At 42.8% G+C, this 562,327-nt stretch overlaps 9 protein-coding genes and 1 non-coding gene across 21 annotated transcripts; 7 read left to right on the forward strand and 3 right to left on the reverse strand.

Moving 5' to 3' along the window:
* Positions 1 to 5,983: 5,983 nt before the first annotated feature.
* TIAL1 (TIA1 cytotoxic granule associated RNA binding protein like 1) lies at positions 5,984 to 26,514 on the forward strand. 5 transcript variants are annotated; one of them, XM_071564409.1, is made up of 12 exons: positions 5,984 to 6,229; positions 12,937 to 13,033; positions 15,935 to 16,084; positions 16,381 to 16,435; positions 16,740 to 16,827; positions 18,701 to 18,776; positions 20,519 to 20,627; positions 20,731 to 20,826; positions 20,912 to 20,996; positions 21,288 to 21,411; positions 21,891 to 22,030; positions 22,893 to 26,514. In XM_071564409.1, the coding sequence occupies exons 1-12, from the start codon at positions 6,201 to 6,203 to the stop codon at positions 23,008 to 23,010; spliced, it is 1,167 nt and encodes a 388-aa protein (XP_071420510.1). In that variant the 5' UTR covers positions 5,984 to 6,200; the 3' UTR covers positions 23,011 to 26,514. The 5 variants fall into 5 exon arrangements, with proteins under 5 accessions (XP_071420510.1, XP_071420511.1, XP_071420512.1 ...); XM_071564410.1 differs by having other exon boundaries at positions 15,986 to 16,084; XM_071564411.1 differs by lacking the exon at positions 22,893 to 26,514 and adding an exon at positions 21,535 to 21,630 and having other exon boundaries at positions 21,891 to 21,968.
* A 7,813-nt stretch (positions 26,515 to 34,327) lies between these two features.
* On the forward strand, positions 34,328 to 54,791 carry RGS10 (regulator of G protein signaling 10). 3 transcript variants are annotated; one of them, XM_071564070.1, is made up of 6 exons: positions 34,350 to 34,433; positions 35,204 to 35,364; positions 40,127 to 40,245; positions 41,652 to 41,738; positions 47,910 to 48,053; positions 51,558 to 54,791. In XM_071564070.1, exons 2-6 carry the CDS (start codon positions 35,325 to 35,327, stop codon positions 51,702 to 51,704), a joined length of 537 nt encoding a protein of 178 aa, XP_071420171.1. In that variant the 5' UTR covers positions 34,350 to 34,433; positions 35,204 to 35,324; the 3' UTR covers positions 51,705 to 54,791. The 3 variants fall into 3 exon arrangements, with proteins under 3 accessions (XP_071420169.1, XP_071420171.1, XP_071420172.1); XM_071564068.1 differs by lacking the exon at positions 35,204 to 35,364 and having other exon boundaries at positions 34,328 to 34,433; XM_071564071.1 differs by lacking the exons at positions 34,350 to 34,433; positions 35,204 to 35,364 and adding an exon at positions 35,373 to 35,461.
* An 18,292-nt stretch (positions 54,792 to 73,083) lies between these two features.
* On the reverse strand, positions 73,084 to 235,511 carry GRK5 (G protein-coupled receptor kinase 5). 3 transcript variants are annotated; one of them, XM_071563031.1, is made up of 16 exons: positions 235,343 to 235,511; positions 167,247 to 167,342; positions 134,398 to 134,510; positions 125,986 to 126,063; positions 107,286 to 107,386; positions 104,329 to 104,421; positions 102,073 to 102,136; positions 101,407 to 101,547; positions 100,152 to 100,342; positions 95,742 to 95,779; positions 94,834 to 94,923; positions 93,354 to 93,562; positions 84,696 to 84,833; positions 82,395 to 82,532; positions 81,460 to 81,591; positions 73,084 to 80,691 (listed from the first exon to the last, which is right to left on the reverse strand). In XM_071563031.1, the coding sequence occupies exons 1-16, from the start codon at positions 235,392 to 235,394 to the stop codon at positions 80,593 to 80,595; spliced, it is 1,773 nt and encodes a 590-aa protein (XP_071419132.1). In that variant the 5' UTR covers positions 235,395 to 235,511; the 3' UTR covers positions 73,084 to 80,592. The 3 variants fall into 3 exon arrangements, with proteins under 3 accessions (XP_071419132.1, XP_071419134.1, XP_071419135.1); XM_071563033.1 differs by lacking the exon at positions 235,343 to 235,511 and adding an exon at positions 181,168 to 181,204; XM_071563034.1 differs by lacking the exons at positions 134,398 to 134,510; positions 167,247 to 167,342; positions 235,343 to 235,511 and having other exon boundaries at positions 104,329 to 104,425; positions 125,986 to 126,064.
* A 7,912-nt stretch (positions 235,512 to 243,423) lies between these two features.
* On the forward strand, positions 243,424 to 249,386 carry PRDX3 (peroxiredoxin 3). The gene is made up of 7 exons (XM_071564011.1): positions 243,424 to 243,684; positions 243,752 to 243,830; positions 243,910 to 244,051; positions 244,770 to 244,905; positions 246,968 to 247,071; positions 247,916 to 248,081; positions 248,576 to 249,386. Exons 1-7 carry the CDS (start codon positions 243,646 to 243,648, stop codon positions 248,627 to 248,629), a joined length of 720 nt encoding a protein of 239 aa, XP_071420112.1. The 5' UTR covers positions 243,424 to 243,645; the 3' UTR covers positions 248,630 to 249,386.
* Positions 249,387 to 250,847: 1,461 nt separating this feature from the next.
* SFXN4 (sideroflexin 4) lies at positions 250,848 to 263,853 on the forward strand. Its single transcript, XM_071564128.1, has 14 exons — positions 250,848 to 250,908; positions 251,351 to 251,416; positions 253,401 to 253,475; positions 253,788 to 253,814; positions 253,916 to 253,970; positions 255,354 to 255,379; positions 256,780 to 256,830; positions 256,916 to 256,981; positions 257,088 to 257,156; positions 258,376 to 258,466; positions 260,021 to 260,136; positions 261,097 to 261,182; positions 262,209 to 262,323; positions 263,463 to 263,853. The coding sequence occupies exons 1-14, from the start codon at positions 250,870 to 250,872 to the stop codon at positions 263,538 to 263,540; spliced, it is 960 nt and encodes a 319-aa protein (XP_071420229.1). The 5' UTR covers positions 250,848 to 250,869; the 3' UTR covers positions 263,541 to 263,853.
* A 3,810-nt stretch (positions 263,854 to 267,663) lies between these two features.
* DENND10 (DENN domain containing 10) lies at positions 267,664 to 278,032 on the reverse strand. Of its 3 annotated transcripts, none has more exons than XM_071564001.1 (9): positions 277,906 to 278,032; positions 276,478 to 276,674; positions 275,221 to 275,300; positions 273,433 to 273,581; positions 273,144 to 273,255; positions 272,659 to 272,759; positions 271,399 to 271,506; positions 271,022 to 271,116; positions 267,664 to 270,354 (listed from the first exon to the last, which is right to left on the reverse strand). In XM_071564001.1, the coding sequence occupies exons 1-9, from the start codon at positions 277,931 to 277,933 to the stop codon at positions 270,178 to 270,180; spliced, it is 1,047 nt and encodes a 348-aa protein (XP_071420102.1). In that variant the 5' UTR covers positions 277,934 to 278,032; the 3' UTR covers positions 267,664 to 270,177. The 3 variants fall into 3 exon arrangements, with proteins under 3 accessions (XP_071420102.1, XP_071420101.1, XP_071420103.1); XM_071564000.1 differs by lacking the exon at positions 277,906 to 278,032 and adding an exon at positions 277,660 to 277,728; XM_071564002.1 differs by lacking the exon at positions 277,906 to 278,032 and adding an exon at positions 277,274 to 277,285.
* Positions 278,033 to 282,387: 4,355 nt separating this feature from the next.
* Positions 282,388 to 316,684, forward strand: EIF3A (eukaryotic translation initiation factor 3 subunit A). The gene is made up of 22 exons (XM_071563338.1): positions 282,388 to 282,530; positions 286,592 to 286,782; positions 286,978 to 287,114; positions 289,515 to 289,678; positions 290,661 to 290,860; positions 292,394 to 292,602; positions 293,669 to 293,840; positions 294,804 to 294,908; positions 295,701 to 295,799; positions 296,483 to 296,599; positions 297,569 to 297,754; positions 300,409 to 300,756; positions 301,357 to 301,461; positions 303,205 to 303,318; positions 303,591 to 303,713; positions 304,729 to 304,882; positions 305,900 to 306,084; positions 307,356 to 307,447; positions 310,968 to 311,794; positions 313,044 to 313,218; positions 313,951 to 314,120; positions 315,435 to 316,684. Exons 1-22 carry the CDS (start codon positions 282,482 to 282,484, stop codon positions 315,674 to 315,676), a joined length of 4,164 nt encoding a protein of 1,387 aa, XP_071419439.1. The 5' UTR covers positions 282,388 to 282,481; the 3' UTR covers positions 315,677 to 316,684.
* LOC139676048 (small nucleolar RNA SNORA19) lies at positions 296,144 to 296,275 on the forward strand. The gene has a single exon (XR_011698579.1). It is a non-coding gene; the product is annotated as a small nucleolar RNA SNORA19 (small nucleolar RNA).
* Positions 316,685 to 320,035: 3,351 nt separating the features above from the next.
* On the reverse strand, positions 320,036 to 322,851 carry NANOS1 (nanos C2HC-type zinc finger 1). Its single transcript, XM_071563558.1, has one exon. The coding sequence runs from the start codon at positions 322,736 to 322,738 to the stop codon at positions 321,962 to 321,964; it is 777 nt and encodes a 258-aa protein (XP_071419659.1). The 5' UTR covers positions 322,739 to 322,851; the 3' UTR covers positions 320,036 to 321,961.
* A 140,972-nt stretch (positions 322,852 to 463,823) lies between these two features.
* On the forward strand, positions 463,824 to 518,447 carry CACUL1 (CDK2 associated cullin domain 1). 2 transcript variants are annotated; one of them, XM_071563335.1, is made up of 9 exons: positions 463,849 to 464,299; positions 470,879 to 471,005; positions 475,127 to 475,229; positions 486,277 to 486,372; positions 492,190 to 492,292; positions 511,420 to 511,509; positions 514,106 to 514,244; positions 517,081 to 517,121; positions 518,324 to 518,447. In XM_071563335.1, the coding sequence occupies exons 1-9, from the start codon at positions 464,017 to 464,019 to the stop codon at positions 518,362 to 518,364; spliced, it is 1,023 nt and encodes a 340-aa protein (XP_071419436.1). In that variant the 5' UTR covers positions 463,849 to 464,016; the 3' UTR covers positions 518,365 to 518,447. The 2 variants fall into 2 exon arrangements, with proteins under 2 accessions (XP_071419438.1, XP_071419436.1); XM_071563337.1 differs by lacking the exon at positions 486,277 to 486,372 and having other exon boundaries at positions 463,824 to 464,299.
* The last annotated feature ends 43,880 nt before the right edge of the window (positions 518,448 to 562,327 follow it).

Below are 562,327 nucleotides of genomic sequence, written 5' to 3' on the forward strand. Positions count from 1 at the left end.
GCTGCTCAGTGAAAATATTAGCAGGGCCTTAGGAGAGCAAAACAGACTAGAAACAACCAAATAACCTCCTTGTGATAAACACAATCACAGTCATATTTTTAATGTTAAAAGTTTGTCTCCTGTCAGGTCAGTGTGCTCCATGTTTATGTGTTTAATGGGTTTCATTTCAAGACAACAATAAGGCAAATATATGCAAAAACTGGCTCCTTAACTCTGTTTGCTGAAGTCCATCCTGCATTAGGCACAAATCTTTGCTTTGAGATTTATATATTCAGCCTTTACCCTCTCCTGCTTTAATCAACAGGAGCAGAACCAAGTTCTGAGACCAAAGTTCTCTGTGTTTCAGTGTGTTTTAGCTCCACATCTTCACTGGGAGCAATGCCAGGTCTGAACATCCAGGAAGAACTTGCAAGTGAGGGAGAGGAGCACAGGAAGTTTGCAGGGATATCAAGCAGGCAGCAGGACTCAGCAGTTTAAAAGGTAGATTCTTGCCTGTCTGAACCCTTGTTCTGAATCCAGTACAAGGATGCTGTGAGCCAGTAGTGTCTGGACAACTATATCCTACACAGTTTCCTTTCTTCCCTAACATGAATGCAGCTGGAAGATTTCCCAGAAGAAAATCCATGGAGAGAATTTCAGGTTTACACACAAATTAATCAAGGATTATCCAGGTGAATTTTGCACAGAATCCCTATCCTGGTTCAGTAGTGCACAGTCTTCTGTGCACATTGTTCTTTTTGTCTGTTCCAGAGTTAAAGCCTTTGAAACAAAATCTTCGTAAAAGTTTTTGGTGCAAAGTTATGCATTTGTAGCATGGTGTATTTATGTGACAGGAAATTAATTTAACTGTACAATCAGTGAGAATGTAAAGAAGACACAGGAACCCAGTATAGTATTCTTGTTCTTCATGACTTACCATAATTAAACAAAGATGTCGAGTGATTATGAAATGGGCAGAAATATATTCTTAAAACATCAGGTCTTATGTCAGTAGTTTGGAATAACATCTCTTTTGGTTCTGAACAGGCACATCTTATACAGTTCTTCGTGGTTTGGGTACAATAAACTCTTGAACTGCAAGAATCAAAGTTCGGGGTAATTGTGAAAGGCAGATTTTAGAAAACCATTGTGCAGTCCAAGTGGTGGGAGAATTTTCAACAGATTGAAGGTACAGCAGTTCTGTTTTGTAGTTTGGTTATGAAAAGCAGTTTTCAGCACACTGAGCAAGAGCTTATTGAAACTCAAGTCCTGCAGCTTCATATTCAGTGGAGTCCTCAGTAAAAAAGAATATCTGAATTGGCTTCTTGGGTTAAGATGACCAGAGCTGAAGAGGAATATGAGGGATGCTGGGACCTGGTCCATCCTCCAAATGTTGCTCATCAAGCAGATGTCTCCTGTTATGTCCAGGGAGTCATGTTATCTTGGATTGTTTTGGTTTGGTTTAACAGCAGAAATAAAGATACTGAGAAGTTTCCAGCTTTTGGAAGCAGCTCCAGTTAAGACAGAATTCAGTCTTCAGAGTTTCTTTTTGTTAACCTCAGGAAAGCAATACAGAATAAGCTCATTGTGTATTTAGCTCACTGCTTTTGCCAGACCTCCTTTGGCTCCTCTCAGCCCTGTGGGGTCACACCCAATGCACTCTCAGAGTTCAGACTGTGGTCAAATAGGAACAGCGTGACACAACAGAAAGTTTTCTTGTACTGAAGAATACATGTGTGTTTTCCTGCTGCAGACAAGAAAGTTGATAGATGACAAATTCTGGATGGCATTTGAAGGAAACTTTCATTAGACTGGCAGCATCTTCATGTTTATTTTGGGTGGAATGACCTTTTGATGTGTAAAGGCCCTGGATGCTCCCTGATTAAGTTATTCTTCCATGTGAGAAACACTTGCAGCTCAGAGGAATTATGTGGGAACAGTTGATGAAGGCATCTTCTGCCTTCCCTCAGCCCCCTGCTTGAATTTTAACATAAATAAGTGGAGGGTGTTTACCTGATACATAAAGCTGCAATGAAATCTGTTTTACTTGGTTTTCTTTGTTGCAATCTCTCATTACAACCAGATGTTTTAGAAGAGTTGATGGGGTTGATGAGCTACACACAAAGAGAACTGACTCTTCTGGGTTTGAACTTAGGCAGGATTTTTTTCTCTTACTAAAAGATAACTCTTGGTAAAATAAAAGAACATTTTGGTGCTGCTAAAATAGAAGAGCATTTTAATGCAGCAAACTGAGCTTTCATTTTTTTTATTTTAAAAAAATTTAATCATTTGACAATTCCTTTTCCATTTGCTTATTATTATTATTTACTTATGAATTATTTTTTAATGAGTTTACATTACTCAGGTCCCATCCTGACCTGGGTCTGGTTTCCTGCCTGTCTGCTGTGAGGGGAGAGCCTTGGGTGTGTCCATATGTGTGTGTTTAGCAGTTACAAAATCCAAATAACTCAGAGTATTATCCCTGTCTCTTTGTAAGATAAGTCAGGTAAAACATAAATACATTTTATTTAGATGAAGCAGTATGGTTTGGGGGGGGGGAGAAAACACATAAAATAAACAGCAAAAAACCAAGGTCAGGAGTGGAAAGCCTGTTCTCAGGACATGGTTTAAGTTCAGACTCCTCTCCTGGGTGTACCCCATAATTCTGTGCTACATCCCAGTTAGCTCACAGGGATCTGGCCAGTCTGACGAAGGGCTCAGTAGCACTCGTGAGGAAATCTCCAAATTTTGTAACAGCTATTTCTATTACACATCTGAAAATGTCCATAATTGAAGACTATTTTAAGTCTCACTGCACTTGCTGTTCTTTGGAAGGATAATTTCTTCTATAAAGAAAGACAAATCAAAGTAATTAGATTTAAAAGAGGCTGGATATCAAGCCAAGACCCCTTGCTGTTGATATGAGGATAACAAAGGACAAGAAAAGATTGTATTCAAGTCCAGTTTCCTTCCAGCAGGGCTCTGACCTCTCTGTCCTGCATCTTATGGCATCACTGCTGCTCTGTGTTGGGCAGGATGAGAACAGCTGCTCAGAAATGCTCTCCCAGATTTGTCCTCTCCTGCTCCATCCCTTCCACCTCACTCATGGCAAAGCAGCAGTGCCAGAGGCTGCCCTGGCTCCTGCCTCCTGGGCTGTCCTTATTCCTATTCCACATTCCCCTTCTAGGCTACCTTTGCTCCCTTCCACAGCAGTTTGAGGTGAATGACATTTAGTGCTCTTCTGCCTGGTGTTTGGAGGTAGCTGGTCATTTTGCATGTGGCAGGACAATAAAAATACTTCATTTACATCACCTTTACAAAACTGTGTGTCTCGGAAAGAGAAGATGACTGTTATACACTGATGCTATAACAAGTTTCTCCACTCAGAGAAGTATATTTATAGAATAGTAGGGTTAGGGTTGGAAGGGGAGCTTGAAGACCATCTAGTTCCAATTCCCAATACGGAATTAAATTATCTGTAGAGATGTGCCCTCTGGTTTCATAGAAATCATAGAAATCATAGAATCAGTTGGGTTGGAAGAGACCTCTGAGATCATCAAATCCAACCCTTGATCCAACCCCATTTTGCTTACCAGATCATGGCACTGAGTGCCATGTCCAGTCTCACTTTAAAAACTTCCAGGGTTGGAGAATCCACCTCCTCTCTGGACAGGCCATTCCAATGCCTGAGCACTCTCTCTGGAAAGCGCTTCTTCCTGATATCCAACCTAAACCTCCCCTGGCAGAGCTTAAGCCCATGCCCTCTTGTCCTACTGTTGGTTGTCTGAGAGAAGAGACCAATCCCCACCTGGCTACAACATCCTTTCAGGTAGTTCCAGACAGTGCTGAGGTCACCTCTGAGCCTCCTCTTCTCCAGGCTAAACACCCCCAGCTCCCTCAGCCTCTCCCCACAGCACTTGTGCTCCATTCCTTTCACCAGCCTCGTTGCTCTTCTCTGACCCCGCTCCAGCCCCTCAATATTTCAATCACCTTTTTAGCCCACACACTTCACCAGGAGTCATCTCTAAACCCCATTTCCTGTGCCAAGACCCCCGTGTGCCACGCATGGATTGCACAGATCCACGGGTTAATGTGGGACCTACAGAGCAGCACAAACTCCTGCAGGGCTGTGGGTTGGTTTGCAGCTCCCTGAATCCCTCCTGAATGCCACACTGGGGGTTTGCAGGCAGATCTTTGGCTGTTCAAAACCCACCAGCAGAGTATCCCAGCAATTCCACATATATTCAACTGTGGGTTTGATACATTTTAAAAAGTTACTTAAGCCACCTCTATCTGAATCCATGTGCTAGAACAACATCTTCCAGAAATATGTGCCTGGCAACAGTCCTGCCTGTTTAAATTAAAGAGAGGAAAACATTGCAGTGTGAGCAGCAGGCATGAAAATATCTAGTTTGATATGTATATAAGCAGTTTCCTCTATGATGTTACTATTTTGGAAGAGGGAGAGTATTTAAGAGTGCTTGAATATTCAATATGTATACAAACTGAATTTCTTCCAGAATAAGAGTGCTGTGATTAATCTGCACCAACTGCATGTGAGGATGCTCCTACTCTGTCTGTGCCGAGCTATTCTGATCCATTTCCTCATTGGCAATTCCTAACTTAGCTTCTCACTAGCTAAAGGGAAAAAAAGTTGCCATAAAAATTCTTCCATTCAGTTTGTTTTGTTTGGTTTTGGTTTTGTTTGTCTGTTTGGATGAATGAATGAATGAGAACAGTTTAATGATGTTAGCAAGGATTTTTCTATGCTCTTCCAGAGGAGTTTCCAGAAACCATTGCCTGGTGCTTTTGCTGAAACTGCTGATGGATGATGACACAAAGGCTTCTTCCATTGAATTGACTCTGAGGTATCACCATCACTCCCCTGCCATTTGCCCCAAATCTCTGACCCTGAGTCCTGCTTTGTGATGGCAAACTCTGGGTTTCCAGGTGGTAACTCCTGGTGCTTTCTCCCTGTCCTGATTCCTGATCTCTGCCTGCTGCAGGGATTGGTTTGTGTCTGTATCGCCTCATTACGGTGTGTATGGAAAGGAAAGAGGCAGATGCCTCTGCCAGCACCGTCTCTGCTCCCGGTGAGCCCCTGAAGGTTCCCACATCTCTCAATCTGTGCAGAGAGCGGCGCTGGCGCTGGGAATGCTGCGCTTCAATGTGCGGGGAGCGATGGAATCTCGGCCGGGGAGTCGGGAATCGGGGGGGCTGCGCTGGAAGGACCTCAGAGACCACCCGGGCCCAGCCCCTGCAGCGGGCAGGGACAGCTCCCACCGGCCCATCCCAGGGGCTGGGACGAGAGCTCGGATCGGGATTAGCGCTGAGATTGGGATTAGCGCTGGGTTTAGGACCAGGGCTGGGATCAGAGCTGGGATTGTGATCAGGGCTGGGGTTGGGATCAGGGCTGGGTTTGGGATCAGGGCTGGGTTTGGGATCAAGGCTGGGCTCGGGATCAGGGCTGGGATCAGGGCTGGTTTCGGCATCCTCGCCGGGACCAGCGCAGGAATGGGGATCAGGCCTGGAATTGGGACCAGGGCAGGAATGGGGATCAGGGCTGGTCTCGGGATCAGGGCTGGAATTGGGATCAGGGCTGGAATTGGGACCGGCGCAGGGATGGGGATCAGGGCTGGAATTGACATCAGCGCAGGGATGGAGATCAGGGCTGGAGTTGGGATCAGGGCTGGAACTGGGACCGGCGCAGGGATCGGGATCGCGGCCGGGGCCAAGCGAATCTTCCCGGGCTGCGAGCGGCCAATCGCGGCCGCCAGGGCGCGCCCCCGTGGCGCTGCTGCCGCGGGGCATGCCGGGAGTGGTAGTTCTCTCCCGCATCACCGCCGTTCCGTGCCGCGCCATTAGAACTACAACTCCCATCAACCCGCGGGGCCGCGCCGCGCCGCTCCCGGCCGTGCCTACGAGCCCCATCGCGCCCCGCGGCGCCGGGCCGGAGAAGCGGGTCCGGGAGCGCGCGCGGCGGCGCATGCGCGGAGCGCGGCTTCCTGAGCGTCTGGTGGCGGCCGCCATTTTGTGGTGCCGCTGCCCCCTCTCCCGCTCGGGATCCGCGGCCGCGGGGCCTGGCGCGGGGGCCACGCGGAGCGCGCCCAGCCCCGGGCCCCGCTCCCTCCTCGCCTTCCCTGCGCCTCCCCGCGCCGCCAGCCCCGCCCGCCGGCCCTGCCCCCCCGCGCGGGAGCGGAGCGCGGCCCTCGCCCACCATCATGGAAGACGACGGGCAGCCCCGCACGCTGTGAGTGGGGAGGCGGCGGCGGGCCCGGGGCGGGCGGGAGGCGCGGGGAGGCGCTCCCGGCGGGCCCCGGCGTGAGGCGCTCGGGGCGTGTGCGGCGGGCCCGGAGCGGGGCGGCCGCGGGGGATCCGCGCAGGGCTCGGGGCGCGCTGGGCCCGTCCCCGGCCCGGGGGCAGCCCCAGGGACATCCCCGGGGGCTGGGAATGCGGGCCGGGGTCCAGCCCGCCCCTGGGATCCCGGGATGCCCCGGCCTCGGCGCTGGGAAAGTTCTTTGTGCTGTGCGGGCGCGGGGCGGGATGGGGAATCCAGCAGGGAGGGTGGGCTGTGCCTGCAGAGAGTCGGGCCCTGGATGAGGGAGGGACTGAGTGTGCTGGCACCGTCTTCGGGGACTTCTACTCACCTGGGGGCTGCCTCTGCTTTCCGCTTAAAAATATAAATCTGAGCTTTTTTTTTTTTTTTTTTTTGAGGGGCTGGCTGTTGTTCGGGGTTTTTCCCCAACTCAGCAAGTGGGGTTTTGATGAATTTTCTTTGTCCTGTGGGCTGTAACGAGAGGGGTTTGTGTGTGTGGCCGGGCGCTTTGGAGCACGTAATTCCGTCGTGGATCCTTTTAACCAGTTCATGGATTTTCGGTCCCAGTTGCCAGAGGGTGTTCCGAGCTGTGTGAACAGTGCAGGGCTCTGCTGTCCCTGTAAGAAAGGCAGTCTCATAGAATCATAAACTCAGCTGGGTTGGAAAAGACCTCCGAGATCATCAAGTCCAACCCTTGGTCCAACTCAAGTCCCTTTACCAGATCATGGCACTCAGTGCCACGTCCAATCTCTGGGCAGCCCATTCCAATGCCTGAGCACTCTCTCTGCAAAGAATTTTTTTCTGCTCTCCAACTTCACTTTCCCCTGGCAGAGCTTGAGCCCGTGCCCCCTTGTCCTATTGCTGAGTGCCTGGGAGAAGAGACCAACCCCCAGCTGGCCAGAACTTCCCTTCATGCCCAGATGACAAACATAGCCCAGGACAGCGCTAATAAAATCTTTGTCTATTTAGTTTTTGTCACAGTAGCCTTCAGAAAAAGCTATCAAAGATAGTCTGGTTTGAAGGCCACTTGAAAGAAACTACTGAAACAGAGTAAAATGTCTCATCGTTTTCACCACCAAAATGATGACTTGGCAGTTAAAGCTTCTCCAGGCAATTTGTGGGGTTTTGTCTCCTTCTTTTAACTTGTTTATTTTGTGGTATAAGTACTCAGCGCTTGTTCCCGGGGCTGCTCAGTTTAAATAAGAATATCTTTTGTGTTGAATACCCAAATGGTGCGAATTTGCCTGGCCCTGATAGTGGGCACAGGTCTGAGTGTTGCTTTAGAATGGGAGGGGGGGAAAGGGCAAACTCACACCTTTTATTTTCAAAGTTCCTTTCTTCATAATTGGCTCTTTTTTTTTCTTTCAATAAAGTGCTCTATTTCTGCTGAGTTTTAAAATGTCCTTTTACTGCCGAGAAGTTTTGGTGCCACGTTGGGAGTGGGATCTTCTCAGTAACTCCCCGTCCATGGCCTGGCTTAGCCCACTTAGTCACTGACTGAGCAGAAAACACTTTTGCACCGAGATGTCTCAAACAGCATCTCTGCAGCTGCCCAAAGTGTTTATTGCATGTGACTTTAATTTGTCCAACTCATAAACAGCACATACATTAATTTCCTGGTGGTTCTGTAGGAACTGCAGCCACACGGGGTTACTTTCCTGCAATTATCTGAAGGTTTTTTCATGGAAGGCAAATATTTTGCTGTAGCATTTCTTACATCGCCCTCTTGTCCCACTCCTGTCTGAAATATCTTTCAATTTAGCATTTTAAAGATTATTATCCTGGGTAATGCTTTAAATGTAGAGCAGTTGTGATCTCATAAATAAAACTCACTATCCCAAGAACAGCTGAAAATATTGTAGGTTGAACTTTTAAGTTTTAAAATTTTAAGTTTTTTTTTTTTTAGGTTATTTTGTTTTATTTTGGGGGGAAGTGAAGAACAAATTGTTTCAGCAGCTGTTTGGCCACGTGCAAGTTGGTTGATAGTTTAGGCAAAACATTATGAATGTCTTTGATAGTTCATTTATTCTGTCAGGAGTGAGAAACTAAACTTGTAAGTTAGGGTGGAATTTTTTTTAACAATTGCAAGCAATTATTTTTTTAATTATAGAAAGACAAACCTCCCCAAGCACCTCACGTTTATGCCCATCTCCAGTGTCTCAGGAGTCAGGGTTGTTTCCATTTGCGGTGGTTACAGGGCTGGTACATTGTTTTCAAGCATGGTCAGTCAGTCATGAACCTCTAAGAATTCAGAGTATTTTCTGAGGCTTAGTATAGAAAATAGACAGCATTTGCCTTTTTATTTCTCACATTTCATAACTAGTAAAGAATAACAACTAGTGAAGAATAACCTTCCATGTTTTCTGCCAAAAAGCTTTCCAGAAAGGGAGGCCTTTTTGTGGGATGTCACATGTAATTTTTTAGCTGGTCCTAAAATGTCCTGTGGGCTTCTGATTTTTTTTTTAATACAACACTTTAAAGCTTTGTTTTCTGTGAGTGCTGTCGGATCTCTCAGGCTGTATCAAAGTCCTGCTCCTACTTTAAAGTGGAAACTAAACTATCCAAACCCTGATGTGTTGTTACTGTTTTCAGCTCTCACTGATAAGGAGAGGAAAAGTTCCAAATTTGTGCGTTCTTCTTGTTAATGGTTTTAGGAATGTTTTGTGTGGTTTGTAGGGATTTAGGTACTTCACAGGCAGTCACTGGATACCCCCAAGTTGTTATCTGTCTCATCAGCCGTGCCGTGGTGTATTCCAGGTGTCCTGGAATGTGGATAGGAAGGTGCAGAAGTGGGACTGCACCCGGGTTCCCTTCTCTCAGCTCAGCTCTCCTGTGGAGGAATGTTGGCTGCTGGTGGAGGCCACAGAGTGGCTTTTCCTTGGCATTATTTATTTCCAGTGGCTCACCAGCTCTAAGCAGAGATGCTGCTGGAATTTCTGTGGGCTCTTCATCACTTTCCTTATGGCTTATCAGCATTTCTTCTTGTAAATATGGAAACTGCCATTTCTTGCACGTTGTCTGTGTGAGAGTGAGATCATATTTACAATGTTTCTTCAAAAAAAGTTTATGGAGGAGTTTGTGGGCCTAAAAGTAGTGGCTGAAATGTCCCGTTCTCCACTCTCTGTCTGGGATACAGCATAAACCTGTTCACCTTCACACAGAGGGTTTTTCTACTCAAGCCAAAGTTTCTTTCTAAAACTCCTCACTTACTGATCCATGTTTCTTGTGTTGTTCAGACAGTTCTACAGATCCCTGAATTTCAAGTAGCTTGTTATTGTTTGTGTTGTCAGCAGCATTCAAAAGTGTAATATATGGAAATTTGTATCAGGATATCTATGGGTAGGGTTGGGGTTTTCTTGTGTGTCTGCTGATTAATTGGTATTTAAGTGCTTCAGGCTTGCAGAAGGGAGCAAACACTTTTCCTGTGTGCCAAGCCCACAACTTTTGCTGCCCTGTCACGTTACCTGCGACAACAGCCTGTAAAAGTATAGTAAGTGCTGCTTCTTTGTTGGGTTTTATAATTTTTTTTAAACTTTGCATAGTATATCCTCTAGACTGTGTCAATCCAAAAAGATTGAAATACCAAATACCATGCAGGAGCTTGTTAAGAGTCTGTTATTTTCTTCGTGTGTGGTTCTGATAATTCTGATTTTCGTGGAGTAGCAAATGTTCTGTTCTGTCCTGTATAAACTGAGCTGGAAAAGGGAAGGCTGGTGCACAGCAGGCTGGCCATGGGTGGGTGATACCATCAGCTGAGCCAGGTGTTGAGTTTCCAGAGGGGTTGAGTGTCTCTCTTACTGTGTTGAATATACATTTTTTCTTAAGTTCTGTAGTAATCAGACATTTACACTGAAGGTGTTTGCTTGAATGTGTTTTGTAAAGTCGTCTCTAACTGTACTGAGGAGGTGCCTACAAAAACATGAAAGTAACGGTCAAGTGTTACTTCTTAGTGTGTTTTTTCAAATTTGTAGAGGTTTGTGTTCCTGTATTTGACAGGCATTTTGAGGGATTTGTGTCTCTCTGGATGTTGTCCTTGTTACATGAACCTTTATTGCAGCATTCTCACTGGGTGTATTACTCAAGTTTTAGAGTGTCAGGAGCTTGTGGAAGGCAGGAGTGCCATGAGTGGTGATACTGAACACCACGGCAATATTTAGTGTTACATTTCACAGAATCATAGAATGGATTGGGTTGGAAAAGACCTCCGAGATCATCAAGTCCAACCCTTGGTCCAACTCCAGTCCCTTTACCAGATCATGGCACTCAGTGCCACGGCCAAGCTCAGTTTAAAAACCTCCAGGGATGGGGAATCCACCCCCTCTCTGGGCAGCCCATTCCAATCCCTGAGCACTCTCTCTGCAAAGAATTTTTTTCTGCTCTCCAACTTCAATTTCCCCTGGCAGAGCTTGAGCCCATCGTGCCCCCTTGTCCTATTGCTGAGTGCCTGGGAGAAGAGACCAACCCCCACCTGGCCAGAACTTCCCTTCAGTTATTCCCTTTAGAGAACTGGTGGGCCAGCAGGACTTCACATCCCCTCTGAAAGGAGCAGTCGGGTGGTCCAGAACTGCTGATTCCTGTGATGGGGCAGCTGTTCCGTGGCTGAGGTTTTTGATGCAACATTCTCCCTCACAACTCCCTTGCTGAAGACACGATGCTACTGGAAAATCAGTAAAAAAATTATCTTCCCTTAATTGAATAGATTTCTGAGGAATGGCTTTGCCTGGCTTTTGTTTGTTTGGATTTTTTTGTTTTGTTTTTGCCAGACCAAGAGGAATTCTTCAGTTTGCTTTTCAGACTTCTTATGTTTCCAAAGTACATGTTAATATTATGCAGAAGAGGATGATATTTGTTTTTTTTGTAGTGTTAGTTGTCCTTACTGTGAATTTGCAGTAGAAATAATGTTAACAGGACTTCCCTGCCTTGAATTCCGTGTCAGTGCCGGTGTCCAGGTGTTGGTATCTGTGCTGGGCAGGCACAGGGTTAGTGAACACTGTTCTGCAGTGTGCAAAGCAAACGAGTACCAGGAATAGGTTCACAGCACTGCTGACCCTTTATATGGGAATTCCTACTGGTAATTGTATTTTCCATCTGATCTTGGTGGTGTCTGCAAAGGTTAATATTTCCACTCAAAGTTATTAGTGATTGACAGTTTAATCTTGGTGAATGATTAACAAAAATTTAGTTAATATTTCAGAAAGAAGTAGGGATGAATGTTTAACTGCTAAGTTTTCAGAATAGAGAACCAAAAAGTCAGTCAGTGAGGACAGTTTGTGCTGCAAGGGGTCTTACAGAATCCTGCACTTTTTCGAATTCTTCATAACAACACAGGCTTCTATTAATGACTTCTTTTAATTAATATGTACTTAGTAAAAAAGCAGTGAATACATGGGAGATGTTAAGGGATGTTTCTGTGTTCAGGTGATGTATGTGAGAAACTCACTCTGGATTTGTGTAGTGTTGAAGTCCTGACTGAGAAAGTGCAGAACTGTTTCACAGTTGTTGGAAAAGGATGACAAACAAACATAAACAAACATTGTGTGGTGCTCAGATAAAAACAAACAGTGTCTGTTTCAATTCTGAAGGCAGATGAAAGTCCAGTTGTCACACAGGAATTGCTTTTCAGAGACGTTAAAGGGTGCCAGGTACAGCAGTTTCAGGGCACACCTCTGTACCTTCCTCAAGAGAAATTGTTCTGTGCACAGACCAAGAAATGCTGGTTCACATTTATGGTCACTGAAGGGTATTAACAGTTCAGACTGACTTTAGTTTGACAGGGTTATTTGTGAGGATGATGAATGTCCCTCTGCTGATGGTTTTTGACATCTCTTACTGTGGCAAGCCTTTCTTGTAACTGATTTTGGTTACAAATTAGTCACATTTTAAAAAAAGAATTTAATTTTGCATTCATGATTTTCTCAGCCATCTTTATAACCTGGTAAATCTGGGACTTTTATCTAAACTTTGATATTTCAAAACTTCAGATTATTTCTCAAGATTTACAAATAAAAGAAAATCAAGAAGTCTTGGTGGTTAAAATAACCCTGCCAGAATTTTGGAGAATTACAGAGGTGGGAGCTGTTGAGATAGATGCTGTGTGGAGCATTCCTGTGGCAAAATGCTGCATAAATTGCTGTGTGTGTTGGTGAGTGGGCTGGTTTTCCAAATGTTCAGAGAAACAGAAGAGTTGAGTTTGTCCAACAGCAGCTCCTGAGCTCATGGGAGTTGGATGTGGGTTTGGACCCAAATTCAGAACTACTCTTGATTAGATGTTCAGTGGGAAGTGAAACTTAAAATACCTTTTCTCAGTTGGTTGCTTGTTCTGCCCAACACTTCTGAGTGATGTTCTTCGTGCTTTGGGCATTTCTTTGCCAAGGAAATGATTGGCACTGGATATTGGTGTCCAGTATTCTGTCTGAATCAAGTGTCATATCCTCAGGTGTGTGGCCAACTTTGTGAGTTAGAAACCATATGAATGCTGTATTAAAACTATATACAGTCATTCTTTAAGATGCCTGGTATGTATAAAGGGAAGGATTTTTTCTTAGTAATTTAAGATTTTAAAATTGTATTTACATTTTAAATGGTTAAAATTTCTGGTTTAAAAATTTGACTTTGTTTTGTTTTTTTGTTTCCTTCTGTAGCTATGTAGGAAACCTCTCCAGAGATGTGACTGAGGTTCTCATACTTCAGTTATTCAGCCAGATTGGACCATGCAAAAGCTGTAAAATGATAACAGAGGTAAGGCCTTCCACATCTAGGGGGTAACAAATGTTATACAACTTGATCCTACATTGTCCAGAGTAACTGGAGTTGAGGCTTCTTTTGACCTTACTGATAATGGGTTTCTTTAGGGTGATGGTGTTTGGGGGTAACTCTTTGCAGAAGGGACTGTTGTGCTTTGCCTGTAGCCCTGACGTACCTTTGATCAGCTGGTGATGAGATTCCACTTATCCCAAAGATTGTTACCATCTCCTTTCAGAACCACATCGTTCTCATGATTAGAAACCTTATTGTATCAACTGTTATTCATGGTTATGTTGTACATTTTTCACTTTTTTAAACACGAGCCTCAGTAATTCTTTTCCTTTTTGAATAAATGCTACTTTGCTATGGATGAAAAGTAAAAAATCCTTCCAAATAAGTTTGGCTCTTTCTGAGCCATTGAAAATAACTCTTGTCTGTTCTTAAATTATTTTTTTCTTGAAACAAAGTGACAAAATTCCCATAGTATTCCAGATAAGTTCTTTTGCACAAAGTGCTGGTGAGTATTAAACACTTTCTTCCCTGCATTGCAAGTACTCTGGTATTTGCAATGGGCCATTTCTCAAAGTTTGTTGGCACATCCTAGAATTTTGCTGCCTGATATTTTCCCTTCCTTCTGCCTTTATGGAGCAGGCAGGGACTAATCAGAGCCTCTGCTACGTTTACTCTTTGGTTCTTCAGCTCTGGTTTCTGTGCACTCTTCCCACTTTTTACTACTTCTTACACTTCATACTAACTTGTAATTACAGATTTCCCAAGGACAGTCACATTAGTTTTTTGTCAAGACTGTTATGAAAGCATTAAAAGGCAAGTCTTGTGTGCAGACTTCTTTAGGAGTGCTACTGGAAACTCCTCTGGGGAGTTCTTTTCCTTTCAGAGTGACACACTGCTTTTTGTTTGTTTGTTTTTAGCTCCTTATTATCCACTTGCTGCTTCTTTATTCACTGGACTAATCATTTCCCACTTAGCTCTGCCCCATTTACCTTGGGTTTATTGGAGAAAGGTAACAGAAGGCTGACAGAGCAGAGTAGTTTTATTCTGAGGAAACAGTTTTGTCACCTGCTCTCCAGAAATCAGGTGCTGCTGCCCCGACCTTGGGCTGATTGAGAGTTGTGAGGTCAGTTCCGTTTCTTGAGAACCAGATGAGAAATTCTAACACTCACTTTACCCTGATTGAGGCTTTGTGGGTTTAAGATTTTACATAAGTGTGACATGTTTGTGAAGTGAGCAGATGAACAAAACTGCTGGCAGCTTCTTCAGTCAGGCAGAGTTGACTGCGCTGGGCTGAGCTGACTGAGCTCCTGTCACCAACCAGTGTTGGATCCAACCCTGGGACTGCCCTGTCAGAGCTCCTGTCCATGCTGTGCATCCTTCCAGCCTTTCCTAGGATCTGAGTCATGTCCAAGTGCTTCTTACCTGTCCATTGTTGTTACCACCATCAGCCAAGTTTATACCTGAATGTTCTAAAAACTTCTGTGATTTTCCCATTTTTAGCCAGTTGTATCAACTCGGTCTATTTCGTTTTCAAAATACATGACAGGAACATGTCAAGTGTTGAGATTTGCAGTGCTTATTTTTGGGATGTGTGATATTCAGGATGGCATTTGCAGGTAGTTTGAACACTAAAAGATCTGAGTGTCTGCAGAGAAGTTCTCAGTGCTAAAGAACTCCCTACAACGTAAAAGTAAAGTTGCACTTCAGGTGAAGAATAAACTGCACTAAATTTGCTAAGGAGGCCTTAGATGGGTTTCCCAAAGTGGTGTGGGAAGAAGGGTGAGTTCAGGCTTTCTGTTCTGGCCTATCTGAGGTGAGTGTGCTTGTACAGCACTTTGTGACTCAAACTTTAAGACTGTTCGAAGATGTACAATCCAACCTCAGGGGGAAAGATTAAATTTCTTCATCAATGTACGTGTATTAGAGGTGTCAGAAGTTAAACAGCAGTACTGGAGAAGGCCTGCTCCTGTCTCAGAGTGTATTCAGCCTGGCACTGGGGGAGGCTGATGTGCCAAAGCAGTTTCTCTAAGTGCTCAACCTTTCCCTGTCCATGTGAGAAATAATTTGTTTAGTTTAACATTAGTGTTTATCATCATTTGTCCATGTACATGCAGAGCAGTTAATGGAGATGTTGTGGCTTGAGTTTCTGTACTCATGAGGTCTCTGGGGTAGATAAATCCAGTGTCAACGTTGGCATTCTGGTCACCTTTTCCACTTGATCAGCTTTTCAGAAAACTCTTCTGTTCTTTGCACTTTATACTCTGGTACATTAATGACTTCAGTGATCTCGGTCAGTATTTTTAAAGGTGATTGGATAGGCCATCCTACAAAAACAGGTTGTGCCCAGAGTTTAACAGGTTTACAGTCAGTTGTTTAATATTTTTTTCCCTCAGACTATTTTGAGAGGTTTTTAAAGATTTTTTTCAGGTTGTTGGGTGTGGCTTTTTTCATTTGAGTCTGAGAATGTGCAGCTTCTGGGTTGCTGTCTGCTAGTGATTTTCAGTCAAATAAAAGGAAAGGCTTCTTAAGTAGGACAAGAGAAAATTGGTGAAAATATGTCTGGGGAACAAACCTTTCAAGTTTTCAGTATATACATGAGGCAGTTGACCATTTTTGTTCTTCTCTTCATTCTCCCTCTTTCTTTCCCCCTTCCATCCACTCTGCTGGTCACTTTTCCAGTAGTTGAATTATTTTTAGTTCAGTAAACTCCAGTCCTCATTCAAAGTAAACTCTCTTCAGAAATTGCTGGACCTTTAATAAAGAGTCCACTTTAATAATTCTTGCATTTAAGTGTAATGTCAAAGGCAGTTTCATAAATCTGATGCAAATCATTCTGGAAGTTTCTAGCTATAAGTAATATATTTTCCTGGATTTTCTTCTCAGCAACCCGATAGCAGAAGGGTCAACTCTTCTGTTGGATTTTCTGTTTTGCAGCATACAAGCAATGACCCTTATTGCTTTGTGGAATTTTATGAACACAGAGATGCAGCTGCTGCATTAGCTGCTATGAATGGGAGAAAAATTTTGGGAAAGGTAAGTTGCTTACATTGTAATCTTAGATTAAAAGAATGTAGATTTGTGTGAAAGTATTAATGAAACTGTTAGATGTTTACCAAGACTTAACACTGTTAGAATAATATTTTTTAAATACTGATTTTTTAAAAAGTAAGTCGTGTTTAGGAAACTTATTGTTTGTGATGTTCTAATTATGATGATGTTTTATATTGAATGATGATTTCTAATCATTGACCATTGTAATCCACCCTTGAATGAAATTATAAACTGTCAGAATGTTGTGAATTTATACTAAATCTTATACTTGTTTTCAGGAGGTCAAAGTAAACTGGGCAACAACACCAAGTAGCCAGAAAAAAGATACATCCAGTAAGTAATGTAATGCCACAGTATCACTTCTACACAAATACTTCTCAACGTGGTAATGATTTGTCATAAGTGCATTTAAACTTCTCTCCTTCCCGTCTTGTGTTTATAGAATTTTGCAAACTAATTCTTCTGTTTCTGCTTTGCAACTGGGGAAACAGGAGTGGAGAGATTAAATTGCTGCTGCTCATCCAGTGGAATCCGGAGCGTTCCTGGTTCCCAGTCCCGTGTGCAGGACGTCACCTTCTCAGGAGCTGCAATTGTAGATAGCAGTTAAATATTTGATTAGTAAATTGTTTATTTTCAGATCACTTCCACGTGTTCGTTGGGGATTTAAGTCCAGAAATAACAACAGAAGACATCAAGTCAGCATTTGCTCCTTTCGGTAAAATATCGTAAGTATCATCATAAACATTTCCAATATGACAGTGAGAATTTGTTTCTAAGATGAAATGTTATTTCTTATCTAATGAGCATTTTTCTGATGTTAGTTGTGTTGTGGTGGGTGGGTGTTAAAGTGGGGTTGTATTTCAGTATCTTTATGATTGTAAATGCAGTATTGTGATTGTGCTCTGGTTTGCTGAAAGCAATGTGCTTTTAACCTAATTTACATGCTGATGTCCTTCAACTTCTTATTAAAATGTAATTACTGTTGCTAAGTGTGACTCTTTGGTGTTGAGAATTTGGTGTACAGAGTAGTGACTTAAAAACTGTTATCTGTGTTATCCTGGGTGTGTTTCATGTGGGTTCTGACTGCATTTCATGGGCAGTGTGGAAAACTGGGCAATTGGAATATAATTCTGTGAAGCAGCCAGTTAATGAATGTTTTGAAAAAAGCTGATACTGATGAGAATGAAATCTACTTTTTTTGAATAATAATGGGGCGAATTAAGATTATATCTTAAAAGAAAGAATGGTGGCTTTACAATATGTGCACATTTCTGCCAGTTAAGAGAATGTTTCTTTAAACTTCTCATAGACAATTCTGGTGATGCAAAATCACCTGGTGTTCTAATTGAACATGTTTAACAAGAATCCTTTGAGTGCTAAAGTATATCTATGCTTAAGAGTACTGCAAAATAAAAAAGTTAATCTTCTATCAGTTTATCTTGATAAAAATCTTTAAAAAATTGCACATGAGCGTTTTTATACTACTTTACAGGAATATATTTCTAAGAAAAAAATTCTTATTTTTCTCTTGTTCTGTACTCATATTTTTATATGAATCATAAATCTTATTTCTTACCTCTGCTGTTTTGTTTACTTTGCTTTTTGTCTCTTAATGTGGTAAGTAGTACTGTTTTAAAAATCAATTTAAAGAGAATAATTCAGGTTTTCTGTTTCTCAATCTATATTTATACCTGAGACCTGCAGTTTTTCTAAAGTCCAAGTCACAATTAAAAGTAATAGCATTCTGGTTATTTTGCAGAATTGCTCATAAGAATGGACAGGATCTTGAAGGCTAACTGCAAGGAACTGTGCACACTGGAACTCAGTTGTAGATTTTTTCTCATTTCTATTTATTCTTATTATACATTATTTATATATACATATTTTAGTATTTACATTTTAACATTCTATATTCAGTGCAGTTCTATATTTCCAATCATTTTAACTTACTCACTAAAATTTCTGTGTAAATTTGTTGTTTTCGTACTGGTGTGCTTAGCATTGTTGTTAGTTTTATTCTCCTTTCTTAAATTTCTGAAAATGTCAATTTTTCAAAATTTACAGCTACCCAAACTCCAAAATGATGGTAGAGAATTGACCAAGAAAAATAAAGAAATCTGTTAACAGGCCATGTATGCCTTTTAATTCCTATTTTTTCCTCTTTTTCGATTTTTTTAATATTTCATATATTTTGTATCACTAGGCAGAAGACATTTAACTATTTAGAAAATGCATGGTAAACTAGATAGAATTGTTACAGTAATTTATAGAACAGTAAACCTTAGAGGACCCTAGACAATAGAATATTAGAAAAGGAAACTTTGTTTCTCTTATACTTCAAATCTGAACATTCTAGTTATAGCCAGTATAGGTTATGTGCATAGGTTGCATGTTTATTACATGTTATTTTTTTTGTCCTACTGCTTTTTTCTAACAGGTAAAGAAGCAATAGGGGAGAGTTCAGGAATGACTGTAGTTTTAGGGCTAACTGAATTTATAAGAAAAATTATGCTCACAATACAGTGTGTGTGGTTCCTTTTAGTTTTTATTTTGCAGGTTATTAATATTGCCCTCATATAGCTGTGCTTCTTTTCACAGGGATGCACGGGTAGTTAAAGATATGGCAACTGGAAAGTCAAAAGGATATGGTTTTGTATCTTTTTATAACAAACTGGTGAGTAATCACAACGTAGGTTTAAAATTGTTCCTATATCCCAATTTCAGTCTTGCTTGTCTATGCATTTCCCATTCATTGGACTTTACCAAAGGGCAGTCAATTTACATGAACAGGAGCTGTGTGTACATTTAGGACAACATGGGGAAACTGTAAATAATTTTCCTTAAATATTGTGGAAAAACACAGTTCAGGATTTTAGGCATGTGTGGTCCTAAGTCCTACATGTCAGGAGTCTCTTGATCTTCTGTAAGAGTTACCTGGAGCTGTTGTAATCAGAAGTTGGAATGTCTTCTTCAGATTTGCAGGAGCCTTAAGATCCTGCAGTTGGATGCCTTGATTTAGGGTAGTTTTCCAGTTACACTTTGTTTATTCTGTGTTGCAGATGCAATAGCTGAGGAGTAGCTGTTTTATTTCCTTGTACCCCTCTTGCCTGATCTTATGGTGGTGCTCAGTTTCTGAGACTAGAGGGGAAATGTTACAAAAGTCATGGAAAGATACTTTTCAGACTGAGACAACTCAAATTTAGAACCTGTCTTTATTCTATAGACTTTATGGATGAATTCTAAATGTAGTACTAAGAAGTACTTCTAAATTTTATGTCCCTCTTTCTGTTTTTTCACGCAGCTGTACCTGTAGGGTTATGGCACAAATGCCCTGAGCTGGTAGTTTAAGGCCTGTTTTTCAGAATTTGTTGTCATTCTGCCAGATCTGGGGAAGTGGGTTCTGTTCTCAGGCTCTGGGTACTCCAGCCTGAGGTCTTAAAATCAAACTCCTCCATTGAACTGGATCAGCTGTGGCTTGGGCTCTGTTCCATTTTTATCATAGCTATGATCCTCAAAACTAGCAGCAAGATTTGTTTCAGGTAGTTTCCTGTGCTGGTCAGTTTGTAACTTACTGTATTTTGGGAGTTGAGGCTGCTTGAATAAACTGGGGCTTTTTGTTGTCTGGTGGTTTGTTTTGGTCTTTTAGTTTTTTTCTTATTACTCTGAGGCAGGATGATGCTGGCAGCTCACTTTTAACTTGTCCATGTTTCCTTTGTCCTTTGTGCTTGGTGGTTTTTTTCTTTGACTTTGTGCCCTCAGAAGAGCATTTCAGACATGTATTGTTTGCTCTGCCTCTCTTCTTTCAAAGCAATTAGGCAAAAAATTGCTTCTTGAAGGTGTTAGCCAACCTATCCCTTGCTTACTAGATGTTTCTGCTTGCAGTGTGAACTTAGATTGTCTTCATCTAATTCATGTACAAGACAAGAGTTTAAGCCACGTGGGCCGTGGACTCCTGTGTGTGTTCACACAAGCACTTTAAGATTAGGGAACGTACAAAGCAGTCTGTGCAGACACCTATTGCAGGTCTCCAGAGAACAGGAGAGTGGCTGGGACAGGGATGTGTGTGCAAATAATAAATAAAAGCAAACTTGAATATGTTAATGTACATGCCTGTATAGTGTACATGTATATGGTGTAGATATGTGTGTATGTACATGGCATATATACAGGTGGTATGTGTGTGATTCCAGTTGGATTCCAACCTGTGTAGAAAATGGGTGGGATGAAGGTTGTACCAAATGACTTGTGAGGTTACGCTGTAGCCAATTGCCTTCACATTAGTTAATTTTTGTCTGCTTGCTACAATTATTCAGAATTTCATACACTTCTTAGTACTGTTACTGTTTTGTCCACAAAATTAACTGACAACCAAGTGTTTCTTGCTTGGAAGTGTAACCTTTATTTTTCTCTCTTCAGGATGCAGAAAACGCCATTGTACACATGGGAGGCCAGTGGTTGGGAGGCCGCCAGATCAGAACTAACTGGGCAACACGGAAACCACCAGCCCCCAAAAGTACACAAGAAAGTAAGACCTTCCTGTGGTGCTGTGTTGTGTTTGCTGCTCTGTCACACTGTTTGCTTGTGTGTGCATATCTGGGTTGCTGAAAACCAGCCTTCTCTCTTTATAGATAACACAAAACAGTTGAGATTTGAAGATGTAGTAAATCAGTCAAGTCCAAAAAATTGTACTGTCTACTGTGGAGGAATTGCCTCTGGCCTAACAGGTATGAATTGTTTTATTGCTTCTTTATTACTGAAGCTTTTTGGACACCAAGACAGATACTATTTCAAAAACATTTTATGTTGTAGATCAACTTATGAGACAGACTTTTTCACCATTTGGACAGATTATGGAAATAAGGGTGTTTCCAGAAAAAGGTTACTCATTTGTCAGGTATGGACAAAGAAAAGTCAGATCTGTGGGTCTGTGCATGTGGTAATGTTTCATCTTTCTGTGATTTTCCTTGCCTGACTTTCTCCTGATACATTAAAAGCTGTCACCATATGTTCATAGAATAATTGGGAACTGTTAAAAATGGTCACCAATCTTTTTACCTGAGAAGATGAATATTTGTGAAAGCAGATGTTTTCCCCTGGATTTCCTGTATGTATGGAGTCACTGTATTTTAACAATAAGGTGGAAGTGCTGTAAAGCATAACATTATTTTGTTTTTACATTCTTCAGATTTTCAACCCATGAAAGTGCAGCACATGCTATTGTTTCAGTTAATGGAACCACAATTGAAGGACATGTTGTTAAATGTTATTGGGGTAAAGAATCCCCAGATATGACTAAAAACTTCCAACAGGTAACTGCACTTCTCACCTTTTCTTTGTATTGCCAAAGTGATTGTGCATATCCTTGTAATGCTTTCCCAGTTATAATGGCTAAATTTTGTGGAGTTCTTATGAAATTCCATGTTCTGTCTCAGTTATGTTCCAGTTGTTCATCAAATTGGGCTAGTGATTTTGATGGAATATCTGTTACTGTCTTCTGGATATGATTCAAGATAGGGAGGAACTTTGAGGTAATTCTGATTCTTGCTGTTTCTCTTAACTGCAGTCTAGGGGACTGTCCAACCAGATAGTCTTTGGTATTTTGAGCACACCCAAGTACTTTTTTCAGTACAAGGATCTAATTAAGCCAGAGTGATGTCTTATTTTTCTGATCTCGTTATTGCCAGTTTTAGCCCTGTGAATGATAGAGCCAAAACTTTGCTTTCAGCAGCACAAATGCAACATAAACCATCTCTAGAACCTGAAATACCATGGGCTGTTCTCTCCCCAGGTGGATTACAGTCAGTGGGGGCAGTGGAGCCAAGTGTATGGAAATCCCCAGCAGTATGGGCAGTACATGGCTAACGGGTGGCAAGTACCATCGTACGGAATGTACGGCCAAGCGTGGAATCAACAGGGTTTTGGAGTAGAGTAAGTGATTCTTATTGAAATTTTGAGGATATCCCAAGCATGCAATATCTGAGTTTCAGGCTCACTTGGGTCAAGGATAGCACAAGGTTTCAAACCTTAGATGGTCTCGTGTGCTTAAAGTTTGTCTTTGGTGATTTCCATGGACAGACACCTGGGTGAGTCACTCTGACTTGTCCCTGATCACACATTCCATGTGTGTGGGTGAAGGCACAGAGACCACCTCCTATGGTAGAGTTTGGGATGGTCTTGTCTGATACCTAAACACGTTCTCGATTCGGACTTGAAGTGGTGAGTACTGGAGAGTCTTGGCCAGGGACGCCGAGTGTGTCTGAAGGGAGAGAAGAAACTGCTTACGGACACTGTAACTTCTGCAGTTTCAAAACGTGGGTGGGCTTTTCATGCTTGATCTCTTGAAGACTGAAGTCTTCCTAAGAACTTTTTGTTTTAACATAGTTTGAAAATAACTTGTTTACTCAGTTCTTCAATATCTTATGCTAATTAAACATCTTGAGTGCTGATAAACCCATCAGTGGTATTCATGCCAGTGAGGTGTTGCGTATTTTTTGCATTTCTGCATCACTGATGTTGACTTTCAGCCACCTTTGTGTGTACATGCCTTTGTTGGGGGGGTGCCTGTGCAGCCAGTGCCCAAGGTTTGTGGGTCTTTCCTTCCTTTGTTCTTAGAAAGTTCATAACATTTTCAAGAATCACATGGTGTAGTGGTTAACCTGAATTACTCACTAAAGAGAAGAAAAAACAGTTCTATTCCAGTACAAAAATCACATAGGAAAAGCTTTTTTTTTAGTATGTTGTCTTGTAAATATTTTTTCCTTGTTTTTTAACCATCTTGTTTCTTTTTAAGCCAATCTCCATCTGCTGCCTGGATGGGTGGATTTGGTGCTCAGCCTGCCCAGGGACAAGGTGCTCCTGTAATACCTAATCAAGCTGGATATGGTATGGCAAGTTACCAAACGCAGTGAGCTGGGACTCTGTTTAAAAGTGTGTATTTCATGATAGGCTGCAGTTTCCAGTGACATTCTGAAGACTGGAATGTAGACAATGAAAAAAAGAAAATATTTATTTTAAAAATGGAAATGTTTGGAACCTTTAGCACAGCTTTGCTTTGGTGAAGGACACAAATGTCTTCTAGTTCTGCCTTTTTAAGTTTTTGTTCATGATGGATATGAACATGTTTTTCTTTGTGTACAAAAATTAAAAATAAAGTCAATAAAGACAATTCTGACTACAAATTTTGATATAGTAGGACAAATGGCGAATTAATTTGATCCTTAGGTTACCATTCCATTTTTTTTGTTTTGTCTTCAGTGTTTTATATCATTGTGCTTTTAGGAGAAATGAGTTGGAAAACACCAAGTTGCTTTTAGCTGAACAAACATCCTGAAATAAACTGTGGACCAATCACTACAACCTGGGAGACAGTATTGAGTGTTCAGGGAACCTGTGGGCATAGCTCAAAGTATACGTAGGTCCTGGAATAATTTTTTTAAAGAATATTTCATTTTTCTACATGCCTTGAAGAAAACAGCCTGATACAACAAATAGTTCAGTCTGAAATGAACAACAGTACTGTCTGAGAAATTTCACATGACTTTTACTGTCCACATTCAGGCACGTGTTAAGACTTTTCAGAGCTGGATTGCTTGTTAAAACTGTAGTAATTTACTTTTAATTTTGAGAAGAAAAAATGTTTTTTACAAGTATGTTGTTTGTATTTAAATCAGACAGTCATACTTGGGCTTTTACATAAAGTTTGAAGGCTACATTGTAAATATTTCATAATTACAGTGTTTCAAAAGCATGCTCAAACCTAGAAGTAGCAATGTAATTATTCAAAGTAATACTTAATATACTCTACTGCTTTAAATGCAGTAGATTGACAAGAATGTGCAAGACTGACATTTCCAAAGTTGGCTATTATGTAAAGTTACATAAAGAACTATAACAAAGAGCCTTAATTTTAATTTCATAAATCTTAAATGCATCACCTTTTTGTCATTCAAAATACAAATTTTTTGCTTTACGTTATTTGGTATGTAAATACCTTGGTTAACAACCTTGTAAACCTCTTTCAAGGTTATTATAAGTTGTATAGTATCTTGAGTGTTTTGGAAAATCTTGATGTTTTTTAAGTCTAGAAATATTTTGCCCAAGAATTTTTTAACAAGATTGTTAAAAACATCTTATTTTAGAGATTATTCAATGTGCCATTTGGTAAATGGAGATGCAGTTGAAACAGTACACTGAGTTGTGACTTATTTTTAATTAAAGTTTTTGTCTGTGGGTGGTTTGCATGTGATGAACCTGTACAGAGGCTGGGTTGTTTGTGTACTGAGTGTGTAAATGGATAAATCATGAAGATGTTTAAATGGTTCACTTGGGTTATTTCTGAATTATTTTATGGATACATTGATATCAACTGCCTCAATAAATTTGAAGTTGAAATTGAATGTAAGTTAGATACAAGTACTGTGTCCTCCCCATGACAGCTAGAGGGTGCAAATGCCTCAGCTGTGCTCTGGAATGTGCTGAGCAGGCACCACTGGAACAGGAAGAGTAGGATTTGCAGTGATAGTTCAGACTTGCATTTTAAAAGAAACAGAAAGTTTGATTAATTTAGAGATGATAGCTCTAAGTGAGTGTTTAAGAAACTGTGTATTTTATCTTTTCTGTTTCTGACCATGCAGGTGTTGTGAGTTAGAGTAGTCTGGTTTGGAATGGAGACTTGCAGTGATGTTAAACCCAGCCAGACTGTGCAAGTAACTACACTTACTGCTGTAGCAAATCACACAAGGGGGTTCTCCTCCTCTTCTGTTGATGTGAGAAGTAGTTATTGACTTTTAGATCAGGTGGAAAGTGAGATGTGCTGGAGGAGCAGTTTAGTTGGTCGGTTCAGCTGTACCCAGAGGTCCTTGTGGCTCTGGGCATCCAATGCATGCAATAATGACTGAAGGTAGTGTGGAACCACAAGTGCTTGTGGTGACAGAATTGGCCCTTTATCTCTGTTTCTCCCTTATGGTGTGTGTCGTGTTTTTCCACTCAAGATAGGGAGCTTGTCTACGGGACTCTTGTTTTTCTATAAATTTTGTATATATGTGTATATCTACGCGAGGATCGGCCTATACATTGTAGTTTGGAAAAAACCTCACAAGTAAGTCTGTGTTTTTGTTACACTCGTCTGTTTGAAGAAAATCACGAGTCGGTAGAGATACGAAATGCAAGTTACTTTAGGATTTCTTAGACTTCACTTGAAATCTGGGGTTTCTACATAATTGTAGGTGTTTGACATAGACTGTGCTCTGGGTGCATGCTGGTGTACAAGCAGTGTGTTCTTACTGAGGATTTAGATGATGCAAGTACATTGCCACATAAATGCCCATATAACTGGGTGTGAGATTAAGGCAGTGATCTTTCAGGTCTCAATGTGTAGATCACTTTAAATCTGATTATTTTATATGCCTGCTGTAGAGCTGGGCCATACCTGACCTGTATTTCAGGATGAAAGATAGGATATACCTTCTGATTTCAGTCTTTTGTCGTTGATTTTTATACAGCTTTTCTGTAATGGTGATATTTCTTCGCAGACTGCTCAAGGGATGGGAGCCTCCAGAGTCCTTTAATGTTTCTGTAGCACTGCGAGGAAGAGTTGTAAATTAGATTGCTTTCTACTCAGTAGCATTCATAAATGCATCACTGACAATTTTTTGGCACCAAAGAGCCTCTTGCACCATACTGCTTTTGTGAGTGACACACTGTTGTAATTCCTCTGACTACAGAAACCAACCACTACCTAACCCTCACCACTAGGATTTGGATTTCAAGAAGTATTGATTTATTATGGCTTAACTTGATGCGTGCAACCTAAACCAGGGTTGTAATCTGCTTTTGCAGAAAATGTTCAATAAAAGTGAAACTTGATAAAGGGCTTATCCTGTATTGTCATCTGTCCCCTCTTGCTGTAAAACAGACAACAGGCAGACAAGGCTGAACTTGTAAACTATGCACTTGCAAACATGTAAAAGATGTTTTATTTAAAACTTTTCATACAAAATCATTTTGTATTTTGCAGAGTTGCAGTAGTAAGGCTGTAAATCTAAGGTTTACATGTAGCTTCTCGTCAGTCCTGCCTCCTTGTGTATATTTTTTTAACAGTGTCCAGACATACTTTTCCTGCAGAACCTTCTTCCTTACTAAGATAACTTCAGGAGAAGTTATTCACTGTACCTGACCCATTGCCTTCATTTCATTTAAAAAAGTATCACAGTGAATAAGGCTTAGTTTTGCAGAAAAATAGTGATTTGTTTTTCTTGTGTTTGTACACAAGGAAGCAGACTTAAACTGTATGGACATGATTAGTGTCTGATACTTCTTAATTATCTGACTGTTTTTGAACAAGGGCACAAGTGTTTGTTTTAATCGCGTGAAACTGTTTCCTGGTCAGCAATAAAAGATTTTGTTGCACTGTTCTTACATTGCAAGATACAGACAATCTTTTGTTCAGTATCCTTCCAAAAAAATGGATGGGGTTTGTGAGGAACTGCCTTTTTCCAGCTTGAATCTTCATATATAGATACAGTCTGGGATCTGGATTGCTGCTGTTACGGCGAAATGAAGTTGTTCTTTTGAAACTGAGAATTCCTTTGTTCTGATCATATGCCTGTCCAACACTGGTTTAAGGGTTTCACTATGTAATGAAGTTTCTGTTCATAAAAAGGCAACTGCAGTAGCTGCTGGGAAGGTCTTTTTGTGTTTCATTTCAGCCAACTTTTGTGAATTCAGTTGATTATTTAAAAAAAAAATTTAAAGTTGTGCTTTTCAGTATCACCTGGATAAATTCCCCTCTTTCCCCTTTACTGTTATTTCAAAGGAAATGTGGAAGTGTTTACTGAGTATTTTACTTGAAAAAGAAACAGGACTTGATGAGTGAACAGTTGATTGTGCCATCCTTGTGAGACCGTGTGCTGACCTAGGCTGTGGATGTGAATGGCATGCTCTGCTCACTGACATTCAAAGGGTAATGACTCAGAACTTTAATTTGACATCAGTAATGATTATTTGAATACAAGTTATTCTTGCTTAAGTACACAGCTCTTCATGCTTTGATTAAAGCTGCTCTAAATCTTACTGGTTATTGAAGTGTTCCTGATATGCTGTGGGAAGAAACAGCTTTGCCTTCTCTCTTAGAGCTGAAGCTGCCAATAAGGCATCAGAGTTGCACAGACAGGATTGTTTTGTTCAGAAGAAAACCACTTGAGTTGTGTCAGGGAATTCAATGTAAGCTAACTCTTCTGTACTGATGGGTGATAGCATTTGAATATTTCCCTTCTAAAACAAGGACTCAGACACCATTCCTTGTGTTGTGCTCTCCAGGTGTCTTTCCAAGCTGCTGGCAGGGAAGGGAGGAGCAGGAAAGGGAAGGAGAGCGAGACAAGGTGGTGCGTGTGCCAGCCCTGTGTGTTGGTGCAGCAGCACCAGTGCCAGGTCAGATTGCAAACACGTGACAGGCTTGCACAGGTACCACAGCAGTACCCAAAGGGTTGAATGGCCATTCAGACAAACTTCCTTTATCTGCTTGCTTAAAATAATGTGGCTTTAAAATTACAAAAGTAGAAATCACACAACCTCTACCCATTCTCTTTTTAGTTTGTGAGAAAATAGATGCATGTTATACAGCCAAGGTCAGAGACCAAGGGTGACTAAACAAAGAAAAAAAACTTTAGGGAGCACATTTTGTTAAACATCTGAATTTGTAGACCTTTGATTAATGCAGACCTCTTGACTTGGCTTTCTGTTGTGTGTGTATTGACCCTTTGCTTGTATAATTGAAGCAGTTTCAGGTATGCACAGCTGCCTGTTCAACACCTTCCCGTTATTTTACAACTTCTGGAACAGGGGTGGGTAGAAATTGGGTAAGAATTGTTGGTCTGCCACATGAAATTGGATAATGCTCACGTTTCCTGGATGGGAAGTGATTCACTGGAGCCAACTCTAGCAGTAAAAATATCACAGGGGATGATGAAAAGCTGCCATTCTCCATTTGAGTTGCAAGTTCTCTGACCTTAATAAATGAGGAATTATTACTGGGCTGCTGTTCCATGAAAAAATACTCTGTGTGTTTTCTGGTCTGTTCAATGAGGCAGATCTTTTTCACTCCATAAATGATTGTTTCCTTTAATGCCAGCTTGTCAACCATGATGGGAAAGACCAATTGATACAATTTATTGCTTGGTGCAAATCTTCCAACTCAGGTACTGACTGTGGGGAAAACCATCCTCCTAGTTATTAAAAGGACTAATTAATTTTGCAGTATATGTTTGTGGAACCATTTCTAATTGAGTTTTACTTGCACCTGAAAGCACAAGGAGTCTACACAAATACACCTTGGACTGAATTGCTTGGAGCTGCTATACCAGATCCCTGCTGTACAGTCAAATGCTGGAAACATTTATGCCTTGCTCCTCTTGTGTTCTGTAGAAAATAAATCTGTTCTGTATATTTGCAACTGCCCAGAGAAAGCTGAGGTGCAGTAATTTCTGAATTTTGCTGCCTTGCTGTGAATTGGGGCTTCTTTCATTTACAGGTACACGATGTGGTTTTGTAGGAGAAAATTCTGTTGTGCTTGTGACAGTGATCTAAAAACGTGGCTGTTTTCAGACTGAGAAAAACAGTGTGACTGTTTCTAGGATACTGTTCCGAGGTGAATTTTGCCTCCTCCTTGGGTTTATGTACCCTATGGAACAGGGATATAAAACACCTCTCAAATCACTTTTAATGGACATTTTCAGAAGGAAGAAAGTCACTATAAACTTGCAGTATGGATATAACAAGACCTTGTTCTAGAAGTGTAACAGCTGTTCATATGTATTGCTAATATATTTTGAAATGCTCCATACCTGAGGTCAGAGGACCAGCAGATATTCCTGAATCTATGTTGCCTTTTAAAGAGGAATTGAGGCCCGTGTCCAAGGTGGTGCTGTGTCCACACTGAATTCTGAAAGCGTTCCTCCCCTCATCCTTTTGTGGGCTTTTAAGAAACAGTACAGAACCTGTCCTGCAACATATATACATGGAAATTTAGCAAGGTGTGTGATAGTGTGCACTAATACTCATTTTACAAGGTCACAGTGTCTAGTGACAAGTGTCTGACAAGCTGCATGACTTACAGCATTGGCATTTCATTTAAATGCTTCTGCAGGAAAACCTTACTGAGAGGTATTTCTGGAGTCAAGATCTCTGTGTGACTCCTCAGTAAAAGGAAGGCAAGATGCTGTCTCATTAAAAGTATCCAAGTTTGTCCAAGTCATAGTTTACCAAGGCTGTAGAAACAGGCATTCCTTCATAATGATTTTCATAATGAAAAATGCCTGTGGGTACTTGAAGAGGGAGTTGTGACTCAGTTATTGGCTGGCTATCTCTCATTTGCCATACCCTGCCTATTTTACTGTTTCTCACTTGAGTTGTGTGTGTTTTTATGCACAAGGGGGTCAGCGTGTTGCACTTTAACCTGGTTCTGAGCAGAAACTCAGTGGCCTCACGTGTAACTTTTAATATTCCTCTGTATTGCAAAGGTCTTTGATTTCTGTTGTCTATACTTGCCTTAATATTTAAAGATGGGTGTTGAAAGCATGTGTTAAGTATCTGTTTCATTTTTTTGTAACTTCAGGTTCAATCAAACCAGACTGAACAGAATTCAAAAAAGGCTGAGTTTTCTTTATTTTACCCCCAGTCAGTCCTTCCTACGTGTAGTCCAGAGGGGCACAGTGTGCTTTTAAGGTTTTGATAACAATTTCATTACTTCATGTCTAGTTGAATTTTTTATTGCTGTAAAATTGGTTATTGAAAACTGTATTTCTTCATCTCAAGATATAATTTATGGTACTGCTTTATCTTCTGAAAGCTGGTTTTAAAAAAAATTACATTTGGCTTTTTTTATTTTCCTCCTCAATTTAAAGGCATGTGGTATAAAAGGAAAATAAAATGCCTTCAGCATAATTCTTTCTTCTTTATGGAATAAAGTTGAAGAACCTCAAGAAGAAAGACTGATTTAGCAGTGAGGGTTTTATCAACCTTAAATAGGCATTTCATACCAAACTAATGGAACATTTTTACTTCTTCGCTGTCAGATACAAAGAGCATAAAACTTTCTTATAACAAAAAACTCACACATTTAAATTGCAAGCTTTGAAACACTTGGTCTTGTATTTTCTGAGTGCAATTTCTGAAGAGATATTGAGGTAACTGATGCAAGGTTGGAGCACTACTGGAGTTATGCAGCCTGTAGTTCAGTTTCTCTGTTTGTCGCTGCCAGAGTCTTGCAGTCTGTATTTTGGCATTCGTAAAGCTGTGGAGTTGGAGGTACTGAGGAATGTTCCACAAGATTAGGGATAAAAGTTGACCCTGTGAACCTCCCTATACTACAAAGTATTACAAAGGAGTGAGTCAGAGCTTTCTGAGTTCAAAGTGAGGAGTGTTGGACAAATTCCCCTGATTTATTTAGGCAAGCCTGAAATAGAATGCAGTTTTCTACCAGAATTCTCTTCAAGGCTGTTTTATGCTGTGTACCTTACAGGAAGGTTATGTTTAGATTTGCTCTGTATGTATCTTATTACAAGATTAAAAACTTGGTTTATTATCTGCTCTTTGGTGTCTGTGAATCTTAAGGCAATAGCTGCATTTAGCTAAGACTTACAAAACTTGGTTTACAGCTAAAGGTGGCTTACTGGTTTAAGGTTAATAAAACTAAAAAGTGATTCTTGGCTTTGAACTGAAAAAGACCACTCCAGATCTTAACAACATCATCACATAAGTTTCTCCAACATGAGTAGGCTTAACCACACTAGTGTATTCTAGCAGCCTGCTGCTCATTTCTTTGTGGTTAAACTGTCAACTGTGCTAAAATATTAAGGTTTAAAAAAAAGATAAATCTGAGTCCCTAAATGTTCACGATACTCTGCATTTCAGCACCGGCTGATTTGGAAGGAAAAACTTTGAAGCCATGTTTGCCACCCTGTTATGAAAATCAAGGTGATAAGATGAATGTTGGTGAAGTTTGAAACCTGGTTTTGTTGAACCTAATGAGGCTATAAACAGTCTATGATTTTTGTGCACATATTATGGATTAAAATGTCTCAATTTCTGGCCAGAATGCAGTTTGCAGTGCAGCCTCTCGTCTTATTTTCTACTCTTTCTGTTAACACATGCAGTATAATAAAAAATTAAACTTAGCAAGTCTAAAATAAGATTTTAGAGGACTGCCCAGGGTTTTTTGTTTGGTTGGTTTTGTTGGGGGCTTTTTTTTTCCAGAGAAATGAGGGTTTCCTGCTTCGAAGGACTCTTGTTAACATTTCCAAATTTAACTTCTCATAATCATGTAAATAAATACCACCTCTACTGAAATCAGTTGCATTATGTTGGTGTAAATGAAACCAGAGCTTGAGTTGTGTTTCTCATGAGTCTGTTGATTAGTTTTGAGTCTTTCATTTGCAATTAGGCATTGAAATGAGCTGTACATTTTATGAATTTTCTGTGGTGTTATTCATAGTTCAGTATGTTCCAGAATAGATTTTTTTGCAGTGGTAACAGCTAAGTACAACTTCTATTTCTTTTCAAATCCAGCTATTTAAACTTAAGCTAAATTATTCTTCAGAATACAAGTCAAATTTTAAAATAGAATCTTTGTCTGAAATCACATTGTCAAAGAGTGTTTCTGCCTTTTTGGGTGTCTTGCACATTCTCGTTCCCCCACACACCTGTTCTTGCCAATGTCAGTGGGAAATTTGCTGAACTTTATCCCAGTTGTCAAACCTGCCCTCGTTTGGGGTAATGAACAGTCCAAGGCTTGCTGCCACAGTTTGCTAACAAGTCATGGATGGACAGAATGGATCATGAGATGGAAGGCTTGCAAAACTTTCATGTTCAGTTTTAAGGGAACCTGACTGTTGGAACATACACTTTGGTTTTAATGGTACACAATTCCTCAGGTGGAAGTGCAGTGACTTGGTGAGTGTTCAGAGCTCATCATGTGCTCTCTGTGGCCTGGCCTGGCTGCAGTTGAAGGTAATGAAACATCTGTGGGTTCATTCTGAAGGGAAGCTTTGCCCTGTGAAATTAAGAAAAAGATGGAAAAAATTCATGCCAGGTCTAAAATTCAGTGTAAAAATGTATGGATGTGGCATGTGGCCACTGGCACAGTATGAATTAAGTCGTAAGTTGCATGTGGTTGTATGTGGGTATTGCAGGTTATTTGTGGAAAAAGGCAAAAAAAAAGCCCCAGCAAATGAACCATATCTGAATATCCACCAAATTCACCTGGAAGGAAAATTCCCTCATGCCATTCTGCCTGATGAAGCACCGGGTCTGGAACTGAGAGCAGGACACACGGTGCAGCACCGGGACCACGGCCCTGACAGAGCAGGCACTGGTGCGCCCACCCTGCAGGCTGCCTGCAGGAGCCCAAATGTGGTTATTTTCAAGGAAAAGACCTGAAAATGAGAGCCTTGGAAACAACATTTTGTATCGAGGGAAGGGAAGGAACAGAAAATATATCTGCTTCTACAGGTTAATTTGTGGCAAACCTTCAGCTCAGGTTTCCCAGCATAGGAAGGGACAGAGCTGGGCTCAGTGGGGCTGCTTATAGACCCCAGCACAGGCACATGCACTGTGGGCACAAGCTCTGGCCTCCAAGCATTCACATTCCTTGAGTACTCCCACCTCCAAATCCATGACATCAAGTCTTAACACTGCTCAGGTAACCTGTTGTCAGTACACCAACATTTGTCCTGGAAGTGCTAGTTCTTACCACTTAAAATAGAAACTTTGGGCTTTGTGACCTGGTTCTTAAAGAAAAATAAAATCTGGTGATGTCTGTACTGCTTCAGTGTAAATGTACTGCCTGGAATACCTGGCACTGGTAGATAGGACTAAAAAAATCTTTGGGAGTGCATGTCCAAGCTGTCTTCTCCCAACACTGCCACCTGTCCGTTCCTTTCACGTGTTCCTGTCCATGTGCCCGAGTGATCCCAGTAGAGCCACCTGGGCACTGCTACTGCCGTGGTGTTACCCGATGCTCTTGTGGTGCTGCACGGAATTTCCAGCTGCATTCCAAGTGTTCCTGCCTCACACATCTGCTTGGAAATGCCATGTGCAGCTGTTGTGCTGTTCCCCCAGCAAAGCAGCAAACTTTTATTTTTATTTCTCCGCACCAAAAGCCAAGAAATCTTTACCAGCTAACGCAGCTTTTGGCCCTGGTGCTGCAGGCAGAAGGCCAGGGGTGCTCAGGCCAAACCCCTTCAGCTGGAAGGTATTGTGCTGCTGTTTCTTTTGGAAGCACAGATGCAACTGGATTCTTCTGTTGAGTCTTCTCGTGTCACCAATTCCCAGGAATGAGGTCTTGGCCCTGTGCATGTAAGTGGAAAATATCCATACATTTCAGTGGGATGGGGAGCCCATCCAAGTTCCCTCTGTAAATGGAGCTAGTTAGCAATGCATAACTCTGTGTTCAGAATGGATTTGGATTAGGTGGAAATAAAACAAGTGTTGACTTGTCTGCTAGCAGTGGTTTCTGTGACTTTTTGTGGATCACTGATACTCCCGCTGGGATTTAAACACTCCCATTTGCCTCCCACTACTGTTTTCTTGTGCTTCCTGAGATAACTGCTTGATGTCTTACAACTTTGTCAGAATTCAAACTTCTCACATGCTGGATTTTTTATCAAATATTTTGGTAAAAAAGCTTTCTGAAAGCGAAAATACCTTTGTTAAAACTGTAATTGTGCTTTTCTGTTTGGAAACAGTTGTTCTTCCAAGTCTTGGAAGAGCAAATGAGTCACCCCAGCACAAAAAGCTTGGCATGTCTGTTTTGGTAAGAAAACACACAATTTCGAGGAGGTGACCATGTGAGGGGAGGTTTTTGTTTCTCGCGCCTGCTGGTCAAAGACAGGAGGGTGGCTGGTGGCTGAATGCTGACTGGGGAGAGCTGTTCGAGGAGTACACGGAGAAGCGGGAGGCTTGAGCCAGGAAGAAGAAGAAGAAGGGAGGAAAGGGATGGATCTGGTTGAACAAAGTGTTGTTAGGAAGAGGGGTGAAAGTGGGGGTGGCTGGAACAGCGAAGGGCAAGGGGAAGGTGCCGCTCTGCCCTGGCGAGGAGGTGCAGCCCCGCCATTGCCCCGGAACACGTGGTGGTCTCCGTGCCCCGCTGGAGCGCGGGAGCGGCTGTTCCCGCGGGGCCGGGCAGGTGCGGGGCCGCCCCGCCTATGCGGGCGGGGAGCGGGGCGGGCCGGGGCGCGGAGAGGCGCGGCCGCCCCGGGGCTCGGGCAGCGCGGCCCGAGCGGGGCCGGGATGTTCAACCGGGCCGTGAGCAGGCTCAGCAGGAAGCGGCCGCCCTCAGGTAACGGGGCCGGGGGGCGCGGCGACCCCCGCGCTCGGGAAGGGCTGCGCGGCCCCGGCGGGAGCTGGTGCGGCTGCCGGGCGGTCCCTGGGCCGCGCCGCTGCCCCGCCGGCTCCGGGAGCTGGGGATGGAGCCGGGGATGGAGTGGAGCTGACCTGCGGCCCCGCGGCTCTCCTGCCGGCCCCGGGAGCCGGGGATGGAGCCGGAGCTGCCCTACCCGTGGGGGATGCGCGGTTGGACCGGCCGGGAGAGCGGCGGCACTTCCCGCTCCCGCGCGGAGGACGGAACTGGGCTCTGCTCCGGCTTCTGCCTCCCCAGCCACAGTTCCGTAGCCAACCCCTTCCCGCTGCTGTTACTGGGGACGAGGGAACTGCCCAGCACAGCAGAGCGCGGCTGTTGGAGCTCTGCATTGACTTTGAAGAGTTTGCCTTTGGTGGGAGCGTCTTAAACTGGAATGGGAGTTACCGCGGAGCGGTAATGTGGCACTTCACGGTTCCCTCTGCAGACGAGCGCTGGAACGTGTTTGTGTGCTGTGCACCCCGATGCTGGGAGTCTGTCCATTCCAAGGGGGTGATATCTGACATCTGTCAGTGCTGAAACAATCGGGGTAACACCTTCAGTCTCAGAATCCTAGAAAATAATGCTAGAGTTTACATGTGCATTCTTTCTAGGAAAAGCCAAATGTGGTGCTTGTCTAGACTGGATTTCAGTTGACGGGTTTGAGGTTTTTTTCGTTGTTTTGTTTTGTTTTTTTTCCTTTTTTTTCCAAGAATATATGTCTGGTCAACACTTCCAGAGATGCTACAAAAGCGGAACGTCCCTTTAGTTTCCTTCCTTATAGTTAAATGTGGAATTCAGTAGCCATCTGTTGTTGGAGACAGTCAAAAGAGGATGTTGAGGCTCATGCTCAGAACAGCCAACACATGCGAAGGTCAGATGTGCTGTAAGGAAAAGGTCTAAAATTCGGCTGCTGCTTGGAAAAAATTGTTGTGCGAGGATTCATCTGGTGATGCTTGGATGCATGGAAAGTAAGGGAATTTTCCCCTTTCAGCTGCTTACTTACGAAGTTTCCCACCTGGAATTTATTAATTCTGGACTGGTAGTTGTTGCTGGATAGGTATTCTGATGACCATAAGAAAAGACAATGTATTCAGAGTACTTTTAACGTAATAATAAAGGTTCATGGCCTGCAGCTTTATGATCCAGGTGAATAAGGGAAGGTGTGGTCAGAAGTTCTTCAAGAAGGAATCGAGGCAGCTTTTCTTGTTGCATATTAAGGCTTGAATACAGAATAAGGAATGTGCTGTTTACGTGGTGCTTTTGTCATTTTGTTTGCGTGACGGTTGTTTGTCAGGGATTTGCAAAAGGCGTGTGTGGGAAAGACACGGGCGGAATAGGGGTTTGGGAAGGGATGTGCTCAGGGGGATTCCGGGAAGGGTGTGAGCCTGTGCTGCTTGATACGGTGCCACAGGGCCCACGGTATCAACAGCTGGAGAGTGGCAGCAGCTTGGGAAGCCGTTGTAGTGCTTCTGGGATGCAGAGTGATCAGCATGTCTAACTCCATTAGCTGTGTCTGAATCACTCAGAGCTTGATGGTTTTCCACGTTTTGGGGATTTTTGTTATTATCAAAAACAAGAACTGTGAGTTTTGACCTGCAGGGTTGTATATATTGCTGATATGGGCACTTTCTGTGGTTTCAGTCCAAGTTCCTGATTGGAGAGTATACAAATATTTGGCATTTTTGATGGCACTCTTCAGCTGATAATTACAGCATTATTAGTGCTGCACTTACCGTTCTCATACAAAGAGCCTTTATCCGCAGTCTGGTGCTGCAGGGCTATTGTGTGATGGGAAGGCAGCTTCTGCAAGGTTCTCCTCTGAAATAATGCTCCAGCTAACATAACTGCCTATTTGGTGGCTTAGTATGGAGTCCTCTAAAGCATGGGGATGTTAAAATAAGCCCTTAATCATTTGCTGTGCTGGTGGAAGCAGCTGGCTGCTTTCTGCACATCATGAGAGCAGTTGTGTCTCTGAAGCAAATTTTCAACTCAGTGGAAAGTTTGTTTCAGCAGAAACTCTTACAGCTGTGCTCTGCTGTGTGTGCTTTGCTGCTTTTCTCTGCCTCTTGGTTTCTAACCCTTTAAAAGACAGCAAGATCTGCTATGAAGTGTAATCAGCATATTGTAGTGTAGGAAATGTAGTCAGTGGATTTATCATCTCTTGTACATCCTGTGTGTTACTTTTACAGAAATACTGGTGGAAGAACTGCCATTTTGTAATACCCTTTTTGAAGCACAAAATTATCTCCCAGTTTTCAGTATCAGCAAATGTCTACCTTCTTCATTTAAATGTTCATACATATGTATATATATTTTGATTTTGAAACAGTGGCATCAAACTCGTTATTTCCAAACATATATTGCCTTTGTCACTAGAGGATTTTAATAGGTTATCCTTATAAATATCAGACAGAGACAAATAGGTTTCAGGAGAATAATTTGGGTAACTACACCTATTGCTGTATTGCCTTTTCAATAAAATTGCTTTGGACTCATTAATTTGTACTTCAGTGGAAGTATAATTTTTAAGCTAATTTAGTAATATGGTATGGGAGGTGGATTCAGGGTTCAATTTCTGGAGTCATTTGTGGGGAAAACTCTTTTCTGTCTTTTAAACTCTTAAAAATATCTAGAAATCACACTTCAAATCTGCTAAATGAAACCAGCATGTGGAGTGGGATGTTATGATCCTAAATGGGTGTGGGGTCAGGTTACTTTTGTATTAGAATATATGTTGGTGCTGGTGCATTTAATGGGCTATAATAAAAACACCCAGCAATTTTAATATAAAATTTCAGGGTGTTTCTGACAGTCATGTATCGTGCAACACATTTGTGTCTGTACTGGAGGGGAATGTTAATGTTTTATGGTTGCAGAGGAACACTGAACATGGGGATGGATGGTACTCAGCCCAGAGGGACACCTTGACCACTGCCATGCTCAGGACACTGACCTGAGCCCTCTGGAGCTGTTGCCACTTTCCCTGTCATGGCTTTGGTCCCTGCCAGCTGTGCTGCTCCTGACAAAGCTGGCAGGGTGGTACCAGCTGGATGATACCCACAACAGGCTGTTTGGGTTCATTGCTGTGTTTTGGGGGATTGCTCAGGACAACAGCAGTGCTGATGGCAGGATCTAAACTTGTGTTTGTTATGTTCAAGGGATCCCGGGGTCTGGTGGGGTGTCCTGTCTCGGTATGGGCTGAGGCTTGAGCTGTAGCCGGAGCTGAGCTGGGATTGCAGCTGCTGGTGGCACCCCTGGCAGTTCAACAGTGCCTGAGACATCCCACAGCCTCTGCTTGGGGAGCTCCCAGCTTGAATAAGTGAGGCAGGGGGTGAATAGAAGGGTTGCAATGGCCAGACGAGCCTCACCTTTGTACCACATTACTTTTTGGGCTGTAGGGAGCTGGTTAAGAGAGGAAACAAGCTGAGAAACAGAGTCATGTACAAGGCTTGGCAGAGTGGACACCAGCAAGAAGTCCTGTAGGTCTTCCCTTCAAAATCATTTGTTTTTCAATTAATGCTGTAGGAGGAGAAGGCAGGGAGAAGGTGAGCAGGGTCCTAGGAGAGCAGGGAAAAGGAGCAGGATCATGAGAGAAGGGTTTGGAGGTTCACATGGAGGAGCGGAAGGGGAATGTAAATGGAGGAGATAGAGCTGGGCTGTGCTGGGTAGGCTGGAAGTGAAAATGATGATCAGGAGGATAGAAAATAGCCAGCAGTAACATGAGGGACCAGTGAAAGCAGCTGAGGGGAAGGAGATCAGTGTCTCCTGGGTGTATGGGAACACTTGTTCTGGCCTTTGCTCACCAGAAACAGTTTTAGATTCTCAAGGCCCTGGTGTGTTGGCTCATTGATATAACATGCTTTTCAAAGTCATCATTAATGTCCACTTAGGATTTGGCTGGAGCAGAATCACCAGAAGTAAAATCTCACTCCCCTATGCTCTGGGCTGAGTCATGTATTGACAAGGGCAAGGCTTGTTCTTCAGGCCATGAGCAGCTGCACACACGGAGCTGCCATCCCACTTGCAGGTGACCACCATCATAACAACAGATTCAAGCTCCTCAGAGGTTATTGTCTTCTGGTCCAATGTACTTGGCTATTCCCACTTAAATCTCACAGATCTGACTGAGATTAGAAGCCCAGATACTTTGAGTCAGGCTCCTAAAATAAATTTTGCAAGTGATAATCAAGAACCACATCCTTTAGCATGAAGGGAGGGTAATGTTAACTGGCTGTGCTTGTGTCATGTGTGAAGTCTGCAGGAGTGGTCTGGAGACAATCCTCTGGTTGTGACTCCTGACCTTTAGCTCAACAGACTGCACTTCTTGTGCAAAAACCCCACTCCTCTCAGGGGAAAAGGGATGTTCATTCATTTACAGCAGTGCTCCATCTCACTGCTCCTGAAACAGACTCCACAGGTCCCTACAACCAAAACTCAGGAGGCTTTGGTGTTGTGACAATATTTTGTAGGGCTTTAACCTTAGCATTTATTCCAGTTACCAGCTGAAAAGGGCATCTGATAGTATAGCTCTGCATAGATAGTTTTTTGAGATACTTGCTGAGGTTTAGTTTCACAGTGAAAGAAGGGGCTTTTCAACAGAGCTTAAGCAGAAGTTACTATGATCCATATTTCCCATAAGTTGAGAGGAATGAAGGAGTTATAAAAAGAAATAAATGTATATTGGTTGCAGTAAGAGTTTAGTGCATCTCTCCAGTGTGTAGTAACCTGAAATGGAGCTCTTACCCTGCCTTCCTATGGGCTGCCCTTCTGTCTTCCCAGGGCATCTTGTGTGTGAGAGGAGAGAAGACCAAGCACTTTATGCCTGTTTCAGAGTTTTTCAGATGAGCAAATTCCTGGAGTCCCTCCAAGTAATAGGTTTTCCAAAGGATAGCAGGCAGACAACTCTTTTGCCATCACCAGCCTTGAATGCAATGCACTTGTCGCTGGGACGGGCAAAATTAAGCCTGTGTTCCATCTCTCCAACCTGAGGAGGCTGGCTGGCAGATCAGATGTGGGCACAGTCCAGTACATCATATAAAAGGGGAATTTCAGTTGACTTGGAAACAACCAAACAGAGAAACCTTGACCCAAGCCAGGTTGCCTCAGCTGGAGGGAGGCTCTTCTGCCAGCTGTCTTTCCTCTGCTAGACTGGGTCAACATCTTCATCTGGTTCTCCTGCTAAACAAAGCATTCTCTTTTTTCTCCCCTTGCTTTTACCCAGCCTGCAGTCTCCAGTGATGATTCTTTTCTTAAAAATAAGTTTCACATGTGTGACTGACCAGGAATGGCTTCAGAGAAGCCAACATTGTAGACAGTGCCAGAACAACAGGCAAATGGTCCTTTTTTGATGCGGACTGAGGTCATTGTGTTCCACAGGCAAAAGGTGCTTGAACTGCTGTAAAGCAGTGACAGTGCCTCCTTACATGCTCATGAATTATATGACTGTAAGGAATTTTTGCCTCCTTACAGGCAAAAGTGGTGTGTGTGTGTGTGTTTATTTTCAATTTTATGGTGTTTCCTTTAAAGAAAGCAACTGCAATCCAAGGGTGCAGGGGGCAGTGTGGGAGACATCCATGTGACTGACATTTGTCATTACTAAAGAAGATGGTGTTTGTTTCAATTATTTTTTCCAGAGATAAATGACAGCGAGGGTCACCCAAGCAGCAGCCACCAAACCTTGAAAGGAACCTCGAAATGGGCCACATCACTGGAGAACCTCCTTGAAGACCCAGAAGGAGTGAAACGATTTAGGGTTGCTATATTAACTATGGGTCTTTCTATAAAACAAAATTAGGATTTAAAGCTGCATGAGTCTCAGCACAGAGGGTGCAGCTGTGCCAGGCTGTAAGCACAGAGACATGGCCCTTCTAGAAGCAGAGATTTGGAGCTGTGCCATGGCTGAGCTCCTGGGGCAGCAACTTTTGCCTCTGCCACTGCAGCTTCCTCCTGCAAGGCACGTCCAACGCTCCTGGCTGCATCTTTTTGATGGGATCTGTCCACTCTTGCAAGGATTAACAAGTTACTGTTGGATAAACTCAGTCCTTGAGCCACTGATCTCTCCTGCCAAGTGTTATTTGTCGCTGAGGACCATCCTGGGCTCTTTATTCTCATGCATTAAGCAATGAGTTATCTGTGACAGTCTCTGAGCCTGATGACTCTGTGGCTCTTACTCTCTGTTTAGCAGCTGTACCAAAAAGTATTTCCTTGCACTTACTACAAAGTGAGGGCTTGTGCAGCTCAAACTGGCTTGAGGGTTAATTGGGTGAGGGTGGTTTTTCAAGGTTTCTTGCCATATGAGATGTGAAAATAGGAACTCCCCATTTGAAAATGCTTTTGCCACACTCTACTGACAAAATGCACTGGGATAAAATGGTGTCCTGGCAGATTGGTGTAAAAAGTGATATAAACTGAAATTACAAAATACTGATTTCAAATTCTTGAAAAAACAAACAAACAAACAAATACTGGTGCTATTTAATTCTTGGCATTACTTGATCTTTATCTTCTAACCCTTGAAAGAGAAAACTGGTGATCTTGGAGCTCTAAATGTTTCAGCCATTATGTTTCACAAATAAATTCAATGTACATTTTCCCCCTTTTAAAGCAAGCCTCACTTTTGGAGGAATGTGCTGTGTTTAAACACTCTGGAGAACGAGATGCACTTTTTGCTTCAGTTTACCAAAGTGAAGTTATTGCCACTGATGATATTGTTTAGAAACACTTTTATTTGTAGAGATTTTACTCATTAGAAAAATCAGAAAGATACTAAATGAGAATCTCAAGTGACATGTGATTCTCATTAAAATAGTTCATTATACTCATGTGCTAATGAACTCATATATTTTTGGATTTCCCTTTGGCTGTAGAGTGTTAGAGTTGTTTAAGGGAGACTGAAGAAACTCTTCCTGTTAGTTAGTGATAATGCTCTGAGATTAAATCCTCCTGGAATGTGCTTTCAAAGGGCAGAATATGTGATGTTCCTGTGTGTGTGGTATGTGCAGATGCACTAAAGCAGAGGTTCTGTTACAATGGGTTATGTAAACTCATGGTGAAGTTCCTTGTAGGCAGCTTCTGGTTTGAATAGCTATAGTAGGGAGAGAGAAAAACAATTGAGAAACTGGATTCTAACATTTATCTGATTGTTTTTCTCCTTCCTAGGAATTTTTGAAGAAAGAATTTAGTGAAGAAAATGTTTTGTTCTGGCTAGCATGTGAAGAATTTAAGAAAACACAGGGCAAAAAACAGGTATGTTTCCTAAATAAATTTTACTTGCCAACGAGGTTTGCTCAGCAGAGCTGGAGCTAAACCATTTCTGTTGCATAACATGCTCTGTGTGCATGCAAATAAATATATTTGAAGGAAATGCACTAAAATCGTCATGTGGAATTGTTTGGAAACAAAGCTGGTTCTGTTTAAAATCAAAACTAAATGCTGAAATTGTCAGGTTTACCCTGTTTTGAAAACTCTGAACTTTTTGTAATTGCTTGAGAACAGCAAGAGGTCTATTAAATCAATGATTTTGCCTCATCTTGCTTGCAAACATAAAGACATTTCATTCAGAGCTTTTTTAAAGCACAGCAGCTATTACAGGGAAATAAACACCACTGTGGTATTTTAGTGAAACATAAAAGTAACAAACAGCACAAACAAAAATATTTCACAGTACCAAAAGGAAACATTTTGCCTTATCAAAGGACAAGATACAAAACAAATAAAATTGAGACTCTGCTTAAACTTTTTGAGATTTAAACAGTTTATCCAAATTGATATATACATGCAGAGCATTTCCATTTCCATGAAAGCTGCATCTTTCCAGTAGAAAATATTCCATTGGAAAATTTTCAACCAGCCATCTCCTGTAAGTTCTTTTCCATTGCTTGGATCTTGGTCTGCATTTAAATCCACCAGGAACTCAGGATCCACTTTCACAATTAGACTCTGAAGCCTATAAAATTAGGCCTAAAATAAGTACCATGTTTTGTTTGATTGTTCGTGAAAAAGCTTTTGTGACTGATTGGGTCCCAAAAGCTTTTGTTTGTTTGTTCGTTGGTTGGTTGGTTTTGGTTTGGGAGTTTTTTCCTTTTTTTTTTTTTTTTCTTGAGAAATTTAAGATGTTTTTGGTCTTTGAGAGGAGGATTCTGTGAAATGAAATGAAGCAGTTTCAGAACTCCAACAGCATCATGGTCCTTGAGAGTCAGACTCCCAGAGCCCTTTTTTTTGAATTTTCACCTTTACACTTTTCCCTGTGTCCAGCTCTTGTTGCAAAGGGGAACGTTTTAGAAAGCAACAGGTAAAAATGTACAGCCCCCTTTTGCAGTCTTCTGACCAAAGTCAGTAGAGCACCATGAGGAGATGAGACTTGGAAAATGCCACTTCAGCCTTCTCCAGATGGGTCTGGATGTGCTTTGAATAACATCAGAAATGTCAAGGAATCAGGTGGGAGAACTGGACTAGTAGGGTGTTATGAAAGGCAGAAGTAAGAGAGCTTTGTCCAGACTGCAGGATTCCTCTCTAAGGTGAGTCAGCTGAAACAGTTTCCCAGCACATTTTCAACAACAACAACAAAAATTCCTGGTTTTCCAGCCAGTGTATTTTTGAGAGGGGAGTCTACTTTCTGTAAATATTCCTTATTTTGTACTGAAAAAGCAATCCCCTCAAAACAGTTTGCTTCATTTAGTTGTGAATAATTTTTGGTGTTGATAAATCTGTAAAAAACTCCAAAATAGTAATTTTTGCAAGAAGGGGAAAATGTTAAGTTTGTCTGAACACTTTGCAACATTTAGTGCTGTTTCAGCTCTGTGTGCTCAGCTGCTTCTCTCCCTCATGAAAGGGCCACATTGCAGGTAATCTTCAGAAAAGAGCATCCAGTCAGTCTGCTTTTCTGTTGAGGTCTCATGCCTTGCAGTAGGATAATAATTGTATTTTCCCTTGCTAAATGATTTCTATCTTTTTAGCTATTTTAGGATTGTACATGCCAGTACAGGAAATGGTAAAGTGATGTAGAGAGATAAGAAATCAGTGAATCCTCGAATGAATTGCCAAATGAATGGACAGAGACTGAACTAGGTTCTGTTTGGATTAATTATTCAGTACCAATTATTTCACAGTACTGCCCAAACTATTGTCACTGTCTGGAATAAATGTGCTTCAGAATGACACAGGCTTACAGTAAGCTTTTATAGCTACTGCTTATGTATGTCTTTGTTTAGATAATTTACAAAGCTGGGAAAAGCACTAAAAATAGAAATCTTTCCAGTGTTTATGATAACATGAAGCGAGGATTTGTCTTCTGAAAGTAAGTCTTGTAGAAATCAGCTTGTATCTATCTATTGTGAGCGAAATATTCTAAAAACAAAGTTTTATCTGGTTATAACCCACTTCTCCTTAAAACTGGTTTACCACAGAAACTGACTCATAGACACTTAGACTTTTGGGCAGCTGAAGTTGTCATAATTTAACCCAGACTGGAGTGAGTCCAGGAGAGGCCACAAAGATGCTCAGGAGACAGGAGAACTTCTGCTGTGGAGACAGAGTGAGAGCTGGGGTTGTTCAGCCTGGAACAGGCTCTGGGGAGTCCTTAGAGTCCCTTCCAGTAACTAAAGGGGCTCCAAGAGAGCTGGAGAGGGACTTGGGACAAGGGCATGGAGTGATATGACAAGAAGGAATGCCCCCTGAAAGAGGGAACATTTAGATTAGATACCAGGAAGAAATTCTTTACTGTGAGTATGGTGAGACTCTGGAACCTGTTGCCCAGAGAGGTGGTTGGTGCCTTATCCTTGGAAAGATTCAAAGGCATTGCTGGATGGAATTCTGAGCAGACCCACCCAGTGAAAGATGTCCCCTGTCCCTGCAGGGAGTTGATTTTAGTGTCCTTTCAAACCTAAATCATTCCATTATTCTATTGGGATTTTACCCCTATTTTTAAAGTGTAAGATAAACTTTTCATTACTTGGCATGAGAGTGCTGCCTTGGGGTTTTTCTTGGTCAGTTTAAACTTGAACAGAGGTCACCACCTGGCCAGTGGGTTAAGTCTTCTCATGCCAGGGATGCTTGTTGTTATCCTTTCTGTGTCAGCCTGGACCAGTGTTTGGTTTTCTATGGGCTGGTATTCCAGCAGGATGGTGGGCTCAGTGCCCTCCTATCCTTCCTCATGTCCTTCCTTGCCCTGGCAGGGAGATGCAGGCTCACTCTGTTCTTGCTTTCCTTTGGTTACAAACTAACAGCATTAGTGCCATTGGAAGGAAATATCCTGGGCCTTTCCTCATGACTTAATAAGTTTGGTTCTGTCATAACTCTCACCACAGTCCCGTGGGCTCTGCCAGAAGCTGACTGATATCAGGCCAGCACAGGCAGATCTTGCAAGATGCTGTGCAGATACATCTTCTCTGTGCCCTTACTCTTGAAAAAGAGCCTCTGTGCAGCCAGGGGTGCTGGATCATGGGAGCAGAAGGAGCACTGGCAGGAATTAGGTCAAGTCCACTTGTAGCAGTGACTCTTCTGCCACCCATATGGTCCTCATCCTAGGACATGCATTTAATTACTAAAATGGGAGTGGTGGGGATAAGTAAATAAAATTTAACTTTAAATATTTTATTGGAGTTAGTCATATGTTGTTGCATTTGTGACTGCTAATGAAATAAACAACATGCCATTTGTGCTGCTTCCCAGGGTTCCAATGTTTCTTCTCTTGCAGCTGAGCTTTAAAAATAAATTACAGATAGTAATAAATGCTTCCAACAACAGGGAGTATTTTCAGCTATTGCTAAAACCCACCAAAACATGCATGTGGAATTTTTGTAGAGAATGATTTCAGGACAAAGTTACATATTCAGGAGTTCCTTCTGTCGCTTCCCTCATGGAATGTAGCAAGGGTTTAGCAGGACTGGGTAATGGTGCACAGCTGCTGCCTGCTGGGGCCTGTTCTGATGAGCATCTGGGGCTTCCACTCACCTCATTTGGGAGCCACACATGCTTGAGAGCTGAGCTTGACCTTAGGAAAGGAAGTGGGAACTAATATTGTATCCACTTGAAATAGTGAGGGGGATTGCTGTAGACAGAACTTTGTACTCCACATGGGTCTCTGGCACGGATGCTGGGGGGAGCACACAGATGGGACTGAGAGGAGCCAAAAATCCCTTAATAACCACCTGTGAACAAGATTCCAGTTGAATGTTGTTTCAGTTCCAGGGCAGAGTCCCCTGTGCTGGGGCAATAGTTCCAGGTTGATGCAGAACAAAGAGTGCCACTGACTGAGGGGGGACCATCCCTGTCTCCCCCACCTGAACCTGCCTCTCCCTGAATGACATTTGGGGGTGTACAAACACAATGGCAGCTTTAACTATACTTGCCCTTTGAAACAAATTATAAATGGTATTTACACTGATGCTCTACAACTGACATAGCATTACATTTCTATTTGCAGCACAACCCATAATGTTTAGCTGTGCATTTCCATATTTTCCCATTGCTACAGAGTCAGGTCCCCTGTGTCTCTGCAATGGCCTCCTCTCCCTACCACAGCTCTTTCACTTCCTTTCTTTGTTATTCTTCCTCACAAAATCCAGAGAGCCTCCCTGTTTCACCAGCCTCACACACAGTCCCTTTGTTCCCCTACGTGCTCTTTAAACTTCCTCACAGTTACTTCTAGTTTTGTGTTTCCTCTCGAGCCTTCCTCAGCTGTTTCTCTGGAGTACCCACCTTGCTCCTGTGTCCTTGGGCAAGGAGCACCTTGTGCTGTGGATGGTGTGGAGCTACATCTGCCTCAATTAGCCAGCAGCTAAGGACAGCCTGGGAGTTCAAGCAGAGCAGATAACTTTTGAGCATGTATTGCAGCTTTTTCTTCTTTGTATGTGCTGCTTTTCCTCTCCCTTTATTTTCTCTTTTTCATTGCTTAAGTAGAAGGGTAATTTTTTTTCTCAGTCCTTTCCTATTCTCTCAAGTATCACTGAAAGTAGACAGCAGGCTCAAAGTTATTTAGATAGTACTGACAGTAAAATCACTTATGTTTGCTCATGCAATAATAGCTAAGGCAGCTTTACTCTGTCTGCATTAGGGCATTAACTTTGCCAGTTCAAGCAGTCACACCTCTGACTGATTGCATTAATTGCTCATTTAGAATGGACATGGCTGACCCAGTCCTCCCTGATCTGTGACACTGCAAAGATTAGAAATTGTCAAAAAAAGTTCATTGCACCTGACTTGTAATGTTCTATCCATCAGAGGAATGATCTCTTTTAAAAGGGAATACTGGAAAAAGTGAGTCCCCTTCAGCAGTGAGAGAGTTAACTCTTTAGGCCTCCTGAATTCTCCAACACATGCAGCTTTTCTCCTAATTATCCCCAAATGCAAATGTTTCTCAGCTGTAAAACATGAAAGAAATTCTGTGGCTCCTTCATGGCCAAGGGTTTAAATGCTTCCTTCTTCAAGTCACTTCCCACTAAAGACACAGCTCTCTGGTTGGTGCTGGTGTGGAGCTGTGGTTGCTCTTCAGAGGTGCTGTGGGAGCACGGAGAAGCACCCATGGCTTGGGATTGCACAGCTCCTGTTTTCAGTGAGCAGACTTTGGGTTGCAGCAGGGAGGATGGGCTCTTGTCTGGCTTGGCTCTTTTCTGCCTTTCTGGTTTTCTCTTATCCAACCTTCTGAACAAGGGGGAGCTTGCATTCAGAGCATTGTGACCACTCACTGTTTTGAAGTTTAAAGGTGCTGGTTGGGTCAAGATGTTCTTGTTGTTACTGGTTTGTCAAGAGAAGAGTGCTGAAAACAGGGCAAACACCAACAAACAGCTTTATGCAAGTCACACCCACCTTTATCAGCCTTCAGAGGCTTCTGAGAGTCTAATCTTTACCTTTTAGCCAAGGTGTTGGTGTTTTCTTTAATCATGTAGTCAGTGTTGGAGGTGAGATCTCTGAGGTAAGAGTCAAGGCAAAGCCTGTAGCGTAACAAGGTTATTGAACAGTGACACAGGTTATACACTGCCTTTGTCTAGGTTTGCCTTGCAGTAAGTTTCCACAGTGTTTTTCCTCTGGGTTCCTTGCACATACTGGTGATCTGTCAGTAAAAACAGTCTGCCAAATAGTAAAGCAAAACCTGGTTGATGGTGCTGAGCAGTTTTACACTGGATACTCAGATTCAAACATCACAGCCTGCTGTAACCCAAGTGCTGACTGCTGGTAATTTCCACTAATGTCAGTGTGGACAGTGGCCTGCAGAGGAGCTTTCCCTCCAGTACAAATGAATGTACACAAGTAAGCTAATCTATGTCTATTTGTTACTTTTTTTTAAAATATCAGTTTATGTTTTGTTTTTAGGAGGTGAACCTCAAGAATTGACCCAGAACAGTGTCCAACAAAACATTAACCAATACAGAGATTATCTCCACAACAAATAACGCTTTAAGTAACTATGTCCTTTTGCAGATGCAAGATAAAGCTAAAGAGATTTACATGACTTTCCTGTCCAGCAAAGCTTCCTCCCAAGTCAATGTTGAGGGGCAGTCCCGTCTGAGTGAGACCATCTTGGAGACACCTCACCCTCTCATGTTCCAGAAGCTCCAGGACCAGGTAAAGTTATTTTCTTCAATAACAGGGTTTTGTTAGTTTTTGTCTGTTTTTAATGCACTCTGTATTCTAAGCCCAAGTTATTGTAGGAAAGCTGGGAATCTTCCTGCTGCTCCCTGTGACATGGATTGAGCAGGCAGGCACAGAGCTGGGTGTTTCCCTGTTGGGGATGTTAATGCAGTTGCTCTGAGGTACCACTGGGTTTTGGTCCCATCTAACAGGACCAGGTGATTAAGAGACTCCATGCACCATGCCAGTTCCAGTTCAGGACTCTCCTGGAAAACTGGGTGAGGTTTTCTCCTGGGTTGCTGTGTGGGTAGCTTGAGAATCCCCCAGCTGACTAAGTCAGTGCCTTCATTTTCCTGTGTATTCACTTGTGCTGAGTCATTGCTGATGTTTGTTTCCATAGTTGCCACTGGTTTCCTTGAGAGCTCGAGATTCTTCATTTTGCTTTGTTTTGGAATTTATATTGATATGGACATAACACAATTTTCTGAAAATCTTCCTTTTCTGTAACATTTAATACTTGGAGCTGATCTCTGCTTTGCCTTTTCCCAAGGAACTTGGGAGGCCTGGTAGAAATTGTGACATTTTGCAGGCATGTCTTTGGGTGGTAAATTTTCTTGAGATTTAGCTGATTTTAAAGCATAAGTTATGAAGTGAGTCATTCTTATCTGCAGCTTTCCAACACTTGCAGTACTATTTTTAATTTCTGTACCATCCTCAGGTCTACCTGCCTTTTCCATTTGTCTCTTCCCTTTTGTGTAGAAACAGCACACTGATTTAAGTAGTGTTCTCAACCCATTTCAGTCAGGTATTGAATGCCTTAGTTGGTACTGGCTGGGTCAGTTGGGGGAGGCTGAGGAGCAAAGGCTCTGCTGTCTTTCAAGCAGCTTCCAAGTCATTAGCAGTGGAAATGTCTGAAACTCAGTTTCCGTGTGAGAAAGCAGCATTTTTCATGGAAAAACTTCTGACTTGGGGGAAGGGAAAGAAATGTTCTGGTAAATCTAAGCACTGCAGTTCAGGGTGGGTGATTATGAGAGTGGAGCTGCAGAGACTACTGGAGTTAAAGTCTTTTACAGTTTTACAAATGATATGCACGGGGCAGCCAAGGATTAGTAATACCTGAACTGGTAACAAGCTAGAGCTGTGGTAGAGGAATCCCACTAGTGTGGGAAGAAAGTCTGTGAACTTTTGAAAACAAATGCAGAACATTCATGGGTCATTGCAGGATTCCACTACTTGAAGCTACTGTTTATTGCTTTAGATAATAGTTCAGAAGAGTTATGTCCTTCTCTGGTTTTCAATCCTTATAAAGTTATGAAAAGTGGTGTAATTTGTTCTCTAAAGAACATTGTTAACTACTGCTGGCACTGTGTGTCTGAAGGATAAGAAGGCAGAGCTTGAAAGCCACAGTCTGGTCTACAGCATTGCCGGTAACCAGCACTTCAGTTCTCCAGAGACCTACTGGTTTAACTGGGGCTGCTGGTGGGCTGTGGGTTTGTGCTTAAACAAACTGCCTGGGGGCAGCTGTTGGTGCTGACTGAAGTGGTGTTAGGGTGGTTCACAGAAATCTGTGTGTTTAAAAATACTTAAAGGTAAATGTTCCTGCTCCACCAAAGCAATGGGAGGAGGGGAGAGGAAAAGGGGGATTTGCTTTTACACATGATTATAAACTCTGTCTCTTCTGTACACTTGGCTGAGCAGACTGCAAAAGATTTTGATCTTACAGTGCTGTTTCTCTCTGGGAGATGCTTTAAGTGATACCAGGAACAGGAGGAGTTTAAGTTCTTAACTCTGACATGACATTTTAACAGGCAATATCTTCCTTACAATTTTTTCCCTTTAGCTGGTTGGACAAATTTAATTCTATTGTAGTTAGCCAATGCCAAGGGACATAATTTGACTTTGCTAACTGCATTGATTAAGGTCTACATACAGTGGGTGCTTTGGCATTTTTCATATTCCAATATGTGGCTTATAAAACAGTATCACCATTGTTCTAAACATGAACTTAAGTATTTAAATATGTCAACCAACAGTGGTTAGTAAAATCCATCATATAATTTGCTTGTAAAGGAGATATTTCAGCAAATACAGACATGAACAGTAAAGTTTTGTGTGTTTGCCTTTATCTGTCCAGGTTCCTTGAGGGTGTGAAATGAAAAAGCAGTTTGAGATTTTTTCTTTTTCCCTAGCAAACAGTTGTTACCTGGTCATACCATCCGTTAGATGGGAGGCCTGTAAAGGTAAAGCTGCAGTTATCCAGACATGGATTAGCCACATGTGCAGGTCAGAATCCAGAAATTTGTCTTGGAAATCGAGTTACCCTGAGTACCATAAAATGTAATCAGCCTTGAAACATGACTCAGAGAGGCTCCAGTGCAATAATAGGCTGAGGCTGATGTCAGCTTTGGTTTTGCCTTAATTATATTTTTGAGGTTTACTTTTTTCCCTTCTCCTCCATTCCAAGACCAAGCAAAATATAGTCCTGAGCTTGACACCTGAACAGTTTCCAGATTCCACTCCCAAGCCTTTCTGTTTTCAGAAAACTCCAAAGGAGTTGTAGCTTTTTTGTCTGCAGTGAGTGTAAGTAGAAGAACAGGAGTTACATTGAGGGATGATCCTGAACTCAAGCCCTGGGAGAGAAAAGCTCTACTTGGTGCTGACTTCGTGTTTCCATGCTGGTGTGTGCTGGTCATGAGAAGAAGGGCAGTTCTTGGCTTAATGAAAAGTGTAATGGCACAAATTTAACCCATCACCAATTTAAGAACACATTTGAACTGGTGAATTACAGCTGTACCAGGTCAGCTCTTTGTGACAAGTACCTGCAACATTTCTGATCTAGCCTGGGACCAGTCTTGTTGTAATAGTCTAAAAAGGATGGGAAGATTGGCATAGGTTAAAGCAAACTCAGTTAAACCAGTTGTTTCAGTCTAGATTCAGCTTGAAGTTTAAGTTTATTAATTATCCAGTGCTCTACAAGAGTTACTTTGTAACATTCAGTTGGAACTGCAGCCAGAAAGGTGCATGAGAGGTACCTCTCTCTCTTCAGCTCTGCTTTGTCCCTCTGAGTATCTTCCGGACACCCTGCCAGGAGTTCACCCTTGCTTGGTTTCACTCCTGGTAGCTCTGCAGGCTCAGAGCTGCCTTGGGAGGGGACCAGGCACTGTCCTGGCTTGTCACACCTGCACTCATCTGATCATCCTACTGAGTGACCATGGAATGGGACCTCCCACCTTCACTATTAGGTTTGCAAAGTTGGCTACTGTGAAAAATATAATCTGATTCTTAAACTAATATTGATGTTATTGCCAAGCAGTGACTGTGGAACCTACAGTGTGTTTGTTATGTGCCACCTCTCTGAGAGTTTGAAGTGTCTTACTTTGTGGTAATTCCTTAGTACTGACAGAACAGAAGTTCTCTAGAATTGTCACTGTCCTTCTCATTTAAAATCTCATTTTCCTTAGGTCACTGGTTTTGTGTTCTTTTTCCCTCTCTCACCAGATATTCAATCTCATGAAATATGACAGCTACAGCCGCTTCTTAAAGTCAGACATATTTCTAAACCACAAGAAGGGTGAGGAGCAAGAGGAGAATTCACCAGAGGCTCAGACTGCAGCTAAAAGAGCATCAAGAATTTACAACACATGATACAGTGGATCTCTTCAAGAGAGGCAATACAGTAATGAAATTACACTCAGGAACAGTCTAGGTTTATAGCAGTTGCATTTAAGGCTTGGAAAGCTCAAAACCTTTTTAGGAGATACTTACCCTCTTAATTGCTTGAATGACTAATTGTTTTTGCATGATAGCTATTAACCAAGCACCCATAGTCAGACTGTTTCCTTGATAACAGGCTGAGGTATTCCTCCATAGCATGAATTGCCTTTCATATTTCACAAGTTAAAATGCTTCCAGTTCTTGTTTTATCTTTTGTCACCATGATGATGAGAAATGGGATACAGGGTAGTTGTTGTTTTATTTTTGCCTTGTAATTTTTATTTGTGACTAGCTTTTATATCCTGAACTGCTGGGAGAAGCTATTGAGGAGTACATTTCACATCACTTTGTGGATGAGTCATTCATAGCAAATTTAATCATGAAGGGACTGCATCTTTCAGGTTTAAGCTCAGTAGAACCCATTCCCTTCCTATGTAACTTTGTTCTTTCATAATGATACCTGTTTTGCTCTAGTCATGATTTTGATTTCTGTGTTTTCTAAATTTCCTCCATCTTTTTTTGCAGTAGACAATCATTTTCTTCAAAAGGTGGAATAATCTTTATTCCCTTGGGAATAACAGCCCTAAACCAGACAGAATCTCTGAAGAACTTCTGACTGCCATTAGCAAATGTGACAATAAATACCCCACTCAGGGCACGCTGATTTTGGCACAGCTTGGGTGGGGCAGGTCCTGCATGTCAGTGTAACCTCTGTCAGATGCTGAGTTTGGGAAGCATCTGGTCTCTTCCAAGTCTCCTGGACAATCCTGCTCTTTGAAGCAAGAGCACTTTGGCAAAGGACCAACAAACCAAGTCTGGTTTTGTTTTACTAAGATCTTTCTACTGAAATCACCCTGCCTAATTTTGTTTGCACCAGAGAAGTATTTCAGGTTGTGCCCTTGGAGAGCTGCAGTGGAACAGGGGTTTGACGCTGCGGTTCAGCCACTCTCGCACCAAGCTTGAGAGGAAGGGGAATTTATCTCTGCCATGTGCCATCAAAGGCCAAATGTGAGGGAGGATAAAGGAAGACACTCCCAGTGAGCCTTCCATGTTGTCCCAGGAATGTGTCAGAGCTGCAAAGCACATTTTGGCATACAGTTTTTTCATGTGTTCTTCTTTTTTTTTAATTAATTCACTGCAGTGTCACGGAATTGCAGTTTAAGTTGGGAAAGTGTATTTACTACTCTTTCTATTTGCAAGCCCTGCAGTGGGTAGTTTTGCTGTTTCACATTCTCTCATTATTTACTCTTCCATTTTTTGCACTGCTTGTCTTGAACTTTTGTTATGTGCTGGCTAATCTTGATGCACAGTTGGCTTTTGAACATTTTATGCTTATTTTTTGTCTGAAAGGCCAGATATGTTTTACATATTACTGTCGCTGTCAGTGTTCTAAACTAAATGCAAACTCACTTGCTAGACTTGATTATTTCTTTTAGTTCTGAGCCACTCTTGCAGGTAATGTGTAAATAAAGTTGTTTCCATGGGCTTTTCCCTATTTAGATGCAAAAGTGGGAAGTTCTGATTCTTCCTCCAGAGCTACCTGCCCTGTTCACCTTTACAAAATGAAAGAAGAGTCAGTGCCTCCATATTCTTGTTGTAAGGTCTAATTGTTATGCACTGAATTAATTTTCTTTTTATGCTCTCAAAAGATTTGACAGTGAAGTCATATTACTTCAGGCACTTTCTGTGGTATTTGACCTCATGTTTAAGCTGTATTTCAATGTTTTCCTGAATAGGAATGAGCTAAACACATGCATGAATCTTTTCTGATGTGGCCCAGGAAATGGGACCATCCAGTTCTGGACTTGCCAAGTTTTTGTAATCTCAGGATTACCTCTTTTGAAAATTCACTGTAACAACGATCTCTTAGTGCCTGCACAGAGAGGATGGAGCTCCTGATGGCATTGAAGGCCTTGGGAGTGGGCAGCTCAACCAGCTTAGGAAATGGGATTTGTCTCTTCCCAGTAACTTGCTGCAGAAGGCTTAGTGATACTGAAAAATTCAGGATGGGGACCTTCATGGGAAAAATGCAGAGTGAGCATCCACATTCATCACATGGACTCATTTTTAATCATATTGATTTTAAAAATGCATGAGCAAGGGGGAAGAGTCTTTGACTATCATGTTTTAAAATAAATATAAAGAATAAAACCAGGAGCTGTATGAACAAAGGTAGGGCATTAAAGAGAGAGTATTCACTTGTAGCTGCTTATAAACAACATTTTCCTTGGCAATATGCTCCCCATCAGGTACTATCTTTGCTTGTTAAGAGCAAATGTCCCTTATGAGCAGGCTGGCTTTACACTACTGCCAGCCAAAAGTTACTCAAAGGGAAATATATTTTTAGCAGCATTTCAATGCCTATCACATTTATTTCAATACCTGTTATGATTCTAATCTAATATGCCAAAATCCACAAAATTCTTAATCTTTGAATTGCTCTTTTACCTCAGAGGTATAAAGTGGACTGCCCCATTGGCTGTCCTGCTTATGGTGTCTGGTTTTGTTTCATTTTTTTAGAACACCAGGAATTAGATTTGCAAGGTACAGAAATAAAAAATCTTTTCCTATTCATTAGAGTATCTGTGTTTTTTCAGTAAAAGTAATTAAATTAAAACTGTGCAAGCAGATATCTGTAATTGCAACATGTATCTAGGTGGAAAAACTGATTTTGCTTCTGTTAATAGTATGACTTGTCAGACTTTGGGATATAGATGACATTTGCTCTGTGTGGCATAGAACAAATCACACAGAGAAAAAGAACTGTTTCCCTACAAGTAAATCCTGCATTCCAGGAACAACTGTAAACATTGCATAGAACCTCAGGCTGTAAGTGGGTGCTCAGAGTTGCTTTATGTAGAGATTAAAGGTAGGATCTACTCCTCTTCATAGAATTTACACTGAAGATACGAGCACAAAAAACAAGCAAGAGAAGTTTTGTGCCTGATTGCATGCCTTAAACTTTACCTTATTTTGTGTTTCTCAGCTGAAAAATTAAAATACTCTACAAATACACCATTTCTGTGTGCTGACAGCTGGTTTATGTTTTGAACACAGTTTGGGCCAGATTGTCTCGTATCCCATAGTTATCCCATTTTCTGCTTTCAGTCCCTGTTAACACAGTTGCTTGCACTCTGTCCTGGTGTGGTTTTCCCCTGGAAGGTGGGATGACACACTGGGGCTCACTGATCTGAACAAATTGCAGAAAGACCCTTGAGCAGTGACAGATGCATCTTGTCCTTCCCCATCTGCCATTTCTTTGCTCCCATTTTGTTTCTTCCCAGCCCAATGATGTGGAGAAGGAGGGTTTGAAAAATCAGAGGGAGGGAAGGAAGGAAAAAGATTTGAATGTTCAGGTTTGGATAAGAGTTTGGAAGGTGCTTATACTTTGCTGAAAATTCAGGCTTATTTTAAATGGGTAGCATTTGCATCTGGGTTAAAAACTGGTTTGGGTCTACAATGCAGAGGTCATATTTCATTCTATGACTGGTTCAAGGCTGAAAAGCAATATATTCTTCCATTTCTAACTATCTGTTTATAACTATCTTCATCCCAAAACAGTGTGGCGAGTCTTACAAATTCACCCAGTTATGCCAAATGTCTGGCCCTGACAAAGCAAAAGGATTGTTTACATGACAGTGATAATTTCCCTGTCCCAGGGGCAGTTCCTCTTGTTTTCCATCCACCACAGCTCATGTCCGAGGCTTTCGGGAGCCCTTCTGGCAGAGCCACAGTCCAAAGGGAGCTCCGGGGCATCCTTTCCCCCAAGGATCTGTGTGACTTTGCCATACAAGTGCTCAGCAGCTGCAGCTTGGAATTCTGATCCCTCCACTTTAGGAAGGCTAATTAAAAGAAAGATGCTTTTCATCAGGGCTGTTGCATCTTGGCTGATCAAAGTGCAAATCCATTGCAGCCTGGAGTTAAATCCATTGCAGCCTGGAGGCTGGGGGTGATGGGGAAGCGCACGGCAGGGCAGCGCTGTGGCCGCTCTCCGAAGTAACGGAGCCATTGCCAAATTTAACAGCACCCTCTCCTGGCTCTTGGCGGAATAACGCGTAGGGATGTTGGAATCGGAAGAGGATCCCAAACGCGGGAAGGTCGCGGTTGCTTGTTGCTCATTGTGGAGGATTGGCGGCCTTGCTGTCAGCAATAAATGCAGCCAAGTTAACGCTCTCGCCAAAGTTCTATAGTGGCTTTGTCTGCCATTAAAGGCAGTCGGGGTTGCTCTGATCAAAACTTGAGGGGATCACTGTGTGTAAGAAAACTGACCAAAATCGCTTGGAAATCTGTTGCATTACAGAGCAGGTAATGCTCCCCAGCTCCTCACTCCATGCTCCAGAACTGCAGAAAAGGGGCAGCGGTTGTCCCTTCCCCCAGTGCTGTCCCTGCCCTCGGCTGTGCTCATTTGGATGTCCAAAGGGCTGTCCTCCAAGGCAGAAGTGACCAGAATGCTGAGTGCTGCAGCCCGAGCTCTGTCACAGCATCTTCCCACCACACTGACCTCTTGTTTCAGCTTTGCCAGAGCTAAAAGCCCAATCCAAGACCTGTCTGCACCCCCGTGATACTCTTGGGCTCTCTAAGCCTTGTTTCACTTTGCACAAAATAATGCAACCCAGCAAGCGATGCTGGCTGAGGGAAGCAGCGCCGCTGGGAAGGGGCGGTGTTACCCACTGCTCTTTGTTTTCTGTGCTGTCCAAGTTTCAAGCAGAACGCTGCAGTTTGGTTCCTTAGCAGAGCACGGCTGTTGCAGCCCCTCAGTGCGTGTTTTCCCAAGGGAATCCCTGGATTGTCTGTGAGCGGTTCTGCCTGCCCAGACCCCTCGGTCCGGGAGGGGCCGTGCAGGTCGGTGGCTCAACAAGGGGAGGACATGCCAGGCTGTGGCTCAGCTGGCAGGGGCTGTTAACAAATGTGGTTTTCATCAGGGTTATCTCAGCTGCCCCTGGGATATGGCTGCTTGTGAGCATTTGATTAGATAGAATTCAAGTGGTTTTCCATGTCATGAACAAGATGAGGTGGGGACTTGAAATATTTGAACAAGTTATGCTAAGAATGCCAGCACCAAATCTCTCACAGAATTACAAACTTGCTGACTTGGAGGTAAGTTAAAACCTTTCAGATTCTTTTTTTCAGGCTACAGCAGAGAAACAGCTGAAAATAAATTTTTCTCAGTTCCTGTTCTGTATTTACTGATCTCATATTTTTTTCCATGGTTTGAATAGTAGCTTTAGAGATTCTTCCACATCCACAGTACACACAACATAAACAAGCCCTTCTTGCATACCTGAAGTGCCACAGACATGGATCTGACAGCGAGGAGTGTAGAGGACAGGCTTGATGCCCCTTACTCTGCAAAAATATACCAAATGATATGAAACCCCAAAACCTGAAGGACAAAAGGCAACACTGCTACAGCTATCACTGAGACTGAGAACCTCAGTCCAGGGTGGCATCTCAGGGACAGAGTTTTGGTGCAAATCACTCCCTGTATGAGTGGGAAATCCATCTCTTGCTTTTCTGGCTGTTCAGTCAGACACTACTAAAAACTATAGTCTGAACATCCTGACCAGACTGCTTGAAAAAATCCTCAGGCCTAGAGAAGACCTCTTGGATTAAAATTACAAATTACCACATAATGAAGATAATTGGGCTCACAGAACATCTCCGACTGCTACTCACTCCACATCTTGGACACCATTTCTCGTTAAGGAAGTATGAAATTTCCAGGGTTCTTTTAGAGCAAAGCTTTTATCCTGAAGCCAGAAGAGTGCGAGCTGTGTGTTTCATCCTTTCATCCCTTTTCCCCACCCACTTCCTTTCCTACTGTAAAGAATAAGTAAACTCTTTGTGATCTCTGCTTTGGGAAGGTTTCATCGTCCAAGCTGCTCCATAGATTATCACTGGCATCCCAGCAGACAGATGACTGGAAGTAACAGCAGTGCTGTGAGGAATTAAGTAAATTATTTCCATTTCAGGATTGGTCTCATTTGCTGCATTATGCATCTTTTAAGCTTTTTCCATCTACTCTGATGAATGTTTGTGTATCATTTACAGAACATGAACAAAATCTCTCTGAACCAAAATTTCCAACCTCAAGGCGACTTGTTATTTTTGGAGTCATCATTAGGCCTTAGGCAAAGACTTAAGGGAAATCCTATCCTCTGTAGTTGGGCCAATAACACTGTAAACTTAAGGAAGGGCTGTCTTTTTCTGAGCTCAAGATTAGGCAATGACCCAGCCTCTCACTGAGCCAGCAGCAGCAGGCAGAAAAACTACTGAATCTGGCACTTTTTTAATAATTGTTTGTGTTTGTTATTTTGACTCTTTGCTCTGGTTTGCTAAAAATTCCCTTTCATCTGCAAGTGTGGAATGTTCTTCTGTGAGAGGAGAGCTGCCAAAGCCTGAATCAGTCTTTTTTTCTTCTTCTTTCATTTTTGCCCCCACTTCAGAAGTGAGGTTAGAAGCTAGAAAAACAGAACTGGGAAGTGCTGAGACTTCTCAGGGCTCAACACTTTCAAAGAGGGATGCCCAAAGATGAGACTGACCCCCAGCAGGGTGGGCTGGGCATGGTGGAAAGGGAAAGCTGCACAGCTGAGTGCTACCAAGAATAGTCTGTGCTCAAGGTTATGGTGCTAAGGGTCAGCTGTCCCTGTGTATATAACTGAAGTCCCAACAAACCTCTCAAACTGGATAGAGAGAGGGGGAAAATCAGTCTCTATACGAAAAGGTCTTCGTGGTGTGTTAATAAGATTGAGATGGCCAAAGAAGTGACCAAAGTGACACAGATGAAGAAAAGCATTATTCTGCATTCAGACTAGTTCCAGCTTTGGTCCTGTGTGAAATGACGGGTGGGATCAAGATTGGGAGGGCAGGGATGTTGTAGCTACACCATGAAAACCATTATTCACCTCACTGTTGTTGCTTAATGTGCCTGTAGGTGAGTTCCCCTTCAAGCAAAGGCCTCCAAAATCATGACGTGTGTATGTCCTGACAACTGTAATCTTACTGATGTGGCAGTAGTCTCATTTTAAGCAGCATTTTGCTTCAAGGCATATCTTGCTTCACCAGGTTGGGAGATTTATTAGCATCTGGACTAGAACAAAGTGAAGCACCTGCTTCCCAGAGGATGTGCTGACATCACACCCACCCTCTCTCAGTGATCTCCCCCCTGCTCCTTCAGCCTTCTGTTTTGTGCAGGTATAAGCCACACTAGAATTATTACTTCTTATTCCCCTTCATACTCTCCTTTCAAGTTTCTGCAGTGGGCAGGGATGGTTGTGCCTCTGGAGGGCTGATGGATCACAAGCCCTCCTAAACACCTTCTAAAATCACCAACTCTCAACACAGGAAAAAATCAGTGATGGGAAAGAGAGGTAATGATTACGGAGCTCAAAAAAAAAAAAATAAAAAAAAGGAAAACCACAGGTCCCAGAGTGGTGCATCACTGGTTTTCATTAAAAAGCATATTAACTTGTTACAACTTGTAATCATAACACATTCCATGATTTTTTTTTTCTAACTCTTAGATGTATTACACAGTTCTGATGCACCTCTCACTAGCCAACAGTGTGGATTTTGCTAGTTATCCTCAGGCTTGCAGAAAAGGCACATGGCAAAGTGGAGCACTAACAGGGACATGTAGGAGAAAGTTACAACAGCCTTTACTGGGCTATGGCTATTTTTTCCCTGTTTTGCAATATATCGAAGCCATAGAGAAAACTTATTTTTACAAAATGGTTCTTCAGAGATCCATGAGGATGTAGCAAAACAAGTGAGTCATGTCAATCCCTCAGATTAAAAGAATGTCCCCACATGCTGTAGTTGCTTGTCCAGCTCCCTCAGCTCATCCAACACATTTGATTCAAACTGGGAAGTGATGGACCTCAGTCATCCCAGTGAAAGTGGGAGGAGACTGATGGATCCACTGTCTGAGCCTGCTCTGCTCAAACAGGAGCACTGTTATAGGGACTCTGGTTAACCTCCAGCTTTCCACCATAACACAAGAGGAGCAATGTCTTACAGAGTGGAAGATACTGATCAGAGCTCCAGCAACATGGGAAGGCTTTGTGGCAAGCATGGGAATCACGGCTTGTGCTGGGAAGCTCCTCAAGAGCTGCAGTGGTGAGGACAGGTCAGACCACTGGGCTGGTAATGACACCATTGCCTTGAGAAGAGAACAGCTTTAAAAACAAAAATGTTCTGCTGGTGGGTATTATTTGGTTTTGGTTTATCCTGTTTCAGATTATCCTGTTGCAGCTGTACTGATACAGGTAGATCCATGGCAAAAGTACATCTGGTTTTGCCTTGCAGGGAACCATTTCTGGGAGCCTGGACGTACCACAGGTTGGCACTGCCAAGGCTCATTTGACTTGAGATGCTTTGCAAACATGTTCCACCAAGGCTGCAACCCCATTTATTTCTACAGATAACAGCACTAATTTAAAAGTGATTTAGTCAGGTGACAGCTTTTGCATCTGCTGCAGGTTCATTAAATTAACACCATTAATAGATTTGCTTTTTGGGCCCTGACTTAGATGCTTGTTTGAATTGACAGAAACCAGAGATACAACCTCTACAATTAAATTAATGCTGGGATTTTCAGAGGCTTAAACAACACCTAAAATTGCAGCTGGAGCCAGAGGTAACATTTTGCTGAATGGTCTCCTTGCTCTGCTGCAGGATGGAGCTCTGGTGTCCTCAGCACAGGATGGACATGGACCTGTTGGAGTGGGTCCAGAGAAGGCTGTGAAGATGCTCAGGGGGCTGAGGCACCTCTGCTGTGAGGGAAGGTTGAGAGATTTGAAGCTGTTTGTTGAGAAGTCTCCAGGGAGACCTTAGAGCCTCTTCCAGCACCTAAAGGGGCTGCAAGAGAGCTGGAGAGGGACTCTTGACTAGGTATGGAGTGACAGGATAAGGGTGAATGGCTTCAAACCAACAGAGGGCAGATTTAGATCAGATATTAGGCAGAAATTCTCCTCTTTAAGGTCATGAGGCCCTGGCACAGATTGCCCAGAGAAGCTGTGGTTGTCCTGTCCCTGGAAGTGCCCAAGGCCAGGCTGGATGGGGTTGGGAGCATGGGGGCAGGGTAGCAGGGGAAAGGCAAGGTAAGGGCTTGGCAGAAAAGATGGCTTTTCCTGGGTCCCTGTGTCAGTCCTGGGAGAGCTGTTGGCCCCATTGTCCAGGCGGGAAATCGTGGAATCATGGAATGATTTGGTTTGGAACATCTGGGAGCAGGTGAGGCATGAACTCATCAGTGTTTGGAGAGTTGCTGTGTACATCCCAAAATGAGGAGAAATTACCCCAGCAGAAGATGGAGAGATCCCAGGAGAGCGTGCGTACCTCCCTCCTCTTTTGGCTCTATATTGCTGATAACAGCTGGTGCAGCTGATAAACCTGTTGATTCTTCATTGCTCTCATGCTTTTGCAGCTCAGTTTCTCTCCAAGAAGAAACAGTTGATGAGGGCAGAGGGACAGAAATGTGGTGCTCTTGAGCCTGTTGAGGTACCTGAATGAGCGTGGGAAGGTCCCTTACTGCCACTGTGCTTCAGTGTGGTTCATCTGTGCACAACTTACAGCTCAGCACAGCTCAGGTACTGAACATGGACAGAAGGAATGTATCTGGTGGAGTAAACTTGACCAGATTGGTGTTTGTGACAAGCATTCACCTTATGCATGATGTTTGAGTTTTGCTCCAGTTTTCCCGTCCCCTGGACATTACTCAGCTGTGGGTTTGCTACCTGTGCTTTAGAAGCTGCTATGGGATAAAGGTGGGTAGAAGAGGCACCTGGGGCTTGTGGAATATGCACATTGGCTTAGTGTGTCTAAAACACCTGACGGTGTCAGCGCTGTCTTTGTGTCCCGCTTTAGTTTCCAGAATTAATCCCTTCCAGAGAGAGGAGGCTGCCTTTACACCTTATAGAGCATTTTATTCTTAGAGATGTGAAACACTGTAAATGTGCTACAAAACTGTCATGGGGGCAACAGGTCCAGGTGGATTCGTTCTTAACACAGACCAGCTGCAAGCAGAGACAAGGACATCCCATGCTGAATGCTGCTCTCCCAGAGGGAACAGCACGTTCCCTGTGCTCTCAGTCACTCAGCCAGGAAGCTCAGAAACCTGCATTCAAAAACAGGAAAAGAAACAAAGAAAGAAAAGCCCTGAGAGCCTTGTTCTGGGGAAGGTAGTGGCAAACCTTACAGCTTCACAGCTGCTTCATTCTGTGCCACAAAGGGTCACACCTGTCTGCTCTGCTCGGCATGCTCATGTGGGAAAGTTTGTGCAGAAGGGTAGCAGAGAATAAATCAGAGTATTCATCACAAACACCCATGGCTTCATATGCACTGAGACGTGTATCTTCTCTTGTAGCTCTGGTCTTAGATTGTCCTTCCCCTTCCAAGAGTGCAGGAGTTACACTTTTAATTCATTTCCTGTCTCTTATTTAACGTCTACTTCTAATAGTCTTCTTCCCAAACTCTGAACATTCCTAATCCCTTTCCTGTGCTCCAGTCTGTAATTGATTTAAAAAAGAATCATAAGCACTGAGTGATGTAAGTGTAATTGTGGCTCGACCTAGTCAGTGAATGTTTGCTTCAGGTTTAAAGCTGGTGATTATGACTAAAATCTCACTATCTGGGCCACAAGCCTCTGGTGAAAATCCAATAGTAAACGTGCCACGTGAGGCAAGCCTTTGTCATCTGCAAATGGGTGCCATCTGTTTCTTCTTTTAAGCGTATTAACCATCTAAGAAAGGAAAAGAGATACATGAAACTTGGTCTGAGGTCAGACTGAAAGAGTGTGAGTGAGATCAGGGTTTGATTGCAAAGTAAGATGGGGGATGGATTCACACACACTGCTCTTTGTTGAAGTGGAGGGGGGATAATTGCAACAGACCTCCAGATTTGGGGGAAGTCAGGATGCAGAGGCAGTGATAACAGCCCAGCCCCCTTTTTAGGGCCAGCCCAAGGCCTTTTTCTAAATGAGGAAGTGACTAACTTCAGAAGACAAAATTTTGACTCAGCTTTTTGCAATTCTACTTCTGCTCCCACCCCCAACCAGTCATGTCTGGGCCAGGAACAGCTCATCCCTTCTCTTTTCATGTCATGCTTTGCTCCTGTGGTCAGTAAGGAAGGAGCTGCTGCATTCACCTCTCATCTTTCCCACCTCCTGGCACTGCTTCAGACCCCTGGGTGGTCACAGGAGCTTCAGCGCTGCTTGGCTCTCACCTGGCTCTGACTTACCAGGGGTTTGGGACTGACTTCTCTGCCTGTGTTGTTCGATGTTATAAACCAGCAGTTTTCACAGTTTAACAAAAACTCCATATAATCTAAAAGCTCTACATCATGTAATACTGGGGTGCTCTTGGTCCAGGATTGGTGGCTGAAGGGAAGCACCTGTAGACACCCAACGTAGCAGCTCAGAGAGGTTTTGCTGAGCTCTGGGCTGTAGCAGCAGGACTGTTGCTGGTCCCCTGGAAGACTCTGGAATATCTGTTGTACAGGACAGTGCACTGTAGCAGTGACATCCCTTTAACAGCACGTAAGAAGAGTTTTGCTGTGCAACTAATTTTGCTCTTGTTGTGAATGTTTGCTTTTGTTTGCTTATCCTCCTAGTCTTACATAAAATCATCTTTCTGGATTTTGATGCAGACAGTGCACATCCTGAGTGCCTTATCTGACATGAGGAATGATGGTATAATGTGACTGTCCATTAAAAAGTTATTTTTAAAAGAATCTAAAGGTTGGTATATAAGGTGAGTAACTAGTGAAGCCCACACACTGCTGGAAGCCATGTGTCTTCACACTGGGGAAGGGAAGGGAATGGCCAAAGGGTAGAGAGCTTTGCTGAAGAGAGTTGCCTTGGCCCAGTGTATGCAGCAACAATACATTAGAGGAAGGAACAGCGGATTATAAAAAATAAACTCCATGAACTCCAGTTTCAGACTGTGGGAGTAGAATCAGGACCTCCCATTAAAACAGGAACATGGGAGTGTTTTTATGAAGCTCTGTGGAAGTCCCACATTATATGTAGCACTCACATATTCATTAAGCACAATGCGCAATTGCAGTTTAAAAGCTGCTGGTGTCTCACTTCAACCAGGCAAACGCTTTCAGGGGAGAAGAGGGAATGGTTTTTGATAATGAGAGGTTTTTTGGGCTGCAGGATTAGATGGAAAGAGGGAACTCTTTACCGCGTGGCCATTAGCAGTACACCTGCAGGTGCCCTGCAAAGCCTCTGCACTTACATAGCTCACAGCCCCCAAAGCAGTCGTGCCAATGGCAGAGGTTTCACACCGCTCCTGGTTCCCTGAATCAGACATAGCTGTGGGCAGCACCATGAATACCTTGATCTGTGAAACAATAAAGCTCTCTGTCGCCAGTGAAATCAATTTGACTCCTGCTGTCGCTGTGTTTTCTCTTCCCCCTTGGCAGGGTAAGGCTGTTCTGCCACCACTCAGATTGCACATTACCTGTCTCTGTGTGCCTGAAGCCATTTAGACCTGGAGGTTGTGGCTTGGCCTGAAGATGCACAGACAAGACCCAACTCCTGCTTCTCCACAGAGACTTACTGGTCCAGGGTTGCCTGGGGCATATCCTCAAAATAACTGTGGCTGAGAGAGTATCTGAAAGATTTTTGAGGAGGAGAAGTAAATTAATTTTTTTTTCCTGCCAAATGGGACCAGAAAAATCTTTTATGGGGAAAATTTGGTGCCAAGAAGCCTTTTTAATGTTCTCTAGATTTTTCTTAGGTACCCCTAGCAAGGCCACATTGTGTTTATGTAAGAAGGTACCATTATGTATACAATAGCAATGCAAATAATCAGGGCTGCATCAGGGATGACTCATAGTTCTATTATTTTGTAAGCATCGTGACATCTCTGCATGCAAATTGTTACCCTCAGCCTCATGTTTGAATTTGTGTGTGGCTCATACAGAGCTGTGGACACAGATCCTGATCAGTGAGACGCTGGTGGGATGGAGCTGAAATGGCCACTCTCAGCAGCACGAGTTTTGCTCTCTGTCTGAGAGTTGTTTTACCCTCAAATAAAAAAATGCCAGTGTTATGGGTTCACCTAGGTGGGCCTAGATTTGGGCCCTGAAGTGTGGACTAGGCCGAAGCTGTCAGCTGACTTGAGCTGGGCTGAGCTAACAGCTGACCTCTTCTAGCCAGTAATTTTGTATTCCATACCACATTATGACATCATCTCCAGGGCAGTAGGAACCAGTGTGGGAGTGGTTAAGTCAGTCGCTTCTCAGCCCTCCTCTTGGGAGGACACACGATGCTGTCCCAGGGGGGATGGAGAGGACCAGGCCCACCACTGGCTCACAGGGTACCTCAGGAAAGTAAAATGTGTTGTTCTGGGTCTCTCCTTTCTGCTTGAGTTTGTCTCCCTGGGGAATAAGCTTCTTCTTAAGTAATGTGTAGTTAGGACAGTAGAATTTGTGTGTTCGTTAAGAAGTTGAGGTGGGGAACTTGTTGTTGCAGATTTGTGTGAGTGTGTATTTGTACTCTCTTCTAATTGTCTCTTTCTTTCTGTGAAAAATATATGTAGATTTAGTATAAATGCAGTTTGAAGTGTTTTTTTTTCTTTCCCCTCTCTTTTCCTCCCTTTCCCTGGTGTTAGGAGGGAGGCTTTTCTCTCTGTGCTTGGGGGGGTTGGCAGTTGCTTATCTCAAACCAAGACAGCCAGAGCCAGAGCTGGTAAAAAAGGATGTTGCACCTTTGCATCTGGATAGTGAAGGACTGGGTGTGTTTACGTGGGCTCTTTGCTCGCTCCTGACCTGGGTGTAAGTGTTTACGTGGGCTCTTTGCTCACACCTGACCTGCTGTGGTCCAGCAGGTTCTGTTGCTGTTGAGGGTTCTGCCCTGAGCCTGCCAAGCTGCCATCTGCCAGAGAGTCTAAAGCACTAACCTGAATCCAGCTGATGGTCTCATGGATAAGATCCAAAGCTCTTTAGCTCACAGCCAGTGCTCTGAATACGTCCATGCAAATGTCTATGGATACCCTGGATTGATAAGGACCTCTAGCTCACCCAGGACATGCCCAGATATTTGCGTGAATATATTCAGAGTGGGCAAACATTTATGACTACATTGAATAAGCTAGAAATCCTGGAGGTTGAGTGCATTGCAAATCCTCTCTGTATCCTTTCCACAAGCACCAGTGAGCACAGTAATTACTTCACAGCATGTGATGGAGAAGAAGCAGTTCATCCTTCAGTGCCAAAGCTCTGAATGCAAACTGGCCACAGTGGGGCAGTGAATGGAGGTGCTGCCCTCCAAATGGCAGGAGATGTCCCCTGTCACTGGAGGCAATAAGGAGCTCTGTGCTGCCAAAGTTCATAAGTTCCAACTATTGCAACTACATACATTTATCTGTTTCTAGCCGATGATACCACTAATGTATGTCCAAATCAAAACTGTAGAGCTGCTTCCCTGACTGCCCTCCATCTGTGACATGAGATTGTAAGATTTTCAGGGCAGGTATTGCTTCTTGCTGTGAACATTTTCCCAGCTTTGGCTGAAAGGAGTCTTGCTGCCACCGTGGTCTTTTGCCAAATCTGCGTTGGTGCCAGGCTGTTTGAAGGCAGTGCATCCCTCTCCTGACACAGCTGCACAAACAGCAAGGCAGTTTGGATCTGTTCTGGTCTCCAGGGCTGCACCTCATCTCCAAACACTCTGAGGAAGACAAGTGGTACGGGGTTTCTTGGGAAGAATGTTTTATTGCAGCTTTCTACACCGCCAGGTCAGGAAAGTCCTGACCTGTAGTTTCACTGCATGAACTTAACTCCCCTTTTGCCTTTTGCTAAAGCCCATAATGCTCTGGTGTCAGGGATCCCCAGTCAGAAGGGCAGTGATCTGTCTGCCCCAAATAAGCCCTGACGACTCCTGCTTGTGGCTTGTTGATCTTCTCTAATTGCTGCCACGTCAGCAGCCACATCAGGCTGTCTGGGATGACGGTATGAGACTGTGTAATCCCTGCAAATTCCCTGCTCACCTGAACTCTCTGCGTTCGTGGTGCAGATTTACCAACCCTCTGTGAAGAGCTCTCAGAGGATAAAAGCAGCATTAATGTTTGGAGGGTTTCAGACCTCAGCGAAGGCATCACCTGCCTGTGATCTCAAGCACCGAGTTTAGCAAGAGCTGCCCTGCTCAGAGCTGTTTGACTGCCTGCTGTGTCTGCTGGCACTCAGAACTGCAGGTATCAAGGGACTCACTGATACAAGACGATGCATTAGAAGGAAACTGGGAGAGAAAATTATTCTGGAATACACATCGCTTCCAAACTCTTGCGAGTTGTACTGAAATGGAGGGACCTGCCTCAATGCTGTGCCTGAGAACTTGCTACATAAAACACTGCAAACCACTCTGTGTCACCGAAAATCCATCTGAACTGGCACAATCCCATCCCTCCAGGAGATGCAGCTGCTCTCACAGGATGATGAAACAAAGGCAGCCAAACAGAGTTAGCAGGTGTGCCTTGCCCATCATCCCAGAATACCCAGGCTTCCAGGATATTAAGGTTTGTATGCAGAAACTCCCTTTGCAATACATGATAACTGCTACCTATTCTTCTGCTAGAGGAATAATTCCCCTGTGTCCTGGAAAGCTGATATTTGATATGATAATAAGGTTTGGACTGTGGTTTGGTATAGAAAAACTCAACTTGAAAGAGTTTCATTCTGTTATATTTTAAAGCTGATTAGTATTTTGGGTTGGTTTTATTTTTTAAACCATTTTTCAAAGTTTTAGGTAGGAAAACTACTTTGTGTTCTCCAATTACCTAACTTATTCCAAAAGTACAACCACTCTAGGCAGGGACATAAGATTTGCTGGATCCCTTCCAGAATGAAGTGTGATGGAAGAATGAGAGATCAAAAACTTGATTGCTTTTCAGTTTACATGGCATGTCCAACCCACTATTTCTCATTTGAGCTGAATGTTTTTCATTCATTACTAGTAGGCAACATGTCAAAGGCTGATGATGGAGTGCCCTACTGAGACATTGCTGGGCTCTGAATCCAGATTTGTGGCTGGACCCTTAGTGAATATCTAGCCTTAATTAGAGATTGTCAAAAACTGCCTGAATGATGGCTTGTTTTATATACCAAAGGTATTGTCAGGCATAATAAATGATTGCAAAATGTTCCACTATCCCACTGTGGCTGTCATCCACATACAGTATAGTCTTTCTTTTTATTGATTAGAAACAGTAATATAATATAAACCAGTTCTTCTTTCAAGCCAGACTTCTAAGATTTTGAGAGAAAAAGCCATGGTCTGGTCTAACTTGCTGTACAGAAACCAGCTGTTGCTCCTGGTAGCTTGAGACAGGCCAGGGTGTCTTGGAATACCTGTGAGAAAGGTGGAAATGGCAAAAACCCAGGGGACATTAAACCATGGACATGGAAAGGCAACTTTTTACAGGGTGAGTTTTTAGCAGCCTATAAAAGGACTCACAGCATGGCTGTTCCCCTGGAATCAGCCTAAAGACATCCAGTGGGGGCTTGGTCAGGTCTTTCTTTACTCAAGTAACTCAAGTCTGAATTTGGCCTGCAATGGGAGAGAAAAATGTATGCACATCTGTGCTATGCTGTGGTGTAACAATAATAAACTTCATGGTTGTAAGATGTAGAAATATATTGCATGTGAAAATTGCAATTCTTGTAAAAAATACATTGCAACTCAGCACAGTTACCTGGGATTAAGGAAAGGAGGGAAAAATCTCTTAGAAGTGGGATCTGGTTTTGCCTTGGGAAACAGCACTTACAGGCTAATGGGATTTGAAAAGGATAAACCTAAAGTTCTGTTAATACAAAGAGGTGAGAGATTCTTCCACAAAGTTAGATTTTCACAGAGGCTGCACAAACCTGCAGCAGTACATCAGAGTTGGTGGGAGTAAAAATGCTCAGCATTAAAAAACTTCAGCCCAATGGTCTTCTGTTCCAGAGAGGGATTGGTACCAAACTGCTTGGCCTTCAGGGAATTTGGATTAAGAGCACCTAATGTTCTCTAACAGCTGTTTACTGTATGGAATCATATACCTTAGATCCTTCTTCTGCTTAAGCCAGCATATTTTAATTCAGATTTCCTTCTCTCTTCTGCCCCAATCCTGTTTTTCTTCTCCCCTGCTATTTGAAACAGCTATCAAGAAATTATTCGGGAATTCCAGCCTTCAACCAATATTTTCAGGATCTGGAAAGAGGAAAGAACTCCTCATTGCAACAGAACCATTTTCCAAGGAGATCTTCATTAGCACATTGCTTGGGGAGCTCCTCCAGCGGCTCCTTGGAAGACCACCCCACAGCCAGCAGCAGCTTCCATGACAAACCCTTGCAGGAGTATTTCAATGAGAGGCTCCTGGAGCTGGGGAGCTATGAAAGCAAGAGGTCCAACAGGAAAGCAAAGGCCTTTGCTGATCAGAACCAGAAGCCCACCCTGACCCGCAGAGGGTCCCGACGCAGGAGCAGCTGCAGCGCCGTGGGGGTGATGGGGCACGAGAAGGACAGGGAGGAGCCCTGTGTGCCAGCAGATCCACACAGCAAAAAAGGGATCAGCGATCAAGAGGTAACCCAGAATGTCCTAAAACTCTACAAGAGTGACTTCTTGGACATTTTGACAATGCACATCACTGCTCCCCTAGAAGCATTTGTACAAAAGAAATGATACTGGAGCTGGTTACAGCTTTTGGTGCAGGGCTAAAAGCCAGGAAAAATTGTTGCTGTTCAGCACCACTCTGACTTCAGTTCTTTTATGTCAGCCCACTCTGGCACAGATAGTGTTTGTTTGGGGGGGGAAATATCCTCTCATTTTGTGTTCTTGATTAACTTTGCATATATTTGTTTTCAATTATTTCTTGCAAAGAATCAGCATAGCTGACCCATAGGTGTGACTTATAGCAGTGTTTTAATATATGCATGTATTACTTGAATTCTTGTGTTGCCTTAATAACAGTGGTTAGTGTCAGAGGAGTAGCCTGTTTCCTATTGTGCAGCTTGTGTTAGTTAATCTGAAGAAAGACTGTTGGTTTGTCTCTAGTTACTTTGCTTCTTTTGAGCCTCTTGGTTTTATCATTGTGGCCCAACTAATTTATGGTCTTATTATGACTGATCTGTGACACAGATGCAAATAGTTGATGAGAAATTATTGATTTTCACTCATTGCCACATGTGATCTGCAGGCGGATCACTGTAAGAGCTTGATGCATGAAGAAGCAAACACAGACATAAGATTTATTTTTAAATATGATCAGTTATTATGGTTTCATTTGCAGACTCAAAACCACTCCAAGAGCAAAGAGAAAAAAAATGCTAGATTTAAGTTAGAATGTTAGAATTAAGCATGAAAGAAGGTTCCTTCCTTCTTTCCTACTGTAAATATGAGAGAAATATAGCAAATTCCTAATGTAATCCAAACTTCAAATTGTTTATTGTATTAGTATTTATCAGAGTTATGGAAGTATACAATGTCAGCTGCAGCTGAATCTTTTTATTATGGGAAATGTCAATGTTTAATTCCACAGTACACTCACTGAGTATCAGACCCAAAGTGGGACAATGATTTTAAGCTTCCAGAAAGATCCACTACTGCCTGTGGTATCATCAGCAATAAATTCATTAGAGTGTTGGTTTGAACTGCTGTTTTCTCTCTTTGCTTTCAGACTTGTTTAAATGTGGATTATCAAGTAAGCCATGCCCCTGGCTAGACCTCATCCCTTCTGACTTCTCTCCATCTGTTTTCCCTCCTTGTTCTCTCATTTCTTCAGCCCTTGTGAAACTTGGTGTGTCTTGTCCCTTCGGCAGGTCGTGTTTTCCTTCTTTCCAATACCTGTTTGCAGAAATATTTCTTCTGCACTGCCTCCTCAGCTCTTGGGCTTCATATTTCTGTATTTCAGATTGTGGGGATGAATGTTTACAGAGAGAAGAGGGCAGATTAAGGAACCTCTCACATCCCTCCTGCCAGATCCCTCGGGAAACAACCAAGTTTCCCCTCGAAAATGGAAGTGAGGCACATAAGACTCGTTCCACATCCGAAGTCCTGGGATCAAGATAATCCAAGGGAACCAAGATGGGATACGGAGAGTTCTCAGTCCTTTGTGTGTGGGACAAAGCACTACATACTTAACCCAAATGAATTTTTCAGAGTTCCCAATTGCCTTACTGCAGCAAATGGAGGGAGCAGCCAATTAGGTGAGATTTTCCCTGCAGGAAAATATTTTTTTAGATTTAAATGAAAGTCTGAAAGCCATAATGTGTTAGGAGATGCCATTGAGGGGATGCATCTGGTTTTCATTGTAAGTTTGCCAGAGGTTAGTTTCTCCTCTAGGAGTGAATGCATAGTAATAACATGGTATTATGTGAGGGCATAATAATAAAAGTGCATAAGGAGAAGGGAACAATATTAATGGAACACAGGCAACCTTAATTCTTTCATTTCTTAAACATGTGGCTTTGCACCCTTGAATGTGTGCTTTTGAAGTTTAGTTTTGCAAATAATTTCCAATCCACAAGCTTTCTGAAAAAGGGCAAACTGTCTGCCTTCCTGCTCCTGATATTTTAATGGTTATCACACTGCAATGACCCCAGATTAGCAGGTCTGGAGCATCCTGAGCCTCTGCAGACCTCTGCTATATGTACTTACAGAGGTATGTGGAGACTTGCACTCTTAGGGTGAGACTGACATTTGCTGGTAGCAAAGGAGAAAACTTATCTTGAATTAAGAAAAAAATTTGCAGTGATAGACTGTAATTTGAATAAAAACCAGGAAACCAGGTACTTCCTTCACTGTAAGAGTGGTCAGGCATTGGAATGGGTTGCCCAGGGAGGTGGTGGAGTCAACACCCCTGGATGTGGCACTCAGTGCTTTGGTTTCATTGATTTGATGGTGTTTGGTCAAAGGTTGGACTTGATTTTGGAAGTCTTTTCCCTTAATGATTCTATGATTCTGTGATTTACTCAAGCATCTGTAAATGGGCTATTTGAGCTGCTCAGCCTCCAGGCAGGGACTCTTCTACACTCAGGACAAGTCAGAGCCCCAGGTTTTAACAGGCCCTATTTTAATTTTATATTTTACTTTCACTGAATATCAAAAGTGAACAGAATTACAAACCCCCCAAAATTAGACTCTGACTTGGCAGAAACTTGTAGTGTTTCCTCCCACAGAAGAACCCCATAGACCTTAAATTTCACAGTCAGGCCCATTTATGGTATTTTTTATTTGTAAAGCACCCTACGGAATTAAAAAAAGTTGACATGCTTTTTAAATTGGATTTCCTTCAAAATCATGTCATGACTTTCCTTTGAGAAGTTGCACAACTCATGTCAGAGGTAGTGGAAAAGTCTAAGGAAGATTACATCTCCCCAGAGGGAACATATCTAGATGTTGCTGTGCAGAAAAGACACAAAGTTACAGAGAGGAAAAAAAAGACCAAACACCAAGAACTGTTAGGAGAAGGAATAAAATTTCATCTCACATCCTCTCAGATTGTTAAAATCTTGTGAAAAATGGCTTGGGTTTGTTTGGAAAGTGATAATATGCATGACCTGAATTTATGTAGTCTAATACCTTAGGTTTTACTGAGTTTGGCTGTTGGATGTAGCTGCTTTCATGCAGATAATCTGTTTCACAATGTTCTTTCATGAAACTTGATGCAGACACTGCTTGCCATTAACAGTTTCATAAAAATATTCTTCATGTCTCTTTGAAAAAGTTCTTCTTTCTCCTCTTAGAGAAAAGCAGTGCATCACTTTCCTCCTGGAGATTTTGCAGCCACTCTTTATCTCTGTTTTTAGATCTTTCTGTGTGGAATAGTGAACAGGACATTTGGTTGGGTGTTGGTTTTCTTCTGTGAACACACTATCTCTGCCTAACTGGAGCTCAGGCAAAGTCCTCTGTAGGGCCTCATAAATCAGTGCTCACCTTACTTAAAAAGATGGTTCATGTGTCCCTGCTGGTGAGTTTGTATCCTCTCCTCGAACTTACCTTTGAGGCTGTAAGGGCTGTGTTGGCTGACGGTGCAGAGGGAGACAGGGGAGGTGAGGAGGGAAGGCAGAGGAAGGAGATCTCAGGGGAAACACAACCTGCTTTCAGATGAGAATCTGAACTTTCACAAAGTGAGATACAACCTCGGTTTGGTTTTTGATTCCCTCAGACTCTGCGAAGATGTGATGGGGCAGAAAACATGAAATATATGAAGCCACAAAAGCAAGGTATGGGCTGCACCCCACACTCACTGGAATCATCTTCAGCATCCCAACGACTTCAGGAGTCTCCATGTGATTATGTGCCTCATTAAAGAAAAACATATAGTTTTCATGTATTTAAATTAAGGAATTTATTAAAAAAAACAAAAACCAACGAAAAAAGCCAAAAACCCCAATCAAAACAGTGGTTTGATCTAGATACAGCAGCACTGTGACATTACTAGGACATTATGTACGAAGAATCCAAGCAGCCATAGAACACAGAAGCCTTTATCTTCAGTAACAATCCCAAAATGAAACTAACTTCATCAAACAATGTTAAAGATCTCCCTGGAAAGAGAAACAAAACCAAACAGACCGTCCCCACCCCAACCCTTTGGATATTAGAATGATTTTTTTGTACAATACCAACAGCCACTAGCTCTTCTAATTGAGAACACTTGCTTTAATTTATTACAAAAATGATCTGTTGACTCAGTTATGAAAGACAACTTTTAACATTGCTTTAGAAGTGTCTGCTCCTCTTATAGACTACAGTATTAGAAGTGCTTAAAAACATTTAATCCTGGATATGCTCTTGAAATTCAATCAGAAGGATATTCTGTGTGTGTTTATATACCAAATATGATTGTTAATTTTTAAAGCAGGTGAAAAGACTAACCCTAATATGAGACTGCAATTTTACAGTTTAATTATTAGTCAGATATGGGCAACCACATGATAGTTCATGAAATCTTTAGGTCTATCTACATTGCTCAGAAACACAAAATAAAGTTTTTACAACTTTCACCTTCAAAAGGCTAAAATGTTCAGTCTTTTAGAAGAGTGTCCAGTGTTTAAAAGAAATGCAATGAAGGGAGCCCGCATTCAATACACACGAAACACCTTGTTTGAGCTTGCTAATAAACACCTCTACCAGCTGCGTGTGGGGTGATGAGAAAGGAGAACACACTTGTCATCCAGCCACTACCTGAGATGTTTCTTCTCTAGGAGTGAATCTTCTCTACAGATTCTCCAGAAGGTCTGGAGTTCCCCTTCGGAGCCTGCTGATCCCAGGCATGTTGCCTCTGTTTCCATAGCTGGGCAGTGAGGTGACCCCGTTTGCCACAGATGCCTCTTTGGGACTTCACACAGCATCTCACTCCACTGGTGATGTTGGGAATCCTCTGCAGGCTTGGCCAAAATAGTTGAACCAATGAATGTTATTTTGTTCCCTTCCTCATAACAATTTATCTCCTATCTAAAAAAAGAGGAAGTGTTTGTGGGAGCTCTTAAGTAAGAAATGAATACTTGAACACTTGCACTTCACCTCACTGTCTGCTGCAAATGTCTTACAGAAGTGCAGTGCACTCTGTTTCAGTATCTCTAAGGAACTAAGACAAACCAGTAACAAAAAGAGCCCTAATTTAGAAGAGTCATCTCCCTAGTCATGGAAATAAGAGCAGCTATATTTAGCCCATTTCACTTAAATAATAACACAAAGAGTTGATATTGATCTCGTTTATGCACAGACTCCAAAGTGCTTTCAACTGACAGACAGAGAGCATCCCTCTATGATTAAGAACAGGAAAATAAAATTGCACAGGGCAGTGAAGAAAAACATGGGCAGAATAGGAATACAAATCATCACTCCTGGCTCCAGTACATAAACCAAGGAGAATACATATGTGCCAGCAGTAATATTCATTATAGTGAATAGGCAGCAATCTGTTTAAAATAGTTTCTTTCACAAAGCCCATTTGTCAGTACACCAGCTTAGCTGATCCAACTGCAGCAGCTTGTATTTGTGTTATCACAGAGACATTTGGGGGAGGTGAGCATATAGTACTGTAGCATATTGTTGGCTTTCACCTTCTTTGATGAAATTTTTTATTTTCCATAGAGGAAATAACTTAAAAATTCTCTGAACCAATTTATTTCTTTCTGCTTTTTTTTTTTTTTTTTGTTAGGGGTAGACAATTATTATCAGCCAGCACTGCACTATTATTTAGAATAAAAGAGACTGTATCCTGCCCAGCACACAAAAGAGAACAATTTAAACTTATGCAGACTTTCTCTCAGTTTTAGCATGAGGGTGTTAGTCATTGTTCTTACTCTAAATAATTAGTAACATTTTAAATTGCAGGGCAACTTTGTGAAAGGTTTGAGACAGACAACTCTGGAATGCTGCTTTCCATAGAGCCACTGAACAGACCAATTCTCCCAAACTTCACTGCCAAATGTACCTCCCCACAGCCTGACCCAGACTGGGACCATCCTTGGGTAGGAGAGCCTATAAGTCTGGACTCCTAAAGCTCCTGCACACCACTTTTTGCTTCATGCTACACTCACAAAGGAAGACTGACTACATGCCAAGTGGCAGACTAAGTCAAGGATGTTCTTTCAAAGAAAAATCCAATCTTTCCAAAGATTGTAATGGAAATGCCTAGAAATATCTGATGATTGATCTCCTCTACACCCAGCAACTTAAGTGAGTATTACAAATGCAAGCTGAACAAAAGTAATGATCACAACTAATTGTGGAGAGAGGTTAAAACACCCATATTTTGCCCACAATGAAGCCAGTTCCTGCAGCTGCCTGGTCCATGGACACTGGGGACAAGAAGCAGCAGCTGTGCTGTGAGGATGTACATTTATTGCTCTTCCAGAAAAGCCTGTGCAGGAACTCCTGACTGAGGCTGGGCTATGTGGGAACAGAGACCTGTGTGATGGCTCTTCATGCAGCCTGAGGGGATTCTTACTTGCCTCATCAAACTGTTCCCTCTGAGCCTCCTCGAGACAACGTTGTCTTTGAGCCATGGGCGAGACTCTGTGTGTAATATGGCCTTGTGTGTGCAATTCCCAGGTGACTGGAGAAACTGTGACCAACATGTGAAGAACCAAGAATGTGCAGCAGGACGGGACAGCAGCTGCAACTGGACCCTTGCTGAAGATACACACACTGAAGTTCACACACTGCCCTCCAGAGCTCACAGCTTGTGTGTCTCCCTCATCCTGCCCATGGTTTTACAACTATTGCAGATTGGTTTCTTGGTTTTTTATGTATTGGGGATTTTTTGAGTTGAGGCATCTCTAGTGCAAAAGATCAACTAGATCTGAAATGTGAGGCTTTGACAGCTAAAGCAAAGAATTCAAGCTGGATCCTGAGGTCTGGGTGAATGACCTTAAGAATCAGTGTCTTCAAGTCAGATGCTTTACTGGGTCAGTTAAGCTTAATTCCCAGTGCTGATGGCACTCTTAGCCACAGTTTCTGGGGTGACTGCAAACTGAGATGGTATTAAACTGTTTTTACAGAGAGCTGTTATGTCTCTGGGCTGCCAGTTCCCAGGAGTTTCCAATCAGCAGGGGCAGATCAACGCTGTGAGATTGAATTCTGCAGTTTCCTAACGCTCAGCTGGATCTCCAGTACCTGTTTGGTTTGATTGTCTTCACACTTTTCTGAACTTCACAAGCAGGTTTTTGTTGAGAAACAACATCTGAGGCATGGCCATTCTTGTGAAAAATCTCTTTTTAGATAATCCAGGTCAAGAGTGCACGTGTAAGAGTTCGTTATTTTTTCTTTTATTATCCTTTTGTTTAAAAAAAAGCCTTCCATCCAACAGAGAGTGGGAAAAATCCTCTAAGACTCAACTGAACCTTGAGACACTGTAGAAAAGTAATAGCAAACACCTGACTCATAAAGGCCTGTAAACTAATTAATGCTCATCCAACTACTCAGTAAAGCTTTAGAAATAAAAACATGCTTGCACAATTCAGTATCAGATCACACAATTTCTGATTCTTAAGAAGAGCTAAGTTTGCTCATGTCTATTTTAAACAAGCAACCAGATCTGAACATATGGATTTTTTGGAAAGAATTTGTATTGTAATTGAAAAGAAGATAGAGAAAATCAATCAGTCTGGAAAGCTATTCAAGAACCCCTCCTTTCTGCTCCTTTATGTGCAAGCCCACCTCAAAAACTATTCACCTGGAATCTAAATACTAAAGATCTCACTGTAAATTCTCTTCAAGGTTGTATGATGAAACTGTAAGGTTTTTTTCTCAGTAGTTCCTGAATGCCCACAACTCCCAGTGCTTTTTAAAGTTAACTCAACAGAGCCAACAGCCAAATGCCTGTGGAAACCTGGCTTGCAGGGCATTGCCTTGGCAGGGCTTCAACCCTGAGTTCTGAGCCCAAATTGCACCAGGTCACACAGTGGAAGTAAGAGGATTGTGGCCCTACTCCAGTTTTGAATGCAAGGTGAGCTGAACAATTAAAAAAAAAAAGGTAATACAAAAGTAATCCTGCAGGTTTTGTTGTAGGAAAACCCTGACAGAAAGATCCCTAGGGCTGCTCATTAGCACTAGAAATGTACCATATTAAGACTTTCAGGGCTGGGCACTGAAAAAGTACAACAGGTTCTGCTTCCTCAACATCATAATACTGTTCATAGTCATTTAGGACAGACACACTTCAGGGATGCAGCATGAAATCTCCCTCAATTGGCCTTTTTTGGGTCTCTCCCCTTACTCATTCACTGCTCCCAAGAAGCTGGTATTCAGAGGGAGTCCATCCCAGGCTTGATGTCCTCAGGAGCACATAAGCATCCTTCTTCCATACCATTTTGAGGATTCAGGACATCTAACCCTACCACAGTGTCCTCCAAGTATCCAATGAATGCAGCTCCCATCCTTCCAGGACTTTGCACCATCCCTGTGTCTCCCCTGTAGAGTCCTAGAAGTGCTGAGTGGGGAACTGTCCCAGCTGAAAGGAGAGCAGAGCAAGGCACATGCTCTGTCATTCACTGTTGTCACCAAGCAGTCACTCCCACTTAGTTAAGGCTGGTGGCATCTAAGAGGTGTAAGGCCAGCTACAATCTATATTTGCAAGTTCTTCACCAGCTTTCAGTAAGGGGTTTGTTATTAGACTTTTATTTTCCAAGTGGGAGATGGTAAAGAAAGAAAATGATAGTCTTCATATGTCTAATTAGTAACATGTAGGAGATGAAGCCCTTGGGCCAACAGCTTCAGTTTTATCAGATTTAACCAATGAAATATTAATGGACTAAACCTTCCCACAACCACCTTTTTCCCTCCCCCGTGGTGGTAGGGAGATATTATCAGTCACATTTTTCTGATGGGGAAGATGCCTGTCTGCGCTGCCAAGTGACACAATAGCAGTTGTGGAACACAGGGCTCAGGTTTTCACTCTTTCCCACGCATCAGTGTGGAGGATGAAGCCAACAGAGGGTGCACAAACACATTGTACACCATTCTATTAGAAGGTGATGCCTCAGAATCAGATTGGAGATGCACAATATTTGCAGCTCTCTCAGAAGAGCTAAGATACCTTGTCTTCTCTCAGGCACACTGATACACATTCAGTGCCTGGTTAAGATCTGTTCATGCACTTCTCATCTGCACTTCTGGAAATCAGGTGAAATACTATGTGCCATTGAAGAAGGCCTGTAAAGACCTCCCAGAGGAAGTGTGTCTTCATCCAAAATGTTATCATGTGTCTGGTCAAATTCCAGGTAGCTTTAGGTCAGGCAATGAGAACAGCACTAGAGGTATCAGCCCAATCTGTGCATTGTGGCTTTCACCTCTAAAATGTTTAACTTCCAGGAAGCTGAAACCATTACAGATGTGATTTATAGCTGATTCAGAGAGACAAAATTGCTTATCATTCTCATCTATTACTACCTCTCTAAAATCTTGCATCTGCTACAAGACCTGTAATGTCATCACCTGACATGGGAGAGTGGCTCAAGCCTCATCTCCTTTTCTTGCCTTTTCTCTGGCAGTTGCTTTATGCAAATTCTGTTCCTGTTCTGTCTCCCTCCCTCATGACCTCAAGCTGCTTTGTTGTGTAATTCCTGTGTCTTTCTCACTCAGAGATTTGTCATTACTAACCTGCATCTTTTCCCCCCTCAGCATTGTCTACATAGAACATACACATGATAGTCTAATGAAATTTAACTATTGAGACTATTGTTTCCTTGTACCCTGGGACAGCTGCACTACAAGCTGGCAGGGTTTCAGACACACCTGGCTGGTCTTCAGATGTTTCTGATGACCCAAAATCATCAGTATACTGCAGACAACATTGTAAAGAGCATGGGGACCCAACATGCTTTAAAGAACACATTGGGCTATAGAGATCCTGCCTGCTGCTGGGAGGGACAAAGGTTTTCCAATTCCTGGTGAAGGGAAGTAACCAGACTTTTGCTCTGGTGTTCTTAACAATAATAGATAGTGGCACACTTGAGAAGAGCATGATTCTGATGCCTGAGGTACTGTTGCTGATCCTGACTGATCCTGTGTGTATCAGTGGGGACAATGCTTTTGTCAGTGGTTAAAGGATCCTGGACAAAGAATGATGGAACTGAAAGTGGGAGGTACTATTTCATAGCTGATACTTTATTCAACTGAGGATCTAATTGAGGGGAGGAGTTATGGGGTGTTTACATGACTCACGGAAGGACTCCAAGTGCAGACACAGCCTATAGGTTCTGCTATTCACTCCAAAACTCCACAGCTCAGCTCCAGAAAGCTGTCACAAATCCCTTGATCAGCACAAACCAGACTGCTGGACTTCTCTCTTCCTACCTGTTTGATATGAGTAACTGTGTAAAGGCTTTGGACTTTTAACTGCAGTATGGAGAGTACCTTGAGTTTTGCTCTCATTTCAGCAGGTGCAGCTTTGAGGTCCTTGAAGAATATATGGACTTTTGCTTTCCTGGTCACCTCTCACTCAGCTTTGTTCTATCTGTCATCAGAAGCAGCACAAAAACTAGTGAAAGAAAAGAGCTAAAAATAGGGCTCCTTTTGTAACTAAAAACTATTTGATGAAATAACAACAGAAGGAAGTGCAAATCTCAGCTGGGCTGGTCCCATGACATCACAAACCTTGAGCATGGCAAGTAGCATTCTTGAATGCATCAAAATCTTACCTTTTAGCATTTAATGGGAGACATTACAAACTAACGAAGAGGAGAAATGAATGTAGTGTTGCTGTAAACCAAATATACAGATGTAAAATAATTAAGAATAAACTGTTCCATAAAAATGCATGTCAATAAACCCCAGTCTGATAAAGTGATTGATGAAGAATTTTCTAGAATTGCTAAAAAGAATGATTTCTCATTTGAGGCTCTGGAAGTCTTGAGTCACATTTTGTTTCTTTTAAAAAAATGTCTTAAAACACATGGCTTTACAGCTGCTGCTTGGAAAATATACACCTCCAAAGTCTGACTTTCATTTAAATACAAATGTACAAAATGTAAACTGAGACAATAGAGAAATTTACAAAACTTTTCTTTAAAAATAATAAAGACAAAATTCAGTTCTAGTATGATGCTATTTAAATACGTGCAAGTAGTCATGTTCATTGAATTTCTATTGCAATGTTCTAAATAGACAAATTTGATTCACACAGTCTTGAGTGCCACCTCCAAAAACAGACCTGAGTGGAAAATTCTTCTTAAAATGTGAGGCTCCACTGGAAGGAATGGATAGAAAATCTCCATTTTGGGAGATCCTGGTTTTTTTCACTCAACGGTGGAGGCTCTCTCATCCACAGAAGCTCCAGAGATTTTAGTGGAAGGATGCAACATGGTGTTTCATGACACTGGGTTGGAACTAGCTGCTTCCAGTGGAGTTTGAACTTACGTGATTTGAATTTATGTGGTGATTTAAACTGGCCTTTGTATTTGGAGAACTCTTTGAATTGTTCTGATGCTGTAGAAAGAGGAAGACAACAATTAGATTTCCAAAATACGCCATGTTATTTTTTTAAGTCCAACATTGTTCATTTTATGGTGATAAGGTACTGACTGGACTGCAAGATTTTTTTTGTTTGAAGATCTTTGGATGTAAAATATTCTCCACTTTCTTACCTGTATTCCCTCTAGGTCAGCTGGACCATGGCAGTTCTTGAGGAATGTAGCAAAGAAGATTCACTCTAACTCCAGGAGTCAAATCAATTCACTGCAAAATGTCAGTATCTGCTAAATCTGACTAATACAGAGGATACTACAGAGGATACCTGCCAGTGCTCAGGCAGGGTTTTAACACTCCAGATCAGTCTAAGAAGGTTACTGAGATTTGCAAGTGGTGCCGTGGGGCTGCATGAAAGCTGCACATCATGTATTGTCTGGTCTGCTCTCTTTAGTGTCTTTGTTTCCTGCCATGACTACCTCCCTCAAAATTTGCATTCTCCTTTTTTTAAAACACATACCACTGAAAAATAGATTGGGTAAGAAGTTTTCAACTGCTGGAAACAAAATTCATGAACAACACTGAAACCTCTGGTACTAAAAAACAAAAAGTCACAAGAGGTAAATGAAAAACCTGGGATAGGCAGTATTAGCCAGGAAATTACCAGGTAACTGTGAAAGCCAGTCTCTAAGACACTCTGCCTTTCTCCTACCAAAAGTACTACCAGAACATGGCTGTGACACTGGCCATGTGTGGGAATTTCCTTGTCTTAGCCATAAAAGATCTCACCTGTCGCTTAAATATTCTGTGTAGCAATCCTTTCTTGGGTGGCTCTGGGGGGTAGCTTTTGTTTAGGTCTGGTGAAATAGTACCATTTGGTCCAAATACATTCAGCTCCTTGAAGCACTCAGTTTCTATCATCTAGTGGAACACAATGAGAAAGAAAAAAAGAAATGACACATCTGCATTAAACAAATTCCAGTAGTGTCAGGTTGTTCAAAGTCAACAATATGTGAGGAGAATGAACAGTTGGGCTCCTGCTGGTGCCTGTAGAAGGCAAATAGGATGTGTGAAAAAGAGAGGCTGAGTCTGTTTCCCATGTTTGCACATCAGTTATGCTAGAAACTACCTCACAAAACCTTCTGTTTCTTCCTTCAGTATTGTGGAAAATATACGGTAAAGACAGGCATGCTTACAAAATCTCAGTTACTAGCACCCCTCTGCCCAATGGATCTGCTGTCTGATCCAGAGCTGGATTATGAAATCCACTGTTGGCTGTGTTTTGATATCAAACAGAAACAAAGACCCAGATCTGGAAACCCCAGAGCAGTTCAAGGTTCAGCTACTACAGCTGGGACCCACTGCAGGTACAAGACAATGAGTGAGCTCAGGATCACCAGTGGAGGAGCACTCTTAGGACTTCCAACTATCCCAGAAAAGTTCCTGAGAGCTGTTGTTGAAACACCTCTGTAGAAATCCAGAAGAAGGAAGTACAGGAGGATCCTTGCCCATTTACACAAATACACAGAGCCAACAGATACAGTCACCTGAACCTGACATCTGTGGTACATTACAGATCTTGAAAGAGGCCATTTGTACCTCATGAAAGCATTAGAGTCTGGCAAGTTATCCAGTATCTATACATTACTGGAAACATACAGCTCCTCTTAAACCATCTGCGTTAGGGCTTTTATTGGAGTCATTTTACTATGATACATCCTTACCTCATTTTGCCATGGAATAGACACTGATCCTGTGGAAAACTTGGAATAGAAATCATCATCTGTTTGGTCCAGGTTAACTCCTTTCACTGTGGAGAATTGCTCAATGTCTAACACATCCTTGCAGTACACTGCTCTGGGCTGTCTCAGCAGGAAGAAAAAGAAAAACAACAAGAGAAAAAATATTCCTGAGTCGGACCATGTGCTTTCATTCACAGGTTCAGTCAAGTGAGAATGTCTAACAACAAGTGTCTGTCTGCATTCTCCTTCTCCAGGCTTGCTCTGCCTGCATGTTTATCATCAAAGGCTGTCCACACTTGAAGCACATTAAGCTTCCTATTTTGAAGTCCTTAAAGCATCAAAGTAGGTTTTAGTCACTCATGTACCATCTGGTTAAGAGGTGAGAGGAAAAGAACAGAGAAAGCAAGAAAACAAAAATCAAATCCTTCAGTAGTCCTTTCTTTGAGAGGGGAAACAAGAGAAAAACATTATGAGACAGCTCTGAAAAGAGGCCTCAGATAGAATGTCCTCCTGCTTAGATAGCTGTGGAGTTGGCAGCTTAAAAGTTAAAGGAATGTATACTAATTGCTAAAGAAAACAGAAGAGGTTTGGCATTTTTCCATTGTTTTTATTAATAGCTCTGCTGCTGGAAACTGTCCAGAAGCACCTCTATTAACTCTTTTAACTTGGCTGCATTTCTTCAAAGAAATAGTCAAATGGCTTTGCCTTTTTGAACTACTTAATTTTCTGGGATGACAGAGACAGAACTCTTTGCAGTGAGGTGGTTTTGAGCTCGTATTCCAGCAGTCAGCCACAGAGAGCAGGAACAGCCGCCACTGGCTACCTGTCACAGTCAGTGTGGTCATCTGTGTGCCCAAAGAGTTCCCATCAACAACAGTCACCCTTTGATGTGCAGGAATAATTGAAGGGTGGCTTGTGGGACCAGCCTGACCTGCTGAACTGCAGCACATGTTGAATCCTACTGTCTGTACATGGTGCCATGACTGCACAGCCCAGGGATCCAGACCTGCAGTACTTTACTAGAAGTGAACACTGTGACCCAGCTGAGCTGACTCCTGACAGAAGTCCTATGTGCTGAAGGCTGTATCCCTCTGCATTCCTGATGGCTGCAACCCACAACATTTTTGTGGAGACAGAGTAATCTAGAGGAGCATGGAGAGACATGGGTTGGATTACAACCTCTGCCATTGGCTGTGTAGCTTTGAGTGATTCCGCTGTCTTCAGTAAAGACTGGGAAATCTAAGGATGAAGTGCCAAAGAAATTAAATTAGGGGCAGCTCTTGAGTTCCCAATAAATAGCCATAAAAATTTATGTGCTTTTGCTTTAGCAAATATGTCTCTAAGAGGTGCCTTCTAGGCCTTTCGTGCCACAGCTAAGCTTTTAACACACTTTAGCAGACCCCAAATTTGAGCCCAGAGTTTTCTAATTTTCTACACCAGAAAGAAATTGTAGCTTGTCTCCTATTTCTTCCCACTAAAGCAGGTTGTAACACCATGGGCTAATTGGCAGGAATGACTAGGCCACATATTAAAATGTAAAGCAAAACCAGAGCAGCTAAAGTAAACGTTTGTAGCATTCAAACCACTTTGGTTTGGTTGTTTGCAGCAATGTGAATGAGAGCAGCCAATATGTTACTTTCCTTAATATGTTAAAATGGCAGTGTTTACTTGGAACCATGTGGGAACTTTAAAGATGGAAGGTCTAGCCAGAAAGAGAGCCCTGCAGGAGGAAAATAATCAGATAACTCTGTGCACTGGGGTAGAAACCGACACCACAAAAGGGTGGAAAAAGTTTTGTTGTTGCCAATGCAACAAAGACTTTCAGTATGTGTCAGTCTGTTGTGTTAAACCTGAGTAAGGACTCAGTCTTGGGTTCCTTGCCCCATGAACATTAAAAAGTTCAAAATGCTCTCTCAGGTCCAAGTCACCTTCTCTGCTTGAGGTGACATTTGGTAGTTGAATCTCTGTAATTACTGTTTTCATGATGATACAGAGGTTCCCAGTGATTCCAGTGTCACACAGGAAGGCTGTGGCAAAATGAGTGGGAAAGAATCAAGCCCCATCTTACCATTCTGCATGGAGGTTCACCCCCCCTTGCATACACACACTTACAGAGCTCTATCTCTTCTTCCTCCCAGCCTCCCCACTCCAGCCTTACCACTTATCACACCTTCCTAGGGTAGCTACCCATGCAGAGAGTGAGGACAGCTCTAAGAACAAGAAGTAATTAAAGAAATAAATCTCTAGAAAGAGCCCACTGGGTGTTCTTCCTATTGTACTCACATCAGGGACAAAGGGAGGATCCAACATTCCTGCTTCTAACCGCTTGAAATTCATGCTCTTGAAAAAGGGGTGCCTCTTCACTTCTGCTGCACCTTCCCCTTGGCATCCCAGCCGCTGCTTCACATCTTTGGTGAGGAGCTGAAACACGCCAAGAGGAACAGTGAGGATGTCAGAAAAGCAAGAGCTCCACAAAGGTATTTTTATCTCCAGTTGGTTTTGAATATGCCCAGAGGGAAGCACAGGGGGATGTGGAATTGCTGCTACTTAAAGGCTGAAGTTAAATGGATTAGGCCTGCACTGTTCTACATGCTGCTGAAACCCTTTGAAAATCACCTGCTGTAAAGTATTTACAGTCAAAATAGAGACTGTTGCTCCTGCTTACTTTCAGGGAACACTTTCAAGAAGAGGTTTGACATTCCCTAATAACTTGTACAGATGCACATACATAAGTCCCATGTGCTTTTTCTCAGTTTTATTTTTGTTTGGGTTTTTTTCCTTACTATTGTAAGAATAATTTTTCTGTGTTGCTTAGAGGAACAGGTGCTTAAGGAAAACCAAAGATAGCAAATTTCCTTGAATTTCACTATATTCCAATGCATCACATGAGACATTAAACCAACCCTTTGTACTCATGGGTTTATCTCTGCTGAACTCAAGGGGACTTCCATCCATGGACCTAGTTCCCAGTAATTATCCTCAGCTCAGCCCTGTTTGTTTTCAGAGAAGGGCAATGCACCACCTCTACCTTCTACAGCAAGTGCTGCCCATTTCCTGGGCACCCAGGATGGAGCAATGGACTTGAACTAAACTCAGCATCAGCAAATCCATGAATAGAAACACAGGGCTTGTAGGTCCTGGAAGACCTTTTATGTATGGACTAATCTGCAAACAAACAGCTCAATGGGAACAGAACAATGCTGGCATAGACTTGGTGGATGAGAAGAAAACATGTAGCCAAATCTTCACAAAAACACCTCTACTTTTAAGTCATATGCATAGAATCAAGTAGGTTAAATAAATGTCTTAAGAGATCAAAAGTAAACAGCTGAAGAGAGGTAGAGCTTATAATGAATGATTGGTTCCACAAGACCATCACCTGGGACAGGGACCTGCCTAAATGTACCACTAACTTGAGGCAATCTGCTGAAAAGTGAAGGTTCACGTCCATTCATCTTTGGGGAAGCCTGCACTGTGCTCAGATAAAGAAGGGGAAAATATGACTCCAGATTTACTATTCTCTGCCCAGATATTTTAACTGCCTACTCAGGGGATGTGCAGCTCCTGCCTTAGCACAGCAGCAAACTAAACATGCACTGCAAACAGACAAGGCTGGCTGTGCTAGAGGATTCACTCCAGTGGGAACTGCTGTACACCGACACTGCAACACTCCGAAGGCTCCGGGGAGACCCTGAAGTACCTAAAGGGGCTGCAAGAGAGCTGGAGAAATACTTTGCACAAAGGTATGTCACTACCTGGACAAAGGGTCATGGCTTTCAACTGAAGGACAGCAGGATTAAATTAGATGTTAGGAAGAAATTCTCCTTGTGAGAGTGGGGAGACCTCGGCATAGGTTGCCCAGAGAAGCTGTGGCTGCCCCATCCCTGGAAATGTCCAAGACCAGGCTGGACAGGGTTGGAGCAACCTGGGATAGTGGAAGGCGTCCCTTCCCATAGCAGGGGTTGGAACGGGATGGTCTTTAATATCCCTTCAACACAAACCTCTGTGACTCTGTCAGTGACCCGACACCGACATCAGGCTGCTGCCGGTCGTGCCGTTGCCGCCGGGAGGCAGCAGAGGAAAGGGCAGCGCGGCCGGGCCGGGTTCCGTGAGCGGGGCCGGAGCATCTCCGCAGGAAGGTCCCTCCACCCCCGGCCGTGCTGTCCCAGGGCCGAGCCGACAAGCAGCGCTCACCCCTCGCCCTTCCCCGGGTGGGCTGCGCTCAGTAATCGCACTGTGACCATCAGCAAACCCGAGCGCGCTGCCCGCTCACGGGGTGGCAGGGAGGTGGGTTGGGTTCTTTGAGCTTGGAAAGGCACCGACCCCTCCTGGTGAGTCCCTGGGACCGCCCCAGCTGCAGGTGACAGGATACAGAGAGCTTTAGGAGGCTGGAGAGGAGATCCCGTGCTCCACCGGGTGCAGTCCTGCAGGAGGAGGATCGGGAGCCAGGCATCTCTACCCATCGGGAGATGCTGCTTGTGGGGTCAGCTCAGGATTTGTGTGCCCCAGCACCTTCTGCCTGGGCTGCTGCCTCGGCTGCATCATCTCAGAGAGCAGGAACTTTGAAATAAATGTTGCTAATATCATGTTGTAATCTTCCCTCTGGTGCCTGGCTAGAGCTGGGGTTCCATGTCGTTATCACAAATTTACAGGGTCACAGCTCTTTAGGCTTCTCTGAATGCTCTGCCACACCTGGGCATTGTTGGTTTTCTTACCTGACTTCCAACACCTGTCTCAGCTCTGCATTTTTTTAATTTTTTTTTTTTTTTTTTTTTTTTTTTGCTTGGGGCCTCATTTCTAGCCTGAGATGGCAAATGGCTTTGGCAATCTGTGTGCGCCAGACAGGCAGGGACCACCCTCCAGACAGTCCTAAGAAGCTGCAGTGGCAGCAGCCAAGAAGCCAGAAGCGGTGGTGGATGCCCCAGAAGGGGCTTGAGGATGTTAGAATGTTCTGCTCAGGTCCTTCTGCCCCAGCAGTAGCAGCAGCCATAGCAGGAGGAGACTCTATAGACTGAGGAACAGGGGAAAGTTAAAGGTGCTGGCCACAACAGCAACTTTCAGCTCCCAGAGAGCAACACCCTTTTCTTCCTCACACTTCCCTCTGCCTCTGATGCTGCCTAGGTGGTGATATCTGGTCAGACTGGTCACCACAAGTGGCTGTTCCATAGATGAAAAAAAACTTGAGGAAACATCTCTATGCCTTGCCATCCTCTGAGCACACAGATTCACAAGATACCGTACCATGTCCATCCAGCTCACAGGAAAATATCTTTCTCTGAGCTCTTTTTTGGAGCTTGCTTTCCCCCAAGCAGAAAGAAAGAGGGATGTTTTCCTTTGAAATCGCTGCATGAGACTTTGAGCTCACCTGGTCCTGAGGCAAGGGTTTTTGTTGTGAGTATTTTGGGGGTTTTTTGCTTGTTTGTTTGTTTGACTGATAAATACTAAGAGTTACATGCTTTAGTCCATGTGAAGAAGATTGCTTTGGAATTCCCAGTCAGAATCTGCCTTGCTCTGTTGTGGTTGGACAGAGGAGATAAAAGTTACTTTGATGTTCTATTCTCATGTTGATAGGACTTTCCTGACAAGTGGAAAGAAGAATCTGAAGGCAGAAAGACCATTTTTACTACACTTGGCTCTGATACACTTCTGGAAATGATACCCTGAAGCTTTCAGGAACAGTGCAGCTGTGGAGTAGGGGAAGGGGTAGTAGTGGAAGGGATTAGATTTGGAGTTGCCTGCAGATGGTAAAGGAGATCTCTGCAGTTTCTGCTCTCAAGTCAGCTGTGAAGGGATGAAAGTGGGTTACATTCCGTATATGTAGTCTGGATTCTGGATTAAATGGGAAGACCAAACTAATCTGTGAATTTACCCTTGTCAGGCTGTACATTGGTTGGAGTGTGTGGTCAGAGGACAGGATAGGATAGCTGAGGAGGGAAAAAGGCTGCCTGGGGATTCCTGGCTCCTCTGTGATAAACAAAGGAGTATTCAATAACTTCAGATACAAGAGGGAAGTTTCTGGAGCATCAATGCAGTTGGTTGTGGGTGGCTGGACACAGCAGACTGAAAGACACAAAAGGGAACAGGCTACTGGGAATAGCTTGGGACTGAAAGGCCACAGAAAGAAGAGGATTCTCCTGCAAAACCCTACTGCAGGAGAGCAGCTGACTGCTTCTTGAGGAAAGTCCCAAGAGAGTCCCAATGGAGAAAAATGTAAGAAATTAGTGGAATTTGAGAAGTTGTAGATGCAGCCAGCTCTAGAGATGGCAACAGGTGAAACCAGATGATTTTTCTGTTTTCTCTTGTGGGTATCAAGAGAGAGCATGGAATGCAATATTTTCCAGAAGGGAAAGTCCTTCCTTTCTCCAAGGAGTAATGAGTCGCCTACTATTTCCTGCAGTCCCAGAAGGAACCATTGTCTGCAACAGTAAACCCATGCAAGAGCCTGAAATATCCACCCCATTTGGGAATCTGACCTGGAAAAGAAAATGTAGATAATGACTGTATGTTTTGAGTCATCTACATTTTTGTTTAATTCAGCTTCAAAGGGTTTATTTAATATGAACAGAGAGCAGAACAAAAGCAACTGTATCAGGCTGATGACAAGCCCTTCTGGGACAGCAGCGCAAGTGACCCCATCAAACATAATTTCAATGTAATTCTACAGCCAAAGCCTGCAGATAATTCACAGTTTCAAATCTGAAGATGTCTTAGGCCATGCAACCACGCATGAAGTTGATGCCAAGCAGCAGACTTTCATTTTCTGGTAACAAAGGCTCCAGATGACACTGGACATTCAAGGTTTAGTCTACAGAGTTATGGGCAAAGCATGACTAGAACAGGAGTTTCAAAGAGAGTCTTGAGCAGCAGCAGTGAAGTTACATCAAGATCTTGATATAAAGAGCTTTTTGATGCTTTCATGTCACTCATTTGATTACCACTGGGCTTTCAAACTCTGCAGTGTTTGAGACTTTTTCCATGACTTTATTTTGCTTCCTTTACAAAAAGAAACAACTGTTGTGAGGATTGCTAAAAAAAGCCAACAGCCCCCAAAGCGCTGCTTTATCTTCATGTGATCAGTCAGTTCATATCCAGATCATCCCATGTAATAAATAAGTCCTAAGATGTTTGTCCTAAAATTATAGGAGTAAGGGAAACAAAAAAGTGCTGCTCATGAAAGGAGACACAGGGAATAGTAAAACCATTTCCATTGACCCGGCTCATCAAATAATTGAAGGAATCACCTAAATTTCAACCCTGAGACAGAGGTAAGCATGTAATTTTCAGCAATTTTTAGAGACTAGAAAAGCAATACTATGGTCACCTCTCAGTTACTAAATGAGAGAATAGAATGGTGTGGGAACTGAAGATGCCAGAATGACACAAATGGCTACATATTGCCCTGCTTATGATTATGAAATCACAGCCCAATCTGGTCAAATGAAGAGTCAAAATATTCTCAGGCATGGGTGACAATTAAGCTTGTTGCAAAGGCTTACCAGAGAAGATGATGATGATGATGAAGATGATGATGATGATGATTATATTATTATTATTTTTTATTATTATTATTATCATCATCATAATCAATAGCAATTATAATAATTTGAAGAGCACCCTGATGGGTACGAGGCTCCTCTGAAGACAGATGAAGGAGCAGTTCCCGTTGGGCAGCACTGATGAACTTTGAGTGTCACAATTTGTGAACAAGTTGCTTTCCAAGGATGAAAACAGAGAGGAGGGATGAAAGCAGGAAGGAGTTAGCTGTATGATGATGACACCTCCTGGTGGTAAGTGAGGTGGAGAAAAAAACCTGCTTTTAAAGAGAAAAGAACCCATTATCTTATAGTTGGCTGGGGAGGCACCTTGGGAAGGGAATGGAGATCAGAATCATGGAACAGATGAAGCTGGAAGGTACGTCTGAAGATTTTCAAATCCAAACCCTCTGCTCTAAGCTGAGACACCTAGAGCAGGTTGTTCCAGGTCATGTCCAGTTGGGCTTTGCATAACTCCAAGTGTGGAGACTCTGGACAACCTGTTCCAGTGTTTGACTACCCTCACCATGGAAAAATGTTTCCCAATATTCAGAGGGACTCTCCTGTGTTTCACTTTTTGCCCATTTCCTTCTGTCCCATTACTGGGCACCAAACCAAGAGTTTGGCTCTGTCTTCTTTACACCCTCCAACCAGAGATCCCTTTTGTGGAGTGAAATGGGAGCAGCAGGAATAAAAGGCATCAGGGAAAATACTCTGTGGGAAATTTAGAGAAGCAGGATACAGTGTCAGAAGAACAGAGAAATATGGGTCCAACCAGTACTGTTGACTTGAATGCACTTCAAGTCATATCCTTGAATGCATGACTGCACTTGTCAGGGAAAACACAGATGTACATCAATGAAATACAAGTAACAACAACAACAAACAGGGAGCATTTCCTAGAAAGACTAGGTTTCTTTTCACAGAAAAAACACACCATGAAGCAGTTATGTTATATGGGAACTATGGGTTGGGGAGCTTCCCAGAAAGCCAGCTGCCCCTGTTCCTAATTATTTATTATTCATCTCTGTTTCAGTCCAAAATGAGGTCTGATTTATGGGAAATTACAAAATGAAACATGGAAATATGGGATGGATGATGATTAATGGGAGCTATGATATGTGTCTGCAAAAATGCAAAAGGGCACAAACATCCTGGAGGGGAAGGCTAACATGGGGTGACACTAGAGGGCTTTCATATGAGTACATGAATAAAGACAATATATTTCCTGATGGAGATGCTGTTAGCTCATGGAGTAAGCTTTGAAGAGAAGGTTTCGAGACATGGTGGAAAACATGTTGTTCCTCATCCCTGCCCTGAAGACTCAGCTATGGGAAAGCCTTTTGTGTCAGATCTTTGTGAAGGCTCAAGTTAGATTTATGAACTGCAACTTTGTGCTTAATTTTGCAGATATGATGGGGAATTATTACTTTTTTGTTTCCTTGTTAAGATGGTCATGCAAACCACCAAAGTTCTGGTTTTCAAAATAAAGAGCAAAAAGAATTTGAGAAAATACGTTTGAATAATGGATTTTTGAAAATATCGCTGGATAAAATAAATTACTTTTGGATGGAAAAGCCACAGATGCCATCACACTCAGCACCAAAACTAAAGCACTTCCTGCCCTGAGGCATTAGTGCTCAAAAAGGGAAGGGTTATCATTAATAGTTTGCAGAAACCACCTAAATAAACATGCCACGTGATTGGAAAGTGGAGCGGTAATGATCAAGCCTTCAGGGTGATTTATACATAGTTCATGCTTCCCCAAGGCGAGGGAATGAACTAGACGACCTCCTGAGGTTCTGACTCCCTGAAACCACAGTCTCTATGTCTTGAAGATGAAAATGACCACCACAAACTGTCTGCTTCCCTAGGAGTGGTAGGTCATCTACAGCACTGTCCCATCAATGCTACATTTAATTCTTCTCAACTTCAAGTTCTTGTGGGCGTGGTTATTTTCAAAGTATACTTTCATTTTGTCATGTAAGAGATGTAAAGAGTAACAAGAAGGGTTTCTACAGGTATGTCAGCCAGAAGAGAGAGTTTGGACTAGATGATCTTTAAAGGTCCCTTCCAACCCAAACTATTCTGATTCTATGACTCATGCCTGCAACTATGAAATAAGTGACAAGATACAATTTTTGCCTCACTTCATTTCCATTCTATACTAACAGGAGAATTTGCACAAACTCTCTGCCACTCTAGCAGATTCTGCTCCTCACCTGGTGGCAATTAAGATGTTACCTGAGAAGAGAAGGCTTTTTGAGCACTAGGTGATCTGTGAGAGTCTGTGGTTGTCCTAAATCTTCCCATGTCGACTTCACTGGGGGCTCTGAATCTCCAATTAAGGGCAGTGAATGGCCTAGAGTATCTATCAAGAGTGATGTCAGTTAATTACTACTCGGGGATTCAGCAATGAGTTGGTGCACTGTGAGTTAATAACTTCCAGGCATGATACTTGGAATGCTACCATTACTATTTTGCAAGAAGACTTCAGTGTCTCTTCATCAAGCCAGCCAACCAGAGTGTTGTCGATCTGCTGTTTGCTTGCCTGTTGCACAAGACATTGGTGAGACTCTCACTACCTGTTTGTTGACCTTTCCTTCCCTTCATTCTCCCTCTACCATTATACACAGATATGTCATTGCCTCCAAAGGAGACTTCACTTGTTAGCAAAAAACATCAAGAAAAAGGCCACATCCCTTTCCAAATTACAATTCAGCCTTCTAAAGATGGATGTCAACAAGACATGGATGAATTCAGACACAGCTTTGAGATTTCTCAGAGGGTTTGAGGATTTCCATTGTCAGACATGCCTATTGTGCTACAAAAATGACTCCCAGCTGAAAGAGTGAGAAAACATTTTGAAGAACAGCTCAACAGTATTAAGAAAAGCTGCATACCCTGGCACCCCCGGGAAAAAGCTGCTAACAAAGTTAGTGAGATGGGCTGGGACAACATTTAAGTGTCACAATAATGTCATTGCATAATCCTTGTCCTGCTTACCCCCAGTTCTCAACAAAGACAATGGAAGCGTGGGGTTTTCAGTTCCTTGCAGGAGACAACCAGAATCTTGCATCATCAAGTCCTTTTTATTTTTTCTATAAAGTTATAAAAGACAGAAGTGCATTCTTGACTGCAAACTAATGTTCAAAGTGTCATGAGAATAAATACTGCTCCCTTGGCCATAAAATTTGGAAAGGGTTCAAGATGACCGAGATGTATCTCATGGAGAAATAAGCCCAAATAAACACAATTAGAATGAATAGAAAATGCAGTCACCCCATCAACAGATGAGCTTGGTTAGTCCTCGTTCCTGCAGCCCCTCTACAGTACCGTGTTACTGCTCAGAACATGCCAGACTTAGCATGTTAACGAAGCTGCCACACTGCACCTTCCAGCCCCTTACCATTTTACAGATGGACTTGGCCTCCTCAGAAAACTTATGGGAGTACACCTCTTCTGTCTCCAGCACTCTTCTGTCCACTTCTTCCCTCTTCACCTTCTCTTTCCTTCCACGAAATGGTGATTGCCCAGCAATCATTTCATAAATGAGACAGCCTAGCCCCCAGTAGTCAGGGCTGAGAGTGTATCTCTGGTTGTTCAACACTTCTGGAGCTGTGGAGGAGAGAGACATGTCTTGTGGAGATGCTTGATATTTATGTAGTCGAACCGCTTAAATGACTAGAAGTTTCATTTTGGTGACTGAATACACATGCAGAGAGAACGGTGGGTAAATTACAAAAATACCTCCTGATTTCTGTTGATTACATTACAGAGAATGCAGCATGCTACATGCCACCCTGATTTCTCTACATGCCACATGCCTTGTGCATGCTGTCTTCTGACTTCTCTACCAACTCAGTCCACTTAAAAAAACCCCAAAACAAACCACAAAGAAGTTGAAGCTAAATATTAAGCAGAGACCTAGTCTTAAGAGCCCCTTCAGACTTCTCCATTTAGGGAAGAAATGAAATGCAAACACGCATCCTGTAAATCAAAAGCAAATTCTGCCTATTTGGTTAATTTATAACTTATTTTTTCTCCGCCTTTAAAAAGAACAATGCATTTATATTGTGTTGCAACCACACAATGCTTTGGGCATATAGTCACTGTCTTGCAGGCACCCTCACTTCCATGCATGGGTACAAACACACATACGCACGTGCTCACAAGCACAGAGCCTCAGTGTGCACGCAAACTTACACTGGGATAACAAAATTTAGACATGACAACTGATTTGCTTGCTTTCATTAAAGTCTCCATATGGTGTAACAGTGGCTCACATCAGCTAGTTTCTATTTAGTCAAATAAGCATAAGCAATTTTTACTCCAAGAAATATGCCCACCCAGAGAATGCATGAAAATAATTACATTGAATTTAGAAAACAGATCTCATTAATTCAGGGAGTGCGTTTTCTTTTTAGCAATGTACAAATCTCTACTCTTTTGTGCAGCCTCCCCTGCACATGGGGAAAGACTCAAGATGACTCTGGTCAAGATGACCATAGGTGTGGACTTACCCATTTCATCACAAACTATCATTTTAACATTAACTATTATATAAAGGAGCAACTAGAAAGAAACCTTTCTTTTAGCACATAACCCTCCAAAAATAAATCTAAGCTAAAATCACTAGAATCCCACTGGTTGTCTCCCCTTTTAATTTTTTTTTGTTGATTTAAGGTTATAGAGCAGCCTCACTGAGAGCCGCTGTGGTCCATCCTTCCAGTTTCCACTATCACGATTTCTGTGTGGGTTGCTGCAAGGAACTGGACCCAGATTAATGTGAATATTTTTTATTCTTTTTCTCAAGCTTATATGGCAGAAATAACTCTAAAACTCAAGTATCAGCAGATTATATAAAAGATGAGCTTCAGAAGACTTACCCATATACCCTACTGTCCCTACTCTTCCACGAATTGATTCACCCTCAGGGATTTTAACAGCTAGACCCAAATCAGATATTCTAATATGGCCTGGAAGGAAAAGAGAAAGAAAACAACAAAAAGCAGATATAATAACATGATCCAAATTAGTCCAAAATTCACGACTTGTGGTCATTGCTACAATACTCTTGCAATTTACTGCTCAGACATTTTAAGAAAAGAGTGTTCTGAATCACTGAATTGGAGCAGTTTCATTGATAAGGAAAAGTAGAATTATTAAGGGCACTACAGTGCAGTGAAATTAATGTTATCAGTGAGGCTACAGATGGGAGTGGATTGTGATAGATATTTTAAAACCAAAAAAAAAAAGGCAATGAGAAGCATGCTGTGGGGAAGTATCTCGAACTGATCATGGAGGATGGATGGGCTGACATAATTCTGTAACTCTCTGAGGGCTGAAGGAGCTACATCTGGTCTGTAAGTCAGCATGAGATTTGATTATCACTTCCTTCAGCAACAAACTGGTACCTGGGTTTGCACAAAACAAGACTCGGCCCAGCAAAGGATGAAATTACTTTCGAAACTGGAGTGGGAAGCACAGATTTAGAAATCAGAACTTCCTTTTATTGCATCAGCCTTGCAATAAGAAGGATGGAAAAACAATGAAAAGAGGCAGCCAGCCCCAGCAAAGCCCTGCTCTCGAGAACAGACCCTGCTGAGCGGCACGGCTGCTCCATTCCATCTGTGCCGTGAGCTCCAGCAGCTCACCCACCCTGAGACAGGAATATTAGTGTATGCTCAGCCTCTTAATCACTTCAGAGCATTATTTGTCTTTGTGCACTATATATTCTAAAACTAACTTAATCTACTTTACTATGAAAGCATCTCTGTAAAGCTTTGAGACTTACCATAATCATCTAGCAGGATATTTTCTGGCTTCAGATCTCTGAAAATGAAAGATAGCAGTTATTGGTATAAAGCTGGTTTTGATAACATAACCATACAACTGTGTGAGTGCATTTATTACCAGTAATAAACCAATTGAGTGTCAGCTCAGACAGCAAGGAACTCCTGAAACCAACACAGCATTTTACAACTCACTTCACAGATAGACTGAAACCATATGTCTTTTTCTAAACTGGAGTTACAATTTTTCACTAAGCCAAGCTTTTAGTTCCTAATCCACTCCATAATGGACTCATCCATCTAGTGCTGTAAACCCTGTAAACCAAACCCTATAGTCCTGTGTGTTGTTAAATCTCTGTAACATTGTCTGTTATAAAATCTTTTGTTAAAAAGAATAATACTTTAAATTTTAAAACACTTTATTTGCATATGAAAATGGAAATAGCAATCTGTTGGGCTCAAATTTTCCATGCCTGGCATCTGGCTCGGACCAAAGATGTGAATGTGTGCCCATGTACTTGCACATGTGTGTAATAATTTCATCACATTTGGAAAATGAAGGGCAGAGGGGGAAAGTTGTGCCCAGATTAGGATTCTTCTTACAAACATTTGTGAAACTCGAGTGTCTATGTGGTTTGGAGTAACGCCATGAAAATTGGCAAGGTGGTCACTCTGATGTCAAAGATGTGCTTTTTAACGCTCCCGTGAAAAAAATTAATCTCAAATCTGTCCAAGTTATAAACTTCTGAAATAAATAATACATTTAGCAGAGCCTTGTCTGCACAAAACCCACTCCACCAGCTGCTCCTTCTAGATGCTGCCCAGGTCAGCCATGCTCGAGTCCCCTCGCTGGACCACAGCTTTTTCCAAACCTGTGTGGCTGAGCCCAGCTCTGCAGCCATTGCTGCCACACTTTGGCTGCTGTTGAGGTGGGAGCCAAGAGGACTCCTCCTGTCCTGCTCCTGAAGGAATTCAGCCAGCCTGGGAGATGGGACCAGAGGTGTCAGAGGCAAGGGAGATGGGCAGAGAGTGTCCAAGATGGGCTGTGCCACAGGAATGGGCTATGCTGGCTCAGGAGCCCGAGTGAGGCACCACTGTGGCTGGGGTGAGGCAGGGAAAACCATATTGCTGCAATTCCCCACATCATGCCCTGGCTTTTATCTAAACACAGTGCTTAGACTGGTGCAGATCCAAGCAGTGCTTGGCCTCTTCTCTTTGTAAGGCCTCCTTGCATTTGTGAACCAGCTTGATCCTGTTAGCTTCCCAGCAAGAGGCATTTCTCTGCAAAGAGCCAAGAGAGGGGGTGCACAAGAGAAGCCCTTGCACCAGGGAAACAGGACATTGCACAGAGCCTGTGCCTCAAGCTCCAGTGCCATGAATTTCCCTGTGAATGGAGAGGGGTATTTTACAGTTTTGACAATGCCAAGGCTAAAATTTCACAACTTGTCTTGTTTTTATTTATTATTTTAAGCCAGAACAGAGCCCTGTGAATAATCTCCTTTTCTTGCTTGCTTCAAACACTCTTGACCTCTCAAGATAAAACTCACTGGGTGCCCAGTGGTACCAAGCCTACTTTTCAAATAAACAATACTGAAATATGTGAAGGGCAGCTGAATGCTGAGGAGAAGCTGCGATTTTGTTTAGCATACCACTGTGGGCTTTGCCTGCCTATCATCAGAACATTTCCAGTGCTGGAGCAACACAGTCAATGGCATCTCCTACTTATTTTTAAAAAATTTACTCCGAATCCCATAAGAACTATTTTGTTGAAGAACTCAGCCTTCTTCAGTTATTTAATCTTCTGCTCCAGCAGTTGCTAGTCCCACTTAAAGCTGTAACTGGGGCCCAATTACAAGAACCCTCTGTGCAAGGTGAGAAATACTGTCTTTGTATGAGAAAGTGAGAGACTCCATGAGGACTCCTGAGAACAGCAGTCTTGTCCCTACAGTCATCTGCAATTTAGAGCAATTAGAGCAAGCTTTCCTAACCTCCCCACACATCCATTGTTATTCCTGTTTTCAGATTTCTGGTTCCCTGGGATCGAGGTTCCTTTGCATTGCCAACACTCTCAAATGTTCCAAACAGAAATGTCTGGGAGAAATAAAAGTCCCTGGTGGACACAGTGACATGTAAGGCTAATTCCCAATGGTATAGCTCCCCATATGTAGAGTAGCCTTGCCCAAACACATGAAACATAAACTGCTGGCACTGTGCCTGTGCTCTAAGGGCAGTGGTACATTGTTTGGCTGTATGGGAAAGCCTAAAGAACTTAATTAATCACAGTGGACAAGGTTTTACCATAAATTTGTGCAATGCCTAGGACAATGTGATTTTGATGCTAATTGAAGCTTCCAGGCATGGTTATGGTATATAAAAATAATTTACACACATATACATATAAATATATATAAACCATAAAATTTATATATATACATAAATATAAATAATTCAAGGAGAACCACCAGCTTTTTCTGTTTGCTTTCCATGAACAATCAACCTGTTGACCTTTACTAACACGATGCAGTTGAGAAATGTAACACAAGTGCCATGTTTGACAAGGGAATTCTGAATGAGATAAATCTGCCTCTGAGCCTGGTTGTTCTCTCAGGTCACGTCTGCAGCGTGCGTCACCACAGCCCATGAGATGGGGATGCAGTTTCCAAAGCTGTGATTTACTCACAAGCATTTTGTTTATAGAAAATGAAATTAAGTCTGAGGAATACTCAGACAATGTTTTGTGATGAATTATTTGCCTCTAGAAAGCGGTAGCATTTAGCTGCTATATTTTATTGACCTATATAGCACTTCTCACGGGTCCCCAAAACACGCTGTGGTATTACAGATTAGGAGTCTCTGCAGATGCTCCTAAAATACTGCCTAGCAAATGTCACCTACAAGGGTATAATATCATTCATCACCAAAATGAATGTGCCATCTGAGGTGTAAACTAGCAGCTCTTTTAAGAGTAACATGAAAACAACTCCTTAAAGAAGTAGGACGCCATTTCTCTCAGAGCCATGTACAGTTTTAGATGGTCAGATCTGATTTGTTCTATTAGAAAATGGCACTAGTATGGCATTTTATCAGCCATGTTACAAATGTACCAGCCATTTTATTCAATAAAATATGCTTGTGATCTAGGACTTTTAAAAGAAACACTGTATTAACTTCTTTTTTTAAAAAAAATATGGTAGGATGTTTTTTTGAAGAGAAGTCAGACACTTCACTCAAGATTTGATTTTTCAATTGCTATTACACACTTAGTTCCATTTTGTTCCTTGGGAAAAAAAAAATCTCCTTCTTGGGCCAGCACCAGCTAAATCAGCATGTTATCTGTCTGCCCTCCATATGCCAGCTAGCAAGAGCTGAGGCACAGTGAAGCAACCAAGTGGCAGTTTGCTAGAGATCTCTCCAAGGAACAACAATATTGTAATTTCTATCCATACAAGCATATGCATAATGCATATTCCACATGGGCATATCAAGTGATTTAAAGTGTGGCTTTTTAAAAAAAAATAACATATTATTGTCTATTAATCATTGTCCTTGGAAGTTCTTTCATCAATTTACAGGCCCTCTTCTGCTGTGAATGCCAGCAATAATGATTTCACAAGCTGGGATGATGAAGACTAACATTAGCTGTTGTTTACAACTGCACTGCTTGTTGATTAAAAAAAAAAAAATCCTCACGGAGTCACAAGAACTCTGTCTGCAATCAGCCTGCTTATCCAGCAAGTAAGCCCTATGGTGCCCTGGAAAAGTGCTTGTCCAGAGCTGCAAGCCCAAGTGGAAGCTGAGAAGTTGAAATGTGTGCCGGCGCCGGGCAGAGCTCTGCCCGCTGGACGCACCCATGGCAGGCAGGATGCTGCCAGCAGGAACCTCCTTCCATTGCTGGCACGCCGTGGCCACCACCATCCAATCTAGCTAATCACACCAGTTTGTGTCCCAGAGCGTAAATCCATGCCCTGTGTCTCAGACACCCTCTTGGGAAAAATCCAGGAAGGAGGGTTTTTCCACATCTGATGTGCTCCAGCCATTCATGCAATATAATCTAAGTAATTAAAGTAGAGGCTTGGGTAGAATGATCTCCATTTCATGCCAACTAGGAAGTAGATTCCTTAATGAAATCCGTTTAAAGGAACTTCCATCATTTTCTTATGTCACCCAGTGCACACCGAGGTAGGGTTTGGGGAGCTTTTTGTTGGTTCTGTATAATTTAGACAGGATGCATTTAGTGAAGGAACTGCTTCCTTCCATGATTACTGAATCACACTGTATTTATGAAGGGCTCTGCAGAATTTCAACCAAAGCCCTCAGGCCCCAAAGCTGTACAGCCTCACAATGGGTAGGGAGGATGCAGGCAATACTCTCCTAGCCAGAAAAGGCATCCTAACACTCTAGAGAGTGCTTACCTGTACACAGTATTTTCTCTGTGTAGGTCTTCCAAGCCACAAAGAATCTCTGCTGCATAAAACAAAGCTCTTTCCTCCTCAAAGCCTGGGTTTCCCATGTTGTAGATATGAAACTTCAGGTCACCTCCGTTCATTATGGTCAGAACTAAACACAGTGCGTCCTTTGTTTCATAGGCATAGGCTAAATTGACCTAGAAAAACATTTGTAGCATAATTGTGACAGTTCAGTTAGCTGCTGAGAAGGAGGCACTAGCTTTTCATAAAGATTTTTTTCTAGAAAAGGAAAAAAATACATTGACTGAATTAAATATGGGCCTTATTACAATGGCAAACACACAATTTAGAAGTACAGAAAAATCAGATGTTAGGATTTTGCAGATTAATTTGTTGAATCCAGCCTATTTATCACCAGAAACCCTCAAGGCTCAGATAGCTTCACAGGCTGGACAACATACTAATTCCAGGCATATTTTTCAAGGGAAACTACACCTCCTGCTGCCCTGTTTTGCATCTCAGTAGGTTCCCTGGAAGGCCCAGATAAACCAGTCCTGGGGGATCAAATGGACCATCACTTAGATATGAAGGTCAGTGTTATTCCTGCGAGGTTCTAGTGGGCACCCCAGGAAAAATCAGACAAGCCAAAAGCTACCTATCACTTTTAAATTTATGTGCCATTGTCTTGGCTTCTGCCAAAGGTGAGTAAAAATCCTGCACCTGTTGCATACAGTGTTACCAGAAATAAGTACAAAAACCATGATAGATGCTGAGATGACACCTTTCTTTTGTTTGTTTATTTGTTCTTTTTAAACTAAGGCAAGTTTTAAAAGAGGCACAAGAGCTGGTGTGACTCAGGAAAGCCCTACATCAGACAGACCAGCTCCACTTCACTGCTTAGATGCTTCTAAAAGCCAATCTTTTCTGAGCTATTTGGGCTAAACTTCCTTTAGTCTCTTCCAAGCTCCTTTCTCCCAGACCCTGGGAATTCAGGTAATCACGCTGGATAAAAATAGCTCAGCCTGATGCAGCTCTGATGCAAGTCAAGGCTATAAAACGCATCATGTTCCCATGGTAGGCACAGGCTCCTTGGCTGGTGCATTTCTCACACACCACAGACTAAAATGAGACTCAGTAAAGGTGCAGGGAGCAGGACTAAGGTGCAAAGCAAAGGGCACCCTTCCAGTAGCAGGAGATGGAGGAGGCATCTCAACAAGAACAGTGCTCAGCAGGTGAGCAGCAAGCGGAGTTCGATACTCACTACAAACTGGCTATTGACTTTTTCTAAAATCTGCTTCTCATTTAGTGCCATGGATTCGCCTTTCCTCTTTTTTATTCTCTTCTTCTCTAATCTCTTGCAGGCGTACATCTTCCCCGTCGCTCGCACTTGGCACGCGCAGACCTGCGAATTAAGGAGAACAATTGCTGGGTAATTCGAAGCAAACGTTGTGTCTGGGTTGCACTTTACTCCTCACGATCTCATCTGATTTAGTCCTTTTAAGGCGAGAGACAGCGGCTTAGTGAATAAGGCTTAGGCGGGGGCAGCTGGGGAACCGACTACTGTTTCCAAACCTGCTGTGTAATATTGGTTTAATTATTTCACTTTCCTCTGCCTGCTTCCTATCCCACCCCCTTTTGTCTGTGCAGATTGTAATCTGCTCAGCCAAAGCCCGGCTGCACCTCCCCTGCCTCTCCAGTGACCTCCAGCCATGGGTAAAATACAAATAAGGGTGTGACCCTAATTCCACCGCGAACGCACCAACCGAACACAACTCTCGAAACTGTTCTTTTGAGATTACAGTGTCATGAGGGGTTAAGTACAACTGTCAGCAATTAATGAAAATCAGACTCTGTCCCATCAGGCTTCTGTACCTGCAGCGCCTAAAAAGTAAGAGAGACTCTCAACAGGAATTTCAGAATTACTCACCTCCCCAAAGCCGCCCTTCCCCAGTACCCTGTACTGCCGAAATGTGTTTTTCGTTACTGGTTGCCTGGAAGAGAAGGAGATAGATAGATTAGATAGATAGATAGATAGATAGATAGATAGATAGATAGATAGATAGATAGTAGATACATTACATTTCATGCACTCTCTGTGATTTATTTATTTCAGAGTATACTTTTGAAACACAATATAGATAAATATCATATAATCATATTATTTCAGGGTAATCGTATTATATAATATAATATATAATTATGTAATTACATTACTTCAATACTATGTATGGCTTGAACTTTTCAATTCCAACATATTAAGCTGTAATAAAATACAACACATTAGTGAGTCATCAGTATAATTTCGGCTACCATCTTAAGACCAAGGAGGGTTCTGAATCTCCATTATAGAGCTTTAGCTTTTGTTAAGCAAAGAGAAGGCCTGAGAGCTTCCAACAAGATATTAATTCCCATGATATGTAGGATGGCCTGACACATTGCTTTGTTTGGTGTGCAAGATGAGAAAAAGAGATCCAAAACTCAGTCCACCAGAAAATATTTCTGGTGTCTGAAACAGAACATGAAACTGATGTGAGTCAAGAAAAGAAATAAACCCGGAGCAGGAGAGGTGGATTTATGTGCCGTGCACAAGCTGGAAGAAGAGGAAGCCAAGTTCCAGGCCAGCCTGTCCCCCCTGGATACCTGCCTACTGGAAGAGTGTCAAGGGCAAGAAAGGAGCAAAAGCCAAATTAAAGGTTAAGTAAGTCTTTCTCTGAGGGCAGAGTGCTCCCAACAATCACTAGACACCACCCCTATGCAATCTGACAGGCTTCCCACAAAATCTGCTCTACCACAATGGCTCCACCTCCACATCTAGCTTTCACTTTGTTACTGTACAAATTTTACAGTATGACAGAAGAACCCTAGATTCGTAGAGATCCGATTTTTTATCCAGCACTCCATCTCCAAAGTTTTACAATGGTCTTAACAGTGGATATGGATATTCCTACTCTCCTTGTTCCCCTTTGGCAGGTGGCCAGCCAGCAGAGGGAGCACAGTAATGTGGCTGTTCCCACCACAGGGATGATGAGATTGATGACAATGAGGAATAAATGTTAAAGTGAATCGTTTCATTAATGCCCATTATTGTTTTCCAAAGTGGAAGAAGAAAAATACAGAGAAGGTCAAAACCAGAAGAGGAAAAGATGCTATTTTTAGGCTTCTTTGAGGCTGCTGCAAATGCTATTGGGGTTAAAAGCAACAATTAGCAGTGATAACAACATGTTCGGCAATGTCCCTGGAATAAATGGACTGTGTGACTGCTCCGTTGGAGCCAACAGGCTGTCAGAAGGAGCTGCTGATCACTCCATGCTGCTAACATCTCTTTGCTAATCCTAAAAACAGTTATCCCAGCTTCTTAAGTCAGGCATACCCAATAGCTTATCATATTTGTTGGGGGAAAGGAAAAAAAATCCTCAAAGCATTTCAGAAAATTCCTTATCCCCAGTGTGAAAATAGATGGGAAATAGCCTGGTTAGGGATGAATCATCTGATGGGTTTTTTAATTGAAATGGAAGAGTAAATGCTGGCCTCAGTGAAGGTGGCATGTGGAGCATGTCTTGGCACAAAATGGCTCTCCCCTCTGCCCATCCCTCTTGTGCAGCAGCTTTGTAGCTTTCCAGGGAGAGGGACTGGCACAGCTCCTTTGATCTCCGAGGCCTCATGCTGACAACACACCGCTCATGGATCTGGCCCTAACTCATCGGCCATAATTAATTCCATTTGTGGAAACTGGGTCTTCTCTCAACTCAAGGTCATTGTTACCCAGCAGTGAACGTCTGCTACAGCCCTCCCTGACAAGGAAAAGGCAGAAGCCCCTTTCCTTGCAAATTAATACCCACTAAGGCTGCCTGGTAATTAAATGTGCTCAGAAATGTCTAGTGATTAAGTGTGGTGCCAGGTCCTACATGTCTTTTTTCCTCTGTTTAGAGTGATTAATAACAGTGATAACTAGTCCAGAGAAAAAGTCACCATATTCAGAGTGTAGCTGAACAGAAAGACAACTGAAATTGCTGAATGCACATTAATCATACCTAACATGCCTAATGTACCTAATACCATTAAATGGCTTGAGCTTTAGAAGCAAACATATTAGATTTTGAGCATATTTTAGAGACTTTGCATGGAAAGTAAAAATAAGCCTTTTAATTTATTTTTTATTTAAAAGCAATCTTTTGCCACTTACCTTTCCAACCACTTCCACTGAAGAAACCTGTCAAAGTACATGCTGCTTAGGTATTCTTGGAATGGTTCCCCACTGAGGTGGTCAAGGACAGATCTATCTCAGATGAAAAGCATATATAAGCATTTTATAATCCTGAACTTGGAGCAAAAGAGTAACAAAACAAGAGGAGAAAATCCAGACTTCTTGTCTGGTAGGATTATTTCACTTTCACTTTATTTTTCACTTTATTTTACTCACAATTTCAATCTAGGAACAAAGTGACATGCTTGATGTATTTCATAACAGGAGGCCTTTTACAAGCTGAATAGTAATATACACTGGTTACGACTGCTGAAAATCAACAGGACAACTCCCACTGGCTTCAATGGACTTTTCCAGAGGTTGTTAGCCACTAGACAACAAATGTCTTTGCTTCTGTTAGTAAATTAACACAACACCCTCAGGAACTGAGCTCCTAAACCTTGGGGAATGTTTACATCTGGACAGAAAATTTCTGGCTGAAGCCCATTTCTGTCAAAGAGACACCATCAGAGGCATTTTGAGTAAAAATATCAATTTCTATTCCTTCCAGAAGAAATAGTACATGTGACTAAAGTCAAAGGGGTTTTCCTAACAGCTGTATGCTTTGTAGAGTAAAACAGAAGAAAGAAAAGTCTGAACAGGGATGTGGAGTTGTTTCTGGATCAAGAAGAGGATTCCGGGGCTCACACAGTGGATGCAAAATCTTTTATATAATGAAAGGAATAAAAAGGCCAGGATGCAAAATGTGAGAACAACGTCTGTTGCTTGGGACAAGCAGCCAGAGACCATCAGGCATCCCATAAGAAAGGCCAAGGGTTCATAACTAAGAAAAGAGGGGCTGAGCTGAGACACTTGCCTGAAATGAAAGTGGTCACATTGTTTGACAGGTGGTTGTTCACCTGCTGGTGTTGGTTCTTGCCTTGCCTACTGGAGCTCCTGCATCCACCTCTGCTGGTGGCATTGGCAGGACAAAAGTTGATTTGGGGTGAAAACCAGAAAAAAAAGAGTATTTCTGCCTTGTTTATCTGGCTTTTGTGTCCATGTCTAAGGGTATACAGGCACATTTCCAGATTTTGCTGGAAGGAGAAAATCCTTTCTGAAGGACTAGTCTAGTTTGGGAATGGATAGTCTATGTCTTACCATCCATGTCTTACAGTCTCAGGCAATTCTAGACCTGAGGAAAGAAGTCACCATGAATAATATGTCTCCTCAGTTTAGTTCCTCCCTCTTCCTGTGCTACCATTTTTGGAATTTCTCAGTTGTTAAAATTCTGTTTTGTAATTCCTGGACCATCCATTTGGAGCAGGCAGGTAATTGCACATATTCAGTATTCACAAGTCAAGTTGTTTTTGTCTTCATTAGCTTTGATTGGACACAGATCATACAGTTTCCCCTAATGGATTTGCATTTACAAAATAAAATAAAAAGTCTTAAACGGGCAGTCTTAAATGGAGGGAGGAGAAGACAAGTCAAAATATTAAAGGCAAAAGCAGAAGTTAGAGTTACACATACATTTTTCTTGCAGACCAACTTTTATCTATGAAGATGTGAATGAAACTCATCCCTGTCCATGCTCGTACAGGACAGCAGGATCGTATTTGTGTGTATGCCTCCCTTTTTTGGTCTGAGTGTGAGCTCTGTCAAAATTAACTTTACTCAGGACCGGTAAATACCAACAGCAAGTTTTAAAAACTTCCCTTTGACCTCATTTTCGTCCAGCATTTTTATTAACGAGGTCTCAAACCTGGCTCATTTATCTGTTTCAGTGAGAGGAGGGAACAGCAGTCGGTGAATACCGGCCTGCATTAAGTACTGTCCAATGCTTGCCCTCCCATTCAGTTAATTAAAAGCTGCACGTATTTTAAAAGAACAATAGCTGCCTTTCAGCAGTTGTTTGCTTTTTAGTTCCCCTCTTTGGTGACAACAAAGTGCTTTTTAGAGGGAACTGTCAGCTTTCAAACTGATTTGAGGACTGGAAACAGGCGTCAGGGGGTTTGTGTGGAGCACAGCTCTGCCTTTGTCACTAGGACTGGCACACACAACTGGGGCGAGCTGCAGAGCATCCCTACAAGACACCAGACTAATGCAAGGAAACCAGCTATGCTATAAGAGAAGGCCAGAAATAACCCACAACTCCTACCAATGCACAGAATAACTGAAACCAGAAAAGGTCAATAAAATGAGTCAAAACAATGAATGACAGTGGAGCGAATTTTACAAATCCCCATTACATCATCCAGGGAAAACAAACCTCGCTCAGCCAGAAACCACATGGGCCAGCGTGTGATGATCCCTCCTTTTCATATTTTTATTGGTTTATGATCTACTGGCGTGAGCGCACTCGGGCCAGTGTTTGCAAAGGCAGAGTGCATACCTGGAGCTTTAGCACATAATGGCCCAAATCGCCTCCCTGCTACACAAACTGATAACCCTTTTCCCAGACAAAGGATGAAATAATGCACGTTCGTTTGAACGACACAGACAGACAGAAAGCATTAAAAAAAGTCCCATTCTCCTGGTGAAGATTTTCTGGAAAAGCCACGTGAGCAAGTTTGCACATTCCTCTGTCTAAATGGACTGTATAGCCACTTAATTTTTATTCACTTTGAAACAGAGATATTTTTTTTGGATACATTATCATTGTAGCTCTTTTCACACAGCATGAAATCCATGGCTGGTTTGCTTGGCTAGAACACTGTCAAATACCTGAAACAGTAAGTGCCTGTGTGTAGTGCATATAATGGCACGGAAATATTTATTTTATTTTGTTCAGATGAAATAACTTTTACCTCTTGTCAGCTATGCCTCCAGGATTATGAGCAGAAGGCAGAGATACCTGTCTCAGGTTCAGATTGAAGTGTCTCTCTCTACCTGACACATTCCTTAGCAGCTGCTGCCTGCAGCCCTGTGATCTTTGGGGATCGAGTTATACTTACTTTGTACAGTGAGAGAACAGCTCTTTGCAGGGGCTGTTCTCAAGCTTCTCCTCTGTCTGTTGGACAAGATCTTGACTGACTTCGGGGACATAGGCTGGAGACTGGGGAGAGAAGAGAGGGGTGCATTAACTCTGTGATGAGGTGCAGCTTCTCCTCTCTTAACATGTAAAAGGCACATTCATTATTTATGCCCCGAGCTGCTTCCCTTCAATTCCAGTGGTTGTGTAAAGCAAAGGAGCTTTACGTCAAACAGCAGTAAAATAGGATACCGTGGCAACTCGCTCCACATTCCACTCTATCCTCACACTGCTTTTCTGCCTCCTCCTGTACCTTCACCTCCTTGCCCAGCCTCATGAATATGCAGGACACACTCCTTGCCAATTCTTTGAACTGCTCCCTTGCATCCCATGAAAAATGTGCTGGCCTGAACTGTGTACAGGCCATTCTATTAAACAAAAGAGAATTTGCCCAGTGTTTTCACTTCATGGGTGATTCATTGTGCTGTCTGAAAAATCCATCTTTTTCTTTTTCTTTTTTTCTTTTTTTTTTTTTTTTTTATACCCAGCAAAGCAAACAAGAGCAGAGGATTGGTATTTACTGATATAGATATATAGATACATATATGAGAAAAAAAAAGATTATCACAAATGTGTCTGGACACCTTAGTTCATCCTTAGAGGGAAAAAAAATAGTTCAGCAGCTTTAAAACTATGATTTCAGAAAGGAACTTTGCCAACCAAGCACATAAACTCTTTTCATCCTCTCCACCCTTTAGAGAGAATGTACATTCAGCCCCTTCAAAAAGCTCTTACCAAAGAGAGGTCTCTTGCAGTATGCCTTTATGGTTAACCAGTTTAAGACTTTGGGGACTAATTATGTAAAAAGACAGTTTTTATACAGTCCACACTGACTGTATACTGTAATTACATAAAGAAGTGTACATGTGTCTGTGTATATGCACCTATATATACACATTTCTCCCATTTACATGAAAGTCCCTCCATATAAACAATTGAATTTGGGTATTTTCAATAAATCCAACCACAGATGACAAAATCCTCTTTGCTTTAATACTCTGTAAGGTCCCCCATCCGTGGCCATGACCACCAGATGTGCTGAGTGGGTGGGTCACAGAGCACCATCACTCATTCCTGGCCAGATGTTCTCATTAACTCACCCTTAGTTGGAGATGTCTTGGCAAGCACTGAAATGCAGTGCAGGCAGAGTTCAAAAACACTGGGAATGAGGACAGAGGAAGGGGCAGAGGTGGAGCCAGAGAAAATCTCCAGCATGGTGAAAGCTGAATTAAGTCTTTTATCTTTTCCTTCCTGCTGCTGAAATGTGAATATGATCCTGGTTGTGACATGAAAAAGTAAGTTTGTTCCACTTGAATGTTTTTAAATAGGACTGTGGTTTACAGAACTGTCTGTGCATGCTGTGTAATGCAGTCTCACTGTTCAGCCTTGACAGGCAATCTGCAGAACATGCTGGGTATACCTTTGACCTCACTGAAATGTTTCCTCATTTCCTCAATATATTCCTCCATTTCCTCAGCAAAAGATATCAAGGGAATGCACACTTTTAATCACAGACAGAGTAGATTAGTAGTAATTGAGAAGTCTCACAGTTTCTTGAAAAGTAGGTAAGTTGAAGAGACTGAGGCAAAGCCAGATTTTCTCAGCTTGATTGACCATTGAGGTGGACAGGAACTAAAAACTATAGAACAGGTCTCAGTATATCAGAAAACTAACAGAAATCCTTAACTATAGATGTGTATGATGAAATCAAAGCCCCAGTTTTAGTTCAAGAGAACAAGTAGAGGCAAGAGAGAGCAGTGAAAGAACTAGGAAAAAACCCTCAAAAATCCTGTTTTCCATGACAATTGAATATATTTGGGGCAAAAAAGAACGAACGCTTATTTTTTAAAAAGACTTTTAAAGCAATATTCAAATATGAACAAAAGCCTAATGATTAGCAGTATTTCAGTTGATTTTGTCTAGAGATCAGGTGAATTAATACCTTTACTGTACAGTTTGTGTACTCAGTAGATGCACATTTGCATACACAAGCTCATGGGCAGCCCAAAGCTGGTACGTGGCTGTGAATCCACTGACACAAGACCTGGCTCAAGGTGAACATCTCTCTGATTTACAGGGACTGAAACACCACTGAACTCCACAGCCTTTGTACTGCTGTGGATCAGGAGTGTTTGATGTGAATGGAGCAGCACATCAAACTGATACTAGAACCTATAATGGAAGTTACTACTGCCTAAATCTAGAACTACATTTATAGGTCAAAACTAGAATCCAAAAGCTAAGTACTACCCTGCATAATTAGTCATTTAGACCAAGTGACCTGATTCTTACTCATGACAGGCAGCTTCGTTTCCCACCCGGAATCCATTTCCCTGGGGAAGGTAAGCTGCCTTGAGGTTAGTGTTGAAGATCATGCCCATGATGCATTACTAGAGTACTAATTCCACTCAACTTTGTCTGAGATCAAAGTATATTTAAAAAAAAATTATAAGCATCAGCTAACTCTTATTCACAAAGAAGAAATTATATTCTTACAGGAAAAGGAGGGAAGAATGAGCAAAAGAAATGGTAAAATGTGGGAAATGTTTAAAAGTGACACAAACTGTGATTCCTCTCTCCAAGTTTGTGGGAGACACAGTCACCACTTGGTTTTTCAAAACCACTCATTGCTGACCTTTGAGTCTCTACTTCTTCTGAACAAACAGGGAGCCAGTTAGCAATATCAAGGTAGGCAAAGACATAAACACACTGACATCCTGGGCTTGGACTAAAGTCTTACAGTGGAGTGCAAACATTTTATTAGACTGCTTCATTTTTGATAACAAAAGCCCCACTTTTTTTTTTTTTTCCAGAGGCTGATAACCTCCAAAGGTTCTGTAGGTCCAGCAAAACTTTCTATGTCATTATTCAGCCCTTCATAGTGATCAGGGCACCACGTGCATGAGAGAAGCTCACTCAGCTGTTTCTAACCCTGCATACAGTTCTAGGGAGCCTTTGTGTGATCCTGAGATTTTCCTTGAGGTTTCATAGTTCCCACCACTCCCATTAAATAGCCATGACTGCCATTTTCCCCGTGTGAGTACAGTGGATACCTACAGCCTTCAAATGTTCAAACAAAGACAAACAATTACAAGCCAAGGGCCAACCCACCAACCTACTCTGCTCCCCTAGAGAGCAATTAGGTAGCACAGGTTGTGAGTGCAAGGAAGCATTTGGATCCCAAGTGTGAAAGCTTCCTAAGGTAACACTTTGGCCATTTCCAGATGAAAAAGTTGCTTCTTCCCTGGAGAGATGCAGACGATTTCTGCAGCCCCAATGAAATGGTTATTAACACCTTCTCCTGCTGCATTATGGGCAATGACTGTAAAAGCAAATTTGGCTTTTACAGGAGAACAGAGACACCTTTTTCAACATATTAAATGTTCTGTGGTGGTTAGGAGAGCAATGCACTGTAATTAAGACCATTGCATCTGGGCTTGTGACAAAGAATATTTTGCTAACTCTTGAGAAACACCTGCAGAAACCAGTTACATTTTCTTGCATTCAATACAAAACACTGGGGAGTTTTAACAAGTACCGTCCCATATTTCCCTAAATGACTATTCTGTTTCCTTAAGGCAATGAAAGTGATCCTTGAACTCATTTACAGCAAAGTAAATCAGAAATTATGCCAGTCAAGTCAACAGAGTAGCACCAGGGCAAAGCTGATAGAACCCAAACCAGATGCACGGCCAGACTCTGGCAGCCCAAGAAGTGCTTAAATTGATCTTACAGCAAAAAATTTCTCTCATCACATTATCTTCTTTGACCAGACAGTTTAATAAGCATCCAGAAGTCCACTGTACTTCCATCAGGTTTTAAACAAAATCTCCTCCCTCCTGTATCTTCTCTTTTATGACCAGAAACTGAAAACCTTTGTATAAATATTTTGCTCGCAAAGCAACATCTCAGTCACACACTTGTTGAAGGCCAGCTGTGTTCATGTCCACAGAACCTTGGAGATCCTTGTTCCTTCCACACTGAGCCTCTGGGCCTGCAAGATACTTTACTTGAGATGTTGACTGTGGCTTCTCCCCCTCCCCTCTTCACTGGGGTGCAACCACTGATACCCAGCAGGGTGGGGGATGTGAAGCTGGATGCAGAAACACCCATAAATACCATGTCCTTGGTGGGAGCTGAGAGCATCACAGATCATGCAGCCTGGGTTTTCCCACACTACTGCAGCTGTTCCTGGCAGTCTGGGTGCCAGAAGACTCCCGTGTCTGGTGCTGCCCATGTCCTGGAATCCCACTGAAGTGCCGAACAGAAGAGAGGTCTGATTCAGAGCAGGTGAAATGTTCCAGGCTGTGTGACTCCCCATTATCCACTATTTTCAATGTCGTGTTGCATCGCTGTACTTTAAAACGTAACCTCTCCTTTTCTGACAGCTCTGTTAAGTTTTGCTACAGGACAGAGATCAAATAAGACTTCTCATAAAGTCATCTCTATGTGTTTGCCATGGTAGTCACAACTTTTCTCTGCCCATGTTTCCCCTGTGACTGTGTGGGAGCACCTGACCATCTGTTGATCTATCAGCAGATCAAAATCTTTATTAAACAAGCTGAAGTGCCAGCAGTACCAAGGGAGGCATTCAGAAGACCTTTTCTGACTATTTTGATCTTTCATGAAAACATGTTGTTTTTTTCTAATTTTTCTTATGACAGAACTTCCAAATGTTCACCTGGCTCAAGGTGTGATGCACTTCAGGTGTTGCATCCAAGCCTGTGGAGTGAGAGCAGGCAGCCAGCTGGCAGAGCTTTGCACCTGCAAGAAGCAGAAGCATCTTCCTGACAATCCAGCAGCTGGGGTTTGCCTTTCTGGAACTGGGGTGAGGTGAGAAGCAGGTGTCCCTGTGTTACCAACCCCAGTTACTCTCAAGAGCTGCAGGGAGCCCAGAGCAGAGGTACATACAACACAAACCCCATGAGTAGAGTTGGTTTATTGTGTGTAACAGTGCTGTTTCCATGGGAAAAATGCCAAATGACAAAGGGAACTGAGAGGGATGTGTGGAGACTCCAGCTAAGGACACTCATCCAGCTGGAGTCACCACCATTTGAAAAAGGTATGGGGAGCTGACAGGAGCACCAAGTGACTGGAGAGTTGAAAACCATATTCAGGGGAAAAAACCCCACAAAACAAAACAAAAGAAAGCACTGAGATCTGTTTAGCCTGGAAAAGCAAGGGTGAACCTGACAAAGACTTTTTAATATAAAAATGTTTTTAATAAAGAGGGCAGGGATCAATTATTCTGCATATTCTGTTCTGCACTAGGGGAATGATGTGAAGAAATCCACTTAATTGGATATGAAGGCTTTTTTAAAATTTTTTTTACACAGGGAAGCAGAAGAACAGGCATATGAATATTGTGGAATCTGTTCTCAGAGGTCTGAAAGACCTCCAAGGGCACTCAGACATCTGTTGATCATCTAAGTGTATTTGATCTCTGTTCAGTGCAAGAGGCTCTTGAGCCCTCTCCCAGTCCTTTGTGCAAAGGATTTTGCAAAACACTGGGCTACATAAAACACAGGCACATGGCATGGCCCTGAGAACAGATGAGGAAGGGAGTTTTTATGCTGAGTGCTCACTAAAGAAAACCTGGAGCTCTGAGTAAAGGACTATAAGTATCTTCTTTGCAAACAAACAGTCCTGCTTCAAGGACACTTGTCTCAATTACCATTGTCTCCTAAAAATAATAAATGAAATAGCTTGCAGAACCCTGAACTTCAGATCAGAAAAAGGGAGAGCTTTGAGTTCAGTCAGACTGGCTGAAAAAAACAGAGCAGGTGCACAGTCCAGGGGCAATTCTTTATCTTTACACAGTGCCTTTATCTAAGAACCTCCAAATATTAAAGCTTCTTTGCATGATTAAGTCTTCACGAGGTAGGTGGCAATCCCACAATATTTTACTGAACAGTGAACAGGAGGTTAAGAGATGTGTTTTGCAGAAGGGTTGATCATCATCTGTGACTGAAATCAAAGTCTCACTGAGATAAATGAAAGCTGGAGATGCTCAGACTCCTCAAATAAGTCTAATTGTAGCTTGCAATTAGTGAATAAGGAATAGAAACCTAGAAATACAGGCTTTCATTTTGTACCAACTCTTGCCAGTAGATGTGAGTCATCAGGGTACCTTAAAGCACAACTGTTCATCACTAGAAAAGCTATATGAACCAGAAAGATATCACACTCTTTAGATTGAATAGACCTCATGCAAACTTTTGTCATGAACACAATTGCTTTCCTGGTGAGTTTCAGGCACACAGCCACGATACTGAAACATGATGAGTTATTTTAAAAGTCACTTGCATAAAATAAATAACATGCAGCATATGTTAGGTTTCAGGTTATGAAAACATTCCACAACAAACTAGCTTGAAACAATTAAAAATGTTTCAGTCAATGGACAAAAGTTCAAGCTGTAACTTTCCTTGAGCTGTCTCTTGTTCCAAGCACTTGTCTTAATGACATGTGTATTTTCAGATGTTGACAGCAATGCTCCACATATAACCTATCTACAAACCTCCACACAGATTTGCTACTAGTAGAGACCTCAAAACTGTGACAGAAACGGGGTAAAATGAGCTTTGGTGTGAGATGGTGCATGACGGGATGAGAAGAGTTCACAATGGAAAAACCTGTAGTTCTGGCTTTATCCACCTGTTATTTTGCTGCATTTGATCCGCACTCACACACCTGTGACCCAAACCCAGCACTGGGGAGGAATGGTTGGTGTCTGACACATGCAATGCCATTCCTGCTGTTGCTTTTACAGAGTCACATCGTTCCCCAGGTGTTGGAGGAAGGCTCAGCTAGAGTGGGTAGCACTTTCCAGGACAAGCAGCAGTGGTGTGACTGCCAGGGGTGACTGTCCTCAGCCCTTTGAGGCAAACACTGATGGGGAGTCATAAGCAGGACTGTAAGCAGAGCAGTTACTAGAAAAAGGGAGTCTGGGTAAGTGTGTGCAAGTCATCCTGGTAGGCACAAAATCAGGGAGAGACAAGTTTGTGCACTCAGATAATGCACAATTTCAGAGAAGAAAGAATGGCAGGCAAAACAGAGGCAACAAAATTGTGCATCTTTGCACCTCCAAGGTTTATCTGCTCCTTGTGGCTGGAGATTCACCCCAAGAACGGGCCTGTGGTATCTCCACTGGGGTCTGCACTGCTGTCCTGAGAGCAGGAACACCCCAGCAAAGGGCACAGCCTGGGCTCTACTTTCCCCACTCCAGGGAGACTTCTGGAGCCACTTCAGGTGTCTGCTGTCACCTGCCCGCTTTGGGCAGGGCAGGCCAATGCCAGCTGAGATTCAGTCTAAATCACAGCCTGGGAAGTTCTGACCATACAGCCAGGGACTGACAGAGGAAAAGCATGAAAGGGCTGACAGTGAGAAGCCAAGAATCCTTTATGTTGGGAAAGTCCTTCTAAGGTCACTTGAGTCTGACCCAGAAATGCAGAGGAAAGCAGTGGAGAGGGAGACTGTGTGTCTCAGTTGTGCTTTGATTTTGGAAATCCCCAGGTCAGGCATTCCTGGTAAGGGAAAGGATCACAGCACTGTCACTGCACATGCAGTCCCCTGATGCTTTTTGGTGTTATGCACAAAAATGTCAGAACATTCTTTTGCCTTGCCCTGTGTCTGATCTTATCTGTTCAGTTTTAGCTCTGTATGTAGTAAACAGCCAATTCTACATCAAGAGCAGCTGTAACACTTTAAGTAATCAACTTCTGCATTTTCTTTTCACTTCCCCCCCAGTCATCTGGGTCTGTATGAGGCAAACCAGTAAAGCAAAAGGCTTCATAGTTCCAGGATATTTGCTTTGAGATGACAGATGTAGGAATTGGCAGTGAGGTGGACGGGGAGCATGGAAGGCAGCTGTGTTATTAGTAGCAATTTATCTATTACGACAGTGTGTAGACATGATGCCTAAGAATGGGGGCCCATAATGCCAGGCACTACATACACATGTCATGGGAGCTAAAGCTTCCAAAACAAACTAATCTCACCAGCCCTGGGAGTGGGAGCCAAAGACATGGAATACCTCATCTAGGATTACAGAGTGGGTCAATGGCAGAGAAAATATGTTCTATCAATCTGACCCTGTTCTCTGACCAAACAGTATTTCCATTACCTTGCTGGTGGCTAAGTGAAGCAAATCAGCAGTGCCTACCAACTGCAGGGTTTGTTTTGTAGCTGCAAGCTGATCTGGAGTCATGACAAATCTGTTTTCCCTCATATTCTACTAAACTATCAAAACACATGTTGACACACATTACAACACAATGCCTGGAGACAAAAGAGCCCTCAGCAAACAGCTGAACAAGTTCTGCTGCCTGGAGGGGTTGTACTAATCCAACAGAACTGATGTAGCACCAGGACCACTCACTTACCCTGGATTCCCCAGGGTGCCTCTTGTGCCTCATCAAACTCACTGGTGGAAAAAGGACAAGTTTCCTCTCTGGGTTTCCAGCATCGTTCCTCTTTGGTGCAGGGGCACAAATTGTAGTCCAGAACTATGCCCTTCCTTGGAGAAACTCTGCAGCCACTGAGGTTTCCTTTCTGACAAGTGCATAGGAAGTACATGAAGTATTTTTCATGGATCTCTGTTAGTCAGCAACAGGACCTGCTATCTGGCTATACCTTGTTTTTCCTCTTCTCAGGAGACATTTTCGTAGCTCTTCCTTTCTAGAAACCACATTTCTGTTCGTGATAGTGGCAAACAAGCAACGGCCATGCAAATAGTGTGAGTCAACGTGTTTCCTACATGAATGTCTTCAATCCAAACTGTGGTTTCCTTGGAATCTCGACTTATTTGATTCAGTGGAGGTATAACCACAACATGAGTTTTGGAGCAACAAAAGAAGAAAGTAGACTGTCTAGATTAAAAAGGAGAAAATTCTTCCTGGCTCTTATAGGTGACCAGACCTTAAATACTCAAAGGCCCATAGAAAATGATTTTGAAATAACAAGTTGTCCCATGAGACAAAATTTAGTTGCTTCATCATCTTCTTTTGCAAGTCCAGTGAATCAGCTGCAGACTTCGTACTCTTCAATTAAATAGAAACGCTCACCACAATCCCAACTAGCCATGGGGGTTTTGGTATAGCTTATTTTAAGAATCTAAACTGGTCAGCACAGAAGATATGATTTTGACTCCAATTAGTGAGAAATTGGGCCTCACAAGAAGCACTTGGCAGGATATTTTTCAGTATCTTTAAACCCTAGTCCTTCCCCACTCCTACTTTTTAAATAATTCTTTATAAACCTACTTATAGAGGTTGCTTTGCCAAGGAAACACATTTTTTTCTCCTTTCTGTAGACAATAGGTTTATTGGTGGAGGGGTCTTCATGAACTAGCCAGCTGAATTGGTTTTATATAAACTTGCTTTAAAGTGTGGGGAGAGCTTTTTTACTTATTGTTGCCTTTTTTCTGCCTTAAAAGCATTTTGCACACTGATTAAAGGATCAAAACAGATGAAATAACCTGCACTAGTAGCTGTCAGCAGGATGAGGAGGGTAGCTTAAGAAACAGAGTAGGAGAGAAGGCAAATACTAAATAGGATTTTTTATCTACACCACACTTAGGCTACTCACAATCCTTGGAAGTACCATGGGACCACTTTTTTACCAATCCTGTAGAGCCATGGCTATAGTGCATTACTACAAGAGCCAGATGTTTGATAAAACCTTTTGGGAAAACAACAGTATTCTCACTATGAGTAGCAACAAAGATAACAGGACAATTCCGAAATCTTCTGTTCCCAGAAAGTTTTTTCTCTCATCACGTGTGCTTAATAGGTTTGGAAAGCATCCAGTATCCAGCCTCTTATCAGAACCTTTTTACCTTTTAACATCCTGCTGCACTGATGGATAGCCTAAACATTAGCAAGAAACCTTATGTTGCAATAGACATAGTTTGGCTTCCTCTGGTAAACCAAATGTCATTTGTTCCATTAAAAAAAAAATCCCTAAATCTATAAACACTCGTTTACAACCTCAATGTTACTGAATGGCTTTCTTGCAGGAAAACAAACAGATCCCTGCTTGAATTCACTCCTCTGAGACACAAGCCTGTAAACATGAGTAACCCTTCCCTTGCAAGTGATCCTTGGACTGAAGCCCACGAGCTGTTTGCTCTGCATGAAAGCAGCTTGTGCACCAAGCCTGATCCAGCCTGTCCTGCCATCAGTTGGAGGGGGATTCTACAGAATTTGCCATCATCTTCTTCTATTAGCAGGTCAAAATCCTGAGGAAACACTTGAATGAAGAAATGACAATCCAAAAGTTATTCCAAGAGGGTCTTGAAAAGAATTAGGAAGTGAATTCAGCAAACATCAGGCAGGGACCAGTGGCCCACTCACAGAAAGGCTGGAAACACCCAGGAAAGCAAACAAAATCTCGGCTGTAAACAGGGCATTCCCTGATCTCCTGGGTCACACGATCCATTAACAATCATGTGGTTAGAGCTATCTGCAAAGGCCTGACAGGGAGGACATTTATTGTAGGGGATGACACGCTGTTTGCACTGGCATATTCCATTCTTCCTCGGTTTTGCTTGTTGGACAAACAGTATCTGTGTCAGGATGATAAACTTGCTATATGCTTGATTTTTGACTCAGGTCAGACTCTTGACTTGATTTAAAAATAATAAATTAACATACAAGCTGAGGTTTGACATGCAGGTTAAGTGAGTTTTGTAAGCATTGTGGCAGTACAGGGAAAAAATCTTAAACATTAATAGTTTGGAAGTGCCACATATCCACAACTGAAATATGCTGATTATTTCTAAATCAATTTCTAATCAAAAGACCTTTTCTAAAATCTTATTTTTTACACTTGTGATATTTTAATCAGTTGAAATATTTGTTCTCTGTGAAATTTAAAACACTCCTTATGGCACTCTGTGATTTCTGGTTCCAAGTTAAAATAGCATACTTTTAACATTATCAGCTTAGTGATTCTTCTAGTTGCCTCATGCCAGCCAAAGGTGTCAGCTTCAGGCATCTCATCTGAATTTCCCAGGCCCATTGTTGTGATGCTCCTCAGATGCTCTTCCAGAATCCCAATTTCCCATTACAAAGGAATCAAGTGAGAAATAAGGTGTGTTTTACTTCCATTCTCATCATGTGCCTCTTCATGTCTTCTTTTTTGGGATCAAGCACATGGTTGCCTCTTACTGCTTCCAGGTTTAGCACAATGAATCCTGAGCTCAGGGAGACATTTGTTGATCCATTATGCTTTTAGCTTCAGAAAACTGAGCCTGAACCAACAAGGAAAGTTGCTGCAAGTTGCAGAGGAGAATGGAAGGGCTGTGGAGGTCAGATCTTCAAAGGGGTCCTGTTCCAGTGAGAAATGGTGTGGATGTGCCCCACAATGTAATTTACTGTATTCTGCACAGAACCTAGCATGGAATTCACCTCATCACACTTTAATCATCTAAAAAATGAAACACTCAGAGTCTCCCTGGGCTCCCCACAGCCAGTGGGCAGAAAGAGTCATCTCATCCCTCCAATCCAGATGCCTCCAAGGCTGCAATAATGTGTGCTGGGCTGGACTCACCAGAGGTCTATTTTAATGTCATTCTGTGCAAACACAAAAAACCATCTCCTGCAGATTTCTGGATTTCTTGCAAGCCAATGTTCCAGACAGCTGGAAAAGGCTGATTCCTTCTTTTTCCCATGTGGGCAAAATTTTCAGGCAGAAGAGACTGTTTCTGGGGAAGCTGGATGGACCTTAAAGGCTGTTGGAATTAACCTCCCTGGCCACTGGATAATCCACACGAACTGAGTATAAGTCATGAGGGGTATGCAGAGGGGATAGGGAAAAGATGACCCTCAAACGGAGAGGAGGAAACTATAATGAGCATATTCATTAGCCAAGGGCAGACAAGTACATCCTTCCTGTTCCCAGATAATCCTGAGCAGACGCCTCTTTATTTGCAGGATCCTTTGGGATGCCCTGGCTGGAGCTGGAGCAGCCTGGGGGGCCTGTCCTCCTCAGCAAACAGATGTAAGCCAGGTTTACATGTGCGCTTGACATCAATTAACAGAAGCAAGTTTCCATTTTCTAAAGGGTCAAGACAGAGGAATTCCAGCAAACACAGGGAAGCCAGAAGGCTTCTGCCCAATGACCAAAGCATCCCAATGCTTTTCCTGACCACAAATGACAAACAGTTAAGGATGTGAACTGGAGTGCAACCTCTCCAAAACAACAAGAAAAAGCAGAGCTTCAACTAACAGCACTGATTAGCATAAACCCAGTGTAGTTCATGACTCCAGCCCAAATCTTCCACCAGTCCAAGAGAAAGCATTGCAAAAGCTGCCCTCTGTAAGAATAAAGGACAGGACACTGGACTCCCAAGGACCTATTCTGGGACAGCATCCTCGGGACAGGGCAGGCTCCATGTTGTTTCCAAAGGCTCTCATGCAGTTTGGCATCATTGCAAGAGACAGAAGCCCCCAGTAAGTGTTTAGTTAACTAACATTTGTATTATAAACAGTGGGTAAAGGATGAGGAAATAGGACTTGAGTAAACCGTGAGAAAATGCCTTTTTTGCCTGAGACCACAGCAAAGGGACTCCTAATCAAGGCAGCACTGTGACTTTTCAGATTCCTCTGCCACACTACATTACAGTCTAGCCCCAGTGACAGAAGAATGTTTATTAAAATAAATTCTGACTAGAAAGCATTAATTTGAGTAACAAGGTTGCTGTTCTGCTGCTCAGATACTTTCCCAGAATTGAACTTGGGAAAGATGAGCTTATTCAGAAAGCACACTGAGAAGGTACTTTCCTGGACTAAGACATAGTGATCAGTGGACATATTGATCGTGCTGTCTCTGCAACAACAACAAGAATTATGCATTGATTTCTCTGGAGACTGGATTATGTATTGATTATGCAAGCTGCAAAGCAGAGGCCTAAGTAAAGCTATCATCTCTGCCTAAAATGGTGCTCGTAGAGTACAGAAGTCAATAGAAAGGGGAGATGAGAAATCCATTGAGGTAAAGGGGGAAGTCCCAGGGTAATTAATTAAATGGCAAAATTCTCCTTGGCTCAAGCGATGCCAGGATTTCTACTTGAGTATTTAACATCCTGAAAGGTCTCCTAATAGGAACCCAAAGGACACAGTGAATAATAATACTTTGATCAAGTAAATAATTCTAGCCCATCCTGAGTCCATGTAACACAGTGTTCAGACAGGCACTTCATTCACTGCTTACTTCAACTGGGTCATTGATGAAATGCATAGGGTTTAGAAAAATTTGAAAACTAGCTATGGAGATAATTCTTGGACTAAGCCTTAAGGGACATCCACTGTAGCCAGTGAAAAGCAATACTGTGTTGGCCTTTTATCAGCAAGACAATAAGCTTACAGAGGGACAGAGATGACTTGCTGGATAGAAGAGATATAAGCTCAATTTGTAGGAGAAAGGTAACAATGTAGAAAACAGTCCCTGAAGGCTCACCTTTCAAAACACAAAGCCTCTGTCTTATATTAAACTGTGCAGATTGCTTTACAGAAGTTTAATGTTTCTGTCTTTCAGTGCTTCCCTCAGAGTGACATTGAGCTTTTGTTTTGGCCATTCCAAAAATGAATTATAGCATGTCCCGTAGAAGGCTTTCAGTAAAACTAAACAGTGAGGGGAAGAGGTCTCAGTACTTGAATCCAATTCTTCACACGGTATGACCTGCTCTTCCAGGTTTCAGCCAGAATCATTAACAAGTGATATATGAAACTTTCCTTCAGGGAGATGGAAGGATTTAGTGATCAGCAAAGATGACTCACCCAGAAGCACAAGTGCTGAAGTTTGCATTTATTTTGGTAGTGAAAATAGGAAGAGGGAAAGAAATCTCAAGGAGAAAGTAACAAAAGGCAAAGGTCCTTGTTGTCAAGATTAAAGCAATGGTATGCAAAAAGAAAACTACTCTGATGATGCACAGAGCTGAGAGAGGGAGTCTGTGAGCAGGAGCCTGACTCAGCTGCATGGCTTTTCCCAGCAGACGGGCTCATATGTCATTTTAATTTCATCTCATCCAAATTACACAGATGTTTTCTTCTCCATAAAGACCTGATTTGAGTGAAGAGCACACTTTAGCCAGTAGACAAGTGGAAAGCTGGGCACTGCTGATCAGCCAGTGTCGCTTTCAGAGGACCTTTCCCTCCCTTCCTTATCCTATAATTGTTCATAGAAACAAAGACATATTTTTGCTTATCAAAATACCCATTGCTAGCCTTAGACTGGAGTAAGGAGGTTATTGCTGTGTCCAGCTAAGCTCTCACAGCAAAGAAAGTGCAAACATGGCCTTTATTCTGTGCATTTCCTGGAAGAAAGGAGACCGGACAGACATCCAGATAAGAAAACTAATGTTGGTGCTGTTCTCCATATTCTGCGAAATACTTTAATGGGGATAACAATACACATTAGACATCCTGTTCAGTAACATTTTTAGTACCCAGCTGAGTCCAAATATAAACTGTAATGGCATATGGAGACTGTCTTAAGAGCCATTTCAAATCAATTTAGTTTTATATAGCGTCTCTCAAAGTCTCTCAAGGAGATTTACAGTGAGAAAGCAAATAGTGGGCTAGTGATTTAGTACAGTAAGGCATGGCAGCTGTCAGGCAGGAAGGCAGAAATGCTGCATGGAGATGCAAAGCTATAATTTAAAAGCAGTACAAAGCTAAATATATCTCTTTGCTCTTCCAGTACAAGAAGCAGCCAGGTAATGAAGCCAGGCTGGGTTCAGTTTAACTCAACTTTTCAATGGAGCACTGAGGTCTCTTCCATTTACAGACAGAACTGGAACCTAAAACTGAACCTTTTCCACTCAGATGATGGGATGAGGAAAAAACAGGGAAGAAATATTTGTGACAAATTCATTTTAGCAGTTTTACCATCATATTTCACAACCTCAGAAATTTTAGACTTCCTGTGGGTTGGACTTTTGCCTTATGGGCTTATTAAGTCAAGAAGGCAGCTTTAAGTGCCTTTTTCATGGCAATTGTTAAAGTATAAAGCAAATTGCTTAAAGAAGCAAGACTCTAGTCAAGAAACCTTGACCTTGTTGATGTGACAATCACTGAACTGCTCCTGTGTACGGAGAAGGAACAATTTCACAGAGAATATTTCAAGGGTGTCTTCAGCTACAGGACAACTCTTCTGTGGGTTTTCACTCTCCTTCTCACCACTCAAGTGAAGCTGCTAAGGAAGCCATGAAAATGCTTGTATTTTGGCATTCTCAGCATGAAGATTACATGTACTCCTCACATTTGCCTCCCATCAAACACTTCAGAATTGGGCTGGTGGATATGAGTGTTTCAGCAACCTCAGGCAAGAGAGAGGGAATACTAATATCTTCCTAGCTGAGGACCTCAGTACACAGAACTGTGGAACAGTTCAAGGTGGAACAGTTCAAGGTGGAAGGGACCTTTGAAGATTGTCTGATCCAACCTTTCATGGGAAAGGGATCTTAGATGAGATTATCTGGTGCCCTCTCCAATAGCACCTTGAAACCCTCCAGTGATGAGGACTCTACCACATCCCCAGGGAGGTTGCTCCCACGTTCTCCTTCTTTGAGAGGCCTAAACCACCCATGTTCCCTCCCAGGTAGCAGGACACATTCAGTATTTGCCATCACTGTTGCCTGTAGGTCAGGGACATGGTGGAAGCCTGACCTGCTCATGCCATCCCTGGTGTCAATGAGGACAAAAGGTTTCTGGCCTCTTGTGAACTCCCCAATGAGCACACAGGAGCAGGTGAGGATGTTAAAGCTGTGTAGAGCCTGAATTGTGAGTGCTTGAAAAAGCACCTCTCCACTCCACCTTCCTGGCAAGTGCTGGTTTTGTTTAGTGGCCTCGAGGCTGATGCTGAATATTCTTTCCAGAGGTATCCCCTGGTAATGGTGCAGCCTGGCACTGCATGAGCCACATGAGGCGGTAAGTATTGATGTCATGTCTGTTCACCTGGGAAAGTGCTTTCTTTTCCTTTCTGCTCTGCAAATAGTATATGTTTTATTAAATAAAGTGCATGCTCTCTATGCAAATGAATGCACTTTAGAATGATGATACACTGACACATTGTACGTTAAATATGTATGACATTTAAAAACCTTAGAAAGAACTAAAAATCATTTATAAATATTAAAGATCATGAAGTCTACCTTTTGTTTTCATTTTGCTTCTGATCCTGCACTGTGAAAAATATTCCTCACATTATAAGACTGAATTATCTGTCCAAGAACTAAACCTATAATTTTATTCTCTCAGTCAAGCTGTATGTCACACTATTTTTATATTAAGATAATCAGGTTCTTTGAAGCACAGACACACACCCACTTAAAAGAAGTGTTCAGCTGAAAGCAGAAGACTGTGGCATCAGTGGTAATTTGTATCTTTCAAGGCACTGATAACTACATGGAGAAATGCAGATCCTAATGAAAAGAAGGTTTCTTTGCTGGCCAGGATGGCATTCCATTAGGACATTTGGGTCCAGATTCACCCCTTTGAAGTGCAAGTATCCAACCTGGCTTCAAACCACTGACTTCTACTGGCTTGAAATATGTCCTTTGGAGATACTTCTCTTTCTTGACAGGAAAGGGCAGTAGGCCATCTGCACTCCTAACCTGAGTATTTTAGTCAGGTATTTAAACCAAAATAAGATTAATCCAGGTCTTGCTCTCATTTTTTAAGGATTTGTGGTGTGGGAAATCCAGTACTCGACCCGTTATTATGATACAGTCAACCTTGCCTCTAGGAAGTATTTTCTGCTGCACAGGGCTTACACATCCCTCTGGGAAGAAGCACAAGTTTCTCATTAAGTACAAAAAGTACAGCAAGACCAATGCAGACATTAAAGCACCACCACCAGGGAGGCAGTTTTAGATTACATGTGAAGGAGCATATCTCTGTGTCTCACAGTATCACAGAATGGTAAGGCTGGAAGGGAAGTCACTAGTTTCCTTCTGCCCAAAGTTGTTAAGATAATTTGCAAGTACCAGAAAAGTTCCAGAACAGACTGTAGATATACTGTGCCAATTTTACATACTGAGAAACCAGGTACAGGTCAAATGACAAGTACAGATCATGGCAGAGAATGGAAACTCCAGCTCTGGAGTCCCGGTATTTTTCCTTCCTGTAACACGACCATTTTTTCTTGATGAAGAAGCAACTGTTCTCCAATTGGTCTTCACTGCACATTCACTAAACTATTCCATGTGCTTCTGGCTGCACTACAGACAGCAGGAGTGCCAGGGAACAGCAGTGGAGGGCTTTGGCATCTGGAAACCCACACCAACACTGGCTGAAGAGAAGCAGTGCTATCATTCCCTTACTTTATACTAGCTCTGCTATCAGCAAAATGCCTTTCCCCACTTCCAGATGGGAACTGGAGCAGTAGGAAATATTTTGCCTCAGTATTTGTCCCTCGTTTCTCTGTTGATAGCAATTTTAAGACAAAAGGTCATTTTGGTGGATTTAAAAAGCAGTGGAACTTCATGCCCCTAATGAATGGGCAGCAGGAACTCCTACTGGCAGCGCTCAATGGCTGCACATGGAACTAGCCAGGCTCAGTAAATGAAACCAGATCCCCAAATGCAGTCTGAGATAACCCAAAGTATGCATCAGAATTTATTGTAGGAAAATGACTGACTGGAAAAAGAGTGGTCTGCTCTGCCCCTGCACCTCCAAAACATATTGTACCATTTAAACACTCTAGAAAGACACCTGCCAAAACTGTGATTAATTCTCCTGAAGGTCAAATGTATTTCTCTTGTAAAACAGTTGAAGCAGCAATTGCACGTCTTTGATTACTCTTACGAAAGCAACTCAGGGAAAGTCCCAGGATTGCTCTCGTGTTTGAAGTTGGATGTTTACTGCTTACTGGCAGTGACTTTTGTTGCAAAGGTGAAATGTGGTCAGGAAATGATCGTAACCCCCCACAAAAAGGGTTAGTCCCAGTGCAGCTTGTCCCAAATTCCAGCAGCAGATCTGTGTCTCTGTTTGGAGTGCCACCCTGTGGACACAGCTGCTCCCATGAGCTCCTGTGCTCCCCCCAGCCCAGAGATGCAACACTGAGAACCACTGTGGGGGACACAAGGGTGGGTGGCAGCATCTCTGAGCTCCAAACTGGGCTGCCTCCTGCCAGTCCTGTGTGTCCTTGGCTTCCCTGGGGAACACGGTGCTAAGGGAGGAGTGGGAATTTTTGTACCAAAATACAGTGTCTGTTATGACAGACCCTTTTCCTGGTGCTTTCTACACAACAGTATATGAAATGCCACCAGCCTTTCTGAGCTGGACAGGAAATATGTGGGATATCTCTTGGTAACACTGAGGTCTCCTGCATCACAGCCCTGATATAGAGCTCTGCACACCGAGAAACAAGAGAAGCCCCTGCTTGTCCACAGATGAATTAAGATCCTGGTAAGCTCAAGTTCATCCTTAGAAGTCAATTTCTGGATTGCATTATAATTTTTTTGTCTCTGACTGTTTGTATAAGACTTGCAGGTTTATTCACTGGAGATTGCCACCATAAATTTTAGGAGTCTGGCTTACAAAGCCTGTAGCAACCTTGTTTAGCAAAGGTGTGCCTTGCAGAATTCCTTCAGTAATGCCACTTTGGCTGCCCCTTACCTCTGGGGTGAGGTATTTCATCATGATTTCCTTTCCTTTCTCTCCCAGCTTTTCATCTGGAGCAATTTCATATTCTGCCTGGAACAGACATATAAAAAATGAAAGTCAATATTTGCACTCATATTTCACCATTATAACTTCATTTTGGATGTGGTCTTAACAGAACACTCTGTATGAAAAATCTGAAGGATAAATATCATTTTCTGGTAGAAGTAAAACTTGTACACACACTCTTAATAAAAATCTGTGACTATATTTTGACCAAACCCTAGCAGTGCATTTTCTGAGGCTATGTCTCTTAATTAACACCAATAGAATTTAATTCATTTATATTTTATAACCCTGCCAAGCCAGATTTCAGAAAGCATTCAGTGATGAGACATCAACTTCATTTGGTTTTGCTCAAAGGGAAGGTGAATACAGAAGGTAATTATTATTTCTCTGAGTAGCAGAGAAAGTGAATGTTTGTTACTCTTGCCACAGTGGTATTCCAAGTGCCTCAATATACTGTCTTTTTGGTTGAATGTGTCTTTCCTATGTATTTATGTCTTTCTTTTGGTCTGGTAATACTTGTGCAAAGCAGAGAGAGTTGTCCATCGCTATTACTGATCCTTGACTCAGTCCCTCCAGAAGGCAGATTTCTCAGGATCAAGAGTAAAAAAGGAAAGGACACCATAAATAAAATTCTCTTTGGTTTCCCTGGTGTGTTAAAAAAGGAAGAACCACACCCTCACACACAAAGTTTACCTACATTTTAAAATTCTGACAATTCTATGTATTGCAGCATTACCGACTTTTGGTGAGTTTCAGGATGAGGTTTACATAACAAACTAAAGAAGCATTAATTGTGCACCATGAAGACATGAATCCCTCCAATTAATTTTTTGGATCCAAGGCAGGCATTGGAAGGAAACACGTGCTGCATGGGACCCCAGTGGCTAAATGACAACAAGTTCTTAGTGACATTCCTGCTTGGCACTCTCCAGGATATGAAGCCTTCAGATCCAAATATTTTCCAGAAAAAAAAAAAAAAAAGGACAGCCTAACAGCTTTCATGACTGTATTAAAAAAGGATCCTAGAAAATACTGCCAAACCAATTAAATAACCTGGTCCAATACAAGCTGTCTGCGATGAAAAATGAAGAGGAAGTAAAAAAAAACCTGAAGGTAAATCAGACTGAACTGGCAAATACTTGGAAGAACAAATTTCAGAGGTATTGCCCACTGGAAGATGTATGTACTGCTCCGGGCTGGAGGCAATAAATCTGCAGGCAGGCTGTAATGGATACCCCAGCTAAGCAAACCTGGGAATGACATGGAAACCACAATGTACTAATAATGCTGTTCCCCATCTATCTGGCCAGTGCTCATTGAGCTATTGCAGCTCAAGTCTGAACCTGCATATCTACACACACTCATAACAGGTTGCTTGAACAATCTGGAATTATGATTTGATTTTGTCTGGGCAATGACAATGACCACAAATGAAAGAGAATCCTGTATTGCTGATGAAAAATACACCAAAAACTAAAATCCACAAGTATAGTGGCCATTTTGGGGATGAAACTCTGTTCTCATAAAACTTAATATAAGTGTTTAAAAAAAATCTTCCATCCTATTTCCTGTCCTTTTAGATGGTATCTGAGTATGGGTCATTTCAGCTCTTAAAGCACAGACACTCTCAAATGTTTACAGCATCTAAACAGCATTTTTCTCCATGATTCCTTGCTAGGGGATACAGGAAGGGTAAGTGTAAAAGAACAGATTTTTTTAAGGCTGAAAGTTGCCTCTTATTTGGACCTAACAATTTATTGTTAGGTCATAGACAAACTAGGTGTTTTCATATAAAAGAAAGCAGAAATAATGTATTCTAATAAAAGAATATAATTGTACTTAAATGTAACAATGCAGAAGACTGCAAAGAAAGGAGAACTCCTTGGCACTGCCTCAGCATGGAAGCATCTAGGAGATCTTCTGAGTCCTCCACTCTATACTATTTACAATTTATCCAATAATGACAATTTATCTCTCCTTCACTTGGTTTTAAACTTTGGATCCTGGTAACATATTGGATCCCTAACAAAAAAACCTGATTATAAATCATTATCCGCTATTTGAAGTGCACCAGGAAGATGTCAAAAAATTTTATATCCTTTTTGGCAAAGATAACATAGAACATTTACATCCCATCCTGATTGTACAACAGCAAACAAATCAGGACAGTCCAGAAGACTGAAATTCATCAGGGATTGGACCGGTGTTCTGATGGAATCCAACATATGCAGAGCTAAATGCACACACGTACATATACAAAGTATCTCATTCTGTCTCAAGATAGTTAGGAAGGAATAAAAGGAAAGTTTAATTATACTTGCATTTGACATTCCTGTAAAATGTGACACGGTGGTGGTGAAGGTGGGAAGTGACAGACAAGTGAGGATGTGAGAAGAAACCATGATTTCCAAGTGTGAACAGTGTTGATCTCACTGCAGTTCTGTGCTAGAAGCCCATTTCATTTTGTTTCTAAGTTCATTATTATTTCTCCATTCAGTGTCCCTTTCAAGTCATTCAGCAACAGATACTGGTATGTTTTCAGACATGAACTGTTATGGCAGGAGACAGACAGGGATGTCCCCATGCTCCCTCTGACACCTGCCTGGGAAGCCACCAAGGTCCTCAGCTCTGAATCCTGTTCTTAAATCACAAGATACATCCCTTTCTTCCAGGATACTCAAAAGCACAGCTACAGTTTGCAAATCCCTAATTGCTAGAAATAACATCGTTACTTAAAATCCATGTGGAACAAAATATTTTCCATTATTCCTCTGATGAATCCAGCCATGTGTTTCTGAAGTCTAATAGCTTCTCCATGCCCTAGTTAGGTCAGACAGGGCCCTATTCATAGCTCATAAATGAGGGAAGGATTTATGATCACCCTGACTCCATGGGACGAGCTGCAGGGAAGGTTCTTTCTGTGGGCAGGCACAGATCCTTCAGTCCAAAGGGTGAGAGGATGTGGGCTGTCTGCTCTTTGTTGCTAACTTTTCTTTTGGCTGTTATTTTGGAGGTGGTTCTTGCTTTGGTGGCTCCTTCTTCCCTAGAAGCAGCCCTGGCTCAATGCGGGTATCAGGGTGCAAAGCATCATTCTCTTTGGAGCAGCTGGTCTTGGGATGGGCTGAGTGAGATCAGATGGGAAAAGGCAGTTCAGCTGGGAAAGGGAGCAACACAGCTTGCGACTGGCTGTGGGATGGGGCCATGGGCTCAGAGGCAGCAGGGCAAGAGGTTTGGAGGCAGGAGGTTTCCTGTGGTGGATGGAGAGCTTTCAGGGCAATGTCACAGGGACCCCACAGGTGCTCACATCAGCAGCTTTAATTCTGACACATCAATTTATCCAGTATTTTACTTTCATCTTAATATTATTTGAGCTCCTGAAACTGTGTGGCTTAAAACTATATGAAAATTGACAAATGGAGCCAAAGAGATGTCTCTGCAGACCTGGGAGGACACTCCCACCACAGGTAAGTGATGGCCATCTGCAGCAGCATGGCACAGCCACAAGAGTTGTTCCTTGTCCCAGGTGAAGATGGGAACAGATACTCCCACCAGAGCAATTTTGGCTTCTTGGTATGTTAGGAGCAGTGGAGTTACCTTCTAAGCATCTACAGGAGGCTACTGGCATTTCAGTCCCAATTTTACACCTCCACTTTCTCAGGTCCCTTCTCTGCTATCCCCATAATCCCTCCCTGCTCGGCTCCTGCTCACTCCTTCCTCAGACTGCAGACTCTGCCCTGTTATTGCTCTGTCCTCAACGGCTGTCCTTGCACTTGCCTCCGCTGGAGATTTAAAATCTGTGACTAAAATTTGGAAGGCAAACCCCAGACAGCTGGGATTCATAATAACTCACATTTCCAAATGAAAAGTGAACTTGAAACCACATTTTTCATATTTAAAGCCAGGGCAAAAAGAGCCCTTTAGACTGTTTAAAAACACATTTTGAGTTAATGAGTTTGTTGATATCAACAAACTGGCATTTCTGATGGAAAAAGCCCTGAACAGCTTTAAGACACACATACACAGATGGCTTATACACCATGTAAGGGACTTAACCAAATGAAATCTCCCTAACAGCAAGACAGGGTTTTTACAAATGGCATTAAATGGATGCTCGTTCATCCTTTTACCCCAGATAAGTGCAATGTCTAATGAAGCATTCAGCTGAAAAGCCCACCTGAGGAGATGTGCCTCTCACCCGGCCCCTGAGCCCAGATATCAGGAGCAGAAACAACCTGGAGAGCCAATGGAACTATTTTCCTCCAGAGGATGTGTGGCTTTGGTGCAAAGAAATAACATTGGTCAGGTTAGAGAGAAAACAATGTCAGGTTATTTTCTCCTTGACCAAAATTGGCCACATTCTCCTCTAATCAATCAAAATCTGGTCCACATTAACATACTAAAAGCCCTCCCCGGGGGAAAAAAATAAATTATGCATGTGAGTAGATAAAGGAGGAAAAGAAGTCCAGAAGCTAAAGTCTTCATTATAATGGCACATAAAAATCACAGGAGAGGAGAAGGGAATGTCAGGGGCTGGCACCCTGGGAATGTGCTGTTGAGGAGGGGACAGGGGCAAGAGGTCCCTTCTGAACTGAACTGCCGCCTTCTTTCCTGGAGGCACTGGCTGCAGAGAAGGAGCACATTCCCTGCTCACTGGTCTGCCTTTCAGCACAGGAAACATATCCACTCACACTTTATTTTAATGGCTGTCTTTCAACAGCTCCAAAGTTGTACAATGTCGCTACAATATTTGTAAGCAGAGCAAAGTGTGCTTTAGGGCTGTGCGTGAATTCTTTGTTAAGGGCTTATGGAGGAGCTGATTTACTCATAAACCATCTCTGTTTAATGATAATAGTTTATGTTCACATAGTTCCTTCATCTGACTGGCTGCACGAGGGTTGGTGAGCTATCCACTGGAGAGCTTTGTGGTTACAGGCACGCAGACAAGCACACAATGCATTCAGAGGAACAAGCCGTGGCCATCAGTACTTCTACTTGGTATTTTAGCTCATCAATCAGGACCTCTGTCATCAGGTAGACGGCTGTCTGTCCTCACAGCCTTACTGTGCCAGCTAGAAGGGATTGAAGTTGCCCCACTTCCTGGAGAGACACACTGACGGCCACTAAGCGGTCCCACAGCAGCAGTGGGAACCAAACACCCACAGCTCCACCAGAGCTGTGCTGCAAAGCTCTGCATCTCTTAGTTTTTGTCTCCTTTATCATCCAGTGCTGAGGCCTATTGCTTACAATCACATATCATTGTAGTCTGTGTAAAAACTGATGTGACTAATTACTCAAACACTGCTTTCAGAAAGCATGTAGAAACTTTATGCATCTGAGCACTTTCATCTCAATTACTGGTTGAAACTGGACAAGGTATTCACAGGTTTCAGAGGGAACTGACAGCTGCACACCTACTTGCATGCAGAATGTAATGACACAAATCCTTTTTCTTCAGAAAGCAGCCTAATAACTGTTGTACTGCTCAGAAAAACACCCCACCAAACCCAGATGCTACCATAATTAGATTTGCAGGAGACTACATCAGACCAGGTTAGTTATTTCACACAACAGCTGACATCAATGTCCAGCCAAGAGGGATGTTTTTCTGTTTCTTTACATATTCTGGCCTGCAAGGTCTGGTTGATTTTACCAGCCTTTGGAAGCAAAGGTGTAAGGGAGCTTGCAAGCCTTAGTCTTGCATAAGGGTGTTGGTAAGTTGTTGAGTATCTGTCTCAGCCTTTGGTTTCCTCCCAGAAGCCTTCATCACTGCTTCCTTTGCAGGCAGTTGAGTGCATGGGGAAAAAATGTATTAAAAATTGGGAAGCATCAATTTCTGGCTTCTGCCAATGACTTACTGTGTGACCTGGAAAAGTCACTTAGATGGGCTCTGAAAAATAGAGGTGGTGCTACCTCTCAATGTGCAAAAAACTGTGAGTCTCTCATGAACAGCTAAATATTGTCCTCTATTATTTTTTCTTTTTATTTTATTTAGTTTTGCATCTCATGTTAGGAAAATAACTAAGACAAAAGAAAATTAAGGCTCGTGGCTTTTCCTGCTTGGGGCTTGTTACAGCAGGTGGTCTCCAAAATGTTTCACATTCCTGGTGGTCTCAGAATAGGGTTGTAAAGTCAGACTTCTGGTCTCATTACAGGACATTTTTGACTAACATAAGGGCTTGGCCTGAATCCCACTACTCACTCAACACAGTGTGACCCCGTTGGGCAAATTTCAGTAGCACTCATCCCATTTAATGGCTATGGGCTGTGCTGTTTGACCTTAATGTTGCCTAATGCAGGGATTTTCATGGGCTGGGAGAAAGCCTGTACAGAATCTGAAATCAATAAACAAAGGAGACTGCTGTTAATTAGTCTTAAAAAGAAGAGAGAAAGATAAATATTCAGAACTCCACACAGCCAGGCATTTTGTTCATCAAATCCTTAAAATCCTACTGCCAGTCTGAGCCTAACTGGGAACAGACCACCGACCCAGAGGGATAAGGGCAGCTTCAGGCTGCAAAAGCCACATGGAGGTGGGTGCAAAGCACACCCTTGCAAAAGCATTTGGGAATATCAGTCCAGGATTGCCTGCAGACAGACCTTTAAAACAAAGCCAGTCCCACCACAAGCTTTTGCAGGGCCAGTGCCGCCTGTGCTGCACAGATCAGGAGAGGCCACGGAGTTTCAGTGCTTGCCACTGCTCGGGAGAATGACATGACACAGTGCCCTCAATTCCCACAGCTGGAGCTGGCGGAGCAGCCGGCGCGACAGGAGAGGCTGCAGGAGGCTCCGGGCAGTGCCGCAGCCAAGGCTATCACGCGGTGCCCCAGTGGCACTGGGGCAGACAGAGATGTTTCCTCGTGCCCAGATGTTACTGCTGCTGTCAGGGGATGCCCTGAGTGTGTGTGAAGGGCTCACACAACAGGGGCTTGTTCTCTGCAGCCCAAGGCACTGCTGGAACCAAAATGTGGTGCCTGCTGCTGCACGGAGGCATGAGAAAAGAACAGAGCACGGCCAACCCTCTGCAAACTGAGGGTGATGCCATCACTTCTGTCTGAAATTAAAACCACTTGGTTGTCTCCCCAAGGATTTCTGCAGCTTCCTAGAGGGATGTCCACTGCCCATCTCTTTGGGGCTGTCACACCTTGTGTGGCATTTCTGTGGGGATGCTTTTCCTGAGGTGGGTGTGCAGTGTTTCATCAGGGGCAGAGACCTCACTAGATGATGCTGGTTTGGTGCAGGACAAACACACCCGGGGTACCTGAAGTGTCCTGCTGCCTGCTGGCCTTGAGCACAGCTGCACAGAGCATTTGTCAGATGTTTTGTGTACCTTGATGGCTATGCTTTTCACCGGAGAAAATCACAGCCAGTGCTAGGAATAACAGGTAGAAGTCATGACTGGCTAAAACTGACTCGAACAGGACTTTATCCAACACCTGCTCTGACGCTGTGGATTTGCTGTAGTCACTGCAGTACTAACATAAACCTTAAGAGTCCTCTTCCAGACTGTTACTTTTACAACTTCAGCGCAATCTTCACATCTCACTATACTTCAAAATAGCTTCGCCATGGTACAAACAAAACTGTTTTATTCCTGTTCTGCTTTTGACTGTCAGTGTTAGTCAGGGAGTGAAGCCCCATGGACAATCACACTCAGCAGTGACAAATTCATTTTCCTCTGCTACGATTTCACCTTTTGGCTGATCATCATCCTCCCCTTACAAAGGTTCCATCAAGAAGTCACTGAGAGACTTTTCCACTGTGAACAGCTGGCAGTACACATGGCCAAGGGCTGCCAGACTGGGAAAGAATGTCAGGTCTCCCCCGGGGCTGGGGAGTGTTGCTCACTGGGGTGGAAAATGGAGATTTGTTTCTTAGTGACCTCAATCAAATCACTTCTATACCTTATGCCTCTGCTTTACCATTTGAAAAAATCAGAGTAATTGTCAGAATATTCTTTGTAAATCACTCTGAAGTGTACAGATGAAAAGGCTTGATAAGAGATATTAGCATTATCACACTCCCCATCCTCTCTTGTCAGTCTGTTCATCACCTTCCCTTTCCTCCCAATGCGTCCCAGCACTGCAGGCTTTACCTACATCAGAAGACACTACTCACAGCAGCTCAGCTGCTCAGGTGTTGACATGAGGGGAGGCCACACTGGCACTTGGCGGGAGTGCCAGTCATTATCATGCTCTGGTGGCTCATGTCCCTCAAGGCTGGCACTGCCTCTCTGCTGCCAGGGATGCTGGGCTGCTGAGGGGGCCAGCCCTCACATCCCATGAAACAGTGATTTCTAGGGGTCTCCTCTGTCAGGACAGCATTGTGAAGAACCCCAAAACATCACAAGAATTGACTTACCACCGAGTCAAGGAACCTAATGCAGCACTCAAGCTCAGGTCGAGTTTCACAGAACTGCCGAAAGAGAAGCCTTCCGATCGGCTGCTTTTCACATATGCTGCAGTAATCTCTCTCTAGAGGCAATAAAGAGAAGAAGAGAAGCATGAAAATGAGAAGAGCTTTGCCTTCTGGGTTGTTCAGGAATTTAGAGCATTGCAAATGAGTGCAAAACTACGACCCCAAATCAGAACAACTGCCTTCTCCCTGTCACCATGTTTCAGGTGTCCAAATACAAGTATAATTAATAGCTTTAAGACTCAAATAAGAAAGGCTGAATTTTGTAGAACTTATTTGGTAAAAGGTAAAAGCCATTCAGCTATTATGAAAAAATAATTTCTTTTTTTTTTTTTGGTGCAATTGTATGTAAAGGTACTGGTGATGTTTGTGGGATGTGGGGAGCAAATTACAAGACCTTAAAATATCAGTCATGCATTAAAGGGCAGAAAAATCTGGAATTTGTGGAGACCTTCCTGGATGCTTTCTGGATATGCACTAAAGCATCCTTAATCTCTGGAAATGCTCAGCTCACTTTCTACTAAACAATTATAGTACAAACCATGCATTTTCAAAGGTTTCAAAATTTCTGCTATTTACTTCCTGAACATTAAGGAATGGATGGAGCATATGGCATCTAACTCATTTCAGTTTCACACAGCACTCCTTACAGAACTGTATGTCCCCTTAAACTCCATGGTTAAATGCCATTCCCATTTGCTGGTGCATCCAGAACCATCACTTGCAGTAAAGCAAATGGTCCTTTACCCATCACAAGGACTGTCTCCAGGAAAACACAGGCAGAGACCAGGCATCATTAGCTGGCATTGCACCAGTACAAATGCCAAGGGCTTTGGGTATTTCTCTGGTGAGAGCAGAAAATCCCCCAGCCTTCTTGGAACAGCAATACTTGCTCAAGACACATTATTCCTCTAGAAGTACACACATGTCAAACAACATACTGTGTTTCCTTAGGCGCTCTTCTCACCACCCTCCTCGCTGCCATATGGCACTTGCTGTTATTATGGAAACAACCAGCTTCTAAACACATAACACAGCACTGCAAACAGACATAGGAAACCCACACAAGTTGTCAGAGCCTTGGTTACTTTCCTCTCAGGCCTGGAGTGGCTCCTGCAATGTCTTGTATTTCCCCTTTGCTTTGCTCTTCCCTCCCCCTCTCCCTTCAGCTGTATCCACTCCAGGGATGCAGGCACACAGCTGTGATGGAGCTCACCTTGGCCATGGAGGCACCCAGCTGAAAGGCTCACCTATCACAGGCCATGCCCTGGGGACCATGTTCTGCAAACACAGAACATCATAGAATCATGGTATGGTCTGGGTTGGAAGGGATTCTAAAGATCACCTTGATTCATACCCTTGCCATGAACATGGACACCTTCCTCTAGACCAGGTTGCTCAGACATTTCCAAGGATGAGGCATTCACAGCTTCTTTGGGCAGCCTGCTCCAGGCCTCACCACCCTCTGAGTACAGCCATCCTTAACACAAAATGCTGAGTGAAATGCTGGACTTGCTCCTCTGTAGCTGTGACAGGCAGGCAGGAGCACCCAGGGCTGCCTCTTGCAAGAGGAAGGAGCGAGCCTGCCCAGTGCTGCACCTGTGTGCAGGTGTGGCTGTGCTTCAGGGACTGGCTGCTGAAGTACTTACAGGGTGGTCACTGTGTTGGGACTAGCTGGATTGTGTTTTTAATTCTGATCTGGTCTTCTGAAGCAATTTAGAGGAACATACCAGCACCATTTTTATGCTGTCATTGCCAGTCCATTTTGGATCAGGATATCACTTGGTCTATCCAGAAGAGTGGAATGCTTTGATACTCTCTCACAAATAAAACTGGATCAAAATCACTGTAAATCCTATCTTGACCTCCAGACTATCAGCAACAACCCCATGGCACTGGTTTGTTTGATGAGCTGGAGCCTTCAGCATGGAACACCATGACACAGATACACAGGGCAAGGAAGCCAGTGGGCTTGGAGCTGCCTTGGGGGTGTCCTTGGGAGCAGTACAAGTTTGTGCTGCTTGACTGAGTAGCATTTTTAGTGAGAAGGTAATTGCTGAAGGGATGTGCAGACACACACAGTGCTCAGGTGAATAAAGCAGTTAGGAAAGAGTCTGAGCAGACCAGAACAGCAACTCACAATGTCCCAGAGGCCAGCACAAAGCCAGAGGCTGAACGGCTCAAGTGAGCCCTCCTGGGAGGTCTGGAGGTTTAGCTACATCTTTCTGATGATGCTTTCTGCTACCCTGACCAATTCTTGTGAGGGTAAGAATAAAACATACACCCAGAATACTGGTAGAACACGGTCTGCTCATGGCAGGACTCAATCCTTCCAGAAGCCCAAACCCACAGCAAGCTTTCCTCATGCTAAACAAGCAGTGCAAAGACTGCCACTATTTGGATCTTTAACAGAGTAAAACAAAAAGGAACACTTTATTCAGCTGGTTTGCTCTATATTTTCTCTTGTACAGCACTATGTGATGCATAGTGACAACGCTTGTTGTACAAAATGCAGTTAGTTTATCAAAGTTGTTATGACATGGTGGCACTCATCATAGCAGAGGATGATCTCCCAACAAAAGGGGTAGTGATACCAGTTAAATTAGCGTGCAAATTGCACATCCATAACTGCACTTTATAGCACAGCAGGAAAAGAAAACAAGCAGCCAAACACTGTGACATATGTGGATAAATGCACCATAAAGAAGACATGAGCACAGACTTCCTCCTGTGCTTGGCCAACACGTGAGAAGGGTGACCCATTCGTAATGAGGAAAAAGGAAATACCAGAAATAATCTCTGAAAACACAACAGCCTGAGCAGTTCCCTGGAGCCATTACTCCTCTGTCATGTGCATGTAACTGCTGGCTATACCAATGCAGACAATAAATACATGATGAAAATGCTTTCATTCCTTGTAGGTGACACAAACTATTTTCTTAGGCCCCAATCTTGCCATTGGCCTCACTAACTCAGCTGAAGCAGTCTGTGCTCAACTAATTCATGGGATGCATGGGCCTGGGGTGGACTAAGAAAGAAAAACATCTTTCTCAGCTAAAGCTGAAAAACGAGTGGATAGTTTTACTATAGCAAGGAAAGCAGAAGTGTTTTAACAGTCTGCTGCACCCCAGAGAGCTGGCTGAAGCACCCCGAGCTGCGAGGATGGAGAGGCAGGAGGGAAGGATGGAGGGGCAGGAGGGGGAGGATGGAGAGGCAGGAGGGGGAGGATGGAGAGGCAGGAGGGGGAAGACAGAGAGGCAGGCAGGTACCACAGCCAGGGGCTTGCTAGGGCCGGGGCTGGTTGCTGTGTTGCTCTCGGTCCTCGTGCCAGTAAAAATATCCATCCAGTTTCAAAAGTTTAGAAAATAGAAGGAATGATTTCCTGAGGAAATGGAAATGTTAAACACTTGGAAGTGAAACCATATGCTTATGATGATGAAGTGTAACTAAAACAGCCCTGAGAGTGATATCTTTGGTAGTCAGACCCTGCTGCTTCAGTGCAATCCGGTTTAATACCTGCAAAGTCACACAAAACGGAGGTGAAAAGCTGGGTGGGTCAAAGCCCTGGGAAAGCAGACAGTTCTCACTGACACCAAAATCTTTATTTAGAAAATATCACTGGCAAACAAAGTGCACATGCAAGTGGATTCTTCATCTTTCTGACAGAGTAGCAACACAGATTAATATAGAAAAAGTATTACATAAAATACCATCATAAACATCCATAAGATAAAGATAAATACTGTTTATTCTAAGTTCTAATGATTCATTTGCCTCTTTACTTCATAGCTTATGTATTGAAATACTAATTTCTTAAAGCACCCAGCACTGAGAACATACTAGAATAGTTACACTTGCACAGGTAGCTCCACCACTATTTGAAGGCTATGGTCAAACTTGTTCACCAACAGATGCTTTGATAAGGTTCTGAAAATATCTGAGCTCAGGCCTAGGAGAAATAATCCTACTAGTAAAATATCATACTGATCAACACACCGATGAAGTGAAAAACACAACACAAGGTAATGAAAACTGCTGATGACAAAATCCCTGACTGTCAATTAAAAGGGGAGAAAATCTAATACTTGAATTAGATAAAATACCCCCTCTGCCTTGTGAAGATTTTTTAGCTGAATTTCCCATTTAAATACCTTGCATTTTTTGGCTGGCTCAAAGCATCAGCCATTTGGGAGATAAACAGTGCTCTGCAGAGAGACCAGGCCCCCCCTCCTCTGCCACATTTGCAATATACCTGTGGGTTTTGATAGGTTAGTGCTGAGCTACAAAAGTGGGTGATGACTCTTGGCTGAAAAACCAGCTTCTTCTGATATTCAGTGTAATCTAGGGGTGTCTAAGTCAGACTGCTATAAAAAGTTGCACTTCTGCAACTCACTCTGAAGGGCTCCTAATCCAACCCCTGCAGTCAGATGATGAGGCTTCCTCCTGTAGATGTCTGTGGGGAGGGATGAGCTCAGTTTAAATCTCACTTTTCTGGTCTACACTAGCCAGGAACATCTTTTTGGCTTTTTAGCCATTACTGGTGTGGCCAACAATTATAATTCCATACTATCTATTAAGTAGCATTTTATTTTCCATGTACTGGAATCCCAAGAGAAGATATTTCAAAGAAAATCATGGAGAATTGCCAAGGAGACACACACCATGCTGCTGCACGGGAACATTTGGTCTCTCTATCGTTCTCTGCTATCTTTGGCATTAAATCAGCCTGGAATAAAACTAAGATCCAAGTGCAATGTAATTCTGCTGTCTAAAAAAACTCCAGAAAACAACAATAAAACCCCACAAGCAAACCAAACAAATCCTCTTTAACATCTGGAAATCCCAAAGAGGATCTAGGAGGACTTAATGGTTCATTTCCTGCTCATGCTCAATGACCCAAGAAGAGAACTCATCTTTGCTCCCCCTAATTTTTTCTTTAAGGCAACTCAAAGGTCTTTTAGATGTTCCAAATCTAGTATTTGTCTGCTGCTCTCTTCCTCTCACCTGCTTTGATCTAGAACAACAAAAGCCACATTAAATAATTGGAAGAAATAATTTAAATACAAAGAGACTCTCATTCCCTACTCTCAGGCTGGACAGTAGGAGCAGCATCAGAGCTTGAGGGGTAGCAGTCAGTTCCTAAAACTGCTGGCACACCAAAAGTAAAACTATTTTCCCAAGGGGCTGAGGCATGTCAAAGTGATTCCCACCATCCCTGGGATGGATGGAAACTTCAGCTAGAGATGTCCCAAAATTGTATGTCTCCCTCCCCAATCAGCTCAGGGGGTATTGTGCTAAAAGAGATCCTAATGAGACCAGACCAAATATAAAACCACTTCTGGGGCCTTTAGCCCATCTCAGCTTTCTTCAAGTAAGCTCCCTGACAGGGGCATACAATGAAATGAAGGGCAAAGGCAAGAATTAAAAGCAAGATTAAAAAATATCCAGCACAATTAACTAAACAGAATCTCACAGCCCATCATACACTGTGCACTTGCAGCATTTTCCTTCTTTTTGTCAAAAAAAGAAGACCAAAGCCTTTAAAGTTTGCAGAATTGTTTTGTGTCCAGAGTACTAATGGAAAACAAATTGCATCCTTAAACACTGAATAACCCCATTTAGAGCTATATAAATATAAATGCATTTTTCATTTAAAACCAGCAAGTCTAACACTGGTGCTTATAAAGATGTCTTATAATTTACTGCTGTTCTTCTCCAGCCAAAAGTGGAATTACCACTGTCTACATATAAACTTAATAAACAGCACATACTAAACTGCCTAGTCTTTCAGGCTGATGAAAGTTGCTTCTTATCAAAGGATCCTTTGTGGATGCTTTAAAAGGATTTAAATTGCTTTGATTGCATTATTAACAGTGTCTGTGTTGCTCTTGTATTTCAGAATAATCTGGAAAGCTGGAACATCAGCTCTTGCATTCTACAAAAGACGGTTTTTCATCTCTAATAAATATGTTTCAATAAAAAAATATAATCCTTGTGTTCAAAAGCAAGACCCTGAGATGGGCCTTGTTAACACTTCTGTAGTCCCACTGATTGCATTCTTATTCTTATTCTTCTTATTTTTTGATGGTGTTCAGTCCTGGAGATGCCATGGCCAGTCAAGACTTCATGAACTTTGCTGGGAACACATGTACTTGCAGTGCAAAATATATCAGGTTTCTCTCTTTGAGAAACGGCCAATACATGACCATTTCTGATGAAGAAACATGGATATCGCTGTTTAAACTGTAGAACCTGACAAAGTACAGTAACATCGTGAGGGATCTCTTTTTCACGGTGCCTACTTGGGAATGTTGCAGGAATGCATGGAGCAACAGGAGGGAAGTTTTTTGTCATTCTCATCTGTTGCTTTCTGGGGTTTGGGGTTTGTTTGGTTTGGCGTTTTGTTTTGGGGAGATTTACTTTAAAATGGAAGCTTGCTGTTGAGATGCTGAGGACTCTCCACTTGCCCTACCTCCAGCAATGCATTTAACAAGTGAGGCAGCCCAGAGGGTTAGAGAACATAAGACAGGAATAAAAATGTCACATTTCAGTTCATTCAAAAATTCCTAAGAACTGTGGCAGTAAGTCATGTTGTAAAAGGCTAATATGAGCGTTGAGGCTCCCGTGGGAATTCAGTTACCAGTACAACTAATATTCTGTGCCCTGCAGCCCTCAGTAGGTCGCTGTATCCATAAAATGGGGCTAAAGGACTGCCCTCCCTCCAAGCAGCGTGGCCAGAATAAGTACACTGAAGTGTGTGAGCCCAGAGTGCTGCTGGATAGCCCTGTGGCTCCTCACTGTTTGCTTGCAATGCAAACTCCCGGAGCGGAAATTCAGTCCAAGAGAGCACAGCAGAGTCTTTTTATACATTAACCACTATACAGCTCCAGAATTCACCTGGCACTTCACAGAGATTAAAAATGACGGCGCAGCCTCTGTCTTGGAGAGTGTTTACCTTGGCAAGTCTGGAGCCGTGCAGGTGCCGGATGGAAGTATTGAAGCCAAAGGGCTGTGATGAAGTTCTCTTGCTGGTGGCAAAAGCACACTCTCTCTAACCATAAATATTTCATCTGCTTTCTTTATTTTTAATAAAATATCAAAATTGTTATGACTTATGACAAGATAATGGCTTGATAGATTCCTTATTCTAAACAGCAGCTCGTTCAGGTCTGTAGTTCATTCTCTTCATCACTGTAGAAAGCTCAAGACTTAACTTATGAGAACACATTTTTTGGCCTTGGTTGATTTTTCTACAAAAAATTGGGGGACCCTCATCTATGCTGTTACAGCAAGCATTGTTTTGGCACTGACTATCCAAGTTTAATTAATTAAAAATACAAATGCAATCAAGCTTACTTGAGACAATGGAACTACCCCAAACTGGTTTTAAGTCCTGCCAACTTAATTTTCTCTGCTTGTCAGCTGTCTTTTTCAAAACAAACAAAATTTAATCTCCTGATCATCGAACATTGACTGTAATTATTCAGATGCAGACACCGTTAGCTTTTTACAACTTTCCTTATTTCCATTCTTTTCATGGTATTAGGCTACAGGGATAAGTTCCACACATCACAGCAGCATTACACTGACCATGGAAATGGTCCAAACCTTAGAGTTGGGTCAATATGGAAAAAATGTTTGGAGAACATTGTAACAGATTCGCAGTTAAACACACTTTGGTGATATATAAGGATCTTCTGAGTTGTTTTTTGAAAGCAGCTGCATTGAAGCTTTGCTCATGGAATTCTATTTGAAAGTCAAATCCCACAAACAGTTGCATAAATATGTTTGCACTTGAACCAAAATGCGTTTGTGGCTTTGCTGATCTTGGACAAAGATTTTGGCAGGAGGGATAGCAACCCACCCACCCACCCTTTTTGTAGCAGCAGCAGGAGGATCAAACAAGATCCTGTGAGCTCAATATTGTCACCAAGCAGAAAAACATCGGTGGGGTCCAGAGCCTGGGGAGGGACCCTGAGCTCTCTCCGAGGAGACATTTGGTCACCCAGCCCTGTGCCAGGAGCACAGTCAGACAGCAAAAAGAAAATGCTCTGCCCTAAGATCAGGCTATTTGCCAGTGGAAGACAAATTCTCATCCTAACAAAATCTGAGTTACCCTGCTGAGTTATTCCAGCCCTCCCCCAACAGTTTTGGTATTTTCTAAAAGTTACTTGCTCAGGCAACAGCACCGAGTCCATGTGAGTCAGTGCTCCAGCCCAATTCAAAAGCAGCCTGCAGATACTGCAGGGGCAAGAGTAGCCTCAGCTGGAGAAGACAGAGCTTGTCATTAATCCTTGAGCCTCTTTAAATTACAGAAGCAAAAATTTGTTGTTTGAAGTAATAAAGTGTAGGGAAAGACAACAAATATTTGCTACAAATAATGAAGATGATCCTTAAGCCTGCTGAAATCACCGAATCACAATGTTCTGAGTTGGAAGTGACCCACAAGGATCAAGCAGTCCAGCTCTTCAAGTGTATGGCCCATACGGGGATTGAACCCTCGACCTTGGAGTTATTAGCACCACGCTCTAACCAACTGAAATGGGTGGAAAGAGTCCCATCAATTCCACTGGGTCTTTGATCAAGCCACATTTTCCCACCTCTGTCAAGCACAACTGACATGAATAAACCACTGAGTCTGTCTCTCAGTGCCACAGCCAACACCAGCATGAGAGTGGAAATGCAAGGACCAGGATTAATTGCCAGGGAATCTGGACGGTGAATGTGCAATGGGAATATTTTAAAACCTTTTTTTTTTAACTGAAATTGTTAGGTACCACGTTCTTGAAACACATCCTTTCTTTTCCATTTGGCTGCCAGTTAGAATAACAGTACATAGAAAAGGAACAAAAAGCAAACTAGAGCAGGGAGACAGACTGACTGGCTGACAGACAGACAGATGGGCAGGTGTGTTACACTTCTAGTCAAAAAATTCACATTACTAGTAGCAAGTTGGTTTCCATTCCCATAAATGACACTTGAAAAGCACATACCCCTGGATCAATGCCTTTGGTGAGGTTTCCTGAGCACAGAGTCTTTGTGGCCAGTCACAAAGGTATTCAGGGCATGGTGGGCTTCCAAACTGCTTCACACTGATCACAGAAGATGCACCACCACCAGAATCTCCCAGCACTTTAATGTGGTCCTTGTGCAGCCCCAGGGGAAGGGCTGCCCACACCACAACCCTGATCACCACCCCGGCCAGAAAGGAGTTTGTCTTTATCTTCTTAAATGACTTTCAACAATGTCTCTGTGGCAAGGCCAGAGGAATGGGAAAAAAAAACCCTCAAAGAAATATGAAAGCTCACCTCAGAAACGCCCTGAGAAATTGGTGGAACAAACACTTGGTTGTTCTCATTTTGTTCCGCTTTCGATGGGAATGACAGAACTGGATAATTTGTTCTCAAAGACGGTGGCTATTGACAGTTTTTTATTTGGGACTTTCATGCCCAATCTAAAAGATTTTAACTGAAGTCCCAAACTTATTTTCTGTCTAGTGCTGCTATTTAGACTCCTGCCTGGTGAAACTCCGGGTAACACTTGCTGAAAGAAAATTTCAGTAAAAGTTGCGATTTGAATGTTTAAGGTTATGAAATCTACAGAACTGTTGCTGTTGTACATAGCACAAAATAAACATCTCCATTCCAGGAAACTAACGGAGACATCTTGTGAATCACTTTCTTAAAGGCGAAAAGACTTCTGCAAAACTACTCTTTGGCTTCTAAACTAGTCCGGGCAGAAACCGAAGCAGCAAGACAAAACTTTTACCAGGTCAGTGCGATGGCAGAAAGCACAGAGCCACCAGCACAGTCCCTCTGTGTGCATTTAAGCAGCACCCACTACTCACAGGCACATAATAAAACTATTCACGGGCATTACTTACTCTGCATGCTGCTCAACAGTCACTGCAAGTCCTAAGCATCTCAGCCCTTTTATTAGTGATTCCTTTAACAAAATACTAGATACTATTAGTTGTTACTTTGCTACGTTCTCTTGGTTGTGTTTTATTTTCCTTTCAGTTTTTCTCCTGACGTTTTGAAACTCGAAACTTCAAGTACAACAAAACTCCACACTGGTCAAACTCTCCACTTATTTTACAAGTGTTTGTCACTCCCAACCTTTAAGAAAATTGCAAAATTAGCTCAACCACCAACCTAAATAATCAGAGAAAATAATGCACTCACTAATTTTAAGGGTATCACTGACCTGTGACAACACAGCCAAATTACCACTTAACAGGGTATTTTGCTCAACTACAAGTGGTTTATTTGTTCTAATACAGGCACTGACTTTGCCTTGGTTTATACTGACAGGCTGATTTCACTGCTTGCTGGGTGACAGCCCCCTCTGAGTGGGCGTGAAGGAGCTGAGCTGCTGAGTAAAATTGATACGAGAAGTGGAAAAGAGATTTTAAAATCACTTAGAGACCCCAAAGGCACCAAAAGGGGGGATTGACAATGGAAAGTGTTTTTTTCTCCTTCTTGACAGAAGTCTGCAGTACCAAGGATCAATTCATACCAAATTATTGCAATCAATGCAGAGGGTGTGGCAGCTGGTGCCCAGACACAGAAACCATGAACACTCGCACTTAGTCTACAAAAAAAAAAGCAATTTTAGAGAGAACTTTCATGATATTCTTACGAAAACTGGGTTGTCATAGGCAAATTATGTGAGAACTTTTGCAGTTTTAAAGGTTATTCTAATATTTGCATTTTTTTCAGTTTATCTCTTCTTTTTTTTTGCCTGTTTTTTCTCAGTTTAGTTTCACAGTGTCATATGAAAAACATCTTACCCTTGAAGTGTTTCCCTCCCCTCATCTCATAACATTTTCTTTCTAAATTTCAACATACAGCCACAAATATTCAGCAACACAAAATAGGGTGCTCAGAGCTGCAAAAGAAGGAGTCCAGACTATCACCTTCAAAGTTACTGAAAGAATTTCAGCAGACAGAAGACAAAATTGGCAGGAACTTCAACTAGGATTGCCTACTTTGTAAGTAGTGATATTTAGGTGCTGAGAACATATTTAGACATACTGCTTCTCACTTGGAGGAGGATACTTCAAAATCCCCTTGCACTACATGTTAGATTTGAAGAAATGCATTAATAAGTGAGATGTGATGCTTGCCTGAAGTGTTCTCCAGCACCTTCCAGCCAGGTGCTGACTCACTAAGGCACTGCTTTGCTCAAGGGTATCACCAGGAGGTCTGCACACACTGATTTGTAAAATAAGCAGAGCATTAAAAAACCTACTGAGATCTAATCTGGCTATTTTATAAATTTCTGTACCAGGGTACATGGTAAGGAGTAGCTCTGGTGTGCTTAAGAAGAGCATCACAACTAGATGCCATTAGTTTTTTGAGAAATCTCAAGTTATTCTGGTCAAGAAAATACTGGGAAGTGGGGTGGATGAGGCTAAAAATAAGAACTCTGCAGCAGCTCCCACTGCCTTCTCTCTGTGTGAAGTGTCAGCTCTGTGTCCATAAAAGTGAACAGACACTCAGAGATGGGGAAAAGGATCATCCATGGGGCAGCCACTTAGATTTGCCCTTTCAGTTCTACCAAGTAAAGTAGCCTCTTGTGCTTGTACCTTCTTGCCAACCTCCAGAATGGGTAGGGCAGATGTTGCATAAAGGTTTTTGGTTCTCAGATGTTTAGAGCAAGCTGTGGCTCCACCAGCAACATTCTGTGCACAGCTAGACTGCTCCAGCTGCTTCAGTCAGTGCAACAGCTGCTGGGAAGAGTTCAAAGAGTATGGAAGTCAAGATTGCCATGTACAATTATCCCCTTAGAGATGGGCAGGCTCTCCTATGAGAGTGAGATATGGGAGCACTAAATACAGTGAGCTTGACTGGAAGAGAACAATCAGCTAAGGGTTAACAGCTACATTCCCAGGACTGAGGTGCACTGTCTGCTGGGTCCTCAGCCCAGGAACTGCACAGAAGACAGGGATTTCCTCTTCAGCAGACACATAAAATGCACTTCTATGAAGGGAAAAGGGGAGAAGTGATAGAAAAGAAGAGCCACACGGCTGATCTGAAAGGAAAGCATGCTTGCAACGACACTGAAACATTAGAGACATTGTTTGAGTGCAGTTCATCCTTGCAAAAATATTATCCTCGTCTCGATGCCAAGGTCGGTGAAAGTATGGGCTACTTGCCATGGAAGTGCTGGGTATTTAGGCTAGACCTGTCAAGGGGCTTATTTACTCTCTGTGCCCAACGTTTCAGACACACTCAAGTGTAGTGTTCATGTCTTGGCAGGAACTTCTCATTCATGCATTTTCTCCTGGTCCCCTTTGAGGAATCTTCCTCCTCCGACATTGCAGTGGTTGAAATTTCATTGCTTGCTGAGAAAACCAACACTGATTAATTTCATCCTACTTGCATGGAAAAGGTAAAGTATGCAGGTCTCCAGCCAGGGACAAGGAAATCCCTGCTGCTTACATGCCACATGGAATAAGCAGCCCACGGTTGAGGCCATTGGACTTCAACAGTCTTCATTCCACCCGCAGGAAAGAAGCAATTATCCGTAGCAGCATGGAGAGCAAACAGGAAGTAATGCAACACATTCACTTTTGATTACAGAATATTTTTTTAATAAGACATAATATTCCACAAGGAAGAATTCAGCTGTAGTGTTGCATCGACGCTCCCCAAATTATTAAAGGAACGTGATTGAGGTTGCAAAGTTAAGCCTCAAAACCCAGGAAAAACCTAAAATAAAGCTGCTGGTGCAGCCTGAATGCCAGCCCTGACTGTGTCTGCGTCCTGGTACAGTCTTTAATTACATCAGTGCAAACTGCTTTTCCCACAGGACCCTCACCCCATTCAATGCACAGGACGGACAGTGCTTACTTAATGAGCAGCTATTCAGTATTTTGTTCTCTCCTCTGGTTCAATGTGTGGCCCAAGACTGTATTTACTGCACACCAGTCAGGCCTGCTCTGAAGACAGAGTGGTTCATTTCACCATGGGCCTTTCTGTGACATTCTCCACTGCAGCCTTTGAATACTTCACATGGAGCTCTTTGCATCCCACCCCTGGGAGACAGAGTCCAGTTTTACAGATGGGGAACTTAAACATACAAAAGTTAAGGTAAAAAGTATCCACTGATTGGGGTGACCTGATTTTCTGTGTATTTAACTTTATATGCCATTCTCCCTGTCCAACGCCAACCTTCCATTTGCTTTAGTTGGAGACGTTTGTAACCAAGACTCAAAAATCTCAAGGCAATTACTCAGAAAATAAAAAAAGAAAAATTAGAGGCCAACTGTGAAAAACTAATGTTGGGTGACTTGCCTTCATCACATAAGATCTATCCCTGTCCAGTTCTCTAGTGTGCTATTTAATTGCTTGGGCTATGAGATTATTTCCTTTGAGGCGGCAAATCCCAGTTTAAATTTGTCACACACCTTTTACCTCATGCAATAAATGAGTCGGTCATTCTATCCTCATTTATCAGACAACCCACTTTCATCCCCAAACTAACTCAGGCTTTTGAACTGAGTGCATTAGGGCTCCTGGGGAAGAAAATTAAGCATTTGATATTTACAGAAATATGAATTTAAGCTGCACAGGCAGCCTTAATTCAAAATTTACTTTAGATGTTCGTTGTTTTAGCACATATTTTTGCATGTTTAATTTCTTAAGCTTTTAGGGAAATGGAAAACTGAGGAGAAAAAATTGCTATGGACCAACAGAGAAGGTCTTCCTCTTTAGGATGAGCTTACACAAAGAGCTGGGAACTTTGAACTGGCAACTTGAAGAACGACCTTTTATCACAGCTTTTCCTGAGCTCTTTCCTAAGTTTTCTTTGAAACAGAAAGTCCATCATGATGACACTCACAGTGATACCTATACCAGCAGAGCTGAAACAGGTATGTCAGTGTATCTGCTTGTGCTGCTGCCAGCTGGGAAAGGAGCTGTAAACTGTGATAGCTGATCATCCCCAGTTCTACAATCTCTGTGGACAGTGATTCCCATGTTTTTTCTTTCACTTTCCCTCTCTAACTTTTTGCTATCTTTCCCAGCAGTACTGCTCCTCCATTGTAACATCCCTAGGATGAGCAAGTTCCCTCCACTTCTCCAGTAAATCTCAATCTTTCTGGGTAATGGGTCCCAGATCCCCCATACATCTGATCCCAGGACTTGTCCTACACTGGAAACATGATCTGCAGCAGTACAAGTGGGAAATGGATTTACTGCATACAGGCAACTCTGCAACAGCTCTCCAAGTCAACACCCTTTGGGAGATGTCTGCAAAGACTTTGTGTCTCAGTCTGAAGTGGCTCATTTCCTTCACTGGAGGGAAAAGCATTGAGAGATCCTCAAAATGGGCTCCTTTCCTGACATACACCCTGATGGCCTCTTTCATTTTTGACTGAGAGGATGTACAGGTAGATGAGTTGCAGCCAAATACTGTTAAGCTTTGTGAACTCCCTCAGCAACAACGTGCACTGTAACTGATCTCCTCTGGAAGTGGAATAAACTATTACACCCTTGGCCTGGGTAATTAAGGAATAGCTATAGTTATTTCAGCAGCGCTCATTCCCTCAGTGGAATGATGCTGCTTCTTTGCCTTTCTAATCAATCCTGGCTCCCACCGTCAGCCTGTTACTTTTAATTAGAAAAAGAAAAAAAAAAAGAATGCTAGGAAAAGAAAAATGCTAGCACAGAAAACATCCAGCATGGAAAATATCAGACTACATAACTCTGGCAAAATCTTAATCGTATAATGTGCAATATTAGGCAACTTTAATAATGGATGGTGCTGCCCAGTCCACCAGTAACAGCAACCCTTACTCAGAAGGTTTGGCTTTGGGAGAAACTCCATTATTATTTATTATGTGTTACAGGGCCGGTTCTGTCCTGCCTGCTGATGTCTGGGGCCTTTGACCTGTGAGTAGTCTCTCTGAATGCTGAAGACCTGACTGGAAAACTCAGAGGATGCTATCTTTGAGGGATATATGGGAATCAAAACACAAGAAGCTTCTTTTCCAGAGATTTTTTTTTTCCTAAATAAATAAACATAAAACAGCAGAAGAGGAGGAAAAACAAGAGAAGCTGCATAAGACTCATGCAGTGGTTTGTATAATTTTATGATTTTTAAAAATTAAGCACCTCTGTCCCCTTATCAGGGATTAATATTACCTTACTTTCCTTGAATTGCATTTAGTTTTTTACATTATACGTATTCCACATAGGCGCTCTCTTCTCTCAAACTTCTGGCACCAATATGAGCCTCTTTGGTAAGGACTCAGAAGGTTATGAATGTCTGGACAGCCTCAGTAATGAAAGGCCATTTGGGGCCGAACCATTGACCACAGCTTTAACTTGCCAGGAAGCATAAAACATAAAATGTAAATTAGGTACTAATAACCCATTTTTCTTCTAAATCCTTGGTACAGATATGCAGCATGAAGCACAGATTATGTTTTGAGAGAGATTTCAGAATAATTTGCAGTTAAAAATATTGTATGGGGCCTTGTGTTGTGGCCTCAGAAGAGACTGAATTGTGAGTTGTTGCTGCTGTCCTTGAACCCACTTCAGTCAATGGAAAGTTTCATTGGCACCTGGATTTGTTGCTCTGGGTAGCTGCCTAGCTACCAGCAAAACCCAGCACATAATACTGTCATCAGGGAAAGAGCAATGTGCAGTCCAGCAAGCAAGACATGCATGGAAAAGTACATTTCTCCCAGCATGTTTTGCAATCTCCATGCTATTCCCTTCCCATCTTCCTTTCCACTGATCTCATCTGTGGAGATGAAGTCAAGAAGAAAACTTAGGAAGCAGCAGTTGCATGGCAAGATCATTTTACTGCCTGTGCATGACCAGCATCATCCTTAGTACAGCTCTGACCCTCTGGATGGGGCCAACCCCATGTGAAAAAACAGACACACAGCTCCAGCACTTCTCAAGTCAAGGGATGCAAAGGCAACTTGGAGTTGGTTGAGCATGTTAGTTCACATGTGAATTTGATATTTAAAACTGTGGTCTTAAGACATGTTCTTCAGGTGTGAACCGCAGCCTCCAGCTGCATCATGGAAGAAGGCTGGAGCCATCAGTTCCCCCTGAGAAACCATTGTTCTTGTTCTTTTTGCTGCAACCCAACTATGAGGAAATTACCAGCTTTTCTTTATCGTTTGGGCCCAGAACTATCTAAAAATATAACGTGTGGAACAAGCTTCTTGAATGAATTATGCTTCAGGTAAAAATAAAATAAATGTACTTGGCCTTAATGAGATCTATAACTGCTCCTACACCCTGTGGCACACATCTTTTTTAGGCAAAACCTGGAGTCTTGCTACCTTTCAATAGGCCAGTATACACCTGACTTAGCTCTACAGCTCAGTAATTTCTACCATTCTTTGCACTTAGAAAATGAGGTATTTCAATCAATACTTTTAAAAATTAAGTAAAGACCTGGTTCTGGCCTGCAAAGAGGGGAAACCTGTGGCTACACCACTAATACAAGACTTAGAGAGAAGACAGGAGTAGATCTCTGCTCCACCCTTGCAGAATTGCCTTGCTGGAATAATTGCCTGAAAAATCTCCTAGAGAAGCAACACAGAGAAAGCAAAGTCACATCTCCTCATTCACTCTTCCTGTTACTAATTTGTAGCATTATTACTAATAAAGATTATTTTACTGTGCTAATGCCTAATCATGGCACAGGACCAAGCACATATGGAGAGGACCATGGTGCTAGGCACTGAATAAACACAGAAAAACAGGGCAGTCCTACCCGGGCAGTGGAAAGGTTTAGAGAATATGAATAAATATTCATTGCTTTTGGACGCCTGTCAGAGACACCTTCCAAGTCTTCTCAGGTTCAACCACTACTATTGATGTAGCAAAAGAGAATCATGACTTAAACGGGTAAAGGAGGAGACTTCTAAAAACACACGTTCTGGCAAAACAGAAACAGACTAAACAAGCCTCTTGAAGAAATATGCAATTGAGAAACTACCCTGATTAAAAGCTCTGGTTTTTCATCCTTCACCCGTTGTGTGGACTGGTGGTGCAGCAGCATGCTGGAGACATCATGGGATAATTCAGGGACACTAATGCTGTAGAAAAAGCAACAATACTGCAAGAGTAAGAAAATAAACTTTGAGATTACAAAGGAAAAAAAAAGAAAAAGAATACACAAGGTCTGGTCTAGTGCTTGGTATCATTATTAATGTGACTCATGACTTCATGGTCCTCAGAGCAGAGCCAACATGCCGCTCCACAACGCAGATCTTAAGGGTATAGTATATACATTACTAGCAAAGGACAAGCACCGCAGTTTCCTCTCATATAATTATCCAACAGTGCCATTTAATTGAGCAGAATATAAACATTCAGACTGGAATTTGGCCAGGACACTACATTTAACATCCTACTCTAAATAAAAAATGCCATACAAGCTGCAGTGTCCAAGCAGAGCAAACACAAGCTAAAGTAAAAGATTTCATCTGATAATCCCCCTCACAACAAACTACATAGACCAGAATTTACAGTTCTGGGCAACATCAAGTGTGTGGGTCAACCCTGGCTGCAGCTGCCAAATGAGGTAGAGCATTTGGAGAACACTTGTGGATGACAGCAAATGTCTTTTGCCTTGGAGTGTCCAAGGTAAGTGCCCCAGGAAAAAAACCCAAAACAAAACAACAAACCATCTGCAAAAGGTCTCTCTTCCACCCTGTCCCATTGGCCAGCTTCCCTTGCGTGTATCAACATGATCTCAGATGAACTCACTTATAATGTGCCAACAGCCTCCCCATTTTTTGGATGTCAGACTTAAAACGAAAGGAAATTTGGGTATTTGGAAGGTTGTCACCTTATTCTCTGCCAAAGACCAGGAGAATTTTCTTTCTTCATTTTTTAGGAGTGGCCAAACCACTTTTGAATCACACAGTCCACATGGTGAGTATGGCTGACTTGCCTTACTTTCCCCAGAATCAATCCACACTGTTCAGTGACAGCAGCTTGTGCAAATACTGGCAGAAAGTCAGCAAAGACACAACAGAAGGGATACATAAAATTTCCAGCACAATTAAGAAAACTGGTTTTGGTTACTCTCATCAATCAATACTGATTAGATCATCAAGAGTGGCCAGATCTGGCTCTAGTGTGCAATAATCTGCACCTCTCAGAGATATTTTCACTGAGCAGACCCAGAAGTTCCCTTTTCCTCAGTTCCTTGTGTTGACCACTAGGATTTCATCCATTCCCTCACCCTTGGCACAGCCTTACTTAAGGTATTGTAATGCATTATTCAGATAATTCCCCTCTTCATCCATCATTGTGAAAAGTTTTACAAATGTTGCAAGATACCACAGGAATTCATAAAAAGTCCATTGATTTCAATGGGAACTATTATACTGTGGAGTTCTCCAAATCAGATAATTTATCTAATTGAAATGGCTTGCTACTCTTTTTCACAATTCAGCATTCTTGTGAGACATTTTAACTTCTGATCTTCCTCAGTTTCTTATCAGATTTTCCTGTATTTTTTACTCCAACCTTGGCATCATTTTCTGGTTAAATAACTGAAAGCACCTGAAACAGATCATGTCTTTCAGGACATACTCAAAGGGGCCCAATGACTTTGAAAAGCTCAGTAAGCAAGGCCAGGGCTTTCAAATTTCCATGTGGGTATCCACGTTTCAGTTGGAACACATCTGGGTTCCTCAAAAAAAATAGTGGGGAGGGAAGGTAAAAAATCACTGATTAACAAACTCTGACTTTGTTACTGCCCACAGTTCAGACAGAGACCACCTTTTACTTCTTGTGTGTGGTATCACATAATATCTTACAGCTCTACAGCAGTCCAGCTCCACTGGTGGCATTGCCTTCATTTCTGGATCCCACAATATTCTGTGTCCATGAGTTGGCAGTTGAGTTCTGGGTAAGAGCAGTGGTTTCAAAGAGCTACGGTAGGTCATTAATAATAAGAAATCCATGAAACAATGCCTTAAAACAACCTTTCTCTAAAACTAATAGGGGCAAAAATTTCTCCTGCTGCAAACTAGAGACCAGGAGGTCCAAGTGAGATCTTTATCCTAAGCATTCTATTTTAAAGTAGCATAGATCAACACCAGGAAATGACAGTGCATGTACACTTTGAAATAACAAATGCCTGCAAGAATATCCCAGCTGCAATGAGCAACAGCATGAAACACCACAACATGTTCACCTACAGTTTGGGTGAAGCCCTTCAGAAACATTAGTGGCTCCTGCCACCTCCTAATAAGCCCATGCTGTCACTCTTTCCAGGTTGTTCCCATGTCCGCTGTATTAAACCACCTGCACACTCACCTGTAATTCATGGGCTGCTTGGCAAGGGCCCTGGGCAAACCAAGAGATCAGGAGAACTTCCACCAGGACAAAAACAGATGCCTGATGTGGTGCTGGTTTTGCTCTTCATTATTTGGTTTTGCCCTTTGATGACATGTGTAATGGGGGCATTAATGTTTTACTGCTCATCTCTGCCTCATGCTGCCTATTAGTTTTTGCATGCACTTTTCCTTGCCTTGAATTAGACCATGATCTTTTACCATGACCATAACTCTGTTGTTCTCAGATTCTTTAACCCTGATCTGTTTGATTCCAGGGCTGAATATGACCCAGAGTTCCCTGTGTTGACTGATAACCTCCTCCAGGCCACAGATAACTATTTGCCCACAGCAGTTCTCTCAGATAGTTCAGCTATATTTATTACAGCACATTGACCACATGGCCTTCCCCTTCTTCAGCAACAGAAGCTGCAAAGCAATGCCAAGCAACAACTCCCTGACCCGCAGAACTTCCAGGGGAGATCCACACCATTCCTAGCTCTATTTTCCATGCAGAGCTTTGCCAGGACATCACAACTGGACAGCTCTAGGACAGCTGAGAGACAGGCCAATCCAATAGTGTGCAAGGATATAACTGGAGCTTATAAGCCTGGGGTGAGGAGTAGAACTGATTTCCTTAAACACAATGAAAAAGTCAGCATTTGTGAGAGGCCAAATTGAAGGAGGCTGTTCTGTCACTTGGGTTCGGGGCTGGGTTGCATTTGCCAAGTGGTTTTCTCCGTATGGCTGATGGTAAAAGTGTGGGCTTGACATTTGAACACAGACCTCTGTGCAGTGATTCATGCCTCTGCCGGCTTCCCATCTCCCCCTTCAAACGACTGAGAGCAGCATGACGCTTTTCAATGGATTTTCCTTCCCGGGTGCCCTGCTCCAGGGTCCCCAGGACTGTCATTAGCCAGCAGCTGAGTTCCAGCTCGAGTGGAAAACACCGAGCCATAACAACCTAAATACCAGACATCTGCTGTCTCTGTGCTCCAGGCCATGTCACTTGCAATCACTTAAAGAGCTCAGTATCAGCTTGGTGTTGTGTGGACTGGAGGGCAGCCGGAGCTGCAAACACTCCTGGTGGAAGGGTTGTCTCCTCTGGAATGCACTTCCCCACTTCAGCTCTAACAGCCTGGATTTCATGACCCCCAGCTCATCCTGTAGGGTTCATCTGCTTTCCCAGGCTCTGAAGGAGGAGGAGAAATTTGGGAAATAATAAGGCCACTGTAGGAAAAGCTTAGTCGTAATCTGGCAGGAAGAGTTTGTGCCTTGAGACATAGACTCAGTGGGTAGAAATTGTAGTGATATTGAGTAAATCTGCCCAGAAAGCAGAATGAGGAGCTGTTACTGAGCTGAAGAAACTAATACTTATTGACTTTGTGCAACAGAAGATAGAGGATTTTTATAACTTGATAAGTTAAATTGTTCTGGTTTAGGTTTACAGTCTATGAATTAAAAAAGAGAACTAGCAGGAAACATAGAATTTACGGCCATAAAAGGAGCAGGGGTGTGGGGAATTCCATTATGGGATTTTCCAAGAGCCCACTTAAAATATTTAACAATATTTAACACTGATCCCTCCACCTTCTGTCTCCTTAAAAGAAATCACCTCTTACATCATGCCATTCAAAATGAATTATGCTTTCCATTTTCCTTGTTCCCTGCTATACTCATATTGAATGCAGGGAAGAATCCGGCAAAAGCAACTGTCTTGTTGTATGCTAGGAATGGTTTTCTTCAGATGGCTTTAATGCTGAAGGTCAGCAATTTACCCCAAACAAAGCCCTGGAATTTAATCTTTCCACTGTTTGTGAGCAGCTTGCTTCCAGTCTTTGCTGCATTCTTCAATTGCATTCCTACTGGAAAGCAGGGCTTTAAAAATCCCTCTATAAAGCTAGATTTTTGTCCCATGAGGGACTTGAAGCCGTGAATACTGTATTATGGAGCTGCCAAGTTATCTGCAGAGGACCTGTACCACTTTCCCTCTCTCAGAGATGCTTGTTTAATTAACGCATTCCACAAGCTGTAGGACTCCTCACAGCTGAGGACTTCTGCTTCACTGTATGACTGTGCTGGAGGATGAGGACATGGACAGTTCACACAGAATCTTACAGCCCCCTGACCAGCTTTGCCTTGCAGACAAACTGCACAGCCTGGAAATGCACCTCAGAGCAACAAATGAAACCAGCAAACTGTGCTCTGAAATTGGGAAGGAAGGGGAAGACAGCTGGAAATGTGCATTATTTAAAACGCTGTAGGATGAGAAACAGATGCTGGCATGGCACTTGTGGAGTTGAAAGTTACAGAGCTCAAGCTGCCAGTTGGCAGCCAAACTGGTATCAAACCCACAGCTATGCAAAACCCACCACCACCACAACTGGCATTCAGGCTGGCAGAGCCAGCCAAGAGCAAGCGATCATGGGCACTGAAATATTCTCTCTCTTGCCATTGTGCCTCCACCCTGGGAGGAACCAGAGCACAGAGAGGGAAGTCAGACTGCACCTGCCTGGGAGACATGCATTACATCTCCTTTTCAAGGGCTAACTGTGCATTAACTGTCAGCAGGACTTAAATTTGCATCAAGGAAGGGTAAGAAAGAGAGGAAGAAAAGCAAGGGAGTGTTTTAATTTCTCTCTAATTCAAGTCCTGATGACCCACATCTCACAGGCAGAGCCTCCAGCTGAACTCCCAGTGCTTTCTCTCTATGAGGCAGTTAAAGGAAAGGGTTTCTGATTCTTTCCCAATACATGCTGGCAGTGGGTGCATTGGCAGTGAGATGAGATTCCCTTTCTTGCTGCCTACGAAAAAGGGAAACCCTGGAAAACTGCCAAATCTAAGGACTTGTTAGGGAAATACTAGTTTGTTCATGGGAGGCAAAAAACAGACAAGGCAGAATTCCATATAATTCTGCCAGCTAGAGCATTGTTTGGATTTGCATCAGTAGAAGGAAGCTATCAGCTAATTTACACAAAGGATAAAGGCTTTTTGGGAGATGTGATTTAGCATCATCACCCTCCAGCAATGGGTGAGACAGAAGGCTAAAATCATAGAATTGTTTGGGTTGGAAGGGACCTTTAAAGGTCATCTATTCCAACCCCCTGCAATGAACAAGGAAAAAACACTGGGGCTTAGGAAAAAAACCCATAATCTCTCCTTGGGGATGGAGAAGGACAAGTTTTCAATTGGTCTCATATGATATGAACCAAGAGAAAATAAAGGAATATTCTACCTCCTGTGAGTTACAGTGAGCACTTATGGAGCTCTTTACAGATTTCAAGCAGTATGTAGGTGCTTTACTAGTAATTGGCAGTGGGTGAGGGTTACTTTCCATGTAGTTCAATGGTGCTATTGAGAATAAAACCCTATCCCTTTTTTGAACCAGGATGGCGGGTCTCCATCAGAGCTCCTTTAGGATTTGGAACAGAGGCCAGTGCCAGAAAACTTGTGAAAACCACATGGCTACAGGGTGGATCCACGTCTTCCCTGTCTCTGTGCTGGCCCTGCTGTAATCCCAGTCTGTACTAATGCGCAGAGCCCATTGCAGTGCACAGTGGGAGTAACCACAACCTTGTGTGACCTTTGCGTTGGCAGCTCCTCTGCCAAGTTTGAAACTCTGCATTGCCTCCTTCCACTCCTTAAGATCTTACCTAAACAAGTTGATTTTTAACTCATAAGAAAGGCTCTGGCCCCTGAGGAGACTTTGAAGTAGATTCTAAAAAGGACACTAGTCCCAGTCATAGGACTAGGGGTTGTCCATGGCAAAGAACAGGGAGCAAAGGCTGCAATTCTCCCTCACAGCTCTGACCACTGATTCATAGTCACACTGACACTGACAATACTGGCATAGACATTATTTTTAGAAGTTGGGTGGGTTTTTTTCCCATGGAAGATAATGAGGTTATGGCACCCCACAGACACCCACAGTCTCCTGGGCAGAGATGAAAGCAATCTCAGAAGGACTGAGTCTCTACCTTGGGGGAAGGAAGCCTCTGTGGAGCCAAGGACAGTCATGAGGCCCAATCCCACCACTAGGGCTGCTTAACAGCCATTCTTTTCATGCTAGGAATTCTCTCACAAGCAGAGCAAGCCTCAGGAATACTCCCACTGACTATGCAAAGGGGATGTATCTTTATTTACCCACAGTGTCCCCCCAGCTCACCCAGTCTCCTGTCTTCCAATCTCCATCCTCCTTGGGCACAGACCTGCCACACAGAGGCCTCCAGGAGCCAACAGTGCTGGCCTGCTCCCTCCCCAAAGACAGCTCTGGTCCCTCCCATGTGGACCTCAACCTGTCACCAGTACAGAGGTCCTTCCCAAAGATATCCCACCTCATTACTCATGCTCAGGCTTAGCAGGTGCAGCCAAAGAGATCTGAAAAAGATCTTGCTTGAAGTGGTATGGCTGCCAGTTGGCTTTGGCTGTCAGATTGGCATAAGATTGGCATAAACATGTCACACTTTGCCACATTAAATCAAATGCTTTATGCTATTCAGTAAAGTTCCCCACCACACATTTCTCCCTTCTGCATTTTAAGGTCAGTATTGTACCTCTGCAGGGTTTCCCTGCTTACTTCTGAGACCTCTCCTGAAGCTCAGGGTGCTGAAGTCACTGCTCACGGGACCAACTCCACCCACGCCACAAGGTCAGGTGTCATGGACATGACACTCAAGTGCTGAATATTGTTTGTTTGGACTGATCAGAATAACTCTGAAGTGACTTACACCAAATTCTTCCTGTGCTCAAAACCATGTTTTTCCATAAGCCGTGTTTACAAATGCCAAAAATATTTTGAAGCAGGAGTTAGGAAAGCCTGAAAGCACTTACTTATAGAGGGCTGTTTCAACATTGCAAATACTCGTATGTAGTTGAGCCAGGTCCTGTTGCTCATGAGAACAGCCTCCACCAATCTGTCAACACTGGCCTAACTTGCCCAAGAGAGAGCTCAGAAAGTCAATGTGACGTCAAGAGACCTTCAATGTGCCACTGTACAAATATAATGCTAGTGCAGGGCTGGAGGATGGTGAAATCTGGCAGGTACAAAGATTTTGTAGTTATCTGCTGAGATTATATTTTTGTGAGCCTTAGAGGCTTCCCATCTTTTGAAATTAATCAGTAATTCATCCAGAAAGGTAAAACTTTTCTTAATATGCTTCATTTAATGTTGACTTAAATGTTTTGGTCCATAACGCATTTTTTAAGGATTATACTTGTTGAATCATTTTTGCACTTTAGAAATTCCAGAACAACAGAGAATTCTTCAACAAAATCAAACATTAGTCTACCCTCCTACCCAAACTCGGTATATTTCTCATCGTTTACATTACACCATCCTGCTCTATGATTTTGTTTCCCTTTCCTACACTGGACTTTCACTCATCCTTTCCATTATTTCTGCTAAGAGATAGCAATTTAGAGTACAGAATATTTTATTTCACTTCTCTTAGAATTCCCTGTCATTAGTTTAGCATGGTAAAAATGTGATTAGTAAGTAAATAATAGTCCTGACATAACCAGGAGCTCTATTCAGAAGTGGCCTCGTAGCTCCTGCTTTGATCCTGCTGAGTGGGGGTTCTGTTTTAGTAGCAATATGTAACAGAATTCACAGCCATGCCTTGATTTCTGATCTACAGAACACAGAGAAATATTTCAAATTATCACCTCCAAAGTGTTTTCAAAGCTGCACATAGTGATGTCTTGAAAAATACATGCAATATCTCAAGGATTCAGCCAAACCACCAGAAAGTTCCATTCCCCAGGTGAGTTCCCTCCCACTTTGTCTTAAAACCTGATTAGGTGTGGGATTATCCTAAAAACACACAACCTCTTTTTTCCATGAAAGCCAGAAATCATGAGCATAAGGACAGCAATGGGCCATATTTCCACTAAGACACTTCATCTGGAGTCTCACCTCAGACATAGATTTACAAGGAGTAAGAATCCAAACCCTATTAGCCCATAAAATAATTTGCAGTGCCCTAAGTGATATTTAAAACTGAGATATTGAATCTGTATTGATTTTATTGGCCCTTTGCACTGTCAAGAAAAGATAATGAAGCTGGTTGAACTGAAGTGCATAGATCAAGGACCTCCACAACTAAGGAAGAACTGCACCTCATGCTGAAAAAGTACATAAGAGTTCTTCAGTAAAAGCAGTGCTACCAAGACAGATAGAAAGTTGAAAAAAGAAGTACAAGATTGCTTTTATGCTTTGCATATATTTCAAATAGAGATAGATAGATAGATAGATAGATAGATAGATAGATAGATAGATAGATAGAAAGAAATGTGAATTTTACTTCACTCCAAATATTTTATGGCCTTTGCGTGACTTTCATGTAAATTAAGATTACCACTTATTTTCTGGTTTTAAGCAGAGAACAGGATGTTTTCTTTTCTCCTGCCCCTCTTCCACCAAAAAAAAAGAAGGAGGAAATAAAAGAGACAAAAGTTAGGTTTCCAGTTTTAACCAGAATAGTAACTACTTTTTTACTACACGCATGTGACTCAAAAATCTGTGTTTTGGTACAAAATGTTTCCATCAAGGGCTCAGTCTCTTAAGTTCATCTACCCTGACCTGCAGCATTTTCAGCGTGCCATACTTGCAGCATGACTGTTCATAGCAAAGCCTAAAACAAAGCCAGCCACAATCCTAGACGGCTCTGTAATAACCAGGAGAAGCCAAGTTAAAATAATGCTTCCTTTACCAACTACTCCAAATGAGTTCTTTTCCTCAAGAAGCACTAACTGAAGTTAATCCCATCCCTCCCTAAAAGCCTGAGTGCATCCCCAAAGGTGAGGATTTCAGGCAGTTCACTTCACAGCATCCCTCTAGTGTGCGTCTGGTAGACCTTTTCTCTCCCTTTTCCCTTCCTGCAGTGTAAGAGTGCTCCTGTACAATTTAATTTAAAGGGAGACTTTCTCACTGACTCCAGCAGAGCTGAGCAGAGACAGCCAAGCCAGTGGCTTGCTCTGCCTTGCCATCACCTTCCCATCACTACTAGGAGCAAAGTTACATGCTAGACCAGCAGGAAGAAGAGACAGTTTTTACCATAAATGCAGCCCTACCTCTCAGTTCCCATATCCAGCAAATGCTAAATTGGTTTTAAAATAAATTTCCTTCCCAAACAAGTGCTACTATTTAACAGGACCCGCGAGCACTTCTATGGCATTTTACAATTTCAAATCACTGCATAAGTATTAATTAGACTTAATGACTCATGTTACCTAATAAGATAATGAAAAACCCTGCAGCTCACAATATCTACTTCTATTTTCAGCAAGAGATGAAATGGATCTTTTAAAAGGATGTATTCTCTTCTAATTTTTTTCCTGCATATCACTGTATGGAAAGTAATTCAAAGTGTGTTGTGGCATTTTTTTTCCTTCCCAGTTTGCAAAGGCTAATGCAGTCTTTGCCACAAAACACAAATACAGAGTTTTAGTGATAATATTGGTTCTTTAAGAGGCTTTCTATTGAACAGTGACTACTGTGGGCTCACTGATACAGGGATGTAGATTTTGCTGCCTAATCTTTATGGAGAATAGCAACATCTTTCTTGGTTTCTTGCTGGGTTGCCCCTGCCAAGGTAATACTTAATGGATTAAGTCTTGTGAAATACATTCTGTAAATAGAATGTGGACTGAGAACATTTCAACTCATTTCCCCTGTGTCCCCTTCCCGTCCTGGAAGCTGTCAGGCACAAGCAGGCTGCAAGAAGCCTGTTCTCCCAGTGTTAGTCTTGAGTCTCACTAGATGCATAAAACAGCTTGTTTTTCACATACTTTCTGTGATGGCATTAAAAAAAAAATTGAAAGAAAAAAACCCCATTCTCAATTCCACCCATTGCTCAAAATTGGATACAGCTAATCTTGCAAGGGCACCAAACATTGCTCTATTTGTCCACATTAGAGCACTAGAAACCCATGTTTATGATGGAATTATAGTTGAATCTGAAGGATTTTAAAGAAAGGAACTGAACCAACTGTGGGTTTGTAAACAAACAATATGGTTTTGACGTCAGCCATATCATTTCATGTGCTGGAACAGTTTCTATCACGTGGTCAGTTCCTGCCCCTGCAGAGTATCTAATTTAATTTAGATGTATTCATGATATGGGACAGGACGTCAAATCCAAGAAACTAGAGGGCAACTCTGAAGGCAAGGTCTATGCTGGAAAGATTACATAAACTGTGCTTTGAGGGAGCAACAGAGACCTCTTGGCTCAAGGAAGAGAGAGGAAAGTTCTGCCTACTGCAGAAGGAAAGAAAGTGAGGGGAAGGGAAGTGTATGGAATGGGCACTGTCAAGGGGAAGGACTTTCCTCTTTAGAAATGAAATGGTTTGAGACTTTTTTCTGCATTAACATTATCCAAAAAAATTTGCATAACTTTTTCCAGAGCAATAAATCTCATCCACAGCTTTCAGCAGTCCTTCCAACTTTGTTTGTAGTCCTTCTTGAGTTCCCCTCTCTCTGCTCTTTCTGTACTAGTCCTGCAGGCTCTTAGGCGATGCAGGAACACCAGCAAGGCATCCCTTTGTTATTGCTGACAGAGACTGAAATGTCTCTTATATTATGGTATCTAAGGGAAAACTACTTTTCACTCAGACCATGATTTTGGTTGCTGGAAAAAACCCACCTGATGTCAACTAAATTTAATGGGATGCCCTGTGTAGATAGGAAATTCATTGTGAGTCTATGTGTTTATCAGCTTGGGCCTCAAATTACATTAATTTCTTTACAAACATATTTTCAGTAACAGTATAACAACGATACAGCATGTTGTATTTTTTCCTTATTTTTTTTGACTAGACAGCATTTTCTGTTTCACTGACTCCAGTTCCCCAGGTGTGCAGAAAACCCAGTGCCTCCCAGAGGTGGTGTGGAGCTCTGTGCTGGGTGCTCAGCTCTGCCTGTATGCTCACACACATCACCAGCACCTTCCCAATACAGCTACCCTTATGCCTACACACTTGGAAAGAAAACAGGACACAATTTCCCTTGCTGTCATTTCAGGCCATGGAATTCTGACTTCTTGTTGAAAAACTATTTCCAATAAAAATGTAAGTTTTTTTCCAACAGAAGCTGATGCTTTCTACAAAACAAATATTTCTCAAAAACTTTAATTAAACTCCAGTTCTAGCCAAAAACATGAGACCAGCTTAAGTGCAGTGTTCAGACCAATACTACAAGACAATCACAGAAGTTACAACCAGCTGAGCTTGGTTATTTACAGTGGAAGGCACACTACAGTTCCTTCCTTTGATCTATTTGTTGGCTTCAGGATTATATTTACCAACTTTGCTTTTTAATCACTGCAAACATCAGAGGTGAAGAACTTGGTGGTGAGAAAATGGGCTACTGCTTTGTGTTTTTGAGCAGGCTGGTCTTTGATGCCTCTTTTGCAGTTTCAGTGCCTGAACTTTGTGACAGCACCACTCAGTCTCAGACCCTGGGATCTGCCTGTGGACTGTATTTTGTTGCTACATCCCCATTCCCTCTGTATCCACTTGGTCTGTCACCATTCCCAGATGGAGCTGGGCAGGGTCCTACACAGGCACGTTATCAATGAACATTGATAGGCTGCATTGTCACTTCATCTCTCAGGCACAGCTTCCCTTGTGAGCAAGCCTGGAAAATCATCCTTTGCTTTTCCAAGACTCTTCACCCATGTCTGCAGTGCAGGCAAACCTCTGAAGCCAAGGAACCCAAGAATCACTGGTGGGAATTCCTGAAAGATGTCCCAGCACTGTGGAGCAGAGCAGGAGGCCCCAGCTACCTTTAAATGAGATAACCTGGGGAAAGCAGCAGACTTTCTGCCACAGGATGGAGCTCAGAGCAGCTGCAAAGCATTTCTAGGAAGCTGGATAAATACTCAGGCATCTCTGTGTCACTGATGTCCACACTGCTGCTCCCTGAGTGCCACACCACCCATGCTGGCAGCTCAGAAAACCCACTGCAGAGCCTGCACCTTCCATGTGCCTCCAAAGCAACAGAAAAAAAGTCATGTAGGTGAAGGCCTTGATCAGGTCTGAAAAAGTACAATACCCAAAAAAAGTGAGGGCGGGAGAAAAAGAACCAGCTATTGTAAAAAGTGAGCTTGTGAACTCTGTGGCTTCAATTTTGTCCCAGTTACTCTGTTCACCATCTCTACAAAGTGTTTCTCACACAAGTGTATTTTTAACAATGCTGCAAAGAACCTGCCATCATTGGAAGCTCAAGCTACTTTTATCTTGGATATATAGAATGCAAACGTCATGTAAGAGGTTAAATGGCTTAGAAAGGATTTTTATTCTCTTTTTAAACCAAGAATGGAAAAATTAGTACTAATGTATTAATTAAAATTAGTATTAATCTTCCTGACTGTGAAATCTCACTAAATATAAATATTTAACAAGAGTGCTATCTTGAGCACAATACACAACCAGAAAGTGATTCACTGAAGGAGTTAAAAGTTTTCTGCAATAATGCAACAAATTACTCTATGCAACAAACACAGGCACACTCTGTGGCAGTTTCTCCACAAGCTTCAATCTATGGGGGAGAAAAAAACCCCTTGATTTATTATATAGCAGTTGGACAGTTGTGAAAGAAAATTTGCCAAAGACCAGAATAATCAACTCTTTGACCCAAGCAGGTTTTTTTTTTTTTTATGGAAGTAAAAAGCACAGAATGGGTCTGAGGAAAATAAATAAAAATTCCACACTTTTAACCAAGAGAACCTTTTGCGTCATTCAGAAATATTTACAGACATCCAGAATCTTTTATCATCCAAACAACACTCTAGCCATTAAAATTACAACTTTTTCTTATACTTTTGTTTACTGATGGCCTTAAAACTAACAGGTATCTCAAACTTGTGGCATCTCTTTGTGCAGAGTCAAATGCAGGAACTTTTAAAGCTGCTTCTGATTAATTTTCCTCTTCCCTTGAACCATCTCTCTTTAGCTAAGATACCATCCATGAGCTTTAAAGACAGCAGAACCCCATCTACCAGCAGCATCCATCACATGAGTCATGGTAAGTAGTGTCTCAAACATCAGTTTTCACAGCTTGAAAGGACTTCTAATGCCAATATGGAAATTTTCCAACCTCCAAAGGGCTGGCTGTTTTAATACAATTAAATAAGCCAGGAAGAGGCTGTAAATGGAAACATACATTAGGCATTCATAGTACACAAGTCCCTCTCAGCCCAGTAAAGGTATTAGTGTAGCATCCCTGCTCCACTTGCCTATTTAATTAGCACACAATGAGGGCCACTGAATTTCCCTGCAAAAGGTGTTGCGTACTTTGGACAAAAAAGAAAAGAGAAAAGAAGTTGCTTTTAAGTGCAATCCAAAAAAATAGCTCTTTGGCTAAATGACACTTTTAATAAAGATGTTTCCAGTGTTTGTTTATTTATCAAAAAGCACTGTTTCTCTCTGGTGTTTTGATTTTTATTTCTGTGCACAAGAAGGAGGGGAAAAAAGGGTTTTACTAAGCAAGTCTTTCAGTAAGACACCAGATGATGGATAGTCAAACACAGAGTCTCCTGTAAACACAGAGGTAACCAAAAGGTATGAACTGACTCATAATTGTGTCAACACAGGTCGCAGACCCTTGGTTTATTTCAGCCTTCCTGTTTTTCACAGATTTCTTTTCACACTACACTATTTTTTTAAGACACAGACTCTTTTCAGTACCCCTTAGCGGGGTGCAAAAGCACACACGTTTTTACACTGAAATGTGGGCATCTGCACACACATGGAGGCTGCACTGCCACAATTACAACAGCAGCATTTTCCACCCGTTGCTTAGGGCTGCATTAAACTATGCTCTGCAGTCTGTGCCCAGTCTAAATCAAAAAATCCATCCCATCCCTGCTTCCAGCCTTTCCCTGGAGGCTCTTGGGAAGCATCCAGAAAAGAGTAGTATGACGAAACCTCAATAGCCTAGTGCTCCAGTTCATGCAACACTCTTAAGACTCAGTGTGATTTTCTTTTTAACCAAAGTGGCAAGATTCTGTCTGACCAAAAGTGCTGGGAGGTGGACCTGTGGCAAAGAGGTCTGTGATGAGCAGAACCTGCCCATATTTGTCTTGATCTCTAAACAAACTGAATTAGGCTGTAGCCTTTCTCTTGTATAAAATTTAGAATCATACAATCATGGTTTGGGTTGGAAGGCTGGAAAGATCTCCTAGTTCAAATCCTCCTGCCTTGAGCATGGATCTTCCACTTAAAGTCCCATCCAACCTGGCCTTGGAGGAAAAAGCCTTTCTGGGCTCTCTGTTTTGTTATTAGCATTGACTAGTGGGTTAAGAAATTGTTAAACAAACAAACAAATAACCCCCCCAAAAAACCCCAAGCAAACAAACAAAAGGTCAGAAATAGCATTTCAGAAACCTAAATCATTGACATGCTTAAAACTACTCACTTTAGGATACTACACCTTTGTAAAGAGCAGCATGTTACTTGAGACAATTTTCCCTGTAAAAACCAAGGCTGATAGAACAACAGGAAGAATTCCCTTTGCAAACTACAACATATTAATTCAGATTTGCTTCCAGCAGGTTCTATACCTTCAGAAATTGGTCAGGGTTTGTGTGTTTGTCGAGTGGCCATAAACTGGGGAAAACCTACAATCTTTTCTCCTTCCACTCCTCTTTTCTTTACCTTCTTTTAGCTCTACAGCAGAAGATGAGGGAAGAGAATTTTACTGAAGTAGACCATGAAAAGGCTTTCAAAACATTCCACATATTTTCTCTGCATAAACATTCTGTGAATTTCTAAGGTAAATAGTGCCAGGGCACTGTCACTCAGACCCCAGGAGTTCACCCAAGTTAGACAAATTATGCTGCCTGTTATCTCAGTTGTTACAGATTCTTGCCTCTCATTCATTCCTTGCCAGTGGCTGCATTTTATGTGTAGGGGGGAAAAAGAGTCTCAAATTCTGAAGTTAACCTCTTGTGGAGAGACCAGTAATGCTGGGCTCTCCAGAGGAATAAGCAGAAGGAATGCCTTATTTGCCAAGGCAGCAGCCAAAAAAATGCTCAAATTTGGCAGGTATGAGCAGGAGAAATGCAGTGCTATGGAAATGGTCATTGCAAGCTCCCTTCCAAATCTGCAGTGTTTGGCCCACATCAATAAAACAAATTATGTTCAGAAAAGTTTAACATGTCCTATAAAAAACCTACATAAAGCAGTGTTGTGGTTGTGGTTTGAATAGAGGATGGTGCTGCTGAGCAAATCTGTCTGGCAGAGCTAGTGCCTGTTGCTTCAACCATCATAGCCAGACTATAATTAATACCAACCTTCAACTACAATCACCAAGTCTCACTTCCTCCCTGATAAAGAGCTCCTTATTAGAAGGGAATGCAGGATGTGAGGAGTGGATTCATTTCTGAATGCCTTTTTCCAGCCTCGTTGGTCCTGGTAAGTAGGTACTGACTTTTATTTATGCAACATTTCCAAGGAAGGGAAAAGCTCTTACCTATGGTTCTTCGGAGATCTTCACACTGGCTAATGTGAGGGAATTTCAAGATTTCCTTCCACTTTTTGCTTTTGCCTTTGCGTTTCCCTCCACCCCCTGCAGAGAAAGAAATATCAGGATTAGATTGCTTTAGGGGACACAGTCACATCCAGAGATCCCCAGTCCAGTCACAGTTCCTATGGATATCACTCAAAATTAAAGCTGAGACACCGTGGGATCGTGCACAGGTAGATGCCTGGATGTGTCCAAAGCCAGGCTGAATGGGCCCTGACCAACCTGGTCATTGGAAAATGTCCCTACCTATGGCAATGGGGTTGGATCATGATAAGCTTCAAGGTCCTTTCCAACCCAAATCATTCTATGATTCTATTATACAGATAAGTCTGAGCTTGTTTGGCCTTAAAACAGACCAAGGAGGTGGCATCTGGCAGAAGATCACATTGCTAGAAGTTGGCAGTTGAGGCTTGTGGCCCACCAAGTCCAGTTGAGGTGACAGTCCTCAACCAAGCATCTCCCATGTCACCTCTGCTCCAATCAACAGCCATTTCACACAAGTCAAATAATCCTGTAAAATTACAGCTCGCACCTTTTCAACATGGATACACCCCTTCTGAAATCAGGATAAGCCCTGATTGCATCCCAAAAGAAGTACTGGAAACTGAAGACTAAAATTCAATTCTCACCATCCCCTCCTACCTCTCACGTTACATGCACTGCCAAAACGGAATTACTGCTGGTGTTACACACTCTGCTGCTTCCACAGGAGAACAGGAGGAGAAAATTAATATAATAGTCTCATGAGGAAAACATCTCTTACTGGTTCTTTTCCCCTCTTCTCACTCCTCCTTGAGATTTCCTGAACTGCCCTCAAGGTGCATGACTCAGCTGGTTCCCTTCAGCTCTGCCTGAATGAGGTCTGAGACCCTCAGCCTTTCCATGACGATGAGTCTCTCTCATCCCTCCATGAATACTTTGCTGCATACAGCTCTGGCATCTCTAGGTGCCCACCTGAGCTTCCCAGGGGGATGCCTTCTGCACTGGACTTTCCATCAAACCCTGCTTTGCTCCTCTCTGGGATCACTGGGTAACACAGCCTGTGGGCTGGGCTCCCTCAGCCCGAGCCAACCTAATGCAGGCTGACACACTGGGTCTGCTCTTCCCCAGTGTCTGCCAGATCAGCACCCAGATTTGAAGCAGCTCAGCCTAGGAGGGTATTTTCAGATTTTTCTTGATTTTTTGCTTGTTTTACTGTCACTGGGCACTTCTTTAGTCTACCTTTCACCTGGGATCCTCTTTCATGCTCCCACAATTTTTATGTTGCCACAGCACATTACTGCAGAGGGCAGGAGGTCTGGTGGGGTGCTGGGAGTTTATTCCCACCTCATTTATGTGCCTGTTCTGCTTAGAGAGGCTGTGCAGCCAATGAAGAAAGAATATCCCTCTGGACATGATAACCCAGACACAGACTGGGATTCTCCAAGTCACTGGATTTACTGTAATTCAGTCCCTGCACACAAAATCTGATTCACTTGAGTCTATTTTACATGCACTGGCACATGGAATGACTAATTCAGAGCTGAGTTAGTTTTGCAGAGAGACTGGTAGAGTCACAAAGGCAGACTGAGGGTGTATTAGGTCCTACATGACAATGCAGGAGAAATGAGGAGAGCATTGGCTCAAAAGGTAGCAGACCACCACAGAGGAAACATGAGCCTCAGAAAAAATTGCCAAGTACTGCTCTCTGTGGGCTGTTTCTGATCACAAAGAACCTTTGGCAAAGAAGTACTTCTTTTGCATCTCACCTTTTATTCCTTTGCTTTCAGTGGCCAATGGTTCTCCCACCACAGTCTGCCTTGAATTATTTTAAACTTCTTATTGACAGGAACTGATTACATTTCTGCAGTAGAGCAGAGATATCTGCACTAGCCATAAAGGAACAAGCTTGTTTAGACTATTAGAAGTACAGCTCTTATACCCTTTCCACGAATTAGACTCCAGCAAAGCACAGGGAGCAGTGACTGCCTCCACACTATGCACTATTTTATGCGACACCGATGTACCCTTTGGGCCTGTAATGAGTTCTGCTCCCACCTCCCCTCTCCAGTGCATCCCAAACACTGCTGCTGAAGTCAGTTCCTTTCCCATCCCTCCAGCCACACCATCAGAGAGGATGTCTTGCTCTCTTGGTCTTGTATGCTGAAGGTCTTAGGTATGCTACCAGGTGCTGAGAAGCATTTTGTAGGCTGGGGTGAGCACTGTGATCATCCATCCCCCAGTTCCTGGGGCACATGGCTCTGCTCTGGCTGCCAGTGACCACAGAGATTGGATTCAACAACTTAAAGGGTCCTCATTGGGTTTCATCTCCCCAAAAGTTCACTCCTGCAATCCTGCTCAGCAGCTTCTTTATGCCAGGCCACCATCTCCAGTTGCCCCTATTCTCCTTCTCATCAGGGGCATCTTCCTTCGTGCTCCTGCCCTTATACCTCACCACACTGTACTTACACCTCTCTGCACCCTCCCTTCACACACTTCTCTGGGGAATGATCCTTCCACCAGGAATTCCCTCTTCCTTCTCTCTGCCAGTCATTCTCCTTGGCTGCATTTTCTCTCTAAATTATTGCTTCATGTTTTTCCTCACACCCATTTATCTTGGAATCATGGAATACACTGAGTTGGAAGGGAACTACAAGAATCCTTGAGTCCAACTCCTGGCCCTGTGCAGGACCATCCCCAAGGGTCACACCATGTGCCTGAGAGTATCATCTGCTCCTTGGGCTGTGTCAGGTTTGGTGGTGTGACCACTGCCCTGGGGAGCCTGTTCAACGCTCGACCACCCTCTGGGGGAGGAACCTTTTTCAGATATCCAACCTAAACTTCCCCTGACTCAGCTTCATGGTGTTTTCTCAAGTCCTGTTGAGAGTGAAGAGATCAGTACCTGCCTCTCTGCTGCCTCTCATAAGGATGTTGGAGATCCCAGTGAGGTCTCCCCTCAGTCTCCTCTTCTCCAGCTAAACAGACCAAGTGCCCACAGCTGCTCCTCACATGGCTTCCCCTCCAGGCCCTTCACCACCCTCGTGGTGCTCCTTTGGACACTCTCAAATAGCTTAATGCCTTTCTTCATAGTGTGGTACCCAAAACTGCCACAATATTCAAGGTGAGGCCACCCCAGTGAAGAGCAGAGCAGGACAATCACCTCCCTTGAGTGTCTGGCTGTGCCTGATGCACCCCAAGAGATGGTTGGCCCTTCTGGCTGCCCAGAACCTTTGTAAACTCAGTTCTGTGCACTGATATCAGACCTCCACGGGAACTAAATGAATTACATACATATTTCCTAGCACTAAGGGAGGGATGGGAAGGAAGGCAAAAGCAAGGAGGGAGGGAAACTGCTGGGCTGGTGTCAGAACAGAATGATCCCCCTTTGACAGTTACAGAGTTTGAATCTGGATTTCTGGATCCCTTCCTCAGGCTGTCAGCTTCTAGAATAGCTCATCCACCTCCACATACATGTGCCCCTCTTTTCTGGCTGCTGCCTCAGCCACTGCAGGGACCCACTCTGCCCTTATCAAGGATCAGACAGACAGGGGTGCTGCAGCAGGACAGGCAGGAGCTCTCTGCTCTAGGGATATGCAGCTGCTTGGGCAGCAGTGCCTGCTCAAACAGTATTTCCAAACATTTCTGGGCATAGGAGGAAGTGGGAGTAAGCCAGATGAAAGCATCCTTTAGGGTGGATCTGCTCAGCACTGGGACAACTTCAGCCACTGAAGGTCTACCCTCTAGGCCCAAGCACTGGAGATAGAAGAGCACACCTGTTTCTCCAGCCATCTTTACAGCAGTCCTCACAAAATGGTTGCACCTTTAGCAGCATCAAGCAGTGCAGACCATTGCAAAACAGCTCTAAATGACAGCTCTGAGGTTTGTGCAGGGCTGAAATGAATCTGCTAAGATGAACCAGAACATTTTTAAAATCCATTCGATGTAAAATATATATTGATATGTTTACATTGGATGATGTATTTCCGACATTAAATTTCCATCAGAACTGGAGAAGGGCTCTGTGGTCCCCTGCTACAGCCGTGATCGATGCAGCCAGCATGTTCTCCTCTCTTTCGTGGCTATCCTCCAAAAATAAGCAGCCTTGCCTGATGAATCATTTGCTCTTAGCTGAGCGTGAAGGAGCGTTACTGCTTTGCCTGTGACGTCTTTATGTTAAAGATTCTGATCAAGTGCTTTAATCGACCTGACCTTTCCGCTCTCAGCTTTTCTTGTGGAGCCAGCAGTGTTTGCTGGCTCCAAACCTTAATTCTGGGGGGTTTGAAGGACATAATGCAGTGAGACAGCTGAGACAGAGTAATTGTCTAACAGAGCTAAAAGCTAAAGGGGGAGGTTTTTCGGAATAGGTCAGTCATTGTGCAGGTTGCAGAGGGAAGCTTTTCACACATTGCCTTGATTGCTGCCTTCACACCACCTATTCTGTACAGGATTTGCAATCTTCAAGGCAGCTTCTCAGGGCAAGACTTGACAGGCATGCCATGTTTTAGGTGTGAGTTCCATCATGTGGGGTTGGAGGGTCTGACTGCTTTAAAATCTTGGTTTGCTGCTGCTGACAAAAGGTGAGCTGCCAGCAACAGCAGGAAATCTCCGCCCCGCTCCTTGCATGCACTTTACAACTCAGCATTTGCAAACTGAGGGTTGAAGCTAACTCTCTAACATGTCAACCAGTCCTACAGGAAACAAAAGCATTTGCTCTACATCTTACCTACTGAAAAATACATGGCTTTTTTCACATCATCTTGTGATGCCACATGGCAAATCTAGCTCTGATCTCTGCCTGCAAGGAGAGACATAACCAGAGGCACACATGTAAAACATTTGCAAGCAGGAGCTACCTTTAGCCTAAAGTGCCAACTTCTTTTCACTGCATTATTCAGAATATACTTACTCTTCTAACACTGACAGGAGACAGGAACATACCTGCCCACTATTAAGCCACTGAGATATTAAGTGGCTTGTTCAAAATTGCATGAGAAATCAGAGATATAGGAAGGAGCTGAAGAAACCAAGGCACTGGGCCTGTTAATCCTGTCAAAGACAGCATCAAGCCATGCTCCTGCTCTGCTGATTAAAGACATTTCACAACACAGAGTAAACCATGTTGTTGGGTGAATTCATTCCAGCATCATGGCTGTAGAATATTCCATTCATGCCTCATGCCACCCTGCAAAGTGGCTTTTCAGCGTGGCTAAGCTGGCCTCCTACTGTTCTGTTCTTCCTCAAATTGATAAGCCAGAATTACACCCCGTGCTTCCAGGCCTGGCTAACCCAAGACAGCCCAAAATTTCAATGCCTTCAACTGTATTAACTGCAATCTAGTTAATCCAGTTTAGGTGAACTATCCACAGATCACTGAAGGATGACTGCAGCTTGTGTCTTCCATTTGGCAACAGTAGCTGGGCTGTCATCCAAGGCCTTCCCACTGAGAGTACAGAGGTCTGTATGCTTGGAATGCCAGACCTGGATTACACAGCACGTGAAGCAGTGAAATGAACTCCAAAATGCATTAAAAGTCAAAAAATAATGGCTAGTGTCCTATTTCCACTCAACAGATATTTATGTTTCCTCTCCTTTTCCTCTTGCCAGCTTTTCTTTGCTCACTGTCTCCCATCAAGGCGTTTGCAGGTATATGGCATATATGGAGTTGCCAAATATACCATATATTTATTAGGATAAAATATTAAGATATACAAAGATTAAGGTCTGTCCAGTACAGGACAGACTGCAGGCAGCTTCAGAGTAAGATCTTGGAAAGATGCTACTAAAATATTTGAAAAGCAGGAATTTTCTTTCCTATTTTGTTAATTAATAAAGTAAATAACAAAATATGAAGGTGCTTCCAAACAATTTTGTCTTCTTTTAAAGAACCCATGCTACTGAAATTGAGGCTGTTCAAACGATCCTGGTGAATGCCCTGAACTGCTGGATGCCTGCATGCCTCATGTGGGCAGGACTCCCAAAGATTGAGTGTATTTGTGAAGGAAAAGGATACTAATTTTAATCTGCTTATTTTCCTAGAGGACATCTTCCTAATGAGACAGCATGAATAAAACTTATCAGCCCATTGTTTTCCCCTAGGAATTTTTCATGTCTAACACATCTAGCCTCCAAGGCAAAGAGATTCACCCTTATTAGATCTGCTTTACATGGAAGTTCTCCCAGTTCATTATTCTTCTTTCATATTAGTCCCACCTATGCTCAGCTGTACCAGCAAATAAAGGCAGTTTGTTTTCAACGAATGAAAGACACTGCTTGCTCTCTGCCCTTCATCCTGCCCTCCTCCTCTGAGAAAGCAGGAAAAAACCCCAGGAACCCTGTTTTATTCTTACAAGATCTCAGGTGATACTTCTGACTAACCTGTGCTTAAAACAAGCACTTACAAGACCATTAGGAACCTCTTTATGGATCCCCTTCTATTTCAGCTCAAGGAAAATGAGCAGAGTATGAGAGTTGGATTTTCAAAAGCAGACAGGTGTCCACCATCCACTGGGATCCACTGCCTCTGACAACCAGTCTCTGGAGGCTCTATTTTAAAAGGTACAATAAGAAGTCCACAACAAGCCTTCAGAAGAGAATCATGTTTCACAGCTCCTCTTAGGGATGCCAATCTGCCTTTATCTCCCACAGCCTCCTTTGATGAACGCGGCTCTGAACAGTCACAGCCCATGATAAGAGTTTTGTGCCCACCTTCCCCGCTGCCACAGCATGTTTGCTCATAAACCATCTGCATGTTCCTACAAATACCTAAGCCTGACAACCACTGTGCAAAACATCCCATTGCTTTTTGGAAATGAACAGCAGATGTATTTCATGTATAAGCCTTCAGAACCACAGAGATGGGAATTTCATAAGCAAAAACACAAGTTTCTCTCCAGCAGAGTCAGGATGGCTTTGCTATCTGGTTACCAGAGGAAAAATATTTTGTGTACAACTGGCATCTAAAGTCCTATTAACATTGGCTTGCAGAAGTCACTGTTCATAAACAAACACTTATTGCAGGAATATCTACCTGTGATTTAAATAAGAAGTCTAATAATGCTGTAAGTACGGATAAGTGGCTGAAACATAACTTAAACAACACATTTTATATGTTAATAACAACACATTTTATATGTTAATAATAATAATATGCTTTTAAGCCAAGGGATTAGTCTTTGAAGATTGATCCTCAAGGCTTAACTATCCTATGTCAGGCCATTTTGGTACTACTCTGGGAATATAAAGAAGTCTTTACATAAGCTACCTTTATGCCTGGTCAGAGCACATTGAAAGGATCCTCACTAAACTGAAAAAACAGGCCTTTAGTTTTTTCTGTTAGTCTTGGGTAGGCATCCCACTTTGTGGCATCCTCCATACAACTTTGCCTACGTCCTCCACTAAATACTTCTAATGAATATTTAAGATTATTTCACGAGTTTTCTTTGGGGTTTGTGGGTTGGTTCACATGTACTGGGCATATATTTAATTGCTGCACATGCTAACAGAGAGTTGTTGGTGATGCAATTTCCCTCAATGCAGCTTAATTTTCCCCTGCATAAGCACCTTATGTCTATCATGAGGTCTCTCTCTCTTTTACACTTTGTATTCAACTGTATTGTGTTTATCTGCTCTTGATGAATGAGTGGAAAGAGATTGTTGGCTTTTATGTCACAAACAAAAATAATCCAGAAGATACAAAGCACAATGGAAGTTTACAATCTATTAATAAACAAACAAACTGTAAATCTTGCAAAAATAAAACCAGCTGTTATCTAAAATAGTAAAGTTAAGCACAGTCCAAAATTTTACCTTCTTATTCTTGAACTCAAAGTAAACTGGGCTACTGGCACAAGTCCAGGCAGTTCTGCTGTGTTTAGAATGCACTACCATGTCTTGGGTAATTCAACAGGCTGTTCAGATGAACTGAGACTGCAAGTGGGAAGGTGCCTGGGTAGTATCTGATATTGTAGTTGGCAACAAGAGTAGAAGAGACAAGGCAACAAGTGAATCTGGAGCTACTGTACTTCTTTGGAAAGCTGGTTTTGGGTCTGTATGGTCTCTTGGAGGAACATGTAGAAGCTATGATGTCTGAATCTGGAAAGTATTTAGAGATTTGGTCCATCAGTGGTATAGCTGACAGAAAAAATTTGACTGCAACATTTCAGCATCAATGATTACCATGGGAGACCAACCTTTTGAACAGGGTTGTTGAGAATCAACATTATCACCCTGTTGAAAACACTGTATCTCTCAGTGGAACTTTAAACTGGAGTTGAGAGTCAGTATTTCAAAGTTCTACAAAATTCTGACTTGAAGAAATTAAACCATTTCTTTGTGACAACATTTGAGTCATCTCAGTTTTCTAACGTCAAAACATTACCACAAGAACATATCAAATAGAATATTAAGATATTATATCATTGGAACAAAATGAGTACAGTAAATTGACACTCTTTACTTTGTTAAAATGATGCTTCTATATTGTCAATAAGAAGTTAGAAAAATCAAATCTTTTTTTTTTCTTGTAGGTAGACACTTTCCTGCAAACCCTTTAATTTTTGACAAAACCTCATTCTCCAAAAGGAAGATTCTTTTGTCAGAAACGTTCTCAACTGTCACATGCTTTGAAGTACACAAGAATTAAAGAAAGAATGTGCTCTCCTCATATCTGAATGTTCTGGTGAATCTAAATTCCCACATTCCTTACCCGTTCCCTTGAATCAATTTGCACAGCTGTGAATTACATTGACTGCAGAAGACCTGCTTCCCATTCTTCCAAAGTAAGAATTCAATTCCCTGCTCTAGAAATCCTGCTTGACTCGGGCTTGATAACATCTTTCCAGGAAAGAACTTCTCTTTAATAAATGGCTTTTTAAACCTATGACCTGTTCTATATGTTCATTACCCTGTTTAGTGACAGGTATGCAAGCTGCCAAATGATGCTTCCAAACCCAAACCTGCAAACACACCTTGAGGTGGTCCTGTGCAGGGTCAGGAGTTGGAGTTGATGACCTTTGTGTGTCCCTTCCAACTGCAGATATTCTACAACTTTATGAACTCATCACCAACATACAGCCCATGTAGGCTGCTCAGGAGCATGTGCAGTGCCCCTGGATGCAGTGGTGTTCCTCAAACAACCCTAAAAGTTTTAGGGCTGGCCCCTAAACCTAAAGTACCTTGAAGAGACATGCAGGTCCCAGTTGGACACTGAGATAAATTACGAGAAGTCCAAAGCAGCTCTGCTGATCTACATTGTGCCAACACAGCAACACAATGGGCAGCACGAGACAGGCAGAAGGAACACACAGGGAAACCTGCCTGGTACAGGCAACTACATTGGGCTCAATTCTCCTGAAAACTAGAGCCAGTTCCAGGGGAAGCACATGCAAAAGCCCAGTCCTGAGCAGGGAATGATGTGGGTTCTGTCTGTCCCTGTCAAAGAGCTGTGTGGGCTTTTTCTCCCACAAATAGTTCTGCAGTCTCTAAAATAAGAACTTAGCCTCTGTTCCTGACATTTGAGTTTTATAAGTATTTCTGAACTGTGGGGAGGAGATCCAACTGGATGGGAGGTGAGAATTCAAGTGTTCCTATCAGCAGTCTGTAGCCAAGCTCTGAGAATTATGTTCTATTCTGCTTTTTTGCCCTCACCTAAATAAACTTACCAACAAGGCTAAAGAAAAGACCTTCAGTAAATGTCATAAAAAATTAATGATTTGAGACAGGCTGTTTTATGAGGCCTGACTGATTTATAGGTTCCACCAAATTGGTAGAATCAATAAAGCTTTGAGGTACTCTGATAAGAACCCAGAAATCCAGATGTGGTTTGCTTTTCAATACATAAATAACAGCACATTCTTTCAGTTTTGATGGCTTATGTTTGAGCTGGGAAAACAGCCACCAGGAAAGTAAAGAAAGAAACATGTAGAGTCTCTCTGAGGGAGGCAGAAGAGCAAATCCCTCAAGGACCTGACTACTCAGCCCTGTTCTCTGGCAGGCAGACTGGCAGACCCCAGATGTTTAGGGATGCAACACACAGGTCTCAGCTCTACTGAGCCTGATACAAAGTGACTCTCCAGTCCCTCTGTGCTGCCTACATGGGCAGTTATTCTACCAAATGCCTGCATTACCACAGTCTCTCCTCCCACATTTAATCTCAGCAGAGATACAAGCCCAGCAAAGGTGCTGATGTGGGCACTTGAGTAGAAGGGCACTGAGGAAATGTCATCAGGTCCCCAGTATGTTTTGATCTTGTGGCATTTTTGCAGTGGTCTGGAGGAGCATTCAATCAGCCTCACAGTGCAGGGAGATAACCCAACAGCCATAAAAGCTGTCCTTCAATGTGCCTGGCTGGATTCAACCTTCCTTCTCAACAAATCAGCATCAGATGTCAACATATCAGCTGAGACAGCTGGTATAAAAAAGCTAAAAATTGCAAATATTAATCTGGGAACCTCCTTAGTAGCTGTGTCTATACTCCCAGAATTGTTTTAGAGCAACTTCTCTTCTGTGAAACTTCAGCCCTTTTGCTTCCAGAGTCAGCCAGGAAGAAAAGTACAGTATTGTCAGATGTTTCAGAATGGATCACTTTCCCTTTGGGATCAGGATCAGACACATTTCTCTTTACCACAAAAGCAGATAATGCCCCAGCCCATCTTCCTGGCTCTCCTTGGTCAAACAACACATCAGACGCTCAGAAGTGTGCATAAAACACAAATTAAACCTGAGATATATGACAAGCCTTCAAATATGCCATAGAGGAAATAGGGAGAGGGATACGAAACCCCTCTGAAACACCTGGTTACAGCAAGTATTTGGCAGTTGTAGTGAGTAGCTGGCAAAGGGGAAAAGGTGCAGGGGCAGGCTTTGATTTGGAGGAAAAAGAATCTATATGTGTACCAGGGCAAAGGTGTAAGAGGGCACAGGACTGATGCAAAAGGACATGGCCAGCTTTAGGGGAGACTTCCCCCTTACCTAGCTATAAAACCTGGCTTTGGCCCCGTTGTCTTGCCCAGCAACAAGGTACCAACAGGTGTTTTTTGTGGATCTTGCTGGCACACTCTGCTAAAACATCCCCGAAATCATAGAAAACATCAGCTTCAAAAATCACTGACAGCCCAAGACATGATGGTAACAGTATGGTATGCGTCAGCATTTGGGATCATTATTGTAAAAGGTTACAGAAGGGATTCGGGTTAATGGAGGTAATCTGTGATTATCTGTTGCAACAGATTGCTCTGCCAGTGACTCATTCCTTCTGCCACAATATATTGTGGGTTGCAGCTGCAAATAGCAAGGAGGATGGAGCTGGCTCCCAAGCTAAGACTGTGTCTGTTGTTCAGAGAAAGCCCTGTAGGAGAGGGTGCCAAGCTCCTGCAGGTGTGTGACAGCCTGGCAGAGCCCCTCTGAGGGGAGGGGGCTGTAGTGGTGCACCACGGTCCCTCATTGACGGGTGTTACTATAGCTACCAGCTGAAGGACTCCACACAAAAAGCAGAAATTAAAAAAAATTAAAAAAGAAAATTAGGAGGTAGAAGACAAAAACCAAGGAAACTTGGTGTAAAGCGAAGGCAGAGGGTTCCTCTGATTTGCTAATGAAGTGCTTCAAAAGCAGCGGCTGAGGAATGAGGCTTGCAGGCTGCATGGCGTAAGCGTCAATGATGCAAGCAGCTGGCCCGCGCTGCCCGCCTCTCCCACCCACCCACCGCGACCCCGAGAGCTGGCACCGGCCTAATAAACACAAAACACAGCTCTGTGCCAGCCACGGATTAACTATTTCCTCGTCGCTCACAAAGTCCTGCACTTCCACGGGCTCTTACTGCAGCCCTGGGGCCAGAATTAAAGCAAGGTATTGATTTGGGCCATCAGCTCCACAGGGAGCAGTGTGGAAACTGCCATGAAGGACAATGATCCAACCACCAGGAACCCCAGGAGACAGCAAAAACCAGGGACTGTCATAGCCTGGAAGATGAAGGAAGAAGAAAACAGCACCAGGCAGCAATCCCACACCTCCCACTGGAAAGCTCTTGCCTCCAGTCTGGATGCCCAAGGTAGCCCAAAGCACCAAAAGCAGCTGCAGCCAGGGATGGGCACTTCTAATATGTACATAAATCTAAATAAGTGTACAATTCTTGCTCACATGCTTCCCTGACAGCCAGCTGTTCCTTTTGCTTGCTGTTATCGTCACTCAGAGATTAATGTCTGCTGCCTGGCACTGCTTATTAACAATTTTTATTAAGAAGCACACACATTTGGCTGGTGGTGGGCAAAAGCTAAGCCTTTAAGTAAATAAAATACTAGGACAGCTCGCAGGGAATGACAGAGAACAGATATCTGCAGGGTCTTTACCCTGGCTCTGAAAGCCAATAATGGCAGGAGGTCAGAGATCAGCGGCTTAATTGTCCAGCGAATTAATGGTGACGAACGTCTGTTTCCCCTCTTGTTAAAACTGACACCAGATATTTCAGAGAAAGCAGAAGGACACTTGGCTACAAAGGAATGTTTTGATGGCTGAAGCTGAGACTGTTACCAGTCCCAGCCCGCCAGAGCAGTGCAGGTCAAACGAAGTCACTGCAGGAAACTGCTGCTGACTCCAGCACAAACCAGAACGTTCTGGGCCCAGTCAAGCAGACACAGATTCTCCTGCTCCCTTTGGAAAGAGAGATTGCTTGCTTATATTAAATAAACAAAAAATATCAGATCCAGATCCTTGACTATACAAGCATAAAAAAAACTAATAAAATTGGGAGAGTGATAATTGCACCACAAAAATCAGCTTGCACTTGTTTCCTCCCATTCTGAAGAAAAATGAGTGCAACAAAAAAAAAAAAAAAAAAAAAAGAAAAAACCAACCAAACAAAAACCCAAAACAGAACATATTACAAAGGCAAAATTTTTCTTACATTTTCCCTCTCCAGAAAACATCCCTCTCTCATTGTCCTGAACAACCCTGGTCAGCAGTGCATCTTTGAGTGGAAAGCATCATCATGGGAAGAGTAACGAAACCAGGAAATACGAGGGAACCACTTTCATCCACTTAGTGCCATTTTGTGAAGCTGGCTAGTACTTTTCTATTGAAACAACTTTTTCCACAGTGAAGAATGAGGTTTACTTATTTTCTTCTTGTTGCTCAAACTCACTTCAATTCAGACTTTCAGGTGTAGCTGTAGGAGCAAGGATGAAAGCTTCCCTTTGTTTTAAGGTGGTTATGTTAGTTTTGAGCTGTTGTGAAAGAGACTGAAAGGCACAACTTTTCTGTTCATCCAAATGTACATAACCCCTCTGGTGTTTAATTTAAGCTTCACCAACAACGAACAAGTGCTTTCTGGGAACTAAAAGATACAGTATCAACCTACCAGTCAGTTTCAGAGAACCATAAAGTGACTTCTTACATCATTAATCATTCCATTCCTTATGGGACACCTTTAATTAACAGTGATAATATGTAACACTGTCAACAGGGACATGTAACATTGACTTAGGAGACTAAAGCCTGAGTATTCTTTCAGCATGTTTTCCACAGAGGTCATGATGACCAGGGAACAGACACACTGGTTTTCAAGTAAATCTATGTGCTCGGTCTCTGACTGAGCTAATTATAATGGTGCCTTTAGCATCACTGCTTTTAAGTGTCTGCCAGCATGTCCCTAACAAATCACCAGGTTCATGCTTTTCTAGCCCAGACAGAAAGGTCTGGTGATCAGGTCAGAATCAATTCCATCTCCCAGGCCAGTGCACTTCCACCCCACAACTCCAGGCTACTGAACTTCAATTAACAAGTGAGAAGGTAGTGACAAGCCATCACTGAACGATATATTTGTTTGCTTCTTGTTCCTGCTGCTCATCAATACCCTGGGGATGAAGGATGCTGGGTCTACAGGGCTAGAAAGACTTACCATGGTCCTCAAGGGCTAAGGGAGGCATCTGGCTCAGCAGTTCCAGCGTGAGGGTGGTCTGACCTGCACCTGGGCACATCCCCACCTGGAGTCCACCAGACAGATAGCCCCTGCAGACCTCAGGGCCCACGTCCTGCCAGATGAGCACAATTAATAGAGGGACTTTGGCAGCAAAAACCTGTAATCTGTTGCTTCAGAGAGGGCAGTGATCAGGGTGCAGCCTGTGCCACCTGTGACAGTGCTGGTGGTACAGGGCACAGCAGCACTGCAATGCCAGAGGCATGGCCAGGTATAAAGTGAGTGGCATGGAGTGTGGTTCTGATAAATGAGGTCTATATACTGCTTCAGAGTCACTCTAGAGCTGAACAAATCTACAAGGAAGACACCATCTCTGCTGCAAGAAACACTTTCTGTTCAGGTATTTTATGAAATCCATATTTTGGGTTGTTACTGTCATTCCTTTTTAGGTATCAGGGCACAAAAAAGGAAATTCAGCTATTGCTTTAGATGATATTCTGATTTTTAAACTCATGAGAGCAAAACCCCAACCAACCACCCAGAAAATCCAAGCCTCCTTATCTCATGCAACTCCCCCCATGACGCAGAAAACACTGATCTTTGTGTCTAAGCATCTAAGCCCAAGTGGCACATGTGCTGTGTTAGCATCTCTTGGGACCGCTCTGGGAGATAATGTAATTAATATTATCTTGGTGACGGCTATTTACCACATCCCAGTGGGAAACTCCAATCTGTGCTTATGGAACTTGAACCCAGTTATTACCCACTTCCTACCAGTTTCAGGTGTCTCCTAATTTAAGAGACAAAACAGGCCAGTAACTCTTCCCAGTGAGCCAGAGTGTCTTAATCACTCTTGTTTAATAGGAAACAAATGACTGAGCACTGATAAAGTTCACCATTATGCTTTTGAGGAAAAGTGACTGCAGAACAATCTGGTAACAGGAGGATTTGCTTCCTGTGTAACTCAATATTTATAAACCTTCTCAATAAGGGGGCAAAAGGGAAATAATTTCAGCTGGCTGAAGGTAACATTTCAAATGATGTTTTAAAATGACAAGACAGGACTCTAGCTGAACACAGTGCTTATGGGAAAGATATGGAGAAAGGAAGCCCAGAGCTCCGGCTGCCCTCCACTCCTCTGTGTGAGCTCTCCAGCTGCCTGGGGACAGGCATGGACTTTGCAGGGCACAAACCCATACTCAGCCTCTACAACAGCAACAGGGGACATGGGGTGCCAGCAGGTGGAAGTAGCATTGTCCTGGTTGTACTTTCCACCTTCAGTGGAATGACTGGATTTAACAATCTCTCTCCAACCCCAGCAAACATACAAGTGGCTCATGTGCATGAAGACATGGGATTTTTTAAAGCTAAATGCTAGACTATCACAGAATTACAGGATATGCCAAGTTGGCAGGGACTCACAAGAATCATTGAGTCAAACTCCTGCATAGGACCATCCCCAAAAGTCACACCCTGTGCCTGAGAGTGTTGTCCAAACACTCCTTGAGCTCTGTCAGGTTTGTTGCTGTGCCCACTGCCCTGGAGAGCCTGTTCAGTGCCCAACCACAGTCTGGGGAAGAACCTTTTTCTAACATGCAACCTAAACCTTCCCTGACACAACTTCAGGCCATTCCCTCAGGTACTGTCACTGGTCAGTCTTACCATACTGGCAGTTTCAGTTATTCTCCACGCTTTTCTATATTTAATCCTCTTGAAAATGCAGGTAATGATTGCCCTAGAGCCTGACCAGTGTCTCAAGAGCAGAAGTAGTTCTCAACCACAACAGCCTCAAGTGCAGCTATGTCAAGCACCTACAAGTTCAGCTGATTTCTTCAGGAACCACATGTACCAGCAAGTCCCCTCAGAGAAGGAGAGAGAAGGACCCTAATGCAGAAGTCCTCTCTGCACAAAATTGTAAGTGCAGAGTGTTTCTGGAGTAACTGCTGTTTTCCAAGGCTTCCTGGGAAGAAAGTCCTTCATGGGAGAATAACGTGGGAGATGTGGAAGAATGCTTACAGTGATAGCAAAAATAAATATAAATTATTTGTATTTTATGCCTAAAAAGGCAGTGTTCTCAATCATTAAAAAAAGAAATGTTTATCTCCCAGAAGCAGAGAAACAAAGACAGGAGAAAGAAAAACAGCAGAAGGTACATCTACTTTGTTTCACATTTTCCACGTTAGTAGATGACAAAGTGGTTTGCACTTTGCTGCCTTGACTTCAGACATCAAGTAAAATATTTCAGAGTTGCTTTCAAAGTATATTAATAAAAACAATAAACCCAACACATCCCTTGGCTTTTCAGCAGTGCCCTCTCCTTAAAGACCTAAAAGCATGTTGCAAACAAAAATAGCAAAAGCTTTTCCAGCTTAAAGATGAATTTTGCCCTTACATAAAATAGCATGACTTTTATAGTCCTGTTGAGACACTCCACATGTGCAACTGGGAAAAGAAGTTATCACAGGCAGTTTAAATGCGCAGCTTTAATTGGGGGAAAAAAAATAAAACCAGACCCATTTTTCTTGGAAATTTTTCCAGTTGATATTGTCAGAGGACCTAAGAAAACTAGGGCTGCTACATGCTGGAGGGAAAAGCATTCTTCAATCCCTATTTACTCTGTTTGTTTTAAGCAGCCCAGGTCTGGAGGGAGAAAGCACAGGGTGTTGCTGTGTGCACCATGCACATGCCAGTGTGGATTCACTCCACCAACTCCAGTGGCTGGTCCCATGTCCAGGGGGTTGCACATCCCCTTCCTATTGTTGAGAGAACAAGCAGCTGGAGAGAGCAGAAAAACCTGCTGAGAAAAGGCTGACACTCGCCCCTTGCCAGGGACCAGAGAATCCAATGGCACCAAGGTTTCCTTGCTTCCACTGCTCACAAGACAACTTTGCATTTGCTTTTCTGCAGTGCCTGGAGGCCAACAAATTCAGGATCTCTTTGTACATGAACAGAGATCCTGTCCCTGAAGAGTTCCCAGTTCACAGTACAGCAGCCAAAATCACTCCCCGTGACATCCTGAACTCGTTGTTGTCACTGGGGATGCTGCCTTTGCCTCCAGCAAGGGTTAGGATTTCATCCCCTGAGGCTTCAGAGGGTCACAGTTTTCCCACTCATCAACACAATTGCTTTCTGAGGAAGGCCCATATTTCAAAATGGGGTGGTATTACTGAAAAAACATGAAGAGTTGCCAGGAATAATCAAGGACTTAAATGCACTGTTGTCCAGAGCTGACTGTGCTTCAAACAGATTCAACAAAAACATGAAGATAGAAAGAACATTGAAGAACAAGGGCAAGTCAGACCAGGTGTTTTCCTTCACTTTCTCCCTGACATCTCTTGTCTTTCTGTCTTCCCCAGTTCTGCCCACGTTTATCATTTCGAGCATTAACTACTTATTTCTGTTCTCCCAGCCTGTCCTCTTTTCACCTCTTGTTGCCTATCAGCACTCACCAGCCTCTGATGTCACCTTCTGCCTCTGACTGTTACAAACTGAACTGCTACTGCCCCATATCCTTCTGATTCTTGAAAGCAATCCTAGGAATAGGGGCTTGGAGCCTCACATTCTTCTCTCACTTTAGGGCAATGCCTCTAGGAGTGACTGCAGTGTCCTATTCCCTTCCACTAGTTCTCTGTTTCTCAGGTCTATGAACTCTAAATTCTCTTCTGTGTACTCGCTCACTTTCACCAAGCTGGAAACCCTCATTATCAGCACCCCCAGACCAACCAGACTGCTGGTGTCTGGGACATGTAGGCATCCCATCAGGATAACGTGATCTCCCATGTTTGCTGCATGGGGGCCATCAATTAAGACGCATAAGGGGGTTTTGGAAACAGTTCCTGGTCTGCATTGAACAGTCCCTGCACTAAGTTGTGCCTAAGTCCTCTTTAGACCTGGTGTAGACCAAAACTAGGCCAAAAAATGTCTGAAGAACAAGCTGTGTGCTCAGTTATGCCAGCGCTTAACTCTCCTGCCGTGCTTCTCCTTAGCTCACTAAAACACACACTCTGTGAGATACAGAAGAAATTCTGTGTTGGTTGAGTTGATCATGGCCAAAGTTTCACCATAAACTGCCACCAGCCCTTGGCTTTGGCCATAACCTCCATCTTACACCGATGAACCCAGTCATATCTGGATGTCCTTCACGCAGCGCTGACACAGCCACACGTCTGTCTGAGGAATAAAACACAGGGAATGCACCCTGATGTTTGAAATTGCTGGCCACAGGCCTATTCATCCTCTTCAAAAGCTGATATATTAAGACAATTGAATAGAAGGAATTCATGGCAACTTGGTCTCACAAAAAACCCGCCAAGAATAGGACCTTGGTCTTGTACTGAAACCCAAGATACAACAGCAGATGTCTTTCATCTATATGACCTTTTCCACAAAGACAAAAGAGAGACAGGATATTAAATCACAGTTTAAGATTTTTATGACTCTTGGCAAGCATTTATTTATTATGGGTTTGTTTGGTTTGGGACCTTGTTTTTAGGCAAAGTGTTATTTTTTTGTACTTTTCACGGAACTTCAGCTGAAATACCATAAAAACGTCTGAGACAAATTTCTTTGGGGTGATTTAAACATTTTCAAAGTCACAAGATGACTCCCCTTCCAACTCACATTGCTAAACTAGTGTATTTAAACCAGCACAACCCTTCAGCATGAAGGCAGCGATTAATTCTTCAAAAAGCCATGGAAAACCTTGACGGCACATGCAGTTATTTGAGGGGCACAGAAAATCCTTTAACCAGCAGATCTAGATCAGGAAACATTCTTAAAGGCTCTACCATGTCCAATGCAAACCCCTGACTGACTACAGTGGAGAGCACGTGGTGACAGCAGGACACAACACAAGGAATGTGGGAGAAAGCACAGATTAATTGCATTTGTCTTCTTAATTTGCTTATACCCTTCGCTGGAGAAGAGCTCTCCACAGTATGCTCAGCTCACCTTACACATGACGAAGCAGATGGGAGGATAGGGATGCTACTAGTAAAGATGATCCAGAGGAAAGGACATTAACCTTGGACTCAGGGAGGATTAGTTTTAAGTCCTTCTTCCAGCACAGATTTCTCATGTTACTTTAGGCAAAGAGTTAGGCTGTGTAAATACCTTGTCAAATTAAGGTTCCTGATCACAGATGGACTTGGGTGAGATGGCTGAAGCAGATATGGGTTTGTTCACCCTGCCCCTCTGCCAGGGACTCTTGCCCTTGGAAAACATCAGATTTAATGGACTGTGCTCCTAATTCACAGCTGCTGAAACTCACATGTCACAACCATGCCTGCAGGTACGCATCCTAACTAAAGCTACACACGACCTCAAGTCAAACCTTTCATCTTGCCCTCAATCATTTCCCAGCACATAACATGAACTAAGAGTATTCCCTAAGCCTCCCTTTGATACCAATGGGTGTAAATACATTAAAGGCTGAGAAATCCTAAAGCCAGATAGAAATTTTCAGTGAAACATTTTTCCCTCAGAAAATACCAATCAGCCAAAAGTAAATGTTTCTCAGATGTGTCACTTCTGATATTTTATTTTTAAATGAAGGAAATTTAAAAGGTCTTCGATAAGGTAAAAATAGTATTTCAACTTTTGATTCCAAACTATTTTTAAAAATACTACATGATATCATAAGGAATAAAATTAAATTGTTATTACCATTTATTCCCAAAAGAAACATATAGGCTGAGTTCAAGCATTTTTTTTCCTCAGATTAATTTTTCACAGCATGTTAGAAATGTTTGTATTCCCTTTGTCTTAGAACAGAGATATGTTTTCTTGAAATTTAGGAAGAAAAACAAACAAACAAGCAAAACCCCGAAACAGGACAAGAGCAAAACCTTTGGCCCTCCAAGCCTCCCTAAGGCTCTCAGCTCTTGCAGTGCTGAGGGCAGGTGAGGACAGGCTGGAACTCGGCGTGTTCTTTCTGAGTGACTAAAACACGACATGGGCCAAATGCAACCACATGATACTTCCAAAACGAGAACACATATGGCTGAGCATTTCTGAAAAGTCAAAATCTGCTCGCGCTGAAATCAATGGGCGTTTTACTCTTGACTTCTTGGAAGCAGGGTTAAGTCAACACTGGATAAGACGGGAAAATCCCAATCAGAGATCAAGCACAGCATTCTCCCTAAAGATTATTCATGAAGTGTGTGCAGACGTCACGAGAAAACAGAAGGTGCTACAGAGCTGTTATTTTTAAGCTGAGAGTGAGAAAATAGGCAGTGAAGCGTAGAGCAGAACTTCGTGCGTTGCTTTGTCACCATTCTTGTGAAGGAGCTCCAGGAGAAAAAATTTGGCGTTATTTCTGTCTCTTCCACTCAGAATAGACTTAATTTAATATGAACTTTTACAGGCCTTTTAAATGCCTCTGAATTTTCTGAAATGATTTCTTTCAGAATGCTGTTTTCCCATGACCCACCCAATTTTCAGAACCACCAAAAATGTCAAGAATACTCCTTTAAACTATCTATCAGAAGTTATATTCTCCAGGACCCATCTTGTACAGAATTTAAATCAGGTCCTAGCTGCCTGCAATGCTTCTGCAGAATTGTTTCTTCCTTCTTTTGCAAAGAGCAATCAATGTGGAGAAGCCGAGGCAGACACTGAAGTGGATCACAGGGAGCATCTGTGCACAAAGACGGAGACCAGTTCCAATCATCAGCATTGCAGGAATGTAATCCTTGAACCCAGGCAAGAGCAATTATCAGTGTGAGAGCATAATTTATTCCTTGTAGTCAGACACAAGATGGATGTCCCATTGGGCACCAGTTAGATTGTTATACTCATTTCAGAAGGCTTAGCAACACCACTTACCATGTATGAAACAGTACTAATGGCAGGCAGCCTGAGCCATCAGATGAGCTTAATGAAGGGCTTCACTAAGTTAGCACTGTGCTCTCATGATGCAAGGGGTCAAAAATCCTGGCATGTAAATGAAGCTTTTCAATCTTCTGATACTAAAACCTTCATATGCTTCAAATCTCTCAGTTAACATATATACCTTTCTGCATGCAAACCTTTAGAGTATGTTACTTAATTCATCACAAAAAAAAAGAAAATATATGCAATGAAAGTGTAAGGTTTCAACACCAGGTCCTTAGATTCCTATATAATCTAACTGGCAGCACACAGAAGTAGTTCTGTCTTAATTAAATTATTCTTAATAATACTCATAACCCACCTGTCTGATAACTAACAGGGAAAAAAATAAAAACCTCTCTCTGTATCTCACATTCAGAATTACAGCTACCATTTCAATAAATGCACTAGCAGTTTACAGTTTGTAAGCCACAGAGCCTGACCCAACAGCCAGGACCTTTGCTTGCCATCAGCTCAGGGCAATGTTCTCCATCCCTTCCTTCCCTGTTGCTGCTTTTCCCATCCCAGTGCTGACCAGCCTCAGCCTCCTGGTTTATGAAGCTGGACAAAAGCAGGCACTCAGTGTGGCTTGGCTGAGGTGTAAAATATATGAGACAGGAATTTGGTTTTGCTCAGCCCAGCAGCCCCAAGCGCAACTGCGACACCCGCAATTAGGGCTTGCGGAGAACACACATCGTTACAGCTTCACCCTTGGGCATTCACCAAAGAGAGATTTGCTTTTCTAATTGGCTCAATATTTTGAGAAGGTAAATGGTGAATAATAACAGCCTCAGCAGCAACATGAGACAGGATGAAAGCAATACAAACTCTCCGTTTACACTCTCGGCTTCATGGCATGAGCCACATGTTGATTGAGTTCCAGCCCCAGGAGAAACTGTCCTGCAGGAGACATCCTCCCTCACAGCACCATGGGGAGCACCCAGGGACACCTCTCCTGGCTCTGGTCACCTCAGTTGGCTTTTGGCCTCAGCGAACTATGCTCCATTTCTGTGCAACTGCAAACCTCATTTGCAGAGCGATAAGTTTCCCGCAGAGTTAGAAACTCACTTCCCTTATTGCAGAGAAGAAATAAACAGTTCTTTGAGAGAAATGGCAGTATTGAATATATGATCTGGATGCTATTCCAAAGTTTAACCCAGGTAAAATGTTAATTTCTGCCAAGCACTTCCTTAACAAAAGCAGCTATATAAATGGAATTTGATAATAATAATAATAATAATAATAATAATAATAATAATAATAATAATAATAATAATAATAATAATAATTCTAATATTTTCTTCAGAGATTCTTAAACCCATATACTCAGTCCTCTCAAATACAGGAGAAAAAAAAATCAAAATAGCAACATCTGCCATTAGGTTAATTACAACTGGTCTCACTTAACCTCTGATAATTTAACCATGCAGAGTACCTTTCACTCATAAAAGCTGCAGTCAGTGCAATGCAATCTATAAATATCACTGAGGCCACTGTGGCCGAGCAGTGGAGCTTAACCTCTAGGCTGCTGGTTCAAATGCACTGGGTTATGAGCACAGCATGCTGCAGCCACCACTGCTGCTCAGGCTCAGTGCTGACAGATGCCCCTTCCCAGACCTGCAAAGGGGGATGAATGAATGAATGAAAAGCCTCCACGCCATTCATGGCTGCCAAACAGCACATTGTTAAGTGCAACCGAGAGTCGCATCCTTCTACAGCCTGCTGATACAGCCCCAAATATCTCTCCTGCATTCAGTCTACCTCTTTATTTTTCTAGGCATGCCATTGTTCTAACTCTTTCTGCTTTTGTGCAAAAGCAAAGAGCCTTCTCGCCTCAGTGCCAGGCACATAATTCCCCTGCTTGCAGGGCGGAGCATGACCTCAGTCTTCTGCTCTCCCCGAAAGAGCGAGCGTATCTTCCATTGACGTCAAGGGCTCTGCACACAGAGGGAGGGAGATAAGCATATTGGAGGCAGGATCTGCTTCGTGAATGAGAATTTTGCTGTAGGAATTTACAAGCCTCTCACAGTCTCCTCTCTTGATTAAAGCCGGTGGGATTATTTCACAAATTCAGCTGCTGAGACCTGGCTATTGGAAATCTGTCTCATGGAGGGCTCTCTGCTGTTAACCCATCCTGGCTCTTTGGGCAAGACAAAAACCACCACTATCTGAAAAAAGCAGGTCAGACGTAGCAAGGGTTGTGTCAGAAGGGACAGCTCTCTGTATGGCATCTCACACCTGTGAGCTCTGAGGAGCTCTTAGAAAAACTACATCCTGCTTGTGGTGCAGATTTTAAGCAATATGGACTGGCAGGTTAAACTAGGGGGGTTTACCCCAAGTCTGATGCATTCCTTTCCAGAGAGAAAAATGGGGGATTCCATGGGGCTCAGCACAGTGCCACAGATGAGCTCTCTGTTAGTCAGTAGCCAAAGCAGGGAGAGCAGCACAGGGCAGAGCAGGCTCTCTGGGAAGGCTCCCTGGGAGCAGGGTTAGCTGAGAGCCCCTGCTAGTTGGCCTGGGCACAATGCCACCCTGACGAGGCACTGCTGTTTACATGTCTGCAGCAAAACTGGGCTGTTCGGGATCATGCTCCACTCCATGTGCAGACATTCCCAGGGTCAGCAAAGGGCCAACAGCGTTGCCTGCTGCTGGGTCTGCCTCTGCAGTGGAGCTTCCCAGCCTCACTTCGCTCCTGGATCTCCTGGGACACAAGAACTGGGAAGCAACCTTGAGTTGCCTGGTTTGGACACACCCCAGCATCCCCAGAAATGCACCCAGAGGGTACAGCACTCTGCACAGACACCAGGCTTTTGAGAAAAGCTGCTTATTACAAATACCATTACAGCAACACAAACCAACAGGACGACCTGATTACACCACAGTGTACATTTAACCAGGATTATCTGCAGTTACATTTCTGTGGGAGCTTCCTCATACTCTCACACACAATGCTGCTAAACACTTATTTTTATGCTTTATTGCAGTGCATTGGTATGGTGTGCTTTACCTTCATTTATCACATGCCACCTTTGCCAGTGTTGTAGCTGCAAAGTAATAATGGCTGCACATCAACAGCAAGTTTTGGTCACAAGCAAGAGACAACATAGGTTTGAAATGCTGCATTTGTAACAGCTAAATGTCAAATCTGGAGGGAAAGGAATGCTGTCAGTATGTGAGCAATGCAGGCAGTGATTTTCATGACTGGACTGCTATACCTGGTGGAACATTGTACTTGCGGCTTCTGTACGCAAGATCTAAGTAGGACTCCTGAAGAAAGTAATGCCTGTCTGAGCAGATGGTGTATCACATTGCAGAATTTAAGAATTACTCTGACTGTACACTTTAAGCCTGAGTGAATCTTCAGCATGACCTCCACCTTTCTGCTGTTAGACACGAGCACAGCTCACCTCTCATGTGCTGTCAAAGGCTGGAAGGACCATGGAGAAAGGCTGGTTTATGGGCTCATGGGTGAATCATATTCCACAAAGCAAAAAAAAACCAAACCCTTGTTTAAACAAAAGCTAAACAACATGAATGAAACATGAATGGACAGAAACTTAGGAAGTTCCTTACCAGCACAGCCTACTCCAGGGTCAAAGCTCATTCACAAAAGTTTTGGTATTACAGAGGAAGCAACAAGATACTCATTTAGAGGCAAGAGCCTCCTCCTCTCCTGTTTTCCTCCAGCCTCAACAGACCAGGACAGGTATATTAGAACAATATAGGAAATTATCAGCTTTGATATACATAAGACAATGCGAATGTGGTTTGCAGATAACTCACATACACAGCTGCAAGTTACTGGTTAAGGTTTCTCAGTCTCAGTCACAACATTTGGTCATTGTTTCTGCTTGATACTTCACACAGCAACCTTTGAAAATGCCTACTGAAGTGTTTAATATGAAGCTGGGGAAGAGACAAAGGATAGATCATATCATGATGTGCAAGACTTCATTTTCATTTTCTTACTCTTCCTACACAAAACCAAAAACTTTATAGATTGTGATAGTACCAAGGTTTTTCAAATTCTCCCTACAAGAAATACAACTCCCTGTCAAAGAGTTACAGCAGTGAATTCCCCAGGTTGACTGCCCTCACATATTACTTTTTCAACCATTAGGTATTATTTTGTTCTTTTCAGTATATTGGAATATAATTAGAAGGCCCAAAACAACAAGGAAAAATATTATGCTAAAGCTTCAGTATGATTTTACACAGTATTTTTTCTATTCTCTAGTTACCTCTTTAAAAAAAAAATAGGCCACATGTGAATTTACAAAATATTCTGATCAATTAAATTAAGGCATTTCCTCCAGTTCTTCTACTTTTTTCCCTCCCCTTAGGATTTCAAATAAATTGCTGGTTGTCTAAATGCTAGGGGATATCAAGAATTAAAATACAGAGCCATTCAAAACATCCTCAAGACCGTAGTCTGACACTGTGGTTTCTGTCAGCAACCACACTTTCATCTTATTGGGATGCCCTTGAAAAAACTCCTGCTGTCAGAAGCAAAACCTGTGCCCAATTCATGGAATACATGAATGCAATATAAACCCTCTCAGGCCAAGAAATTCCACAGACACCGCATGGATTAGCTGTGATAACATCTTTTCCCATAATATTGAACAGCAACAGAAATAAAAGACGAATGTTTTTAACATCTAAAAATCCAGGGCCAGCCCAGTCCCTGAAGTAGGGCAGTGTGTGCACCACTACACTGGAAGAAGCTGCCCAAAAACTTGCTTGCCTCACAGTGGAAAGATCTGCCTCAGGTATGGAGATCTCAGGAAAACACAGAGCCTTCACAGCAGCACAGCATCATCACCCTCAGCACTTGCTTTTCTTGCACCTCAGCTGTCAGACCTGTGTTTCAGGCATACCTTGGTATAGCAGCCCTTTGGATGCTTCGCTCCTTAGGAAGGGATCCACACAGCACAGATCCAGACAGGGGAAGCTTTGAATACATGTTGTAACCATCTCCATGTTTTCTTTCTGCTTGAAAGACCCCTTAGTCATAGGTGAGATCCTGTTTCCTCAGAACATGACAGGTGCAGACAGTGACAGCTGGAGGAACAGGGTGTCAAAAGGGTTCCTTGTTGATTTAAAGAAATCCCATAATTAACTTGATTGGTTACACTCTTTGTATTCTAGCTCTTTTGTCCTTGCACAGCAAATCTTAGCAGTGCAGTAGGTTCCTCACAGGGGTCCCGCAACTTGTCTCCTGACATGTTGGCCAGTGCCATGAGCTTTGCCTGCTGTGGAGTGAAGGCCATGTTGGAACAGCCACTACACAGAAGATAAAGTTTTAAGAGGCAGAGCTGGCCCACCGACCCCCCTCAGGGATTAGCAGGTATTGATCATGGAAATCCTCTCTGTGAATCACATGAATTTTTCAGGCCTCCAAAAGCCAGATGTTGAAATTCACTCATTCTCTGCTGTTGCCATAAACCAAAGAGTGAAGTGTAGCACTGTGCAGCCAAGAAATAACTGCCTCAGGGAATAGGAGTTAACAGCACTTCAAGATGTGCCTGTGTACAGAATCAAATGCTTGTATTGGGTACTCCAAAGGATTCTCTTAACCCACATTTGCCAGGACACCCTGAGAAGTATGACCCTTCAAATGCTACCGAGAAGATGGGATACAGACACTGCAATGGCCTCTGAAGCAGCAGCATGTCTGGGAGCGTGGTGGTCAAGAAGGAAAAATGAGATATTTGGGATGGTAACTTCGTTGGCAAGCACAGCTCAAAGCAAAAGATGGTCTCTGTGACTTGCTCCCTGCCCAAGGGCTTGTGGTTGAGAAGGCAGTGCCCCTTCCACAGCCTTTGGGCTTTCTCCAGGGGGCAATGCCTGAAGGACCAGTGCACAGGTGTGTGTCTGAACACCCTCAGCTGCCATACTCTTCCCTGGTCACACCAGTGTGCTTCTCATAGCATGTTTCTATGAAACTCTGCAGGGTAACACAATTGCACTCCTGTTAATTTTCTGTTTGTTGTTTATTAGTTAGCATCTTGTGTCCTGTAGAGAGCTTTTCATATCCTGTAGGCAGGATGTTGGTCAGAGAAGTGAGGAAGCTTCCAGCCCACCATTACCTGTCCCTGGCTGTCGTTCTGCTGAATGCCCTGACACAAACCCAAGGAGGGCTATTTCAAGAGCTTTTGTGGTCCTACTTGTTACTGAACGTGGAGATGACATACTGGATCATATCCATCTCTGGAGCCACTCTCTCCCTGGCTGAGTGATGGTCAGAGTGGATTCATCCCCAGCCTGTCCTACCACATACAGACAAGAGAGAAGCTAAAAGTTCTCTGGGGCTTCAGCCACACATTGTGTTAAGCAGCAGTGTCCGATCCCCTTGCAGAAGCTCTCAATAGTTTTCCACACTCTGTTAATCTCCATGCCACACTCACTGCCACCAGATACAAGGGAAACTTCCCACAGCAAGCTCAAAGAGCTTGGTGAAGAGTTTATGATGGCTCCCCTCGGCAGCCCAGATCAACCAGGAGGGAGAAAGAAGCGACTGACACAGGCACTGCTGGACAGCAGCAAGTTCAGACAGATGTGATTAGCCACAGCTACAAAAAACTGGGAAGGAGAGCTGTTTCAAGCCCCAGGTGTGAGTTCTTTCCCCAGAAAACAGAATTCACACTCCTCAGTGCTTTTTGGCAGACTATGCTGTCAAGAACAGCAAGGTGCCTGGTCAGGAGCTGGCTCCAGGCCCTTCCTGGCCAGAAGTGCCAGGTTGTGACTGCTCATCTCAGACAGCTCCTCATCCATGGCACAGCACAGTGACAGCCCTTCCTCCACATGTGTGCAACAAACAGACATCATCCCACGGAAAGATGTGTCTTCAAAGCTCCCAGGCAATAGTTGGTTTTCAAAAACAGGACTCAAAAAAAGAAATGAAACCCCAGATCTGAAATGGCAGGTAGGGTGAATGCAGCTGGAGCTTCTCTGGAGAGGTTTCAGGCTGATTATGAAGAGGTGGAGCACACAAAGCAAAGAAGGACCTGCTCAACCTGCTAAAACTGCCCAGGAATTTGGCTCTTCAGGCAGGACAACGAGGAGATTGCCACCAACAGGCTACAGGAGTTGTTTTGAAGGGAAATGCTGGTGGCATACAAAAGCTCCAGGCATGAGATTGAAGAAAACAGGTTGTTATGCTGTTCCTAAACAGTCATCTTGGGCAAGGAACATCACCTCTGCCTGTCTGGTAAGCCTAAGGAACAAAGTGGTGCTCTCACATGGAACGTTCAGGTGTGACAAGATGCACCCAGAGTCCCAGCTCCCTCCAGGTCTGTTTCCATTCCTGGGCCTGAGGGGAAAATGTGTGTTGAACCAACTCAGCCTCTGCTGACAGATTTAGCACTACAAGGAGATTGTTTGGCTTCTCATTTGGCTGTACAGCAGCAGGAGCAGCACCCAGACAATCTTTTCCTACAGTGCTGCCTTCAACACCTGCCTAGATTCCAGCATCACACTCCCGAACAAAAGGCACACACTCTGGGAGAGCCCACGCACCACAACAAAAACACAGTGCCAGGGAGAGGGCACCAAGCACTCCAGACACTGTGACTGGGAGCACAGTCAGTCTGTGTGGTGACTCCAGCACTTTGAAGTTTAAATCTCGGTGACAAAGGAGGGGATTTGGGCTCTCTGTCTACAGAGGCACTTTGAAAATGCTGCCCAAAGCCTCAAAGTTTATTCTCAAAAGGACTGGATGAGTCAAGGCCACCCGTGCTGACATGCAACATCTTCACCAGTATAAAGTCAGTTCAGACTGGCAAACCATCATTTGAGGACTGGATGAGTCAGGGCCACCCGTGCTGACATTCAGTATGTTCACCAGTATAAAGCCAGTTCAGACTGGCAAACCACCATTTTATCACAGAGCCTCCTCTACTGCCTCAGTGCAATTTAGGAAACCCAGGTGCTAACTTCAGCTTCCATAGAAGTCTCATTCAATGACCAAAGATGTTATTTTGAAATAAACAGGAGACATTTTGAAGCTACTACATAAAAAACACCTAAAGAGGCTTAAAGAATAGGAGCACATATCAAAAGGTGCTGGATGGGGCTTGTGGTGCTTCTGGTCTGTCACTGTTGGTATTGCCATAGTCCCACCAGGACCACCACTACTCTTCAGGAGCCCACTCATGAACCAGGAAGGAAGGGAAGTCTCACCATTAAGCATCTAGTGAAGATTTTAAAAAAATGCCTGAAATAAAGAGAAAGATCACACTCAAGAACTGATAAATCACTAAAACACAATAAACTGTGATGTGGCAGTGGTAGGAATTAAGGGTGGCTGAAGAAAAAGGAAATATTTAAAAGGCAGGGAACAGTGCTAGGGGAAGGAGACAGATCCTCTACAAAGACAGTGGCAGGCAAATTAGAGAAGGAACACAGAGGCGGATGTTAGAAAAATACAATGTTCCTGTGGGTGTATCACTTATCAGCCATTCTTGCACATAAAACACATTTTTTCAACATTTAGAAAAGAAAAAGAATGACTGATCTGTAATTAACAGAAATAAAGGCCTGGCCCAGATCCTAGGCTAGAATAACATTCTTGCAAAAATGAATTTTGCTGAAATATTGGCATTAGAAAGGGCAGGACTGCTGCAGGAAGAGGGCAAATCCAGAATAATTGGAACAGTCTGCCCACTAAGAGCCACCCAGCTGGGGACCCCATTTAATAAGCTATTTAAATCCTGTTTAACAATCCATTTAACAACAATATGACCCTGCTGAAGGGAAATCCTGGGGGAACAATTTTGCATATTTGATATGGGCACCTTTTGCATATCTGGCTGCCAAAGTTTCCCTGTACTTCCTCCTTTCTGGGGCTCGCTAAGGGAAGAAATCCCATGGCATAACTGCAGATGCCATTTAGAGTTTAAATGGGAATTGCCTTGAAAATCTCTCTTGTCCTGCTCTCTCGCTGGCACAAATCCACACTCCACAGGTAGACAATATCTAACTTCATAGTTCTTCTGTCTCTCTCTGCAGCCTCAAAGGCCTGTTTGTTTCAATGGTCATCACCTTAGATCAAGCCATGGAAGTCTCTTTCCTGCCATCAATCCACTGACCACGAATGACAAACTGATCCTGAGCACTCACAGCTCTGGACAACACCATGGTTGGAGCAACACCCTGTCCACAGCACATCCTCAGTTACTGTGCCAACACCTCACCTCTACTACATAGTCTCCAACCTCCTCCTGCTGTCTCAGTCTCCTGTTTTCCTCCCCAACCTGTGCCAGCTGATGGAAAGCCAGGAATGCAGGCACAGCTACCACCCCCTTGAGTGGGTTGATTCTTCAAAGCAACTAGAACAACAAAGGGCAGCAATTTATCAGAAAAATATCAGCTGTCAAAAAAAGCAAATGCAAATCACTTCTCTGCTGACTGTTCTTTTCAGGACTGCCGTGCAATTGTCTTGTTGATTCCCACAGCTGGATGCTGTGGCTTTCTCCTTGGCATATGTAATTGAAAGTGGTGCTAGAGCAACTTGGGTAAATTGAAATTGATTTCATCAACTGTGTATGTTTGTGTCAATGACATGTCTTTTTTTCCCTCCCCTCCCATTGTCCACTAGCATGTTCTCCAGCCCAGCAGCTGTTGACATTTCAGTTGATGGCATATTTTCCCACTGGGAAATGATGCTTCCATTAAAACTCAAGTGTTCCATGAGAAGGTACACAATTTGTTAACATTTTCATGAAAAATGGTAGTTCAGACTTGACTGGTCTGGAATGCTGCAATTTGATAAGGTCAAAATGCATCATCTTAGCTTCATCATTTAGATTTCTACATTATTATAAAGTCATAGAACTTGACACCAGCTGATACAGGTGGAAAGTTAAATATCTCTGCCTCAGTAAGATATTTCACTGAAATAATAGCTAATATGTGAGAGAGGAAAAACGTTTCCTAAAAAGAAACTGCACATGGGAAATTTCACAGCTTTCTATACTTGTTCTAAATTGGAATGCCATTTGCTTCAATACTGTCCATGGAACAAGATTTCCATGTCCCAGCCAGATGACAGCAGCCTATAGTCCCAAGCATGGGATTAGTAGACAGGGACATTGGCAGAATGGGTTGATGAAGAAACTTCTCTCTTGTTGCCCTCACACACAGACACAAATCTTCATTGCTGCAAGGCTGGCTCTGGGCTTTGCTGCTGCCAACTTTGCCTCCTCACCCACCTCCTCCTCCATCCTTCCCTTTCTTGTCCTAGAAGCCAGTCTCTACTTGACTGTTTTGCTCTTTCCCAGGTCAGAAGCACGCTGGGGGACTTGTAATGGGGTTTGTGGCTGTGTTGTGCTTGTCTTAACCCACACAAGGAGCACAGTGGGCAGCACTGCACAGCCACACACTTGGCTGGCTGTGCCTCGGGCTCCAGAAGTGTCACACACTCAACTGTGCTCTTGTAGCAGCTTTCACTTCTAATTTCACATCTCTACATTCATCTTGCATGTTCTCTGCATCTTCAGAGGACAAGCCCTGATCCTAGAGAAATACTTAGAGTTACTCTAACAGCTTTGCAAAACTGGAAAGAATTTTCCTTTAAAATACAGTTATAGGCACCTCCCTCCTGCTCCACCAACCTTTAGTGCCTCCATTTTCTCCACCTAGTTTTGTGAGTGCACAGACTGCTCTGGGCTAAGCATCTCTGTAGCTGTGGGGTTCTCAAATGGCAGTGTCAAGGGGGTTCTTCCAGAAATTTGTCAGGTATGAAAACTTTTCTTACAACTGATGTTTTACATGTAATAGCTGTATTTAAAACAACAAGTAAACAAAACACCAATTGTTTTGGTGCACCTGAGCAAACAACTGAATTATAACCTAGATCAAAAAAATTTAATTACAGTATTAAAAAAAGGCATTATCACCTAAATACAGCAACTGGAGAAATTACTCATGAATATGCAAATTACCTGACAAAACCTTTCTGTAAATGCTTCAGTAATTTTCAGAGATAAACCTCGAACCAGCCACCTCTTTTATTTGTTGATAAATACCTAGTGAGTTCTACCTTATTTTTAGGGAATACTTTTAATGGAGTCATAATTTAAAAGCATTTCTTGTAGATGAAATGCATTAAATGTACCTCATGTTCTCCTCCTGCATTAAAGGGCATTTTAAAGCCTAAAGTACAAGAATTTTTATTTCCTTTTAACATTCAACATAGTAAGTGAAGACAAGTTACTGTGGGCCTCAATGTCTGGCAGTGCAGGATGTAGCAAAAGTGCTAAAACCAAACATCAAAATTTTATGGTCTTCTAGGACAGGAATTGAGCCAAGTAAAGACCTCAGGGAATTCTAAGCTGCACTGATGTTGCCCCACAGGCTATAGTGGGAGCTTCACTCTTCTGTTCAACTGGAAGAGTGGGAGAGGTGGAAGACAGGGAATATCCACTGTTACAGGTTCGCTCGAGCACTTTGCTAAGGCACTTCAGATTGTCCTGAAAGGAGCACCAGGCTGCCCTCAGCGAGGAGGACTGCTCTGAACATGTGAGACGACTGTGCATTGAAGCCAAAGGTAACCCTTCAATTGCTCTGGAAGGCAGAGCAGTTCTTACCTGATCTGCTTTCCCAGAGAATCCCTGCACTGTGGACAAGTACCACCCATCCTATTCTGCTGCCTAGGAGGATGCACATAATCTCCTCAATACCAAATATATGAGATGCCATATCCACCTCTCTCATCCACAACTGCAAACATCTCCACTACTGACATAACATTCATTAGAGAAGGAGTTAGAAAAATGTGACAAATTCATCCATGTTCCAAAGAGAGCTGGTTCCTCATGCCTTCCTTGGAGAAGGCACTGAGCACATCCTCACCTGCCTGCAGCATAGAAATCTGATGCTGCTGAAGGAGAACCACTTGTTGACTCTCAGCCTGAGTCACTTTCTGTTTAGCTGCAGGAGCCTTGGTGGGAAAGCGAGAACAGCCAGAACCTGATGCAGCCGCAGACAGCAAGCATGGACAGATCTCCATGTCCCAACACACGTGTTTTCCACTGCTGTGAATGCTGCCCTCTCCTCCAGTGCTGCCTGCCCTTGGGAAAACCAGCCCTTAGAGTTTAACCCATTTAGTATGAGAGCACAAGCAGATGCCTAGCTCACATCTACCAGCAGAATACACTGCTTTTCAGTCTGATCTCATTAGCAGAGAAACTTTAACATGTCAACTCTACCTCACCTGGGGAAAAGGCCCCTTAGAGGAGTTAGTCTGCCTTAGCACAAAGGCTTCCCTAGTGTGGTCCCAGGGCCTCCTTGGAAGCCACTCAAGGGCCTTTTGTTTCCATACTCCCCCTACTGCACCCGAACAGCCGTCACACACATATTCCCAGCCTGAGACCCAACACGTGCATCACATCCCAGGGTCTAAGGGCAGCAAGGCCAGGCTGAAGGGCGTGTGAATAACTTAGGTGGGATGTGTGTGACACCAAACTGTGGACCTTTATAGTCTCTAGGCTGTAATCCTACAGGCCAAGCTTTAATTTGAAAGGTGATGTCACACGATTAGTTATTTTTTTACATTCAAAATCTTATTTTATCAGTAAGGAGGAAGCACAACATATACATAAAAGTATGTGCAGATATTCATATATATACAAAAGGCCATGTATTTACTATTAGAATAACTGAAGTCTTAAGACTCTAATCAGTATTAGTCAAGATCTATTTTTTTATTTTACTTACAGAAAAATAATTAATATTAGCATGGTGAGAACTGTTATACATACACACTTAGTTTCTACCCTGTTTCCTGGTGCTATCCTCTCCCTTTCCCAGTCTCTTTGAGTTCCAAGGCCAGAGGTTTCATTCTGGCATTTGGGGATGTTTCAGTGAATCCCCATCACCCAGAGACCTCTCCCAACATAAATACAATGTTCATGTTGATGTTTTCTTATTTCTCATACTAGGATCCACTTGGGGCCATTTTTATATGTTTGCTGACATGCTTTTACACGTTCACTCTTTCCTCATTGGTCTGTAGCTCCACATTACATCTCCATTTACTATATATGATGGCTTCCATGTGAGTTAGATACCATTTCTTTGTTACCCACAAAACCAGTTTTGTCCATCTCCAGGTCTGCCTTTTTTGAACTGACCATAGGGCAGTTGTCCAGGGCTGTGGGGTCCCCAGTGTCAGCCCTGCTGGGTTAGGCCGTCATAGACCTGAGGTACATAGGAAATAATCCCAGATAAATTACCCAGATTTTCAGAAACCCAGGTTTTCCTCAGGTATATTTCTATAGGCAACTCCTGTGCACATCAGAAGCTTCAAAGATGTTTGTTCAAGCTGCTACTTTACAGCTTGACCACAGCCTTGCTCTTTACAAGAGGAAGCAAAGCTTCAGAAAGTGGCAATTAGCTCCATAGCCCCAAGACACAAATGGATTTGTTAATTCTGAGAAAGCTCTCCAGGATCTGGAAGTGCTTGTAGCCTATAATGGGAGGATGCAATTCCAGCCCCTATGTGAGATGTAGGGAGGGTGAGGAAGAACTCTGGTCTAAGGCAAGAATGGTAAGGAATGCTTTGAGATTTGAAGAGAGGACAATGTACACCTTGCTCTGCCTTGGTTTCAAGCCACTGGATTATGAGACTATTAAAAGATAAATAAAAAATAGTGAAAGAATTGTATTTACAATGCACCTGTTCCTCCTCTGTGCAAACAAAGCATGTCCATAAAGAACAGACATACAGATGCTTGAATAGATCCTACCCCTCTCCTCTACCTTTTATTTTATCATTGCCTCATAAACCGTTTGTACCTGGTTTTCCACAGCAACAGGATAGCAAGGCTCCAGTTTTGTTTAGGTCTTGGAGTGCCAGCTATGATGAACACACTACACAAAATAAAAACCTCTAAAATTTAGTGACATGGTACTTATATAAACACATGTGAGCTCCAGAGGAGACTCAGGCAGAGCCAGTGATACCCCTATCACCGGAAACCAAGAATATCCTGATTATGTGCCATTTCTCAAGAAAAGAACGTGTGTGTGATTGTCATACTGCCCAGCAGACTTATTTGTTCCTTTTCCATCTCTGCAGTAGGATGTGCATTTCCCACCTCACAGAGGTGGAAAAAAACCCCAGTGACTTTCTTTTCCTACTCTGACTGCCAGACGACTGTCAGATCAAGGGATTAAGATACATTTTCCTCAAAATCCAGCCAATCTCGTCTGGCTTCGCACACAGTTATTTGTAATTACTTTTCTTTTCCCTTAAAACTAACATAATTTTCCCCTAGAATTAATGTCAGTTATACTTTTTAATACAGAATGCAAACATAAAGTTCATTCTGCTCTGAAAAAATAATTAATTTTTAGCACTGAACAAATGACTTCATATCAGAGCAATGCCATAACAAATAGGACTACAGCACTGAGGCAAAGGTCCTGAGCAACAAATAGGTGCTGATTTTTTTACATTCAATTTTAATAAGTAGCATCTTAAGGCAGCACTTGTTATGCACCTTGAGAGGTATGCTAAACTGAACAGGACTTGTAGATCACTCTGTAGCACTGGCATGAAGCAGAATATCCTGAGCACTGCCTGTCTCCCAGGGAAAAGAAATTTCTTTTTAGCCATCTTTCCAGTAAAGCCATCCCAGCTTGGCCCACACACGTGACTTGCTATCAGTGCAGTGAGTGTGTGACAGCTGAAAAGCAGAGATATTGATGGGTAATTTCATGAGTGCTTCTGCCAACAGATGCTTCTGAGATGTGTTTGATGGAGGGAGAGCAGAGCAATGCTGACCGCCTGCGACACCCCATCCATTTAGTGGGATGGAAAAGCACTCAGGACCTCTCAGGATGTGTGCCCACTGACAAAGAGTGAAATGCCCTTTTCAGTTTGCTGGGAAGGAAAATAATATAAGGTAAAAGCAACAGGGTAAGGTTCAGAGAATGGCTGTAAGACTGTGCAGTTAAAAATCATCATTAGCAGACAAGTCCTTGGCATCCACAAGCTCTGACTCCCTCTGATTGGAGACAGTATTGTCACTTATTGGTGACTCATTTCCTAACAGGGAAAAACAAATAACACCGGAATCCCCAAATACCTATTTTCAGCCTTCTGATTAAACTGAGCATGTGGAAGAAGAAATATCTCCTCTCTTGAAACATAACAACAAAGGAATGAAATGCTCAAATATCTAATACAGATCAGTTCTTTAAAAAAATAAATAAAAAGGAAAGCTGAATATTAAACAGGTCCAGCTGGCCCTGTCCCAAGCAGTGGCGATCTGCTGTGCTCCAGAATAGCATGAGGATCTATTTTTGCAAAGAGATTATTCTTTTTACAGCCTTCCTGAAAAATCCTAAAATGTTTCTGGATGGAAAGGAGACTGTAAGTGCTACTGATGTTACTGGGCTTAAAGGGATGGAGGGGGAAAGTACTAGCAGGGAGTGAAATGTGGGGGGCCCACATTCACATGCAGAGCTGACACACCAGCTTACAGAAGGTGTGCCCACCCTGGTGACTGCACTGTGGCTCCTCCAGAGGAACACATGACACCTCACCAGCCAGCTAATGCTGATGTGGGAACTGGCAGGTCCTTCCCTACACACATACACACCAGTTTTGGGGGACACAAGGAAGAAAGATGTTGGGAAGAGGCAGGGTAAGTTTCCTTGGGAAGACAGACATGGCAAATGGAGATTATTCAAGCAAAATTTTCATTCCTGTTCTGAGCACTAGATCTCAACACTAACACCAATGAAAGGCATCCAAGCCTTTAAATTCACCAATTGCCGGATACGACATTGCCGTTGGGTCTTTTAAAAAGGCAATGCCACAAAGCAGGGAACTGGAAAACACTAAAAAAAAATAAAAAAAAAAATAATAAAAGGTCTGCAGATGTTCTAAATTACTCATTACCAACATCCATAACTCTCCCCACTCAATCTGTGGGCACCATAATCTCCATCCTACTTCCCCCCCTCGGGTTATATAAAGTTTCACGCATTTACTTTCGCTGGTAGCAATAGAATTAACTCTGGGCCAGACGACCTTTACGTAATGCAGGGCTGGTGGTGGCCAAGCCACACTTGCACCCAGTAGCTGAAGCACAGCAGAGCCACACTGTCCCTGTCCCTTGAGCCGCACACAGAGGCGGTGCCGCAAAACAATTCTTTGCTCTCCTCCACCCTCACATTTCCATTTGCCAGTGGTAACACTGAAGAAAGCACAAATAAGCATTTAAAACCGTCAGTGCAGCCTCACTGCAGATCTTGAATGTCTTACTCCCACTCCTTTTTTTTTTTTTTTACAGTTTTAAATAATAGTGAAGCATCCCCACCAGCCACAGCTGGAAGGGTGAGTTCATGAAGCACTACCAAGCTCTCATCCACTGCAGCAACAGGAATCAGGCAAGTAGCTCAAAAAAAAGGAGCTGGGAATTCTGTTTCAGTCTGGAGAAAGAATATGAGCCTTGATTGCCAGGCAGCGTGGTGTAAGGGAGCTCTGGCTACTGAGACCTGGGCAGAGAGCTAGGGACAAGGACCAACAGCCGTGTGCACTTGGTTCTTAAAATGTACAAACGCATAAAGCACTTCTGTAGGCTCAGCCTGGATCCCACTGGCAATGCTGGCCACAGAATAAACATGACAACTAGGACGTGACACTACACACAAGCAAATATTTCTAATGTCATAAAGCAGTGTTAGAGAGCAGCCATGCAGAGCTCAGTCAGCACATACCACAAAGTACACACACACACACTGTGCACTCACAGGGTACGGCACAGCCTGCACCTAAAATTTGGGTCAGTCAGCTGAGAGAAGGGTTTTGAGGGGCTGTGGATAATGAGAGAGGAGCTTCACGGGACAGATGCTAGTTTGGGTCCCTGAATAGCTGCATTGAAGATACTCCTTTGGATGCTAGCAGGGATCAGCTGGAGAACACAGGGATAGAAGCACAGCCTCATGTGAAGACTCAGGAAGGGTCCCTGGTAAAAAATCTCAGGACCATCGATGGAGACAGTGGAGCAGCAAAGGTGCTGATGATAGGGAAAGTGAGCTGGCAGGAAGGAGACTTCCATAAGCAAGGTGAGTCAACAGCTCAGGGCTTTGAAATGCCAAGCCCTCCATTACAGGAGTGGCAAGGAGGGACGATTTATTGCAGCTGGCATTTCTAGAGGAAAATAATTTACCTTAGCCTTTCAATGTTGATAAATGCATACAGATCTTGCTAGAAAAAACACCCCAAAATGATGTGAAATATCATGGTATTATCTTTAGGAGAAGATGAGCTGAGTGAGCCTTCGCTGTTTTGTTCAGACTGCAAGGTTTGGATGATGCATTAAGAAGCACACTTTTGCAATCATTTTCTCCTCAGGCATGACATATAAAGGTATGTCTATAATGTACATCTATGGATGTCTACCACCCTCATATTATCAACACAATGTACTAAACGTTGTTTTTTCCCTATTTTTCCTTTCTTTTTCAGTGATGATAATGTCAAGAAGCTGGAGCACTTGCATTCAGCATTACAAGAAGCACTAACCACACTCTCTTTGAGCTGATCTGGCTTTCTCCTGACAACCCTTAAAGTTATTACAAATACAAACCTCACAAACACCGAAATACAGAATATAGAGAGGATCTTAATCCCCAGATTGAGCTATGGAACCCCTCCAGGCTCAGGAATGTTTTGTGTATCTTCCAGTTACCCAGGCCAGGTCTTCAGCTGCTGCAAATAAGCACCAGTGGGGCTGCTGTGCCCAAGCTCCCGTTCCCCATCCTCGCCAAGGAAAAGGCACAGAGCCAGGCCCCGCCGCGGGTCAGGTCCAACCCACAAGCCTCCAGCTGCAGTTCCGTGGTCTCTTCTGACCACAGAGCATTCTCCAGACTCTCTGCTGAGCTCTGTGCCACCTCGAAGGTTTGGTGGAGAGGCAGCTGGGATGCCAGGGTGCCCACAGAGCAGAGCCCACCATGGGGCTGGGTGCTGTGCCAGCCCCGTCACCACCACGGTGCTGAGGGGAGGCAGCAAAAGGAGGACACCAAAACTTGAGGTACAAGGCAGCTGTGCACAGCTTTGGGGACAGGGAAAAGAAGAGCCAAGAGCAGTGCTGCAGACACGGGAGGAGAAAGGAAAATCAACTCCACATTTCTTTGCCAGTACCAGCCTCCCGCATCCCTGAGATGTGCAAGCACAGACCACCTCCTCCCCCTCAGGCAGGTTCAGTCGCTGAAGTCCTCAAAGGATTTAAACATCGACTTCCCAGGGAGGTCCCCTTAATCTTTGCTTATAAAAAGAGTAAACAGAAAGGTTAAGAGCAATGCCTGGGATCTGGCTTTTCGGGAAGGCAGAAATGAATTGCTGAGAGGAGCGCTGAAAATGCTCGTGCTCTTTTCAAAAATAAACAGTCAGGAAAATCAGGCTGCCATCTGTCAAGTAACAAACTAGTGTCAAAACAAAAAAGTTCAACCCAGGGTCCTCAAGTCATTCTCCAGTGATCTGCTAGCATTTAATGCTTTCCCTAAACATTGCACAGAAAGCAAGGATTTCTCTGTAGCATATAGAGACGGGCAGACAGTGGACCTCGTGTATCAAAGATTCAATGGCACACAAGTCTCCAAAAGGAAAGAATTAGATGGACAATTAAGATTTTTAGCTTCATATGTTAGACCAATTTAAAATTAAAACTGTATCACCAGTGTTTTTCCAAGACTGGCCTATAATATGTGTATCTATCTATACAGCTTAAGGGCTTGAAGCCTAGAAACATCAAGTCTGCAACTGCATTAATTCTTCCTCTTGCTACAGAGATGAAAACATAACCAAAAATCAAAGAGGAAAATATCAGCTTCCTCTATATTAGAATTCTCTCTACAAAAATAATCCACAAATATGAAAGAATCTGGGGGGGGAAATCTATAGAGAAATCTGACTTGCATTTCCAAAGTCCTAAGTAACACTTCAAACAACAGATTAAAAAAATTAAACTCTCAAAAGAAAGTAAAGCTTCTGACTCTAAAGGAGTTTTAATCCTCGGCATGTTTGGTTTCATTTCATTCAGAGCTTGTGCCAAGCCACAAAATTTGGGTCTGACCATTTCCCGAAGTTTAGAGCATTTTGAATCCAAAGATTTTGGTTTGGACCCAGCACTAATGCCGTTATTGTGTGGGTCAAATATCTTATTATAATGATAGTAAACAGCAAAGGAAAGCTCTGAGGCCAGCCAGGGCTCCCTCTGCCAGTTAATCACCGAAAATGTTCACAACACTGGAACGAGGATGATGCTGTGGATACCAGAACTGGCCACAAATACTGCAGCACTTACACAGCAGGTCAGAGAAGCCGTATCTACACCCTAAGTAAGCAAATACAAGGGCTGGAACAAAAATGCTTATTAACTACTGTTGTTGAGGTGACACAATGAACCTTCAAGCTTTTGCTGTATTGAAACCTGCTCCTGACCCTGTCACTTTTGGCTTTCAGAAGTCTCCATTCATATGTCTATGGAGATGAAGACATTTTCCATTCATCTTCCAGCACCTTGCCAGTACTGAGTGGAAGGCAGTGAAGATCACATACAATTGAATTGAATTGAACTGCGTATAAACAAACACCTGGGTGAAGGGAATGACTGTCAAGCATGGAATGGCCCTGTTTCCTGCAAGGACGTAAAATAGGAGGAACAGCTACGAGCAGGGATTGCTGTAAAAAGCATAGAAAAGGTAGACAAAGACAACGTATCACAGCAACAACCACATAGAGAAGTAAATACCTTTTATTCCTCTGTAGCATAAAGCTTGCCTATGAAGGTCTTAAAGCACTTCTAAAATGTCTGATGATGCATTTACCCATGTGACAATCCGTGTTCATTGTCATTTATCAACAGGAACAGCAGCCAAGGTGACAAGGTGCCTTGCTACAGGCTCAGCAGGACACTGATGGAGTTTGGTCATGAGACAGAATTGCGCCTGTCCCCAGCCCTTTCCCAGTGTGTCACCACCCTAGATGAGACCTCACTATAATACAGGTAAACCACAAAAATATCAGTTGCCTAAAAGCTTATCTCCTCAATAAGCACAACCATGACTTCTACAGCCTAGCCAACTGCCATTTAATTTCATTTTTATGCATTAGCAGGAGTGCAATTTTTTAACCTTGCTTTAACTTGCAAAGCAATAAGCTGGTTCAGTGGAGGGTCCCTGCCCTCATGCAAGCAAAGAGCTTGACCTGGCAAGTACAAATGAGTAACTAGGCTTTGTCCACAGGAACAACTTGTTATGGTTCATTTCAAAACCCTGAAGGAGGCAAAGGATGTCTAAGAAAAACATACTGTAGGGCTAAATGGATGGGGCATCAATTTCCTTGACAGAGATGTCCTGCCTGACTGCTTTGCTTCTCTTGTATTTTTGACACACAGATTGGTGCCTTCATTCTGTGATAGTGGGACCTCTGCCAGGTGTTGCTACAGACATTCATAGTGAATGGTTTCAAGTGTGAAATCAACCCAGTTTTCTCTCTTTACAGGGTAGGGAACTCTCTTTGTGATCCAAATAAACCTTGAAGAAGGCTTCAAGCCAACTCCGTCACTGTTTGTTCTTACGTAACTAGACTAGGAACACTCAGTACCCAGAGGTAACAACAATTCTCCAATATACCTAAAAAACTACATTTACTTTGAACTTATCAGCAGAAAAAGCCTGTCATCTTTGGACATCATCCACTAGAACTGCCCAAGACAACTTATCTACTATTTTTGGGTGCCAACAACAATGGACTTGATATTGTCTGCATTTATCAGAACGGATTTGTTACCCAAGATGCAGATAATAAAAAACAATTCCTTGCCTTGTGGGTCCAAATATTTTCCTGCTGAACTAAAGTGACTCTTTATATTACATCCACACAAGAAATTCATGGCTTTAGGAATTCAAAGCAATTCATTCTTCAGGCACAAGTGAGCACAGCTGAAACCTGTCCACAGGGATCAGCTTCCACCTTTGCTTATGGTTAGAGCAAACAATGCAGAAGCCACAGTCCCTCCTGTCTCCACACTGATGTTCTTTCAGAGGGCACCACAACCTAAATAGCTGTGTAGCCCTTGGCACCAGAATCACAACCAGTTTGCAGGAGGAGCACCTGAAGATTTCAAGCTCAAGCACTAAAGGACTGAGGTGCTTCAGGGGGAGATCTTGGCAGCATCAACCCCAGCCCAGATAGTGCTGCCACTGAGGGACTCCCAGAGCCAAATCCCCTCCCATGCCCACCAGAGTCATCCTGATCACTATAGCCTTAGCCTAAATCCTGACTGGCAACCATTGCTGAAAAATATTCGACAGAAAAATTTCCCATCCATGTTGTGGAGTTCTCACTAGAGAGTTCTCTTCCCAGGGAAGGAGGGGAGCAGAGGAGGCTCTGACATTAGAGATCCTCTGATCCCAGCCAAAGGGAGGTGGGCAGAAATGGGCTCAGACACCTCAGAGGAGGCTTCATACCACCTAATTGAAGCATCTGACCTAGGGGTCATTGGAAACTCATGGAGGAAACAAGCTGCATTTCCCATTGGGGAGTTCATGGTACAGGAGTCTCCAGCACAAGGGAGCTTCAAAGGACCTTGCTGGGCACCTGGCAGGGCCTATGGCAGCCTGAATGCCCTGCAGTGAAGTAACCCTGATTTCAGACAACAGAGAGCAGGTTTTTTGCCAGGTATTGCAATTGCTCTTAAATTCTGGCTTTGATTTTCCCTTAGTACCTTACAAAAATCCAATGAGCATCTGTGAGCAGCTGCCACCCTGAGCCAGCACCAGCACTACAGGGACCCTCAAGCCCAGGCTGCTTCTGGGGAAGCTGTGCAGCCAGGCTCTCCTCCTGAGGCTGTTAACAAATTTATAACTGCTCCAGACCAGGCACAGAGGGAGAACTGTAACACGTACTCACCGCCGAGTTACGCACATGCAGCCAAAACTGCTGGGTGACAGTCAAGCACAAGTCCCAGAATGTTTAACCTGCATAAAGGGCTTTAAGTTTAAAATGAAACGAAATAAAAACAGCATTTAACTGCACATACAGCTTGCTACCACCTCTGGTGGCCAAGCCAAAAGTATTAGGTAGAGTTAACTTTGGCTGACACCACAGCATTTACTGTTTAATTTCCTGATACTTAAAAAATAATTTTTCAAAAATATCTGTATCTTAAATATATCTGTGTTGCTGGGAACAGCTCCTTATTTCTTTAACAACAGCTGTGTTTTTGAATTCACATTTCACAGATTTTTCTCCTCTCTAAACTCAACTCCATACAGCAGCACCCACAGCATCTTGGCACAAACCTCCCTCCCTTGGACAAATATGCCACCAGACATTTCTGGCAGACTGTCACTGTCCTCTTACAGATAACCAGCATGCCAAGCTAGGAATAGGATTAGCTGCTACTCTAACTGCTTTGTCCAGGTGCCTGCAGAAAGTCACTTGGTGTGGCTGTTCAGCTTGTCAGATGGAGAACACAAGACTGGGCTGGATCTCCAGCAAATTATCAGGGAGAATGTGAAAGCATGTGTGGGTGTTTGGGTGAAATACATCAAAAATCAGTGCTAAGCATAAGACTTCAGCTCTCCAGTGATTCCTGGCTAGCCCAACTAAAAACCTTTCCCAAATATTTTATTATGGGATAGTCAAAGCATTATGCCTTCCTCAGTCATCTGGAACCATTGTCACCAAAAAATCCAGATTACAGAGACCAGTAGCGTGGTCCAAGATGTGACTGTTTTAGGCACAGTTGCCTGCAATTCTTATGTGTCTAATACAAAACAGCCTAAATTGTAAATGTAATTAAAAAATAAAATACTTTAGGCAAACAAGTTAAGCCTTCACTGGAAATCCAGATGTAGTGCAGGCATGCTCAAAAGACTGCCGGGCTGTATTTATCATAAAACAGTCACAAGAGGTCCTAAAGCTTGATGGTCTTTTGGAGCATTGTGCAAAACACTTTTTTTTATTGTGAATGTATCAAGTGGCAGAAGATATAATATACCCTGAAAAGACTTCTGTGGGGAAACAAAGAGAGAAGGATTTTGTATGGGAATCGAGTTTTTCAAATGTCACAGGGCAGAGAATATTATGTACATGACAGATCCTACCATGAGGCAAACAAGAGGTGACAGCACTGGCAGAAGAGCTTGTGGACCTTGAGATAGAGAAGCAAGAACCAGAGTTTACTGCAGTAAGGCCAGCTGAGAGCCCCAAGAAAGGCTGCAGCAAAGGGAGAGGAATCACAACTAGGAAGAAATTGTTGGCATCTCCCCCAGAAACTTTGAGTGGCTTCAGCCATTAGTGCAGGAGACCAGTTCTCTGAAACTGTTACACAGGTGACTGCATGTTTCTGAGTGTGTATGTGTGAAGTACGTGTCACCCATTCCATTCCACAGCATGGAAATATAGCTATTCAGTGCTTAGCCATTTTATTCTTTGCTGTAACATCACTTCCTCTGACTGCTTCTGAAGAGCTCTGCAGCCTCTCTGCCAACACTCAGTGGCAAAACTGGAGAAAATAACTACATGCAAAAATATCCACTTTGTCAAGTGGAGGCTTCCTCTCTCTGTGTGCGTGCGAGGACGTAGTTCCCCTCCCATTGTGTCCCGGGGACACCGATTGTCCCCCTGCACAGCCGACTGGCCGGTCCCTGATTAGGCTCAGCCGCCTTATCAGACTGCCAAACACGCACAACTCACATCTCATCACCAGCCTACGTCCTCCTCTTATCCCCGCTCCAGCATTTCCCTGAGGTTTTTTCTTACGTGACTGCCCGCTGCACTTTGAGCCCAGGGGTTCGGTGGGGACAGGAGCCCTGCGAGGAGAGAAAACAAAGCGAGGGCTCTGTGCAGCCTGGCCCGCATCCCGGGCAGATAAGGCTGCGGAGCTGTGGGTGCCCCTCGGGGCGCTGCCCCGTGCGCCGGGCATGAGGCTTCCCGAGCCTCCTCTGCGCTGCCCCGCGCCGCTGCTCGGACTGCACGATAAACATGTGGCAACAGCTGCTTCCACACACACAAAGGAACCAAGGGCTGCGATAAGAGGCTGGAATTCTCCGTGCCAAAAGGGAGACGTAGACAGAAAAGCTGGAGGTGGCACCACTTCAGATGGCCAAACACACAGAGCTAAATAACTCTTTTCAGCAGGTAGAAGGAAGGGATAGAAAAGTGACCTTTTCCATTAAGAATTACATATTTGTTTTGTTTCCCTACGAGCTAATTTTTCTGGCATCGTGACATATAAAACATTTTGAACTTTCTAAGGAAACTGTTATTAAAGCACTGAACATTACCGTGAGGGTGCGTTTGGAAAACAGAACAATTAGGCATTTCAAAGTTTATCTAACACTCACCGGCACCTTTCAGATTTGTCACCATGAAATGCAAACAGCCTAAGGGGGCAGTTTCATGATTCCTGTGTACAATACCCTTGCCTATAGGAAGCAGAAACCTCTTGAAAAATTAGCATGGTCTATAAGCTACCCTCCACCTCCCTGCTGCAGTCTTACTGATGCACATCCTGGGAGAGAAAGGCTTTCTGAGACAAGGGTGGGCTTTTTTAAGCCTCGAGAGCCCAAACATTTAGGGACTCGCTGAGAGCAGCTCTGCAGAACTGGGGGTTCTGCAGTGCCAGGTATGCACACAGAGCCACAAGGCTGGCAAAGTGAGAGCAGAAACCGAGTCTCCTGGGGAATTATGTGATCTTACATTCTTTGCTTTCATTATAATTCTCCATTTCAGCTCAACTTCTACTAAGTTCCCCAGAAAAATTTTGCAGAGCCACTGCCAATGTTTAAGGCTCTCCAAAAATTCAGCCAGACAGAAGAGGAAATTCCATGCAACGTGCAGAAAGCCTGAAGGTGGGGTTTCTGCTAGATAACAGGAAAGCTGGGGCTGAGCTTGGGCTAGCACTTTACTAATCACTTGAATGAACTTCTCAAAGGTGCTCAAAGACAAGGTTTTCTATTGATATCCAGGAACTGCCAGACTACAAAGTAATTGTTAAAAAAGTACAGAAGAACTAAAAAGGCAGTGTGTTTCACTAAACTAGAAAACTATCTTCTTAGTTGCTCTGAGAACAGCAATGGGCAATTCATTAGCTTGTTCCTGCTTAGGAAGGTTTTGAAGGGTAGGACCCTGCCCTGCTTCATGCAGTCTATGTAAGTTAATCCATCCTGTCTTATCTGAAGCTAAATTGCCTTCCCCCTTTTAGAATAAAATGCAGAAAGTCTATTTGAATTTTATTTAAAGTCTTTAAGAGCACAAGTACTCTTCACCATGGTGAAGATCCTACTATGCCTGGAACACAAGGCATGTCTGACCAGAAACGTTACAGAGGCACAAAGAAAAATGCCACAACTGCATTGCATTGCTGCTCACTTGCTCAAAACAATAAACTTGAGAGCAACTGTAGGTGAAGAAAGGGCAGAGGATGTGATGGCATTTTTCTCAGAATAGACATGCCTGCCAGTGGCCAAGACTTGGTGTGCAGCCAGACCTGCAAGTGGGTATCTATTTTAGCTGGGGAAAGAATGAGGTGCAGGTGCTGAGGAGGAGAGCAGGGGCGATAGGATGGTGTGAACAGCACTGGTCAGAGCCTGCCAAGCCTCTTGCACAATGCTGTTTTTAGGAACTGAGGCAAGACACTACAATGGGAGGCAGATAACAATAAAAGAAGCTGCAAGCTAGTTATCCTGGGGGTGAAAGTCATGATGGACACATGGAGGCTTCATGGCTGTTGGGAGGAAGAGGAGCTTTGATTCTGGAAAAAGGGGAGGTTGCTGGAAGCAGCAAATAACATGGCTATAGAAATCCAGAAACAGGATCCCATCTCCAAACAGGTTTAAGCAAACACATAAATAAAACAAAACAAAAAACCAACCAAACAAACAAAAAAAACCCACACAAGAAATACAGGAAAACATTGCCCCATGTATGGAACTGCAAGGGGCATTAGAGCCTAAAATCCAAACTGGGAACCCAAATAACTAGGATTTCCAAAGAATCTCATTGCTTTCATTCCCTTTCAATGCTATAAGTCTTTTCCATACAGGAAAAGGATCTATTTATGTTTCATTAGTGCCAGTTTTGTGTGTACCAATAGACTGTGTGTATATAGGAGAGAAGGGAGTATGCTTTGCAGCTGTGAGCTTTCTTGGCTAATTACTTGTTTTCTCTTTCTGAGCAAAATAAATACAACAACAAAATTCAACAGGGCATACCAGCACATCTATTAAGGCTGTACATTTTCCATCAGATTCCATTGGTACTTGTCTTAGCCATGCTTAGGCTGAGAAACCCAGTCTAGGTGTCATTCATAAACAGGAGGTGCAATGACCTGCACAAACACATATATTAAACCAGAAAAAATAATACCCTGACTTGATGTGGAGTGAGGTAACATAGCGATGCCAGAATGCCACTTAAACTGAAGTAAAAGTACTTAAGAAAGAGTTGCCTTTCCAGCATCAGCAGCACCAAAACATTTTGTCCTAAGCCTGGAAGCCTGTTACTTACACACACAGTCCATCCCTCAACTTGAAAGGTTTTATAGAACACCACAGACTGAGCTGGGTTACTCACTTTTTGAAAAAATATACAGTTTATTTCAGCATCAGTTTTTGTAATGAGAAATGTTCCATGCTCTGAGAATTCTTTAGGTGTTCAAAACTCCTAAAATGCATAAAAACTGTGATTTTAAAACAGAAACATTGCAGTGCTTAATACCTTCAGGTTTAACAACACTCTGGGCAGCAGCTGAATTACAAAGTTTTACAAGATGAAACAAAAGAAAGTTTTCATAAATGATTTGCAAACACCCACCTTCTAAATCACAGTATGTAGCATGGTGTTCCCGCACTAAGTAGTAACATATTTCAGGTCCCAGGCTGCCAACTGGCAAAACCTACTGGTGTTCATATACTTTGGAAACAGGTCCCAGATTAGACCTTAAAGCAGAACGACTCGAGCATGATTGCCTCATGGTACAATGATTTAAGATGGATTCTTGAAACTCTGACAGGTTTTGCTGTAAGTCACCTTCCAGAGGTAGACTCTGAAGTCACATGTGCTCTACTTTGAAGCAAGATGAAGCATCCATATGGATACATTTCCTCATGCATAAGGGTTTGGGGAATAAAGTCATATTCACAGGTGAAAATCAAGTATCTGTAATAAGCTGTCCATACCCCAGTCATTTTCCTGTGCAGGAAAGAACATTGTCCCAGAGTGCTTAAGGTAAGTTATAAATCAGAAAACAGAAATGGAAATATTTTCCATATGCTTAATTTTACGCTGTAATTATTTATTAACAAAGTCTATAGCTACATGTTGTTATGCTTATGGGAGTTCAAACACTACTCTTACTATTTAAAATATGTTCTCCAGGTTGACACTAACTGCAGACATTTATTAGTTCCACATTTCACCAGCACCAACTATTGCTGGGAGCCATTCCCTCACAATCCATACGGATCACAGGCAGGCACCTGTGTGGATGTAAAGCTCAGCCAGACCCAACATTGCTAAACTGCCTGAAAACCTTCACTTCATTTAAAAGAGCAGGTTGCAAATAAAACTTACTATCATCACTATTTTTTTCAATACATGTATTTGGTAGAGCCTCAGGGAAGCCAGACTGGCAGTGAGCTGGAACTGGGAACAAGCTGCAGCTGTATTTATCCAGAGGGAATCCCACTCACTGCTCTGAGCACTGGCACAATCCACCCGATACTGTGACACTATTAATCCTCCCAGACAGGGAATGAGTGGAGTCTTCAGTTTTATCTTTTGAGAACAAAGGTCCCAAGAGTTTCTTTTCCTTCTTCCCACCCCTTCCCCCTGACCTGGGCCATCTGACTTCACCACACAGCAGGAACCACAACACGCAATAAGACTAGGTCACCTTTCTCAAAGCCCAGGGGATGAGAGATCCTACCTAGAACCTTCACCTGTTCTACTCCCAGATGCTCCAAAGGCCATCACTGATCCCACTGCTGGCCAGGCTGTGCTCCAGCACTGTGCCAGGGAGAAGAAAGGAAGCCAAGGCTCTCTGTAGTAAATGCTGGCACTGTCCAGGCTCACAGACTGGGACATAACATGAGGAGAGAAACTCAGAGCAATGGCTTTGTGCCATACATCCCACTGCAAGAGAAGGCAAAAGCACAGCATCATGGATCAGGTGATATCCTGATCACATTTGTCATCACTGCCCATCATTAGGTTTTAAATGTCCTGTAAGTGCATGACCAGCACTATGGTCACTATTCTGTGGACCCTGGAAAGCACCATCATGTCTGAGGGAAGTGAAGGACTCATGATAATGGTTTGAGTCAGCTATGGCAGAGATGCTGTTTTATGTCCATAACCTTTCCCTCAGGATTCACAGAGCTCTGGCTTTTTCCAAAAACCCCTTATGAGAAATGAGGCTGTTAATGAAGCCAAACTTCTTCATTTCTTCCTGTGCCTGATGCAAGGGGTCATCCCTAAATTCAGTACAAGCACTTTGAGCCACCAGTCACTTGCTGTGAGAAGGAGAAACATCAAATCGAGTCAAAAAAAGGACCATGTCACAACTGTGATTCATTTCTGCATTATTAGTCTTCATTTGCCACCAAGTTTTTTTATTACAAGCTAGGAATGCATCAGAAACACCCAGTTACCTTCTAATAACGTTGAGATACTCTTTTTACAAGGTTGAGATAATGTTTACCTGAATGTTTCCTACAGAGTCAAAATATTTAATCTTAGTTTCATGGGAGGAAAGAGCTTTATTGTTTGGAGCACAGTATCACCCATTAATGGTATACTTGGATAAATTTTTAGGTATGGGTAAGTGGAAAAAACAAAACCAAACCAAAAAAAAGAGTCATGAGAAGCTGTGGGTTCCCACATACCAGTTATTTCTTCAATGCTTTTCAGAGAAGTTCTTTTGTTTTTAATGTAAACGACTTTGTTGATGAAAACCAAGATTTGAATCCCACAGCTTTCATATGGGGCAGTGAACATGTTCCATCTCCATCCAGTTGTGAGTTTAACAGGTAGCTACATTATAGCAGGAACTCTTGTTCACCCTATTTTATTGCACTTGTACTTTGAGAAACCTCAGATCTTAATCTGCTTGGGTAAATTGTTTGTAGGAAACAGCCCTACAACCAACACACTTTTTTTTCCCTACATCATCATCATCATCATCATCTCACAGTAACTATGGTAAAACACTTTCACAACTGCAGAAATATTTGCAAGGATTCAAGCAAGCAGAAGTTTGCTGCATGAGAGGACAATTTTCTCTACAGGTTATAGTCAAGAGGTGAGGTGAAATAAAAATAATGAACCTCGTGGGTTGCAAATTCCTACAGTGGTGAGCCAAGAATTGTGAGTGCAACACTTAACAGTCTCAAGGGACCTGCCTGCTGCTGCTTTCTCTTGCCCAGAACCTCCGTGGGACCACAGGCAAGGTGCTGCTCCTCACCCTGGTGCTCTGCCTGTCTGGGTTCAGGGATTAGTTAAGCCTTATGTTTCTCAGAGAAGAGGCTGCATCACCTTTCCCTGTGCTTGCCAGTACTGAGTAGCACTAAAGGATTCTGCATCTGCAGTGCTATTGTCATCAGAGGGAACAATTAACACTTTTAAAGTTCATAAGGAGAGCAGGAAACACTGATGGTTACTTCTGTGAAGTCACTGAGCTGTCAGCATAGCCACTTGCAGCTAACCTTGCAGGTTAAGTGCCTACATAAGACTTTAACATACCATATATGCTTTTAACTAGTGCTGAATGCAATATATATCACTCTGCTGTGAGGTTATGGACTTTGCAGGAGAAATGCTATCAGGTATGTACATATTTCCCTTTCACATGTCAGCAAAGAGCAGCCCAAAAGTGAGAAAGCAAACCAGGATTTTCAAAAACGTTCAGAAAACTTTCAAGAATTTAATTAATCCATTCCTACGAGGAAAAAGTAGAAATTTTGGTGGTCAAAAAAGGATACTTATGAAAACATGAGGCATGTTTAGTTTCAGTGTCTCAGAAAGAACATCATATACAGTCACATCCCAAAAAAATCATCAAAAAATGTCAGCAGAAAGATTTCACCTGATTTACCTAATTCTGAGAAGAAAGTTGAACATGGACATAGTCCAGAGTTTTTCAATCAGTCAAAGTCTACAGTGACATCAAAGGAAAAGTTCTCTGAATGTCAGCTATAGGAATGTTCCTTTATCTGCTTCGACATTAGTGTGGCATTAATCATGATTCTTCCATAAGATAATTAATGATGACATGCACTTTTCTTACTTGCTTACATGGCACAGCTAATTGAGGAACCAGGATGAAAAATTAATCATAACAATTAAATAAGGGATGATTCCTGAATAATTAGGGCAGGTTACTGGAGAATACACTGATCCAAGTATTATATTACAGATTACTACAAAACAAATAAAATATGCTGATTTATACACAGAAGATGAAAACCACATGCAACTTCTGTGGTTGTGCAAGATCATTGCATGTTCTGTTTTCCATGTAACATAGACACCTGCATTAATATCCCCTTTATTAGATCCTTAAGTTCAGCTGCTTTACAGAATCTCTTGCAAAAGAGATTTTGACCATGAGAGATTAAACAGTTGACTAAAATGCATAAAACCAACTGGTGGTAGAGACCATTCTCCTGTTCTACAGCCTCATGTATCCTGAATTACAAGATAAAAAGATAAAATTTTCTATGCCAGTGCTGGGATACACCACTTGGAATGGTACTTGGTGGCCTGCTGCACTTCAGTTTCAGTCTCCTGAGTCCTCTCCTCTTTCCAGGTTCAGGATTTACTCACAGTTAGAAAAATTGCTCACTTTCTACCTGATCCCAGCCCCCTCTTAAACAGCTGCAAGTCCCTGATTTGTCTCCCAGGCCTGGGAATTTCTTGTTCTCAGGGGCTGGACAAAGGGCCATACCCTGAGCCCTCTCCTCACCTTGCCCCTTCCCAGGCTGGCAGTGCCTTGGCTGCCAGGGCAGGGGCCAAGCCCTGTGGCACTGCACAACAGCTGGGATGAAGCAGAGGGAAAGCAATTCCCACTATTCACCCTGCCCAAAGCTCAGTTACAGCATCCTCCCAGGGGATTTTACTCAAAAACTGTAGCAGGCTGCAAACATTCAAACAACTCAAGGCAAAGCCAGGACAAAGAAACAGGAGTTAGATCCACCAAGGATTGGATTACAACTTTAATATTCAGCCAGAGGAAGGGCAGGGGCTGTAGAACTGCTGCAGATGACAAGCTCCAAATCCCAGCCTGATCTTTGCTAACTCCTGTGTCAGCCAGAGTGGCTCTTGTGAAACTCTATTTTCTCTGCCTTGTGGAGGCAAAGAGTACTCAGTTAACTGTATCTGACTTGCTTCTCTGCAAAGGACTGCAGAGCTGATGAGGCCACAGGACTTACAGCCCCTGCATGGCTGTGCAGCAATGCGATTACACCTCCAATTCCAATTAAATAGTTACTCAAGACCATTTCCAAACAATTTCTAAACAGATAACAGCCAGGCAAAGGAAAAGGGCTCTGCAATGTTAGAAGAGACATGGTATTATTATGTATTCATGAAAAACATGTCCAGTAAGACCACAGACAGATGTAGACAGCTACAGACAGGAACATTTATAAATGACAGCACATTCACCATCACAGGTCACATCCCATCACTTCTCACTGTATTATACTGGTTGCTATGTGGGTAACTGGCCAGAAAAGGAGCTGCTTGTCAAATAACATTCTTCCATCTTTAAAAAAGAGCTAGAGTCAGAGAACAAATTACCATTAGGCCTGTGCCAGTTGTTAGAGACTGGCATGGAAGTCAAGGAATTTGATTGTTTTAAATATCCAGACACCAGTCTGGTCAACCAGACATTGATTCTTCCCATAGGCAGGTTACTGTATGGAGATTAGTTACTGGATTCTTTTCTTTAGACTGAAAACAGAGAAACAGAGGTTCAGGACCCTGCAAGAATGGTAAAAACAGTAAATTGAAAAGGTGAGGAGAAAATTAAAGGAACCCTACAGATCTCACACAGTTCTATGGCTCAGGTTGTATTTACCCACTCCACAAAGGAATACAAAGAGATATATTTAGTGTTTCAAGGAACATCAGGTATACAAGGAAAATAAGTCAGTGCTTCACAGAGAGCCCAGAGGCTGAGATGGGCCAAGGCACAGGGCTGTCCCTGGGCACACCATCAGCTGCAGCCCAGGACCAAAAACTTGTGATGATCTTCCTGCTGTTCACAACTTCTGGCTTTGCATGAAATCCTTTCGGCTGAGCCTCCTTATCCACTCTGCCATCCCACCTGCTTGCTCCAGCTTGGAAAGGTCATGGATGCAGACAGACCACAGCAAACTGTGTTTGTGATCTCTGTGCTTACCCCATTGATACAAACTCATTACTAATATTCCTGCATAAGCAATAAGTTTGGCCTTGGCTTATTTGTTCAAAGTGAAAGGAGCTGGCACCTAAAATATGTTTTTACCTTAAAGAAAACACAGACACTCATGGACATTGGGTTCAACAGAAAATGATGGTGATTTTGCCATGTTTCATTAAATAAAACTTAATACTATTGACCTTGAATTGACTCTTTGGCTCCTGCCCAAATTTTGAGGCTTCCTTCTTTTGAAAGAAAACAAATATATGTTTTATGCAGAAGATCAAGGCAGTGGAATAAGACAGGAATTGTTGGGAAGATCATCTCTAAGTGCATCAAGCCAAAGAAAGCTTCTCACTGATACTGAAAAGAACAAATAAAGATTAGAAGACCTGAGGTTATGGAAAAGAAGAGGGAAGTCATTCCCCTCCCCTCAAATAAAAAGTGAAGTACAACAGCAAACCAAGAATTAAGCACAATCAAAACTGGGGGAGGGAATTAGTGCCTCACACCAAGGAGTACTTTCTAGACTGCAAAGCCCTGAAATAAGTAGGTAGAAAAGGAGGGACATGACAGTTGTGGCTCCTTCTGTATTGTTATTGCTGACTGCAGCAAGTGTATCAAGCAGGATTTGTGGTGTGGGTGATGGCTTAAAATAAAACAGATTAATATTTTATACACTAAAAGTATCATGAAGATATGCAAAAGTATGGACAAAACATGCAAACAAAAATGTTAACTGTGGCCACTTTTAAAGTCTATTTGAAAATCTGGTTAGGAGATGAATTTGTATCCACTGAACAGTGTCATGGAATGCAGTGGCATTATTCTCAGAGTAAGACAAAGAGTATAAGATCCTAGTCGTAAAATTAATAGCTGTGTTTACAAGGTCTTTAAGATGCTGCCTATTTTTACTCAGTGAATCATTGCCCTTCTTTACAAAGTATATTTCATTAATCTTAGCAATGCACTCAAATCTCAGTGGAGTTGCTCTGCTTACATACCAAATCTAACATTCTAAGTTTAAACTATTTGTCACAGTATTCAACTTTAATAAAAATTGTATCTATTGAAAGATACCATTTCCTCACATTCTCTTAAATCAAAACAACTGATTCCTGTCAAGCTCTCTCTCCCTCTTTGCCCTCCCTAGAGAAAACAGTTAAGATTTATGAAAAGCAAAATTCACTTCTGTGCAAAATTATGCAATCCTAAAAGTTAGCTTTATCCTCCAGCTGGACTTCATCTACTAAGATCAAATGAAACTTCCTTTGCAATAAGACATTAGAGGAGTTAATGCATCACTTGTTGTGTTTTTTAAAACACAGTCATTGTGATTTGCAATCAGTCCAGAGGAGAAGATAGTGGCAATAGTGAAGATCTGTGTTAGAGAAGCATCTGCAAATCTCATCACATTTTTAATGAAACAAGCCTCAAATGCTTCTCAAAAAACCCCAATCTTCCCACAATTATCTGCTGGAATTGGGCATCAGGTCCTCTAACTGCTTATATAAAATGTGCTTTTCTTTACACAAACAGACAAGAGCCTGGGAAGTGAAGCATTTACTTTCACTGATGAACAACTGCTCAAATTGCCTCTGCCAAAAAATTGTTCACCTTATGGGACTATTCATTTCTGAAATTTACTTTTTGCTTCAGTGTTTATAGGATGGCATCTTTAGCTGACACCTGCACTAGCAGATTCACAAAGGCAGCACTGCAACCTTCTACATTTCCTCTCCTAATATGTGATGCTGCATCCAACATCTGAGTGATAACGGTGAGCACAGAGAGGAACAAAGGGCAGAGATCAAAGCTTTGCTTCCTGCCCTCCTTGGGATCTGGCCCTAAAAAAATGCCAGACCTCTCACATTTGGCTCTTCCCTGCATAAAATATGCATGATAACAGAGGTTAGCATCCAGTATTTAATTCCCTGTTTTATTTCATTCTCAACTCATTGTATCTAAAAACTGAAATATATTAAAAAATTATATCACTAAGTATTTTTTAAAATTTAGGCCAGGGTACTCTGAACAAAAGCATGCTCTGTCCTCATCCTGTAAAATATTTCTGGGCTTTTACACAAGCTTAGTGCCTTCACACAGCTGGTAAATGTTTGCTTAAATATACATTCAAACAATCCCTTTGTAAAGGATTTTAACGTATAGACTTGAGCTTCATCTTGGAAGGGGCATTTACACAGCACATCCATAAGTTTTAAAAAGCTGCCCCCTACTTGTTTCAAACTTTGCAATTACCAGTTTGTTTACACCAACCAGCACACCGAGGTCTTAGAGAGGTCACTCAAGAAATAATATATTTCCCTATCTGCTTTCCAAAGTATGCGCATGGAGCCAGAGTTTACTTCCTTGACTCTGTGAATAATCCCATGTCATGGTATTATTCAACCTGTGAGCTGCTAATAAGCCAGGATAAATTATTAGCAACCTGAAATCATGGCAAGGTTAACCATTAACATGTTGTGCAGTCCTATTACAACGTTACTTTGAGGCAACCTGTGTGCAGTGGAGGCTGCGGGCACAGCAGAGCTCCACCTGTGCCACACACACTGCCAGTCGTGCACAGCCTCTGGAATTTATGGCACACAGAGAGACATGTTCCTCATGAGAGCTGGAGGCAAACAGCATCCCAAAAAAGGAAGGGAAAACAATATGCTGGATCCATCAAAGATTGTTACTTCATAGACTTTTCACAGCCAAATAAACATTTTGCAGCTGGAGGTCTGCATGAGCCAGAATAACAAATGTCCCGAGACCTGCTGGAGATTTCAGATTAGGCTGTCTGATGAAAGAGGTTCATCCTGTGCATGCATGCATGGACAGAGGACAATGTTTAGTGTTCGGGTCCTGAAGAATAATTACCCAAAAGTACCTTTTTTTTTGTCCCAGGTTTGGCAGGGTTTGGGAGCAGGATGGGAGATTTGGGTTGGGTTTATTTTTAAGTGTGCTGTGGCCAGTGGCCTACTGGCAGGTATCACACTCCTCTGGTCATTAGAAGTGATCACTGACCCTACAACAGCCTCAGATGGCCAGAGATTTGATGGATAAATTCAAACAGATCCCATTTTAACAGTGTTCACCTGGAACCTTGTTCTCCAATCGTTGGTGCAATCCTGATTTCTTTGTCAGACCTCAGTTGCCTGGGGAATGGCTCCTTCGAACACTGCCATCAGCTGGCAAACTCCTACATTTCTCATTCACAGGTTTTCTCTCCTCTCCAACTCTGGAAGAAGTTGGTTGTAGTCAAAGTCACCTGGGCAGGTGGACTTTGACACTTTTGAACAGTGTTCTTTCGGCAGCAACCTTCACCAACAAGTCTTAGAATCTAAACTGTTTCTGGAGAGGAGACTTTGTTGTGAGTCAGTAGCAGTTGACAGGATGGAAAATCAGGGGTAAGAATTTGACAGTGGAGCAAGGCTGCCTGCAGGGTGCCACAGAGATCTGCAATGGGACTCACACTATTCAGTGTATTTATAAGTGGTCTGGAAAAGAGATAAATAGCAAGATGGCATCTGCTGCTAAGATGAACTTCTCCAGGACAGCTGTAACACAAAAAGACTGGGAAGAGTTGCAGGAGTATGTCGCAGTATTGAATCACTTAAGAGTCAGGAGGAAAAAGAGGCTTTATTTTGTATCAGACAGCACAGTACTGCACATGAAGGAAAAAACTCTTGCTATGTTCACCAAACAATGGGCTCCAAATTAAACATTGCAGCTGAGGAGACAAAGTTCTGAGGTCACTATCAGTAGGCGTAGAAAGGAATACTTGTGGCAGCAGGGGGGGAAAAAGCAAATAAACATCAAGTAAATTTGGTGAACAGAGTAAAGGACAAAGTGGTCAGCATCACTGAGCCACTGCCCACCATGCCATGTAGCTTTGGTCACCCTTTTAAAAAAGGATATAGAATTAGAAGGGAGAGAGTTGATAGACTTGGACCTCTCTGCCTTGAGAAAGACTATTTAGGGGATGTGATAAAGGGTTATAAAATCATGGATGGTGTAATAGAAATTAGAGCAGAAGCAATGAAACCAACATGTTAAAAAAATAAAAACCAAACCAACACAAGAAAAAAAACAAGGAGTATTTGGTTGATTTGCAGATAATTCACTTTCTTTCCTCTCCAAGACACTTTCACATCTTACAATGACTGCTTTCTGAGGTTGCCAAAACATAAGTCATACACTGACCAAGAGTCCCTCATGAAGTACACATGTGGGGAAGTTTGCATGCCTTTGTTACACGATGGAACTCCTTGCCACAGGAAGCTGCTCAGGCCAAAATTAGAAATGAGGTCCAAAAAATGGATTAAATAAATTCATAAAGGATAGATCCCTCCATTGAGTACCAGGGGGGAAAGGGGAAAGCTTCCTTCTGCTCAGGAAGTCCCAGGAGTGGGGAGCTGAAAAGATCAGCTTGAGGAAGGATTGTTCTATCCATGCCTTTCCATAGGCACCTGCTGCTCTTCAGTGTCAATCAATGACATGTGGCAAGAAGGGTCTATTTATTTCAAATGTTTTTCTGTCCTAGTACCAGCTCTACAAACCAGAGAGCTCAACTTTTGGTTTTGGTTTTTTTAATTCCTGAACCATTCCTATGTCTCTCATTCAGCAGAGAGTGGAAGGAGATGCACACAAAATGACAAGGCTTCCTGGGCAGGTGTATGGTAACCTGGAGAGAGAATCCTACATCATGTGGAAGTCATCTGGGTGGTTCTTCCTAAAACTCTGCTGCTGGTGAAATAAACAAAGCACAAACTTTCCCAGATGTGTGCTTCATGAGGGATTCTCAGTCAACGTATGATTTATAATTTGGCATCCTCAGAAAACACAAAATCGTGATTCAAAGATGGAATGTAGATGTGGAATTTCTAAGGAGTGAGACAGAAAGGGTTTATTCATAGATCAGTCCAAGCTCCTGTATTTGTAAGCTTTTTCACTGCTTCCAAATGTTGCACTGGGCAACTATTCTTCCTCTTACAGTAAGAAGATTAAAGCTGAGTGTCCAGATTCCCTTAATTTTCCATAACTGTTAGCCAAGTAAAATTTCCTCTGCAAAACTGCAGGATGAGCAGTTGCATTTCTGCACCATGCAACAACAGAGGAGATGGAGGTTGTTCCATTGATTTCTGCTGGAGAAAGGTTTGCCACGCAAGCAATGAGATCTCCCCCACAGAAAAACAATCCTATTGATTGCCAGAGTGCTTATCACTAGAATCTCTCCTCCTTCACAGAGACCCAGAGCACTGGGAAAATAAATAAAGCCTATAACAACCAAAAGTAAAGAAGATGGAAGAAGGCACATTGGCTGAAAGAAATTACCAATATAATCTTCATCGCCAGGAAGAAACAAGATTTAACCTAAGAGGGAACAACAAGGAAAGCATTGGGAAGATGAAATCAGCAGAAACCTAAGACAAAATTGAATGGCAAGCATTAAACAGCATCAGTATGAATATATATGGATATATCTTCAACAGATATTTTGGCAACCTTGGCTAAATGATGATTTAGCCTGGCATCCATTCTTTCCAACTCATCTGCTTGTAAAAGGTGTCAGTTCCCTTGCACTGCCTACAGGAATATTTTGATGGAAATGTCACAGAGGACTCACTGGTGCTGCTTTCACTTGGCTTCATTGACATCTTCCCTTTGTTACTGAATTTCCTCTTCTTCCAGCTGCATTTCTCTCTTTTTTTCCCTTTTTATCCCCCAAGATGAGATTCTCCATCAGTGCCTTCTGCAAGTGCTGCCAAGTGAACACAACTGTAATGCCATGGAGTGTCTCTATTATCCTGGCAGGCAGTCCCTTTCCTGGGACACACTGGGTGGCTAAACAGAATTGAGGGAGGACTTTGAGGCAGGCAGAGCTTTCACTGCAAATAAAGACTTCTTATAGAGTCATGAAGGTTTTCCATAACACATGCACAGAGGGGAAAAAAAGAACAGATTCAGAAATTTTAGAGAGGAGCCTTTTCACAGACTAAACACTGACTAAAGAGCAACCAAGGATAACACAGAAGTGAAAATACATAAAGCCTTACATGTGGCCAGGAACCTGACACTTAATCCAAACTAATTAAGTATGTTTTAAACAGTACATCAAAGACTTCTCAAATTCAAAGGTGGTGTCAGAAACGGAGGACAAGGAAAATAAACTAGACAGATTAGAAAAGGGGAAGAATGAAATATGGGAATTTTGGTCTAGAAAGGTTTAAACTACTGAAACAAGGAGAGAAAAGAAAATCATCCAAATTTATTCACCGGGAGAATGATGCTAGGAAAAAGGGATTGGTCCAGGAGCACTGGAGCTAGTAAACAGCATCCAAGAAGTCATTGTTCCACACACCCACACAAGGTAAAGATTGGCTCTTTGAGCAGGGAAGCAAAAGAGGTATTGTACCAAAAATACGGTAACTTCCAGAACTTGTAGCATAACCTCAGCCTACTGGGAAAAGCCAGGCTCATAGTGAAATCATGCATTCAATGGGACCCAAGAGAATACTCAACCAAGGCAGAAAATAGCTGCTACAGCTTATTAACCACCTCTTTGGCATCCTGGGGACAATGGGAAGCTCCACAAACAACCTCACTGCTGGAAACCACTCTGAAATACCCTGATGAAATCCCCTCTGTGGTACTGCCTCTTCCCCAGAGCCCCTCCCCACCTGAGCAGCTATTGCAGTTGATTTTCAGGTGGGGCAGGTGAGGAGCAGGTTCTGCCTTCAGAGCCAAGTCCATCCTGAGGAGCCCACCAGGGGGAAGGAACAGGTCCTGAGGACTGACTTGCACAAAAACCTGAGCTGTGCCATCCAATCTGACAGGCTGGAAGAAGGAATAAACAAAACCTGCTAAGCTTGAGAAGATTGTAACTGATGAGGAACAGAAAGTACCTGAGAAAAAATGAAAACTGTACAGAAGGGATTACATGAGTAAAGAAGATTTGAGTAATTTAAGAAGAAAAATCAAGATTTCTTGGGCTCATAAAAAATTTTCAAGAGAGATAGACCCACAAATGGAGTCATTTTTATACCAAAACTGTTTCATACCTTTAAAAGTACATGGCAGACAAGGGACAAAATGACATAGTAGGCCTTTCCCAATGGCTTCCAGTAGTTTCACTTCAGCTGTGTCTGTGTGGTTTTAGTGTCTGGAACGGCAGTGCTGCAGTGAGAACTGGCTGATTCCTGAGCACAAACAAGCTGCATTTCCAACCAACAAGCAGTCCCCCTGTGAAGTCCACGGGACTACTCATGCATAGTAAATGCATCCCTAGGTGCTGGAAATGATGGATACAGAAATTTTTCAGCCTTGGCTGTACCATGGAGAAGTTAGCTGGGAAGAACTATTTTCATCCCAGAGCACAGACAACTGCCCTTCCTTCACTATTTGCATTATTTGCTCACAGGTCTGAATTGAGTCTTGAGTACCTGTGTGTATTTCTGCTTTTAGTCTGCCCTTCTGCCCTGAATAAATACTTCTGACAGTTTCTTGACCACATCTGAAAAGACACTATGTGAGCCACAAGCAGCTGAGCCAGTTGTACAGACTTCACAGCCTCATCCATCTTCCCCCTCACCTGTGTTTTGTTCCATCCTTTCACTTTTAACAGGGAACTTAAAGCATTTTTTAATTAAGTCAAATACCCATCATCTTTGCAATATTTTCTTTAGAATGTTTACTTTAATTTTGATTTCCCTGCTTAATCTTTCTCACAAAGCTGTATGCATTTTTAAATCTTCCAAGGAAAATAATTACAAAGATAATCCAGCTGAGTGTAATCAAACTGCAGGGTTCTTTATTTTCCTGGCCTTTTAATTTAATTTCACATCCTGTGGTCTTAAAGAAATATTAGAATTATATCATCTTGTTATTGTTTAGATTACATGCCAGTAAAAATAAAGAACAACTGATTCTCTTACCCACTGCCACATAGAAAATTCATAAAACACAGGGTATTTTCAAAATAGAGATGCAGGGGAAGATGTCATAGATGACCATGAGTTAGAACCTTAGCTCCCATTTTTCTACCCAGAACCCTCATTTATTTGGTAGGATTTCACTAAGAATTTATAAAGATAGTAACTGCTTTCAGAAAACAATTTGCTTTAAAGCTTTTTCAATGCACCAATATGGATCCTGAGGTGATTTTGTGGATATTTTAGCCACAGAAATAATTCCAGTGACTTTAGCACCACTGCTTGTGCTGAAATAAGAGCTTCAGTAGCTTTCTTTGGATCAATACAAACCAGAAGTCATACACAGAGTAACACTGGCATAAAAACAGTGGAGAGACCAATCAGTCACATGGCTTAGCACATAAGGTCAGCCAAGCAACAAAAATACAACCTCAACACATGCAGGAGGACCCTGCCCACATCCTGCAGTCAGCTTTGAGGTTTATGGGGAGCAGAGCACATCTGTACCAGCAAGTCTGAATTCACAACTGGAGCTTCAACCCCTTCACTGCAAATATGAAAGTCCTCAGCACACAGGTCTTCATCTTTTGAGTTGGGGAAGTCAGATTTCAGCTAGAAAAGCAGGACTTGGAAAGGGAGCTCACCCTCCAAGAAGTGAGACTGAAAGAATGCAGGTGTGGGCTTTTTGTTGGATGTTTTCTTCAGTTGTAACTCACTTTACTGTCCACAGGTACAGAGGAAAAAGGAAACAATTCCAGCCACCAAACAGGTATAACACTCCCCTGGGGCCTAAAAACAACAAAGTCAGAGCTGCTGAATTCCTCTTCAGCTATTTTTTCTTCATTTTCTTCCAAATGAGGCAGCACAGCCCCCTCCAGCAGCTCTCTGGGGACAGAGGCAAGAACACTTGGGTAGGGCCCATCTCAGGGGGAGACTCTGGTTGAAGCTTTTGTTCTGGAGCTGTTTATCACAAAGACACATGAGCTAGTTCTGCTCAAGTGCTGCATCCCTAAAACTACCTCTCTGAGATGTTTTTTAATGTTATCTCAGAATACTCTTAATTAATACACAAAGGCTAGGTAGAATCACAAAGTTATACCCACGCCTTGTATAAATACAGGAAATTCTTTTCTGAGTGGGCAATTTCAGCAACACTAAGTTAAAACATTCTCAGGGAAAGAACATACTGATAATGAAGTCAGGCAGTCTCTTCTTAGATTTATTACGTTGCACTTGAGGAAAGCAATCCCATGAGATTAATGGAGCAGATGTAAGTAGCTCTACTCAAACCTCCATAGTTAAATTTGTACTAAAAGTTTTACTACCCAACAGCTTCAGTGTGTTAATAACCTGAGAGATCATCATGGCTCACTACTAAATGTTTTTTTTTTAAATGCCTACAAACCCAATAAGGTAGATAGAAATTAGGCCATAACAGTTCCACAGCAACAAAACACATGGAAGGGCATAATCCTGTCTCCAGTAATAAAGTTCAGGTGGAAGAGCTCTTGGTTTCTCCAGCATTGTCTCCATGACTGCAGACTGGTGTGTCTGGCTACAGGGAGAATCCCAGAACAGCAAGGGCACAGTTACAGCACCTCTAACTTGCTCTGCATCAGCCCTGCTGTACAAAAAACCAACCACAAGAAAAGAGATTTGAATCCAGTTCTACGCACACACATTTGCCCTAAGCCAGGTATGGCAACAGAACTAATTCCCTTCTGTAAAATAGATTTTGAAGTATTCAAACTTACACATTCTTTCCACAAAGGCCTGAAAAAATCTGTTTTCTGAATTTCTGAATACAATGAAATATTCTTGACTCTTTTGGATACTTTTTTTCCCCCAGGAAGAAATGGCTACAGGCTTGAAAATTAAACTATTTTTTTAAAACTACTGCTTAATAGCACCATGTTGCATCTGAAGCAATGGCTGATTCCATTCTTGAAATACCTTTTAAAAAGCTGTTACAATGGTGAGCTTCTCTTGAGCTCTAAAGAGAAAACTAAGCTGAGACACCACATGAAGCTTTGTCTGGTTACAGAGACAACGATTTCCATACAAAGCATTTTGGTTTTATGTCAAGAGATGGAGGAGAGGACCTTAAATTCTGAATTCAAGGCACTGGTTAATGAAGTTGCAATAATCATATTCCCCACAGGGTTTTGGCTGTCATTACAGCCACCTTCTTTCCTTCAAAATATGCTTTTCATTGTTCTACTGCCCTTTTTCCAATTGCTCTGTAGCCAAGTTCTTGGAAAGCAATCACGCTTCTTCTTTAGGATTTATTGCTAGTCTTTTGCCAATAAGGACACACACAAATCTCTCCTCTGATCATCCTGGAAAAGCCAGCTAAAAATACAGCACTTTATGAACAGTCACATTTTGTATGTTATATGCCATCAGTGTGTACTCATCAAAAAATTCTGAAAGTATAAAATAAGGTCTCCCCGTTTGGCCAGGCCTATCAAAGGCTCTGCTCGGGTGCCACAAATAAGCTTATTTTAGAATTCCAGTCTACCTAAAAAGGGAAAAAAGCATTTGCATTGTGTTTTACTGGATGGAGGTTTCTTTTTCCTTTTACCAAGTTCACATGGTAAACTTGGCACTTTACAAACCCCAAGTCTGAGAAAAACAATAGTGTATCTTCAAAAGTGGCTGCTTTAAAACTAGTAACTAAATTAGACACCATAATTCTCATTAAAACTTTAAAGTGGTGAGAATTGTCTGTCTGTTTGTACAAATTTGTAAAGGATTTTGTGATTTCAGTCAAGCTGTATTTGTGTTTTGAAGTGCATTTTGGGTTGCCTGAGGAAGGTCACACCCACAGAAGCAGCAGGTAACATGAGGAAAGGATGATCTTATGGACAGGAAGGAATGTCTCCTGAGGAAGAGCATCCAGGTAATCACCATGCCTTGGTCATGGTTTTCTGATCAGATTGTTTATTTTACATAGAAACATAGTTTAATCATCAGCCTCTTTGAAAAACTTGTCTTTTTATTGTTTTTGACAGGCAAGAGGAGATTCACCCCTCTGTGGATATAATTTAAACCTTCTCCGGGTTAGGGCTGTTAAAGTTCCTCTGAAATGTTGGGAGACTCAGTTCATAAGTCTCTTCTGGTTCCTTGTTTCTGATGATGCCCTCTTGTCAAACAACCATAAATTGGGAAAACAAACTGGGGCTCATTCCCCAGCCTGGATTCCCTGCTGGCATTGTGGTGTATCTCCATGGCTCGTGGTTGGATGACTCTGTGGCTCAGACACTGGTGCTGAGACTCAGGAACAAGAAGGCTAATGAAAAGAAAGGCCAATGAAACGGCTTTAAATGAAAAAGGAGGTCAGGTTAAGATTGGGTATTAGGAAGAAAATCTTGAGTGTGAGGGTGGTGAGGCCCTGGCACAGGTTTCCCATAGAAGCTGTGGCTGTTCCATCCCTGGAAGTGTCCAAGGACAGGCTGGACGGGTCTTGAAGCAACCTGGTCTAGTGGAAGGAGTCCCTTTCTTTGGCAGGGGCTTGAAACTGAACGGTCTTTAATGTTCCTTCAACCCAAACCATCCTCTGCTTCTATGAAGATCCAGATAAATGTTTCACCAACACATAATTTGGGATGCTTACTCAACCCAAAGTGACTGCAATTGTTATTATTTTGATATTCATTTTATGACTCTCATCTTTCTTGTGTTCCCTTCTCTGCTTATTCTTTTCCCCAGGCAACACTAGATAGTTCCCAAATACCTATTTGGTTCCTATAATTAAACCAGATGTATTTTCTAGTCAGTCCAAAAAGAGAATAGCGATTTGTGAAATGGGATTTTGCATTCAAGAAATGAGAAATTATAATTGAGGAAACAGCATAAATCTACTCCTAATAAATAATGAATGAACTTTCAAATGCAATAAAACGCCATTTTTTACAAGTTCAGACTGGCAAACTTTTGAATAACTTATCTGTAGTTTCTTGTCAAAGACTTCATATTCCACAAAAATATTCAAATTTCTGAAATTTATTCCCTGCTTAAAATTACTCACTGAAATACATTTTTGTATGTGAACTGCATTTATGCTTTTTGTTGCTCTAATAAGATTACTCATGTATCACATGGAATCAGTTAATTCTGGGTGTGCTTCTCATTGTGATCATCAGGATTCAACTGCAAGTGTTTGTATAACAGTTATAAAACTTGTCTCCTGGTATTTCAGCTAAAAATCTCACCTTACATCAGGAGTGAAGGAACTTACAAAAGGGACCACAGGAAAAAAACCAAATCTCTACTAAGGCCAAAGCAAAGGAATTGCAAAATGTAAACCAATATTTGCTATAGAAGGTTTCTGGTGGTCATTCAGCCCTACTTCAGATCCCCTCATAAATGTCCACTGCTAGAGTTTACATTGCAGGTCAACCTAAATCTCCTTTTGAAACCAAACTGAAATTTCCTTTTTGTTACTAATAGTGGGTTCATGTTCCCCTTGCAATTGTGATGAAACTTTTGCTTTTATCAACATTTGAAGAGTAGATCCCATTACTTTCCTTCTTCTGACATTAAGAACTCCATTGCAAGCACCAACCACCAAGTACTCGAGCTAATACAGCTTTTACTTTTGAGTTAACAACTGGAAACACACATGCACAAACTTGGCTTTGGCTACATGTTCACCCAGTTTAATCTGTTGATGGAGTCTGCAGGACCTGGAACAAACTTATTTTTAGATATCATAATCCTCAATATATTAACTTGCTTTTATTCTTGGTCTTCCTTGCTCTCTGTCTTCTTCATCTGCAGTGACAACCACCTAATTATTCCCTGCAAAATTTTAAAACCACTTTACTGGCAGCAACAGCTTGCAACAGTAGCTTAAAGTGTGGCAACATATGCAATACAGGTATAATACTTGTGGCTCTGATATCAGGTACAGCACTTGCCCTTTGTTCTTCATTTAAAAAAGAAATCACCTCCATTCTAAAAAAGCTTTAAAAATAAATTAGCACCAGGCCTCCAAAAAAGGTTGTTGGTCCTTCATACATGGTTTAAAGAACAGTTGGAACATGGTTTGGAGTAAATCTTGATAAATTTCTGCCATTTGGATTATAGCTAATGGCTTCTTTAATATGACTTTAACATAATATAACAACATTACTGAAACCATCTTCCTGAGGACGGTAGGAAAAGACTGTAAAACAGAGTGCCACATTTAAAATTACTTGCAAAATATCGGCTCTCTGTAAACAACACACAATAACTGTAATTAATACCAGTCCTTTAAAGTGTTCCTAAAGTCTACTGAAATCTAAACCAGAATTGTATGGCTTGTAGCAACAACTGCACCCTAAACAACATTAAAAATGACAATAGAAAATGAAATTTCTCCATCAGAAGTCAAAAAGTTATAATTCACCAATCTGCTGCATGGGATAGCAGCACCTTTGCCCTTATTATTTGTAGAGCTTTTTTGGGAGGATCTCAGGACTTTACTCTTTAGCTAAGCTTTGCAAGTTCAACAGCCCAGGAGTTATATAAACATTATCTTACAATTTGAACTATTTTCCCAGCAAAAGGAGCACTCCAGGGGAGGACTATTTGAATGATCTCTTTTACAAAATGAGTGCTGCTTTACTCGTACTTCCACAGCTCCAGAGCGACCGAAGGTGAAGCCCACCCAAGCCGTGCCCAGCTTCGCTCGCAGGCAGCTCCAGCACTTTGGAGAACAGCGGAAAAGAGGCTGCAGGTTGTACCGCACCTAAAAGCGCCCAGTCTAGTAAGTGTTTTCAGCGAAGACAGTCTGAGCAAGGGCTTGGAAAAATGCCTTATTTTACGCAGTAAGCAAGTAAATAAATACAAACATAAAATATGAGTTGGAACAGACAGAAAGCGACCGCTTCTTGGCAGCGATGCCGCATCCCTAAGACGTGTTGCTTATGCGTGGCGCTCCCCCTCCAGCTGGAGGGATGCTCCGGGCGGACGGGGGTTCCGCGGGGAGCTGAGGCGAGCCCCGAGCCCCCGGCCCCGCCGTGCCGGTGCGGGGGGATATCCGTCTGTGCGGGGAGAGGAAACCGCGTCCGCTCCCGAATTGGGGGCCAAAGAGCCCGGTGTGCGCGATTCGCCGGTTACCGGGGAGCGGCTTTGCGGTGCTCGGGGGCAGGACGGGGGTGCTCACGGAGCCCGCAGCCGGCAGCCGAGCGTGTTTTCAGGGCGCCCCGAGCCGAGCGGCGGCGGTCCTGCGCCGGCGGCCCCGGCATCGCCCGGAGCATCCCATCCCATCCTATCCCATCCCATCCCATCCCGCTGTCCGAGCGCGGTGGCGGCCGCGGGGGACAACCCCCGCCCGGCCACCCCCGGCTCTCCGGGGCACCCGCTGAGACCCCAGCCCCTCTGCCCGGCTCCGGCTGGGGACAAACACGCTCTCAACAATGGGCATGTTTGCAGCAACATGATCTCACCTAATAACGCCGAATAAGGCAATGACTGTACGGGGAAGCGATACGATCCTGCCGGTCTCACCACACGGCGCGGAAAGCTATTTGCAGATTTGCTAAGCCCTTTTGAATGAATGCATCTGCAGCTGACCTTTAACAATAGACGCTGAAATAGCACAATCTGTGGGACCAGATTTGAGTGGGGGGGGACGGGAAGGGGGAAGGAAGAGATGGGTGAATATTGTAATCTTTGCAATCTCATTCACTTCCTTTCCCAAACCCTCGCGCACAGGGAAAAAGCGGTATTTTCCTTTTCACTGTGACTCTGTCTCAAACAAGCCGTTTCTAACATCGGCACAGCCACATGGCACCCCGAAAGTCGCCACCGGCGGGACCGACACGCATCCCCGCTGGTGCCCACCCGCTTCCCGTGGGCATCGCTCCGCGGAGAGGCGACTGCGACAAGGATGCTCAAGCCCCCTCTCCCCTCCCGCCGCTCTCTCACCTTCCCTGGCTTTCAGCAAAACGGTGTTGGCAACGATGTTTTCCAGCTCCATTGACGAGCTCGGGCAGCGCAGGCAGCGGCACTGCAGCAGGACGTCACTCCGAGGTGCGGAGTCTCCGGGCGCCCACCCGCCTCCTGCCCCTAGCGCGTTATCCCCCCGCGCATCATCCCCGCCTGCCTCCCCGCTCCCCCGGGCGGAGGCGGCGCTCCCCGCACCGCCCGCTCCGCCGCGCCCCGCTACTCCATCCTCCGCCCCGCCGGCTCCCCCGGTGGTTTGAGGGCTCGGGCGCTCCTGCCTCCCTCCCCCGGGGGTGTGGCAGCGCGGAGCGGCCCCGCAGCCCCGCGCAGGCGCCAGCCCCGCCGCCGGCTCCGTGGGGCCGGGCACGCCGGGACCTGTAGTCCTGGGGCGGTCCCGCCGCACCTGGCACCGGCTCCGCACCCGCGCAGCGTCCCCGGGGATGAGGAGGGGGAGAGCAGTTGCAGGGGCTCGGACAGGGGCCGGTCAGTGCGGCCTGGGCCGGCGGGAGTGGGTGTTCGGCTCTGGAGAAGAGCGGAGCGATGCGGGGAGCGATGCGAGGAGCGATGCGCGGGGCGATGCGGGGAGCGATGCGCGGGGCTCCCCGCGGCCCCGGTCCCGCCGCAGCCCTGGAGCCAGACGCCCCCCGGCGGTGGCGGTCTCGGGGCTCCCCTGCCCTGCTCTGCCCTGCCCGAGGGCTCTGGGGCTCCCCAGCCCCCGGGTCTTCGTTCTCGTCACCGCCCCGCAGGTGCTTGTTCCCATGGGAAGGGGTCTCCCACACCGCACACTTCTTCCTCCCCTCGCCTTTCTCCTTGGGCCGGGGCACAGGCTTCTCGGCTTTCTCAAATGCATCTCAAATGCTCCCCACGGAAGTACCCCAGGGAATCCCATCTCTTCTGCCCACCATTGTTTTCAACCTCGCAAACAGCTGCGTGAGACATCAGCCACTTGTGGAAAGTTTGTGAATTTTAACGCTGGATTACGACATAAATTCTCTTCTGTCTCTATAGGACAGATGCTCGTGTCAGCACGATTCTGGTTTTCCTAGCAACAGGGTAGATCGATTGAGCAGGTCAAGGAAAGAAAGAGGATTAAAACGACCCATTACTCCCACTGACATGCTTCCCCCATCTGTATTTGCATTGATTAAACCCACATGAAGCAAATCAAATTAACATGCACCTTCTTGCAAGTGGAGCATAGACACTACTTTTTTCTTCTTTTATTTTTTTTATTGTACCAATATATTTCCATGGCCAGGCAGAAAGGACTTGCAATAACATAACTTGCCGATTGCCTAGAACACACTTCCTGAACAGAGGAAATACATGAGAAATGCATTTCCTGAATAAAACCTTGAGCATTAGGGTAAAAGAGCTACAATAAATGCCTTTTGTACCCAATTAAGTCTCAAAGGTTTGAACTTTGAAAGTTATTGTGCATAGCATGTGGCACTGCTATGCACAGTCTTCCACATCTCTCTCCTATTGCTTCCGAAAGTGTTCAGCCTCCGGAGAGGTGCCATGTTATGGTTACTTTGTAATGCCAAGTTCTATACAGCAGCAGTTGTGTCTGTAAGTACCGGAAGATTTTTCTCTGATTAAATAATTCTTGAGGGGAGAAATTGCTTCCTGGAAACCAGAGCCTTAGCACAGAGATGAGGCTCCTAAGGAGCATCTGCCCTGCTCGTGTCTGAACAATTCTGAGCAAGCACTGGTACTAGCTTTTAAGTAGAGAAAATTATGCTCAGGTTGTAAGTGCATTCAGCATCCCTGCCCAGCCTCCCACTAATGGTCATCACAAGGACAACACCAGCAACAACACATGGCTGGTGTTGGAAGACACAGTTATAACTTTTATTATATAGAATGTTTTTAATGCTACAAGCAACTATTTTTCCAAAGGAATAATGAAGGCATGTGTCTAACTGCCCATTTTGTGAGCACCACTCACTGCAGCAGCAAGCTCAACTTCTGCTGACAGCAATGGGATATCACTGTGTCTGCCACATCTCACAATGAGCCTGCTTAGTAGGGAGGAATTTATCTTCCTGGGAGACTCCACAGGAAACACTGACTGTGTTTTAGTGAGTAACTTTTACAGAGGTGCCCAAATGAAGAAGGCAGATCTAGAAGGTCTCAGGTTTGAGTTGCACTTGGAATTCAGCATGTGCACCCAACAGCTCTGCTGCTCCTCTCTTATCTAATATCTCTAGGTAGCTCTGGACACATGGAGTCATCCAGAGTGTTGCTCCATGGGACAAAAGTATGACTCCAGCATGCTCATATTGTCCTGTATACTTTCAAATATTTACCTCTGAAAGAGTAAATACATTTATCAAAAGAGTTACGACAGATCTATATGGAGTTCAAAAATCCCATGGAGCTACCTAGAGTTCATGAACAGCACAGCTCCAAAGCTCTCCATCATCCTGGCAACCAAAGGCACAGTTACACAGTCCCAGCAGAAACAGGGGCAGCAACTGAGCTGTGTGTGTGCTGCTGCCAGAGGGGTTATTTCAGCTGAGCTGAGTGACTGTGCATTGAAATGGACTAGCAGTAGTCACATAACTTATCTGTGGCTGGTGCAGGGAGGGGAAAGCTGAGCTCTGCTACTGGACTGCTGAGGTTCTGCAATAATATGTTACACTAAGAGCACTGATTCTGACTCTGTGTTTACTGGTAAGAATAATGGGGAGGGTTTTCTTCATTGTTTTCATGTTACTTAACAAAATAAAACTTGTTTCTAATAAATCTGAGTCAATGTGGTACATTAGAAAATGGAGGGAGGTGTGTTTGCTGGCACTCACTAGCATTGCTTTGAAAAACAAAATAAAGACGATCACTCCTTACTGCATCTCTTTTCTACTGCAGTTTTTTCTAAACCTGACTATACCACTGATCACGGTCTGCTTCCAGCACAGCCCTGAAATGGATGGCTCCTTTCATGAATGTGGCTCTCTGTATGTTGCCAGAGCAAGTGCCACTGCACAGACTCACCTAAAAGTCCATCAGTTTGTCTTTGCCAAACCCACTGCAGCTTTTGGAGTCTTTCCTCATGACTTTTTCATAGGTGTTAGTATCTTTATTTTTGTGTCACCTGGAACATCTGGTTCACAAAACTGACAAAAGAAAATAGGAAGAGGTAGATTTATTTATATCCATTTTCACTTGTGACAACACAGTCCTTTAATTTCAAGGTGTGTTCACACCTGATTTAATGGAACTGTCAGGTTCTCTGTGAGTGAGGAAGAAGGAAACAGGAGACCTGTAAATCTGTTTCACTGCTTATCTTATTCTATTCACTGTTGTAAACTGGTGCTGAAATGCATGGACTCAAAGACAGGGTGGCAGGGAAGGAACACAGGTCCCTTTTGCTGGCCTAAAGATCCCAATTCAGTGCTCGCTGGGAGAAAAGGGAAAATTTAGTCTGAATCATATGCAGAAGCAGCCAATTTTAGAAGAGGAAAAAAAGACAGACTAGCAAAAAATCCCAGTTAAATTCTGAAAAATGAGCTTTCTAAGGTTCTTAATGTGTCTGGTTGTTCTGGTTTTAAATCTCCATCTGAAGTCATTCAGGAAAGGCTCAGAAAAACACCTAAAAGTGCTGAACATCAGGATAATGCAGGGCTGGCAGCCATCTTTCCTTTATGGGAAAAGAGAGGTTTGTAAATGAAACGCCAACACTGTGCGAGACCCAAATGCATCAGTGTAATAGGGAGAGGGAAGCAGCAAGGCAGTGTGATATTCTGAGCCACTCTAAGGATGAGTCATCAGCAGGGTGGGCTCGCTCAGCTCCAGACAGAAACACAGCGGCAACACACCCAGTTTTATCCTGCCTCCAGAGAAAACCCCCTTGGCCTCAGCACAGCCTGCTTGAAATGCCAGGATAAGACCCCTGGTGAACCTGATGTCAGAAAGGCTTTTGTCATACTTATCAATTGGAAACATACCCCAACAGCAGCTATCTCCTAAGTTCATGTTGGAACACTCAGTTAATGCAGTAAAGCCCGTTCATGTTTAGCTCTAAGATGGATTGTGTTTGGAATCGCTTCTGAAACTTATTGTACAAACAGGCAAATTCTTTCTTCTGCTGAGCTTCGGCATCAGCAGGTGGGAGCACACAGGCCTGTGAGAGCATCTGCAGGCAGCTGGAATATTTTCCAGTGCCTCTGTGTGCAAGGACAGAGGCTGCCATCTACCAACAACCACGGGGTGATGCATCATGTTGTCTAAGCCAAACTTTTTGCTTTGGTTTAGATAAAAATGTTTATGCCTCTGTTGTTTCTTTCCATTTCCAAACTTCTTTTTCATTTATCTGTTCCCTCAAGGTAGAGGACAAATGATTGTTACAGCATTTGAACACATGGAATAAAATAACCTTCTAGAAGATAAGCCAAATTTATTTTTTAAACAAGCAGACATATGCATCCCATATTCTGCACAGACTCTGACATTCGGTGACCCACGGCAGCAGATCTCATTTAGGATTTGCTTATCCCTTTCATCAAGTTTAGAGAGAAGCAGCTACTTTCCTCTTAATATTTTGTTGTGTTAATGATGGTCTTTCAAAGAGCTCTTTAAAATCTGCCTCTCACAAAACAATAATGGTAACAATAAGAGAGCATTATCTAGTACTTTGTACCAACAGATCTTGAAGTTTTTCATGAGAAAGATATAGTTAATTACTCTCAGAGAGGAAAAGAGGCACAAAATGGGAGCAAGCAGATAAGTATCCTAACAAAAAATAACATTTACATCTGCAATTATCTGCTCAAGTGCCTTATCAACTGCTCTGCGCCTTGTATGTCAACTTCTCCCTAAAGCCTGCTGAATTCCCCAGAGAGTCTTTCCCCCATTTAAGATTGTCTTCATTTGAATCAGGCTTAAAGACAGCAAAGGAGACAATCAACAAGATTTGGAAAAAGATGTGCATATGGTATCACTTGGTAGATTTATTTTGAAATTTGGATGTCAAGAAAAACCACATATAGCAGTTGCTGTAGCCCGTGCCAGAGCCAGACCTAAAGAAAGAATATCAACTTTTACCAGGTGTGCTTTGAGAGTGACAAGGTCCATCTTCAGATTGTAGAGATGCTCAGCAAAAAGCAAAACGGAAAATCCCCCCTGTTAAATGGCAGTAGTTCAAACTTTTGCACAGAGGCCTGAGAGGCTGAATAAGTTGCCTTCATAACAAAGCATGAGCAATATTTCCCCACTTGCAAGCCAAGTGTTTAAACAAAGAGTTTTAAACAAATATAACTTTCCGGGGAGGGGGGAAGGACATCGGTTTAGAATACATTAACTTAGAGGTTGTGAATAGTCATCTGTGGATGAGACAGCCATCCTCAGGAAATCCGAGCAATAACCCTTTTCTTGCTGCCACAATGCAGCTCCCACAGCTGAGAGAAAGCAACCACTGTGGCCTGGCCATGCCTGGGCACACAATTTGCTGCCCAACCCCAGAGGACTTATCTGTGTGAGCACATCTCTCCATGTGAGGGATGTGCCAGTTTGCAGATGTGAACACAGACAGACCACCCTGCACTGCTGTTTAAGGAAACAGCCCAGGTAATGGCTGATGGTTCTGCTGCTCTCCACCTACAGCCACTGCTCCACAGGTGTCCCAGCTCAGCTTTGCTGCTCACTACTCCACTTGCAGCCCTCAGCAGTGGCACAAAGACCTCCCACACCTCTACCGTGGTCATGACTCTCCACAATTGCTCCTTCCTTCTCCAAATCCCAGGCTGCAGACTGTGGCACAGCTCACCCACAGTCTGACATACTTTCTAACATACAAATAGCTTACTTGCTTCTACTTCTAGGTTTCAAGGTGTTTTTAAGCAAGAGTGCCTTTAAATTTTAGGTAACATACATGCAATTAAACTAAGAAGCTCAGCCAGCCAACACTCCTGGTTCAGACAGTGACTTTCCCAGCAGAGTCCCAATCCACCTGGCACTTTCCAGCAGCCCTGGTTCATTAGCAAGAGTCAAAACTGAACTTTCCTCTCACAGACCTTCAGGTGTCCCTTAATGAAGCACTAATGAGAGGCAAGGGTACATAAGCTTTCTTAACTCAGAACCTGGTAGTTCACTGACCCCATGCTGTGCTTGTGCAATGGTCAAATACACAACTCAGAGCTCCTCGGCAGGTGTTGAGCCTGAAGGGAACAGCCTCTAAATCAAAAGCAACAGTGATGTCTGTTTGAATTCAAGGAAATCAGTGGATGCAGGAAGCACTTATACTATTATGCAGGTGGAGTCCATACTGGGGTATCCATATCCTGTAGTGTCCACTTTTTTTTCCCTCTCATCTCACTCTGGCTATAAGTAGGGAAATTGGGTTCAACTCAATTTGACTATTTAGAGGAAGGCACAAACAGAAAGAAGCTAAGAAAAGGAAAATGGACTTTTAGAAAGTGATTTTCAGTATTCTGGGCTGTGCACATTGCTTGTGCTGCTCCAAAGCACATGGCCTGGAACAGGGAAGGCAGTTGGCACTTCTTCATGCAGGTGATCTTTGTTGCTGCTCCCATCAGGTATTCAACAAAAACTGCCTAAGAAAACCTTGGTACTGCTCAGCTGACTCTGTTCAAGGACCTCCTTTAGTTTGAGTTGTGGGGGCCTGGGTTTCAACAGCAGAGTCTCCAAAAACCCCAGCTGCAAGGAAATGAAGTCTTACATATATCAGATGTGGTCCCTTTCACAAGCCATACACCTTCCCTCCACTGCTGTCTCTGGCAGGAGATGGGAGGCCTGCAGTGGGGATTTGTGACTCTCTTACCACTTATAGTGGTAACATGAACTGCTCTTCCTAGGGATGGACTGATGTGGTTCCTCAGGGATGGTCCATGTAGCCAACAGAACTGAGACAATCCTCCAGTTAAACACAGGGCTGCTGATCAGCAGCAGAAAGTGCCTGTGAGGGAAATGAGACAGTGACTTGGGTTTGCATGAGCTCATAGCCAAGAGAAGATGAGCAGGCACACAATTGACATGCTGTAATTGTTTAATTATGATTAAACAATTAGGGGCTATGAAGATGGTGAAGGGTCTTGAGGAGTGGCTGAGGTCACTTGGTCTGTTCATCCTGGATAAGAGGAGATTGAGGGGAGACCTCATCACAGTCTACAACTTCCTCATGAGGGGAAGAAGAGAGGCAGACACTGCTTTCTTCTCTCTGGTCACCAGAGGCAGGATCTGAGGGAATGGCATGAGGCTGTGTCAGGGGAGGTTTAGGTTGGGTATCAGGAAAAGGCTTTTCACCCAGAGGGTTGTTGAGCACTGGAACAGACTCCCCAGGGAAGTGGTCACAGCACCAAGTCTGTCTGAGTAAAAAGACCATTTGGACAATGCTCTCTGGCACGTCGTGGGATCATTGGAGGGTCCTGTACAGAGCCAGGAGTTGGACTTTGATGAGCCTAGTGGGTCCTTTCCAACTCAGAATATTCTGTGATTCTGTATAACTCGAGTGAGTTCAATAAAGTCTGAGCCAACCATACTTGCAAGGTCTGTGTCTGGAAGGCTCCTGAGCACAAGCTGCCTGTACCAGCGTCACAGCAAACACCCCCTGAGCAGAACGAGGGCTCAGCCCAGGCACAGCCCAGGGATGCTCTGCACGGGTGAGGCACAGCCCAAGTCCTGTGCCCAGCTCTGGGCCCCCAGTTCAGGAGGGACATCGAGGGGCTGGAGCGAGTCCAGAGAAGGGCAGTGAGGCTGGAGAAGGGTCTGGAGCACCAGTGCTGTGGGGAGCGGCTGCGGGAGCTGGGGGTGCTCAGCCTGGACAGGAGGAGGCGCAGGGGGACCCGGCCACTCCCAACAACAGAACAGGAGTGTCAGGACAGGAGGGTGTACCAGGGGCGGAGATCAGGCTTTGCTCCCAGGCAAACCAGCCGTAAGCTGTGCCAGGGGAGGTTTAGGTTGGACATCAGGAAGAATTTCTTCACATAAAGCGTGATTAGACATTGGAATGGGCTGCCCAGGGCGGCGTTGGAAGCTGCACTTAGACTTGACTGCCTCGGGGCCCTTTCTTGTCTGATCGCTACTGCCGATCTGGGCTCTCCCCGCACCGGGGCGTGTCCCTCTCTGTGTGCCGGTGCCGCCCCTCACTGTGTGCCTTGTCCTTCGCTGTGTGCCTTGTCCTTCGCTGTGTGGCCTCCCCCTTCCTTCGCTCCGTGCCCGCCCCTTGCTGCCTGCCCGCCCCTCGACCCTCGCTGCCCGCCCCTCGCTGCCCGCCCCTCGCTGCCCGCCCCTCGCTGCCCGCCCCTCGCTGCCCGCCCCTCGCTGCCATGGCCGCCGCTGTGCTGGGAAGGTTCCTTCGGGCCGCGGTGAGTGACGGCCCTGCGGCGGGCGCTGCTCGGCCCGGCTCGGCTCTGACCGCCCTGTCCCCCGCAGGTTCCCGTGGCCGCCGCCGCCGGGAGGAGGAGGGTGCCGGCGCTACCCCTGCCCTGCGCCCGCCGCCCGCTCAGCGCCGGTAAGTGCGGGCCGGGCCCCCTCCCCGCGCCCCGCGGCCCCGGCCCGGCCCGGTCCCAGCGCTCTCTACTTCCCCGCAGGCCCCGCGCGGTTCGCACCGGCCGTGACACAGCACGCCCCGGCCTTCAAGGGCACAGCCGTCGTCAACGGGGAGTTCAAGGAGCTGAGCCTGGATGACTTCAAGGGGAAATACCTCGTTCTCTTCTTCTATCCCCTGGACTTGTGAGTGCGGGTTCCTCCCCTGCCCGATGGGCCTCCTGCCCTGCTGAAGGTCAGCACAGGCGCTGCAGGCCCTTGGTGGTTTTGCCCGATCTGGGCCAGCCTTGCACGGCAGATGTGGCTGTTTCTGCAGCGTGGGGGACAAGGCTGGGGGCAAATGGCCATTGTGTGTTGAAGCAGCGGTGGGTGTGGTGGCTGGAGAGCATCCTCTGCCTGCAGGGAGGTGGATGTGGTTCCCCTTACGGTCGTATCCAGGGATGAGGGCATTGCTTTGCAGTTTGGGGCTGACTTGGATTCTCCTTCAATTAACAGCAGGGCCTCAGAACTGCAGCCACATGGCTACAGGGCAAAACGTGACCGGATGGCGTTGAGTCTGTCAGAAGGCTTGAATCGCCAGGAGCATCCTGGTGTGTGTAGGCACATGGAGCAGGGTTTAACCTGCAGCCCTTTCTGCTGTAGTTTCCAAAATCTCTCAGTGTGGAGAGTGCCTAGGGAGACAGTTTCTCCATCTTTGCAAAGGATCTGTGTAGAACTGAGCGTTGCCAACTGGCATGCCAGCCGCGTGGCTCTGAGTCTTACTTTGAAACTGAAACTAATCTTGAACAGGAAACATGATTAAAATTATCAGGCTAAAGAAAACACTGCTGCATTAGTGCCTTCTCTAAAAAATTCTCTGAAAAGATTGCAAAATCATTACAGCCTGGTCCCTCTTCCCACCCAGCACGTTTGTCTGCCCCACGGAAATCGTGGCTTTCAGCAACAAAGCAAATGAATTTCGTGATGTGAACTGTGAAGTGGTGGCAGTTTCGGTGGATTCCCATTTTTGTCATCTGGCCTGGATAAATACACCACGAAAGGTATGAATCAAGCATCTGTTGGTTTGGTTTCTTTTTATAAGAGCTCCAGAGAAGAAGAGGTGAATTAATAATTTTGCCAACACTGATTTTTAATAGACTGCCTAAAGTGGTATGTGATTAACTTCTACATTTAATGACATAATTCTGACATGAATCTTTGTTGTTTTTTTTCTTAATTACATGTTTTGCTCTGTTGATGGTCTTGTCAATTATATTGTATTCTTGTACTTTATCTCAAAAGACAAATGCTCAGTGTACATGTCTCAACCCTATGATGTCTGTTACAGCTGATAGTGCACAGAAACTTATCACAGAAAATGCACAGCAGCTGACTAGTTGTTATTGTTATCTGTACCTAACAGTGGTGGCTTCAGAATGGGAACAGAAGAACCACCAGTTTATTGGAATACTTGTATTATTAACCCTCACTTGCTGAAAGGGTTGCCCTCGTGCAGTGGAAATGGAGGGGTTTGGCGTTTTACTGGAGAGAAGCCTCTTTCAGATGTATATAAAATACATCCTCCTGATCACATAAAGGACCTCTCTAGTTTAGTGAGTTGTAGAGAATCACAAGTGTCACAGGAAGGTGCCAATGTGCCATCAGCCACAACCCATGTGGGCAGCAGTGCTCACAGACTGGGTGCCTTCAGGCACCACTGCAACATGCAGGGGAGTGAGGAGAGTTTGCTGGATTTAATACAACTTGGCTGAGCCTGTCAGGAGTGTTTATTTTCTGCATGCTTTGTTCAAAGCTCTAAAACGTGGTTGTGGACTGACTTCACAGCTTTATTGGAAAGCTGCTCAGTGTGTGCTGGTTGTGCTGCTCGGTGCGTGTGTAGCAAAACACCCTGCACAGGGTGGAAAGAATTCCATGGTGGTGCTGACAGGAAGCTGACACCTGGAGAAACTATGGCCTTGATTTCTCTGACATCTGTGCTCAAAGCTCTGCCTGTGAGAGCTCTGTTGCAGACAAATGTTTGCAGGATCAGGGTCTGAGTGACTGAGATTACACAGTGATTCACTGGTGGTGCCAGGAATAGCAAAGCTAACAAACTCCAGCCTTGTTTCAAGGTTAGAGAGCTTATGTCTCTTGCAGTGCCAGTACGTAGCAAAACTGAAATCTTGTTTGACTCTCCAAATAGTATTTAAATTGATTTGTGTGAGGCAAAGAAAAAAATCCTTGCACTGAATAGAGCAGCAGAACTCTGACATGCCAAGTATGTGTGTTTAGAATCATAAAATTGTTAAGGTTGGAGCAGATCTCTAGGATCATAAAGTCCAGCCATCAACCTCACACCACCACCATGTTCACCACTAACCATATCCTCAAGTGCCACATCCCCATGGTTTTTGAACACTTACAGAGATGGTAACTCCACCACTGCCCTGGGCAGTCTGTTCCAATGCTAGGGAACCCTATCTGTGAAGAAATTTTTCCTAATATCCAATCTGAATCTCCCCTAGTGCAGCTTGAGGCCATTTCCTCCTGTCCTGTCACTTGTTAGCTGGGAGAAGAAACCCCCCCCTCACTACAATCTCCTTTCAGGTAGTTGTAGAGAGTGGTAAGTTCCCTCCTGAACCTCCTTTTGTCCAGGCTGAACAACCCCAGCTCACTCAGCCACTCCTCATAAGACCTGTGCCCCAAAGATTTGAGTTTCCAAGTGTGTTTGTTTTACACTATGCAGGTTTGTTTACCCTTCCCTCCCCACCTTGTTCATCTTAGTTAATTCTGAACACTTAAATATGCCATTGAAATCTTTGTATTCAAAAGCTCATGAATAGGGTACAATGGAAATGTTTCTGAAAATTTATGACTGTTGCCACTGGTTGCCTTTTACCACCAAAACACACAATTCTAAAATGCTCAGTTCAAAAGAAGTTTTCATGTTGCAAAGGAACCAAATGTTGCTGACTACTTGAAAACAAACAAAACAAACCCAAACAACAAAACAAGAGCCTGGTTCCTTTCATGGAGCAAATGGCATGATTGTGTTTTGACTGAGTACACCCTAAAGAGTATCCCATGAGTTCTGTAACCAAATGGAATCTTACTCTCCTCCAGAGCGGCGGTTTGGGCAAAATGAATATTCCAGTTCTGTCAGACCTCACCAAACAAATCTCCCGTGATTATGGAGTGCTGTTAGAAGGACCTGGCATAGCACTAAGGTAAGGCAATGATTCCCAGTAACTCTCTTATGGCACAGACCAACCTAAACATTCCCATCCTGTGGGGGAAACAGCACAAGGATCAGATGAAGATTGTGAGATGTCACTTCCGCTGGAGAGCTGCTGGATCCCACCCTGGGAAAAGGGCACATGGCCATTATGGCCATGAAGCTGAGCATGGTACCAGCCTCCCTGACAAGGCATGCAGGGGAAAAACACTTCTGCTCTGAGAGAAGGAGAGAACTCCATGTCTCTTAGGAAAAGTAGCACAGAAGAGCAGTTTCTTAAATTCTTTTCAGTAGTAGTCCCTGAGAAACAATGGATTGGGTAGGAGTCTTCTGGAGACTTTCAGTTCCTGATTCCATCTTCGGATCAGGAACCTCTGACATTTGTTTGCTGACAGATTTAGTTAATTAGTGTGGTAAGATTGGGACTTTGGTTTTCTCAAATGTTTATGCAAAGGGATTTAATTTAGCAGCTTAATGCATAAGCAGCTCTTCATTCAATACCTTCAGATTTGATAAAAAAGGCATGGGAAGGATGCCAACTTTCAATTTTGAAGCACAGGTGAAGTTACAAGTTCTGCCTTTTGCTGTGCATCTGTCTGGACTGATCAGTCTTCACGCATATGTTGTAATTTCACAGCACCATAGCAGTTAACTGGTTCCTGGCTTTTGATCCCTTCAGTAACAAACAAGATACCAAATGTTGTATTGCTGCTCCTAACTGATACCTAGGAATAAATGTATCTAGGAATAGCTACCTTGCTGAAATAGTCCATCCAGTTTCTTGTATTTGGGCCTGGAATGTGATTGACATTCCCTGAATTCCTGCTCAATTACAGAGGTCTCTTCATCATTGATCCAAACGGGATCATCAAGCACCTGAGTGTCAACGACCTGCCCGTGGGTCGCAGCGTGGAGGAGACGCTGCGGCTGGTGAAAGCATTCCAGTTCGTGGAGACACACGGAGAGGTTTGCCCGGCAAACTGGACTCCAGACTCCCCAACAGTAAGTGCCTGCCAAATACCACTGCTCTAAATATAGACCCTGACCTATTTCTGTGTGTCTGAAAGGCTGGGAACCACTTGAGGTGCTTCAATGACTCTGTGTGTGTTCCCTGAACACGAGGCTTTTGTCGCTTGGACCAATTCAGTCCATTTGTAGGATACTAAATGTGGGATTTCCATGAGGAAAGTCACTGGTTTCCTTTCAGAAGACAAAAATTGTATTTAAAACCCTAAATTTGACTTGCACTCTCGACTAACTGACATCAGATATTTTACTTATTTAATGCCTTGTAATTCAACAGGAAAAATGTTTCATATACTTAAAATTTTCAAGCAGGAGCTTGTACATCATTTAGGCTTTCATCTTTCAACCAAATGCAGAAACAGCCTATTGTATTTATAAATATGCATGGATTTTCTTGGATAAAATATCAAATCTGTAATTTTTTTCTCTCATCTCTAGCAAATAATAACTACATTTTCTTTTCTTGACAGATCAAACCAAGCCCAGAAGGTTCTAAAGAGTATTTTGAGAAAGTGCATTCATAAGCACTCAAATACGTGGACAAAACTCTTAGTTACCATAAACTGAAGACATTAGGAAAGCAGCTGTGATTGTAAAAATTAAAAATAAAAGTTCTTATTTTCTCATGTTTATGAAGAAATTAAATGCTGAAATATCTACTGACTCGCTTGTCTTGCTTTAAAAAGAAGGATAAAAACCAAGGCTCCCCCTGTCTCTGCCTTTTGCAACTTCAGTCTCATGAATTTCTGTGACCACTAATCATCTTCCTGAATGTGGTGAGTGCACAAAATACAACTGCCTTCCACTGGCTTTCTTCTTTTCTTAGCTAGTTTTGGACCATAAAGTGTCCTGCATTTGCTTTTCTCACACAACATTAAATTCTGTAATGAGTTTGAAACAAGGCAGACAAGACAGAAGATAAAATTTTGCTACACAGTTTGCTCTTAATGAATTTTACAGTGAAAGAGATGAATGTAACAAGTAAAAATAATAAATTGTCATTTTTGTGTGTAAGCACATTAAAACATGAATGTAAATATGTGCTATTTTAATCCTGCATATAGTAAAAAAGATGCAGTGCAGCTACACAGGAGCATTAGCAAGCATGAAGAACTTTAATTTTCTTTGGGAGATGGGTAAGAATTTGAACCTCCCACGGTGTACTTATTGGAGCTTAATGACAAGTCTTCTGTCATTTCAATTTCCTTGACTCTTGTACTGCTTGGAACTGATGTAGCCCATCTCAGAGCTATAATAAAATAATCATAACACTGCCTAGCAGCGGGTGTGTTGCTTTGCTTTTCTTTCCCTTTTTCCCCAGTGTCCTGTTTCTCTGTTTTGAAGAAGCTGAATGTGTTGCATTGCCTCAGAAACTTCTGTCCCTGTGCTCACAGCCAGCAGCTCAGGCTGCAGACAGTGAGCAGGTGCTGCTGAAGGGCTGGACAAATCAGTGATACTCAACGGGTTCCCTGTTTTCATCTTCTACCCTTTGAAGCAAAGCGCAAGGGAACCCTTGGCCAAGTGGCTGTTGTGTCCTGACTCAGCTTTAAAATGGGTATCAACACTGTGATGTGACAAAATTATATCAGAAAATATCAGACAAAATATCAGAAAAAAATTCTTTAATCAGGCATTGGAATGGCCTGCCCAGAGAGGTGGTGGATTCTCCCACCCTGGAGGTTTTTAAACTGAGATTGGCCGTGGCACTGAGTGCCATGATCTGGTAAAGAGACTGGAGTTGGCCCAAGGGTTGGACTTGATGATCTTGGAGGTCTTTTCCAACCCAATCAATTCTGTGATTCTAGGAAAGGATGAAAAAATGAGACTGACGTGGTGCTCGGTGATGCTCCGGGTTCCAGTACTTGCAAATCTCTTTTCAGTGCCTGTGTTTGGTTGCTCTGTGAGGTGTAACCATGCAATTGCTCCAATAAACCTGGTACCTCCTGCACCCTGAGTGCTGTGCCCAGCTCTGGGCCCCCAGTTCAGGAGGGACATCGAGGGGCTGGAACGAGTGCAGAGCAGGGCAGTGAGGCTGGAGAAGGGTCTGGAGCACCAATGCTGTGGGGAGCGGCTGCGGGAGCTGCGGGTGCTCAGCCTGAACAGGAGGAGGCTCAGGGGGGACCCTGTCACTCCCCACAGCCCATGGCAGGAGGTGTACCCGGGGCGGGTCGGGCTCTGCCCCCGGGCAACCAGCGACAGGATGAGCTGACACAGCCTCAAGCTGTGCCAGGGGAGGTTTAGGTTGGACATCAAGAAAAATTTCTTCACAAAAAGTGTCATTAGACATTGGAATGGGCTGCCCAGGGCGGCGGAGGCGTCACCGTCCCTGAGGTGTGTAAGGGAAGGCTGGACCTGGCACTCGGTGCCGATGCTGTTCGGTCACAGGTCGAGCTCGGTGACCTCAGAGGTGTTTTCCAGCCTTTTCCAATCAGTTGATGCTGTGACTGTGGCTGTAAAAACCATTAGTGAGCCCCCAGGCCCTCATCAGCCCGAGGTGCCCGCGGGGCCTCGCCCGGCCGTGCCCTCCTCCTCCCGGGGGCACCTCGGGCCGCCGCGGGGGACGCAGCGGGTGGTTCCCTGCAGCCCCGTTCCTGGCTGTGCCTTCCCGCGGGATGGACAGCAGCGATCCATCCTTTCCCAGCCTTTCCCGTCCTTTCCCAGCCTTTCCCGGCCCGGCGGGGATCGCGGCGCGGCGGTTCCAGGCGCGGGCGGAGCGTGCGGCGGACGGACCTGCCCCCCCAGCCCCTTCCGGTGCCGCCGCCACATGGACCCCAACCTGCGGTTCTGGAGGGCGGAGGGGCAGGTGGGGACGGGGGGACAGGAGGGGATGGGGGGGTAAGGGGACAGATGGGGATGGGGGGTACAGGAGGGGATGGGGGGGACAAGTCAGGGATAGGGGAGACAAGTCAGGGATGGGGGGACAGGTGGGGATGTGGGGACAGTGGGGATGGGGGGACAGTGGGGATGGGGGGACGGAGGGGCGGGTGGGGACGGGGGGAACAAGGTGACAGGTGGGGATGGGGGGGACAGGTGGGGATGTGGGGCAGGTCCGGGATGGGGGGGACAAGGGGATAGGTGGGGATGGGAGGACAAGGGACAGGTGGAGATGGGGGGGACAATGGGACCGGTGGGGTTGGGGGGGACAATGGGACCGGTGGGGTTGGGGGCACAGCCCTGGGCTGGGGACAGAGCCCCCGGGCTGTGTGTACATCCCACCCTGTGTGTCCCGGCCGTGTCTCCCTCAGTCCTTCTCCCGGAGGTTGCTGCTCTGGGCGGACGCCCTGGATCCCCTGCTGCTCCTCAAGTCCAGCGTGAGTGCCTTTGCCGGGCGGTCACACGGGGTCACTGCTGAGGGAAAAGGAAATAAATACATGAGGAATGTGCCGGGAATTGTGACGTTCCAGTGCCAGGAGGGCTCCAGGATTGCTGGGGAGGGAGCTTTGTACAAGGACACAGAGGGGTAGGACAAGGGGGAATGGCTCTAAGCGGAGAGAGGGCAGGGTTAGGTTGGATATTAGGAAGGAATTCCTGGCTGGGAGGGTGGGCAGGCCCTGGCACAGGTGCCCAGAGAAGCTGTGGCTGCCCCATCCCTGGGAGTGTCCAAGGCCAGGTTGGATGGGGCTTGGAGCAACCTGGGATAGTGGAAGGTGTCCCTGCCCATGGCTGGGGTGGAAGTGGATGGTCCTTAAGGTCCTTTCCAACCCAAACCATTCCATGATAAATTGAAACATACATGTTTGCATTTCTGTATCTAATTCCATAAGCCAAGGGGCATTTCCAGTCACAGCCATTCCAGCAGCCCTGCCCAGCCCGTGGCTGCTGTGCCAGCAGTGGGATTATCCCAGCTAAGCACAGGAGAGCCCCAGGGACAGGAGGGGCGGAGGAAGCACCAGGGCACACTGTGGGGGACTCGTGGGCAGCTGTGGCAGGTGGGAGAGGACAGGGGTGCTGTCCTGCACCCCAAGCCTCTGCAGGCTGATCCTCATACCCACCCCTGTCCTGCAGCTCATGCTGATGCTCAGGAGGGTCTTTGGTTCTCCTCCAGGTGACAAAACTGAAATGAATCCTCTCCTGAGAGGAGCATGGCAGATTTATAGGCCATTTCTATACCAGAGAGTCATTATTATAATTTTAACATTAATTATTAGAAGTATAGCACTAAACCCATTGTCAGCCATAAGGTGGAGCTTCTAAATTACAGAAACCATCGTGACAAAATTCTGGGAAAGGTGTTTTCCTGTCAATCCACTTCAGTGTAGTTTTGTCAGGAGTAACAGGAAAAGCACAGCACATTGTAGGGGTGTCTGCTGGTTGGTCTGAATGTTCAAGAAACTTGTGTTGATTGATTATTTTATTTCTAAGTGAAAGCTTCATTAAGGCAAAAGAGAGCTGTCAAAACATGTGTACATGAGGTATTTTCTTGTCACTTGCAGAGTTAGGATGTTGTGTCTATCCATCTATCTATATATTTATATATGAAATTAATACATATCTCTGTCTATTCACATGTAAAAATAATACAATTTAGTAAATTTACATAATATATCTGTAAATACCAACAAAAAAGATTATATTACATTCAGGAATTTGGAGATCTGGGATTAGTTCACACCTCCTTGAATTAAAATGCACTGTTGCAAGTAGAGATGTTTCTATTGAAGAAAAATCAAATTATCTCATAAATTCTCCTCAGAGGATCAGATTTTTATGTAGACTGTGGATAATGAGGAGGTTACAGTTTTATTCTCTTTGTTTAAGTGTACATAATTAAAGTCTTCAGCAAAATTCAGAGGAAGAGTGTGTGCAATTCCAATCTTGATCACACATTTGTGAACATGCAGAAACATCTACTGATGCAATGACTTGTTTCTGGTAATTTTAAAAGTCTGGTTTGGAATTTAGCTTTCAAATAGTCCTGCAGGTGCCTGTGGGGGTATCAGGTGCTTTGGCAGCAAATCTTTGAGTTTATCAGCACTCATGGATAATTTTAAGTACAAGTTTAACACTCTTGATTTCTGTGAGGTTTTCATATGCTTAAAGTTCCAGTGCATTTGTGTGATGGATTGAGGGATTGATAGAGGGCCCAAGGGAGCCTGAATAATCTAAAACCTTCTATGACTGAGAATTGACTGTGTTTCTAGATGGGTTCTTGCTTTCACTGCTTAGGTGAGGAACAGGTGCTTTATCAGCTTCTAGGTTTGTGTTTAGAGTGTTTTGTTACTGATATATTGCCCTTCAGAATATTGAAATCTGAGTTATTTTTTTTGTTTGGTTTGGTTTTTTTCTCAAATACAGAATGAAATAAAAAAAGCCAGGTGGTTAATACAAAACCATGAGAAGACCTCAAGTGAGCCCACACAGAATAATCAGGTATTTTGGAGTGCAGCTGAAGTCTTAACACAAGTGCTTAGGTTTTTAGGCATAATTAAATGTGTTTTTGTTTTAATAAATATTCTGTTCTACCATAGTGTTGCTTTGGTGCTGTTACACAGCACTCCTTATATCCACCAAGGAGTACAGGGAGAGAAATTTTATGTGAGAAATAATTAAAGGGATGTATAAATCTGTAGCACTTCATATAAAAGCAAATTATTAGAAAAAGAAATGTAGTAAATTTACAAAGAAGATTTTATGCAGTCTCTTCTGAAATTTGATTACTAACCTAATTTTCAAATTGTTTAGACAAGACAAGCCTTCTTGCTAAGCCTGGTAAGTTTACAAAATATTTAGAAACTCTTTTTCCCTTATTCAGGTATGGCAAAGTTGTTCTAATTTGCTTTTTCATTTTTTTGCCTCTTTTTTTTTTGAAGTCCAGTGTACATCCTGATACAGAGAAGATAATTCCTGTTTTGTTTAGACCTCCAGGTAAGTTCCCTTAAATGAAGTTTTGTGAGTGACTGAAGCATCAAGGGGGAATAGCTCATAGCAAACAGCTGCTGTGATACTACAGAGATGCTCTTTTCCATATAGAAAAGCAAGTAGACTTTTATTTCTGTTAGTTCCATTGCCACATCTGCTGAAGATTTATTTATTCTTATGTTCATCTTGAGGAATTTTTCTCCCAGTTTATCTGCTCATCTAGATGGAAACAGTGTGACCAGTCTCTGTTTCATGTCAGGAAGGAGTTCCCAAATCCCTCCACATATAACAGTCTACTGTAACTGAGTTTTCACTTGAGGGCTGTGGCTACTGGATGACTTTGCTGTGGGGGCAGATAAACTGTGCTTGGGGTTTTTAGGGAGCCAAGGCAGCACAGGTTGTTAATCAGATACAGCCATTCTTAGGCTATTTACTCATTATCTCCCCTATTTACTCATTATCTCGTATAACCACTCACAGCTGTGGCAGCCTTTGTGGCCACCTCTCTTTGAGCAGGGAGTGCAATTTCTGTTCAGTTATTTAGTTCCCAAGTAGCCATGAAATGGAGCTCATGGGGGCTCCTTTTGGCTATAAGATGTGAGCAGGTATTGTGGCTTCCTGAATGAGACAGAAAGACCAGTGGGATCCTGTCCTGTATCAAAAATAGCATGGCCAGCAGGCCCAGGGCAGTGACCCTTCCCCTGTACTCTGCGTTGGTGAGGCCACACCTTGAGTGTTGTGTTCAGTTCTGGGCCCCTCAGTTCAGGAAAGAGATTGAGGGGCTGGAGCGGGGCCAGAGAAGAGCAATGAGGCTGGAGAAGGGACTGGAGCACAAGTGCTGTGGGGAGAGGCTGAGGGAGCTGGGGGTGTTTAGCCTGGAGCAGAGGAGGCTCAGAGGTGACCTCAGCACTGTCTAGAACTACCTGAAGGGAAGTTCTAGCCAGATGGGGGTTGGTCTCTTCTCCCAGGCACTCAGCAATAGGACAAGGGGGCACAGGCTCAAGCTCTGCCAGGGAAAATTTAAGTTAGAGATCAGAAAAAATTCTTTCCAGAGAGAGTAATCAGGCATTGGAATGGGCTGCCCAGAGAGGGGGTGGATTCCCCATCCCTGGAGGTTTTTAAACTGAGATTGGACATGGCACTGAGTGCCATGATCTGGTAAAGGGACTGGAGTTGGACCAAGGGTTGGACTTGATGATCTCAGAGGGCTTTTCCACCAATCGATTCTATGAAGTTAGGACTCAAGTTCATGGTGATAGTGAGGTTTGTGGACAGTGTTTTACTTAGAGTTGAAACTAGAGGAGGAAGTTTGGGAATTTTCTGCTCAGAATCACCCATCTAGGCTCACAGCAGTTATTTTTACTGAAATAAAGTTTTCTTTCTTTTCAGCTTTCATGCCCTTAACTCTTCCATGGGTGAGTAATTGGGGCAGATGTCAGTGTGCATCCAATCCAGCAAGGCTTGTGTTTTTCTATAGCCAGGAGTTGGAGGGAGGGAGTAGAGGGTTTTGGGCTGCTTCATTGTGCTTTCAGCACAAACTGTTTAAAAGACATCTGTTTTATGGGAAGTGCTGTGTAACCTGGAAATCAAGCCTTTAAAGACTCCTCCTTGGAAGTCCAAACCTGTGAGCTCCCTTCCTTCAGCAATAGTCCCAGAGATTGTTAATAGTGAAGGTCAACTTCTTGATGAAAGGTGAAACCACCCAGCATTGAGAGCAAGTCCTGGTTTTGGTCTGTTTAACCTCAAAAATCCAGAGCCTTGTGTTCTGTGTTTCAGGCCCAGACTATGAGTTTTTTCTTATGTAGATTGTGCATTTTTAAGTAGGAAATGGTGTTGTCTGTAAATTACCAAAGATGTAAAAATAAACTCTTGTTACCTTGCTCAAAAATTGCACCATTTTGTTTTATAAAATGTGTAGCTGTAATTATATGTATGTTTATTCATTTAGATGCCTTTGGGTTTGGACTATGACATACATCCTGAGATATGTCATTCCATACAGAGATTACAGCATGAACTTACATGGTGCTGCTAGGAAGTATAATGAAAGTCTTGATGGCTGTTAAATTCATTAAGAGCAATATTAAAATTAACAGAAATTCTTCATTTTGATATTTACAGCTTAATGCTTCTTCATAGATGTGGTTGGATTCAGTGCTGGCACTAATAATAAAGATAGTTCATACGCTAATATTTAATGAATTACTGATGCTCCCCTGAGGCTCTGGAGAGTCTCTGCGTTCCTCTTATTCAGTATTTGATTTATCTTGAGCGACTCTGTTCTTTGTGAGCTCTCCACACCTTGGGCTTGGTAGGTCAGAACTCAAGAAAGGCTGTAGTTTATTAAAACTGAGGTTCTTATTCACTGTCTGAATTTGAGGAGGAGTTGCAAAGTAACTGCTAAAATCTTTGATCTTAGATCAGTTAGATCTAGTATTTATAGTCCCACCAGAGTCAATCTGACCCTTTCTCATTCATTTAACTATGCTTTTATTACCTGAGTTATTTTATTTGCCTCTGTTTAAGCATCACAGGTATAAATGCATTTTTTATTTTGGGCAAGAAAGCATCTTGCTCAAATAATCTTGCACATAGCATTTAACACCTGTGTCTCTGTGTTTTATGTTGGATAGCAGAAGTGAGCACATCACTTCTGTAGCAAGAAAACAGCCTAAAATCAAAGCAAATGGCTTTGGGCACTATCTGGAACCTTTGACTCTGCTGCCTGTAGAACCACAACAGTTACCATGGTGCTTCTGCACCAAAACCTTCTACACTCATCAAACCTAATTTTCTTGTGGGGTTTTCCTCTTAGGTCATTGTTTCATCTCTTCAGCACCAGGCAAAGTCAACCTTTTTTTTTCAGGTAATTGCCTCTTTCTTTCTACTTTTACAGGTCTTCTAGTCTCAGTCCTGAATTCATTTTTGCTTATAACCTCTTGTTTCTGCAGTTTGTGTTTCACACATACACCACAGCATTCACCCTGGTCAATGGAAATGGAACCCCAAAGGCTGAGGTATGTATTGATTTTTGTTTTTGAAATTGCACAAGACCATTTTGTACTTGATTTACAAGTGTCTTGCAAATGTACTAATGCAGTGTGTTTCTTCTGCCCTCCTTAGGAGTACTCGGTTAAAGAAAAGCAGATCTTCTATGGCTTGGGAGCCATCTCCTATGCAGCCTGTGTTGGGGTATGTATTTGCTCAATGATTGCTTTCCTAATAAGCTCTTCTGAGAAGGCGGCACTGAGATAATCACACTGCCAGATACCCTTCAGGATTGTGCTCTGATGCTCTACTCTGACGTCTTGCCACAGAACTGTTCAGAATAAGAATTTTTTCTGACCATCTGTCAGCCAAGATCTTGACTGGCTTTCTCTGATGCTTCCTTGTATGTCACTTCCTTTATTATTCTGCAAGCTTAGCAAACAGGCAGTGAGAGGAACTGGCCAGGGTTTACAAACACAATGTAAGCCACTGGGTGGTTGTAGTTGATTTTTGATGTGGTGGAAGTGATCTGTCATCCCAGGAACAGCATAGCCATGAAAATCCTGCACTGGCTGCAGGTAAATTAGCCTTTCAGGATAGGTATGTAGCAGTGGGCTACCTAAATAACACTGTGCTCTCTGCCAGAATAGAAATCTGTAGTTTCTGGAGTTTGCTACATCACAGTGAACTCTGGTATCCTCATGACACACATAACAGGTGTAGATGCCCCTATACTGCCTCTCCTCACTCTCCACACAAAGCAGTGATTTTCATAAGCTTTCTGGCAGCAAAACGCAACTATTTGTGCTTCTGGTAGAGGAACTTTCACCTCTGCCCAATGGGCAAAACTGTTGGGCCAGCAGTGCTGAGGGTCACAGAGGTCTGGGAAGGCAACTTTGCCCTGGGTGACGGTGGGAGTTCTTCCCTTCGTCCTCTGAGGGTCAGCTGGTGTCCTGGCCATTCATTCATAAATGAAACTTCCTGCAAGTGTATTATAGGAGTATAGAATTGGGCTGAAAATGCAAAGAATCGGGAAAAATGCAAAAGTAAACCCGATTTCCTGTTTGGAGGAGAGAGCAGTATGTGACACAAAGCAGTTGGACAAATGTCCAAAGAGTATTAGGCAGAGGTAATTGTTTTCTTTTTTCTGTCTGGGTATTCACATTGCTGCTGTCCTCTACATGACAATGTTTAAGGCTTTTTTCATCATAATATTTTGTATTCTGGTTTAAAAGAGTGATCACAAGCAGCTGTAGTAACTAGAGAACATATGTGTTTTTTCAGAATGATAAATGAAGGCATTTGTTTATTTTCATAGATGGTAACTATGAACTAAGTAGCAGATTTATTTTCCTAACCTGTTGCACATACTGAAGTGCTGCACTTTTTTAGTAAAGGTGCCTGTTTCCTCCCAACGCCTTAGGCTCTCCCTCTTATCTTCATGAATCGTTACACGTTGAAGGGTCCATTAACACAGCTAATCGTCAGAAAACTTCTGCCTGCTCCTCTGCTTGGTGAGTAGAAAGAAACTGCATTGTGCAGCTGCTCTGAGGGCCATTTGCCATCTAACTGTAGAGTTTTCTTGCCTTTGAACAGGTATGGTCTTGCTGTTTCTTCCCTGGCTGCCTTTGCTGGGCCCCCTCCTTTGAACAGTGTAGCTGCCCTCATTTGATTCCTGCTGGTTTCAGTTTCAGAGCTGCAAAGCACTCTCATGACCTTCGTACATGGGACATGCTACTATTTCTCCAGAGATATCCAGGGATGCAGTTGGCATTTTTCTTTGGCTTGCACATAGCCCTGGAACCATCAGGAGGGTGGTAGCTGTGGCACTGACGTGGCCTGGTGTGGCACATCCCTGGCACCAGAGTGCGACATAGCCCTGGGCGTGCACGGGGAGAGTTCCTGACTCGGGCTGGGGCTGCAAAACTGCTGGGAATGAAGAAAGTGAGAGTTGTTTCAGCAGAATATTCTTAACTGTGCAAAGAAGTGGCTCTCAGTTCATTACTGGAACAACTCTACTGCTGTGGTGAAGTTGCACCAGGACAAGCTTAACTATTTAATGTCATTACCTGTATTTCTGTTGACATTAAAGAAATTTTGGCCATTCTTAGGGGGAAATTGGTGAAATTAAAACACATCATCTCCTCTGTTCTAAGTTATGCTCAATGTCTACCCAGATTTTTCCAAGGATCTTCATTAGAGGTTTCTGACTTGTTTCCCTTGGAGTAGATGTTAAATGTGCCTCCATTTTCTTAAATGTAGAGAGAGGCCTGAGGGTAATTGATTAAAGTTAGTCCAACATTTAAAAAAGTGTCCTCTCTTACACTGAAGTCCTTATTGAACAGCTCTGTCAAAAACTAATAAAAAGAGAAATCTATTACTTCAGGCATGGTCAGTTTGCCAGTCTATGCCCTGTTGTGCCTGGACCTTGATCTAGGAAAGAGGAAGAAGCAAACCAGTTAGATGAGTGACTCCCATTTGATGGGGCCTTTATAAGTGCTGGTGGTTTAGTCTTGTGTTTTTGCTGGATGGATGTTTTCAGTACTTTGTAGTGCTGGGTCTGGAGGAGACTGAAACATTCTCATCTAGGAGCTGGCTGAAGCACTGGCACCAGGGACAGAGACCCAGCTGGGCAGACAAGAGCCACAGTGGCACATATTAGAGCCAGTGTTCCCCAGGCACCCTCCCTTCCAGTTCAGGGATGCAGCCTGTACTGAAAGCCTGTCTTTTCCTCTGTCCTGGATCCTGTGCTGACCAAGACAAAATCTACCCACAATAGAAATCCCTCTGCATGGAGTACTTGTGGTTTGAGCTGGATGGCAGTGGTTTGAACTCTGAATCCAGAATGACAAAGCACCTTTTAGGATTGGGGCCTTACAATCTCGCTCAAGCTTCTGAAAAAAGATTAAGATCCCAAGTAGATTTTTACTGGGCAGTCCCTTCTTAAGCTGCCAGGTTATTCAGTTGTGAACAGTTAAACTAGACATGTAAAATGCACATAATTATGAGTGTTACTGTCAAGAAAGTCCTTCTGGATCTTTTAAAGCAAAATCCTTTTTAACCTGCAGGTGTGACAAGTGCATTTACTGCAGTGATGGTGAGAAGCCCAGAATTTGAGAATGGAATACAAGTGATGGACAGGAATGGCAATGTTGTAGGAGTGTCACGGAATGCTGGTGAGAAGGTAGGCAAGGGGGCAGAAGGCTCCCTTGGCTTGGCTTTTATTGCCTGCTGAGAATGGAATGTGATGCTGAGAGTTCATAGAGTTGGATATATTGAAATGAGGAATCTAACATCAGGTGCTGAATCTTTGGACAGGCATGGATGTCTGGAACCAGGTTCCACAACCTTTGTGTTTTCAAGGGTTAGCAGCCTCCCCAATATACTGAGTGCCAGAGTTGAGCCACATTGATGCTGGTACAGGCATTTTTGCTTTCCCTGGACACCTCAGGAGACAAGACTCTTGGATCTTCTTTTAATGGGACATGTCAGAGAAAAGCCCTGTATTGTGCATATCATGTGCACCTATAGTGGGAATAAAGGCTGTGTCTCCCATAGGGCTGTGCCTTGATCTGCACTGTGGTACTGCATTTGATCCTTGGGCTGCAGTTGCTGACTCTGTATTTGCTCCTTGCTTTGCCCATCAACATCCAGTGCAGAGTCTGGCAGAGAAACCAAAGCAAGGAAACATGTTTTATATGCTATCAGTGACCCTCCTTTTCTTTATGCTGCTTTCCAGAGGGGAGGAAATAACTGGATGAGCATAAAGATTTGTGGACAGCTGGAGAGAGAACTTCAGATTTGACACAGGCTAGTTTAGGATGCCCAGAAGGTATAACCAACTCTATAAAGTTCAGCACAACTTAAAAAAAGCAAGTCTCAGAAAAATTATCATGGCAAGAAAACTCATTATGGCATGAATAGTTTCACCTCCCTTTTAAGGTATTTTTTTAGTCATAAGTGGAGTATTTGCCACTTAGCTTCCATTTAAGGAAGAATTCCTCTAATAAATATTTTTATCCCTCATTTACCTATTGCTTGAGACTCTAAGGTATTAGGTACAAGAGTGCTCACAGAAGCAGGCAGTGTTTGAAGCTGCACAGAGCACTGCTTTAACAATGTTTGTTTTTCTCTCTCCCTGAAGGCTGTTAGGGAAACAGCATTGTCCAGAGCAGTCTTGTTTGGGACTACATTCTTTGTGCCAGAACTGCTTATGCACTTTGTGCAAAGGTAAGAGTCAGCTGCAGAAGGGCTGGGGGTGCCTGCTCAGTTTTCTCTTGGGTTTGCGGTATTACTGTATGCCCTGGTAGAAGTGATTATTTGGGAAGTTGCTGTTCAGCTACTGGGATTCTTTTAGATCAGTAAGGGAATCTGGTTATGTTTGCATCTGTGCTTTGAGGGTTTGCAGGAGGTGGTGTCAGACTGTCAGGTTTCCCTCTCTGCTCCCATGCAGGAAACATGTTTGTGCTCTCCTGACAGGCTGTTTCCCAGCACATACATACCCTCACTTGGTCTGAGTCCCAGTGTCTGTGTCAAGGTTGTTCCCGGCACTCAGATTTCTATTTTTGAAGAGGTCACGTGGCACTTGAATTGGCAACTAAAGCTGGACCCCAACTTCCAAATTGTTTGCAGTAGGTTGTAAAACATTCTTGGTTTGCAACATTTTAAACCCCTGTATCATAAGAAGAATACATTGTATGCTTTATGAGAACATTCCTACCCTGCCATGAGATTTTGGTAGTAGTAAATAGTCCAGGTAGGGATCATCTCTGTCATGTAATTTGGTATTGCCTAAATTGATCCCCTCTCCCCTTTTTAACCTTAAGGGACCCCTGTTACCAGAAGACAAATTTTTTAAATATATATCAAGTAATAAATTTTTACACAAAGCAAAGTGGGATTATCCACACGAACTAAATGTGAAAGGAAAGAGGGTAATGCAAAAAAATTCTTAAAGGACTGAGATGCCTCAAAGCACTAATGCACCTTCTCTCCTTTTTTCACCTAGCTATTGTTTATTTTCTTAACCTTGACAATCTGGATTTTGAAAATGCTGCAGCCAAATATAAAACAAAGGAAAAGCACAGAAATTAGGAGTAAGAACATAGGAAATGAAGTAAGGAAATATCCCTAAGCATAGGTTATTACTACTTTCAGTGCAATTTCAACCAGTGAAATAGTGGCTAATGCTCTTTGTCTCACTGTCAGATTATTTTTCAAATCTAAACTGACATCATTTTTCTATGTCTTGGACAGAGCAAAACTGGTAAAAAGTCCTCGTGCTTTGTCTTCAGTGAGGCTATTTCTGATTACATCAGTCCTAACAGGGATGGTACCAGTCTCACTTAGTATGTTCCCACAGTGTGGGCAGGTAAGTCTTTGGTTCAGGATTGTTGTGATACTAAATAGTCTTTCCAGAACTGTGGCCAACCTGAAGGCCACATATGAAAAAAATCGACAGGATTAATAGGGTAAATGGGGCAGCAAAGAGGCTGCTTGTGAAGGCCCATGAACTAGGCAGAGGCTCACAGAATTGTCTAGGTCTGTGTTGCATTGTGTAATTTATATTTACTTTTCAGTGTAGATTTATCAGACTTTCAAAGCAGTCTGAAGCAAGCAAGGTCAGGAGAACTGTCATGAAGATTTAAGCCAAGGCTCTTCCAGCACTGTGTTCAGTTCTGCAGGAGAAAGGAAGGATTAGATGAGAATTTTTTCTTTCATGCAAAGTCAGTATGAACTCTTTGGAGAGGTAAATTCACTCACATGTGACATCTCTTTACTCTGCCTTGCTCAAATGGGAAGTGTAATCTGTTCCTTGGGAAAGAACACTTTCCTGCAGGTTTTAAGTGGAGGATGTAGTCCTTGGACTTTGGAGAACAAATGAGAGAGAAGCCTGGGGTTCCTTTCTGTATTTATTTCCTTCCTCTTATCAACACTGTGTGAATATTCTCAGAAAATCAGACTGAGCTCTTGCAGTTTTCAATGGTTTCTTTTATTTGCCTGAACTTTCTGGCATTTTAATTTCTTTTTTTTAGATGTCTTGGTTTCTTATGACAACAAGGGTAAACTGAACATAAGTGAGGGGACTTGTGAGAAATTATGTACTGACAGTATGGCTGGTTGGTTCCCTTTGGGCTTCCCATTTTCTCAGCCCATGGCAGGAGTTCTGGATGTCACCTAAATATATTTACAGTTGGACTTGATGATCTTAAAGGTCTTTTCCAACCTAAGTAACTCCCTGTTTCTATACTGCATGGAGATAAAATGTTACTGTTCCTAAATACAAAGTATTTCTTCCCTTGTGTACACATGTAGGACATGTTGAAATAAAAAAAAAAGCCCCAAAAGAACAACAACAAAAATCCCTCAACCCCCCAAATAAACAGAGCCCCAAATCCCAAATACTGAATGCAGTATTTGAATTTGTGCAAAGTGCAAAGCAGTAACAAGGACTTAACATGAACTTATCAGGCTATGGTGGTGTTGATTCCCTTTTTCTGTATGTTGCAGATAAAGCGAGAGGACCTTGAGCCGGAGATTCTGTCATCTACAGAAGAAACAGAGTTCTTCTACAACAGGGGGATTTAGAGATTGCCTTTGATTTATAAACATGTCTCTGATTGCAGTGAATTCTGAATGCACCAACAGATTCCACTGGCATTTGAGACTGAATGGTGAATCTGTGGTGCTGTACATACCAGACGTGGTGTGGCCTGTGAACAGGCAGGACTTGGCAGCAGGACTTTGCAAGCCCCAGCCTGGGGGGGAAAACACACACATGCCAAAAATGGCATTTGTACCAGAAAGCACTGTAACAGTGTTTGTGACACCCGAGGAAGCACAGAACGCAGGCTGAGTGGTTCCTTAATTAAAAGACTATTGAGTACACAAGGTTGGTCTGTTGCTGCTGCAGGTTTTGACATTCTGCTTTCCAGGAACACAGCTGGTGAAGACTTTAATATCAGTGGGCATTTGGGTAGAGTCAAGCTGGTTCTTCTCAGAACACTCTGTGTGTTCCAGTGTATTTAACAACACTCTTTACAAGGATGAGACATGAGTGAGGCAGCCCTTAAAGTGATAGGCAAAGCAGCTCTGATGGCAATATAATATTGGCTAAATTTAGTTGTTTAAGAAATGTTTAGGACACGAATGTCAAACTTGACTACCGATAGATTCCTGGCTTTCTTGACATCCTTGAAGAAGTTGTGAGGCCTGATGACCCTTGAGCTTTAACAACCTGTTTTTTTCACACTGAAGCTGTTGGGAAATCCTGTGTCTTTCTGACCTTGTGGACAATGAGGAATTCCCACTTTTGCAGGTTGACAGTGTTTATTCTAACAAAAGAAAGCTCTTTTTCGTATGTGGCATAAGGCTTACCCTGTTGGTCAGTGAAGTGGTGTGTTTTGCTGATCCTACAAAATCATTCAGGGGCCCACAGCTGTCTGGAAATAGCTGCAGAAAGAGCTTTCAATTACCAGATGTAAAAACATGGTAAATACCACATGGAGAAGTGGTTTGCTGATGTGCCACAAAATCTGTCATACCTTCTCCCGAAGGAACAAGGTGGAAAGAAGCTCCATAAGTGTGGCAGGAGACCCTGCAGTGATCTTTGAGCCATTTCTTCTCTGACCCCTGCCTCTCCTTAGGTGAGGTGCTGCTACAGCTCTGCATGACAAGTATGGAGATGCACTAAATAATGTAAAATTTTTTTCTGTGAAAGTGATTATCACAAGTGAAGCCTCCAAACCCTGCCATAATTTAATGTCCTTACAGTGCAATACACGGGTCACTGCTCTCCTGTTGCTGGAGGATGAGAATCCTTTCCACAGTATGAGGGAAGCAATGGTTTCCCAATCCAATCTATCCTACAGGAAGACAGCAGCAGAGAATAAAGTAAGGAAAAATAGCAGGGCTGGTCTGTTGCAGGAAAAGGATTCCTGCTGTGCTTTTGGCACTGAACAAAAGCAGGAAGTTGGGGGTTGAGTTTAGTTTCTTGTGTGAGTTCTGCCTTTTTTGAGCCTTTCTCTAAAAACTTGCTGCAGGGAAAGAGCACAGGGGAGCAACAGCACATCCCAAGGACCTGGAACTTGAGGGGAGCAGCATGGTGTAAGGCTATTCTAGGAAGACCATATGGATACTGCCTGTAAGTTGCCAAACCTAAGAGGGTCAAAGAGTTTGTGCTACTCCAATGGAGGACTGTAGTACATTTTTAAGGGTAAAGGATCATTTCCACCCATTGAAGTCCACAGGGCTCACTTAGCCTTTCCTCTGTGGGTTGTGTTCTTCAGTAAATCCCATCAGGGTCACTGTGTCAGACCATAGGGTCTGCTGAGCCAAATGTCACCTGCCTGTGGCAGGGGGTTGGAACTAGATATCTTTAAGGTCCCTCCCAACCCAAACCATACCGTGTTTCTATCTGTGACAGCAGCCAAAAGGAGGCACAAGATGGCCAGATCACATCAGCCTCAGCTCTCCTGAGCTGGGGGGGACACTGAGGAGGAGGCTTGCCTTGCTCTTTTTAGGTACCACAGGCTCAGGTGGAACAGGCTTAATTCTCAGCCTGACTCTCCCAGTGCAGTGTTTTGTCTCCTTCCAAGACTAATAACAGTGGAGGCACAGCTAAAATCCTACAGTTAAATTCTCTAAGCCCCTGTTTCTCTACTAATCCTATTTCAGTCACATACCAAAGGCAAATGCAGATGGGGTCTAATTCCACTCTCAGTAAACATTAATTAGCACTAGCACCTCTCTCCACATCTTTCCTAAACATAATCTAAGATTGGCTAAAGTAAATGCTAGTTACATGAACCATGGTGGGAACAAGAAAAAAAAACAAAATGTAACACTAGAGCAAAGCCAACAAATGGAAGGTAATATATTGGTGAACTTTGAATTGTCATGGTAACTAGACAAGCTATAAATCCACTGGCACCACACTTGGATGTTTTAAGCAAATTGATGTCATTACAACTCCATGAGTAAGGCTTCTGGAATAGGTCTGGTAACAGTGTCTGTTATTACAGCTGCCCATTCTCAAACTCTACCAGCTTCTTACTGAATACTTGAATTGGAATTTGCCATATTAAACACAGCTCCCTCAGGAATATTAAATATCTCTTTCCTCCATTCTCATAAATGTTTCTGTTGCCCTAACCAGAATTTTCCAGAAGAGGAGGGCAAGCGCCTGCCATTTAAATTGTCAGCCTGGGTGATTCAGCTGCTTCCCAAATCAGGCCAGGGAAAACACATTGCTAAAAAGGCCCTGGCATCCTCAGTCTTGAACTGAAGTCACTGAGACTGGAAATCCCTGGTAGTCCAGAGGTACAAGTGAGGGGAATAAGAGTGGGACAAGCAGCAAAGCATCATGTTTGAGGGATCTGGGAGGAGATTCAGCAACTACAGGAAACCTTTCCCTTTGTAACCTGGAACAGATTAACAACATACCAGCCCAGGGCAGGTCTGTCTCCTGCCTTAGTGCTGACCCTTATGTTAAGTGACTGCATGAGTGGTGGAACCAGTTTAAGGTGTGGTGAATGACAACAGATGGAAGCTTTTGGCTTCAAGGAAAACTCTTTAAGTCTCAATATGCACAATGTGCTATCTGTGCCCCACCCACTCAGCTTGTCTTCTTGAAATTTAGGAGTATACAATGAGGCTTCCAGGTCCCTTTAATGTAGCTTAAAAAAATAAATCAACAATAAATCAACCACTCCCATATTAAGAAATACTGAGATCAGAGCCTTTCCCAGCTGGAGCCGTGTCCCTGTTTTACCCCCAGGCCTGTAACACAGCCATGCTACTTTTCCACACAGGCCCTGGGTGGAGGAAGGAAGGATGCAGGCACGGAGAGAGCCTTGCTCTGCATCTCCTTCCACATCAAGACAGCAAGCACCATGCCACGTGCTGCAGTGTCACTGGGAAGGAGCTGTTGCCCAGTCTTTGGTGTCTCCTCCTGAGTCTCACATCAAAGAATGACCTCACCTCACCAAAGATCCCTCTGACTCAGACTCCAGCCAGACAGCTGCCTAGGGAAGGGTGAACTGCTTCCTTACACCCTATGGAAGGGAGTATGGCAGTGTGAGGCAGCTGTGACATTCCTACACTGAGTTTTACGGCTTGATTTTATCTAGAAATGTCACTGCTTCAATTGACAACTCACAACATGCTATGAACAAATCCTCAGTAGCCATTTCAGTGGCAGTCAGAGGTTAAAAGCAGAAGCAGACAGAACTTTTAAGATGGATGCTGCCAGATGTCCTGTGTCAAGTTTTTCCAGGTTACAAAGCACTGTATTACTCTCAATCCGAACATTCTCCCCCACACTTGCCTGTAGGGGAACGGCAGGGCAGCTCATACCAAGGACTTAAACCCCAGGGATGAAAGCATTAAAGCAAGTAACCCAATTTACTCAGCCAAGTCTCACTGAAGGGACTGAGTGTTGATCCTGCTCCCCTTTACAAGCCTCTGTTCACTACCTACCTTCGAATTTCTGCAAACATAGTGGAGATGTTATACCACAGGAGCCATTCACCATTTTATATTTATCCAAGAACAGAAAGGCATGAATAAAAATATCATTTTACAGGGTCTTTGCTTCTAGGAGGAAGAAATGATGTCATCTGACTGCAGACCCAGCAACTGCATGCACAGTCTGCTTATACTCAGCCGAGAGAAAGGGAAGTGAGAAATAAGCTGAAACTCATCCCTGTCCTGACCTTGCAGATTTTTCTATTTTATTTTAAACCATTTTGAGAATAAACAGTGCCAAAAGTCATTAGGTAAATGCAAGAACATTAGGACAATCCTTTGAAAGCACTGAAGATGAGAGAGAGAAATACATCTTGTGCAGTGCTGACAATAAAATCAGCAGATGACAAAAGTGTTTGAACATGTAGCAGTACATTTCCAACCTAAACACAAAGCTGCAGCTCAATCCCAGTATTGCAAAACTGAGAGCTAAGGCCCGTGACGCCATGGTCACAACTATTCAAGAATAATTCTACATAAATTAAAGGGTAGACTGTTCAGGAGTTTTTAATAGCCATAAGCATGCGATCAATCCGGCTCCTTGAGTGCAAAATTGTGTTTCACCTGTGTCACACAAACGTCAGAAGAGAAGATCTAATACAACACCAAGATTTTCAACTTAAGTGTTTCCAAAACAGAAAGCAAAACAGGCATTCAATGTTTAGTTTGCAACTGAGCTTCTCTGCTTTCTTGTGGTTGTCTCTAGATACACCTTAAGGCTTTTTGTTAATAAGAAACTATGAGAATTTCTTCTCACTTACCCTGTGGCTTTAAGACAGGTGGCTGAAGCAGATCCATTTTTTTCTTGGTAAAAGACTTCAGTTTTAATGGACTTTAAGGTAGGTCCTGAATGGAATTTTCAGCATAGTTTTGCAGTTCTGCTATTCTGACTGTTTTAAATGTCCCAAAACAGAAGCAGCAATATTAGAGAATCATTAACAAAAAACATTAAGGGGCAAATGGGTGGAAAAAAGCTGTAGAGCACTTACAGGTAAACAAAGGCAGTTGAAATATTTTTCTCAGAAGTTAAAAAAAAAAGTACATGCTACTGTGTTCAGAATTTAAACTTCAGACTAAGTGTTTAAAGTAGAATTTTACACCCCTGAAAATAGGGGGTTGTTCTGAAGCACTTTCATTTCCTAACTGTAATAACTATCCATTTTATACACAGATGCCACATTCCTCAATCACATTCTAAAATAATTTCCTTAACATATGATACATACCAAAAGGACAACCTTTTTTTCCAACCAATATTGCTTGTAAATAGTTATTGATGAACTTTATCAGTTTCAGAATAGCAAACATCCAAATACTTAACAATATAAATATTTGTTACTAAAGATTTAATCATAAGTATAAAATCTCTATGTAAAACCACAAGCTACAGCCTATTTGTACAAAGGCCAGGAAAAAGGTTATTTTTTTCTTATAACAAAGTGCTACTGCAGAACTGGCTGATTTGTTGTGGACATTTCTGAACAAATACAGATTGTTTGGCTCAGAGCATTTCCCTACAAAGACTCTAAATTCTTCTCAGAAGATTACAAAGCAATTAGTTTCAGGCTGCTCAGTGAAAAAGAAAAAAAGAAATCTCTTTGAGTTATGGCTGTGCAACCAAACAAGTAGGCAAATTTTAATTTTCTCTAAACTCTTTCCCAGTTTTTACTACTACTTCAAAAGTTTCCATCTCTATTTAGTTTACACAAAGCACCACCAGATAGTACCTGTGTTACAGGTCCAGTAGTTTAAGAAGCTGTTTCTCTGCCTGTGGTACTTGGCTGTTTGAACATTCCTGGTCCATAAGGCTTTAACTCATCTGATTTTCTGTCATGTGGATCAGGAATGAATGACAAGGTCTCTTCTCAGCTGAGAACCCCAACAACTTCTTAAATGACTCCAGCTGTAAAGCAGAACTTGTCCCTGACCCCCCAGGGAAGCCCCACTTTAAACAAGTAATCCTGTACTCGTATCCCTGTGTGAGAAAGAATGAAAGGGGGGAAAACCTCTAAGGCAAGAGCTGAAAACTGGTGCTCAATTTGCACTGGGGCTTCAAAATACCCCTTTCTTTATGTACTAAGGCTACTACATCAGATTTTCCCAGACATCCTTTCTTCACACCTAGACACTTTCAAGTAGAAAGAAGAGAACTTGTCCATTTATTTGGAATTTCCAGGTACCAGGCAGTCCAGAGCAAGAGCAGCATCTGACAGGCTGGCACACCTGGAAGCCCAGAAGGAGCACTCAGACCAGCTGCATGTTTAGTATATCCCTGTGCAGAGATTAACACATCCAAGCTGTGCTGGTTTTACAGCACATGTGCTGCAGTGTGTTCCAGACCCCAGGAAGACAAGTCAAAGCTGTCCAACATCTGGAACATGCAGGACAAACAGCCACTGTTGCAATGTTTGGCCTAGCCTGACCATATAGACCCATGCTACTTGTATATACACTCATGTTGTGGTATGAAATACAGGAGACATATATACAGAGTTGGGGAAGGGTAACAACACTAGGAATGTTCCCAAAAATGTCTCCATACCTTCCCAGTCAAGCTCCAATATTCTGCATTGCATCATGGTAACTATGACATTCACTGTTATACCTTTAATTTTTCCATATAAAATACCAGGTATATCTATCTGTATGGCAGAGACACTATTTCTGAATTGGTCCATAACACTGCAGTGCATCACAATCAGATTTTGAGCATTTGTTCAGCAGCTGCTAAATGAAAAAGAAAGTTTTCTGTGGCTGGTGGAAACCGCTTTTGTTTCAGGGCCTCAGAGTTAAGCGTTGGTTTTTCATTGCCATCGGACACTTCAGTCAGCGAGGCTAAAATAGCCAAGATTTCTTTTGTCTTCAGAGAAATGTCCTTGAGGAACAGAAAAACAAGCAATGATGAATATAGTACTAGGTATTATAATGTTTTCATGCATATTTATTAAAAAATAACTAATACAGAAAAAAAGCATAATGATAAATAGCTCATTTAAACTAAAAATCTCATTTATTCTCAGGCAAACTTGCTCCAGTTCAGCTTGCTCTGGTGTGATGTTGGATAAAGGGAGCACAGCCACTCCACAGGCTCCTCTCCTGGCCTTACTGAGCTCTGTGACTCAGTCACTCAGTTGTGAAATGTCTAATAATGTATTAGATAGGGGAGGAAGTGAGAAAAGCCATCCTGATAGAAATCAGGCTTTATAGCTGAGAAGCCATAACTCAGCAGGACTTTTTGAAGGTATTGACAATACTATTGACAAAGCATTGAGAAAATCCATGCCTTGTGGAATAAAACTGGGAAACCAGTCTTAAAATCGATAGAATTTGTGAAGTTTCTTCAGCAATGTAGGTATCCAAGAGATAATACAAATCAAGTTATCCTTTTAAATCTGTATGATGAAAAAAATTCTCATTTGTAAAAAAGGCAGAGGGTAGAAGAGCCTGACTGATTCCCAGGGACAATCTTTCTTCTGCTCCCTCCTTCTGCCAAGATTTTGCAATAGAAGTAAGTTAGCTAGATTGAAAAATAAAATAGTAACCTTAATGACTTGGCTGTCTGATTTATCTGGATCTTCTGCAGACTGAACAATTAGCTGTCCAATTTCTTTGTGAAGTTTTCCCATTGTCATTGCCTCTGTGTAAGAAAGAAAAACACATTTGCATAAAATCACCTTTTCTGTGATACCTAGAAAAGTGTATGAATAACCAGCCAAATTGAGGAGTCTTTTCATGACTGCCATTTAAGATCTACTGGTAAAGGCAGGGTTGCAACCAAACTAAAAGACAGACACTCACATATTCAACTTTTCAGAACCTGAATGGAGAAGGATCAAGATGGCTTGACCTACAGTGAAGTTCAGCTATTACTATAAACTCATAAAAGGCTTTTAAATCCAAAATATAAACAGCAACCAACCTTTTACTACAGGGGAAACAGTAATCTCACTGTCTGCCAAATTCACATACACATCATAGAGGTCTGGTCTACTGTTCACTTCGGAATCTGTAAATCCAGCAATGTAACCTGGAGAGCAGAATTTAGCAAGATTAGGATCTTCATAAAAACAAAAATCAAATCAAAACCAAGATATTGTGGAAAACCAGTCCTAAACTCTGTTGTGTCTGTATTTGACAATACTCATTGGATCCAGGAGGTTGCACTCTTGATAGTATCAGTCATTCAACAAGCACGTTAAGCAGATGCCTCATTTCCAAGGAGCTTAAAAATCCACTTCTAAAATTGCCTTGAACATGAATGAACCACTGATACTACATGCAGCATTGTAAGGTTATCAATTTGGAATTTTAAACTGTCTTCCTAATTTTGCTACTAAAATTACTCTTTTGCAAATGAATAGGCCACTGAACTTTCTCATTGAAAAAAAAATCTCTGCTCTGGAGCCCTTTGTCACAAAGTCAGGATTAAATTGGAACAGAGGAATAAACCCAGCAGATTTATAGCACACCAGGTGAGCAAACTTAGAGCATTTTTTCTCCATGGAAGATGTTTAGTGAGCTGAAAAAAGCACACAGTAGAAATGTTGAGGATGAGTAGTCTTCTTGCTCACTATTCTGCCTAGAGGAGCCTCAATGGCCACATGATGTGTCATGCTCAACTTTGCATAAACCAAGGGCCTCTTCCTGGATTACACATTAAACTCTACACACACAGAGCAGTGTGTCACAGACCAAACTCCTGAATACCCAGTAAAGTCTACCTGTGCTCAGGAGCCAGACACCTCACTGGCATCAAAGTAAAAACCTGGGACTTAAGACTCAGGAACTCAAAAAAACCCCAAAATTCATTTACTAGTGATGTGTAGGAGTCAGAAAAAAATGTAGTTTATCTAAAGTGAGCTGCTCCTGTGCAACAGGACGACTCAGTCCCTCAGATCACAACACCAAAAAAGTCTCAAGGCTGCTTTGCATCAGTGAGTAGGGATAGACTGATGTGGACCCACCGAAACCCACCAGATTAACTAGTTATCTTCCCACATCCTTGTTTAGTTGATTTGTCTTTCCTAAAGAAAATGATGCTGTTTTTTTTACTTTGAACAATAGCATTAATAGCAAAATAACAATTTTTTCCCTCCAAAGTGCACTGCTGCAAGACCTTGCAGCAAGAGAAAGTGGAATTAAATTTTCTTTATATTTTTGATTAATAAATTATCAGTACCTGTGCAGGCTTTTAAGGCTTCCACTTCCTCCTCATTTAGATGCACATATGAATGAAGAATTGACCAGTCTTGTCGATGCCACACTAAAGCAGGCAACGTCCTAGGGAGATCAGAGTGGAACTTGAGACACGGCAGACTCACTTACGCTAACTGAAGTTTCACAGGGTGAAATGCACACCATGAGAAGGAATGATTATGACCAGGTCTCACTTGGGGGGCATATGTATGAATTATAGAGATTTCTGCTGTCAGTACAAGCAGAATTTACTGATCATTCCACCATTAGATTTCTCTGAGTTGAGGAACATACAGCAAAAGCTTTAAGAGAGACTTAGCAGAATTTCAATGAATAGATTAAAAAAGATTTTGTTCCTTAAAATATTCTCTCATTCTTAGTGTAATTATCTCTCCCTTAATATATTCTGTCAGTGAAAGTTCAAAATTGGTTGGACTTCTGGGGATGGGTGGGAAGGAAGGAACTGACCTGGTGAACTCCTGGATAGCTTCTATTCTAGGATGGTACACTACAATTCTCTTCTTTAACATCAGTGCTGTATACAAGATAACTGTTTCCATTCCAAACTGAGACACTATATCTAGAAAAGAGAGGGAAACAACTTTACAGAAGATATACATGCTGGCATAATACTTTTTGAGGAAGATAAATAACAACAGCACAGGATAGAACTGTTACTTGAAGCACACGTGAAAATTAGATTGCACTTCATATTGTAGGAAAGAAACCAGAACAGAGACTGCTGGCAGTAATTAACCTTTGATGGAACCAGCAAGGTAAGCCTTCCGAGCATCGAAATCCTTGCTGAGGAAAGATCCATTTTCTTCACTTTGGCAGATTCCTTTTGTAAGGACTGCAATGTAACTCTCCATCATTTTAACTGGACTTCCGTGCTTCAAGTAGATTCTGTGTGAAAAGAAGAGAGTCTGGTATTTTAACTGCAAACAGTACCAGTAGACATATGAAAGATAAAGACCTAAAAATCAGCATCACAAATGACAATATTATTGGCAAGAATTCTTAATTTGGACACCAAGTTGAGGCTTTAAATACTAAACTAGAAGCCTTCCAACATGCACACAAACGACAATATTATTGGCAAGAATTCTTAATTTGGACACCAAGTTGAGGCTTTAAATACTAAACTAGAAGCCTTCCAACATGCACACAAACACGTCTGTCTTTTAAGATACAAAACTATCTTGTATCCTTGTTTCAGTTTCCTATTTTATGAAAGAACCAACATTGGTTAAGATAGAAAAACACCCCAAAGTTGTAGGCATGTTCCAGACTAAGGATTCTTTGCAGAATTGAAAGGTACTTGCCCTATGAAACAGCAACTACCACAGTACTTCCTGTTATATGCAGACCATTTGACTAGTTAGTTTTCCATTTTTTATCTTGAGTATCTTCTGACACTCTTTGTTAAATGATGAAAGAAAAATACAAATATGTCCTTGATATTCATTAAGAACCCAAAACAATACGAAAAAACCACACATCAACAGAACTCATCCACTTTTAACTGTCTCCCAGGCAGCAGTGAGACACTGTAACCTATTTTACAGGTTAAGGGACTTCAGGAATAGCACTGAAACTGTCAGCTACCCATTTTCCATGTTAGCTACAGCACAAAGCTCCATCACATCTGACACTCACTTATTATCAGGTGTAGAATAACCCAGTCTGGATTTGAAAGGAAATGTTAGCTGATAAATCAGCATTAAAGCAATCCACAGCAGATCTCAATATTTCATGTATTGCCAAAAAAGAACCATCTCAGTTTTTCAGTATCCTGCAGAACTGATAATGCCTGCAGGCATTCCCAAGTCTACACTCTATATGGTAAGTCCCAAGTATACAATAACCTCACAATTGCATACAATTAGCTGCAAAATCTCAGGGAATACTCTTGGTATCAAGAACTGAGACTGGACCAATATGGAAAATGAAGCAAAAGCAAAGAAAGAAGCAGAGAGAGATGGTAAGAATGGAAAAGCAGAGGAAAGTGAGTAAACAGGACAAGTGAAGGAGAAGGTGGCACTCTGGGTGGAAGAGGGGCAAGACAAAGGGCTCCCATGTCCCTAGAGGAAAAGCAAAAACATCCCCAGGGGTTGTGCTTAGCTCAGAGGAGCTGCAGGAAGCATCTACAGCAGAGATATTGTGGAGAGATGCAAGTTGTTCACCATACACACAGTGACCTTTGAGTCCAGCATTGACCTCTTCCCAAATATTTACACTTCTAAAAAATATGCTCTCAGAGAAAATGAATGTGCAGGTGGCAGTGTGTGTCTGGAGAAGACACATATTAAAACCCAACAGACATCTGACATTCATCCAACACCTATTACAGGAATACAAGACAAGCTCAAATTAAGGGTTTATATGATCTGATTCCATTTGTAGGACTGAGTTTCCAACAGATCATTGGAACAAATGCAAATTAATTTGACACAGTGAATTTAACACAGTGAAATTTAACCTTCTGCTTTGGCAAGGTCTAAGCCTGCACACAGCAGCCCCTCAAACCAGCTTCTACACAGACCTGCAGAGTATCCTCGTGAAGGCAGCGTATTTCTCTGGATTGAAGTCTTTGGCCATCAGGACAATGGAGAAGTGGGTCACCTGCGTGTGACAGGCACAGAAACACACAGAGCTTAGTTCATGGCCCACCATGAACAGTCTTTGTCACATTATTGAACTCACTGCAGTACTGACAAGGCAGGTCAATAAAAAGTGAGCAGCAGCTGCAAGTTCCTGAGTGCAGGGATGGCTGGATAATGGATTTCTGATGTGACTCAGCTCTAATGCAGACTACCTTTAGCTTAACCTACACTACAAGAGATGCTTTCCTCCAATTTTATGAGATTATTCCAAAAAAGAGAAAGGCATTTTTTGTTTTCCATAGCAGGTAGGGACATTCCATTATTTGTTGCTGTGGAGGCAGACAGCATCAACATATTTAGAAAGAGACGGGAAAAAATACACAGATAGCAGAGCTAAAAACAGAACTACTCTTTAACTTCCTTAATCCAATGATTGTGAGCTGGGACAGTATGAGACAAAGTCTTCAGACAATGACCAGGCTCACGTGTCCTCCTCAAATAGCATCTCCCACTGCCACTGTTGGAGACAGCATTAGGACACTGTTTTGTTTTATTTTACTTCTTGTATACCTTTATGGTTCATAGGAGAGGTAAGCTTGGAGCGAGGAAAAGCAAAAAATATTCTGCTGTGAGCACATAAAAACACCACATTATCTTTCTATTTAACAACATAACATGAAAATCGAACAACTCAATAAACTTAACAGTTCAATGATTTTCATAACAGGGAAAAGATAGAAAATACCATTATATTTGCTGTCTTCTTGTAATCAATGCAGTGGGAAAAAAAGTACCCATGTAACTCTTGGGGGAAAAGAAAGCACCAACTTCTATAGGAGCAAGACTTTGGACACTATGAAACAAACTTTGCAGAGAGAAACAAATTGCTGAACATGAAATACAAATTAACTAGAAATAATGGCATGTGGTAGCATTTCCACATTAACAGGAAGAATCTGAACTGGCTAATGAGTATCTCACTCGCTCTGCAGTTCCATCCAATACATGCCTTAGGAAAAAATGAAATGTGTGGGCTGGTTGGACACCTGTATAAGAGCAGCATCTGTGAGCACACAACACCTTGAACCCCTTCTCTTTCTTGTATTTCCCTCGATGGGAAAACACTGTTTAACCGGCAGAGGAGGCTCTGCAGAAACCTCCCCCGAGTTCTACTGAAAGACCCCACCAAGTCCTACCTTTTTCAGGGCTGGAGAATCTTGAACTTCCACAGTTGTGATGTAGAACCAAGACCTTTTATACTGGCCAAATACAAACGTATGAAGCACTTTGTTTTCATCCGTAAGGCAGCACTTTCGCATCAACACAGTCCTCAGTTCAGCTGTTACAGATGGATAACACCAAACCCACAAAGCATCTCCGTTGGTGTCTTTTTCTATGGTGGAAAGATGTTCACTGTGAGAATGCCAAACAGCAGCAAGGAAGTAAATCGATGGGTTAATCAGGTTTGTTTCCTAGAACCAGATTAAAATTCCACCTTACTCTGACCCTAGACATCCAGCTCTGCCACTACGTTTTACGCCCTAGGGCAGCACTTCTGTTACGGGATTTATTAATTAAATGTTAATAAATATCCACTCTTAACCTGCCTTGGGAGGTCAGACAAGCACCGCGAGTTTGAACACACATTCAGTGAGCGCAAGATTTTGAAGGACAAGCATATATATGTTTTTTTCCCCTATTTCTGATTCCGTAGCGCGAACATGAGACACCCGAGCCGAGCTCAGGCTGCAACAGGCGGGGCCGGCACCGCCCGCCCGGGGCGCTCGGCGGGACCCGGGGCCGCCCCGGCCCGGCCCTGATCGGCCCCACGGCCCTCACTGATCATCCCCCACGGCCCTGATCAGCCCCATGGCCCTCACGGCTCAGCCCGAAGGGTCCTCACGGACCATCCCCACAGCCCTGACCGACCAGTCCCCCGGCCCTCACTGATCATCCCCACGGCCCTCACCAACCAGCCCGAAGGGCCCTCACCGATCAGCCCCACGGCCCTCACCGACCAGCCCCATGGCCCTGATCGGCCCGAAGGGCCCTCACTGAGCAGCCCCCCAGCCCTCACCGATCATGTCCCCGGCTCTGAGCAGTCCCACGGCCCTCACTGACCAGTCCCACGGCCCTCTGTGATCATCCCCACCACGACCCTGACTGATCAGCCCCGTGGCCCTCACCGCTCAGCCCCACAGCCCTGATTATCCCCACGGCCCTCCCCAACCAGCCCGAAGAGCCCTCACTGACCAGCCCCACGGCCCTCACCGCTCAGCCCCACAGCCCTGATTATCCCCACGGCCCTCACCAACCAGCCCGAAGAGCGCTCACTGACCAGCCCCACGGCCCTGACCGATCAGCCCCACAGCCCTCACCGATCAGCCCCACGGCCCGCAGCAGCTGCGCCTCCGGCTCTGCCATCTTCGCCCCGCCGCCTTCCGCCCTCCCGGCCCGGCCCGGCCCGGCCCGGCCCCGCCCCGCCCCGCCCCGCCCGCGGCCTCCCGTGCGGCCCCGCCCGCGCTCCGGCAGCAGGGACGGAGCTTGGGAAAACACAGCCTGTTTCGGTGTCTGCGTCACACGATCCCGCACGGCTGGGGTTGGCAGCGAGCACCGGGGCTCACCTGGGCCGACCTCCCCGCTTAAGCACATCCTCGGAGCGTATCACTCGAGAGTGGGTTCAGGCGGCTTTTGGGTGTCTCCAGCGAGGAGGACTCCACACTCTGTCTGGGCAGCCTGTCCCAGGCTCGGTCACTGCATAGGAAAGAAGTTCTGCCTTGTATTCTGGTGGACGTTTGTGTTCGTTTCGGCCCGTTGCCTCTTGTCCTGTTGCTTGGCACCACCGAGCACAGCCTGGTCCATCCTCTGACACCCTCCCTGCAGATACTGACATTGATGAATTCCTGCTCAGTCTTCTTCAGGGTGAACAGCTACCTCGGCCTTTCTTCGAAAGTGAGATGCTCCAGTGCCCTCATCATCTCCATTACCCTTTGCCTGCTACCTCACTCTAAGTCCATGTGAAGTGTTACCCAAAAGGACGTGGTCCTGCTGGCAGCTACCTCCTGAAGTCATGGCCAGGAGGAACAACACCCTTGGAAGCAGCACAGCCATTGCTGAGTAACTTCATGCATCAGAACAGAAAGATCTCATTTCCAAGTTTGGGCGAACAGTGGTACCCGAATGTTCATGATATGATTTTAAGGGTCTTTTTAACCTAAATGCTTCTAGAAATACCATGGCACAGCACAGCCATTGATTAGGAGTAGGAACTTCTGAAATACCTGGGATAACCAGAGGATAATCAGAAGCTGCTGAAGAAAACCTGCAGTTCTGGGAGAGAGGCCAAGCCTGTCCCTACCTGGCTAAAGAATACACTATAGGATTTTCATAAAGTCATAAAGTTAAAGCACAGACATTTAATATACTATGCTACCATGTAGGAAGAGACATGAAGAGTCAGACCATAACAGCTGCTCCTGACACAAAATCACCTTGAGCCCAGCTTGGAAGGTTTTCAGGAACTTCAGAGACACAAAAAAGTGGAGTGGGCTCCCCAACAGCCAATGCTGCTCTAACCCAGTGATAAATACCAGGCAGCACAACTGCAGTCCCCCATCAGGACACAGGTCCTGCTGCAAGGACTTAGGACAGGCACTGGCTCCAGTGACACTGGCACAGGCAGCCTGCAGATATGGGAAGGTACCACCCAAACCTGGGGGGGGTGTCTCTGGTAGTCACCTGACAGACTTTTACATCAATTTTATGAAGACAAGAAAAGCATTGTTCATTTAATTAATTTTATGAAGATAGTTCAGCACTATAAATAGCTTAGTGATGACTCTAATGCAGACTGTACTAAAATACTGTCATGTAAACCAATAGTGTGACCTGACAGAGAACACTGTGCACAACAAGCACTGGATCTCACTGAGGTGCCAAGGACACCAGGACATGGAGAAAATCCCAAGTGAAGAGAGTCTGTAAAAGCAAAGCTGGGGGGTTTTCTTCCTCCTTTTTAAAAGCTAGAACGCAGGCTTATGCAGTAGAATGGAAATGTGTCAATGTTACATGGACACACTGAGGGTGCTAAAGCTTCCATACAGTGACTGTCTTTCTTATTCTTCTTTTTGACTATTATTCTGTCTAGCAGTAAACTGTTATTACAAGCCAATATTAAAAGTAATTTTTTAAATGTGTTGTATTATGAAGAATTTTGGTGGCTGTGCAAGATGGTTAATGTGAACAGCATGAGAAAAGAAACCCAGCAATACCTATATAGAACAAAACTTACTAAAACAGAAATTGAAAAGCCAAGGACAGGCTGCATTTAGTCATGATAAACAGGCTGCTTCTCCACCTACCTACATATTTTTAAAAAAGTCATACTGAGGTATATTAAGAAACCACTGCAAGACAGTTGGGTCTGCAGAGGGCCACAGAGACGGTCAGGATGCCACTGGTGATTTGGCTGCAGAGGTGAGCACTCCTGCTGAAAAGCACACCCTTTCTGATTGCTGCTATTCTACTGCTTTTGTTGCTGCTGCTATAGGAGTTTGTGTATAACTCACAACCTTTACACACAGTTTAGGAATGGAATTCCCCGATTTAATGTTCCCACTGAAACATTCCAGACCACCTGCCACTCACTCACTTCCTCCCCTTGGAGGAAGACTCGAGTCTTATGAAACCAATTCAGTTGATTGAGACCTCACTTTTCTTCACGAGCTCTTCTAAAACACCAATTTCCTCCAAGCTTTGGCTTTTTAACTCTTCTAATTGTTTCCTGCAGGAAGGTCATGTGAGTCTTCAGATAAGACAGCATGGATGCAGCAGATGGGGCAGACACTGGAATGCTGCTTGAACATTCCACGTTCTGATGCATTCTCTGCAAAACTGATGCCCACATTCTAGTTGAGTCTTTGCTTAGCTCATCATAGCACATTGTGCAGGGATCAAGACACAGGCCCATATGGGGGAAGAGAGACTTTCTTCATATTGCCAGAGTTGGGCAACCAAATCATTCACTGTTGGTTCTTCTTTTTTCCATGACACCACAGCAAGGAGCAGCATCCTACAATGGCATGCTCTGCAGAAACTTCCACCACATGCTCTCTGTACACTGGACTTCATCTGGAAAGGACTGCTTCTTACTTAAATACTTGTGGAGTATCTCCAGCACAGCTAATTCTCTCAGGTACTGAATTCCTGTCTCTATGGTGATCCACTTGCCTGAGTTCAATTCTAGATCCTGCCTGAAAGGATCCCTTTTTCACACACTTGACAGGAGTTGCCTCCAGAGGCTGAGGATTCCTCTCATTTTCCCAGTCTCCTTGTCAATGATCACATCCTGGGACAGGGATCCCAGCTGCTTGGCTATACTACTGTCTAGCATCCAATTGTGGGCTGAGCTATCCCAGCACTGGAGCAGCCAGGACACAATGAGCTCATCAGACTGGCACCTGAAAACTTTCTGTGTATCTCAGAGCTCACAGGGGGACAGGGATCAGGTGATTATCTCCGGTCCTGCCTACAATCCTCATCCCTCTCAGTGCTCTAAAAACAACACCAAGAGGAACACATAGTCCATATGCTGAGGGATATAAAGGTTGGGTACCACAACCACATGAACAGACCAAGCAACAATGTGACCAGTGGCTCTGGACAGCAAATGTTTAGATCAAGCCTGTTTCCAACCTGATCTGGTCAGATCTGTTGTTGCCTCAAGCCTTCGTGCTCCTTGTTGGGTGCCAATCAGGCTGTTGTGGTTTAGGAATGTTATTCCCCAATTTAATGTTCCCACTGAAACACTCCAAAGCGTGTGCCACTCACTCCACTGTGCCCAGCCCCTTCCCTGTGGTGGGAGAGAGAACTGGAGGCCCAAAAAGGGAAAGGTCACAGGTTGAGAAAAGAACAATTTACTGGAAACAGCAATGAAATAAGAATCGAACAGTAACAAGATAGGTGAGCCATTCACACAGGATTGCTCTCCACGTGTGGCAAAACCCGCAGTCCACACCCTGGTACTGCTTAAGTCTCAGTTAGAACAGGCTTTGTGGAGGTCGCTTCGTGATCCTCATCCCAATCCCTCCCGATCCCCTTCCGGTTCCAACCCCACCACAATCCCATCTTACGATCCCAACCCCAGCCTCCAGGTCCTGATCCCCACACGATCCCAATCTCCTCTCATCCCAATCCACTCCCAGCCCCGATCCCACCATGACCATGATTCCCGCCCCCCCCGCCCCGATCCCCTTCCATCCCAGTCCTGATCCCTCCATGGCCCTGATCCCATCCCGGTCCCGATCGCCTCCCCTCCCAGTCCCGGTCCTCTGCTGGTCTCGGTCCCAATCCTGATCCCCTCTCATCCCGATCCCGATCCCAACCCGGTTGCGAACCCATCCCGATCCAGATTCCATCCCAGTCCCGATCAGGGCCCTCCCCTCTCAGTCCTGGCCCTGTTCCCATCTCGGTTCTGATCCCATCTCGATCCCAATTCCCTCCCCTTCCAGTCCCGATCCCATCCCGGTCCCGATCAAGGCCCTTCTCTCACAGTCCTGCTCCCATTCCAGTCCTGATCCCCTCCTCTCCCAGTCCCGGTCCCGATCCCCTCCCTTCCCAGTTCCGATCCCGATTCCATCCCGTTCCCGATCCCATCCCAGTCCCAGTCTCAGTCTCCGTCCCAATCCCCTCCCCTCCCAGTCCCGGTCCCGATCCCATCCTAGACCCGATCCCATCCCGGTCCCGGTCCCGATCCCCTCCTCCCCCAGTCCCGGTCCCGATCCCCTCCTCCCCCAGTCCCGGTCCCGATCCCCTCCTCCCCCAGTCCCGGTCCCGATCCTATCCCAGTCCCGATCCCGATCCCGATTCCCTCCTTTCCCATCCCCGGTCCCGATCCTCTTCCCTCCCAGGCCCGGTCCCGATTCCCTGCTCTCCCAGTCCCGGTCCCGGTCCCGGTCCAGCTCCCATCCCACTCCCACTCCCATCCCACTCCCGCTTCCCGCGCTCCCCGCGCGGGGTTTCCGCTTCCGTCCCGGCCACGAGGGCGCGCGCGTGGGGGCCCTTCCTTTCTCTCCCTTCCTTCTCCTCTCCCTCCCCTTCCCTTCCCGCTCCCGCCCTTTCCGGCCGCGCGCGCCGCCCGCCTGGATCTCGGAGCCGCCGCCGCCGCCCGTGTGAGGATCCGCCGCCGGAGCCGCCGCCATCATGCCGGTGTACTTCCAGCGGCCCGAGAACGCCCTGAAGCGGGCGAATGGTCAGTGCGAGCCGCGACACACACACACACACCCAGAGAACACACACACAGCGCCGCGGCCGCGCCCGGAGAGCTCCGGGCGGGCTCTGCCGGCCAGGCCCGGCCTGCAGAGCCCGCTCGGAGCTCCCCGGGCGCGGCGCGGGAGCGGCTGGCGCGGGAGCGGGAGGGCAGGCCCAGGGCAGGGCCCGGCGCGGCCGCACCGCGTGGCGGCGGCGGGGAAGGCCCAGCGAGCGCGGGGAGAGGGCCCGGCCCCGGCCCCGGCTCCGCCTCCCGAAGCGCCCCGGGCCGAGAGGCTGCCCCTTCTCGCAGGGCCTCGGAGCACAACCGCCCCCGCTGCCCTCCCAGCCTTCTGCCAATGTGGGCTCCGTCCTTGACGTGACTGTGGTGGGGAGGATGGCAGTGGGCAGCGCCCTCGCTGCTGGTGGTGCTGGAGATTCTCAATCCAGCGCCGGGCCTGCGCTTGCTGACGGTCACATAAAAGCTGGGCTGGTTATATTTGCCAGCTGGCTCATTTCGGGCCAAGTATATGGCTTGACGCTTCTGTTTTTTTATAGTATCGTATTTTTTATAGTATCCTATTTTAAGCCCTTAGCGAGACCATTTACACGCTCATCACTGTATGTAACTACCTGGAGGGAAGTTATAGCCAGGTGGGCGTTGGTCTCTTATAGAATCATAGAATCGATTGGGTTGGAAAAGACCTCCGAGATCATCAAGTCCATCCCTTGGTCCAACTCCAGTCCCTTTACCAGATCATGGCACTCAGTGCTACGGCCAATCTCAGTTTAAAAACCTCCAGGGATGGGGAATCCACCCCCTCTTCGGGCAGCCCATTCCAATGCCTGATTACTCTCTCCGCAAAGTTTCTGCTCTCCAACTTAAATTTCCCCTGTCAGAGCTTGAGCCCGTGCCCCCTTGTCCTATTGCTGAGTGCCTGGGAGAAGAAGGGAAGTTCTAGCCAGGTGGGAGTTGGTCTCTTTTCCCAGGTACTCATCAATAGGACAAGGGGGCACAGACTTAAGGAAATCGATTCTATGGTTCTGTATTTACCAGCTGGCTCATTTCAGGCCAAACATATGGCTTTGACACTTCTGTTTTTTATAGTACCCTATTTTTTTATATTCTCCTATTTTAAGCCCTTAGCAAGACCATTTAGACCCTTCGTTGTCACAGGACTGATCACGGGATGACACTTAAACATCCACAAATTACAGATGGTGTAGGGGTCTTGAAATGACAGCTGAAGAAGCTGTGTAGTCTGGGGACTGTGCATAATTCAAGTACTTGGTATTTTAACAAGAAAATGTTAAATAGTACTGCGTGTCCTCAAAATTTCTAATCTAAAATTTATTTTAAAAGTCTTTCCCGTAAAGATAAAAAATAAAATCAGCTTCAGTCAACTTCCAAGGATGAAGCTGTGTTGCATCAGTCCTCTTACTGGAAAAGATGGATGTACCATAATATATAAACATCAATTAAACTTCAGAATTGTTGGGTAAAGTAAATTGTACCTGGTACACAAGTCACATTTCTGGCTACTTCGATGTTAAACTGTTCAAACCTGACATTTTATTGATGCTTTCCTGGTATTTAAATTCACATTTTTTGTGCTGCTGCAAGTTTGCTAAATTCTGATGAGCCAAAGGACTGGAGTTGAACTGAAGGGTGGGAACTGAAGGGAATGTTCTCCAGACAGACACTGGAATCCTGAATTTCAGTGAATGGAATACAAAACATGATAAGCAGTGTCAGGTCTTGCAAACTGCAGCAGCTCAATGTTATCAAGGCCAAGCATAATAAAGGGTGGAAAGTTGTACCTGAGGCAGATTGTGTGTTGCAGGAAGCAGTTTAATGTTAAACTGACATTTCAAGTTGGAACATTCAGTGCAGCTTCCAGAGTTTCAGTGTGTGTGTTTTATACGTGAGGCTCAAGTGAGCATTAGGAGCACTTAATGCTTCATGTTCTCAGTGCCTTCAACATACAGAGGTGTTGTTTGAAAATATGAAGAGCTTGAATGATTTTTAGATATGTACAGATACGAAAGAAAGGCAGTTTTTTCTTATAAGTGATAAATGTAGGTCAAGGCCAACCCTCAGCTATTGTGAACATCTGGCATTGCTTTGTAGTCACAGATGTAATCACCTTTGGGTAGTGTTTTATTGTTGCAGATACTGAGCTTGCTCACTGTTAGAGATAGTGTAAAACACAACGACATCTTTGTTACCTCCTGTAATGACATACATTTTCTCAGATTGAAAACTGAGCTTGAGTCAGGATTTTGGTTTAGGTGAGTTTTTGATCTGTATCAGCTACTTCTTGGCCGCTCAGCTTCAGTTGCTGTTTTGGGTACCTGTTAGCATTTCAAGTGGTATAAAAGTAAAAAAGAATAGAAAAATGTAACTCCGACAGCCATTTACAGGCCAAGCTTCGCAATTTGTATTTACAGATCTGAGTTTCCATGACTTACAGTTCTTTCTGCAAGACATGGTGGTGTGTGCTGTATTTGACTCTTCAGGTTCACTTTGTGCTTTTACTGAAGAGTCTCTTAAATGAGCCTTAATTATTTGACTTGCTGGTAAGAACCTGCTTGGCCAGAGTTAATTAAATGCTTCAAAACAATATGAATTAATTTTGTGCTTTGTCTAGTTGGTTATCGACCACTGAGAGCTGTGGTTGGAGTGCCCTGGTGTTGTTGCAGGAGTAAACTTGCCTTTCAAGGTTGTTTTCATAAATGGAATGTAAAGCTGAGCAATAATTGCCTGAAAAGCAGGACTGAGATAGAATAGCAGTGGGAATTGTGGGATGGAGGATAGCTTTATTAAAATTCCCTTGGTGAGTAAAACAGTATTGCTGGATACTGTCACACAGTAGCCTTAATTATGTTCAACTGTATCGGAGTGCTTTTGTAGAAAGGAATTTGCTCATCTTATGCAAACTCATTATTTACATTAACTGAGCCCTGGACACATGCGATTGTGTTCCTTAGATTAAAACCACAGTGCTGCTTTCAAACTAGATCTTTTGCCGTGTTTAACTTCAATTTTGAGATTCCAAAACCTGGAAGCTCTGTCTGATGGCTGAGCACCTTGAGCAGGCCCCTACTTTAGTTGTTCCTGCCATTATTTCCAGGAATGTAGTGCTTTCCAAAGTACTTCATAGGCAGTGCTGGCTCCACCCCTCAGCCTTTAAGAGTAAGCATGTTTTCCACTGGCTGTACTTGACTTCCTCTTATCTTTTAAACTTGTTTGCTTCCCATTCTCAGTGTTCATTTCTCCTACATTTAGTGTAGGGTCTGTGTGTGAGTCTCTGCTTTGGTGTTTGCTCGTGGTGGTTTGCTGGGTTTTGTGCTAAGGAGAATGTGTGGGATGTCAGAGGTGGGAGTTGCTGTGATGCTGAGAGCTCTGTTAGTGACAGCAGCTGCTCGGGCATGAGTAAATGGGCTGCTGGTTCAGCAGTGAGGCTGATGTAAAGTGTCTGACCTTTCAACTGAATTGCAGCAGCTTTTGGCATAACTTATAAAAAAAAAAACAAACCCAAAACTTTCCTGAGTGAAGTTTCCTTGTGTTCTTCCTGCCTGCCTTGTTTCCTTCCTTTCTGCCTGCCTTCCTCCCTCCCTTAATTGAGAGCAGGACTTTCAGTCACACTCACTGCATCTTTTGCATCGTGTTCAGTGCCAGTGGTAGGCACTGTACCCATGAGCCTCCTGGTGTGTATTCCTTGTCCTTGATGAAAACACCTTTGCAACTGGATGTGTATGTTTTATTAATGTGTATGAAGTGCCTAGTCATTCCTGGATGGGTGGAGAGACATCTCCACTGTCCTGAAATTTCCATGTGAATATGGAGGTCAGTGTTTGCTGGCCAGTTATGTCATTGAAGGACTGGCCCTGCAGTTGTGTCTGCCAGGGTTTGTGGCATGACCAGCTAAATGCAACCACCAATGAACTTTGGCTTAATTAAATTCTGAGTTAATTAAATTCTGAAAGTTTCTTTTTGTTAACTTTAAAAAAATTGCATCTTCTGGTGTGCAAGTCTTTTGCTAACTGGGATTTTACTTTCAGAATTTCTTGAGGTTGGCAAAAAGCAGCCTGCCCTCGATGTTCTCTATGATGTTATGAAGAGTAAGAAACACCGAACATGGCAGAAAATCCACGAGCCGATCATGCTGAAATACCTGGAGCTCTGTGTGGATCTCCGCAAGAGTCACCTGGCAAAAGAAGGACTGTACCAGTACAAGAATATTTGCCAGCAGGTATGGCTTTTGTTTTTTTATTTTATTTATTTATAGCAAGCATGGTATCTGTCAGCTGATACAATTTAACTGATTTGTCTTGAGTTAGAATTAATCTGCCTTTTAGATGCTCTTGAGTTTGTAGCATTTACATTTTACATATTTGCTGCCTATTATGGGTGGAAACATCTTCCCATTTTTTTGGCTTTGTTGTAGGTTAACATCAAATCTCTGGAGGATGTTGTTCGAGCCTATTTAAAATTAGCTGAAGAAAAAACAGAAGCAGCTAAGGAAGAATCCCAGCAGATGGTTTTGGACATAGAAGACTTGGATAACATTCAAACTCCAGAAAGGTAGGCTGCCTGTCTTTAAAATGTAGCAGTTCACAGAAAGTATCCTTATTTTCATTCACAGAACAGATAAAAATGTGGTGGATGTGAAATTAGATACTAGTGGTGTCCTAGGGGTTCTAAAGGTAGGGGAAAACAGTGAGAATTTTTCATTGAACAAAATCCTAAGTCTGAGTAAAGAAAAGTAAAGAAAGTAAGTAGTAAAGAATAGAAAATTTAGGTGCAGTGGGAACAGTTCTGGGAGTTGAATCAATGCTCTCTTGTGTCTGCTCAGATCTGCATCTGGAGGGGTATTGGAAAGTTTATTATGGAAAGCTGCTCATTACCAGTTGATGTACAAATGCTGCTAATTGTATTGGACCAGTGTAATTTCTCTATGTGATAACCTCCAGTTGTTCTGACCACGCTGTGTATGTACAAACAAGAGAAAAATGTTACCTTATAATTCTGTGGATATCTGATGAGATAATAGAGGAAAGGGCATAAAAAGTACATTCAGTCTTAGAATTAATTGGATGGATAACAAGGACGTAGAAGGAATGGAAAAAAGGATGAGTAAATACATGTGCTTTAGGTTGTGTGTAGACCTTTGCTGGCCAATAGTGCCAGGTTGGGGGGAAACAACTCTCCAGCTCTGAAATGTCACTGTGTTGTCAGAATGTTTTGTGGGAGAACTTCCTGATCTGCTTCAGGCAAAGTGGTGTTAACTGTGAGAGCCTGTTGATGTAGGGAATGCTCCTGTTAACTCTGATGGTACAAAGATGTTTGTGGTGACATCTGTGGAAGAGGGATAACAAGGCAGGGGTGAAGAAATGTTCTAAAGCATTTCAGCTGAGTTTGGAAGAGGCCAGAAATCTAATCTGGGGAAAAGTAAAGCTGTTGATTCCCTACCAGAGGGGATGTTTGCAGCTGAAATGAAACTAAGACATTGCCCAGTGAGAGACTGATAATAGGTAGTAGCAAAAGGAGACAGGAAGCAAGAATGAAGTTAGTGGGAATTCTTTCAATTAAAATCTTTGCACAGGAACTAAAAAAGTAAGTTTTATCTTTTGATGATAGAAAATTGGAAGAAATTATTGAAGCAGAGATTATTTGTCCTGTGTAAGAATAGAATTTTACAGTAGTCAAATAATACTCACAAAAGAGTGGAAGGCTGTGGATTTACATATTAACAGGAAAGCACTCTGGTAAAAGTTGGTTGCAAAAAAAGAAGAGGTTACAGACCTGCCTTTAATAGTTGTTTCTGTGCCATTCACGTTATTTCCAGTGCCTGAAATTGTTACAGAGGAATCCCACTAATAGTTAAAAAAATGAAAATGGACTGACTGCTCTTTTCCTTGTTCTGTTTTCTATAATTGAGGGCTAGAGAATGTGTGTTTTCAATCACATTTCTTCATCTGAACAAGCACAGTTTCTTTAGTATTTTTAGGTCCTGTTTTCTAGATTTCTCATATTTTTTGCTGGATTCACCACTTGATCTGTTAGAGAAGGCACTGGTGATGTGTTTAATAGTGTACAAAGTACTGGTGCTCAAGGAAACAAATTAGAACTGGAAATGGTGTAGTAGAAAATAGTTACAAGACTTGAGAGTTTATATTAGAAGCATAGTTTAAAAAAGAATTTTAAAAATGAAGGCTTAGGGAAGATGGTTCTTTGTAAGTTTGTCATGCTGGGTGAACTGTTCAGCAGAAAGGGATAATGTGAGACAAAGCACTGAATTGGTCTCTGTCTTGGGAATCCTTTCATCAATCTTGTATTTCTGTGATGAGGAAATGAGGTTATGGCCACTAACTGCAAGATTGTCATATCTTGCTTTTGATATGTTTAAGTGTTTTTTCATATCAGAGTTTTTAAAGGATTTGATCCTTTAAGTGTTCGAGTTGTCGATGTCTGCAGATAGTAAGGAAGGCACACAGCACTTGTGTGTCACATGTCAAGAATAAGTGAACTCTGGCAGCATTGCTGGTGGCTAAAAAGGAGGTCTGAGCAAGTACAAAAGTGTCTGTGTTGACGGTGATACTTGACTCCAAGAGAGGTCCAGTGCACAGCTCCCTGGTGGAAGAGGGAAGATGAAAATCCTGGAGTTAGTTTCCTTTTGGCTTACTCGTGAAGGATACAGAAGTTCCTGATGTCTTTTACCTCTGGAGCTTGGACATGTCACTTGTATATGCAGGGGCCAAATTTTGAAACTGAAAAGCAAGAACAATTATCTACATCCTTTGAAGGAAAAGGGAGCAGTCTAAGGGACCAGTTTGAAAATAAGCTTTAGACTGTTCAGCAGCAATTTGCTGTTCAGAATTTTCCACTCTCATCTTAGAACTTGATAAGAAATACTGATGAGGATTGTAAGAAGTAAACTCCTTTTCTTTTTGCTTTTCCCTTCCTCCCCTACCCTGACTATAGTGTTCTTTTGAGTGCTGTAAGTGGAGAAGACACTCAGGATCGTACTGACCGACTGCTTTTGACACCCTGGGTTAAATTTCTGTGGGAATCCTACAGACAGTGTTTGGATCTTCTCCGAAATAATTCCCGAGTGGAACGCCTGTACCATGACATTGCACAGCAAGGTAGGTCCGAAAGGTGGGAACTTGGAGTCTGATGATGTGGTGTCCCACTCTTAAGGGGAGGAGTGCATCCAAGATTCACAGATCCTCATGGTCAAAAGGAATGACAAAAGTCAGAGGGTCGCCAAAAGGTTAAAAAGTTTTATTAGTAAATTACACACTTGGCGTGGTAAGTTAGTCCCTAATCTTCCAGTGTAAGCACATGGTAGTGGGTTTTGGATAAAAGGGTAGGGTGGAAGGCAAGAGAGAGAGGGATAAATTAAAGAATGGAAGAGAGAGGAGTACAGGGAGAAACAGAGTTCACTACTGGCTCCTGCATCAACCCAGCTGATGGGGTGTCCAGAGTCCTGGTGCAAGTGCAGCTGGACTTTTTGGGAGCAGAACTTTTTATACACAAAAAGTTCCAAGTGCTGTAGTGTATTTAAGCCTTTGTGCTACAGTGTCAAGGCTTCCATTTATGCCTGTTTCTGGTAGAGATACTTTAGAATTTCTGGACTGACAGTGGCAGAACAAAAACTGCTTCTGAGAGGCACTGTGGGATCAAAAAGAATTTTTTTTACTGTGTCATTTGCAGTTATTTGAAAGCTTCGTTTAATTTTACTTCATTCAGATGACTAGAGGATTTTTGCCATATTTTACAAAGCCCAAACTTGAATTCGTGCCATACACAGGATTTTATTTACTCTTAGTTAGAAGTAAAAGCTGGAATTAGTGCATAAATTACAACATTTTTGAAAAGACTCCTAAGTATTCCCTTTGTTCATTAGTCTGAATTGTGTAGAAACATTTTCATTTTCTGAGATCAAGATGCTCTGCATTGTCACTTATTCATTATGTGTGACATTGTATTGTGATTGATACGTCTTTTGATTGCAAATGAAGATTCTTTAAGTGTAGTGATTTACATATTTGAATCCCATTTCAAACGACCATGAAGTCGCCATTTTTGTGTACACTTTTGATTTATATTACTCATTTTTTGCAGCTTTTAAGTTCTGCCTGCAGTACACGCGCAAAGCCGAGTTCCGTAAGCTCTGCGACAACCTGCGCATGCACCTGGGGCAGATCCAGCGCCACCACAACCAAAGCACCGCCATCAACCTCAACAATCCCGACAGCCAGTCCATGCACTTGGAGACCAGGCTGGTGCAGCTGGACAGTGCTATCAGCATGGAGCTGTGGCAGGTATGCACAGGGCTCCCCACATCACACCGTGCCCTCCAGCCGTGCCAGAGTCTGTCCCACACAGTTCATGTGTCATGGTATATGCAGCAAGGTAAAGAAAGGATGATAAAGAGTAGAGTTTTAATATATAGAATATGGTGCCACTTTGTCTTGGTTTAACCCGGCCCCCCTGCTGAGCTCAAACTGCCTTCCCCCTCCTTCCCCTACTCTTCCTAGCAAAGGAAAAATAAAACCGAAAAGAAACTTAGAACTCAAGAGAAACTCTCCCCGCACCGAGAAAAGGGAGGAAAGGAAAAAACCTAGAAACTCAAACTAGTTTTATCCTTAAACTAACTATATATATTTATGCAGAAAAGAGAAAATTAAGAGTAAACCACAATATAACACACACACAAGTTAGAAATAACAAGAAATAACTTTTTACTCCCCAGTGAACACAAATCTCACTATTCTAACTACAAATCACTCTAGAGAAGTCAGTTCCCCAGAGACAGACTTAAGCAGAGAGAAAGAGTAAGAACAAACATTTTACTTCCCTAAGATAACATGGTAGTGAACTGGTGCTGGGCTTGGGCCTCCGGTCCCTCCTGGGACAGCACAGTGAGTCTTCCTTGGACCACAGCTGTGAAGGAACTGACCAAGCCACTCTCACATCGGCTCTTACTGTTTTGAGGTGATGTCGAAATATGGTATGGAATGCTATTGGCTAGAAGAAGTCAGCTGTCAGCTAGCTCAGCCCAGCTCAAGTCAGCCAACAGTCTCAGGCCTAGTCTGAAATGTAAAGCTTAAATTTAGGCCTACCTAGCTAAACCCATAACATACTTGCACATTGAATACTTGGTCTGATGTTGCTACACAGCATTTCAGACCAAGCTTTGCTGGTAGTAGTAAATGGTAAAGTAGCTGAAGTCATTTTGAGTTGTGAAACTGAGGAGTTGATGATGATACCTTCACCTCTGCCAACATTTCTAATGTCAAATTCCTTAAAAAGCCAAGATTCTAATTTATTGGGTTTGTAAATTTGAAGAACATTCTCTTTTGTGTTATTTCCATTTTATGTATTTAGCTACTTATATGTAAGGGATTTCCAAGTTTGTGTTTTTAGGGAAACTATACCCATTTTTGATCACAAAACCCATGAAAAATGGTAAAACCAGTAAATAGAATTGATATAATAGTAAAATATTAGAACTTTTGTTGCTTCATTTTTTTTCCTCCCTTTGGTTTGTAGCTGGAAAATCTGAAAGAAACAAGTTTTCAAAAAATGGCACAAACTAATCATTAAATACCAAATTCAATCATTTAATATCAAATTCTGATTATATAGTTAATGGAGTTGCAGTATGTCTAAATAATTTCTTTATTAGGAAGGAATTACTTCATTTCATGTAGCTGACAAAACTGAAGATCACAGCTTTCAGTAGAGGCTATTTTATAGTCTCATAACCTTTAATGAATTTACATTTTTCCCTTTTTTGGGGTGTTGCAAAAAACTTCCTAAAAGTTGTGTATTTGTTTTTTATTTCCTTTTAGGAAGCTTTCAAAGCAGTGGAAGATATTCATGGACTATTTGCACTGTCCAAGAAACCACCTAAACCACAACTGATGGCAAATTACTATCACAAAGTTTCAACTGTCTTCTGGAAATCAGGAAATGCTCTTTTTCATGCATCCACCCTTCACCGACTTTATCACTTATCAAGAGAAATGCGAAAGAATCTCACACAAGAGGAGATGCAGAGGTGGGGAAGGATCTTTAATGTGATCTTAGATTCTATTTTTAACCCCCTGGGTTCAAAAATAAACTAAAATGTGCCCCAAAAGAAGCAGATGACAGGCATGACTTATGAGCAGCTCTGCCTAAATTGGCCAATACTAATTGCCTCAAAAGAAATCTAGAGCAAGAAGGATGTTTTACAAAGCTTCAGTGTAAGTATTGTGAACACCAGGATCACCTTAGTACTGACTGGGAAGCTAAGCAAGTCATAAGTATCTGTTATCTTGTTTCCTTTTTCTCTTCTGGGTGGCGGAATTTACTTCACAAGGTTTCACAGTAACAAATGTAAACTTCTCCTTAATGTATAAAAGTCTGCACAGCCAAAGGGCCTTTAATTTTTTGGTAGTAGTTATGAACTGGCAAGACTTTTGAGACATGCAGAATCATTGACTGCATTAACCTCTGAAGTTCTTGTACAGGCCTTTATAGAACCAGAATCTGGTTGTAATAAATCCTTGATGGAAATTCTTGCATTCCTGTTCACTTGGGTACTAAAACCAGAATTTTAAGTATTTAATGCCCTTTTTTTTGTTACATCAAAAAGTATGTCTGGCTTGCATGGTAAAAACAAATGCAGTCAAAATGACTGTGATGGATTTGCAGCTAAAAGAAGTTTTTAAAGGTGCTGCTTTCTGCTGGTTTCATCATTTTATAGTGTTTTATTGTTTATGGAGGCAGCTTAAATATCTTTATGATTTTTTTGTATATATACATATACATACATATATATATACACATACATATACACAAATATATATATATATACACACAAACACACACACATATATATACCTATATATACACAGGTATGTAAGTAATGAAAACAAGTTATAAAACTCTTTTCTCTTGTTCCTGACAAACACTGCATTCTGTCCTCACAGGGCACAGTTGGTATCTTTGTTATTGATGGTGTTTTTACAGTTTTGCTTCATGAATGCTACTCATTCCTCTCTTGAACTGGCACATACATGAACAGGAATTTGTAAGTGTTCTCTTGCAGTTCATCTCTTGTACTTCTGTTTTGTCTACAGGATGTCTACTCGAGTCCTTTTGGCCACTCTGTCAATCCCTATAACTCCGGAGAGGACGGATATTGCTCGCCTCCTGGATATGGATGGCATCATCATGGAGAAGCAGCGGCGTCTGGCAACCCTGCTGGGGCTCCAGGCCCCACCCACACGTGCCAGTCTCATCAATGACATGGTAGGCAGTGGTGTTCAGGAGGGCAGCTTCATAACATCGAGTCCTGTTGTCCTTCTGGAGGACTGTGTCTAGTTGTGGGACAGCAGTTTGGTGCATTGCATGACTTATGGGTACAGTGTTCACATTGCAGATTCACAAGGACTGGTTAGAAATGGCAGTGACAATGAATTCTTGTGTACAATAGAGTCAGATTCAATATTATCCTTTATGTCACCCAAGCTGCAAATATCATCTTGAGACTCTGAGGGGTCTGAAATGGGTTGTGAACTAAAACTCTGGGTTTTTTTTCCTGCTCTGAGATGTGTAATTAACTGAACCAAGTGTTTATTTTGCTGGTTTAAATGTATTTCAGATAAGCACAGGTTATATATCAATTCGCTGACCATGTGGATCTAAGTGATTATGAAAACTTCCATGTGATTAATTTGAAGGGAGGTGGATTGATCTATCCTCAGACCTCCCCAGATACTCTTAAATTAAGCATTGTCATAGGTATTTTCAGAGATTGAATTCCTTGCAGTTGTGAATTCACACGCATGTCTAAAGCATACATTCAAAGTTCATTTGGTAATTTGAGTTCATTCTTCCCACACCTCTGTAGTTTGCCTCAAAATCACAATTTAAGACTTCAGAAATTTAATAATGAACAGAACAGTGGTTTTATTTTGGATGTGGGCCTACAAGTGTATTAGGCCTTGTGTCTTAGAAATTACTAAGTTGAGGATAGTACTCTAGTCTGTTTACCTTGTTTACATGTTTTATGTCTGCTTTTCCATTTTTAAATATATTCAAGTCATGTAGAATTCCTGTCACTGCAGTTAAGAATGTTGTAATGAGAAACAAGTAACCTCCTGTATTAAAATGCAGATGAGGTGCTGGTTTAACTTCTGAATATGAAAGCCTTAAAGCATAACTTTTGGTTAATACTGTATTTATTTTTTGGACTTTTTTTGTTGACTGTAGGTCAGGTTCAATGTAGTGCAATATGTGGTCCCAGAAGTGAAGGAACTTTACAATTGGCTTGAAGTAGACTTTCACCCGCTCAAGTTAAGTGCCCGTGTCAGCAAGGTAAGTTTTGTAGCTCTGTATGGGAACTGGTCTTGACTAACAATCTGTTATGTGAATATTGATTTCTGGTAAATATCAACTAGCTTTCTGTTGCCAGATTTTTCAAAAGTAGGCTTGATTTGGTCAGGTTCCATTGTGACGATGTGTTCATGACATCTGCTATATGTAGTGCACCAGGTTATTGAAACAGAATGAAAATCCACTCAGGTCTCTGGGGCTATTTAGAGGGTGCCATAAAGATGCAGAATTTTGGGAATGTATCAGAAGCTTTTGTTGGTGGAGGTGGCAGTGAGTTAATTTTGTTTGAATATGCACAGTGAGAACGCTGAGTGCGCACACGTCGATGTGCAGGCAGTGGGTGGTGTGCAAAGTGGAAAGGTACACCAGTGACTGTTTTGCTATTAAAATACAGGGTCTTGGGAGACAGAAGAATCTGAGAGTTGTTGATTGGGTTAGTGCAAAGTTTGCGCTTGATGAAGCACATCATGTTCTTTTTCTTTGATAGTGGGAACAAAGATATTTGAGGTGCTAAAAAGAACTTGAAGGTAAATTAGCAGTGTGGTAAATGTTGCCAGTACTGTCAGTCGCCTTCATACAAAAACTGTCAGCTATTCACTATAAATAAGTGTTCTGTCAAAAGATGCACTTCAGTAAAACAGTGCCCTCTCTGGACAGAAGTGCTGTTGTTTGATGAGCTATAAACCACAAAGATTTATGAACAATGCTTTGTACTTTAATGGTGAAATTTGTACAGGTCAACGCAGATAGAGTAACTTTTCAGACTTTTGATAGGTTCTCAACTGGGTGAAAGACCAAGCTGAAAAGGAGCCTGAGCTGCAGCTGTATGTTCCTCACCTGCAAAACAACACCATTCTTCGCCTTCTGCAGCAGGTATGAGCAAAGAAAATGTAAAATACACATTAGTAAATGCCTTGGAAGGAGATTACATTGGAAACTTTCCTGCTGAAGTAATTTTTTCCCCATCAAATAGAAGACCTTTATGATTTTGAGATACTTTTTTCCAGTATATTATCTGTACCTTCAGTTTGTACATTTAGGTACAGCTGTAGCAGTTGAACTTTATGGTAGGGTTCAGTGGTGTAACCATGTGCCTAGATTTTCTTCATTACTTACCAAATTTCTTAAAACTTCTGTTTGCAGTAAGGACTGGGGGGTATTTTGCTTTGGTTTTTAGTTTCTTTTGTTGTTTTTTTGTATCTTAGGTGTTTTATAAAATGCACATTTCATTGACCTGCTTTCAGTACAAGTGAGAGCAGTGTTATTTCTGGTGTGCTAAAGAAACAGTTGAAGGCTAATTAGCAGCATAGCTGTATGTAGTTATTGCTGCCAGTCTCGTTCATACAAAGCAGCCATTCAGGGTTGGTATTTAATCTTAGGCTAAGTTTGAATACTGTACAGAAATAAAATCCTGAAAGATTATTTAAAATTTTGTTAATACTTATACATTCATTTGTTGACAATTTAGTAAGTTAACTCTAAGGCCTGTGCAACAACTTTTATTTCTGATTTCTTTTTACTGAGGAAAAATGCCTAATGGTTCTGTTCACATCCAGGTGGCCCAGATTTATCAAAGCATTGAGTTTGCTCGTCTGTGCACTCTGGTTCCTTTTGTTGATGCTTTCACGCTGGAGCGTTGTATCGTGGATGCAGCCAGGCATTGTGACTTACAAGTAAGCAAAGACCTGAGTGGGGTGATGAATAGGTTCATGAGAATTACATGGGATGCAAATGAAGTGGTTGACATGTAACTCAGGGAAGGGAATTGATTCTGGTAGATGTAGATAAGCTAGAGTAAAAGATGCTTGTGACAATATGTTAAGAAATGAAGATTATTTGCATTCTGGTGGGTGTTTTTGATTTAGGTCAACAGCCATTCATATAAGTCCAGTAGAACTCAGAGTTGAAAATAAATTTTGCTGTAACTTGCTCTGTGAGCCCCAGTCATTTAGTACAGGATATCCTGAAGCAAATCCAACAAACAGGGATGTGACTTGCTGCCTGTGCTGCATTAGTTGTACAAGACTGAAGAGCCAGCAGTCGCTGACATTGGTTTGTGTCTCACCAAGTGACTGAAATGAAGCACCAATGTCTGAGATGTGCACTGAGTCTTGAGATTGCATTATTGGTAAAGTTGTCCATGTTGAAAGAACAACAAGGTGCAGGTAGTTTTCAGTTGAGATTGCTTAGTAATTATCCATTTAGGTTTTTAGATGAAACTTGAGTTAGTTCACTTAGGTTAACACACAGCTTGAGTGCATATTTCAGATGTGTTGCAGTTGCCTGCACTGAAGTTAGAGTTCTTGTTTTGTGTATTGCTAATGTGGAGGAAGAGGCAAGAATGGTTTGTCTTGCAGTGCTCATTTCATAGAATCATTGAAAGTTCAGCCTCTTCCAGTGATTTTTTTGATTGGTTGGGGTTTTCTTTTGTAGAAACCATAGAAATAAAACAAACTTTTATGCACGGTTCTGTATTTCTCCTACTAATTTGGCATTTCTCGTAGAATGGCATAGATACATTTTTTCTTAGTAATTTCTGCTTATAGCTTCTGTTGATTCATATTGGTCATAGGCAGAGCAACAGAGAAATTGTTCAATAAATAATACAATAATTTCTTTCCCCCCCTTTTTTTTTTGCAAAGGTTCGTCTTGATCACACTACTCGGACACTGAGTTTTGGTTCAGATTTGAATTACTGTACCAGAGAAGATGCTCCACTAGGCCCTCAGCTCCAAAGCATGCCTTCTGAGCAAATTAGAAACCAACTGACTGCTATGTCCTCAGCTCTGGCTAAGGCTCTGGCAGTCATTAAGCCTCCTCACTTAATGGTAAGTCATTTAAAGTCTTAGGAAAACGTTGACAAATTCTGACATTTTCCATGTGTGCATTGTGTGATGTTCATCTGTTGCTTTTATCCAGCCTTTTGTTAATTTTTTGCTTGTCTGAACAACTGCTCCTTACAGTAATATGTTCTCCATGCAGTAGTAAACAGTGTTGTTCTGCTGTCCTCTCCCTTCAGAACAAACAACTGATCCTTGAAGTGTTAATACATACACATGTAGCATTAATGCATTTATTAGTGATCAGGTGTCCTTCTGCATCTGTTACATGCTCACTTGTTCTAACAGAGCTCTAACAGAGCTTTTCTGGTTTAGCAAGGCAACCTTGTCTTGAAGTTGTGGGATCATACTCAAAGGAGTTCCTTTGTCTGTCTTTCCTTGACACAGGAAAGGCAATGAGCTCTCTAATGATGAAGTTTAACATGACATTGCAAGGATTGGAGTAGGTACCAATTGGTGCTTTTGTACAATTGTTTTATTTTCAGAAACGTATTGCTCTGTTTTTCAAAGCATTGTGGTAATGATCTCTGATCTAATTTGACACCAATGATGGGCTGCATTTACCTGTTTGTGAATTAGGTAGAAATGTAAGTTAATAACTCGACACTTTATGTCAAAGCTTATATTTTAATGAATGTGTTTTCTCAGATTAGGTGTACATTTTACTTGCTTTTCTCCAGCCGAGTTGTAATCAGTTATTGTGCTTGTAAAGAAGTCATTCTTAAACAAACTCAGCCAGTTAGTGTTTCCTTATAACTAAAATCATGACTTCAAGTTTTCAGTCTTGCATATATCATGTTTAAGATATACTAATTAATAACTTTCCCATAGATCAGATTACAGAGCTAGGACTTGTTTAAAATTTTGCATGCATTTTTGAAAATCCAAGAGCCTGCTTGCTTTATTCTTCCTGGAGAAACCACTGTTTTTGAAGAACCTGGAATGTAATTTTAATAGTGGAATCTGAAAACATGAACAAAAAATCCCACAGCTCAAGAACTGACCTATCCTTGTCACTCCCTGTCCTCCTCCCTGAGGCTTTTGGCTTCAAGGTCGGACTCACATTTCAGGTTCTCCAGAGCCCTGTAACAACAAGGTGTAAATCAGCCTCGGATTTCCAGCATGCTTTGGTCGTGGCAAGTTAAACCTTCACTTCTCTTTACAAGAGCAGTGGTAATTTTTTCTTTTGCTTTGTATTTATGAAAGATTTCATAGCAAACATCAAATATTTTTTCCATATGGAAAAATGGCTGATAGCAAGATGTCCACATTAGATTCTTTGTACAGGTTGAAATACCAAGTAATAGTCTTAAAATATAAATACACAAAGTAGGACTGTATCATGACACCTAATGCTCACTTATTTGTGTTAACTTGAGCATGTTTTACCTGTTTTATAGGGTTTAAGAAAAAAATATTTCCATTTGGGTTTTTCCCTAAAAAGATCTAATTAGTGATTAGTATCAGACAGATGGTCATTTTGAAAGAGAAAATGTACTTTTTCTGTGCATTCATGGGTAAAAATGACAGTCTCACACTTGACATGTTAGTACAGGAAGCTGAATCACAAACAACATAAATGATGGTCATTACACCTGCAAAACTGGGGAACAGTATCAAGGTTAATATCAGTCTGTGTGGTTAGAGAAGCTACAGAACAAGTTGATACCCATTTTTCCTACACTGTTCAGATCAAGACTTTATACACTTTTCATGTGCTTAAGAACTTTTAATTTCTGCCAAATTTGTTATAATTCACAAAATGGTTCAATTAATCTAAAACTTTTCACTTTTGCATTTATGGCACCTCCATTTATCTTTAAATGTTTGCAGATCTGCAAGAAGGTCTGGATGTTTCAGTGTTTTTGTTGAATGCCCTAGAAGTGACACATTACTAAAAATACCTCTGAAAGAGCTCACGTTTCATGAGCAGCACGACTGGGGGAGTGTAGTGAGCTGATTGGGCTGCAGTGTTTTGCTGCCTGATGGAGCTGGCACAATTACAGCTCCTGTGTACAGCATGAATCTCTACAAGGAGCTGTGTGGGTACTCTGGAGAGAACAGTCTATATGCTACTGTCTACAAGCATAGTGCTTTTATGAGGTGATTAAAATGGGTTTATATACAATGTTTATGCCTAAATTGTTGACTCAATTTTTTATTATCTTGCAGATAGTGCTTTTTGTCAGTTAGGATATTTTTCTTTTATATTACTGTGTTTAGAAAACAACAAAATGCTAAAAACAAAGGAGCTTTGGTGAAACACAGTCCATATGGTGCAGTGCTTGCAAACACATGAACAGTTAATCAAGATTGACCCCCACACCCCTTTCAGTTAGAGATTTCAGTATCAGTAACATCTGAATGTGCAATATTTTTGGACAGAAAAATGTGGAACTCTGACAGCTAAGTCATGTTGCAGAATATCATCTTTTACAGACAACATGGTTCTAGTCAGTTGATACTACCTTGGATGCCAGTTGGATGAGTGATCAGATTTGCCATCACCCTTGTGTTTCCTTGCAGTTGGCAAGTTTGGATAATACAATGAATTTTGAGTTTTCTTTGAGAAGCAGTTACTATCTTTTCTGCCTTTTAGAGTTGCTGCATAACTCATTGTCTTATTCTTAATTTAAATTCAGCAAGAGAAGGAGGAACAACATCAACTGGCAGTCACTGCCTTCTTGAAAAACTCAAGGAAGGAACATCAGCGTATTCTCGCACGTCGTCAAACTATAGAGGAGAGAAAAGAGCGCCTGGAGAGTCTGAACATTCAGCGTGAGAAGGAAGAGCTGGAACAACGGGAAGCAGAACTGCAGAAAGTCCGGAAAGCTGAGGAAGAGAGGCTGCGCCAGGAGGCCAAGGAGAGGGAGAAGGAGCGGATCCTGCAGGAGCATGAGCAGATCAAAAAGAAGACTGTTCGGGAGCGCTTGGAGCAGATTAAGAAAACAGAACTGGGAGCCAAAGCATTTAAAGATATTGATATTGAGGTAAGTGACCTACTGTTGCAATATCAAGTTATTTTCCTACCCTTCTGCTGTTACATTACTGGCTGCCTCAGTTTCATGGGTTTTATTTGGTTTATACTGTAACTGGTTTTAAAAACACCCTCTCTTAAAAATTAGGCAGTGTACATAAACCTGAATTCTGGGTTTGGATGGGACCTTCTTTGCCTGGGGGAATACATCTTGCTTTTCTGTTTGTTTCTTTGGCTTTTGTTGTCCTTTTTTGTTGATTTGTTTTGTGGAGGGTTGGTTTTCGTTTTTTGGTTTTTGTTTTGCTTTGTTTCCCTCTGCCCTGTTGTTTAATGGTGTCTGAAATGCAAAATAGACCCTCAGATCTGATTTTCTAGTATTTGGACTGTGTCTCAATTAAAAATCAACATTAAATGCCTTATAGAGCTTCTTAAAAATAAAATACATGTTTCCCAGAAGGCAGGAAAAGAAACAGAATGTTTCTGAAGCAAATTAGTTTAAAAGTTATGGGAAAAACTGCAGAGAAGTTTAAATAAATGAATAAAATCCCAAACCATGTCAGCAACAGATAAAATGCTTGCTTTATTTAGTATTGATAATTTTATCTCATTGTAGGATCTTGAAGAATTGGATCCTGACTTCATTATGGCTAAACAAGTGGAACAACTGGAAAAAGAAAAGAAGGAACTTCAGGAACGTCTGAAGAATCAGGAGAAAAAGGTACAAAGTGGGAAGGGTACAAACCTGTGTTTATTCAATACTTCAGTGAAATGTGAACTCCTGTGTTGATACGTACATGTGCATACATATATATATGATACTGATGTTGGAAAGATTATTATTTGAAACTGAAGAAAGGTAAATGGGTTTTAAACCATTTGAGCCTCCAGTTTCAGTGCAAAAGTTTGTTTTAATTAATGGAGTTGATTTGAAAAAGGACCCTTAAGCTGTATGTGAACCAAGTCTTAGTTGTGAAGACTTGTAATTGGAGAGTATTTAGAGAAGATGAAATGTTTGAAGATGAGGTGATTGTGAAGAAACTAATTTAATTAACTATATTAGTCCTCACTGAAACAGAAGAAATTCCATTGCTGGATACCTTCTGGATGTCAGGAAAGGATCTGTCTGAGATGTGGATAGCTATAAAAGTGTGAGAAATGTGTCATAGTAAGTAGAAGCATATGATGACCTGGGCAAGGTGAAACTCACCCAGGACTTCCTACTGTATTCAAGAATGAAAAAGGTTCTATGATACAGTTGGTGACTTGGGTCACTTAAATCTGGCTTGATTCCAGAAAGTGGCAAGTTAGTTGGAAGAGTTCCAGTGAGGATCTTTACACTGCAGGAATGTAAACCCTGTTGCTCATCTTGGTCAGAATGGAAGAAAATGCATTAAACGGTACAATTAGTAGTCACCAGAGTAAATATGAACTACCTGGAAAATCAGCACAGCTTCTATAAAAGAATTGTAAGCTTGGACTTCCTCATGGAGTTCTCTGAAGCTGTCAAAACAAACATGAGTAAGGGTGATCTGATGAGTGTAACTAAATTGGATTTCCCAAAAGCTTTTCACAAACTTCTTCACCAAAAAAAATATTATCAGCTCTGGTTCAGAAGGAAGAGATTTTGAAATTATTCTGCTTAGATAGGTATAAATACTTCATGTAGGAAAAGTGGGGAAAAAAATGCCCAGTCTTTAGCTTGGCATATTAAATGATGGGCTCCAGATTTAATATTCTTAGCCAGCAATGACAGCTTGGTTCTTCTGCACTTGGAGCACTGCCTGCAGCTTTGCTCTCTTCATCTCTAGAAAGATGCAGTTGAACTGGAAATCAGACAGGAGACCAGCAAGAATTATCCGTGAGGTGGATTGGCTTCTATGTGAAAAGTGTCCATGTAAAATAATATCCCTCTGTCTGAAAGATTTCCAGGGAGAGGATGTGAGAGTGTAGCTGTTGTAAGAGCTGGGAGCACTGACTGCAAGGGGTAGTGGAGTAGGAAGCATCAAATGAAGCCAGCAGGAGTCATGTTCAGAGCTGTTTGTAAGTAGGAACGTGGATCTTCATGCTGTGAGCCACAGACACACAGGAGTCCTTTCCAAAGTACATTAGTGTATATAAAAAGCTTCTTTGAGTTCAGAAGGACAGTAGGAGACATCCACTGATGCTTAAAATATAAAAAACCCTTCCAACACAGGAAATGCTGGGAGCTGATGCCTAGAAAGTATTGTATATGTGGCTGTCTCTATTCCTGCATCCTTGCCTAGGAGTGCACTTAGTTGATAGTGGTAGAGGCAGGTTCTTTGTTAGATGATGTGGTCTACTTTGATTGTTGTTATGTAGCCATAATGTATCAAATATATTGGAGAAGTCTCCAGAGTTCTCTTTGAGGGATGCTGAAGATGGAATCTTCCTGATTTGTCTTTACATTGCAACATCCTAAAGGTGTGTTATCTTTATTTAGATTGACTATTTTGAAAGAGCGAAGCGCTTAGAAGAAATTCCTTTAATAAAGACTGCATATGAGGAGCAAAGAGTGCATGATATGGAGCTGTGGGAGCAGCAGGAAGAAGAAAGGGTAAGACTTTTTTGTTCAAATGGTAAAATCCATTAGCAATGAATTTTCAATAGTGGGTTTTGCACTGGGTTTTTCACTGGGTTTTTCCCTCCAGCTCAATCCAAGAGAAGAAAGAATGAAGTATTAGTTTCATAGTTGGATTGTGCTGATGAACAGCAGTATCTTCTGCCTTGGTTCTGAAAGAGGAAAAGATAATTTCTTTTTCTAGTGACTGAGGTAGATTGAATCCAAATGCCTAGTAAAGTTATACTTTCTGTATTTTCTGTTGTTAGATCACCACCCTGCAGCTGGAGCGTGAGAAAGCCCTTGAGCACAAGAGCAGACTCTCGAGGATGTTGGAGGATAGAGATCTGTTTGAAGCCAGGCTCAAAGCATCACGACGAACAGTTTATGAGGTACATTAGATATGGCATTGTAATAAAGTGTTCCCCTAAAGTGAGGAACTAAAACTGTGGCCAAGTGATTTTTCGTGAAACTAGAAGCAAGTTAGTATCTAAAGTGGCACAGAACTGTGGAATTGTTTATTTTCTGCTTTGACTATTAAAAAAAAGTAAATTTCGTGCACCCATTCCTTGACATTATCACTTGCAATTTTCAGCGATTTCTGAAATGGCTTATATGGAAAATAAGAGATGGGTAAATCATTAATTCCAATACAGTTTTTTGTAAGTGATCATTGGGTGGCATAGAGACAGCCAGCTGCGTCTGCATAAGTACTTGGACTTACTGTGGTGATGGCATAATACTGACAATAATACTGAAGCTGACAAATAGGTGGAAATACTTGCTTATATTTTTTTAAATTTTTATGTTTGAATCTGGAAATTATTTTGACAGTTCAAGTAAACAAATGAGACCACAAGGTCTCATATTGCTTCTTAAAAATAAAAGTTTCCCGGGGGGAGGAAAAGAAACAGAATGTTTCTGAAGCAAATTAGTTTAAAAGTTAAGAGAAAAACTGCAGAAAAGCTGCTCTATATTTTGCAATGTTACATTTCCTGAGACTGTTACAGGTTTGACTATTTTATGTTGCAGTAAAAAATGTCTTTTCCAAACAAATTAGACAGAAGAGCTACTTTGTTTAAATTAGTAACTGCATGTGGTTCTTTGCAACAATGTAGATAATTTTAGGTAAAATATTTTGGGCACAAGTAAATTATTATTAGGCAATCCTTCTTCAGAAAAAGCAGATAAAGGACTAAAACTGTCCATGATGATTTGATTGTCTCTCACACAGAATCAATTGTAGAAGAGGTTGAAATGATGAACAGGTAGCTGTTTATCAGTGGAGCAACGTTATTTTGTTGCAGTTGGTTTGTGTTTCTTTGTAGCTTTGTTTAGCGATTGTGTAACTGTCCAGCTCTCAGACAGGGCAGTTCTGGTGTTCTCACTGTGCTGTTTGCCTTTCAGGACAAGCTCAAGCAGTTCCAGGAGCGCTTGGCAGAGGAGAGGCGCAATCGCCTGGAGGAGCGCAAGAGGCAGCGCAAGGAGGAGAGACGCATCACTTACTACAGGGAGAAGGAGGAGGAAGAGCAAAGGTTGAGAGAAGAGCAGCTGCTTAAAGGTGTGATTGAGAACATCATTATTTTATCCTTTTCCTCCGTGAGCCATTCTGTTCGTGTAACACAGCTCATGTCTGGTGTTGCTGTTTCATGATTTCGGAGAAAGTCTTTCCAGCATCCAGTCAGTGGTGCAGACTGTTCATTGCTGTTAGAGATACTGTAGCTTTTCATGTTACCTGACACACCTCCTGAATGCTTCCTGTGTAGCATAGAGAGGAAGGGGAAAAACTTTGTAGCAGGAAGGGAAAATACAGCCAAAATAAATGCTTCCTGCCCTCCCCTTCCCCAGATATGAATAAAGGAGGGAGTAAAGTAAGGGAGGCGAGTGAAAAATTGAGTCTTCAATTTTAGCCTTTAATTTGAGTTCTGGCCACTTATGTGTGCACATCTTAAAGAGAAGAGAAAGGGAACACTGACGGTGAATCAAGAACTCCAGAACTGTAAGCAACGCACACACCTTTCTTTGTGAATTGCTTTGTCTAGTAGCCCATTTCAGGGCTTTGTAAAAAGGTGATTGGCATCCTCTAAGGTGAATTTCTGTCTTATTTGTCACTTGGAGGATGAATATTTTATGTATCAGAGTTCATAATCATGCAGTATTTAAAAGAAAAATGAAAACCAAAGCAGTCATGAATATGAAATTTCTGACACCGTTAGCTGATTTTTTTGTTTGGCCTTTTTTAAAGAAGAGATCCTGCACCATGCTTGAGGGTAGTTACTGATACCTTAGCTGGCACATTTGTGGTCTGTACATGGAATTAACATTTCTTACTATCTGTCCAAGATATCTCATTAATGAATGTATCAAAGCTCCTTTTCCTATTGCTTGCAAATTAAGATACTTTCAGAAAACGGGTTCTATGATTAGTTAAACTCGCCCTGTGAAATGCTGGGATTTTTTATTTATTTTTTTAAAGAGACGTCCAAGGGGAGAGGTTGTATTTTGTAACTCTTCTGTGGATGCAGCAAAGTAATGGAATTTGCATTGGTAAGTTTTATGTGTGTTTCCCACTGTGCAGAGCGTGAGGAGAAGGAGCGCATTGAGCGTGAGAAGCGTGAGCAGGAGCAGCGCGAGTACCAGGAGCGTGTCAAGAAACTGGAGGAACTGGAGAAGAAAAAACGCCAGAGAGAAATGGAGATCGAGGAGAGGGAGCGTCGTCGGGAAGAGGAAAGGAGAGGCCTGGATGACCCATTTTCAAGAAAGGTAGGTAACAGCTGTAGGTTTGTTTTCTCTTTGATTGCTCCTTCTCTAGGTTATTTGGAAGATGATGTTAACGTTGCAAAATTGTAGGGTTTTTTTGTTTCTAAGTTCTGTGAGTGACTAATTTAATAGTTCAATTCTTGTCATTTAGTTTCAGCTAGCTATCAGGATATGGAATCTGTAGTTTAGTAATATGGAGTAAAATAAAGAGCTCCAAGCTGTTTAGAAACTAAACAATTAAAGACTAAAATGAATATTGGATAAAACACAAAAATAAGGAAGACAATATTGGAAGCAAGTGCAATGACTCATGACAAAATCAGGAATTAAAGTAGATATTGAGGCAAAATCCCAGACTAAACATAAAAGCATTTATATTTTAAAAGAAAAGAAGTATACAATAACATAAAACAAGATGTGTGTGCAACTTTCTGTTTACACAGAAGAGAGAAATCATTATCCCAATCCCTGCTGGATTTCTCCCAGTCCAACAAGAAACAAAGCAAAAGTTATTTGCAAATGAATGTTTAATGATTTAAAAGAATGTAACTAAGTACCATAAGCCTTCTACACTCCCACTTTTTCAGAACTTACTGTTCAAGAGAACTAATTTTGAATTTCATCCACCATAGCCTTTCTCTTTGTTTGGTACATTCTTTATTGAGTAACACCACAAAGATAAGTTATCAGAGCTTGTATAAATGGTTTTGGTACTTCTCACATAAGAGGTCTAGCCGTGGGTACTTGATTATGTGGAAAAGCTGGCTCAGGTTCTGACAGAGATATCTGTACCAGTTCAGAAATTCCATTTGCAGTTTTGGGATTCTTTGCTCGCTGTTGTTGGTCAGGGTCACTTCAAAAGCATTTAAGGAGACAATCACAGAGACTGGATATGCACGATCTTGGTTAACCTTTGTATTTCCTTATACTGACAAAGAGAAATACTTTTAAAAGAGAGGTTTAAAACTGGAATACCCTTTTTATAAAGTGGTTGTGCAATTATGTGAAACCAGGTGTTTCAGATGGTTTACCTAGTTAGTTAAGGAATAAACAGCTGTGTTAGAAATAGTTTAAGTGGTTTGTCTTTGTCCAGCAATGGAAAGAGACAGTTTGGACCATACTTCAGTTATTCAAACTTCTGATAGTTCAGTGTTCTCTTTAGAGTGAGAAGTGAGTTTTTATTGACATGGTATGCTCTGAAAGTAAATTTTACATTGAAAATTTCCATTTTAAAGTATTCAGAGAGAATGTTCCTAATTTCTTTTGACACACAGGAATCTCGCTGGGGTGACAGGGAGTCTGAAAGCTCCTGGAGAAGAGGAGGTGCTGAGCCAGAATCCGAATGGCGTCGAGCGCCACTGGAAAGGTAATCAGGGGTGATGAAGCACCAGTTGTGTTGGTCTCAAAGTATGTAGTCTCCCATTTGTTGCCACTGCTTAAACTGCAGTAACTGAGTGATATCTCATGCCTTTCCATCTCTGAAAGTTACCTTGTATTATAAAGGAGAGATGTTTTATCTTGGAGCTGCATTCAGATAACATTTCTCTTTTACTTAGCTTAGATGGGTGAAGACTATCACACACCTTCTGCATGTGATAAACAACGTGCCTACCTGATTTCCTTTTGTAATTAAAAATTTCTCTCCCACTCAAACATTGGTGTCAGCTGTATAAATACAGAAGGGGAAACGATGACAAGCAAGTGCAGAATTCCTGAGTGATGAGACTCTCTGAGATTTTCCATTTAGGAAACTGACAGTAATATATAGGAATAGTAAAAATTCAGAGTCTTAACCTGTGCAAGTCTCAGAGTGAGTCACAGGGCAGAAAATACATGCCATAAATTAAACAAAATTTTGAAGGACTGTATTGAGCAGAGAAGGACAGATTTCTGAAGGAAGAATATTCTGAAGGGACTTTGCACTGTGTATTTTGAGGGTTCTAGATATTTCACTAATAATGAAAACTCTTTTATACAGTTGTAGTGCAGAGGTTTTTAACATTTGCCCATTTCTGTGCTCCACATCAGAATGAGCTGTAGCTAAGAATATTTCTGATGGTGCACATCTAGTTGTCCTTGAAAGCCTGTGCTGATGGAGATAGCACTGCTGGATCCAATTGGCAGTATGTTTTATGGCTTAATTAGCCCTCCAGGTAGATAGATTTTTATAAATGTCTAACCCTAATTTCCAGTGCACCAATTTAAATCCATTAGTGCTTACTCTGACTCCAGTGGAAGCACATTAATTTACTCTTACTCTCTCTAGTAATTTCTTTTAATATGTACGAAGAATATAATGTCTCAATAAACAATAGCATTCCATCCTTAAAAGCTGAGTTGCCATTCCTGGTAGTGAACCACTTTCTCGTGATTTGCAAAATTTAAAAATTGGATGAAACTCCTGGGTGAAGCCTTTAACTGCTCACATATTGCTTAAGTTGTGGCTGCCCCATCCCTGGGAGTGTCTGAGGCCAGGTTGGATGGGGCTCTTAGCAGCCTGGGCTGGTGGGAGGTGTCCCTGCCCATGGCAGAGGGTTGGAGTGAAATGATGTTCAGTCCTTTCCAACACAAACCAGTCTGTGATCCTGTGAAGTGTTTAACGCATCTGTTTATGTGCCTCAATGTAATTTTTTTACACACAGAATGATACAAGTTGTTTTAGTCATTTCTTATTCAACTTTTGTAGAAAGGGAGCCAAGTGGCTGAAGAGGAGCTAACATTAGGAATATTTCAGATTATTATGTAGTATGTTTGGTAAACTTTCCTCCTTCCTTTTGCTAAAATGATTATACTGAGGAACAGTGAAAGGATATGTTAATAACAGTAAAAATCCATGTCTCTATGTAATTTTAAGTAAAAGAATGTTTCTTAATTATTTTCTATTTGCTGAATTTAGGAAATACCAAAGTAAAAGTGATGATGCTCAGACATAATTGCAGCAGAAAGGTGCATTCTTTAGTAGTCCTTAGTCTACCCTCAGTTGGATTTTAACCCTAAAGGGTAAATGTCTTGGATACAGACATTTACCTCAAACTTAATTGTGAGTAAAGTAATGCCAACGTGAATTTCTGAATCGAGTGACAAAGGCAGTAACACAGATGACAGAGCATCAGATTTAATTTGCAACATCTTTCTAGCTGTAGGTGCAGCTATTGGATATATATATATATATACGCCTTAAAAAGTCTTTATGGATGCTGATGCAAAGAGAAAAGCTCTAAAATTTGTCTAATAGGCAATTTCTGACAGAAATGGCATGGTCCTGGTTATATGTGCCATATGGGTACACAGATCCTTACAGTCACAAAGCAAGTAATAGTTTAAAAATTAGAGTAGCAGTAGCTTAAAAGTAAGAGTTTAAAAAGATTTAAAAACCTAAAACAATACTTGAATTAATTACTTGTTCATTTGATGAAATTGATAACCATTTCTCTACATGTCTTTTATGGCAAGATAATCAGATTTTTCGAAGGAGAAGATTATCCAATTTGAGTCTGAATGGAAATTAGCAATCTCTGTGTCTTGGTTTTTATCTCACAGATCAATGGTAATTGCATTCCCCCTTATTCTTCCAAAACTGGGAAATGCACTGCTTGCTATTCCTCAAAATTCTTGAGAAGCAGAGTTATCACAAACTGTTACCTCCTTGTTCTCACCTCTTTTAGTCCTACATCTGTTGTTTTGTAGCAAGTCACTGCTGTTCTTTTGTTTACATTTTAGTAGCATAGTGGATTTCTAAACATGGGGGTGGGGTTTTTGTTGTGTTTTGGGTTTGATTTTATTTTTCTAAATCCATGAGATTCAACCCCAGTGCAGTTTCTCATCTGTCAAGAAGCATGTACCAGTACATTTCTATCATGTGCTATTTCTTGTTTCTTTTTATTTCTGAGGAAGATTAATTTCCTGAAATAAAAAAAATGATCTGGTAACAAACCCAAGGGTTATGGTCTAAATGTATGTGTGAAGTCCTGTAGACAGGAGACTAAATGGTGTGGCCAGAGAAGTGACAAGAGTGCAAGGCTCTAACTCTTGTTCTGCTGTGTCTGATCATTTCACTGTTACAAATCCAAATATACCTCACAGATGAACTGATGACTCAATAGCCCAGGGAAAATTCTGACCAATTCTGTACTTCCCACATGCATCCCAGTAAGGAGAGTCCATGCAAGCCTGGACAGCCTCACAGAGCCTGCTGCACCCTGCTGGCCATCAGGCAGTGGCCATGGATTCATTCAGGAGTTTACCACATTGTCCTGCCTCATTGTGGGTGCCTGTCAGTGAATGTATTGCCAGTCTGTTGGGCTGGAACTGTGCCAAACCATATGAAAACAGGGTTTGGACTGTAGGGTTGGTATGTGCACAAGGAAGGGGGATTGATGGTTGTGAGGATTTTAATACCGATTCTTTGAGACTTAGCTCGATTCTGTCAGATTAGGCTTGGTGTTGCAGCAAATAACCAACAGGGGACTGTAGTTATCGCCTTCAAACTGTAGTTTTGATGGAGATAGTAAACTGCTCAGTCTTTACTGCAGCTGTAGGGATGGTGACCTACAGCTATCCCATAACAGTGAAGGCAATTGCAAAGTACATTTGGAAACTGCACACTCTGTAGATGTGTTTGCAGCCACTCATCAAACAGTTGCAGTCAGGAATGTCTTTGAGGGGTTTGATACTGTTGATGTAGAGCTTTCCTGGGTGTCAGCTTCTACTTTTTGCAGAATCACAGACTATTCTGAGTTGGGAGGGACCCACAAGGATCATCAAGTCCAACTCTTAAGTCAATGGCCCACACAGGGGATTGAACCCATGACCTTGGCATTATTGCAACCAAGTTTTAACCAACTGAGCTAATCTCAGGGTTTTACTTGTTCTCTATGGTTTTATAGAGATTGGCGTCGAGGAGAACCAAGAGATGATGAAAGACCTTTCCGGCGAGGGGATGACCTGCCTCGACGAGGGGATGACCTGCCCCGACGTGGTCCTGCAGAAGAAAAGGAACGTCCTTCCACGGAATCAACAGAGGACAGGCCACCTAGACGAGAAGGGGACGAGGATAGGCCTCCTAGGCGGGAAGGGGAAGAGGACAGGCCACTCAGACGTGGAGTGGATGAGGACAGGCCGCCCAGGCGTGGTTTGGATGATGACAGAGGGAGCTGGCGAGCCGCTGATGACGACAGGGGTCCCAGGCGTGGAATGGATGATGACAGGCCACCCAGACGTGCTTTGGATGATGACAGGGGTCCCAGGCGTGGGATGGATGATGACAGGCCACCCAGACGAGCTTTGGATGACGACAGGGGTCCCAGGCGTGGGATGGATGACGACAGGCCACCCAGGCGCGGCTTGGACGATGACAGAGGGAGCTGGCGAGCTGCGGATGACGACAGAGGGCCCAGGCGTGGGATGGATGACGACAGGCCACCCAGACGGGCCCTGGATGATGACAGGCCACCCAGGCGTGGGCTGGATGACGACAGGAGCAGCTGGAGAGCTGCAGATGATGACAGGGGTCCCCGTCGGGGGCTGGATGACGACAGGGGTCCGCGGCGCGGGATGGATGATGACAGAGGCCCCAGGCGTGGGATGGATGACGACAGGGGGCCGTGGCGTAATGCAGATGATGACAGGCTCTCCAGACGAGATGATGACAGGGGTCCATGGCGTGGTGGTGATGATTCAAGGCCTGGTCCTTGGAGACCATTTGGTAAACCAGGTAAAATACAGTAATATAGTAATCTTCCCTCCAAAGTGTGTGTTAACCTAGTAGATAATGGATGTAATGTACTTGGTTCCAGAGATGGGAGAATCGGCTCTGAAAACATGTGGATTGATTTGGCTAACATGGTCACTCCTTTAATATAATTAAACCGTTTAATTTGGTTGAATTAAGCAAAAAAAATGCAGCAGTATGTGTTGCTTTTCTGGAAGATACCTAAAGGTCCCAGAGTAATGCTGATCACTTCCCTATGTGCAAAAATAGAATACACAAGTTAAATGCCCTGGTGGGAGAGAAACAGTTTCACTAGATTAGCACACCTTGGACACTTTCCCTACCCCTTCTATATGTCTGAAATTAACCTCCTTCCAAGGAGGATTTCTGTACCTCAGTCAAGTGGGTCTGGTTTTGATAAGCCCTTTTTATGTGTGTAAAGATATTCCTGTTTTTAACATCCCTCTTTTTGTGTTGATTCTTGGAGTCCAGTTTTGGCTAGAAGACCTTTGGAGATCCCTGAAAATCTGAATTATCCTATTGTCTAAATTATGCTCTTCTTGTATCATTTACTTCTAGCCTTAAGTCATGTTTTTGATTATTTTCAGAACTGTCAATGACATTTAAATGTTAGATATGATTTTCATTTCCTGGTTCTTTATGTATTTACAGGCACCATATCAGCTTTTATAGACACTAATGCTGCAATCCAAACCTGTAGAAAGGTTTTAAGCATCAAAACTTGTACTCCAGTTTTTCCTATTTAAAGCCAAAGCAGCCTGCACAATAAAATCCCATTCATACATAACTGAGCAATATTGCAGAGTGCACTGTGTTAAGTAAATGGTGACAACAGTCATATTTTAAGGTAGTGCTTTAAAAAGCAGTAAGTTCTTTTAAAAAAATCACCTCGTTTGTGGATTTTCACAAAGGAATTCACTATCTAAGCTATTCCCTTTACTTATTCTTGCACTTGTTTAGCACAAGATCCTTGTGGAGTTTCTGACTGAACACTTCAGGGTGCAGTCATCACTGCTGAGCTGTTGCAGGCAGCCTGACAGATGAGGTGTACAGTTGTACAGTGTGTTGTCTGTGGCTCCCACTCAATGTGCACACTTTTTACAAGCATCTTGAGCTGGATCCTCAGGGATCAAAACTTGAAGAACCAGTTTCTGTGAGGGAAGTAAAGGATTCTTTGTCTACAGAGAGGTGAGAGGTCAGTCACAATTTCCTTTGTGTTTCTTTCTTACAGGGGGATGGAGAGAAAGAGAGAAGGCCCGTGAGGACAGCTGGGGCCCTCCACGAGACTCCAGACCTTCAGGAGACCGTGAATGGGATAGAGACAAAGATCGGGATGAAAATGAGAAAGACCGAGAGTTTGACAGGGAGAGAGATTTCGATCGAGACGATCGTTTTAGACGTCCCAGGTTTGCCTTCTCTGTTCAGATACTTGTAGAACGTTTCTGCTAAAGGAAAAAAAAAGTGCCCTCCTGATAAAGAAATAATGTGCAACTGCCAAGTGAAAGGAACAAGGGCTGGTTTGTCTGAAATTAAGCACTGTCTAGGCAGCAACTGGACAGTGGCATTTTGGAGCGTTTTTTGTTTGTCATTTCTAAGATAACATTATTTATTTACAGAAAGAATCCCAGAATGCTTTAGTGTTTATAATTACCTCTTTTTTTTCATGTGTTTTCAAAAGAATTTCATGTTAGAAATACAAATACAATTTTGGAAGTATATTAGTATGTTCAATTCTATTTCAGACCCACTGGGTCTGAAAATATCTGTGTGGTGGGGGGTTGGTCTCTTCTCCCAGGCACTCAGCAATAGGACAAGGGGGCACGATGGGCTCAAGCTCTGACAGGGGAAATTGAAGTTGGAGATCAGAAAAAAATTCTTTCCAGAGAGAGTAAGCAGGCATTAGAATGGGCTGCCCAGAGAGGGGATGGATTCCCCATCCCTGGAGGTTTTTCAACTGAGATTGGCCGTGGCACGAGTGCCATGATCTGGTAAAGGGACTGGAGTTGGACCAAGGGTTGGACTTGATGATCTCGGAGGGCTTTTCCAACCCAATCAATTCTATGCTTCTATGATTATCACTTTCCATAGTAAAGGTGGAATCCTAACATTTAATATTCTTATGTTTTGAATGGCTAAAGGGATGATGCTGGTTGGAGAAGAGGGCCAGCTGAGGAAACTTCTAGCTGGAGAGATTCAGGTCGTCGTGAGGAATGGGACAGAGGTGGTCGTGACATGAGAGATCGCCGCAGTGATGACAGAGAGCCACCCCTCCGGAGAGGACCCCCACTCAGATCTGACCGGGAAGAACGTAGGTTTATTTTAGAGTTCCTGAAGTGTTGCATTCATTACAGAGCCTTCCTGTCACTGACAGTCCTATCAGGGGGTCAGAGGGTAATAAGTTACATTTTCTGCCATTTAAACTCCCTTTGCATAAACAAAGTGATAAAAATCAGCTTTGGTGTAATTGAGAATTCGTCAGTCAATCTCAACTGTTTGCATTTGTATTCTTTTCCATCCTAGGGGCATTTCACATCTCCAGCAGAGGGGTAACATTTCAAGTATGCACTTTCCACAGTAGGATTGTGTTCTGGGTGAATGAATTCCTTGTACTTAGATTATCAAAACAGACATCCCACAGAGTGTTTTCTGTCCCTTTTCTTAAAACTATTAAAATGTGAGGGCAATATCTCCAAGCAAGGCCTTATGGGTTTCACATTATTAGTGGTATTCATTTTGATGACTAAACCTATTTTAATTACAGACATTAACCTGTATTAATTTTGTATATTTATTAATCCTTTGCTGTGTTCTAAAAATACAGTAACAGCAAATACATTTAGCCTTGAGAGACCACCACATCTTTCAATTCTGGCATTCTTACTTTCAGAATGTCATCTTTTTTCTGCCCCAAGTGTGGGTGGTCCTGCTGGAAAAGAACATGGGATCAAATACATGACTGCTGCTGGCAGAAAGGCAGAGTGTTCTTAGTGTGGAGTGTTTGGGCTTTTAATGTATCAAGAAGTTTTGGTATTTGATTATCTGGCATGTGCCACAGCTTGTTCACACACATTGGGGTAGAACATTTGACATCCTTTTGGTGGAAATGAGCAGTTCTTCATATAGTAAAGGATGGCGAATGCTGTTACCAGTGGAGTCATGTAATTCAGTACCATTTGACCTCTGATTTCAGTAATTTCCTGTCTTTTAATGCAGTGAACACCTCAACATTTTCCACAAGTATTTTTAAGGAAAGGTTTTTCTATTTTCAGGGTTCAGTAATTTTTAAGGAGACACTTCTGGGCTTTTAATTCTGCTAATAATATAAGAATATATTTTACACCACAAAAGGATGTACATCAATAGAACATTCTTACTGCAGTTACTGTGTTTTAAAGATGACACTGGGCTTGCTCACCATGACCCAGATCTGAAAAGAGGCTAGAGTAGTTCCTGCCATTACTTCCCTATAAAATTAATGCCTGTATTCGGCCATCATCATGGTATTACCTCTTGGCAAGACTGAGAATCAGTAAATCAGACTGCCAGGGCTGGGGCTGTTTGTTTAAACTCTCTCAGGCTGCTGCTGGAGCATGACAGAGTAGTTGTATTGTCTTTGTTGTAGCGAGCTCCTGGCGCCGTGCTGATGACAGGAGGGAAGAGCGTGGAGAGGAACGTGAACCAGTGCGGAGATCAGCCCCTGCTCCTGCTGCTCCTCCAGCTTCTGCTCCCCCTCCAGCATCCAAAGAGCGAGAAAGAGACGGGGAGAAGGAGAAAGGTTCCTGGAAAACAGAGAAGGAGCGTGAGCCTGTGCGCCGTACTAAAAACGAGACAGATGAGGAAGGGTGGACCACTGTACGACGTTAAGTGGAAATCACAGAGTTTAACCAATGTTTTAGCTTTGATTTGATGGAATCCACAGATTATATTTGTGCTTATAAACATTCTGAATTGGAATTCTTTAACCAATGTTTTGAGGTAACATGAAAGCATGAATTACTTACTCATATAGATTGATCATGCACAAAACTCACAGCAGAAGGTTGGAAATTGAATGCCAGTTTTTGAAATTTCAAATGATGCTTATTTCATGGGTCATTTGTTGCTAAAATAAAAAGAAGCAAGCCCAACAGCTGTCTTCAGTACAGCTTCTATCTTGCACCAAAACAGGCTGCCCTTTTTAGTCTTTCTTAGTTTGGAATGGGGTATTATTGTCACAGAACATGCATTTGAAAACACCTCTGTTCACACAGTGGAATTATTGAAAAAGCAGAGCTAAATTAATTTGCATAATTAGCAAAAAATAAGAAAAGCCCTCTTTTACATAGGTATTTTTGAGGGCAGGTGGTTTCTGAAATGTATTTTATCACTATCTAAATTCAGTAAGTTGTTTAAATTTGAATTAAATACAATAAACATTATGAGCATTAGCTACACTGGGATATTTTCTGTAGGTTTACTTGAATCCATCACGCCTCTGAGGCCATTTTGCAGTCATTGTTCCAGTAATGTATACACTGCTGCAGTGTACAATCAGACTTGCAGCCTTACAATTTCAGTGTTTTGGTAAGCATATGGCTGTGTACTTTCTGTTGCCAATATCATACCTGCTTTTTCCATTACTGGATAATTCATGCCTTTCAAGGATTTATAAATATTGTCATATTTAAAATGTGTGGTTTTGGAGAAATTGTTCAATTTTCCCCCCAATTCTTTGTCTTCAGGGTCAATTCTTTCCAAAAAAGTGATTTGTAGTAATGGCTGTGTTGACTTCAAACCTGGGGTGCAGTAACAACAATTAGGGTGACCAGAAGCCAACACAGAACTTGCTGCTGTGTGTTTCTTCAATGATAAATAAACAACTTAAGGAAATAACTGCTGTGGTGCCTTAACTTTTTAGTAACTTCCTGCAGTGTGTGTTCATGCAGAACAGCTCTTGACTAACCCTTTTCTGTTCTCATACCTGTTCTGTAGCAGCTGAAGAAGGATGTGAGAACACCAGGGATAGTTTCTCCCTGAGAAACCTGGTGTGTAAACAGAAGCTGTAGTACTCCTCTTGTCCTTTTCAGTCCCTCTTCTGAGATAGGCAGGACCAGTAGGTTTCTTGGGAAAAACTTACTCTCAGAGACATGTGAAGGCTTGATTTTTGTGTCACATCATCATGTGTTGAGTCACAGAACTCCTTCAGAGGAGTAGTGTTTTCTAAGTATAAAAAAATAAAATGTTTTTTGTTCTTTATACAGTCCCATAAAGGGTGGAACTAGAGAACAGCAGCTGTCCAGTAACTGCTTACTGAATCTGGACTAGTGGCTGCTGCTGTTGTTCAGTCACCTGTTCCTCTCCTTCACTTCACTGCTGGTGTGACATTGTTGTGTTAGTTAGAACTGTGTCTCTCCAGTGACATCTTTAAGACGTCCAAGCATGTGGAGGGCACAACTGTTCTGAGCAGCCTCTTCCAATGTTTGACTGGCACCAGACAGAAATCAGAATCACAGAATAGTTTGGGTTGAGGGCACCTTTGAAGGTCCTCTAGACCAGCCCCCTGGCAGTGAGCAGAGACATCTTCAACTAGATCACATTTCTCAGAGCTTGAATGTTTCCATACATTTCCATGGAGCATCCACCCCACCCTTTGGGCAGCCTCTGCCAGTGTTTTCCACCCTCACTGTAAAAAACCTTTCTTGTATTTAAAAATCGACCATCCTTCAGTTTAGAGACATTGTCCCTTCTCCTATTGTAACATGTCCTGCCAAAAAGTCTGTTCCCATCCTTTTCATAGGTTCCCTTTAAGTACTGAAAGGCCACAATAAGGTCTTGTTGGAGCCTTCTGTTCTCCAGGCTGAACAACCCCAACTCACTCAGCCTTTCTTCATATGGGAGGTGTTCTTGCCCTCTGTTCATTTTTGTGGCCCTCAGAAAGCTTAACCCTCTCTTTCGCTTCTACCTTGTCTCTCTTCCTGCCTATGCACTGCTGTGGAAAGTCTGAATTTTCCAGGTACTGGTAGGAAGTGGTGGGTCTGCTGTGAGGTCTTCTAAAACCTTCCTTTTACCAGGCTGAACAAGCCCTGTTCCCTCAGCCTTTCCCCCCAGGTGTGTGCTCCAGCCCTGACTGTCCTGTCAGCTCTCTGCTGAACTCACTCAAATCTGGCAGTGTACTCCTTGTATGAGGGGACCAGAACCCCAAACAGCACACAAGGGTCGAGATGGATCTGCTGAGGGGGATATTCCTCCCTTCTACAGGCTGTTACTCCTGACTGGGCACAGCCCCAGCTGCAGCCCAGGACACGTCACAGCCTTGGTGGCCTCAGTGTGGCCATGAGCAGGACCAGGAGGATGTCAGGGTGGGCTGGTGGGCAGCCAGGAGGCATCTCGAATAGCAAGAGTACTGGAAGGCTTTTCTTGCTGTAAATGTAACATTATCTTTGTTGTTTTAATGTCCTTAGTCTGCAGTCATTGACAGGAACTACTACATGTAAGCAAGTTTTCCTTCTGTAACTAAAAGCTACTACTGAACTGTGGAAGCCCATGAAGGGAAGGTGCAAGGTCAGTGTAATGCAAGATCCAAAACTGACCTGTGATTCAGGCACTAGTGCCCATCATGTGTGGTTTACTGCAGTGTTGAAAGAAGTGGCACAACAAAAACACCCAATTCTTCCTATTTTGCCATGGCAGGATCAGCTGGAATTAAAATGCTCTACACTTTCTCCTCTTCCTAAACAGAATTATTAATGCATTTAATTATAGTAGGATGGAGATTCTACAAGCTATTCCACTACTTTTTTGCCAATCAAAACCACCCTTGCTGCACTTTAAGCTCTGTTAGCCCTTTCACTCTTGGACAGGATGACAATCTACTGGCTTTGCTACATCTCTTTCTGTGTGTAGTGTATCACTCCTGTTTTGCCCAGACAACTGGCACATTAAAAGTGATCATTTTCCTCTCCATGCAACTGTTAGCAAACTATCTCCAGTCTATATTGGCCTGTATATCTGGTGGGTCAAATTGGTGCTATAGGAGAGACAGACATTTTATAGCCATTGTGTTTTACTCCTATGGCAGTTACCTGAGGCACTGGTCAGCAGACTGAGAGAAACGTGTCCAAACAGGATTTCCACTAAACATGGGCACAGACTTACCTGACTTCAGCTGGATCAAGTTATCTATACATCTGAAAGTAGTTTTTAATTAGAAGTAGCTTGCTTTTTGCCCGGACTAGTATCAGCTGAGGATCATTATCCAATACTGTGTTCACTCTTCTTGCCAGAAAATCACTATGGAAAAGATTCCATCACTTACATGCATAGGAATATTTCACTGTCATAAAGCAATTTTCTGAAGATACAGTATTTGGTTTAAACATGTGGTCATGACATTTTGATTTGCAGATGCCTTTAGAAAAGCGAAAATAGCATCTCACTTTTCACAGATCTCTTCTGCAGAGCATAATACAGCTCTGACCTGGGCTGCTTTCAGATTAAGCTTCTTGCTGCTCCTAGGATTTAAATTACTAATGCAAATGGTTCCCAGTATTTAAGGAATCAAAATAGCATTATAAACACTATCTACTGCAGTAAGCTTTTCAGGGTGACCAAGAACAAACAGGTTTCTGCTTACTCAGTGCCACAAGGAGTGTGCTGGTGCACTAGAAATCACAGAAGCTTACTTAAAAAAACCTAATCAAAATACCCTTAGGGATTTAGTCTTTGTTAGACTCTTACTTGTAAAACTTCAAAGGGAAAATTGCCCCACAATAATTTAAAGTGACTGAAGAGCTTTGCTCTCAGGCTGTCTTTTGCTGATGCTGAATCTTGGAGGCTCTCTGGAATAGTCTGTTGTTTTATTTCTCCTCACCCCCAACTGGTCTTTTAAAATTGTTACTCTCCAACTTTAACTGTTCAGATTCTGGTCAGGTGCCTAATGCCCTGTAGCAGTGACAATAGAAAGCTCTTGACCTTTCCACAGCCAGGATGTGCATGAGTGGGACTAGAGGGGAACCAGGAGCAACAGTCAGAACACAGGCCATCCATACACTTTCCTCTTAGACAGGCACTGCACCAGGCCAGTGCCATCCAAGACAGGGGATCTGCTGGTATCCTGATGGATTGCCAGGTGTTGCAATAGGGCTGGTACTGCACAGCAGCTTAATGTAAAGACCAGAGAGGTGGGGCAGGGACACGGCGAACACTGCGAGGAGCACCTCTGATCCAGCCCAGCCAATTAACCCTCAGAAAACACCGGAGACAGATTTTCTTAGATCTTTCTTGCTTTTGTGTTCAGTAACAGTCAACTGCATTAAAATGTATATACGGATCTTCAAACTTCCCACAAGGTGACAAAAATACAGAAGAAAACTCTTCCAAAAGCATCACACTTGAGCTTGATTCTAATGTGTGGCAGACACAGATTAAACCTATGTGGACCAGGAATCACAAAACCAAACACATCTAACTTCTAACAGCTTAGAAGGGCCAGTGGTGCATACCCCATAGAGCAAGAGACAATAAGTAATGATATTAAGCACAAGGAGAGAGGCTGCCACAAGGATAACTGCAGCCACTGAATGTTATTTAATACAAGCCCCACTGCATTTGGTAATTAGACCTGACACGACCTTTGGAGTCATCTGATGAAGATTTAAGGGAACACTTCCACACAAAATCAGTTTCTCCCTCCTAATTTCTGTGGCTGTGAGCCAACAGCAGTGATGAATAAGGAACCCTGGGCCCTTATCCCCAGCCCATACCACACATATTTTGATTCCATTCTTGACACTGTCCTGCTCTCCCTCTCTTCTCATGATCCCATCTCGCACCCTGTTGAGTAGTTTTTCAAAAGGAAACTGCACAAAGTGTGGATCTAGTTCTTTTTTCTGTGAGGACCCATCTTCTTTCTCAACATCCTGGTGATGCCCCAGCAGTTCCTCCACAAGGCTCTCTTCACCTCCCTGAACCGAGCACCCCTCCACATCACAGGTGTCACTACAGCCATCTGCAGTATAACACTGCTCTGAAAACTCCAGCACCTGCTTTTTGGCTCTGGAGGAATCCTAAGCAAACTACAAACCTGCTGCTGCTCCTTGTCCTTCTGCTGGGTTAAAAAAAAAAAAAGGCAATTTCTGGTCTTTTGGGGATTAGAAACAATATAGCCCTGGCTGATATTCAGTACCAAGGATCTACCATCACCCAGGGTGGTCCAGGTCTTCAGTATGATTCTTATGCTTTGTACTGTCTATGTAGTGTTAAGGGTATTTGTTAACCACATGGGTAGATCTCTTCTACTTGCAATGAGTTAAAACCGTATTCTCTCAACTCCTGAAAATACACAACCTTCCCTTCTTCTACTCTCCTATGGTCACAGCACCCTGCTTTGTTCAGATCTCTTTCCTCCAGGCTTCCCATCACCTCCCCACAAACACAGCTGCATCAAAGCCTGTACTATTGCCATTGTTACGGCCCTTCTGTCAGCAGAAAGGACTCGGTTTGCGCCCTGTCCCGGAGTCATCACGTTTCCAAACATGCACTTCAGTGTTTTCTCCTCTCAGACCTTCCCCAAAGCTGCGTATGAGATGTAGGGACCTGCGAGACCAGCACCATCCCCGCCCACGAGCGGAATGGTTCACAAGTGACCGCGAGGCACCGCTCCAGGCAGGATACTGCGAATTCGGGAAGCAGGTGTTAATTACAGGGAGCAGGTTTGATCACGAGTTGCTTATCGGTTTTAGGACCGACAAAGGAAACTGATAGGATGTTTGCTTTAAGACCTGAAAGGCGGAGTGTTGTACCCTAATTAAACGCCCGGCTACTAACTGGCAATTAGGAACAGCTCTCCCGCGCGGCCCCCGTGGTGCAGCCCCGCAGGATCCCGCTCTGGGATGCTCTTCGGGACGGGCGGGCGGCAGGAGGCGACGCTGCCCCGCCTCGGGCACCCGCGACCCCCCGGCGGCTGCTTCAACCCTCCAAACCCACTCCCCCACAAGTCAGATCTCGCCGTCTTCGTAAAAATCACATATAGATATATTTTTTTCTTACAATAAACAAACACAGCGCATCCTCGCCGCGCAGTCCCCGCGGCCCGCGCCGGGCTCCGCGCGGGCCAGCGCGCTCCGGCCGGGGCAGTGTCACCGCGGGGGACAGTCCGGGGACTCCCAGGGCTCAGCGGCCCTTCCTGCCCAGCGCGGTCCGGGCGTGCCGGAGCTGCCGGGCCGCCGGCACTTTGGAGAGGGGGCAGTACTTGATGGTGTGGGCATTATCGCCGCTGGCGCCGCAGAGGGGGCAGGTGTAGCGCCGCAGCACCGGGCAGAGAACGCGGCCGTCGGGTCCCTTGAGGATGTGGGTGGTGTAGAGAGCCACTGCCTCCTTGTTGTTCCGGCAGAAGACGCAGACCTGCAGTTCGGGCTTGAGCAGGCGGGAGGCGGCCCGCGGGTGCGCCGGCAGCCGCCCCGTCACCACCACGCCGCCCCAGGCGTGGGCAGAGCCCTCCCGGCCCGGGAGCTCCCCCGAGCAGTCGAACACCACGGCGGCGGGGCCGCCGCGCCCGGGGAACGGGCTGAAGTCGGCGAAGCGCTCCTCCAGCAGCCCCTCGCCGTGGTGGTGATGGTGATGCCCGCACAGGTCCAGGTCGTGCAAGTCCAGCGCGCCGTCGAAGTACGGCCCTGCCGCCTCCTCCTCCTCTTCCTCTTCTTCCTCCTCCTCCTCCTCGGCCGGCGGCACGGCGGCCGCCACCACCACGGATGGGGGCTCGGCGCCGAAGCCCTTGCCGGGGCGCACGGCCTTGGTGATGAGCGTGGCCAGCCCCAAGTAGTCGTTCCAGGAGTTGAAGACGTTCCCGCAGGCGCTGTGGCTCCGGCCGCCGTAGCGGGCGCCCGGCAGGCACTCCACGGGCGGGAGATGCCGGTGCTGCTCCAGCTTGCCGCCAGGGAAAGCCTCCATGGGAGCGGCCCCTCCCTCGAGCGCGGTGCGGGCAGCGCCGGGCGCACCGTCCGCTCCCGGGGCCGCTCCCGCTCCCCTTTCCCGGGGCTACTCCCGGTGCTGTTCCCGCTCCCGCCGCCGCCTCTGCGGGCGCGGGGCCGCGCGGGGCGCCTCAAATAGGGGGCGGGGGCGCGGCCGCGGCGCTCCCATTGGCCATCGGCCGGAGCCCCCTCTCGCTCATTGGCTGATGGGGCGACGGGGGGCGTGGCGAGGCGGCCAGCGGGGCGCGTGCCGGACCCGCAGGTGCGGCCGCCGCGGGGAGTCGGGATCGCGATCGGGATCGGGATCGGCATCGGCATTGGCATCAGCATCGGCATCGGCATCGGGAGCGGGAGCCGGAGCCGGAGCCCGAGCCCGAGCCCGAGCCGGAGCCCGAGCCCGAGCCGGAGCCGGAGCCGGAGCCGGAGCCCGAGCCCAGTCTGGACCACCAGGGACCGTTCCGGATCCTCCCGCCGCTCCGCTCCCATCCCAGTCCCGCGACACCACACCATCAAGCAGTCTTGTTCCATCACTCTGATCCCAGTACCAAACAAATCCTCCCCGACCCTTTCATCCCCCAAATGCCCTCAAAACTAAACCAGCCCTTGGGTGTTTTCTTGCCTTGAGGAGCGGTCCGGCACCGGCAGAGACGGGTCTCTGCCTGAGGCAAAGCGATGTGTGGGGATAGAACAAGTTTCCTGCTGTTCCAGGAGGAAGCGGTTCGTACCTCCCCAGCTCCTGCACGGCCGCAAGTGCCCTCCCGTAGGTGTTAGGGAGTTGTGTGGATCTTCTTCGGACTCCTCTTAGTAAGTAGGTTTAGTTGGTATTATTTGAAGTTAATAAAAGATTTGGGTGGTGTCTCAGGTATGTGCACTCACTGGAGTGCTGCTCAGATGTGGGGAACCAGTCTGAAATAATCAGCCCAAAGAAGGGCCAGACCAGACCTACGTTGGCTGTGAGGGCACTGTGTGCAGCAGGTGGACATGGAGCGACTCTGGGCATCAGGATGAGCACCAGTGTCCTACAGCACCCCCAGCAGAGGCTGGTGAGCCCAAGTGGCCCAGCCCTCACCCCTCTTAGCAGCTGGATGAGGGGCCATCGTGGGGAGAGGCAAGTCCTCTTTGCTGACCCTGTTGATTCTCATCCACTCTGGCCACCCAGAAAACAGATCCTGCTTTGGGAAGCGTCACATTGCACTCCTGTGGGCAAGACAAGTTGGCAATACAGCCACAATTAAAGATCCTAATAATTTCCAGCCCTTGGAAAGAGCTGCTGGGCTGAGCACGGTGAGAGGTGTTTGGCCAGAAGTAAATCTGCCTCCCCTGTGCATGGCCCTGATTTGTCGGTCTAACAGGTGCTCCTCTGGCAGGTGAAGCAGCTTCACAATGTGCTCTGTTTGCATCTGAAATCGACAGGTTTCATGAGCTCAGATATCAGAAACAACTCCTGAGGGGCTGCCATCCAGCACTACGAGGCTTGATACGCTTCTCCAGCCGCGGGAAGTGCCTGGGAAGTGGGTGTATCAAGGACCAAGAAACAATGCAGATGGCTGCAGGGAGTTGAGCTGGCTGGAAGCAGCAATTCAGAGCATGAATTCTCTGCCTGCAAAATGGGACTTAGTAGTGAAAATGTTTGCAAAGCAAGTCGTGTTCTAGCGTGTGCTCGTGGTGGGACACGGTTCTGCACCAGGTGACCACAGGGACATGTCACAGTTGCGTGGCGTCAGGCTCAGCCCAGAGCTGTCTCCGAGATGTAGTTTTGTGGCACACCTTTCCTCTCTTCAGTGGAGCGTTTCGGGGCTGGTCCTTTGAGACTCAGGGCCGTTGCCTCTGAACACAATGGGTGGCCCGATTTGTGCGAGGTTTGCCCTGGAGCCAGCAGGGAATGGCAGAGATAACAGATGGATGAAAAACGGGGCAGGGTGATCAGTCAGAGTGGTTTAGCATCACATCCTGGGGCAATTGCTACTCATCTTTTGTTGACATCTTAAGAGGCAGTCTTGGAGAGTGAATAATTACAAATCACTGCTGTAGCAGCCTAAGTAGCAAAGGCAGAGAGGAAAATGGCCATTTCCCCCTCACTGCTAATGTAAGGAGTGATGAAGAACATGGAGCAGCATAAAAAAATATCCTCACTAGAAAATCACCGTGAAGGATAGATACCCATCACCAGCACTACAGTAACAGTGCCCTCTATTTGACCAACAGTTTGGCAGAGCTTGTGTGTGTTGCCAATCCAAGTGTACAAGATGTTGCAAAAGTTGTTTTTGCCAATGGTCCCTCACATTCCAGGTGTTAAACTCAACAGCTGGATCAGGCAGAGCTGTTGGACATCATCAGACTTGCACCAACCTCGTGCCAGCTTGTCACAAAAAATCTTGCTTCTTGGGTGCAAGCGTAGGAAATGCCACTACTGATATTGGAACAAATCAATGTCTCAGAGAAGCTCTTCATCATTTTCAAACAGTAAACAAAATATGTGGTCAGGAACAGCTAATGCACAAGTAGCTGTTTCTAGGAAAGATGCAGCATTGGTGCTTTGGAGTTCTTTGAAATGTTTTTCATTTGAAATGGTTTTTATTCGAGACATTGAGAACTGCATGAAGAACTACTGCTTTGTCCTCCATTGAAAGTTGGGATTATTTCTGACTCTAGCAGCTACCCTTTCAGCAACCCCTGTAAGGACTTGGACAGTGTAAGACCACATCTGTGTTGGTGGTGTCTTCTGTGAGTTCTTGTGGCAAGGCTGCACAGCAACCCTGGAAAACTATCATCTGGAGCAGAAGTGACAAATAGCTGTTGGCAACTGTGAATTCAACACCACAAGCCAAACTCTGCCCAGGGAAGGGGAAAGTTTGCTGCTCCCTCAGAGCACTGAGAAACCATGTCAGAGATCCAAGCTGATCAGAGCACAGGATTAGATCTGCTGGGAGTGAGTGATCTGCTTGGAGGGACTGGTGTGGGAGCTCCCACCGGCCACGGGAGTTTGTGAAGCCCAAGGTTCCTCCTGGGAATGTATAATACACACAGGCACAGACATATATGCGTATGAAAGCTATGGAGCCATAGGTCCATGCAGTGGACACCAGTGTATGTGCCACCCTGCTCCAAGGGACGGAACCACAATGCTCAGGGTCACCAAACCACGTCTGGCTGCTGACTGCCACAGGGAGAGCCTGCCTGGGCGGTGGGTCCCTGCATGCCATGAGTATGTGCCCCTGGACATACTCCCTCCCAGGAAAGCATCGAAACCCAGGAGGCCAAACCAATGTGGTACCATTCCTGGACACAACAACAGCAGGTGAGTGAGGACTTTGTATGGGGTAGGAGGAAAGATTTCTTACTTCATATTAAAGGAAAAATGTTCTAGCATGTGATTTAACAACTACTATAGAAGGATTTAAGCACACGTGTGTTTGAGTGCATGCGCGACAGCTGTCAAGTTTAGGGAGCAGATTAGCGGTTCATTTGAGAGATACATTAGGAAAGGATTTACTCGGGAGGGGGGCTGTTAGCTCTCTTGAGGCTGGGGAGGATTTAGTGTCTGTAAGTGTTGATGTATTGTGCAAGTTGCGAAGCTTGCCATCCCAGCAGCTTTGATATGTTCCAGCTTTTCTTTAAAACCCCTGTGGATTTTAAAGTGACTTTCATTTAACGTGGGAGATGTTGACAAGCCCCCCCAGGAGGCTGGTGAGTTCTTGAAAGGGTCTTTTAAAATATTAGCTTCACCACCACTTCTAGATGATTTCTACCTCCCTCTGGAAGTATCAAGGAGTGGTTTGTTTCTGACAGCACTAAAAATACATTAGGTGTCTGCTGACACAGGGAAGATACGCCCCGTGCTGGTTGGACTCTCAGTCTAGTGTTCAGGGATCCTTTCTAAAGCTTTTGGCTTAACAGACGATGCTTGTGTTTGGAAGGCTGAAGTTTACAGCATGGAGACATCCTTCTATTTAGCAAATTGGAAGCAGCTGGTGTGGCTAACACGGGTGAGTTAGGTTTCGGTGGAGGATGCAAACACAAGCTATGGAAGCAGAGCTTCAGCCTGGAGTCTGCCCAGAGGCTCCAGCACTGATGTTCCCTGTGCCCGTGGGAGAAGTTCTTTGCTTGGTGTTTCCCTTCTCGAAAGGGCTGGAGGATTAGGGATGTAAAACCAGCCATAAAACAAGACTTTGGCTTTGAGAATCTTTCACTGAGGATGTGCTTGTGCTTTTGTTGTGTGGAAGCTGTTGATCCTCAAGGAGGTGGACTGCAAAGGAGGCAGTGATGGCCTCACCTTCCTGTGACTGTGCTGGGTACTGTGGGCTATTTCTGTATAACTGAACACATTAGGTGTTTCTGTACCAGTGTACTAAACTTCTCCATGGTGTAGATCACAACTTCCATGCTCCAAGCTGGAGGCAGGAGAGACTCTCAGTTCAGTTGTTTTCAGCCTAAGAGTTACAAGACAGTCCTCAGGCAACTGCAGCCAATGTTTACTCAGACAAACAGAGCTGGTGGGGGACTTCATGTATTTTTAGCTGTCTCTTAATTTAATTCAGCCATCAAAAATGCAGGGCAGTACACAGCAGTAGCCAGCTCTCTAAGAACTGCTGCTCCACCTCATTGCATGCAGACAACCAGAAAGAGGTGAGAGAATAAAATAAAGATGCTCCCAAGAGTACAACATTGTCATCCAATAAGTAATGTGCATATCATAGCAGCAAGTTATATGGGCAATATAAATATTGCTCTGCTTGAATGTTGAGTGCTCTATTTTCCAGCAAAAAGCCATCATTTTCCCTGTTTTGTTTTATCTCTATCAATGGCACTTTGAACCAATAGCAACTGAACCTGACCAGTCAGCAGAGCCAGAACTGCACTCTGGCAGCATCAACCTGGCTGTGGCTGTAGCCACAGGAGTGCACAGGGGCATGTGTGGGGGCTGCCAAGGACACAGCCAAGCCCTCTCCAGGGCTGACAGTAAATAGGGGCAGAATAGACTTCAGTTCAGCGAGAAGAGAAACTGAATTTCCTCTCCTCAAAAAAAGTTTGTCATCTGAAGCTGAGCTAGTTTTCAGGAGGCAAAGTGCTTTCTGGACGCAGACCTTCTTAAATTTTCAAATGCAGACCACTGCTGAAAATGTGGAAATAGCTGTTTAAAAAATAAATCCATTACAAGACTATTTTTATAATAAAAAATGTATCCACTTGAATTGTCATGGCTGATAAACAGTAGATACTATCAGCTCTTCTGTCATCTCTTGCAAATGCATGGAATTTAAAGGAGAATGCAAAGGTCATAGACAACCAGCCAGGGTTTTGACTTGCCCATCCAAACTATTGCAGAACACAAATACAAGCCAAGAGCCAAATGTTTATCTGCAGAAGCATATTTTTCCTGAGGATATAATAACTCATGGAGAAGAATGTTAAGAGTGGCATAGAAATTCATATATACAATTTATGAGAAAATCAAAGAGTTTTTATGAAAACTGAAAGTTTTGGGGTTTTTTTTAAGAACAATTTGTGTTTATGCATTTTATAAATGCATCAGGGAAATGTAATAAATGCCATAAACACTTCAGTTTCTAAACATCAAATGAGGTTTCCCTCAGAGCAAATCAGACTCATGCTGAAACTGCAAACCCTGTTCTTCTGCAAAGATCCTGTGAACCTGAAAATGTATTAATTTTACAGTTTTGGAGTGAATTAAATCAACTCTACATTGTTGAGCTGTTGTATTGTTATTACTGAATATCTCTGGATAATGCTGAAAATGTCCAAGGCCAGACTAGATGAGGCTCTGAGCAATGTGGTCTGGTGGAAAGTGTCCCTGCCCATGGTAGGAGAGTTGCAACTAGATTTAAAGTCCCTTCCAATTCAAACTGTTCTGTAATTCTCTGATCTCAAACTGAAGTTGAAGTGACCAAGGTAGGATGGATATCTGGGCACCAGGAGCTCTCTGATCCATGCTGAGCTACTCTGCTGGCACTGTCCCTGCCCCTGCTGACACCAGCGGGTGACCAGGTCTGTGCCTTTCGAAATGCTGAGTTTAAAACCTGGCTCTGCAGCCACATTTTCATCTTTGGAACTTATCGTGGCTGGCAGGTTATAATCATACTCCTCTGTCAGTCTGCCCCAGCAGCTGTGTCAGGGTTGTGCTTGCAAAGTTTGGTATTTTGGAGGTTTCACACATGGAAATTTGAAGTGTCGGTTGGTGTCGCCTGCATGTAATGCTGTTTCACGCTCTCTTTTAACTCCAGGGGAATAATAAATGAACCCCCAGTTCAGCAAATGCTAAGTACGTGCTTACCATTGCAGGCCTGGATACAGGACTTGCAGTTTTTCTCAAAGTAGGCAGTTTCTGTTAGATTTTGGGAGCCCAGAGAGCTTTTAAAGCACAGAGAGATGTTATGGTGACTTGCAGTGTATGGTAACAAACCAATGCACTTGGGAAAAATCAGAGACTTTCTGTTTTGGACAAGTCTTTGGATTCTTAGAAAAGAGTATTTCAAATAAAATTTTGGCTAGACACTCTACATTCTATTATGTATTCCTCCTCTCCAAAAATTACTGCTCCAGAATATACTTGAGAGAGGTTGATACTTGCATGAGGATTTATTGCTTTTAGTTTCTGAATCAGTTCTGAACCTGAGTTAACAAATGGTAGTGCATATTTCTAATAGCAACAAGAATTCCATCAGAATTTCTGAGGTCTGCCTGGCTGATTAAATCCAGCAAAGTCTCCCACTAAGCTCCCAGGAAGAGCCAGACATATTAAGGACTTTAAGAGAACTACAAATTCAGTTCTGAAGAGTTTTTTATTAAGTGAAATTTTACCAAGTAGAAGATATATATATTAGTTGATCCAAGTAAATGTCATATACACATTCAAGACAGTAGATAAGTTCCTGATAGATTAATTTCACACAGTGAGAAGAATAGTATTTCTTCTGACAGCTTGATTAAATTTGTAAAAAATTCCTGGTGAAAAAGAGTCATTGTATTTTGTGTCAAGCTGGTAAGTGTGATTTAGCTGAAAGAGAAAAGCAATTGAAAAACCAGGCTTATACTTATAAACTATGTGTAAAAATGTGCAGGTTTTTTCAGTTTTGTTATTTGGTAAAAGGAGTAAACATACAAGTCACAGTTAACTTCGAGACTAAGATTTTGGGACTGGAGGCCTCAGCAAAGATTTAACACCTCCACCAAGAGATTTTAAGTAAACATGTTTGGGGACATTTGGGTGCATCATCTGTCTGCTCAGAGGAGGTTGGGATTTCGAGTCTAACCCTGAGAGCATGACTTCATTTGTGTTTTCAGTAAGAACTATTTTATTCAAATCTTTGGGTGCTTTTGCATTACTTTTTTTTTTTTTAAATTTTGCCCTGAAGGGATAAACCACTGATTATACATGAAAATTGTATCTCAAAGGTCCATCTTAATAATATAATTGTAGTAGCAAAGCAACTGGTGTGATTATGTGCATCATTGCACTTTTCAGCCATTAACCAGCTTTTCTTGGTTAATGAAGTTAGCAAAACCTAGAATGTGCTCTGCTGGAATATATCCAGTGCAATCTCATTATCACCTACAAGCCTTTATAATTGGGGCCATAATGTGAAAACATTATATTGCTGATAAAAGAGATGGGATTAAAAGAGGACAAAGTTCTGCTCTCAGACACACATGACAGATCTTGGGGTTTTAGTGTGTGTTTGTGGAATGCCTGTAGCCCCATGACGAGTTTTTGGGGTGGCATTTCAAGCAAGAGGAGTTGCAGTTGGAATGAATCCAGCAGCAAAACTAATGAGAGCTGTGGCCTCTCAGGAAAGGTTAAAAGAATTGGTGCTGTCGACTCAGAAGGAGATTGTAGTGAGGCATGAAAATGGTCTTAAATGCCTTCAAAGGAGGGAATAATCTGTTCTCTGTGATCCTGTTGGATAGAACACAGAGGAATGTGCTTAAAGCACAGCGATGGTGGTTGATATTGAGTATTAGGGAAATGGAGGATGGGTAACTGAGGACTGGCAGAAGTTACTTGGACCAGGGGGTGTCAAAGGATTCTCTGCTGTTGGCAGGCACCACGAGGAGGTTGGGGAGACACTGGTGGAGGTGGATTGTGCAAGTTGCTCCTGGTTTTAGTGGTGAGGAGCTGAAGCACCAGTGTCACTCCACATTATTTTACAGCTCAAGGTGCATACAGGTAAGAGGCTCTTAACAGAGAGACAAGATGTACTTGGTGCTTGCACAAACACAGACCAAATCTGCCAGGAGGATCTGTGATCAGAATTATACTCTCACCTGTTATACACTTGGAATTACTGCCAGGACTGCTGATATAAGGGAGAGAAGGCTATCAAGGATAAAAAAAGGAAAGCATTACTGTTTGTTCCCTTGGATAATATGGGTCATAAGGCTGCTTCTGTTTATGCTTGTTTGAGTTTCAAGATGTCTCTTTGGGAAAAAAAGCATCCAAATGTTATTCAAAAAACCCTATAATGAAGAGTCATCCTGTCTGCTTCAGCTCTGGCTGAATTCTGGTAATGAATTCATTATCTGCACTGGTAAACCTGTGCCTCATCTTTCCAGTCAGAACTTGTCTGTTTTCAGTGTCAAGGTTTTCCTATGCTAACTGATTGGCCTGATCTCAACACTTCATTCTCCCTGTAAACACTGATAGTCTTTAACCAAGTCATCCTTTAACCTCTTCTCTTCATAAGCTAAATAAATGGAGCTTCTGAATCTGTAGCAGTAAAGGCTGTTTTTCCATTCTTCATATTCCTCTCTGAACTCTCTGCAACTTGTCATCATCCTTTATGAATTGTGGGCTTTAAATTTGACATGGCCCTCCAGTGGGAATTACACCAGTAATACCAGGAGCACAGGAAGATTTCCATCCTTTCCTGCTGTACTACCCTCAGACATTGTGTACAACTGAACAGGAACATAAAAATAGGTTCAGACCAAAGGTTCATTTAGCTCAGCATTCTGTTTCTGAGAGTAGCTTGTAGTGGGTGGGTACTGAAGGGTGGTATTTCCTTGCATAGCCTCCTCATATCTTTTAAAAATAAAGATACAATCTGAAATTCCATGCAAAGACTTTGGTATTTGTATGTTTTTGATGCCTAAACAGTCTGTTACGCCTGCAACTTTCCAGCATTTGTATCATGAGTTAAGCTGCAAACCAGGAGATTTGTGTCTGTGCTAAGGGTCTGGGAAAGGATATTTTTAAATCACAGCAGGGCCCTGAGAAGGCGGGGTGAGTGCCATGGTCCAGAAAGAAGGACAGCATGTCCCTGCTCCATGAGGATGGTGTTCATCAGCAGCCTGGCTGGCCAGAGGCTGCCCTGATGGCCCTGCTACAGTGCCAGGGGCTGGCACCCCAAAAAACAAACGTGTGGCTCTGCCATGCACTGCTGGAGCTCTGACAGCAACTGCCTGAGTGCCAGGGAAGGATCCAACACAATATCCTTTTTTGCTTGTGAGCCTTGCCTCCCCATCTGTAGGCTTTCCATGTACCACCATGATCCCCAAATCTCTTGGAGCAGCTCTGACTCCCAAGACCTGGCCCTACCTCTTGAGAGTGTGAAGCTGGGGAACTTGGCTTGGCCCTGCTAAAGTGTGTGGGACTTCCTTGTCTCCCCTTGGCCAACTCCTTGGCAGCAAAAATCCTTTCCCTCAGCTATTGCTCTGTCGTGTTGTGTCACCTTCAGCTTTATTAGAACATGATTTCATGTTTTCTTCCAGGGGGGATATTTCATAGCTGAGAATAGATCACCATGGAGCTTCTTGGAAACTCCTGGGTGACGAGTCCTTGCTTACAGTTGCACTTGGAGCTTTGTCAGACCACTTGCAGGTTAAAAGCTGTGCACCAGGCTAGTTCTGTGCTGTTGCAGTTGCTCAGTTCATGCAATCTGTTGGGTTGGGTGTCGTGCAGCATTTTGTGCAATCAGTGTTAGTACATTTGTCAACACAGTTCATAGACACCAAGACAGCTCAGGAGAACATGCTTGCTGTAGGCACAGACCTTGTGTTTCACAGTCATAGGATGGCTTGATTGGAAGGAATCTTAAAGATCGTTTTATTCCAAGCACCCTGTTGTGAGCAGGGACACCCTTCACTAGACCAGGTTGCTCCAAGTCCTGTCCAACCTGGCCCTGAATACTTCAAGTTCAGACACTGTTGTCTTACTAGAGCCCCATGGCTGCTGGGAGAATGAAATTCTGGGTATTTTGAATCATTCCTGTAGCAGACTAACTAAAATAAGGCATAATTCACTGTCATGGAACTTTGTTTATGAAACTTCCTTGGAAAAAGCAAGCCTTCCGAAGAGAGAGCCAGCACTAGAGGGAGAAATGGATATGTTTGCATTTCAAACTGTTGCTGGCTCGCAGATAGTCAAGACATACTTGCTAGTGGTGGACAAGACCTGATGATGGAATGTGTTTTACTGCTGTGGAAGGAGATCAGAAAAGCCGTTGCTTTAAGGACATGAAAGAAAGAACAGAGACATACGAGGACACAGAGAACATAGAGATGACAGAGAAATAACAATTTAATAATATTTCAATCCCATTTTCTGAATAGGCAGAATAATTCATGCTATAGGCCACCTAGAAGATGTACATGTACATACACAATTGTAAACCCAGATTTCCAGTATGACTCTGGATCCTGATCCTTTAAAAAGACAAGCTCATGACGTTCTGGTCTCACTGAAATGAATGAGAAGACTCCTTATAGTTTTATCATGATTTATTCATTTATTATCATCATATTATTGAGATAATCGAGACACAAAGAGCCACAGTGACAACATATTCCACTTTTTTGTCTTCTTACTTCAGCAAAAAGAGCAAAGATTACAGTCAGTGCTTCCCACTGCCAGGGAAGGGTGAGTGACATGCGCTCTAGTCGTGCCTTGTTTCCCCTGGTGAAAGAAAGGAAGGAGGGGACCTCCAAGGAGATGAACCTCTGCTGGGATTTTATTACTTTTGGTTTTGTGTTTTTTTTTCTTTTAGTATAAATATTGTATCCATTCGTTACCACTTTTTTTTTTTTTTTTTAGTAATTTGCCAATTCTGGGCACTTGGATTTTCATTTGAGCAGCTGACAAAAGCAAAAGTATCTGTTCATAAGTATGTTCAGTTGTGAGAGGATTTCTCTACCATTCAAATTTCTAGAGGGATCATCTTTGATTTTCTCAGCAGTTTTGTCCTGATACCAAATTATTATAGTGTTCTGGATGAATATGAATGCTCTTCCCTTTTGGAATAAAGAGAATGCAAATAAACACCATCATTCCATAAACTAATAAACTACTTTTTCTCTAAGTGTAACACCCAGATTTTATAAAAATTGAAAGTGCATGCTACTGAAAGTCAATATTATTGAACTGATTTTACACAAGGTGAAAAACAGCAACAGTAATAAAAAAATGAACAGTGCTGTGATTTGGTTGGATTTTTCTTTGAATTTATGGTGTTTCTGAGAGCCTGGACATGTGTTACATGTACATTGGAACCAAAACGTACCCTTTGCAAACTATATCTTTGTAAGCTCTTACTGAAGTGGAAGCATTTCCTACACATGGAATTCATCAGTATTTGAACAACGGTTTAAAAACCTTATGGTTAGTTCAAAACACTTCTTATTGTTGTTCCAGCAACTGTAGCTGTCAAAACTACAGAGCTCGAGTGTCTTGGCCTTGTTGAAATAAAATATCTAAAATCGCTCGTTTTACCATTTCTGAATTTTTCCCAGAAATTTTGAGACTTTCCAAAAGCGTCACTGTTTTATTTTGACACATGCCAAGTTTCACCCGTCTCTAGATATGTTGTGCTGTCGCTCAGGAAAAGCTCACAACACAAATTCACCCGCACAGAACCCAGATGGTTTCATTTAGATGGTTATTCAGATTGCGGTGGGGAGGAATGCTGGTGCAATGACAGTGCCTGCAAAAGAGGGAACAGGAATGAGAGGGGCTTTCATTCATCTGCAAATGAGAGGTAAAATCCTTCCCACAACAGGGTTACTTCTTATAAATGTAATTTTATCAAGTGCCAGGAGCCCTTCTTTTTTCCCATGACCACTTAGACAGCAGACAGAGCCACTGTGCTGTTGTTCAGCAATGTCACAAAACATCACTAGAATTCAAAGATGTTTAATGTGCTTGGTGTTATAATGATACACGAGAGTCAAAGTTACTATTAAATGAAACAAATACAAATCAAAGTAGTTGTTCTTAAATTCTGGGACTCACATGCACAGGGTTATGATGTCTTTGACTTACCATGAATCAATTTTACCAGTGATACCATGCTGGTAATTTAATGTATAAATTCATAATTGAACTATTTAATCTGTGCTGGCCTGTCTGGGTGGTGATATCTGGTTTTTACTGTTTCTTACTTGCTCACTCCATCCTTCCCCTTCTCCCTGCTTCCTCTCAGACTTGTCAGATAAAAAGTAACCATGCTTTCAGAATTTCAAGCTTTTTTAAACAGGATAGAGATGTTTAAAAAAATCCATCCCACCCTTAAACTGCTGTTTGGAGACATCCCCTCCTGGAAACACTGTATGGTGTGGCAAAGAGCATCTGAATCTCTGAGATTTTTCCTAAATGTTTCCTGAAATGCTGTCTGAGGGTGAGCTTTATACCCCTTGCTTGCTAGATGCAGACAGCTGCATCTACTTGAAGGAGGCTGTTTGTTTTGTAAAATATTCTTCATAATGAGAAAAGAGATCGTGGGTTGGATCTTTAAGATGTTTCATACGGTATTTTTTGTATCACTGATTTTCATGTCTTTGCAAAACAGCAACAATGTTTTCCCGTGGAGGCTTCTGTTGTTTTCCTTCGCTGTTTGCTGGCAGGTTGGGAAGAGATCAGACATATTTTTGTCTCATTGTAAAGAAGAGACTTCCATGGAAACCACGCTGGATACTCCAGGGAAACCCATTAAATAGTATAAGGTCAGAAATTAACCTGCATTTTGGGACAAGGAGCAGCCAGGCTGGGAACAGATTTGGGAATTCTGGCTGCCTGTCCAGCTGTGTCGCTCCTGTCAGTCCATGGCAGGTGTCTCTCTCCCCTTTTAGTGACCATTCCATAACAACCTGTCATTATTCAGGCAGTTTTTCTACAACCATATCATCATTGTTAAGTTCCTTGGATATGGGCAGCAAACACAGAGCCTGCCCATGCTGGCAGTGATTTGAAGCACGTCGGCAGTGCTGGCTGTGACTGTGGCCAAACTCTGCCCCCCTCCCTTCCCGTGGTTCTGGGCCGACAGAAAGTCCTGTTTTTGTAAGCAAGCATAATATTTTTGTTCTGTGGCTGAAAAAAAAAACAACCAAAAAACCCCCAGGCTAATCCCAGGACCGTGTGAGTCCTAAAGCAGTTCAGTTAAGGGGGAAAGAAAAAAAAAAGTGTGTGAAATATGAAAATTTGGGCTGACTTTTATTTGCTCTGTGAAAAACCAGGAGATAATGTGTGTAAACAGGGAGGAGAGAGATGTATCTATAAACAAGAACAAAAAACCCCACCAGTTTCAAGCAATTTAAAGCAGATAGGACAATCTTTCTGAAAGAGAATGATGGGAGAACAGCAAAAATTTTTGAACTAGAGTTTCACTTGGTGTGTTATGATGTTAAATGTGGAACTGTGTGGACTAGACAAAGTTGATTTTATATTGGTTTCACTAAGGTAACACAGTCTGCTCATGGGCTGGTGTTGCAGCAGGGAATCTCCTCCTCAGCCCCTCAGGGCAACTCCAATTTTGTTGATTTCTAGTTAGTGATTTGCTTTCTCTTCTTGTTTGTTTTTGACATTTTCTTGGCAACATTGGAGTGAAAATGTTATTTCACTCTTTCTTTCAGAAGCAAATTAGATAGGGGTGACACAAACTGTTGGGAGTGTCCAGCAGATTGAGTGTTGCCTGACACTTCTCATCACTGGAATGAAAGGGTTTGGCACTGTCTGCACCGTGCCAGGGTCCAAGGAAAACCCTGGTGCTACAGGGACTACCTTCAGTCTTGGGGCAATGCAGCACCTATGGGTCTAGCTGCAATGTTTATTGGCATAAGTATGAAAAAACTGAAGAAAATAGGAAAAAAGACACTTTTCCTGCCATGCCAATGCCCAAGCACCTCCGTTTTCAATTTATTTCCTCCTTATTGTCAAAGATGGGGAAGGAGGTCAAGAATGGACACACACTTCCAAGTGTCCAACCAGAGGCATGCTGGAGTGAAAAATTCCTGACCTGCTTGGCCTGGGGTGAGTTCCTGTCTCCTTTAAGGCTGATTTCATTCTTATCATGGTCTTTCAAGAGAACAGCCTTGCTGAAGGCTCATAGAGTAAGCTGCAAGTCACTGAGGTTCATGAGAAAACACGAGTCACTTGGTGGTCGTAAGGGACCTCTGGGTATCCCACAGCCCTGCCCACACCGGGCAGCTGGGCAGGTGGCTCAGGAGTGAGATGCCCTCTGCCCTTCTGCAGAAGAAGCCACAATCCAGGCAGCAGAGTGGTGTCTGAAGGTGGGAGCGAGGGAACAGCTGTCCCTTGGTGCCCTGTGTGGGCATTGCTTCTTGACACCCAGCCACGCTGTGCCTGTAGCAGCTGCTGCACTTGCTGGCTTCTCCTTCCTGATGTTTTCCAAGCAGGCTGCTGTTGGGTAGAATGGCAGGGGAAAAGGAAGCTGTGAAGCTTCATTTGCTGCAGGTGCTGCTGAGACACCCAACAGACCACTGTGATCCAGCAATTCCAAGCAGGCTATTAAAGTTAACACTGCAGGGCTGGCTCCAATTTCAGTCTCCACATTTTGCAAGTGTTGCTGTGACATTCATCCCAATAATACCTGAACCTGCTGCATCCTCCTGTGAGAAAGTGAATTTTTATCTCATTTTTATGGTGGGGAACTCCTAAGGCAGAACATGGTTATAGAATTCGTTCATAGTCACCTACTAGGTCTGTGAAACAGCCAAGAATAGGTTTGTTTCCCCATGGTGGGCCTTAATAACAAAAAAAAAAATCCTTCCACTCCAGTGGAGCAAGTCACGTCGTGTAACTGCTTTTGCGCCTCTGTGCATTAGTCCTGCAGTTCATAGACCCCCCTCATTAAACAGTCACATGCTGCAGACTGGATGCCAGGCCAATCTTCCAGCCGTGTGTTTGCAGGCTGGAAAGGCGAATGCTGGCATGGAAAAACTCAGTTTTCATTAGGCCCTGTCTGAAATCAGCTAATCTCCTTTGAGTGAACATGGAAACGGCGATACTGTAAACAGAGGGGTTTGGTGCTTGGGGTGTGCTGGGGGACGCGGCTGCATCAGAGACTGTCCTGGCTCTGCTGAAGCCAGCAGCAGCCTCCCACTGGCTGGGAAACTCTTTTAGCAAAGCCAAGAGAGAGCTGAAACTGCCGAGCACACAGCTACTGACAGCCAGCAAATAACAATGGCCTTCGGAAACAGTAAATGAGCAAAATACATCTGACCTTTGGTGTCCTCAGGGAGCTTTGTGGTCCCCAGGTAGCAGGGGTTCAGGTGTCACTGCTGAAGCTGAGGGGGAGGTTTATAATAAGTGATGAGTTGGTCTTGAAATATTTCTTCTCACGTTACTGAACTCCTTTCATTAGCAAGTGAGCAGTGTGTGTTTTCCCTTTCTGGTGCCCTTTGCCAGCACATCTTCCCAGTGTGCCTTACTTTCTTCTGACTCCCCTTTCAAGGCCAGCTGCAAGGACTTGCTTTTCCACTGCTTTGGGAATTGCGTCCACATTTGCATCTGTGTTTGTGTGTGCATTTCTTCCTATGTCTTTCCACTGGGTTTGTCAGCAGCACTGAGCACCACTCTGGAGCAGAGTGCTGATGGCAACCTGTGTCTCTGTAGAGTGTTTCCAAGGAGCTGTGAACTGTCCCCGTAAGCCCAGGAGCTCACCTGTGGGTAAAGGATACATGGCAAAGGGACAGAATCATCTCAGTATCTCATGTCTTCCAAGTACTACATTGCAGTGATAGCACTAGGAGTCTGATTATGTTTGGAGTGTAGAGAAAAATAACTCAAATATGAAAGGAACATGTCTTAAAATGAGCATTTTCCTAAATGGATTTGCTCCTCTGAGCCATTGCTCCAGTGCAGGCTTTCAGCCTCCCAAGAGCAGCTCTGTTCACTCATTTTTGCTCTATTAATAAACACACACAAGCACTTAAACAGAATAATGTACCTCATGGAAAGAAAAAAGAAAGCAGCACTACTTGCCATCCCCATGGGAGAAAAAAACTGCACAGAGAAAAACAGTGCAATTTCAGGAGATTTTTGTTTACTGAAATATATTTGTTTCTTAGGCTTAGCTCTTGGGGCTGTTAGGGGCAAGGGCAGTTTATACACTCCTCTGGTTTAAGGTACAAAACACCTTTTGTCCACAGGTCTTTCCTTTTCTCTCTCTCTTCATACGTTGTTGTGTTTCATATCTGAGTCAAATTTAGCACTAATTTTCTGAGGTTTTATTTGAGTTGAGGTTAAATCAGTACTTAACAGGGAAGCTGGGCCAGGATCAGAATCTCGTAACACTCATTGAGAGCAGTGTGAATCAAAACTATGTTGAAGCAGATTGTATGTAGTTTGGAGGAAATAACAGGCTACATGACATTATGAAAAAGCTTATTTTTGAGGTCTTTGTTCTTTCAGCTGGGGTTCCCTCTCCTTGAGTGGCTCTAACCTGTGCACTCACATTACTCATAGCTGTGTTTGGGGGTCACCTCCCCCTTTCTCTTCTCCCCAGGTTTCTGCTCAGTCACTGCAGTTTTGCTGGGATTTTTCTTTCACACTGGAAGAAATCTCACAGCAGATCTGAAATTCCCTCACCCTCAGGAGTCCTTTCAGGAGGTTTTCATGGGCAGAGAACAGTTCTCAGGGGACTGATCTCCTCTGAGCTCCTGGGCAGGGTAGTATTTTATACTAATATTGGATTAAGGTAATGATGACACTTCTGAGTAGTTCTCCTATTAAAGCTGTGCTTTGTTTCTGTGTGTATGTGTTTCTGTGTGCGTAGGACAGAGGAATCATCCCTTCAAGGAGTGGCACTGAAGTCCCTTCTGCCTTGCCAGACTGCTCCAAGAGGCTCTGAAGGGTGGAGGGAATCTGTGGTTTATCTTATCTCTCTCACAGAGCCCAAGCTATCCTCCACTCTGCAGCCCTCATTGCTGGGGGGGGGGGTCTCTTGTGCTAGCAAATGGCACATTCTTCTTCTTCCTCCCCTGCAGCAGTCAGGGCAGTCTACAGCTCCTCCAGCTTTCCCTGTCCTTTCCCACAACCTTCCCAGGTGGTATGCAGGAGGTTTTATCTGCCAGGGTGAGAGGGACATCCTTAACACTGCTGGGAGAAGGAGACTGACTGTCTCCTGCTCCTTTTGCAAGGGGGAAAGCAAAGGATCTTGAAATGAGTCCAGTGTATTAATAAGCCAGGCTGTCCCACATAGCAGGAGTGAAAGTGGGACAGTCAGCACACTGCTAATTTTACACTGGCCCAAGGGGATCTTTTTTTTTCCAGGGAGTGTGTTATCATTATTTTGTGTCCTAAAGGGCCTAAAATTAGGGCTTGTAGGAAGCAAGCCTCTGTTGGAGGCTTCATCCCAGGCAGCCCAGGTCTCGGTAGAGCTGGGTCTTGTCATGAACATGCCTTGTTCCAGGTCCTTCTCAGTCTGGCAAAAACAGAGGTGGAAACAAAGGTGCAGAGAGGTTCTGGCTGCAAGTCCCCATCTCTGCCCTGTGCCCAGTCTGGCAGTAAAGCAGGTCCACTCTGCTCTGGTCCCCAGGGAGCAGCTGCAGCAGGGCTTGGCTGTTCTTCCTTGTTCCCTGAGCCAGGCTGTGGCTGCAGAATGGGAGTTGCAGCCAATGTTAAATGAGGGATGTGCTTTTGAGCGTGAAGACTTTCAGTCAGTTAATTACAGCGAACATTTGCAGCTTCTCTTTAATCCCAGCACTGCCTCTTTGCACCCTGTTCCACAGGCAGAGTTGGATGCCATCCAGGAAGGGAACAGAGGATCCATTGGTGGATCCTCAGCTCTGTCAGAACTCCTGGCTTACCCACCACAGATGCTGGGCAGCAGCCAGGGGAACCCTGGGGTGCTCAGAACCTGCACACACAGCCTTGGACAGGGTGGGGGTTTGAGTCGTGGTCCCCAATATGTCCCCAATATCTGGGTTGAAAGGTCCCATCCTGCAGGGGGCTGAGCATTCCAACACAAGCAATACAGTGTTTAGTCAATGGGTTTGTTCACATGTTTAAAGTTCAACACTTCGTTAAGTGCTTTTGCTTAATTAGGCCAGACCGCGCTGTTCCTTGTGGGATTGAGTGCAAAGTGAGGCACACCAGATTAGAACTAATATTTTCAAGCGTGAAGTTAAAAATGAAGCACTTAGCCCCCAGTTCTGCAAATAATTAAGCACATGGGTAATTACTGATTTCATTCCATTCATCAGCATTGTTGATTTCAGTAGGGCCATGGTAGTTGTTTGAGTGTGTCAGCATATGGGAGGTCAGGCCCCAGGTTAAAAATTGCAGGGACTGGGGAAATACATATTTGTGGAGTGTCTAACACATGGGGTCTGCAATGCCTGTCACACATCCCTGGGTAGCACAATAAGAATAATAATGCCACATTTAAGTACTAATGATTTTTAAAGATGCTGCTTGTTGGCCTTACTCATAGAAATGTGGCTTGGGATTTCTGTGTCAAGCAGACCTTATTGTTAATGGGGCGAACACAACAGGATGTGATACCTGCACAAGGACATGTAGCCTCATATCCACCTGGGCTATTATTTTGCCCAGAGAGGTTGAGGACTACTCATCCCTGAATGTGTTCAATACCAGGCCGGGTGGGGATCTGAGCAATGTGATCTAGCAGAAGGTTCCCTGGCATGGCAGTTTAAGGTCCCTTCCAACACAACCCATTCTATGATTCCATGATGATTTTCTGAAATGTGAATGTTAAAATAGCTGTCTTCATTGCTGCAGCCCCTAATGCAAAAGGAGCAAAATGAAGTCTGGGCTGCAGTAGGGTTTGACCACAGAAGGCATCAATAAAGACTTTTGCTGATATTCTTTTGTCTGTTTGTTTCAGGTTTTGTTTAATTTTAAAAACAGACATAGCTCTTATCTGCGAGGAAAGGCTAAATACTTGATATCTTTTTGTTCCCCTGCAGATGATTTGACAGTGATGTTTACAGAACTCATGATTTAGCAAAAGTGAGAAGGGAGGAAAGAATAAGAGAGAAGTGAACTGAGCTGACCCAGGAGAGGCTCCTGCCACTCCACGAAGCAGCTGTTAATGATGCCTTTGATAACGTGCCACGACAAGGGACTGTTACAGTTCTTTTCTGCATCCAGACGGCCTTGGGTTTAGGCTGATTGTGTGTGCCCTCAGGGGGGTTACAATACCATGTTTTCAAAGAGAGCCACCAGGAAGCACCTTGTGCCACAAACAAGGCTCATTAGCATAGCTCAGCAATTAAACCCCTCTCGGTCTGCTGTCCTGAGATAAAGAACTCCCAATTTATGGCCCGGTTGACTTTCGCTGGAGATGAATTGTCTGACAGCTTGGATGGAGTGGTGAAGTGTTGCCTCATGAGTACAGCTGTTCACAGGGGTGATCTTTCAGAATGTGACTTTTCCACAGATCAACCAAGGGTATTAGCACTAACTAATTACAGGGAGAAGCCAGGGGCGATGGTTTTCCAAGAGTGGGAACACCACAGGCCCCAAACAGCTGGGTAGTGCTCATGGTTTTCTCTCCTGGAAAACAACAGCTCAGCTGGAGGAGAGCCCCCCATCTGGTCAGCTCTTCTAATTCGTATAATAAATGCAAATGATATTTACCTTATTTATTTTTTACTAGACTTTAATGAAGTTTAGAAGGGCCTGGACACATGTGGCAAGACACGCAGGTTCTCAAAGAGTGTTGTAGCATTTGATTAATGATGCATTTCAGGAGCTGTCTCCACATTAGTTTGTTTTCAATTTTACAAATATGGGGTTTGGAAAAGAAGTTTGCTCACAGTTATGTCTCAGTCCAGTGGTCTCTTGCTGTTTGATTTTCGTTCTTATGGTTTGAGTTTAGGCAGAAAGACTTTTAATGTTTTAGGTGTTGGTATTAAAAACGCTCATCTTCATACAATATTATACTTGCTAATCTCAAACATAAGGTGGCTTGAATTCCAAAGCAACTTTAACCCAGGGATTCTAAATGTAAATGAGGAGATATATGCTTTCCACGCTCCAGCAGAGAGGGAAATACAAAGGAAGTATTACTGGTGAATCAGTGGAAAAAGAGTTGCTCCAGGAGCTCAGGGAGGAGAGGGTTGCCTGCTCAGGGTCAGGTCCTGCCTCAGATGGAATTCTGATGGCAGAGAATTGAGCTCCCAGGGCCCCACTCTTTAGTCAAATACAGTAGTATATTAGAGCTGTAGGCTTGTCATCTACTTCATAACACCTGCAGTTCCATGTGGACTGCTTAGATCAAGTACTTTTAAAAGTACAAGAGAGTTGCACCTTAGATGGTTTGGTTGTTCTGCTAGTGATAAAGACAGTAGAATTGCCAAAGGAGGGGTCTAGGTGACTGTGTAGGTCAAATAGTACAAACAAGCTTGGAAGTATGTCCCCAGGCTTGTTCCACGAGGATGTGGTTGGGATCTGGGGCTTCTAAAATGTTAAAGACTTTGCTGCCTAAGAGCCCTTGGGAAGGGGAGGAGCAAGGTGGGATTTTGTGTATAAGACACATAAATATTTATATGCATATACCTATCTATTTGTGTAGATAGACAGACAGATAGACAGACAGATAGACAGATAGATGAATCTGAGTGTGGTAAAAGAAGAAACAAGTCTCTAAATAACTTCCGCCCATCTTGGAGAATGAACTCTTTATGCAGTGAATGTCCATATAAACCTACTTTCCTTCCTATTAAAAAAACTTTTCAGTGAGTATGTGGATCCCCATAGAGCTAATTTAAGTCCATTAACAGTAGACTCACTTTTCTTAATTACTCTTTTCAGAATCATTTTAGGATTCCCAGGTGTCTTTGGGCCACAGGTTGAAAAGTGTCTATACATTGAAGGATAAGGTGTCTGATGATGATGTTGGGAATACAGTGCACAGTGTCTGAATTAAGGAGGACCCACTGGTGTTTGTTATGTGGGGACCCCTCACATTTATCCCATCTCTTTAGTAAACACTGTGTTCTGAGGGACAGCCAATAATGCATCCACAGAGCAGGTGGCCACAAGTTCTGTGTTTGCTGCAGCTGGCATTGGTTTTGAGTCTGGGCCAAGCAGTGAGACGTCCTGAGGAACTGAATGGTGAGGAATGAGAACATGAGACTCATCTCTGTTTGTTGCCAAATAAATGGCAGCAGGAGGCCTGGTGCATCTGGGAATGTAAGATCAGCTGGTGTTGACTCTTTTGAAGCCAGCAAAAGTGCTGGTTAATCTGAGTGTGCCTACTTTGAAATGCCACTGCTTTCTTGGCAGCAGTGGCTCAAAGACTTTGGATGAATAGTGGTGGGGAGGGAATAAGCTGTGTACATTGGTGGTTAACTACATGGTGTATTTCTTGTTTGGATGTCTTGCCTCTTTCCATAGCTTGTGGCTCCCTGCCATGGGTGCTGGTAAATGTCTGAGAGCTCTTAGCTCCATATTCCTTAATGTATCCATATGGAGCAGAGATGTGGCCAGTGGGAACCACCACAGCATTTCCCTTTGCTGCTGTGTGGAAACAGGTATTGGATTCTGTGATTCTGTGATTGTTGCTTCATGATGCAGATTGGGTATTGCCTGGCAGAAATATTTCATGAATTATCAAAAAGCAAAACTGAGACTAGCAAGGGAAGCAGTCTCAGCAAACTGTCAAATGTGTATTTTTCTTCATTATTTTCTCACTGAGGTGTGATGAATTCTGATAGAGCATTATGGATGAGGAGAAGGAAAGAAGTGTTAGTAAAGCCTGAAAGAAGCCACTGCTCTGGCTAATGAGGCAAAAAGGAAATTCTGGCTTAGCAGCAAAGTCCAACAAGACAGAATTGGGCTTAAGCTGGAGTGAGGGAGTGGAGCTTGCATGCAGACCTTTAGTGGGTCAAACAGAAAAACCCTTTCACTTCACAGCTTTTCCTTGTTTCTTATCTAGAAAACGAACATTTCAATGGGCATGCAACTCACACCCACTCACTGCATGGGTGGCTTGCACATTCAGTTGTGGTGATTGTTATTGCTATAATCTGTTGTGGTTTTGGTCCAAGGATCTCTCTAGTCTTTGGAAGATGAAAACTAATAATGTGGCCTCTTTCTGCACATCTGGTAAGAGATGGAGACAAGCTAGTGATCCCACACATCAGGTGGACGTACATAATTTTTCACTCAAACCAATTTTGTGAAGAGATGCCTTTACCTTTTCTGGGCTATTGTGAAATCACAAAATGGTAAATGAGCCTAAAGTGCTCTGCCCCTCTGACACTAGTTTCTTAATTGCTTTTTGGACAGATATGGTCATACTTTCTTTTGAGTGCCTCAGACTTCACTATTGGAGAGGATTGCATCTGAATGGATCTTCCAGTGTGGATTTCAAAACAGTCCAGTCTGGGTACACTCATCACAGTGAAGTGCCTGGAGATGTGTACAATTCAAAAACTGTCCCAGTTCTTCTCCAGTGTCTTAGAAATCACATAGATTCCCAGGATGTTGACTCTCTGGCTGGTTTAAAACAATGGGTTGGAGATGCACCTGTGCTTGATGAGCTGTGGGTTTGCAGTGCCTGGTCAGGAGCTGGCCACAGGTGCAGTAAAACAGAATATATTGTGCTCTGTCAGAGTTTTTCTTACCAGAAAACAGAGAGAGACTCCTGTGTGATTGTTACCACACTGATGAGCTGAGCATTTAATGCTGATCACTTGTGGGCAAGAGGTAAATAAGCTCTCCTATCACCAATTGACCATATCAGGTAAAACATAGGCATAAATGAATAGTTTGGAACTGGCACTGCGGAACTGCCAGGTCTCCCTGTTGGCCATTGCTGTGGCACTGCAGGGAGAGGGCTGTGCTGCCAGCCTGGAATTCTTCCACATGACCAAATTAACTTGCTAAATAGGACAGTGGTTTGCACAGACTTGGGAACAAGCTGGATAAAGTCTTGTAGGAGTTGAGTGCGTGAAGGGACCCAAGTCCCACCACGGCAGCTCCTTGCTGTGTAATTTTGGAATTCCACACCAGAATGTGGCTGCAGAGGTAAACACCAGCTGGGTGTCATGTGAAAGGGAGGGAGATTAGTGGAACTTGACAGCTCCTGGATACAACCAGCCGCCTTGAATTTCATATTCCTTTAGAATGAGGAGATCAAAGAACTGTGATTTGGAAACAGCTGACATCCTGACACGGTGCATCAGGAGTGAGCAACAACCCTGTGTCCAGGTGAAAACGGCTTTTGTGTGACTTGGTATGTGGCTTTAGGATGGGAATCCCAATATGCCCAAGGATTAGGTTTACAATACACAAATCTTTTAGTGAGTTTGACTAAGTGCTCTGCTGCCTGGTGGAATTTGCCACTCTGGGTTACATTCTCCAAAACAGAGAATGAGGAGAGTGGCATTCATGGGGGCCAGGGTGGGGATGGCTGAGGGGGTGCTGAATGGTGGTTGGCACCTCTGTCTCAGAGGCAGGTGTTTAGCTTGGTACCACACCTGCTTTGAGTTTACAGCTGCGAGCTCTCTGGTGGAGCTGGGAGGGACAGGACTGGCCTGAGAGCACTGTGAGAAGAGGAAGAGGCACACAGCTACCAGTGAGTCTCCAGGAACACAGCAGCTGTGTTGGTGCTGTCCTCCATCTGAGTTCGTGCTACCCCATGCACAGACTGGGCTTCAGGTAAAGATGAATACACAACTGTTGTACCCATCTCTGCAGGCATTTCTTTCCTAAAGTATCTCCAGTCTTCTTTTCCAGGCTCTTTTGGAACCCATATACACTCTTAATGTACACATCCATGGGATTATAAGTGGTGGCAGTATGGTGAAATCTCTTAGAGGGACTAGCCCTGAATGTTAGACTTTGGAAGAGATTTCTGAGCTTAACTTACCTCTGACAGGATGCTCAAAGTGCTTAGTACAAAGTCTGAGCTTTTCTTTTGCTAGAGCTTCAGGTGCTGATATGGCCATTTAACAGGAGTAAAAATAACTTAAGCAAAAGATGTACTTTTATTAAGCCACCGCTATATCTTAGAGAAAGTGTTCTTACTCTATAAATAGATGTCACTTTGCCCTAGGAGCAGCCTGGCATTTCATTAACATTGTCTCTTTACTAGAACCTGCCACCTATTCTGTAGAGCTAAACTGGGAAAAGCTCTTAACTTTTATAGCTTATCTCAGTTCTTTGCTTCCAAGTGCTTGTAAGACCATTGTATTTGCTTTAAGGTGCAGTTACGACTTTTTTTAATGGACACTTTTAGGTTTTCCTTTGACTTTTTCACTCCTATTGATTTGCAGTGCTACAGAAAATAACAGCTGAATTACATTTGGCTTCTCCTGCTTCCTTTCTCTTTGAGATGAGGTTACAACGACCTCATCTACCTAAATCAATAATCTGTACCCAAATCTAATAAAGATTTAGCAAGGCCTGTAAAATGACATGTAGCCCAGATGGAAAGGGAGACCCTAATGTTCAATGCACTCATTAGCTATTTATCAACCACTAATGATGAGAATAAGAGTGGTGTGTGGGGAGAAGGACACAAAAGCAAGACAGGAGAGAACCTTCCTCAATACAAGGTGGAGACAAAGGCTATAAAACGTGTACAGGCTGCAGCCTGACACTGGCTGGGGAGAGGGAGGTACCTAAAAAGTGGAATTTCCACAGGACTTGCTGAATCACACATTTCTGTCCATGAAAACTGTGTGTCTTCAAGGTACTGTACAAGAGAACATAATGAAGAGCTGAAATATATTTGGCTTCCCATGAACTGACCCTGCATCCCTTTACAGATGTGAAAGCACAAAAACTGTATGTCCTGAAACTGAATATTATAACCTTTTTTTTCATTAAAAGAGAAATTGTCTGTATGTAATGGGCCCATCTCTTAATCAGTGGCAGGGTTAGAAAAATTCTGCAATTTCCCTTATTTTTGTTTTAATTCCAAGATTTTCAGCTGAAGGAAATGAACTTGTGAACTGGCCACCAAAGTTGTTTTGTGACCAAAATGCTGGGGCATAGATTAGTCAGGCAGCAAGCGCAAATAGATTATTCTTCATCACTGTTTATTGAAGAGAAACTGGATTTGTGACAAAATGGGTATTCAATACTGTCAAGAACGTGTGGTTTTTTATTAGAAAACTGAAATAATTTTTTTCTATTAGGTTTAAATGTTTGTTTTTTAGTGGTTAAACATTTCTATGTGGGATTTAAGCTTTCACACTTTCGGGGGGGAGAAGTGTTGATATTTGCTGCAGATGGGAAATATTTTTTCCAAAGCTGGAACAGTAGCACAAAAAGGAATTTGGCTTCTCTGGAGTTTGTGGTATGCATAAATACAATAATGTTCCATGAAACAATATTACAGATTCCAGCAATGCAGAACTTAGTAGCAATATCAAGGAAAACAGGAAATAGAAGTAATTAGTCAGGCAGGAGGAAGAATCCCAAACATTAGGACACCAAATGCTTTACAAAACAGTAGCCAAACTCCTGTCTTTTAATCTTCTTTGAGTATTCTTTCAATCTTGCTCTGCAGGTGGAAAGTCAAAATAAGTTACAGTAAATTTGAATTCTTTTGATGGCTGTTGATTCAAATTTATCTATTAAATAGATAAATTTAATGCAGTGAATCTTTTTCTCTTCTGTAGAAGGAATTCTTTGCTCCAAATGTATCATCTAAACACCCTGCACTGAAGGGTGCAGAGTTACAGTCTCTTTGTCAAGGTGGGTGTCCAAGTCAAGTCCCTCTCCAACAGCATCTCCTGTGGCTCAGGCTCTGCTGTGCGGAGGGGAAAGGTGTCAGCAGTGCTCCTTTTAGGCCTGGCCCTTGCTATGAATGGAGGCAGTTGAGCAGGATTTTTCAAGATGGACCAAGGAATCCACTGCATCCTCTGTCAGTTTACTCTTACTGTTTAAAATCTCTGCTGTATTTTCTATGTGAAGTTGTCTGGCTTTAGCTTGTAGCCATGGGTTCTTGTTAAGCCTTTCTCTGCTAGATTAAAGAGCCCTTTATGACTGGTATTTTCTCTCAAGGGAGGTACTTAATACCCTGTAATCAAGTCACCCTTGGTCTTCCCTTTGATAAGCTAAATAAATCCTGCCCATCAAATTTCTCCCTCGAAGCAGTTCCTCCTCCCCAGCCTTTAAATCATTTTGGTGGCAGTTTTCTTCATACTCTAAATTTTTAAATGTCTTGGAAGACAGTAGAGCTTCCAGAGTTATCCATGGTCTTTCTGCATTAATCCCACCATGTTTTATGGACAAACACAACTACATCCCCACAGCAGTGCCAGGGGAGCACATATACTGAGCTGTGTAACTGCAGCTGCAGAGATGCTGGGAGAGGCACTTTGTTCCCATGTAGAATTGAGAGGCTGTTGGCATCACCTGCATTCCTTGTCCCTTGCTGTGTAACTATAATAAATGCATTTTTAACTATAAGCTCTGCTTATCAGATGTTATTTAACTCTATGGTTTCCTGTGGTTCTCCTGGGAAGCCATGGATTGTCCATAGCTATGAGGACCACTTTTCCAGAACTGTGGAAACAGCATTTTTAAGGAGAGACTTAGGAAGGGAGAGATCTCCATGAGTGTGACTGGGTATGGTTTGGCAGAGAAAGGTGTTGGACATGGAAGGGTTGGCTTGGCAGGCATCCCATGACACATCAGCCTTTCCTCTGTATGAGTTAAACTGCCTCAGGGTTTTACAGCCAGAGGTTCTCCAGGAGATGCTCACTGAGGAAGGACCTCACAGGGTGCTCTGCTAGGTCTGTTGTTTTGTCATGATGAACCATGTCCTCTTTGACTCAGTGCAACCAGCTCAGCTGTGGCTGCTCTGCACAAGCAGGGTTTGCATTCCTCACAAGGAGGATTTGGGGAAATATGTTCATGAATGCATGATAAGTTTTCTTCAGCTGTCTTTCTCCATCAGGACTGCAAAGGTTTGATTTTTTTTTTTCCCCCTGGAGCAGTAAATCAACAGGATGTAATTAAAGATTTTAAGAAGCTCCTTCATTTTCCAGTCCAAAGTTTAATTTACTGAAGCATCTCTATCTGGCAGCTGAATCACACATTTTGCGTTTCCCTTCTCCTTTATGGAGTGGGACAGAAGACCAGAGACACCACATTCAAAGACTTTCAATGCTGCTGATTGTACATATCAGGCAAAGATGCCTGTGGTTGTTCCCCTTCCCTCTTTCAGAGGAAGGTCTTTTTCATAACATCGCTCTAGACCCGTATTTTTCCATTCACTAGTTGCTACCGTTGTTCTCCTTTTTTTCCAAAAAGAAAAAAAAGAAGAAAACCAGATGGCTTTAGTGCTGTTTACCCCAGGAAACATTTTGAGCATTCAGTAATAAAACAGGGAGGAAATCCTTCACTTCCTTTATGCCTCCTAGCAAGTAACCACATCAATATGAAGTGAGGATGTTTTTGGGTACTAACCCAATGTCACAGATCAAAATACAGCCATAAATACTTTCAAGATGCTGCCTTGAATCAGGCTGGTGGATGAGGAAAAGCCATTTCTGTTTTGGAAAGGAATTTTTTCCTTCTGCAACCACTTTCTAAATTGCACTGACATTTAGCAATTAACATACAAAAGCTTTTGTATCCGCAGCATCATTTTTCATGTCAATAAACACATTCCTTTGCTTTTCAATGCAATGTTTAATAATTCCTATTTCCTATAGGGGAAGAGAACCCCTGTGCTTTATTTGTATTACAAAAATTACATGGAAGAAACAAAGCCATATCTGATCACAATTATTAAATTAAGAACATTTGCATAAACCTTTTTTCTCCCCTTAATCTAGTTTGCTGTTGGTAAACAGTGTGTTATCTAGGTTTAGCAAAGCATTTGGGTTCTAGCCAGAGTTTTGCTTTCCCCTTGTCCTTTTTGAAGTTCTCTTGGCAGGCAAGATCTGCTTCTCCTAAGCTATCTGTCATCACACAAAGTGGATTCCAGCTTCAGACAATAAACGAGTTGCTATTCTGGATTCATGGGCTGAACTGTCATTAAGTCACTTACTCCCTGCTCTGGGGTTTTAGGATGTGTCTCTGTTCCAGCCTGAGACTCTGCTCTGGGGGGTCTTCATGCTTTGCAGCAAGTGCAGTGTGAAGCTCAGTGGTGCTCCCTGGCTGTGTGGGTCAGGGGCACCGTGTGTGAGGGCACAGCTTGTTGTGTGGGACGACTTCCTGGCACTGCTGAAATGGAAAAAGGGCTGTCTTGTCTCCATAGGGGCCCCTCAGATTCCAAGTCTGAGTGACATGGTGATGGTTTGGATTAAAGAGAGAAGAATAAATGAGAAATTAATTTACTTTTTTGCCCACCGTGCCTGGAAGGGGGTGTATGTGTTGACAGAAATGATCCTTCCAGAATGTGGAAATCTGTTCCTACAGAACAGGAGATATTAGAAATACCTGAAATATCCATGAAATTTGTATGCCTGGAAAAGCAAAGTCCTGGTCCCTGGCTTGCTCTTGAGGTACCATGAGACTTGTGTACCATGAGCACCCTGTGGTGGCACAGAGCAAACAGTGAATGTTGGGGTCTGCTCAACTGCTTAGCTGGAACCTGCAGAGGTACACAGTGTTGGGCATTTCCACTTACCTTTATTTCCTTTCAAGGGGCTTGCTTGGGATGCTGGAGGGGTTGTGGATTTGGTGGATGAAATAAAAAGGCTGGGGCCATGTCAGAGTTTCTGGGCAGTTACTTTTCAAAGCTTTTCATGGCTCTGTAGGAGAGGTTAGGGAGTTCTTACCCATTCCCAGTGCCACTTGCTTTGGGGCAGCCTGATTTCATTACCAAGCAACCACATTCTGCTGCTCCTCTCCCTTCTTGGGGAACTCAATCTTCCCCTTCCCAGCTCCACTGTTGGTTATTCATTTTCAGTATTATTTGTTTCTTAACAGGGGAGGGAATTCAATAACAGTGTCTTCCAATCTTGAGTGACAGAGTTTTTTGTGTGGAATGAAAAGACACTTGATGCTTTTTACAGGAACATTGATGACCATCCTATAAATAGTAGCACTTCCCTCTACTGCTCCAGGAAAGGCCATCAGATACCAGCATGGAATTCTTTTCCTTTAAGAGCTGGTTATTTAGTTTCTGGTTTACTTTTCCTAGCGGAAGATGCAGGAGGCTTCAAAAAAACGAAGGTGGCAGCCAAGGTGAAGTTACCCTGCTGAGATGTGCACATCCCACATGAGATGTGCATGTGTTTTTCTGCCCTTGAGGTTTCTCCACCCTTGAGCTTGTTACCAGGCTTGTGTGTCCCCAGTGCTGTGCCAGCTGCAGCTCCTGGGTCTGACTGCACTGCAGTGCCTGGTGCTGGGCTGATGACCCCTTTCTCAGCCAGGGCTGGGGTCTGCCATGTGTCCCTTCCCTGCCCCATGGCATGGAGATATGTCCTGTTGCTTGGGGAGGAAGAATGAGTCTAGAAATTAGTGAAAGTGGACAGGTCATGGAGCTGAACATCTCTGGAGCACACTACCTCCAGCCTGTCAAGTGTTGGGTTGTGTGAGTTTGAGCACAATCTGCTGGTGTACAGCCTGTTTCCCGAGGGTGGTTTGCTTAGAGACCAGCCTTTCAGGCTGCCATAGCATATCCTGATTGCCTGGTGACTCTGTGACACACAGAGGAATTGGCACCATGAGGTACCTGACCAATCCTGGAAAGGAAGGATTTAAGAAGTGTGTGTGTGAGAGGTCCTACATTTGTGGAGTCTGGCTCAGCTGCCTTTAAAGGCATCAGGCTCACATTGATTTGAATAGAATCTGGATTGACCCTTAGTAAATGAGATCATTAAACCCAGCTTTCATCCCCCTTTTAATCAAACATGAGGCAAAATTGAAACCTTTGTTTACTTGCTGGTTTGGAGCCTGGCTGTTGGTGGGGGCCCAGAGACAGAGAGCCAGGCACTTAACATGAAAATGACTTTACTGCGATAATGTCATTACGTTTTATTGACCAAGCATTTCCACAAGTGGTGAAAGGGGATTATTGGGAGATTGGGATGAATGTTCATTATGTCACTTTGGGATCATATCCTGTGTGTGGGGAAGATGTGAGCCCTGACTGAGTGACCCTCCAGGCAGAGGAGTTTGTCTGTAGAGCTGTGCTACTGCCTGCACAGGAGCCAAGGGCTGCTGGGATGAACGATTTTAGTGGCAACCTACAGAGCCATATTAGAGGAAACGCTTTCAAATGTGTCTAAATCAAGATGTATGGGTTTTTATTTCTGCCTGTGTTACATATCCCTGAGCTCTTTTTGGTCAACAGATAGTCATTAGACAAAGCTGCATTGCTTTGCAATTTGCTTATTGCTGTGACTTAACTACTAACAGAATAATATTTTTCCTCATATGTAACTTATAATTTTTTGGATGTGATTTCTGCTGCTGCCATGGATTAAAGTTCCAGAGAGGTGTGCCACTGTTCTCCAGGCACTTACAGCCTTCCTATGGCTGTTGAGCACAGCCAGATGCAAAACATTAGCACAGTTGCTTGCAAAGACCTTTTCTCTTGCCCCCACACTCAGCTTGGAAATGAAATACAAGATCACCGTGACATCAATAAAACATGCTGTCAGCAAGATGTGTAAGTTACCTGAAAGCAGAATTTCATTTACAGGTGGCAGCAGGGTACACTGTCTCCATTCCCCCCCCCCCGCAAGATCAGTTTCTGTGATTTATTGCATTTGTGTTTCATCACAATTCTGTGATTTTGTGTTTCTGTGAATCTCGTTTCCATTTCTGGCATTTTTATAAAGCTTATGAAAGTGAATGATATTAAACTGTGAGGCTTTGGAGAATGGTTTCCAGGCAGAAACAGTAAGACTGTAAAAGATTTCCTGTGTTTGTTAATATTCAGCTGGGCTTGGGTCTTTAGTCCTAATACTCTGCATTGGAGGCTATTCTGAAACTTGTTGCTCATAGGAGTCTTTTGGTATATATAATCTAAATATACAAAAATATTTCTCATCAAAACCACCCAAATGGCTTTTCTCACTTTTTTTTTTTGGGACGTTTATTGGTCTGAACACACCCAACATCAGTGATTCTCATACACAGGAATTCTGGGTATGATCATTGTAAGACATGCCCTGACCCTCCAAGACCAGTGAAATGACCAGTGTGAGGGTCTAAGGATGAGCTCAGGGCCAGTGCAGAGAGCTGCAGAATAGCCTTGCAGTAACTAATTCTACATTTTTGTTTCAACAGAATTTCTCATTCAGTACCAGAAGTGATTCATGTTGTATTCTCCTCTTCGTTTGTACTTGGTGAAGCAGAGAGAGGTACAGACCTCACACTGCCTTCTTTTGGGGAGAAGAATACAACTGAAAATCAAGTCCATTTTATCCAGAAACTTAGAATATGGATTAAATGTTATGCTTTAGTGCAAATAGAGCTAAGGGTTAGTAAAATGACCATTTTTCTTTTCTTAGGTCATGATTAATAAATAGCACCATGTTCCTGTTGCCTCTGCACTAAATCTCATCTTCAAGAGTGGTAGTGATCCTCTCCCTGTGCCCACACAAACTGTCCCCGGGCAGTGTTGCAGTGGAGGCTCCATGTCAGCTCAGCCCATGTTTCCTGCCCAGGTTCTGCCTGTCTTTTGGTCTGTTGTGGCCACTTGGTTTGGGGCGAGGGTGTTGTTTGTGTTTGGGTCACAAGGGCACCCATTGCCAAACAGTTTGTCCAGCCTAATCCATGTTTGTGGCACAAAGTCACACATCTCCCAAAGTGACATTTCATCTAATCCATTTCTGGGTTTAAGCAGATTATCAATTTCTGTCACCCAGCTTCTGTTTTCAGAGAAATAAAAAAAGAACTGTAGAGGAGTTTGCCTCTAAGATTTGTGTGTGTGTGTGTGTGTGTGTGTGTGTGTGTGTGTGTGTACTGAGGATTTATTTATTAGATTTCTAACCATAAACTGTTTAATGTTTTTGAATTACTGCTCAGTCTCATTTAGTTTGGTTGTGACCTTGAGCCATACATTTCCAGGGCTCTTGCTAATGGATCTTTTAAATGATGGCAATGACATACACCAGACCCTTTGATAGGGGAACCATTGCTACATTTCATATTATTTTAATGTTATTCTTCAAAATAACCATTATAATATTGTTATTATTTTTTAACTCCAGTTTTATTTTGTCACACCAACATTACAACAATCTACATCTAAAATATTTCCTCATTTGTGCAAAGCACATTTCTCTGCCAGGGGTAATGAAATGACCAAGCAGTGACCCTCATTTTTATGTTTCTCCTACTGTGAAGAGGAATTGAAGATGAAATGTAGAAGCTAATAGCTGTGCAGCCCCAGTGAATCTAGCAAATCTAAAGAGCCCAGCCGTGGGATACATTTAAATATTAAAGCAGTTTTTATGTGCTTTGAACAATATTTGATGCAGCTCTCAGTATGCTTTAATCTGGCTAAATGGTTATTGTGTTATGTGTCCTAGCTGTAAACCTGTCGAGCTTTTTTGTGGTCAGGATTCTTCTCTCCACTGCAATTTAGATTGGACGTCGATAAACATAAAGGACCGTTCTCCAAAATGTATCCTGAACAAGTTGATCCTGCATGGAACATTCACATCTGTTTAATACTTTCTTCCTGATGTGCACGATGGAAATTGCTTTTCAGGTAGAGAAGGTGCTGGTTTTTGAGGGGAAAGAACTTGACACAGTTCAGTCCTATAGGAAGAGTAGCACCTGGAAAGGTTCTTGGTGCTGCATGTTTGAAATATCTTCTTGCCAGCTTCAGAAAAAGAAAATATCTTTTTTGTTTTGGAGAGTGAGAGCCTTCTGTTTCCCACTGACATTTTTTATGGAGTGGGGAGGCTCCTGCTGTGCTGATAGTGAGTGCTCAGGACTGTTGGGGTGCAGTGGTGCCCTCAGTGATGATGCTGTTTCCCTGCAGGAAAACCTTGACTAGTGACTTTTCTTGACTGCTGCCTTGTAGAAACAATGGCAAACATCTTAATTTCCCCTGTCTTAATTGTCTCTGTCCATTCTGACTGGACTATTCACTTTGGAAATGAAAATGCTTGCTGGAAGTTGGCTGCTCCAGCTGATGGAGCATCTCCACGTAGAGGTGTCAGACCAGAAGAAGTTGTTTGCATGTGTCGGGACTGTGACTGAATTTCCTGCAGTCTCTGTCTTTTGTGGGGGTTATTCAAGGCTTTAAAATGTGTGGATAGAATTTTTCTTCATTTTGCAGTCTTCCTAACTGAGCTCAGGTGGTGTTATTTTTTGCCTGCTTTTTACCTCTTGTGTACAAATCCTATTACCATTGCTTTATCTCCCAAATGTGGTTGAAATAGGCTAGTGACCTCAAAAGTGAAAGGGATGCATATAAAGCCTTATTATTTCATATTTCTTTAGAAAACCGGGCTAAATATGGAGACTATACACATTCTGCTTTTTTCCCCTCTAATTATTCTAATAGAAAAACCACCACCATTTCACCTCTCCCTCCTACCCCTGCAGGAAAAAATCCAACCCCCAGTGCAGCGTGGTTGTGGTAGTAATAAGAGGAGCATTTAGTAACCTCTGGGAACAGGGTTTCTGAATTATCCTGAAGTCTTGAAATTACTTTAGCAATCTCCTCTAAATCCCAAGTGGGCAGTGATCCATATTGTAAACCCTTCACACATAATTTGACACAATTAGCAAATTCTGCTTCTGAGACCATCTTGTGACTTGTGCTGACAGTGCTTCCTACAGAGGAGCTGTGGGCTGTCTGGGTCCAGTAGGAGGTAAATGAATCAGCCCTGGGGGAAAGCTGATACTGTCCAGCTTACCCTGGGCTGGGATGATGTTGATTAAAGAAAGTCTATTTTATTCACTGTCAAAGGAAAAGTTTCCCTGTTTATCTTCCAGAAATAAAGCAGAGCATTGCACATAACCCCAGTGCAGTACTTTTCTGGACTCTGAGTTGCTTCTGGTCTAACCTGTTTTCCTTAAACAAAGTGATTTTCCAATTCCTGTAACTGACCTTCCTATCGCCAAGTCGAATGATCTTTGTCAGTCTGACTCTTTTATGATCTTGCTAATGAACTTTCCGTTTTATGCTTCTTGTCTGATTAGCAATGCCAGAGATTTAACCAAGCAGAGATAATTCATTAGTCTGAGCCATAGCTCTGAGGGCACAGTGTCAGACCCTCCCTTCCTGCTCCCTGCACTCCATTAGTTTCTCTCTGCTCCAAGACCTCCATTTGTTTCTGAGGGAGAAGGCAGAGCCCTTCTCCTACTGCATATTCTTTATGCATTGGTCATTCTTGACTCATTGACAGTGAAATTCATAGGATCATTTTGGAAACTCTTAAGCAGCTGTTTGTTTTTAAAAAACATATTAAAGTTCATGCAGAGCAGTGGAAACAGAAAAAAAATCATGAGTAGATTCTGACTTGCAGTGCATAAATATAAGTGATTAATTGCAGTTTGCAGATGCAGATATATTTCTTCATGGTACAATTACTTTCCTTTCTGATGTTGTTTTAATTTGCTGCCCTTGAAATTCAGAAATGAAATATTTAATCTGCTACTGTAAGTGTTGAAGTCAGGATACTAATGAAGAATAGAGGTTTCTATGAGAATGACTCTGTGTATGACTCAAGTGTGTTGATCTTGAGCTTCTCTTCCGTTGATCCCAGGGGAGTTGTTTCCTTTCTAGAGCTGTTTTCTGGGATTGGGAAGTAGATGCTCCATGGAATAATACTACCCTGTTCTGCACTGGGTTAGTGGGCTGTCAAGACTTTGACTGTCGCTTGGCCACTCTCTTTAGGAGGTTGTATCAATTTCACATCAGAAACCTGGTTCTGCCAAATAGGGAAATTGGTGAGTAGGCTGCAGCTGGGGTGGTGGGAATTTACCTCACAGCTTTCCCTCCCTTCAGGGGTGGAGTGGGTTCTTAGGGTAGAATTGCCTACAGCAGGGAGAGGAGTGGGGACTCACTGACAGAACAGAATCATGTGCAGAAAGAGTGGGAGCACTGTAAGGGATATACCTTAGAGTAGCATGGGAAAGACCTGGAGACCACTATTATGTGAGTGGTGTGGATCATACCACCTGTATATACTCATGGATCATGGCACTTTTCCAGGCTAAAGCGATGGAAGACCTCTTTCACTGCACTAATGAGAAATGTGTACCTGCTATTGCACAGTGGTTGATGTTACAGAGAAGATCAGCTTAAGTTTCTGAGAAAGAGACTGAGGGCTGGAATCTGCAACATCAGGACCTTTTCCTTCCAGAAACAGGAGCAGACTTTGTATAAACTCTACCAGAAAGGTTGGAATAAGAGCAAGTGAAGCCTTGCAGGGAGTAAGGATAGATATGGGCACAGGAGTCCTCTGTGTCAGGACCTGCAACAACAGCCAGGTGAGATTTTTTTTGGCTGAAAAATCTCTAAGGTAGTTTGGCTGCTCTGGTACCTTTCCTTTGGACCTTTTTATTAGCTTTTGCCCAACTTCATAGTCACTGCAAATCGAATAGGTCCCCTAGATTCTCTCAAGCAGTACCAATGCTCTCTCAAGATTGTGCCAATGACATTTTTAAGGTTATTTCCTCATAGGCAGTGGCTGAAAACCTGCATTCCTTGTGTACCCACAACTACCAGAAATAATAGTAATCATTAATCTGTCAGTGACATGGTCATTGCAGTGGACAAAGAGACTTGGGAGATTCTGCACAGAGTGCCATGTATTTATTAGCTCCATGGAAATCATATGTTTTGTGGCATTGACACTCTAAAAAGTGTCTCTTGATACTTGCTTTAGTCCCTGTGTACAACATGCAGGTGCTAGCAGGACATGCCAGACACTGCATGTGTCTCTGGGATTATTTCCCCACTGCCTAACATGTGCCCTTCTCACTTGTACTGCTGTTGCTACAGAGGGTAGGCAGGATCTAATTAAAGACAAAGAGGGTTGGATCTGCATATGTTGCTTGTGTTTGGGGACTGTCTGGCTCAGAGGAGTAATAATTGGCTACAGGGCCTTTCACCTCTATGGCATGGCTTTGAATGTAGATCAGCTTAGTGACTTTTAATGCCATTACCATGTGACAGCTGTTTTATGTGTGAAATTAGCTGGTAGTTTGCTCTTTATATAGGAAGCCAATATCAATAATTACCACATCAAATGGTGCTATCAGCACCCTTTAAAAATATATATAATTTGAAATTTAATGAACATGTTCCAGGTATACACATAGGCATTGTAACAACACTGAAATCATTATAAATACACTTAGCTCCCTATTAAAGTCTATGTACAGAAATACATTCTGTAGGTAAATACCTGGGATATAGTAAGATAAAGCAGTAGCATCTAATTGGAGGACTCTAAGATCTTTCTGCATTTGTGGTCCCATTATTATATTGGGCGTGTAAGTTCATAATGCATTGAAAGTTAGACTGTGTGCAAAAATCACAGTGAAAAGCAGCATCAACAGAAAAGGTCAAGATGGCTCAGGGAAAAGTCCTTCTTGATAAATGACTCCCATTTCCATGGTGGGAGCTGTAAGGAGAGATATCTCTTACTAGGCCAGTTGATACAGCTGGATGAAGCAGATAAGCTTTTGGATACATGGCCTCTTGTTTTTAATGTGCCAGCCCCAGACTGAGGCAGCTGCACAGCCCTTATTAAAAACTTCTGCATTTTGCCAGTTGTAACTGGTCTGTCTGAAGAGGGATGGTGCATGTCCTCCTTATTTATACCATCCTGCTGCTGGCTGTGGTCTAAGCTGTAAACGTTTACAGGATAAAGTTTTGCCACTTGTTCTGTGAAGGGAATAAACGACCTCATGAGAGACACCAGGGAAATGTGCTGTGGGTGAAGGTTGGCCTCAGATTCTTTGTCCTCTGCTGTCTTTTTCAGTTCTCTTTTCCACTGCAACCCCACCAGCAGCAGTAACACAGCTGTGAACTGTTGCCTCATTCCCCCACCTGAGTGGGAAGCTAATGATGCAGCTGGGAATGTTGGCTGAATGCATTTCTACTGGAGTGCTATGGCTCATGAAAGTTAAAACCTTCTGTGGAAAAGTGCTTTTTTTTTTAAAGAGCTTTTTGTTGTGTGTTCCTCCTGGACCACAGAGACAAACAGCTCCACCAGAAGAATCCACAGTTTTGCAGGTCACTGGTGGAGTGGAAAACCTGAGTCTGTGTTACTGCTCCTTCTTGATATCATATTTGTCCAAGGAACAACAAATCCAACAGGAAAGGCTTACTGAGAAAGACACTGTCTCACTCCACTCTGAGGGATGAAAAGAAATATCTGACAACTTGACATCTTTCATAATAAGGAATTCTTTTCTCCCAGCAGGTCCTTTTCAAGGTGATGAAGGGAAATGTTCTCAGCATGACTGTTCCTTGCTTATGATCTCTAGATTTTCTACTTGGTTGATTCTGTAGGTTTGCATGCAATCCCTTCCTCCTCAAAATCACATAATACCTATATACCCATACACTATTATAGGAACTTGTTTCCTGCAGGGTGAAAATTTTTAACTCCCCATAATTCTGCAGTCCCCCATAATACATGTAGCCCCTCCTATTAGGTAATGAAGCCATTATTCACTAACAGATTAAACATGCAAGTCAGTGAAGGTCTTTTATAAACAGATAAGGTGTTATCTGTTAGGGAAGAGAGCCTCCAGGCTATCATAGAAAAACATAACTTACATGATGTGAAGGATGGTCCTGGGATCCTGCAAAGACACAGTAATAGAGGATATTTTTCTTGACAAAGGCAAAAAGAGTGGCTTCTCAGGCTAATTTTCTTGGGGGTCTTCATAGAGAGTTTTTAGAATAGGTTAGAGACACATCTGTCATGAGTCTCACAATTTGTGTCCCTTTCTGGATGACCTCCTAAAGCCCTCTCCAGACTGCTCTTCTGTGATAGTCATGCATGGACAAGTGCAGGAATGGATTTCTATGAAAGGAAGTGGAAGTGTTGCCTCATGCAGGATGACACAGCAATACAAAAGACTGGGACTCTTTGGTTAGCCCTCTGTACTTCCTGCTGCTCCCATCCCTGGATTGCTGTGCACTGGAGCCTTTTATCCTTTAAAAGCCCAGCTGACAGGGCCCCAAAAGAGGCAGGCAGGCTGTGTAGCAGGCTGAGAAATGCTGAGCTGTAGTGTTTACGTGAGCTTCAGAAAGGCTGGGTTCACAGGTGAAGTGCTTGCTGTGGGGATCATAAATAAAGTGGTCATTTAGCAACAAGGAGTTGAAGCAGTGTCTTGTGCATGGGGAAATTTAGGAATGGGAAGAAGTGACTTGTGTTACTTGCACAGATACACCATGTCTCAATGGGATGGAGGTCCTTTTCATTACCTCATCACAAAAGCAGCAGCCTGTCCTACTCCAGATGTATTTTATACCTTCATCACAGACCTCTTTCTGCGTGAAAAGCAATTCCCTTACAAATGGTCTTTCATTAGCTGTGGGGTCATGTCAGAAACAATCATCAGTGTATTGCTGATGTGGCCAACGCATCTTACAACCCTCTGACCCCAGCAGTCAGCAGGATTTCTTTATGTGAGCCTAATATGGAAAGCATGAGCATTAATAAAAGAGCTCTCGACCTGGTTGGTGTAAGGGGTCAGCAGAAGTTTACAGACACCTTTGCCCAACATTCCTATCATGCCTGACAGTTTGACTCTCATCTTATTTTTCACAGGCTTTGGTTAATAATATAATTCTCAAATGCTTCTACAGTCTGGAATCCAGCAAAACTGGAAGCCACCCTAACTGCACAACATCACTCATTTGGGGATTGGTCTGTCTGCTCACATTCACTCCTCAATAGTCTGCTGGAAAAGGAAAAAGGGGCTAGAGCAGATCTGAAGAATTTTTGTTTTTAAAGAAACCTTACCCTCGTGCTTCTCTTGACCTGGTTAAGAATCTCCTCAGTAGACAGGACAGTAGTTTCCCAACATGTCTTTATCCAATACACTCATCTCTGAGGATGCAATGATACAAGTTGGTGGTCCTGAACAGTCCTTAGCCATTACAAAGAACATGTAAGGATACAAACATATGGTGGAAGTAGAACCTCTTGTGAATGGTAGAAGCCCTTTTTATGAAAGCCTTTTTCTTTAAAATTATAAGTAGTTTTTAAAATATGACTGTAAACGTCAACCTGATCTTTACTTTAAAAAGTCTAGTTTGCAGTTGGATCAAAGAACAAGCAAAAGTTGCATAGAGGTAGAGTACAGCATCCTGAACTGTATATGGAGCAGTAGCATACACTAACTGCAGTACTTGAATGGCAGGATGCTTTATTTTGGATCCCCAGAAACATTCAGGTGTCACCTGAGTGCCAAAGCTGTTCCCTGTGCTCATGGGGATTGCCGAGTGAGGTCTCAGATACCCATGCCTGGGAGTTGAAGTGTTGGTGGCCCCTCAGGGTTCTCTCAGCTTACTGTGCAAGGGAGAGGACTGGAAATCTTTCTAAGTGAATGACAAACCAATTTCAACTGCAGAATAAGCTCCCTGTGCCTATATAAATGGGGGTAGACATAGTTTGGAGTCTGTTTTGGGATTCCTGATTCTGGTCTGTACAGCAACAACCGAGCATATTATGGTTCATTTCTGCCACTTGCCTTGTTCCAACTCCAGCTTTCATTCACAGCCTTGTGAAGCAGTTGGGAGTGGAAGAGCTATCTGTAACTGTTTTGTCAGCCTCACAAAAGTGGTGGGAAGAGTATAGGTAGGAACAATGACTGTGGCAGTCCCAAGACAATAGTATCTTTTTGTTTCCAGCCTGGAGTGCTCTCTTAGCTGTCTGGCATCTCACAGAGCTGGTTATGTTTCAGAGGGGAAAAAAAATGTGGATGCTTGGCTGAGCTATGAGGCTAAAAGTTCATTGCAAAACAAATGGTATTTCAGCTGTCTAACTTTTTGTAGGAGATGTTTACTTACTGCAGGAAGGTGGTTGTATCAGCCAGAGTGTATTTACACTGTTCTTAACAATATGCTTTGCTTTGATCGGAATAATTTATTTAATTAGGTGTGTTGGCTGCTTTTTCTTGCCCAATGGAACCATTTCATTCACTTTTTAGTGTAGCCATATCCCAGCTTTGTTGAAGATACAGGACAATAGAGAGAACTGGTCATTCTTGATCACATGTCAGTCCTATGATGGGGTCAACAGTGTCTGTGTCTGGCCTGGAGTCCAGACTCTTCTCCATGATGAGTAAGGGACTGGCACATGCACCTTCATCATCTCAAATTCTGTGCCTTCATTCAGCCTTCAGGAGCCCCAGCCTCTCCAGGGACACCCAGAGCAGGCTGAACAACTGAGGGTCCAGGGTAGGAATGCAAAAATGGCAGAGACTTTGGCTCTTTGGTCCTTTTTGCCCACAGCATGATGAGATGTCACCTTAGAGAAAGAGAAAAGGCTGTCTGGAGAGAGGTGTGGAATATTTCATGCTCCTTTTGGGGTAAACATTAGCTTCTGTGGGAGTTGCTTTATTTCTGGATTTGTTATGCTTAGTTTGTCTTGCTGGTTTTAAATATTTGTACAAGTGACTAGAGCTATGCAAACTGTGCCTGAAGGAAATGTGAAACAGAGGATAAGAATTGACTGGAGGTACCAAAATTGGTCAGTATCCTAACTAAAAATATCACAAGGGAAATTGAAGAAATGTGGAAGAATAGTAAGGAAGTATTTCCATTCTTTTTACCTGAGGAAGTGAATGTCCAGGGAATGTATTTGTCTGACAGAGAGGCCAGTGGTGAGAGCTGCTGTTTAAAAAGATTTATAATTTACAATGCCTTTAAAAGTAGTAATTTATTGGTGTTTAGACATACCAGTAGGTAAGGAGACATCCTGTAAAGTTACTGTTCAAACATGTTGGCTTCTGCTGCAAATTTGTTATCAATATTTATATTTTTAAAATTTTTTATTGAAGGTTTATAAAACATGTGACAACATTTTAATAGCTGTGCAGATATGGTCATTATGGCCTCTGTCCCATAACCCACCATGTGAGCAGCACCACAAATGCTCTTTGCCATCACACAAGGCAGTGAAGTTTAAACCTGCAGCAGAAGTGTTTGGGCAGTGTTGCAGGATTTAGAAATACCTAAGCTTGGGGCACCCCACCTCACCAAACACTCAGTTTGCTATCTTACATATCAAATGACAGGATTACAATTACAAGTGTAATAACTCTGTGTGGAAACGAGTGGATGCCTCTTAAATTAATTGATTCCTTCCTGTCAGCTGCTGCAGTGGAAGACAATGCTTACTAAGAAAAAAATGTAAAACTGCCAAATGGAAAATCCTGAAAACCAGAGATATCTTCATATGCAGAGAGTAGTGGTGGTGGTGAATAGCTGCATAGAGCACAAGTATACTGGGAGCTGCCTGTACCAAAGAAAATACTTTATTATTTCTGCTGCCTTAACTGCTGGTTAAAAACAACTCAGCTGACATTATAATAATGGCATAAAGCCATTAGAGTGAGAGAGACGTGAGGGAATAGGTTTTCTCTAATGGCATTGCTCTGTAGACAAGCACCTGAAAATCATTTTTAGCTTGTTTGCTGAATAGGGAGGATGAAGAGACCACTTCTATGAGATTCTAATAAGATCTGGTTTCTGAATATGATGCTCTGGAAGAAAAGGGTTTGATAGCTGAGTGCCTGTGATTCTTCAGTGCTTGTGACCAGACTTGGGCAATGTGAGATTTTCTATCACACAATGGGTAGCTACTTTTATCATTTCCCCCCATACTTGTCACTCTCACAAATGCTACTTCTATTTTTTTAACATAGGAAAGAAACGGTATCTTGGAATTATTTGGGGCACTGCAGAAATGGAAGTTTCTTTGCCTCATTCCCAATTCCTTAACCCACCAGTTCTACTACCTGTAACTGCATTTTGATATTGACTAGGGGTTTGCTTGGTTGTCTCCAGAGTGTTCACTGATTATATTGAATAGAGGTGAGATGAAATCTCCTCCATAATTGGAAATATGTCCTATTGCTTCATGAAAGCTTAAAGGAAAGAAAGTTACAAGTATTCTGCAGAAGGTAGGGCATACTCAACAGCCTGCTGTCCCCTTAGAGCAGCATGTGACTCTCTCAGCTCCAGAGGGAACCTCAATTCATGCACCAAACTCCCCCAGGAATTCACATTTTGTAAACTGCCGCAGACATTTCTGTGAGCAGCAACAAACTGTAGATGGCAAAATCAAAGCCTGCCAAACCTTGCTGCATGGGAAGGCAAGATGTTTTCCATTTCTGCTCTTGCAAAGCAGAATGTCTCCTGCAGCTTCTCTCTCTCTGTAGAGGAGCTGGGCTTTATTTTCTAGCAAACATGCAAATTTTCCTCCTAGGAAAACATGCAGGTTTTGGAAGACAGTGCCCGATGGAAAGGACTCTGTTTGTTGGCTCTCACTTCCAAATGAATTTGTAAGCATGAGAAATAAAATGCCTTCAGGAGGTTTAAAAATAGTTCTCATAGCTGGAATTTTTGAGTCATATTTCTATACAAGCTTATCCACTTTTACTCCCCTGTTACAAGCAGCAATGGGAGAGAAATGGCAGAAGCAGCAAGTGTTATCTGATAACTATTTAATGTGATAGCATTACTACCTAACAGGATTCGAAAATGGTTCCTGGGAAAAACCTTAATTTTTAGAGCTTCACATTCTGGCGAACAGTTTGCTAGAGATTAGCACTGTAGTTATGATTAGAGTAAAATCTGCATTATTCCACAATTTCCCCTTTCATATAGCACATTATGCTAATCACACTGTATTCCATTTTTCAATAAAAGGTCAACAGTGCACTGTTTGTGCAGAATGTGCAATTTAAACTTCATGTCTGTCATTAGAGATAATCTAGGTTTGCTGTATCAAGTGAGGTTGTCATAGAAACTAGACCTGAGATCTCTGTTTACAGCCTTTGGAGAATAAACACTTTGCATTTATTTCACTGAAAAATAGGCGAACAATTAAATAAGGTTTGAAAACAAAACCATAATGGCCCAGAGAGAGATGTCATTCATCAAAAATCAATATATGTTATGCAGCTGGTAAACTCCAAGCATTCAAGCAGTTGAGTGACAGCAATAGCGAAATATTTCCCGGGGGGTGGGAGTAAGGGAGTAAGTGATAGTGTGTCCTAATGCCTGGAGCAGAATTAATTTAAATTTGCTTATAAATTTTGTTCAAGGAATTACAACACTAAAGAATATTTGTTTAAATTTTTGCTTTATGTCAGGTAAGGCTCTTTGTGTTGACTCTTGGGACATTTTTAGTAGCATTGGCAGATATTTTCGTTTTTATTTTTCTGTAACATCCTGTGTCTTCCCATCATAGCTGAACTTTTCTTTGTGGATTATGACAAGGTTTGCAGATGTCCTAAAAATATCTGTGGTGTCTGCAGCTTCATTAGTGAGCAAAAGGGCTACAGCTTCAAGATAACACTGAGGTTTTAGCTTTCTGTGAGGTGTTATTGTAGAGCTCACCTTTGTCAGGCCAAGTGTGTTTAGTAATGTTTCAGGAAAGGATTAGAGAACTATGTGGACAAAGATAGCTCCTGTAGAATCACCAAGACTATCAATCTTTTTTATTCCTCAGGGCACAACTGTTTTACCAGCTGGGTGTTTATGTAGGGTTTTTGTCTGTGGCATAGCAGTGCTGTACTGATGAGATGAGTTGTGTGGATGGTGTGACTTCTGAAGCATCTGAATTCTGCTTGATGTCCACATGCCCTGGGTCTCCTAAAAGTATGAATGGGCTGCTTGTCTGTCACGTCCTTAGACACAGAGGTACACCTGAAACAGGTGGTCTGCTGCCAGCTTTTGAGAAGTGAAACAGAATTTAATCAAAGTTTGAAACAAAACAGAAGCCAGCAAAACTCATAGCTAAGGCAGGCTGAGGGAAAAGATTTGGATGTTTTGCTTCTGTGTCAAAGTGGGGATTTTTCTCCCAGCAGACAGGACAACTGCATTCTTCCAGGCAGGATATATCCATGATCTGCTTTCCAGGGTGCAAAACAAGACAGTGAAGCCTGTTGTTTTCTGCTGGTGGAAGCTGTGCACAGCTCTGTTTGCTACAATGCATTTATCTTCATTTCTTCCAGCGGTGAATGTGATCTGCTACTCCCTAAGGGTTGTCCCTGATATCTCATTTTCCTAGGAAATAAGGGGGCAGCTCTGCTAAGGGCTGCCTGTATTGTGTTATGCCACTGGTGAATTTGGTCTTTGAGGTCTATACAGAGTCCTATGTTCAAACCCTAAAAGACCAACTGCAATACTACAGGCTGATATTCTTGTATTTGTAAGCCTTCAAGTCCTTGGGGTTTTTTTGGTGGATCCTCAAATCAATACAAAAAATGCTTGGGTAGTTCTGTAAATGCAGTATTTCTACCTTTCCAGAGCAGAAAATCTTCCCATGCCTGATGTGTTTGCTCAGCACCATGCACTTCCCTTCTAATTATCTGCTCTATTTGTAATTCTTGACCTCAGCTGCATCAGTAACATGGCAGGTCTGTGAATCAAGTCCTGGCTTGTTGAACTGCCATTCAAACAATTTTTATGATACAATAAAAATATAATACAATATTAGCAGGAAGATAGACCTTGAAAAGCACTTTCTGTTATGCCTGTGCTAATGTTGGGACTCTTAGCCCTGCCTTTGCCTGACTGGCATTGCATTGGTTAAAATACTGAGAAAACCATTAACCGTAATAAGTTGTTTATCCTGGTCTTAAGCTTCCCTCAGAACTATTCCTGCCACAGCACAGCGGCCCCAAATCTACAGACACCTTCAAACAGAGAAACTAAAACAACGACTGGGGCTCACAAACAGCATCTACACTTGGCTGCACAGCCTCAAAGGCTTGGGAAAGCCCTGGGGACATCTGCCAATGTATCTGCAGGCTTGGAGCTGAGGCCATGTCAGTGAGCCTGGGTTTGTGGATGATGGAGCATGCCTGCCTGGTTATGTGTGACAGGTTTTCACAGACTCTGCCTGTAACACTTAATTTCAGCACATCACAAAAGCTTAGGTTGGTGAGCACATCACATATCTGAGCTGGGAAACCTTTGTCTGAAAGGAGCTGCCATGCAGACCCAAAGAAACTCCCCTTTGTTTCAGCCTGGCTTCGTCCTGCAGCTTGGTTGATTCCCTGCTCCCCCCAGGAGCATCTCTGGTTTTGGTCTTGGTTTTATTGGCTGCGTTTCTCTGTGCCAGTGAGTGTAGCCACGCTGCAAGGTGGTGAGGGAGATAGTGCTGGTGATGCACCTGGGCTTGGCTTGCTGATGGCCACGAGCTGGGCACAGGGGGAATGGGCCCCCCAGACCTCTGAGCAGCCGGTGCTGTGAGGAGTCTGGCTGCTGTTTGCATTCCTGGGACCCCTCGGTAAATACAGCCATGGGCAGTGGTGACAAACCTGCAGAGAGCTATGGCTGCATCTGAGAGGAGGTAGCTGTGCCTGCTAAAGTGGAAGAAAGGATTTTCCATGGCTGTGATCTGCCCTCAGCACTGATGGCACGTGCTTTGAAGCTTGACAAATGCCTGGCCACTGTTTTCAAATGGAGGGAGAAGTGGCATCCTGGCCAACTCTTTAGTCTACCACAGTGAACTGAAATGTGTTTTAAATGCCCTGGAATAAATTCTGGACTTTGTCTGTTATAAAAGTCCCATTGTTTTTTGTTTGTTTGTTTGTTTTTGTGGGATTTACCTCTGTATATGCATTGCATGATATGTGAAATTATCCTTCTGGTTGGAGAAACAACTGTCAAGTGAGAAGGAGCATTCTCACATAGCCCTCTGTTACTAGACTTATTTTTTATCTCTATGCAAAAATATATTTATTAAAAGTGCTTGGTTTGGCAGTTAGTTGAGAGTTATTCTTTCCAAAGGCTTACTAGATAGCACTCATCTTTTGATCTATGCTATGCTAGGTTTTCTGAATAGGTAGGAATCTTTGCCTTTTATAAGAAATGGTGTGAATATCTGAGTATACCCCGAACAATCTTCTAGTTAGAGAAGAAATTATGTTACTGTATTTTCCTGCAAGTGTCTTTTCATTTGTTTTTTTCTTGAGCATCCCTAGTCATGTTCCCCAGGTAAATGATTTTCCTTGTAATTCTCTGCATAGACGAGAGTTCCATCAGGCTCAGCATGGATTTTTCCATTTCCAGTTTCAGGCTACTTCTCACTTTTATCCTTGAATTTCTCTCTAGCCCCTGGTATTTGTTGGCTACTGATACCTCTTTTATTCCCCAGTTTTCAAACTTCATGCACCTTGTTCTCCATGTTCCTTTCATGGGAAATACCTGCTGCTGTAGGAGGGAAGAGAGTGGGAAGAGCAGTGTTTGCTCAGGTTATGCTGGTTTTGTTAAATGATGAAGCCACACTTGGATTCTCCACACTTGGACTGTGCTGGACTGAAGTATGTTCAGTGCATTGTAACCAGGGCCATGGATTTTGTTGATGTGGCAGTTGGGAAGTCTAGGGCAGCTTTGGCTGTTATCAGTGGTTTTTCAAATCTCAGAGCAAGCTTCTTTCCACAGAATGGATGAAAAGTTGATCTGTTGTAGCTTCTTCCTTGGCACATTTCTCCAGGCCTTTCAAGTGGGCTCTGCTCAAGGGACTTTATGGCCATCCCCACTTGCTGGGAACATTCTGGCCTGGAGGCTGATGAGAACAGGGACTGCTATGTCTCAAACCTTGCACAGGGACCCCAAAGGGCAGCCTGAATCTGGGTCAGTGCCCCTGTGTGAGCAGTGCCAGATGCCATGATTTGCCCTTCAGATCATGGGGAAAACAGGGAAAGATCAATGGAACATCTGAATCAACATTTCTTGAAAACTCTTGTGGAAAACACACTGAAACTTTAGTGATGGACAGGCTCTCCAACTCACCAGGCTCCTGGCTGGCTAAGCCCTGGTGGCTTTGCTTTGATGGCTCTGCTTTGGTGGCTCTGCCCTTATACCCTGCCAAGTGCTTTGCACAGAAGGCAGACATGTATTTGTGTGTAGGTGTGTGTGTACGAGCGTCCCTCCAAAAGGCAGCACTTGTACCCTTCTCATACTGTTTCAGTCTTCACTCTTGGCTGGTGAGGAGGAGCAGAGCTGGGCAGCGGCAGCCGTGGCTGGAGGTGCAGGGCTGGGGCGCTGGCTCAGGGCAGGGATCCATCCCCTTGGAGAGCATCCCGGAGTGCGGGGGCTCAGCGGCTCCCGCAGCGATGCCCGCCCGTGAACGCCAAGGCTGTCGCTGTGATGGCCTGATGACAGAGCTTAATTAACCCTCGGCGATCAGATCTTTCCAAAAGGCTGTGATGCCTACAAAGAAGGGATGATTATAAAGACTCTTCTGCCAGGACCCAAGGTTAATCTGCAGAGATCAGATGCTTGCACGTGGTGATGTGTTATTTGTCATGTTTGTCATGCCCGTTTCAGTGTGACCTCCACTCCCTTTGTCTGGCTTTGACTCCTACTGCCTGTGCTGGGGAGGGGCAGCTTTCTCAAAGCTGATATGGCACCTGCCCCTACTCCTGGGTGCTACAGGAATAATGAAAAAAACCCTCGTTGCCTACTGGCTACTCTCCCCAGTTCTTTGGCTTTTCATGCAATTGCTGCTAAATATTAAAAAAAAATGTTTGGATCCTGTTTTACAATATTTTGGGGAAGGAAATGACTGCATGTGGTACATGCTGAAGCAGATTTTGAAGGGCTATAAAAGAAGAAATTAAAACAGCAGTTGTAGATTATGACTAGATTTTACTGGGAAAATCTAGTTAATTTTTTTCAATGAGAAAAGGTGGGTCTACAAGTTCTATTTTGAAAGGACTGGAGTATAATGTTACAGCTGATTGCTGCCTGCCTCAAACTCAAAGGTTTTAGTTTTATTATTGTCTCTGGTTTTTTTTCAGTTTTAGATAAAAAAATAATCCATGAAGACAGTTTGTCTGTCAGTAAGGTTATTTTCCAAGATGAAATAATTTAGGACAGTCAGTGCTTGGCAAAACTGGCATCTATGAACTGAGCAGGCAACAGAGAGCTCATATGTGACTCCAGAGCTCAGAAGTTAAATAGTTTCATCTCCAGCTTGGGCCAGCAGATTTTGTACATCCACTGCAGGGAGAAAGCAACGGGGGAGGAGAGGGCAGAGGCTGGTGCTAATGTTTTAATTTCTCATTTACTATCAGACAGCACCATATGGAGCAGAACGGAGCATATAGAGGAAAGAGGGATGGATGCCATTTTTCCCTTGAGCTTCATGTCAGAAGACAAGGAAAGTGAATTCTCTGCAGGTAGCTTGAGCCTTGCCAGAGAAGTGTTTTTTGTGATTGCTGATGGTGGTGAGGACATTTTTTAAATCAAATGTGTGGGCTTTTTTGTTTGTTTTTATTGTTGTTGTTTGGGAGTGTTTTGGTTTTTTTTCTGTTCTTCATAGAATGAGTAGAATTGACTTATTCCTCTCTAATATTTTCATAATGTCAGTGCATTATTTTCTTGCTGCATTCAGAAGCATGCTAGGCCCTTGTCACAATCAAATATTATTTATTTGGAGACTCAGTAGGATTCCCAGGCATCTGAATGCCTCTAAAAGAAACACCGCTGCTTTGACTGATTGTGCAGTGGCACTTCTCCTCCCAGCTGTGTCTCATAATCTCCAACTGCCAGCAGACCTGTGGTGAACAGAGACTTTCCCTTGCTCCACCACTTCTCCTCTGACATCTCATCCTCCCTCAGATTGCATTGTTTTGTTTCCACTGACTGCTGAAAGCCAAAAGCTTTGCACTTGCTCTAAAGATTTGCATTGGCTTTGAAGCCAGAGGGTTTAGAACGGGATGGGAGTGGAGGGGAAGAACCTGCCAGCAAAGTGATGACCTTGATGATCTTGTGTCATAAATTGTATGCAGAGGGTGCCTGAGAGCTTTTGGGATCCTCTGAGCTCCCCTGTAGCACTAAGAAGGCACTAAAGTTGTGGGTATGAGTAAAGGCTTGGGACACACTTTTCAATAAAGCATCTCCTGAGGGCAGCTTTGAAGCTGTGACATCCTGAACCTAAAACTGTGTCTGGTCTGTGTGGCCCAGGCTGCTTTGTGTCAGCAGAGAGGCCCCCAGCAGAAAGGCCCTGTGCGATGAGACCAAAAGCTGTGTGTGTTTGTGTGCATGTTTAGACACACACTGCCCATCCAACTCTGCAGTGCCTTTGCTAGCAGGGCACCTCTCGAGCTCCAGGGAGCAGATAAATGCAATGGCACAGCTCCTTCATCTCTCCTCCAGCCTCACCCACCCTCAGCTCAGCACACTGAAAATTTAAATGATTTAAAAAGCATTATTTGCCAGCTTCCCCCTTTAATAGGAATTAGAGTATCTTCATCTCTTCCTTGCGGTGAGGCCATTGCTTCATAGCTGCAGGGCGACAACCTCATGACTTCATCTCTTAATTGTGTTTTAGGAGAGCTTTCCTTATCCATAATGGATTTGCAATGCAGTCAGAAATGAAAAGTGATGTTTATAAAAATATTGGTTGAGGGCAGCACGAAAAACCCCTCAACCTTCTCTCATAAGTCTGACTTACATCTCCATTGACAAAAGATATGCATGCACATGTCAAAGATGTCCTTAGTATGGTTTTGAAACAGAAAGTACTTGATGTCCAACTATTGATCTTCCTTTAGACGTTTTACCTTCTATAATTCATTCTCAAAAGCCTCACTGTGTTCTTTCCAAAGGTAAATAGCCATTTAAAGCAGGTCATTGTGCCCTGGGGGTCTTGGCTATCCTGGGTATTCAGGTTCTTTGAGCAGCAGCAGATATTTGAAAAACCCTTTTGCTGGAGAGAGTGAAGTGCTGTGACTGGTCTCAAGCCTCTGCTGCCCCATGCAGCCTCTGTAAACCCAAATGAAATGTTGATAATCCCCAGTGTGAGATAGTGGAGGAGGGTCTGGTGCTACTCACAGATACAGGCTGGGGGAAATTAGTACCAAAAAACCTAAGAAAAATCCTAGTGTGGGTATGGCACTGATCTTGGCTGGTCTTGAAGACTTCACACAAGACACAGTTCTTCTCCACTGCATGATTGGAACTCTCTCCTGCAGAGCCTGGCACCTGCTTTGGTCATGGCATTTGAGACTTTTCTGACTCCTTCCTCTGCTTGATTAATTGCTGGTTCAGGGAGGGCACAGAGTGCCCATGTTTTGCAGTCTTGGTCATGGCTCACTGTCCTGAAGTGGGCAATAAATTTTAGACTTGGATCTTAAATGCACACAAAGCTTTTGTCAATCTGCATATGAGTGTATTTCTTACCTCTCCTTTATGGTTCTTCATGTTTATGCATGACATCCTGGAGTGGGTATTAAGGAACTTGTTTTCCTTAGTGAAGAGAAGCAGGTACAGGAAAACTCTCCTGATCAAAGCTGGAGACTGATTTAGGGTTTCTGACTCGCCTTCCCTTTGAGCTGATTATTCAGTACCTTATTTTTTTAATGCTGACCCTGCAAATGGTCACAGTACCTGAGTTAAAGCAGTGTGGCAAGTGGAGGTGCTCCGCAGGGACATGCTCAGGTAACACACACCAGAATACCTGATGTGTGTAATTTTGAAGGTGAGGAGTCATGAGCTGAATCACTGAATGTTTGCCAATGTAAATTTGTGAAATCTGCCAGGAAGTGTTTACCGTGCATGCTCCAATTCTCAAACTTCCAAATTTGTGCAGAAGAAAGGCTTGCTTGGACTCATTGCTAATCTGCAAGAGGTGCTAGGTTTCCTTGTCCAACTGGCAGCCTTCCCAGATGTTGCATCCAAGTCCCCAGGCAGCAGTCTCAGATCCCATCACCCCAGGGAAAGGACCTGTCCTGTGCACAGTGCTCACAATGCCAAGGGAGGAGATTGGAATGAAGCCTTCAAGAAACTGAAGAGAAAAGAGGTAGGTGACCTTGAACTGAAAGGGTCTTTATCCTGTTTCTTATCTGACCCTCACTGGATCAGAAGTAGCTGAAAATGGTTTTCTTCTGCTGGTTGCTCAATGGCTTGTGTGAAATGTAATTGGCAGATTTGGCTGCAATGTTGCCAAGTCTTCAGGCTCCCTGTGGGTAACACAATCTTGGCCCCTGCTGTGTAGAGCCTCTCTTACTACAACGTGAGGCATTGCTTACTTTCCATGATATTTTTGGGGAGAAAGGCAGTTTTCTACCCCACACAATGACTCACTGCTGAGAGAAACACAAAGCCACAAGCTCAAGCACCAAGTTTAGTCTGTTGTTTAGCTTGCTGTGTGTGCCTCATGAGAGGCTTTCACACAGGCTGCATTCACATTTGACCTTCATTAAAACAGCATTGAGGGTTTGCGTAATACAAAGTTGTGCCAGATGATGTTGGGAATGGGCTGCAAGAGCTGGAATTATCACATCGAGCTGTAGGTGCTCAGAAGAGGTGGATCTCAGGGCTGGAACTAGATGATCTTTAAGGTGCCTTCCAACCCAAACCATTCTCTGATTCTGTGATTTGAGAGGGCCTCCTCTTTTGGGCCCTGCAGAGGGACATCTGTGTCTGTTAAGGGGAAGAGGGAAGGGTGGCAAGGCTCCTAGTTAAGGTTCCCAGGTGCTGATGCTGAAGTTGTGCTCAGTGAACTTGAGTTGAGATCTCCAGTTGAAGGGAGGCCTCTCTGTGTCACTTCAGCCATGGAGTCTCAGAGGGAAATCACAGAGGTGTCTGTGCCTTATGTGTTAGCAGGGGATCTGCTGCAGAAACTTCTGGCTCTATTCATACTTCCAAGAGGATCTGGACAAGGTGTTGGCTCCCCTGCTCTTGCTGGTCCAATATCTGCGCATGAGATCTTCAAGCTCAGCTGGAATCTCTCAGCCTTTTGCATTCTTGAGACCCAGTCTTGGTTCCTTGAGGTGATTCATATGATGAGCTTGTTGCTGCATCTCACTAGTGGTTAAATCCCAGTCTGCCTCCAGCAGCTGTGAGCAGAGGGATGGCTGTGACTTTGGTGGATCAGTGTTTGCTTGGGGTGACTGGCTCACTTAAGGGAGATTTCCCCAGAAGTGATTTCAGTATAAAAAGTTGGATAATTCTGTGCTTCAGGCTTGCAATTTACTGGTAACTTTTCAATGTATTTTACAAAGACAATGTAAAATACTGTGGCATCATTAATGGGATACATGTGCAGCATCCCATCATGGCAGCATGGAATGGAAAGCCTCAATTCAGCCACTGGATTCCATCAGAATCCAGTTGCAGGGAAGGTCTGGTATTGAGATAGGAATCTGAATATTGTGCAGTGCTGTTTTACCACATTTTTTTCATATTTAATGTGGTTAAATAAGGCTGTTCTTTAGGAGTGTCTCTAGGAAAGATGCTTCCTGTGTGACTAGAAACTACCCAGCTCTGCTTGGGTAAGGTCTGAACAGATAATTCTAATAAAAGGAACTGGTCTTTAGAGGCAACAGGTACTTTCTACAAGGTATGAAGATTTCACTTAAGAATGGGGCACATCTTGGGCATTGCCAGGGAGCTCTGTAATATTCAAAGCTGGCTTTCCAGTCTGAGCCTTGATTGGTTCAGTTATGTCTAGAAATTCCCATTCAGTGGATGTTTACTCTAATATAAGGTCAATTTGCATCTCATTTCCAATTCTCTTTCCAGTGCTACTGTCTGTCATATTCCTCTGAGACATATGCCTGACCTCTAGACTGATCCAGCAGCTTTTTTCAGTGGTGAGCCCTTGCAGGTTTTCACTAGGGATCAAGTAGGGCAGTACTCTTCCAGCATTTATTGCAGCTAAGACATGTAATTTGAGCAAAAGTTTTATCCCATGGTGTGAAAACACTGCTTTTCTGCTCCTGCCCCAGGAGCATAGCTTGGGCTCTGCACTTGGGTTTCAAACTGACAGTGCAGACAAAATACATGCAGAGAGAGCAACAGGTAATGAGAGGAGAAGCACATTTGCTTTGCAAAGTCTTGAAAATTCTATGAATGCCAGAGGTGGCTGAGGTGTTGAGAGGTCTGGAAAGGTCCTGAAGGGCAGTGAAGTCCAGCCCCATGGAGGTTCTCAATGAAGTCCTTCACTCCCACCTCCTCACTGGCATGTTCCTCCTCCTCCTCTGCCCAAGGCAGCTGACACAAAGCAAGTTGAAGGGACAGCGTTTTTGCACAGATGCTGCTGTGCTGACTGCTGAATTCAGCAGCTGCTTTGGCAGTTCCTCAGTGCCCAAAGCTGTCCAAAGAAACCTCTGTGCAGGGAGGGGAAAAAATAAACAAGTCAAAGGCTTCATTAGGGAATGAGTCCATTGGTCATGGCTGGGGGTGAAAGATGAAGCCCTTTGCTTTCCTGGGGCTTTGGAGCAAGTTTTCCTGTCTTGTATCCTTTGCAGTTGCCTCACCTTGGAGTTGTTGCTGGTGACCCTGGTGTAGCTGCCACACAAGCATAAATTGGATGAGAGCTAATTAACTGTCAAAACCCAGGGCAAAAGACAATAAACCCCTGCTTCACCTCCTAGTGGGTTTTAGTCTTTCCTCTTTGATGTGACAGCTTGTCCTCCATTCCTTCTGCAAACAACTCACCATTGCAGAGGAAATGCAATACAGCAAGGCAATCACTTATCACCAGTGACAGCAAATAAACATGAAAAATGGGCTTTGAAATACTAAAGGACAATGATCAGAAAGGTTTCTTCTCTCATCCTAAATCATGATGTTTAGCACTCTGCCATAGTATTGTAAGTTATTTATAAATGTCCTGGCTTGTTAGGAAATATATGTTTTTATATAAAGATAAATAATGTTTTTAATCTGATGATAAATGTACATGTTGTGTGTGGGGAGGGAGGAATGTGGAGAAACCAAAGCAGATTCAGTGTAATATCCTCATCTTAGTTCGGAGGCACCTAACCAAGGAAAATATTGCAAGTGGTGTTTTTTCCTAGGCATATGTAACACAAATAGGGTTGTATTGCAGAAAAGCTCATCAGCATTTCTGATGGAACAATTTTCTGTCAGAAAAACACAAATTCATCAAAATCAAAATGTCTTACTGAGATGTGTCAATCACACAGATATTTGCAAATGATGAACATTTTTGTTTTGCTTTCGTAAAGGTAAAATCCTTATTTCTGTGTTTGTTTGCATTCTTCACATAAAATGTTGATTACTTTAGCAGGATTTAATTTGTTACATTGCTTTGACATGCTCAAAACAAAATGTTTAAATTTATCATATGGATGGGTTCAAAACTGAATTTTTTTGGATCGTCACTTCATGAGAGATTTTAGATTTTTTTTTTGTTCTGACTCAATGTAAAAACATGCCAAAATGTCATTTTCTCATATGACATAAGTTCTGTTTCTCACTCAACTCCAATTATAGCATTTGAATTTTGAAAGTCAAAGAAGTGGAGAGAAACAGGAGGCAGGAACAAGATGTGTTTAAATCACCTTTTATTCCCCTCCCCCAAACACATGAATCAACTTTGGCAAACATCATTTTCCAATGGTGTTATTGGAACTGGAATATTGGTGTCCTGTTATTTCCATGTGTTGTTCCTAGCTGGTACTTGTGGGGATGTCCTTCTCCTAGGAAATCTCAGTCCCTACATCTGAATGTGGGATGCAACCCCTTCTTCTCACTGAAAGGGAAGTTTTTCAGTTCTTTTGCATGTTTCTTTGTGGATTCTCATTTCTGCTGCTCGGGAGGGTCTTGGGTCATTTTGCCGGTTGTTTACAAGTGATGGAAGCTGCTGTTCTCTGCAAGCTCTGGAGCATCCTGCTGGCTTGGGGGGACTGTGCTGCGGAGTTTCGAGGTCCTCTGTACAGTGAAGCAGCTGTTAGAGCTGCCCACAACAACTCCAGAGCTGGGAGAGCTGTGAAGGCAGCAGAAAGCAGCTGTACCCAAAATTAACAACCCCCCTCCCAACAGCACTAATGGTGCATCTGCTGTGCTAGCAGCTTTTATTTAAAAACAATTCCCAGATCTTCCACAGACTGTTTAACAGTGTGAGCATGCCTCTGTGTGATTTGTTTTCTTTACAGAGAAGTTGTAACCCACTTTGAAGCAGTCTGTGGACAGTTATAGGTGCATATATTCAAGGTTTGGTTTATCTTGCTCTGAGTTTAACAAGTCTAATACCTTTGGAAGAGTACGTTACCTTTTTGTAAGCACACAGGCAAAACAGAAATGCAAAAAAGCCAGGTTGGAAACAAGTTTACAGTATTGCCCCAGCACCCCCTTGCTGCTACACACACTTTTGGGTTATTCCAGTTGGTTTGAGGTTAAGCCAATCTAGCTCAGAAAGTCTTTCCAAGGGGAATGTAAGTCAAGCTGGTAATGAGACTTCTCAAAAATAAGATGAACACAGATTTACTTCATATAGGATGATTTTAGTATTTGAAAATAGATTCTGTGCTGCAAAGGCACTACTTAATTACAAGACTTTGATAGGTTTTATTCCAAGAAGAAAATATCACCTCTTCTTACAAGCCAGCCTGAATAAACCCTTGTTTATACACTCTTTTTCCACACTACTTCGAATTATACTGTAGCAAATTTGGGGCAGCTCTCCTGAGTTCACTGGGAAGTGACTTTGGTTTTATATAGGTGGAATTACGAAGAGATTTGGCCTTCTGCACTTGGATTTGTGGCTGATCTAAGACATCTTTCAGATTAGCAGATGTTAATGCCATTTGCTTGTCTGAACTATCAGAAATGGGACCCCACCCCAGGTAATGACACTGGGGAAGTGATAAGGGAGAGAGAAAGATGCTTCTTGAGTAGGTATCAGTATATGCCAACTTTCCAATGCCCATCTCATCATTGTTAGTGCTGCCTGAAAATTTGCTGCAGGAGTCATCCAGCCCTTCCACTGTACTAGTGGTGAGTCTGATGTGAGGTTGGTTATGGATGTAGTACAAACTCCTAACTTAAGTGTATGGAACTATTTCCACCTCTTCATCAAAAGGTTTGTTACTTACAAGTAGCAATCCAGCTGTAGCCCATAATCAGGTCTGTTCCTAACTATCATATTTGTGTGTGTTTCACTATAACAAACAAACCTTTAATAGATGTTTGTATATTTGCACAAACCAGGTCACATCCTTCTGTGACCTTTGGGGCTTATTGTAGAAAACCTTTGACCATCCTGACATCGTATAACCCCTTGCACTGTCCTTTCCTACTTCATAGAGTCTTCTGATTTGCTTTTGGTTTCACAGTTTGTTTTGCTTTTGAGGGAGGGAGGAAGATCATATTTCACTGTGGTGAAAGAGGAGGGGGAAATTGTGCCTACACAGGTCTTTGCGTGTGATTTTGTCTGGGTTCTGTGTGGTTTTCAGATGGATGGGGAAAATGAACTTGGATTGCAAAAGTTTCACAGTGTGATGAACTGCCTTGCTGGGAACCCATTCTGAAATAAGCCCTACAATCTGGAACAGCTTCTTGTATGGAGCATGTGTTCATTCACAGGGAAACAATCCTGCAGCAGCAAAAACCTCTGCAACTTTTGCACTGCCTTGTGATGGACTGTCTTGAGGTGCTGCAGGTGCTGCAGTGATGGAGGGAGGTGTGAGGGTCAGTGAGTGTGCAGGCTGCTTGATAAGCAGTTATAGAAACCAGGCTTATACAGGTTTTATTGACTGTCTTGGCTCCTTTGGGGTGACACTTGGTAGCTCACAGCTATTAAATGCAGAGTGGCCATGGAAGGGAGTGAGGAGAAGGCACAGTAACAGTCTGTAACTGCAAAGACGTGCCTTGGTAAAAGATTCCTTTGACCGAGCTGGAGTTGTAAGTTCTTTCCTAAGGGCAAATACTTGATTTTATTTACGGCTCCTGAGTTAGAAGAAAGCTTTCATTTTAGAAAGGTTTCAGAATTATTTCTCTTCTCTCTCCCACTTGTTTATTTAACTAGCTGTGGCACTGACTAATGTTTCACATGATAAAAACACTCTGTTAGAGAAATCAGAAAAGAAACCAACCTCGTAATAAACTAAACCAATGCTCCTATTTCTTGGTTTCCAAATCAGGTTGCTGTGCAAATGCTTGTGCTTTGGGCCTTTTAAAATTCCCATCACTCCATTATTTTCCTCCACACAGACCCAATGTTAGACTCAAACCTTTTAAAACACATTTACTTTCTGAAGATAACCATAGATATTTTTGTGCCCAAACACCTTATGCTCCAACACTACTTACAACTTCAATAATGTGATAACAGGGACAGTTAAAATTCCACAGTAGGGATGCTTTTGGGATGGTCTCTAATCTTAAACAAGGAAGGAAAAATTCTGCTTTTTTTCCAGTTAATGCTGACAAATGTTGGGTGTTACTCTTTGTTATGCAGGAGCTGGTGCATGGTGCTGGTTGCTGTAGGATGTGATGCTTCATGTTTTAGAAGCAGGCATGGTCCTCATCAATCCATGCCCACAAAGTCTGTATTGGCACTGATGGGCTGTATGAGGACTTGAGATTTTTTTTATTAAAATCCAATATTGACTAGAAGGTGAAGAATATCAAGACTTACATGCCTTTCCTATGAGGACCTTGGATTCCAAGGTGAAGTTTGGAATCACAGGGGACTGTGCTCAGTGACTCACACCTGCCATCCTGCTGGAAGGAAGGGGGTTATTTGGTATTTTAGATAATAAGCTGTATAAAACACCATGAGTTAGGCTGAGCAGGAAGACCAAATGAAATATTGGTGATAAATAACATAAATAGGAAAAATTGAACTAACAGTGTTTTGCTGTTAAAATGATCTGAAATAGGGAGTGGGACACCTTTGGGACATTGAGATGACCTTGTGGTCAGGAGCATCTGAGAAAACTGGGAAGTGTCCTGTTCCTCACAGCTCCTGGGGGTTTGTGTTGGATCTGCTCTAGGCTTGAGATCATCTCAGGGCCTGTGTGCCCCTGCCAGACAGCTTCTGGTGTTGTACCCCATGGAAAGCACAGGTATCCCTGTGTTATCTCCTGTGCCACCCTGCTGTCCTGGCCCTGCTCTTGCATTCAGCCTGGCTGCACCTGCACAGAGCAGTGTTTGAGCTGCAGGCTGATGTTAGTTGGCCAGTTGAAGTGATATAAGGTCTTGCCTTCAGTGTCCTACCGCACCGTGCCCATCAGGGTGGGTGACCCATTTAACTGCTTCGAGCCCTGCTGAAATGTAAAAAACTTAAATCTGCCTCTTCCCCTGCCAGCTCCCCTTTCCCCACTGACCTTGGTATTTCCCACTCGTGCAAATAAGCAGGGTAACCATGTCCTTGGTTAATGATATCTACTCCCACACTGTGCAGTGAGAGTCATGTCTATACTTAGAAATGTGATCAGAAAGCTTCAAATGGGCATAACACAGATTAGGGCAACATGAGAAATCTTGTTTTGCATTCTTCCCTCCCCCCTCACTGACATCAGTAACACGAGGAGCCCAAGGGACTGAGCAGCCAGGCAGCTTTTGCTGTTTCTCTCCTCTCTAAAGCATCTTTTAGAGTCCAGGGGATCATCCTCAAGACACTGATTTGCACTCATTTTTGCCACATCACTGCAAGGGGTGCACAAACCTGAGCCGGCTTTGTACATCTGCCATGGGCACAGCCAGAATCCAGGAGCTTTTGTTCAGCCTGCTTGGCCTCTCCTTTGGAGCATTCCCCTCCCTCAGATGGAGATCTCTGCAGTGGGGTGTTGGAGGGGCTGATGGTCTGGCATGGCAGAGATCAGGCAATGAGCTGATGGACACAGTCTGGGCCAGTGGTTTGGGGTCTGTGCTCTGCGCACAAACCTGTAACGGAGCAAAACACCACTCTGATGATCTGTTGGCTTCCCTAATGATCTCTGTTTGAGACTCCTCTCATGCTTTGGGAAATGCTACATTTTATCTCTATTCAAGCTCATCTCTGAACCAGCCTTTGCGGTTGTCTAAAGTTTAGTTTTCTGCACTATTTATTTGTTGTCTGTTCCCACTTACACTGCCAGTCTTGATGCCATATGGCTCACTTAATAGATAAATAAGCCAGTGTATTTGGTGTAAATATTTCCTTGGAAGTTAGATTGCAAATAAGGGAGTTGTTATTTCATGGGAATAAACTGAGTTTTTAAAGTGAGATTAACAAAAAAGTCTAGTTGAATACTGCTCCAAAGGACTTCACCCTGAGGCTTTTGAGGCCAGATATATCCTTCCTTTATTTTTTAAATAATCTGATGAGATACTTAATTACTTTTTAAGCTGCCCTTTGGTAAGACTCTCTAAGATCTATTGGGATGTTATAAATGGTAATGAAAGACCCACCTCTGTTTTTCAGACAGTGGATATAGTACAAAAAAGTGAGCTGTAAGATTATATGATATAAATGTTGTAACAGAACAACCTGCAGTACATTTACTGCTGTACAACCTAATACCCTCAGTTCAAAGCTTTGCAAAACTGCAAAGGCTAAAACAACAACAACCCCTCTCTCCCGTGAATGTGCTCTGGGAACAGCATGCAGCTTATTAAACTATTACAGGTGCTATAAAAGGATGTATCTAAAAGTTCATGTCTCAGATGTACTTTCCTGTACGTGTACATTGAGTCAGCTTGCTGCACATGGGAAGGAGAAGAGAGTCCTGATATTTACTTCCCTTAAAACACTCTCAGGATAATGCAGCCCCATCCAGTTCTTCAATGCTGCCTTTTTTTCACAGACTGCTTTAACCTGACTCTGTAAACAGGGGTGAGACCAGAGGTGTTTACCAGGTGCCAAGGAGTCAATGGCAGATAAAAAAAATCTAAGGAGCGGGTGGATGGGTTACAAACTTGTTCTTGTGGCAGAAAGCTGGAGTAAGACCAGTTGTTCAGGATGCAAGTTAGATACATGAACACATTGAACATTGCTTTAAAAACAAGTGTTCATGGCTATGCCATCTTCCAGAGCTCACTGTTACATGGGTCTTTTAGGGATTTTTTTAATTTTGTTTTGTTTAAGCAAAGTTCCCAGGTATTCATGACTAAGCACGACTCCAGTACGGTCTCATAGTACCAGTGGGTGGGCAGTGATGGGGGGTAGTGGGTACTGGGGCACCGTCGCCAGAAAAGTGGAGGAAGTAAAATTCAGACCAGCCAAAGAAATGATCAAAGTTGAAATACAAGGTAGCCTTAGATGAGTTGTTAATACCTCAGTGCATGTAGGTTATGCTTGGAAAAGTTCTAGCTCTATTCTAATGGAATAAATTGTTCCTGGCACTGCCTGTTAATGGTTTTGAGAGTGAGAGGATTACTGAAGCACACAGATATGAGGAGCATCTGTTGAGAGTCCAACCCGTGCATTCTGGAGCCCTTGGAATTTAGACTTCTAGTTCAACTATTGGCTTCTGAAGATAAACTACCAGGCTGAAGCAGGCAGAAAATTGTTCAAGGGAGAAGTGGCAGAGACAGCAGAGCTATAAGTGATTTCATTTAACCTACCTTTGAGAAACCAAATTATGGCTGCCTGGGCTTCTGCAGAAACCCACTTGGAGTATGCTCTTGAAAGCAGCAGTATGTCTGTTCGAGGGAGATGCAGGGGAGGACTTCTGGGGCATGGGTTTGTCTTGTTTGCATGGGATATGCAGCTGGTTTGGGTTGCTTGGGATTTAGCCATGCCAGATTTTGCCACAGAATGTGAGCAGTAAGTGCTGTGAAATGGGGATCTTGGCAGGTGGCTGGGGCTGTTTGCAGCTGAGTTACTGACCTGATCCTGTCTTTGCCCTGTCTGGGGTGGGACAGGCTGTAATTAGTGTCAGTGGTATCACCCTTTGTTCTTTCTCCTGGGCACACACAGCTCCCAAGCACTGCTGGTGCAGGTTTTGACAGCAAATGTCACAGAGGCTGAGCTTGCTGGCAGGGAGCCGCATTCCCTGTTGGGCTGGTGAGCTGGGACTAACTGGCACAGCTCTGTTGTCTCTGCACCAGCTGGGAACCTGCACCCCTGACACTGAATTCCTGGCCTTGCTTCAGCTGCAGCATTAAAAGCTTGGTGGTGGAGAGGAAGACTCCGCTTCTCATCATGCCACCAGTCACCAGGGAGAAACATGTTCCCGAGAGGGTCCCTGTCACCTGGCAGAGAAGACAGCCAGGATGTACCTTGAAAGAAATCCCAATATTGTGCTTCTTCCAGACTGGCAGCCTTTCCTCTTCCCAAAGCCTGAATATGTTCAAGTAACACCCTGCCTTGCCATGTCAACTGCAGTATTTCCCTGCTGCTGTTGGTGTGACATGCCAGGGTGCTCAAATAACTTCTCCCTAAACTTCTGCCTCAGTGAAATTTTCTCTGTCTCTACCAATCTGGTTGACTTTGTCACCAAGCATTTCCACGTATCATTATGTAATACTTTTTGACACTAAAAGCAATGTTTTCAAAATGTTTTTCCAACGCCCATAGAGCTTGTTGCCTACTCCACAGTGTCTCCTGTAACCTGGAGTGTTATTGGAGCTCCCACTGCAGTGTTTGCAACTCAGAGGGTCTCCAGGTTGGAAAAAGAGTGTAAAGAAATGAACACTTTTGTGCTCTGTGTTATATGTGCTTGGAATGATCTGCTGGCAGAAATTTAATTTTGTTTCCAGTAATTTGAGGTTACAGATAGGATTACATCTCCCAGTCAGAGAGAGACATTAATCAAGAAATAGGCCTCTTAATCCTCCTTTCAATTTTAATGAAACACTGTAAAAATGCCTTTCACCGGGGGGATGTCAAGTATTGGTTGTGCTTTGATTAACATGCTTTTGTGACAGGTTTACTGTTGTACCATGTACCAAGTTATTCAGCAACCTAATTTAAGCTGTCTGTCAAGAGAAAACAAGTACAAAGAGAGCATTATTTTCTCATTGGAGTTGCAATAACAGACTTCTGTATCTACAAACATTTTTTTTAAAATGCTGGTTACCCCACACCCGTTGTGACATTTTTAACCTTCAGAATTAAATGGGTAAAGGCTGGACGTGACACACATCACGCTGTCCCCTGAATGGCAATTAGGAAAGAGATAAGAAATCGGAAATGTTTTTGCAGCTGATGTAAGTTAAGCACTTGCCTTTCTCACAGCAAAGTGGAATTTGGATCAACTCTGTTGGAGTGTAATGGGTGTAATTCTGGGGCAAATTGAGAGGAACATTGGACCCTGAATCTCTAATCCTCTCCTCTTTTTTTCCTCTTCCCCTTCCGAAGTCAAAACACATTTTAAATGGAGGCTTTGTGGTTTGAGTTGCATTTGGCTCCTTATCTGCTCAGTTCTTTCTAATGTGGCTTGATTATATTAGATATGAACTTCCTTGTGGCTGGAAGCCAACACTAGACAGACTATTCACTCTCCCAGTTGCTGAAACCTGACAGGGGAATGCCAAGCCTTTTCACAGGAGTTGGTTTATTTTTAGGGACCTTTTTTTTATGTCTCTTTAAAAATTGACCTCTTGGAAAAGAGTGACTCCAGATCCTCTCAAAGTAGAATATAGCTGGAGACTGGAGCCTTCCATGCAGCCCCTTCCAGCTAATGCTGCATTCACCAACCTGACACCCACCAAGTTTTAACAGCTCAGTTAACAGAGAGAAATTTTCTATGTGAGTGGGTGCACTTGCACTTTCAAGCCTTGGAATGTGCATTAAAGGCTTCACAGTCCCCTCTTGTAGGTCAGCTGCTTTGTGGACAGAAGAAATTAATTAAAATATGGTCTTTGAGTTTGAAAAGATTGTGAGTAAACTCTCGGTCTGTTTCTGATGGCTTATTGTTGCCAGGAGCCTGTGGCACCACCTGCCTTGCTTGGCCTGCTGGAGGGAAGGGCTGCTGGAGTTGCAGCCTCTGGAAGTGGGGGAGTTGGATGGGCTGGCAGGTGTAACAGGCAGGCTCTGCAGTGGTGAACAGGTCTGGGTTTTGCTGCTGACCAGCCAGCAAGGGGTTTGCAGGAAGGAAGGCTGTGGCTTGTTCTTGCCTGTCATGTTTCCCATGGCACTGTGACCTGCTGAGGTCCCCAACCTCTAACTCCTGCTAATCTGCCAGGCTGCTCTGTACATCCTGGTGACCTGAGAGGATGCTCAGGAACAATTTGTAACATCTTAATGACCATATTAACACCTCTAATTGTAAATGATGGTGCAATTAGTCTCAGCATAGGAGTTTGAACAATTAGGTTTGCCCTACTAAAGTGACAGAATATTTATTAATGTAATAAGAAAAATCCTCAGGATTTGTCCCTCTGAGGAGAGTGACCAGGTTGGTTGTCTGCTTTAAGTCTCTTTAAAAAAATGAGAGTTTGCTTGCAACTCTTGCCAGAAATACTCAGCTGTCAAACCTGTTTATTCCTTGAAACACACTTAAGACAAGTTTGTGTCTACTCTGCCTCTGACTTGATTCACAGGGTAGAAGTTTAAGAGCGAGAAAGTGACTCAATCTCTATTTTCGACCAGGCCAAAGAGACTTGAGGCCTCTTAAGTGAGTCCCAAAATAAGGTGATGAAACCCACTGACAGAACAAGGGTGCATATATTTAGGGTCAGGAACTGTGACGAAGGTCTGAAAGCTTCTTACTATTTATACTAGTTCTGCACTTGAGGTCTCACCTAAAAACAGAATTGTTTTTCTGGAGGAGACTGTGTTTCAGCAGAGCCAATTCCAGCTTTGAAGACCTTGCTGCCTTCAACAAGAGAGTCAAAACCTGAGGCAGCAGAGGGTATGAAAGGACCTAGACTGATGGCGTGATACTTTTCTAACTCTCTCTAATAGATTTCACTGCTATTAGGCAAGTAAAAGCACAGCTGGTTTGATTTTGGCCATGTGAATTTTATTCCCTGCAATGGAAGCTGCAAAATACTGGATCAGCTTTCAGTCATTTGCACGAATTCCATCTGAGACCCTGAGAATAGCTTTCTTTAGCACAATGTTTTGGTTACCTGCCCACTTGCTGTCTCTTTCCCAGCTGACATGGAACATGTAATAATTTTCCAGGGGTGTCTCAGCTAATGTTTCATCACAGATCTGGGGGATCCCATGGGATGTTCTTGGGCTGGGGATTTGTTCAAGGTATTGCAGTGGGTCTTTGGGTGCAGGGCAGCCCTAAAGGCAGACTCCTTTTCCCATCCACCTTTGTGTGGTATTGCTCTCAAACCAGGTGTGTCATGAAGGGAAGTTCTATCCAGATGTGTGTTGGTCTCTTCTCCCAGGCACTCAGCAACAGGACAAGGGGGCACGGGCTCAAGCTCTGCCAGGGGAAATTCAAGTTGGAGATCAGAAAAAAATTCTTTCCAGAGAGAGTGCTCAGGCATTGGAATGGGCTGCCCTGAGAGGGGATGGATTCACTGTCCCTGAAGGATTTTAAACAGATTGGCTGTGGCACTGAGTGCCATGATCTGGTAAAGGGACTGGAGTTGGACCAAGGGTTGGACTTGATGATCTCAGAGGTCTTTTCCAATCCAATCGATTCTATGAAACTATGATTCCATGAAGCTGTGATCTCTTTAAATAAGCCTTGCTTTTGATGTCTTAGTCAGTGAACATCCTGGTACCTTGGATGAGGTGGCACTGGTTTTGGTTTTCTGAAATCTGGCCAGTGAGGTTGTCATTGCTTCAAAAATCACTCCTAAGTGAAAGCTGCCATTGCAGATGTGCCTGAGCTCAGTGGAAACATCACAGAGCTGTGGAACTGCAGGATCGTGGCATCTTTTTAAGCACAGTGGGAGACAGATGGGTGAGCTGCCAGCTTGATGCAAAAACAATAAGAACAAATGAGCTTTTTAAAAATAGAACAATTGCATTTGGAAAGAGGATTGAAGGGGGGTAAAGTTGAGAGGGAAATAATTCTCCCATGATTCTATCCTGGTTTTTATATTAAACAAAACATGTTGCAACATTGTCTTCATTAGCAATGAAGTGACAAACTGGAGCATTTCCAAAATGGCTGGCTCCAAACTGCTTTCATATGACCTGAAATGTCAGCTACTATTATGTTCCACTGACCACTGATTGCTTCCAGAGTAGCATTTTCTTCTGTGAAATGAAAGAAGTTTCATCTCAGTGATCTCAGTGTCTCCCAGTGTTTGTGAGGAACGATAGTCATGGGAATTGATAATGCCTTTATTTCAAACCACTTCTCAGTTCAAGTGAAATGAATTGTTAATGTTGAAGGTATTTATACTGTGAGAGCGTGTTTTGTGCAAGAATGTTGTTTTCACTCCTCTAGAAGATCCTGCACATTTTTATAGTCAGCAAACCAAGGTGCTAAATGCCTCTGGTTTCTTTCCCTACCTTCACAGGCAGGTGTACAGAGCTGGGCTTGGACACAGCAATGCTGATATCCTGCTCTGCAAGCAAATTTTAAATTCTCCTATGGAGCTATGCAAAAAACATAAATATGGAGAAATGATACTTCTAGTAGCAGAAACCCACATTCTGTCATCAGGTCTCTAATGACACGACAGAAAGTGTTTTGTTTTATTTTTTAATCCTCTTTAAAAGACAGGAGAGTGTTCAGATAATTTTTATTTCACATAATGATGGCTTAACATTGTCAAAACATAATAAACCCCTCTTGGTCTTTAATTCTCAGGGAAATGCACTATGTGATCTGCCAGGTCTTTTCAATCTTTCTCTTCTGAAAACCTGTGTAATTTTATTCACATTTCTATACTCTATTTTTCTGTAGTTATTTTGGAAAGGTGACCTCTTCCAAGCAAAAGTGAAGGAAATAAGTCTATCTTTTTGGAAAAGATAAACAGCTTTGTAAAGTCCAGAATGAAATGTACTGGCCAAATAACCCTACTGGATTTATTCTTGTGAAGTAACAGCTACTAAATGATGTGTAAAATGTAGGAAAACTCTATGCAACCATGTCAGCCTGTGAGCTTTCCCAGTGTTTGGTGGTAGTGTAGATGCAGTCTAAGGAAATGGCATCTCACCACTTTCAGTATCTATTCATATGTCTTTTCTCTCCTTCTTGTTAAAGTTCTACTCAACACTTGTATTTACTTCATTTGTGAAAAATAGAATCAATGAGTTTCCTAAAAGGAAGAAGAGAAGCATAAAGAAGTGCAGTTGTGGTTTTGTAAGAGGCATTGACTGCCCTCTATTTTGTGTGTCTTTAGAATGAATGATTTTGGCTGGTTTTTTTCCACAATGAAGTCTCTGACAGTTTTGTCCATTCAGACCTATTCTCTCTCTATTACCTCCCAATTAAAACAAAACTCAGCTCATATAGGAACTTACAGCTTTTATGAATGTACTGTTTTTTGGTTATTTTGAGGTTTTTTAAAGAGCCAGCTCCATTCTATCTAATCAATTACTAAAAAGGAAATAAATTCTGAAGCATTTCTATCTGTTCCTAGTGGAATGTTGAAGAATCCTAAATCAAGACAAAAACAACTCCTTTCTGAAGCAGTAGATGAAGAGTTGAGTATTGGTAGAACAAGAAAATTAATGTTGTTTCAGACTGGTGGGCTTGATATTTCTGAATGCTGAGTGAGGGTTAGGTAATTAAAAGAGGAAATCCCTAACATGAAACACAAAAGCAAGTTGTTATGTGTCTGGAGAACATAAACAATTACTCCACCACCAGGAGGTTTCATCAGAAGGACAGACATTCAAAGAGTCTTGTGCCTGAGATCCCCAAACAACAACTCGGAATGTTTTACTTGCATACAGACAATGAGTTATGTGACTTGATTAATGGCAGTTTCAATGCCTGAACTGTCACCTCTCCCGAGCCCTCAGCTGACTGTCATCGCATGTGTTGAGTGAGGCAGCCGGAACCCGGGACCTGCGCTGGCTTCCAGGCAGGGAGGGAGCGGTGCCATCTGCACAGCCAGGCTGGTCCCTGCCCGCCTTCCCGTCTGACTGCTGTCCACAGCCGAGCCTCAATTCCCTGCTCTGATTAGTGCTGGGGATGATGCTCCTGGCAGCTGCCTTCCCAGTCCTGAGCAGGGAGGGATCTTGGCCACATTTCCTACCTGAAGGATCATATGTCCTTATAAACCAGAAATCTTTATTTTCCTTTTTTCCCCCCTACATGGTACATATATTATTTTACTAAGCAAATTCTTCTTTCTCCTTAGGGTTCCTATCCATAACAATTCTCTTTTCAACTTTAGATAAATAACTTCTGATGTTTGTACTCTTCAGGTCTGAGATCCCATCTATATAACATCCCACAAGGGTGTTCTTCCTAATGAAAACAAACTGTCCCCAGTATGTGCCAGGCAACCTCCCTAGTCTTGGGAAGAGTCTGGGGTCTTCCTCTGTCCTTGCAAAGTGAATGATTTCGATTGGCAATATTACCTTGAGGGCTTGCTGTAATACCAGACACAGCTTGCAGCTTCAAGATATTTGGGATAGTCAGGGAAAAGAGAGAATTTTTAGAAGTCTTCTTCAATTTTTCACTTATTTTTCCCCACCAGTGGGATGAAGGAGCACCTGTGTTTGTGCTAATACTGTTCTGGGTCAGGAGCAGTGTTTAAGAGGGTATTTTTATATTTCAAATTGCTTCACTGGAACAAAATGGGTGCAGATTTTCTTGTCACTTGCCAAGCTAGGATGGCAGAGGAGGCTCGGCTATTTTTCACCCCTCTGCTGTGAAGAAATCTGTTTCAGGCAGCTGCTGCTTTTATTACTGTAGTAATCCATGGAGAGAGCAAACAGAATGGCCCTGGGGACTGGATCCTGTGTGCTGGGTTTCAGGAGATGTGCTCCTGAATGTGAAGGGAATGTGGAGGAGCAGCTGAGAGAAGTAGGGAGATGAGACACTTCCCAAGATAAAGGAGCTCCTGATGAACAAAGCCATGACTAAATGGTGGCCTTTGGAGAAGGAGATTGGTGCTTCCAAAGGATCTCAGAATAGCTCTGTTTACAAGAATTACACATAATTGAAATATTAGCAGGGTGATTGAGTCATAGAGAGATGAAACAGTTTTACAGCTGCTGTGGTGATTCTTGTGAATCCGCAGGGGTTTGTCCATTGGGAATTGCATCCCTAACAGTAGAAAAAGCAACTCTTACTATGAGTCAGGGCTCACACTTAGCAGAAGGCAATTAGGGCATTGGTGGATTTAGTAAGTGTGCGTCAGTGCAGCAGCAGGAATAGACCACAGGGCTCTTTGGTTGGAGCCCACCCTGTTTTCCTCCAGTCTGGTCCCTTATAAATGTGCTTTCCCTTTCAAACTGACTGAAGTCCTCTAGAGAACTCCCAAACAAACAAACAGCCCTCCTGAAGTTCTTTCCAGGAGAAGGCAGCTTTCAGCTGCCTTTACTGATGTTCTCCAGAAATGTCTGCCTTGCTAACCAGGCATGAGGGGCACCAGAGGAGCGATCCTTATCTTCTGGGAACAGTGGAAGTGTGTACAGCAAAGCAGGAATTTTGTGATGGGTTTCCACACCCTTTTTGGTTCAAGACATTGGCCCTCCTCTGTGAATGCAGCACAGGTGAATAGATTGAGTCTAGCCCATCCTGGGTTTTAGCACAGTCTACAGAGCCAGTGGGAATTTTGATGGATCTCCATGCTAAAATTTTAGCTGTACTTCACTGAAAAATCTAATGCTTTAAATTCTGCTGTAATGGCCTCCCAACCCCTGCAACTGTAGGGGGGAAATTTCTGGCCAAATAAAGGATCCGTAAAAAGAAATGTCTCTTTTTATATGACACCCTGTTAGCCTTAATAACAGTTTTCTCTCTGTAAGTGCAGCAAAGTATGGAAATATTGCTGTGCTCCATGGTGCAATTTTCTGACTGTGATTTTCTCTGATAAAAGCCTTCAGAGAGCGCATTTTCCTTCCCACTTATCTGCCATCAAAAGACAGCAAATACATGAAAAATTCAGCTGTCACTCTAAACAAAATATACAATTACTCTGGGTTGATGTTTTAAGCAGAAATAATTTCCATAGCAAAACCCCCTGCAGCTATTTTCTAAATGCTGTGATGTTTGCTTCCAGCTTTCTGCATTACGCATGTATCACCTGTTTTGGACATTTGAATGCCAAGATGAGATATCACGAGTTAGAACTTAGCATTTGCCAAATTAAATATTTGCTGGGCTGAGCCCTCACTTCATTACCTGACTGCTGTTTTGCACCAGAGAATGAAAAATCTTTTCTAACCTGCCAAAGGTAGTTATTTTAGGAAGCTGATGAAGAGAGCAGATGTTTTTCAAGTAGTTGGATAAGGAAAGGAAATAGTACATGTTAACTCTTCTGGAATAACCAGGTAGATGAAAGTGGAAATGTTCATGAAATATGCTGATTTGTTTGGACAAACCTAAGCAGAGAATAGAAGATGGAAATTTGGTACTTCATCTTTCATATCCTGAAATATTAAATTGGGGGTGCTTGAGTTTTAAGTCACCTGGAATGATTTACTTTTGGGGCATCTCTGAGTGTTGGATGACATTTCCCAGAAAATACTGCCATTTGCACAAATTTGGGTATTGTTATTGTTGGTTACATGTGTAACATTCTCTGGACAGCACTGCAGCATCTTCTGGTTTCATACAAGGAAGTCTGATTCACTCTCCTTGTGGAAATTTTCATATTGTAATTAAACTTGTCTTTTGTTCAGAGGGTCTTTGCAGTGAGGATTCAAATATGCTGGTGAGGTCATGTCACCATTCAAAGCTCCTGCGGTGAAACAAAGTCCAGACTGCAGATACGTGGCCTTCAGTTAAATTATGTTAATTCAGTTTGAGAAAATGAGTATTTAGCATTTCATGCTGTGTAAAGATATCATTCCATATAGGCAGAAAAAGTCATTGACCTTCATTTGCAAGTGACATAGCTGGTTATTTCGACCTGAGCCAATCCTGCTCTCAAAGTGGCAATGTCTCCACTGTGCTGGACTCTCACTGCTGAAAGGGTCATGGATCTGGGTCCATCTCACACTCAAGTCTAAGCTGTAGAACCTCTTCACTGTTTCCGGGTCAAGTCACATATACTCATTTCTAGGGACAGACCATTTACCTGCTCCTTCTTTGCAGGATACTGGAGATGGTTCCAGGCTTGGAGAAGTCCAGTGCACAGCAGGACTCAGCCTACAGATGCAGGATTTTAAGCACAAGAGAAAAACAACCCTCTTAGCAAGACTTAGTCAGGTCAGCTGCTCTGCTGTTCACATTTATCCAGCAGTGGTGCTCAGCTCTACAACTGAAATAAATCTAAGACAATTCCATAAAGGTCAGGCAGCAGATGCTGCCACTAGACCTGAGAGATTCATTGATAAGCTTCACTTTCAAGCAAAGCTTATAAGAAGAAAATGAAGTATGAACATTTAATATTTCCAACAACACGTGCAAGTACAAAAGCATGTGTCTTAGCAGTGAATTTATTCATTTTCTAGTAGAAATATGCACTTCTAAGGCTCAAGCTTTTGAAAACCATGCCACACACACTAAATAAAATGGATATTTTAAATGAGATGTGTGACACGTCTGACTAGCAATTCTTTAACTACAGTCAAGTGTTTGTGTAGTTAACAGCAAATGAGATGTGTTCTGAAGAATGAATGAATATTGCACTAATATACGGAATATCTTTGCATAGTAATAATGGAAGAAAAATCAAATTATTCCAGAGTCTGACTAGGAATTGAGTGGAGTTATATGAGAATGCAAATTGGTAAGAGAAAGGGCCATATATCTTTATCCTCACCAATTTTTATAGGTAATGAATTGTTTAGAAAATTTAGCTAGGGAAAAGCTTTTGAGCTGGAGTATGACAGTCCTTCAGGGTATTTTTAGAGGTTATCTCTGCAAGGCAGGTGAAGGAGGAAAGAGACAGGCTTAACCCTATAAAAATAATTATGATGTATTATTAGCAACTAATGGCAATCTAATGGAGTCTTTTCAGCAAAGACACCACTGGCTGCAATTTCTCTTTGTCGTATGCATAAAAAAGCAACTCTTAATGAGATCTATATTCTGGTGATTTCTCAGACTCAGGGAAATTAGCAAGAAACTTTCAGCACTGAAAATTCCACGATGTTCAGCATACTGGGCAGCAGCAGCAACGTTCAATGCTGAAATCAGCATTAGGAATCTGCTGAGACCACAAGATCTACCAGAATTGAGAATGTACCTGGGCTTTTCCCTTTCTTACCTAAATTTTTCCTTTCTGAGAATTTTTTTGAAAAGGAAACAAACTGGCATGACCTTATGATGGTTTACATATCAGAACATGTTGGATTGTTGTACTTCAACAGGCATAAAAATCGCTCATAATAATTGTGTCACTACGGGCTTTGTGAAAAGAGATATCTGGACAGAGACCCTACACATAAACCCCATAAAATCAACAATGGGGGCAAAGAAAGCAAAGTAAGAATGTAACTTGAAAAGCTGCAGTCATCAGCAAAACACCTGATACATGAAGTCTCACTCCATAGCCCATTTCCTAAGAAGACTTAGCTAATGGTTGGAGAAGGAACAAAGGAGGGGGAGAAGAGGACAAGGACGGCATTAGCAAAAAAACCAGGGCTTATTACACAGTCAATAAGTAATTGCTGCAATTGGAGCTCATCATCTGCTTAGCACTTAATGTCTTGGCCTTTTCAGAATCCATTTTATTAATACTAATGTCTGAAGGAAACTGTACAGTCATTATCTTTGTTGATTCTTGTGATATTCAAAAGTGAAGCTCTTCTCTTGCTTTGGATTACTTGTCTCTACCAAATTCCTCATATCTCCAAGGGCTCTCAGACACTTTAAACATGACCCTGGTGTCTCTGAAGAGAAGCAGTCTCAGGACTACTCCCGTATAAACCCACACTGACCTCTCATAAACACATTCTTGTTCTTCAGGTGTTTGGAAATGGAGCAAAAAAGCCTGGGAATCACAGCATTCCCAGGGATCAGGGTAGGACCAACTAACCTGTAGTTTTCTGGATCTTCCTCCTTGTCCTTCTTGAAAGTTGGAGTAACCTCTCCATGACCATGACCTTACAAAGACTGTCAAGACTGGCCTTACAATGTCTCTGTGATTTCTCTCAGCACCCCCTGGTCAGCTGTCATGGATCTGTGCATGTGCACTTTGTTTAAATATTTCCTAACCTGAATCCAGGCACCTCTTGCACCAAAGTAGGTGTGCCATCCTCCACACTTCCACTGGTCTCAGGGACCTGGCACTGCTGAAGGCTGAAATTACCAGTAATGACCAAGACGAAGAAGGCATTGAGTATCTTGGCCATTTCTGTGTCTGGGGGGAGGAAGTTTCAGCTACAATTAAGTGTTGGTGGCTGCTTTCTGATGAACTGCACTGCTAAAAGTGACACCCTGTTGGCACCAAAATTGCCCTGGAAGACTTACCAGAGGAAATGTCCCAAACCCAGAGGCTTGAGGATTTCAGCATCCCCCGTTCCACACACTACATTTGTTCCAGGTATTAGGAGCTGCCTCTGTCTCTGGTCTCAGGGAAGATTTGTTATAACTCATCATACCTCCAGCAGAGCCCTCGCAGGTGATGCTGAAATGCCTCACTGGTGAAGGATGGCTTTTATTTATACCCTTCTCTTTAGAAATCAGTGTAAATTGCTTGTTTGAATTCTGCTGATCTTTTGCTTTTAGTTCTCTTCTGTTTTCTTCCATCAGTTTCCCCAATTAAGTGCAACTATTTGAGCTGCTCTGAACCATTGCAGAAGGAGCATAAACATTTGCAATCCTGCAGAAAGATGTTTTCTGAAGATTTTCTCAGAAACTGCTAGTCAAAAGTCATTTGTGTGCTCTAAAAGTGAGGACAGAGCAGAGACCTTGGAATGATAGTGCTGCAAAGACCTTATTCTGTGTCTTTTTCAACTATTGATTTCTTGAGGAAGGGAGATCATCAGCAAAAGAAAAAACAAACCTTCCCATGCCGGGGTGGGCCCATTAGAGGAATGCAGGCTCGTTAGTCCTGCTAAATATGATACTGTGTGTAAAGTCAAAAAAGCAAAGTGAGGTCTGGAAATCTTGGCAGGAAGTCAGCCAAGATCCATTATATTCTCTTTCACATGGGTGGTTAGTGGTGACACTAATTGAAGGCCGGGCCCTCACTTTTACAGAGTAACACAGGACCATTTAATTCCACCTGATTGTGTTGCCCTATTATAGGAAGACTGAAAAAACAAGATTTGTGGAAACTCCTACCAATGAGTCCTTGGCTGCCTGAAAGCTCTCTTGGCAGGTGGAAGGTTTCTGTTAATAAGTGGACTAACCCATTTTTTACTTTTAAATATCCCAGATAAATTTGCTACTGTACTTCTGCATTTCAGTTAAAGCTGATCATGTTTCTCTAGCATATCCATCTCTATTTACTACATGTGTGTAACTTGTGGAAATATTAAAAATGCTACATTTCCTACCTATCCTCATAAAAAAATGCCTTGAGCAAGATTAACCACCTGAAGGTTGCCAAAGAGTGGGAGTAGATGAAATAAATGCTGTTGCAGCAAAAGACCATACAAGAGTGGAATCATTTTGAGACAACTTTTTTGTCACACGCTTGGATAAGAACTGTGATTCTTTGCTGCTTTTATTGACATTATTTGTAATTTCCTCTTATAGTTTCCCTGCTCTTTCTTTTCAGTTCCCTGAGTTGACCAGTTCAGCTGTATAGTAAGGAGATGAGTTTTGCCTCTCTTTTATCGATATTAATCTAAAGTAACTCTGTAGAAGTTAATCTGATGTTGGCTAGGGGAGAAATGGTCCCAATAAAAAGCTTTTTAAAGAGAAAAATTCCCTCTCCGGTTGTAGAACAAATTAACTACTAGAAGCAGCCCATTGGATGCATCTCTCTGGGGCCAATGACCAGAGAGACTTAAAGGTCCATTAATTTAATGTCTAAACTCATTCTCTGCACATATTGTGCACAGAGGAGATGTCCTCACAAGCTGGGCTGGGGCAAGGTCCTGAGTTTCCATCAGGGAAGGGGTTTACATCAGCAGGGAAACATTTGGTGATTATGACTACCAACTGTGTTAATCATCAGCTTGAACTAAAAGTCACTGACAAGTTGCTTTGGGATTTGTGTGGCCATGCAAGGGAAATAAGGTAGAATGAGCATTTCTGAGCAAACCAGATGTGCCAGGGAGGGATCATCCCTTTCCTCTGTTGAGTGCTGACTCATCACAAAGACATGGGGCTCTGTCAGAACAGGACAGGCCTTTTTACAAGGCAAAATCAGCCCTTTTTACTTCCCGAAGCACAGGGTGTGATGGTGGGGAAGCTGCTGTGCCTGGGGAGGGGTGTCAGTGTGTGGTGCCCCAGGGACCTTGCTGCTGGATGGCTGCTCCAACAGGGCATAACTGGGTCCTGCCTTCTGCTGCCTCCGTGGCCAAAGCAGGCTGGGCTGGGAGGCCCCTATTTCTGGGGACAGCACCCTGCCAAGGGACCCCGGGGTGCAGAAGGAGCCCACTTGAGCAGCAGTCCCTTGGGCCATCCTGTGCTGCCTTCCTTGACTATTGAGCAGAACATCTCATTGAAAAATATAAACAGCATCTCATTAACGTGAAAAGAGTGATAAGTGCCAGAAACAGACCAGCTACAATGAAAGCATCTGTGCTTATCAAAGCAACAAATATTCCGGCCTGGAAATGACAAACAAGATAAAGAGGTGGATGCCAACAAAGGATGCTCAAGGCTGAAAAGGTTGGTCTGGTGTAAATTGTCTTCTACTTTGTCTTGGGGTTTGCAGCACTTTATGGATGCTCACTGAACGAGGCTGGAATTTTAAAAGGAGCTGAACTTTCTGACCTGAAACCTCAAATCCTTTTCTGATGGTTTTTGTAACTGAAAAGCGGAAGTAGAGTCTTCAGTAATTCAAAAAAGATTTAATGATCAAAGCTGCAATTAAAAGAGTGGTGAGTCATCTTACAGTTGTTGGTGTGCTAAAAAGTACAGGCTGTGCAAGAGATCATGTTGTCATGGCTGGTTTTACTCAAAACAAGGATGTAGGAGCTGCTATTACTTCCAGCTTCAGAAACAATCTAAGTCCTGCAGACCTATGTTTATAGAGCAGAAGAAAAGGCAACAGTCCTGACTCCTCCATTTGTGTATTTTATTTAGTAGTTCTGTCTGCAGTATCTGAATTCATTAGGGTGCTTTATTACTTTTTGCCTTCTTTCAGAGTATCTGCTCTCAATAGGGATCTTGATTTTTTTTTTCATTTACACTAACAAATTACCCACCCAAAAAAAAGCCACCAGTAAAACTGATCTTTAGGGTATTATTTTTTTTATTTTTGCTTTTTGCAGCAAGCACTAACAATGAAATATTTAACTGAACTTTTCACAGTATGTGCATTTTCTCAAATTAAAATTGCACAAGAGAAGGAAATGAAGATAAAAATATCCAACCATGCTGTTACTCAGAAACCCTCACAAGTAATCTAATGTTTCCCTTTAAATCCTGTTGTTTTATTCTGCTCAATACAAAAAGTAGTTCTAAATATAATTTGGTTTAAGTAAAGGAGAAACTCTTTCGTAAAATTGCTTTGCTTGTCACACAGAAAAGCAGTTAAAAGGAAGCAGGAGAATTTGTGAATCTCAATTGGAAAAATGTAATAAAAATGTGGATATTCTGCTCCAAGTCTTGCTTTCCCCGTTCCTCAATTCCCTTTCTAGTGGCAGCGAGGTATTTCATGTTTTATTTTCTAATTCTCATAACAATTGCAATATTCAAACTCTAACCCACTAGAATGTGATTGCCTACTTTAGAAAAATCATTGCTATACCTCTGCTCTTAAAGATGTATTTGCAAAACAAGCTTTTTTATCTTGCCATTTTTGACATCAAGTGCCTCCAGTCAATGACAGGCAGCTATAAATAAATGCCAGCTTTTACAAGAATCCCAAAAGAAACATCTAATGTAAAATATAATGTGGCCAAATCAATTGGTACTTTCTTTTCCAGCTTTATCTGAAAAGAGGCCTGCTCTGTATGCTGAGAGACAAATCAGGTTATCTGCTCTAGCAACTCCTGCAAACAAGTAAATTCAAGTATCTTATCACAGATGAAATCCATTGTGATCACTTCAGTTGACATAATGCATCTACAGAAAATGCTCTTAAATTCTTACATTACTTTACAAAGGCAGTTGTTTAGCAAATGAGAAATAGAATTGCTGTCTACATTTTCAGTGTATTAAAATGGCCTTTATCTAGTACAGTCAAAGAGTTGCCAGGGTTTATTGGGGAGATAGAAAAAAGTCCTGATAAGAAAAGATGGATCTTGAACTGAAGGATTTTATGGACTTTTTCTGAAGGTGGTCCAGAATAGGACAAGCAGTTGATGTTCTTTAAACTGGGAGGGAGAACAGCCCATATAAGAATCAGGCAATGGTTTTAGCAGAGTTCAGCCTTGCCTTATAATGGGGAGAATTAGCAGAAGTGGTGATAACTCCAGAACCTGGGTATGGGTTTCCAATGGGTTTTGAAGACATCTGGGAAAGTCCTGGTGCAATCTGAAATGGTTTGTACCTCCCACAGGGTGAAAGGGCTGTAATTGCCCTGCTGGGTTAAAGCAGTTATCTTGGTCTTGATGGTAAGAGCCAGAGCAAAACCCTCATGAAGGAAAGATAGGCTGTGCAATTATGAAATTCCTATAGGAGAGTTTTCTTCCCACCTGTCAGTCACTGTTTGGCTGATGGTCTGGGCCAGAAATGCTTTTATATCTTATAATCATTTGTCCTTGCAAAGGAAATGGTGAAATTATTATTATCCATGCCAATAGGGAATCTTTTGAACTGGGATGACAGAGAACCTCTGTATCTCATAGCAGTGAGTTTTCCAAGTTCATGATATGCTTAATAAAATAAAACTGTTTCATTAATTTGAAACTTTTCTCCTTTTGCCCTTTGTAATTTCTCTCTGTACCCCCAACTTTTCTACAATAGAAGAGAAAGCTGCAGCAGATGACTGACGTTGAAAGAGCTGATGAGAGTATCTGAGAATCCTCTCTGTGTGCCTTTATTTTTTCATGAATCTCTGCCCTGTTCCATGCTGTTGGTCTCTTGTCTAAATTTAGCCACCTCAGACACTCTAAAATTTTGTCATATATTTCCTGTGATAACTGTGTCTCAACTACTCATCCATGCAAGTGGAGATGGCCTTGCTACCAGATATAATCTTGAGTGGATAACTTTAATCTCAATGAGAACTAAAAGCTTGACAATGAGGAGGAGGATTTTTCGGGGCTCAGGCACTGAAAGCAGTGGCAAAATTTCACTCTATTGTACTTACTTTTTATATGTGTTCAAAGGAGGAAAAATACTTGCATTTTAATATCAAGCCAGAAATCTGAACTGAGAAGGAAGTAATTATGCATGAAAGAAATACAGTCTTTTGTAATAACACTTTTAAAGTATCAGTTTCATTCTATCATAATATTTTTATGATTAGATTTACATTCTAATATTTTAATAACTTTGGTATGAAGTAGAGAAGTCCTTTGTACCTTATCTCAGAAGCCTGTCTAGGACATCATACTTAATGAAGTTTATAATTCAATATAGCCACATCTGCATCCTTAATAATGCCTAACATTTAATCTTCATTGCACCACTTGAATCAAAAGATCTAAAATTAAACCTACTGCAGCTTAATCTAATAATAAACATGCGTGACATTTTGTGCAAAATGTGTGCCTGATCAGCACGGTGCACCCTCACAATTGTGTCAGAGGGAGAAAAACAGAGTTTAATCAGCCAAAGGTGGATGGTGACATTTAACTCCTGCCCATGTATCCACTTTGGGGAAGCTCAAAGATCCTGACCCTGGAAGGAAGGACCGGTTGTCAGATCAGTAACAAATTTAGGTCCAAATTCCACTAATTAGAACAGCATTTACATACACCCTTACTACTGACACATGGTCTTCAGACCCTCTAACCTCAGACAAGTAATTTTTGTACCTTCAAGAGGAGCCTTGACTTTGTATGGAGTCAATGGTAAGGTGCTCCTGTTTTCCCTTGCAATTAACTGGAGCATATGAAATCCTGAGGCACCTGAAGGTTGTTTGGGTTGTCACACCTGCAGTGCAAGTGTCACTCACACCTCAGTCCCCTCACCCTTGTGATGAGCCTGCTGGGACCGTGCTCCCAAGGTTCTCAATGGGAAGGTAAATTGGTCTGGACCATTAGGGTGGACTTTCAGCCACAGGTGGCCACAGCCCTGACACTGGTGGGGTTTGTGGCACCAGCAATAGGGTGGTGCTACTCCACTAAAGAATGAGGGGACTGCATATGAGATGTAGATTTTATGTACCCAGAAGTTCCCCATGAATTAATAGGGTTTTTCACAAGCAGCCAGAACGAAGAGTCCAATTTCTGCAGATCTTTTTTTGGTCCCAGGGTTTTCCATGGGGCCTATGGGTTGTTCAAGGTAATATTGTTCTGTAATCAGGTGTTATGCTTTGGTGGCTACAACAGTTCTGCTTGTGACACAGACATTCATCTCTGATGAAAGTAAGGCAAACTTGCAGGGCAGACAACATGTAGAGGCAATGTTTTGGAGAACAGAAAGTGGTAGAATTGTCTAGAACATGTTCAGGTGAAATGATGAATTTATGAAAGCTGAGCACAAGTGTTTAATGAGAAACTAAAACTTCTCATTTATCCTCAGGTCAACTACATTCATAATCACCATTTTAATTCCTTACAGGTGCAAAAATTAATAGCATTGGTAAAAGATTAGAACCTATACTAGGCCTTGATCCAAGATATGTCCCTGTATTTAAAAGGCTCTGGCTAAAGGTCCTTACTGGATTATAGAGCAGTCAGAGTCTTTTTTAAAATAATGTATTTTGGGGCTAGAACGGTAAACAGCACTGCAGCTCTTCACGTGAGATGCCTGCATGATATTCCCAGGAAGTCCCCATCACAAATGAAGTGGCAGTTCTTCACCAGGATCTGATGAGTTTGACATCAGCTGGGGCAGGACAGGAGGCTTTGATCAGAAGAGATGAAAGACTGGTGAAAACTCTGCTGGTCCACAGAGTCTCCTGCTGAAGCTGAAGCCTCACCATTCAGCTGGGCTTCATCTGACTTTAATTACATAAGGGACGATCAAAGTCTACAAATCTCCCTGATCTCTATCAGCATGGCAAGCTAAAGGTAAAAATTCTCAGTATTTTTCTGTTCCTTTGAAGTGAATGGTGAACTTTGTGCAGTGCATGAGGACACAAGTGCCATTTGGGGAGCTGCAGGTTTTCAATGGTTTTGATGTAACGTTTATGCAAGGAGAGGGAGAAAAGCTGCATCTTGGAATGATGACTTCACAGCTGTGGGTTCCCTCTCCTCCCCCAGATAGATTTTATCTTTATGATATGCTTTGTTTTATGGTGATGCTCAAGGCACTACTATATCTACTAAATCAGGGGAAACCATTGTCTTAGTTTTCCTGCAGCTATAAATCACAAACACTTCCATTTTTGTTTTTTTACAGCCATTTCCCCTCCTGCCTTCCTTGCATGCTAGTGAGGTGAGCTGGAGGCTCCACTTGATAAAAACATCCTGAACTAAACCAGCTGGAAATAGACAGTATAATAACGCCAGCCTGCTGTCAGTCCTCATCTATTTTTGTTTGATTGGTGTCTGATGGTGATTGAAAGGCTGACTCCCAGAGTTAACCACCTTGAGGCCAACCTTGAAATCATGTCACATTTGGCTACTTGATAGCATCTTAAGCATAACGTTAGATCTGGAGCACACACGGTGCAAAAAATAGAAAGCTGACATCTTGCTACAGTGCACAGGAAAGGAAAAGCAACGTGGAAAGAATCTGACAGACAAGCAAGGAAATGGAAGTGCCACAAGGCAGAGAGAGGAGCCTGTACACAGGCATTAGCAGCTCTGGGCAGGACAAAGCAGTGATTTCCCCAGGGTCCAGGTTGGCTTCATGTTTTAGCTGTTGTTGCAAAATAGTGTCCCCTCCTCGGCAGTGAGGATCTGTGTGAGGGCAGCTTTGCCTGTGTATGGCTCAGCAGAGCTGAAATCAGAGCAGTTTCTGGAGTTAACAGGCTCTCATGTGCTGGGGATGGGATTAGGGTTATGGGGGGGATGGAGAATGTGTTGATTTGTGATGCAGCTGTGCTAGGACTGTCTAGGATGCTTATATAGGACACATGAGCAGGGAAAACAGAATAGATTTTGATTACATTGAATTAAAGTCAGGAAAAAGTGATAGTGACAGGCCTGCTACAGAGGAGAGCACTGGTTATTTTGATTTTGGTTTCTATTGTCTGACTGACAGCCATAAATAACAGCTGTGAGGCCAAAAGATACAGATCTCCACATCATACCTCATTGAAAAGAAGGGAGGGATGTTTTCAGAGGTTGTGTCACTGAAGCAAATACCAACAAACCATGACAATGAGCTCCAGAAGAGTTAGTGAAGCCAATGCACCTGCTGAATAGAGTGATGTTCCAGCATAGAGAGCAGGAATGGCAAGGGAAGAGCTGTGAGTAAATAGCTCTCGCTTTTATCTGCACTGGAAATGCAAATAGGAACTAGAAATTTATTGCCACAGCAGTAAGAGATGTCATGAGTATGACATAAAACATGGCTTGGCTGTGGGTCAATGTACTGTATTTGATGCAGGTTTGCACTTGAGATGCTCTCAAAAGAGCATGATATGAATGATATGATATGATATGAACCGAATGGCATGCTGTTGTCACAACAAGACATATCAAAGAGGCCTCAGCACGGTCCTTGCCAGTGATAAAGGACTTTGTAAAACAGAGTTGTAATTGATATTGAAATTTCTTGCTTTTTCAAAAAATAACATCATTCTTCTATCAGCTTCTTTAGTGGGTTTCTCAGGAAATGCTGAGGCAGGTATCCTCTGGTATGTAACCCATAACAAATCAGTGGTGTTTTCCAATGCCCTTCTGAAAGGGAAGAATTTTCCCCCTTAGATGGAAAATCTACGGAAAACCATTGTGATCATTGATGAATACTTTCTATATGAGCAGCCTTTCCCTCTTGGTATCTGCCTGAGATTTGCTTTTTTATTTCTTAGGAAGCAAAGCTCCTGTCAGATTTTGGACCAAAAGAGTGCTTGTGTTTCACCTGCTCAGTTTGTCCTACAAAGCTGCCCTTTGGATGGAGGGTGAGAGGCTGCAAACAGCTGGGCAGGGCTTTCTGCCTGACTGTGCACAGGGGTGAGCTCTGCCCCGGGAGATCAATATTTGCCATTGGACACGCTGGTGTAGTTACAGTGCTGCTGGGGAGCAGGTGGGGCTGGAGGAAGAGCATCCTTATTAAGCAGCTGGGTGAGGGTTTAGAGGGCAAGAGGGACTTGCCCTTCATCCTGCTTGTCCCTGGAGTTCAATGCTATGCTGAAACACCCTAAGTCTCAAACATGACCTTCACTCCTTGATGTTGTAGTCAGACAGGGGAGTGATGGGAAAGGTGAGTCCAGGATGAAGCTCTGAAGTATTTTTATGAAGGTTAATGTCAATACAAGGCCTTGACAGCAAAGCAGGGCTGTCAGAAGAACTTGGTGCCGGTGTTACAGAGTGGCAGAACAAGGCTGCTTCCAATGGCTCCCCAGGCCCCACCTCTATTCCAGGAGAGTGTGACAACACAGGTCACTACTTTCTTCAACTATTTATTTTTGTTCTGGGCCAAGTAGTACCTCTAGCAAATGGCTGTCAGCCAGTGCATGCCCATAACAAACATCCCACCCCACAACTCGTTGGCTCTTTATTCCCACCAGCATTGCTAGTCATTTTTGGCTATTAGGTGCAGAAAAAGGAACAAGGAACTAAAGGTTCCCAGTGGCTGTCAGTGAATTTATTTTGCAGTTAACTGCCTTTGTAATGCACAGACTAAGTTTATCTCATTTCACTGTGGGTGTGCTGGGATAATTGCTCAAGTACTTTGTTAAAAAGAAAAGCTCTCCACATTTCCATTAACTCCCGGCATGGTATCTGTTTCACTTGACTGCACTAGGTACCATTTACAGTTCAATTTCACAGCCATGATGGACTGAAACGCATAAACCTGCTTGCTCCCCACTCCACTAATCACATGCGTTAATAAACAGTGAGATTCATAAGGTCTGTTACTTTTATTTTTCCTTTGTAAGTCTATTTTTATGAATTAAATTATGAGCTTTTTTCCCTGTGAAATGCAAACTGCCAGAGGAATAAATACAGTGTTATCTTATTCAGTAGGGTGTAATAAGCTACTATTTTAGGGAAGCAAGCCAGGCATACCGAAGTTGTTGCAAACTGAAAAGAAAAAAAAAGAATCCAGCAACAAAGAATAGCATTGTATGATGTCAATCTACAGTATGCATGTGTTTATATAATCACATTGGAATTCACTTTGAACTTTAGCCTGGAAAATTTACTTAGTGGGGGGAAGGGGAAAGGATTTGAGTATCTAAGCACCAAAATAGCTAAGACAAAGTAGTAAAACTGTGTGGTTGGTTGTACAGCAGAACCACGTGAAAATGCAAAGAATCCCTTTTGTAACGGGTAGAGACAAGTAAGCCACTTGATCGTTATGGTATGAGATAAGTATACAAGCCACAGGAAATGCTGTGTTATTCACATTCCTCTCTTATTGTTTTTCCAAGGGTGGTTAATTCTTGCCTTTTTAAGGACTTTTTTTGTACATGACTTGTTCTTTGGTTTGATAATAACAGTTCTCTACAGGAAAAAGAACAGTCATAAATACCATTGCATGAGAGAAAACATGGGTTCAGAGAGCAGAACACCCAGGGTTGTCTTTTCTCCTGTGGCTTCTGTGGTGAAGCAAGAAGGAAAAAACCCTCCACATTTGACCTCCCAAAGGCTCAGTCGACTAGTCTGAATTTCAGTGCTGCTACCCACAAACCTCCTTCTCTCTGCAGGGATTGTCCCAACTGGCCCTTTGTAAAACTGGATGTAGTAGCCTTTCTCTGTTAAAGGCGTGTGAGAAAAGCATTCTGATCTCTTAACCACATAATTAAAAGTGCTTAATACTCAGCAACTTCTTTGGGGTTATTTTGACCAGAAGAACAGAAGATCCCACCATACTAGTTGCTGAGTAATTTTGAGAATTCTATTGCTCATGTCATGGAAGCAGGGCCTGCTTCACAATCTCCTCTAGAAGTGGTGGTAAAATAGAATGCAAAGTTTTGCATGTTGTCTTTATTGTTTTGGGGTTTTTTTTTCTGTATTATGCCATATTCTGTGACAGTGGTATGGCCATATCTTTAATCACACATGGTCCATTCTTCAGTTGTGCTCAAGTGTGCTGGTTTGAAGGTGAACCAGCAGGGGAAATGAACTCACCACGAGAGAGATTATAAGTCAGACCTAAAATTTAATAATAATATTACAATAACAACACTGATACACAAGGGAAATTGCTTTCAACTCACAATACCCCAGCAGTATAACCCAGTGTCCTGGGGCACAAACCCAAGGGGGTTTGTTTGCCCTTGTGCTGAGACCCCTGTGGCTCCCCCAAGTCCAGAGCAAAAGGAAAAGAAAAAACCTGTTGGTGCAGGCGAGGGCTGTGGTCTGGGCGAGAGCGGTGATCTCCTGCTGTCGAGGTCCTGCTGCTGCTCTGGATCCGACGAGAAGGGGCTGAGGTCTTCTTACCCACCACTTATGTACCCTCAGGGAGCACTCAGTCCCTCCCCCTGGGCGGGGACTCACACAATGGGTGATTGACTCTGGGAGCCAGGGGTTGTTGAGCTGTTGATGGCCCATTAGCAGCTCCGCCCCCCTCAGGCTGGGTGTGAAGTGATAATGGCTCCCTGGGCAGCTGCTGCTAATGGCCCATTGTCCTTGGGGAATGAATAGAGGGGGTGGAATACACAGGTTTGATCACCACCACACAGGGTTAGCTGGTCCCTCCAGCTGAACTAGGACATTATCCACCCCTTATTCCACTCCATCTAGTCATTCCCAAATTAACCCCCTTTTTACCTATACATATATATACACATGTATACAATGAAACATTACAAACTCTTCTCGCTCAAAATTAGGTCCCCTTGTGGTACACAACGTGTTTCTCCATCTTTTTGCATTACCCACCAAGTGCAACCAGGTCCTTGAGCAAAGACAATCCCTCGGATGGGTTTGCCTTTGTTTGAGGTGGGACTAACCCAAACAGTCTTTCCTAACATACCTCTCATATGGACCACAGGGACTTTATCTCCATCTACAGTATTCAAGAGTTCTGATTGGGCAGGGCCAGCTCGATTGATGGAGCCCCGGGTGTTGACCAACCAGGTGGCCTTTGCCAAACGCAGCTCCCAGTGTTTGAAAGTTCCCCCACCCAACGCCTTCAAGGTTGTCTTCAGCAGTCCATTACATCGCTCAACTTTCCCGGCAGCTGGAGCATGGTAGGGGATATGATACACCCACTCAATGCCGTGCTCTCTGGCCCAGGTGTCTATGAGGCTGTTCTTGAAGTGGGTGCCGTTGTCAGACTCTATTCTTTCTGGTGTGCCATGTCTCCACAGGACTTGTTTCTCAAGGCCCAGGATGGTATTCCGGGCAGTGGCGTGAGATACGGGGTATGTCTCCAGCCATCCAGTGGTTGCCTCTACCATGGTCAGCACGTAGCGCTTGCCTTGGCGTGTTTGGGGAAGTGTGATGTAGTCAACTTGCCAGGCTTCCCCGTACCTGTATTTCGACCACCGTCCACCATACCATAGAGGCTTCACCCGCTTGGCCTGCTTGATGGCAGCACATGTGTCACAGTCATGGATAACCTGTGAGACACTGTCCATAGTTAGATCCACCCCTCGGTCACGAGCCCATCTGTATGTTGCATCTCTGCCTTGATGACCAGAAGCATCATGGGCCCATCGGGCTAGAAACAATTCACCTTTATGCTGCCAATCCAGATCTACCTGAGAGACTTCAATCCTGGCAGCTCGATCCACCTGCTCGTTGTTACGATGCTCCTCATTAGCCCGGCTCTTGGGTACATGAGCATCTACGTGACGGACCTTCACACTCAGCTTCTCTACCCGGGCAGCGATGTCCTGCCACATCTCAGCCGCCCAGATGGGTTTCCCTTTGCGCTGCCAGCCGGCCTTTCTCCAGCGCTCCAGCCATCCCCACAGAGCATTGGCCACCATCCACGAGTCAGTGTAAAGGTAGAGTCTTGGCCACTTCTCTCGTTCAGCGATATCCAAAGCCAGCTGAACAGCTTTCAGCTCTGCGACCTGACTTGATCCACCTTGTCCTTCAGTCGCTTCTGCAACTCGACGTGTAGGACTCCATACAGCTGCTTTCCATTTCCGGCTTGTCCCTACAATGCGGCAGGAGCCATCTGTGAAGAGAGCATATCGCTTCTCCTCTTCTGGTAGCTGGTTATATGGTGGGGCCTCCTCAGCTCGTGTCACCTGCTCCTCTTCTTCTTCAGAGGACAATCCGAAACTCTCACCTTCCGGCCAGTTGGTGATGATTTCCAAAATCCCAGGGCGATTAGGATTCCCTATCCGGGTTCGCTGCGTGATCAGAGCGATCCACTTACTCCATGTGGCATCAGTGGCGTGATGGGTAGAAGGAGCTTTTCCTTTGAACATCCAGCCCAACACTGGTAGTCGGGGTGCCAGGATGAGCTGTGCCTCAGTGCCAATCACTTCTGAGGCAGCTCGAACTCCTTCATACGCTGCCAGGATCTCTTTCTCAGTTGGGGTGTAACTGGCCTCAGATCCTTTGTATCCCCGGCTCCAGAATCCCAGCGGTCGTCCTCGAGTCTCCCCAGGTACTTTCTGCCAGAGGCTCCAGGATGGGCCATTCTCCCCGGCTGCAGTATAGAGCACATTCTTCACATCCTGTCCTGTCCTGACTGGCCCAAGGGCTACTGCATGGGTAATCTCCTGTTTAATCTGCTCAAAGGCTTGCTGTTGTTCAGGGCCCCACTGGAAATCATTTTTCTTCCGTGTCACAAGGTAGAGAGGGCTTACAATCTGACTGTACTCAGGGATATGCATCCTCCAAAAGCCCACGGCGCCTAGGAAAGCCTGAGTTTCCTTCTTGCTGGTCGGTGGGGACATAGCTGCTATTTTGTTGATCACCTCTGTTGGAATCTGACGACGCCCGTCTTGCCACTTCACTCCTAGGAACTGAATTTCCTGAGCAGGTCCCTTGACCTTACTTCGTTTAATGGCAAAACCAGCTCTTAGGAGAATCTGGATTATCTTCTTTCCTTTCTCATAAACCTCCCCTGCTGTGTTCCCCCATACAATGATGTCATCGATGTACTGTAGATGTTCTGGAGCCTCACCCTTTTCCAATGCAGTCTGGATCAGTCCATGGCAAATGGTGGGACTGTGTTTCCACCCCTGGGGCAGTCGATTCCAGGTGTACTGCACCCCCTTCCAGGTGAAAGCGAACTGCGGCCTGCACTCTGCTGCCAACGGAATGGAGAAAAAGGCATTGGCAATGTCGATGGTGGCATACCACTTGGCTGCCTTGGACTCCAGCTCATACTGAAGCTCCAGCATGTCCGGCACAGCGGCACTCAGGGGGGGTGTGACCTCATTGAGACCACGGTAATCCACCGTCAGCCTCCACTCTCCACTGGACTTTCGTACTGGCCATATGGGGCTATTAAAGGGTGAGTGAGTCTTGCTGACCACCCCTTGGCTCTCCAGCTCACGAATCATCTTGTGTATGGGGGTCACAGAGTCTCGGTCAGTGCGGTATTGCCGACGGTGCACTGTGGCTGTGGCCAGCGGTACCAATTGTTCTTCAACTTTCAGCAGTCCTACAGCAGAAGGGTCCTCTGAGAGGCCAGGCAAGGTGCTCAGCTGTCTGATTTCCTCTGTCTCCACAGCAGCTATGCCAAAGGCCCAACGCAGTCCCTTTGGGTCTTTGAAATATCCATTCCTTAGGTAGTCTATGCCAAGGATACATGGGGCTTCTGGACCAGTCACAATGGGGTGTCTATGCCATTCCTTGCCAGTCAAGCTGACTTCAGCTTCCAGTACAGTCAGCTGTTGGGATCCCCCTGTTACCCCAGAAATAGAGATGGATTCTGCCCCGACGTATCCTGATGGCATCAACGTGCATTGTGCGCCAGTGTCCACTAAAGCTTTGTATTTCTGTGGGTCTGATGAGCCAGGCCACCGAATCCACACAGTCCAATAAACCCGATTGTCCCTCTCCTCTACCTGGCTAGAGGCAGGGCCCCCCTAGTTCTGGTCATGGTATTCACTGCGCTCTCCCTGTGAATATGACCGGGAGGTTCCTTCAAGAGGATCGGGCATAACATCATCATTCCTATACTGTCTGGAGCCTTGCCCACGAGAGACCGGAGCAGCCTTCAACCTTGAAGAATTCCCTGTGTTAGTTGTGCCTCTTTGCAATTCACGTACCCGAGCTGCTAAGGAAGAGGTGGGTTTCCCATCCCACTTCCTCATATCTTCTCCATGCTCATGGAGGTAAAACCACAGATTGCCGCGTGGAGTGTACCCTTTCTCCTTAGCTGGGAGACGCCTGCTTCTGATGGCAGAGACTCTTGTTTGTTCTGGAGAGATATGGAAGAGTCCTTCCTTAATCTTCTCTTCCAGTTCAGCCAGTTTTGTTTCCACAGCTGAGACATGGGCTCGTAATGGAGCAGTGACAGTGTCTTCATAAATCCTGAGTTTGCTGACCAGTGCACCCACCTTGTCTTCTCCCTCTCTCCACTGCAATGTTGCAAGGTAGCGAGAATACATTTCTGGCCCAAGTCGTGCAAATTTTAACCACATCTGGGATGTGCACTGGACACCATCTGGACTTTTAGGGAATCTCTCATCCTCTGAAAAGATTATCTCCAGTACGGCTAATTCCCTTAAGCACCGGATACCTTGTTCCATCGTGTTCCACTGTCCTTGCTGTACGTGGAGGTCCTCCTTACAAAGATATCTCTCCCTCACGCTTGACAACAGTCGCCGCCAGAGGCTGAGAGTTTCCTGTCTCTTTCCAATGCCCTGATCAATGACAACATCTCGAGACAGGGATCCCAGCTGCCTTGCCTCACTCCCATCTAGAATTGTATCATTGGCTGCAGCATCCCAGATTCGAAGTAGCCAGGTCAAGATGGACTCATTTGCCTGTCGTGTGAACTCTCTCCGGAGCTCACGCAGCTCTCCCAGGGATAGGGACCGGGTGATTATTTCTGGCTCCATTTCTTCTGCTTGAGATGAAGGTCCTGACTCTTCCTCGTCATGCACTATACGAACTGATTTGGTCTTTGATTTTCTTTTCTGGACAGGGGCAACTGCTATCGGTTTCTGTTGTCCTTCTGGCTCCTCCATGGTCTGGGTGGACATGGTGCTGGTTGATGTATCTCTCTTCCTCTCTGGCTCAGTCATGGTCTGGGTGGACATGGCGCTGGTTGATGTATCTCTCTTCCTCTCTGGCTCAGTCATGGTCTGGGTGGACATGGCGCTAGTTGATGTATCTCTCTTCCTCTCTGGCTCAGTCATGGTCTGGGTGGACATGGCGCTAGTTGATGTATCTCTCTTCCTCTCTGGCTCAGTCATGGTCTGGGTGGACATGGCGCTAGTTGATGTATCTCTCTTCCTCTCTGGCTCAGTCATGGTCTGGGTGGACATGGTGCCTGTGGATTTGCTCCTTTTCTCCTCCTCCTGATGATGCTGTACCACACCAAGCAGTGTGCGGTAGGCAGTGGCCAGGGCCCAGCAGGTTGCTGTGAGCTGCATATCTCTGGGACTACCAGAGCATCTTCCTTTGACATAGCTTAGCATTTTGGCAGGGTCCTGCAGTTGTTCCGGGGTGAATTTCCAGATCATTTGAGGAGAGAAGGTCTCCAAATACTGGCCCATATCTTCCCACTTCCCGTGCCACTCAACATCATCCGCTCCCAGGGCAGGCCTCCAGCAAGTCTCCTTAGAGAGCCCAGTTCTGACCCTAAACATGGTGTATACAGTACAGAGGAGACAAAGCAACACTAACAGCAGGATTATGCTGTCCCTAACATCAAAAGGAAGCTCAATATTTTCAATGATTGTTGTAGCAGAGGTGAAAAGGTGGAAGTAACCATCTCCGCCTGTTTTCCCCACAGTCTGGGTGCTATTTTTAATGAGACCCCAGAGGTAACAACCCAAACCAGGACAGGCAGACCAGACTGAATATACATTCACAATGAAATTCATTGCTTCTGATGTTATGACAACATAAACATAGTATATTAATAAAGCAATTTTGATTCTTCTCCCTGGTACTAAAGAGAGCATCAAAACAGGCACATGGTTCCCCATGTGTCGAAATATGAACAGGCCCAGATACACGATCCACATGAATACATCAAGCAACATGGTAGTCAGGGAGTTTCTGTACCCAAATACACAAAATGAAATTGTAGTTCTGACTTCTCTCTCGTGCCCCACGTTGGGCGCCAAAAGATGTGCTGGTTTGAAGGTGAACCAGCAGGGGAAATGAACTCACCACGAGAGAGATTATAAGTCAGACCTAAAATTTAATAATAATATTACAATAACAACACTGATACACAAGGGAAATTGCTTTCAACTCACAATACCCCAGCAGTATAACCCAGTGTCCTGGGGCACAAACCCAAGGGGGTTTGTTTGCCCTTGTGCTGAGACCCCTGTGGCTCCCCCAAGTCCAGAGCAAAAGGAAAAGAAAAAAACCTGTTGGTGCAGGCGAGGGCTGTGGTCTGGGCGAGAGCGGTGATCTCCTGCTGTCGAGGTCCTGCTGCTGCTCTGGATCCGACGAGAAGGGGCTGAGGTCTTCTTACCCACCACTTATGTACCCTCAGGGAGCACTCAGTCCCTCCCCCTGGGCGGGGACTCACACAATGGGTGATTGACTCTGGGAGCCAGGGGTTGTTGAGCTGTTGATGGCCCATTAGCAGCTCCGCCCCCCTCAGGCTGGGTGTGAAGTGATAATGGCTCCCTGGGCAGCTGCTGCTAATGGCCCATTGTCCTTGGGGAATGAATAGAGGGGGTGGAATACACAGGTTTGATCACCACCACACAGGGTTAGCTGGTCCCTCCAGCTGAACTAGGACATCAAGGAAAATCTTATTGTGAATAACACTAATACAATCTACATAGTGGGCTGCTGAGTTTTTCATCTCCTTTTGTAAAGCAATACGGACTTAAATGCTTAGGATTTAATCACTAGTGTCAGAACAGCCTTGCAGTCTGTCTCTCCCCTTTAAAAGTTGCCTTCTCAGTGTATTTTTATGAGAATGGACAACATTTGGGATTTCATCTTCTGCTTAGACAAACAATAAAAAGTGTGTGTTTTTTTCTCTTAGTAAATGCCACCTGTCCTAAAAGGCAATTGGGTGACTTCTGTGATAAACCACCTGTGCTGTATAATGGCACCATGATTCATCTGCAGACCTAGCTATTGCAATTACAAAGCTTTTTCCAGTCAGTACTTAAGATAATTTAATTACAGTATTTGAGCTGGAAGACATAAGCATGTAGAAACTTCCTCTAAGTGACTCACACAGTGTTTGGAAATTCACCATAGCAGCAAGCCTTTGCTTTAAAGTGTGCTCTCCCCCCTGTTTTATTTGGTTTCAGAAAGAGCTGTTTGGATGTGTGGGTCCACGGCAGCCCTTTGCATCTTTTTGAGATGGTGATCCCAGAGAGGGACACAAGAGGGTGACATTGGGTCCCTTGTACCCCACACGCTGTGCAGCCTGAGAACATGTGAGGGGGTGCAGAGGGTGAGGAAACCATGCAGCCCTAGGAAGCAGAACCTCCTGAGCCTTTGGAATGCTCTCCATGAAGACTCCAAAGATACAAGGAGAAGAGGAAGCTGATCTTAGAAAAACTAGATCCATACTTCCAACAGTCACAGAGATCTGTACTGAACACCTTGGTCTTCCTCTGCTGAAGGAATTGACCAAAATTCTCCAGCCCTGTTACATAAGGTGATCAGGTATAAGTTGGGAAATGATGAAAGACTCTGTAAATGCACAGCTGCTGCTTTTCTGAGTGATACTCTGAACCCATGAGTGACTAATGTGGTCAGTTCTCTTGGAACAGCAGGTCCTCTGTGCTCTTCCTGGGTCTGGAGTTTGCAGAGACCTGCTGGAGTATGCTGAGCATTGTTGCTGGCCTTTGGCTTAAGTCTGTGTTTTTGTGACACTGCATTTGATTTTATTCACTGGAAAGCTTAAGTTGGATGGTGTTTGGCTGGTTTGCTTACCTCTGAGCTCCACAAACTTGAAATTGAAGCGTGCCTGTTAACTCAGTGCAGCTACAGAAATGAAATAAGACATCCTACCACTTGGTATCATTAGACCTGGTTATTCCATGTATTTCATTACCATGTACCTGAAGCAATTTCTGAAGCCAAAGGTTTTTTCTCATTCGCTTTCTTTGAGGCTGCTGAGTTGCTTCAGTTACGAATTTTGTAAAAAAAAAGATTTAACCTCGTGGATCTTGTGATATTCTTGATCTTTTTTCAGTCAGGAGCAACCTGATCCATCTCTTTCCAGCATCTTTGTGACTCCTATTCCCCACTTGGAACCCTCAGAGCCTGCAGGGTTTCAGGATACCTGAACATACAGCTATATTTTTTGTTGTCCTCTAATAATTTCTAGGCTGACTTTTATGGTCTTTCATTCACTTTTTCAGTTATTCTCTATCAGGTCCCTGTGATCCATGGCATGACCTCAGTTTTACTCATGGATCAACAGCCTTTTCATATAGCTCAATTTTCCCTCTTTCTTCTTTCTAGACTAAAGCTGTTGTTAGGCTAAAGTAGCTTCAGCCACCAATAGAAATAGATGTGGACATAGCAGGCATCCTTCTCTGACTTCTGTAGCCATCCTTAACCATTCCATCATCATCTTGTCCACTGTTGCCACAAGTCATGACTTACTGTAAATATTTTCTGTTAGCTTGATCAATCTCTTGGGCTGTCACAACCTTGCAGAATTCACCATCTTTCTGTGTGATCTTGTCAGAGCCTGGTCAGATTTTATGAAATTATTATACCAGGCTCAGTTGAGCCGTGCAGACTTTTCCAAGACCTGTTTTAAAATAAGATGTTGATATATCGTTTTCTGAGTCCTGCCCTAAACACCATCTGTTTATCTGCAGGTATTTTTCTTCACCTTCCCCTCCAAGCTTTTCTTCCTTTTCATTGCTTACTCTGTTTTTATTTACATTCCTGAGGAATTGGTTTGTGCAGAACTTTAGCTGTAGATTCCTTACTTGCCTGTATCGTGTGTGTCCAATGACATTTTTTTACCTTTTTTACCCTTTTAATCTTTTTTCCAAGACCTTGAGACTTTTAGTCCTTTGTCTGAAATGAGACCCCAAACCGAAAAAACATAAAAAACCCCAAAGTCAACAAAAAGACCTTTGCACCTGCTCTCTTTTATTTGTGCCAGAAAGCCTCTCTAGGGCTCTTTCATCTACTGCGCTCCAGGTTCTTCAAAACACTCTTTCTATTCATGTTTTTCTCACTCACTTTGAGCTGTTCTTTGCAACCAGACTCTTCATCTCAACCTCTGTACCCCTCTCCTGTTTATCTGCAGAAACTGATGTTGCTGGGGAGTCCCCCAAATCCTAAACTAGTGACTGATCAGAAACCATGTCAGAACAAATAAAAATAAAAATTTTTAAAAGGTAAGAGTTGATACAAGAAAGGATTAGTAATGGGCACAAAGTAAAATTTTACTGCCCCCCTCTGCTAAGAGAACCCTCTGACAGTATGCAAGGAAAATGACTTTTTCTCCCCTGTTATCAGACTGCCTGGGTTTTGCTGGCTCCTGCCTTTATGCTGCTAGAGATGACTTTCAAGATGACAGGAAACAATGGGACCTGTGTGTAACAGCCTGTGTTTCTGGTCTGGATTCCTTGCCAAAATAGCTACACTTAGCACTTGCACAGCTCTTTTCATCTTCAAAGCCTTTCACAGATACGATGTAAACAGCCGGAGTTCCACTGATTTTGGTGGCAAAGAGCTTAGTAGCCTTCAGAAAAGGATTATGCATTTGCATGGAAAGTAGGAATATCATCTGCTGCTCTGCTTGCTAAGATTTTATAAAGGTATCAAGCTTCGAGCTAGAAAGCATTATTAGCTGAATGGGATTTAGTAACTTTCTTTGTGGTCAACATGCATTTTCCTGGCTACAGTTTCACTGGATGAATCCAGGATTGATTATTGAATCAGTTATTAAATGTGTTTACAAGAAATTCAATTGCTGAGACCAGCGGTATTTCTGAGCGCAATTGATTTTGATGTTTTATCAAGCTATGTGCCTGTATGCCCTAATACCTATGCCCAACATGTATTCAGGCATTGTCTTGGCAGGGTTTTTCAGTGTATTAATAGCTTTGAGATTTACTTTATGATATTTCACAGTGTTTAACAAATAAGACACTTCACTATTACATCCTATGACATGTTGCTATATTTAAGCTTGGAGAGCACTTAACAGTTCAAGATCCAGTTCCTCCCTCTGCTCCATGGCAGAAACAGGTCTATCTAGCCTGGGATAATGTTTATCTAGTATTTTTATCAATTATGTTCTGATTTTACCTATTTAGAAGCTGATACACAATTTGCATTACAGCCAGGCAATGCCTGACTCTGCTTCTGCAGTGAGAATAGCCCAGTTGTTTCATTTTCCCTGTAAATTATGCTTGTCTGTACTTCTTGTTGTTCTTGTTGTCCTCCTCTGAACTATCTCTAAATTCTCTACATTTTTCTTAGTGTGATGCACAAATCTGTTTGCAGCATTCCAGCTGGGATCTCTCAGCTGTGTGTAGAGCAGAATGTTCATCTCCCATGTCTTGTATATAACACATCTGCCACCAGTGCATCCCAGGGCAGGATCAGCCTCGTGTGTACCATGTGACAGTGGCCACTTGGATTCCACTGGTCTGGAATAACCTCAACTTCTGCAGTGATTTTGATGCACCAGTGATCCCTGACTCATGTTTTTGTGTTGGATTTCTGTTTGTGTCTTTACTGAATTTTGTTGTGTTGATGTCAGACCATAACTTATAAACTGATGGCCATTTGTATTATGGGATCTGAATTTATCAACAGCCAGCACAAGCTTTCCGTACTGTAGAAATAAGTGTTTCTCTTCAGAACATATGTGGAAAGGGATGGATGAGGAGGGGTAAAAGTGTTTCAATAGTGGAATTGCTTTTCCAGCTGTTCCGTTGGAACTGCTCGTCCAACTTTGTCAAGGTACTCCAAAATCAAAAGGTTTGGTTTGGTCAGAAAGGTTTTTATGGCATTGAGATGAAAAATATTAGCACTGACTCTTACCAACCCAAAAAGGGCTACTGCTTTTTAAATCCATCCTTCACTTGGCTTTCTGTCAGCCTGGACATCAGACTCTTGAGTCCAGCTCTCCTGTCGTGTCTGGCCTTCTCCCAGAGCCCTGAAATATAAATGTGTGAGAGTTTTATTTTTGCATGTGGAAGATAAAGCACAGAGTGAGCTGAGTTATGTTTGCTGCTCTAGGTACACCATGCAGCAAAGCCAGGATTTGCAACCACTTTTTCAGAGTTATGAGCAGGTGCTTCAACACAAGCCTGTTCCTCTTACTGAAGAGAAATAACCTCTATAACCTCTGAAATATGAAAAATGGTGAATTAAGTCACTCATCTCCTCCAGGGACTCATCAGTTTGTAGTTTCAGTTGATGGACAATTTTGTCCTTTCTCTTTGAAGAAGCAGCTTAGAGTAATTCCCTTTTAATTTGTCACCAGTGCATTCTGCAGGTCCCTAACCAAAGTCTTTCCTTTAGGGCCAGTTCAGCAAACCTGGCTCCAGCGTCCCCAGTGTCCCCAGTGTCAAGCTCCTGGGAGAGCACTGTCATTGTTATTGCTGTACCTTATCTGAAGCAGACCAGGGAGAAAGAGCAGTAAAAATGTCTTCAGCTGTCTCTATAGGCACCATTCCTGGATTCCAAGAGGAGGTAACAAGCCTGTATCAAAGGGTGATGTCCTGAAAAACATCACTGTAAGCAGAAGCCTGTTTGTGTCTTGCCTGTGAGCCATACTGTTTACAGTCAAGGATTTCACTACTACCTCAAAAATGCAGATTGCAGAAGGAATCGGAACTAATCCCATCCTTTCCTCTGTAGTCTATGTTCACCTGCTCTCAGCTGTATGTCTCTTTTCTGAAGTAACATCTGAGGAATTTTTCCTTTTGCATCCATCTGGATTCTTCTTCAGTCTTTCATTTTCTGCTCTTAAATATTCAACAGTGGCTTTCTCTGAGCTTGTGCTTCCTTCATAAAGTCAGACTCCTGTCTCCCAATCCTTTTTGATTATTTCCTGCCACCCATCCAGTGCTTTCTTTTCCCCTCATTTCTTTACTGCTTTTTGGTATCTGTTCTCTGCATAACCCAGTAGCTCTTACCTGAATCTCAAGCTTTGTGAATATATTTTTTTCTTCTTTTCACTTTCATTTAAATGCATTTTGTTTCCAGATAGCTCTGAACTGTCACAACAATTATTTTCTAGTGAGATTGAAGGAGATGCTTGAAAATACTTTCAAACCACTGCATGCAACATTCCTCAAATCCCATATTCCCTCCCTTCTCTGATTATCATGGGTAGCTGGCAAGATAAACCTGGGCAGTGAATAGCTCTGCTTGCTGCCTTGGATGTCTCTCTGAAGTAAAATCCTCCCTCTGCTCAGTTTTGATTTTCACATGGTGCATTTGCTGCTGTAGTTGCCTCCAGGATGCTGCCAGAAGTTCTGCCTCTCTTTGGTGGCAGCTGTTCTGGTGGGTGTGTTGTTTTCCCGTCTCTGCCCACACGGGTGTCGCTGCTGTCCTTGCTTGTCTCCCGCAGCATCTCACCGGCTGGACCCTCCTGCTCTCCCTGCCCAGGGCTCTGTCCTGTGCTGGCTCTTACAGGCTGTGCCACCAAGCCTGGCATGTCCCTGCCCATCCTCTGGGATTGCTTTTCCACACCTTTCCCTGGACTGCCAGTGAATCTGTCCCAGCAACAGGCACAGTTGCTCCTGTGAGAAGCCCAATCAGAGAGAGAAAGATGAAAATGTGTTAATGATATTAACCCTGCAGTACTTTCAGCTCAGAACTGTCTAGCTTTGCAAAGCCAGCAAAGCTCTACCTTTGTACACAGAGGAAACCTGGTGTGAACCAATCCTCTAATCTGCATTTAATGCTTATCTGTAAAATACAACCCTGATAAAAATAGCAGCCCTTCAGACTCTGTTTGATGTATAAAGAAATGTGTTGTGGTGTATTTAGGATTAAATCCTTTAAGAGCAGTAATTCGTTCATTACAGCACAAAGCATTTTATTTTACTTTGGAATATGTCCAGAAAGACTGTTCAGTAGAATAGATTAGCAACTAGTATAAATATTTAGATTATCATTTGGTATCTCAGATCCAAGCTCATAAGAACCTCTTTCCAGATCCAGAGGACTAGGATACTGAATGCAGAATTCCAGCTGCATGAAAGTAATCCAATATACCAGAGATATATCAGATATTGTATCAGCTGGGTAATTTTTTATTGCTATTTTGAAAATGCATCTGTTTCGATGCACTTGTTGCTGTCCAATACAACACTAAAATGAGTAATATCTTTGTGCCTCCCAGCTGTAAACACTGTAGATTAATGTTTTTTTCCTCTTTTGAACATATGATCTTTCATTCTGTCTGGAATAGTATTATTTTGTGCATCTGTCACCAGTTGTGATGTGCTAGGAGGAAGGGTGAGCATAATCATTTAGTTATGAGACACTGAATGAAACAAATGATCTTTTCATAAATTCATAGTATTTACATCCAGAAGGGATTGTTGCATTTAGCCTGATCTCCTCCATAACACATCTTTATAAAGCAGGAGTGGTCTCTACTGCACTAACAATTTTTTGAGGCCTGTGTTGCATACAATTATCAGTCTCCTGGATAAATACCAGCTGCTGGGATCCTTCCAGCTATGCCTTTTCCTGAAAAGGCTTCTGGATAATAAAAGGGGACTGATGATGCTCTTTTTGAGAGAAAATTGTGCTACAGGAGCCAGAAATGTAAGAAAGAGCTTCAGGTCCAGGGAGAATGAGGGTTTCTGGCACAAATCTAAAACTACTGGCTGTTGAAATAAAAGGATTCCCCAATGTGGCAGCAAGTTTCTTTGATTTCATAGGAGAACAACCATGGGGAGAGCAGGCAGCAGTGCCCTAGAATAGAAGATTTCTCCCTCAGTTTGCAGCAGCTGTTGACAGTGTCCAAGAGAAAGAAGGATGGTGTATGTAAAGAAGCAGCAACATTTTGCTCCTACGACTGTAAAACCACTTTTTTCATTTTGTTTTGTTCTTGTGCATGTTGTTTCAACAATGAGGAGATTGCCCATAACCGCAGCAATCAGCAACGTTGTGATTGGTTTCTAATGGACTAATCACAACGGGTTATAAATGTCCTGCAGTGAAACTGTTTTCGTGGGGCTCCTACCTATTTGTGCCAATACTGTTAGTCACATCAATGCATATGGGGGAGTGACTGCTGCTTGCAGTGAGGAATTATATTTTGGTTGTATTGTGTTTTACTGGGAGCCTTGTGTACTTGACAGACAGATATTAGAGCTCTCCAAACGTTCATGTCAGTGCACTTTTGACACCTGTCTGTGTAGATACGTTTGTGCTTGCACATCCATATCAGCCCATTAGACACTATCAATCAATACTGGTTATGGCTGCAGCTCCAAAAGAGGAGTGGCAATAGGATGCCTGCAAAATGAACCTCCCTTTTTACTGAGTAGAGCATGAACTATGTTGGGGGTTAGACTGTGGCCATCTCTCATTCCTGAATGCTGTTTCCCTAGAAAAATGGGGATGAAGTGACCTTTATCCCACAGTATTTGTATGTGCCTTGTGCTTGTAAGGCTGGAACAAACTTTCTTAAGGTGATTGTCTCTCTCCCTTCCTTTTATGGTTGACTCAAAATATACCAGACAGGAACCCCAGATGTGGAGCCTGAGCACAGCTGTCCCCCATACTTGCAGGACAGCAACTGGGGGTTCAGCTGGTTTCTCTTCTCCAGTCTGGTTTTTTTTAATTTGTTTTCTTTTATTTTATTGGGTTTTTTCTTTATAACTAATGGATCATTTGGTTGGGGCTCTCGTCTCTTCTGAGTGAAATGCTTTCAACCTGATCTTGGATCCCTCTCTGGGAAAAAGATACTTATTGGAAAAATACCTTCCTTCTCATTTTGACAGAGCCTTCTATATAGTCTGAATGTCAGGAAAGCCATTTATAGACCATGTACAGTAATTGCATGCTTAATATTTCATCAGCTGCATTAACAGTAATGTCACTAAAACCAGGTATAGATTTAAAAGGATCTCTTTTGATTAAAAGTGACTTTAGAGCTTCTTGTGTATAATAATAGCAGCAGTATGTATTATCATAGATGTTGCCATGGGTTTCTGAAGTTAATAATTCAACATGCATAGACACACACAGAGACTTGCATGAGATTTTGGACAAAGCATATGGTTCCTATTTGGCAGTGATCCTCTAATTACACCAAGATTAGATTGGTGTGAAGTCAATTGCTTCAGCTTGAGCCACACTCGTCTTTCATAGCCAAGAGATTGCAATATTTTTGGATAGTGTAAAACCCCATGCTTTCATTACCATGCTATAGTGAACAGCTGTAGGAAATAGTGGTTAGGATTGCTTTTCTACCAGACTTGCTTCAGCCTCTCGTGGTATGATGTCATGTATTGTTTGGGCATGAGGCAGAAATGTTTACTTTGAACCAGTGCTGCAATTCACTTGAATTCTACTGAGCAAAGATCTGCTGCCAAATGCCAGTGGGGCTGAAACCCTGCAAGCATGCTTGAATGGAAAATAAATGAAGGAATTTATTTGCTATGTCTTAATAATAAATCTCTTCAACTTCATTCTTGTTCTATATTCTTGAGAAATAAACTCTGCAATAAGATCTTGTAATAAATGGTAATGAGGAATTCCTCAATAGCAAGTGTCAATTGGCTTCTTCAGAAACACCCTTCTTGGTTATAATTTCCTTTTATTATTGAGCTAATAGTTTTGCTAAATGTTAGTCATGGATCCATTTGGGTTTTTTTGCCAGCAATGAGTAAGCAATAATTTTTTCTAATGTCTGTGCTTCACTCATGATAAAGTTCACTCTTCTTTGAAGTTATCATCAGAGCAGGTTTCACAGAAGTCCTGTTCCAGTTTGAGCATGGATGCATTTGGAGTTGTGCAACCTGAATTTCCATCAGCAACCAGAACTCATTTCTTTAGGCAAAGTTTGGGGCATGCCTAAATGCTGGAATTTGTATATTCCAAGGACTGCTGTACCAAAAGGTACCTTCAGAAATGTAGCAGGTGATACCAAACTGTGAAGAATGCCTATCACAGGAGCACAAATGCTTAGTTTTACATCTTTGGAATTTAGGTCTGTATGTGCATTAAACCAAATATGTGTATATATATGCATATACATATATACACACACACACATATATATATATATTTCATGGCTAGGAAAGGAGGAATTGTTGCTCAACATTGCATGGAGAATATACTGCTTCAAAATGTGCACATGAAGTGTGGCAAGCCATTGTTCATTTTCTGTCTGGATCAGCCACATGGAATGGTGACATCAGCCATGTACAGCCACTGTACATCTGCTCTGAGTTTTATAGGTGAGGGAAATTTATGCCTCTGAGTAAAATGAAACTCAGCTTCAGTGCTTACTTATGCTTCAAACTGTAATTAGCTGTTTTATAAATGTCGTCCTCCACAAAACGTAGTGGAGTGAGAAATACATCACTCTGATACTAATTCTGTTGGAGTGAGAGCAAATACATTGCAGGTTTCTTTCAAGCTTATGTGGGGTTTTTTTGTTGTTTTTTTTTTTCACACTTCTTGTGGGACAGTAATTTCATGGGCAGCACTCACACAGCAACACCAGCAGGATATGGCAGGAGTTAATTCTCAGGTTCCAGTAAGGTGACAGCTACGTTTCTGGATGTAGTGTTAACTTAACCCAGGCTCCTGCTTTCCTGCAGGAATGAACCCTCCTCCCCAGCCCTCCATACTGTGCCAGTAATCTGTTCCTTTTCAGCTGGGCAGAACCACCCTTTTCTTTTCCTATTCTTTGTTTGTACCAGACTGCACGTCTTCAGTTGATTGTGCCAGCCCTTTCCACTGGATATTACACACAGAGGCAAACATTGGAGATGTTTGGAGGTTGTGTCAGATAGTTGATAACTCCAGATTTGTTTTAAATTGATTCCTGATTCATAATATTTCCATGTAACAGATATAAATGGACATACACAGATACAATGAAGCAGGATTCAGTCTTACAGTATTTGTTTTGTTAGTTTTGGGGTTTGTCATTTGAAGTTTGCAGAAAACTTTGATTGAAAGACCAGTTAAAAAGAGACAAGCAAATCATGGTAAATTCTATCCTTGAGGAATATTTATTTGATGAAGCACTTACAGGAATTCTAGGTTTTGGTTCAATACAAGACATACTTTGAAGACAAATCATCATCATAGTATTAACTGATGTAGTTACTTAAGTCAGCCTAATATTGTCTTTATATTGTAAAACATCATCTTTAGTTCTTGGTTCTATGACAGAGTTTTAATGAACACAAATCAATTGCTACCACTTCTCATCTGGAGGTTGCAATTAAACAATGGGTAACTAAAAGGTCAAAAATGTTTACTGTTGAAAGAAGCCACCTCCATTTTGTCATCTACCTTTTAGCCATGATTTTAATACCCATATTTAAAAGAGAAATCAGTCATAAGAACCCTCAATAATTAATGACTTTGCCATTTTTCTATGTGGAATTATTGTGGTAACTTCACCCTAGCCTTTCCTGGATTTTCAGCAAATGCTTCATTTAATCAGGGGCTGAGTTTCTGTTTAAATGCTCCAAAGGATTTGGCTTCCAGCTCTGGGAGTGTTCCAAGCTGTGAACTGTTGATCACTCTTTCAGGCTCTGCTTGAGGTATTGGCTCCTCAAATCTAATTACATCTCTTTGTGATAGAACTGCCTGGTGTACTAATTTGAATAGTTTGCATCTCCTCTGTAGGGCCAGCGTATTTCTCTATGCCTAATTTGGTGAAAAAATCCTGAAAAGTGGATTTAGTGGATCTGGGATTGCTTTTGATTCTTCTTTCCTTTGAATAAGCCACTTGCTGATAATCTTTGTAAACAGTGTGTCAGTACTTCCCTTTTCATAAAGGATTGTTTCAGCTAATTTCCTTGGTGCTGCTTTGTTTCTCCTTCAGCAGTATATTAATTTTCCTCTAACATTCCCTCTGCTTTCCTGAATTCATGAGAGAATCCTCCCATCCTTGTCTTATTAAGCAGAGATCTCTCTCTCCCTTTTTTTCTTTTCCTAATTTTTCTTTTTTTTGGCCCTTTTTTTAATGAAACTTTGCAACTTTCCCTACCTGGCTACATCTGCCCCTCCCCATGGGTTGAAGTTTCTTGCACCTGCTGCCTTTTTTCATTTCTACCTTCAATTATCCCTTTGATTTTATTTTTTTTCCCTAAGAATATCCTGAAGCCCTGTAAACTGGCTCAGTAAAACTCAGCCAACCTGACTTTGGATGCCGTCTAGATGCTCCCACTGTGCTGAAGGCCACGTGCTTTCCCATGCAGGATTAGGCTCACCCACATCCACAGTGTTGACATGAATGTGGTGAAGGGGATGTTTCAGGGATTCTCAGGAGAGCACTTGATGTATAAGGAAAAGGAATAGTTTAAATCCTGCCCAAACAATGCCAGAACTGGCACTTGTAGATTAGAAAACTCTCATGTCTCTTTGAAATCATGAGATCCACGTGTAGTGGCAGCCACAGAATCCAACACAGTGCTGGGTGTCCTCAGGTAGGATACTGAGAGCAAAGCACTAGGAATTGTTTCACTGCTGAGGAAGATATGATCCAAATTGTAGTAAAGTCTTGAATTGGTTGAACTCATAACTGTTTCTCAATAAATTCTGCACTATTTTTGGGTTGAGGAACTCTTGGGAGTTGTAGTAGAGGTGTGTCAGACAGATGAAAGAAATTGCTGTTTCTTACAGCAGGCACAGAATTTCTGGGGTGTTGTCTCAAGAGGTTGTAGAGTCTCACGGTGCCAGCAGGTTCAAAATATAACTAGACACATTTAGTTCCAGCCACCCGGTCCAAAGTAGATATGAAGAGTGCAGGTAGAGCAGTGCTTTCTCTGTCCCTATTGCAGTTGTTACAGGTGCTGCAGGAGCAGAGGGGCAACAGGCTCACAACAGAGTCCTGGTCCAAGGCAGTGGGATTTCTGGGCTGGACAGACCACAGCTCCAGCCCCTGGGAGAATCTCTTTTTCATCCAGGCTACGTTGCTCCCACTATTCCAGCTCACAGTGTTCAAGCACTAACCTGGTTTGTTGTGCCATATACACTTCCATCCCTCAACTGCTGTTGGTTGTTGAAATGAGACATCTGAGAGGCAGGGATCCCTTCTTTCCCCTTGCATACTTTCCCCCCTGTCTTATACAATACAACCCATGTTTCAGCTTGGGTCCTTATGTGCCACTGTGATTTATACTACTAAAAAGGTTTATGTGCCACACAAATAAATTTATGTGCATAATGCACATTAGTGCATTGCTGTTACACTCATTGAAATATCTGGACACAGGTGACTAATCTGAGGCAAGCAATGAAATTCATGTGTTTCAATTATTAAAAGGGGAAAAAGAACCAAGCTAGCACTGCAAATGCCTTTCTGCTTACTTATGTCAGCCCACTTCCCTTTTGGCATTTCCCTGTCATAGTGTCATTAATATTTCCACCCCCCTGCATCCTTAATGATGTACTTGGTTGACCTGCATCATTTAAAATATTTTTTCATTATAGTGATTTTCTCATTTATGTCCCCTGGAGATCTCGATATGTCATCAGTTTTCTCTAACAAATGACCTCCTTTAACTTCATTAGTTCAGAATTAATTTACTAGCATCCAAGATATTGAATGACTCTGATTAGTAAAATACAGTAAAAAAAATGAAAGTTCTCTTTCATTTATGGTGAAGGCAAACATTAATTAAACCCTGTATTTCTTTGCTAATTTTGCTCATACTTGAATTTAATAAAGACGGGACGTTTGATGGGCTGTCACTGGGCATCACAAGAGGGTGGGGATGGCATTACAGGCTTTCTGTGCCAGTAGCATCTTCAAGCAGTTGTATTTTGCCAAATGTTTCCCTTCTCTTGCAGCTTTCTTTACATTTTAGGGGGCTTTTAAAATGAGGAAGCCAGGAGTGTCCCTGTCTTATGTGAACAGTGGGGAAAGTGCTGGGTGAGTGCTTGGGGAGGACGTGTTTTTGGCTGGCAAAACACTGCTCAGCTGAGCACTCCCTGCTGCTCGTTCGTGTCAACCTCAGCTCTCAGACTGAGTCTTACCTCGGCATCTTCGCTTCCGAGGCGTGCAAGTCATTCACAGGGTTAGCCACGGTGCCAGCCCCTCACCCTTTGAGGTTTTACATGCTTGCAGCTTGCAAACCTGCTGCAGCAGGCACTGGCCTGGGGATGGCATTTTTCTTCCTGTCATTAGGCTGCAAGCTCCTTTGCACTGTGCACTGCACGTGGGATGGCACGTCTGTAATGAATGGCAGCAAGTTTTTACTAAGGGAATTATTGTTATTCCTGGAAAAATCCACCCAAGAAGGGGAGGGTACCCACCTTGAGTTGACTTGCATCACTCTTTGTGCTGCTATATTTTTGTTTTCTGAATGGCAATCAAATCAAATGATATAGATAGTTTTAAGCAAGCTGCTTTTTTGAGCTTTTTTTTGCCTTTTTTTTTTTTTAAATCATGCTATTGGCCTGCTAAAGACTTTATTGTAGTTGTTTTGAAACTGCATTTCAAGAAGCTTTGTGTTTGCTCTGGTCTTTATAGGAGTAGGTACCTTTGGTAAGGGTCCAGCCATGGCTTTGGTCCCCACTGTGCTGTGGGCAGAAGAAAGTCTGACCCCCTCCTGCCCCCCAAAACCCTTTGAAACAAACTTCTGCTGTCAGTAATCTTAGCAGTGGAGGCAACCTTCTGACTGTGCATGACTTCAAGCCAAAGGTTGGACTGGATATCTTGGAGGTCTTTTCCAGCTTCAATGATCCTATGAATCTATAGCAGTTTCGACCTTGGGATGAGCTGACCTCAGGGGGAAGCAGAGGCACAGGACAGACCTGGTAAAGGAGCACTGCAGATCTCCTGTGGCAGCACTCAAAGCACTGCAGCAAGGTTTTCTAGAGACTTCTGCTCCTGAGACTGAAGCCTGAAATGGTCATGCTCTTGTCCTGAGCCCAACCTTCACTTGGCTGAACTGTGCCAGTTTGCCATATCTGGCTTTTGAATTGGTCAGGTTACTGTTCTGTAGTTGATTTGCCCCTCAGCCAGCCAAGAACTTTGAACACCGATCTGTTTGGTTTATACACAAGTGATGCACTAGCCCAAGAAGAACGGGATATGCTTTTCAGGTACATCCCAAGAGTGTTTCTGGAAAGCATCCTTATCCCTTTGCTCCTCTGGGTCCATTTATGTTTTCCACACCACTGAGCTGAGAGCTACAACAGTCCCTGTGCCCATCCCTGTCACCCAGGCTGGGGGGCAGCACTAATGTGAAGCCATGGGGGGTCCTGCTCTCTCCTGCAATGCTGGATGTGAAATGTTGTACTGGTGACTTCTGAGAAAGGAGACCTGGAGCTAAAATGGGATTGGATGGGGCCAATGGCCTTGTAAATTATTCTCCCCTCTTCACAAGAATAAAGTTTGTAGAGGGATTCAGGCAGTCAATTTACATCTCTTGAAGGAAAGGAAATTGAAAACACTAAAGCAATTTATTGCCTTTTAAATTTGGGGATGAGGGGGAATGTAAGTAGTGCTAAAATTTAACTACCTGCAAAAGCAAATAAAGAAAACTGTAATATTTCACAAAGTCATAATCCACTATACTATAAATGCATTTTCAATTTCATTGTGGAAAATATCAGTTACTACTGCTTTCTGCCTAAGAACTGGGCCATAAAGTAACATCCAATTGGTGGATTCAGTAGTGATTCTGGTATTGTTTTTTATTTCTTTCTTACAATTTGCATAAAACATTTAGATGAGATTTTTTCCCACCCCTATCTCATTGCAGCATTCCAAGTTTTCAGCACTATAAGTGTTTTGCCTGCAAGGCCCTATATCTGATATTGGTTCACTTTGAATGTCTTTTCCTGTTTAAATGTTAGTCCAGGAAACCATAGCAATTGTAATCAAAAGAGTATGCTCAGTATACAGCTTTTATGACTACAGGGTGACTGTCTTGCTTTAATTCAACTGATCTTAGAAAACAGGAGAGGTGATTCAAAAGCTCTTCTAGGAAGAATTCTTGCTCCTGGCAATATTTACTCCTAGGTAGATTAGAAAAAACAAGAGCTGGCAACTGAGAAAAAGATGAAAAACAAAATGGGTAAATATCTGCTCATTACATGAGGGCAAAGCCACTGATGTCGACGTAGCAGAAACCTAAATTTCCCTCCTCTGCTTGAGAGAACATTTCAGAAGAGCCTTGAAGAAGATCATTGTATGAACAGAATATAGGAGTTACAACCTGAGCTTCATGTAAGCCCCAAATCCTTGCTGTTCATTTTTCCCTCCAGGAAAAATCATTCTCAGACCTAAAGCTTCAGTTGTCAAGCCCTGGAAGAGGCTGCCCAGGGAAGTGGTGGAGTCACTATCCCAGCAGTGATTTAAAAAACGTGCAGATGTGGCTCTTGGGGACATGGTTTAGGGGTGGACCAGTACTGGATAACAGCTGGACTCAAAGATCTTTGAAGTCTTTTTCAATCTAAAGAATTCTGTGATTCTTTAATTCCAGATGAATTGCTGACATCTTGTTTGTGTAGGCAGACTGATTGCCTGAGCTATTCTGAGACAGCTGCTGCTCTACAGGTATTCTGGAGTACTTTTATGTTCAGATAAATCCAACTTCTTCTGAGATAAAGTGAACTTTTCCCTGGCATCATTACTTAGAGAATGGCTTTGTTTATGTCTTAGAACAGGTTCCCTGAGGCAGCTCTGGGGATAGTAGCCTCGTTCCTCTGCCTGGTGAGCTGAGAGTTTGTCCATGTGAGAAATTGCTACCAGCTACATCTGGGCTGGCCAACAACCCCTGTGTGGCTCCACGATTCCTATACCAACACCAATAGCATATATGTACCCTTTCCTGAGGACCTGTATTGGCTTTTCACTCTCCCAGGCTGCTCCAGATGGGATCTCAATGCCTCTGCTTATCCTCACCCTTGCATTGGAACACAAAGGGCTAAATTTGGCCGTTGCTTAATCTCAGCCAAGAGGGAAAGCTTTGTAACAGCTTACATTTGCTTAACCATCTTCACATCTTTTGTTCCAGCTCCATGTGCCTCCAAGTTTCTCAATTTTACTAGATATTTATAAATACCTGTTTAAGTTATGCAGATGAGATTGATTATTATGGCTCTGGAGGTGCTGCTGGTTTTCTACATGCTTTATGCTGAACCTACTGAGTCTTAGTACAGAGGGGAACCAAATGTATTTTCCCTTTTAGAAATGCTCCAGTTGCTCTCTGAAGCTGTCAATCTAAATTTGAGCAGAGGTATTGCACTGACCCAAGCATATCTGCAGAGATTTTGGATGCATGTTCATGACACAGTTCTGTGCATAGGAGATTTTTGCTCCAGGGCCATAGAAAGAATAATTTAGAGAGGATGGAGATTTTCCCTTGTACAAATTCATTCATATTCACTTCAAAGGCTGAAGGGATCTTCAAACTAAGGTGTGCTCCATGCAGACTGTGCTCACAGGGGTGAGTTTTACCCACTGTGACAGTGTGTATGTAGCCTTGCTCAGATGATAACAAAAAATGACTGTGCAGAGGGCTGGGTTTCTCCAGAGATGTCCTAAATGTTGCTGCTCCAAGGACATGTGAATCCTTTTAGCCCACTGCAGGATAAAACCTTCAATATTTAAGACTGACTGTGGTGCTTGAAACTCTTAAATGTAACAGGCTGTGCTGCTGTACAGTGATGCAGCTCCACTGACATCAACCCTTTCCCTGGGGCTGGAGCTCAGGGGATTGGAGCAGGACTGTGCTGATTTTCATGAGAATCTGGCTGTACATACTTACAAACCAGCCTTCTTCCATCCCTTATAGATGTGCCTAGTTAGGATAAAGCTCACCCTGAAATCAACCCTATGTTTGGAAATAGTGTGTTTGGAGACTCCAGCTCTCACTCATAATCACTGTAATTAGGGTTTCAGCTGCTCTCCTTTGCTGTAAGGCCTTTGGAGCATTATGGCTGACTAGTGATATGAAAAGCAGATTGACTGTTATTAGCTGTAAACATTTTAGCACAACTGAAAAAAACCCCAAAATATTAATCTGTGGTATAGCATTAAACACGCACACAACTCACAGCAATTAGCAATAATTCTTCATTCTGTGCTATATTTAATTTTAAAGTGGCCAAACTATAGGACAAAGCACTACCAGCACATGTGCTGTGGACTATTTGCTGCAATAGCTGTCTTGTGCTCTGAGCAGCAACACCTCTTCCTCTCCCCGGAGCAGCCTAAGATGCTTGGCAAGAGCAAACCTCATGTCTGTACATGAATTTGGGAAAGGAGACATCTACCTGAAATAAAACCTTGTATTGGTAGAAAACTTTTGCTGTAGATCTAGCATCTCTCTCACTTGCAGAAGCTGATCCTGGGATTGAAGTGAGCATTGTCCTCTTTCTTGACTGGCAGAGATTGCCTAGAGTTGAGGTAGGGAGAAATCAGGGCTGGTGGTGTTGTCTTGAGATACATCACTTGAGACGAATCTTGCTGTCATCAAACCATGATGTTTGTCTTGAGATAAATCACTTTAAGTTATACTGGTTTGCAATTTTGTTTCTAGTCATAAAATGTCTTTTTTTTTCCCCAATACTAAACCCTAATCTTATTGAAATATTTTACTGTTCAAAACCTTTGCTAAGCATTTATTTTTCTTTCCTAACCTGAAATAGTGTTTTTTAGAGTGTTATTTTAAATCATAAACATTTTGAAAATAACCCTTTATTTTTGAGCCTATTTGTTTACTTCAAATTTATTTAGAATGAACTTAAATTGTTTCCTAGCTATGATGAGCTAGAGGAGTGTAGTGATACTTTCCATGGTGTGGTTATGCACTGTCTGGGGCTTGATTGAAGATGTGATTCCTGGATTACAGATCTTGCTGCAGCTTTGAAGGAGAGTCCAGCTTGAGCAGTGGTTTCCTCTGGCTTTTGAGAACTTCATTATCTGGGACTGGAGTCAATACAGATTTCTGGCACTGAGGAAGGTCTGTACAGTTTGAAAGATTTCCTGTAAACTAGAAGACTGTCTCGCCTGTGGGCTTGACTTGGATGCAGCCTTACCCCAATAAGTATTTATTGGATCTAATATTTAGACCAGCTGAAGAAGGTCTGTTCCAGTTCAGAAATACTGTTTTACCCTGGGCAAAAAATAGAATAATTCAGGAAAGAGGGGATTTTCTTTCTCCCTAACCTCCTCCTCAATCTGAGAATTGTATTAGCATCAAATTATCTATGAATTTTTATTTAAACTAGCCTGGTTTCTCTGGACCTGAGAATCCCAGCGAGCTCATTTTCCCTGTGTTTTTTCAATGCCCAATGCACCTTCTCTCTCTACCCAACAATATTTTGGTCTTCAGCAGTGCTGTGCACTTTTGTTACAGGCTCTCACACCAGGAATGATGTGGGGTCTGATGTCTAGCCAGCTGCTTTCCCTCGTTATAGGAGTCTGGCACCTGGAGCCTCCCAGTCATCTTCTGGGCCTGTACTACAGCCACAAAACTGGCAGATGTAAGAACACTGCAATGAGTAGTTTCGAGGTCCACTTAAAAAATATAGAGGCTTCTCTCTTGGAGAGGTGACTGACACAGGGACAACTCAGGACTTCTGATGGCATCAGGTCAGGACAGACAGAATTTTCTGAGCTGGAAGGGTTAACAGGAGCTTGCTGCTTCTTCTCCTTTGCCTGTACTGTTATCATGATTTATATATTTGAAAGTAGGGGTGATTAATAATCCACAAACCCTCAGCCTGCAAGGAGAGCTCAGCACTTAACATACCAGAGTGAGCTACGATGCAAACAGTAAGAAATTATTAACAAGACTAACATTTACCCTCCTCCCCAAATAACTCAAGAGCAGCATTGATGGTTCCTTGCACTTCCTGGCTCTCAGCAGTGGAGCAAGGGCTACCAAATGGCTTCTGCAGCAAAAGGCTGGAGCTGAAAGTCAGCTCACTGCAGGAACCATGGTGATGAGTCCAGCACAATCACCTGGAAAGATAAATATAGTTATCATGCCATTCCTGGAGCTGGATATAAATGTCTCCACTCCGTATGCATTATTACTCTCAAGATCAGGAAAAACTGGCCTATAAAGTCCTCACTGACTTAAGGAGTCAAAGTAGAGGAAGAGCTGCTGGAATTCACCTGCTCCTTATCAGCTTGGACCCCAACACTTTCCCTGCCCAGCACTGGGATAATCATAGAGGGGGGATAGTGTGGCCAAAGAAGAGGGAAACAAAACCAGGAAAGTAAGTTGGAGGGAATTTGTCTCTGGGGTAATGGCCCACTGAATGCTGAATTGCTGAATTGCATTGGTTCCCCATATCTCTTGACTTCATACAGACTGATCACTACCAGCTTTGTTCTGTGGTTTCTAGTGAAAAAGAAAGGATCTACTTAATTCAGAACACACTTTGGAGGTCAGAAAGTGTTTTTCTTGCTCCTGGGTTTTTAAATACCAGCAGAGGGGGCAGATTTGGTTTCTTAAATACAAAGAGAAGGGGTCCTGTCTTTGTGGTGGTACAAAAGAGGTGAAGGGAAGTCCTAGTAACCAAGCAAAAAAGGTACAGAAGTAAAATCAAATGGAGCTGTGGGCAGCTCAGCTATCCTTTTTTCATGTGATGGAATTAAACATGAGAAGGTAATTTGTATCCTTATGTGAGAAAAGAATAAAGTTACGGTAGCAAAGTGGGTAGACTGGAATACTGGTAAGGGTTATCTGTGACCTACTTATTTCATAATGGTACAAACAACCCTTTTAAACAAGATACAATGGCAAAGCAGGGCCTCAGAGGAGGTTCTGAAACCGCTCCCTTTTCACCAGTGTAGGAACTGGAAATGTTCAGCACCTTGCCAGCTGTCACTGCAGTGCTCACAGTGACGGTGTGTTCAGTCCACCTGTGTGTGCCTTGCACAGGAGGGCAAAGGACAGCGATGTGCAGAGATGCAGCTCCTGCAGCAACGGCCTTGTGCAGACATGAGTTTACTACACAGTAAATGCAAGGGTTGCCCAAAGCAATATTCTCTTTTATTTTAACCAAATGTGTACTATACCCAAGTACTTGCAGGTTTTGTTCTGGTATATTCTTTTTTGATCCTTAACGTGAAGAAGGATTTAATTTTCAAAGTGAGACACTCCTTAGCAGAAAAACTCCCATTAAGATTTTTCCAGGAGACACCACATTTTGCAGAGATGCTTCATTTCCTTGGCTGCAGCTTCTCCCCAAACCCCACCCCTGCTACACTCACCCTCCAGCACACTCTGCTGTGAGCCTTAAGAATCCTCTTACATTTGGCTCAAAACATCCTCTGACACCGCTTTTTACAACAAACTGGACTTCAACTCTTTGAGAAAAGTCCCTACTTTGTCCTTTACTCCCTCCCTTAAGTCAGATAACTGGAAATAACACTTTATTTAGAAATATTGAAAGGATGTCATGGGAGTTTCATCATTTCCCAGATGGACTGCCTGTTCCCTTGTGCACCACCAACAGCTGTCTCCTTGCCCTGGAGAATATTTTGTAGTGTGTGATGGGGATATAAGATGACAGGAGATGTGGCACCTGGAGAAACTTGGAGTACAGGAACTTTATTCCAAGGGAGTTCCATGGCACTACTTCAGCAGCAATATTTAACTTTTCACTTTTCCTCTTCCAAAATAAGCTTCACGTTTTGGGTTTTTGTTTGTTTGTTTGTTTGTTTGTTTGTTTGTTTGTTTTTCACTGTAAAGCAACCTAGTCTGGTATCAAATGTGCTATATAGATATTTGCTATGGCATGACACCAAAGCTGAGCAGAGAAGGCAATTTCCTATCTATGAACCATTGAGCTACACCACAGTTTTGGGAGAGTCCAGAGTGTAGGTGAGACAGGCAGGGGTTATAAATGACTGAGAGGTGCATCATTCCCATTTTGTTCCTTAGGGTGATTTCACTGAGCCTCTTTCCTCTGAACAAGCTCCTTCCCACCATTCTTTTAGCTGTAGTTTTGCTTTAATTTGGTACATCAGAGAAACAACATCCTTTCTGCAAGGTTATGTAGGTCATGTTGCAAACACTCTTATTGAGACTCATGATAGAGTTCATCAGAAAGCCTTTCTTTGGCTCCACAATTCCGTATCACTTAGTACCATATGATGGTCTAGTCCTTCCATAAAACGCTTAATGAAAAGGCCAGACCAAACTGGCCAACACTGGAATAAATGCCCCTTAAGATGATGATGGGAAGAGGACAGAATGTTGTACTATCCCTCAGCACCCTCCTCCTGCTTCACCCAGAAAGCACAAGGAGTTGAAAGTCTTGTCAAGACAATCAGCACAATGTAAAGAGCCAAAAATGCTGCTGGAGTACAATATCCTGTGTCTTAGATTTGTACCAAGATACTGAGAAGCTTTAGGTGGCATATCACATCCAAGATCTGGAGACCCTCCTGTCTGATGCTTCTAGCACAGCATTGCTTACAGCTGCAGGAAACCTGCCAGTGTGCTAGGTCCTTTTAGTCTAGTGTCCTATCATAAAACCAAACAGCAAAGGGTCAGCACTGATTCTTCCAGGATCAGAAAAGCTTCCTGTGGAGGAGCTGGTTGCAAGCTCTGATTCGCCATCAGAGGGTAGGTCTGGGGTATGTTGGTGGCTGGGGTCACCAGGGTAAATCTTATCTAGCCCCAGTGCTATGTGGCACAAAAGAGACCAGCACCTGGCCAGCAGATCCATAGAAAGGAAATATTTCAATCAGTCAGCTCTGTTCGCTTATTCCTCTTTCCTGTTTCACTTTTACTTTCCCTGTTCCTCTTGATTCTCTGCCACCTCCTCTCTGATCTGACTGCTTACATTATAAGGTTGAAGGGCAGTGCCAAGCGAGTACATTAATCTCATACATTTTCATGAATATCAATTACAATTTGGATGCCAGACTTTTCTTATTTCCAGCAGAACTGAGACCCAAGTCTTTATACAGACCCTGTCTTGAGTAAAACCTGGGGGTGTTTTCCCAAAGTTGAGCCTTCCATCTCTTCTTCCCACTCCCTCCCACCATGCTGATAGCCCTTTGCTTTTTTCTTGTAGTATCTATATATACAATGGTTATCAGAAAAAGCCATTCCCCTTTCTGCCCTTGAAAGGCAATATCCACACAGGCTCTCGGGCAGAATTGGAGTGCAGAATCTCTGCTGTTCAATTACCGTGGAGCTTATCTCTTTCATGTGTGACTAGATATTGCTTTTTTTTTCTTTTCTCCAGTAAGACTGAAATTTAAAAGGACAGAAAAATTTCTAGTGTTTGATATGGAGGGAAATATCTGGTGTTGAAATGAGTGGTGTTTATGGAATACTGGGAAATAGGACCATTTCTGAAGGACTAAATGTCTCTTATTTTGTGGTCTCTGTTGCACTGTTGGTTAGCTGATTCAGATCATCATGACAACAATAAGGTCAAAAACATATAGCAAACTTTGCAGCTATCTTTTTCTACACATGAAAACACCTTTTGCTTTCACAAAGTCCATTTTACCCATGGTACAATAAGCTCTGACTGCATGGCAGCAAAGTAAGGCCAGAGAAAGCTGGCTACAACTCCAAGGTATTCTTCATTTGAATTACAAAAATGCCAGTGAACTTTAGTTACGGGTTAGCATTCCACTTTGCTGGCTGCTCTGCAGAAATCAAGCAAAAAAGCAAATCCACATGAAAGGGAATTTGGTTTAAGCTGTGGTTCCCACAGTTGCTTGCTCGAGTCCCAGTGCCAGAGGAGGACCCTGATTACTGAAGGCAGAAACTCTCCCTGCCACATCCAGCACTGCATCTGGTCTCTTTGGATGAGACCAAGGGCTCAAGGCTTCTCTGGTGACCAGACAGCAAACCAGAAGGGCTGGCATGTTCCCTGCTGTGGGTGCTCCTTGCTGGTGAACCACAGGATAAGGGATTGATACCAGTGATAGTCACACTGTGCATCCAGAGACTCTGATCACACTATTTCACAGTATCTTTCACATAAACTCCTAAAATGGTGAGAGCTGGAGAGTGTCTGTGATATGCTCATGGGCCAGGCAACTGGAGAAGTGGGAAATGTATGATCTAAGGTACATCTATTAATTTTGGATCGAGATATGGCAGCCTATCATGAAGTTTTATAGCTATAGATAGTAACAGGAGCAGTGACCTTTAATTATAGTGAGATAATGGGTACTGCTCTAACACAGAAACAGCTAAAAATAAAGGCCAGTATAAAAATACAAAGTATCTCAGAATGTGATCACATTTTCCACTAATGGAAAACATAGCTCAACTTGCATCGCTGAAAAATGTTTTCTTTTACAGATACTAAGGTTACATTTGGATTCTGAATTGGTATGGTTTCATTCAAAAGATCATATTAGACTGGCAAATTTAGAGTGCTCAGAAAACTGAGTGTATATTCCCACTTTGGTTTAAGCTGGAGTTATTAAATTTTGTTTGAGTTTGATTTGATTTAGTTCAAGTTTAAAGTAAATTAAAACCCCCAATGTAAAATTAAATTTACCACCTGTAAATTAATACAAGAGATGTTTTTCAATGCATTTACTTTAGCAAGTTATCTGGTGCTAGAGATGTGGAGGATGAAATGGTGCTGAGGCCCTGATATCCACACTGTGTGTGTTTCTAGGGGGATGTTTCAGATTAATTTAGTCCTAAGGACTGAGTGCCAGGCAGGGGCATTATTGCAGCACATCTGATGGTTTTGTTTCACCTCAGAGGAATCCATAGCATGTGCTCCCAGACCACTCCATGGGCATCACCCAAAGCAAAATGGGACTGGTCAGGATGGTTGGTGTCTCAGGCTGGCCTAGTTTTTTACCAACCCTGGACTGCCTCCTCCCTCCCCTCAGAGTCTTCCTGGCAAGGAGAAAAAAAAAACTGAAAAGAAAAGGACTTAAAAGAAACTGAACTGAATTAAAAAGAAATTATATTTTCTAACATTTGCAAGGACATATGCAATTTGTACACACTACGTGGATTCCCACCCCGGGGGAAAAGGGAAAAAAAAAGAAATAAAGAAAAAAAGAGGACTGGTCAACCAGAAATAGGAAGAAACAAAACCAAACTAAAACAAATGAAACAGATAAATACAATTAAAGACATCAGGAAAGGAGAACAAGCATGAAATCATCTCACCACGTCCCGGCTTAGGAAAACCAACAGAAACAGAACAGACCATCCAGGCTTCCCCATTCCCAGCTCCTGGAAGAAGGGAAACTACCACCCCTTCCTATCTCCTCTCCTCCTACTCTTACGTGGAAAACACGTGTGGAATACTTTGTAATGTCCACTTCCTTAGTTACACCTAGTTACTGAGGAAGCCATGGATCAAACCCATTACAGTTGGTTTGAAAGGACATGTCTGACTTGGACTAAGATGTGGGTGCTGTTGCCTCCTGGCTGCTTAAGTGGCCTTTGTTGGGTCTGCGTGTTGGAAGGGTCTGTGGGAGCTCCTAGTACCTCACTGGGGTCCCAGTCTGTGAAATGTGCTGGGACTTCCACAGGAACAGCCTTTGAAATACCTGGGAGCTCCCCAGGTATTTCAGAGCAGCCACTCCCATTTCTTTCCTTGAGGAGAAACTTTTCAAAGTTTCTGATATTTCTTCTGTGTATTGAAATTTGCTTTCCAAATTTGCCAATCTGTAGCTAAAACTGCTACTAATGCACAGAACTTAGCTTCATTTTTCTCTCAAAGTTAAACTGGCCTGTTGGAATTAAAATCACAGAATCCCAGACTATTCTGAGTTGGAAGGGACCCACAAGGATCATCAAGTCCAACTCTTAAGTCAATGGCCCATACAGCGGATTCTACCCAAGATCTTGGCATTATTACAACCAGGTTTTAACCAACTGAGCTAATCTCAGGTTTCAAGATAGGAAGGGGCTGCTTACAACCCAAACTCTCTCAAAATAATACAGCCTGTAAAAGACATGGTTCTCAACTTAGAAATGCACTTTTTCCTATAACAGAAATGTGGGTATCTAGTTTTTTGTTATGTGCCAGAGACAAGGAAAAATTTCCCCTTCCCAGGTTTTGCTGACAAACTTTCTGCACCTATTTAGATAAAGTGATTTGTGAACTGTCTTGAAGTGCTCCAGCAATTGCAAGCTGTGAATAGCAGCTCTATTAATATGCAAGTCAGGACTGCCATTATGGTACAAATTATAGAGAGAGCCGAAAAAAGTTTAAAGAGCTGACTTGTGAGCATTGAGAAACAATCAGAGCCCACCCCTGCCCCAGCACATATCCTTCCACAATAGGATCTTCCCTATATCTGTTGACAAACTTTGGCTAATGTTTCTGCTCACTAAAAGGTTTTCTGCCAATACAGCAACATATTGCAGATAAAACCTAATGAGCTGAGTTTAACAAAAAAAATGCCATGTGGCTTCCTTACAGTGATGCCCATCTGTCGACTTAGTGAAGCAGCAGTGTGCTGCAGCTGTACTCCCTTGCTTTTTATCAAATCAAAATAAAGCTGTGCACCCCAGAGTCAGGTATGATAAACAGGCCAGCAAATTGCCTTACATGGGTATCATACAGCTCCTTATCTGTCTCACTTTTCAGAGCAGCATAACCAGATGGCTCCTAACGGTGGGTGAAATTTTCTCCGTTATGTTTTTGGCATTGAGCTGGAGGGATGTAGTCCAGAAGTCCACCATCTAAACAACAGATATTTAAATTGGACTGGGACTGAGATTACAGCCTGCAAACAGAACTTTTGAAATTGAAGCAGATTTCATTAATAGCAAACAAAATGCCTATTTAGAGTGGGTCTGGTGGAACAAAAAGAACACAAAACAATAAAAAAAAAGAGTCTTTGTGAGCAGTCTCACAGAACAATGAGAGGGTTGGCCTTCCTCCAACCTCCCTCCCAGCTGGTGCAAAGACTGGTGCAAGGCAACTGCCCTTTCCACATCTCCCTTATTTATCACGGGGCAATGGGAATAGGGAAGAGTTCTCTGGCTATTGGGGGGTGGCTGCAGGCACCATGTCCCACCAGTCCTCTCTGCCAAGGGTGCAAGGAGCATCATTACTGCTGTGACTGGAAGTAAGGTCATTAAGAGGGTTTGGGGATATGGAGCATCTGTCTGTGATAGAAATCCCTGCCGAGAGCAGGATGTCACAGGCCAAAGGCTTCAGTTTCTTCTGTTCAGCTTTTTCCTAGTACCTTTGTCAGACCAATCCAAAGTTTAAGAGGAGTTTGCTCTTCCTTTAACTGGCTGCTAAACAAGTATTGGTGCTTTAGTCTCAACTGTGGTTTTGGAATCAGTTCCAGATTTGGGGAACAGTCTAGGTACAGGGTAGAGGCAGATCCTGCTTTGAAATTTGGGAATGGAGACTTTGTCCTGCTTTGTCCTGTATGTGAGTTTTAAGTTCACTTTGTTTACATCTCATAGCCAAACATGAAATCCTTTATTTGCTGCCAATATGTATGTGAGCCCCTTCCATTGCTGGGAACATGCAGCAAATTTGCATATGGTTTTGCTGTCACCAAGAAAAATCCATGAAACAGGGCAGATTATATTGTTTACAAATATGCCTACTGATGAATTTCTTCAGCGCATTTCGCTTCTGTGGATTCAGACTTATCTGAACACTTGTGTTGTAAGCACTTCTGTGTGCTGGTGTCTGCTTTGTGAGCTGCCACCCCCACAGATGTACTAACAGTTCAAAGACTAAACCTGGAGCTTCTCAGTCATCTGCACTCTGGTTAAACAGTAAATAAAAATGTCCTATATAGAAAACCAACTGAACAGGGACAGAATTGGCACCTCTTGTCCCTGGGTCATTGAAAATTACGTAAATCCACCACATTTCAGAACAGCTGATTATTTGCATTTGCACGTAGGTAGATGGTTCATTTTAGGCACAAATATCTGGAAAAGCTGTCCTCTTTTGCCTCAAAGCACTCTTGGGAAAAAATACTTCTGCTGAACACGAACAAAACAGTGTTAAAGAAACTGTAGAGATGTTGAAGATTGGTACTGAGAGAAAACCCAGAGATACCTAATTCTTGTGCATGAGACATTTCATGACTGATTCCTGTGAATTGTGGTTGTTCCTGGTTTTGTGGATCAGGTGATAAGGGTTTATCCACATCACATAGTTGAGGCAGGACAATCATATGTCCAATGTCAGAGCCAGGTGGCCCCAATTCACCTTCTTCCTCTTCATTGTGTTGTGGCTGTATCCTGTGGCTACAACAAAATGAGAGTTTGCTTGTCTTGGAAATGGTGTCAGAACTAACATGGAATATGCTGAGTTATGTACAGTGCTGTGGCATCTAAATGTAGGCAAATAGAGTTTTCTTATTTTGGAAGTGGTGACAAATGACATGTTGAACTAGTTTTGTTTGAGCAGGACTGTTCAGTGATGGGCAAAGTTTGCTGGAAAGTATTCTGATAAATTAATACCCTGGGAGCATCATGTGCCCATTGCATCTGCTGTCACCTGATTTGCAGAAGGAAGCCCCCAACTTAGGGCAAGAGGCTGAGGCAACTCCCTGTGACCAGAGCAATTTTATTGTTATCTCCACACCATTTCAAACTCTGTCCCATTTGTTATGTTCCTAAGGTTACACCTTTCTAGCTCTCACATTTCACCACTGAGCAGTAAGCTGTATGCAAATCCTCCCTAAACAGAATGAGGAACAAACGTTGTAAAAATCCAGCCCTTTTCCAGATGCTGCAATTTGCCTGAAAGTGTCTTGTACAATGTGAATTTCTTTCTAGTATTTTATTCATGGCTGAAATGTCTTCCTTTGAGCCAAGCTGTAGATGAGAAGAATGAACAAGATGGTTGAGTTAAATATAGCACTGGGGCTGAAGCATAACAGACTGTCCAGGGCTCCAGTCATAAAGGAAGAAAGAAATTACTTCAGAGAGGATTAGGCACTTTCTTGCTATAGAAGTTGTACATGATGTCAAAGAGTGGATAGTACTGAACAGCATGCTAGGAAAAGGAAAATCCTGGGATGCTGACCCAGAAAATTATCACACTGCTCAATGGTGAGCTCAAAATGGAAGAGGAGTTTCACAACTCTTTTTCCTGAATGGGTGACAGCTGTGACAAAGCCATACGATGGAGTTACAACTCCAGCTTCATCCTGAGTGTGTGTATGTGTGCATGTCTGTGGGCAAGGGAAAGTCATGTCTTTGTACAGCTACAGTGATGTCCTGGAGCGAGCCAGCTACAAGGTGAGCACACCTGTGCACTGCACTGAGGCAAGAAACTTGGCCAGGTCTCCTCCCAACATGTAAATCTCTGCTCAGACTTCCTGGTTTAATTTTCTCATGCCAGCTCTATGCCTTCTAATATTAGGAGGCATGAGGAAATTACACCAAGAATTATATATGTAACCCTCAAATGGAGGGAATGTGTTTTTAGATGCTGTTCCTGAGCCCTTGTGGAGGCAGAGGTCTGTAGAGTGGCTGTGGCAGCCTCAGGCTCTGCAGCTCTTGACCTGGTCAGCAGCTTCTTAGTGATGCTGGTGATATTAAACCTTTCAAATACAAAAATCAAAGCTGGCCTTCACCCAGACAAGGAGCTTCTGGCTTCTTCCAGGGCAAAGGGAGAGACAGGCAGAGAAGGCAGAGCTGGGTTTGAGAGCTGGCAGTGGAAGGCACAGGAGCTGTGTCTTCCCTGAGCATCCCCTCACCTGCTGCAGTGGCAGGCACCATTGGCACAGGGTGTGGGACCACTGCAGCTCTGCAAACACCTGTTCTTGTGCAGGCGATTTATCTTCTGAAAATGGTTTGTGTGAGTAGAAAAATATCCAAAGTAGTGGCTGCATTGCCTGTGCTGGGAGCTGTGTGGCCAGGAGGGGCAGGATGTGATGGGGGCAGGAGGTGCTTGGGGTTGCTGTGTCAGCTCTGCTGGAGAAGATCTTCCACAGCAGTCAGATGTGAGAAAACAGTGGAAATCATTTCCAAACCCTTGCAAAAGAAGCCAGTCCTGGATTTCGAGAGGGGAGGGGAACTCTGTCCTCTTGTTTGGTAAAAGGAAAGCTGTGGGCTGAAGCAGGAGGGGAGTGACTTCTCTCTTTTACTATGTGAAAAGCTTTACCTTGGTTTTGGTATCACTATTAAATTGTACTGTGATGAATGCAAGAGGGTCCCTGTGGTGAAAGTCAAACTGTCCCCTCCCCACTGTGGTGATTGGCGCTGTGTAAAGACCTGTGGAATTTTCTATTGCAGAGACATACCGGGAATTGAGTAGCTACAGAGCAGAAAATGTCAGACCAGCAAGGAACCTGCTCACTCTGCTGCCTTCCCCTCTCTCTACATGAATGTAAGTGTCCCTCTGTGAAAAGAGAATTTATAGAAAATTGGACATTGAGAGCAAATCTGTTCACCTGCTATCACCTGCTTATTAAACTAACCTCATAATAGTGATGATTAGCAAAAGTTTTAATTGAAATACATCCAACACCTTTCTCTGTAAAGAAATTGCTATAGTAAAATGCTACTTATTCTGAACAGATAGCAAAATCATCATAAAACCTAATGAACAATTTAACCCACACTACCACTAACTTCCAGAAAACATTTCCCCTTCAATATCCATCTTGTATAGAGAGAAAGAAATGCTGAACACCAGTTTAATTTCAATTTGTATGTCTCCAGATCTACACAAAAGCCATTTGTGCACTGAGTTTTGTGCCTTTTATTAAGAATGACATACTAAAAAAGAATGTGTTTCACATTTAGTGACAATTAGAAATGGGTTAAGAATTGATTTTTTTGGTTTGCTGACTGAATTAGGAACGTATGAGGAAAATGCTTGTGGGTTGATACCCCAACTTTTGTCATCTTCCCACAGAAGTGTAAAATAAAAAAGATTGCATTGGCTTAAGCATTTCTTTGACATATAACATAATACGTTGTTCTGAAAATGGGACAATGAATGGTCCAACATGCTTTTACCAGAAAAAACACCATGTCATCTCCTGCTTCTGGGAATGAGTAAGGTCTGACCTCCTGCTCACTTCACTCCTGAACCTCTTGTGTTCGTGCAAACCAGCAGTGCCTTGAAACAAAACAAGAGACTAATGTATAATGCAATAAAGAGACCATTATTTGCTTGTACTTGTGTGATTCACCTGAATTTTACCAAGGAACAGAAGTGCCAGCAACAACAAAACATCTTTGCCTGAATTTTCAGTAGCAAAAGCTTTGACAAAAATGGAAATTGCATCTATAATACCATTTTTACAGATTGTTCCAGATTTTATTTTAGAAAAAAAGTACAGAAAAGGGTGGTTTTAAGCTACTAAAACCTAAGCTTTTCTGATTTAAAATAATAATAAGAAGAAGATCAATTTTTGAGTTTTTCAGTGGAACTTCAAAAATGCTCAAACTTTTTTAAATATAGAAAAGAAATTGGCTTGATTTGCTCTCAGGAATTTCTGCAAACCAAGTCAAATCTTACATGCACTGTGATCAGAGAGCACAGCCTCTCATGGGTTTGTACTCACGGAATTCAGCACAAGGCTTTTAATCGCTTTCAGTTTGGAAAGGGCGATACAACCGTACATGAAGCTTTTGTGCTTCTCTCACATGAGCTGGAACATTTCATAACATTTTCTGGTCTATTTTCCAGTCCTATAAAAAGTAAATAAACTCTTTGATGTTACCAGCTGAAAGCTTAATCGTTCATATAATGATTCTTTGTTAAGCTACCTCTTTGCTTGTTGCCTGTGAAGATGTTTGCCTTTGCCTGAGCTCAAGCTGTTCTCTGAAAGGCCATTATGTGATACAATTATGTGATACATTTTAAGAGATTTTTCATAAAAGACTTTGGAAGCTTTGAATCTTGCTTATTGAAAGAGGAGGTGTTGCAAACAAGTGACTTGAAAGCCAAGAGAGATGACCTTGAGAGTTTCACAGGAGTGAAGCTGCTCTATTTTAAGAGCTCTCTGTCTCTTTTAACTGTTTTTGTATAGTGACCATTCTTGTAGTTTTGGGAAGGTGGGTGCTATTGCTTGGAGATGCATAAATAGAGATTTCTTTTCTTTCTTTCTTTCTTTCTTTCTTTCTTTCTTTTTTTTTTTTTTTCAAGAGCAAACCACTGAAAAGGGGAAGCCCTGTTTGCTGCTCTCTTACATAGTCCAACATATTCCTGGCTGTCTCTAACCTGGGTCCTGCCCAGTTTCTGAACCTCGATTCTTATCCCCCAGACCCTAAAAGCAGCTCTTCCTTGCTTAGAGGCCAAACACAAACTCTTCATGTTTATTTTCCCCCTGCAGAGCAGAGAAGGCATAACTTCCCAGATCTAATTTACAAGGACTACCTGTTCTACCATGTAACAGTAACTTTGCCTATTTGACTCTTTCCGACAACTGAGTTTTCCTTATTCCCCAAAGCTGCTTTTCCAGCTGTGTTTGTTTAGCCACATTAATAAAGCTTTAGCACAGAAGTGGCCATTGTATGAGATTACTAATGCTGTTCCATTTGCATGGAGAATCTCCTTTCATTTCAAACTCTCAGGTCCAATTTTCTACTGCCTCTTTGTTTATTTATTGTGTAGAAAGCTACAATGTTCAGCTGTGGGCAATTCTCTACCTTTTGCCCCAGCCCTTCCTAATTGTTTAAAGCTGTATAATTCTTCCCACTGCTCTTGTATGTGTTCTCCTGTGTTTGCACTTCCTTTTGTTAGTGTCGAGCATGAAGGAACACAATGAAACACTAAATAATAAGAGGTCAAGGAGTCAGTCAATGAAATTGATAGGAAGTAAACAAAGAAAATCAGTAGAAACCATTGCAAAAGGATCACAGGTTGGGAATTGACAGAGAACTTTGAGGCATTAGGGGAGTGTGGTCTTGCAACACTTCCATCAGGCTTAATAAGTTTAAAGGAAGAGTTTGATCAATTTATGTGCAGTTTGACATGTGATGAATTCTATTTGTGATAGCAGGAGTGAGTCTTAGCAACCTAGAAGGTCTCTTCCAGCCCTAACAGTCAGGGTCAGTTTTTCCTTAGGAAAGAAACAACCAGTTTCCTGACTGACACACTCATGCTTGCTTTCATTTGCCTCAATTATTAGAAACATCTATTTTCATGCTGTGGGAGAAGGGGTTCAGCAGGGTAGGTGAATATGTCCCTTTTGTGGATGCAGCTTGGGGCAGTGGGAGGTGACTGCTTGGTGAAATGGTCTGTGGAGCTGCTTGAGGTACCAAGGGATTCCTGTTCTGGTGGTGCCTGACAGAAAAGACTGGCTAGTCTGGGAAAAAAGTCTTTGAAATAGGAGTCTGAGTCGGCATGTTGAGTTAGACCTTTCAGGTTTAGGATCTTTGTTGAACAATACACAGGCTGATAATGAAAATAAACCATTCCCTCCAGGTTAGTCTTTGCAAGCAAACACGCAGCTTGATTTGTTAACAGCAAGTAGTGCCTAAGGGAGTGCACAGCAGTTTAGTTCTCTAAAGGGAACGAAGAGCAGGATTGAGGGCAGGATATTTATCATCCAGGTTAGATGTAGAGCATCATGAGTGAAAAGGGAATAAAAGCCAAGGGGTTAGGAAATTCTGTGTTTCAGCTGCCTGAGGTGCATCAAATAAAGGCCTGATAGCACTTGAACCTTCTGAACACAACCACGTCTCTGGCTGTTGGGAGAGTTGAGCCAATTCCTTGGTGTTGCCACAGAGGTTGTGCCTCTTTCCCCCTTTCTGGCATTCTTGCCTGTGTTTCTGTCCTTTGGCCTCATGTTGTGACATAGGAAACTTCACTGCTTTTGTCCCACAGACTTGATATCTTTCCGCTTAGTGCATGGAATCAGCTTGAAAGAGGTTGGGCATCAATATAAGGGCCAACACCATGAAAGGGGACAGAAGTGTACAGACCTGAACGAGATGAGGTGCAGAGCAGGGCTGTCTGGTTTTGCATGCAGCCAGTTGCTGGATCAGCTCAGCCTGTGTGGTTGTGCTGACTGTGCCCTTAGCCCATTTGCAGTAACTGCACCTCTAGTTCGTGGGGAGCATGCTGGGGAGGGAGCTGAGCTGGCACAGGGTGCCAGATGTCCCTGGCACTGACCAGCCTTACCTTTCATTCTGAGTGCTAAAAGCATTTCAGCTGAAGAAGAAAAGAAACTGGTGAAGCAAGACAAAGATGTAATGCTTTGTGAAAGATAAACCTTGGCATCTCATAGAAAACCCATGGCATCACATGCTCTAGCAGAGACTTCAAGTTGGCCTAATTTAATCAAATATTCATGTTGTGGTTTTTCCAACTCCTACTGTGATGGCAACTGACATCGATCACCAAAAGCCTTTGAGAGAGATAATTGTCCTTGTTGAGTTTTGCTTCTATTTCAACATCCCCTTTAGCAGCATCTTTTCACACTTTCAGAGATCTGCACATTTACTCCCATTACTTGATTTCAGGAGCCTTCAGCTGCTGGAGTTCTGGTGTGTCACGTTGATTTGGAAACAGAGCACATCCCCACGGAGCCAGCGTGAGCATCCTTTGACAATTTTGATATGACATGCATTAACATGTCATGGCATCTTTTGTACAGCTGACAAGTGTAGCACTTTTTGAGAACTAAAAAAAAGGCATTCATGAAATCCTGCATCATATTACTGGTTCTCTTCTATCTTGTCAGTATTGTCCTCTCTCGTTATTCAGAATCAGATTGTGTGCCTGCAGAATTTGATAAACTGTAGCACTTCACACATCTGCAATAGACTAACTTGATTACAATAGTTTAATTCTGTTTGATATCAATCAGCTCTGTACACAGTAAGATTAATTATTGCTGTCACTTTGTCAGCTCTGTAATAAGAAAACATAGATTCTGAATGACAGATGCAAATTTGTTGGAAAGAGTGAGTTTGCCTCCTCTGGTCTCCAGGGAGGGAGAAACCTGCAGAAGGTGAGCTGATCTGGGAAGAGGTGTGCAGGCTGGAGCTGGGATTATCTCCTGCTCTGTGCCACAGATGGGTGCCTGTTAGTATCTAAACCAATTCCTCTCTCCTCTCAGCTCTCAGCAGAGCATCTCACAATTGCATTTGCCCAGGCAGACTAATTCTATTTGCAGGTATATGATGGTGACGATGGAAACTAGATGCTGCCAAATGTTTATCTTAAGGGGACTCTGTTATATATTTGCCTCTCTGTACACCTTTATGGTGATTTTCTCTGATCTAGAGTGGGTGTAAAATGCCACTGGATCAGAACAGTAATGATTTCCACCTGCTCTGTGCTGCTATAAATGACTACCCAGGAAACTTGGACTAAAAAGCTGCCTGCTGCTACAGAGGTGACAGACATAGATGTTATTTTTGCTTTGTTATTGTGCACTGGCATTCAACTGCAAAAGCTATGTCGAGTTATAGACTAGTATTTAATACTCCCCATTCTCTAGTGGTATGAAGTACTTCAGTTATCTTACTGCAAGGGAGTGAGCTGGAGCATCCACAAACTGCTCCAACCAGCACAGAGTGTGGAAGGCTTTGAATCAGGGAGAAGGAGCCACCATTTTACTCTTCCAGCTTCACCTTCGGAATAGGGAATTAAGGAAAGCTTGGAGCAGGGAAGAAAGATGCTTGTTTTGGTAGCTGACTTTGATAAAGTTAGCCTTTAGGGAGTACTACTGGGAAAGGAACAGGCTGTTATTTCATGACATGAAGTGTGGTTTTCTAAATAGGTCATGTCTTTCTGGGTTCGTGTCTTCTCATTTGCTTTGTCTGTTGCACCTGCACAAAGTTGAATCAGTTGATCATTGTAGGTCCCTTTCAGCTGAAATATTTTGTTCCATTCTATATCAATAAAGCACTAAGAATCCTGTTTTATCTTGAAGCAACAGGGTGCTGCAGTCTTCTCTGCCCAATGACACTAGCAAGAGAAATGATGCATTGTGCATAATTCCTGTTTCATTTCCTTAATATACATGGAATATATCACTGTGGTGGCAGGTGGGCCATTAAGGACTACCCGAGAGCTGCCTCCAATATATCACATACATGAAAGGATGATATTATGAGGACTTTAATGTCATTTGATGATCCCCTGGAATTGTTTGTCAGACTCTTGTTTTGAATTGGTTTGATGTAAAAGCCTGCAGCTGATGGTTATATCTGCCACACCGTGTAATTCACACTGTCCTTCTCCTCAGCGTTTACTACCTGAAGTCATGCATTTAGGGAAAGTGAATGATGATAAACTACAGGAATATATTTAACCTTAACCGTTATTAAATGATTGCTCTTCTCACTGTTTCAGCTGCCAGTGATCAAATAGATGCTTGCTAATGACTTCTGCTTTTAAATTATGTGTTGAAACTCCTGAAATTCATCAGGGGCAGTGATGCTAACATTTTTATAGCAATAAAAAAGGACAGCTAGGGTTGGAGGAGGGGAATAAGCACTTGCAAATCATTTAGCAGAACAGCACCAGCTCACTAAAAACCCCACATTCCTGCCAGAGAACTGTGCTATGGGCCATGAACCCCAGAGCTCAAACAGAGGTTTAGGTCTGTGCCTTTAGCTGGAGCAGAAAGGATTGTCCTGTTATATGATCAGTGCCATCCAGGGTGACCAGTTCAACTGACTGAGATCAGAACAAACAGTTCTTTAGGTTTATGGTTTGTTTACTTTTTTCTTCCTGTACCTATGAAGTTACTGAGCAATGCACTCAGGGCACAGGGATCATGTCAGCAATGTCTCTTTGCTGCCTCCACTTCCAACATGAATTGTCTTGTCTTGGGGATGGGCAAGACCTGAGCTGTCAGCACTGCTCTGCTTTGAGATGTCAGAGCATTAGGTGTGCTGAAGGGGGCAGGAGGTAAAGTTTTCTTGGTATTCCTCAAATGTTTAACTTAATTTTGGCATGAGAACAGATGGTATTGAATCCTATTTGTCTTCAAGCACTCAAGAAAATTCTGCTACCCCAAAGGTAGGTGGTATAGAAAGCAGGAGATGGCACTTTTGCAGGTAGTTAATAATCCTGCACATTTGAGACCCTCACCATGGGGTTTTGAGGGCTCACAGCCCTCAGACACTGCCTGGGTTTTGTGCCTCACTCATATCCATTCACAAAACAGCAGCTAACAAACAGAATTTGCAGAATTTTTTTCTGTGTCTTTACAGTTAGGTGGTAAAAATATTCTTCTGGTAGTCGTGTTTATTAAAAAAAAAAGGCATAATTTTTTTTTATTTGAAATAATTTGAATTAGCCAAATTTACAATCTTGCATTGTCCTTTGCCAAAAATTGACAGCAGCTGCTCTTGTGATGGGGCTGCCTATCAAATGTAAAGCTGGTAGAGACCTCTCATCTTATTATTTCAAAGCTACAGAAGACTCATTTTCACTTTTTGTTCAGGTTGGACTTGAATAGGTGACCCTCCTGAATGGGAAGGACTTTTCCAATTGCTTCAGTTGCTCCAGTTGCTCACTTTATAGTAATTTTGATCTTGCTCCCTTTGATGTATTTCTACTGCTAACCTTTTGTTAATGACACTTAATTCAGTGTTTTTCTCAAATGCCTTGCTTTTACTGAGAAGCACCTTGATACAAATCAGCCATTGTTGTAACAGGAAGGTGTTCAAAGCAGTGCTTGATACTGCAGGGCAAGATAATGGGTCAAACCCAGAATCACTACAAAGTGTAGGAGTCTTTTTTTTTTAATATATTTTTTTCCCTCCCTGCTCAGAAAATCACACAAAGTGTATTCTCAGTAGTCAAGCATGCAGGAGGGGGAGGAGGTATTTATCACAGCAGCTTGAGTGCTGGAAAGGGACCATTTCAAAAGGACAGAGGATAAAAAGCCATGAATCAATATTTCTATGCGCCTTCTGCTGCTGTTTATTTGAATCCATTTGTTTTGCTGACATATTTCCCATGTGGCTGGAAATGCTATTTCCTTTGATAGCATCAGCAACTGATGTGTTGTGTTTGCTGTACAGCGAGGTGCATCGCAGGCAGAGAGGTGTCTGACTCTGATGCTGCTTTTAAAATAAAGGGCATGTTTCACCTTTATCTCCCAGCCCTGCAGCCCTGTATGATCCTTGTGTGATGGGCACTGGGTTCTGCTGCTGGGCCATTCTGGCCTCACAGAAAATGAACTAACAGACACTGAACAAATTGCTGTTGACCAAGGGCATACCATTATTTTTGTTGCATGACAGCTCTGGGATTCCACGGGATACGAGGTCTCTTGGAATGAGTGCCATCGAGGTCTGGCTGGTCTGTTGCTGATACTTTTTGCCAGATAGTGATGGGGAAATGACATGATCACTACAGAGAGCTTCTATAAGTTTTTAAAACTAGAAAGGACCAGTGCATCATAAGCCAGAATGCATCACCAATTTACTGTGTGGTGATGCTTATAAGAGAGTCTACTGCTTCCTTCACTGGCCATGTCTCCTGATTCAATGTTCACTGTTGAAAACATATCCCTTAAGCTTAATACAGCTCTCCGTTTGTTGATTGCAGTTGTGTATCAAATGGTGTATATTTATTCCAATGTTATTGGAATCTATACACTTAGAAAGCAAAGAATTATAGAAGATTCACCAGGGACTGATTTGGTCACACTTTGAATAATGGAGGACTAATTTTTTTAATATTATATGGACATGGATATGTGTACATAGATATACGTATGCACCAGCTTTGGGCTGGTATTTTAACAAACCCAAGACTCCTATGAGAACATGCAGACAGGTTTTGTTAAACTGCAAAGTAGAGTCTGATGTGTAAAACTAAGAGTAGAAAACTTCTGTTTTTCTGACTTCCTTTCAGTGCATGTTCTGAGAAGATGACACTTCTGCTAGAACCTTCCCACTCAGGAATGACATACCACTTTAATGAATGACACACCATTTTATGTCAAAAATGTGTCTTGGTCTCTCTCATCATTACCGGTGTATGGAAAAAGCAATTATATTCTCTTTGAAGATTCAACAAGGAAAGAGCATCTTTGCAATGAATCACAGAACTATTTATGTTTGAGGGAAGCACAGAGAAGAGTGGAGTGGCAATAGAAAATATTTTCTCTGTTTTGTCTGCTTTCAATGACCTAGAAAAATATTTTTTAGCCTCTCTATAGTTACCAGAATATCCTTTTTTCTTTTTCTTTTTCTTTTTTTTTTTCCATTTTGTTCTCAAAGCCTGGCACCTGCAGGAGGTGATTTCTGAGCTCTTTGAGCATTGGATCAGAAAATGGAGAAGAGCACATCCTCTCTTTGTAAAAATGTGCAGTTTCCTATAGCTTTTCCTATTCAGAAGCTGCTCAAAGGAACATACCTTTCAAACATAATTCTTGCTATTCAGGAGGTGGTGCTGAACAAAGCTGAGGTTGGATATTGACCTCTTAAAGGGAATTCTTCTCTTTTCATCACAAAGCTGGTTGCATTCCAGTTCAGACTGGCTGCTGCTTCTACTTCTTGAAAGATGAAGAAGCAGATACCAACATAAAAGGATTCAAACTGCCACCTGTCATTTGCCATTTACTTGAATCTTACTGTGCACATTGGTACAGGAATTATGGATCTATGGCTTCAGAGCAGCGAAGGTGTGGAAACAGATAAATAACCTGGTATGGTGAGGTTCAGCTTCAGGAGACTTCTCCCATCATCTGGGTTGTTCTTTTTATCCTGTCCAACATCTGCTCAGTAAATTGTGCAGAGCAGAGTTTTGTTGCTAAATTACTCTCTTCTCTTGTGCTTGGTACAGCACAGCCCTGGGACTGGGCATGTGTTTCCAGGTAGACTTCTACAACAGATAATAAATCATTGAGTGTTGTCTCTTCCACCAGTGTTGTTCCACTTAGATCAGGCTAAATTTTATTAGGGCAATGTGAAAAGTCAGAGAGACTTTCTGGCAAAGTTGCAGAGAAGGAAGAGCTTGTGCCCAGCAGCCTGGGTACACTGGGGTGTTGCAATCAGCTTTTCTAAAGAGAACAATGGTACATCTGTGCTGAATGGCAAACACAAGCTCTGGTGCATCCTCCTGACTGCCCAGAACAGGCTCCTGTCCAAAGTGCCTTTGCCTTTGACCATGCACCCAAGTCTTACTTCTGGTTACAGGAGAGCATCAAGGGCACAGTGGAGAGGGACAGGGCTTGTCAGGCCTGAGATTAACCTTCACAGAGCCAGCACAAGGAGGGGATTCACACCCTGACCTGGAAACTAAGAAAAGCTCTGGGAATTCCTGACCTATTTGAGGTAAGTGTCCCAGGCTGGTTGTATAGCAGGGCATGTGGGAAAAGAACATGGAAGCTTTCAGCATTTATTTAGATGGAAATTTTGAATGTTTGGGTCCAAGGCAACTTCTAATTTTATAAAATTAAAAATCATCAGCCAACTTTCCCCTGGCATTCCAGCCCACAAATTAGCAGCATTAGTTCATTGCAAAGAGTTGAATTTCCATAAGCTCTTCAAGACAGTTCATGAACACACTGAATTCTAAGCACAGGAAGAGTCTCATGTATGTAGCATTTCTTAGCATTATCTGAAGCGTGTTCCCTTAAACCATATTTGACAGGTGAATGCAATAGAGAAAATGTGGTTCCAGTGTATATATTGAACGCAGATGCAGCAACCTGAGTTCAGTGGCTCAGAAGGGGGCAGCTGTTGCAAATCTTGACATAGAAGATAAATTATGAGGTGCTATTTCTGGCCTGTGGCAAAAAGAAAGGTGGGTGATGGAAGATTGACTTGAAAACAACCACTTTAAATGATTTTGGAATTGTATGAGCTGGAGATGTGCTGCATTTACACTGATGGATGAGTTCAGAAGCTGACCTAATTCCCTTTATTATTGTCATATGGGTTTTTCTTCACCTATTTCACTTACAGAAGAAACATTGAAACAAATTCCTTCCAGTGAAAGTACCACATATAACAGGATACTCAATACCTTTTTTATGTAAATAACATAGTTATTGAAGATTACTATGTGTTTGGTTTTTTTGCCTAATTCAACCAGTTCCTCCATAGCGATTTTTTTTTTTTGCACAGAAATTAACTTCTTTTATAAAGCAGTACATAAAAGTTCACTTACAATATGGCAATTCTCATTCCACTTCAACAGGGAATGTTTGAAGGAGACCATACGATAGGTGATTAGATTCAGCTGAGATTTTTTGCTATAACAATAAGTAGTCCCTGTGCATTTCTTAATTATGCACTGCAGCAGTGAGGTTTGTAGTAAAATTTCCACATAACTTAAGCCAAGCTAATGAATACACATAAAGGGAAGTGATTTGTTTATTATTGTCTCAGTGTCCTTTTATTTACTGTAAATAAAGCTTATTTTGTTTATGTTTCCTCCTGCATTGTTTTCCATTCACTATTTTGTTTCATAGCATCTACAAGATGATTTTGATCCTGGGCGACATTTTCAGCTGATCTATATCAAAGAAATTGCAGCAATGAATTAAACTATTTAAAAGCTTAGTTCCTCTGTTCTAGACTTAGGCATATGTCAGACTGGTAGTGTTTGGAATTAGGAATGCTATGCTAGCTCTGCTGCCACTATAAGTCTGCCAGCAAAATGTATCCTCACAAAGATTTATGGCTTAGAAATTGTTGTCTAACAGGAAAACAAAATGGGTTTGACCACATGAATATAAAAGAGTATTTTCTTTGAATTCTGCTTTCACTTCAAGAGAAACATCTCTGAAGCCAAGTGGAGAGGTGCCTGATTTAGGGATAAAATCAGTCCTGGTGAATCAGTCTTGAAGCAGAGAAGGAGCAGCTTGCAAGATGGAGTGGCAAGAGCAAAGAAACTATTTGACCTGAGGCATAATCTGTTAGTATTACTTATTAGCACAGAACAACCACAAAATGGAATTGGATTTAATATTTTTTGTAATGTCAGAAGATGACATTTAAAAGGGTCTTGAGTTCTAGAATCCTTTAAAAGCCCCTTCTTGTATTCTCATTTCCTAGTAAGTTCTACCAGTGGTTAGGTACAAATAGTTGATAGAAGAAAAGGTGTTAATTTAAAATACGGTACATATCAAAAACTCCCTGGAGTGCTTGTCCCTGTTCTTATCACTTTTCTGCTGATATGCTGGCAGGAATGTCTATATTTATTTTTTCTTTCATTTTGGTACAAAGTCAGAATTAGTCTTCAATAACGCTCATCAATGCTCTTGCTACTTCATTGCTTCCTTTTATTATGCAATGTTATATGTGTCATTTGCATCTAAATTCCTGCAACCTGTAGCGAGTTTGGGACAAGTATGCTATTAGGAAAAAAGTTGGAAGCCCAGTTTTGATGGGAAAAGGCTATGGATCAATTTACTCACCTACTGTTGTAATGCAGCAGCTGGTCACGGATCAGACCCCACTGTGGTGGGGTCTGTGAAGGGGAAAGGTGATGTCTGTTCTTCAAAGGCCAAGATCTCAGTATCAGACAGAACTAATGAATGGACACAGACAGGGAGGGAGGCAGAAGGACATATGAGCCACTCAGGCGGAGGGTTTCAGCAAACCCACACCTTAAGGATTTTATTGACGTAATGTCACAGGAGAATTATAAGGATAATGAGGATAGTTTCACAGATCCTTATAGCTGCCTGGGAAAAAGCCCAAAGGTGCCTAAGAGAGCGTTTTAACAAGTGGGAGATAAGAGCTTTTATCCTGGATGGATTAGAGGACAGAGTTGGTTTCCTGACACTTAATGAAAGACAAGAACTGGATCAGAAAGAACGGTGAAAGTGAAGCCTGTGTTTGATGTGATGGGGAAGAGGGTCCAGAAACTCCAGAGGAGTCTGAGATAGTTTAGCAACATCATTGATTTGATGGGTAAGGGGGGGACATAACCATGATCATCAAGGGGAAGTGAAAAAAAGTCACTATAACCGAGGCAAGGGGAAAGAACCTGCTCAGTAAACTCACACCTTTGGATGTGTAAGAGACAGTGTATGCCAAAATGTTACCTGAGCCAGTTGGCAAGAATGGCAGGATGTGGGGACACAAAGGCCCAAGCCAGGGCAGCAGCCAGGTGGGACAACAGGGCTGTGAACAAGAGAAGAGATAAGAGGAGGAGATATGGTAGTGAATCTGGATGGAGACTAAAAGCTGTCTTTGAAGTCGAGCTTATAGTTTTTTGATATGCTGAGGTTGAATTACTGCCAAAAAGGAAGGGAGGAGGGAAAGTTAAGCCAGGGATATAAGCACAACCTGGGTGGGGGAAGAAAGGGTGGTGAATGATGCCAAAGCTCTAGGCAGACTGAAGAGGATGAGGTTGGAGCACTGATTGTGAAGTTTGATTAAGATAAGGCCACTTGCTGGGCTGCTAAGAGCAGTAATCATGAGGGTTAGAGGCTGGTATGTGTGTGCCTTTGGTCCTTGAATAACAACACTGAAAAATCTCTTGCATTTGTTATTTCTGTGTTTAACTTTGTCTATAAAACCTCTTGCATTTGTGTAATTCCTTTCACCCTGAAGTATTTTACAGAGTGGACACTAGTTCTGCCACCTGAAATTTTGAAGTGAACCAAAGCAGGTGTCAACTTCTGGATGCCTTGACAATGCAGAAGAAAGTGGGAAGTCACATCACATCCTGCAGAATGCATGGGTGGACCTTCCTTTGTGTATTGAATTGAAAGCAGATGAAGAAACCATGGGATAGATTTTCATTAAAGCCTTCCCCACAGTGAACAGCTTATGGGGGAAAAATGTCTTAATGGACCATATTTCCTCTCTTGTAGCCTTGGAAACATAATGATCCACTTTAAAACTCAAGACATGATGAATTCATGCATTATTTTCCAGCAGGAGGAACTGTGGATGCTCTTTTTCCATTTTCTGAGAAAATACAAAGAATGAGGAAGTCGATAACCAGTATCTAACACAAAACAAAGACTGGGCGCCCACACTTCGGTTGCTCCATACTTGTAGCTCACACCAGCCCAGATAAGTGCTGTGCAAATTGTTTTCCAGAATGTCTTAGATGTGAGAGCCAACGAAAGATGTGATGGAGAAAAACTTTCCTGATATCTGATTAAACTGTCCTAGAAAGGTCTATTTTTGAAACAGCAAGAGAACTGCTGCTTAACACCTAAAAACATTGTGCAAGACAATAATCAGGAGCAGGACTGTGAATGGTAGGGCAGCAAAGCTTTACTCTGTAAGGGAGGGAGGTGCTACTTGTTCTCTTCTCCTTTATATATGATTTTTCTTTGCAATGATCCTTCCTGCCCCAGGATCGCTTCTCAGATTTTCCCTTGAAAAATGCTCTTTTGGCCATCACTAATATATTCTAAATCTTCCCGTAACCTGCTGCTCACTATTGGTGAGGATGTGTCAGACACATATGGCCATTATTGAAGCAAATACATGACTTACATTATCTGTATTTTTCAGTTTTCTTGCATTACTGCTCAGGAAACGTCGTTCCTCTGTGTTCAGCCCTGCAGACGACTGGCTCCACCTCTAGGCCAGTTGGCTCCACAGGATGATCTGCCTGTTGTTGCTTATGTTGACGTTTTTCTTTTCATTTTGGAAAAATTGAACCAGAGTGTTTTGTTACATGAATGGCTCTCTATCACCAGCACAATGTTGCTGTTACACTTGTGGAAAGTCCAGGAGGAATTAAAACTTTTTACTTTATTCATTCTATTATGAAAAATTCTCAAATATTTTCTAAAGTCGATACCTAAATACATTTTTATATCCCTTTAAAAATATTCCTCAATAGTGAGAGAATCCTATTGGCATCAGTTAATATCAAAATACTTTTTTTCTTTTTTTTTTTAAATGACCAAATTTCTTGTGCTTTTATACTTAGCACACCTTATATTTACATTCTCAGCTAAACAACTGGAAAGGGAAACATGGGTTTAAGATTAAAGCACAAAAGCTTTGGCAGATTCTCTGAAAATGTTACTTAATGCATGTAGTTTTATTTTGTAGGAATTAAAGTTTGCACACACTCTCGCACACTCTCCTGGATACACTCTAAGAAAGACATTAAATACTTAATGATAAAATAAACAAAATCTGCTTTGAGAAGTCTAGTTTCCTTTTACTGTTTAGTCAAGGAGCACTTGTTTGATAAATGGGGCGCTTTTAGAGAGCTTTCAAGAGACTGCACACCCAAGCAGAGGCAGAGGCTCACCAGAAGATTTCCAGGAGATAATGGAGCAAGTCAAATGAGAAAACATGATGAAACAGCAGAAAATTTACATGCTGTTTTGCTTCTTCCTTTCACAGTAATAAAACCAGGGCTTCTGTGTTTATTTCCAAGTGCTGCCCCATAAGCACATGTCACTGGATGTGCCCATGTGCCAGATTACCTGCCCAGCCCTGTGGTCCCAGGGGAGTAGGTTGGCATCTAAAAATAGGCTGGAAAAAGATCACTGGTGAACAAGTCTCTGCAGCTCTTTACTGTATTAAATCCATTGGATCCCTCCTGAAGAACCTAAATCCACTGGGGAGGCAGAACCATGTATCCACTTTGACCCCTACTGAGACCTCACCTGTGCCAGCTGAGCCAGTCTGGGTGGGGACCCTTGGGGGAGAACCTGCATGAGCAATGCCCAGCACAAGGTGTGACAGCCACGTGTCCAAAGGAAGCTGCATGGAAGTGGCATCGTATCCCCTGTGAGGATGATGCTGGAGTGGCACAGCCCAGTGCAGATCTGTGGCAATGGCTGAGCTTAGCTGGCAGGACCGTCACCTTCAGTGGTGTCATGCAATGCTCAAACACATGTGACATTCCAGCATGGTATTAACTGTTATGAGTTGCTCAGATGTGGCCAAAATCTCACTTGTATCATAACTGCAGACAAGAGGTGGTTCACGCTCTGGACAAGACCTGTGGCCAGCTGTGTGTGTGTGTCCTGGACTTTGAGATACTTGAAGCTTTCCCTGGTGGTAGGTAATTGTCTTCATTTTCCTTCAGATTTTGTAGTGCAGAATCACTGATCACACTGGGATTCTTCACGTGTGCTGAGGCAGGCTGGAGGTTTTGTAAAGTACTGCATACAGTTTCAAAGACTCCTTTTTGTTGCTTGCACTGGCCCAGTGTTGTCCAGATACATGGGACTGATTGACCAAAGGCCCAGAAAATAACCAAAATGAGGTTACTAACAAATATCAGGCAATATATTTTATTATTTAATGTGAGCTCCTTTTCATATTGTTTTATGGGACAAAACAGTCTGGTCATGCCCATAGTTAGAAGGATTAAGCCATATCACATGCCACAAAAATGCTTGTAGTGCAATTATGCTAAAAGGATTGTGCTTTGTATTTGTGCTGTAAAACCAAACCCAAAGCCAAATGAGCAAAATACATGTCCTATGTTACAGGATACACATGCCACCCAACTTGCGTCCTCAGGGCTTGGTTAGGGCATTGCTTTATGTGTCTGGCTGATGTGACAGAGCATCCAGAGTATTTGGCCCAGGGAATGTGACTGTGCAGGGCTGTCTCATCTGTCTGTTCCCATGGGCCAAATACTGAGTTATTCTCATATGCAGAAACTGAGTGACACAGACCTTGAGATAATTCTGTTTAATAAATTAAGAGGGAGAAACACGTCAGGACTTGGCAGAGAAAGGTGATGAAACAAACACAACATAGGACAGGTATAGAGGGAACCTTAAGCTCTGAGCTTAAACAGCTTGTGGACAAAAATGTGCAAGTTTTATGGGAGCCAGAGTGAGACTGGTCATGTTAATTATAGCAAATTACTGCACTCAGGGCCCTCACACCAGGCACAGATGATGGTTGGAATGTGACCACTAGTGGGGAAGCTGGAAAAAATTTCAGTGGATATATTACCATAGTCATTGTGCTCTTAATATCTTGCTGGTGGTGAAGTTCAGGCATGGAGAGGGGACCTGGTTTGAAAGTATCTTTTCATTTTAAACAGCCTCACACAGTTCTAGGTCCTGTTCTCTTCATAAGGCTGGGGAGGAGGAGCACAGCCTTGCTGCTGGACAGAAGTAGTGAGGCACTTGAACCTTATGTAAAACTTTCCCATTTATCCTAAATATAAATTACGGAGGTACATATGCCCCCAAGGGTGCCAGACAGCAGACTGTTACACTTTTGTTCATTTCAGGAGACTGTGGTCTGATTTGACTACGTTTGTGTTGTGCCCTGCAAAGCAACTGTGTGTCCAGCACAGTACAGGGAAAGGACAGACATCCCTGGAGTGCCTGTGCTTTATCAGCAGCTTCCATTTACCCTGCTGTTCCCTGGCTGTGTGGCAACTGCAGGCTACTCTTCCTCATCAAAACACTGTGCTGGCCCTGGCAAGAGCACACTCCTGTTGTCTCGGTGGGGGTAGTTGGGATTGCCCTCGTTCGAAGCAGGGCTTCTGCTTGTGGAAGATGGTAGGGATCGTTCCTCTTCAGGCAGCTGGTTTCTGCCTGTGCTGTGACACCTTCTGAACTCTCACAAATCCATACCACTGGTAAAACAAGTGAACAACATTTTTTCCCAAGGACTTACCATGCAAGCTGTCATAATTTTGTTTGTCTTTTTTTGTTGCAGCTTTTTTGTTTAGTTGGTTGGGGTTTTTTTGTTTTGGGAGATTTTTTGTGTGTGTGTTTGGTTTTGGGTTTTGTTTTTGTTTTTGGTTGGTTTTTTTCCTTAGGGAGAGACAGAGACAGGACAATATAATGAGAGCTACTTTATATAGTCAGTGTTTACAGAGTGTATATAGTCATGAGACACTAAGGGTGGTCTCTCTACACCACTGGCACATTTTCAAGAAAATTTTACACTACTCAGCTTGCCCTAAGGGGTAATTGCTGTTGGAAGGGGCGTGTCACAAATTGTCAGACTGCAGAGGGACTATCAATTCTCTGTGCTTGTGCAAGTCATCAACTGTCAAAATGTGTCTCAAAAATAATAAGCACCTAAACCTCTTTTTGGTTTATCTGCTGTCTGCCAGCACTCTGCAAGGGGCTTGTCTTATTTGCCATTGAAAGAGCTGTGTTTCATGCTCCTCCTGACAGACTGCTGTTTAAGGCTCTGCTCAGCATTCATATTTCTTTCTTGTCAGAATTATTTTATTTAGTTTTTAGAATCAAAACTATAAATCTGAAAAGCATTTTACATGCTGTGTTAGGGCTTGATTGAAATCCACTGAAATCAATGAAAGCTTTCCTATTGACTTCAATGGACTGGGCACTTGGGAAATACAGAAAAATGGCCTGTTTTAAAATCAGAAGAATTGTATCCATGCCACAGTGTCTATTACCAATAGCAGGAAATAACCCAAAACATACTATGTATGTCTTTTCCCAACATGCCTCATGTATAATTTATCTGCTACCTACATACACCCAGCTGGGACAAGAGAGTGCAGAAAGAGCTGCTGTGGAGTACCTAATAATTCTGTTTTATAAACAAAAATGTATGAGAAAACCAAAATCCCCTTATCTCATTGATACAAATGCTCATATAAAATTGAACTTACACAAGGTGAAACATCCAGCAGAAACAAGTGTCACAACCTGCTTCTGACAACCTGGAAGGAAAAGCTTCCTTGTGGTTTCATTTCTATGAATTTCTATGTAGAAAATATTTCTTTAATGACTCACACTTTCCATAGAATGATAGAATGGATTGGGTTGGAAAAGACCTCCAAGATCATCAAGTCCAGCCCTTGGTCCAACTCCAGTCCCTTTGCCAGGTCATGGCACTCAGTGCCACGGCCAAGCTCAGTTAAAAACTTCCAGGGATGGGGAATCCACCCCCTCTCTGGGCAGCCCATTCCAATGCCTGAGCACTCTCTCTGGAAAGAATTTTTTTCGGATCTCCAACTTCAATTTCCCCTGGCAGAGCTTAAGCCTGTTCCCCTTTGTCCTGTTGCTGAGTGCCTGGATGTACCATGGATGGTATTATTAGGAAATTTTGGTCTTTTAATTTGTAGTAAAGCTTGTGGCTATGACCTGGTTATCAAAAGTGCTGTGCCAAAAAAAAAAAAAAAAGATGAAGATGTAACAAACGCTTCTAATATTTGTCTGGGTAATGACATACATTTCCAGGAGACTGAAATGAAAGTGTGACATCTGCATGTTACTTTGTCGGCAAAATTGCTGCAGTCTACTGACGAGGTAGTTACAATAAAGACAAGTCTCAAGTCTCCAGGGCTCTTACGGAGACGTGAGAATCCTCAGGTCTTTCCAGCATGGCATTTTTAAGTGGTATTTTCAGCTAATATTGAAAATAATTATAGTTGTGGTATTGCAAAATGCAATTTTGCCAAGGCAGTATTTAAAGCTGGAATCAAATTTTCACATGCTGACGAGGAAAAAAGGAAACAACACAGAGAAGTCTCCACAGTGTGTACATATAAACAAGTGCTGCTTCAATGATGGACCATTTGATAGTGCCTTTATCAGTGTGCAGTCATATTCCAAATAGCATGAGACATAAATGACTGTTGCAGCTTGTCATTTGCCTTATTTGCAAGAAAGAGCTTCTTGTTGGATTTGGAAGATGAGCTGGCTGTTGCACAAGGCAACAGAGGAGACTGTGGAGAAATGCCTAGTGAGGTATTTCCTAAGCTTTTCTGGATTCCTGCCACAAGGAAGTGCAGTGAGTGTAGTCACAGTGCAAGGAGCGTTGTGAAAAGTGGTTAGAAAGGCAACATACCTTTGAAGATCATGGCAAAAACTCTCTCAAACACGACGAAAACCAGAGACCTCAGTTGGTCAGTAAATTACAGAGATGGTAACAAAAATAGGTGTGTGCAACAAGAGAGTATGAAGTAAAAAAGAAGCAATTCTAAAAGTGAAAAATGCTGGGTTTGTCTTCCTTTTCCATTGCTCTTAGATGTTAATGCAAGCACTTTTGAAATTAGCAAAACAAAGATAAAGCTCTGCTGATAAGGCTCAATTTCTGATTCCTCCTCAGGTCACAGTGTTTTTAATACTGGCAGACAATCTGAGTGGGGGCAGATGAGCAGGAGGGCACAGTGGGGTTGCTCTGAGGGTTGAGAACAGAAACATGTCTTTGTTGAAGCAGTGAAGTTATGCAAAAACTTCAATTCTTTGTTATTATCAGAGAATCCCAACACTTACCTAAGCTAAAAATGGTTCTTCAGCTTCCCAAGTTTAACATCATTATAAATGACTCTTCTGATACTCACATTACATTGAACATCTCACTCAGTAAATGCAAAGACACAGCTAAAGTGATCAGAAATGTTCTGTCTGTTCTTTTTCTAGCTGTGGTTAAGGTGTGGATGGAAATAAATCAATGGCCAAAGCAGGTGTGTGAATATGCTGAACCCATAATCTAAGATCTATGTGTGATGTGCCAAACCAGCTCTTGGACTCCTGAGACAAAACTGTGACTCACTGGTGTTTACCAAGATGGAAAAAGGAGAAGACTCTCTATTGGTTTGAACAGGTCACTGATGTTCACACTGTGATCTTCACATCTAAGAAAAACACTATTAGCTCAAATATGTATGAAAAAAACCCATGCAAGAGGGGCAAACTGTTCCCATCACTTGTCTTTATCAAAGGAACTCGGGGCAGTTTTAGTGTGCTGGGAAATCAGTGGCATCTTCTGCTTGTATAAACCAGGGAAATTTTGTTTCATTATAAAATGGAATTTGGTGTTTCAGCTTGGAAAAAAAATGACACATTTTTCACTTTTTATGAGACGATTTAGAAAGAGTACAAGCCACCTTTGATTTTATCATTTTATCTACTTTTTTTTCTTTTTTGCCAAGAAAGAGCAAATATTGCACACAGTGGAATTTTTTTTCAGTAAACCCCCCACTATTCATTCCTGTTCTTCTATGGCATCAACCAGGTGAGAGTGAAAATAATACCCAAAATAAATACACTTGAAGGCAACTAGACATTGTCCTCATGGAATTGTGGAATGTGAAGGGGTTGGGAGAGAGCGCAGAGACCGTCAGGTCCCAACCTTGCCATGGGCAGGGACGGATCCCACTATTCCAGGCTGCTCCAGGTCTTGTCCAGCCTGGCCTGGGACACTTCCAGGGATGGGGTATCCACAACTCCACCAGGTAACCTGTTCCAGTGTCTCACACCTCACAGTGTGGAATTCTTTTCTGATATCCACCCCAACTCTCCTGTGTCTCAGTTTGTCCTACCAGCACAGTTCCTGACCAACGACATATTAAAAAACACTTTTTTTTACAATGTAACACTGAATGTAACAGTTAATGTTGCATTGCTTATTGCAAGACAAACCCTTCATACATTATTTGTGAAGGGTTTTCCCCGTTGCCAGGAGAATGTAAACACCGCCGGGAGCGGCGAGTGCGGCACTCACAGGGTAGGTGGGAAGGGCCCTCACAGATCATTTAGTTCTATTTGGGGCAGGGACACATTCCCCTGGCCGGGGCTGCCCGGGAAGGACGGTGTGAAATTCCGATCCACCTTTAATTTAATTTAATTTAATTTAATTCTTTTCCATCCGCCACCCTTTGGCCTTAGCGGGCGCCGCCAGGGCGCGCTGTGGGCGCGGGGCCCGGCTCTGCCCTCATGGCACGGCCCTGCCGGCCCGCCCCGCTCCCGGGAAAAGCCCCTGGGAGAAGAACTCCCTGGCATGGAGGAACGGGAGCCGCCCCCGCCGGTTTGGGCAGGGCGGGCCCTCTCCGGCCCCCCGCCCCGCCTCGCCAGGCTGCAACTACATCCCCCAGCGTGCCCCGCGGCGCCGCCTGGCGCTCCCGCCGCGTTCCGGCGCCGCGAAGTGTCGCGCGGCGCGGCCGGAGCTGGGCTGGGGCCCGGGCCGAGCCCGCCGAGCCCCGCCGGGTGAGGGGCCGCGATGGGCGGCGGGCACTGACGGTGCCCCGCCCGACCTGCCCGCCATGGACGAGGACAGCATGAAGGACGAGGGCATGAAGGAGGAGGAGGAGGACCCCGGCGAGGCCATGATGGACGACCAGAACCACAACAACTGGGGCGCGGGTGTCTACGGGCGGTACCTGCTGGAGGAGCGGCTGCTGCCGCCGGCGGGGCCGCCGCACCCCGCGGGGCCCGAGCACAACGGCGCGGGGCTGCGGGGCTGCGAGCCGGGCGGCGCCGCGGGCAGGGCGGGAGCGGCCGGGGCCATAGCGGCCATCAACATCAGCGCCTCCACCTCCAAGTTCCGTGAGTGACCCGCGCCCTGCCCCCGGCCCCTTCTGTCCCCGCTGCCCCTTCTGTCCCCGCTGCCCCTTCTGTCCCCGCGGCCCCCTCCTTCTGTCCCCACTGTCCCTTCTGTCTCCGCGGCCCCCTCCTTCTGTCCCCTCTGTCCTCCTTCTGTCCCCTCTGCCCCTGCTATCCCTTTTGCCCCTTCTTTATCCCCCCGCTGCCCCTTCTTTATCCCCCCGCTGCCCCTTCTTTATCCCCCCGCTGCCCCTTCTTTATCCCCCCGCTGCCCCCTCAGCCGGGCTCGGTTCTGCCCTGCCCCTGCCTGGGTCTCTCCCCAAGGGACTTCTCGAAGCGAAGTCAAATGCCTTGGAAGGACAAACTAACGTTTCTTCCGCGCACCCCAACTTCTCCTGGTTTCCTGTCACGGTGGATCTGGCTGTAGGGCCGTGAGAGTGAGCGTGGGCCGTGAGAGTGAGGGTTTGGGGTTGTCTGGAGGCACTGTTGCTTTTCCTGAAGCTTTTTCTTTTTACTTGAAAATCCCGGAGGTGAATCGGAAACCTGTTTGGGTGCAGAGCCCGTGGGAGGGCTGTGCTCTCCTGGGAGTGAGATGTGTCTGCAGAGGCCTAATGAAAATGACTGTGTGTTGATCTACTCTGAAAAATAGAATCTTAGGGCCACGGAGACCATCCAGTTCCAACACCCCTCCCATGGGCAGGGACACCTTCCACTAGAACAGGCTGCTTGGAGCTCCATCCAACCTGGCCTTGAACACCTCCAGGAACAGGGCTCCAAAACACCTTTTGCATGTAGCTTTTAATAGAAATGACAAACTTTTCTTTTGTTTTGCTGACCAAAGGTTGAGGGGAAGGAAAATTTTTTTGCTGTGCATTTCAGTTCTACTTTTGTTTCCAGAAGTCACCCCTGTGGGCAAAACAAGCTTTTCCTTTTCTAGTGGACTATTGGAGAACTTGGATTTGGGTAGTTAAAAATATTCCTAACTGTGTAATGTTGTGATAGAACTGTGATGGGAAGTGCAGTTCCATTTCTTTGCCCTGTCTGCTTTCCCTGGTGTTCACTCACCTGTCCGGCTCCAGAGCTGATCAGAAGCTGGAAGTTCAGGCTTCTGGATCCCTGCTCCTCTGGCAGCCTGGGTTTCGTGGCTCCAGGCACATGGCCAGGCCTGGCTGCTTTGAAGTTGAAGCTCTCAGAGTCTCTGAGCTCCCTGGCACTCTGCCTGCCTTGCTTGTCAGGCTCTAGGTACCCTGGGGTGGCTTCTGAACACCTGAGACAGGTGAAGTGTCCTTCAGCCTTGCTGACCCAGGCTCTTGAATTCCCAACCCAGAATTTTAGGGTCTTAGTTTTTTCTTCTGTTTCAGAATAAAAATGCTTTTTGAGCTGGATCTCCACCCAGATGGGAAGGTGACTCCCCACCTAATCCACAGATTATGTCTGAGGGGGAGAAGAAGCAGGAGAGCATGATTTTGCTTGGGGTGTGGTTTTGGAGTTCTTTTCACTTCTCCAGCACTGGTATCCCAACACAGTATCTTACTGATGTTAAGTATTGTTTTAATGAAAATTAGTGTTCTTGCACAGTGCAAAATTGTCTAATTTATGTTGGTTAGAACTTTGCTGCTCCTTTGTGATGGTACATGTGAGCACACAGGACAAGTCCAGTGGAGTAGCATTGACTGAGGAAGTACAGGAGCTGAGTTGAGGTACTTCTATTCTGATCCTGGCTCTGACAGAAGATCCCTTCATATCCTCTGATTAATTCTCATGTATAGAAAAAGGGAGAGGGGTCACTTTGGGTGTAAGTGCACAGTGAAAACAGAGACAGTGTGTGCCAGATCCTCTCCTGCTGCTCTGTCTCAGCAATGGCAGAACGTGTAGAGAAGCTGATTGTGTCAGTCTTAAGCTTGGTGGGAAACGTGTCTGTTCTTTGCTGCACGAGGCAGTTCTGCAGTTGAGCGAGCAGGGATTCATGCCTTGATGCAGAGCCTGCCTTGGACAGGTTATCCTTCATATCTTTCAGAGGAGCCAAGTCCACGACATCTTCCTTGAGGCTTTGTTGAGACTGAGAGCTAAAATCAGAGAGAATAATGCATAGTTCATTTAATAGCTTTTTCTTAAGTTGCTTCAACAGAAGAAATTTTCAAAGCTGTGGTTAACTTACAACTAAATATTGATCAGCTTCAGTCATAGTTATGGATTTCTAAAGCAGTAGTGTTATAAGTGTTATAAAGGTGTTTTTCAAAGGCCGCGAGGGAGAATACAAGAGTAAGAACTTTAAATACTTTAAGAAAAACTTTTCCTTAGTAGTAATTGCAGCATAACTCAATTGGGGTGAAAAATGAAGAGTTTCCTTCTTTCTTTTATCCTTTTCAAGCAAGAATGGTTATAAATGTCTTTGATGCCAGTTTAGTGCCTGTCTCATTTAGGACAGGCACATGTGGCTGAGTGTTTTGGCATTCCGTGAAATCTGTTGCTCTCCCTGTTGCAGAACATTGTTCAGTTCAGTGTGTGTGTGTATTCCTGCACAGGCAAATGGTCTGATGAAGAGAAAGTTACTTGTTCTAACCAGTCTTATTGCACTCTGAGAAACACATTATAAAAATAGAATAGAATTGAGAACAACTACGGGCAGATTCCTAAACTTGCTAATGTGTGTTGGCACGTGTCAGGCAGGGGGGAGAGCAAAATCCATTGTGTAAACATGTGCATGAGGGTGAGAGAAAGGAAGGGATTGAGCCACAGTCTGTAGTTTAGCCTTAGACATCTGCCTGAAGAGTTTGCACGCTTTGGCAAAATCTTTTAGGATTTTAGGGTACACTGCTAATTAAGCAGAAAAGTTGTGTGTGTGTCACTGTGAAATACAGCTTGTGAAAGATGCTTGGATGCCTCTTTCATTGTTATTGTCAGAATCAATGACAGGTAACTGCCAGACTGATGTCTGCACGCTGGACAGTAGGTTCAGCTGTCCTCCTCTGTCCCTTGATTTTTAACTAGAGATTTGAAAGAAGGATGTTTTTATATGTGACCAAAGTAAGTGTATTGAGTAGTTTTTCAGCTTGTCTGATCTAAGTCAGTGATTTTTGTGTTAAAATTTATATTCTGTTCTGTTCTTCACGTTCTGTGCCATTACTGTTTCAGCATCTTTTTTCAGCCATGTGTAAATTGTTATTATCAGTTTCATGGGGGATAAATACCTGCTGCTGGTTCTTTTTTTTAAATCTTAGTGGGTTTTGCCATTGTTTTCGTTGAAGTTGATATCAAAGAATTGGTGGCTTGGGGCAGGCTATGTTTCATTTATGGCTATGATACTGATATATCTGGGTTATGATAGGAAGCTCATGCATATTCTTTTTTACTTAAATGGTTTCTCTGCTGCATTTGTTCACCAGTTTTGCTTTTGAACTTTTTTTGAATGTGGAAAAGAAGCAGTTGCTGCTCTAGTTTTACTTGTGAAGTCTTTTATAATTCTCTGAAAATACTGACTTCCTTTCCATTTTATCAGGCTGATTTTTCTCCCACCCCCACCCCAGACTTGCCGCTGTTGGATAAAATGCGTTCTGGCATGTTTTGTTACAAAATATCAGTACCACTTCCCAGAAACAAACTAAATTTCCACAAAATGAAAGTGATCTTTGCTTGTGGTGTGGGAACGGAAGCTGTTGGGCAAATCCTTTTAAATCTCAAATATCTGATATAGGGATAAGCATTTCAGCATGCCATGCTCAAAAGATGGAAAAGTGAAAAATTAAAGAAGTTTCTAAAAGGGCAGCCAGTCTTTTCTTGCTGAGGATCTGTGTGATTCCTTCCTGGTCTTGAACTTGTTCTAGTAGAGTTTGTAGCTGGAGGGTCCTGTTACAGGCCATCCTTCACTTTTTGTGTGTGTAAGCACTGCCAGAAAAAGGGGACTTCACTGACTTGTGGCAGTTATTAAAATTTTAAAGTAGTTTGTTTTCTGGATTAGAAGAATAAAAATCGTGATTGTTTAGTGTGTAGTCTTGGACTTTTAGCTATATAAATATTATGGTTGGATCAGTTTCAGAACTGAGTGTGGAAATCAAATTACACAGTACCTTGTAAGAGACTTTTGAATGAGACTGAAGCTTTTATAGAATGTTACTCTGAATGTATCAGTATTTTCTATGGAAGTCTCCCAGGACTGTTCATAACAGTGTTTTGTCCTTTATCTGTGCAGTGTGTCTAATGGGCAGGCCTTCCTGTCTGCTGCTTCTTTCTTTTTCCTTATTGTAAAAAACAAAATAAAAAAATTAACATCTCAACAGCCTTAAAAATTATTTTTCAGTGTTGTCAATTCTTATTTGACTACTTTCTTTCAAATTAATAGGGCTTGTTTAACATGTTAAACCAGATTAACATGGATGTGATTATACATTGTAATCCGACATCGACTTGGTCTAATATTTTTGTTGACTTCAGTTTCATGTTTTCTGTGGAACAGAGCACTTCTGTGGAGGCCCATCTTTTTGGGGGGATAAAGTGAAAAACAAAAGCTCAAATTTTGCTGCTGAGGGTTAGCATGAGTAGTCAGGCACTCAGCAATAGGACAAGGGGCACAATGGGCTCAAGCTCTGCCAGGGGAAATTCAAGTTGGAGATCAGAAAAAAATTCTTTGCAGAGAGAGTGCTCAGGCATTGGAATGGGCTGCCCAGAGAGGGGGTGGATTCCCCATCCCTGGAGGTTTTTCAGCTGAGCTTGGCCGTGGCACTGAGTGCCATGATCTGGTAAAGGGATTGGAGTTGGACCAAGGGTTGGACTTGATGATCTCGGAGGTCTTTTCCAACCCAATCCGTGCTATGATTCTATGTTTCTAGGAAGTAGTAAAGCTACTATGTGGAAGCTGCTCCTGGGACCATCTGCCTGCAGTGTGGGCTCTGTAAGGGATGAGAACTCAAGCAACATACTGGCTAGGGGGTGAATTTACTGCCAGGCCAGTGCTGTGCTGTTCCTGACTGCATGGATGCCTTCACATCATGGAATGGACTTGGTGGACTTGTTAACTTAAATCCTGGTAGTTGTGTACCCAGACCTGTCACCTTTATTGCCTTGTTAGCAGATGGTGCTGCACTTTCAGATTGCAGCATCACTTGATGACCTGTTTCTGCTCAGACACTTACTGGGTAAACCAGATCTGATTCTGTAATGGGGCTGAAGCTTAAGTGTAGACCAGTGGCTAGTTGGGTGAAGAGGACTGGAAACAGTGCATCAACATTCTTTAAGCAGTTGCTGGCTGAAATCAGAAGACACACAAGAGGAATCTGTAATACTTGCTTTTACAGATAGTGTTCCAACACTTCCTTGTTTCATACCTCTCTCTATTCCACATTCTCTTAGAATCGTAGAGTGGATTGGGTTGGAAAAGACCTCCGAGATCGTGAAGTCCAACCCTTGGTCCAACTCCAGTCCCTTTACCAGATCATGGCACTCAGTGCCACGGCCATTCTCAGTTTAAAAACCTCCAGGGCTGGTGAATCCACCCCCTCTCTGGGCAGGCCATTCCAATCCCTTATTACTCTCTCTGTAAAGAATTCTTTTCTTTATGCTCTTTTTTTTGCTTCTCATGATACTATTAACTGCTTTGCCTGTATTTTCTTAGAATTGTTCTTCATAATGCTACCAAAAATCACTTACTCAGTTCCTTTCAAACCCCTGGGAAAATACAATTCAATTTTAGGTTTCCTGGGCTGTGTAGTTTTGATATGCAGTGAACCCTGTGGTGAGTTGCTGAGGGCTTTGTTTTGAGTGGGTGCTGTGAGGCTGTTGTGGTGTGACAAGCCAGCAAGGTAGTCCTTGAAGAGAAGGTGTTAACGTGTTGGAACTGAGCCACATGTGGTTAGTTCAGAAATCTTCTCTGAAAAGAGAGAGATTCAAACCCTTCTGTGTCTCTGAAGGCACACTGAGCCACTTGGGCAAGGAGGTGCAGTTGGGAAGCTCAGGAAGAAAATCAGAATGGTGAGGAATGCTAATTTAAATACCTCCTGTTTTCCCTGCTTTGATTCTTATCTGGAAAAAGGAGTATTACTGTGTGTGCTAGAGGGGACTAATATGGATTCAAAAAAGTTGCCTGGAAGCCTCGTTGCAATTGAAGGCAGAGGGAATTGCATCAGGTTTAGACCAAGGAATCTGCTGGTCCCACCTGAGGCTTGTGAAATTAATAAATCTGGGAAGGAGTATTCAAAAAACTGCCAGTCTTGGCCAAAGCTTGTTCTGCTGCACGTGAGGATGGGGTGCCACAAAGTTCCCTAATTTATTAATTTGAGTTACTTTAAAAAAATATTATCTTGCCATGGTAGAATTCCCAGAAGTTTGTTTTTTCCTGCTGCTTGGGCCCCAGAGAAATATCCAAGCACTGATTTGGCAAGTTTTCTGATTTTACTTTATTTTCTGTAAATAAAAAGGTACAAATTCAAGTCTGGGCTTGAGTTTTAGATGAGGTGCCCTTAGTGGAAGTGAGATGTGTCCAGGTTTTTTGGCCAGCTTGGTGGTGTGAGCTGAGATTTCAGAGCAGTCACTTGATTCTAATCTTTCAAATAAAGTTTCTAAAATACAGTTTTGTCTTTTTTCTTGCAGTAATGAATGTTATAACAATTGAAGACTATAAGAGCACATATTGGCCAAAGTTGGACAGTGCCATAGATCAGCTTTTAACTCAGAGTCCTGGTGACTACATCCCTATTTCTTATGAACAAATATACAGGTAAGGAAGTATTTTAAGTGGTATGTAACTTTTTTTTTCTTGTTCAAAGGGAAATATTTGTTTTATTTTGCAGCCTATGCATTTGTCATATTTTGTATCTTTGAGGAGGAAAGTGGGAAGGTTATGAGAAGTAAAATATTGTTTAAATGGTTGGAATGAGTGAATTATAAATACCTAACTTGACATCCCATGTTAACAGGAATAAATGCTAAAGAATTAAAATGCATTAATGCTTAAGATACTGTTACAGTGAGCTCCACCATAGTTGCTTAGTGTAGTATATTAAGAAATGTATCAGACTCAAGATCCCTTTCCTCAAAGGGAAGGACGAGGCTGACATGGCAGGCAGTTCACTTTATGTTCCAACAGGCTTTTTTATCATATCTAATAGGAACCAGTTTGGTGCAGGAGATGTGCAGAAGTGACCAGAAGCAACTGGTGCCAAGGTCCATCCATGTAAATCTTCATTCTTGTCTGAAGAAGCTTTGAGTTGTCCCTGTCTTGGAGCTGCAGTTTGTTTTAAAAGGGATCCCATCACACACCATAACTGCCCTGCAGGCTAAGATAGTGCTCAGGACTGGGGGTGGTGGGGGATTTGCTTCCAAATCACACAACTGCTCCAAACCAAAGTGCTAAATGCTTTAGAGACCTGACAGTGTCAGGAGAGATTAACTAAAATGGAGAGTTTTGTTCTGTAAATGTTGGTATATATTCAGGGTGTTGGTAAGTAGGATGGAAAGGTGTATTCAGGGTGTTGGTAAATAGGGTGGAAATTGAGTGGCTGCTGCTGCATTTACTGGCCAAGATGCTGTTAAAACCACAAGCCCCTGCTAACTACACAACTAGTAGCAGTGCTGTGTTGGTTTCCTTTACCACAGTGTTGCACTCTGTGAAATAATGCTGCCAGCTCAGCCACTGATTGCTGTTCTTAGAGACTTTCACCTCTGTTGTCTCATCCCCACTTGCTCTTAGCCACTTTGTCTCTGCAGTTTTAAATTTTGGATTAAGAAAGCAGATAAAAGGAAGGCAAGTGTCAGTCTTCCCTCTTAATTCCAATAGAGAACTTTAGTAAACTTCCTCTTTTGGAACTGCTTTTATCAGGACACAGATATCATCATGTGTATAAATAACTAGATGCTCATTTGAATTAGGAGAGGTAGTTTTAGTGCAAGTAACCAAATCCTTTCCCAGCTTGAAATCCCCAGTGTGCAAACAGTTGTCAGTAAGAGTTAAGCCAACATCTCCTGAAAGTCATCTCTGATACACAGCAAGTGTACAAAATTAGTGATTGAATATCTTGAGCAGATCTACACCTAGTTATGGTTTGCAGGTAACTGGAGTCTATCTCTGTCACCCTTCTACTCCTCAGAAGATTTATTTATTGAATGAGTAAAGGGGTTTGGATTTCTCTTAGGTAGCTCCTATAAATCTGGGACACCTGATACAGGACTGTACTGATGCACGGCTCTCTATTGCATGTGTTGTACTAGTACCAAAACAAAAGGGTTTCTGTAGTTTAGTGTTCCTGGGAGGGCTTGCATGTCAGCTTTCTTCTAAAATTTATGTCTGATTGTAATTATTCTGACACAACCTCTTCCAATCATGAGATTGATATATTTTTATTTTATTTTTTAAAATATTTTTAGGCTGTTCCTTTGATTGACTGACAATCTGGACAAGATAGACTGAGAAGGGAAGGAAAATTGACCTTTTTTTTTCTTTTAAGTGAATTTAATAAGGATGTTTGCTCTGAGTATTACTGAGAGTTTGTGGCAGACTTGTTTGGATCTTCTCTGCTTTGAGTCCAAACCTGCCTGTGCATGGTCACTTTCTGTTATAAAAGGACTGGATATATTGGCAGAGAGATGTGAAGGAACCTTTGAGATGAGGAGAAAGCAAACAGTTAAGTTGTACTTCTGGCAACCTCCACTGCCTCTCAGGTGCAGTGCAGTCAGTTTTCTGTTCCTCAAGACAACTCAGAGGTATCGAATATTCATCCTCTTGCCTAGTGCTCACCTTCCAATGTCCTTCTGTCTTCCTTTTCCTGAGGTGTTTGGTTATGCTGAAGAACTAAGACTGGTGACTTCTTTTGGGTAATAGCAGGGCGAGGATGAGTCACAGGATCAGCCCACAATTGAGAACTGAAAATGGGATCTTCAAATGGGGAAGGAACCTCTAAATAGAAGTGTTCAATAAGATGTAAACACACCCTGCATGTCCATACAAAGGCTGGTGTTTGACTACGGAATGTGTTGCGGAAGTAGATGCAGGAATAGTGTGTGTAACACTAAACAGAAGTGTACTTTAAAATTCACTTTATTACGTGCAAGTGAAGCAGTCAGCTGGTGGAAGTGCCTGTATGTTGTTAATTATGGAGCAAACAAATGTGTGGCTGTTTGCTGTGGTTACCCAGCTGGCTGATTTGTAAGAGATTGTGAAAGTCAGTCTCACTTTTCTTATCAGTGTTTCTCTCTTTCATCCAAATTAAATTGGTATTTTAGCTCTTACCAAAGAGCATTATACCAAAATGTCTTTTGCACTTGCTAGTTCCAAAATAGGATCTGCTATTGGTTTACTTCATGTGTGAAAGAAAAAGGATGACTTTGATATTATTTAAATAATATCGAACTACAGATACTCAATTATTTTTAAAATAGAATAATAAGACAGGTGTGAGGTAACTTTTGGGTTTTGAGATATAGCATGGCTCACCAAATGGGCATACTTTTCCTAGGGATGCTATTGTGCAAAAACACTGTATTTTGGGGTCTTTTCAAGTTTTCCAAGGGAATAAATGCAAACTTCCTCAGGTCACTTACAATTTTCTGGTACAATCTTCCTCCAGAAGACTTTGAGAGTGGCAGTTAGTGAATGAAAGCAGTGTCTTGGCCCCTGAAATTGGTGCCTCACCTCTTACTTACCATAGAAAATTCCAGTAGCCCATAGCTACAGTTGTTTTAATGCCATCTTTGCAGTTTGCCTGTCTTTGTCTCACCTTTTCAGTAGAGAATTGTAAAGAATAGTTCCTGTACAAAGACACAGATACCATCCCATAGTTGTAGGCTCTCGATGCCATTAAAAGCCTGCAGAATTCAGGTTTGGGATCTGGACCTTGCTGGAAATAGATTGTTTGCACACATCCTAAGGAGCAGTTTCTGACCTAAAACTTAACAACAGATTTGTTGTCTCAGTATTGGTGCAGAGAGCACTGGAAGGGGTAGCAGAACAGAGAGGCCTGGGGAGGAGATTTGGCTTGTCCAAGATACCAGCTGAAATCTTCCTGTGCCTCTTGATTTTTGGCAGCTAGATTTCAAAATGCTAACTTCAAAGAATAGAAACACTCAAGAAGAATGAAAGCTGCTTGGTACAGATTAATATTTGTGTTAGTTCTGATGATGATGACTACCTTAATAACCTCTTGCTGAAAGTAATATATGTGTGTGTTTTACTGTAGTTGTAAATATGTTTTAAATAAATGGCATTACTTTGCAGATGTTATATTGCAGTATGAGAGCAATAAAACGTTCTGAAAAAAACAAAAATAACACTGAAGACCAGAGTTAACATTGCCAAGCCATGAAATATAGAATTGAAGTTTTACTGTTCTTTTTCTGCATCTTTATTATGAAACTGTAGGATTTTCTTAGAATTTAAGTAACAAAGAATAGAGCAACATCCTGGAGTCTGTAATTTTAGAACTTTGGCATTTCTTTTTAAAAGTTATCAGGGTTTTGGTGCAACTTCTATGACTGCTTGTCTAGAATATTCATACAATCACTGCTTATTTTAGTGGAGACTTAATTTACGTAGGAGAGACAAATGCCAGAATTAGGAATGTGCTGTTGACAGAATTGTCCTGGCTGTTTGAACTGCACTGTGCTCATTTTAAGTTAAAATGAGACTGTGGAGGGGGAATGGGATAGACACCCTGGAGCTGCCAGGGGAGACATAAGAGTCTGCTGGAGCTCATTGCAAGCTTAGGACTGTATTTAAAAGTTCAATAATCATTCAATTCACTCTATTACCCTCTAAATGAGAACTTATACCAAATATTGTGAAGTCTGTTACCCTTCACTGCAAACTGTTGTTGTTCACTGTTTGTTCTGTGTTTGTTTCCACAGTTGTGTGTATAAGTGTGTGTGCCAGCAGCATTCGGAACAGATGTATAGTGACCTAATAAAAAAGATAACTAACCACTTAGAGAGAGTCTCAAAGGAGCTGCAGGTAAGAAGCTGCACAACCTAATTCTGTCTTTCCTGGGGTCTGTGATTGTATCAGAACAGCATGTAGGTGGGCCCGTGGAGGAGATTGCCATTAAGACTGTTTTGCAGTAGCTTTCTAAACTGGGGACTACTTCATTCACTAATGGGCTGTCAGACAGAACACCAACTGCTGGATCCATCTGCATGGCCCTGCCTTAGCCTTAGTGATCTGAGCCACGATGATACCAGTGGCTAAACTTGAATACATGATATAGAATCAAAGACTAGAGAATGGGTAATCTGCAGTATATTCTGGGATGTAAATACTTCAGCCAAACGTGATTTGAGCCCATGAGGTGAATGTCTGCCATTGCTGTGTAAGTCTGTGGAAACTGTTTATGGTTCTTGTGCACCACAAAAGGGAAAATGTAAAGGAAAAAAATGGATTAATTAAATACAGATTGTGAAGTATAAATTAGGAATTACTGCATATGAAGTTTTGTGTTACAGTGTATTCTGCATTTTTCTTGCCTATCTCTAGATGTCAGTGGTTTACAGCAGTCTTAATACAGTTTGTATATCCCTATCCTCTGCATCTTATTTGTGCATCCATGATTGTTTTCATGTGTGTTCCTTGCTGAACATTCCTTTTAGGCTGAAATCTCCAGACATGTACTTGAAATTGTTATTGCCATGGCAGCAACACTGTTTGATTTTTCCCTACAGCTTTTATCACTTCTATAATGGATGTTTGAGTTCTGTACTGACTTGCTGTGTGTGAAGTAGAGATGCCAAATACAAAGGAACCCTAAACTGCAACAGCTCCCTCAGTGATTCTATCATATTGATAATTAATTTCTGTCAGTCAGAAGCAGTCTTACTGCTTTTTACTGGATCAGGGACTTCTGGCTAAACATGCATTCCCATCAAAATATATAGCACAGTGATCCCTCTCATGTCCTTTTGGTTTTACTCTTTTTCTCTTGTGGCTTTCCTTATAAAGAAAAAAAAACACTCAGCATTTAATAGGCATGGTGTTTGACTATGAAATATCTTGAGCTGGGTTCTTTTCTTCTTTTCTCTTTTACATTCTCATTATTCCTCATGGAATACCAGCCTCACAGTTGTTCAGAGTAGATGAACATAGTATGTAAAATAAAACCTTTCCTTGGTTCTGCTGAGTTGGTTCAGCTTGGACATTTTATTTCTGCTTGTGAGAACTGTGATTCATTGCAGCTCTACAGGTTTGGCCAGTTCTTCTGATACATCCCATGGTAGTACCCTACGTTACTTTGCTTTGAATTTGGGAACACCCCAAATTCTTTACTCTGTTAGTTTTCGTTTGTTTCCTCCCAAGTTCCAAAGCTGAGGCAGCTGATTTTAAAGTTTGCTTTAGCACATATATGCATGAAATGCTTGTGCCTAAAAACAAGAGTGCCAACTAAACATCAGCTTGTTGAAAGGATGATTGAGACAACTGTTTAGTGCAATCTGTGTCTTGCAAAAATTTCCTTATGTAGGTTAGACACACCTGTAATATAACATGATACCATCTTTGAGTGTTATTATGTGAGTTTTGTCTGACACCAACATGACTTTGCTTTGGAGGGTAAATGGATCTTTTTGAGCTGCTTGAAGTAAAATTCATGTGCCTCAGAAAATTGTTCTGTAAATCAACTTTTAGTTGTGGGTTGTGAAATTTGCTCTTAAGAAATTACTGCAATGTATTGTATCATCCTGATATTTCTTTGATCTTAATACATTTTGGTGACATTCAGTCACTCGGGATTTATGTTGAAAATACAGTTCTAGATCTTTACTCTAAAACAACAAATTACTTGTAAGTGTTGGATGCTTGGAAGTTTCTGGTTCACACAGGCAAACAATAAAAAATGTTATATATGCACATCCTTTTAATGCACGATATGTGGTGTTTTGCTTTCTCTGACATAAACTCATTCTACCTGCCAACAGTATTTAATCGAATTGCAGACTTCTGTTTAACTGGGAAAGTGTGTCTTGATGCAAGAGAAATATTTTTTTACACGGAAAGATGCAAATGTAGCCCAGTAGAAGCAGCAACGCTGGTTTGCATGAGAAAATATGATTATAAACTGAACTGGCAAGCAAATGCATTGTCTTTTTCTGGACAAGCCAAGCAACTTCTTTGTGTAGAAGTGTAACAGTTTATTGGCAAGTGGGTTGCAGAATATCTGCATGTAACCAGCATGCCAGAGCAAGCTGTTTCCTACAGGAATTACACATCAACAGCAAAAGCAGTAAAACTCAGGTACCAAACAATAAAAGTGGGAGCATCTCAGGGGACCGGTTGGACTTGCTCTTGCACGGGTCGAGCCTTATTGGAGGTTGTGTCTTTCTGCGGGGCATTCACTGCAGAAATCTCCCATATATGTATTTATTTCCCTTCCCCCCACCCCATGTGTGCAGCTCTCAACTCGCCTGCCCAGCTGGGTCAGCAGAGTGGTGTCCTGAGCTGGGTGTCCCAGGCACTTGTGCTTTGGCCCCATGGCCATGCTGGGACACTCAGTCCCCGGTCATCCCATGTGACTTGTGCTTTTCCACACTGCAAAACACCGTGTGTGGTGTTGGTGTCTGCCACGTGCATTCCTGAGGGTTTCCTTTGCAGATTTTCACCCCAAAAAGGTTCATTTTCAGTGGTGGCAGAGGCGACACAAAAATGTGGGTGGGTTGCTGTGTTCTCTGCATGTCAGACATTGAGTGAAAAGCAGTGAGTGGTGCTTGCTGAGTAACAGTATGTTTAGATGAGATGAGTTGCGTGTCATCAGGACATCAGCTATTGATATGGAGTCTCCTATATCCCAAGACATTTCTAACTCCCTCATTACTATGTTTGTAAGTAAGTAATTCTTCACATGGTTATGGAGAGCCTCAGAGCAAGGATTGCCTTCCATTCCTGCAGTCAGTGTCTGACCAGCTTCTCTTCATTAGTTAAGACTGAGTTTTGCCATTTGGAGCTTTCAGTAATTGAGAATTAAATTTCCCTTATTCTTGAGTTGATTTGAATTTTGGATTTTGTCTGCTTAATTTTTCTGCAGGAACATATTTTTTTAACTTGTTTCCTGTTGTCTTGAGGTCTGTGAAGTATACAGACAGTACATAGGTGATTTTTCTAAGATGCTTTATTTGGAAACATTTTATTGATAATGAACATAGTTCATTATGTTGTGGTTCAAAGTAATGTCAGCTGTTTTTGTGGTTAAGTGCTGAGTCATTCAGATGTATGAGGTAGGGTGGATACACAAGCATATGCTTTCAAATTAAATACATCTCTCTTTAAAATGAATAAAACTGGATTTGCATTAGGCACTAGTGTTTCTGGCTTATCTTATGTACTCTGATAAAGTAATTTAAAACCAAGTACTCTACCCATTACATATCTCTTCAGCAAAAGGCACTGGAAAGTACTCAAAGGATTGACAATCAGAATGCACTGTGGTTTTAATTTGGCCTGTAACAAAAGTAGCTTTTTTGTACAAGTGCAGTGGAGTATTCTCATTTTAGTTATAATAATTTCAGTACTTCCTTTCCAAAATGACTGAGGGCTGAAAACCAGTTATTTGTCATGTTGCACATATTTATTTAGACAAAAGAGAAAAAGGGATCTATTGCTTTCTGTTTGTGGTGGGGTTTTTTGTTATTATGAGCTATATTTTATTACAATGAACATGACTGAACTGAGCAGTCACTGGTGTTAGTAGATGATTTGCATGTCTGCTGTTTGGCCCCAGGACCTGCAGATTTACAGTCATTGTTGTGCAATGCCAGAAAGTTTTCCTACTTGATGTTAATCCTTACAATTTCTTAGCCATCTGTCTTGTCAGCTCTCAGACCAGTCAGTACAGTATATGAAAATACCATCTCTCCTGTTGTTTCCTTGGGCCAGTGTCCATTGGGGTCAGGTGTCCCAAAGGAGTAGTTTAGGATTCTGAAACAATCAACAGAAAGGTATCAGAAAAAGCAGGTTTAATATTAAAGTGAAAGTGTGACAAAGTTCGTTGGCAAGGTTTACTCTACTACTGCTACAGGGTTAAAGCACACAGAGAAAAATCAATCAATTTAAAACAGAAATCAACCAAAAATGGTCTGTGTGGAGGCTGGGGATAGGAAAAGGGTAAGGGTAAAAAGGGATAAGGGAGACCCTTCAATTAAGTCACAACATGAGTGGACCCCCTTGCCAAACTTATCCTCAGACTTGACCAATGGTTTAGGCCTAAAGGTTTTAACAGTAAACAGCACTTAAATCAATAGTCTAATATAAACAATTTAACAACAGATTCTATAGAATTTACAACAAGCAGAAGAGTAACTTGCTCAAAAGCTTGTCTTACCTGTGAATGTAGTGCACTTAAGAATCTCAGACAGCAGCATTCATATACACACACAGAGACCTAAAGCAGACTGTACACAGACACCTAATGGAGTCTGTGAAAAATTCCCCTGGAATTCAAAGAATTTCTGTGAGATGTATTTGTATCTTCTCTCCTGAGCCTCAAGGAGTGGGGGCACCAGCCCAGGCTCCATTGTCATTGTTTGGTGATGGTCCAAGTATAGCAAAGGTGAGAGTTTGCTGGCTCTGAGAGGTCCCCTTCAGAAGGAGGTGTTGGTTGCAGCCCATGCTGGTCATGGAGAACTCAAAGAGGGATTAACCACCACACCAGGTTACTGTAAAAGCCACTCTGCTATTTTGAGGACTGCCAAATCTCTGGGAACTGAGTTCCTTGTAGCATGTCAGTCAGTTGTAATCTCTTTTCAAGTACAGGTTAGCAATATCTGTTGTGGACAATCTGTTCCTTCTCTGCCTTTTCCTTTCTTATTTTCTGTCTCACATTTACGTTCCCCTTGTCCCTGTGATTGTACAGTTTTTGTCCAGTGGTGAAGAGCTTGTTGTTTCCTGCCCTTACTCTTCCCTAAACTAATCAATACAAACACCTTATTCCAAACTTCAGATGAGGTTCTGAACTTCCTTACTTGACTCTTACAAGCAGGTGTGTAATGGAGCTTAAGTGGCTTGTCATGTTTGCCTTGTGAGCTTTGTATATAGTCAGGGTGGTATAAAAATGCATCGAGGTAGTGCTTTGAGGGACTGATAAAACTGAACTTTAACTGTGGGCAGATTTGTGTACTGTGTAATATCCCACAGGAGTTCTTGATATTTACACTTTCATTTTACCCCAGATTTTTTCATAGGTGTATTTTACTTTCCTTCCAAGGTACACTGATGGTTACATTATCTTTATGTAGTGCTATATTGTAATGGAGCAGTTATGCCAGTCTGTAAAATAGAGCTTTTGACATCATCTGTGGCTGCTTTTTGTGTAAACTTAGTAAATCAGGTTGCTAATGAAGGTATGGTTAGACTTCAGTCAGGTACTTATGAGTGGCCAGGTTATTTGCTCCACTGATGTGAAGAGGCCCATTCTTATTGCACTGTCTGGGCTCAGTCTGACCTGGTAGCTAAAAAAGAAACAGGGAGCCTCCTTCACAAGTCATGCTCATCTCTTGCAGCATAGAAGAAGCACTTGGTAATTTGAAATTAGTTGATTCCCTGAAATGATTTTCATAGTTGCAGTAGTTTCTCAAAGACTTACAGAGAAAACAAATTTGCCTCCTTTATGCTCTGTCTTTAGAAAAGATCAGAAACAGGTGAGGAATGGAAATTGAGGACTTGCATTTCCTGACACTTTTTTGATACTAATTATGTTAAGTCATTTGTTTTTCTTAAGAGTCCATTTGGGTCATCTGTTAATATCAGCAGTTCATTTTTCAAAGAGGAGGCTCAAGCTGGGCATTTATCTGGTCCATAATATTTAAAAGGGAGAAAAGCCTCTAAGCATTTGGAGCTGTAGGCATTTATCCATCAGTTTTGCTGGGAGAACATTGATTAATTGTGTGTGTGAAACAAACCTTTACTGCTGTGAATCACAGTGAACTGAATCAGGTCAAGTTTGAACTCAGAGGGTAAAAACCAAAAGTGTTAGAAATGTTTTGCATCTTCATGTGTGGACATCAGAAAGTTGGTTCTTGATTCGAAGTAGATGTAGAGTGACCACAACGCCAGAATTGCCATTACAAATGACATTGCCATGAGTGAGCTAACCTGAAAAAAGCATCCTTGCTTTTGAAAAGGCTTTGTATTTCTGCAGTTCTGTTTAGTTCCTTGGCACACTGTACTGGGACTGCACGCCCTGACACAATTACAGAAAGATATACATAAACACAGCACAAATTAATATGTATTTACGAGATGGAAAAGCTTCTGAATACTTCTTACTCCGAAGCAAAGTTCTGATGGTCCTTAAATACAGCATCTTTTTGTTTTACAAGCATGTAGAATGGAAGTGGAAGCACGTCCTACATCTGCTGACCTGCTGTGAGACAGTTACACGAGGGTGTGTCATGGTGCTTTGCAGCTTTGAACAGGGTTGAGTGCAGATTTACTAGGAAGGCACAGTCAGCCTTTGAATGGATTGTGTCTCAGTGTGGTGTCTGTCTTTTGTTAAAAGTTTTAGTACTACCTGTGTCTAAGGAGGTAGACCTGAGCATCACATACATAGCAAGGCAAGGGAAACAAAACTTTTTTGAGAAAGGACAGACTAGTTTACAAGATGCAAACCACCTACATGAGTAACAGGTTAATTTGTGTAGTCATAGCCATTCATCCTTTTCTCGTGGCATGCGTGGGAGAGATGCTGCGGCACATGTGCTGGCATTTTGGCAGTGAGCATGTTCCCAGGAAAATGGAACTGTCCATTCAACATAGGAGTGTGAGCTTTCCTGAATGTGTTCCTGATTGTGCTAAACAACTATTCATAAACAGATTAACTTGGTGTTCCTCAAGCACTGTTGTCTCTATTTCTTTCTTGTGAGCCATTTCTGAGTTGTGTTGAGCCAGCAGCGTGTCTTCTGATTTCATTCACTTGTTCAGTTAAAGAATGACCAACTGTTTTTCAAGCTGAAAAAACACACATCTTTTTCATGTATAGTTTCTTGCCCACAAGTTCATTGAAATGCTTAGATTTCAAATGAGGGAAGGGTAATTTAGTGTACTGGATGTCCAATTGCTTGTTTTGTTTGACTGTGTCTGTCTTGCGTGCCATCCCTTCTCACATGTGTTTTCTTGTTGCTTCTCATTTCTCTGGGTACTGAGATGTCTGCTATGATGTGTAAGGAGATTAAATTATGTCTGCAGCACCAGCTTTTAAACAGCAGCCATATTTTGTATTAAGAAGCAGTCAACTCACAGCCAAGTTGAAGATGTGAAACAAATGCAACTGTACCACAGTTTGAAGAACCCAACCCAATATTCAGTGCTCCTGTGGGCAGACACAGCATATAGTTACTGTCAAACTGTTCTTAACCCTATGAGTGCTGGATGGGAGCAAATGTAGGAGAGGATTTAAACTGTCTCCCTGTATGGAAAGTTTTTAAAAAACCCCAAACAAACTGAAACATACCCAATAAACAGACAAAAAAAGCCCCCCAAAACCTGAATTGACAGTTTGATAGAATTAAGGATGAAGAGTGAAGGAACAAGGGATCCTCTTCTTGGAAAACTTCAGGCTAGCAGCATGTATTTTTTCTTTCTTTGAACAGCTTCTGTAATACATCCCTCAGGTAAGATAGGAGTGGATTTAAAGACTTAATGGTTGGTGGGGAGTTGTAAGAAGTACATGTCATGCTTAATTATGCCCCTCCCCCTGTAATTAAAACAGCTGAATGTACGTGTTCTCTTTCTCTGGACTAGGACCAGGAATGGAAAGTGTCAGCCTAAGCAGTTTCTTTTTTTTTCTTTTGTAATAGCTATAGCTGAATAAGTATAGATTTGAAATAGAAGTTCTAGTTTATAATTGTACTTTATTAAAAAAACCTCAGCAACTTCTGTTTACTCATGAATTTGATGCTATGCACTGCTTTTTAGTTTATAACATTCAAGTAGTTTATATAAAGCCAGTCCAGTTACTGTAATTGAATTCAGCCTGGCAGTTTGGAGCAGCTGTGCAGTAACACCGTGATGAACAGAAAGCAGATGGTTCTGTTTCCTTCACACAGATTACAATAATTCATAGATGAGCTGTGAAAATACTATTGATTTCCCTTTGGCCTCGGTGTTTTGGTAGTTTACAAGTCAAGCAATAGTTGAGGAGGGTTTGATTGTCAAGCTTGCTTTTTTTTTACCTTCCCTATTAGTTTTCTGACTGTTGAGGCTTGACATGAAATGCTCTCAGGAGAATAAAAGTGAAAGGTGCCATTTCATACTGATAAAGCAGTTAACACCATACTTTCTGCATTGCAGAGGTTAAAACCAGCTGGTATTTTCCTGTTGCTGGTGAGTGTTTCCTCTGTAGCTGTCAGGACCTTTCTTAGGCTTTTTTTGTGTTTATCTAGGGCAGTTGTTTTCCACTTGGTTGGAAGGCGGTGGTGGTGGGAACATCTTCCATGTATCCTTCCACTGGAGGACTCTTGAGGTCATTCTTAGGAGACAGCTGGGTGTGCAGTTGTTCCCTCATATAAAACGTCTCTCTTACTGTGACATAGGCTTTGGGAGCTGAGCTAGCACAGTTTTCACCTGCAGTGGAGGAAAAAGAAATGAATCCTTAATGTCCCCTGTAAAAAGAGTGACAGCCTGACTGGATACACTGCCTAGAGCCTGTTCATGGGACTAAATCACACACTCTCCAGACAGCTTCTGTCTGTCTTCTTTCTTTTTTGTTGTTTTTTTTTTTCTGTTGGTTTTGTTTTGTTTTTTAAATAAAAAGGGCAGTCTATCAGTGAGAGAGGAGTGGTGCACTGTGTCAGCCCATGGTCTCCATTTGTCTGACGTGTTCTTTGAAGTAGAGTTTTCCTTTTTCTTTAATCTTAGAAGCTGTATGCTGAGTCTTCACAAACCCGAGCATATAACCATATTTAAAACTGTGGCTGAAAAGGAGAGAAGCAGGAATACATAGTGCTTAGAAATGCAGATTTCATTGCATGTTATTTGCAACAAATTATATATGTAATGATATATGAAAGGGAGTCTTTGGAGCTCATAGCCACTTTTATACGTTGTTGGCACTTCCAACTAAAGTTTGTTTGGCCACCCCTGAGAACTCCATCTGCAATAAGATTAAAACCTTATGATCAAAATGAGGGATAACCATATATAACCTCTGGCAACAGCATGTGGAATAATGCTCTTTATTCCCTTGCCAGTTTTGCTTTACTTTCTGAACTGTCTGCTCTGTATTGGTGTTTGCTGTGAAAATTACCCACGTGTTCATTAAGCATATTAAGAAGGTAGGCAAAGAAACCAATTTAAAAGCAAAACCAAACTTATATAAATTTAGAATACTTAACAGAGCAAATTATCAACATGAATTTTAACTGTTCTCTTAGAAACCCTGGTGAATGTCCATATAAAGGCTGAAAAATCTGCTATGTGAAGATAACTTTAAGTTCTGCTAAAGGTGGTTGAGTGCAGCTCAATTTCGAGTGTTTTTCATGCCACAGATGCTTTGGCTTTAGGAAAATCTTTGGGCTTGGTTTCTTGCAAGGTTCCAGTTACTGCTCTATTTTCTTTCTTCTTTTGGCTTTGCAAGGGGGAAACAGTTTTGCTTCTGATTAGCAGGCAGCACTTTGCCCTTGGGTGTGTATAGGTGTGTATGTGAACAGCAGGAATTCAGGCAGCTCCCCAGCCCCTCTGGAAAACCAAAGCAATGGGTGTCTGAGTGCAGTTCTGAGTGCTCCAGAGCAGCTCCCCTGCATGCCTCCAAATAAATATTGTAACAGAAACAGTGCTTAGTGCTTCCCATTTTTCTGGTTCCATTCTGAATTTTAATTTCGTTTGCTGCAGAACAGATTTTAGCTTCCTTATCTCTTTCTTTGGGAAATGGGGTATTGTACACAGAAAATTGCAGGGCACCTTCAGGTTTTGTGTAGCAAAGCCTTGCATGGGGCTCCAGGGTAATGCTGTGTGTTGGAGCACAGCAGGAGACTTTCCTAGGCCTAATCTGGAGCACAGGACTGTGGATGCAGAGCTGTATTTGAAGATGTTGGTTTTTCATAGTCCTTCTAGCTCAATACCCTGAATAGAATCATAGACTCAGTTGGGTTGGAAAAGAACTCTGAGATCATCAAGTCCAGCCCTTGGTCCAACTCCAGTCCCTTTACCAGATCATGGCACTCAGTGCCACGGCCAATCTCAGTTTAAAAACCTCCAGGGACGGTGAATTCACCCCCTCTCTGGGCAGCCCATTCCAATGCCTGATTACTCTCTCTGGAAAGAATTTTTTTCTGATCTCCAACTTCATTTCCCCTGTCAGAGCTTGAGCCTGTGCCCCCTTGTCCTATTGCTGAGTGCCTGGGAGAAGAGACCAGCCCCCACCTGGCCAGAACTTCCCTTCAGGTAGTTATAGACAGTGCTGAGGTCACCTTTGAGCCTCCTCTTCTCCAGGCTAAACACCCCCAGCTCCCTCAGCCTCTCCCCACACTTGCCTTGCCAATACTTGCCTTGCTTTAGGTGACCCAGCAAAACTTTAAAAAGGCTTTGTTTAAAATTTATAAGATTGGATGACAGTGCTCCCTGGAGCTGAGGGATGTGTCACTTGCCAGCTCAGCTGCAAAGCAGCAGTTTAACATCACCCTGCTGTGGTGGAGTGAAAGCTCAGGGGGGTTGCAGCACACACTGCGGCACTTGTTCAGATTTGGTGATGGATTCCCTACATGGCAGGTAGTGCTTACTAAGTGGAGGTCTGATCTTTAAGAAGTGTTTTTATTTGCATGTGCAAAATGCTGGTTTGTTACAGGAATACTGTATTTCTTACTGTGTGAACCATGTAGTCTTAGGCAAAAACTCGTTACTGAGGGAAGGTTGGTTTTGCTGGAGGCAGTTGTAGCAGAAACTCTGGAATGATGTGTGGCTTGCTTTGTGTGGAACTAGTGTATCAAATACTTTGTAGCTGTTTGAGTTTGCTATGAAAGCATAGCCCATGCTGTTCCAGATCTTTCTCTTGTTCAAATTACAACCTGACTTTTACGGTTTCTTGCAGGCCAGCCCTCCAGATCTCTATATTGAAAGATTTAACATAGCTCTTGGACAGTATATGGGAGCATTGCAGAGCATTGTGCCTCTTTTCATATATATGGTAAGTTTTAGAAAATTCTTTTCAAATAAATATGTCCATACATAAGATGCTGACTGAAAGTGAGAAGAATAAAATGCAGCTATAATGATTTTTGACATGTAAAACTTACGATTCATGCCTGGTTTTGACACCTGCCTGACAGTACTGATCAAGTTGTATGGGAAGAGGAAGGGAAACTTTTAAATGTAGAGTTTTGCAGTTGTTTTCTGCCCTAATAGTTCTTTTCTGCGAGTGGGGAGGGTAGTTTTTATTTTGATCAGGGAAAAAGCCCCATTCCAAATAGTTCATTATTTATAACTTTTTGAACAGAGATAATTTATTGGCTTCTTAGTTTGGGCAGACTATGGAGATGATTATTCTGGATTTCTTTGAGATGATTATTTCTGGATTTTAAATACCACAGGCTCAGACAAGACAGGAAGAAATGTATCTTGGAAATGTCTTTGTGATTTGATAAAGTGATTTACAGTGTTGGATGGATGAAGAAAAACTTGTGTTTATAGCACTGTCAGACATACTTGGAGAGTTTCAGAGACCATTAACTCTAAGAGTTTTTAATGATGATTTTATAGTTATGGAGTTTTCTATACCTCTGAAGACATTTATATTTTGCATCTTTTTGTCAAAGTGCCAAAACTGCTTTTTTTTTCTTTTTTTGTTCTTTTAATGAAGCTTGAAATTTGTCCTCTCAGAAGCTTTTCTTGTGTTGGCATCACTTAGAAATAAAAAAAAGGGAAAAATATGTTGGGAAAGAAAAAAATGGTTTAACTGATTTACATTAAATAAACCTCAGACTCTTCAGAATTATTCTCTTTGGTAGTTTCCCAGAGTTTGGGAAGCAGTATCTTTTAGGAGGATCTCCTTCATTTCAATGGATTTAGGTGCCTTGCTACAGTCCTTCAGCGAGGTATTGCCAGACAGATTTGTTGCCTTAAAAGAGGAATTTTCCTTTCTTGAACTGGGTATCTTCTAATCTGCTTTTTAATCTGGTTAATACAGAATGAAATCCAGTTCTACATCATCACTTGTAAGCTAAGGGATATGTTCCTGTGGTGATTTTTCAATTGTTCTCTTGTTTCCTGTTGTGAAATGCTGGGGAAAACTAGGAAGGGAGTTTTTTCCCTATTGCATCCAGATATTTTTGGATGCTACCTACTTTTTGACCTTTATGTGCATAACTTGTGTATTGCAGACAGGTGTTTTAAGTGATCTCATAATTTAATATCCATTTGCAGACAGAGATAAGCTGTTCAGGTGTGTATTGTGCTGAATGCTCTTTCTGTGATTTTCTTCCATCACAGAAGTCAAAATTCATCTTAACAATTAAGACTGCAGTAACTAGTATTGAAAAAATGTGTGTGGTAGACATAAAAACAGACAAGTTTTATCAGTGCAAGGTTTTCCTCTGACTAGATAAGCCATAATTGTCAAATTGATTTTCATATCTTCCTTTGTACACAGTTGTAATGTGGTGTTTATGTCTCCAGGTGAGGAGTGCTCTGTATCCCATTTTATATGTTAGAGTTGGAGTCTGATACCTGAACACAGTAAAAGTGATTGAGTAATAAACAGACCTGTAAAATGAAGAGTTAGATAATAATTTTCTTTTTGAAGTCAGAGAAAAGTGAAAGCTTTATCGTTGAACTCTGCCTTTATATCAGAGGTGCCAGCGCTTTCCGTTTTTGTGATTGCTTTAATCAGGAGTTTCCAAGGCTGTTGAGTTGCCCTTTAGAACTTTGTTCTGAAGGGACAATTATATTGCTGCTTAGGAAAACTTCTGATATGCATTTAAATAATTTAAAATCTATAAAGCTGAGGGAAAACGAAAGCTTTTCTGTAGAACTGGAACATGTCATAGCATTTTGTGTTTGGCTTTGTCCTGTGTGTTTTTATAGGAGCAGCACTTTCCTTTCCTTTCCTGATATGGACCAAACCATATCCTGTGTGTGAATGGTGGGAGTACAGGAGAGGTGATTTAACCTGTGTGTACGTGGTGACCAGAGTTTGTTTCAAAGCTTGCTTTGAGTGATGACTGAGAGGGCTGACCTTGCAACTAAGGGAATTTCCTTTTTCCTTTTTTTGCTGTGAGCACTATCTTTTCACATGGTAATGGATTTTTGTTTTAGTCTCATGCTGCTACAGCAGACTTTTCAGAAAGGCATGGAGACCCAGTGTACTTTTGTCCTTCTAAGATTCTGTGGGTTTGGTCTCCTTCAAAAGTTCTGGAATGTAACAGAAGATGAAGCAAACTAAGCTGGAAGTAAGCTTAGTACACAGTGCTTTATTCCTAGTGAATAACTGTTTGCTTTGTAAATTTGAATGAGGTTATTCTGGATGCTTAGAGATTCTGCATAGCACATTATGCTACATACATGAATGAATAAAAATCATATTTCCACTTCAATAAAAATTAAAATCAGCATTTGGATAATATATTTTTCTTATAGATTCTCAATTGTTCATTTTACTTAGAGATGTAGATGAAAATCTTGGTGCGTTATATGAGCTTAGAATCACAGAATCATAGATTGGGTTGGAAAAGACCTCTGAGATTATCAAGTCCAACCCTTGGTCCAACTCCAGTCCCTTTACCAGATCATGGCACTCAGTGCCACGGCCAATCTCAGGTTAAAAACCTTCAGGGATGGGGAATCCACCCCGTCTCTGGGCAGCCCATTCCAATGCCTGAGCACTCTCTCTGGAAAGAATTTTTTTCTGATCTCCAACTTCAATTTCCCCTGGCAGAGCTTGAGCCCATCGTGCCCCCTTGTCCTATTGCTGAGTGCCTGGGAGAAGAGACCAACCCCCACCTGGCCAGAACTTCCCTTCAGGTAGTTCTAGACAGTGCTGAGGTCACCTCTGAGCCTCCTCTTCTTAATATTTGTGAGCACTGTGGTTTTAGGATAGTTAAGTATTTTTTCATTGGCTATAAAATATTAATATTCTTACTAGGTGGTATTGCACTTTGGTATTTGTCAGCTGAAGGGCATTTTCTGTGTGTCTGTGTGCACAAACATATGTGAGTGTGTGTGGGAGAATGTGCATCGCATGACGCGTGGAAGATGTGAAACAACCCGCACTAGAAACCTCGAAAGTAGAGGCTGTTAGAATAGTTTAGTTCATCACATTTTATTGTACGGGTTTCCGTTTTTGCAAGTTTATTGTTACCGCCTTACTGTTTTCCCCTCATGTTGTTCCTTCCTCTTTGTCCCCTTATAGTCCTCCATGTTGTCTTCTTCCCCTTATACCCTTTTTCCTTTGCCCACAAACCTGTTTTCCCATTGGGCAGTTTTCTTGCCTTTGTTGACCTTTGTCCCATTGGCTCCACCCCTGCCTTTCCCCAGTCCTGTCCAAGTTCCAGAACCTTCTCTCAGAACCCCGTATAAACCGGAGCTGTCCCTCAGTAAATGCTTTTGGTGCCTTTGCAGGCAGACTGTGCTGGAAGTTGTTTTTCGTTCTCCCTCGGTCAATGGCTCATCAAATATGTATATGTGGATGGGGATGATAAGCACTCCTGTGTACTGGTTTTTCTCCTTTCAAGTATTTATTGATCTCCTCTTCATAATACTAACTCAGTTTTATCTTTTAAGACCTGCCAGATTGCTTTGTGATACGGTGTTTTCTAGAATAAGTGTTTGTATCATACCTGGCTTTCTCAGTTATTTATATCTTCTTCCCTTTTACCTGTCAGTAAGACCTTTAAGTGACTTGAGACATTTTTTACAAAATACTGGTACAGCCTAGGCCACTACCTACATGTTATACAGAAAATCTTCCTGGTTTTCCGCTGTCAAGGATGGGGAAGGTGACAGCTCTTCTGCTATCTGCTCTCAGCAGTGTGGACTGGAAATGGAGTACTTATGCTACGTGATTTTACCATCTTTTTGGATAGGTGTATCCAAGAGAGCAAAAGTGAAGAGTATTTTAGGTTTGTTCTCCGAGTATTGTCTTGTAACTGCTGTGTTGAGGGTTCTTTTTAATTATTATTTTTGTGTTGCTTTTCTAGTAGTGAAACTTAAAAGTATAGACTTTCCAACTCGTGAACAAAAAGGAAGCATGAGAGTTTTCACCTTTTGTTGCCAGTTTCTTTTAATGCACAAAGGTATTGAGACTGGGAAAGAACAGACTAAGTTATAGCCTTAGCTGGGTGCAACTCATCTGTCAGCTCATAAGAATCAGTAGTTCAACACTGTTACCACTTAATGTGTGTTGCACCAGTATTTGCATGGTGTTATGGGGTCAGGAACCTCAAGGTGTAAATGCTTTAGGAAAATGGTCTGGTGAAAGACAGAAGTAGGGTGTGTTTCTTAACACTTCCTAAAATCATAGAATCGATTGGTGGAAAAGACCTCTGAGATCATCAAGTCCAACCCTTGGTCCAACTCTAGTCCCTTTACCAGATCATGGCACTCAGTGCCACGGCCAATCTCAGTTTAAAAACCTCCAGGGACGGTGAATTCACCCCCTCTCTGGGCAGCCCATTCCAATGCCTGATTACTCTCTCTGGAAAGAATTTTTTTCTGATCTCCAACTTCATTTTCCCTGTCAGAGCTTGAGCCTGTGCCCCCTTGTCCTATTGCTGAGTGCCTGGGAGAAGAGACCAACCCCCATCTGGCTAGAACTTCCCTTCAGGTAGTTCTAGACAGTGCTGAGGTCACCTTTGAGCCTCCTCTTCTCCAGGCTAAACACCCCCAGCTCCCTCAGCCTCTCCCCACAGCACTTGTGCTCCAGTCCCTTCTCCAGCCTCGTTGCTCTTCTCTGGCCCCTCTCCAGCCCCTCAATCTCTTTCCTGAACTGAGGGGCCCAGAACTGAACACAACACTCAAGGTGTGGCCTCACCAACGCAGAGTACAGGGGAAGGGTGTGTATCTGTTGCTGTGGATTTCTGTTGCAATGGCAATTCACCACTGACCAAAAACATTACAAATGAAGTTAGTCTGTTCCTTATGAGACAGGTTATTCTGTCTGCAGAGCCTTTCCCTCAATCCCTGTTCAAAGGAAAAAAAAGATCTTTCTAAGATTGTTCATCACTACAACAATTTGAAAGTGCAGTAGGAGCATGGATTCAGCACTCAGATTGCCTTTGTTCTAACAGGTTGAGTTTTTATTAAAGGTAAATAACTACTGCTGAATGCTTGCCTTGAAAATTCAAGTGTTTTCTGCATGGACAGTGTTATGGTGTGTTTATTGTTTTGGTAATGGCCAAGAGAATGGCTTTCACAGAATTATGTAAAGATTGCTCTTATAGTGTTCTGAAAGTTTGTTCCAATTGTGCTAAATGCTTTAGTGGATAGGAGAACAACTTGACTTAGTGTGGAAAAACCTTCCTCCCTTAAGATCTCCCTTCCTCTAGTAAACCTCTCAGGTAAGTGTTTCTGTATGGGTTTTTTGAGTTCATTTTCAAGGAACTCCTGAATAGAATTTTCTTTTGATTTTTCTTTAAAGCGATAAATTTACTATTAATGCTGCGTAGGTCAAGATAATGGAATCCTAAATATTGTCATGTAGTTCAGTTTTGTATAAATTTATATGTATCACTTATTTCCACAGTTGATTAATTTTGGGTAGCTCTCCTCTGAGATTGTCGATGAATCACTGAAGTGAACAGTTGTACTGATGATTTATTCTTGTAACCTGCCTGTTTTAATGGCTTCATCTCTTTTAGACGTTGGAAAAAATATCACCAAGGAGGCATTTTATCTATGAAATATTCCACAGCTTTAAAATTCTTAACTGTTTTTATTCAGGGAAAAAAATAAGTTTGCTTTATTTGCTATTGTGAGATACAAACTTGAAAACTTCTGTCTTATTTTCCAGAATAAATTTTACATAGAAACCAAGCTTAACAGAGACTTAAAAGATGACCTTATAAAGCTGTTTACGGAACATGTTGCAGAAAAGCACATTTACAACCTAATGCGTAAGTAAACCTATTGAGTTTTTCTTTATAATGGGAGTCTGGCAAACCACAGTGCTTGTAGATATTGCAGAAATCCCCAACAAACAGGGAAAATGGCAAATGACCAGTGAGCTTAAATACAGATTCCTTTAAGGCATGAGGAAATGTGGCACACTCAACTTTTAAAATTTTTTGTAAAAATGTAACTTTGTGCAAAGGAATAATTTTCTTGAGATCTGCGGGAACCAATATTTGTTTTCCCTTAGGGCTTGTGATTATGACATGATGAATGTTTTGTTGTTGCTTGTGCTGTTACTCTTTAGTTTCATAATCAAAATCTTAACAGGTATCAGTAAGAATGTGGTGTGGTCAAAGAATTGTGATACTGCTGTGGTTATTGTCATGATGTACTCAAGTACTGCCCACTAGTTAATGAACTGCATAATGCTGACAGCAGTGTCTAAGTTAATGGGTTAATGCAAATTTAATTTGCTTCAAGGGAGATGCACATGAGCACTTAACAGGAACTTTGACTCCTGTGGCGAACCTCTGAGTTTGCCTTCAACCTGCCACTGCTACTGTGTGTTTGTGAGCACAGGGACCTTGTACTGCCCTGGTTTGGTCTTTGAGAGGGCCGTAGGAAACTATCAGAGCCTTTGGCGTGCAGGATATTTCTCCTTTGTCTTTGCTTGGATAGTAATGCCCTGCTCATGGGGCAGTCCCATGGTGTAAAGGAGAGCACTCTGGACTCCGAATCCCAAGGTTGTGAGTTCGAGTCTTGGTACGGACCGTCCCCTGGCAGTTAAAGCCTCCCTGCCATCCCATCCCATCAGATCTCGGATGCTCAGCAGGGTCAGCCCAGGTGAGTACCGGAGGCTGTGACAGTCCCGAGAACTTCACTGTCACTGTCCAAGCTCGCTCGGCCGTGGCAGGTGGACCTGAGGACTTAAATGGTGAGGCCAGTTCTGTGCACGCTGAGCCTCACCTAAAACATCCACTGTGCAGGCTGGAAGGGCACAGGGCACACCCAGGTGGGGAGAGCCCTTCCCAAATCTTCGTTCACAAAGTCTGGCCATACCTACCAATGCCCTGCTCTCTCCAGCAAAGGGCTGGGATAGGAGCATGACTGTGTGTTTTAGGGTCACTGAGAATTGATACCCTGGGAGAAGAATGGATAAACAAAGTGACTACAGCATCAGGAAGCTTGGTGGGAGATCCCTAAAATGATGGGAGATCATCAACTCGGATACCATCTCGTCCTTTCCATCTGAAAAAGCGTCGCTAAGAACTGTTTTTAGCTGTAACAGATCAGATCACCTTGAAAATAGCAGAACCATGAGGAATCCCCAGCCATGGGCCTCACACTTTATTTCGTGCTAAAGAGAATTAACAGTATCATGAAACGCAGTCAGATCGTTGCTGCAACAGGGTCATGGAAAATACAGATGCTATTGCCTTAAAATTATATAACTTTTGTCTATGCATTATCCAGGCAGAGAATTTTTTTTTTCCAGTGGCAAAGCAAAGGTAACACTGGTCAAACCTCTGACATAAGTGATGTGTGTTGCTATGTAATTAACTTTATGGTGATAAAAGCATAATCAAATAGAAATTGCAGATGAACTGTTGAAAGGAGGAGATCTGTGCTGGTGTGTGTGTGTGTAATCAGAAATACTTCCCAGCTCTGTTAATTGCAGAAGTAAAATGAAAACACTGAAAAATAAGAGTAAGCTGTCACTGACTGTGTTGCTGTAAATAGATTCTCTTGTTTAATGAGCAACTTCCTTGGATTCATTTCAGTCTGGCTGCCAGTTTATTAAAACTAAGTTGCTTAGGTTTTATCTTACTCCAAAGAAAGATGATAAATACTGACAGATATGAACTTCTAACTGTGGTATGAGTTGGTTAAATCTTGGATAAGAGGATCTTTAAATTGAGTTTAAAAATGACTAAATAAAATTCTAGGCTTGCTAACAGATTCCAGGGAAGTAATTGAAGACACATGATACAGTACTGTAGAAGTGCTGAAAAAGTTCTTTTGTTGTGTTATTTTCTGCCATTCTCAGCTGTTCTCTGTTGCTTGCTGAAATTCAGACCATAGTAGATTAGAATAGTACCTTCATTTTTGGAATTGTGAGGGCTCTGTGAAATAGGATATAAGCCAGTGTTTGTTATTTACTTGACTTTGGAATTGTGAGGGCTCTGTGAAATAGGATATAAGTCAGTGTTTGTTATTTACTTGACTTCCCAGTGTCAGTTTGTGCGACTGTTTCATGATATTTGATACAGATTTGGTTCAACAAAAAAGAGTTTTTGTATTTTGAGGGGAGAAAAATGCGGTTATGATTGGGTATGCTTAGGAAATTAAAGTCAAGGAAATTGTGATCTATAGAGAGAAATGGAATCCTGGGGCTGTTTTTTAAAGAGATGCTGCAACTTCCACTTCAGTGAGAGGAGAAGCATCCCTTCCCTCTGTTTGAAAAAGCAAATTACAAAATTGGTTTGATCCATTTGTGATCTGGACTTGGAGGATAAGAGTAACATCTGCTGTTGCTCCTGAAGTTTGTTGCTATGTTTTTCTGCACAAAGTGGGTTTAGTTGATAGTATCTTGTCATCCTATCAGAGCCTGGAAGCTGGCATTCCATTTCAGGCTGTATTCAGGAAGGACTGTAGGTACATTGCAGGCTGTTTTTGAAAAAGCTCCTGCTCCCCTTCAAAAGGACAGGGAAACAAAAAAAGTGAGAAAAGCAGTGCAGCACGATCTGTTGGTGTTTGATCTTGCTCAAACTGCCCCAGCCTGGGTCTGCCCTGGGGCCTGTGCTGTGTGGTCGAGGACAGGAAGGTGCAAGATGAACGCCTGGTACAAAGGTCTCTCTGGTGGGAGCGCTTATCTGAGCACTCATTTGCCAAAAATAGAGTGATTAAGGTGTGAATTCATTACTTACAGAGGAAGTGCTGCCTAAGTGAACATTGCTTGGACAAATTTTTCCTGCTCAAACAATGATTTGGTTCCACTTTGGTTTTGATAGAGGATATTGTTTTGAAAGACATCTCTCTCCTATCTAGAGCACATCTCATCAGATAAAGTAAATACATAACAAAATTCTGGCATACACACGTCCATGGACATATTTGTGTTTGTGAAATGCTTTTGCACTCACATTTATCAAGTAAATGCTCTTCAGATTAAAGTGGGTACATTTGAACTAAGTGAATATAACCTGATTATTTTCCTTACAAAGCCAGAGCTTGTAAATAAGACTGCTGTATTCAATGGCCTGGGAGAAGTTGCTGTGTGCAGAACTGCTTAACTGATTGTAACAAGCAAAGATACACCATCTTATTTGCAGAAAGCTTCAGAAATGAGGCCGGGGGGAAAACGGAGATAAATATCCCCATGTCACAAGGGATGGTGGAGAATGTTGTCTTTGTCCCTGCTGCACCTACTGAACCCAAGTCCACCTCCTGCATTAGGTGACTTGTAAGCAGAAAAACCCAGAAACAGATGTGTTTTCTCCTTATGCAGCCACTGTCTCTTCTGGTAGTCCTGCATTGCAATCTCTGTGCCCTGCAATCATCCTGTCTGTTCATTCTTGTCTAGAAAAATGGCAATTACTGCATGAAAGTGAATAACAGCTCCTGAAACTCTACTTCTGGTGCTTGTAATAAGTAAAAATTCAATGGCAGAGAGTATTTACGAGCAACTGCTACTCTCCTCTGTTTGGATGTTGGTAGCTTAGTGTCCAAAACAAGCTTGCTTTTGAATCTATCAAAAGGAAAAACAATTAACAGCACACTGTTGTGTCTCTTTGGTGGATAGGTCACTTGGTTTCTAATTATGAGAGTTTGTTCTCTTCCTGAAAACTCAAGAGTTCTGGGCTGGAGTCCTGCTCTGGCAGGTTGATGAGATGCTCAGCACCTCCACATTGAGAAAACGGAACACTAATTTAAACTGGTCATGTGGATGAAAGCTGTTTGAGAGGTCAGTCTGAGGAGAAGTGTTCATTGCTTTGCTTACAACTCCTTCTTTGCTTACAAGGGTGTTTGTGGGGGAAGTAAGGATGTATCAGATTGATTATGGCACTTACAAATAAGTGGTACCATTAGCGTATCAGTGCAGTACTGAGCCATTCAGTCTGTCTGTGTGTGCAGAAACTGTTTCTTTTGTTACATGTTGGTGTTTGGAGTTCAGGAAGTGGTTTCTGCTCTTGTCAGAGCAATGTACTGGTAGTTACCATTCAATACAAGATGTTCTTTCCAAAGAAGCATCGCCTGCACTTCTCAGTAATTACTCAACTAGGACATCAGGTGAACTTCATCAGAGGGAAAACTGCTTTCTTCAGCACTTCTGATTTGGTTCTTGTTGACTGGGTGTTGTAGTTTGGGATTATTATGTAAATTCTCTCCCCTGCCACTTAACTGCCCAGGCCAGCGGTTGACAAAAGAAGTAGTTAACTGTGATCGCTGGGGTGGGGGCAGGTTTGTCTCTTTTGGTTTTTTTTGGATATTCTCCTCAGTCTTGGCTCGGCGGAACGGGGGAGTGGGGGCTCCAAGGAGGCAGGCTGCCCTGCTGGTTACTGCTGGGGTTTTCCCTGGCTGTCTTGCCGCTGCCTACTTCGGATTACTTTTTTCCTGCCGTGCTGCTACCTGCCTTGGATTTGCTGCTGGTCGCTCGTACCTTTTCTGCTTCTTGGACGGGGAACACAAGGGAAAGAGACTGAGTCCATCTGAAAGCCCACTGCTCGTCTGTTTCGCTGGAGAGGGACTGAAACTCACTCTGCAGCCAGCGGGCTGTGACAAGGACACTTAAGTATAACCTTTTCTCCCGGAGGAAAACCTGCTGGGTTTTGTTGTTGTTGTTGTTTTTTTTTTCCTCTTATGGTGTTGGGGAAGTGGGTTGCACTAGTCTGTTTACATATATATATATATATATATATATATAGCAGTTATCCTTCTTGTATTAAAATTCCTTTTCTTAAATTTGATAAAGAGTGGTGTGATTATTGAGGAGGAGGCCCCTCCCCTGCTTGTGGGTAAAACATTTTGGTTTTTCCCTCAAACCGAGACATTTCTTGGCGCCCAACGTGTGGGGCTTGTAAACAAAGAAGGATAACTGCTATTTTGTGGCACCATGTGGGTCTTGAGCTTAGAGTTCATCAGGACCATCCTGTATAATATATTGGCTTTTTGTTGGTACAAATTCATGCCAAAAGGAGCGGCAGGTTTAAGTCTTATCAACAAATCAATGAGCAAAACTCAAATAGCCGCAATTATTATTGAGTTCTTACTCTGGATTTATGGTGCCATGAATTCGATGCCTTTGGATGTCATGTGGGTGGTGCTCTCCAGGCTGTTTTCCTGCCGCAACCTAAGCTGCTACCTCTGGGGATTCAGTGATAATAGTACGGACCCTTGGGAAGGAACAAAGGGGAATCTCTTCTCCCAACCCTTTGTCCATTCCCCATTCAAGTCTGCTACAACAGCTTTTGAGATGTTTAAATTCTCCCTGGATGCCAGAGATATCTTGCTCTTTATGGTTTTTCTGCAGGGTTGTATCCCTGCAGCTTACAGAATGTTTGAAGGTAGGGCCAGGGTTTTTCCAGAATGCATTCAGAAACCTAGCCCAGTGAAGGGGGAAAAGCGAGAGAATAAAACCCCTGATGCCACAGTGAAGGGAGAAAAGGATGAGGCTAAACCAGGAGGACAGGCCAAGCCTATGGAAGTTGCCCCTATTCAGAAAAGGAAATATAAGACCAAATTAGACCATCCAGCAGACGATGAGGGGGCTGCTGCACCTCCACAGCAAGCAGACCCAGAGCCTGAGATTATCACTGAGTCATTGTCATTTGATAATCTCCGTAGTTTGCGGAAAGACATTGCTCGACACCCGGGTGAGCCCATCCTGACTTGGTTGATCCGAGTTTGGGACCTTATGGGTGAAACCTTACAACTGGATGGTGCTGAAGCCAGGTTTTTGGGGGCTCTGGCCCAGGACGTGGCTATTGAACAGGTGTTCGTGAGGGAATCAAAGCCCCTTTCACTCTGGGCACGACTTCTAACGAGTGTAAGAGAGAAGTTTGTTTATAGAGAAATCCTGCAGGAACATCATATTAGGAAGACTTGGAAGACGATGGAAGAAGGAATTTTACGTCTGAGGGAGATGGCAATGATGGACGTGCTTTTTGGAAGAGGTGGGCAAGCCAATAATGACCCTGACAAGGTCAGATGCACACCACATATGTGGTGGGACCTTTCACGCTCGGGGCCAGCTGAATACACCGATTTCCTGGCATCCATGTATAGGGAAGAGAACCATGAAACAGTGGGCGCAGTAGCAAATAAGCTCCGGATATATGAAAGCATGACCCACAGCCCAATGCAGGCCCGTATTTCTGCTGTAGAGACATTGGTTGAGAGTCTCAAGACGCTGCCTGCAGAGGTAAAAGCGATCAGAGAGGAAATTGGGGAAAGTCTCCAAGTGGCACCAGTGCGAATGAGAACCTCTGAAGTCAGAGCCAGACGCCCCCCAGCCAGAGGAAGTGGACAGACCTCACGAACTGAGATGTGGTACTTCCTGGCCAAACATGGAGAAGACATGGGACGGTGGGATGGGAAACCCACCCGTGCCCTTGCAGCCCGAGTACAAGAACTGAAGGAGAATGGAAGAAGGTCAGTGAGAGTAAGTGCAGTCCCAGTTTCCCACGGGCAAGAATCTGACCCACAGGAGGGCACCTCCCAGGTGTACTCATCGAGAAAAGGTTCTGACCGCTATGACCAGGATCAGTGTTAGAGGGGCCCTGCCTCTAGCCAGGTAGAGGCACGGGACAACCGTGTCTATTGGACTGTGTGGATTCGATGGCCTGGTACATCAGACCCACAAAAGTATAAGGCTTTGGTTGATACTGGCGCTCAATGCACATTAATGCCATCAGGACATGTGGGCTCAGAAACTATTTCTATTTCTGGGGTGACAGGGGGATCTCAAGAGTTGACTGTGCTAGAAGCTGAAGTGAGCTTGACAGGGAGAGATTGGCAGAAACACCCCATTGTGACTGGTCCAGCCGCCCCATGTATCCTGGGCATTGACTACCTCAGGAATGGATATTTTAAGGACCCAAAGGGGCATAGATGGGCTTTTGGAATAGCCACTGTACAGACAGAAGGGATTGAACAATTGAACTCATTGCCAGGTCTCTCAGAAAGTCCTTCTGCTGTTGGACTGTTGAAAGTTGAGGAACAGCAAGTGCCAATTGCCACCACGACAGTGCACCGTCGGCAATACCGAACGAACCGTGATGCTGTGATCCCCATCCATAAGATGATCCGTGAACTGGAGAGCCAAGGGGTGGTCAGCAAAACCCACTCACCCTTCAACAGCCCCATCTGGCCTGTGCATAAGTCTGATGGAGAATGGAGATTGACTGTGGACTATCGTGGCTTGAATGAAGTTACCCCACCGCTGAGTGCCGCTGTGCCGGACATGCTGGAGCTCCAGTATGAACTGGAGTCCAGGGCAGCAAAGTGGTATGCCACTATTGACATTGCTAATGCGTTCTTCTCCATTCCTCTGGCACCAGAGTGCAGGCCACAGTTTGCTTTCACCTGGAGGGGCGTGCAGTACACCTGGAACCGACTACCCCAGGGGTGGAAACACAGTCCCACCATCTGTCATGGACTGATCCAGACTGCACTGGAGAAGGGTGAGGCTCCAGAACACCTGCAATACATTGATGACATCATTGTGTGGGGGGACACAGCAGAAGAGGTTTTTCAGAAAGGAGAGAAAATCATCCAGATCCTTTTGGAAGCTGGCTTTGCCATCAAACGGAGTAAGGTTAAGGGACCAGCCCAAGAGATCCAGTTCCTGGGAGTGAAGTGGCAGGATGGACGCCGTCAGATTCCAACAGAAGTCATCAATAAGATCACAGCAATGTCTCCACCTACCAGCAAAAAGGAAACACAAGCCTTCCTGGGTGCCATAGGGTTCTGGAGGATGCATATCCCAGCATACAGTCAGATCGTAAGCCCTCTCTACTTGGTAACCCGTAAGAAGAATGATTTCCACTGGGGCCCTGAGCAGCAACAAGCCTTTGACCAGATCAAGCATGAGATTGCTCAGGCTGTAGCCCTTGGACCAGTCAGGACAGGACCAGACATACAGAACATGCTCTACTCCGCCGCCGGGAATAATGGCCTGTCTTGGAGCCTTTGGCAGAAGGTGCCTGGTGAGACTCGAGGCCGACCACTTGGATTCTGGAGCCGAGGCTACAGAGGATCTGAAGCCAACTATACCCCCACAGAGAAAGAGATCCTAGCCGCCTATGAAGGAGTCCAAGCCGCCTCAGAGGTGATTGGCACAGAAGCACAGCTGTTTCTGGCACCTCGACTACCAGTGCTGAAGTGGATGTTGTCAGGACAGGCTGCCTCTACACATCACGCCACTGATGCTACCTGGAGCAAGTGGATTGCCCTGATTACGCAGCGCGCCCGTATAGGAAAATCAAATCGCCCTGGGATCCTGGAAATCATCACAAACTGGCCTGAAGGTGAAAATTTTGGTCTAGCAGATGAAGAGGAAGAGCAGGTGACACGTGCGGAAGAAGCTCCACCATACAATCAATTGCCAAAAGAGGAAATACGCTACGCCCTCTTCACCGATGGCTCCTGTCGCATTGTAGGGACTAATCGCAAATGGAAAGCAGCTGTATGGAGTCCCACACGACAAGTTGCAGAAGCTACTGAAGGAGAAGGTGGGTCGAGTCAGTTTGCAGAGCTTAAAGCCGTGCAGTTGGCCCTGGACATTGCTGAACGAGAGAAATGGCCAAAGCTTTACCTCTACACCGACTCATGGATGGTGGCCAATGCTCTCTGGGGATGGTTAGACCGATGGAAGAAAACCAATTGGAAACGCAGAGGGAAACCCATCTGGGCTGCCGATATATGGCAAGATATTGCCACCCGAGTAGAGAAGCTGATTGTGAGAGTCCGCCACGTAGACGCACACGTGCCCAAAAATCGGGCCAATGAGGAACATCTCAACAACCAACAGGCAGACCGAGCTGCGCAAGTGAAAGTATCACAGACAGATCTGGACTGGCAGCACAAGGGAGAGCTGTTCTTGGCTCGATGGGCCCATGATGCCTCGGGCCATCAGGGCAGAGATGCCACTTATAAATGGGCACGAGACCGAGGGGTGGATTTAACCATGGACATTATCTCTCAGGTTATCCACGACTGTGAGACATGTGCTGCCATTAAGCAGGCTAAGAGAGTGAAGCCCCTGTGGTATGGTGGACGCTGGGATAAGTATAAGTACGGGGAGGCCTGGCAGGTTGACTACATCACACTGCCACAGACCCGCCAAGGCAAGCGCTATGTGCTCACCATGGTGGAAGCAACCACAGGGTGGCTGGAGACACACCCAGTGCCTCACGCCACTGCTCGGAACACCATCCTAGGCCTGGAAAAACAAGTGCTGTGGCGACATGGCACCCCAGAACGAATTGAGTCAGATAATGGAACTCATTTCAAAAACAGCTTAGTTGCTACCTGGGCGAGAGAACATGGCATTGAGTGGGTGTATCATATCCCCTACCATGCACCAGCTGCCGGGAAAGTTGAGCGGTGTAATGGACTGTTGAAAACCACTTTAAAGGCGTTGGGTGGAGGGACTTTCAAACACTGGGATCAACACTTAGCAAAGGCTACATGGCTAGTCAACACTAGAGGCTCTGTCAATCGAGCCGGCCCTGCCCAATCAGAACCCCTTCACACTGTAGATGGAGACAAAGTCCCTGTAATACACCTGAGAGGTATGCTAGGGAAAACAGTCTGGATCAACCCTGCCTCAGGCAAAGGCAAACCCATTCGTGGGGTTGTCTTTGCTCAAGGATCTGGTTCCACCTGGTGGGTGATGCAGGAAGATGGAGAGACACGATGTGTACCTCAAGGGGAACTTATCTCTGGGTAAACGACTCATATTACTGTATTTGTAAACACTTAATTATTTGAAAGAAAATTTAAGTTTAATGTAGAGTATCGGCATGGAAGAGAATTTAGGGGTGGATAATGTTGTAGTTTGGGATTATTATGTAAATTCTCTCCCCTGCCACTTAACTGCCCAGGCCAGCGGTTGACAAAAGAAGTAGTTAACTGTGATCGCTGGGGTGGGGGCAGGTTTGTCTCTTTTGGTTTTTTTTGGATATTCTCCTCAGTCTTGGCTCGGCGGAACGGGGGAGTGGGGGCTCCAAGGAGGCAGGCTGCCCTGCTGGTTACTGCTGGGGTTTTCCCTGGCTGTCTTGCCGCTGCCTACTTCGGATTACTTTTTTCCTGCCGTGCTGCTACCTGCCTTGGATTTGCTGCTGGTCGCTCGTACCTTTTCTGCTTCTTGGACGGGGAACACAAGGGAAAGAGACTGAGTCCATCTGAAAGCCCACTGCTCGTCTGTTTCGCTGGAGAGGGACTGAAACTCACTCTGCAGCCAGCGGGCTGTGACAAGGACACTTAAGTATAACCTTTTCTCCCGGAGGAAAACCTGCTGGGTTTTGTTGTTGTTGTTGTTTTTTTTTTCCTCTTATGGTGTTGGGGAAGTGGGTTGCACTAGTCTGTTTACATATATATATATATATATATATAGCAGTTATCCTTCTTGTATTAAAATTCCTTTTCTTAAATTTGATAAAGAGTGGTGTGATTATTGAGGAGGAGGCCCCTCCCCTGCTTGTGGGTAAAACATTTTGGTTTTTCCCTCAAACCGAGACACTGGGGCTTTTACAGATTAAGCTTGAGCATACAGAGTGCTTGCTCCGTGTAGATTGTAATGGCATGTAGGCAATTGTTGAATGTAGTTCTCCCTGTCAGTGCTTGTCTGAGTTCAGAGCTAAAACCCAGTGTAAAGACATATCATATATGTTTACCAAAGGAGAAGTTTTTCTCATGGTTTTTCAAGAAAATTTATTTGAAAAAAGTCCAGAGAAGGGAGACCACTCACAGCTGGCTTCATTATGTTAATAGTTTCTATTTAGTTATAGAGAGAAGTTTGTCTCTGAAGATTCTTACATATGACAGATTGTTGTTTTGAGATGAACTCTGTTAAAACTTAGTCTTAATAATGCCAAGGTCATGGGTTCAATCCCCTGTGTGGGCCATTGACTTAAGAGTTGGACTTGATGATCCTTGTCGGTCCCTTCCAACTCAGAATAGTCTGTGATTTTGTGAAGACATTACAGACTGATGATAGAGGGTTTCAGGTGAGGGAAGAGATCTTGTTACTCTGTTTTCTTAATGTTTTCTTTTTAGTTGGAAGTGTGTTAAAGTTCAATAGAAGGACTATTTATGTTGGAAAAGGTTTTCCTTTATAAAGATGTCAGGACAGATATTTCTACTGCATTGCTGCTTTCTAAAAAGTACCAGAAAAGTTAATGTGGAAGTTGGAAAATGTTGCTGGCATCAACCTGACAGTGAAGTTGTCCAACTGTCCTTTCAACAGGTAGAAATTTAATGCAAAATTACAGAGAATGAACCTAATTACAGCTGTTAGAGGTTGATCAGTGTAGCAGGGAGCATGTTTCTTGTGCAGGGATTTTCCTGGTGTTTGTGCAGTGGGTAAGCAGGGGTGTGTTGCTCTGTGGGCACCCAGCACTGTGTGTGTAGCAGATGTTCTGCTGTGTTGACCTCCAGAAGCCTGTTACTGTCAGTGAATGAAGGGACCCTCATCTCTTTGGCTGTGTGCTGCTATGACATAATGCTTTTTGTTAATACATTCCATATCCAGCTTTTGTTTGTGAACTCTCTGAGAAGAGCAGTGTAAAATGCTGAGAGGAGGACTCTGATTGATGCCAAGTTCATGACCTGACTATACAGCTACAACAGAGACCACAGGGTTTATTTTGATGGGTGCTGGATTTTTTTATTCACTCCTTATGCCTCACCCTTTGGCAGAGATAGACCAGAAAAGGACAGATTAGATTGGCATTTGTCCTGCTTGAGGTGGCGTTTCTTTTCCCCCCTTCCATTTTGACATCTGTCTCAAACACTCTGTGTATGAGAAGCAACCTGTTATTACCTTGACACACAAACTGCAGAGAAAATCCCCTGAAAAGAGGAGAAAACACTCTCATAGTTTTTCAGTTTCTTGCACAAAGTGTTGCCCCCACCCTTCCTGGTGCTGCTGCCCTTCAGATTGACAGTCGAGGAGTTGTTCTTTGTGCTTCTCATTTCCATGTCAGATCTAATGACTGTGTTTCAGAAGAAAGTAGCAGTTACTTTCTTACGTGAACTTGATCTCAAATGTCTGTTCTGAGTTGGTTTTGACAAAAAGCATTGACCATCATGACAGGTTTGGTGCAGCAGAAGTTTGATGACCACAGGCTTATATCTGAAAGGTGTGGTCCCTGAGCTGAGAGTTTCATTGCATGGTTGAGGCTGATTCTACTTCAGTAAGTGGTGTGGTGCAAAGGGAGCAGATCTACTGTCCAGAAACACCCATGTGTTGGTGTTGAGGACCCAGTGTTGGCCTTTACATGTTTTTTGGAGAGTTTTATTTGACACTTGCTAATGTCTGGTCCTTTGGACAGATTCCAGTTAGTAGCAGCTCGAGCACATCTGGTTTACTCTTGCCCAAAAAGGAATGAAAGTAATATGCTCCAAGGCAGCTCTGTCATACCAACCAAGGAATAGTAAGTGGAGGTGATCAGTCAATTTGCTTCAAAACCACATTTCTAATCTGAGCTAAAGCTTTAATATAGAAACTGTCCTTGTGCATTTGAAATCACTATTCTTTTTTCTTTGAGACACAGAGTAACTACTGTGATGACAGAAACAATGTGTTTAAAAAATGTCCTGCTTGATTACTGAGGCCCTTCTGTAATATACTGTTACTCAGCCCCTAGACACTGCTTTGCTTTGGTTTTTCCTTAAAGTGTGCAAAACGGGTAGGAGAAGAAAATCTGTACATCTTCACTCTGGCACCTTCATAAAATGTTTCATGCCTTTTAAGCAAAAGAACAGAAAAGAGCTTGATTTCGTTAAAAAATAAAAATTTAAAAAGGCAGAATTACTGGTCTGTGGAGTGACTTACTCTCTGTCTTTAGAATTAGCCTGTGTATCAGGATGGGGAAAATGAAATGAAAAGATTGTTTTCTCAGTGCTTTAAAACTGAAGCAAGGTAGCAGAGCACTAGTACAAAGTACAGATTCATTCCAGTATGTCAGACTAAAGCAGGGTAATTTGTTAGAATTCCTCTGAACTAGAAACTAATACACCCTTTTCCTCAACTATGAAGCTGTTGAAATACCAACTTCTGACAGTAAATGGTTTGGGGGGAAAGAGGGTTCTGTAGCATAAAGGGTCCTTTTTTGAGATGTAGGGAAGGGTTACTGAATGGATTCTGAGGTTCTTCATTAAAATTAACTTTAAAGATTTTTATGCATCTATAGTATTGTGAATTTCTTCAGTGTTTAATTTCTAGTTTATTTTACATAGGCAAATAGTTTAATCTTATTCCCATCACTTCAAATTTCCAGTTCTAACATCAAAATAATGTTTTCCTTCCTCTCCTCCCTTCTTTCTTTGCAATATTGGTAGGCATAGACAGTGACCTCATCATTGTCTAGAACTCCCTGAAGGGAAGTTCTGGCCAGGTGGGGGCTGGTCTCTTCTCCCAGGCACTCAGCAATAGGACAAGGGGGCACGGGCTCAAGCTCTGCCAAGGGAAATTGAAGTTGGAGATCAGAAAAAAATTCTTTGCAGAGAGAGTGCTCAGGCATTGGAATGGGCTGCCCAGAGAGGGGGTGGATTTCCCATCCCTGAAGGTTTTTAAACTGACCTTGGCTGTGGCACTGAGTGCCATGATCTGGTAAAGGGACTGGAGTTGGACCAAGGGTTGGACTTGATGATCTCAGGGGTCTTTTCCAACCCAATTGATTCTATGATTCTATGATAACTGATAATGAAAATCAACTGCAGTATTGATGCCCTTCTTTTCCAGCCCCTGGGGAGTGTGCTGGGATGCTCTTGCAGGAGCTTGTCACATTAATGTCACCCTTTTCTTAGACCTCACAGGAACCCCTATACTCTCAAGGGCTAAATAAGGAAGCTTTGGTAGCTGTTAATCTTTCTTATACCCTCTGTGCTCTGCAGATCTGATGGAATGATCAAGAGTAACACACACACACCAGTTTAAGGGTGGTATCTCTAATACTGAAGTAGCTGTAATTTGACATTTAAAGACAAAGTAATTGTGTTGTAACACTGGAAACAGTCTGTGTTGTTACCAAGTGTTGTAGAATATGCTCACCTTCCTTAAGGAACAATCTGCAGGCAAATTTTGTCTCTGAACTAAACCTTTCATCAAAGAACTAGGTCATTTTAAAAAGTTGTAGCTGTGTTTTCCTTGTTTCATGTTGATTAAGTTGCAGCACCTGAAATTAAGTTGGAAAATACAGTCTCAAGTAATGACCATCATGGTTAATCTGTCTCCTTGGCAAAGAAATAGGAATAATGTTTCCATTTCAATAAGCTTTCATAAAATTATATATGTGAAAATACCACCTTGTTTTCCAATTGTAGAAGTCCAAAAGCATATATTTCTACATTTATAGCTTTGTTCTTCATATTTGTTTTTTTACAGCTTTGAATATTTTCCATGTGGTTAAGATTCAAAATTTTTGTTTTGTAGCATTTTTATTAGATACTTAATAAAGCTTTTGGTCTATGTAATGAATATTTTAAAAAGTAATCTGTGGCTTTATTAAATGCCCAGTAACAAATGCTTAATAATAAAGACAACTTTTTAATGTTTTGTTTCTGATCTACATTTTAATTCATTAGAAACCTATAAAGAAGTTAGTAAAAGTTTATTTTTAGTTCTGTTTAAAAGCAAATGAAAATGCAAGATCAAAAGGACATGGTGTAACTGTAAATGTGAGGATAAAGCCCAAGGGAAAATCAGTTTTCATTCAAAAGGCTTTTGAAGTTCTAGATCAATAATTAACATGTAGAAATTGGGCTTCAGTTAAAGCAGTGAAAAGGCAATATATGGTCAAGCTTCAGCAGTAAATTTAATAATAAAGTAGGCAGCAGGTAAAAAAACCAAAACAAACTCAAAATGCCAAATAACAACAATTAAAAACAAACATAAAAACCTCCACCCAAAACAGCAACAACAAAAACCTGCAGCCACATCTTGGATGCCATGTGTAGCAGTTCCCTCCCTGTTTAATTGCTGTTGGCATGTGGGTTTCAGTCCAGTGTTTTACATGAACTGGATTGGAAATTAAAGGCTGGGATAAAGGAACCATCTTCAAGGTGAATGTGATTTTATCACGGCGAAATAGAAAAGTGTGTGTGGTCAGATGGACCCTGTGTAATTTAGCTGAGAGAAAGGTAGTTTATCATCCTCCAGATCTGACTGCACGTGCCCTGCTGATCCCCCCAGAGGGCACCAGTGCTGAGTGAGGCCGTGCCGCCCAGGTGTGTCTGGGCCGTGCTGCCCGGCCGTGTCTGGGCCCTGCCGCCCGGCCGTGTCTGGGCCGTGCTGCCCCAGCCATGTCTGGGCCTTGCTGCCCCAGCCGTGTCTGGGCCCTGCCGCCTGGCTGTGTTTGGGCTGGTTTTGGGCCGTGCTGCCCGGCCATGTCTGGGCTGTTTTTGGGCCGTGCTGCCCGGCCGTGTTTGGGCTGTGTCTGGGCCGTGCTGCCCGGCTGTGTCTGGGTCGTGCTGCCCAGGTGTGTTCAGGCCATGCTGCCCAGGTGTGTTCAGCCCATGCTGCCCAGGTGTGTCTGGGCCGTGCTGCACAGGTGTCCCTGGGCCCTGCTGCCCCAGCCGTGTCCAGGCCGTGCTGCCCGGCCGTGTCTGGGCCATGCTGCTCAGGTGACCCTGGGTCCTGCTGCCCCGGCCGTGTCTGGGCCGTGCTGCCTGGCTGTGTTTGGGCCGTGCTGCCTGGCTGTGTTTGGGCTCTGCACTGCTGACAGCTCTGGTGTTCCTGCTGTGCACCCCTCAGTACCTCACCTGCACTTGTGAAGGGGCTCAGTTCTGTGGGAGCATTAAACTTATCATGCTGCACAATAATATAAAGAATTAAGTTGTAAAGAGCACGATTTGTACAGTGAGGTAAAGATCTCTGGCATACACCTGTTTACATTAAGCAATGGGTTCTGCTTCTCTTGAGGAGTGGAGAGCAACAGCTGACTAATGCTTGAGCTGTGGAATCTGTTGGAATTACTTTTAATGGGAATACGGTTTTCAAAGCACACTGTTGAATAATTACAGCCTTGAACACATCTGCTTAGGTCATACTTATGTATGATATGTTAAAATAGCTTACTTTGAAGTTACTGCAAAGGGAGGAAAAAACCCATTGTAATAACATGCAAAAGGTTCACTGTCCTGCCAGGAAAGTTACATCTTTGCTAAGTAAAATAAATCCATTCTCAAAGGAATGTTGAAGGAGAGAAAAATATTTTTTAAACAGCAAACCCTTTAGATTTTGCAAGTCAGTCTTGAGTTATGACCAAGTGAATTTGAACCTGTTACGATATCATCTGCTACTCCTGGAGTTACTGGGGTCCTGCCCCAGGTACCTCACTGTACTTAGGAAATAGCTTAAATGTTCTTCAAAGAACAAGGTTCTTCAGTGTTTCTGTGTGATAATAGGGTAACTCAATTACTGCAGAGTACCTGAAGGGTTGCAGGTTCATCCCTCACTCCAATATAGTTCATCCACTGCTTCTCAAAAATCCTTGAGGCCATTTTGGGTATTGTGTCTCACCTCAGTTCAAGAATATTTCAAAGCATCCTTATATCTTTCTGCAAATAGAGCATTTCATCATGGAAATCCACACTTCTCTTCTTTGATTCTGCCATGAGTTATTTTCAAGACTATTTACATGTTAATTGACTTCTTTGCATATTACTTACTTACTCTGTAGAATGTGATATTAGTTCATAAACACTGCGGAGGTGTTCAGATATTATCACAGTGTCATTACCACTGTCATTCAGGTAAGGTTTAGGTTTATTCTGCCTCACCCTCCTCTATCTTTGTAAATGCTGCAGGTGGGAGTAGGTAGAAGGAGTCTGTGCAATTTTTGTGTTGTAGAGTCTCATTGGTTATGCTAACAAAGCAAGAGGGAAAACTGTAGAATTTGTTAGTCTTTTGTAAGATTGTAAAATAACAGAGGTACATCAGCCTGTCTGGCACAGCTGTTTCTATTCCCTGAGTCTCTCAAGTAGTAACACAGAATAGAAAGTCTAGGTTGGTTTCATTGCGGAACTAAACATGAATTTGTGTGCAAATAAGTTTTACATCCTTGTCTTTAAACCTGGAATTGAGATTATTTGGATCTATCCAAATAGAGGAGTTTTGTTTGTTCTTACAGAGATTGTTCTGAAAACACAAATCCTACAGCAGTGCTTGTCTTTCTTCAGGGACTGATGTACAGCTCTTGGAAAAGGTCTAGGCTGGGTTAGTTCATACTGTGTGGTTTATTGCACAGTATATTTTTAATTTTTATTGAGAAATGGGAAATATATGCCCTTACTTTGTTATGTTGTTGTTGAATATAATACTATCCTCCCTGTATTTTCTGACTGTGAGTCAGGAGGGAGTGATTTCCATTTGCACTGTAGCAGGATATGTATGCAGTTGCAGAAACCAAGATAAGAAATGTTAATTTCTGAAGCTGCAATAAAGTGATGAAGATTTTTTTATTTTAAATAATTAGTTTGACTTGTCTTAGTAATGTAATTTAATGTCTACATGTAAGGAGCAAATTCACAGTTCTCTGGCCACTTTGAAAATCACTTGATGAAGCTTAGGCTGAAGTAGCCACAGTCTAATTAAAGATACACATGTTTTTATATATGCACACGTTGTTTGGATTGTGCATTACTGTCACATTATAAAGCATTATGCCTGTTTTAATTCTGTGATTTGCAACTTTCTTGGCTGCCAAGAAGCTGCTTGAAAAATCTTTAGGAAAGAGCCTATTTGAAACATCTTTCGGGAAGGGGCTGTAAATATGTCATTACAAAACAAATCACAGGCTCTCACACTCTCAAGGCTTCGGCTGAAATGAGCAGGCACTTTTGAAATGGTTCTTTGTAAAATAAATTCATCCATAACAGTTAAATAAAACAACTTTGATTACTTGGAGGTTAGAAAAAATACTTTGTTTTAATTTCCCTGTGACATGAGCCACTTAAACAGCTTCAGAAAGAGAAGAGCATGCTACTGAAGATTTTTCTTTTTGTGGTAAGCACCATAGTGGCAGCTGCTGGAGCCTGACCTGGAGGTGCTCTGAAGCTTAAAAAGCAGAGTCTCTGCAATGTGAGCCCAAGAGAAATGCCTTGTAGGTAGAATTTTAAGAGTAATTTCTCTTCTCTGTAGTGGATACAGAAAGGTGTATATGTTGCTCAACTCCTTTGTAGACAAATGGAAACTGAGAGGCAGCAATTGCTTTACATCTTAATTTCTATCTCTTTTTCTGTGTGGGTTTCTGTAATTCAGATGTAGGTACAAAACTCATATAAGTACAAATCAGGATAAACTATCTTAGTAAAAGCTTGTAAATGTGCTAAATTTTCCACAAGAGGAAGATGCAATTGTTGCAATGTTTACTACAGAAGATATCAAGAATGAGATTAAAATGTTAATTTGTCTTTAAAATAACAACTTCTCTTATTTGACATTTACAGTTTTTACACTACATGTACACAGACTTTCAATCCATCCTTAATTTTACGTACAAGGTTCTAAATGTATAAAGCAAGGATTTGTGGATGTTCAGGTGTTTAACACTCAGTTTGAGACTGCATCTCAAAGTAAATTGTTTGCTTCAGGTCTGTGTCTAAATATTTGGAGCCATTGCTTGTTTGGTTTTGTCTAACAACTGCTACTGTCTCCAATGGATGAAAAATAAGTTATTCCATATTTTTATCATGCATAATCTGAACAGACTACTTCTATTTAAAGGTGATTTTTATTACTCTAGAGAATTAAGTTGTCAAGGTGAGATACATGACTGTTTTCTTTGTGTGGACATCAAATACAAAAAAAGCACAACTATTGTATTTTCTATGGTGAAATATATGTGTAAGAGCCTGTATCTCTTGGTTAGAAAAATTACTGATTCTCTTGATTTTGTTTCAGCTTTACTTTTGGAAGCTCAGTCAACACCCTTTCAAATAACTCCTTCAACCATGGCAAATATTGTGAAGGGCCTGTATACACTACGACCAGGTAAAAAGGGAGAGTGTCTGTACTAGTCTCATGCTGTGGTTGTGGTATGTTTTCCTAAATATGTGTTTTCCTTTATACTCTCTATTTGATCCACAATTAACAAGAAAAGTGTGTTAGTGTGTTGTGTTCTGTCCATCATAATGCTTAGTTCTACCCTGGTTCTTGTTGCCCATCTGACTGCACAAAGTACTGTGTGAGTACCAAATACACTTGAAAAAACCAGTCCAGCCCTCTACTCCAGAGGCAAAGGGAAGATCTGTATAAAGAAAGAAGGCTGTTAATGAGTCTGCCATGGCAGTTTAGAAGTATTGAAATTATGAAAGTTACATTGCAAGTTGCACTTACAACAGTTCTTTGGCATGAGGTGAATGTTTCTGCTATGAAGCCATTGTTTGGTTGGTTTTATTTTGTGGAAGAGCTTAATTTGACTCGTGTACACATCATGGCATCTTAAGAGCAATTATATTGAAAAGAAAGTGGTGTTGCAGATTTTAATTAATTTCTTACCAAAATGTTTGGTTCTATAAGTTTTGGAGAACTGAGCAGAGCTTTACCTTGTGTTTGAGAAGTTTTTAGAAACAGGAAGGGTTCAAAATATCCTTAAATAAATGGTACCCACTTCCCTTCCTTTTACAGTACTGATAGTTTCTTCTTACCTTGGTGGGACTGAGAGAAGGGTTGTGTGTGAGCTTGAGTCTAGTTTTGCTTTGCAATCCCCATTTATGGAAATAGAAATGAGGGTGGGAATACTTTAGAAAAAGCTTTAGTGCAATATTTAGCATTTATGCAAGGCAGGAATGTGGTGGACACTCCATTTACAAAATGCATGGACAAAGCACTTTCAGTAAGAAAGGACTTTAACAACAGCAAAATAACATATTGCCATCGTTTTTAAGGCAATACTGATTTCATTTTTATACTGTTCAGGACCAAAGAAAGGGTGTATACATAAGTGTAAAAGTGTCACTCTTTTGAAAGCAGCTCAGTGTGGTTGTTTTTTGGCCACACAGTACTGTAGATGGTAGACTTGTGTTTTCCCAGTTTCTTGTTTCAAGTGATCCTTGTCTTGCTCTCTGCTTCACAACACAGGAGAGACTGGTTTGGCTTGGTATCATGAGCCTGACCAGATTCTGAGTTGTTTCACATCTGTGAGATATTTAAATGTGAGCATTGTTCCTACAATTTGTGATGCCTGTTCTCCACAGCTGGTTAGGAAGACCCAGGTGAGGGACTTTCAGTTACTATGTCAGCAGATTTGCTGAAGTGCCTAATTTGCTCTGATTACCTGCTTCACAAACTTCTCAGCCTTTGAAAAAATGAGGAGCTTTAATGTCATTGCAACAGAAGAGCCCAGGGTAGAAGTAAAAGTCTGTTCTGTGCAAGTTCCTGAGGATGAATTCTGAAACAATCAGGGCAAGGGCTGCTCACTTGCACGTGGGACTTGCTGCACTGGAGGTATCGTGGCTCTGGTGAGCAGCTGACTGGGGAAGTAAAGCAGCAAATGGGCCCAGTGGAAGGGGATCAGAGCAGTGCTGTGAACTGTCTGCCTAAAAGTGCAGGGAGTGAAAGGAGAAGTGATGCTGATATGGCTGGTGGCCATGGACTTTCCCTTCTCCTCAAGCTGGAAGTACTTCAGGGCTGTCAGGTTTCAAATGTGACAGAAAAGTCTCTCTTCTGATTCTAGCTCTGTACTGGGACCACTCCTTTTTAGTATCTCCACCAGTGATCTGGGCAAAGGGATCAAGTGCCTTCAGTCAGCTTGCAGATGACACCAGTTTGTGCAGGAGCATGGGAATTGTGATGTACCTCAGTAATCAAATTTAAAAGTATTCCTTTTCTATAAGTAAAGATTAAATTTAAGATAACTGTACAACCTCTGGAAAGAATGGCTGCAGAAATACTTGTGGGCTATTTATTTTTCCTCAGACCTTGTTACACAGTTGCAATAAAGCCAGTTTTCATACTTTGCTCAGTCTCTTCTGTGTTTCTTACAATTGGCATTGAAGCAGTTTTAAGGTAAACTGTAAGACAGTGTTCAGTGTAGTGAAATTAAATCACATTTCTGTCCTGAAGCTGAACCAGTACAGGTTAGAATTGCATAATGAACATTAAAAAACGTTCATGTAAGATCAGTGAGAGAAATGTATTTATTCATTTGAAATGGGGGATGGAGATGGAGGATTGTATGGTGATATACTGTGCTTTTTGGAAGTGAGGCTCAGGTACATTTTGTGTAAAGGTACATTTTGTGATGAATTTCCTGGAATAAAGTGTTACAAACAATTATCTGATTATCAGGGTGAATTGGCTGATCATCAGTTGCCTGTCCTTGAGAGTGTCCAGAGACTTGGCAGGTCTTGTGGAGATTCAGCAAGAACTGAATTTCAATTTGATGATAAGATTGATGAAAAAAGCTCCTTTGTCTATATGTAAACATGAATTTTAAGTTTGATTATTTGTTCTGCTTGGGTTTGGGTTTTCTTATTTTTTAATTCAAGGTGCTAATATGTATTTAAAATAAAGTTACATTTGTCAAAGAGTAAAATTTTTACCAGTATCTCTTGCACATATTTTGTTGCTTTCACTCTTTTTACAGAATGGGTACAGATGGCACCAGCTTTATTTTCTAAATTCATCCCAAATGTTCTCCCCCCTGCTATGGAATCTGAACTTCAGGAATATGCTGCTCAAGACCAGAAACTTCAAAGAGAGCTTATTCAGAATGGATTCACTAGGTAATAGTTACTAGTCTTCAGTGTGATTGTGTTGGACAGTGCTGCAATGGTGAAAATGGATACACCTAAAAACATTGAAGAAATAATTTAAAAGTTAATTTAAAACTTCCATAGCTCAGTATCCGTATGAAATATGGCCTTACTTTCCATGTGTTTGAGCCGTAACAACCCTGCATATGATACCAAAAAGTAGATGATTGGAAGGCTTGAAATATCTTGATAAAACAGATTGCTTTCAGTTCATCCATCCCTGTGTTTTTGCTGTGCTTCTGCTGCATGGTCATGCTCTTGTTCAACTTCAACCTTTACTTTGTCTGGTTTTTTTTGTAAGTTCTCTCTTTTTTTTTCACAATGCTTCTGAAAATGTCAGTTGATGACTTCTTATTCCACTTCCAGAGTTATTTATATAGTCCAACTGTTTGTTTTAAACAGGCATTTATCTTCTGAGTATGAAAGGGAAAGGGAGGGGGAAGAGCAAACAGTAAAAGACACAGCAGAAAATGTTCACACTGTGTATTGTTTGCTGTGGGCAGTGCCTGTTGCTTTGTGCTGTTCTATTTTGCTGCCTGGACAGAGGCACAGCATTTCCAGCACAGCCATGTACCACTTAGGCAGTAGCCTGACAGTCTGAGATCAGGTTGGGGAAGCATTATGGTCTGTTCCCAAGGGGATGCTTTCTCCATGAAGAGGATACATCTTCATCTTTTGTGTTATCTGTGCAATGCTGAGTCTGGTCCTGCAGTTTGAACACCCACTAGATGTGGGTGTGTTTGCTGTTACATGTATTTCTGGATTTCAACCCACGTAGTTTTCCTCAAAGCTTGGTAAATTATTGAGCTTCAAAGCTCTACTATTGACCCAAATGCAAATGGTATGGTTTAGACTCTCCTTGTAAGGTTTTTTGTTGAATAAAAGAATTTTTTGAGAGGTATGCATAAAAGTAAAGCCATAAGAGCTTGGGCTGAGAAAAGCAGTGCATTTGGCCCAAGAACTAGAAGTCTGAGAACTTGAAACTGGGTAGACATATAGTGCTGACAAAAGGATGTAATTCCCAGAGCAAAACAAAAAAAGGAACAATTTAGTTGTGTCTAACTTTCAGTCTTGCTAATTCTGTAGGTGGCTAACAATAGTACTGCCTACAAGCACATTTCACCAGTTTCACAGTTGTAGGGAATTAAAAAAAGAAGTTTCAAGTTGTAATAATTTATATCCACAAAAGCAATCGTTTTCAGAATTGTTTTTCTTCATCTATTTGAAAATGAGAGGCTTGTTAGCTTGGCTGTGCAGTTCTTTGGCTTGTTCTGTAAGGAGGAGACTATAAAAGGCTGGGAGAGGTAGAAAGGGACACTGGCCATGGCAAAGGCTAAATGCCTACATGGTGCTATCTTGTTACAGACTTTGTGGAATTCTCATAATATATTTTAGCAACTCCTATTTTATGCAGAAAATAATTCTCTGACTGTGGAACTAATGCAAATTTGTAGGAAACAGTTTCTGTCCTGTGTGATAGACGTGGGCAAAGAAGAAATCAGGGCTTGAGGATACTCGTGCAAGCAAGAACTAAGTAAAGGTTTCTGCATCATGTATTGTTTGCAGAGTCCAAGTTCTTACTCTTCTGTTTGGGTTCTTCTGGGTGTTGGACATGGGGAGAGTATTCCATGTAGGTTTAGAAAATTGGCCCACCCTGCTCAAGCTTTTCTGTAACTGCTGTTTCTATGTAGCTTGCTTTCAGTTTAAGAAATAAAAATGCAAACTACAATGTTGCAGAGGAATATCTGATGGTGGCATTTAGTCCCTGATGAATGTGCTCTCCATGCAGTCTGGTAAACATGGAGGTTTATAAAGGGTTAAAGTTGAGTGTCATTGTTAAAGGGACACAGGTAAAAGATACTACCTGTGTTTCAGTTTTATTTGCTATGTGGCATTTTCAGTGATATTTGAAATGCATTTTGCCTTGAAATGTATTTAAAGATGTAATATCCTTCATCCTGTTGTGAGCATACGTTATGTTTATTTATGACTTGTCAGAATTGTTCTGGGGGTATATTCCTACACATAGAGATGTATAAAAAGAATCTTCTCTCTTATCAAGTAGCATGCCAAGGCTCTTCTGGGTTAGTATGAAATGACATCTGTTCTCCTTTAATGGTGCCAGGAAATGATGATGTTTTTGCTGCTGCATTTCCTGCAACAATAACCATGAGGAGCACAGCACAGTGAGGTGTCTTCAGCAGCATTAATTGCATGTCAGGCTCTAGTTGAAGAAATCAGCTTATCACCACTACTAAGGACTAAAATATTCTGTCTAAAGAATAAGTGTTGTCAGCTCAGATTTGCCGAGTCTGATTGTTGGGCTTTGCAGGACATCTTAGCTTTTCAGACTGATAGATGCAGAGTTTTTCACATAGTTTTATAAAGTTTGGTTGAGGAGTTTGAATTGAGGAATACAATTTTATGTGTGACTCAAGACCATGCTGTATATGAGCAGTTTTCCCTCATTTTCGTTTTGTACAAAATAATCCTATGAAATCAAACTTACTATCTGTAACAAAAGGATGAGCTAATTTAATCTGCAAATAGAGTTTATACTTTTATTTTAGTAAACTGAGGATTCTGCAGTAGTGTTATTGTTACTATGTTTGCGTTTTGTTTCTAAACATCTGGAAATTGATGGTTGTGCTGAAGTATTTTGCTTTTCACTATGTATTATATGTTGTTATGTTTTGAAAATCATAAAATGGTTTGGTAGGATTAAAGGTCCAACCTTGCTTCAGTGAGTAGAGACATCTTTAATTCAGGTTATCATAAAAATTCCTTTCTTTCCCTTCTCTCCCAGAGGTGACCAATCACGCAAGAGACCTGGAGAAGAGCTTTACAGTAAGTGTGCAGCTAACCCTGCCCTCCAGCTTGCTGCAGCTGTGGCAGGTTGGGCATCCAGGTAGTGCTGGACTTGTGGGTTCTCAGGGTGGTCGGGTGTCAGAGGCTGTGTTTCCACATGTCACTGGCTGTCTGAAATGGAACCTTTACCATGACAAGTAAGAATACAAATCTTTTGGATTCAGAGCCTGGCTAGCTCTGCCAGAGTCCCACAGCCACTGTGCTGGATATTGAGGCCAAGATGCTTCCATGTGATTTAAGTGGAAGCTGAGGTCTTGAAGAAAAAGAACACAGTTCTCCTAAGTCTCTGTCTGATCAGGATACACATAACAGGCAATGTTATAAGCCAGTCTACCTCCATCAGTCACCCACTGGTTATATGTGTTCCTCTCTGTTGACAGAATGGAGGGCTTGGAAGGTTGTGCTTTTCAATGTGGAGCCCTTGGAGGTGGGTCTGATACAACCCAGGGTCCACCTGAGCTGTGTCTGATACAACCCAGGGTCCACCTGAGCTGTGTCTGATACAACCCAGGGTCCACCTGCCCTGGTTGACTAAAGGCAACATACCAATGTTGGAGTTGTGCAGCAATGGAAGCTCTCTGCCGTTTGTAGCTGAAGTCTCTTGCTGAATGATTAACTGTGAGGTTCTTCACTGTGTTCCCTTAATTTCCCCCAGTGTAGGAAAAGAGACATGGGGAAGAATGATGTTTCCATTCTCAGATGGTTGCCCTAATCCAGACAGGCCTAATTTGGGTGCAGTCAGTCAGAGGTCCCATCTTCCACTCATCTTCTGTGCTGACTGAGCATTTGGCCGGGAAAGACTAGTCCTATACAGTCTAGATTAGGATTGAAGTACAAGGGCCCTCATTGTCATTAAATAGCCTTGAGGATTGGGGAACAATATCTATTCTGGTACTGTTGTTAACTTCTGTTCATTTTATTGCATTCTTTCCACCAAGGTTCCTCGTGTGCTTTCAGCTGAACATGTTTACTGTATTTCCTACCATAAAATGTCAGACAGTTTTATGATAAACTCTTATTATAAGCTGAAATGAATCAGTGGACATTCATGTGGCATACCACCTTCTGTATCTACTATTAATGTTTTGCAGGCAGTGCTGTGTTTTTGGGGAAAGGGAGCAAGGGACATAGTATGAAAGTTTAATATGAGAGAATTTCTTGAACTTTTTGTGTAATTTCAGGTGGCTCATCAGCTTGTGCAAGCTCCAGGGGATACAGATAGTGAATATACTGGATCAGCTTCTATTCCTAGCCAGAACAGACACTGGAGGAGCGCAGCTGGTATCTGGAGCCTCCTTTGGCAACTGCTGATACTCAAGCTCTGACATGAACTTTGCCTCAAAGAAGAGTTTTGGACTTTCTTCTTTATATAATGTCAGTTGCTACTGCAATTGGAGTGACTTTGAAAGACATGATTCCTTGGTCTAACCTATCAACAAGTTCATGTTCTGCGACTTCTGTGAGGAATGCACCTTGAAAAACAATCCTTTCAAAGTGGAAATGGGCAGCCGAAATCAGCAGCTTCCAAAAGCATTAGAATGGAAAAATCCTTTTTGCACTCTTTTCTTAATATTAAAGACATTCTTAAAACTAGTTAACACATCGGTGTATTAGTTTTTAAACTTCAAGTTATTTTCTGGAGCTTCTACTTAAATAATAAGAATAAAATTTCATTATTTTGCAGTATTTGTTTGTTAGTTTAAAAATTGTCACCTTGTAAGAGTCGGTCCCTATGTCACCAAAAACTGAGAAATAAACTCTCCAACCAAATTGGTAGGTCAGAAGGCCAACATGACTGTGTTAACAGTGCTGGATGCATGGGGATTGCTCCACAAAGCATGCATTCCAGCAGCCTAACAGACCAGGTTATGTTCATGGAACTCATAGATATTCATCACATTTCTATTACATATTCATTACATTTCCTGAATACGTGCAAAAATGCTAATCATTTCCATGGACTTATTTGGATATGGTTCCAGATCTTCTAATGAATCTTTTCTCCTTGAGAGTGTCTCAAATATGTGGTCAGGTCATAATGTACTTCTCTTATCATTCTTTCCTCTGACACACAATCCTTATTCTCAAAAGTTGACATCTGCTAGTATGTATTAATCACTGATATAGGTAAATATGGAAGCAATAGCTGGCACAAGACTATTAGTCACAGATATAGGGATCAAACACTATTTTATGAAAGTTAAAAGAATTTTCCAACATCTTTCCCCACTGCTGCATAGACTCATTTTATAAAAAATATAACTTGTTCAGTAGCACCATATAAATGTATCTTCTGTCAGGGAGTTTTAAATTCCAGATTTTATTTGAACTCTTTTTTTGTTCCTTGGTATTTTGAAATCTGTTTTCCTATGTGTCTGTACTCTGTGCCTTCAGCTTGAGCACTTTGCGACTTTATAGACCATATTTTGTTACTGCAAAATGTGTTCTTGAGGAAAAACTTGATGTGAACAAACATGCTGCAAAGTTGCACTTTTCTCTTGCATTAATGGGAAGTGAATTTAAGAAAGAAGGAAGGAAAGTTGAATCTATCATCATCACTAATAGTGACTTGGAAATTTGTCCCCTTTTATTTTTTGTATGTTGTATTATTGTTTAATTCAGGGACCAACCCTTGTAGAATCCCCCTTACTGACTTTTCATTGGCTTCAGGAGTTGGACTCAATTATCTTTGTGGCTCCCTTCCAACTCAGAATATTCCATGATTCTGTGATTCAGTAATTGCAATAGATGGAGATGGGAATTCAAGAGTGAATGAAATACTAAGATATCGTTCATGCTGTGCTTTGTAGAAACATTGTGGACAAAATTCTTCACTCTGGGAGGTCTGAAAGGGTGTCTCCGTCAGCACAAGATTTGCACTGGGTTGATCAGCGAACTATGGTACCTGTCCAAGATCACTTTGTGGCTCCTGTGCCATTTCTCCTGTTTGGGGAGGACATGATGGGGCTGTGATAGTGGATGTAGTCAGAATCAGGGATTGGAGGAGTAATGTAACATGTACGTGTGTACCCATCGGCCTCCTGCTTCCAGTCCTGTGTAAACTTGGCTGGACATTCAGCCTAACACAATTCCAGGGGGTCCAGGCCTGTGGTCTGTGTCCTAATCACAGGTTTTAATCAGTAGTATGGTAATGCAGTTCTTGCATGAGGAGATAAACATACTTGAAAAAGCAGCTTGATTACAGGGTTTGGCTTATTTAATTACTATCAATTTTTTAATCACCTTTAGTTATGAAGAGAAATGAGTTGGTAATATAAGATCTTTCTGAAGTGAAATAAAAGTTTGTTCATTTTTGTCTGTCACAACTCTTATGCCTGTTTAAAAAAAACAAAATACCAACACGACTCCTTTCATGCTAGCATGGGTTCATTACAAAATGTGAGGAAAAGAATAGGTGTGGCAGGGACGAAGTTTCACTTTCTTTTTGCTTTGTATCCAGGCTTCATGTAAGTGAATTTAATTCCATCAGTGTCACACCATTATTGCACTTTGGCAGTGCTGTTAGTTTTGAGGGTGGGGAGCGGGAGGAAGAAAGACAACACTGCTGGGACTGACAGATTCAAATCTGGTTATATATATTTATTTCCATATTTGCAAAGCCTGTTTGAGGAAGTTTTTGTTTCAGAATTTTAAAAAAATGTTTTAGTGTTTTTATTTCCATGTAGAAGAATGCCAGCAGTCTGGTCTCGTCTCCAGTAGTGGAAAACCAAACCACTCTGAGTAGGGACTTTCAGGTGTTGATAGTGTTTGCTTCAACTTTGCTACCAGCTGTTTAAGTTGGAGCAGAATTAGATAAAATCAGGGGGGTTGAAAATTTTGCTGAATGATGCTTTGGAGAAGTTAATGAAGGCTAACGGGGAACAAAAATGATTTGCCAGCTTCCAGGTTTTTAAAGTTTTGGCTTTAAACAAAAACTCTGATAGTGTCCTTAGCTTTAAAAATCACTGTCTGCTGAAATGGCAATATTCTTGAAGTAAGAATAGATGCATTAACCGAATTTGGTTAAAGTTTGTTTACAACTTCATTACCAGCCTAGTTCACATAATACAGTAACCAAGCTCTGTCATCTTTGTCAAGTGATCAGAGTTTTTTCTGTTTTTAAAGTGGTTTTACTGTTTCAGGTTTGTAAATAACATATAGTGCTTCTGCTTCACGTTTGAGGCAAGGGTCTAACATTTATTTTACATTGTGTTATTTTTGGGACAAACTTCTAAAACAATAATTCCATCAAAAAGTAAAGCATTCCTGTCAGTGTGGTCCACTTTGTGTGCACTGAGTAGTGCTTGGATGCTTCTCAGTCCTGTAGCCTTCTCTCCACTGGCCACCATACCTGAGAAATCTCTTTGTTAAGCACTGTATTATGTTGTAAATTTGGCATTACAATTCCTGTATGTTTTGGCATTATCAACATAATGCTGAAATATTGTTTATCTGTTGAAGACATTTATCATTGTGACTGAGCATGGAACAGAATACAGCATACTATACTAAATTATTTTCGTTTCTCTGTAAACTTGCATTTTACTTACAGGAAAACTAACTCAGCCAACTTGAGCATTGGTACTTTAGAGCCACAACAGCATGATCCAAACTGCAGTATTTAATTTAACCAAATAACTTGTGGTGAATCTGTTGCATCTGTAGCTTATTCTGTTAAGATTAAGCAGTAAAGTTGGTTATACAATGGGTATCCTTTATGTTGCACTGGTTCTATAGCTAAACTTGCTAATTAAAATATTTTTAGATTAATTTAATTTCCTGATTTGAGAAGTTGAAATATTTAAATTCAACCCTGCTGACTTGTGTAATGGTTGACAATTGCCAATATATGGTCCAGATGGTCTTTGATAAAATGTGGGAGGAGTTCACTAGAATAGTACTCAGCCCTTCCTCAGCTGGATCTCCTTTTGTGCAGTTGTTGAGTGGGGAAGTGTTTACAGATGAAGACATTGAAGAAAAAGCTTTTGACTCCTGTCACTTGATGGAAATATGATGGCCAGGTTTATCCCTTTTAATTCTACCCTCCACTCCCCAACCCCAGATGTGATTGTTTACTTTCCACAGAACAAAAAACAAAACCCCCAAGAGCTACAAAGGCTGTGTTTTGAGTGACTGAAAAGTGTTTTTTGTGTATACTATGGCAACCCTAGTGAAGGGACTATTTTGTAGAATTATGGAATAAAAACCAACTGCTTGAATTTGAGTCTTGTCATCAACCCAACTCCAGTAAAGAATGAACAAAGATTTTGTTTCTTTTTTTAGTACCTTGACATGCATGAGGTATCCAGAGGGCACTTAGTTCAGCTCACAGTGTGGACCTTTAGGATCAGTTGACTGCAAAATAAAAGGAACTACTAGGGAGGAATGGCCTCTGCTTGGCTTAGGGTCTTTCCCTTTCTGGTCTGCTGGGACCATGTAATAATGGCATCCTCTTTTGAGGGATGTCTTGTGTTCAGAGCTCATTTAAATTCACAGCTGAATACTGTGAGTTTGTTACTGACAGCACTTGCTTGCACCAGTGGAGTTTGCTGTCCAGAGGAGTTCCTTCACTGCTCTTCTAGCACCTCCACTGCTGCTGTAAAGGCACTCTAAGGATTGCTGCATCTTTGTGGAGATGTTTGCATGATGTAATTCCGAGCTGCAAGCTGTGCTCCTGATGCTGTCATTGGGCAGGGAAAATACAGGTGGGCAGGTTTTGTGTGTCCCCTTTCTCTGCCCTGGGGATCTGCAGTAACAGATACCTGTGGCTCACTAACAGGAGGTGCAGCCTTCTCTGTGCTGTTCCTTGGTCCATGTGAGCAGGGCAGGCTGCAGCCCTGCAGTGCAGGGGCTTTGTTTGGCTGATGCATGTGGGGCTGCCAGTGCTGTGTCACCTGCTCGTGTCCCATCGTGCACATGCTCAGCACAAAGTCTGGTCTCAGTCTATAACTCGTGAAAGGAAATTGAGGCCTTACTCCCATTCAGTCTTTTTTTTCCAGGTAAGGCAAAGGAGAATTTTCAGGTAGTGTAAGATTTTTACTTCTAGTGCTTTCTTGGGAAATACTCTCTGGCTGGTAGAGGAAAGGGATCTTTCCTCCAAGGAAAAAGGCTGTGGGTCATGTGTTTCTGACTTTTTTCTGCTGTTCTCCAAGCAGTGTTGTGCAAGACAGTCAATCATACAGCACTGCAAGGTTTTCATTATGGATTTTGTCTGGGATAATGATCTTTTTGGTAGGCTTGCAAACTTCAGGTATTGGTAATTGTGGCAGGTGTAAACAGGGGTGGACTTAGTCTGGCAGGTGTCATTCTAGTCATTACAGGTCAGGGGAAGTTATTTTGCCCCAGAGGATAATCTTTATTTTAGCACAAATCAGGGTGATACTGGCCCAACAAGACATTTTTATACCTGTAATGCCTGTTAACAAGAAAAGGTTGGCAAATCTAAATTTCATCCTTATCAGCACCAAAAGGGACTTGTTTTCAAGAGGGACTGGTCACCTGCAAGGGAAATCTTTCCTTCTGCAAGGAGGGGCAGGAGATCAGCATTACTGCATTAGCAAAACAAGACAAACTTGCTGTTTGGCCTCAGTTGAAAGCTGCTTGATAAAGTGCTTTGTACTTTACTAGAGAGAGTGAAAGTATTAAACCCATGTATCTTGATCTAACTGGAATGACTGGTTTAAGAGGATTCCAAAATTTCATAGGCTATGAGTGCTCAGAAATCCCTTCTGGCTGTCTCCGTCTGTCTCTGGAATGGTCCAGATACACTTGGTTAATGTTCTTCTTTCTGAGCTTCTGGTAGCTGACCTAATTAGCACAGAGCAGGAATGTTGCCTCCCCTAATGATGACAACAGAATGAATTTAGTAACAGCACTTATTGCCTCATTAGTATTGTTTTTCAACTAATTGTTCCTTGAGAAAAACTCTTTCAGTTTCTAGATGACCTGGGTCATCACCGGTTTCAATTAGAGAGCAGCAGGTAATTTATTTGTTGTTATTCATGATTTGCACCATTTGCCATCTGTCAGCAAATTGGATGATTTTGTACAGAGGACAGCTTATAAATTAATATCTTAGGATGGTCAGTAGATGCTGCCCTGTGGAGGAGGTGCATTTCCAGGATAAGAGCAGAGTTCTTAAGTTCAAAATAATGTACTCCAAGAGTTCTGGGTCTCTTACAAGCCATGGCCTGCTGGTACATGAACCCACCTCATCGAAGGAGCTGGAAGCAGAATTTGGCACACAGGACTGGTCCTACCTGTGCAAAAGCAGAAGAAAACCAGGCCTGTATGGTTCTTTTTCTTAACAACTTTTGTATTAAGTCTTCACAGCACCTGCTGTTCCCAGTTGCTTAGGCAGCCTGAGTTGTTCAAGGCGTGCAATTTGGATGGTTTAGTCTGTTGGAATGAATCTGAAGCAGAATTTCCTCCAAGCTATAGAATAATTTCCCTTAAAATACAGAGATGCATTATACCTGGTGAGTATCTACTTGTTTTCTAAATAATCTCATTATCCTATTTGTTCCCTCAGTTACAACTTCTGAATGTATATTCAAGTGATAATGTGCTTTCCAGTTATGGCTCCAATCTTCTCCAGAGAATGCCATAGTTACAGAGTACAGATATGCAGGGAGAGACACCTATAGAGTAAGATGAAATTCTGCTTCCATACTTCTGTTTCATGTTTCCCTCCAGGCATGGGTCATGAAATAAAAAACACACACAATCCTTCACCTCATTTGTGTTCTGCCAAAAAAATGTTACATTCTTTTTTTAATAATTCCCAGCATCGAATTTGCCTTTCCTTAATGACTACTGTATATCAAGCTAACGCTTCTTAGAGCTATCTGTTATTGTGCTGAGATGTCATTTGTTTGTAGTAGCAGCTCCTCCTTGTGAAAGCAGAATTAGAGTCATGTTTTCCTAATGCATCATTTGGTAGGTCAATTTAATCATACCTAATCTGGACCTCTCACCCTGTTGCTTAGTGAAATGAAGACCTGTAATTCTCTGTAGTGAATGTTCTTTTTTTGCTGGATGAAGGCAGGTGAACTTCATATTTCACCTCCTTTTCAGATGTTTATGAACAATTAGCACTTAGCAGGACCCTAGTGCCGTGGTATTCTCACGGTGACCTCTCTCTGTTGTGACCACTGTCGGTTCCTGCTCCTTAGGTAAAAGGAAACAAAGAAAACTTTTAGCATAATATTTAATTGATTCTATGTAGCAAAGAGTTTCTGCAAATCTGCTGCAAAATCTCTGAACTTGGACTAACTGGTCATTAGCCACTTCATGATTTGGTGGTAGAGGACAAGAGAGCAATTCTATAACTTGCCAAGTCCTCTTTGCTTGCCAGCACAGCTACTTATCTGAGAACCTGTTTGGATCTGAAGATCTGAAGATCCAAACTGAGTGAAGGAGACTGAGCAGAGCAGTTCAGCAGCCTCAGCTGCTCTGTCTGAGGTTTAACATCTGCAGAACAGATGCAGAACAGTCTGTTTTATCTACAGGACACTTTAATGCCTTGTCATCACACTTGCTTCTTTGACTGTTACTTTAAAACAAGCCACAGTCTACAAATTCCAAGAATCACCTTTGAGGCACGTTTAGCAAAGCCACCATGTCCCTCCTGAACCGTGTCATCTCTGGGCTCTTTTGTAAGAAATCAGAGTTGTGGCTTTCTGTATCCAGATCCTGGGAGCGATTAGTGTGGCTGCTCTGAGGGTCTGTGCTCAGCAGTGCACGGGCTGGGGGTGCTCCCTGAGACCCTCAGGCTTGTGGTCTGTGTGTTGCAGTAAAGTTTTAATTACAGCTGTAACGACAGCATGTGTGTGGCCCACAGCAAACCTTCGGGGTTGGTAGATGGTTTGCCTAATAAACAGGGAAACAAAAGATTGTTCTCTGCTCTGTGTTCATATAAGCAAGCAGAAAATGGCTTTAAGCTGTAAGAGAGCAGGAGTGGATTGGATACTAGGAAGAAATTCTTTACTCTGAGATTGATGAGGCCCTGGCACAGGTTGCCCGGAGAAGCTGTGGCTGCCCCATCCCTGGAAGTGTCCAAGGCCAGGCTGGATGGGGCTTGAAGCAACCTGGACTGGTGGAAGGTGTCCCTGCCCATGGCAGGGGTGACTGGATAGTCCTTTCCAACGCAAACCATTCTTTGATTCCATGAAAAGACCACTCTCCCCTGGACTTTTGGGGAGAATGGGGTTGGAAGGTGAATCATGCTGTACAAATTACCAAACCAGCCTCCTACCAGTGCAGCAGTGACTGCTCTTGGCTGGCAGAGCGCATTTTCCCACATGCTCCAAAATTTAGGGCTGAAAAAAGGGTGCTGAGGAGAACAGGATTCTGCAGCCCAGGTGGAAGGTGTGTGTTGGGCTGGGAAGGATGTAATTATTTGTACCACCAAATGGTGCTTGTATTTCTATTTAACTATTCCCAGGGTAGGACAAACCTCCACTCTTAAACTGATTTAGTTGTTTTGCAGCCAGTCATTCATTAGATATAAAGCCTTTCAAGAGCTCTATTGATTTTTAAAAGAATCCTGAAAAAATAATAGAGATGAAGTTTGTTCCAAGTGGACTAATTTAACTTTCTGTTGATCTGCATCCTCAGATTGGCTTAGTTCAAGATTACTTTAGTCTGATGAATTCATCTTCTGTTGAATACAAACAAATGCTTTGGCCATTATTATATTATTGTCTTTGTTTATGGCTTACATATGCACAGAAAAAACCCCAACAAATCTGGTTGTTTTTAATTGAGCCATGTGACTTATTTGATTTTTATACCAACCAAATTAAGGCTAATAAACTGAATTTAAAGCAAAAGAGGGATATTCATGAAGAAGAAATAATTCTTCTAGTGGCTAGATAAATATCCGAAAACAACAGACTTGGCCCTCACTATTAATCTCTAAGGATTTTCAGAATCATGAAGAGCTACTAATGAAATTCCTGGGTCATGTTGAACATGACAACTCCTGAACAGAACAGAGCGAGCACTTCACCACTTGTCACTGTTTAGCTTTGACCACATACTAAGACTGTGCAAAACCTGTATCTGCCCCTGTATAGACAATTTCAGCATTTTTTAGCTTCTCCACTGTGTTGCTTGATTTGTGTCTGAAATGTGTAGGTTTTCATGTGGTTGTCAAATATTGTCTTTGTTTTGGGTATCCAGTGTCTTCTGACTTGGTGATGCTGAATACCTTCAAATCCCCATCTTCCCTCCCAGCCCTAGAGCACAGCCTTTGGGCTTCTCTGTGCATCTCTAAAAGCAGATGCTGTGAGGAGAAGGGATGGCTCAGATCAAGACTGCTTTGTTAGGGAAGAACAACAGTGCAGGGAGATGGTCTCTGCCTCTAAGGAGAAATATCGTGACCTCAATTCCCCTGGGTTTAGTAATCCTGCCTGTTTTAACCACTCTGTAAACCATGTTTCTGGTTCTCTAAGTGTGTGCTCTGAAGAGCCTTTAGAGCTTGTTAAAGATTTTCCTGTACCCTTTTCCTTCTGAGCTCCTGTCCTTGAGTTCTGCTCCAGAGTGGACCATTTATCTCCTGCAGCTGGGTGAGGCTGCAGCTGTCAAAGCAGCTTTAATCTCTCTCTTGTGTGGATGATGTACTAGCAATCCTTGAGCAATGTTGCATTTTAATTCCCCTTAATGGTTATTTGCAAAAAAGGATGAAAATATTGACAGCTTGATGTTTCAAAACAGATTGAAATCTTAGGTACTTCCAGTGTCAACATAATCGCTTTCATGGGAATGGGGGAATTAATTTAAATATATTTAAATTTTCCACCAGCAATTCTAGTCTGTTATTCTCTAGGTGTTGCTGTGCTGTCAGTCAGGTTCTTCTGATTTGTAGATTCCTACAATGTGTGATTTTCTTCTGCTGTCACTTTTTTGTAGCCTACTTCAGTATGGATGAAGTTGCAGATGTGTTCTCTCTGGTTTTATTTTCAAGTCATCCAAACCTGTCACGTTTTCTGCCTTTCACTCTGAGTCAGAGCTGTCAGAAAGACTTATTCCCACTGGGTGGAAAATTTCTGGAAGTTGAAGAGATAAAAACACTCAACTTTCAGCAATCTGTCTGATTACTGAAAGATTCTGGGAGAGATTCTTTGGGGACATCTGTATGCTGAAGACAGATGTGTCTGATCATCTGATAGTGCCAGGCATTACCTCAGTATGTCAGGGGTTTCTTTCAACACAGAGTAACTTCCTATGTGTATTTTAATAAGGAAATATACTTTAAGTTCATTTAAATCATAGAGCTGCAAACAAAACTTGCATGACAAAAGGAAACGATGGTTGTAAGGAAAAAGTGAAACGTGGTGACACAAAAAAATAGTGGTGAATGGTGCCAGTGGTACAGAGACAGACTGTAAGTTCTGCCCCTACTCAACTTGGCAGGGACTTCCCTCAAAAATCACATGCTGTGATTTTTGACCTGAAGTGTTTGTGCAGCAAAGTGCTCAGACACGTGGCTGCATCCACTCTTGTGCAAGGAAGGAAACAGCACTCAGCTGGTCCTTATATTATGCACAGACAAAACAGGGATGTTGTGTTAAACTGTGACATGTCAGGGATCCGTACAGAGTCTGGTCAGACAGTCAATTACACAATTTATTAGAGTCTACTGGGGTCTTTGACCTCAGAGAGTTCATTGCAGATAATTTCCTTTACCTAGAAATGGTAAAGAAGACAATGTGTGCTCAGTTTGCTTGCAGTGTTTTCTGAGTGTTGGTGTGGAGGGGTGGAAAGGCTTGCCCCGGAGAAATGGCTCTGCTCACAGCTCTTGAGGGATGACAGTACCAAAACAGCTAAAGAAAATACATTGTGTGGCAATGCAAGTGGTCAGTGTGTAATATCTGCTAAACACAGTGTGTTTGGCTGCTTGGTGCTCTTTGGGCCATTCCTTTGCCCCTGACAGCAAAAGTGGTGCTGGTCAGGAGCAAATGGGATAAATACCTAATTCCTTTGGGCAGAGGCAAACTTAATCAAATCTTGTCAAACCTCTAAGTGCATGGGCATTTAGGTTTCTCCATCAGGTGAAAGAGCTGCCTGGTCTCTGGGTAAATATGGAGAAACCTGTGGGTTCAAGTAGCAACATAATGTTGCACAAATTGTCATGAAAAAGGTCATCTGATGTAACCTGGGCATGTGCTGTCTGACCTCAACTCATGCAGTGACTGCTGGGGAGGGCAAGGCCTCCTGGCATCCTCCTTACCAGTGAGAGGGTGCTGCTTTCTAACCTAACCCAGTTTTGTGCCACATGGGAGACTTTGCTGCTCTTTCTAGTGAGCAGAAGCAGCGTGCACACCCCTGCACATGCTGAGTGTGTCCTGTGCTCCGTGTGCCTTCGGAGAGGAAGGATGGAGGAAAGCAGGAACCCTCCCTTGTGTTTCTGGTAGTGTTTGTGTGGCAGGCAGCCAGCAAGGAGGCTGTGGTCACCTGCCCCAACCCTCCTTGTCTCTCCTTTTGTCAAGTTTCCATTCCACGTGGACGTGTGCTTGTAAAGTGGAAGAGCAAAGTTGTTTGGAAGGGCTTTATGGTGTGAACTTAATGGCATGTCAGTCTGACAGTAGTGGTGTGCTGTCTGCAGGAATGGAGTTAGTGAGTTGTGATGCCTGGAGGGGTTTTTGCCTGTGGGAATTTGGAGGTTTGGCTACCTCTGGCTCTACTTCTCTGACTCACCTCAAGAATCCAGCTGCTCTTCACAAGCCTCCAGATGCAGTGGCTGCCTGAGTGCCACAGTCCCAGGGTAGCCTTTGGGGCAACAACATAGTTCTCAGTATTTCAGGTAATTTTCTTCATAGTACATCCCTGGGGTTGGGAGGTGCTCATAACTTCTGGGGTGAAACAGGCATTCTTCACTTTAGGAGATCATAAAGGACTTCTGCTGTGGAGTGGAGATCTGAACTCACATCTCCAGAGTTTAAAGGATGTGCCTTGAAGTACCTTTCTTCTCTGTAGGCTTCCTGCTCCTGCCTGCTCTGAAGCCCTCCCATCCACTGCTCAGGCACTGTGGCTGCTCTTTCAAAATAAGGTTTCTGAATGTATTTATCATTGGGCCCTTACCTGCCTCCAACTCTTCAAGCACTGCAACAGATCCCTAGAATGGATTGCCATACCCTGGCCCCTGAAAGGACTTTGAAGTCCCCCTGCTTTGGCTCTGCAGGAAGGGATGGTCTGAGCCCTGCCCCCACCTCTGGGCTGCACTCCAGCTGGAGGGGCTGGGGATGGTTTCAGGGGCAGTTAACTAACACAAGTTGCTTGTAGTTCCAGTAACTGCATCAAGATGAAAAGCTGACTGTTACCTTCTGTATTAGGAAATGTGTACCTTTGTGGGAAAACCCCCATGACTCTTGATTAAAAATTTTATGGCTCCAGTACATGGAGACTTTTTGTTCCAGTCTCAAGATCTCCTTTCCTTTGCTTAAAATGAGATTTTGCTTGGTGTAACTCATTGAACATCAAAACTAATGTGAATATTAGACTAATGCAATTTATGTACAATTGAAAAGAGCATTCAGCACTTAAAATTAGGACAGAATTATAAGTTTGAAAAGAACCCAAATAACTATATCTGCTTTTCCTCACAAAGATTACTGGTCTGACACTCCCTTGCACAACAATTCCACAAATCCTTCTGGAGTAAGTCAGGTATGAAAGTCCTGGTCTTGGCATGACAGCTTAGCTGCTGTGAAGCCAACAGGAGTGCTCAAAGCATAGGAAGAGCAGATGGATCCAGTGGTGTGGGCTCAGGTCCTGCTGCTGTGCAGTGACGTTTACACTTACTGTGTTTCCTGAGTGAAAGTCTGGGCTGTTGCCATGGGCTGAACCCACAATACCTGTAGATCATAGTTTTGCTTTTTGCTGCTCCCAATTTTTTTTGCAGATTGGCTTTTCTGGGCCATCCTTGTTACCATATTGTAAGAGGTTCAATAAGGCCAAGTGCCAGGTCCTACACCTTGGCCACAATAACCCCCTGCAGCTCCAGGTGGGGGGCAGTGCCCTACCACTATGTGCCCTTGTAAATCCCACACTATGAGTGTTTTCCTCATGCCACAGGTCTTTGTTCCTTTTTTATATTAACTCCATGTGTGAAATTCATGTTTACACTCTTGTATAGGTCTTGTGCCATCTTTAAGGGTCTTTCTGTTTGCATCAGCATCTTTAAGTGGTGTTTTATATTCACTGCTAATGCACAGTTGAAACTCAAAGTGATGGTATTGGTGCCTCTTGTATTTTTTCTTTTTTCCATCCCCAGGTGAGCTGCTTCAGGGAACTAAACAAACAAAGAAAACCAAGTGAGTGGTTTTCTGCTGCATGCCCTCCCTGAAGCAGCTGCTGTGGAACGGGATAGGTACCAGCACCTGTGTGGGAGAGTGGCTCTTGAAAGCACCAGTGCTGAAGTTAGTTTAGTCAATAAGACCCTCTTAACTGCTAAAAAAATCTCATTTTCAGGCTCCTGAGGGATCTATCCATTTTTCATGGCCATGAACATTGCTACTTTTCTTAACAGTCAGGTAACAGCTGCCAAGTGATACTGGTAAAGATCCCTGGGGTGTGTAATTGGTGACTGCTGTTCCAAGGCCTCTGTGCAAATACATCCTGTGCCATCCTAAAATGGTTCAGTGCTAGGTCATGGTGTTTCTTGGCTGAAAGGCAGTCTACATAAAGATTTGTTCTGCAGATATCTCCTCATAAAAAAAAAAAGTAAATCCATTATAATGCTGTCAACTTAAAGAGAGTCAATTCCTTCCTGTACAAGTTTTTTTTATGTGTCTGTGCCTTGGTAACAGCTCACAGGAGCTCTAAAACTGTCTGGTTGGATCACTAGAAATCAATCTCAGAAATGTCCTTTTTTGTTAGAGGTTTGGTTTTGCTGAAGCCATTTTGATATTTATTTTTAATGAGTTGATTATTTTGAATTCATTTTACCAACTCTCTGCTCACATTGCTTCCTTGAGATGAAAAGATGATGTAAAATAAATTGCTTCAAAATTCTAGCCTCAGTAAACTTGATGTTTTTGATGGAAAGAAGGTGAGAAAAGAGTCCAGAGGCCTCACCTTTTTAATCTGCATTCAGAAGTTCTTGATTGATTGGGAATTGCCCAGCATGAGATGGCATCTATACTCCAATGCGGTGCATGAAATAGTCTGACTTTTTATCTAAATTCCTGAAATCAAAAGAAAATCTATTTGTAAAACACATTGTGTTTCTGTTATTAATACATGCCAAACTCTTAGACCTGTAGCTATGATCTTGTACAAACAGAGGCAGATGAGAGTCAGTAGACAGACATTTGTTTGATCAAAGAGAGGTTGAACATTGCAGTGAAAATCCAGCATGATTTCACCTGCTATTGAGTGCCCAAGTGCATACCTGAAGTGACAGCTTAAATAAACATATCGGGTAACCAAGGACCTTGGAGTCCTTTGTGATTCAGAAACATGTTGGTCTGATTTGGAGGTTTTACACTGAGCAGTCATTAGTAATTTCCATGGACTGTCTTTGGGGCAATCATTGTTCCAGCTCAGTGTTCCTCATTTTGTAGTGCTGACTACAAATTTTTCCTTTTTATTTTGGGCACTTATTTAGTATTAACAAACTTCCTGGTCCCATGCCTTCACTAAAGATGTTCTTAAAAAGAGTGACACAAATTACTGTTGGTTTCCCGTTGGCCATGAATTCACTTTTCATTAGGAACTGCCACAAAAGCAGCACTTGCTTTAATCAGCTCTCCTTTGGTTGTTTGGAAAGGCTTGCAAGGTTGACTGCCTTTCTCAACTTGATCTGTGCTCACAGTAATGAGGCATCAGGCTAATGAGACCATTGCCATTACAATTACCATCTTATTAAATCCTAATTAGGGCCCCAATTCTGCTAGGTGCTGAGTGCCTGTTGTAAGTAGCTGGATATTTTCATGTGCCCATTTTTGATCTCTGGTTGAAAGCAGTACTTGAAGAGCATTGAAGCTCCCTGTTCACGTATAAGGTCTGTTTCAGTGCTAATGGGGTAATTGACTCTAATGATGTTGGCTGGTGTGTAATGGTCAGAGCTGCCTTTCCTTCCTCTGAGAAGCTCAGCATCAATGTCGTTGTTAAATGGGCTGTGATTCACATGGCAGAAGGCTGCATGGTGCTGAAGGACAATATTTCCTATATAACGTTCTGTGGCAGATTGTTTTCTGCACATTCATGCACTAGTGAAAGGAGTTTGCAACTTTATTGTTCATCAGTGCCAATTAAATGAAAACTCAATGTTAGCCAGACATGCTTCCTCCTGAATAAACAACTCAATTCTGTCCTCCCGAGGCTGCAGAATTTCAAATGTGCAGTGTCTCTTTTAGAATCTAATTTCCAAATGACCTTCCCACTGCCTGCTTTCTGTTCTGTGTGAGTATTGAGCTGAGCAGGTAGTGTCAGGGCACTTTCCAGAAGTGCATTACAGAGCATCTCTGTCATGGGCTGGCTGTTTTGCTGTTGTTTCTGTCAGAGGAAGATTGTATGAGCACTTCTGGATTCTCTCCTTGTGGAGATGAAGTCTTAGGCTCACCTTTTTTTCACAGACTATTCAGACTATTCTGAGTTGGAAGGGACCCACAAGGATCATCGAGTCCAACTCTTAAGTCAATGGCCCAACACAGGGGATTGAATCCATGATCTTGGCATTATTGCAACCAAGTTTTAACCAACTGAGCTAACTTTACTAGCCTGTGGAGTTCAGCTGTTCATGGCAAGCGTGTCTTTGCAGGACATGAAGGCTTTCAGCTCAGTCTGACAGCAGGGGCTGCTCCCAGGTTTGGAGAGACATGGACTGTTCTTCCTTCTCCCCCATCAACCCCCAAAACCTGAGCTTAGGGATGACCCTCTTTGGCAGGTCTCTTGCTGAAAAGGGACTGGGTTTTGTACCTCAGTCCCTGTGTATAACTGTGGGTGCACACATGTACGTGAAGAAGATTATTTCCATCACAGAGCCTCTCCCCCATCAAACAACCAGCCAGCACTCCTTGTGCTGCTGTGCAGATGTGACATTCTTGATAGATATAAGATAAAATTAACATTGCAACAGCTTTGTCATGCCCCAGCCTTTCTCACACCTTTTTTTTAGTGCTGTGCCAATCCTATTTACCTCCCAATGCCTGCTGAAGCAGCTCTCTGTTCTGTATATAGTGTAGAGGAGTTGCTGTACAAGTGTGCAGTGCCAGATGTACTGCAAACAACCACATAAAAGCAACCCTGGCCCATCTGAAATTAGGCTGGATTTTATCATAGGTGCCTTTTAAGATACATATTCTTAACTTTTGGTGCTGTATATTCTCCCAGTGGCATCACCTGTATCTCTAAAATCAAGCTCAAAGGGAGCTCCCACGAATCCATTGCTCCAAAAGGTTGCCCTAATCTTTTTCAAATGCTAGTAAAATGGAATGCAGCTTATTTTTCAGAATTAGTTGAAGTCATGATTTTTTTATGCTCCTCTTGAGTTATAGATGACAGTTAATTTCCTTAGTTTGATCTTGATATCTCTCACAGTGCTCTTAGTGGCTCTGATGAAATGGTCTTGAGTGCCCAAGGTGCCTGGAATTAATTTTCCATTTTAGAAGGTTGTTAACATCATGTAACAGAACATTCAAGCGCTTGGTATTAATCACTGGTTCTCTTCTTTTCATGTTAATCGCAAGAACGATGTCTTGTCTTTGTTTTTTGAGTGGTGAATTGAATGCTAAATGTGGCAGCCAAATTGCATTTCTCCTTCTTTCTCTCTTTGACTCATCCCAGAGTCAAAGTTTCATCACAACTTCTAGCAGTCCACATCATTATTGGGATTTCATTAACAAGGTTGTTAATGAGAAATGAGATTGAGATGTAAGTGAGCATTTTTCCTTCCAGGAACAACAAATTGACCAATGCTCACTATAAGAAGCAGTAAAAAGCAGGACTTGGGTTCTGTGCCATCTGGGCAGTTTCCACATAGAATGTGTTTGGAGTCTTACCAGACCTGGAGGAATCTGCCTGGCTTCTAATAAGAGAATGTGCTGCAAGATGCATTTGTACCTTCATGTTAAAATTTTAAGCTATTCCCTGAACTTGGTAGTAAGACAGAAGTGTGTAAAAGAGGTAAAAAATCCCTATGTTAAAGTGCAATTCCAAAAATTCATTTCTCATCTGTTCAGTAATGGAAAAGGTTTTGCCTATTTAGTTTCTTCTTCTCCCACAATATGAAATTGGAGCACAGCACTTGGATGTTACTGTGATAATTGGGCTTTAAAGCATTTTGAAATATATGGAGTCCTAAACCAACATAGGATGTCAAAGGAGAGATTTTGAGCCATGAATATCCCTGAGAAAATCCAACTTACTTTCTGACTTGCTTTGAAAATAGAGACATTGATGGCCTGACACTAACTCTGCTTTCTGTTTTCATTTTGAAAATAAGGACCCTTTTCCATCCAAGTGAAATGTCACTGGCCCAACAGTCAAGCTTTTTCTGGCATAGCAATGATTCTTTCCTTTCACTTCTCCTACATTCTTGGTATCCTGCTGTTTTGAATTAGCAAAGCTCTGCTCTTACATTTGAAATCATAGACTAGTTTGGGTTAGAAGGGACATTTAAAGGCCATCTAGTTCAACCCCCCACCAGCAATGAGCAAGGACATCTTCAACTAGACCAGGTTGCTTAGAGCCCCATCCAACCTGGAATGTTTCAGGGATGGGGCATCTACCACCTCTCTGGCCTCTTGCACTTGAGTAAAGGCAGTGGTAGAAAAACTGGACTTTATGTAGCCAAATGTAGTTAAAATGATGCTGTATGCTTGGCTAAGAGCTCTTCTTGTCTCTGTTTTGGGGCATCTCTTTTTGCTCTTAAGATGGACTTGGGCTTTCAAAAGAGACTGGACCAAGACAGAATAAATTCTGAGTGTGTGATGCCAGTCCCGCACTTCAGCCTGTCCTTGCTTTGTTCAGTGTGGAAAAACACCCTCCCAAAGTGGGAGCCTTTGAGCCATGAGATACCAATTGATAAAAAGAGTATTTTCTAATTTTTAAAGCAGGCAGATGGTCTGGGTTTTGTCTGCTTTGCTCCCAAACAGTCTTATCAGAGCACCCCCTATACAAAGTAGGCTGAAGGCTAAATGAGAGTTCAGGACTAAGACATGAAATTGTTATACAGCTCTGCTTGAGATGTCACAGCTCTCAGGTTTGCAGCTGATGTTACAGATGTGATTGCCTGGGCAATGCTGACTGTGTAAGACTCTGCTCCCCACCAGGTGCTCAGTTCTCCAATTATGTGAAATTTGGCCATTTCTCACTTAACTCCTCTGCCACCACCCGTGAATCCAGACATTCCTTACTGTGCTGTCTGTAATTCTCATCAGCTTCTTACCCTTTCAGCTATCATGTCCAACAGTTTCTGGTGACACATGCAGGAGCTTTTTAACACCTTTCCCACTTTCCTTATTCTCAGGAAAGGACCTTGTCAGCAGTCAACCCAAGAAATACACAGATATAGGTATGATGGATCCTATTGCTGCTCCAAGTTAACCAACCAAGTTCATGTCAAATGTAAAGGGAAGTGACTCCCCTTTTCTAGAGTTTTTGATACTCCTTTGTTGGTCACTGTGGGACTTTGTAGTCTGTAGGAGAAACAAAAGTAGAGCTCTTAACAAAAAAAACTACAGGAAAGAAAATTCAAATATCTGTATGTGTGGTGCTGTTGTTTATCCAAGAGTTTTGAAGAAATGGCTGGAATCTTCCAAGTATAGCCCTGGGTTTACTAATTAGACTCAAAAGAAATGGTCTGCTGGATTTTGAAGCCTTCAGCCCCACAGAGACATGTATTTATTTGTATTGTTTTGAATCCAAGAGAAGAACTGAAGAATCACTGTTAGACACTGCACAAAGCTCCGGAAGATGTGAATCTGTGATATCAATCTCCTAATTACAGTGGCTGAATTTCCTGAAACCTTTATTCTCTGGCATAACTTTATTGAAAGATCTTGGCTGCAATTAACCTTTAAATGCTTAGGCAGTTGCAAGGACTGCTGAATCCCTCAGTGCATTAAGAGATTGGGGATTTCTTTTGATGGTAGGAATTCAGTTTCTGGGTTGTCTGGGAATGGGTCATTTCCATTGTGTGTCTCCCCTATTTAGATTTTGTGCTGCATGCAACTCTTTTGTACTTGCTCATTTCCTCCAGCTCCGCCATGTCACACCTTCCTCCATGCCCTTGGGCTTGTTGCTACACCCAAGGTAAAAATATTTAAAGTCATGCATGAGTGGCTGCTGTCCAGGACAGGCTTCAAGAAAATCTGTGGGCTTTGTTTCTGTTGTTAGTAAGTGTTTCTCTGCAAAGACAGACTCATGGAATCGCAAATAAGGCACTAAACCACAGACTCTGAGTGTGTTGCATCCTTTTCTATTTGCCCTGTGAAGAGCAGATGTTGCAAACCACACTTTTACCATGGTCATAAGTTCTTAAAAAACTCCTCATTGCTTGAAGGAAGGCTATTTGCAGATTGGCATGTTACACTGGCTTGTTCAGGGTTACAATTCACCAAAATAAGTATTCCTAAACTTCTCCAATTTTCCCGCAGTTTGACTACAGCAGTTCCTCATGTACCTCATTTCTTTCTGTTCAGAAGATGCTGTTCAAGGCATTAAGTGCAGACAGGAGTCCTGAGAGATACCTGTTGCTATGTGAGTGGTATGTTCTGGTTTACAGATCTCTTTGTGCATCGAATAAGTGGAAAACAATAATTTTCACTATCTTGCACATAAACTATGAAGCTTAATTTATCACTGGAAGTGCTCTGAGGTGATTGATTCTGGGACCAGAAAAATGTGTGGGTTTGCTGCATGTTTGGTAAACTGGTAGCTCTGATTTCCAGGTCCCAAACAGGCTCTCAGAATAAATGAAAATTTTTCATGTTGTTGTTGGAGATGCCTCAGGCATAGCAGAGGAGAAAGAGAAATGTGTAATGAGAATTTGTAATGATTGATAACTGCAGAAATTTTCATCAGATTAAGGCAATTACTGATGGAATCATTAGTACTTTGTTTTTAATACAGAGATGAATTGCTAGAAAGCAGAGAAGTGTGCTGGGGTGAACAAGAATCTTTGATACTGTGTTTATTGTTTTGCTCATGTCTTTTTTTTTTCTTTTTTCTCCCCTTGCTAATCATGATGCAAATTAGATAGCAAAACACTCTGACAAACCCACAAAAAAGTGGGTGACTGAGCAGGGGAGCAAAGTGTGGGATCAGGAAGGGGATGTGGTGCCTGTGCATGCTCCTGGTGGGGGCACCGTTGGGCAGTGTCACCATCTGTGTGCTTAAAATGAAGTAGAAAAAGTAGAGAGGGAGCAGAAAAGAACCAGAAACAAGAATTAACAGCCTGGCAACAAGACAGTGAAGCAGACATGCCTGTTTAGCTAATGGAAATATTGACTTGATCAGAACAGGCTAATGCCTTCATGGAGATGCTTCTTGGTGTCAAAAGGGCTCTTTTATGTAGCAACAGAACCAAGAGTGAGAGGAACTGATTAGAAGTGAAGCTGAACAAATTATGATATTTCTTTTATGATATCAGCTGCAGGAGGAAGCTGTTTGAAGGGCGGCAGGTTCTCCATGTCCAGATGTCTCCATGTCTAGACTGGCTCACTGTTAAGAATTTTGTCTTTTGCCAAATACATTCTGTACTTCAGGCTGCTGCAGGTTTTCCTGTTTCCACCACAGCCAGGCTGGAGTCACATGTTAAGGGTGTTTCAGCAGCGATTGTGTGCTCATCACCCCTGCCTGGGCATGGGTTCTGCATCAGTCTCGCTTATGGACCAGCTCTGGGGAACAGCTTTGCTGTGTGGCAAACCCAGTCCTCTGGCTTTAAAATATCTTAGAAAAACACCCCCTATCTCAATGGGCCAGAGCCAGGTAAGGCAGAAATCACCTGCAGCTGAGCTTTGCACTGCACACAAATTCTGCTGAAGATAAACATTTCCAAGAGGAGCTGTAGATGCTTTAGTTAAAAATTCCTGTTAAAGCCCTTTAGTGAGCTTTAAAGTACAAGGCAAGTTACAGGTCCTGCAGAGGCACACATGGATAGTGAAACCCCTGCAGTAATCCTGGGAGCTGTAATTAATGAGCTGTGTCACACGGGTGAGGCGTTGAAGGCTGGGATTGAATCAGATGTTGATCCTTTAAGGAGAACTTCCTGTTACTGATGACTGATGTTGATGCTGATAATTGTGGTTTTCAGGGAGAGGAGATGAGCGTGAGATCAGGCTGTTGCAGCTGCTGCCTCTGCTGGGAATGCAGACATGCTGCGGGGGAGGATGGGTCGCACTGACATTTACATTGGCAGTGCCCAGTTTGGAGGAGTACAAACCCAGGATGGTGGCACTGGTGAAGTCTAGCTCTGGTACAACAGACTTCAAAACAAACAGCTTGAGGAATGAGGTCAATCATTGTATGTGCCCTGTGGTGAGGTGTGAGAGCCAGTGCAGAAGTCCCTGTGCTGGGAACGGGGTAGATGTGAAGAGTCCTGTGGGCAAGGGTCTGCCTCCTGCCCTGAGGAGCTTCTCCAGGCTGTGGGACTTAAAAATAAGTTTTAATAGCACTCACTTCTTTAAGTAAGAGGCACTCTGTAAAGTCTGCACAGTTTTCCTGAGGTGAGGGAGATGCAGGGCTGCTGCCTGCTCCCTGGTTCCAGCAGTGATGAGGTGCTTGGCATCTGGGGGTGCTGGTGGGAGCCAGGGTGGCTGCACGTGCAGATTCAGTGGATTCAACAAAGGCAGCAAATGACAACAGCAAGTCTGTAACCAGGACATGTCTTGGCTCTGTTTGGAGCAGTGGATTTATGCATCCTTATTTCAGAGGGGATTCCTCAAGGAAGGGGATGACTCTCATGGTGACCAAAGAGCAAACAGTGGACTATGGGTGTGGAGAAGGAAACATATCAGGTTTCATAGCTGTTTGCCTTGTAGTTTTTTTCCAGGCCTCTAATGTAAACTACAAGGGGAAAACAAATGGGCAGTGACTCTGCATCTGCCTTTTCTCTCCCTCCCATCACCCAGGTCTGGCAGAGAGCCTGGACTGTTCCAATGAGCTCTTGAGCAACTTCAAAAAGTGCACACAAGGTGTGCTGTTTCCCAGGCTTGGGAGTGCAACCAAGCTCAAAGTAAAGCCCCAAGTCAGCCCCCAGGTTTCATGAGCCTGTGCTTTGGATGCAAGAAGATCATCTGCTCACCCTTAACATGAAAACATCAGCTTGAGCCAAATAGATGTAATGCCTCAAAAATCAAAGAGCAGCCCAACATTATGTTGTGTTCTTCTCCCTGGCAAGCCAAGAAAAACTGGAGGACCCTCTCAGTGTCAAATCCAAGTAGTGGAATTGGGCTGATGACCTTCACATGTGAGGAGATGCATTTTCAAGCAGGGCGATACGAGATACCAGACTGCTCCCTGATTACGAGGTGATTGCCCGAGTTCATAAAATCCAGGGAAAATATTTCACATTAAAAGTATACCTGGATATGTAGGCATTGAAAAAAAACCCCAGCCTTATTTAAAAACAAACAAATAAGAAAAAGCTACAGCCTTTGGCAGAAAGGAATATCTCAGAGTCTCAGAGCAAGACAAATCTGCTATTTCTGTAAATCACATGAAGAGAGATTGTTCAGGGTTATTCTTTTGCTTTGCATCTGATTTTAGTCTCTCATTCCTTCTGCATTTTTGTGCAGTGTTCCAGTTGCCTGGCTGTCCTGGGTGCTCTCTTCTCTTGCTTTTACATACCACCTGGGAAATCTTGCATGCAAACAGTTTTTTTCCCCTAATTTCATCCCACAGCCATGATAAGTCTATGGAAATTAGGTGATGCGATGGCACATAAAAAACCACCAAGGTTTTCTCTATAACATGCAGATGGATGATCTGACACTGCCCCAGCACACAGTGCTTCTTTGTGGGAGTTTTCCCCTTGACCCTACTGGGAGCATCTGATGGTGGCACCAAACTGTGGAAAGCTCAAGGAGGAACAGTTCCTCCTTAGGGCCATGGGTGGGGTTGGCAGGTGGGGTGGGGGTTAATGGGTCTCCCATCCCTGCAGGGACTCTTGCACAATCACTCCCTATTGGACTGCTCCGAGGAACTGTGCCTGCACCATGAGCACCTTCTTCTCCTCCTGCAGGGGAATAACCCAGCAACTCGAAGGGAAGATCTGAGGAATGTTCTGCTGCCTCTTCCTCTTGCCCTCTTTTTTTCTTGTTCAAAAGTGACACCTCCTTCTCCTCCTCCTCTGGAATTGCTAAGCTTGGCTGACACCACCCACCTGTGTGCTTTGGGTGTGCTTTGGGGTTTTGTTCCCTGGCTGAGGGTTGGCTCTGGTGGTGAAGTGCACAAACCCCTTTCCACTTGGCAGTGGGCGCCGAGGGCAGACCCAGACTGGCCCTTGCTGCAGACTAAAGTTAGTTCCCCAAAGGGGGGTGAACAAGAGGGAATAAAGAGGGGTTTGTGCAGCTGGCTTGTACCTGTGTGCTTACCCTTGTGGCACCAGAAAGCAGCTCAACTTTGCAGTGACAGCAGCTCCTCCTGCACAGGGTGAGCCTTGTCCTTGCTCAAGCTTTAGGCAGCTTCAGCACTCCTCTATCCAAGAGAGAAGCCAGATGAATAATTCCAGGGTGATAAATGGCCCAGCTTCTGCATGCTGGCTGTGACTGGCTTCTGTTGGGGAGGCAGATAAGGCTTGTGATTTGGAAATCACCAGATGTGAATGTTAGTAGGGAATGCTGATGAATAATGTTGCTTTCCAGATATTGTTTTGCTTCTAATCCTGCACGCCTCTTGGATGGCACTGATGGTAAGGAGTCTTGTCTGAACTGGAATTTACACAGAATCTTGCTTCTTGGAACTGGCTGAAAATCCCTAAACCCCAAATTACGCAAATTCAGTGCAAGGTTTGCTTTTATTTTTACATTAAATAATTGCTATTTGTAAATGACCTTCTTTGTCACAAGGACAAAATACATTTTCACCAGGCCAGTGGATATGGAGTCAATTTTCACAGCAGCAGGAAATTAGCCAGGGCTTGTCTAGCTGCTGGAAACTTGCTTCATCAGGAAACAGGAGAGTGTTTCTGATCTCAGGCCTGAAGTCGACACAAACCAGTTCTTGCAATGCTGTACAGCTGCACTTGGTTTGAGATCTGCACTCCATCTTATTCTTGACTGATGAGATGATTGGGAATGACGAATTTTCCCAAAAGGCTGCAGCTCTGGTTCTGTCCAGTCTGGCCTAAGAAAGTAATAAATTTAGGTACTAATCCCTTTAGGCTGCAAATATGATTCCAGAACAGGTTTGCTCAGTGCAGTCCCATTCCATGAGAGCAGGTGCAGTGGATATTTCCCATATGTATTTGTAAAATCATTCTAAATAGATTCATTTATTTTCATGAGTGCTTGCCATTCCATAAGGTATTGTCAGCCAGGAGTGCACCCCTGCTTGATTATCTCTGTAACAACCCTCCTGAGCAAGCAGCTGAATGTTTTTATAATCTGTTTAATGGCTGCAGGAGACCCACTGGCTTCTTCTGGGCTGCAAAAAGCAGTAGTGGAGAAAAGTCTTCTGGCTGAGAGCTGGGGGCAGGATAGAGCCCTGGGGCTCGTGGCTCTTCCTTCTGCCCTCAGTTCCTTCACCTCTGCAGCAGTTAATGCTGTAGGAGATGTTCCATCAAACTCGGGGTACTGTTATTGAATGAGAAACCTGTTGCATTTTGGTCAAGGTCTATGGCCACGCTCGTGGTCCTTCAGTTTTGGTGAGATTCAAACAATATTAACCAGTGAGAAAACTCTCTGAAAGTGGTTTTAACTTGATCTAGTGCAGGGTTAGAGGGAACTCACCCCAAAAAATAAAAGTGTGCTGTGAATTTGGAGAAAGGTTAGTGGATTGTTTCAGCTGAGGGGAAAAAATAATTACTTTCCTGTTTGGAAACACTGACTTTTTTATTTATAATGTCAGAGTTTTATTGAACAGTTTCCCTTATGTAAACTTTGATCCAACAGCAAACGTTAGTAAATGGGTTTTAATGACCTTCCAAGTCCAACAATTTTGTAGGCTGACTGCAAGCAGAATGTTATTGTTTGCTTGTCTCAATGATGACTTGAAAACAAAGATTTCTAGTTTGATTTGTTTGGAGGTGAACTGTTTTCCAAAGTTCACCCCAAAGCCCTGAAAAATTCATTATTTATGAAGTTTTAGTTGCTAATTGGAAGATAACATTGTTTTTCTTTGGCTAAAGCAAATGTGTTGGAACTGCAATTTAAAAATAGAAGTATTTATTTTAAAACTAACCCTGGGTAATTTTTACATTTCAAACTAATATATAGGGATATTTGAGTCATGACATGCAGTATCCTTTAAAGTTACATTAATGTGTCAAAATTGGATCTATGTGGCTTTCTAAAAAAAATATTGTTAGTTGATGAATTTGCTGACATCTTTCAATGACCTTTGTGACTTGGAGCTTTCCAGGACTGACTTAATTAAAGATGACATGTAATCAAAGTGAATTTTTTAAAAGTCTGTTTTATTATTCCCTATTAAAATTCTCCTGAATTACTCAGCTGTCAGAGATGGAATGTAATTTATCATTAAACTATTCACTTAGATAATTAAATGTACCTGCAGCTCTAGTTGAAATGAAAGTGGAAAAAGACAGCAAGGTGCTGCATGTGACAGGTCTGTTTCCTGGCAGACTTCTTGGGATTATTTAATTGTCCACCCATAGTTTGAGGAGGGTCTATGGAGTTTCTACTTTTGCTTTTTAAATCTATAATAGAGTCTGCAAATAGAAGAGCTCCCAACAGCTCAGCTCAACTCTTCTCCTCTCTGTGTCGAGCCTGAAGGGTGTAACAAATAGGGGCTACAAGACCAAGCCTCCAATGCTTCAGTTATTCCAAATGCACCCTAAAACACTAAGTCCTGCCTCACCATCACATTGAAAATCAATTGCAGAGATATTAAATAAAGTCTGGAAAGAGCAGTGCTGGGTGATAGAGTCCTATATGTGGGATCCTGCCTTGCTGGGCCCCAAGGGCATTTTTGAGATGAATACTTAATTTCTGTTGCTCCCAATAACTGTGCTGGAAGAAGGTTTTCTATAGAGTTGGTACAATCAGCTTCTGACTGTTACAGAGCCAAATTGGTGGAATGAAGCCATCTGCTATTCATAATTATTTTCACACCACCTGCTGAATTAATTTAAAAATAAATATCCTGAAATATGAGGAAAGCCTAACTATAAAATATCCCGACTAACGGGAGAAGTAGAAGCTTGTAGTGCTAACCCTGGACTTAGGGATGTTTTTGTCCATTCGTGATTCAGCAAATTCTTAGGAAAGATGATGGAGATAGTGAAAAATTGGGACTGTGATGGTGAAAGCATTTGTTAAACCACAAACCTACAGCCATCTGTGCTTCCCAATCCTATGAGTCTGCTTGACTTGGCCTGCATGGAGGCCAAGGGTGAGCATCATCCATGAGGGAACATGGAGGGCAAGGAGGCTGGAGCAGACCAAACTCTGCCGAAGACAAGCCCTGTGCAAGCTTGGTCCGGGTGTGTTGTGCTGGTACAGCACTTTTGGAGGAGGTCAATTCAAGCTTAATTTTTAAGAGGAGGGGTGAGCTGTGTGCTCAACCCACACAGTAATCTTTGAACCTGCAGGTAAGTCTCAGCTTACTCTCTGTTTTCCCTCTTCCGCAGGAGGAAAGTTGCTTCATGCTGGGCTGCTCTGGGATCTGACCTGACTGCTTCCCTGCCTGCAGGGGCTCAGCTCAGCTGCTTGGAGCTTGCTGGCACAGGGTAGGGCTCTTCACCTCCATGCACTGTCCCCTGCAGAGATTGCTGTTCCCCTTCAGCTGTGAAGTGCTGTGATGCTTTTCTTCCCAAAGTCAGAACACAAACAGCTCTCCAAAGCTGTTTCACAGTGGCAGCTGTCTGGGGCTGGGCACTCATTCCTATTTCTGTAAAGCTGGTGAGTTTTCTGCTGAGGTTTTGTGTAATCTCCATTCTGCAGCCTCTAAAAACAGCCCAGTCAGGGTCCCCATGATGGTGCTGTGCTGTGACACTTGTTGAATGAGGTAGGAAAGGTCAAATCCTCAAGCTGTGCACAGTGTAGACACACAACTGAAAAGCTGTTTCAAGGATTAAAATTATCTCCTGGCTGGAGGTGAGAGGGCTGGAGGTAGAGGGGAGGAGGGCCCATGGATTCAGTACCCTTTTCCATGCAGGACATGACAACAAAGAGAACACATTCCCTTTGGTCACTCTTAAACCTCCCATATTTTGCCATTCACAGGTGGCTGCAAAATAGATTTCAGGTAATAAATCCTCACCATTTATCACAGAGCTATTTCCAAACTATGTAATCTTCATTTTAATTAACAGGTCTCTTGAAAACAGAAACTTGTAAATTCAGTGCTCTCTTGGGGCTCAAGTGATTGAATGCAGCACTAATTTCAAACTTCAGTAGCTTTTCTATTGCATCTGCAACTCTCAGATATTGCTTTTCCTGGCTGACTGTGTTATTATTCTGCCAGGGAGTATTGGCTGTACCAACAGTGCACGGAAAGAATATATAATGCAAAAAAAGTGTTATATGACTGGCTGTCACAACTACCTGAGAGGAATCTGGGGTGAGGTGTGGGTCCATCTTTTCTCCCAAGGCACAAGTGACAGGACAAGGGGAAATGGCCTCAATTGTGCCAAGGGAGATTTAGATCAGACAGGAAAAAATTCTTCACCAAAAGAGTTGTCAGTTACTGGAGGGGCATTAGTGGAGTCACTATCCCTGGTGATATTTGAAAGACATCTAAATTTGGCTGAGACCACTCTGAAAGGTTTAATAGTGTTGCTGAAATATTTCCTAGCTACTTCTCCAAGTCTGTTTTTTCTAAGCCCAAGAACTACTCTCTGGATTTCCCCAAGGATTTCTATTATCTAGTCCCACAAAAAACATCTTAGTTTTTAAAGATATCAAGGTAAAAATAGATATTCTCGTGCACCGTGTTTGCAGTCACAGACCTCATTTCTAGGAGTCTCCATGCCTGCTGGATCAAGCAAGATTGATACCACAGCAGAAAGCAAAGTGTACTTTTACCTCCTTTGCTCTCTTTTCAGAAGAGACAGAAAACTGTTACTCAAGAGGTTGAAGCATATGGATTTTTTGCAATTACATGTCAGATTTTGTTAATATTCTTTTTATACAGAGCAGCCAACTCCTGCAGGAAAGCAGGGTGTTCCTAAGCAAGAGGCACCATAGCTTTATGGGACTTATGTCCTTCCCATAAGATGTGAGCAGAAGAAAAATGTAGATTGAAATACCTCATTCTAATGGTGACTTCCACATTTATGCTCCTTGACTATGAGCAAGCCTGGATAATTGCTTCCCTGGCTCTTGGACACCAGGACTGCTGCATGCTCATAAATGCATCACACCCCCTCCTGGGCGTGCCATGGAGCCCTTTGGCAGTCACCCCTCAGGATATGCTCAGTGAGGGAAGACAGTTTTGCATTTCTGATAACAATGCAACGGTGGATAGGGTTGAAAGAGAAAAACAAGCCTGTAATCTCATAAGCACACTATGGTTTGCATTTCATTTAGGCTTATTTTTTATTACAAGAAACTGAGTGTTCACTGAAAAAACATTGGATGCAGAAACTGATCTACACACTTCAGCTCCCCAAGGGCAGTTTATCAAAGGCAGGCAGGAGATCTGCATCCCTGTGGGTGGCAGCCCTCTTCAGGAATCCCATCCTGGATGCTGAACTCATTTAATACTTACATATTGTGGTATATGACTATTTATGCTATCTTAATTAATTTTCCATTGTTATTACAGTTTTGTTCCACTTAAATATTTTTATTGAGGAGTTTTACTGTGGACCAAGGAAAGTAACAATTTGTAGGAAGATGTTTGCTGTGGTGTAACATCTGAAATGGGCATAGAATAGAAAAGTTTTAATAAATAACAATGGAGGAAATTAATTAATAAAGAGCATGAGTGTTTATGGCAGGCTGATGAAAAACAGCTCAAGGGACAAGGCAATGATGCCGGTGGATCTTTTCTTATAGCTTGCACTAGGCAAGAGAGAGGCACATCTATATCTAGACAGTGATGTCAAAGGCTGCCATGGCTAAAGAAGGATGTTTGCATGGTTATTGCACTTCTGTTTATTTTTAACTCTTCCTGTTGGAAAAGTGATTTGAATCAGGAGTTGAATCTGCTTTGTCTGTTCCTCTGTCCCCCACCTTCTCACTGGCCCTCATTTAAATGGAGAAGGTGCAGCAGATGCAACACGAGCTGGAGATGTTCGGCTCTGCCAATTCCGAGGCTCATCCCATCTCTGCCCCCTTCTCTGCTTAGGGCTCTGCCCCCTTCCTCTTGTGTACACAAGACCAATTTTCAGGTGTTGTTGGGTCCAGATCCAGGCTGACAGGCATGAAGTCTTCATGCCATGACTATTACCTTGGCTCCTGGAAATGGTACCTGCTGTTCACTGAGAGATATCTGTATTTGCATAGCATTATTTGGCTTTGACAAGGTCAATGAACTCATTTTGTACAAACTGTCTGGAAACTCTGAGGATTTAAAAAAATCCACAAAAGCTGTGGTTGGTTAATTTTTCTCTGCTACTTCTAAATTTGAGTTTTTAGTGAAATGATTTTTAAAAATAAGTAGTTCTAAATGGCAAAACCCCACTTTAATTTGAGACTCAATGTGAATGCAGACCTGAGAGAATTTTTAACAAACCTGACACCCTGGATTAAACAAACTAAAACCCTAAGTGTGTTTTGTGAGTGTCATGTTCATCTCCAAGTGTTCCTGAAAAATGGACAGCATCATATTTATTTCCATGGCCACATACATCCACAGCCAGCTCTCTGCTCTTTAGTATTCAAAAAAATAATAGTTACTTTGTGTTCCTAAGTGAAAATATGTCCTCGTGGCTGGAAATGAGTATGATTCATTCCTGTGAGGAAAATGACAGTAATACAATACAACTTATGGCTCCCTTTGGTTACGTCACAAAAGATTAGTCAAACTGCAGATACTGTTCATGTACAAAATGTACATAATAAAAACTAATGCAAATAGAAGAATGGTTTATTGCCTAGTAAAGGAAAAATAAGTGTCTTAATCAGCTTCTTTTTGTTCTCAAAACAGTGTGTCCTAGTATTCAAACTGCTGCACTGTGCAAGTGCTCAGTGGGAACAGATAAGCAAAAGACAGTCTTAGGCACGTTTTCAAATCTTTCCAATATTATAGGACTCCTAAAGTGCTCAAACAAAGTGTTATGGGAGTGGTGAAATCCCAGTTCCTTCCCTTGTGTCAGTTTAAGTGCAGAATTTCTAAGCAGCACCCCAGGTGTTCAGCTTTGCCCTCAGCATACATCCCTCAGGCTGATTTACTCGTGGGGACCCTGAGAAGAGATGAAATTCCACTGAACTCTGGCAATGCCAAGCAAAGACATGCTGGGCTCTGACCTGGGAGGTCTGTGCTTAGCCCTGGTCCCATCTGGGTGCAGAGGTGCTGGGTGAATATGTTGCTGTCCCCAGATGCTTGGTGGGCACCTCTGCTGGGGCAGCGCTCCCGTGTTGGCTGAACAAGCCATAAGGAAAGGCCAGCCAAGCTGGCAGAGTTAGCCCAGTCTGTCAGCAGCCCAGGGAGTGTTCTGGGGTCAGCTCAGGAGGCTTGCTGGGGCAGAGAGAAGAATCTGGGGCTGGATGTGAAGAGTGTGGGTCAACGTCACACTGAGGCTTGGCCTTGTAGACATATTCAAGGAGCTGCCTGGGAACAACACCACACCATTGCTCCTCCCCCCTTGGCAATGAGGACTTTATTTTTAAACAGTGATGCAGTTTTAATATTTTCTATATTTTTAGAGTTTTAAATATTATATTATTATTAATAATAATATTTTTACTATTTTAAATCAGCTTTGCTGCAGAGCTGAGGACTGCCTTTCCTCTTTGCTTCTCCTCTGCAAGGTTTTGGGAAGGAACTGGTCTCTTAAAGGTTGGATTTGATGATCTTAGAGGTATTTTCCAACCTAATTAATGCTGTAATTCTTCACCACAGCATCAGCAGTGTTTGCACATCCTTATTTTTGAAGTAGCAAAAACATTATAGGGTGTTAGTTGTCCTTTGTAGATAAAGAAGTTATTACGAAACTGATTATCACCCCTCTTAGCAGGAGTTATTGTTGATCTCTGCTGTTGTCATCTGAGAAGCTCTCTGGGTGTTGATTACTTCCCTTGAGAGTGTTCTTGACCCACTGATGCGTGGCAATGTGTGTTATGCCTGCGACCTCTTAGGTGTGCTTGAGCACCCAGAAGGCAATTGAATTGCTCAGTTTGATAAAAAGGAGGCACCTGAAAAGACTCCAATCCTCTCTGAATGCACCAAAAAAGACAAGAATTGCTACTTAGCATGTAGCAAGGGAGGAGTGTATGCAGCTGGCTATGTAACAGTTATTCAGATAAATGTCTCTGCCCATCAAAGGCACACAGGACAATGTTAGCTGCTAGAAATCACTTAGGAAAATTATGTATTTATTAACTCACAAGGTTTATCCTCTCCTTGTCTGTGTGCCAGAGTGACTTTTATTTTTTTTAACGAGGTTCAACCTGGATTTTGTGAATATTAAGGGAGTTCTCCAGGTCTGACAAAGAGTGAAGGATGGTGTAGAAGGCTGTGATCCAGCCAGTGGGGATGAGGGTAGTCACAGTGAGATCTACCATGACTGGTGATCTACAGGTTTGGACCTGCTCAGAATATCCAGGGATATGGACTCAAAGTATTATACTCTGCACAATCATGTATCTTAGTTGAACAAAGTGGAAACTGGATTTTCTCATTAATGAATAACTCACACTTTTGAGAAAATACAGCAGTTTCTAGCAGAATGAAGTTCTGAAAACAAATTTCAAGCTAATGGAAACATTTTTATAAGTTTGGCAGGTACGGTTGATTTTTAATGCTGTAAACCTTGGAAATTTATGGATGAAAAATCTTTTCAGGAGAAAAATAAAAGCTCTCTGAGGGGTGAAAAAGGTTTCATGGTTGATTTTTCTCATGTCAACAAAATGAATCAGCCATTAAATTCCATTTTCGAGGAAGAACCCCTATGGATGTTTACATAGGGGACATAGGCCAGACCAACCCCTAATCTAGACCATTTTACAGAGGAAAGCATTCATATTTTTCATGAGATTGCAGTGGGATCCCAACTGCATTTTCTTTGACTTGCTCCTGTCAGGAGGAATAGAGCTTTTAATTAAAATGACTATGTTAGAATAGTCAGACTTCTATTATCATATGTAAGGAGGGCTTTGGGGAGCTATAAACATGACAGGATTTGTATTACTAGTATTAAAGTGCCTAACTTCCTGAGCAGTTCCTTTAGGTGTTTCACCATGCCTCTTGGGGCATTTAATACCTCGTTTGCTGCAGCACTGAAGGATGTGTTTCGTTCTGATATTTTCACAGCCCTTTGTATCCTGAGTTTTTAAAAATTAATTTTGAAATAAATGATTGTTCATGATCCTCTTTTAATTCCAGCCTCCTTTGCCTCGTCATTTCAATTTATGCTCTTCAGTGCTCCCGAAACCTCAGCAAACCCTGATCTACCTGAGCCAAAGTGGAAGATGAATCACAGAGTGGATAGAGACCCTTGGCAGGACATTCCCACAGGACAAACGTGTGCCACCTTGAGCTCCAGCAGCTGCTGAGCACCCAACAGCACCCACTGTCCCTGCAGGGTGTTGCTGGGCATTACTGATGTATTGCAAGAAGCAAATCCAAACCCAACATGAGCACCAGGCATGGATGCAGGAGAGGGCTTGGAAGAAAAGGGTCTCAGACTCGAAGTGGATCTGGGCTGCTTTAGAGTAGACAAGTACTTGCTTGGTCATATCTTTGAGACAAAAGAGTTAAAGTAAGGCACAATCTGGCTCCAGCAATGCTTCCTGTGTCCAAGGAGAGCCACTGCACAGACCCAAGAGCAGAGCTAGCTCTGCCCTTGCACCCTGGGGCTTTAGTCACCTGGAGACTTCACTTTGGCCAGCACTGCTCCCTGGTTGAGTCTTTCTGTCCCTTTGTTTGGGTGCCTTAAGATAAACACGAAAAAGTGCACTTAAGCTCTTGAAATGGGATTGTTTTCTTCTTTTGTGTATGTAAATCTAGATTAATCTGTTTACAAATCCCAAATAACTCTTTCAGTTCACAGTATAACTAAGACCAGAATACTTGCACACTTATTACAGGGGATACACAATTACCCCAAAAGCTGGCAGAACAGCTAAAATACTTTTCCAATGCATTGTCAGAGTCCTGATAATTTTTTTTCATTATTAAAACCAACTTTCAGATGAACTTGCAAATATGACTCCATCGTGGTTTAGAACTGGTCCAATATATTCTGAATAAACAGATACTGATGTCTATTTAGAGAGACCTATTTTAATTCTCTTTTGGTGACCTTACACAGGCGGTCAAGGAGGGTATAATGAAGCAGCTCATGTATTTTAACTCCAAGTGGAGCAAAATTTTGGGATAAATTTAATTTTAGTGATTTTACTGTCTACTGTTTTCATTTTACTGGTGTTGAAGGAATACTGAAAACTAAGGTGTTTTAAGAAGAAATAGCAGCAAGACAAGTCTTTTAGAGTCCTGCAGCGAGGATTATGGTTGTTGTGGTTACCAGATCAGCTATATTGCTGCCACATCTGAATTCATCCAGAGCCTCACCCCTATTGGTGGATATGGGGTTCCATCCTACAAGATGCACCTTGGCAAACCAATCCACCCATCTGCCATAAGTTACAAATGAAAAGGGCCCACAATGATCTCTCTTGTTGCAGTTGCTTCAGGTTCTGGCTGCATCCATGGGCTCCAAGCATGTTACAGCTGGGACAGCTGATTGAAAAACCTCCAAAATGACACTTCTCAGGACAAATCACTGTTTCTTATTAAATCCAAGAGCAGAATACAAGGTATAAAGACATAAACCACAAATTCCACAGAAGTATTGGCTTAGGAAAAAAATTTGTCATTATTTCATGAAGAAGTGTAGCAGATTTATGACCTGCACTCTTATTAGCACAGTTAAATGGGAGGCTTAGAGACAAACGTATTTGAGCAAGAAAGATCTCCAGAGAAACATGCTTTTGCAAAAAGATCCTTCTAAGTTTTAGCTGGGACTAAAAGAAGTTGGCCGCACACGAACGGCCTGTGGAAAAGCCACATAGAGAACAGAAGACCTTGAACTTATGTCTCAAAATGCTTGAAAACAGTGAGGAATTTAGACCGAGAAATGCAAGTAGGACTCCTATTGCTGTTTCTTTTCTCTTACCTAACTTATGAAAATCCTCCTCCTTCTCTTTGTAAGGATTGATCTCTCAGGAGGATTGATGTGCTTTGATGTCTTGAAAGCAAACCTTGTTAATACAGCCCTGATGTGCAAGGCTGGCTTGGATTTCTCTACCTACATTTATATTTTCCTCTTCTCTGGAGTATTTTATCTTCAAAATATTGTTTTCCTTTCTGTGATTGGTTTGCCTGCAGTGATTTAACTGCCTTCTGACATGCAGCATTTCAGTGGTTTCACTGCTGCACAAGCATTGAACTCTCTAAGATGTGACTCCACCACCTTGATCCCTGGACCTAAAATTCGACCTTGCTGTCTCTGTGAGCCTCCCTAGTACCTACTTACAGTGTTAAATGAAGTCTTTACTGACTCAGTATAAAACATGAGTGGTACAGCACTTGTGATAGCTGAGTTGTGATTTGGTTTTGCATCAGCCTCCCTTTTGTGTTGCTGGGTGTACCCACACCCTGTGCTAAAAGGTGTTGGTAGGAACTTAAGGCCTGTGACATTAGCTGAGGGACAGCTGGGGCTACAACGTTTTAAGAGGTGTAACAAGTGGCCTGAGAGATTAATTGCTTGTGTCAAAACAATCTGTTGCAAATCAGGTAGCAATCAGACCTCATTATGTGGTCACCTGCCTTGGCTTTCAGGGAATTGTCTCTTCCTGACTGACAAGGATGTGTATTATAAAGCTGATTGCAGAATAAGTGTTGTGAGATACTCAGTTAAAAGGCTTTTTCCTCATGTGCATGCTGGAGAAAAAGAGAAAACTGGGATGTTACTCTGCAGGTTGGTAAGATCCATAGTGGGAGGGAATCTAAGAAACAAGAGTGTTCAGCTAAACCAACAAGCAAAGTGAACCAGGAGTCCATGATCAGAAACACAACCGAACTGTGACTCACAGAATGGCTTGGGTTGGGAGGGACCTTAAAGCTCACCTCATTCCAACCCCCAGCCATGGGCAGGGACACCTCCCACCAGCCCAGGCTTCTCAGAGCCCCGTCCAACCTGGTCTTGAACACTTCCAGGGATGTGGCAGCCACAGCTTCTCTGGGTGATGGTGGTGAGGAACCAATATTTCAGCTTTTAGTTTGAAAAGCATCATCTTCAGAAGCACAGGTGTTCTCTGGCCAGGAATGCATTAGAAAACAATAGCTTGGGCTTGGAGAGGTGCAGCCCCTGCTGCCAACAGGCTCTTTGGTGCTGCAGAAGACATAAAGACTGGTATTCACTGGTAATTTGTTTTTTTGTGATTTCCTTTGAGTAGTGGGATAAGGGAGATACAGAAAGAACAAATTAGACAATGGGGGCATTGGAGATGACACAGACTTTGCTTTTTCAGCTTCTTATTCTTTTTTCATTTCTTGCCCTCCTAATATGGCAATGGCTCAATTGCCAAATGGAAACAGAGGGAGAGAAACACAAATAAGGAGACTAAAAGGTGAATCCTGCAAGTAACGATGCATCCCTGGGGACCACAGTGAAGCGTGGGGGTGTTCAGCATCTTGCAAGTCAGGCCCTTGAGTTTCCCAAACAAACATACAGTCTCATAAACCCTGTTTGTATTCCAAGAGAGGTATAAACTGCAGAAATGACACTGCAGATATTAACCAAACAATCTGGTTACCATTCGGCTATAAATAATGTTCAGTGTCATTGGGACATTGTTACAGAACCCTTGAGTCATTACAGCTGTTTATCTGTGTTTATTACAGTGTATAAAACACTAAAGATAGATGTGTTTCAATGAGTTTTAATTTTCCTGCAAAGTTAAAGATTTGAACTGTGCATAAGAGTTCATGTCTAGTACATTTTTTATGTATTGGATTAACTTTAAGAATCTGCTAAATTCTTAGTGATTTCTCTTGTTGATTTAATTTCTGAACTCCTGACAGCCTGGATTATATAATAGATCAGCATGATGCCTTTAAATCATCTGTGTAAAGCTCCTTGTCTGTACCCACTGCTGTGGCAACTTGATTACCTGAATTTCTGAGATTAACTTGAATAAAAAAAGCTCCAGTTCCTGCATCAGACAAGTGAAGACTTATGTGATTTAAAAGCAGAAATAAGTAAATTAGCCGATACTTCAAATAAAATAAAAAAAAATTACTATTGAATGATTTTCAAAACAGCTCCATCCCCCAAATTGTAGCTTACACTACCAGCTATGATCTTTGAATAGAGCAATTAATTACAAAATAACAGCTGCTAAAAGCTGGTGTCATTTGGGATAGGACTTTGTGCAACTCAAGGCTGAGTGAGGAGGCCTGAGGTACACTTAATTGTTTGACCTCAGCATGGAATTCCTAAGGCTGGAAAATGCAATATGAGGCACTTCCCATGAAAGTATGTTAAGAAAAGGATTTGATGATCCATCATATAACTGTGAAGTCAGATTCTCAGAGCCTGTAGTAGGAAAAGTTCTCGTTGAGTGAATCCATTCCCTCCACCCAGAATCTGCAGTGATATGTTGGAAAGGGTTGCTTTCTATATCAAGGTTGTTCTTCCACCCTGGGTGGTTTATAACACTCCTTGGTAACACTCCTGTGCTTGTGCCAGCTTTCTTAATGACCATCCATCCATATTTCCATTCCAAAGGCTGTAATAACCTATCTATGAAATATCTACAAACTGCTGCAGGTGTCATCTTAGAAATGTGTTCCCATGTGCAGGGGAAGAACTCTGCCTATGTGAGTTATGAATACACACAGAAACTGAAGGGCAAACCTGCTTTCTGCTTTTATTTGGTTTGTGAGCCTCTGGGATTTGACATGACTTGCTGCCTGGGGGGAATATCAGTGGAGTTGATTCTCAACTTCCACATGGCTGGCGCTGCACTGAGCAGGTAATTTACTGGAGCTGTGCTATCTTCTTCAATGCAGACAAACTCCTGGCATAAGAAAAGGTTAATCCCTTCCCTTCCCAACTGCAGGAGAAAATGTTTGACTCAAATATGTAGATTAGAATTGATTTTAGTGTTCTGAGGCTGCAAATTATGTAGGGAGCTATTAGACAATGCTTGGTCTAGCTCAGGCAAACCTGCAGCTGATTAACCTCAAGGAGGATTATTTAACAGATTCATGGCATTTGATTGGCAGCTTTGATTGTTTTGATTGACTGAGCCACCTGATCCACAAGGACAGTTTTAACATCTCAGGCAGCAGACACAGGTTAACAATCTCAGTGTGTCATACCAGTTTCAAGGTGTGAGAAAAATGTTAAAAACAAGTGTTTCTTTCATACAGTAGTTTTTTTTTTTTTTGTTTTCTGCTTGTTAAGGTTCTGGGATGTTTAATCAAACCAAGAGCCACAATCAATTGCAATTCCTGCTTTCTAAGCCAAGGGCAGCTCTGTTCTATCACTGAGTTTGGCTTTGGTGTAAAAAAGCCACAGGTAAGATTAGTACTGAGGAAATTTCTCATCAAGAAGCTCAGTATAACACTGTAACTGTCAAATTCTCCCTGCTCAGCCATGGCCAGGCTACAGTTTTAGTACCTCTTTGGCATCTCAGTCTTCTTACAAGTGTCACTTCTCTCACCTCTTCAAGCAAGAGGGATCTTCTGGTCCAGACGTCCCTCACCCTCCAAGCAAAGCCTAACCCTGCTCTGTGGAGAGACACCTGTAACTTAAACACCCAGACTCAGAGCTTGAACCATGTACATTCCTCATGGGTTTGTGCCAGAAGAAGCACCAGATCCCCAAGCTTTTTGAAGTGTGCCAAGTCCAGCCATTCGTGTCTTAATCAAATCAATACAGTGAAATTTTTATTGCTTGTTGTGAAGGATTTTTGACTGCAAGTCTCAGTGATCCTAGAAGTCAAAAATCACCCATAATTTATGTGACTTCTCCTCAGATTCCAGGAATCCTTTCTGCTGTTGGCTTCTCTTTTCCTCTGCTGTTGAGAGAGCTAAAAAAGCTTCTTCATCATAAAATTCTGGTTTTTTTCTCTGGAGCTCCTCCCAAGTGCCAACACTCCTGCACTATTTAACAGCTATTTTCACCCTGTCAGTGATGGGAGGGTTTGCTTCCACAGAAGAGAAAATAGAGAAAACAGAATTTTACATGAGCTGCCCATAGTTGTTCTCCCAGGCAGGATTCACTGAGCTGCTTGCACTCCTTCATGCTCAGGCACACAGATTCAAGAGATGTGTGTAGGCTCCTGAGTCACACACCAGCACATGCTCATTATAATATAGAGATCCTCCAGCTTGGACTAGTTTGCTCAGATATCTGAATATCTGTTAGTCTATATCCAAGTTCCTTATTTAATGTCAACACTTCAATTAAAGGTGAATTAACATGTCTTTTATAGGAGGTTGCTCATTTGGATAAAGGTGTGGCCTTTTTTTAAAGTGTACAGTAGTTGCTTCCCAAACCAGGGTATCTCACAACATATCTAAAGTGAGACAGGAGGGAGAGCCCGAAGGTTCTTGCCTTACTTGGATGATGAAAAACTGGTGGAAGGAGGAATAGAGCAAAGAGGCACCTCCTGCTGGAGCTCACAGCAGTCCAGTCTTCAGAGACACCAGACCCCTGCAGTTACAAAGGCTGCTGGGTTTTGTTTCTTTAGCTCAAAAGTAAGTTTTGGTTCTGTTTAATTTCAAATTTTCAAATTATTAGTGATTATATAGACGAGTTAATTTTGCTGGGATTCACTTACTCTTACAGATTTTCCTGGTTCTCCAGGACGGTTTATAGCATCAGGATCCCATTCCTTTGGCTGTGGATTGTTCCATGTCTAGCTGCTGCTTTTTCTGATAGGAGACTGGTGCATAAAGAAGCCAAAATCACATTCCCATAGAGCACCACAGTAATATTTTAAAATAAAACTATACCAGTTCTCTCCTGATATCATTGTTCAAAAGAAGACTACCATCTGCAGAACATTTTGATGAGACATTATTTTACTTTAGGTTTCAGGGAAAAAAGAAGACATTTCCAGTTCTACAGTTCCAGTGGGCTTTGGCCAGCAAAGCCAACAGAAAATCCTCAGACTGCCCAAAGGCAGGGTTTGCCTCTATCTTCTCTCTTAGTAGTAGTAACTTTATTTATTCTGATACTTTAATGAATGCTGTACTCTAAAGATCTCATTTCTATTCCTCTGTGAATAAGACTAAAATCTTTGTCCCCCCCTTTTATTTTTTTCTTCTTTTTAGGATCTTATTTAAGATCACTTGAAGTCAATAGGGAGATTTTGATCAATTTTAATGGGCTTTGAGACAGAGCCATGAAGACTGGCTGAAACAACTGCTAGCACTTCAGGAAAACCACAGGTTGTGCAGCTGAATTTGGCAGCATGTAATTAATTACTGAAATTTAATATTGTGTTGCACAATACTTGGCTCTTCACAGAAGCAAGCAGGCATTTTCTAATATTTCTATATTCCAGAGCAAGGCACATTTTAAAAGTCATTGTCATGAACCAGAAGAATGTCTTTCATTATGTTCAGAATTGACTGGTTTTGGTTTCTATCCCCATCAGAGGATAATGAAAACAGCTGGAGTTAAATTATTATAATTCAAAAATATTCACTGGCATATTTCTCTCTCAGCGTGCTCTGTCTTGTGGCGATGAGCTGTTTGGTGTTGAGAAGATCAAGAGCAGTTACATAGCAATCTCCTGACTTTTCAGGCAGAAAATCCCTGACCTCCTCTGGTCACACAGTTCATCTCCAAACCAGTAAATGGTTCCCTATTGGATATGGTATTTAGACTCATCAAACCACAAAAATTTCCATAAAAAGTTTCCCATTTACTGTTAGACCAAAACCCTGAGCAGTCAGCAGATTGACAGACTTTCTATTTAATAATTGCTCGAACAAGCAAAAGCTGCAATAGCTTCAAGTCCTTGACAAATTGTTATCCAGTGGGTTTAGCAACAGAGTTGGCTGAAGGACAGCACATGAGAAGAACAGCAAATCTGGTTTATGGTTTGCAAAATACAAACTCATAAAATACTTTGGAGATTGACCTCCTGATCTACTAAATCTCATTTTATTGACTGAGGTAGCAATGTTTTGAGGTTTAGGTAGAATGTAACAGTCTTCTCACAGAAGTTTTCTTTTCTTCCTTATTACATTTATATTCTTACAGTTGTTTGAATGTCATTAAAAATATGGTTTTACTGTTCATTGTCATGATACTTGTCTGACGAACACAGGATAACAAAACCATTTGTAATTTCTGTTTTAATGAGCCAGAAAAGGACAAAAGAGAGAAAAAACATTGTAAATTTATAACTCTCTAGACATCTACTTTTATCTTTTATTTTTTTCTTTTGGGCAGACTCAAAATTATGCTTTTTTTTCTAATCTGTTGTCAAGTATTAAATGAATCATACTTGCTCCTTATTGATCTGTTGTTTAATCATATAAAATGAATAGTATTCCTTCCTCCTCAAAGTGAAATATTAATTACCATTAGAGAAGAAGGCAGGATAGAGCCAGAATTCTTATTGTTAGAGCAGTGTTGTGCCAGTCCTGTGGCCTTGCATGTCTCAGTCCTGTCCCTTGAGATCCAGCTATAACTCCAATATTTTCCCCTTTGGGACTGTCTGCTTGTGGCAAACCATATTGAACTTGAGAGATACGCTTTGGCACGATCCAAACCAAGTTAAAAAACATGTTTTCTCCAAATAATCAGTGATCTCTGCCTGGGATCAGAGTCTGGCTGTGCCCAGTGGGGGAAAGGCAATGACAGGATCCTGAGCTCCTCTGCACCAAGTTACATATTTATATTTCTGTGTCAGGTTCCCTCTGCATTCCCAACTTCTAACATGCCAGAGGAAGTAAAGTGCTGTATAGAGCATGGCTGCAGATAAGAAAAGTTCCTTCTTAGTATGTGTCTGACAGACCACAGTAAGGAAGGCATCCAATTAAAATCCTGTTTGAACTTTGATCTCCTGTTCTTGCCCTCTTACCAGCAATGAATGTTTGAAAGGATGTTTTTACCAGTACTTTGCAATATAATTAATGTTCTCCTGACCTGTTTTTCATGTGAATCTGTATCACCTCTCACCTTCAGTCCAGCAGAGAAACACTGCCTGTCCAGAGGATGCAGAAATCTGGATTGGTTCATTGTTTTACTGTATAAATCACAAAGGATGCCTTTACATTTGTTCTTAACGTAGTGCAATCTTTAGTCTGACATTTTCCTTGTTATCTTATACCTTCCTCAACCTGTTTACCAACTTTCCAAGCTCCTCATTAAATGCGAGGAATTATGCAACTGCTGAGAAAGGGCCATGAATATTGACAAACGCTTGAAACAACAGATCTCTTTCAAAGAGGAACAGGAACAGGATTTCAGGCTCTGAGAACAGTGTGGGTTGGCAGTGCACATCCTAGTCTCACTTTAGGCTATCGTGTCAGATTCCCAGGCAGTGAAATCTCATCACAAGGGGGTGTCTTGGAAAACATCAGACAAACTCTTCTCTCATCAAAGAGCAGGTGTTTGGTTTGCTTTGTGTTCTTTCTCCTGACAGCTGTAAGTGAATATATTGTTAGACTACACGTGAAATGTGCATCTGTGAGCCAGCTTAAAAGGAATCTGGGAAGAAAACAGAGAAAATAAAGGTTCAGAAGAGAACAGGGGAAATCAGAGGGAAGCAAATGAAACAAACCCAGGATGTAAGTGCAAGAATCTTCCTTCCTTCTCACATTTCTGCTAACAAACTTGCTGGGCACTGAGCAGGGATGGGGTAAAACAGCCCAGGAGAAATACCACACACAAAAGAAGGCAGATATTGTGGTGTTGGGGCATCAGAGCACGTTAAAGCTCCTGCACAAAGAAACACCACCACATGTGTGCCTAATGAATAGGCAAAATTCATAAAGAACATGAGTGTTAACACAGGATAGAGAAATATAAACAGGAAAGCAGCATGGAAGAGAGAATAAAAGTCTTGGTTCCATGCTGGCTAAGTCAGGAGCTGCCCTAGACATGCTGAGCTGGAAGCTGGGGAGTATGAACAGGACACAAAAAGATTTATATCTATTTAAAAATTAAATCAAGCATGAGGAATGTAAGGTCTGTGAGCTGGATGTGTTCTGTGGTGCTGTTTCATGTCACATTAGATTTCAAGGAAAAACTATCCCAATGTGCATTAATGCACCAGAAAAAAGGGACAGAGAGCTCAGCAAAAGTGCCACTTGACATGAGTGACACGGTGAACAGTTTAAAAGCCTCTGAATGACTCTTTGAACCAGGACACCTAAGCAACAAAGACATAGGAATACCATAAATAATTTATTCCAGAACATAATGTTCTTCTATCAACAGTAATAAATATATGGAAAATACACTTATTAAAGGTTAGGTGGAAAACTATTCTGAGAAGACGTTCTTTGCAAATGTCATCTGGCCTCATTGCCTTTCCAATTTGGGTGTGAGGTTTTTATGTTGTTTTGGCAACAGTGTAAAAATACAGATGATTCATGTGCAAAGATTTATTTAAGAGAAATGCAGATGGCATTTTAGACAGAAAAAGTTACTTCGTTTATTTGCAATTCCGGGCCAAATTAAGTTAAAATGGGCCCAATCTGTAATCAGCATCCAAACAAAAGGATTGGAGTCTAGATTTAAGTTTTGTGGCTTTGCTTGGAAATAATATCTCATCTGATGAAAATGTGAAAAACTCAAAGTTCTTGACAAAATTAAACTATGAAACAGCCAATTCATGACAGTCAATGCGATTCATTACAGTTTATTGTTTGACTTTTCTCTCACTCTTTTTGTCTCTTGAATCATTTAAAGAAAACTTATTCGAAAATGGCACATTGAAATCAATTGATTAAATCTGATTGTCCTTTTTCCCCATTGGTTGCCACTGGAAACAAGCACATTTAAAAAGAGTCTGCACTCACTCTTTGCAGTCTATCTGACAAAGGCCAGTCGGGCTGACATACATTCAAAAGCAAAATTGGACAGCTGTTGGCATTTTGCTGATGAACAGTTTCTCTATTACACTTCCTTGTGTCATAATCTTGGAAAACACCAGGTTATTGTAGCCAGTTTTTACATTGCCTGCGAGATTTATTTTGTAATTGTCACAAAGATTAGAAACACAGGTGATGGGATGGACCCAGGTGTCTCTTTGCAAATGATTTATGGAACTGAATTGCTAATGAAACAATGAAGGATTTTCATAATTTTCCTTTGAAATCTTGTCATAGTAGCCAAATATTGACAAAATAACTCTCTGCCCAAATTCAGGATATTCTTTATGTACCTTGTTATAATATGATTAGAATCACTCTCTAGACCATTTTGCCATTGTGAATGGAATTCTGTGCAATTTGGGTTGAGTTTTTATGTAACCTTGTGGTCAGCTCTCAGAGTAGAAAACCCCAATGCTGGAGGACAGGACTATGTTTTCACCAAGTTATCACCATTCAGTTACAAGCTGATGAGGCAGAATTTGAACCCGGCTCAGGCCAAGGTACATGGGCAGAAAACACAGATGTGCTTAATGTTTAGCTGACTCTATTTATTAGAGGGGTTATATTAATTATACAGGGTGGATCTGTCAGCTGGTGGCAGTAGCTTAGATTTCCCTTCAAGTCCTGTTTCCCAAATTTAAAGTAACAGGTAGTAGCATGATGAGACAGTCCAGCAGAATATTTCAGACTTGTGTGGCTTTCATCTTTGGTCAGAAAATTTTTATGGACTACAAATATTTTGCATGACAATTTCTGTTCAGGTGAGAGCCCAGAGTTTTGGCCAAATTTGTCTGAGAAAGGTCAACAAGCAC

This window comes from Pithys albifrons, chromosome 9 (assembly GCF_047495875.1).
Source record: "Pithys albifrons albifrons isolate INPA30051 chromosome 9, PitAlb_v1, whole genome shotgun sequence".
Lineage (NCBI taxonomy): Eukaryota > Metazoa > Chordata > Aves > Passeriformes > Thamnophilidae > Pithys > Pithys albifrons.

What these genes read in the sequence shown, in the direction of transcription:
- SFXN4 (XM_071564128.1), top strand. Translation starts at nt 250,870, where the DNA reads ATGGACCCCAACCTGCGGTTCTGGAGGGCGGAGGGGCAG. An exon ending in AGTCAACCTTTTTTTTTCAG is followed by an intron (nt 256,831 to 256,915) that starts GTAATTGCCTCT and finishes TTGTTTCTGCAG; the next exon opens with TTTGTGTTTCACACATACAC. An exon ending in TCTGCCTGCTCCTCTGCTTG is followed by an intron (nt 258,467 to 260,020) that starts GTGAGTAGAAAG and finishes TTTAACCTGCAG; the next exon opens with GTGTGACAAGTGCATTTACT.
- CACUL1 (XM_071563335.1), top strand. Translation starts at nt 464,017, where the DNA reads ATGGACGAGGACAGCATGAAGGACGAGGGCATGAAGGAGGAGGAGGAG. An exon ending in CCTGTATACACTACGACCAG is followed by an intron (nt 511,510 to 514,105) that starts GTAAAAAGGGAG and finishes CTCTTTTTACAG; the next exon opens with AATGGGTACAGATGGCACCA. An exon ending in ATTCAGAATGGATTCACTAG is followed by an intron (nt 514,245 to 517,080) that starts GTAATAGTTACT and finishes CTTCTCTCCCAG; the next exon opens with AGGTGACCAATCACGCAAGA.
- RGS10 (XM_071564068.1), top strand. Translation starts at nt 34,385, where the DNA reads ATGTTCAACCGGGCCGTGAGCAGGCTCAGCAGGAAGCGGCCGCCCTCA. An exon ending in AAGGAGTGAAACGATTTAGG is followed by an intron (nt 40,246 to 41,651) that starts GTTGCTATATTA and finishes TCTCCTTCCTAG; the next exon opens with GAATTTTTGAAGAAAGAATT. An exon ending in AAACACAGGGCAAAAAACAG is followed by an intron (nt 41,739 to 47,909) that starts GTATGTTTCCTA and finishes GTCCTTTTGCAG; the next exon opens with ATGCAAGATAAAGCTAAAGA.
- EIF3A (XM_071563338.1), top strand. Translation starts at nt 282,482, where the DNA reads ATGCCGGTGTACTTCCAGCGGCCCGAGAACGCCCTGAAGCGGGCGAAT. An exon ending in CCATGACATTGCACAGCAAG is followed by an intron (nt 289,679 to 290,660) that starts GTAGGTCCGAAA and finishes CATTTTTTGCAG; the next exon opens with CTTTTAAGTTCTGCCTGCAG. An exon ending in CGTCGAGCGCCACTGGAAAG is followed by an intron (nt 307,448 to 310,967) that starts GTAATCAGGGGT and finishes ATGGTTTTATAG; the next exon opens with AGATTGGCGTCGAGGAGAAC.
- NANOS1 (XM_071563558.1), bottom strand. Translation starts at nt 322,738, where the DNA reads ATGGAGGCTTTCCCTGGCGGCAAGCTGGAGCAGCACCGGCATCTCCCG.
- PRDX3 (XM_071564011.1), top strand. Translation starts at nt 243,646, where the DNA reads ATGGCCGCCGCTGTGCTGGGAAGGTTCCTTCGGGCCGCG. An exon ending in CCGCCGCCCGCTCAGCGCCG is followed by an intron (nt 243,831 to 243,909) that starts GTAAGTGCGGGC and finishes ACTTCCCCGCAG; the next exon opens with GCCCCGCGCGGTTCGCACCG. An exon ending in GGACTCCAGACTCCCCAACA is followed by an intron (nt 248,082 to 248,575) that starts GTAAGTGCCTGC and finishes TTTTCTTGACAG; the next exon opens with ATCAAACCAAGCCCAGAAGG.
- TIAL1 (XM_071564409.1), top strand. Translation starts at nt 6,201, where the DNA reads ATGGAAGACGACGGGCAGCCCCGCACGCT. An exon ending in CCAGAAAAAAGATACATCCA is followed by an intron (nt 16,436 to 16,739) that starts GTAAGTAATGTA and finishes GTTTATTTTCAG; the next exon opens with ATCACTTCCACGTGTTCGTT. An exon ending in CCCCAAAAGTACACAAGAAA is followed by an intron (nt 20,628 to 20,730) that starts GTAAGACCTTCC and finishes CTCTCTTTATAG; the next exon opens with ATAACACAAAACAGTTGAGA.
- DENND10 (XM_071564000.1), bottom strand. Translation starts at nt 277,705, where the DNA reads ATGGCAGAGCCGGAGGCGCAGCTGCTGCGGGCCGTGGGGCTGATCG. An exon ending in TTCACGAGGATACTCTGCAG is followed by an intron (nt 273,582 to 275,220) that starts GTCTGTGTAGAA and finishes CTTTTCACACAG; the next exon opens with AATCTACTTGAAGCACGGAA. An exon ending in GCTATCCAGGAGTTCACCAG is followed by an intron (nt 272,760 to 273,143) that starts GTCAGTTCCTTC and finishes TGATCTCCCTAG; the next exon opens with GACGTTGCCTGCTTTAGTGT.
- GRK5 (XM_071563031.1), bottom strand. Translation starts at nt 235,394, where the DNA reads ATGGAGCTGGAAAACATCGTTGCCAACACCGTTTTGCTGAAAGCCAGG. An exon ending in CAGTGGAAGTGGTTGGAAAG is followed by an intron (nt 102,137 to 104,328) that starts GTAAGTGGCAAA and finishes CTTCTCTTCCAG; the next exon opens with GCAACCAGTAACGAAAAACA. An exon ending in ATCCTCCCTTTGTCCCTGAT is followed by an intron (nt 82,533 to 84,695) that starts GTGAGTACAATA and finishes CTGCTGAGACAG; the next exon opens with CCCAGAGCAGTGTACTGCAA.